This window comes from Clavelina lepadiformis, chromosome 4, assembly GCF_947623445.1.
Source record: "Clavelina lepadiformis chromosome 4, kaClaLepa1.1, whole genome shotgun sequence".
NCBI lineage: Eukaryota > Metazoa > Chordata > Ascidiacea > Aplousobranchia > Clavelinidae > Clavelina > Clavelina lepadiformis.
The window spans coordinates 2,202,958-2,767,809 of NC_135243.1; the positions used below are offsets into that span (position 1 = coordinate 2,202,958).

The 564,852-nt window shown below is 37.8% G+C and overlaps 26 protein-coding genes and 5 long non-coding RNA genes across 46 annotated transcripts; 4 read left to right on the forward strand and 27 right to left on the reverse strand.

Moving 5' to 3' along the window:
• Window positions 1-11,129: 11,129 nt before the first annotated feature.
• Window positions 11,130-13,030, reverse strand: LOC143453391 (5-oxoprolinase-like). The gene is made up of 3 exons (XM_076954728.1): window positions 12,829-13,030; window positions 12,408-12,517; window positions 11,130-12,342 (listed from the first exon to the last, which is right to left on the reverse strand). Exons 2-3 carry the CDS (start codon window positions 12,498-12,500, stop codon window positions 12,004-12,006), a joined length of 432 nt encoding a protein of 143 aa, XP_076810843.1. The 5' UTR covers window positions 12,501-12,517; window positions 12,829-13,030; the 3' UTR covers window positions 11,130-12,003.
• A 2,137-nt stretch (window positions 13,031-15,167) lies between these two features.
• On the reverse strand, window positions 15,168-15,853 carry LOC143453409 (uncharacterized). Its single transcript, XM_076954751.1, has 2 exons — window positions 15,634-15,853; window positions 15,168-15,405 (listed from the first exon to the last, which is right to left on the reverse strand). Exons 1-2 carry the CDS (start codon window positions 15,711-15,713, stop codon window positions 15,177-15,179), a joined length of 309 nt encoding a protein of 102 aa, XP_076810866.1. The 5' UTR covers window positions 15,714-15,853; the 3' UTR covers window positions 15,168-15,176.
• Window positions 15,854-30,419: 14,566 nt separating this feature from the next.
• Window positions 30,420-42,491, reverse strand: LOC143451788 (uncharacterized). The gene is made up of 17 exons (XM_076952523.1): window positions 42,273-42,491; window positions 42,015-42,140; window positions 41,701-41,847; window positions 41,506-41,595; window positions 41,013-41,135; window positions 40,617-40,682; window positions 40,078-40,188; window positions 39,300-39,430; window positions 38,712-38,952; window positions 38,232-38,315; window positions 37,713-37,766; window positions 36,556-37,538; window positions 36,144-36,474; window positions 35,970-36,048; window positions 35,741-35,886; window positions 30,539-30,625; window positions 30,420-30,457 (listed from the first exon to the last, which is right to left on the reverse strand). The coding sequence occupies exons 1-17, from the start codon at window positions 42,415-42,417 to the stop codon at window positions 30,420-30,422; spliced, it is 2,982 nt and encodes a 993-aa protein (XP_076808638.1). The 5' UTR covers window positions 42,418-42,491.
• Window positions 42,492-55,776: 13,285 nt separating this feature from the next.
• LOC143453429 (uncharacterized) lies at window positions 55,777-251,560 on the forward strand. Its single transcript, XR_013115180.1, has 2 exons — window positions 55,777-55,875; window positions 251,304-251,560. It is a non-coding gene; the product is annotated as an uncharacterized LOC143453429 (long non-coding RNA).
• LOC143453411 (5-oxoprolinase-like) lies at window positions 57,922-61,326 on the reverse strand. 2 transcript variants are annotated; one of them, XM_076954755.1, is made up of 4 exons: window positions 61,142-61,326; window positions 60,798-60,913; window positions 58,350-60,457; window positions 57,922-58,035 (listed from the first exon to the last, which is right to left on the reverse strand). In XM_076954755.1, exons 1-3 carry the CDS (start codon window positions 61,219-61,221, stop codon window positions 60,417-60,419), a joined length of 237 nt encoding a protein of 78 aa, XP_076810870.1. In that variant the 5' UTR covers window positions 61,222-61,326; the 3' UTR covers window positions 57,922-58,035; window positions 58,350-60,416. The 2 variants fall into 2 exon arrangements, with proteins under 2 accessions (XP_076810870.1, XP_076810868.1); XM_076954753.1 differs by lacking the exons at window positions 57,922-58,035; window positions 58,350-60,457 and having other exon boundaries at window positions 60,632-60,913.
• On the reverse strand, window positions 62,165-65,261 carry LOC143451658 (5-oxoprolinase-like). The gene is made up of 7 exons (XM_076952361.1): window positions 65,199-65,261; window positions 64,778-65,063; window positions 64,551-64,639; window positions 63,421-63,517; window positions 63,160-63,247; window positions 62,698-62,764; window positions 62,165-62,395 (listed from the first exon to the last, which is right to left on the reverse strand). Exons 2-7 carry the CDS (start codon window positions 65,016-65,018, stop codon window positions 62,165-62,167), a joined length of 813 nt encoding a protein of 270 aa, XP_076808476.1. The 5' UTR covers window positions 65,019-65,063; window positions 65,199-65,261.
• Window positions 65,255-66,894, reverse strand: LOC143453416 (5-oxoprolinase-like). Its single transcript, XM_076954764.1, has 3 exons — window positions 66,617-66,894; window positions 66,109-66,246; window positions 65,255-65,436 (listed from the first exon to the last, which is right to left on the reverse strand). The coding sequence occupies exons 1-3, from the start codon at window positions 66,701-66,703 to the stop codon at window positions 65,422-65,424; spliced, it is 240 nt and encodes a 79-aa protein (XP_076810879.1). The 5' UTR covers window positions 66,704-66,894; the 3' UTR covers window positions 65,255-65,421.
• Window positions 71,921-79,254, reverse strand: LOC143452381 (5-oxoprolinase-like). The gene is made up of 4 exons (XM_076953330.1): window positions 79,153-79,254; window positions 78,647-78,843; window positions 73,248-73,357; window positions 71,921-73,182 (listed from the first exon to the last, which is right to left on the reverse strand). The coding sequence occupies exons 2-4, from the start codon at window positions 78,804-78,806 to the stop codon at window positions 72,829-72,831; spliced, it is 624 nt and encodes a 207-aa protein (XP_076809445.1). The 5' UTR covers window positions 78,807-78,843; window positions 79,153-79,254; the 3' UTR covers window positions 71,921-72,828.
• LOC143453413 (uncharacterized) lies at window positions 80,501-84,035 on the reverse strand. The gene is made up of 6 exons (XM_076954761.1): window positions 83,775-84,035; window positions 83,052-83,311; window positions 82,476-82,587; window positions 82,107-82,195; window positions 81,553-81,737; window positions 80,501-80,600 (listed from the first exon to the last, which is right to left on the reverse strand). Exons 3-6 carry the CDS (start codon window positions 82,480-82,482, stop codon window positions 80,597-80,599), a joined length of 285 nt encoding a protein of 94 aa, XP_076810876.1. The 5' UTR covers window positions 82,483-82,587; window positions 83,052-83,311; window positions 83,775-84,035; the 3' UTR covers window positions 80,501-80,596.
• LOC143451659 (uncharacterized) lies at window positions 111,405-113,939 on the forward strand. The gene is made up of 4 exons (XM_076952362.1): window positions 111,405-111,500; window positions 111,953-112,138; window positions 112,725-112,884; window positions 113,167-113,939. Exons 1-4 carry the CDS (start codon window positions 111,405-111,407, stop codon window positions 113,220-113,222), a joined length of 498 nt encoding a protein of 165 aa, XP_076808477.1. The 3' UTR covers window positions 113,223-113,939.
• On the reverse strand, window positions 114,333-140,662 carry LOC143451660 (uncharacterized). The gene is made up of 23 exons (XM_076952363.1): window positions 140,509-140,662; window positions 140,247-140,372; window positions 139,931-140,077; window positions 139,736-139,825; window positions 138,892-139,014; window positions 138,497-138,562; window positions 137,953-138,063; window positions 136,293-137,287; window positions 135,889-136,219; window positions 135,562-135,642; window positions 126,954-127,040; window positions 126,068-126,333; window positions 125,272-125,442; window positions 118,856-118,911; window positions 118,656-118,753; window positions 118,391-118,525; window positions 118,121-118,200; window positions 117,741-117,862; window positions 117,478-117,607; window positions 116,783-116,948; window positions 115,240-115,373; window positions 114,704-114,925; window positions 114,333-114,464 (listed from the first exon to the last, which is right to left on the reverse strand). The coding sequence occupies exons 1-23, from the start codon at window positions 140,651-140,653 to the stop codon at window positions 114,333-114,335; spliced, it is 4,014 nt and encodes a 1,337-aa protein (XP_076808478.1). The 5' UTR covers window positions 140,654-140,662.
• LOC143453407 (5-oxoprolinase-like) lies at window positions 152,806-158,234 on the reverse strand. Of its 3 annotated transcripts, XM_076954748.1 has the most exons (5): window positions 157,995-158,234; window positions 157,628-157,766; window positions 155,206-155,411; window positions 153,802-154,008; window positions 152,806-153,464 (listed from the first exon to the last, which is right to left on the reverse strand). In XM_076954748.1, exons 1-3 carry the CDS (start codon window positions 158,072-158,074, stop codon window positions 155,319-155,321), a joined length of 312 nt encoding a protein of 103 aa, XP_076810863.1. In that variant the 5' UTR covers window positions 158,075-158,234; the 3' UTR covers window positions 152,806-153,464; window positions 153,802-154,008; window positions 155,206-155,318. The 3 variants fall into 2 exon arrangements, with proteins under 3 accessions (XP_076810863.1, XP_076810864.1, XP_076810865.1); XM_076954749.1 differs by lacking the exon at window positions 155,206-155,411 and having other exon boundaries at window positions 157,651-157,766.
• Window positions 182,268-187,969, reverse strand: LOC143451663 (uncharacterized). The gene is made up of 14 exons (XM_076952370.1): window positions 187,825-187,969; window positions 187,570-187,695; window positions 187,244-187,444; window positions 186,911-187,041; window positions 186,257-186,497; window positions 185,778-185,861; window positions 185,247-185,300; window positions 184,091-185,073; window positions 183,679-184,009; window positions 183,505-183,583; window positions 183,282-183,421; window positions 182,551-182,638; window positions 182,322-182,467; window positions 182,268-182,272 (listed from the first exon to the last, which is right to left on the reverse strand). The coding sequence occupies exons 1-14, from the start codon at window positions 187,967-187,969 to the stop codon at window positions 182,268-182,270; spliced, it is 2,754 nt and encodes a 917-aa protein (XP_076808485.1).
• Window positions 224,075-224,682, reverse strand: LOC143453438 (uncharacterized). Its single transcript, XR_013115188.1, has 3 exons — window positions 224,560-224,682; window positions 224,361-224,450; window positions 224,075-224,192 (listed from the first exon to the last, which is right to left on the reverse strand). It is a non-coding gene; the product is annotated as an uncharacterized LOC143453438 (long non-coding RNA).
• LOC143453389 (5-oxoprolinase-like) lies at window positions 237,403-291,337 on the reverse strand. 6 transcript variants are annotated; one of them, XR_013115164.1, is made up of 6 exons: window positions 291,111-291,337; window positions 288,567-290,882; window positions 238,971-239,082; window positions 238,707-238,816; window positions 237,828-238,641; window positions 237,403-237,749 (listed from the first exon to the last, which is right to left on the reverse strand). XR_013115164.1 is itself a non-coding variant. In XM_076954724.1 (6 exons), the coding sequence occupies exons 4-6, from the start codon at window positions 239,014-239,016 to the stop codon at window positions 238,351-238,353; spliced, it is 447 nt and encodes a 148-aa protein (XP_076810839.1). In that variant the 5' UTR covers window positions 239,017-239,082; window positions 288,567-288,773; window positions 290,767-290,882; window positions 291,111-291,337; the 3' UTR covers window positions 237,403-238,350. The 6 variants fall into 6 exon arrangements, 4 of the variants coding, with proteins under 4 accessions (XP_076810839.1, XP_076810837.1, XP_076810840.1 ...); XM_076954724.1 differs by having other exon boundaries at window positions 237,403-238,641; window positions 288,567-288,773; window positions 290,767-290,882; XM_076954722.1 differs by having other exon boundaries at window positions 237,403-238,641.
• Window positions 255,350-266,497, reverse strand: LOC143451664 (uncharacterized). The gene is made up of 12 exons (XM_076952371.1): window positions 266,419-266,497; window positions 266,028-266,120; window positions 265,835-265,906; window positions 265,639-265,662; window positions 264,552-265,522; window positions 264,142-264,472; window positions 263,980-264,034; window positions 263,813-263,874; window positions 257,201-257,287; window positions 256,289-256,548; window positions 255,489-255,665; window positions 255,350-255,406 (listed from the first exon to the last, which is right to left on the reverse strand). The coding sequence occupies exons 2-12, from the start codon at window positions 266,071-266,073 to the stop codon at window positions 255,350-255,352; spliced, it is 2,142 nt and encodes a 713-aa protein (XP_076808486.1). The 5' UTR covers window positions 266,074-266,120; window positions 266,419-266,497.
• Window positions 286,816-288,050, reverse strand: LOC143453415 (5-oxoprolinase-like). The gene is made up of 2 exons (XM_076954763.1): window positions 287,241-288,050; window positions 286,816-287,162 (listed from the first exon to the last, which is right to left on the reverse strand). Exon 1 carries the CDS (start codon window positions 287,986-287,988, stop codon window positions 287,746-287,748), a length of 243 nt encoding a protein of 80 aa, XP_076810878.1. The 5' UTR covers window positions 287,989-288,050; the 3' UTR covers window positions 286,816-287,162; window positions 287,241-287,745.
• A 3,250-nt stretch (window positions 291,338-294,587) lies between the features above and the next one.
• LOC143453402 (uncharacterized) lies at window positions 294,588-297,176 on the reverse strand. 2 transcript variants are annotated; one of them, XM_076954740.1, is made up of 6 exons: window positions 296,874-297,176; window positions 296,569-296,692; window positions 296,083-296,220; window positions 295,180-295,417; window positions 294,760-295,044; window positions 294,588-294,621 (listed from the first exon to the last, which is right to left on the reverse strand). In XM_076954740.1, the coding sequence occupies exons 1-4, from the start codon at window positions 296,897-296,899 to the stop codon at window positions 295,403-295,405; spliced, it is 303 nt and encodes a 100-aa protein (XP_076810855.1). In that variant the 5' UTR covers window positions 296,900-297,176; the 3' UTR covers window positions 294,588-294,621; window positions 294,760-295,044; window positions 295,180-295,402. The 2 variants fall into 2 exon arrangements, with proteins under 2 accessions (XP_076810855.1, XP_076810854.1); XM_076954739.1 differs by having other exon boundaries at window positions 296,569-297,176.
• Window positions 297,177-320,515: 23,339 nt separating this feature from the next.
• LOC143451670 (uncharacterized) lies at window positions 320,516-331,191 on the reverse strand. Its single transcript, XM_076952386.1, has 16 exons — window positions 327,887-331,191; window positions 327,632-327,757; window positions 327,306-327,476; window positions 327,109-327,198; window positions 326,817-326,939; window positions 326,420-326,485; window positions 325,861-325,971; window positions 325,083-325,213; window positions 324,494-324,734; window positions 324,012-324,095; window positions 323,493-323,546; window positions 322,291-323,273; window positions 321,878-322,208; window positions 321,695-321,782; window positions 321,466-321,611; window positions 320,516-320,568 (listed from the first exon to the last, which is right to left on the reverse strand). The coding sequence occupies exons 1-16, from the start codon at window positions 328,029-328,031 to the stop codon at window positions 320,516-320,518; spliced, it is 2,943 nt and encodes a 980-aa protein (XP_076808501.1). The 5' UTR covers window positions 328,032-331,191.
• Window positions 331,192-352,010: 20,819 nt separating this feature from the next.
• LOC143453381 (5-oxoprolinase-like) lies at window positions 352,011-466,409 on the reverse strand. 4 transcript variants are annotated; one of them, XM_076954710.1, is made up of 5 exons: window positions 466,006-466,409; window positions 465,586-465,684; window positions 463,573-464,954; window positions 463,348-463,435; window positions 461,720-463,025 (listed from the first exon to the last, which is right to left on the reverse strand). In XM_076954710.1, the coding sequence occupies exons 3-5, from the start codon at window positions 463,727-463,729 to the stop codon at window positions 462,758-462,760; spliced, it is 513 nt and encodes a 170-aa protein (XP_076810825.1). In that variant the 5' UTR covers window positions 463,730-464,954; window positions 465,586-465,684; window positions 466,006-466,409; the 3' UTR covers window positions 461,720-462,757. The 4 variants fall into 4 exon arrangements, 2 of the variants coding, with proteins under 2 accessions (XP_076810825.1, XP_076810824.1); XM_076954709.1 differs by having other exon boundaries at window positions 465,425-465,684; window positions 466,006-466,405; XR_013115163.1 differs by lacking the exons at window positions 461,720-463,025; window positions 463,348-463,435 and adding an exon at window positions 352,011-352,679 and having other exon boundaries at window positions 464,687-464,954; window positions 465,425-465,684; window positions 466,006-466,388.
• Window positions 375,178-376,695, reverse strand: LOC143452372 (NACHT, LRR and PYD domains-containing protein 3-like). Its single transcript, XM_076953315.1, has 3 exons — window positions 375,967-376,695; window positions 375,563-375,893; window positions 375,178-375,282 (listed from the first exon to the last, which is right to left on the reverse strand). The coding sequence occupies exons 1-3, from the start codon at window positions 376,666-376,668 to the stop codon at window positions 375,197-375,199; spliced, it is 1,119 nt and encodes a 372-aa protein (XP_076809430.1). The 5' UTR covers window positions 376,669-376,695; the 3' UTR covers window positions 375,178-375,196.
• Window positions 420,542-424,098, reverse strand: LOC143452382 (5-oxoprolinase-like). 3 transcript variants are annotated; one of them, XR_013115024.1, is made up of 5 exons: window positions 422,293-424,098; window positions 422,110-422,221; window positions 421,846-421,955; window positions 420,967-421,780; window positions 420,542-420,888 (listed from the first exon to the last, which is right to left on the reverse strand). XR_013115024.1 is itself a non-coding variant. In XM_076953331.1 (4 exons), exons 2-4 carry the CDS (start codon window positions 422,153-422,155, stop codon window positions 421,373-421,375), a joined length of 564 nt encoding a protein of 187 aa, XP_076809446.1. In that variant the 5' UTR covers window positions 422,156-422,221; window positions 422,293-424,098; the 3' UTR covers window positions 420,542-421,372. The 3 variants fall into 3 exon arrangements, 1 of the variants encoding a protein (XP_076809446.1); XR_013115025.1 differs by lacking the exon at window positions 422,110-422,221 and having other exon boundaries at window positions 422,293-424,093; XM_076953331.1 differs by having other exon boundaries at window positions 420,542-421,780.
• LOC143453397 (5-oxoprolinase-like) lies at window positions 426,993-429,875 on the reverse strand. The gene is made up of 5 exons (XM_076954734.1): window positions 429,798-429,875; window positions 428,895-429,132; window positions 428,476-428,760; window positions 428,249-428,337; window positions 426,993-427,200 (listed from the first exon to the last, which is right to left on the reverse strand). The coding sequence occupies exons 3-5, from the start codon at window positions 428,630-428,632 to the stop codon at window positions 427,090-427,092; spliced, it is 357 nt and encodes a 118-aa protein (XP_076810849.1). The 5' UTR covers window positions 428,633-428,760; window positions 428,895-429,132; window positions 429,798-429,875; the 3' UTR covers window positions 426,993-427,089.
• A 1,259-nt stretch (window positions 466,410-467,668) lies between the features above and the next one.
• LOC143453427 (uncharacterized) lies at window positions 467,669-468,733 on the forward strand. The gene is made up of 2 exons (XR_013115178.1): window positions 467,669-468,081; window positions 468,200-468,733. It is a non-coding gene; the product is annotated as an uncharacterized LOC143453427 (long non-coding RNA).
• LOC143453406 (uncharacterized) lies at window positions 468,169-470,158 on the reverse strand. Its single transcript, XM_076954747.1, has 4 exons — window positions 469,998-470,158; window positions 469,688-469,805; window positions 469,254-469,335; window positions 468,169-468,285 (listed from the first exon to the last, which is right to left on the reverse strand). The coding sequence occupies exons 1-4, from the start codon at window positions 470,061-470,063 to the stop codon at window positions 468,234-468,236; spliced, it is 318 nt and encodes a 105-aa protein (XP_076810862.1). The 5' UTR covers window positions 470,064-470,158; the 3' UTR covers window positions 468,169-468,233.
• A 2,411-nt stretch (window positions 470,159-472,569) lies between these two features.
• Window positions 472,570-473,565, reverse strand: LOC143453423 (uncharacterized). The gene is made up of 2 exons (XR_013115173.1): window positions 473,299-473,565; window positions 472,570-473,070 (listed from the first exon to the last, which is right to left on the reverse strand). It is a non-coding gene; the product is annotated as an uncharacterized LOC143453423 (long non-coding RNA).
• A 4,579-nt stretch (window positions 473,566-478,144) lies between these two features.
• On the forward strand, window positions 478,145-482,814 carry LOC143453388 (uncharacterized). 2 transcript variants are annotated; one of them, XM_076954720.1, is made up of 3 exons: window positions 478,145-478,719; window positions 478,802-478,960; window positions 482,680-482,814. In XM_076954720.1, exons 1-2 carry the CDS (start codon window positions 478,269-478,271, stop codon window positions 478,813-478,815), a joined length of 465 nt encoding a protein of 154 aa, XP_076810835.1. In that variant the 5' UTR covers window positions 478,145-478,268; the 3' UTR covers window positions 478,816-478,960; window positions 482,680-482,814. The 2 variants fall into 2 exon arrangements, with proteins under 2 accessions (XP_076810835.1, XP_076810836.1); XM_076954721.1 differs by having other exon boundaries at window positions 478,874-478,960.
• An 11,525-nt stretch (window positions 482,815-494,339) lies between these two features.
• Window positions 494,340-495,979, reverse strand: LOC143451800 (corticotropin-releasing factor receptor 2-like). Its single transcript, XM_076952538.1, has 4 exons — window positions 495,947-495,979; window positions 495,685-495,850; window positions 494,978-495,111; window positions 494,340-494,666 (listed from the first exon to the last, which is right to left on the reverse strand). The coding sequence occupies exons 1-4, from the start codon at window positions 495,977-495,979 to the stop codon at window positions 494,340-494,342; spliced, it is 660 nt and encodes a 219-aa protein (XP_076808653.1).
• Window positions 495,980-507,183: 11,204 nt separating this feature from the next.
• LOC143451801 (uncharacterized) lies at window positions 507,184-520,008 on the reverse strand. Its single transcript, XM_076952539.1, has 18 exons — window positions 519,816-520,008; window positions 519,561-519,686; window positions 519,235-519,405; window positions 519,038-519,127; window positions 518,757-518,879; window positions 518,360-518,425; window positions 517,808-517,918; window positions 517,027-517,157; window positions 516,438-516,678; window positions 515,956-516,039; window positions 515,437-515,490; window positions 514,235-515,217; window positions 513,822-514,152; window positions 513,639-513,726; window positions 513,410-513,555; window positions 508,098-508,178; window positions 507,344-507,455; window positions 507,184-507,250 (listed from the first exon to the last, which is right to left on the reverse strand). The coding sequence occupies exons 1-18, from the start codon at window positions 519,958-519,960 to the stop codon at window positions 507,184-507,186; spliced, it is 3,150 nt and encodes a 1,049-aa protein (XP_076808654.1). The 5' UTR covers window positions 519,961-520,008.
• A 15,121-nt stretch (window positions 520,009-535,129) lies between these two features.
• On the reverse strand, window positions 535,130-535,897 carry LOC143453436 (uncharacterized). Its single transcript, XR_013115186.1, has 3 exons — window positions 535,852-535,897; window positions 535,547-535,765; window positions 535,130-535,176 (listed from the first exon to the last, which is right to left on the reverse strand). It is a non-coding gene; the product is annotated as an uncharacterized LOC143453436 (long non-coding RNA).
• Window positions 535,898-543,982: 8,085 nt separating this feature from the next.
• On the reverse strand, window positions 543,983-556,029 carry LOC143451804 (uncharacterized). Its single transcript, XM_076952544.1, has 20 exons — window positions 555,860-556,029; window positions 555,613-555,735; window positions 555,307-555,453; window positions 555,112-555,201; window positions 554,617-554,739; window positions 554,221-554,286; window positions 553,682-553,792; window positions 552,904-553,034; window positions 552,315-552,555; window positions 551,834-551,917; window positions 551,234-551,287; window positions 550,726-550,836; window positions 549,073-550,067; window positions 548,664-548,994; window positions 548,337-548,417; window positions 546,255-546,341; window positions 545,344-545,603; window positions 544,566-544,718; window positions 544,365-544,483; window positions 543,983-544,274 (listed from the first exon to the last, which is right to left on the reverse strand). The coding sequence occupies exons 1-19, from the start codon at window positions 556,002-556,004 to the stop codon at window positions 544,406-544,408; spliced, it is 3,411 nt and encodes a 1,136-aa protein (XP_076808659.1). The 5' UTR covers window positions 556,005-556,029; the 3' UTR covers window positions 543,983-544,274; window positions 544,365-544,405.
• Window positions 556,030-564,852: the final 8,823 nt, after the last annotated feature.

Here is a 564,852-nt window from a genome sequence, read left to right on the forward strand (position 1 = left end):
CATCAGCTTTATCGTTCGTTGACTTAAAACCTTCCCAGCTTATGCGGTGATATTTGTGCGTCATTGGTGAGAAAACCTCACGTCTACAGCTGAGGGAAAGGTTAAATCTCAATTTATTGAAAAGTTGACGTCGCACTTTTCAACTCGTCCATTAGAAACCTTCGCGAACACGGTGGCAGGCCCATGTCATTTTGATTGGTTGATTGATTGGTCGATGACATTTTGGCGATCGTTTCAATATTTCACGAAGCGTATGCTCGAACATATCATATTGACAATGAACCACGCGCGACATCGCCAGCGCATTTAGAAGATATATTCGTCACCAGCCACACTGATTTCACTGATTCTATATTCACAGTAAATCGTGTTATGGAGACCACGCAGCAAAGTGTCGTAATAGCTCCAACAATTACCAAGCTAAAGAAATAATTACAGAGAGCGAAGTAATCAAAATTAGTCAGAAAATGAATGACTCGCACAATCGAGGCCGAGGCCGAGGAAACTACAACTCGCAGCGGACATCAGTGTAGCAGAAGACCGGGGAAGAGAAGCCGCTCAACCCGAGCATCAGGCGACGAGAAAGAATTTTACTATCACGCCAGCTTCGGTGCAAATGCGCGCAAATGTGAGAGAACGTGCAAACACGGGTCCACTTGTCAGAGCAGGGAAACTAACAGGGTTGTTATCGAAAGCATCACGTGACATCCACAAACCGACTCGTGATAACTGTCTGTTGACTTTTTACGATGCCACGTCATCATATTCGCTCTGTGATTGACAGCGGTGGTGCTGTTAGCATAGTTAAGGTAGACCATACAACGCCGAAGCGCAAACCGTCAGCTCTCAAGTTGCCGCAAACGAGACAGAAATTTCTACTTTTTCTTAAACAGTATTTAGATGTCCATCTTGGCTTCCCAATTTAATTCTGTTGCAGTGGATAGTCAGACGGCGATTTTGAGCATATGATGTCGTGACTTATTTTCAATTAGTCTTTTTAACCAACACAGCGAAACTTGTGCTATTGGGTCCAACACACGGCAATTTACGCGAAGGGAACGCAAGTCCCAATTTCACACGTTTCTTGGTTGGAACTGAACCGCCCGGATAAACATCAAAGATGTTAACTGAGTTTCCGGCATTGACAACTTGTCTGCAGAAGATTCCCGATGACGTAATACCCTGCACAGTGCATCGCATTATGTATTCAGGCGAGCTGTTTACGTGTAACCTAAAGCTAGTCAATATCACCAGAAATACGAAAATTAATCGACCAAGAAGTAAAAAACTGCTGGACGATGACATCACTTGATATGATATCATACGTGATACGATATGACATATATGATACGATATGACATATATGATAGGATATGAGATGTATGATACGATATGACATATATGATACGATATGACATATATGATATGATATGACATGTATGATACGATATGACATGTATGATACGATATGACATATATGATAGGATATGACATGTATGATACGATATGACATATATGATAGGATATGACATGTATGATACGATATGACATATATGATACGATATGACATATATGATATGATATGACATGTATGATACGATATGACATGTATGATACGATATGACATATATGATACGATATGACATATATGATACGATATGACATGTATGGTACGATATGACATATATGATACGATATGACATGTTAAATACGATAGGACATGTATGATATGATATGAAATGTATGATACGATATGACATGTATGATACGATATGACATATATGATACGATATGACATGTATGGTACGATATGACATATATGATACGATATGACATGTTAAATACGATAGGACATGTATGATATGATATGACATGAATGATACGATATGACATATATGATACGATATGACATATATGGTACGATATGACATATATGATACGATATGACATGTTAAATACGATAGGACATGTATGATATGATATGACATGTATGATACGATATGACATATATGATACGATATGACATATATGATATGATATGACATGTATGATACGATATGACATGTATGATACGATATGACATATATGATACGATATGACATGTATGATATGATATGACATGTATGATACGATATGACATATATGATATGATATGACATGTATGATACGATATGACATGTATGATACGATATGACATATATGATATGATATGACATGTATGATACGATATGACATATATGATATGATATGACATGTATGATACGATATGACATGTATGATACGATATGACATATATGATATGATATGACATGTATGATACGATATGACATGTATGATACGATATGACATATATGATATGATATGACATGTATGATACGATGCGACATATATCATACGATATGACATATATGATACGATATGACATGTTAAATACGATAGGACATGTATGATATGATATGACATATATGATACGATATGACATGTATGATACGATATGACATGTATGATACAATATGATATCGTTAATGAAAAACAGAACTTATTGTTTTTGCAATGATATTTGTTCTTTAAACAAATGTATTCTCAAGCTTAATTTATAATTGCCAGTCTATACATGCGCATATAATTCGAATGGCAAGAAATTGTTTTCCACTCTTGATATAACAAGATCTTATTACAATGTGATAGCATAGAACCTAGAGGCAGAATCAAAACCGCCTTTTCTATACAAACGGCAAATCATCTATGCTTGTGCAAATATTTGCTTTGGCTCGGAAAATAATCCACGAACGTTTAATTTGCTGATTAGTAAATTGCTTGAAATATTCGAGTCATTTTGAACGTTTGAATGTGCTAAACGACAACGGTTTATCACTAAAATGAACGAATGCTGACAGATGTACGCAAAGTCAAAATTAATCTTCCTTGGATATTTGATAAATGGTGTCGGTGTCAAAGCATCAGATCTATAACATGGATTTAAAACGTCACTTTGACGCTTTTACGTTTTAGCGCAAAAATAGAATGGACAAGGCACGCGCTGAAGGCTTTTGAGGTCGGTATTTCACTCGATGTTTTAAATTTATCTTGTTACGTGACACAGGGACATTGCCAAACAGACGGTACTTTGCTCACTATGGTGAATTACAAATAATAATCACCGTCCAACAGTAAAGTTATTGGGTCTACAAAGCTTTTTATTACATTTTAACGAAACATCTCTATACTGCCTATAGGAGCCCGATCTGTGGTATTCATGGTGTTCGGTACATTCATGGACAACTTGACCTAGGCGCTCTACGTCATGTCATGGAGACAACCTTCATTGCGATAATGGAGGCTCGTTTTTCCGATTTAATAATTGTGCTAATGTCGGACGCTTATCTTGTAAACGTTCGACGCCGGGCACCCACTTAACGGCGCGATATCGAGTTTCGAAACAGAAAAAAAAGAGACCAACTGCTACAACTCGTCAGTGAACTAACGAACAGCATCGGTCGTCAGTTGACAAAATTATTCGGCGTATTTTTCGACGGGATGTAACAATCTTGCCCTCGGTGGCACTGACAGCGTCACTCGGTAAACCCGCTTACGGTACGTGATTAAACGACGCTATTTTTCACGCTGCAAGTGACGCAAAATGCGCGATATTCCCTTCGTTAGAATATAAAGCGATATATGTGTTCACGCTCGCTTGTAGTGTGTGACCCTTACAGCAGCAAAAAGACAATTGAACAAACACTTCATCGCGTCATCGTACACGAAGACATAAATATCTCTGATGACTCTCAGACCGAGCGCAATTTATGATTCAAAATCGTGACAAACACATGTTTCACGAAATGTATTTACTGACACGAGGATACTTTGACGTCGGCAAACTATACCCTCACGCTACTAGTGCAAAGGTTTAAACAGACTAAAGAGTGCACTGGACTGTTCCAACAGACTCCAAACACTGGAAGTTCGTTCAGTGACTTAGACACATTATTAGGTAACCTGTCTAAAAAAAAAACATCTCAACATCGATAATCATCGATAACCAAGAAATTAAAACAGTGTTTTATGGTAGGTTGACAATTACAGCGCCAGAAACGACGCAATGCACCACTCGCTTGGTGGCGATCGCGCAACATGCGTTCTAACGCCTAAAGCCGCACTGGTAAACAACATAACCAAGAAATAAAAACGGTGTTAACAACCACCACCACAACCACCACCCCGGAGTGAATCCCGAGAGACCGGGCTCGTTGCCCAAGAGATCAACGACATTAACAACTCTGCTACATTCGCACACACACACGCGAGAGACGAGAATTGAGCGATGATGCGGACTACAACAACGGACACGACCTCAGAAGACTTCCAACTCCTAAAGCTGCGGGAATTGTGCCACGGAGCCGATCGGTGCCTCTGACAACCAATCAGCAGCTCGCCCCTCCGCCGTGGCGAACCAATATTCGCGGCAAGAAGATGCAGCAGAGGGCTGGGGACGCAAACAACGACAACCAGTCACAAACGCCGTACAAGGTGGTCATAGAAGAGAGATAGAAGAAGAAGAGAGATTTTCATAAGAAGCATAGAAGAGAGATTTTCCAAAAGCGCGAGTTGGTGATGACGCAGTGACGGTATCGAACTCGGGTATTTCCCAAATAGAAAGCCCGACAACGTTTATTGTTGTTTTCTTAATAAACGGTTTGGAACAATGGCATCTTGTACTTTAGTTGTGTGTGAACGTAAAACAGGAATTTCCTAATAATCTCGATACTTCCTTTTATATTCATATTAGTAGCTTGAAGGTCAATTAATCCGTCAATTCATATATATTTTTCATATTATATTTTACTTATTAATGTCATTTATGTCATTTATTTTACATATTATATTTATTTATTATTCATATTATATTTTTATAATACTTACTTAAAGGATTTATTTGTTTCTCTTTAACTTGTGTTGGTTTTATATTTTTCAAGTCCCTGATGTCTTTTTGCTTATATTCTCTGTTGTCTTGGTATTGTCTTTGATCGTGATGTTGGTATTGTCTTTCATCGTGGTTATAAATGTTAGGAGCATATTTAATCATGACTGGCCCTGCGTAACGACAAAAGTAAAGATTTTCATCTATAAAAAGGCATCACAATAATATGGAAACATAATTTGATAAATGCAACTAATAGGCTTTATCTTAAGTATTTAAAAACAGTCGTGTGCCTACGTATTCAGCAAAACATTTTCATAAAACTTACCAACTCCGCTTTCAGCCATTTTGCTTGCAAGCTCAATAAACCCTGGATCGATTCTACTTACAACACCCAGAGAAGTTTCAGCATTTTCCATTGTTTGCAAGACTTGATTTCCTGCATCTGCAGGCCCTGGATTTAAAGCAAAGAAAAAAAGAAAAAAAATTTATTTTCTATCAAATTTAAAGGAAAACATCAAAAAGTTTATTATTAATTACAGCAAAGACAAAAACTTAATCATTTTAATTTCAAATTACTCACCATGAGACATCCCCGCTTGCATTGCAACAGCACGTGATGTTCCAGGTTGTTCATCACTTTCACCTGATGAGCTCTCTTCATTGTTATCAGGTTGTACAAGTTGAGGTTTATCTTCGGTCAATGTTTGCTCTTCTGGCTTCGACATACTTCAATGTTGCAGTAATTATCTTAGCTTATGTTTTATACCTGGTCAAATGTGTTGATGACGTAAAAGTTGTCTAAAAAATAAAAAAGACGTAAGCAGAATGTTTACGAAAAGAAATTAACTGGAAAATGTAAACTGTTGTAATAGATGTCCAGATCACATTGTTTTACACATCCTGACTCAGGATGGTATAGCCTTCTACAGTATTTGCCAGAATTGAATTCCAGAGCTGTTTTTTGTCTGCCAGAATTCCTGGAGCAGCCTGGTTGTCGTTGCCTGGCAGCCGTCAGAATTCTTAAAGCAGTGTTGTTTCCAGCTGAAAATCTTGGAGCAGCTTCATGCCCGCCTAAGTTGTGTTCCGGTGAAGCCTCGTTTCCGCCAAAGCTCCAAACCATAAATCGGACCGAAACCGAAACAAAACCATTGCCAACGGAAATTCAAAGCCTCTTCTTCTCTTCCGGATTTCAAAAATAGCCTCATTGCCGCTGGAGTACAAGAGCTGTTTCGGAGTTTCAGCGCCGCCGCGTTGCTGCCGGCATTCGAGAGCAACCACCCTGCCGTCAGAGTTGCAGAGCAATCCTCTTGCCGCCGGAGACCTGGAGACGCCTCGTTGTCGCCGGATTTCCAGCGCAATTTCTTTGCCGCTGTAGAATTCCAGCCGTTTCTTTGCCGCCAGATTTCCAGAGACAACTTCTTGCCGCCAGAGTTCAAAAGCCGCCTTTTTGTGCCTTGGAGTCTCTTTAAAGCCACGTCAGTGACGTTGAAACTTACTACGAAGCCATGAAAGAACCACAGCTAGAATTAGGATTTTTCTCTTGTTCTGTGTAATTAGCTTGGCTGTGGAGTGTAAAACTATAACCGCGAGATGGCTCCCCTGCCTAACAAATTCACGTTTGTGGACAAACCACAGTTAAGGACTCAGTGAATGCTGCGCTGTAATCGTGACGTATGTTATTGTCGCGTCCTATTGAATATTAGCAGTGTCTTTCGCAGGCATAATTGAGTGCGTGGGCAGATCTTGCGTATACCTGATTTGTGCTTCTGCGGTATTTACAAATCTACTATGTACTGTATAAGCGTATTAAGCAAACAAATAATAGATCGTTGCATGGTAAAGATAACAACAGAATTTAGCAATAGCGACAAGTGCCTTACATAACAGAATCTGAATTACAGCCCACCATTTATAACATACTGAAGCAATTTACTGTCCTTGGACAATTATCTTGAAAATGGAAATTGCAGCATGAAACAAAAAGTTTTTATACGTCATGAAGACGATTATGTAACAGCAACTTTCAACTCTGGTGGCGGCCATCTTCCACGTCACAGTCACGAGAATTGAATGGAAATAAGTCAGTCGCCCAATATTTAAAACTTTTCACGTTCCAGCTAAATTTTTCGACCTTATTTGGAAACGCATCAGTTGATCTCAGTCAGCAAAATAAAGGTTCTAATCCAGCCGGGTTTTTGGGGATTTTTGCTCAGCAAATCTTTTTCGCAACAAATCGTTTCCGACCTTCAGCGAAGTGACGTCACTCAACCCTCTTCCAAGTCAAGCGTAAAACATTTCAACATATCGCACGACTCAGGAACATCTCAGGTCAACAGTCAATTAAACATTGTACAGTTTGGTAGTGATTCTATCGATTCGGCCCCAAATCAAGTGCACTGCTGGGTTAATGATGAAAAATAGTGACGTAATAATCTCAGAAGGTCTATTTGGTATTTTTGCCGACTCAAAAAGTGGAAGATACAGAATCAGAGCTTTATATAAATGAACGCCAGCTGTGGTGTTTAGTGTTAAATTATCCGCAACAAATTATCTCTTGATATTTTGCATCAACCATCGCTGACCAATGACGTCATGTAACAGCGTCAAATTGCAGTCGATATATTTGATGTGACTTAACATGTCAGAATGAAACGGCTTCAAGCCACATTCGTGAAGGAAATACCTCTTATATAGGAGCGTAACAATTGAAAGAACCGCACATCGTTTATATTTTAACAGTTTTTAAGATTTCCGGCAAAACAAAAATATGTCGTCATAACACTATGACGTATCAATGCAATAATATGGAACTTGGTGGGGATCAACCATATTCAAGTAGGGTAAATTTTTGCTTTAAAAATACTTGATTTTTGTTTCTTCCCCAGCCGTTTCTTGAACGCGTTCAACAAAATATTTTGGCCGGTTCAAATCGTCTCTGGAATTTCAACGATGACGTACCCATACTTCGTCACAAGCAAACAAGTCAAGCGTCAAGCAGCAGGATAATTTGCACGAAATCGATTCGCAGCAGCCAAGCACTTATCTAAGCATTTGACGCTGAGTCAAGTTTGTTGGTTGGTAACTCTACGTCATACACCTCTGCTCATTCACATATAACAACATCACTGTAATAACAATAATGTCTATATAGCGACATGTTTAGGCGAAATTGTCGTTTAAAAAGTTAAACATATATGGCACAGAGATAATAGTTTTAAGAGTATATTCTACCGGGCGAAAAATAGAGCAACAAACTTCAATTTTAAAAACAGCCCTATTGCGGTAATAACGACAGATCCTTTTCCAAGATTCAATGCTGAAGAAATTAATCACTCACCACAACTTGGTCGCAGTTGCAATGAAGTCGAATTTGCCGGAGTCGCCATCAGAAGGAGAATAATAAAGTAGTGACTGACGCATTCTGCTACATTACTTCTAACATAATTCTAGACACTAATTCACTGCTAATTTATGTAATGAACTACTCATATACACTTCGTGAGCACGCACAGTGGCTGTTGTTAAAAATTCCTGTCCGCCTAAATACGTTAGAAACCTAAATAGTAGTCAGTGGAATGCGTTTCCACATATTAAACAAATTTCTGGCGAATCTTTTGGTTAAATGCTTGCAAAATAATTGAAGTGAAGAAGGCGCCAACCCCAAGGCTTCGCTTGATTTATCACGCCGACATAGATTGTCTGCTGGCAAAGACTGTCTGCTGGCTCAACTTAGGTTATTTTTATTGCGGCGCTTTACGTCATCACGTCGAGCGTGTTGGTTGTCTTTTGGCTGCTGTTGCTGGTGGTCATCCAACTTAGTCGGTTATGCATTGAAAAACGAAAGTTTTGCTTAACGCCAAGTGACCGAGCAACCTGACTCAGTGTTAATCGTGATATTGTGGGGACTCGTCCAATTAACTTTGAGTGAGAGCTTTTAAACAAAATGTGATTTGTAATACTTGATCACTTGGCGTCGAGCAAAAACTTTCATTTTAACCGAAAAAGCGAAGTTATTACTTAAAGTACAAAGAGAAGTGATTAACGCGATAGTCCACGTAGATGGAAAAATAGGAGAAGAAGTTCAAGGTGAGAAAGCGACAACGCAACTATATTTGTCACATGGCGACATTTCATTCTACACTTCACTGCATCTGTAGAACGCCAAACTGAAAGAAATTTGAACTGAAGAAAATCACAAATGCTTGATGACGTAAACATGAACCGTAATATAATGCCGTATTTTAATGCACTTGCCAACACCGATAGAGATTTGAAAGAAATGTCGATATATGCCAATTGCAATACAGTGGGACCTCGTTAATCCGGACCCCGAACAACCGGAATCCCCGCTATCCGACACAAAACTGCCGGGAACGGATTTCTTCCTATGCATTTTACCCCTTTAATCCGGAAACCCCGCTGTCCGACTCCGACACAAAAGTTTTGGAACAAATGTGCTAAATCAATAGCAATAAAATCCGATAAACCGGATTATTAACAGTTAAGCGAAAATGATTCACGATTGTCCTAATACACTATGTACACTGGGTAGTTAGTTGACGAAACAATAGCCGATTATCTACGCATAATAACGTTGCGGTCTTTATTGATTCAAAAGTACAGTATTGCGCTTTGTAAAAAATTTTAGCCGCACAGCTTTTTAGTCATACTATGAAATACTGTACAGTATTTTAGAAATGAAAAAATAAATTGTTCATCAACAGTAACAAACAACACTTCCGCGGTCGCAAAAAAATACGTACAGTACATCGGTTGAGTGCGGCAATCTATTGAAGACATACTGCTGCAACTCAATCGTGCTATCAGCTTAATATATCGCATTGCGCAAAGATTGGAAACAGGTCAAAGAAAGTTCAAGACTGCTGGTCCCGCCGGAATGCTTCGCCATGCAAGAGCGGTTGTCAAACCGATTTGCGGCCGAATGTTCGTCACTTGGAGAGCATTCGTCTTTAATACAGTGTTTCTGGGGTTCGACACTGGGTCGGATCATACAAAAAATATAATTTTATTTTAGTTGCTGTCCAGCCAGAAAGTCGGTACTTAGAATTGGAGTAAGGTGCACACTGCGTTTTGAACACGGTGCTGCATTTGCAAGATTGATTGATTTTTTACTTTCCGATAATCCGGAAACCCCGCTAAACCGACATTTTTTGACGAAACGAAGTGGTCCGGATTAACGAGGTCTCACTGTATATGATGTCGATCTTTTATGGGGCCGACGTCGGTTGAATCGCACCCCGGCCCCACCTTGCGGTGATAGTTCATAGAGGTGGGAGTCATTTCAAAGTTTCTCTGTCACGTCACAATGCAAATTTTGTTTTCTCTGAATGCACAGTCCCAGCAAATAGCATTATGGTAAAAAAGTAAGTTGCATGAAGTGCAAAGGATTAAACAATTAATTAGCAATGTTTTAAGTAAACGGCAATAGCTGTTACGTAATGCTCGATGACGTAATTATGACCTTAACAATATGCTCGCGGTATTCCACCTTCGCTTGCACTCAACTTTAACAAGGGATGGGCAGCTTTGATTTAAAAAGTTATCTTACGCCTACTTGTGGCAAATATCAAATTATCTTGCACTCGCATGATGTCGCTTTTCTATTCACCATCCTTCAATCATGTTTGATCGGGTTTTAATCAGCATTTGTGACGAAACAAACGATACATTTTGAAATATTTTGTGAAGCAAAATGGTCAGAACTTTCGTAATATCTTTCTCATCCGCGTAACACCGGTTCCTACATCGCCGCTTTTTCATCTTCCAAGATTATCAAATATTTCATCACCAACTGGTTGCAAGTGGGTACACAGAGAATCCCCCTTACCTTCAGCTCCATAGGGTTGGAAAACCCTCCTTTCGCTCAACACTGACAGGGTTAAGTTTTTTTCGAAAGAGAATCTTCTTCAGACCAGACATGCATCACCACGCAAAGAAGAAGGTCGGTTGCAGCTATACACGCTTACTGTGCATACATGGAATACTTGTGCGCATGCGCAACATGTTCCAGCTGTTCTCTGGACTTCCGCTTTGCTTTAAAAACTTTCAGGCTGTTTCCGTCTTTCAAAGTCAGGGTTATCGCCACTGATTCGATGAGTTTTGTCACGTGTACGTTACTTTGTCCTATTTCATCGATTTATTCTGGCTAATCTAGGCAAATATTTATGAAACAACACAACTTTTATTACGTAATAATAGGTAATGTTAAAACGTATTGTTATCTAACAATATTACTCTTTGCTTTGTATAGAATAATCATTATTACAAAAACCACAGAAACCAACCATTGTTTTGCTTCGTGTACAAGCGATTACTTAACACCAGCGCAGCAAATGATATAAGATGTTCACATAAAAGCCAGGAATAATTGTAGCGCACTAGCGCCAACATGCGGTATAAATAAAGGCAGCCGGATCGGTTAATGTTTCAGAATAAGGGGCAGGGCGGTCAAATGAGGTGATAAAAATTGCGTATTTGTGTGGTCAGACGAGTAGGTGTGAGCCGTGACCTTGGGTAGGTATAAACTTGCCATGAAATATATTTTTATTTTGTGGGCCGTGTATAATCCGTATCTGCTGTAAGTTACCTGTCTCTGATTATAAAAATGGATTCTGAGAAAAGATGCTGGTTCGAAACTTTCCTGCGTCGTTCCCCGCATCAGGCTTGTGTGTGGAGTAAGGACGAGAATGCGATCTCTCCAATGCTGGGCTGCAAGGTCACTCACAAGTAGTCGAGAAGCTTCAACAACACGCATCAGGTCGCATGGAGCTGGATTTTGTGTCTGGCTGGTGTTGGAATAAGCTGCATTTCGCTTTCAGTGAATTATCTCGAAAAATTTAAAACTTGTAGAAGCAGTGCTGAGGCTGATGCACGTGACAAGGTTTGAAAGGGCGAGAGCCAATAATACGACCACATGTTCTTTGAAACTACACCGCGGTTATTTTGCGAGTGAGGCAAAAAATATTTTCTAAGAGTGCATCAAAATATGGCTTAAAAACGTAAAGTTTTGAAAAAATTAAGTAACTTTAAAAAATCAAAACATTTGCTAGAACAAGAGTTTAATAAACGACACTGACAGCGTCAAGTTGTTTCAAAAGAGAATCTTCCTCAAAACCCCGTCTCTGCCAGTGCCCGGGGGATGCTGGAAGTTCTTGAGGACGACCGGATATCCGGATATCGGGGTCGAGTATGGACCACTTGGGTATGTTGACGTGGATAGGGGCGAGGCAGCCTTGGTTAAGCGGGATGTCGTAGCCCACCATGCACCTGAGGGAGTAGATGATGGCAGACTTGCTGATCGCTCTCGGCGCGTTCAACTTGTTTATCGCGATGGGGGATGTCCCTTCGAAATCGAATGTCACGCTGCTCAATATGAGTTCCTGGACTAGGTGGATACCCTAAACAGAAAGCTTCGTTGAAATGTCTGTGATTTATACAGTTGTGACGTCACAAAGACACTTACCTTCTGGTTAGCGGCAACTAACGCTCTCAAGTCGGCCAGGTTGCCATGGAGATTGTGGGTCCGGTTGCAACTAGTGAATTCTCCTGGGAGCATGAGAACCGCTGTTACTTCTGTGAGGTAACAAGTAAAAACAAGTTCAATAGGGTTTAAAGGTAATTCTGATACATTAGAAAACCAGAAACCAATTCGTCATTTCACACAACAACTACCATGAAACTTTTCAGCATCATATGATACGAGAAAGCACATCATTCACAACATTGATAATATGGCAACCTTCTGATAATACTTCAGTAGCGGTTGGTTAACACAAACACCGTTGCTACACAACCATGAAATTTTTGAACATCCTATGATAAACTTTGTGATCAGATCTATAACATTTATCACATCACCAAGCAAATCACATGATCATACTCACAGGAGTGATCACAGTTAGATAAAAAAGGATGAAGTCCTCCAGCCCATGGATATTTAGAGAGGATGTAATCACCCTCTTTATTCTGTATCACCATCATCTGGTACTGCACGACATCCTGCATGACCCCTAGGTGGCCTGGGATGTGAGGAGCGTTGGAAACAAGACCACCATCGGGTCCGAAAAGAGCGCACGAGAAGTCAAGTCGTTCCTGTCGATTCATGTAATGTTATATTTAAAAATACTGAGTGTTCTAATGACACACAATGATCATAATAGAACTATACCTACTCAGTTATCAAGAACATATTTACACAAGCAAGTCTTGCAATATACACAAGACTATACAGGACTTTCAACGAGTGAACCACAGATAAAATGTCAAGAGCTGAGAAATCTTGGTGCAATAAATTCGCAGAAATTAGACTAAACAAGTAAATGCAGTGCTGGACAATTATCTAGACCAGTAATCTCCAGCTTAAGTACGCAACTGGTAGGTGCGCGTACTTAGCAATGTTTTCGTTTTTTCTTCCCTTGAAATGTGTATGGTGACAGTACTGCGCATCACAATCAACTCTTTTAAGCCGTAACAATTACACAAGTATAATTTCGTCTGCTGGGTTTATGGTTATGACAACAAATGCACAGCTTGGTCCTTGAGATGAACTTTTTAATTTAGATTAGTAAAGTAGTTCAAAGCATCAAACTTGTAATCGCGAATAAGCTACCAGGTCAGTGGAATCAAATCTGCATGCACTATATACAACGCTTGCATGAGATAGGTGCAGTAGTGAGCTAGCCTGCAGTAAAATTGTACAAGTTTTTGTAGATGAAATTATTGTGTTAGGTGGTGAGTATAATTGCACAGTAGCTTACTCCTAGTAATCCTGTACTTTTAACTGCGCATGATGTCAAGCATTTAAGTCAGTGTTTCTCAAACTTTTTGCGATCGCGTACCACTCATTCGTTTTTTTGCTACACTGCGTACCACCTGGCTCCTGAATGACTTATTTTACTCAAATGTACCGGTATTTATTAGTTATTACCGTTATTACTATACCATAAATCCAATGAATAGCAAGAAAACACAATTTAATTTGATAGATGCAACTGTTTCTTCTGCACAAGCTTGTCTATCCGGGGCAACACATTATTCACAGCACATCAAAAATCATGTTCAGCGGTACGAAGTACCACTTAAAAAGCTCTCGCGTACCGCTAGTGGTACGCGTACCACAGTTTGAGAACCACTGATTTAAGTGAATCTCAGAGATTAGAAGTTATCACCGGATTGAGGGAGCCAGCTCCTCCAAGTAAGTAAAGTTTTGCTCGGAAGGACGAAGTGAGTGAAGACATTATTCCAAAGGTTTAGAAGAATCATCAAGAAGATATTCGAAAATGATCTGCTTTGATGTCTGAAGAGACCAAAACAAAACAATTTCAAGCATCTGTTGGTCAATTTTCTGAACTGGAGGATATGTTGTATGTTTGGATTGATAGCAAGCGTCGCACAAGCCTTCCACTTCCGCCCTCATTGGCCGTTTTTAAAGCAATACAAATCGCTGAACAGCTATTGATATCAGAGGATGGCTTGAAAGCTTCATGGCAGTGGCCGATTCCGATCACGTCGTGGATTGCAGAAAATTCTTCTCCACGATGAGAAGATCCCGAGAATGTTTATAACATGGAGGAAACTGGGTTATTTTTTCAGCTCTTGCTCATGCCATCTGAAGATGTCAGCACTATCCGAGGAAAAAGAAGGAAAAGAAAAGAAAGCTAAAGAACGAGTGTCACTGGTTGTTTGCGCAAATGCCACAGGAACGCATAAAGTTCCTTGTACATTGATTGGGAAACCAAAATTTCCGGCTTGTGTCAACAATCGAGAATGGCCTCTAAAGTACTAAGTCAGGGTAAAGCATGGATGGATGTTGACAAGTGTTGGAAATGGTTCAATAAAGTTTTTCATCCTGAAGTGAAGAAGAGAACAGGACGCTGGGTTCTCTTGTTGATGGACACCGCTCCTTGTCATTCTTCTGCTTTTGAGAGAAACAACGTCAAGGTGGCATTTTCCCTTCCAACTGCACTAGCTGGAAGCAACCATGCGATACGGGTATAATTGCAGCACTAAAGAAAAGTTGAGATATTTTTATGTTAAGGATGTTCTTATCCTTTATGAGCTAAAAGAGACTTTGAAGTTACGCAAACAAGAGCAAGCAAAAAGGTTACCCAGAGGGGCAGCGGGTGTTGCCTATGGCAACCATCATCTGCTAGATGCAGCGAATTACGTCAACCATGCATGGGATGCGACATCAGAATCAGCGATAGGAAACGTGTTTAAAAGGGCTGAAATATTACCATTGGAAGGTGGTATTGTTAATGGATGGAATCTGATATGATCTTATGTCCAAGATACGAGAACTAGATATGAAAAAACTGTTTACTTTTTCGACATGTGGTGGCTTACCACTCGATGTCACTAGAGCATGATCTTCAATCCCAGAAAGTTCGATACCTCCAACTCTGCCCCCGTCGTTGATGATGTCACGTCCTGGATTGGCAAAACCAAATCCTTTCTTGTATCTTCAGATGCGTGAATCAGTTTGATGTTAGTGAACTAAATAATAATGTTTGAATAATCTAAAAATTTGAATGCTAAGTTTTAATAAAACGACAGCGTAGCTGTTGCATAGTAATTGGTTGTGATCATTCTACAAATATCATTCGACAACAACTTATACATAGATGAGGTTCTTTGCAACTAAATGTGGAAAATACTTCAACTGCACCAGTGTTGACCTTAGAACCCACCTGGCTTGGAAAGTCTGCAAAAAGTCACCAAACTTTGATGCGACAAAATCTAAGTTTTTCACCGTGGAAGGCTGACACATGAGGGCGCAGTCGGTCCGCTCATACCTCGGATTCAAATAAAGATCGGTTTTGATGCTTTCAGGGGAAACCCTGATCTGATAATGCTTGCACACACTCGACTATAAGCTCATCAATAGTGACATCTAGTGCAGATATGGGCTCTGTGATCGAAATGCAACGAAATTGTTCTCAAAAGATTTATATCAAACAAATCAGAAAAGAACAAATTATTAGGTAATTGCAATCATCCAATTTACCAATACGAGATTATCAATTAACATATGTATATTGAGATGTTTATATGACATTTTATTATCCAACCATTACAGCGAGATGATGATTTAAACTGTGATAATACACTGTGATGTAACAAATTGGTAATAATGAAGTAAAATAACTGTCGCAAACTGTTAATTAAAAAAAAGTCACCCAAATGAATTAAATAAGTAAAAACATTCGGAAAAGACGTAACTATTTAATCTTGTTTAAATAAGAGACAGCCTTTGTTGTAGAGAGAAGAGATTGTCAAGTTGCCTGAGCTACCGCAAAACTAGCACTAAATACACATGGACCACGAACGGAATGGCAAATTTTTCGTGGCAATTCGCCGTGAAAAATATCGGCTTCGTGTGCTCAGGGATGAAAACCTGGTGTGTGGTTGGAAATAATGAAGCCATGTTGCATAATGTTGTCTGATATAATCAGGTAATTTCATATGATATGATACCAACTAAACAAATGATTGTTGGTAACCACATAAATTACCACATCAGCAACTAAATTGCCAAATAACCACATAGCTGGTAAATTAGGTAACCACATAATGGTGGTGGTCCCAGCATAAATCGCAAACTTCTGATAATGTTTTAGTAGCGGTTGGTTAACATAAACACCGTTGTGAAACAACCATGAAATTTTTGAACATCGTATGGCAAACTTTATGTTCAGATCTATAACATTTATCACATCACCAAGCAAATCACATGATCATACTCACGAGATTGATCAGGAAGATGAACTCCTCCAGTACATGGATGGTTGGAGAGGATGCAATCTCCTTCATTGATATCTATCGCCCTCATCTGGTACTGCACGACATCCTGCATGGCCCCTAGGTGGCCTAGGATGTGAGAAGCGTTGGAAACAAGACCACCATCATGTCCGAAAAGAGCGCACGAGAAGTCAAATCGTTCCTGTCGATTCATGTAATGTTACACAATAAACAATGAGTGTTCTAATGACACAGAATGATCATAATAGAAATACACCTACTCAGCTATCAACAACGTATTTACACAAGCAAGTCTTGCAATATACAAAGACTAGACAGGACTTTCAACGACTGAACCACAGATAAAATGTCAAGGGCTGAGAAATCTTGGTGCAATAAATTCGCAGAAATTAGAACAAACAAGTAAAAGCACTGTTGGACGATTATCTAGACCAGTAATATAAAATAACAAACATGTATAAATATGACAAGTTCAAGCCAGACCTTAATGTTAGTGGATATCGCTGTCCGTTGTAGAATCCTACCCATCTGTTCTGCAATGCTCATGAACCTTTGATGTCAAAGGTCAGAGGTTATAATATAGTGATGGGGTCAGTGATCCCAGTATAGCACATAACCCATAAAAGTTAATTGGGAATGACAAAAAACCCAACCACGCCTTACAGCTACCCCAATAATAATTGTATGCATTTGGTATTCAATTTCCCAGTTATTGTCTTTTGGGTAAATTGTCAGTCATAAAAATCGCTTCGAGAAATTCAGTCCACCAAATAACACTTAACAATAACAAATACCACCTATTTAAAATAACGGAGAATGACAAAGAACCCAACCCCACCTTACAACTACCACAATGGTCATTGCATGCATTTGATATTCAATTTTCCAGTTATTGTCAGTTATAAAACTTGCTTCCAAAAACTGTATCTACGAAATAACACTGACCTGTGTGAAAATATAGAGAGTTGGATAGCGTCCAATTCCTTGCCAATATGCCTCGGCTTTCCCTTCCCTATCATGATGGTCACGTCACCTGAATAAGCGAATTTTCACAAAATTACAATCTCTAATCGCGGCAAGCTACAATGATGTTGTCAGTCTATCATGTAACAAAAAGACAACCCTCAACACAATCTAAAGTGATGTTACCATGATGTCATAATGCAATACATAGTCATACGCAACCATGATGTCATAACGCAATACCTTTCTTAGTCATCTTTCCCTTGCAGTCAGGTTCCACCAAGATTGTGCTGATTGTGATTGTGATTGTGATTCCGCTGGACCGTGAATCACCTGACAGATCCTCTATGAAAGTCACAAAGTCACAATATTTTACAAAAGGTAAAGATAAAATATCTCAAAAAGATCGAAAGAAAACAAGATACTCAATACTATATAGTATATACAGTCGAAATCGGTTAATCGCATATCGGTTAAAGGCATAAATCGCTTAATAGCATTGCATTGCATAATCCCAAACCATTCCCATTCACTTGTGAAGAAAATTCAACGGTTAATCGCATAAGGGTTAATCGCATAAGGGTTAATCGCATAAATCGGTTAATCGAATAGGTTTTCTTGATTGATTTGTAGACTTGTATCACTTAACCGCATATATCCTTTGATGAAGTGTTAAGTCGCTGAAGATTATCCTCACCAATAAACAAAAATCATCGTCAGATCTCTCGCAAGGCTATAGAGACAGTAGCATGTAAATGATTTGAACAATAAAGTAAAACTTCACGAAAAAAAGCCTTCTCTACAGTGATTATGAACCACAAAACTACGTTTCATTTAAGGACCGTAAGGATGTTACGGATCGTTACATCACAATAGAACAACAAGACTAATTTTTATTTAAGCATTGTTACGTCGCAAAGCGCAAACCACTGCAAAAACGTAGAATACCTGTACTGTACTGTAGCCTACGTATACGATATAAAATGCCAGGAAATAATAAGCCAGCAAAGCGAAAAGACTTATGTCTGACCGATAGTATCCTTGTTATTGAAAAATTTTTTTTGTCGAAATCGAAAAGAAGGAAGCTCACTTGTTGCGTCATAATGCATTGTTTCATTCCGAAAATTGGTGGAGGAGCAAGAATGCGTGCGCCGGTGTTTAAAAGAGAATAACGGAGAAAATGTAGGAACACATACACCGTTTAATCGCATAAAAAAGCTTGGAAAATTGACTATGCAATTAACTGATTTCAACTGTATACACAAAAATATAACGAAGCATGTAGAGTCCAAACAACACATATAAGCACATATCAGCACATTGAAATAAAAACACACACTTTGTTCTGTTGTTGACATTAACAGGAAAATTTGTGCCATTGTTGAAATTTTGTCTTAATTTAAGATTTCAAAATAAAATACCTGTGGCGCTTGTATGGTGACACCAGCTGTAGTAGACTTGAACACATGCTCATATTCCCCGTCGTATCGACTTACATCTGTTGATGTTCCTGTGTAAATAGTGTCATAAATTTCACGATGACAACACAAGGACATAACTTACGTAATCTTATTAATATTTACCTAGCTTGCGCATGCATGCAACATACATGCTCATACTGATACTGGATATCCTAGCGGCACCATACCTCCCATGTTGTACCCAATGCTGGGTTGGTCTTCAAATGATGTCATAGTGTACCCCACTACGCCACCTGCTGGGCCGGATAATATTGCTCTATTTCCATCGAACCTGAGCATTGAGGAGTGTGAGATGTTGTATTTTATATCAGAAGACGTAAACATTTGATGAATCTTTTCCAACTCAAGGGCTGTTTGAGTGTTGAGTTTTTAGAGGCGGGCCAGATCATAGGCACAAACGATGTCATAATTAGTTGGAGCTGTTACTTGCTCCTATATCTACGTTCCTCAATCTACAACACAGTTTGCAATGATAGGTGTCACTTCGTATGTTGCCCACCCCTGGCATAGACTCACATGTATGAATGCATGACAGCATCAAACTAATAAACTACTATAATTACGCAGAGAAGTGAGGCTTACTTCAGCTCTTGCCTGACACTAACATAAGCGTAGGTGCAGTTCTACAACCAAAAGAAAACTAGGATATAATTAGGAATAGGAAAGCAGATCAAAAAGGTTAAGAACCGCTGCTTTAAATCAAAGTAAAAAGTGATAATAAACTCATCTCTGACGAAATATTAAAAACCATGAAAACTATAAAATAAGCAAAGACGAAAAATACAAAACCCACATTTAAAGTCACCAGTAGGTAGTAGCTGAATACAACTGCATTGTCAACTGGAAATATCAGAGTTAATAAACTTACGAGGTCCAACATTTTTGGTCTTGATTGGTTTCCAAGAGGATCTCTCCAACCTTCAGTGAGAGCAAGTGCCATTCTCTCATCTTTCCTCTCGAGGAGAAAATTTGTGGCAACGGTCGTTCCCATCCGGATGAAATCGATCTTAATCAAGTCGAGTGATTAACGCATTATAATTTTCAACTCTTCAAAACAAAAATAAACTATGTACACATAATTAGGTGGTCTATAGATTTAAACAGCATTTCATAGCAGTGGTTGTAGCCAAGTTGACAAATGGTTAAACTTGTGGAGATGATGAGAAACTAACATTAATTAGAGACAAAATTACAGGCATATTTGTAATTAAGCACCAACAATAAAATCAAACTACATTTGATAATAATCTTTTTAGCCTCGTCAACAAAGCAACAAATTAAACTTGAAGCAACAATGAGAAATAAAATTATTCACAAAATTATGATAAACTTTTCCACATATATAGGCTTTATTTATGTTTATTTTTGTAACATACCTTTTCCATAATGCTTCGAATTCCTTCCCTGGGAGCATCACAGTAATTTTGTGGATCGACAGACAACAGTCAATTGGCAGATCTGTGAACTACTTCTGCTACATTTGCAATGAATGCTTTCAATATCGATAATGAAGTTAGGACTAGCATTTTTCATGTCTAGGCTATGTAGCATAGGCCTAGGCCTACTACACTGGAAAAAAAAGTGACCGTCATCAGTCCAAAATTTTTATCATTGACTATTAAGACGTTGATTTCGTTGAAAAAACGTTGCCTATACCTTATTGTGGTCCAAGTAATACCCATAAATCTGCCTGCATACAGTTTGCAACTCCTTTTTATGGCTGACTACGTCCCACCGATGCACTGGAAACAATGTTGGTTAACTAAAACCCATTATAAGATGTGATTGGCGTTTACTTCGTTATAAGTGAAAGACTAGTGGCTTAATATCATTCGTGCCATGTAATATATGGAACCACTTGACACAATCAGAGTTACTGACCTAACAGTTGCTGTTATCGCGATAAATATCACATTAATATTGAGATGGTGACATTTCGTCACTGTTTAATTTAAAACCTTTCTCATTCGTGCAATGCCGTAAGTTTATAAACGTTTCCACTAAATGCAAGGTTGAACAAGGTCGAAACAACTTAAAAGTACTCCTGTGTAAGTACAGTGGGCGGACATTTTTTATAAATTTCATTACCCAAATTTCTTTTTTCGAAATATAAAGGAGTTTCTTTTTAATAATCTTGGAATGCCAACGCGCACAAGTGCTACAATTATTTTATTCACTTTCAAATACAAATACGACATTTATGCTAACAATCACAACAAATATGTTCAAAATAACCTCATATTAGGCTAAAATATGTGGTTCCTAACTATATACAGTCGAATCCGCTTAATTCGGACACCGGATAACCCGGACAACCGCTTTATTCGGCCAAAATGCTCGGGAACGGAACAAAAGTAAAAATTGAATGTAAAAAACTCCCGTTAATTCGGACACAGGTTCGCAATTCCTATCGTTAGGTTATGATACAATAAACAGTACTTCGTTCGTTTTAACACAAGATGCAGTTGCATTATGAGTGATTATGGTGAAACAATGACGATCGATGCAGTAACAATCGACAATAAACTCATATAAGGCCGCGCCAATTTCATAGTCGCTTTTACTTCGGTACAATTGCGTTCGTCTTGTTGAACAGAATGGTACAGCAAAGTTTAGCAGAAAAATTGAAATTGCTCACTAAAGTAAACAAAGACGTTTTATGTGATCTGTGCCAATTACTGCAGTATAGACCAGCTGCAATTCATTTATTACGCAACAGTACAGTACTTATTTGCGTTGTCTGCCTTTACGCATGACCATGAAACAAACAATTGATTTTCCGCTTAATTCGGACAAAGCCGTTTCTCCGCTTAATTCGGCCAAAAGTGAGCGGAACCAAAGTGTCCGAATTAAGCGGAGTTGACTGTAACAAACAAATGTTCTATACTTTGTTAGAACAAATTGAAACAGAAATAAAATCAAATAAACTCACTAAAATCACAATTTTACAAGGATAAATCACTAAAATCAATTATTTGAGGAATTAAACGTTTACTGTTCAACTTATAGCATGAAAAACCTGTGGACTTACAGCATGTAAATTTAATTTAATTTAATTTCAAACAGTTCATTTTGGCAATTTCGTAGCGTAAGTATTTAAGACCTCGTCCTCTGGAATCACTACATACTTTCTAACAAGAGACACGTACATAGTTTCACACAACATTACCAATTCCAGTCTCCCAAAATCAGGAAGACCATCTTGAACATATGTAGCAACAAAACACCGAATGTTATATTTTACACCATCAATTTCTATCCATCGAAAGTACTAACGATTGTGTGGCATGACGCTGAGAAAAGTCAACACATTGGCAGAAAAGTTGTTAAACAGATGAACTTTTGGTCCCAGAATATACTTGGACGCAGATAAATTTTCGTATTGCAACAGCATACAGTGATGACGTTGATGCTTTTCCGCCAAAAACTTTTGGGTGTTTTTAAAGGAAGCTCTGTTAGTTAAAGACTTGAATAAAGAGTGCTTCGCCTCAAACCGCATGCACCATGTTCTTGCAGATGAACTAAGGTTTTCTATATCCGGTGGCACATGAGTCAGATAATGTTGTTTTGGGATGATGTTAACACTTGGAAACGATAATTTAAAGAGCTGGAGATAAGAAGAAATCAAAAAACGCAAATAAGGTCATGGTGTGATGGGCAATGTTCGGAGACAAAAGAATATTGATAATTTTCAGCAAAGCTAAAAAACACTGGTAAGTGTCACAAGAACAATCAACGAACTCACTAAGTACAAAGGGCAGCATTCTTGCCAGTAGTAGCATCTGCGATGCGGACTGACACAATTTCTTCACTTTTTTGATATGGTGAGACATAATCTGAGAAGGTTTTTTGCTGTCTCGAAATAAAAAAGACAGAAAACTTGAAATCTTTTCATTTAGCGTTGAAAGTGTTAATTTATTTTTTTCGTCAATGTAATAATTAAGCATAGGAACAATAGCATGCAACAAACATCCTTCCAGTACAATGTTCATTACATCTTGAGGACAATAGGTAAATAGATTAAAATACGATACACCGAACAAGGCTGCCCGTCTATTTACCTCACACTGCCTTGAATTTTACGCAGTGCTGTTCGTACGTTGCGATATCTCTCAAGATAAAGTCTAGGTAAAGGTAAAGTTATCTTAAGGCAAAGTAAAATCTCTCAAGATAAAGTCTTCATCCCATGTTTTTGTTTTTATTTCCTCTGCAGTTGCCAAGCAATGACGACACTTCCTGAAGGCGAAACCGACCCCTTGTTTCGTCCCCATTACTTGATGGGCTGCTGGCGTGTCAGCTAAAATGGCTGCCAACGATTCTTTGATATTTATAGATTCGTTATTTGGAGTAACGACCTCAAAACCGCATCTCATCGTAAAACTTTTGCGAAACCACATCTATTCCATACTTGTTAATGTCTGAAGTTTTTGCAATGGCTGGAAGATTAATCCAGAAATACTTTGACCGATGGCTTGGTGGTAAATTACAAAAAGATATGTAAAAAATCCAAGCCTGAGATCTATAGTTTTGCTTCCTATAGCGGATTGCAAAGCAGCACATCGTCATAGTAGAGTAAAACTTGCAGGGCGCCCGGGTAACTTGAACATAAAGGGTGCTGTTGAAATACTAAGCCAGATTCAAAATTGCTATGGCATCGATTCATACAAACTTCTTCGTCGTACTTTTTATATGTTAAAAAAAGATTTGTTTTTCAACAAAGAAGTGATCCTTACAGAAACATATTAATACAAACGTGGAGCGTTAATCATTCGCCTCTTTTCACTCATTCCAATCGCTTTCATTGAATAAGCAAAAGTTACTTCCTGTGGCAAGCTTAAACCAAAGTTTCTAAAGAAAATTTTTTCTTGTAAATGTACAGTTTTGAATTTTTCATACTGAACTACAATCGGATGTATTTGCTTCATAATGCGATGGACGGTAGTTTGCTGATCACAAGAAGTTCCTTCACTTTCGTCAGTTGATAGTTCAGTATAGTAAGAACATCGTAAATCGTTTGGCTGATGTTGCTTAAAGAATTTTTTTGAAACTCAACCAAGCTATCAATTACAGCGTGTAAATAGAAATGGTTCCACCTGTTTAAATGGTCAAAACAACGTTTGCGGTATTGAAACGGCAACAAGAATGAGGACAAATATTTGGTGTTCATGGTTTTATTTGTTTATTTTTCTATTAAGTATAGGTTATATTTATATTATCTCGTATTATATCATAATTTGTCAACGTCAAACGCGCGCTTTTCTCGCTTCCTTTCATGCTTAATTCGGCATTCCGCTATCAAGTGAATGTAGTTTCATTTCAGGGGATTATTCAGTTTTATTCTGTGAAGTCATTTTGTTCAGTGGGAAACAAATTAACGACAAAACGCAATATAATTTATTTGTAAACGCAGCGATTTACACCTTCATACTTTTTCAGCAACAAAGTATTTCTTACCTGTGTGATATGTTGCTTTTTTATGCTCTTTATGCTTCTTTATGCTTTATGCTTTTTATGCTTTTTTATGCTTTTAGCTGATACACTCAAGATAAAAATTCAAGAATTTTAGCATAACAAGGGCTTGTGATGTAATAAACTAAGGTTATTATGCGATAAAATGGCCTCTCCAGACAATCGATTTCGAGAACTCAAGCGTGCCTACGCAACAAAAGGGGTTCCCACACTAATTAACAGTACCCCATGCGGAACGGTACCAACTGACCTACGGACCGGTACTGGTCCGCGGACCGGGGGTTGGGGACCACTGGCCTATACCACGTGTAAGACCTAATGCCAGCTAAGTGCCAGTGCTAAGTGATACTTGGAACCAGGCTTAAATTTTCTTAAGAGGTTCACCACAAAAGTGTGTAGTTTTAATCTAATAAGTGCGTAGCACTCAGTACACATGCCTACATTAGTTTAGATATTTTCTGCAAAAGACGTTCTTCAAGGGGCCCGATGAGAAGCCAAAAAAATGAATTTTTAAGCTCTTATTAATGCCGAAATTTGCTGAACAGCGCCGTCACCCGAAGATGGCATAAGCACAGCATAAGTCGTTTGATGCACTGATGCCCACAAGGTGTATAAAGTTTGTGGATAAAATTGCTGGAAGAGCTTTGATTGGAATAATCACTCGACAAAATTAAAGCAACTTAAAAAATTGAATTAAAAAAACAAAATACGTTCTTATAAAAACACACTTATATATTTACGTATATACAAAGACCTGCGGAAGGGATACGCGAAATATACATTGCAATCCTGCCAATAAATGTTGATTTCCAAAACCTGGATTGTAATTTTGTACAATTAAGTCATATTTATTTTATAAACCACGATTTCTGAGCGTCTAGTTGTGAGCTTCTTCTTGCAAACGAGAACTTGTCAAGTCTATAGTCTATAAGATAGTCTATATAGTCTATATATATCAAGTCTATAGTCTATGAAAGAGATCGTTTGCGTCGTTTTTGTTCCGGTTTAGGCTTTTCATTTAAAACGAAACTTCTTCGGACCAAATATATAATACAATATAATAACATATAATATTTCACAATAGTGAATGTAAGTCTCCGCAGACTTTGACTTGCAAAGGATTGTACAAAACCATTCGCATCATGAATGGATGTGAAGGATTATTATTACACAGAGTAGGCTATAAATTTACTTCCAACGCTGCGGTTGAACGTACCGTCGGTTTGATCGCAGCATTCTTGGTCAACTTGCAAAAGGCGAGTGATGTCTATATCTTGCTGTTTCGACGTACTGGTAAACCTGGTTTAATTTGCATAGACTGTCTTCTAACTGCACAGTTGCACGCAAGCCATTGAGTGTACTCCACGAAATAGATATGGTTCCGATAAAGCGATGGTGGAGCGAACGAGGTCTCTCGGAAACGTTCAGTTCTTCTACTATTCAGCATCAGCTGCTGGAGCAGCACAGTTAGTCCTGGGTTGAGCGAGTGATCAACTACTTCGACGACTGCAAGCCTCACAAAGATCGCTCAGCCAGATTTGGAAGGTCTCAACATCCGGATGACGACAAAGCCCTCTCATTGAAAGGTTAACTGAGAGCCAGCTGGTTCTACTGCGCACGTGCAAGATCTCCATGAGCTTTTATGAGGTTTGAAGGCGAGCGCTATATCAGTTTATTGGTTAATTTAAAAATTGTTTCGACAAAACTAATGGTGAGGAAGTTGAAGGTAAATATGCGGGTAATGGAAAAGCGTCTTGACGTAATTTGATGTAAATACCTCATCAACATTAAAATGTATTTGATTTAGTTTAAGCTCTACCAACTGGTCGACGAGTATCGGCAATGAATTTTGAGTAGGCTAATTGTGCTGTCGATGACGACAACGTAGGACAATAAATGAACATTGCAAAACATGGCCGATGGAGATGGAGATTGTTGCCAAACAGTCTGTCAAAGCACAACGTAAGTTCTATCAAAGTAGAACGAACTTTTACCTCAGCCGTTCGACCTTATTGTGCGCCTCGATGTTTGGCGCTTTACGGGACGCTTTGCTGCGAGGTACATTAAAGAATATCATCTAATTTACGGAGCTGTCGATCTGCATCTTAGAATGGGATTCCGGCGACCTCGAACTTCTTCGCCAGTCGAAGAAAAATGAACTCATGCAGAAGACTGAGATGAGAATGCCAAAGCAAGCGGCCGCCAGCAAAGACAAGATGGCCTGGAATTGTCGTCGCAAAACCAAAGGCATCTCTGTCACGACTTCAAAGGAGGAAGTCTTGATTCTTCAGCCCCGCGATGGATGTCTCTGGAGTTCTCAACCTGAAATCTTTGAATCTTACAAAAGCAAAAGTAACAATTAGTACGCATTCAGGATCTCGCCGAGTCTCGCTTTTCACATTAAGCGGCCATCGTGAAAAGGATGGCGTATAACTGCCAGTTTTTCGCTGCGCAAGAGAATCAACTTTCCTGGAGAGTTTTAATTTGCACCTCAATATGTTTATACCAAGTGCGTGTGCTCGCTAATGTTGCACGAATTTATAAATAATTACGCAACGTAGGCCTACGTAATCACGTAACGGAGAACCTGTCAAGAACGTTTGCTACAAATTACGTTATTACGCAACCTTCTTTTTTGGTACATTTTATGCACACAAACCATCGATAGCTTTTTATCTGTATTCATTCTCTGCGTAAATGCAATTGAAATGCGACATCTGCACTCGGCTCTTTGCCCACTTTGCCGTTTTTCCAAGCCGGGTAATATAAGAAAACGATGTTGATGACGTGTCGTCATAACCGTCCTATCATAACAATTGATACAACCATAAACCGAGTATGAAAGTATGGCAGTGACACTGCTAAGCTGTTAAAGTGATATCAGACTGCACAAAACCCACGACAAATATTGCTTTCGCGTCTCATGCAAAAGTAGATCACGCACGACACGATCACACACGACATCACAAGGTTCTGACGTGCTGCTGTGCATTGTGTTGCGTATTAAGTTGTATCCTTTTCACCGTTTTGTTGTTGAATTAGTCTCAAAGGTATAATTTTTAGTCACTACATAAAATGATGTTCTTACAGCAGTCCTTAAACCTAGCGTTGCTTGTGCAAAAAAAGAGCGAAAAGCGAATAATTCCTAAAAGGGAGCGCGGGCGTGGTTCCGTTCCGTTCCGACATCGGGCATTTTCCCCCCTCTTCAACGCAATTCAAAATACGTCACTGCTTGCTAACCTGGTTGTCATAAAAACGGGGTGTAAAAAAGACGCAGTTTCTTTCCGAATCTCAGGAACGCATAACAGCGACTGTTTTCGTAAATTTCCAGCCGAACAACTCGTAGCGAAAGTTGCAGCAGGAAGCTAATCCCCTGATATAACTCTGTGTGTTTGATGTCTTGCCCCAACTACACGCCGTGCTGTTATTATTATTATTACTACTGTTATTTGTCTGCATCAAGTTGATAAATATTTTGGTAGCTTATATTTCTGTTAATCATTGGTTACAAGGTAGAGGCAGCATTCGAGACGGATGCTTTAGCCTACAAGCCATAGTACCAGCTTCATTAGATTTGAGCAGATATAAGCAATTTAGAGCTGAACTCTACAAAGCAATTAGCGATGATAAAATCCTATCTATAACGTTTGTGCATAAATGTGATGCTAAAAATATTGACACAAAACCAATTTCTGTCTTACAACAAATTTTATTTCCACAAAACTCACTCTGGATATTTCAAATCACAAAAAGTCAGCCAATCTAAAATATTACAGCAAATTCACCTTCAACATAATGCAGTGAATATTTATTTGAATAAACATGTCTAACAATTATAATTATGACATCACTATTAGTTTATGTACAAATATAACTCAATTTTATCAATGGATTAGTAAATCTGTAGATGGCGCATCTGGTTGAGCGATCGCTCGATGTCGCAGAAGTCCGCGGTTCGAATCCCCGCCACGACGCAATTCTTTTTATAAAAGTGAATCGATGTGTGGAAGGAAATTTTATAAAAATTGAGTAAATAATGAATTTCTGTTTAAAAATGAAACCTACTTACCATTATTACGTCAGCAGTGATTGCGCGAAGTGAGATAGCCGCCAAGACCAGCATGAACTTGCAACTGCTATAAATTAAAATTTAGGTTAAAAATCAAATTTCTGTGCAAAGTTCAAGTTGACACAAACATGACAAGATATAAAGAATACCGAGCCATGAAGCTGGTCAAGGGCGAGTTGAATTTCTTGTTCCTCGCTCGAATTTGCGTCTCTTCCATCTCCGAAGCAATTAACCATGATCAGATATTTTTCAATTTTAGTGAAAAATTCTGGTCCTGGAATGTCTTTGATTTTGTTGCCACCGATGTCCAACACTTTTACCTGCAGATGAAATGTTTGTAAACTACAACCTGGTGTATTGGTGAAGCTAATATATTACTACATACTAGTTAATATTACCATTAATTGGTTAATAACTAACCAGCACCACGTGGTCAGATTTAGGCCTAGCCTACTGGTCCAACACAAATTCTTGGTTTTTGAATTAAATAGAAATAATTTTGAGCCACCAATTAAAACCGGTATCGAGTATTAGTTGTAGAAACAAATCCTGATAATAAGTTCGCAAAAATATTTTCAGTTTTAATAAAATTAGAACTTTTCAGTTGACCCAAAAATTAACCTGTACATGCCAGGCTAAAACTGATCCAACAAAATTTTGTCATTTTTTTATTAAAAAGAAGGAATTTTAAGCGACCAAGTTTATCGCAGATTCCACATTCCTTGTAGATTCAATTAATCACTAAACCGTCGCAAAATTATTCTGCAATTTTATATAAATTAGCACAAAATATCCGACCTACACTGCCCATTAATCTCAACAAACTGCCTTGAAAAATATCTTCGTACTAGCCATTATGACGTCATAAGCACAAATGTAAACAATTTATTATGACGTCATATGCTGTTCTAAGCAAACGATAAAAAGTTGAATAAATCGTCAAACCTTTCCAGGCATCTCAGAGATCGCCGAAATTAATCTTTCCACATCATCAGGGGAGAAGCAACTTTCCAGATCAAGCTTCTTTAACTCTTTTTGTTGTTTTCTTAAAACGTCACAAAAGATCGCGGCTTCCGATGATGACAATTTCAATGGATCCAGATTCATCTCTGTTGGAAAGCGCTGTGACGCCATATTGAAGAGTTCCATGTCGCTGGATTCGTTTAATTCGCATAAAAGCGAAATATATCTGCGTGGGTTGTCGTCACCTAAACAAACATAATAGTTAATTATTTACCGGTTGTAGTTCGCCGCGTTATAGAAATAAATTTAAGACGGAAATTTTTCATGTTTAAGCTACAAAGTCAAGTTGAAAGCGAAAACTTACTTTTCTTTAAATTATCTGTTTGGGACGAATTAAAAAAAGAAGCAGGCATTTTAAACTGAAGATAAACTTAATACAACAACCAGAATTGATCTAAATGACATGTGGCTTATTTAGCCGGCAAATATTTTTACCAGAATTACCGGCAGCCTACTAAGCTAGGCTCTGTACACTAGCACTGGCAATATGTTTGCAATAGACATGTTAATTACAAAACTTACTTTTACTTGGCCTAGCAGGCTGCTGTACTAATCTACCAGTGATTATGTGGAAATATTTCCCGGCTAAATAGGCTACATGTCATTTCAATTAAGTTTCACAAAATATTATCACACAAATATTTTCACAGCATCACCAGTCTGCCAGCAGCCTTACTGTACTAGGCCAAGTAAAAATAAGTTTTGAAATTCAACATAAATGTGTGTTCTGTTGCACATAATGCATGTCTATGGCAAAAATACATAACATGCACATGCAGTTTATTCATTTATTTGCAGATTTAGGACAAAGTCGGAAAATAAACTTACCTGACCAATCTCCCCACTGCAGTTTCTCAAAATGTACCAGCTGTGACTTTAGTGCTTCTATCCAAATCCTCCTCTTCTCAGCAACATCTGGAAATAAAATGTTATCAAGCTTAATACTGACAGGTGACAAATATAGTCTAGGCCTATACAAAATAGCTTGCAAGTAACTGTAGGCTAGAATGCAGTGAAATGTACTAAATAAAACTATTGCCAATTTTTTTGCATATAAGCCTACTTGCTGATTTGCTAAATTTGCGTTTTTTTAACTGACTGGATGCCATTTACTGAAGTTGCATTTTTGATTTACCAAACTGGGCGAATGGCTGCTCACAAAACAGACAACTATTTTATCTTTTTGCTGCTGATTACTAACGTTCTAAAACAATATTTTGATACAAATTTGATAAAGTGTAGTTTCCGAAATAGGCACAGTATATATAATGTTGAAAACAAAAAATTGGTTGTAGTAATATTTTAAGACTGCATGTTAAGAGCAGTTGCTAGAGGATCTTTTATTTTATAACGGTTATGTATTACAATTACAATGCATTGTTTTAAATAATATGCAAACTGTGCATGACACCGTTTTATTATAAAGTACATGGATCACGAGCAGTCAGAGGTGGGCACTCAGTACGTAGAAAGTACCATTGGTAACGGTACTTGGCAATAAAGGTTCCAACGGTTCCGGTATTTGGTACTATTTCAAAAAAGTAGTCCGGTACTTTGCCAGTACTGGGTACCAAACTACTGGATCATGTTACAAGTGCAACTTTTGCTGATATTATGGCCCCGCTAAAGGTTACTTCAGGTCAAAAACAATGTGAACTCACTCTATGCGACTTTATTAGACATTTGTAGATTAAGAAAGAGCAAAAAACACTAAAATTGAAATCAAGTTTCACTCAAAATAAAATTTTAAAAAACAAACTTCTGAAAACCTTGAAGTAATCATTTTAGAAGTACCAAGCACTGGGACAAACTTAAATTTCTAGAAAAAAGTAATTCAGTACAGGGATTCTGTACTGTTCTCTAAAAGTACCGATGGTATCGGTACTGAATAAAGTACCGCAATAAAATAATTTGGTACTATAGTACTGCTCACCTCTGAGAACTGTACTAAGTCTTGCTCAATAACCGATGTTTGATTGGTGGGGAATCATCTCTGAGGTCGTGTAAAAACTATCTTCTAATATCATATTAGCAAAGAGAAATGAGCGAAATTATTACACTGCATGTTAATGCAGTACACTTCGCTTATTATGACTGTCTTTGGACCAAACCATTTTGGTTACAATATCGGAATAGTCATAATAACCAAAGCTGCAAGCCTGATACAGTGCCATACACCAAGCAGTATCGACACAGTCAGAAACAAATTGACTAAACTTTCTAAAATCTCATACATTTTTTACATGGTGCGAAAGAAAACTCACATGGCACAGTCATTCCTGTCTCATTGCATAGTTGACAAAGAAACATTGGGGGAATAAAATTGAAAAAGTGGTCGTAATACTCAAACACAGGTCATAGTAAACAGAGACATTTGTATGGCAAAGTTTGGCACTATATCAACATGGTCATATAAAGCGGGTGGTCATATTAAACCGACTTTATTGCATATAAATGTGTAGCACACCATATGGTGGCTATCATTTTTTTACATGAGTTGGTAGGGGCGGCCAGTGTAAAATAACACAAGTGTTAGCCTAAACCATATTTCAGCTATATTATTTTCTGTTGGCCGAGACACTAAACAGAAACAGGTTTTGCTTGCTTTCGTAGTAGTGCTGTAATTGATTTTGTAATAATAAGGAGAGGAGTACTGAATCAGTTTATGAGTATCAAAACCAAATTTTTGAAAAAACAATCGAAACATTGCGACCAAGCCATGTATTATAGTATTGTAAACGTTTGTATTATACAGATGAATGTAACAGTGCTTTTGCTCCAAATTAGTTTATTCTAATTTTCTGCTAGTATGTTTAGTTGTGATTTTCAGTGTCAAAATACTTGTATATAGCAAAATGGCAATATAAATGATTTCCTGCTGTGACACAAAAACTTGTAAATTAGTATTTAATTTGCAATGCTTTTTCTCTATTTTATATTTAATGAAATTTATATTCTTAGAATGACAACTCATTCGCAAAACAGCCACTGAAGTATTCTTCCACAACCTGCACTCAACCTCAGAGACATGCGCAACAAACACGATGTCTATCTTAAGTGGCAACCAATCCACAAACATCACATGCATTTGTTTGACGTGAAGACCACCTGGTGCTGCTAGAAAAATGCTTATCAAACTGCAACAGACCTGAGTGAACTGTGTGTCAAACCAAAACCGATGAAAATCAATGAAAAGCCTTATTTAAGTACCGGCTTTTCACAGCAGTTACAATGCTGAAACTGATCAATAGTCAACCCAAAAGTCAACCCCTGACTCTTACTCCAGTAACAACTACAGACTATCAGCAGTGATCCCATGATTTTGCAATGGACATTGTTTATATTACTGTAAAAATGTTCATCATTACCCTTTAAAACAGAGTAAACATTGTATACTTGGCAGTATTTGCCACAATGAGACACTGACAAAAGAAACATTTCATACTACAAGTATATGTATATTTATTGTCAGTGCTGGTCTTAGGCCATTGCCAGTGATTTAAACAACTTGGGCTCCATGCCCCTTAGTACCAAAACAAAAATAGCATTTCTTTGTGCAAATGACAGTGTTGTTAATTTGTTCTCGAAGTGTTATTGTCAATGTTATTATTTAACTTTCTCGAAAGAGAATGTGAACTTGGTGAAAACATATCACAAAGCAAAGCTTTGATGAGAGCTGATTTGCAAAGAGTTTATATTTGGTTAACGTTGATATGAATATTATTCCATTAAGTTATTTAAAGTTAAGTTATATTATTCCATTAAGTTATTGGCAAAAAAATGCCCACCATCAGTTCTTGCATTGGGTTCGTGCTTAGTAAGACCTGTCCTGTATACTGCACAGCACAAAAATGACATTTATGGACTGACTGTGTTGAATGACGTGGATATGACAATGCACAAATTACAGTTAGTGCCACGGCACTTACAAACAATGTGCGAAAATAAATGTACTCAATATTGAGCTTTATGCCACCCAAATAGATATGTGTAAATCTATTCATTCAAGTAATGTAGAAAATGTATCAATGTTTGTGTAGCAATTGTAATACAGTAAAAGCTCATGAACTTGATTTCATTTGCATGAAAATTCAAACAATTTAAGGCAACTTAAATTAATAAAATGCATGTAAACTACTAATAGTAACTGAAGTGTACTTTTGTTTCCCCAGAGCATAGTTAGCACTAATTATCTCAACACCTAAAGTTGTCTAACTCAATGCCTTTTCAACTCAAGATATGTTTTTAACTTTAGCGTATCACATTTAAGAACTTCAGCTGAAGGTTATTCTCAAAATATGCAACAACAAATGGAAATAACTGTTATGTGAGCAATTTAAGAAACTAAACTAAGTGAGACAAAAGCAGTTGTAGAGCTCCACAGGCTAGTGTACAAAGCCAAGCATATAAGACTTAAACAGATATAGCAGTAGCACAGCAACAAACATGGGTGCTACATCTAATAACATCATCATGCTGTGTAATAGGCTACTTCTATCAATTCTTACTTTTATCTGATAAAATTTATCACATCTATAATTTACAAAAAAGAGTCTTTGTAAAAGATGATGAATGAATGCAACTATTATACCCCAGTCATGTGTTTATGGTTATTTGCAGCCAATTTTACCAGCCTATTATAACTGGAAATAGGTTGATTGGTCCTTATACTTTGTGCTAATAGGTTAACCACTTTTCGATGTTATTATTATGCAATTGTGTTTAAGTTCTTGGACCTAAGACAACAATGTCCATAAAAAATATGGGCAGAGCTTTCACATTGGAACATTTCTGAAAGCAGTAACCTAGGAAATTTAGCTTGAACGTCATAACATCTATTATATGCAACTTTTGCAGTTTGTTAACCAGTATAGTGTGCTAAAATATACAGTAGCTTAAAATGTGGGCAAAGACAAAGCAAAAATGATTAAAAAGGATTTTAATTGTAGCTCTGAAGTTGCAACTGATATGAAAGTATATTTGCCGGTAGCCTATACATAGGCTAACCACACAAACTACTCAGAAATCTATTCATATTTCGTTTTACATCCTACCGGATTCTTCACTATGTTTCTCATACACTGAAACATGCCCTAATCTTCGGCAACTTTTCTTGGAATATTACTAAGTTTTAGTCAGACATAAAACGTAAGTTTTTTACACATATGCTTATTACCGGTACCTTACCACAAGTTTCGGCTTTAGCATTATCCTTGTCCTGTGGTGATGACGGGATTATTCAGACGCCATGTAACCTCCATTAACCCATTAACAGTGATAGTGCCCATCTTAACTTCGCAACGTTTACTTTTAGAGTATAACTAAAATTTTAAACAGTTGTGCAAGTGGCAGTTACAGTTAACTTCATCAATTGCAAGTCTGGATCAGTTTGATACAAAATGACAACAATGAATCGATCACGTGACTTTGTTGTTATTTTGATTATTTTCATCGTAACCATTAGAGACGATGTTTCCATCAAACCTTTGGATGTTTTAATAAATCCTTTGCTATGTGCTTCGTAGTACTGTGGGATTGATTTACAATGAAAATTAAATTATTAAAATGAGCACTTATTTTGTATTCGACGCCAATTGAAATAAAATTTTATTCTTTGTCATTATATTATTGTGATACACGTTTCAGCCTTCCTTTTTAGCCTTCGAGGCCACATTTGCCCGTTTTATTTGTGGTAATTATCGTCGTAATTGTTTATGTCTTTGCGACCACCTACGTCGAAACAATTTTTCGTCCTTCATATTTAAGGCCTAAAATAAAATGAAAAACATGTGATTGAAGGGATACGTTATTGTAGTGTTTTTGTGGAATTAGAAGTTACGGGGATGTCAATTCAATGAACATCATATTGACAAATCTTGTCAAGTTGGAGCGAGCGCAATAGTATCATGACCCTTGCGGCGAAATACTTCATCACCGAGAGATACGAACGATACGATTGGGCGCTGGTACTTTTGAAAACTGTACCAAATTTCTTTGCAAATACTGTAACAAGAACAGAATGGTACAAACCGGATACAGAGGATGTCTTCTTATATGCCTGCTGTTCTGTAGACCTAGGTGAAAGTAAGGCTGATGACTGATGTTCAGGAGATGATATCGTCTCCTCTGCTGGCTCCTGTGTAAGTGAAATCTGCTCCTCTACCTGGTCATCTTGTCTAAAAATGTCATAATCGCTTTTTTCTCTTTCTTGCCTAGTATGAGATCGCTTATAGAACAACAAAAACGTTTTTAACTTCACCTGTTGAAAGGAAGTGAGGACAAGCACGAGCGTTCTGGTTGATCGTGCCCATTTGCAGCAATACTGCTGATGCTGGAATCTGAAGAAAAGTTGATATTTTACAATTTTCATGTTTGAATAAGCTTAATAGTAAATCATAACTTAAAATGCACATAACTACTATCCTGATAATACCTTTCATCATATCTATGAGCAGACCGCAAACAAATCTCCTAATAACAGACCACTTCTCGTCGGAAAATAGCTCGTTTGAAACAAGGTGCTTAAACTTATCCATGGGCAGCTCATTAACGATAAACTTTGCGGTGAAAAACTCCTGATACAGCTGGTGGGCGAAGTAATACTTCACGTGGCCATCAAACACGCGGCTGACTGCCGCAAAATGGGCGTAAATGCCGACGACGATATCTTGTATCTCGTCTGGTTTAAGACCAACTGCTCTAAGGTCGTTTCGTGTGATGATAACTGAAGACCTCATTGTGGTTTTGTAGGCCAATTCACTGAGCTGCAACATAAAACAAATAATAATATGATCTTGTTCATTCTCACTATTTTAGGCAAACAGAAACATGTTCAGTTCTCTCACCTGCTTTACTAGTAAAGTGATGTCTTGGTGTTTTGCATGCTCACTGCATCTGAGGTTCTCCAAAACTGTGGCAAAAACCCTCGTAGTGGTGATGATTTTTCCAATTTTTGTTGTAGGAGCCAAACCTGCTGCTATAACTAACTGAAGCAACAGCGGGTTGAAACAAAGTGCAAAAACAATTTTAGCATTTCGGGAAAGATCATTCCAAAGCTGGTCGGCAGAAGCACCAGCATAAAAATAAAACAGTTCCTTCATACCTTCTAGGGGCAGATCACCAAGTAAGATTGTATAGTCTGGACGTAGTGGAGCAGGAAGCCTGGTGACACTGTGGGGCCTGGAGGTGAAAACGAGCTTAATGTCTGGAAGGAATTGTTTATTGCAAAGATTGGCTAAAAGTATCGGTACACTTTCTGGAGTATCATAGTTCACTTTCGGTACTTTGTCTTTAAATGACCACTCCGCCTGATCCAGACCATCAAAGAGTAGAAGACAACTTTTCTGATTTTCTTTGATCCACTCCCATGCATCCTCTCGAGTGCTGTCGTCTAAATCCGGATAAATGTTATCCATAATTAGCTTCCGGAAACTGACCTCTTTGCCAACAGGCATCTCCATAAATTTATAATAAAGACATGTGTATTCTTCTGTTTTGGCTAATCTTTTGGATAAAGTCGTCTTTCCGGATCCAGGGTAACCTATAAATGCTGTAAAGCGATTGTTGGACTTCAACAATTCTTCAAATTCAATATCCTCATCCCGCTTAAGTGTATCAGGTTCACCAGTTGAAGCGGCATAAGTTTCATGTTCTGGAACTGCCTGTCCTTGGAAATAAGATACCTTAGTGTACTTTGGATGGACAATTGGAATATCTGCTACTGAGACGTCGATTCCAGCTTGGAGACGGATGTCATCTTCACGGCGTTTATTTTGCTCTTGCAAAACTTTTCCAATAGCTTCCTCTCGCTTTCCGAGTTTTCGGTGGTCTGATAAGAATACAGACCTTTAAAGCATGAATATTAAAAAAGGGAACTGCATAAGGTTATATATATATTTATAAATCGGAACAGTTGCAGAACGCACATGTTGTTTTCCTCAGCAACTACGGCATATAAAACAAACATTAATGTTACATCAAATACATCATTGTATAAACTAACCTGCTTTATTTGTCTCCAAACATTTGGTGAATTGCTGTTGCTCATTGGGATGATCTATGGAACAGGTTAAAAAGAGTTATGAATCGTTGAAAGGAAAAATGTCCTTAGGAATCATTTTGGTTTTGGTTCCAAACCCAAATAAATACAAGCAATAACAGTGCCAAAATGCAAAAGCCTTGACTAAAACTTTAAATCGTTTTTTAATCGTTGCTATGCACAACTGCAATCTATTATAAAACGATAGTATGATAATAAGTGCGGCAGTTTGCATTTAACTAAAATTTAGTTTAGAAAAAAAAGGCGTAATGAGAAATCGAACACGCAATAATTACAAAACGTGGCAGCAGTTTTGTAAAATTCCAATTATTAATATTCCTGGAAGTATAAAAGCAGATAAAAGCATAAAAACTAACAGCAAATGAAATAAAATGAACTAATAACCAATAATAATAACTTCAGTTAATTTTTTAATAATAAAATGTTGTGAAAATTCCTATTTTAAATTATAAGTTTAATTACCTATTTCTTGGATAAGTTTGTCAAAGTTACCCTCAAATGATTCTTTGCTAAAATCGTAGTAGAGTTTTCCCGACACCAAAAGAGCTTTTGATAAAAATTGTAAAAATAAAAATGTTATCTGTGGTGAAAGCTGGCGAAAAAAACAATTCAGTAAAGAATATCAAAAGGTAAAAATAGAAAAAAACATTAACATAACTTACATAAATGATTAGTTAAGGCAAGGGCAGAATATATAGCACTTTTTAAGTTAACATTGATTTATCACCACAAGCTTTTGTATACTTGAGTTTGCGTTTTCTGGTGTAACAATTATGATTATTATTGAAAATAACAATAGTAAATTTAATGTTACCATTCAAACCTTAAGCAACATCCCATTTTATGACGTAGAAATCAATTTAAAAAAGTCAACGAGTTAAAAGCATAAAAATGCGTTGAAAACAACCAAGCACAAATCAAAAGTATAATAAAAATATATACCTGTCCAGCCTTCCATTTTATAATTGTCTTGGGTGATAATGGGTATTATACGTTTTCTCTTGTCAGCGGCAAGTTTGCCTTCCCTTTTGCAGTTTTCACTGAGTTTATAATTTTCGGACAGAAACATGAGGACCAAGTAAGCGTTGTCAACAGCTTCATACATTTTGTCATAAATGTCTCCTCTCATCTCGTTTTTATCAATCCACACTTTGTAACCAGCGGCAGAGAGTTCATCGGATATCTGCAAAAGTGCGAAAAATTTAAACTAGATTGTTAAGTTAAGTTTGTGAGTTGCTAATTTGCAACTCTTCTGCTTTCGTAATCTTTATAAAACCAACAAACGGTTTCGGTTATTAGCAATTTGCAAAATAACTCTAAGGCGAAAACGGAACAGCGCACTTTATAACATCCACGTCATTTAAGTAATATTTTTGCTGATATTTAGGATATGTTTATGAAATAAAACTTTCTTCTTGACCCTAGCACAAATATTTAAGTTGAGAGTGATTTTTTGATAATTGATTCTATTAATATTTCGTGTATTTCGTTAAAACATGTACACTGAGATCATAAAATATATTTACAAACCTTATAAGCGAGATCCTTTGAATCATTCCAGTTATAGCTGATCATTATATGCTGGTTGCCTTTGTTGTTATCCTGGTGTTGATTGGCTCCAAGTCCACAAGGTGAATTTGTTGCTTGCGGATTATTAGTTTCTGAAATAAGATGTAACATTTAAGCAAAGATGCAATGCTCTTGCGCCGCTGTTGGAGAAGAGAAGCACGAAGCACTTAGTTAGAGGGTGACACATGTAAAATAGTTCAGGAACTGATTAGCTTTTAACTCGCACGCAATATATGAGTTGAAGCATCTCTCAATAATCACAACAAAGAACTTTGCAATCACTGAAAACTAACTCCAGCCAAATTGTATGATATCACACACATTTCCACCGACATGGCTTGATTTTGCACGATATCTGATAATCAAACATTATTGAGATATAATTATACCTATGAATTATGTTGAATACAATGTTTTGTAGCAGAAATAAATAATTTTGAACCAAATTTAACGTTTGAAAGTGTGCTTTAGTCACCAGGTGAAGATAAAATGTCTTTAGATTTTTCTAACGTAAACTAATCTTTTTTCTAGGTTATTCTTAACTTTTTTTTAATTTCATGTAAAACTTTTTTTCCTGTTTACAGTATTTAAAAAAAGCAGATTCACACAAGACTTTAGCAGACTTTGACCTGAATGAGATTATGAAGTCTACTTATAGGTTTAACTCGAGTAACATTTTTAAACCGATGTATAAATAAAACTTTAAAAAGGTGCAATGTTGAACACTTCCAAAACATACCTGCAGATGAGGTCGTTGGTAGACTGGCAACTGAGGGGCTGGTACTTGGTACTTCAGTTTGGGAAGTTGATGCTGAAATTGGTAGTTTAGGTTGCGTCAAACCTGTTTGATCTAAGATATGAACACATTATATAAAGCATGAAGCTTTAGTTGCAAGCAAAAAATAATAACTTGCAAATAAAAGTTTATATAAAATTAAACCGCTGATTTTAGCATCTTCATGAAAATTTGCAAATATACCAAATGTTGTCAAGATGGAAAATTACAAGCCAAAACGAACTTAGCACACAATAATGATGACTGTAATAATGGTATAGGTGCCTCAGATCATTTAGCAAATTGCTTCTTATACAATGTTTGTGAGTGGTGTATGGGGTATTATTAATCAACAACCACGTTGCATTCATACGCTTGAAAGTTATGCCCCACAACCCCACAAATAGAATTAACAGATGTGTAAAATCCAATCATGTCCCAAACAAGAGCAAGGACTTTTAAATTTAGTTAATAAATAAGCAAACATAATTAAGTTAACTTACATAATACACCACTCGTGTTCCTTTCTGCACGACATATTGTTGGTTGTTTGGAAACGTTTCCAGAAGCTGCGATACAACAGAGATTAAAAGTGTTTAAATTAAAATCACTGAAACCAGTTTACTGAAAATAGAAATAAGCACAATGAATGTTAGCAAAAGTAAAATAAATACAAAAACATTAAACTGTGTTTTTAAGATAATATTTAATTTTATATTATTGCATTTTCTAAAAACAAAAGTGATATATTTGAATATGATACAAACAGAAATTAAACGTATTGAATATACACGTTGTATTTCGGATTTTAATTAACTGTAGGATTTGTAACTTATTTAAACAAAACATGATTAATACAAACAATATTCACTGCTTTTTGTCTATTATCTAATCATTACTTGTAGAAGGTATCTCAGTGTTCAAAGCATTGGATTGATTGGTCACTTCTGAGATGTCTGTGTGGCGCTCAACATGTGGATTTGCTTCGATCGTTTGCTTTGGATGGGTCACATCAGATGGATCTAGAGATGACCACGTGAACGATTTGTGTAAAATAGAATGAGGGAACAAGAGCACGTGGTAAGCAGGTGCACGTAATTGTACAAACAAGAGCAAGGGCTTTTGATTTTAGTTAATAAATAAGCAAACGTCCATAAGTTAATTTACCTAATACCCGGCTCGTGTTCGTTCATGCACGAAAGTGCGCCGTGTTCCAAAAGTAGAAATTAATGAATGTATTCACAAATCAAGCAAATACAGAGACATTAAACTTTACTATACTTCGAAGGTAGTTTGTTATTGCACAGTATTACATTTCTTGAAGACAAAAGCGATATTATTAGAGAAGCGATTTCAATTAGCTTTGAACAAACGTTAGCACATCTATTACACCTTGTGGTTGGGTGTTTAATTGGGGAGGATCAAAGGGATTATTTGCCGAATCCTGCTGCTCAATGCTTGGTTTAGATCTTTTTGCAGAATCTATAAAACATCTTTTAAACTCAAGGAGAGAAAAACAATGTGATACCATAATGAAAGACAAGAAGAATTTTACAAGGAAAAATTGCACGGTATTATAATGTTTACCTAAAGGATTTGTTTGTTTCACTTTAACTCGTGTTGGTGTTATATTTTTAGAATCCCTGATGTCCATTTGACTGAATTCTCTGTTGTCTTGGTATTGCCTTTCATCGCGGAGATTAAATTGAGGAGCATAATTAATCGTGACTGGCCCTGCGTAACGCAATTAAAAGCAAAGACAGTCATTTGTAAAAAAACGCAGTAAAATTATCAAAAAAATCATATTAGAAAAAATACAAATAGTAAATAGACTCTATCCTTAATATTTAACAACAATTGTGTGCCTACGTATTCAGCAAATCAGTTTTAATAAAACTTACCAATTCTTCTTTCAGCCATTTTGCTTGCAAGCTCAATCAATCCTGGATCGATTCTACTTAAAGCACTCTGAGAAGCTTCAGCATTTTCCATTGTTTGCAAGACTTGATTTCCTGCATCTGCAGGCCCTGGATTTAAAGCAAAGGAAAAACAAAAAAAGAATTCTTTTTTCATCAAATTTAAAGGCAAACGTCAAAAGGTTCCTATTACTAATTACAGCAAAGACAAAGACTTAACCTTTTTAATCTCAGATTACTCACCATGAGGCATCCCAGCTTGCATTGCAACAGCACGTGATGTTTCAGGTTGTTCATCACTTTCACCTGATGAGCTCTCTTCGTTGTTATCAGGTTGTACAAGTTGAGGTTTATCTTCGGTCAATATTTGCTCTTCTGACTTCGACATGCTTCAACGTTGCAGTAATTATCTTAGCTTATGTTATATACACCTAGTCAAAATTGTTGATGACGTCAACTTGAAATTTAAACTTTGTTAATATAACGATTAGTTTTCCAGTCTATAACTCTATATAGTTTTATTTTAGCATTTTATTTTAGTATTTTTTGCATTTTATGTTTCAGTATTTTATTTTTAGTATTTTTAGTATTTTAATAGTTTATATATATATGTGATGATTATATGTGCTGCTGCTGCCAGCACGAACACGTCTGTGCGTTGCCGACGAATTTGAGTTCCTTAGCAGGCTTGTTTATGCCGAAGTTGCTGAGTAGCCTTGTTTCTTCCGGAATTGCGGAGAAATCTTGTAACCTTCGAGGTTCCCGGAGCAGTGTCAATGCCACCAAAGTATAAATCCGAAGTAACCTCGTTGCCGCTGAAGAAAAGTTCTAATCTCGTTTTGGTCAAAGTTCCGAACTATCCTCCCGAGTTAAGTTCCAGTCTCGCTTCTTCCTAAGTCCTGGATCAGTCTCCTTGGCACCTGAGTTGATTTTCAGGGCAGTCGTGTTTCTGCCGAAGTCCTTGAGCAACCTCGTCACCACCAAAGTCCTCGAAGCAGAATCGTTCACGCCGGATTTCTCAGACCAGCGTCGTTGCCGTCGGGTTAAGTTTCGAAGCAGTCTTTTTTCCGTCCGAGTTGCCGGAGAAGCCTCGTTGTTGACGGAGTTCCCGAAACAGTCTCGCTGACACCAGTGTTAAATTTTAGAGCAGTTTCTTTGCCGATGGAGTCACCGAAGCTGTTTTGTGGCTGCCGGAGTTCCTGGAACGGCCTAGTTAACGTCTGTGTTAAATTCCGGAGAAATATCGCTTCCACCAAACTTCCCGGAGTAGACTTCCATCCGCCAGAGTTAAATTCTAGAGCACTCTCGTTTCCGACGACTTTCCAGAGCTGTCTTTTTTCTGCCGAAATTCCTAGAACAGCGTCGTGTCCGCGTTTCCGTTTCCGTCTTTTTCCGAGTAAAGTTCCAGAGTTTTCCAGACTGCTCCAAGCACTTTAATCTTGTTGACGCGGGACGAAATTTTGAAGCTGTTTTGTTGGCACTACACACCTGCTGCCGGTACTACAAGGAACTGCTCCAGCATCACTGAGAAGGAACTGTGCTACGAACAAGACAGCTTATCAGCCATGGGCTAATGAAGAACACAACATCTGCACAACCTTGTTCCAGATGCTTGGTCCTCAATGTCTGAGTTCATGCCACCCCTTTCTATTGCTATTCGGCAAGACACTACAAAAGAGACAAGACACTGATTACACCCTGACCACAAAATATTTGAGTCCTGCAAGAAAAATTTGGCCCAGAGCCACCGCCCCACCTAGTTCATCCGAAACCACCCTAGAACAGAAGTGACCGTTTTGGCGCAAACATGCAGCGCTGGGAGCTAAAATCATCAGCAGCATGCGAGTGTGGAGCAGGGTCCCAGACCGCTGACCATATACTATTTGACCGTGGGATCATTCACCCTCCCAAAACTGCGCAAAGCTTCACAGTTTTGGACCAGGGGATGAAGAGCTGGCTTCAACATCTGGCCGAGTACATTTGATGAGCTTATACTCATACGTAAAAATTTGCCACAAAAGTTAATTTCAGGACCAGTTTCGTTTCCGCTGGAGTTGTGCTTCGGAACAGTCTTGTTGTAGACAGAGCTGAATTCCGGTGCAGTTTGTTTCAATTTTTTTTTCGCCGACGATCTTGGACTAGGGTCTTCGCCGCCTAATCTTAACGCCTGAGTAGCTTTGATGCCACCAAGACATTGACGTAGAGGCGGAAATGTAGGACTGAGCTGCAACCAAGCTAGAACCACGTCCAGAATTAAGATTTTTTAATTGACCAGTGTAATTAACTTGGCTGTGGATTGTAAAACTGTAACCGCGAGATGGCTCCCCTGCCTAAAAAATATATGTCTGTCGATGAATACCTTTTTAAAGGCTCAGCGAATGCTGCGCTGTAATTGTGACGTATGTTATTACCGTGTCCTTCAGTTTTGTTATTGCACTGACTTAGTTGAGTTGTATCACGGCTGTAAGTACCCACGAATTAAAACTTGTATTAAAGTCATAAGACGACAGGGTGAATAGGCTACGTACAGGGACAAAGTTACGGGTTCATTTGATGAACAGATACTCAAACGCAAGGAGAAGAAGTTACCAACAGAGTTGAGTTCCTGAGCAAAACTTTAGGAGGTGTCTTGTTGCCACTGGAGTTCCAGTGTCGCCTCCTTGACACCGGAGTTCCAGAGCCGTCTTTTTGTCGCCGGACTTCCCGAACCGTCTCGATTCCGCCGGTGGTTCCAAGCCGCCTTGTTGCCGCAGGAGTTTCGGAGCGATCTCGCTGCGGCCGGAGTTTCAATGCCACCTCTTTGCCGCCGGAGTTCAAGAGCCGTCTCGTTGTCGCCAGAGTCCCAAAGCCGTTTCGTTTTTTTCCGAATATCCGGAGCGATCTCGTTGCTGCCGGTGTTGGCAGAACAGACTCTTTGCCACCGGAGTTATGAAAGCTATGAGACTGGATATTGTGCGACACGGTTTCGTGGTAACTAGTTAGACACGACCGTATTGGTGATTTGAGAAAATCAACTAAAAGTGGCAATTTTGCACTGAAAATGGGAAAGTGTCCTAGGTAAGAAAAGCCAAGAGCGCCGAGCTTGTTTGCTTACGTTGATATATGGTGGGTTATCTCCTGGATACTTTATTGCGTTCTGGCACCGTATTACGCTGAGCAAACAACGCTTGCTGATAACTCAGCGATATAACTTACACTTTTCAATGCTTTTATGTTCAGTAAAAATAAGATATAAATTTTATCTTTCTAGTTAATACCACATCATATTTAGCAATCAATGCATTTAAACTCTCATTTACTTTAAGTGAATTGAAAGTCATCTCTGCATTTCAATCACCGCTAGATGGGGAGATGGAGCAATGACTCAAACTATTGAGTTTGTCAGCCAAGCCCGTCAAAGTAGCAACATAGCCTGGTGTTCGTAGAAACCGTGAGTTTTGTGACTAATCTTTTATCGTGCGTTTGTTGCTGTTCCTGGATGCCATCGGTCATAATTTGAGATAAAAAATCGAAGGCAAAGACAAGAGTATCAATGAACTTCGATTCAACACGCATCCTAGGCTACCAGCAGCGTTGAGCTTTCCCACGAGCTGCGATCAGATTAAGTCCAACCTGTCCAATTGCCCCATTACAGTGCGCGAGATTTTGTTTAAATGATAAAAGCGCTCGGCGATAGTTGTTATTTCAAGAAAATATAAATTGAAAACAAGAAATGGTTGAATCTTATTGTTGCTGGTGTTTTCGCAGACGTTTGACATCCACGATCAATCAATCATATGCATGTTAAAACGAGTACTGGGTACTTTGCCAAATCGTATAGCTTTGTGGGCATGTTAGATGGTTTTCGAATCTTTCCAGGTTTTGTTTGATGTGTCACGTTCCAGAGCTTTGATCTGTGCGCTGTATCCAAGAGTTCACCTTCACACGCCGCCGTGTATTTTACTTTGACCGCATAATCGCCACAAGCAGGTCTCCCGTTACACTGCTGATCCTGCCAACGATGCAAGTAATATTGTCATCATGCCGAGCTTTTGCCAACCATGCAAGCTCTTATTTTCTACCCACAATGCAATGCTGCAGGCAAGCTGCTACACGACCAAGGACTGCATCACACGGCATCTGAATCGATTATTTTTAGTTCATAGATTTATGGCGATTGTGTTAACTCGAAAGGTTACTAGATCAATGGATCGATGCCGAAAGCATCTCGACAGGAAACACAGGACAGAGACGGCAATAGTCTGGTCGGAGACACTGACACACGCGCAACTGCGTTCGCTGCCAGAGCTCCCAACTCATGACAGTGCTGAGTGCTTCGACAAGTTATTGCGTCTAATTACACAGAGCTTCGAGGAGCGCACAGACAACACAGACATGTTAACATCAGCTTTATCGTTCGTTGACTTAAAACCTTCCCAGCTTATGCGGTGATATTTGTGCGTCATCGGTGAAAAAACCTCACACCTACATCTGAGGGAAAGGTTAAAGCTCGATTTACTAAAAAGTTGACGTCGCACTTTTCAACCCGTCAATTAGGAACCTTCGCGAACACGGTGGCAGGCCGATGTCATTTTGATTGGTTGATTGATTGGTCGATGACATTTTGGCGATCGATTCAACAATCCACGAAGCATATGCTCGAACATATCACATTGACAATGAACCACGCGCGACATCGCCAGCGCATTCAGAAGATAATTTCGTCACCAGCCACACTGATTTCACTGATTCTATATTCACAGTAATTCGTGTTATGGAGACCACGCAGCAAAGTGTGGTAATAGCTCCAACAATTACCAAGTTAAAGAAATAATTACAGAGGGCGAAGTAATCAAAATTAGTCGGAAAATGAATGACTCGCACAATCGAGGCCGAGGCCGAGGAAACTACAACTCGCAGTGGACATCAGTGTAGCAGAAGACCGGGGTAGAGTAGCCGCAAAAACAGAGCATCAGGCGACGAGAATGAATTTTGCTATCACGCCAGTTTCGGTGCAAACGCGCGCAAATGTGAGAGAACGTGCAAACACGGGTCCAATTTGTCAGAGCAGGGAAACTAACAGGGTTGTTATCGAAAGCATCACGTGACATCCACAAACCGACTCGTGATAACTCTCTGTTGACTTTTTACGATGCCACGTCATCATATTCGCCCTGTGATTGACAGCGGTGGTGCTCTTAGCATAGTTAAGGTAGACCATACAACGCCGAAGCGCAAACCGTCAGCTCTCAAGTTGCCGCAAACGAGACAGAAATTTCTACTTTTTCTTAAACAGTATTTAGATGTCCATCTTGGCTTCCCAATTTAATTCTGTTGCAGTGGATGGTCAGACGGCGATTTTGAGCATATGATGTCCTGACTTATTTTCAATTAGTCCTTTAACCAACACAGCGAAACCTGTGCTATTGGGTCCAACACACGGCAATTTACGCGAAGGGAACGCAAGTCCCAATTTTACACATTTCTTGGTTGGAACTGAACCGCCCGGATAAACATCAAAGATGTTAACTGAGTTTCCGGCATTGACAACTTGTCTGCAGAAGATTCCCGATGACGTAATACCCTGCACAGTGCATCGCATTATGTATTCAGGCGAGCTGTTTACGTGTAACCTAAAGTCAGTATCACCAGAAAGACGAAAATTAATCGACCAAGAAGTAAAAAACTGCTTGACGATGATATCACTTGATATGATATCGTACGTGATATGATACGATATGACATATATGATACGATATGACATCGTTAATGAAAAACAGAACTTATTGTTTTTGCAATGATATATTTGTTCTTTAAACAAATGTATTCTCACGCTTAATTCACAATTGCCAGTCTATACATGCGCATATAATTCGAATGGCAAGAAATTGTTTTCCACTCTTGATATAACAAGAGCTCATTACAATTGATAGCATAGAACCTAGAGGCAGAATCAAAACCGCCTTTTCTATACAAACGGCAAATCATCTATGCTTGTGCAAATATTTGCTTTGGCTCGGAAAATAATCCACGAACGTTAAAATTGCTGATGAGTAAATTGCTTGAAATATTCGAGTGATTTTGAACGTTTGAATGTGCTAAACTACAACGGTTTATCACTTAAATTGAACGAATGCTGACAGATGTAGGCAAAGTCAAAATTAACCTTCCTTGGATATTTGATAAACCGGGACGGTATCAAACCATCAGATCTATAACATGGGTTTAAGACGTCACTTTGACGCTTTTACGTTTTAGCGCAAACTCTGAATGGACAAGGCACGCGCTAAAGGCTTTTGAGGTCGGTATTTCACTCGATGTTTTAAATTTATCTTGTCACGTAACATAGGGACATTGCCAAACAGACTGTACTTTGTCCACTATATGGTGAATTACAAATAATAATCACCGCCCAACAGTGACGTCATTGGGTCTACAAAGCTTTTTATTACATTTTAACGAAACATCTCTATACTGCCTATAGGAGCCCGATCTGTGGTATTCATGGTGTTCGGTACATTCATGGGCAACTTAACCTAGGCGCCCTACGTCATGTCATGGCGACAACCTTCATTGCGATAATGGCGGCTCGTTTTTTTCGATTTAATAATTGTGCTAATGTCGGACGCTTGCCTTGTTTGCGTTCGACACCGAGCACCAACTTAACGGCGCGATACTCGAGTTTCTAAACAGAAAAAAGGCGACCAACTGCTACAACTCGTCAGTGAACTAACGAACAGCATCGGTCGCCAGTTGACAAAATTATTCGGCGTCTTTTTCTTTTTGAACAATCTCGCCCACGGTGGCACTGACAGCGTCACTCGGTAAACCCGCTTACGGTACGTGATTGAACGACGCTATTTTTCACGCTGCAAGTGACGCAATATGCGCGATATTCCCTTCGTTAGAATATAAAGTGATATATGTGTTCACGCTCGCTTGTAGTGTGTGACCCTTACAGCAGCAAAAAGACAATTGAACAAACACTTCATTGCGTCTTCGTACACGAAGGCATAAATATCTCTGATAACTCTCAGACCGAGCACAATTTTTTATTCAAAATCGTCGACAAACACATGTTTCACGAAATGTATTTACTGACACGAGGATACTTTAACGTCGGCAAACTCTACCCTCACGCTACTAGTGCAAAGGTTTAAACAGCCTAAAGAGTGCACTGGACAGTTCCAACAGACTCCAAACACTGGAAGTTCGTTCAGCGACTTAGACACATTATTAGGCAACCTGTCTAAAAACAAACATTAACATCGATAACCATCGATAACCAAGAAATTAAAACAATGTTATATGGTAGGTTGACAGTTACAGCGCCAGAAACGACGCAATGCACCACTCGCTTGGTGACGATCGCGCAACATGCGTTCTAACGCCTAAAGCCGCACTGGTAAACAACATAACCAAGAAATAAAAACGGTACTGAGTGAGTGTACTGAGTAGTATGGTATCAAGCTGTAGCTGATAGGTTACGCCCTGAATAAAAATCTCTAAGCGTTGTTACTGTGAGTTGACCCGGAGACCGGTAAGGCAGCTCAGCTATTAATGTGGCAGGTTAATTAATTAATAGAGATAAAGTCCAAGTATGAAAAAATGCGATATAATTGTGTCACAAACCCATACAATGAATATAAAAACATAAATTGTTAAAATGACTGCTATAACAACATAAGATATGACATCCCCAAAGTACATTAATAACATTTTTTATAAATGTTTGCTACTCTTGTGAATGACTCGAGATCCAAGAGATGCAAGTTTTTGTGTCGAGAATTTTCCGGTTCGTGAAACCAGGTTTAAGTTTATGTTGAACAGCGACACCCTTGGCCGTGAGTGACTTTATACAGCAAAGTATTGTAAGTATTGTCACGCTACTGCCACCAGCCGGTTGTTTTAAAGCCGCATTTATTTACTCCACTCAGATACCGACGAACCCCGAAAATACGTTCAACGATTATATTTTCTAAAGACGCCAAACCAAGTGACAAAAATAGACAAGAACGAACATTAAAAGGTACTTATTGGTGAGAGGCCTCCCATGAATGTTAAACTATGTGAGCAGCAGCACATTTTATACTTTGGGTACATTCCACGATGAAATGGTGACATAATTTTGAACAGAATACACTGCGCACCGGAAAATCTTGTTTTGTTATTCATTGTAAAAGAGTTAAAAGTACCGTGAAATGATGAACAAGCAACACTTCCTGATAAATCGACACAGTATTTAAACATAAAGGAAATATTTTATCATTAAACCTGAGATTTCAAACAATGGCTGCTGATAAGGGCGAGCGATATCACGTGAGTGTTTGTGTAACAGAAGTTGATTTAATTCGGATCTAGCGCAGGTAGCACTCGATGATTGTATTACGTCAGAAATTTTTATCAATTATGAAATGCTAAAGTGCGCAAATAAGCGGATGCATTTTGTAAAGACAAAATTAAAACAACTAACTGAAAGGTCCAAGAAAGGACAGCGCTTCACCAAAATATTTCTTGTTAACTCAGCACGTATTTTTCAATTTAGCCATTTTTATAAAAGTGAACAGCAAATTACGGAGCAATTGCATGCAATAGAATAGAAGTTTTCACGAGGCCGCTATAACACACCGATGTTGCTCTTATTTTGAAGTGAAACCAAAGATTCAATGTCGTTTAAAGTTTTCTCAGCTTCTGACATGTTGCTCCACCACGTCTGCTGTGATCAAGCGCGGGCGAACAATCTATGTCATTTATGTTTCCATGAACGGAAACCGCTAGACGAAGGGACGGAGCAACGATGTGTCACGGCATATTTTTATACACCTGTGTTTAGAACGTGTACATTTTATACTGTATCACCCAATTTGTAAGACACGTGTTCACGGTGTGAGTTGTTACCTTTACCAGACCCACTGCATTTTAGTTGTACTCCATTTGTAAGTCATTTACTTATGGCGCACAATGCTCATTTGCTCCACTCTTATGGGTTAGTTTTAGTCCAATGCGTTGACGTCGAGGTCTCTTTTATTTATATTGCTCCTGTAAATGTCAAATTCAACCAATAAAATCGTTCAACATTATTTCTTCGAAAGTCAATTCCGGAAACGCGAATCATAGACATCAAAAACATCAACTGAGTAAGGTCGTGGAGTGAAGTGAAATAATGTGTCTATTGTCGTTGTAGAACTTAGTAGCTTTTGAAATACTAACAATACAAACATCGAGTGCTACCTGCGCTAGACCCTAAATAGATCAACTTCTGTTACGCAAACACTCACGTGATATCGCTCGCCCTTATCAGCAGCCATTGTTTCAAATGGAAATTTTAATGAGCAAAGTTCATTTTTCCGTAAATAAGCGGATAAGTTAAAGTGCACTAAGTTGAAGCTTGATCTCACAAACTTGTTTTGCAAAATAGGGAAAGTGGGACATCTAACGATCATCATTGTTAATTAGTCAAACACCAGATTCTTTGAACGTTTTTCAGGTTTCACCATTATTGCATTGTGACACAACAAAATTACTAATTCTGACTTTAACAATAACATTTGAGCGCTTAAAAGAAATCACCAAGGAATTGAAAGCCATACCTCGATGCATGCAGATAAATTGAGTTTACCACCGCAGTCTATTGGAACCTCCAAGTATTAAAAGCAAGTGATTCGACTTGAACTTGCACAAAAACTACAACTTGGTATCAGCCACGAGCGATGTGAAGTCATCAGTAAATTTTATTTTATATGTATATATATATACGGTTAATTTATTTTATTACTGGTATAGGTTTGAAACTTAAGCTTTTTAATCGGTCTTGGTAGACTTGCCGGGATAATCTGCAACTTAAATGCGAAAAGAGGAAACATCTTTGAGCCATGGGTTTCAATTTTTTAACAACATTAACCTTAACCCACCGTGACCAGAAATGATAAAGGCTTGACTCGTGTTTCTCTAAATTTATTAAGATTTTATGTAACAAAGGAATTGCTTCGAAAACAAAACAGGTACTAAACTGTTTGTATTAGCTATGAACACTATTGTTGCTTGTTGATGGGATATTGTTGCTATGTTGGTTCTTTAGTGGTGATCGGTTGAAGGCAAAAGCAAATATTATAACTATAGACTTTGCTAAAATGGTGCCTTCAAGTTACAATTTGTCAACTGAAGCCGATTGTTTGTTATTTTTTATCTAACAAAAAACATGGACGTTATAATTTGCAAGAGGAGATGTGCGCACCACGTCCATATGAATGATGCACACTCACCATAGCTCTCCTGCATTATGTGAGGGATAATTTATATCGATAGGCAATATGGTTGCACTTGTGAATAGCTTGTGAGACGCACCATATGGTCATGACGCGTAGGTTAAGATATACTGACGTAGAAGTATACAAGACATGCACGAAAGCAAACCGTCATGTTTAACTTAAATTATAATTATTAGCATGACGTCACATCAACTCATCTTGATTTTTTTTTCAAACGAGCCACGAATGTCAAAGCAAGTTTACTCGCGTTAATTCGTCGCAAAAATTACCCGCAAACTGCGCCGCGGTTTCTTGGTTAAACAAAAACGTTGCACAGGCAAAGCTTTCTGCTAATTTGACAAAGAAATTAAAACAAAGAATATAATCAATGATCAACTGAGCAGAGACAAGTCATTTTTAGTTATTCATTAAGAAGTTGGTCGACCTTTGTAATGGGCGCTACCATGTGCGTCATCACCAAGGCAGCCAGCAGGCTTGTGACTTGCCGAAGCTTATAAAAACTTTTAATAATGAAACAAAATTTATTTACGAAAACCAGAAGGGAAACTTTTCTTTCATTATCTTAAATAGTACTAACCACTCGATGCATTCAAGTTCAAAAGCGCCATTGGCAAATTTTGCACTATCCAGCCCATACTTTGCAAGGAAATTAAAACGGGTTGTTGAATATTTAATACTTTGAAATGTTTTTCGTTCTTGTGTGGTCTGGGCCATGCTTGATGCGATAATAGATGATTTAGTTTGATCTAAATCTCCTTGGTAGAAAGCATCTGTGTAGTAACAATGCAACCTTTGATACTTTACTGATACTGTAACTGGATAATTTGAACGATAAAAATCAAATAAAATATGTACGATGATCGGAACTTGCACAAAAGCCAACTCGTTGTAACCCGGGGCTGGAACGATGAGGAATCATGTCATGGTCGGGTTTAAGTCGTGCAAAGACTTTCCTCAGTCCGAGGATAAAGATTGTGATGTCATACCAGTTAAATTTCCGCTAACCCTTGTACAGGGAATTATGATATCACTTGGAGTTTGTTGTTGTGCTACACAGAGGCGATGGGAAAGTTAATCGCCGTAAAACTATTTGCATGTTGCAAGATTTGATGTGAGTCAAATCGTGAGACACCTTATATGAGGGGCGCCATGTGTCAGATAGGTCGCTACTTCTATAAACTTGCTTCACAACTACGAGTTCAAGTACACAGCGATGGCAAAACTTTGTCCAATGCGGCTGGACCAAGATTAGGTTTATTTGTAAAATTCGAGACTCGACTATAGCTTTAGGTCTGCCATATTTTTAACAGATTTGGTTTTTAAAAGTGAGGGAACCTGGCCCTCAAGTATAAAAAGCGGAGGCCTAGGCCACTACAGCCCTTTTGTCACAAAGGGCCCATTCAGCCCCTTAGTTCCCACCATCTATGACTTTACTAAAACCATTTCATACACATGACAGTTCTAACTAACATGACACAATGAAATTTAACCAATGTTATATAACTGAATATCTAAACCATTATGCATAACACAACTAAAAATCTAAGCAATTATTTAATGCTAACTAAGCAATTAATAAATTAACAGACAGTCGTTGTAATAGTTTAAAGAGTTTCAGGATTTTACTGAAGGAAACGGATGACCTGTTATCGTGTACACATTACGTCATTTTTCTGACTAAAAATTTAGTTTACCGACCTTCATTGACAAGCTTAAGAATAACCCCATCTCAGCAACAGCACGCGCTTTGGTGAATCTTGAAGAATTTACTCAAAGTTACAATTACAATAGTTAAATACTGCACACACCTTGCCAGCTTCGACAGTTTTTGAATTTATGTTGAATGCAGATTTTTACATGAACGATTTTTACAGGCTTTTTATAACGGAAACCATGAATACATCATCAAATCATTACATCATTATTACATCAAACTGTTCCTTAACTGAAACACATTCATTGCCAGTTAATTAGCTAATTACCGACTGACAGTTACCAGAAGCCAACTAAATTAACCTCACACCTCAAGCAGTCTAGCTTATATAGAGGAACAGACTTCTTCTTCTCGCTGGAAATCATTATTTTTAACTCATTGCTGCCACCAACTGATCTCAGGTTATGTTGAAACATGTGGTTTAGTAATTTTACATCTAGAAATTCACAGTGACCTAACTGGAATAATGACGGTTGGAATTTACACACAAGACTTGTGGATAGTTGGGAATTTTAACAAAATGTAAGAACTTTATTGAATGAATTCAGTGTAAATTATTTGATATTTTTAAGGTATCTGGAATTTCATTTTTCTTTTGACTTGTTTCTTTACTAAGCAGAAAGCTAAATTTGTTAGCTTATTTCTTTGCATTTGTTTTCACTACGACTATGATAACTATGTCTCTAGCTACAAGTCGTGCTTCGTTATTCAGTTCAACAAATTTCACAATCAATCTACGTCATCAATCATTGAAACGGAGTTGTCTAAAGCTGCCCTGAAAAGCAGCTTACTGGAAAAATTCATGCAGTGAAAATCACAAAATTTTACTCCATTCCATTACAAGTTGAAACATCACCATTTTGGTTGGTTGGTGCTTAAAGTACTTTACATAAATTGAAGATGATTTAAAATCAGTTAGCAATGTTATACGTTGACAAAATCTATTGGCAGTAACAGTTACGTAATGCTTCATGACGCGAATATGAACAACAACGAGAATCGTCCAGTTGAAAAGTCATCTCGCATAAACTGGAATGCCTAAAAACCCCAGATTCCAATTTTCAACCTGGGATCGAACAAATATCATAGTTACGTCATAATTGCAACTTTCGTCGGTTAAGATCATTGCCAGGAAGTGTAAATTTATCACATGTCTGTTCGCAAATGATGTCATAAAGCAACAAAATTAGTTCAGAAAACAAAAGTTGGCGACGATGTAGGAGGATTGCCATTTTATAAGATGTCGATGTGATCTACTTTTAAATATATGCTTTGTATCAGAATTGCAGGTTTAATATTTGCTGAAGTCAAAGTCATAAAATAACGAAGGACAAATAAAATCGAAAGGCCACACACTTCAATATAGAAGCTTCTTTGGCTAAGTTACTGTAAATGATTCACAAATTTTGTTTTAAAAACGCTTTTATAACATTTGACATTCATAACGTCATATATACGTTTACTTGCTGCTGGTAGGCGACATAATAGGAAAAAACACTAAAAATCGTATTTCTTGTAGAGTTTAGTGTAAAAGCGAAATAATTATCTCGTTCTATTTGTTCTGGCTAACCTAAGCAAAAAAAATATGAATCAACACAGCTTTTCTTGCGTAATAATAGATAATGTTAAAACGTATTGTTATCAAACAAAATTACCCTTTGCTCTGTATAGAATAATAATTATTATGAAAAACACAGGAGACAACCATTATTTTGCTTCGTGTACAAGCGATTACTTAAGACCAGCGCAGCAAATGACATACAGTCGAATCCGCTTAATTCGGACACCGGATAACTCGGACAACTGCTTTATTCGGCCAAAATGCTCGAGAACGGAACAAAAGTAAAAATTGAAGGTAAAAAAACTCCTGTTAATTCGGACACAGGTTCGCAATTCCTATCGTTAGGTTATGACAAAATAAACTTCGTTCGTTTTAACACAAGATGCAGTTGCATTATGAGTGATTATGGTGAAACAATGACGATCGATGCAGTAACAATCGACAATGAACTCATATAAGGCCGTGCCAGCTTCATAGTCGCTTTTACCTCGGTAAAATTGCGTCCATCTTGTAGAACAGAATGGTACAGAAAAGTTTAGCAAAAAAATTAACTTGTTCACTAAAGTAAACGAAGAAAAAAATAAAGACGCTTGCTTCACAGTTGGGCAGTTAGCTGCGTTGGTGGGGATATCAAAAAGTGCGTATATGTGTGTGTTACACAGTAATATACAGTATTTGTTGAATCGTTTGGTATCGAAATACTGTACAATACAACTTACCTGGAGGTATAACTCTTGTGCGTTTTATGCGATCAGTGCCAATTACTGCAATATAGCGCAGCTGCAATTCATTTATTACGCAACAGTACAGTATTTTAAATGCCTTGTTTGCCTTTACACATGACCATGAAACGAAGAATTGATTTTCCGCTTAATTCGGCCAAAAGTGAGCGGAACCAAAGTGTCCAATTAAGCGGAATCGACTGTACAACGTACACATAAAAGCTAGGAATAATCGTAGCGCCAACACGCGAGGTAGAAATAAAGGCAACCGGATCGGTTATTGATACGCGATAAGGCGTGGGGACGGTCAATGAGGTCATAAAATTGCGTAAATGTGTGGTCAGACGAGTAGTTGTGAGACGGGACCTTGGGTAGATACAAACTTGTCCTAAAAAATATTTTTATCTTGTAGGCCGTGTATAATCAGTATCTGCTGTAAGTTATCTGCGTCTGTCTTTCCTGCGTCGTTCTCCGCATCTGGCTTGTATGTGGAGTAAGGACGAGATTGCGATCTCTCCAATGCTGGGCTGCAAGGTCACTCACAAGTAGTCGAGGAGCTTCAACAACACGCATCAGGTCGCATGGAGCTGGATTTTGTGTCTGGCTGGTGTTGGAATAAGCTGCATTTCGTTTTCAGTGAATTATCTCGCAAAATTAAAACTTGTAGAAGCAGTGCTGGGGCTGATGCACGTGACAAGGTTTGAAAGGGCGACAGCCAATAATACGACCAGATGTTCTTTGAAACTACACCGCGTTATTTTGTATTTTATATTATTACCGCTGTTATTTTGCGAGTGACGCAAAAAATATTATCTACGAGTGCATCAAAATACGGCTTAAAAACGTAAAGTTTTGACAAAATTCAGTAAATTTAGAAAAACATGAGCCGAGTTAAAACATTCGCTATAGAACAGAAGTTAATAAACGAACATAAACACGCATACATCGTATATCGGCTTCACCACAATGAAAGAAGGTCAAAGGTCAACCATAGAGTTGTGAAACTTCCTTTCACTCTACACTGACAGCGTTAAATTGTTTCGAAAGAGAATCTCTCCCAAAACCCCGTCCCCGCCCCTGTAACGTCACTCTCCGCCAGTGCCCGGAAGAAGTTGGAAGTTCTTGAGAACGACCGGATAACTGGATATCGGGGTCGAGTAGGAACCAATTCGGTCAATGTGGACGTGGATAGGGTATTTGGAGTATTCACTTGGGTATTAGGAGGTGGATAGGGGCGAGGCAGCCCTGGTTAAGCGGGACGTCGTAGCCCACCATGCACTTGAGGGAGTAGATGATGGCAGACTTGGTGATCGCTCTCGGCGCGTTCAAGTTGTTTATCACCATAAGGGGTGTCCCCTCGAAATCGAACGTCGCGCCGCCCTCCTTCAAGTCGATCTCCACGCGGAGGTTGATCACTGATCCGTCATCCATCTTGTCCGAAGCGCGAAGTACGCCGTCCGTTGTCGTGGAGACGTCGCGCAGCAGATTTCTGACCGCGACCTCGGCGAGGTGTTGGATGTGTGCCATGTAAGCTTGGGCCACGTCCAACCCGTAACACGATATAAGCTCCTGGACCAGGTGGATCCCCTAAACAGAAAGCTTCGTTGTAATGTCTGTGATTGATACAGTTGTGACGTCACAAAGACACTTACCTTCTGGTTAGCGGCAACTAGCGCTCTCAAGTCGGCCAGGTTGCCATGGAGATTGTGGGTCCCGCTGCAACGAGCAAAATCGCCGGGGAGCATGAGAATCGCTGTCACTTCTGTGGGGTCACAAGTAAAAACAAGTTCAACAGGGTTTAAAAATAATTCTGACTTAATAGAAAACCAGAAACCAATTCATCGTTTCACTTAACAACTACCATGAAACTTTTCAGCATCATATGATATGATAAAGCAGTCATTCACAACATTATCACAATCACAACCCATCATAAATCACAATCTTCGCATAATGTTTCAGTAGTGGTTGGTTAACACAAACACCATTGTTAAACAACAACAATGAAATGTTTCAAACATCTTATGATAAACTTTGTGATTAGATCTATAACATTTATCACATGGTCATACTCACGGTGAGATCAGGAAGATGAACTCCTTCAGCACATGGATGATTGGAGAGAATGCAATCTCCCTTATTGATATCTATCGCCCACATCTGGTACTGCACACCATCCTGAATGGCCCCTAGGTGGACAGGGGTGTGAGGAGCGTTGGAAACAAGACCACCATCATGTCCGAAAAAAGCGCACGAGAAGTCAAGTCGTTCCTGTCGGTTCATGTAATGTTACACAAAGAATATTGAGTGTTTTCACGACACAGAATGATCATAATAGAATTACAACTGCTCAGTTATCAAGAACATATTTGCACAAGCAAGTCTGGCAATATACACAAGACTATACAGGACTTTCAACAGCTGAACCACAGATAAAATGTCAAGGGCCGAGAAATCTTGGTGCAATAAATTCGCAGAAATTAGACCAAACAAGTAAAAGCAGTTTTGGACGATTATCTAGACCAGTGATGCACACAGCAGTCTCCAGCTAAAGTACGCAACTTAAATCTGGTCGGTTTGTGCGTTGTTTGCAATGTTTTTGTTATTTCTTCCCTTGAAGTGTGCACAGTGACAGAACTACACATCACAATCAACCCTTTTAAGCCGTAACAATTACACAAGTATAATTTAGTCTGCTGGGTTTACGGTTATGACAACAAATGCACAGCTTGGTCCTTGAGATGAACTTTTTAATTTAGATTAGTAAAGTAGGCCTAAGTATCAAACTTGTAATCGCGAATAAGTTACCAGGTCAGTGGAATCAAATCTGCATGCACTATATACAACGCTTGCATGAGATGGGTGCAGTAGTGAGCTAGCCTGCAGTAAAATTGTACAAGTTTTTGTAGATGAAATTATTGTGTTAGGTGGTGAGTATAATTGCACAGTAGCTTACTCCTAGTAATCCTGTACTTTTAACTGCGCATGATGTCAAGCATTTAAGTCAGTGTTTCTCAAACTTTTTGCGATCGCGTACCACTCATTCGTTTTTTTTGCTACACTGCGTACCACCTGGCTCCTGAATGACTTATTTTACTCAAATGTACCGGTATTTATTAGTTATTACCGTTATTACTATACCATAAATCCAATGAATAGCAAGAAAACACAATTTAATTTGATAGATGCAACTGTTTCTTCTGCACAAGCTTGTCTATCCGGGGCAACACATTATTCACAGCACATCGAAAATCATGTTCAGCGGTACCACTTAAAAAGCTCTCGCGTACCGCTAGTGGTACGCGTACCACAGTTTGAGAACCACTGATTTAAGTGAATCTCAGAGATTAGAAGTTATCACCGGGTTGAGGGAGCCAGCTCCTCCAAGTAAGTAAAGTTTTGCTCGGAAGGACGAAGTGAGTGAAGACATTATTCCAAAGGTTTAGAAGAATCATCAAGAAGTTATTAGAAAATGATCTGCTTTGATGTCTGAAGAGACCAAAACAAAACAATTTCGAGAATCTATTGGTCAATTTTCTGAACTGGAGGATATGTTGTATGTTTGGATTGATAGCAAGCGTCGCACAAGCCTTCCACTTCCGCCTTCATTGGCCGTTTTTAAAGCAATACAAATCGCTGAACAGCTATTGATATCAGAGGATGACTTGAAAGCTTCATGGCAGTGGCCGATTCCGATCACGTCGTGGATTGCAGAAAATTCTTCTCCACGATGAGAAGATCCCGAGAATGTTTATAACATGGAGGAAACTGGGTTATTTTTTCAGCTCTTGTTCATGCCATCTGGAGATGTCAGAACTATCCGAGGAAAAAGAAAGCTAAAGAACGAGTGTCACTGGTTGCTTGCGCAAATGACACAGGAACGCATAAAGTTCCTTGCGCATTGATTGGGAAACCAAAATTTCCGGCTTGTGTCAAGAATCGAGAATGGCCTCTAAAGTACTATGTCAGGGTAAAGCATGGATGGACGTTGACATGTGTTGGAAATGGTTTAATAAAGTTTTTCATCCTGAAGTGAAGAAGAGAACAGGACGCTGGGTTCTCTTGTTGATGGACACCGCTCCTTGTCATTTTTCTGCTTTTAAGAGAAACAACGTCAAGGTGGCATTTTCCCTTCCAACTGCACTAGCTGGAAGCAACCATGCGATATGGGTATAATTGCAGCACTAAAGAAAAGTTGAGATATTTGTATGTTAAGGATGTTCTTAGCCTTTATGAGCTAAAAGAGACTTTGAAGTTACGCAAACAAGAGCAAGCAAAAAGGTTACCCAGAGGGGCAGCGGGTGTTGCCTATGGCAACCATCATCTGCTAGATGCAGCGAATTACGTCAACTATGCATGCGATGCGATATCAGAATCAGCGATAGAAAACGTGTTTAAAAGGGCTGAATTATTTCCATTAGAAGGTGGCATTGTTGATGGATGAAATCTGATATGATCTTATGTCCAGGATACGAGAACTAGATATGAAAAAACTGTTTAATTTTTCGACATGTGGTGGCTTACCACTCGATGTCACTAGAGCATGATCTTCAATCCCAGAAAGTTCGATACCTCCAACTCTGCCACCATCGTTGATGATGTCACGTCCTGGATTGGCAAAACCAAATTCTTTCTTGTATCTGCAGATGCGTGAATGAGTTTGATGTTAGTGAACTAAATAATAATGTTTGAATAATCTAAAAATTTGAATGCTAAGTTTTAATAAAACGACAGCGTAGCTGTTGCATAGTAATTGGTTGTGAACATTCTACAAATATCATTCGACAACTACTTATACATGGACGAGGTTCTTTGCGACTAAATGTGGAAAATACTTCAACTGCACCAGTGTTGACCTTAGAACCCACCTGGCTTGGAAAGTCGGCAAAAAGTCACCAAACTTTGATGCGACAAAATCTAAGTTTTTTACCGTGGAAGGCTGACACATGAGGGCGCAGTCGGTCCGCTCATACCTCGGATTCAAATAAAGATCGGTTTTGATGCTTTCAGGGGAAACCCTGATCTGATAATGCTTGCACACACTCGACTATAAGCTCATCAACAGTGACATCTAGTGCAGATATGGGCTCTGTGATCGAAATGCAACAAAATTGTTCTCAAAAGATTTATATCAAACAAATCAGAAAAGAACAAATTATTAGGTAATTGCAATCATCCAATTTACCAATACGAGATTATCAATTAACATATGTATATTGAGATGTTTATATGACATTTTATTATCCAACCATTACAGCGAGATGATGATTTAAACTGTGATAATACACTGTGATATAACAAATTGGTAATAATGAAGTAAAATAACTGTCGCAAACTGTTAATTAGAAAAAAAGTCACCCAAATGAATTAAATAAGTAAAAACATTCGGAAAAGACGTAACTCTTTAATCTTGTTTAAATAAGAGACAGCCTTTGTTGTAGAGAGAAGAGATTGTCAAGTTGCCTGAGCTACCGCAAAACTAGCACTAAATACACATGGACCACGAACGGAATGGCAAATTTTTCGTGGCAATTCGCCGTGAAAAATATCGGCTTCGTGTGCTCAGGGAAGAAAACCTGATGTGTGGTTGGAAATAATGAAGCCATGCTACATAATGTTGTCTGATATAATCAGGTAATTTCATATGATATAATACCAACTAAACAAATGATCGTTGGTAACCACATAAATTACCACATCGGCAACTAAATTGCCAAATAACCACATAGCTGGTAAATTAGGTAACCACATAATGGTGGTGGTCCCAGCATAAATCGCAAACTTCTGATAATGTTTTAGTAGCGGTTGGTTAACATAAACACCGTTGTGAAACAACCATGAAATTTTTGAACATCGTATGGCAAACTTTATGTTCAGATCTATAACATTTATCACATCACCAAGCAAATCACATGATCATACTCACGAGATTGATCAGGAAGATGAACTCCTCCAGTACATGGATGGTTGGAGAGGATGCAATCTCCTTCATTGATATCTATCGCCCTCATCTGGTACTGCACGGCATCCTGCATGGCCCCTAGGTGGCCTAGGATGTGAGAAGCGTTGGAAACAAGACCACCATCATGTCCGAAAAGAGCGCATGAGAAGTCAAGTCGTTCCTGTCGATTCATGTAATGTTACACAATAAAAAATGAGTGTTCTAATGACACACAATGATCATAATAGAATTACACCTACTCAGCTATCAACAACGTATTTACACAAGCAAGTCTTGCAATATACAAAGACTAGACAGGACTTTCAACGACTGAACCACAGATAAAATGTCAAGGGCTGAGAAATCTTGGTGCAATAAATTCGCAGAAATTAGAACAAACAAGTAAAAGCAGTGTTGGACGATTATCTAGACCAGTAATATAAAATAACAAACAAGTATAAATATGACAAGTTCAAGCCAGACCTTAATGTTAGTGGATATCGCTGTCCGTTGTAGAATCCTACCCATCTGTTCTGCAATGCTCATGAACCTTTGATGTCAAAGGTCAGAGGTTATAATATAGTGATGGGGTCAGTGATCCCAGTCTAGCACATAACCCATAAAAGTTAATTGGGAATGACAAAAAACCCAACCACGCCTTACAGCTACCCCAATAATAATTGTATGCATTTGGTATTCAATTTCCCAGTTATTGTCTTTTGGGTAAATTGTCAGTCATAAAAATCGCTTCGAGAAATTCAGTCCACCAAATAACACTTAACAATAACAAATACCACCTATTTAAAATAACGGAGAATGACAAAGAACCCAACCACACCTTACAACTACCACAATGGTCATTGCATGCATTTGATATTCAATTTTCCAGTTATTGTCAGTTATAAAACTTACTTCCAAAAACTGTATCTACGAAATAACACTGACCTGTGTGAAAATATAGAGAGTTGGATGGCGTCCAATTCCTTGCCAATATGCCTCGGCTTTCCCTTCCCTATCATGATGGTCACGTCACCTGAATAAGCGAATTTTCACAAAATTACAATTTCTAATCACGGCAAGCTACAATGATGTTGTCAGTCTATCATGTAACAAAAAGACAACCCTCAACACAATCTAAAGTGATGTTACCATGATGTCATAATGCAATACATAGTCATACGCAACCATGATGTCATACCGCAATACCTTTCTTAGTCATCTTTCCCTTGCAGTCAGGTTCCACCAAGATTGTGCTGATTTTGTGGATGATAATCGCTGGACCGTGAATCACCTGACAGATCCTCTATGAAAGTCACAAAGTCACAATATTTTACAAAAGGTAAAGATAAAATATCTCAAAAAGATCGAAAGAAAACAAGATACTCAATACTATAATATACAGTCGAAATCGGTTAATCGCATATGGGTTAAAGGCATAAATCGCTTAATAGCATTGCATTGCATAATCCCAAACCATTCCCATTCACTTGTGAAGAAAATTCAACGGTTAATCGCATAAGGGTTAATCGCATAAATCGGTTAATCGAATAGGTTTTCTTGATTGATTTGTAGACTTTTATCACTTAACCGCATTTTTCCTTTGATGAAGTGTTAAGTCGCTGAAGATTATCCTCACCAATAAACAAAAATCATCGTCAGATCTCTCGCAAGGCTATAGAGACAGTAGCACGTAAATGATTTGAACAATAAAGTAAAACTTCACGAAAAAAAGCCTTCTCTACAGTGATTATGAACCACAAAACTACGTTTCATTTAAGGATTGTTACGGATCGTTACATCACAATAGAACAACAAGACTAATTTTTATTTAAGCATTGTTACGTCGCAAAGCGCAAACCACTGCAAAAACGTAGAATACCTGTACTGTACTGTAGCCTACGTATACGATATAAAATGCCAGGAAATAGTAAGCCAGCAAAGCGAAAAGATTTATGTCTGTCCGATAGAATCCTTGTTATTGAAAAATTTTTTGTGTCGAAATCAAAAAGAAGGAAGCTCACTTGTTGCGTCATTCCAAAAATCGGCGGAGGAGCAAGAATGCGTGCGCCGGTGTTTAAAAGAGAATAACGGAGAAAATGTAGGAACACATACACTGATTAATCGCATAAAAAAGCTTGGAAAATTGACTATGCGATTAACTGATTTCGACTGTATACACAAAAATATAACGAAGCATTTAGAGTCCAAACAACACATATAAGCACATATCAGCACATTGAAATAAAAAACACACTTTGTTCTGTTGTTGACATTAACAGGAAAATTTGTGCCATTGTTGAAATTTTGTCTTAATTTAAGATTTCAAAATAAAATACCTGTGGCGCTTGTATGGTGACACCAGCTGTAGTAGACTTGAACACATGCTCATATTCCCCGTCGTATCGACTTAGATCTGTTGATGTTCCTGAGTAAATAGTGTCATAAATTTCACGATGACAACACAAGGACATAACTTACGTAATCTTATTAATATTTACCTAGCTTGCGCATGCATGCAACATACATGCTCATACTGATACTGGATATCCTAGCGGCACCATACCTCCCATGTTGTACCCAATGCTGGGTTGGGCTTCAAATGATGTCATAGTGTACCCCACTACGCCACCTGCTGGGCCGGATAATATTGCTCTATTTCCATCGAACCTGAGCATTGAGGAGTGTGAGATGTTGTATTTTATATCAGAAGACGTAAACATTTGATGAATCTTTTCCAACTCAAGGGCTGTTTGAGTGTTGAGTTTTTTACAGGCGGGCCAGATCATAGGCACAAACGATGTCATAATTAGTTGGAGCTGTTACTTGCTCCTATATCTGCGTTCCTCAATCTACAACACAGTTTGCAATGATAGGTGTCACTTTGTTGGTAGCTTGCTTATCGCTGATTTAAATGAATATGACGATCTGTTGTTATACTTCATGTTAATATAATAATATAATCACAACCTTACGAACAAACTTACTTATCAATAGGAGTGAGGCCACCATCAGACTGCATAAAGAGCGAGTTGATGTCTATGTTGCTGAATTCAGACTGAAAGCTTCTATATATTCTTTAACTCACAGTGTGAGGTAGGCATCTACGCATGCAGCGAAGTCGTGCGAGACAATCTTGACCATGGACTTGAGATGATAGTTAAGACTTGTTTAAATCTCATCTCCATGGCAATCTTTTTAACTGCTACTTCATACTCGGAAAAGCTGCATACATAGACATCTGATGTCACAGTTGAACGTTAAAAATATTAAATTAAACTTGATTATGCAATAGCATAATTAGTTATTTACTAATCAATATATAAACAAAATAGACCAGCATCACAAAGTGAACAATAACCTTTAACTAAACAATCGATAATCCGAAGTTTTGAGACGACAACTTAAAGCAATCGAGCTTAAAAAAGACTCAAACTCAGCATTCTTTTACTTTTGCTGCCAAACAAAGCAAAACAGTTGTAGGCACCAAAACACATGCATTGCCAAGCTGATGTAATTTCAATCTAACAACAGCATAGACTCACATGTATGAATGCATGACAGCATCAAACAAATAAACTACTATAATTACGCACAGAAGTGAGGCTTACTTGAGCTCTTGCCTGACACTAACATAAGCGTAGGTGCAGTTCTACAACCAACAGAAAACTAGGATATAATCAGGAATAGGAAAGCAGATCAAAAAGGTTAAGAACCGCTGCTTTAAATCAAAGTAAAAAGTGATAATAAACTCATCTCTGACGAAATATTAAAGACCATGAAAATTATAAAATAAGCAAAGACGAAAAATACAAAACCCACATTTAAAGTCAGCAGTAGGTAGTAGCTTAATACAACTGCATTGTCAACTGGAAATATCAGAGTTAATAAACTTACGAGGTCCAACATTTTTGGTTTTGATTGGTTTCCAAGAGGATCTCTCCAACCCTCAGTGAGAGCAAGTGCCATTCTCTCATCTTTCCTCTCGAGGAGAAAATTTGTGGCAACGGTCGTTCCCATCCGGATGAAATCGATCTTAATCAAGTCAGGTGATTAACGCATTATAATTTTCAACTCTTCAAAACAAAAATAAACTATGTATACATAATTAGGCGGTCTATAGATTTAAACAGCATTTCATAGCAGTGGTTTTAGCCAAGTTGACAAATGGTTAAACCTGTGGAGATGATGAAAAACTAACATTAATTACAGACAAAATTACAGGCATATTTGTAATTAAGCACCAACAATAAAATCAAACTACATTTGATAATAATCTTTTTAGCCTCGTCAACAAAGCAACAAATTAAACTTGAAGCAACAATGAGAAATAAAATTATTCACAAAATTATGATAAACTTTTCCATATATATAGGCTTTATTTATGTTTATTTTTGTAACATACCTGTTCCATAATGCTTCGAATTCCTTCCCTGGGAGCATCACAGTAATTTTGTGGATCGACAGACAACAGCTCATCACTTCGACGCATAGGTCAGTCAATTGGCAGATCTGTCAACTACTTCTGCTGCATTTGCAATGAATGCTTTCAATATCGAAAATGAAGTTAGGATTAACATTTTTCATGTCTAGGCTATGTAGCATAGGCCTAGGCCTACTACACTGGAAAAAAAGTGACCGTCATCAGTCCAAAATTTTTATCATTGACTATTAAGACGTTGATTTCGTTGAAAAAACATTGCCCATACCTTATTGTGGTCCAAGTAATACCCATAAATCTGCCTACATACAGTTTGCAACTCCTTTTTATGGCTGACTAAGCCTACGCACCACCGATGCACTGGAAACAATGATGGCTACAACTAAAACCCAGTGTACGATGTGATTGGCATTTACTTCGTTATAAGTGAAAGACTAGTGGCTTAATCTCATTCGTGCCATGTAATATACGAAGCCACTTGACACAGTCAGAGTTATTGACCTAATAGTTGCTGTTATCGCGATAAATATCACATTAATATTGAGATGGTGACATTTCGTCACTGTTTAATTCAAAACCTTCCTTAGAATCCTTATCCATGCAATGCCGTAATTTTATGAACTTTGTTATTAAATGGAAGGTTAAACAAGGTCGAAACAGCTTCAAAGTAATCCTGTGTAAGTACAATAGGCAGACATTTAATATAAATTTCATTACCCTAATTACTTTCCTCGAAAAATTAAGACCTTTTTTTTAACAATCCGGGAATGCTAACGTGCACAATTGCTACGATTCTTTGATTTATTTTTCACATAAAAACACGGCATTTATGCTAACAATCACAACGAATATGTTCAAGACAACCTTTGTGATAAATATATCAATTAATGTAATATAAAATTGTTTACGACATAGAACTCTCAGCTATCGAATCAGTGAAGCATAACACTGCGTGACGTAATCGATTGTTCCCCTGTGCGTGCATTTTGATTTATTCAGTGCCTTTTGGTTTCTACGTTCAACGCGGCAACATGTATTTGTGCTGTTGCTGTCACAATGTTCTATCTTGATTTATTCGTTCAATGAAACTTCATTATAATCAGATTATACAGTTGTCGAGGTGTGCAATTAATTCTAAGATTAAGAAAAGTGAAACAACGACCTGAGACTCATTCACTTCGAGGACATTAAGTAATTTTACAGACAAACATTGTAATTCAAGTGATCGTCCTTACAGGCTAAGGAATGATAAACCACCATTTCATTACACCTTAATTTAAGCTAAAATATGTGGTTCTTAACTATATAATAACAAATGTTATGCACTTTGTTAGAACAAATTCAAACAAAATTACAATCAAACAATCCCAGTAATATCGATTATTTGAGGACTTAAAATTTTACTGTTCAACTTGTAAAATGGAAAATCCTGTATACTTACAACATGTAAATATTTAATTTCAAACAGTTCACTTTTTGCAATTTCGTAGCGTAAATATTTAAGACCTCGTCCTCTGAAATCACTACATACTTTCTAACAAGAGACACGTACATAGTTTCACACAACATTACCAATTCCAGTCTCCCAAAATCAGGAAGACCATCTTGAACATATGTGGCAACAAAGCACCGAATGTTATATTATGTACCGTAAATTTCTATCCATCGAAAGTACGAACGATTGTGTGACATGACGCTGAGAAAAGTCAACAAATCGGCAGAAAAGTTGTTAAACAGAAGAACTTTTGGTCCCAGAGTATACTTGGACGCAAATAAATTTTCGTCTTGCAACAGCATACAGAGGTGACGTTGGTGCTTTTCCGCCAAAAACTTTTGGGTGTTTTTAAAAGAAGCTCTGCTAGTTAAAGACTTGAATAAAGACTGCTTCGCCTCAAACCGCATGCACCATGTTCTTCCAGATGAACCAAGGTTTTCTATATCCGTTTGCACATGAGTCAGATAATGTTGTTTTGGGATGATATTAACACTTGGAAACGCTAATTTATAGATCTGGAAATAAGAAGAAATCAACAAACACAAATAAAGTCAAGGTCATGGGCAATGTTCGGAGACAAAGGAATATTGATAATTTTCAGCAAAGCTAAAAAGCACTGGTAAGTGTCACAAAGAAAATCAATGAACTCACTAAGTACAAAGGGCAGCATTCTTGCCAGTGGGAGCACGACATATGGCCGCGGGAAATTGGCCGCGAACAAACTCACCGGGGTCAACTGAACGTGACGTAAATTGACCGCAGACAAACTGACTGTGACATAAACTGGCCGGCGATCAAATTAACCGTCGATAAATTGGCCGGCGATCAAATTAACCGGCGACAAATTGGCCGTCAAAAGGTCAAAATTTTAAACTCGGTAGTATATGATATGTAAAGTAAATATTTGTTTGTAACTATTTCCTTTGTTTTTAACAAAATTGTTTTTTATTTCAATACACATTGAAACGTTTATTGAAATAAACAGAAATATTTCCGGAAATACGAGAAATACGAGTAACAACATTAAAAGACGTTCACTGCAAAACACATATGACACTACATAATATGGGCACTAAAATTTACACAAGCTGTTATTTGACAAACAAGGAAGTTTATTGCGCAAATTGTAGGTTGTGGGCGATGTCTCTGAGAAAATCTAATATGTCACGGTTTGCAAAATCTTCAACGATGGTTATTGCAATAAGTCCATTGTTACAACATGAGATAGGCTACAACGCATTGTTTCATAATCTCATCAAACAACTCGTCTAGACTGGGAAAATGTATGTAACAATAAGAAATCTATGAATATGGGTCACCGTACAAGGGGCCAAAAAACTCTACGAGTGGCAACCTTGACTGCAATACACATACTGGATAGTGACTAGATAGTGAATTAGAATTTTGACCTTTTGACGGCCAATTTGTCGTCGGTTAATTTGATCGCCGGCCAATTTATCGACGGTTAATTTGATCGCCGGCCAGTTTATGTCACAGTCAGTTTGTCTGCGGTCAATTTACGTCACGTTCAGTTGACCCCGGTGAGTTTGTTCGCGGCCATATGTCGTGGAACCCTTGCCAGTAGTAGCATTTGTGATGTGGGCTGACGCAATTTCTTCTCTTTTTTGATATGGTGAGACATTATCTGAGAAGGTTTTTTTGCTGTCTCGAAATAGCAGCACGGAAAATTTGAAACCTTTTAATTTAGCGTTGAAAGCGTTAACTTATTTTTTTTCGTAGATATGAGTTAAGCATAGGAATAATGGCATGCGGCAAACATCCTTCTAGGACATAACAATAATGTCTATATAGCGACATGTTTAGGCAAAATTGTCGTTTAAAAAGTTAAACATATATGGCACAGAGATAATAGTTTTAAGAGTATATTCTACCGGGCGAAAAATAGAGCAACAAACTTCAATTTTAAAAACAGCCCTATTGCGGTAATAACGACAGATCTTTTTCGAAGATTCAATGCTGAAGAAATTAAATCACTCACCACAGCTTGGTCGCAGTTGCAATGAAGTCGAATTTTCCGGAGTCGCCAACAGAAGGGGAATAATAAAGTAGTGACTGACGCATTCTGCTACATTACTTCTAACATAATTCTAGAAACTAATTCACTGCTAATTTATGTAATGAACTACTCATATACACTTCGTGAGCACGCACAGTGGCTGTTGTTAAAAATTCCTGTCCGCCTAAATACGTTAGAAACCTAAATAGGAGTCAGTGGAATGCGTTTCCACATATTAAACTAAATTCTGGCGAATCTTTTGGTTAAATGCTTGCAAAATAATTGAAGTGAAGAAGGCGCCAACCCCAAGGCTTCGCTTGATTTATCACGCCGACATAGATTGTCTGCTGGCAAAGACTGTCTGCTGGCTCAACTTAGGTTATTTTTATTGCGGCGCTTTACGTCATCACGTCGAGCGTGTTGGTTGTCTTTTGGCTGCTGTTGCTGGTGGTCATCCAACTTTGTCGGTTATGCATTGAAAAACGAAGGTTTTGCTTAACGCCAAGTGACCGAGCAACCTGACTCAGTGTTAATCGTGATATTGTGGGGACTCGTCCAATAAACTTTGAGTGAGAGCTTTTAAACAAGATGTGATTTGTAATAATTGATCACTTGGCGTCAAGCAAAAACTTTCGTTTTAACCAACAAAGCGAAGTTATTTCTTAAATGACATAGAGAAGTGATTAACGCGATAGTCCGCGTAGATGGAAAAAGATGAGAGGAAGTTCAAGGTGAGAAAGCGACAACGCAAATATATTGGTCACGTGGCGGCATTTCATTCTACACTTCACTGCATCTGTAGAACGCCAACCTAAAAGAAATTTATGGTGCTGCGCCACCAACCAAAGATGGTATTCATTCTCACAAATGCTTGATGACGTAAACATGAACCGTAACATAATACCGTATTTAATGCACTTGCCAACACCGATAGAGATTTGAAAGAAATGTCGATATATGCCAATTGCAATATATCATGTCGATCTTTTATGGGGCCGACGTCGGTTAAATCGCACCCCGGCCCCACCTTGCCGTGAAAGTTCATAGGGGTGGGAGTCATTTCAAAGTTTCTTTGTCACGTCACAATGCAAATTTTGTTTTCTCTGAATGCACAGTCCCAGCAAATAGCATTATGGTAAAAAAGTAAGTTGCATGAAGTGCAAAAGATTAAACAATTAATTAGCAATGTTTTAAGTAAACGGCAATAGCTGTTATGTAATGCTCCATGACGTAATTATGACCTTAACAATATGCTCGCGATATTCCACCATCGTTTGCACTCAACTTTAACAAGGGATGGGCAGCTTTGATTTAAAAAGTTGTCTTACGCCTACTTGTGGCAAATATCAAATTATCTTGCACTCGCATGATGTCGCTTTTCTATTCACTATCCTTCAATCATGTTTGACCGGGTTTCCCTTACCTTCAGCTCCATAGGGTTGAAAAACCCTCCTTTCGTTCAACACTGACGGGGTTAAGTTCTTTCGAAAGAGAATCTTCTTCAGACCAGACATGCATCACCACGCAAAGAAGAAGGTCGGTTGCAGCTATACACGCATACTGTGCATACATGGAATACTTGTGCGCATGCGCAACATGTTCCAGCTGTTCTCTGGACTTCCGCTTTGATTTAAAAACTTTCAGGCTGTTTCCGTCTTTCAAAGTCATATTTGTTGCCACTGATTCGATGAGTGTTGTCACGTGTACGTTACTTTGTCCTATTTCATCGATTTATTCTGGCTAATCTAGGCAAATATTTATGAATCAACACAACTTTTATTACGTAATAATAGGTAATGTTAAAACGTATTGTTATCTAACAATATTACTCTTTGCTTTGTATAGAATAATCATTATTACAAAAACCACCAGAAACCAACCATTGTTTTGCTTCGTGTACAAGCGATTATTTAACACCAGGGCAGCAAATAATATAAGATGTTCACATAAAAGATAGGAATAATTGTAGCGTACTAGCGCCAACATGCGGTAGAAATAAAGGCGGCCGGATCGGTTAATGTTTCAGAATAAGGCGCAGAGCGGTCAAATGAGGTGATAAAAATTGCGTATTTGTGTGGTTAGACGAGTAGATGTGAGCCGGGACCTTGGGTAGATACAAACTTGCCATGAAACATATTTTTACCTTGTGGGCCGTGTGTAATCGGTATCTACTGTAAGTTATCTGCCACTGATTTCAAAAATGGATTCTTAGAAAAGATGCTGACTCGAAACTTTCCTGCGTCGTTCTCCGCATCAGGCTTGTATGTGGAGTAAGGACGAGATTGCGATCTCTCCAATGCTGGGCTGCAAGGTCACTCACAAGTAGTCGAGAAGCTTCAACAACATGCATCAGGTCGCATGGAGCTGGATTTTGTGTCTGGCTGGTGTTGGGATAAGCTGCATTTCGCTTTCAGTGAATTATCTCGCAAAATTGTTTCAAAATTAAAACTTGTAGAAACAGTGCTGGGGCTGATGCACGTGACAAGGTTTGAAAGAGCGAGAGCAAAAAATTCGACCAGATGTTCTTTGAAACTACACCGCGGTTATTTTGCGAGTGACGCAAAAAATATTGTCTACGAGTGCATCAAAATGTGGCTTAAAAACGTAAAGTTGTGAAAAAATTCAGTAACTTTAAAAAATCAGAACAGTTGCTAGAAAAAGAGTTTAATAAACGACACTGACAGCGTTAAGTTGTTTCAAAAGAGAATCTTCCTCAAAACCCCGTCTCCGCCAGTGGAGGGGCTGCATGGAGGTTCTTGAGGACGACCGGATATCTGGATATCTGATAGTCGGGGTCGAGTATGGACCACTTGGGTATGCTGACGGGAATAGGGGCGAGGCAGCCCTGGTTAACTGGTTAAGCGGGATGTCGTAGCCCACCATGCACCTGAGGGAGTAGATAATGACAGACTTGCTGATCGCTCTCGGCGCGTTCAACTTGTTTATCACCATAGGGGATGTCCCTTCGAAATCGAATGTCGCGCTTCTCGATATGAGCTCCTGGACCAGGTGGATACCCTAAACAGAAAGCTTCGTTGAAATGTCTGTGATTGATACAGTTGTGACGTCACAAAGACACTTACCTTTTGGTTAGCGGCAACTAGCGCTCTCAAGTCGGCCAGGTTGCCATGGAGATTGTGGGTCCGGCTGCAACTAGTGAATTCTCCTGGGAGCGTGAGAAACGCTGTTACTTCTGTGAGTTAACAAGTAAAAACAGTTCAATAGGGTTTAAAGCAGTGGTTCCCAACCTGGGGTTCGCAGACCACTTGGGGGTCCGTGAGTGTCTTGGTTGCATGTAGGCTACTTTATTTCTCTATTGTTTGTGCAACGAAAGAAGAGAATCATAAACATTTTAAGACGCTATTTCATTGAAATTTGCAGCAGCTCCCAAATATATCCGATATTACAGTAAATATTCTTCAATAGTAGGTTATGCTTTAAATAACAAGACATTTTCTGATTGAATTCTTGGCAAATTTTAGGTACGGGTCCGCAGGCTTGACAATTTATTTAAAGGGGTACGCAACGAAAAAAACATTTGGAACCACTGGTTTAAAGGTAATTCTGACTCATTAAAAAATCAGAAACCAATTTGTCATTTCACACATCAACTACCATGAAACTTTTCAGCATCATATGATACGAGAAAGCACATCATCCAGAACATTATCACATAAATCACAATCACATCCCAGCATAAATTGCAACCTTCTCAAAATGTTTCAGTAGCGGTTGGTTAACACAAACACCATTGCTGTACAACAATAAAATTTTTCAACATCATATGATAAACTTCGTGATCAGATCTATAACATTTATCACATCACTAAGCATATCACATGATCATTAGGATGTTTCATTTTTTCACCATTTTGGAAATTAAAAAAGCTTGGGGTCTCCCTAGGCGGTATTTTGGGCACAATGAAAGAATCTGAACTTTTTTTTTTATTTATGACGTCATTTTGAGGTTGCACCCCCTTGTTGAAGTTTCAATAGGGGTGCATTTTTCTGAATTGGCGGTATCTTGGTAACATATAGAGCTAGAGCTATGATCAAGGTCTCAAAAGATGCAGAACAGCTGGTTTCCTATAACCACTCAATACATTTTAACTGTATTTTTGCTCTAGAAAAAAAGTTATTTGAGAAAAACCAAAATTTTGACATATTTTGCATACAAGTCAACATGTCAGATTAACTATTAATTATTTAAGTAAATTACTGATGGAAATATTTCAAAATAAAAGAATAAAAACATTTGTGATGCAACAACAATTTTAACTAGTATAAAAAAACAATGCGATTATTTTAAAAGTAATTTAAAAGTTTAATAATACTTAGTATACTGGGACGCTCAAGTGGTAGCCGTACTAGTCAACTTGGTGGTTAGTGCTTTTGTCTTACAGTTGGTTTGAAGATGGCACTCACCAGATCAGCTTTGTCCAATGCTTTTATTAAATATTAAAAGCTTGCTGGCAATTTTTTGCCTACCAACATGGATGTTTTGAATCACTATTATTTTGAAAGTAAGCGCTTAAGTGAAACAAATCGAAAGTTCATCCGGAAAGCACCAGCTTTCAATGATGTTAAAAAGAAAATTGTCCAAGATGTTGCTGATCTTTGGATGAAAGCAAGCTTCTCAACAGTAAGCTTGATAAGGATTGTTACCAAGCTAAAACAACTAATTAAGAAGTTTAATCTTACACGAAAAAAGAGCAAAAAAGATAAAAAAATGTGATATTTTTAAAGAAGATTAGTTAACAAATTTATTTGACATTTGTAAGTGCAAGTGTAGTATTGAGGAAAATCCATCACTGAAAAATAAAAATCTTGCTTGCAGTTGTGTTTTTGAAGACCAGATACCTTCAGAAGAGATTGATTTCCTCAAAGATCAGCAAACCACAAGAAAATGATCATGTCCTCAGTTACTGGAACACCAGCTACAGGGGAAGTACAAAAAAAAGAAAAGTGGTAGACAACAGTTTCCACAGTGACAAATTGTGCTTGTTAGGGTTAGCTTCTCATTTTCTTACATTGTTTCAGTCTATGTACCCTCCTTTGTAATGATACATTTGCATCTAAAAGCTTGTGATGGTCCTTTTCTTACTCTTTTTCCACGCAACCTTCTTCTTGCTTATAGAGAAATCCAGCCAGATGGTGCTGATATGGTAATGAAGTATTACTTGGATCATGCGGTACAATGGCTTAACCACGAAAATGTGGCTTTAAGTGTTTATTCTGAGGTGCCACCATACCCAATCGAGGCTGTTAAATTATCCACTTTCATGCCGCTATCCATCGATGTACATAACTTGTTTGTATGAATGTAATGCTAGTTTAAAGCAATTTTTCACATTGAACAGCAAACAAGCACCTTGCATTGCTTCAAATGACGTTGATCCAGAATTTTAGAAAGCCATTGAAAACAATAATAGGTACAATGAAAGGAAAATTGGATAGTTGAAATATATTCTGCCGGACAAAATTCGTCAAAACAAATCTACTCTCAGGTGTACTGATTTTCGTTTGCAAGCATACCTGTGCAATAGGGATAACAATTAGCAAGGACAGTGGTTTTTTGTGTCAACATGAACTGTTGTTTGTGTCGGTTGTTAGTTTAAAGAATAAAAATAAATTTGAATAATAAATACCGTTTGTTAATTGGATTACAGGACTGTTCTTACACAGTAGAGTAACGCATAAGTTGAAATCGAAGTCGTAGTTAACACAATTGTTTATTCAATCCTTCCCGAAATACCAATATAACAGTTTTTTACACGAACTGCGGTAATTTTAAGTTTATTTTAGATGTATTTTTGTATAGCTTACCTATAAAACCTTTTGCTTTTCATGGCGAAGGCCAAGGTAAAAATTTACAATCATCACCAAGGAAAATAAAGGTCCAATTGGGAACTATATGGTGATTTGCATACAAAATTTGTCAAAATTTTGATTTTTCTCAAATATAGTCAGTTGGGGCAAAAAAAAACATAGGCGTACTTGGGGTAAAAAAGGACAGCCCCCCCAACTCCCCCTAAGAATGATTTTTTTGAAAAAGCTTTGCATGGTTAGAAACATCATTTATTTGCATAGTTTTTTAACATACAATACAGGTCTAGAGGTAAGTACTCTTCAGGAACTATGCAAATCACTAAATTGACCCAAAAACGGTCCAAAAAAACTTTTTTTGCTCTTTACTAAACTTTTTGTGGATTGAAAACGATGGTTAAAAATCACAATCTTTTTGTGTGTATCTACATGATATTTTAGTATGATTGTACTCCAGTACTTCAATTTTGATTGCTGTTAACCTTTCATTCTATTTTATGTTGTCTTTTTTTACCCCAAAACTACACAACGTGTTGGGGCAAAAAAAGATAGTTGTTTTTATTTTCCCTGTGCTTGTTTTTTTTTACCCCATCTTTAATAACTTTCATTTTAGAACGATTTTGGTTGCTATAAGGAATTAAACTACCACTTTAATGCTTTACTTGCATTGTCTCAGTTTCCTGATCTCTAGTAAATACGTTAATCCTAATGTACTGATGATTCATTTGAAATTAAGTTAAGTTAAGCGAGTGAAGTTAAGCGTTAAGTTTTACTCTCCAATCATTTTGTGTTGTTCTTTGTAGTTAATTGATTTATGTACCATTCCACTTTGTTGAACTCCTGCCAAATAGCTATTCAAAAGCTTAACCTTCTTGTAAGCATTTACCAGTTTCAGAAGTCTCTGTTCAGTAGTAGTTTAACCAGTCCTGGTAGCATTGTGTTTCTCCAAAAGATGAAGAAGGCAATCCAATTTTGGAAAAGACCAGTCCACAGGAAACTGAATGGTCAAGTAATGTGGAAGAAATGCCATCCACCTCATCAATCTGCAACATTTAAGCTGTTTCCACACCGTCGACGAGCACCACAGTACAATCACGGATCAGAACAACAAAGGACATCATCAATGAGTTGCAACTTCACGCTCCCGAAGGGATGAAGTATGAAATACGGCTTGTGTCAAAAGATGAATCGGTTTCGATAGAAAGTGTGTTAAAATCAACGGGACGACAAACAAATGACAAGAAGAAAAAAAGAAAAAAGAGTGAAGATGAATGGAAGCATTTTAACAAATGAAGAATTTAACGAGCAAGTTGAAAACTTTGAAGCAAATGGAACAATTGCAAAAAAGAGAAAAGCTGGGAGAAGGAAAAGGAACGCAGACAAAGATGAAGAAATAAATTTACTGGACTTGGAGGAGGAGGAAGAAATAGAAAGAAGGATGGAGCGGGAAATTCAAAGACAAATGGATGAAGACATGAGGAGAGTAGATACAGAGGATGAGATGGTAGAAGAGTCTGACGATGAATCTGAAGAAATGAATGACAAAACAAGAGAAGACACAGTTGTTAGGATGGAAGATGTAGTGGAAGAGAGAAGAGATGTAACTGAAGAAAGTGTAAACGAACAGAAGAAAGAAAAGAAAACATTTAAATTGGAAATAAACAAAAAGCAAGTTGGAAAGTACTTTGCAGTGTTTTGGGAGAAGCCAAAAACATATTATTGGGGAAAACTTCTGAAGGTCTTCAGAGACGAGGTTGATGGAAAAATTGAGCAAGCTGAATTTAAGTTTTGGGACAAGAAATCAACTTCAGAAGATGCAGTGTATTGGGACTGGCAAACAAAGGAAGACATAGATATAGTCACCGTTGAAAATTGTTTTTGGGGTCCTTCAACCGCAGTGTTAACTTCTGTCGGTCGTGCAAAATCATATTTTGGTTTTGCCGAAGAAGAGGAAGTGAAAGAAAAATTTGTGTTCCTCAGCAAATATGGACTTCATAATGCATAAACTTTTTTGTTTGTTTGAACAAGATGTTACAGTTTCATCCTCATCTGTATATATATATTGCTATTTCTTCTGCTTTGTGTTGCTTTTAATAAACAAAATTTGCTGTCGAAATTGAATGTTTTTTTTTACCCCGAGCATGGTTTTTATTGCCCCAAACACTGGGGAAAAAAGAGCAACACAAAATATTCGATAAAAATAAAAAGAATAAACATAATGCTCCAATTTTTTGGATACATCAATGGAATATTAATATTGATCAATAGAGGGTAAAACTTGACTTTTTGGCCCATTTTTTAGCGAGAAAATCAAAAGTTTGTCAATTTTGCATTTTTTTGCCCCACTTGACTATAACTTTTTTTCTAGAGCAAAAATACAGTTAAAATGTATTGAGTGGTTATAGGAAACCAGCTATTCTGCATCTTTTGACACTTTGATCATAGCTCTAGCTCAATCGGTTACCAATATATCGCCAATTCATAAAAATGCACCCCCACCGAAACTTCAGCAAGGGGGTGCAACCTCAAAATGACGTCATAAATCAAAAAAAGTTCAGATTCTTTCATTGTGCCCAAAATACCGCCTAGGGAGACCCCAAGCTTTTTTAATTTCCAAAATGGTGAAAAAATGAAACATCCTAATGATCATACTCACGAGAGTAAACAGGAAGATGACCTCCTCCAGCACATGGATGATTGGAGACGATGCAATCTCCTTCATTGATCTCTATCGCCCACATCTGGTACTGCACGCCATCCAACATGGCCCCTAGATGGCCTGGGATGTGAGGAGCGTTTGGAAACAAGACGACCATCGGGTCCGAAAAGAGCGCACGAGAAGTCAAGTCGTACCTGTCGATTCATGTAATGTTACACATAAAATAATGAGTGCTTTCCCGACACACAATGATCAAAATAGAACTACGCCTACTCAGCTATCAAGAACATATTTACACAAGCAAGTCTTACAATATACAAAGACTAGACAGGACTTTCAACGACTGAAGCACAGATAAAATGTCAAGGGCTGGGAAATCTTGGTGCAATAAATTCGCAGAAATTAGACCAAACAAATAAAAGCACTGTTGGACGATTATCTAGACCAGTGATGTATAAATAACAAACATGTATAAATATGACGACCTCAAGCCAGACAAATACCTTAATGTTAGTGGATATCGCTGTCCGTTGTAGAATCCTACCCATCTGTTCTGCAATGCTCATGAACCTTTGATGTCAAAGGTCCGAGGTTATACTATAGTGATAACATCAGTGATCCCAGTCTAGCACACACACAACAAAAGTGAATCGGGAATGACAAATAAGCCAACCTCACTTCCAACTACCCCCATAATCATTGCAAGCATTTGATATTCAATTTCCCAGTTATTGTCATTTGGATAAATTGAAATAATAATAACGGTCATAAAAATCGCTTCGAAAAATTCAGTCTACAAAATAACACTTATACAGTCGACTCCGCTTAATTCGGACACTTTGGTTCCGCTCACTTTTGGCCGAATTAGGCTGAGAAACGGCTTTGTCCGAATTAAGCGGAAAATCAATTGTTCGTTTCATGGTCATGCATAAAGGCAAAAAATGCATTTAAAATACTGCACTGTTGCGTAATAAATGAATTGCTGCTGCGCTATACTGCAGTAACTGGCACTGATCGCATAAAACGTCTTCGTTTACTTTAGTGAGCAATTTCACTTTTTGTGCTAAACTTTTCTGTACAATTTTGTCCTACAAGATGGACGCAATTGTACCGAAGTAAAAGCGACTATGAAGCTGGCACGGCGTTATATGAGTTCATTGTCGATTGTTACTGCATGTATCGTCATTGTTTCACCATAATCACTCGTAATGCAATTAAATCTTGTCTTAAAACGAACGAAGTACTGTTTATTGTATCATAACCTAACGATGGAATTGCGAACCTGTGTCCGAATTAAGCGGAGAATTGTCCGAATTAACAGGAGTTTTTTACGTTCAATTTTTACTTTTGTTCCGTTCCCGAGCATTTTGGCCGAATAAAGCGGTTGTCCGGGTTATCCGGTGTCCGAATTAAGCGGATTCGACTGTATATTTAAAATAACGGAGAATGACAAAGAACCCAGCCGCACCTTACAACTACTCCAATGGTCATTGCATGCATTTGATATTCAATTTTCTAGTTATTGTCAGCTATAAACTTGCTTCCAAAAACTGTATCTACTAAATAACACTGACCTGTGTGAAAATATAGAGAGTTGGATGGCGTCCAATTCCTTGCCAATATGCTTCGACTTTCCCTTCCCTATCATGATGGTGACGTCACCTGAATAAGCGAAATTTTTGCAAAATTGTAATTTCTAATCACGGCAAGCTACAATGATGTTGTCAACCTATCATGTAAGAAAAAGACTTCCCTCATCAAACTCTAAGTGATGTCACCATGACATCATAACGCAAAACCTTTCTTAGTCATCTCTGCCTTGCAGTCGGGTTCGACCAAGATTGTGCTATTCTTGTCGATGATGATCGCTGGACCGTGAATCACCTGACAGGTCCTCAATGAAATGGACGCTAATGTCGAGATGACCTCCATCGAAATAACTTGACATCACCTGCACAACAGATGCTTTATTATGACATCACTTATTGTAATAAACAGTCAATGCATGCAGTTGACAACATGCAATTGCTCTTATGTCTGGTAAGATCTTACGCACAGAGAATCAGAGCATACTTAGGTATGTAAATTTTGCCATTTTAATTAACGTTTAGTGACAGTAGTAGCATGAACTACGACCAAGATACCTTTTGTAGCATGTTATCTTCACAATCACTTTATAAGTTACCTCGGATTGATGAAATTATGCACGGTTTGTGATTTAGGTATTTGTAATAAGATGATAGCACAACATACACATAGGTGCAGCAAATAAAAATTTAGCATTGATGTTTAACAACACTTTACATCATCACTAGCGCAACCAAAAGTCAATATGGTCAATTTTTTTACCTGCTCAGAATGCTATGAAACAAGCACAAAACAAATTTCAGCTTTGTACGACGGGTGGCATAGAAGTTATTAGGTCAGATAAAGTCAAAATGTTATGTTAGGTCAAAATACGGTCAAATTGTTTCGTTAGGTCTTTTTCTTAGGTCAAAATCTATTAAACTTGTAATTTTGTAACCATTTTGTAATATTATTCTTCCGTTTTTCTCTTTTCTTGTACAGCAAACAATTCCAGTCCCGCAAATTTTACTTAGAACCAAAGCCACAAAGAAAGGGAAGGCTTTTCAGCGCGTTTGGTGACGTCACGATGTGACGGCATTGCATTTGAAACTGCAAGTTGTCAATCTTAAGACGCAGAAACGAAAAAAAAGTCAACACTAGAAAAGCATTTTGTATTTTTAAATGTAGCTTTAGGTTAGAAAATTGCTGTAGACAGTGTAGAGACTATCAGTATAGCGTTTTTCATATTGAGGTCAAAATTTAAACGATTTAGGTCAAAATTTAAACTTTTAGGTCAAAAAACTGGTTGCCCTAATCATCACAAATCATATTGTTACCTGTCGTACAACATTTGCTCCGGCAACAACATTCCCAGACACAGATTGGCGTCACAGTTAGCGAATCCCCTTTCTGTAGCATGTGGGGCCCCAACAGATTCAGAGAGGACTAGGGCTGACGACAAACAAACCCAACCGGAAAAATTGCATAGACCAGACCGTGCTGCGACTGTGTCGCTGTCAAGCTGTGATGAAAATGTTCAGCTGTCATAGAAATCAAACAAAATAAGACAACATATTCTACTGTCAGTAGAAATAATGCAAAACGAGACAAGAACAAATGAGACAAGTCATCTTTCTCCAAATTTTGAAAGTCCACTTTAATTTGTAAAAGCTAAATAAGTAAAAAATATCAAACAGCTTGAAAGAAAACAAGATAGTAAAAACAACATATACACAAAAATATAGCAAAGCATGTAGAGTCCAAACAACACATACTAGCACATATCGGCACATTGAAATAAAAACAAACTTTGTCCTGATGTTGATATTAGCAGGAAAATTTGTGCCATTGTTGAAGTTTTGCTTTAACTTAAGATTTGCAAACAAAATACCTGTGGTGCTTGTATGGTGACACCAGCTGTAGTAGACTTGAACACATGCTCATATTCCCAGTCGTATCGACTTAGATCTGTTGATGTTCCTGTGTAAATAGTGTCATAAATTTCATCACAATTTAAGTATTTGCATGTCACAAAATCATTCTTTATTACAGAACAAAGAACTTGTCAGGAGATTCACAAATTCTATAAACAAGTGTCGAGCCACACGGCCACAACACCAAGCACTGGAATAAATGGTTGGGATACCACGATGACAACACAAGGACATAACTTACGTAATCTTATTAATATTTATCTAGCTTGTGCATGCATGCAACGTACATGCTCATACTGATACTGGATATATTAGCGGCACCATACCTCTCATGTTGTACCCAAATGCTATGTTGGTCTTCAAATGACGTCATAGCGTACTGCGTACCACATAACGCCACCTGCTGGGCCAGATAATATTGTTCTACTTTCATTGAACCTGAGCATAGAGGAGTGTGAGATGTTATATTTTATATCAGAAGATGTAATCCCAGGATGGGCAACAGTTTTGAGCTCATGGGTTGCTTTGGGTGTTGAGTTTGTACAGGCAGGCACAACCATATGCACAAATGATGTCATAATTAGTCCTCACTTGTTTCTATTTCTAGCTACAACAGCATGAAACAAATAAACTACTATAATTACATACAGAAGTGAGGCCTACTTGAGCTCTAGTCAGACACTAGCTTAAGTGTATTTACTGTACTAAAACTAACGGAAAACTAGAAAATCAGTAAGGGGAAATTTGAGTTTTTTGGTTGGCTTTAATGGGAAAGCAGATCAAAACGATTAAGAACCGCTGCTTTAAATCAAAGTAAAAAGTGGTAATAAACTCATCTCTGATTAAGTATTTAAAACCATAGAAACTATAAAATAAGCAAAGACGAAAAATACAAAACCCACATTTAGCGTCACCAGTGGGTAGTAGCTTTGTACAACTGCATTGTCAACTGGAAACATCAGAGTTGATCAGCTTACGAGGTCGAATAATTTCAGTTTGGACTAATTTCCAATGTAAAGAAGATCTCTCCAACCCTTAGTGAGAGCAAGTGCCATTCTTTCACCTTTCCTCTCAAGGAGAGCATTTGTGGCGACCGTCGTTCCAATCCGGATGAAATCGATCTTACTTGAGTCGAATGATTCGATCATCAAAATTTTAAACTCTATAAAACAAAATTAAACTATGTATACATAATTAGGCAGTCTATCGAATTAAACAACAATTCTTAGCAGTGGTTTTCGCCAAGTCGACAAATGGTTAAACTTGAGGAAATGAAGGAAAGCTAAGTTTAACTAGAGACAAAATTACGGGCATATTTGTAATTAAACATCAGCCTTGAAATCAAACTACTTTTCATAATAATCTTTTTAGCCTTGTCAACGAAGCAAATTAGTAAACTTGAAACAACTAAAAATGAGACATAAAATCATCAATAAAATTATGATAAACTTTACCATATTGCACTGTAAAAAATCTTTTCTAATTATAAGTCAGTGAGACAATTGAGACTAATAGTTAGTCTTCCAACGAAAAGTATGGCTTATAGTTAGTCTCAATTGTCTCACTGACTTATAATTAGAAAAGATTTTTTACAGTGTGGCTATATGTTTATTTTTGTCACAAACCTCTTCCATAATCCTTCAAATTCCTTCCCCTTGTGTTTACTTTTCTGATTCAAAATTTGTTTCTTCTTAGAACTTGCTCATGCAGCATTTATCATGTTAAGTGTTTCCTAAAATCTAAGCATAGTGTCGGAGTGCGTCCATTATTTTCTTTCATGCCATAATAAAAGGCACTTGCAAGGCTGCCTGTAGAGTTAGGCCGATACAAACCCAAACTAGAATAGATTTGCTGAATATCATCTGCATTCAGGTGAACACAAATACTAGGCTAACGATATCTAAACTGACTACAAAATTATTATATTTCCTATATTTATATTTTCCAGGCTAAACAAACCAGGGTCAACATTTTTCATACAGCCAGTGTATACATGTTCTTATACAGCCTACTGAAGGCCCTTTACTTAAAAATTTTGCTTTTTAAATATTATTCTTTTGAAACCAAACAATTCTTCAGCAACTACACTGGAAAAAAGTGACCGTCATTAGGCCTAGTCCAAAATTTTTATCATTGTCTAATAAGACGCCGATTTCGTTGAAAAAACACTGCCCATACTTTATGTTGGTCAACGTACCCATAAATCTGCCTACATACAGTTTGCAACGCCTTTTTATGGCTGACTAGGCTACGTCCCACCGATGCACTGGACACAATGTTGGTTAACTAAAACACATTATACGATGTGATTGGCGTTTACTTCGTTATAAGTGAAAGACTAGTGGCTTAATCGATTGCGAACGATCTTAATTGCGATATACAGTATATCCACTATATCAAATTAATATTGAGATGGTGACATACTGACATTTCGTCACTGTTTAAAATCTTTCTCATTCGTGCAATGCCGTAAGTTTATGAACGTTTCCACTAAATGCAAGGTTGAACAAGGTCAAAACAACTTAAAAGTACACCTGTGTAAGTACAGTAGGCGGACATTTTTTACAAATTTCATTACCCAAATTTCTTTCCTCGAAATGAAAAGAAGTTTCTTTTTATTAATCTGGGAATGCCAACGCGCACAATTTCTACGATTATTTGATTCACTTTTCAAATACAAATACGACATTTATGCTAACAATCACAACAAATATGTTCAAAATAACCTAATATTAAGCTAAAATATGTGGTTCCTAACTATATACAGTCGAATCCGCTTAATTTGGACACCGGATAACCCGGACCACCGCTTTATTCGGCCAAAATGCTCGGGAACGTAACAAAAGTAAAAATTGAATGTAAAAAACTCCCGTTAATTCGAACAATTCTCCGCTTAATTCGGACACGGGTTGGCAATTCCTATCGTTAGGTTATGAGTTTATGACACAATAAACAGTACTTCGCTCTTTTTAACACAAGATGCAATTGCATTATGAGTGATTATGGTGAAACAATGACGATCGATGCAGTAACAATCGACAATAAAATCATTTAAGGCCGCGCCAATTTCATAGTCGCTTTTACTTCGGTACAACTGCGTTCGTCTTGTAGAACAGAATGGTACAGCAAAGTTTAGCAGAAAAATTGAAATTGCTCACTAAAGTAAACAAAGACGTTTTATGTGATCAGTGCCAATTACTGCAGTATAGACCAGCTGCAATTCATTTATTACGCAACAGTACAGTACTTATTTGCGTTGTCTGCCTTTACTCATGACCATGAAACTGTGATGATATTATAAAATTGCTTGCAAATCGAATGCCGCATAGACTACGGAAATCGGCAAAGCAAAGCATTGCGTTACGTGTCGCCTATGCATGACTTCCGGTGTATCGTTATAATTCGTGACGTGAGTTATTCTTTCATTTACAGCTGTTCGTTGCGTCACAGTCTACGAAGTTAACCATAGAAAGTGGTCGACTTTATTGTGTAGCTGTCACAATGTCTTATTTAATGTAATCGTTTAAACAAGAAACAATATAACCAGTTTATACAGTTGTCATGGTGTACAATTGATTCTAAGATTAAGAGAAGCGAAACAACGACCTGAGACTCATTTCACTTCGAGGACATTAAGCAATTCTACAGACAAACATTGTAATTGAAGTGGTCGTCCTTACGGTCTAAGGAACGATAACAATCATTTCATTACAAAACAAACAATTGATTTTCCGCTTAATTTGGACAAAGCCGTTTCTCCGCTTAATTTGGCCAAAAGTGAGCAGAACCAAAGTGTCCGAATTAAGCGGAGTTGACTGTAATAACAAATTTTCTGTACTTTGTTAGAACAAATTCAAACAGAAATAAAATCAAATAAACTCACTAAAATCACAATTTTACAAGGATAAATCACTAAAATCAATTATTTGAGGAATTAAAAGTTTACTGTTCAACTTATAACATGAAAAACTTGTGGACTCACAATATGTGAATATTTAATTTTAAACAGTTCATTTTGGCAATTTCGTAGCGTAAGTATTTAAGACCTCGTCCTCTGGAATCACTACATACTTTCTAACAAGAGACACGTACATAGTTTCACACAACATTACCAATTCTAGTCTCCCAAAATCAGGAATACCATCTTGAGCATATGTAGCAACAAAACACCGAATGTTATATTTGTGATGAATATATCAATTAATGTAATATAAAATTGTGTACGACATAGAATTGTCATCTATCGAATCAGTGAAGCATAAAACCGCGTGACGTAATCTATTGCTTCCCTGTTATTGTGCGTGCATTACGAGTGATCACTTATCAGTCGTATGTTCAACGCCGCAACATGTCTTTATGCTGTTGCTGTTACAATGTTTTATTTTGATTTATTCGTTCAATGAAGCTTCAATATAATCAGAATATATAGTTGTCGAGGTGTACAATTAATTCTAAGATTAAGAGAAGCGAAACAACGACCTGAGACTCATTTATTATCGAGGACTACAATTCAACAGACAAACATTGTAATTGAAGTGGTCGCCCTTACAGGCTAAGGAACGATAAACAATCATTTCATTACATATTAGATACCGTAAATTTCTATCCATCGAAAGTACGAACGATTGTGTGGCATGACCCTGAGAAAAGTCAGCACATCGGCAGAAAAATTGTTAAACAGATGAACTTTTGGTCCCAGAGTATACTTGGACGCAAATAAGTTTTCGTCTTGCAACAGTATACAGAGATGACGTTGGTGCTTTTCCGCCAAAAACTTTTGGATGTTTTTTAATGAGGCTTTGCTAGTTAAAACTTGAAAAAAGAGTGCTCGCCTCAAACCGCATGCCCCATGTTCTTCCAGAGGAACGAAGGGTTTCTGTAAATGCCTACGTTGGCACATGAGTCAGATAATGTTGTTTTGAGATGATGTTAATACTTGGAAATGCTAATTTAAATAGCTGGAAATAAGAAGAAAACAATAAAGGCAAATGAGGTTCGGAGATGATGTTGATAATTTTCAGTAAAGCTAAAAAACACTGGTAAGTGTCACAAAAACAATCAACAAACTCACGAAGCACAAAGGGCAGCATTCTTGCCAGTTTTAGCATTTTGGACGCGGACTGACACAGTTTCTTCTCTTTTTTGATATGGCGAGACATTATCTGAGAAGTTATTTTTGCTGTCTCGAAATAACAGTTCGGAAAACTTGAAATCTCTTTAAATTAGCGTTGAAAGCGTTAACTTATTTTTTTTCGTAGATAGAGTAGTTAAGTATAGGAACAATAGCATGCGGCAAACATCCTTCCAGGACAATGTGCATTAAATGTTGAGGAGAAAAGTTAATTGGGTTAAAATACGATATATCGAATAAGGCTGCCCGTCTATTTACTTCACACTGCCTTGAACTTTCTGTCAACTCCTTGCAGTGCTCTTCGTGCGTTGCGATATCTCTCAAGATAAAGTCTTCTTCCGATGTTTTTGTTTATTTCCTCCGTAGTTGTCAAGCAATAACGAAACTTCCTGAAGACGAAACCCACACCTTCTTTTATCGCCATTCTTTGATGGGCTGCTGACCTGTCAGCTAGATTACCTGCCAACGATTTTTTCATATCTAGATATTCGTTATTTGAAGTAACGACCTCAAAACCTTTGCTACAGAAATCTCGCAACTCATCGTAAAACTTTTGCAAAACCACATCTATACCATACTTGATAATATCTGAAGTTTTTGCAATGGCCAGAAGATAAATCCCGAAATATTTTGACCGATGGTTTGGAGGTAAATTATAAATTATAAATTGTACATCGTCATAGTAGAGTAAAACTTGCAGGGTAACTTGAACATAAAGGGTGCTCTTGAAATACGAAACCAGATTTAAAGTTGATATAGCATCGGTGCATACTAATTTCTTCGTTTTACTTTTTCAAAAAAAAAGGTTTATTTTTCAATAAAGAAGGGATTGTGATTCTTACAGGAACATATTAATACAAATGTGGAGCGTTAGGTATTCATCTCTTTTCACCCATTCCAATCGCTTTCATTGAATATCCAAAAGTTACTTCCTGTGGCAAGCTTAAGCCAAAGTTTCTAAAGAAAATATTTTCTTGTAAATGTGCAGTTTTGAATTTTTCATACTGAACGACAATCGGATGTATTTGCTTCATAATGCGATGGACGGTAGTTTGCTGATCACAGGAAGTTCCTTCACTTTCGTCAGTTGATAGTTCAGTAGTAAGAAATCGTTCGGCTATACTTTTCGTAAATCGTTCGGCTGATATTGTTTAAAGAAATTTTTGAAACTCAAAAAAGTCATCAACTGCAGCCTGTAAATAGAAATTAACTAATTAGAAAACTATAAAACCAATGAGGAGAATTTGGAGTTTTGTGGTTGGCTTTAATCGTGACCCGACACCTCATCGAAAGACACTTTATCGAACGACACTTAATCGAACGACACTTTATCGAAAGACACTTAATCGAACGACACCTGATCGAAACGACACCTGATCGAAACGACAGTTGATCGAAAGACACTTTATCGAACCGAAAGTTGATCAAACGACACTTTATCGAACCGACAGTTAATCAAAACGACAGTTGATCGAACGACACTTTATCGAACCGACAGTTCAAGCAAGATTTTTGCGTGTTTCTCAAACATTGAAACAATGGGTCATTGTGATGTTCAGCTATCTGTCCATGTTTGTTTGATAAAGTTAGATTTTGTAATTTTTGAGATATTGTGATATTTATATAATTTTGCTCTCTCTCCGCATTGAAACGTATTACTCATTTACGCACCAATAACTTGACTAACTATTCTTTTTCGTTCTCTTTTCACAGCGGGGGCGCGGCGTAACAAGAAGAATTTATAGAAATGTGTCACTTTTAGAAATACCTAATTTACACTAAATTCACTTTCTTTAGTTTTACAATTATGATGTATACAGGAAGCCAGATGATGTTTCTACTAACCTGTAATAATCTCATCAGTCTACGACGCATAGGTTTCTAGATTACTCTCGTACTTAGTAATTCTCGTGCGTATTCTTGTGATATCTTATTAATATGTGGGCGGGCCGGCCGCCATGCGAAATCGAACACTTTATGATACAAATATAAAATATAGATATAAAATATAAATCGTCAACTTTATGATATATACATCACAATTCATTAATGCACACCATTACAAAGACCGCACATCACAATGGCTCATTGTTTCAATGTTTGAGAAACACGCAAAAATCTTGCTTGAACTGTCCGTTCGATAAAGTGTCGTTCGATCAACTGTCGTTTTGATTAACTGTCGGTTCGATAAAGTGTCGTTCGATCAGCTGTCGTTTCGATAAAGTGTCGTTCGATCAACTGTCGGCTCGATAAACTGTCGTTCGATAAAGTGTCTTTCGATCAGCTGTCGTTTCGATCAGGTGTCGTTCGATAAAGTGTCTTTCGATAAAGTGTCTTTCGATAAGGTGTCGTAGTACCGGCTTTAATTGGAAAGCAAATTAAAAAGGTAGAGAACCGCTGTTTTAAATCAAAGTAAAAAGTGGTAATAAACTCAACCTTTATTATATATTTGAAACCATGGAAAACAAGAAAGTAAGCAAAGACAAAAAAACACAAGACCCACATTTAACGTCACCAGTGGGCAATAACTAAAAGAAATATGATGTAATTGTAATTCAATTACATTAAATATTAAATAATAATGTAATTAAATGGAAATGGTTCCACGTGTTTATTTGGCCAAAGTAAAGTACGCGGCATTGAAAAGGCAACAAGAACAAGAACAAATACTTTGTGTCCATGGTCTTTCTTACTTGTTTAGTTTTCTATTAAGTTTATATGCTATATTTATATCATCTCGTATTACGTCATACTTTCTCATTTTCTCAACCTCAAACACGCGCATTTCTCGCTTTCTTTCATGATTAATCCTACGTTCAACCATCTTGTGTATGTAGTTTCATTTCAGGTGATTATTCAGTTTTATTCTGTGAAGTCATTTTTGTTCAGTGGGAAACAAATTAACGACAAAACGCAATATAATTTATTTGTAAACGCAGCGATTTACACCTTCATACTTCTTCAATAACTAAATATTTTTACCTGTGTGAGATCGTTTTTTTTTTCATGCTCAAACAAAAACACGCCGCATCTTTTTCCAAAATACCAAGCGCGTTTGTAGAATCAACGTTTTCATCTCAACTTTCTCATCCACTGCATTGATCCTCTTCTATTGAAACGTTCCCTCTTTGCTCTCCGGCTTCTGAAACTTGCTCATCACTGTTTAAATTATCTCTCTTCATCCTGTCCAAATGCGTTTTTGTGCAGTGTCTTTTCAGGTTTCAATAATGCTGGTAGCTTTTTCTGCAATTTTCAATTTGACAAGCCTAAAGAAAACTAGAGTCTCGAACATTTTCCCGTAATTGGTTGTGGTAAAGTCGAATGGAATTGCGTGTATAACCTGCATTTTGATAGTTGGTACGGTTTCTACAAACTAAAAGCTCCATGATTTAACACCCAAAGCCTTCAACGTTTTGGAGAACTATGCATAAACTATTGCGGCTAATGATTACATGCAGGCAAACTAACTGGTCCTGAAGAAGGGAATTGATGGAAGTGGATAGACCTGGAGAGTATTTAGCCGAAAAGAAAAAAGCCTCAAAATAAGTTGGAGAGTATCCAACAATCCAACCAATAAATAACAACTTTGCAGATGACGTCTTACACAAGTCTCTAATAATATACTTTCTTTTCAAACACGGCACTGTACGAGATAGACTCTTGGTTACGAAACATCGCTTTCAAAAATGGTTTGCATGAAACTTTCTTTAAAGGGATTGAAACCTTGTTGGCAATTCAGTTATTTTCTGTTATTTTTGCAGGTATTGCATTTGTGGCATCTTGTTCTGGGGCGAGCGATTATACTTCATTCTAAAGTTGGATAAGTTGTGGCAAGCAAAGTTATTATATTTCCGTTAATGATCAAAGCAACCTTGTTTCAAAAGCTTTCTGCTCCATTTATAAGACTTCCTTGCAACTAATTTCGCCTGCTTGTTGTGAGCTACGCGCTACACCTGGGAAAAGTTGTTTGATCTGATAATAGTTTTCTTGCGGATGTTGGCCCAAATTTTCTTTCAGATATATATCCTCTGATATGGGCTATCACCCAGTGGTGATGTGATGTGTTGCGCATTCTATTAGTTATGACAAGTCCTTAGATTACTATATAAATGTTTGAAAAATGAAATAATCGATCTCTTGATGGTTGCGCTGTGGCGTTCGGACAATTTCATAATTGCAATAATTATACAAATTGGCATTGCATAAGGTTTTGTTTTTCTCCATGCAGATAATAATGTTTGCAAAGCTTGTAGCGTGCTGACGCAGATTGAAGTATTTTCAAGTACCTTGTATTCACGGCGTAAAGTTTGAGTGTACTTGATGAAACGTTTAGATAACGTAAAATGTATGCGACACGTGGTTTTATGGTAGCAATGATTGGTTCTAGTATCTTTAATCAAATCGTAGTTTCAAACCAACATGTGGCGTAGTTAAGTGTGTCAAGTGGTTTTCTGTACCGGTGTAAATCGATTGAATTCTTTGTGATGAAAAGCTTAGAATAACATGGACACATGTACACGTGTGATAGCAGTTAATTTGGCACTCGCTCATTGGTCAATATTTTAGTATATAAAACAAGTGTTGGATTTAAATCGTCTCGTGGAAATTCTCTCTTCTCTGAGTTATTTCCCTTGTTCTGCTAAATTGAAGTTATTACTGAATTATTATGAAAGTGGGATCATGGTGTAAATATTGCTAATTCGATACAACTTATTCGGACAATATAACAACTAAACTTTATGAAGTTGGTGTTGATTTAAGAAGCAATATAGAGACAGTAGACGCAACGAAGTCAAAGACAATCATTAGCGGAGTCAAACAGTCAGACTTGGCTTAGGCCAGTCTAAAACTAATCCACCACCATCAAATCCCATAAATGGTGACCCCGACTTTCTTCTACAACAAGAAGAAGAATACGCACCTCTGACGTGCAAGCAGCAAGACGAGAAGTTCAAGGCCACAACGTACTCGGATTACTACTACTCTGCGACGTTGGGTGTCTTTGGGATATATATCGAACTGCTTATCATTGCGGTAATGTCTTTGTTATTATTTCTTGATTACCTTGGTAATTTTCTATTCGTTTATTGTTAGTTTATGGCATCGTTTCTACCAATTTTCAGCTCTAAGTATAATTTGCGCTCGACTAAAACCGAACCTACGTTATCGCCTATCTTTAATAGGACAACGCGATCGACGCCTACCCCAAATTTTATAAAGTCGCTCATAGAAACAAGTCCTACATCTAGAACCAGTATAATGTCTAACCCTACCGAGGAAACCTTCGCTACTGTAACCTCCCAAGTAACTGTACCCGATAGTAGTATAAGTCGGTTGCCGGATTCAAATGTCGTTACTTCAGTTATGAGTGAGCTGACAGTTTCTGCATCGACATCGAGCAGACAAAACCCCGTCATGTCGACGTTCGTAGTCCCGCCACGTGGTAGCTTTGCCTCCGATGGGTTGCCAGTCGATAGAAGTGTGCGCGCATCAGGATCGTCGCTGAATATACCTAAGCTTTGGCCTAAGAATATTTTTGCCTGGGTGTCTGTTGTTGAAAACATCTTTGTCGAACATAACATTATATCAGAACGTGCGAAATTCTTACATGTTATTTCGGCTTTGGATTCTGGGCATATAGATCGTGTCAACCATGTAATTTTGCAACCAAACGCCGAGGAACCGTATCAACATCTGAAACATGAGTTAATCAAGCAGTTTATGGCCAGTGAAGCTTTGCGCTTGAACAAGTTATTATCTGCTACGGACATAAATAGCACGACTAGGCGTCCTAGTGATTTGCTGCGCGATATGCGAAATACACTTAATCAACATGGTCAAATTGATCCGATGGTGGAAACCCTTCTAAAAAAGCTTTTACTCGATAGACTGCCGGCGGATGTTCGCAAAATTTTAGCGGCATCACCAGATTTAACTTTGAGTGAATTGGCGGATAGAGCAGATAACATTTTGCAAGTATCTAACCCACACATGTTTGCGGAACCGACAGAAGGCAAATTAGAAGCTAAAACAAGCGCTCATCAACCTCCACGGGCGGATGCTACGCAAATGCTTATTAATGACAATTTTGAACAACGTATCACTCAACTTACTACTGCTCTAAATCAAAGACAAAACGATACAAGAGGTTCTGCAGCAGATAACGTGTACCGTTCAAATCCGTCTTATCGTGCACCACAAAGATATCGACAAACTCAGGACCATGCAGGTCATACAAATTTTCGTCAACGAGTTCCGTTTGCGCACCAAGCAACATTTCGTCCGGCTTTTCGTCCTGCCCAGGACGGACGTAGGGCTGGAAGTAGTCACTTCAACAGACCAGTTGCGCAACAGCATAACCAACCACCTGTATGTTATTATCATGCTATGTTCGGCCGAAATGCTTACAAATGCAAGGAACCATGTGTCTACCATGCCAGATTTGCAAAAAACGACCAAGGTTCTCCTCCCGGCCCTTATTAAATTCGGTGGAGGAGAACAGAAGTCAAAGAGCAACGTTTTATATATATGATTGTAACTCTGCCCTTTCATTTTTAGTAGATTCCGGTAGCGATGTCAGTGTCTTACCCAGTAGTTTTAAAGGCACGGGAGCCCGACATCCGATCACGATGCAAGGCCCCACTGTACGCTCCAGCATCCATTGTTCTGCGACGAGCAAGCTCAAGTTGGATTTAGGTTTTTCTTTCTGCTGTCCATGGTCGTTTTATATTTGTGATAAGTTACGCCAGCCAATTTTGGGAGCTGACTTCTTACGCCATTACGGTCTTTTGGTAGATGTTAAAAACAGACGTTTACTCCATCCATATTCTCATGAACAGGTTTCCGCCCAGTATTGCGGAGGAATCAGGAAGAAAATTGGCATATCTAGCACTGCTCTGGATCATATTATCAGTGACGATGACGTGGGCATATGTGAACCACTTCAAGCTTCAGCGGCGAATACGTCACGCTGCGACCGAAGCACTTCAGAAGATAAGGACCCTTCGGCGACACAAACCGTTTTGGACGCGAACAACAGCGATTCTAAGCCACCTTTGGCGCTCCTGGAGGAGTTTCCAGAGATTACTGCACCCTTACGGCCGAAATTGAACCCTAAACATAACATTAAACATTATCTAAATACGACAGGACCTCCTGTTTTCAGCCGCTGTCGACGTATGTCACCGGAACTGGCTCGCGTACTACGGAAGGAGTTGGACAAACTTCTGGAAGCCGGAATCATCACACCCGTTTCACAGGAATCACAATGGGCCTCCCCCGTTGTCCTCGTGAAGAAGAAAACCGGTTCATATCGTCTTTGTGTGGATTTTCGTCATCTGAATCTCCAACTGCCGAGGGACACGTACCCTTTACCTCATCTGCAAGATTTTCTCAATGAACTTGATGGTAGTACCATATTTTCGGTTTGCGACTTAAAAGCTGCCTTCCACCAAATTCCCGTGAACCCTGCGGATGTCAGTAAGACTACATTTACGAGCATTTTTCGAAATCACTGTTATAAATTTCTGCCTTTTGGCGTGAAAAACGCCTCGCAGACATGCCAGCGTTTAATGAACCATGTTTTTCAAGGTGTTTCCAACGTGGCAACCTTCATTGATGATATTTTGATTTATTCCAAATCGCCGGAAGAGCATAGGGAGCATTTACGCACTGTATTTGAACGACTTTCCAAATTCGGCCTGGTGATTAACAAAGAGAAATCCATTTTCTTCCAAAAGGAGATTAAATTTCTGGGTCATATGGTGAGCAAAAACGGGATTCTTCCCTTACAAGACCGCGTAGCTGTTATTCGGAAATACCCATTGCCCGACACGGTAAAGGAGCTTCGCCGATTTTTGGGTATGTTTGGATTTTATAGACGCTTCATTAGGAATTGTGCTGCCTTACTCATTCCCCTTAATTCGATGTTGTGTAAAGTCAAAAGGCCCAGTCAGAAATTGGCATGGTCTGAAGAAGCTCAGCAAGCTTTTCAGGACTGTAAAGAACGTTTAGCTTCAGCGACGGAGCTCTGTTTTCCAAAAAATCAATGCAAATTATGTTTTGTCATGCGATGCTTCGGGAAAAGCGGTTGGTGCTGTTTTAGCTCAATGCATTGACAATAAATGGCAGCCTTTGGCGTTCTTTTCAAAAGCGCTCAACTCAGCACAAAGAAACTATAGCACCTTTGATAGAGAACTAACTGCTTTGTTTTTGGCCACCCGGCACTTTGCAGATATTCTGATTGGCAGGTCGCTTACCCTGGTGACCGATCATCGCCCCTTAACACAGGCTTTCCAAAAAGCCTGTACATCTATGTCTCCGAGACAAACCCGTCAGTTCAGTTACTTATCTCAGTTTACAGACAAGCTTATTTACCAAAGTGGACTTAGTAATGTTATAGCGGACAGTTTGTCCCGTTTAGAAATCAATGCTTTTCAGTTGCAGGACTACACTATCGACTATGAACAATTCGCTCAGGATCAAATGGCTGACGCATCGGTAACAGCACTGCTGACCGACCAAACTGGCCTGAAATTGGAACGCCGTAAACTTCCGGATTCGGACCTATCGATCCTTGGTGACATTTCACAGAAGAGATTTCGACCGATTGTGCCGACCGCGTATCGTGACGTCATTTTTCACAACATTCACTCGCTCTCACACAGTGGATATAAGAGCACACTCAAACAGATTGGCGAACGCTTTGTATGGAGTGGTATGAAAACGGATATCAAAAATTTTTGTCGCACATGTTTGCCATGTCAACAAAGTAAAGTTAGCAGACATAACAAAACACCTTTACAGCCGCACAGTGAACCCACAGAACGATTTCGGTTTATTTTGGCAGATATTGTTGGACCATTGGTGGAAAGTGACAATTGTCGTTACATTTTAACATTTGCTGACAGGTTCACGAAATGGGTTGAAGCGATTCCTATACCAGACGCCACTGCAGCGACCATTGCCAGAAATTTTCTGCTGCACATTGTTGGACGCTACGGAGTACCTGAGCAACTTCACACCGATCGTGGTCAGGTGTTTATGAGCAAACTTTTCACAGACTTATGCAGAACCCTTGGAGTCAGGCTTGTTCATTCCTTATCATTTCGACCTTCATGCCTTGGATTTTTGGAACGCACCCACCGAACGTTGAAAGGTGCCCTGAGAGCGTGCGAATTCCCGCAGAATTGGACGGCCAACTTGGGACTAGTGCTTTTGGGTTTACGGACATCGCTCAAGGAGCATGTAAACTGTTCCCCAGCTGAGCTTGTGTATGGCTCTACCTTACGAGTTCCCGGGCAGTTTTTCGAAGCCCTGGACGATGACACGCCCTCACCTTCTCAATATGTGCAACATTTAACGGACTTTATGGCTACCTTGCGGTGCACGCCGCCAGTACATCATGCAACTCCGCCAGTGTACATAGACAAAAGTCTTGCGGACTGTACGCATGTGTTCGTTCGCGTTGATGCTTCTAGGCCTAGCTTATCTCCTCCGTATGCAGGACCTTATAAAGTTTTGGCCAAATATGACAAGTATTTCACATTGGCTATTGTAGGACAGCATCCTAATGTGTCAGTAGACCGTCTTAAAGTAGCTCATTTGCCTATTTTTGATTCTGTAGAAATAGTCATTCCGCCAATGAAAGAGACGGATATAGTTGATGAAGTGGTTCGTGATACTAATGATATCTCTATCGCTGCAGGTTCCAACGTTGATTTGAGTGGACTTCCGACCTATCCGGTGGAAACTGCTGGAGATCTTGGCGAAGAGGAGATAGACTGGGACGACTTGAACGATATTTCACCTATACGAACCACACGACGAGGACGTCAAATTCATTTGCCGAAGCGTTTTCAAGACTAAGCATGTACGTGCCACTTGCCTTGTACTTGATTTGCATAGTTGTGGTCTCCCAACCAACAATTGGCTTACAAACCTTTAACCTGTGTCAACCACATTACAAAAAGGGAGAATATTTTATACCTCCGCCGGAACCATGTTTGCATAAGAAACATACTGCAGTTCACCAATGCACTGCCACAATTTATGATCCTAGTCACCGCTTAATCAACATCGAGGTTTTTGTATGCCGTACGTTTATAACTACTTCAATAGCAACCCATTATTTTTTTGGATCCAAAAGTCACGACGATAGTACAGTAGCTGGACCTGCCCCTAACCCGGATGCTTGCGATCTTTGGAGAAGAACATTTCAAGCACCCAATGTTGGAGAGCTGAAGCAGCAGAACGAGTTCACGTGGGCAACCAGAAATAAAATTAAACGCAGCTACAGCTGGCCTTCTACTACCACTACACGCACAATCAATGGCATCCTGAACAAATCGATTTTGAAGTATGATCCGGTAACGCAGAAGCTCATGTCGAGTATTGCCACTTTATCGAAGTGCCAAGTGTCTTCGGGTTCCTGTATTGTGGGAGCCAGAACATTTATATGGAAATTTAAACAATCGTTTCAATGTCCTCAGACTGTTCCTCAGGGAGTCCATAAACTGTTACTACATTACCACAAAGAACATTTATACCGAGTGCAAATCAAAGCTCTTGGGATTAGTGTGCATCATCGTGCAAAGTGTGCTGAAAAGACATTTCAATGCTACAGCCGAAACGCCATTTGCACGCCTACAGGATTGATTCTGGTTCCGCAAAATTGTTCGGAGCTTGCAGCTTTAGACTTTTACAAAACCGCGACAGCCAAACAGCAATCCAACGACGTACATAGCCGCTCGTCCAGTTCGGAAGCCGGTGCCCTTGCAAGATTCATGACGGAAAGCAATGACAATATGGCTGACCATGTGTCTAATCTAGTGGACGATATACATTACCTAGAGTGTCAAGTTGAAACACTCGTCTCATCTCTTTATGCGCTGGTCGCACGTCAATACCCCGGGGAAACCTTAACCGCAATTAGCGGACAGAAAAAAGCAGCCGTCACCATCGGTGATCTTATAACGGAAATTCAATGTTACCCAGTATCGGGAACCGTATTACGAAGTCTGGTATATAAGGGTCAGTTTTCTGCTAGGCCCTTAGTTGAATTCTTCTATAATAATGGATCCAAAACGCTCGGTCAAATCTACCGAGACGGAAATCTTTATAGAGGAGTTCGATATGTAGAATCCTATGTTCCTGGTCGCATATTCTCATTTAACATTGGTAACCAATTTTATCAATTTGAGAATTACTCTCTGAGTCAAATAGACTCGGATGTGCAAGCCTTACGTCCGTCCTTCGCACCAGTGAACTTTACAGAACCAGACATTGATTTTGAAACCTTTATCGATGACTATCCTTCAGAGGAAGACCAAGGATTTGAAGACATCCAAAATATGCTAGTATCGATGAGCCATTTCAAGCTCGCACATGATAAATTTTACCATTTTCTAGATGCAAATACTGATCAAACTAGGGATTACGATTTCTCTAGCGTCAGACACACGATCGAAAATACCTTCTCCAATGTATTTTTGAGTGTTTTATCTTCTATTACAAATCCTGTTTTAGGCGGGATATTGGTTATTTTACTATTCATGGCAATGTTTTGGGGCTTTGCCTTAACTATTTGGGCAATTAAGTTTTACAGAGGTCATGTAGTCGACTTGGCACGATCTCTCATCTCTCGTGTCCGTCGCATCCGTCAGCCAGCCATGGAAGAAAACGTCCCTCCCGACGATGCTCCAGAAAACAGAGAGGATTTAGTTGTAACACAAGAGGTCCGGCATACCGATGAAAACCCCAATGAACCGCTATACCCCAATTTACGTCAGCATTAGGCCTTGTCGCGGCGTTGTCCTTTTACGGTTATGACGTAGGTACAGCGCGAACGTATTACCTTTACATATACGTTTCCTCTGGTTCACATAGCTGATTCATACCTTGTGTTTGTGTGTTATTTTCTTATATGTAGGTGTCTACTTATATGTAGTGTGGTACTAGGTTTTGTGTGAAATTACAATTACGATTCTTTTATGTTACTTTGGTTTGTGGTAAAAGTATATAAAAAAACATATCAAAATATTTACAAACCCTTCTATATAACATAGCATTAGTGAAGAATGTTTACTGCTATTTTTTTCTTTTGCATATTCCATCTGTGTACGTTCGCTGACCGCATCAAAATTCTGACTGGAGAGAAAACAAATTCTGCATTCACATTGCAAGCTGACAACAAGAATCTTGCAAGCTGCCAACGCCAATATTCCTACCTCGAAGCTTTTTGGGTTGGGGGAGTTAATTGTGGCGTTCGGACAATTTCATAATTGCAATAATTATACAAATTGGCATTGCATAAGGTTTTGTTTTTCTCCATGCAGATAATAATGTTTGCAAAGCTTGTAGCGTGCTGACGCAGATTGAAGTATTTTCAAGTACCTTGTATTCACGGCGTAAAGTTTGAGTGTACTTGATGAAACGTTTAGATAACGTAAAATGTATGCGACACGTGGTTTTATGGTAGCAATGATTGGTTCTAGTATCTTTAATCAAATCGTAGTTTCAAACCAACATGTGGCGTAGTTAAGTGTGTCAAGTGGTTTTCTGTACCGGTGTAAATCGATTGAATTCTTTGTGATGAAAAGCTTAGAATAACATGGACACATGTACACGTGTGATAGCAGTTAATTTGGCACTCGCTCATTGGTCAATATTTTAGTATATAAAACAAGTGTTGGATTTAAATCGTCTCGTGGAAATTCTCTCTTCTCTGAGTTATTTCCCTTGTTCTGCTAAATTGAAGTTATTACTGAATTATTATGAAAGTGAGATCATGGTGTAAATATTGCTAATTCGATACAACTTATTCGGACAATATAACAACTAAACTTTATGAAGTTGGTGTTGATTTAAGAAGCAATATAGAGACAGTAGACGCAACGAAGTCAAAGACAATCATTAGCGGAGTCAAACAGTCAGACTTGGCTTAGGCCAGTCTAAAACTAATCCACCACCATCAAATCCCATAGCGCTATCTCGTAATTTATGATGTCATTCCAAGAAGACTGTACAATACCGCAGATAACCTTTGATAAAATCTTTGTAGATGATACGAACAGTTTACTAACTTTCCATGGTTATCACGTTTTTACTTCGCGCTTGATCCCAGAGTGATTCCATCCGTAATCAATGAAGCGCAGAAAAAGAGAAAATAGAGAAGAACTATGGAACGCCAACGCCGCAAAAATAGCAAAATGTTAAATTGAATGGGAACTTTGCAAATTATGTTTTGTTTTCATAATTTGATTGGAAGGTTTTCAAACGTAATTTTATAGATTCAAATCACGAAACAACAAGACAAACGCCAAAGCCGGCAATCAAACGGTCTTTTCTGTGATTGCTGTTGCACGATTCATATGGCAATTTTCAAAATGGTTTCGCAACATTTACAATTACACCACAGTTTTATAAACTTGATTTTTCAAATCAAACCACGACATTTTAAGTCAGATATAACAACTGCAAAGCAAACTGGCTGTTGGCAAGTTACAATGCCTAATGGCAAATGGTATTTTCTTTAATCGGATTGCAGTTTTGTTAATCACATGTCGGTTTTTTGAATCATGTAACTTATACCATGAATTATAAAATGGCCAAATGATTGGAAATTAGTCTTCGTGAATTAAAAATGGGCGAACCAATTTGCAAAATACATACGTGATTAAACAAACATGCATTCCTAAAAGCACTAAATGATTCTATAAAAGTACGTATGAATCGCATAACGTCTTCATGAATTGCCAAGTATAGATGGATCGGCAAATGTATAGATGATTTGCCAAAAGTGCATGAATCGCTAAATGTACATGATTCGGTAAATGCATGCATGAATCGCCAAATGTACATGATTCGGTAAATGCATGCATGAATCGCCAAATGTACATGATTCGGTAAATGCATGCATAAATCGCCAAATGTACATGATTCGACAAATGTATGCGTGAATCGCCAAATGTACGTGATTCGACAAATGTATGCGTGAATCGCCAAATGTACGTGATTCGATGAATGTATGCGTGAATCGACAAATGTATTGATGGTTCGTTGTTAAACTGCGCCGCGCCAAGTGTGCAAAAATGTCTCTATTGGGGAAAAAATGTCTCTCTTGGGGATACCAAGAAGAAAAAGGGATTTTGAGAGAAGACAAAGTTTTCCGAATAGCCTATGTTTCGGGCAGGCCGAAAGTTACCGTGTACCGTCAGTGCAAAATACTTTGCGATCAGCAATAAGCGTAAGCTTAGTTTTGTTCGCAATGAAGAATGGGATGTTTCTTTAGAAGTTATTTCAACACTACACGCGTTAGGTTATGTTCTACAGTCGACTGCGCTTAATTCGGACACTTTGGTTCCGCTCACTTTTGGCCGAATTAAGCGGAGAAACGGCTTTGTCCGAATTAAGCGGAAAATCGATTGTTCGTTTCATGGTCATGCGTAAAGGCAAACAACGCATTTAAAATACTGTAGTGTTGCATAATAAATGAATTGCACGTGTGCTATACTGCAGTAATTGGCACTGATCGCATAAAACGCACAAGAGTACGAGTAAATGAGTACGCATAAAACGCACATTCTGAGCCGCTTCCTCTCTGTCTTTAAACCTCGTCCACGAAGCATAGTCTCTTCACGTTGTTCACGCAGATTTGCATCATTTTTCTGCCAATCTTGCAAAGTACGTTTTGATATCCCCGCCAACGCAGCTAACTATCGAACTGTCAAGGAAGCGTCGTCATTTTTTTCTTCGTTTACTTTAGTGAGCAATTTCACTTTTTCTTATAAACTTTTCTGTACCATTCTGTTCTACAAGATGGTCGCAATGGTACCGAAGTAAAAGCGACTATGAAGCTGGCACGGCGTTATATGAGTTCATTGTCGATTGTATCGCATCGATCGTCATTGTTTCACCATAATCACTCATAATGCAACTGCATCTTGTGTTAGAACCAACAAAGTACTGTTTATTGTTTCATAACCTAACGATGTAACGATAGGAATTGCGAACCTGTGTCCGAATTAAGCGGAGAATTGTCCGAATTAACGGGAGTTTTTTACGTTCAATTTTTACTTTTGTTCCGTTCCCGAGCATTTTGGCCGAATAAAGCGCTTGTCCGGGTTATCCGGTGTCCGAATTAAGCGGATTCGACTGTATTTGAAATGTGATTATTAGGGCAACCAAAAGTCAATATGGTCAATTTTTTTTTACCTGCTCAGAATGCTATGAAACAAGCACAAAACAAATTTCAGCTTTGTACGACGTGTGGTATAGAAGTTATTAGGTGAGATAAAGTCAAAATGTTACGTTAGGTCAAAATACGGTCAAATTGTTTCGTTAGGTCTTTTTTTTTAGGTCAAAATCTATTAAACTTGTAATTTTGTAACCATTTTATAATATTATTCTTCCGTTTTTCTCTTTTCTTGTACCGCAAACAATTCCAGTCCCGCAAATTTTACTTAGAACCAAAGCCACAAAGAGAGGGAAGGCTTTTCAGCGCGTTTGGTGACGTCACGATGTGACGTCATTGCATTTGAAACTGCAAGTTGTCAATCTCAATACGCAGAAACGAAAAAAAAGTCAACACTAGAAAAGCATTTTGTCATTTTTAAATGCAGCTTTAGATTAGAAAGTTGCTGTAGACAGTGTAGAGACTATCAGTATAGCGTTTTTCAAAATGAGGTCAAAATTTAAAATTTTTAGGTCAAAAAACTGGTTGCCCTAGTGATTATTAAGCCGGACCAGTACTGCAGTGCTGTGGAAGGCTGGTATATCCTATTCAGGCTAGTCTTTCAAGAGCGCCTTTTAGCGTTTTATTAAGCAGCACATGAGGTTGGTTGGGTTTATTTCATTTTGCAGTCAGAATTGCAGACCTGAATGGAAAGGAATACCACAGCACTGCAGTACTGGCCCGGCTTAATAAACACATTTCAAATAGAACATAACCTAACGCGTGTAGTGTTGAAATAACTTCTAAAGAAACATCCCATTCTTCATTGCGAACAAAACTAAGCTTACGCTTATTGCTGATCGCAAAGTATTTTGCACTGACGGTACACGGTAACTTTCGGCCTGCCCGAAACATAGGCTCCAGGGGTCGGGAACCTTTTTGGCGAAGGAGCCATGACAGCCACATATTGTTAATTTTTATTTCCGTTAGAGCCATATAATATTTTTCAACACTTAATGCAACTAACGTGTGCATTTTTAAGCAAAACCAACTACTTTAGACAACGGTAAATGTCTAAATTTACTCTTTAATAACATGCTAATTACTGTTAATGCGATTTCTGGTGCTGCATGGTACAGAAATAACAAAACTACAAATAACAGAAAAGTTTTATTCGTAACAATTGTGCTAAGAAATGCCAGCTTAGATTTATCTGCGAGCCAGATGCCGTCATCAAAAGAGCCATATCTGGCTCGCGAGCCATAGGTTCCCGACCTCTGGCCTCTGGGCTATTCAGAAAACTTTGTCTTCTCTCAAAATCCCTTTTTCTTCTTGGTATCCCCAAGAGAGACATTTTTTCCCCAATAGAGACATTTTTGCACACTTGGCGCGGCGCACTTTAACAACGAACCATCAATACATTTGTCGATTCACGTACATTTGTCGATTCACGCATACATTCATCTAATCACGTACATTTGTCGATTCACGTACATTTGTCGATTCACGCATACATTTGTCGAATCACGTACATTTGGCGATTCACGCATACATTTGTCGAATCATGTACATTTGGCGATTCATGCATGCATTTACCGAATCATGTACATTTGGCGATTCATGCATGCATTTACCGAATCATGTACATTTGGCGATTCATGCATGCATTTACCGAATCATGTACATTTAGCGATTCATGCACTTTTGGCAAATCATCTATACATTTGCCGATCCATCTATACTTGGCAATTCATGAAGACGTTATGCGATTCATACGTACTTTTATAGAATCATTTAGTGCTTTTAGGAATGCATGTTTGTTTAATCACGTATGTATTTTGCAAATTGGTTCGCCCATTTTTAATTCACGAAGACTAATTTCCAATCATTTGGCCATTTTATAATTCATGGTATAAGTTACATGATTCAAAAAACCGACATGTGATTAACAAAACTGCAATCCGATTAAAGAAAATACCATTTGCCATTAGGCATTGTAACTTGCCAACAGCCAGTTTGCTTTGCAGTTGTTATATCTGACTTAAAATGTCGTGGTTTGATTTGAAAAGTCAAGTTTATAAAACTGTGGTGTAATTGTAAATGTTGCGAAACCATTTTGAAAATTGGCATATGAATCGTGCAACAGCAATCACAGAAAAGACCGTTTGAATGCCGGTTTTGACGTTTGGCTTGTTGTTTCGTGATTTGAATCTATAAAGTTACGTTTGAAAACCTTCCAATCAAATTATGAAAACAATACATAAATTGCATACTTGCGATTCAATTTAACACTTTGCTATTTTTGCGGCGTTGGCGTTCCATAAAGAACGACGAAGAAATTACACATTCCACTGTAATGCTTGAATTGCGTGCGATTGTTTATACAAAACATCTTCGTAATGTAGCCGTGGCTGTTTCATTTTGCAACCATGAGATTCGTTACGAGCAATTTTCAGGCTTTGTGGCATTGTTATGAAGGGGAGCGGAGGGGCATAAGTTTACGTAAAAAACTGAACAATATAGTCACCGAAGGAAGTTCAAAGCGTTAATTAGACTCTAATTGTCTGTCGTCCGACCAAAAATAAATCGACACGCATTCTTTTATATCAACACGATGAACGAGCTTTTAAATGATTTTAAATGGTTAAACTTTGGACTATTAATTGTTTATTGCATTGGTGATTGATTACTTCATTATGTAAAAATCGGTTTACGCAGCGTCGGTGTACACACTGAATTTTATTACAGTAAATGTTTGAATGTAATAATTCGTTTTGTATTTACTTCTAGTTGATTCTTTTAAACTTTTCTTGACATGAATTAGCTTGTGTAACGCGTCGCAAATTACACGCAAGTTCTTACGCATTTTACGTCATATTCTTCGCTGTCCACGTATCTAGATGTCATATTGGACAAGCCAAGTGCGAAGGATTCAAACCGCTGTAAAATAAGGACTAGGCAAAATATTTTCAAATTTTTTATCTCGTAAAAGAATTCATGTGCAACTTCCCTGAGCAAAATCATCACAATCCAACGCTCAGTACGTTTGTAATTTAAAAAAGAATCAAAGCGTGTCGATAATTTCCATTGTTAAGTAGGCCTATAGGCGATCGAAAAGATCTTGCCACCCAAAAAGACTGGCACCGGTAACTCAGAAAGGGTCTCCATGGAATATAAGTCAAAACGGCAATTTTGCACCAGAAATCAACATTCGCCGACGTATCATATACCAACTTTGCAGCAGGGAGAAATATGGCCAATAGACAATAAATGAGCAATTAATTATTATCTCCCACGCACTTAGCAAACTTCCCAATCTGGAACGCATGAGACTCGTCGACGGGCTCACTAAACTTTCTTGGGTCTATTGTACTTTTGACGTAAACTGAAAGTTCAGGCTTCTCATGACTTTTCTAGAACACTGACAGTTCTTCCTCGGTAAGCACTCAAAATTAGAACGCCAAAAAAACATATTTTAAATTTGCAAATTTGTAAATTAGAAATAGGAGAAACTTTCTAGTAGACTTAAGTGGTTCGATATTTTATATTGTTACGAGTAGTATAACAGTGTACGCTGGTGCCAAATTCTATCTCCTCATTGTGACGTCATGAATTTAAATTCAATTATGGTTTTGATTTAACAGAAAAATAGCAGTAGCCTGACCAGTGGCTAGAGCAGTCAGCAGAGTTTGGATATTGAACATGTGGCCGTCTGAGTTGTTGAGAGATAAAGATGCCCCAAATAATGGGCTATATCTGACTTCACTTGTGGTTGAAGGTTGCGAGTACACCTCAGTACTGCGCGTGCTCGTTAGAACAGCCCACAAATCAAAAACTGATAAAACATTTTTCTTTACAAACTGACAAGCGTAATGTAAATTAAGGTTCTTGGTATTCAACAAAGTCGGAGACGCAAAGGCATATAAAGAAAAGTAATCAACGCAAGAATGTAAATTAAGGAGGAAAACGAAAAGTTAAAGGAAAATGACTAAAGCGTAGCAAATGACTAAGCTAGCCTCTGTGCGAGTTCCGATTTTCACACATTTTATATGTTTTTTTACTAAGTATCGCCCGAATTTAGAACTGTTCACCAAAAAAATTAGATGATAGCTGAGCTGATGATGGCTGGACCGTGTTAAGCCAGTGAATAGTAAAATACAAAGCAAGATATAAGTTGGCTGCACTCTGAAGGTTAACCATGTTTTTGAATCGAAACTGTTATTCAGCATCGACTCAACCGTACAATCAGCATCACTGTCAAAATATGAAAGTATTGTTCAAGTGACAATTTTACATGTAAAAACTTCATTATGCAACGACATGTTAAGCTTTCTTGTTGACCTTGATTTCAATGCGCAAAACAAATTCCATAAAGCTCGAAAGTTTGACACAAAAGAGTCGATTTTCCAAATTCTTATCATCTGTTTGAGTAATTCAATTTCAACCTCAAATTTACGCAAATATAAGACTCAGTTCCATCGGGTTGGAAAAAGCTGTACAGAAAACTATCAAACAGATATCTTCAGTATATTAATATAAGCTATACTTGCTGAAAAACTCGGCACACTACTGACAATATTGAAAGCATCATGATTTATAAAGCTAAAGATTGGACACTTTCGACCGTTAAACTCCGTTTCCTTTAACATCAGCGCAAAAAGTTTTCACAAAGATCACTCTTCGTTTACGTCATAACCTAGGAGTATAGGAATTTTAAAGAAGGAACTGACAAGGGAATCCTGGGCATGGCATAGGCCAGAAAATTCAAGCTGCATGAGGCCAGTTGCTTTAAACGTTGGAATAACACTATGGCAGAATTCATTTTTATAGTTATTGTAGTTTAGGTACTTGCTTACTTACTGTTTCTACTTACCCTATCAACCTATTGTGTCCTATTCTTAGGTTTTAACATTAAACAGTTAACTCTGTTAACATAAAGTAAAATTCTAGCCGCGAAATTGCCACTCAGCTTAAATAATTTATGTTTATGGACAATCACCTTTAAAGTGCACGCGCCAACGTAATTATGACGTAATTCAATTTATAGTGTGTCTTTCAGTCTCGTTGCTGCGTTTTTCATTGGAGTGGAAGCACGGCTTGAAGTAGCCACGTTTTAAAACCGGTCCGTTCCTTTATTTTGTGTTTTTGGGTCCAGGCAATTTGGTAAATAAATCTCCGTTATTTCATTGGAGACATGACAGGATTAAAGAACATTAAAACGTAAGAACATTTAAAGCTTTAAAGTTTTTAAATCGTTTCACAGTTTTAAATCCAGCTGATAGTGCAGGTTTTCTGCCATGTTGGCGATGTAAGTTTGGTTCTCGAATTTTCTCCATTAATTAATTATTTGCTGCTGGTCGGCAGAACTTGAATCTGGTTGTAAAGATATTTTCAACGCTTTTCCTTGGTTGGATATTAACTTGTTACCAATTGAATTAACTTTGTTACAATAATTGTGACTAACAACTTTTCCAGGTTGTTAGTTTAGTTTGTTCCCTTTGTCTCTTACTTCTTTTGATAATACCCAAAAAACTTGATTTTTTCCACCTTAAATAATAGTCCCATCCAGGCTTACGGTTACAAATCCATTGACGTCTGTCTTCATGAGAGTACTTGCAAGTTCCAATTTACTTTCGCTTCAACGGACATCCCTCATCCGATTCTCGGTGCGGATTTCTTGAAGCGTTTTAGTTTGTTGGTTGACGAGGACAGGCGAAGTACTTTCGACGACAGAGAAAGTTCATCGTTTTTAGCACAAGCGCTTAGCGCACCATCTGATAAGAGTTTGGCAGAATTTCGCGGCATTTACCAGGAACTTTTGATGCTTCTTTGCGTTCGCGAGTAATTAAGCACAAGGTTCAGCATAAAATCGAGACGACTGGACCTCCATTCCATTCTCCTGCGAGGCGTTTATCTTTCGAAAAACGTCGCGCAGCTAAAGAAGAACTTGTTAAAATGATCAACCAAGGCATCATTGAACCCAGCAACTCCACATAGTCTAGTCCCATGCACTTGGTAAAAAAATCAAACGGTGGTGTGAGAATTGTAGGTGATTTTCGTAATCTCAACCTTGTCACCAAATCTGGGGATCACGACATATGGCCGTGAACAAACTCGCCGGCGACAACTGGTTGTGGACAACTGACCGGCAACAAATTGGCCAGCGATCAAATTAACCGTGACGTAAACTGGCCGGCGATGAAATTAACCGTCGATAAATTGGCCGGCGATCAAATTAACCGGCGACAGATTGGCCGTCAAAAGGTCAAAATTCTAATTCACTATCTAGTCGCTATCTAGTCACTATCCAGTATGTGTATTGCAGTCAAGGTTGCCACTCGTAGAGTTTTTTGGCCCCTTGTACGGTGACCCATATTCATGGATTTCTTATTGTTACATGCATTTTCCCAGTCTAGACGAGTTGTTTGATGAGATTATGAAACAATGCGTTGTAGACTATCTGATGTTGTAACAATGGACTCATTGCAATAACAATGGACACTTTAGTTAAGTAAATTGTCAGATTGAAGCTGTACGTCAGGAGTCAGGACTCTCCTAGTTTTAAGTCTTGGTTATGGTTTTACTAATAATTGTAAATTGCAAAAAGAGTTGGAGAAGCCCAGCAGGTGGAGACTGGAGAGTGAGACAGCAGATGAGCAGAATCAGCAGATTGAACAGACAGGAATCAAGTGATCTTGTTTTGTACATTTACGACTTTGTGTTGTTTAAGTGAGTTGCCAGTAAACCCGGTGTAATGCCTATAGCCACGTGATTGAGATACTAAATTGAGATACTTTTGCAGACTAGATGCCGACACTTTTAGAATAAAACTGATTTTTAAGGTCTGAAAATGGCAGAAGTAATCTCACAAAGAGGTAAGAAAAAATTAGTTTACAACCATTACATTTTCTGGAGAGGTGGACAAAGTTCAGACGGGAAAACTGCATTCTGGAGATGCAGTAATTACCACAAGGTAATTGTTTGTAAGGCACGTCTCCATACTGTAGATGGCTTAGTCACGAAAGAGTTGCACGAACACAGTCACCTACAAGAAGAGAGATATGTTCAAGTGGCCAAACTACTTACGGTCGTCAAGGAACGCGCTGGCAACGCTAACGATACGTCCACACCAGCAAATATTTGTCAAATAACATTTTGTGTAAATTTTAGTGCCCTTATTATGTAGTGTCATATGTGTTTTGCAGTGAACGTGTTTTAATGTTGTTACTCGTATTTCCGGAACTATTTCTGTTAATTTCAATAAATGTTTCAATGTGTATTGAAATAAAAAAACATTTTGTTAAAAACAAAGGAAATAGTTACAAACAAATATTTACATATCATATACTACCATCAACTTAAACACAATAATTCAGCACTTGCACGGTCAATTTACCTCCCGGTCAATTTTCATTCCGGTCAGTCTGTTCCTGGTTAGTTTGTTCGCGGTCAATTTACATCACAGTCAGTTTGTTTGCGGTCAATTTACGTCACGTTCAGTTGACCCCGGTGAGTTTGTTCGCGGTCACTTTCCCGCGGCCATATGTCGTGGAACCCCAAATCTGACCGTTACAAATTTCCAATTTGCGAGATTTCACGAGTGAGTTACACGATGCAACAATCTTTTCCAAGTGTGACTTATTAAAAGCATTCTTTCAAATCCCCATTGCCTCCGAAGATAAAGCAAAGTCGGCTTTCAGCTTCTGTTCAAAGCTTTGAATGTTTTATGGATTCAATTACGAGAGATGTAAATTTTTGTTTCTTATACCTTAATGACGTCTTATTTTTATATCGTCATCAAGAAGAACATTTACAACATTTACAAATATTATTTAAACGTTTATATGCTCATGGCGATGTTGCCCTGGGCTCGACATGGAAAAAATATGTCAATGGTTCAATGGCAGATTAATTATCTTTATGACACTGTAGTGGCCTGGGAGGCATTTTTAATGCCATTATATCATTCGTGGGAACGTATTCGCCAGTTAATTATTGAAATATTGTTTATTGTCAAAACTGCAATTGTCGTCTAATATTTGGAAACTTGCTCTAAATAACTTTATGTGAAAACGCCGTTTAGTACGTAACCAGGTGATTTCATAACATCCTAGTTTTAACTGAATGTAATTCCCATTGCCAACGCTTTGTGTTTATCGTTCGCACGTTTTGAAATGTTCGTGTATTTTGTGTCGAATATTTCCGTTCACACCGCTCCACGCTGTTATAAGCTCAAACTTCTGTGCGAGTAACCGCTCAGACAGAGATACAGAATCGTACGAACGTTTTACGTTATTCGCGTTAATTGTAATTCGTTAGACTTGTTTTAAATGGTGAATGCTAAGTTTGTGATTGTGTCATATTCGGAATTTGTACAGTTCCTACAATAAAGGATCGTTTATGATAAACTGTATCTGTAATAACGTAAGAGCTTTCGGCTAGTAAAAGGTTAGGGATTCTAACCGCACGCAACCATGGAGTCAGATCATTAATTCGGCAGGTAAATTAAGTCCGAAATCACAAGTTAAGACTGACAAGCAGTGCAAGACCTCTGCATTTTGGTGACCCCGACGTTGACCCGACGTGTTTCAATCCTTACAGCCATTCTTCACTGGTAAGTGGATTTTGCATGTTTTTTTTACAACTAGCTGAAACCCTAGTTTGTAATGCACGCTCATCAGCTTGGAATGCATGCTCACCTAGCTTAGGCTATCATTTTCACATCGCGCTGTAGTATGAAATAAAAGTTTTTGTTGAAATATTTTTCTTCGGGTTCTCTTGGGACCGAAATGTTTTTCGTGGTGTCGTCGAAATTTTTATCGGTTCTGATAAATGTCAAAACCGTTGCCGACACAACGAAAAGTTACTTCAATACCAGGCAAAACTAAGTCAAAGTACCACGTTAGCACACGATTAACCCCGCGGCCCGACGAGTCAATTCAGGATACGACCATGTCGAGCGAAAACGGAGAACAATCGTCAGATCCCCCCAGCAATGAGGCGGCTGGAACCTCTGGTCTGGGTGCTGACAATAGATTACTGACAAGTGTGCGGACACAGGACAATACCTCGCAAAACGATTTGTTTTCACACGTCAAGCTTTCTACCTTTTGGAAATTCAATCCCGAAGCATGGATCTCCCACCTGGAACACAAATTTTCTCTGTATCGCATCTCTTCGCAAACAAACCGTTACTTGTCAAACCTAAAGAAGATGCCACGAAAAAAATTTTTTTACATTAATTTTTTTTATTTAATTGCTAATATTTTTTTGTCACTTTATTTAATCGTCTTTTTGCACGTTACATAACAATTCAGTTTCTATACGGTCTCGTTTAAAACACTGAAAATTAGTTACAGTGATCGTTTCAAAGGCTGTGGCACCTGGATAGTGCATAGTGCATTGATAATTGTCAAACTTGCTTAATGATATATCAGTATCACAGTGTTGGTCATTGTTGGATATCTGTGCCATTCATAAATATTTACCGACGTGCATAGGTCAAGGTTGGACCAGCTCTAAAGGCTTGGTACAAGACAAGATTTGCGCAATCTTCCGGCTCCTACTCTGCGGAGGGCTCCAATTTTGGCATCACAAACTTTCGCCAACGCTTCAATGAGTGTTACAACCCCCTCGTGTGGATAGGATGCTTTCCGTGTATGCTGCTGTGCGGACCGCCTTACTGTGTAAGTCTGATATTTCTTCCAACATTAGTTTTTAATGGAGTTATGGAAATCAAAATTCGTTCAAACGTAACTAAGCACTCCGAATTTTGATCTTTACAATGCGGTTTGAAATAATTAAGATCATGCTGGTGTTTGTACTTAATTAAAACACCAGTTCCTTGCAAAAAATTCACTTGTAAAAATGGTGCTGGTTTTGGAAATATTTCTTTTACTTTTCAAGGTTACTGGTAAGTTTACTTTGTGTGGACGCCACATGTCGGATGTTTAATGTAGGAAGCAACCAACCATATATTTCTGCTAAAGCAGGATTTGAAATTAAAATATGCAGACAACAAACTAAAACAAGATTTTTTGATTTCTTTGTTATTTCTGCTTTTTATTTTGCTTTTGACTCCTTGACTCTTGTCTTTATTGAGACATAATTGAAAGCGGAAGTGATAATGTGTGGGATACAGTTATGATTATATTTGGTGCGTGTCAAGTCAACTCTGAGCATTTGTTTCAACTTCTCAGTTTCGACGATTGGAGTTCACTATTTTTTATGGAATTCTGCTTTGCTTTAATTTGCACATTTATTCCATCACAGATTTATAGAGCGATGAACTCAAATGACTTTGAATGCCCAATTCGAGCGATGGTCACTTATATTGAAGGTGTCAATCAAGCGGAACGACAACAATTGGCGCAGATGCTGGTACGAGCATACGTGGACGGCATGAATGCAGTCTCCAACGTCCAACCACCAGGTAATATTTTGGGTTCAATCCCATGAAAATGAATTCTGAATTGTGATATTCCTTCTACCCAAAGTCAAGGCTTAACGTGATACTTTAAGTTGAATTTACAGGTTTTCACTGGAGTTCTAAAGTTTATGATTCTTATTTATTTGTGTGACAAATATGGTACATTTTGAGTATGATTTACTTTCCAATTATCTTAAGCTGTTCTTTGAATCTAATTATCTTAAGCTGTTGGGCAAGAGAGTTGGCTCAGTGTTTCTATGATTCAATTTGATTTGTATATTTCAGTCCCACCGCCGTACACAGAACAACCTGCCCCTCCACCATATTCTCCCAGCGTTTGATTTCTATGGAAGAACTATGGCATCATCGCAATATGATTCTTACATTTTTAACTTTTTACTCTGAATGTTGAAATCAAATTGTCACAACTTGTCCAACTAAGATCAGGTCAAGCGTGACAATACTTTATGTGTATTGCTCATTTGGTGGAGCAACAAAGTCAAAGATTGCATCATTTTTGAGGAAATGAATCTTGTTTTTCAGACTTTGGGAGTTGAGTTGATTTCTTTTGTTTATAGATTGTGACTTGTATTCATTTCTAGATTTTGTCTTTCCTCATTCTCTTCCTAGCATTGCCTTCTTACCTTGTATGTTTGCATATTTTTATTGGATTTTCCAAGTAAAATTTTTTTTCCTTTGTCATTGCCAATTTCATAATCACCAACCAACAAACAACTAAATTCTTAACCAAATCATTGGCTTTGTCGGTTATGTTCAAACTATTGATGATTGGTAACATGATGTTATGGTTGTTAATAATGTTTCTATGTGCATATGACCGCTAATATAGTATCATTGAATCTAATCCACTACCACACTGCATTGTTATTTTAGCATTTTCTACTTTGCTTTCTCGCCTTGTAATTACTTGCCTGTGACGTGTAACGGCGTTTGCTATGTTGGCAAGGTGTGACGTCATCGAAGCTTTTCATTGGTGGTTTTGTAATACAGTGACGTAACAACTTACATGAAAGGCATTTAGTTAGTACATGGTATTAAGCAGGGATGATGCCACAAAGTAATACACTGTGCTCCTACCATTCGTTTTCCGCTGGATGGAGCGTCGGAGCAACCGTTTCATGCAAAATGAACGAGTGCAATTGGTGGGAAGGTAATTGTTCTGGTCTTTCAGTTCCGGATTCGTCACAATGCCTGTCTAGCTTGACGGTTACGTGGAAATGAGTGGTCGGTGATATGGATCGAGTCGAGTGACGTCTCACTAAATATAGTCATAATCATGCTTTAATATGTGATGGTTACGTCATAAGCCAAACAGGCCGATCAAATCGAGTAATGACTAATGAGTCTAATGACATGACTACTTCGATCTGTGGCTGGATGGGGGAAACCTTCATTTGTTAAAAAATATTTAATAAGTTGCAGATCAAACATCAGCCAATACCACGGAGGTCTTTCTCGAAGCAGGGCACTCTTGTATTGTGACGCCATTTCCGCCAATTCCTTCCAACCGCGTTCAGAATTTCCGAGTTGCTCAAGCAATAAATCAAACAGACCAAGAAACCCTGCCGTGTCATGGAAAACAATAAGTTCTTTGAAACTCGTCAGAAATGTATTAATCAAAACATTTATGGCTCCGTCAGTGAAACGTCAGAGTGCTATGACGTCAATACACAAATGGTAAGTTAGAGAAGCGCAATTATGTGCAGTTAGCGATTGTAAAACATGTAGTTAAAGCTGCCAGGTGGAAATTGGACATGAAAGACAATTCTGACCGCACAATCGAAGAAATCAACAAATTCACCTGAAATGACTGAAAGATGGCGTTGACGTAAAAGAAAGCGATTTCACCAGCGCCATCTCCCGGACTGAGAAAAAACAAGATGTAAGTAATTCCAAGAAGGTTGAAGAGAAAGAAAGCCGCCTTCACTGCTTTTGAATACGTCACTGCACTTTCCAGCGAGTTCTGCTTGATGAGTTTAGTGACCAAAATACGGACGACATTCACCATTATCAACGCGTTGATCTGTTTAGAAGGAAATAAATGTTTTAATTCCAAAGCGTCATAAATTACTTGGTTGATGGTTGATGAACCGTGTTGACCCAGTAGATAGTAAAATAAAAACAAGATATAAGTTGGTCGCACTCTGAAAGTTAACTTTGTTTTTGATTCTTCTACACGAGCGTTCGCAAGCATAAGTTTCTTCTTCAGGTTTACTAAGAGATGGCAAAAATTATTTCAAATAAGTTACTCTGAGCGACTGGTAGTTCTGATCCTGACTGCTATACCCAATACTTAATTCTGATCATTGTTATAATGTGACGTCATAAAAAACTTACCGCGAACAACACAAAGATGGGAATCTGGTAGAAATATTCGACCCAGGTATCTGTCGGGTTCTGCATCCAGCATTCTTTGTCCTCATAAACTGCTTTGAGCACCGCCCATATAACTGTGATTGGGATCGGTGTGCCTGCGTCATAGCCATCTTGTGTTATTAGTAATTACAGTGAGACCTCGTTAATCCGGACCACTTCGTTTCGTCAAAAAATGTCGGTTTAGCGGGGTATCCGGATTATCGGAAATTTAAAAATCAATCAATCTTGCAAATGCAGCACCGTGTTCAAAACGCAGTATGCACCTTACTCCAATTATAAGTGCCCAGTTTCTGGCTGGACAGCAACTAAAATAAAATTATATTCATTGTATGATCCGACCCAGTGTCGAACCCCAGAACCACCGTATTAAAGACGAATGCTCTCCAAGTGACGAACATTCGGTTGCAAATCGCTCTTGCGTGGCGAAGCATTCCGGTGGGACCAACTGTCTTGAACTTTCTTTGACCTGTTTCCAATCTTTGCGCAATGCGATATCAAAAGCTGATAGCACGATTGAGTTGCAGCAGTATGTCTTCAATAGATTGCCGCACTCAACCGATGTAATGTACGTATTTTTTTGCGACCGCGGAAGCGTTGTTTGTTACTGTTGATGAACAATTTATTTTTTCATTTCTAAAATACTGTACAGTACTGTACTTTTGAATCAATAAAGACCGCAACGTTATTATGCGTAGATAATCGGCAATCGTTTCGTCAACAAACTAACATAGTGTATTAGGACAGTCGTGAATCATTTTCGCTTAACTGTTAATAATCCGGTTTATCGGATTTTATTGCTATTGATTTAGCACATTTGTTCCGAAACTTTAGTGTCGGAGTCGGACAGCGGGGTTTCCGGATTAAAGGGGTAAAATGTATAGGAAGAAATCCGTTCCCGGCAGTTTTGTGTCGGATAGCGGGGATTCCGGTTCATCGGGGTACGGATTAACGAGGTCCCACTGTAATTAACATATTTTCGATGAAATTTTGTGCTGAACATATCTGATAAAACAGCTTAATGAAACAGGTATAAGCTTTGGTTTATGCAACATCTCAGAATCACGTATAAAAACGCAAAAGACTCCTTTATCTCCTACAGCGTTATTAACAAAACGTTCTTAACGCAATAAAAAGAGTTGGGACAAGTTGTAGGATGTCAGCGTACTGGAAACGCGAACCCAATAAAAGATGAATGTCAATATTCGGCCCATTTTTAAGTTGCGTGACATAAATGACATTAAATAACCTGACTAAGTCTGTTGTTTGGAAAGGATTTTGTAGAAGTCAAAGACAATGGCGGTAACAATGGACTTATCTGACATCACAATATAAACTTTGTGTGTAGGTAGCGTTGATATTACCACGTGACCATGATACGCTGTCACCAAACTTTGGCAAAAATAAATAAATGTATGATGAAGAATAATTATTTCTTCAAACCGACCGACTCGTAAAATGGGAATCGAAATATTGATCAAAGCAACTGTAATTAATCCTGACTTACCCCAACCTAGCGCCATGTATAGCTTTATGCTGAACTTGTCGTACGTGTAAGCCATGACCACCATCATGTGAAGGTAGACGCCCTCCACGAACATCCAGCAGTAGGTGGCCACTTGAGAGTAGATGGAGATGGCGGCCAGGACGCGACATAGAACCTGGAACCAAACCTGGGCGATTGTGTGAAGAAGAAATGGCATAAACAATTGTGCAGACTTGCACATATTATATAAAGATATTTCTTTTACCAAAAAATGTCGATACAATAAACCGTAAATTTGTAATTAAACTTAAACTTAAACATTCTAATTAGCTTCGTTGTAAGAGTAGTGGTAAGCATAAGATATCGTTTACGTCATACTAATTACGTCAAAATACTTCATTGTTTTTTCTTGTTTGGTAGCTGTTGGAGAAACTATGAATTAACCAGATGACGTTTTGTAGAATGAGCGACGTAGCAAGATTCCAATGAATGATATTTCTCCAACACCGGATGCTTCTACAACGTGATGACGTAAACAAAATGACGTATGCATGCCGTAATAAAGCCGAAATAACCTATTTTTGTCAAGAGAACAACAGAATTGGACTTCACTTAATGCTTTGTATAAAGTGTTAGCATAGAGTTTATGCGATAGAGTCCTCCCTATGCAAGAGATATTTTTCTCACATTAGTCTTTTAACTTTCAACATACAAACCATACACTTTCTTATAACCAGTTTATTATAATTGAATCGTTGCAGAACTTCCATCGCGTAAAGCCGCGAATTTTCGTCATCACCTCGCTGTGAATTTTCCCAAACTACGTTTAGGTCATAATTGAATTTACTTTGAAGACAAAGTATAATTATGACTCAAGGTCTTAAATGGCTAAGACTGAGATCAAAGAATACGGGGTCAATGACCTCTAAATCGAGTTATCGCGTTGTTTTAAAATCGATGAAATCCGCCATAGATGTACCTGAGTCTCCAGAAGAGTAAAAAAGCGATGACCAATGTGAAGAGGGAAAGTCCCCTGCCTACGTAAGTTATCATGACGAAAATCTTGAGATGGGTATTGACGTAATTTTCGGCAGGGTCACTCTGAAATTTAAAAATCGTGTAAACCAATTTTTAGATTTAAAAATTTCTATCCCATCCCAAGCGATGTTAGTATTGAATGATATAATTCGAAACAAGCAAGCAATCTTGATCATATAAGTTGATAAAGTTTGTTGATTCCAGATTGAATTTATTTAAAGTTAATTGAATGTAAGTTCTATTTGTTGTTATTCTGGAATTATTAAATCTATCCATGCAGGTTATAAAATTTTTATGTGAACGCATTCATGCAGAACTGACCAAGGCCGGTATGGGACGACAAGCAGTAAAATTAATGCGAGACCATCTTCCGTCTGATTCACACTTGCGAGTCGCGTTAACTGGATTTCAAAGAAAGTAACTCATAAATGTTCCATTTATTTTCATCGATAACCTTGTAGGCTACCAAATGTCATATAAAGTTCTAAGTTTATCTATTTGTAAACAGTAATATAGGCAGCTCCATTGCAATGAGAATATAAAAAGTTTACTGTAAATAACTTAATGTCGTCCAGGTTAAAACCCTCATACATGAATTGTTGTAATGAACTCCATCGAGCTTCTTAAAACATCTCGTGTAGGCAATGTCGCCACCAAGCGTCTGGGAAAAGCAGACATCCGGGGGATTCATATTGGTCACGTGGGTGTTGACGTAAGGGCAGTGACCTTTAGCAAAGGAAAGTAAGGTAAGAATTTTGTGGAAATATCGAGTATTTCTAGTTTTGTGAAAAATTGAAATTGTTTCCGTGTTTGTGAGTTGAGATTGAAACAAGAAATTGTTTCGTCATAGTATTACCGGGTACTTTGGTGTAATTTTGACAGAATTTGGCAATGATGACGCAACTCGTCTGTTTCTCTCCCAGAAACTCAATTTCTTTATCGTGGGGCTCTTTGCTGGGTCGAATAGGAAATACAAAATACAGTAGTAGCATGTTCGGCTAAAATAAGACGTCACAGAAAACTATTATGACATCATTTTCGATATAAAGCGATTACCTATGATTGGCACACATTTTGTCCAAATTTGTTGAAGTGATTCCACTGACCATCAACTAAGAAAAGGATAAAAGTGACGAAAAATACAAAAATTAAAAGTCAATCAACTCTGTACAACTCACGAGAAGTGTTGTTGATATTTGAAAGTGACGTAAGAAAAGAAGACTCGCTTTCTCACAGAGGTGATACATAGTCCACGTTACTTCCGATGCTTGTTACGTCATCGCGGCTTAAATCGTATTTCAGTTCGAATGAACGACAGGTTTTTCTGGTTTAGTTTTTTAAATGACTCAATTTCAATTAGTTTTACTAATTTCAGAATAAAATTTGAAAAATCTTTCATAAACGACAATTTTATTACTATCAATTCTATATCTCGCTCTGAATATTTCACAGTTATTTTAAGATTTAGTCAAAGTCGCCAACATTATGGCAGACTTAATGAAACATTAAGACACTCATGGTTACTAAAAGGTTGAAGATAAATTGTTGAATCTCTGATAAAACTTTTCCGTCGTAAACTAGCAGCAGAAAATCACGCGCGGTTTTGTTTTGGTGGAAAGTTTGATTGATCAAAAACAAACGTAGAGTTATAAACTACAGCAATTGTTAAGTCATAATTACACTGATAAACAGCAAAACTCTACATTGCTTAGTTACTTGGCAACGTCAAAATGCAAGTTACACTCGGTTATAGGCATAGGACGTCATATTTTATCATCTATCTTGTACTTTGACTCAATACCTGTGCGGCCAAGAAAACCAAAACTGCTGGAAGTGTTTGAAAGCTCATTTTTACGAAAATGACATCATTGTCAATGACGTCATTATTTGAACAATCTCTTAATTGAAAGTATTCTTATACAGGCCTATAGCTGATGCAGAAAAAAGCGAACAAAATTTGTTTAATTTTATCCCAACTATTTTTATTAATAAAAGCATACTCATTAATTCCTGAACACATCCTCTGCTCTGGTTATAAATCAGACACCTCGCACTACAACTGTTGCTTTTATTGCAACAACATACGGACTTTATATGGCTATAACATAGACTTTATAAACTTTTCATTATGCCTAACTTATAAATCTTTCTTGGAAGACAGAAAGTGAAAACAGTCATGACTGAAACAAGCAAGTCTAACATTAAAAGCTCGAGTAAAACAACAGACCGCAAACATAAAAGAAACAACTGAGCAGAGATTTCCATAAACACGGCAGGCTCCATCAATGCGGGTGGTTTTATAAATCCATCACGACACCGCGTCACTCTACAGCCCTGCACTGAACTGACTACCCAAGCATATGGCAAACTACATTATGAAGAAAATTTAATTTTGCGCGATGCCATTTCTTCTGAAGTTGGAGTATATCCAATTAGAGTGTAAATTCGAGGCCGTATTCACTTATAACCCAATAAAGCCATGTTTCTATTCATTTGTCTTTTTGCAATCCTGCCAAAAAGTCTTAAATTTCAAAACCGGGATTGTAATTTTGTACAATTAAGTCATCTTTATTTAATAAACCACGATTTTTGAGTGTCTAATTGCGCGTGTCTTCTTGCAAACGAGAACTTTTCAACCTATAATTATTATATAATTCAATCCTGTCAGTAAATCTTGATCTTCAAAACCTGCATGGAATTTTGTACAATTAAGTCAAATTTTTTTTATAAACCACAATTTCTGAGTGTCCAGTTGTAAGTTTCTTATTGCAAACGAGAACTTTTCAACCTATAATTATGAAAGAGCTCGTTTGCTGTTATCTTCTGGAAAGTTTATTTTTTTACCAGTTACGAGTGAAAATTACAGAAGGAAATTAAACAAAGTCATAAGGTACAGTACGAAAGTTATCGCGAGGTTAATTTAACGCCTTAGTGTCAGATTTCGTCCGCACTTGCTTGTAGAAGTCTTGCATTTATAGGCAGTCTACGTCCATGCAATGTGCTTAAATGTGGTCAGAGGGACCTGTAAATATTACTGCTAAATATTACTGCTAAATATTACTGCTAATATTACTGCTAAATATTACTGCTAATATTACTGCTAAATATTATTGCTAATATGTGTAGAAAAAAGCCTGTAGAAGTGTTGTATTTTTAGATTCTTTTATACTGTGGGAAATTAAGTGGCAATAAAACCATTCTTCTACTCCACTAGAAAAATCTCGCAGCTAAACATAACGATTTTGGAAAATTTGTAAGTTATGAAAGGACAGAATTTTAATGTTGATTTATCTATTTCTGTTAACCTCACCAAAGACACAACTGTTTTGAAGCATTCGTCATATATCTTCATATATTATATTTTTTCTATATATATCTATTTATATATCTATATATATCTATATATCTATATATTTTCTATCTATATATTTTTTATTTTCCTATATTTCCCTAAGCAGCCTACTTCCTTGCAATGTGCTTAAGTGGGGTCAGGAGGAACCTGTAAATATTACTGCTAATATTGCCACTAAACCTCATTATCCTTCCAAGAAGCACTCCGGTACAACTCGGAAGGAATTTGTGAGTGAAAGCGTCACTTACGAGAAACTGAATCCTTGCGAGGTGCGTTGGTAATACCGCCTCTGACGTCAAGTAGATCCTACATCAAACTATGTATAAATCAACAACCAACTTTCTATAAAATGCAATATTTTAAAAAAACATTTACAAGAAAATTGCGTATTAACATGAATATGTAGAAAGGCTGAAACTTCCCGTTGTTGTTCGTTCTTATTGTTAAGTAACGATTCATTTGGTAACAGACTCATTGTAGGTTTAGTCCCCGCATGTTGACGCTGTGTTGGATTTTCACCAGAACCAACGCTGTGTTGACGGTCAAACAAATTCCTCCCCAATTCCAACAATATTAACTTTTTTCGAATTTACAGATTGTCAAAAGTCTGACGGTGCACTTCTGCACTAAGTGCAAGAATAGCAATTGATGTTTTAATAAAAGGCCGTTTGCGACATGTTTTGAGCAGACTACCTCTCGAAAAATTTTATCTTCCTTTCCTATTAATAGCTCCCCTAATTATATTATTTCCAAACTATATGATATGACTTACTAAAACTATTTAGGTCTAAATACTTCCTGTGTGGGGCGGGAATTTACTATAACTGACAGCTGGAATGCATTAGCCGTTAGTTGGCGGTAGCTGTGATATTTGCTATAATTGTCAGGCCACGTTAGTAAATGCAGGCATAACCATGCGCTAATTATCTCAAAAATCTTGACAAGAAGTGTTGTGTTTGCAACATATGTCATGATAGACTCCAAAATTTATCTGAGAAACAAAATATTGACGCTATTAAATGCAGCCATAACCAAGGAGTAGGACCTATTTTCAAGGTGGGACATGTCACAACTTTCGTAAAAGGGGGTTCCCCAACTCTTGAACAAGAGGTGCTAAAAACAAGACAACAAGTAAGATAAATTGACACGGTCGTTGAGAGTAAAAGAATTCTGGTCCTGAGCTGGTTTATAAAACGGTGACTACGTTTGGTGCAAATATCTATTAAAAACTTTACACGGAAAATTTTGTTTCATTTCGTATCACAACTTTTAACTTTCTACTTTAACTAACTGACTTATCACTTTTTGACATCTTGGCGTTTCTCCCTTGCAGGTACACTGTAGCTGCAATAACTCATTTGCGGGAACTGTGTTCCGGACCGTTCCGGTTTGTTTTCACCACTGTGTAGGCCTATACGTCATGCGTCATCACGCGTCATCATGTGTATACCACATGCAAAGCAGTCGCTTTGTTACGATAGACGCGAGGCAGACTCCAATAAGCCATTGGCAGATGATGATGATGATGATGATGATGATGTGATGTTTTAGCTCTGAGGCAACTTTAAATCGTGGAGCTCCATTGTCACCACGTCATAGTTATTCTGAAACAGCGGCGTAACCTAGGTTTTAGCCGCCCTGCGCTAAAGCAGAAAATATCGCCCCATTCCCGAAGCCATATTTTGAATTTCGTAGAAAGTTGAAAGTGCTTAAAGGCTGGTTGACCATCTGTTACGTGTTTTGTGCTCGTTTGACGTGCCTTGTGTTTCTGCCTTCGGCCGGAGGCGCTGATGTTTGTAATTGCGCCTGGCTAGTTGGCGAACGTGTCACTCTACCGTTGCCTGAGATGTGAGCAGACGTGCCTGTTTTTACCCTTTATTTTATCAAATACAATTCTATAGTTTAACTGCAGGTCTATTCGAACCAGCATAAGAAAAGGCCGGTAACACATCTAGGCCAAAACGCGAGGGACGCAAAATTTTTTATTTTTGCACCTCACATAAAAGGAAGAAGCTTTGGTCGATACTTCCGCTCCGCAATGGATGTCTTTGGAGTTCTCATACTGAAAGAGGAAATTTTTGAGGTGTTACAAAAGCAAACTTATCAATTATTATGCATCCAGGACCCCGCCGAGTTTCGAGAGTTTTTATTTGCATCTAAATAGGTTTATACCAAGTGTGTGTGCTCGCTAATGTTGCACGAAATTATAAATAACTACGCAACGTACGTAATCACGTAACGGAGCTCCTGTTACAAACGTTTGGTACAAATTACGTTATTTCGCAAACTACTTTTTGGTACATTTTATGCACACAAACCATCGATAGCTTTTATCTGTATGAATTCTCTGCGTAAATACGATTGAAATGCGACATCTGCACTCGGCTCTTTGCCCACTTTGCCGTTTTTCAAAGCCGGGCAATAGCAGAAAACGATGTTGATGTCGTGTCGTCATAACCGTCCTTTAATGACTATCGCTACAACCATAAACCAAGTATGAAAGTACGGCAGTGACGCTGCTAAGTTGTTAAAGTGATATCAGATTGCACAAAGCCCACGATAAATATCGCTTTCGCGTCTCATGCAAAAGTAGATCACACACAACATCGACAAACTTACGATTCTCGACACAATGATGTCAGCTTAAAAACAAAGCGTTTATATCAAACCTCTAAAACAAAGTTCTGACGTGCTGCTGTGCATTGTGTTGCGTATTAAATCGTATCTTTTTCACCGTTTTGTTGTTGAATTAGTCTCAAAGCTATAATTTTTAGTCACTACATAAAATGATGTTCTTACAGCAGTCCTTAAACCTAGCGTTACTTGTGCAAAAAAAGAGCGAAAAGCGAATAATCCCTAAAAGGGAGCGCGGGCGTGGTTCCGTTCCGACGTTGACACAAGAGCGACCTCTTGAGATCGTTTCTAAAGAATAGGAGCGTGTTCGAATGCTAGATGTAATAGAGTATGCAGTACATCTCAAATCGTTAAGCAGTTTATGAAGCGTAACAAGCAAAACTTTTTCACTCCCCGCATTTTGATAGGGGCATACAGTGGGCAGACGCTGGTATTTTAAAGCGGGCTTTAAAACAATTTTCACCACTATTCAACGCGATTCGAAATACGTCACTGCTTGCTAACCTGGTTGTCATAAGCACGGAGTGTAAGCAAAGACGCAGTTTCTTTCCGCATCTCAGGAACGCATAACAGCGACTGCATTCATAAATTTCAAGCCGAACAACTCGTAGCAAAAGTTGCAGCAGGAAGCTTATCCCCTGATATAACTCTGTGTGTTTGATGTCTTGCCACAACTACACGCCGTGCTGTTATTATTATTATTACTGCTGTTATTTGTCTGCTTCAAGTTGATATAAAAATTTTGGTAGCTTATAGTTCTGTTAATCATAGGTTACAAGGTATAGGCAGCATTCTAGGCGGATGCTTTAGCCTACAAGTCATAGTACTAGTCGCATTAGATTTGAGCAGATATAGACAATTTAGGGATGAACCCTACAAAGTAATTAGCGATGATAAAAACCTACTTATAACGCTTGGGCAGAAATGTGATGCTAAAAATATTGACACAAAACCAATTTCTGTCTTACAACAAATTTTATTTCCACAAAACTCACTCTGGATATTTCAAATCACAAAAAATCAGCAAATCTGAAATATTACAGCAAATTCACCATTTAACATAATGCAGTGAATATTTATTTGAATAAACATGTCTAACAATTATAATTATGACATCACTATTAGTTTATGTACAAATATAAACCAATTTCATCAACGAATTAGTAAATCTGTAGATGGCGCATCGGGTTGAGCGTTCGCTCGATGTCGCAGGAGTCCGTGGTTCGAATCCCGGCCACGACGCAATTCCTTTTATAAAAGTGAATCGATGTGTGGAAGGAATTTTTATAAAAATTTAGTAAATAATGTATTTCTGTTTAAAAATGAAACCTACTTACCATTATTACGTCACCAGTGATTGCGCGAAGTGAGTATGACGCCAAGACCAACACGAACTCGCAACCGCTATAAATTAAAAATTAGGTTAAAAATTAAATTTCTGTGCAAAGTTCAAGTTGACACAAACATGACGAGATATAAAGAATACCGAGTCATGAAGCTGGTCAAGGGCGAGTTGAATTTCTTGAATCTCGCTCGAATTTGCGGTTCTTCCACCTCCGAAGCAACGAATCATGTCCAGATCATCTTCAATTTTAGCGAAAAATTCTGGTCCTGGAATGTCTTTGATTATGTTGTAACCGATGTCCAACCTTTTTACCTGCAGATGAAATGTTTGTAAACTACAACCTGGTGTATTGATGCAGCTAATATATTACTACATACAAGTTAATATTACCATTAATTGGTTAATAACTAACCAGCACCACGTGGTCAGATTTAGGCCTAGCCTACTGGTCCAACACAAATTCTTGGTTTTTGAATTAAATAGAAATAATTTTGAGCGGCCAATTAAAACCGGTATCGAGTATTAGTTGAAGAAACAAATCCTGATAATAAGTTTGCAAAAATATTTTCAGTTTTAAATAAAATGAAACTTTTCTGTTGACCCAAAAATTAACCGGTACATGTCAGGCTAAAACTGATCCAACAAAATTTTGTCATTTTTTCATTAAAAAGAAGGAATTTTAAGCGACCAAGTTTATCGCAGATTCCACATTCCTTGTAGATTCAAGTAATCACTAAACCGTCACAAAATTATTCTGCAATTTTATATAAATTAGCACAAAATATCCGACCTACACTGCCCAGTAATCTCAGCAAACTGCCTTGAAAAATATCTTCGTACTAGCCATTATGACGTCATAAGAACAAATGTAAACAATTCATTATGACGTCTTTTGCTGTTCTAAGCAAACGATAAAAAGTTGAATAAATCGTCAAACCTTTCCAGGCATCTCAGAGATCGCCGAAATTAATCTTTCCACATCACCAGGGGAGAAGCAGCTGCTCAGACCAAGCTTCTTTAACTCCTTTTGTTGTTTCCTTAAAACGTCACAAAAGATCGCGACTTCTGATGATGACAATTTCAAATCATTCAGACTCATCTCTGTTGAAAAGCGGTGTGACGCCATATTGAAGAGTTCCATGTCGCTGGATTCGTTTAATTCGCATAAAAGCGAAATATATCTGCGGTTGTTGTCGTCTTCATCTAAACAAACATATTAGTTAATTATTTACCGGTTGTAGTTCGCCGCGTTATAGAAATAAATTTAAGACGGAAATTTTTCATGTTTAGGCAACAAAGTCAAGTTGAAAGCGAAAACTTACTTTTCTTTAAAATTATCTGTTTGGGTCGAATTAAAAAAAGAAGCAGTCATTTTAAACTGAAGATAAACTTAATACAACAACCAGAATTGATCTAAATGACATGTGGCCTATTTAGCCGGCAAATATTTTCACCAGAATCACCGGCAGCCTACTAAGCTAGGCTCTGTACACTAGCACTGGCAATATGTTTGCAATAGGCATGTAAATTACAAAACTTACCTTTACTTGGCCTAGTAGGCTGCTGTATTAATCTACCAGTGTTTATGTGGAAATATTTCCCGGCTAAATAGGCTACATATCATTTCAATAAATTTCATCACCACCAGTCTGCCAGCAGCCTTACTGTACTAGGCCAAGTAAAGATAAGTTTTGAAATTCAACATAAATGTGTGTTCTGCTGCTTATAGGCCTAATGCTTGTCTATGGCAAAAATACATAACATGCACATGCAGTTTATTCATTTATTTGCAGATTTAGGACAAAGTCAGAAAATAAACTTACCATACCAATCCTTCCACTGCAGTTTCTCAAATCGTACCAGCTGTGACTTTAGTGCTTCTATCCAAATCCTCCTCTTCTCAGCAACATCTGGAAATAAATTATTATGAAGCTTAATACTAACAGGTTGCAAATATAGTCTAGGCCTATACAAAATAGCTTGCAATAAAATATAGGCTAGAATGCAGTGAAATGTACTAATTGTAACTATTGCCAATTTTTTTGCATATAAGCCTACTTGCTGATTTGCTAAATTTGCATTTTTCTGACTGGCTGCCATTCACTGAAGTTGCATTTTTGATTTACCAAGCTGGGCGAATGATTGCTCATAAAACAGACAAATATTTGATCTTTTTGCTGCTGAATGCTAAAGTTTGAAAACACCATTTTCATCCAAATATGATTAACAGTAGTCTTCAACATAGGCACAGTATATAAAATGCTAAAAAAATGGGTTGTAGTAATCTTTTTTGAATGCATGTTATGAGCAGTTGCTAGAGGATAACGGCTATAAAGCATATAACAAATACAACGCTTTGTTCTAAATAATAAGCAAACTGTGCATGAGACCGTTTTATTATAAAGTACATGGATCACGAACTGTCAGAGGTGGGCAGTCAGTACTTTGAAAGTACTGTCGATAACAGTACTTGGCAAAAAATGTACCAACGGTTCCAGTATTTGATATTATTTCAAAAAAGTAGTCCGGTACTTCGCCAGTACTCGGTACCGAACTACTTTTCATACAGTGGATCATGTTACAAGTGCAACTTTTGCTGATATTATGGCCCCGCTAAAGATTACTTCAGGTCAAAAATAATGCGAACTCACTCTATACCGCTTTATTAGACATTCGTAGATTAAAAAAGAGCAAAAAGCACTAAAATTGAAATCCAGTTTTAATCAAAATGAAATTTTAAAAAACAAACTTCTGAAAACCTTTCAAGTAATCATTTTAAAAGTACCAATCACTGGGACCGACTTAAATTTCTCGAAAAAGTAATTCAGTACAGGGATTCTGTACTGTTCTCTTAAAGTACCGATGGTATCGGTACTGAATAAACTACCGCAATAAAAAAATTTGGTACTATAGTACCGCTTTACTGCTCACCTCTGCCAACTGTACTAAGTCTTGTTCAATAACCGATGCTTGATTGGTGGGGAATCATCTCTGAGGTCGTGTAAAAGTTATCTTCTAATACCATATTAGCAAAGAGAAATGAGCGAAATTATTACACTGCATGTTAATGCAGTAGACTTCGTTTATTATGACTATCTTCAGACCAGACCATTTTGGTCACAATATCGGAATAGTCACAATAATAAAAGCTGCAAGCCTGATACAGCGCCATACACCAAGCAGTATCGACACAATCAGAAACAAATTGACTAAACTTTCTAAAATCTCATACATTTCTTAAATGGTGCGAAAGAAAACTCCCATGGCACATTCATTCCTGTCACATTGCATAATTGACAAAGAAACATTGGAGGAATAAAATTGAAAAAGTGGTCGTAATACTCAAACACTGGTCATAATAAACAGAGACATTTGTATGGCAAAGTTTGGGACTACATCAACATGGTCATATAAAGCGGGTGGTCATATTAAGCCAAATTTATTGCATATAAATGTGTAGCACACCATCTGGTGGCTATCATTTTTTTACATGAGTTGGTAGGGGCAGCCAGTGTAAAATAACACAAGTGTTAGCCTAAACCATATTTGAGGTATATTATTTTCTGTTGGCCGAGACACCAAACAGAAACAGGTTTTGCTTGCTTTAGTAGTAGTGCTGTAATTGCTTTTGCAATAATAAGTAGAGGAGTACTGAATCAGTTTCAAAACCAAATTTTTGAAAAAACAATCGACACATTGCAACCAAACCATGTATTATAGTATTATAAACGTTTGTATTATACAGATGACTGTAACTGTGCTTATGCTCCAAATTAGTTTATTCTAATTTTCTGCTAGTATGTTTAGTTGTGATTTTCAGTGTCAAAATACTTGTATATAGCAAAATGGCAATATAAATGATTTCCAGCTGTGACACAAAAACTGGTAAATTAGTAATTAAATTGCAATACATTTGTTCTGTTTCAAATTTAATGAAATTTATATTCTTAAAATGACAGCTCATGTGCAAAACAGCCACTGAAGTATTCCTCCACAACCTGCACTCAACCTCAGAGACAAGCGCAACAAACTTGATGTCTATCTCATGTGGCAACCAATCCACAAACATCACATGCATTTGTTTGACGTGAACGCCACCTTGTGATGCTAGAAAAATGCTATCAAACTCCAACAGGCCTGAGTGAATTTTATGTCAAACCAAAACTGATGAAAATCAATGAAAAGCTATGTTTAAGTACCGGCTTATAACACCAGTTACAATGCTGAAACTGATCAATAGTCAACCCAAAAGTCAACCACCGACTCTTACTCCAGTAACAAATACAGACTATCAGCAGTGATCACATGATTTGGCAATGGACATTGTTTATATTACTGCAACAATGTTCATCATTATCCCTTAAAACAGAGTAAACATTGTATTCTGTGCTGCATTTGCCACAATGAGACACTGACAAAAGAAACACTTAATGTAACTTAAACATGGATATTTATTGTCAGGGCTGGTCTTAGGCCATTGCCAGTGATTTAACCAACTTGGGCTACATGCTGCTTAGTACCAAAACAGAAATAGTAACAAAACAGAAATCGCAGATCACAGTGTTCTCAATTTGTTCTCGAAGTGTTATTAATTATCAATGTTATTATTTAACTTTTTCTCGAAAGAGAATGTGAACTTGGTGAAAACATATCACAAAGCAAAGATTTGATGAGAGCTGATTTGCAAAGAGTTTATATTTGGTTAACGTTGTTATGAATATTATTTCATTAAGTTATTTCAAATTGGCAAAAAATGCCCACTATCAGTTCTTGCATTGGGTTCATGCTTAGTAAGGCCTGTTTTGTATACTATACAACACAAAAATGACATTTATGGACTGGCTGTGTTGAATGATGTGGAAATGACAATGCACAAATTACAGTTAATGCCACGTAACTTACAAGCAATGTGCGAAAATAAATGTACCCAATATTGAGCTTTATACCACCCAAATAGATATGTGTAAATCTATTCATTCAATTAATGTAGAAAATGTTGTATTGGTGTTTGTGTAGCAATTGTAATACAGTAAAAGCTCATTAACTTGACTTCATTTGAATGGAAATTCAAACAATTTAAGGCAACTTAACCATGTAATGCATGTAAACTACTAATAGTCACAAGTGTTCTTTTTGTTTCCCAGAGCATAGTTAGCACTAATTATCTCAACATTAGTGAAAAATTCATTTTCAGTAGAAATAAACATAAACACCATAGTGACCATGCCACCATGCTCTCCAGATTACATAGACGAATTGTTTCTATTGGCACACAACTTAGACCAGCTGCTTTACCTATTTTTATTTTGTACATCGCTCTCCTAACCTCCTGGACTGTGATTTCCTTCACGGGTCCAACATTTTCCTTAGATTTTAGTGTGATATCCCACAGGTTTTCTTCATTCAGTAACTTTTCGCAATATTCCTTCCACAACTTCAACCTATCTGACAGCTGGATCTGTAACTGTCCATCTTGACTTCTCATGCAAGGGCTACCAAAAATATCTCTTTTACACATTGCTTTTGTTCTTGCCATGCGATAGCTGTGCCTCATCCTTTCTTCCATTCTCATTTCCTCAATCCTTTGTTTGTTTGTGTGATTGTCATATATTTACGTTAATATGTATGTGAACTACTAAAAATAATTTCAAGTGTTTTTGTGGTTTCAAGGCCATAAGTAGCTCCTGTTATCTCAACAATGGTAAAAAATGTAACACTGTAAAAACAGCATAACATTATTAACACCATAACGATTCGCTTAACAAATGGGTTGTCATAGGCTAAAAATTCAAAGTTCTATAAACTAATTATTTTTTTACTATAATCTACTCAAATATAAAGTTGACTCCGGTGCATAAAATTTAAGAACCTAAGTCAAGGGCTACTGAAATATACACAACATTAGAAACATTTGTAATGTGAAGAATTAACTAAAATTGACGGTGACACAACGTTTATGTCCTGCCAAACGCTGACGCTAAAAACTTTGTTCTTTCACTTTATGTTGTCTCAGAATGCATGTTTTTGTCTTTGAGGCCTTGCCACAATTGCCTGACTTATTTGTGGCAGTTGTCATTATCATAGATATAGCTATTTTTGCAACCATCTGTGTCAGCACAATTTTACGCTCCACACATTTACGGTGAAATATAAAATGAATAAAACCAAGAAAGAAAGCAGTTCAGAAAGGTTACTTTGATTAATGATAAATCTAGACTAGGCCAACAGCACCAGATCTACTGTAAGTAGCAATAACAGTTTGACATTACCTTTTACAAGCAAAAACAAATAGTGATAAATATTCAACCATTATCCCAGTCATATTTTTATGGTAAAATGCAGCCAATTTCACTTTACTCATGTAATTTAATTGGTTGCTTTTTGTCAATTGTATATTTTTACTAAGTGCAGTTCTAGTCAGTAACAGAGTAGTTTTACTTAAATGGTCTACTTAAATAAATTTCTTTTACTTTGGCTACTTAAGTAGTTTTGTTCATGGGCCATAGTGGAACGCATGGCAACTGCACCCTTGAGATTTTTGTAGACTATGTTTGCTGCACCCAAACGTTTCACATTTATTTACTTCCCAAAAAAGAGCCCACAGGCACTGCACTTTGCTTTCCAGATGTCCAGCAAAATGTACCATTTTACACCAGGTAAACCTAATTTTAGATGTCTTGCACCCTGGAGATCTTGTCCAAAAGTTCCATGCTTTCCAGTCTGGTTTATGGGTACTTTTACCTAAGTAATTTTTACACCAAAGTAACATACCTGAGTAGGTTTACCGAAAGCTGAAGTAGTCAATGTTTTAGTTCAAAGATAATTTGCAGTAATTTTCATTTGCAATGACATCTGCACAAACCATTTATATACAGTCTATAATTTGAATTTCAAGTAACAATGCTCTGACAAAGAACAAAACTATGTCTGAAACTAATTAGCTTCATAAGACTACGTATTTTCCTGCAGTTGTATTGCTTTTAGTAAGATCTTGATACTTTGTCCTTTCACAACCTCATATTTTAGATCGATAACTCTCAGTACTGGTACTCCTTAAACTACTTGAATCGGCTAAATAGCTGAGTGGTTCGACCACTCGCAATGTAATGTATGTGACTCAGGTTCCGTGTTCAATACCCATTGGTGCCTCAACATTGTGATGCAAGGACAAGGCATTAACAACACTTGCTCCTGTTTAGTGGCCTTGGTGGACAGTTCTAAATTCGAGCAATACTATATAAAAATCAAACTAAAAAATGTAGGCCTACGTGACAATCGCAACTTACACAAAGGCTACCTCAGAAAGCTGGGCTCAAGCAATGAGGAATCATGGAGTAGTTTTGAACAGCAATACTTGTAGTAGAGCAAATTTCTTAAGAGTAATAATACTTTTACTTAAGTAACTGATGTGGTTACTTTGACCACCACTGCCAAACTGCGTAATAGTGTTCAAGTTATCTAACCTGAAGTAACAACCTGCATACATATAAAGATGTGTTTTTATCGACATATGGGAGTATTTTTGGAAACCAAATGAGTTTTCTATTGTTATCATCTGTATGTATTACCGAGTGTTATACCAAGTAGGCTATTTTGTCAAGAACTTATAGCCTATCTGGTTTTACCTGCTGCCAGGTTCTTCACTGATTTCACCATACACAGGAACGTGGATTAATCTCCAGCAACTGGTCTTAAATTAGTACTAAGTATAGGCTAGAGTCTAGACCATACATAAAAGCTGCTTTTTGTCATAGTCATCGGCTTATTTTTTTGTATAATAACATATTGGGAGTTTGCAAAACCTATATCGGTGGTGCTGATGTCTGATGTGTAGCCTAACTATTCCGGCGACAGAAAAAGCTCCCTTTCTCAATGTCATAATAGTGTCAATTTCAGCTTCCCATTAACCTACTTACTTCTGGATTACAACAGAATTTTGACAACTGTTAAACCGTGCAAGCACAATTTCAAAGTTAACTTTAGCAGTTCCCAGACTAGATCGGTTTGTTATCAAAAGGACAATGAATGTATCACGTGACTTTGTTATTGTTTTGATTATTTTCAAATGAATGACGCAACAGATAAAATCAGACGACATCTTCACAATAGTTTATGTTTTTTTAGACGATGTTTTTACGATGACGCTTTCAAATTGCTTTTTTCAATTTACCTGTTATGGGTATGTAGGTCTATGTTTTTATATAGTACGAGATAAACCCTTTTTTTTTAAAAAACAAGTAACTGCGTAAATTAAATGTAAAAATATTGCATATTTTTGAATTTAATCAATAAAAGTCCACTAGTAAGATATGGTGCTTAGTAACCAAGTGTTTCTTAGCGGCCTACCAGTAGACTGATCCAGCCGTGTCCTTTATCGCAATAGCAGTTTTAACTGGGCACATCATCAAATTTCCTCCTGACGTCACCAATTGCCAGTTACCAGTTGTGCCAGTTACCACTGTTACCAGTTGTACGCCAGTTTTTACTAACACCCGCCAATGAACAGGAAAAAGTTACAAAACCGAAAAGGCTTAAAACGTGCTCAACAGAAATAACGTTGATATTTGCTGGTAACAACTAGCACGACCACTAAACCTTTATACCAGTAGCTATGTATCTCACCAAACAACAAATAATTTCTCACATCAGCACAATGAACATGAAATATAATAACCTACGTTGGCTGGCTGCTGGCTAGACGCTGATGAATGGTTTGTGGTAGCCTATGCAGTTTCTAACTGCAATTTTGTAATGCCTAGCAATCGTTCCTAATGTAATGGCGGAAAACTGGAATGATCTGTTGGCAGAGGTGCCATTTTGTTTCTTATGTTTGTAATCTTTACAAATTTTCTGTCTGAATACTAGCAAGTAGACGACCAAAGTACGGGTACTAACTTAAATTTCGATATCTCTAGCACAAACAATGTGTCTATGACTCTATGTAAATGGTGTGTAAACTGGGTAGTCACAAAGGTTTTAACTGTGTCTGTATCAGGTCTAACAAGTGTGTTGGTAAACTTTGGGCCATCTTTTGATGACAAACCACTAAATATAAACAAAAAAATTTAACAAAATAAAAGGCTTAATACGTTTACTCAGAAATAAAGCTACACAAAGTACCCAGGACAACATAATAAATATAAAAATTACTTTCCAAGTAACCTTCAAATCAATTCAAACAAACCATAAACCATTTGCATCATGAACAAAACCAATAACACAGCCCTGGTCTGGTAGGATATTATTCTCTTTAAATCTTGTAAAACTTCTATTGACTTTCTACGGATGCCAATAAGCTATCCACTTTTCCTTCATCGAACGTTACTTTTCTGAACAAATTTCTAACATTATCTAATCTATATTATTGTACAAAATCTCAACCCAGTGGTTCTCTCTAACTACAACACATATTTCTGCAATGTAGATATAAATTTGAAATTACATTATTACACTTGAGTAATCTTAAACTGATCACTTTTGTTAAGAGTTTTAATGTAAAAATAGCGATGGTTGAAATTACCAGTACAATTCACATAGATCAGAGTCAAACTTATGACATTTCATAATTGTGTGGCGTTTGGATATCATCAAATTATAATTGACACTTTTAAAAGGCGGTTTTTGCATTCTCTCTGGCTGGAATTAAGTAAAGGTTAAAACAGACGTATTTATCGTGTTAATCTCTTATTCAAACAAGAAATTCTGAACCGACATATTTAACGCAGATTGAAGTGTTTCAAATAGCATTGTTTTCACGGCGTAAAGTTTGAGTGTACTTGAAAACGTTCAGATAACGTACAATGCGACACGTGGTTTATGGTAGCAAGGTATTGTTCTAGTATCTTTAATCACAATCGTAGTTTCAAACCAACATGTGATGTAGTAAGTGTGTCAAGTGGTTTTCTGTACTGGTGTAAAATCGATTTGAATTCTTTGTGATGAAAAGCTTAGAATAACATGGACACATGTACACGTGTGATAGCAGTTAATTTGGCACTCGCTCATTGGTCAATATTTTAGTATATAAAACAAGTGTTGGATTTGAATCGCTCTCTTGGAAATTCTCTCTTCTCTGAGTTATTTCCCTTGTTCTGCTAAATTGAAGTTATTACTGAATTATTATGAAAGTGGGATGGATCATGGTGTAAATATTGCTAATTCGATACAACTTATTCGGACAATATAACAACTAAACTTTATGAAGTTGGTATTGATTTAAGAAGCAATATAGAGACAGTAAACGCAACGGAGTCAAAGACAATCATTAGCGGAGTCAAACAGTCAGACTTGGCTTAGGCCAGTCAGAAACCAATCCACCACCATTCCCATAATTGCGTTACACTTATCTCAAAGTGAAATAGAATCAAGCATAATCAAGCATATAGAAAAAGCATAGGCCTATATAGCGACACGTAATGAACATCAACTAACCTGATGGCGACAGACCTTTCATGGAAAATGTGCTTCTTGTCTGCATGTTTGTTGACGACACTGGACCTCTGCCATGACAATCTTAAAGATGGACCAGTTAAAACATGTTACGCTAATACAATAACAGAACAAGTTTGCTATAAAGAAAGAAAACGATGTTTTGTTGTTGTAGAGTTGGCCAAAACATCAAGAATCAACGAATGTGTTCAGGAACTTCATTGATTTTAATTTATGAGTCACCTACTTCTAAAGCAGATGTGTAATTGCTGAGCAACAGCAAATTATCAGCTAGTGCTTAAGATGACCAGTTTAATAAAGTGGACATACCTCGGAGCATATCTATCAACAAGCCACAAATGAATCGTCGAATGACTGACCACTTCTCATCAGCAAAAGCCTCGTTTGTAACAAAAATCTGAAATTCAGCCAGCGACATTTGGCTAATGAAGTACCAAGCCGTGAAACACTCTTGGAACATTTGATGTGAGAAGAAGTACTTCTGGTCGCCATCAAACACACGTTGTGACAATCCACTATAAGCATGAAGTGCCACTATGATATCCTGGACATCATCAGTTGAAAGAAGTTCTTCTTTCATTTCGGTCGGTGTAATGACAACCGTTGACTTTTTAGTGGCATTGTAAGCCAACCTGCTAATCTGCAATGCAATAAAGACACATTATGATGTATACTTTCAACAAGCTTTGAATGACCAGTTATAATCTGAAAACCTGCTGTATCAGCGCAGTGATATCAGAGTGCCGTGTGTTATCACTACGTCTCAAACCCTCCAAAACGGTAGCAAAGACACGAGTTGTTGTGGTGATTTCTCCAACATCTTTTGAAGGATTTAGAGAAGCTGCGATTACTAACTGAAGCAACAACGGATTGTAACACAATGAAAACACAACAGGAGCGTTTTGAGAAAGTTGAAACCACAAACTTTCAGCACGTGTACCAGTGTAAGCGTAAAATAGTGATTTCATGTTATCATAAGACAAATCACGAATAAAAATGTTACGGTTTGGTTGTAGGGAGTGGGGAAGATTAAGCATGCTATGAGGTCGTGAAGTAATTATGATTTTAACACCAGGAAGGTATTTTTCATTAAAAAGGCCAGCAATGATATTTTGCACAGATTGTTTAGTGTCATAAGTGCGTTTAGCAAACTTCTTCTTAAATGTGAAATCGGCCTGGTCCAGCCCGTCAAAAACCAGTAGACACTGGCTTTGATTGTTTTTAACCCACTCAAATGCGTTTTTCCAGGTTTCCTCATCTAAATTAGGATAATTAATGTTAATTAGCATCTCAGGTAAAGTGAGCTTGTCATCATCGGGTAAATCCATTAAGTTGATGTGAAAGGTAGTGAACTCCTCAGTTTTCGCAAGACGCTTGGACAGGGTCGATTTCCCTGCACCGGGGTTCCCGATCACACCGGTGTAGCGTTTGTCTGACTTCACCAGGTCATCGAAGTCAATACTTCTTTCATGTGATATACCCTTTAAGTGATCAGTAGATGCAACAAATGTTTCTTGCTCAGGTGCTGCTCCTCCTTGATAAAACGTCACTTCGGCAAGGTTAGGATGCACCACAGGAATGTTTTGTAGTGGTACGTTGATGCCAGCTTGGGGCCGAAGATCAGCTTCTCGGTGTTTCTTTTGCTCCTGCCTGACTTTTTCAATGGCTTCTTGTTCTTTAATCCTTCTTTCTGTGTCCTTTCTTTGTTCTAATAAATAACACAATAGAAAAAGTTTTAATGAACAATCAGCAACTACTTCGATAAAGCTAAAATAACTTACAAAGTTCCAAGCATTGTTTCCTAAAACCAAACTTTGATTTAATATTGTGCAAATTGGCAAATCATAAGGTATAGCGATTTAAATACTAAGTAAAGTAGCGTTATGTTTCAAAAGAAATATCACTAAATGTTTCTGTGCAATTACCGATTACTTTTAGGCCGGGACCTAAGAAAACATGTTTCAACAGAAATGTCATTTAAATGGAGCTTTCTCGAAGCAAACTTTGGATGCATACTTGTGTGCTGGCCATGCAGTCAGCATAAATAGGGAAGTCACATCTCTTTACTAGATCACTAAATCACTAGCTTCACTAGACATGGTTACATGGTTAGATGGTGACGGTGCGGTTAGAGCGCTTGACTCGTTGTACTTTAACCAGTGTTCGATACCCATTGCACTTTCGTTGTAATGCTCTTGCATTTGTTTTTTGTCTACAGTCATTGAAAAAAGCATATTCACACAGAACTTTGGCAGAGTTTGACCTGAGTGATATTATGAAGTCTACTTATAGGCTTAACTCGAGTAAAATTTTTAAACCGATGTATAAAGAATACTTTAAAAAGGTGCAATGTTGCACACTTCCAAAACATACCTGCAGATGAGGTCGTTGGTAGACTGGCAACTGAGGGACTGGTACTTGGTGTTGCCGTTTGTGAAGTTGATGTTGAAATTGGTTGTTTAGGTTGCGTAAAACCGGTTTGCTCTAAGAAACGAACACAGTTTATAAAGCATGAAGCTTTAGTTGCAAGCAACAAATAATAACTTGCAAATAAAATTCATATAAATTTAAACCGTTGATTTTAACATCTTCATGAAAATTTGCAAATATACCAGATGTTGTCAAGATGGAAAATTACAAGCCAAAACAATCTCAGCACACAATAATGATGACTGTAACAATGGTATGACCGTCTCAGATCATTTAGCAAATTGCTTCTTAAACAATGTCTGCGAGTGGTGTATGGGGTATTTATTCATCAACAACCACGTTGCATTTTAACATACGCTTGAAAGTTATGCCCCACATCCCCACAAAACAGAATTAACAGATGTGTAAAATCCAATCATGTCCCAAACAAGAGCAAGGACTTTTAATTTTAGTTAATAAATAAGCAAACATCCATAAGTTAATTTACCTAATACACCACTCATTTTTTTTTCTGCACGACATATTGTTGGTTGTTTGGCAACGTTTCCTAAATCTGCAATAAAACAGAGATTAAAGTGTCTAAATTAATGTTACTGAAACCAGTTTAATGAAAATAGAAATAAGCACAATGAATGTTTGCAAAAGTAAAACATATACAAAAACATTAAACTGTATTTTTAAGATAGTATTTAATTGTACAGTATTGCATTTTCTAAAAAGAAAAGTGTTGTATTTGAATAAGATTCAAACAGAAATTGAACGTATCGAATATACACCTTGTGTTTCGAATTTTAATTAACTATAGAATTTGTAATTTAAGTAAAGAAAGCATAATCAATACAAACAGTATTCATTGCTTTTGGTCTATAATCTAATCATTACTTGTAAAAGGTATCTCAGTGTTCAAAGCATTGGATTGATTGGTCACTTCTGAAATGTCTGTGTGTGGCTCAACCTGTGGATTTCCTTTGATCGTTTGCTTTGGTTGGGTCACATCAGATGGATCTAGAGATGACCACGTGAAAAGGTGTATTACCATCACGTGTAACAAAAACCACTGACGTATATTTAATTAATACACATTATAAGTAGGCCTATAGTTAGCAAGTGGTTACATTCAGTTGCTTGCTAAACTATTTCAATTGCCAACGAAAGTTTTAAACTGGTGATCAAAATTTGTTTTACTTTGTCAAGATATAAATTACAGACGGATATAAATGTAGAACATGACAAAGGTGATAGAACAAAAATTATTATTTTTTATACAGTGTTTGCAGCTGTTGCATGGAGTGTTTTACATCATCAGAAACCAGCTTTGCGTTGAAACTAATACTTAAAGTTAAGCCTTGCAAAACTCACAAATTAAGATGAACAATTTGTGTAAGATAGAATGAGTGAACAAGAGCACGGGGCAAGCTGGTGCACCAAATTGTACAAACAAGAGCAAGGCCTCTTGATTTTAAGTAATAAATAAGGCAAACATCCATAAGTTAATTTACCTATAATACCCCGCTCGTGTTCGTTCATGCACGAAAGTGCGCTGTGTTCCAAAAGTAGAAATTAATGAATGTATTTACAAATCAAGCAAATACAGAGACATTAAACTTTACTATACTTCGAAGGTAGTTTGTTATTGCACAGTATTACATTTCTTGAACACAAAAGCGATATTATTAGAGAAGCGATTTCAATTAGCTTTGAACAAACGTTAGCACATCTATTACACCTTGTGGTTGGGTGTTTAATTGGGGAGGATCAAAGGGATTATTTGCCGAATCCTGCTGCTCAATGCTTGGTTTAGATCTTTTTGCAAAATCTATAAAACATCTTTTAAACTCAAGGAAAGAAAAACAATGTGATACCATAATGAAAGACAAGAAGAATTTTACAAGGAAAAATTGCACGGTATTATAATGCTTACCTAAAGGATTTGTTTGTTTCACTTTAACTCGTGTTGGTGTTACATTTTTAGAATCCCTGATGTCCATTTGACTATATTCTCTGTTATCTTGATAGTGTCTTTCATCGCGGAGATTAAATTGAGGAGCATTGATGATCATAACTGGCCCTGCGTAACGCAGTTAAATGCAATGACAGTCATTTGCAAAAAAGCAGAAAAAATATAAAAAAAAGAAAACATATTAGAAAAAATACAAATAGTGAATAGGCTCTATCCTAAATATTTAACGACAATTGCGTGCTTACCTATTCAGCAAATTAGTTTTAATAAAACTTACCCGCTCTGCTTTCAGCCACTCTGCTTGCAAGCTCAATCAATCCTGGTTCGATTCTACTTAAAGCACTCTGAGAAGCTTCAGCATTTTCCATTGTTTGCAAGACTTGATTTCCTGCATCTGCAGGCCCTGGATTTAAAGCAAAGGAAAAATAAAACAAAATTTATTTTATATCAAATGTAGCCTAAAGGAAAACATCAAAAAGTTCCTATTATTAATTACAGCAAAGACAAAAACTTAATCGTTTTAATCTCAAATAACTCACCATGAGGCATCCCCGCTTGCATTGCAACAGCACGTGATGTTTCAGGTTGTTCATCACTTTCACCTGATGAGCTCTCTTCATTGTTATCAGGTTGTACAAGTTGAGGTTTATCTTCGGTCAATCTTTGCTTTTCTGGCTTCGACATACTTCAACGTTGCAGTAATTATCTTACCTTATGTTTTATACCTGGTCAAATATGTTGATGACGTAAAAGTTTTTCAAAAAACAGAAAAGGTGTACTTGAAATTTAAACTTTGTTAACAACGATAATTCTTTATCAATTTTCAAAATGTTTTTCGAAACCAAGTTATCAATAATAACATGACCTGTACCCTTTGTTAGTTTACCAAATTTTAAGGCAGACATTAGCAGAATGTTTACGACAAGAAATTAAATGAAAAATATAAACTGTTTTGGAAGGTGGCCAGATCACATTCTTTTACACATCCTGACTCAGGATAGTGTTCAACTTGATTATTACTACTCTGCAATTTACTTCCGATGAAGTATCTAAGTATCATATCTTGGTAGCGTTGAAGCATTTGAAGATGTCAAGAAGCATCTGTTCCTGGAAGCAATTGGTTATGATTTGAGACAAAAAATTCAAAATAAAGGCAAAAGTGTTTATAAACTTCCATTCAACGAGCATCCCAGGCTACCAACAGCGTTGCTCTTTCCTCCAAGCTAAAATTAGATTTAGTCAAAGCTGTTTAATTACCCCAGGAAAGTGCGCAAGATTTTGTTTGCGTTCCTTTTTAATTCGTAATCAAACAGGTCAAAAAGACCGTCAATTAGTATAAGCTGGCGATGCTCAAGTACTAACGTGGTTTATTTCAGCGGCCTATGCTACTATGTATACATGTATGATGATTATACGTGCTGCAATCCCCACAAACACGTCTGTGCGCTTCGCGTCTATTCGAACTTGTCCAACTTCAACCAATAAGTGTCCGGCAGATGTCATCCCACAGAAGCTTGACTGACGGGATTCAGCTCAGCAAGGTTAAGAACCAATGATATAATACAGGTTGATGCTAAATTCCAATGCTAAGTTAAGCTAAAATATGATATATATATGGTATAATGTAGGTTGATGCTAAATTGCAACGCTAATTTAGTTAGATAATAAAGTTCCAGAGAAATCACGTTTCCGTCAAAGTTCCTGACTATCCTGCTGAATTAAGTTCCAGTGCAGTGTCGCTTCCTCCGAAGTTCTGGAGCAGCCTCCTTGGCACCTAAGTTGAGTTTCGGGGCAGTCTTGTTTCTGCCGAATTTCCTGAGCAGTCTTGTTCCCGGCAAAGTCCTGGAAACAGCATCGTATACGCCGGAGTTCTAAGAGCAGGCTTGTTGCCGCCGAGTTAAGTTCCACAGCAGACTTTTTACCGTTGGAGTTCCCGTAGAACCATCGTTAGTGCCAGAGTTGCGTTCCAGAGCAACCCCGTTGCCGCCTAATTTCCTTAGCAACCTGATTTCACCTTGAGTTAAATTCCGGAGAAGTCTCGCTTCCACCGAAGTAGCCTTCTATCTCTCAGGACTGAATCCCAGAGCAGTTATTTGTCTGCCAGAATCCCTAGAGTAGCGTGGTTGCCGTCGGAAGTCTTTGAGCAGCTACGTTAACGTCAGTGTTTCTAGAGCAATGTTGTTTCCAGCCGAAAATCTTGGAGCAGCTTTATTGCCGCCTAAGTCATGTTCCGGTGAAGCCTTTTCCGCCAAATTAACGTTTGTGGACAAACTACAGTTAAAGGCTCAGCGAATGCTGCGCTGTAAATATGACGTATGTTATTGCCGCGTCCTTCAATATTGGTATTGCACTGACTTAGTTGAGTTGTAACAAGGCTGCAAGTAGCCACAAATAAAACCGTTCTCTTTTGTCGCTGTTTAGTTTGGTATTGATCAATTTAATCAATTCCTGATTCATAAAAACCTGTTTTATATTAACATCTCTATAAGTCGACAGAGTGGAGGAGGCTACGTACAGGGAGGGGGCTACGAAGTACGGGTGATAAACTAAGGAGGAGAAATTGCCAACAGAGTTGAGTTCAGGAGCAGTCTCGTTTCCGCCGAAAATCCAGGAGCACCCTGGAAACCCTGAAAACAGAAATACGCTCGTTGCCGCCGGATTTCCGGAGCGAGCTCTTTGCCGTCGCAGTCCCCGAGCCGCCCCTTTGTGCTTCGTTGCTAACATAGTTCCAGAGCCGCCTCGTTGCTGCCGAGAGCCCTAGGTGAGAAAAGCTATGAGCGCCGAGCTTGTTTGCTTACGTCGATATATGGCGGGTTATCTCCTGGATACTTTATTGCGTCCTGGCACCGTATCACGCTGAGCAAACAACGCTTGCTGATAACTCGGCGATATAACTTACACTTTTTATTGATTTCGTGCTCAGTATAAAATAGAATATTAACTTCACGTTTACAGTTAATACGACATCTTATTTTGCAATCAATGCTTTTAAAATTTCGTTTACTTTGAGTGAATCGAACGTCTACCCTGCATTTCAATTACCGCTAGATGGGGAGATGGAGCAATGACTAAAACTGTCTGTCCTTTCAAACCGTGAGTTTTGTGACTATTTTTTTATTTTGCGTTAGTTATCGTGCGTTTGTTGCTGTTCCTGGATGCCATCGGTCATGATTCGAGACAAGAATTCGAAGACAAGAGTATTAATGAGCTTTGATTCAACACGCATTCTAGGCTACCAACAGCGTTAAGCTACCACGAGCTGCAATTAGATTTAGTCCAACCTGTCCAATTGTCCCATCAAAGTGCGCGAGATTTTGTTTAGATGCTAAAAGCGCTCGGCGATTAATTGCATATACGTTGAAAACAAGAGATGCCTGAGTCTTATTGCTTAAACGCCGCTAATATCCGCTGGTGTTTGAGCAAACACAAACGTGACACATTCCAGAGATTTGCGCTGTGCTATGTATCCAAGAGTTTACCTTCCAACGCCACTGTGTACTTTACTTTGATCGCATAATCGCCACAAGTGGGTCTCCCGTGACACTGATGATCCTGCCAACGATGCAAGTAATATTGTCATCATGCCGAGCTTTTGCCAACCATGCAAGCTCTTATTTTCTACCCACAATGCAATACCGCAGGCAAGCTGCTACACGACCAAGGACTGCATCACAAGGCATCTGAATCGATTATTTTTAGTTCATAGATTTATGGCGATTGTGTTAACTCGAAAGGTTACTAGATCAATGGATCGATGCCGAAAGCATCTCGTCAGTAAACACAGGACAGAGACGGCAATAGTCTGGCCGAAGTCACTGACACACGCGCAACTGCGTTCGCTACCAGAGGTCCCAACTGATGACAGTGCTGAGTGCTTTGACAAGTTATTGCGTCTACATACACAGAGCTTCAGGGAGCGCACAGACAACACATACATGGTAACATCAGATTTATTGCTCGTTGAATTAAAACCTTCCCAGTTTATGCGGTGATATTTGTGCGTCATTGGTGAGAAAACCTCACGCCTACAGCTGAAGGAATGGTTAAAGCTCAATTTATTAAAAAGTTGACGTCGCACTTTTCAACTCGTCAGTTAGGAACCTTTGCGAACACGGTGGCAGGCCGATGTCATTTTGATTGGTTGATTGATTGGTCGATGACATTTTGGCGATCGTTTCAACATTTCACGAAGCATATGCTCGAACATATCACATTGACAATGAACCACGCGCGACATCGCCAGCGCATTCAGAAGATAATTTCGTCACCAGCCGCACTGGTTTCATTGATTCTATTCACAGTAATTCGTATTATGGATACCAAGCAGCAAAGTGTCATAATAGCTCCAACAATTACCAAGCTAAAGTAATAATTACAGAGAGCCAAGTAATCAAAATTGGTCGGAAAATGAATGACTCGCACATTGGCCGAGGCCGAGACCGAGGAAACGATAACTCGCAGCGGACATCAGTGTAACAGAAGACCGGGGAAGAGTAGCCGCTCAACCCGAGCATCAGGCGACGAGAATGAATGTTACTATAACCGCCGCTTCGGTGCAAACGCGCGCAAATGTGACAGATACTGGTCCACTTTGTAGAAGCAGGGAAACTAACAGGGTTGTTATCGAAAGCATCACGTGACATCCACAAACTGACTCGTGATAACTCTCTGTTGACTTTTTACGATGCCACGTCATCATATTCGCTCTGTGATTGACAGCGGTGGTGCTGTTAGCATAGTTAAGGTAGACCATACAACGCCGAAGCGCAAGCCGTCAGCTCTCAGGTTGCCGCAAACGAGACATAAATTTCTATTTTTTCTTAAACAGTATTTAGATGTCCATCTTGGCTTCCCAATTTAACTTTGTTGCAGTGGATTGTCAGACGACGATTTTAGGCATATGATGTCCTGACTTATTTTCAATTAGTCCTTTAACCAACACAGCGAAACCTGTGCTATAGGGTCCAACACACGGCAATTTACGCGAAGGGGACGCAAGTCCCAATTTCACACATTTCTTGGTTCGAACTGAACCGCCCGGATAAATATCAAAAGATGTTAACTGAGTTTCCGGCATTGACAACTTGTCTGCAGAAGATCCCCGATGACGTAACACACTGCACAGTGCATCGTATTATGTATTCAGGCGAGCTGTTTACGTGTAACCTAAAGTCAATATCACCAGAAAGACGAAAATTAATTGACCAGGAAGTAAAAAAACTGCTTGACGATGATACCGCTGGACACGATATCGTACGTGATATGATACGATATGGCATATATGATACGATATGACATATATGATACGACATGATATCGTTAATGAAAAACAGAACTTATTGTTTTTGGAATGATATTCTTGTTCTTTAAACAAATGTATTCTCAAGCTTAGTTCATAATTGCCAGTCTATGCATGCGCCTATAATTGGAATGGCAAGAAATTGTTTTCCACTCTTGATATAACAAAAGAGTTCATTACAATGTGATAGCATAGAACCTAGAGACAGAATCAAAACTGCCTTTTCTATACAAACGGCAAATCATCTATGCTTGTGCAAATATTTGCTTTGGCCCGGAAAATAGTCCACGAACGTTTAATTTGCTGATGAGTAAATCGCTTAAACTATTCGAGTCATTTTGAACGTTTTACTTAGACGACAGTCGGCACGAATGCGAACTAAAGTAGGCAAAGTCAAAATTAACCTTCCTTGGATATTTGATAAATGGTGTCGGTGTCAAATCATCAGATCTATAACATGGGTTTAAAACGTCACTTTGACGCTTTTACGTTTCAACGCAAAGGCAGAATGGACTACTCACGTCGTAAAAATTTTTGTGTTCGGTAAAAACAAAACGCAGCACTTCTAAAATTCCCAATCGACGTCAACCATTTTGCACGTTTTAGGAGGGCACCAAGTTTACACCGAGTCGAGCCGAGCTTGTTTGCTTACGTTGATATATGGCGGGTTATTTCCTGGATACTTTATTGCGTCCTGGCACCGCATTATGCTGAGCAAACAACGCTTGCTGATAACTCGGCAATATAACTTACACTTTTCATTGCTTTTGTGCTCAGTAAAAAATAGAATATAATTTTAATTACTTCAGTTAATACGCCATCCTATTTTGCAATCAATGCATTTAAAATCTCATTTATCTATGTTTCATATCTGACCACACTAGACCTGGGTAGGTCTCAAACACATAGCTCATATGCAGTGAATATAACGTCATATACATTTATTAGAAGATAGACGTCCCGAATTACTTTGAGTTTTTGTCACTTTTCTATTTACAAGCCCAGCTGGAAAAATACTTGGAAGTCTCTAATGCTGTTTTTCTTAATTTAATAAGGTAAGTAAGTTATATTTACTTTGTGTGTTACATCATAATCATCAAACAACAAAAGAAACAACGAAACAATCAAAAGAGTTTAAATAAAAGCAATGAAATATGAGATATTGAGATGTCGTAAAGCACGAGCTAGGTGACTTTAACATCGACACTGCATGGTGCAACGACTGAAAAGAAGTGTCCCGCACCCCCCCCCCCTCAGTTCAGTGTGGGACCCTCCACCCTCCTGCTGGCGCAGACCTTCCTCGAATAAGTCTGGACAACCCTGAACCGCCTCAGAACAGGAGTAGGTCGTTTTGGCGAATGCATGCACCGCTGGGGCCTCAAAATATCACCATCATGCAATTTCGGTGCAGAATCACAAACAGCAGAACACATCTTCGACTGTCGTGTCCTACACCCACCCATAAGCCAAGAGGACCTGAAGACCCCTGACGAAGAAGGGAAGAAATGGCTGCAATTGGTAGCTGAATATCCTTGAGCCGACCTTATACGAAAGAAGAAGCTAAATGACAGTTTTTTCGTTAAAAGCCTTTTTATGCAAAATTTGTAAAACTCATGTTCTATAGCGGGTATAATCTTAGACAAGTGAGCAACTCTTTTGTTGACTGAGACAGACAATAGCGATTATGACATATAACCTGCAGTGGTACGTTTCCCGCCAATTTGTGATTATGAATTCGGCGATCATGCTCGGGGAATTCCCAAATTGAAATAAGGACAACGCAGAACGTCACATTCTCAATAGCTGCATAATTGCTCTTTAACTGTCGCTGATACCAAGTTCTCTCCAGCCACGCAAGCTCTTATTTCTTAACCACAACGTAATACAGCAGGCAAGCTACTACACATGGTATCGGAATTGATTATTTTTAGCTCATAGATTTACGGCGATTACGGCGATTGTAATTATTACGCTATTTCCAGGTGCTAACAACATGATATAGCTAAGTAACAACTAACAATATTTACCTGTTCTTTAAGATGAAAACGTTGAAAATACAAATGATATTAAGATAAATCTGCTATTACTGCTAGTATTAATCATACACCTAATTTGAAACCTGCAAAATAAAAGAAATGGAATTATCATAACGTTTATTTTTCGCCACTGACATATCATATTAGCAACAGTTTTGAAACGTCAACTCTCAGCAAATACCCGAGCACTTTTCTTGGCGGTAGGAGGAGCAGTCTTTGCAGCTTCAGCAATTTTGTCGACAATTCGGTAGTTTTGTTAAAAATCAGCCATCAGCTTAACTTTAAAATAATAAGACGATATAGAATTGCCGACCTCATATCGTGAATAGGCACATGGTGAGCTATAATCACTTCACTGTAAATAAACGATGAAGAAACAACCAGTCATTCACATTCTATCACGACACAACATTAATTGTACTTCAGCCAAGTGGAGTCACCTCAACCCACGGAACCACAAACCAGCTTCTGTAGAACTATTGGTTCGTTTTAATCGTAATTTTACTGCCTCACATTTAGAAACATGCAAATGTAGTCGAAGAAGCTGAGCCACAGCTCTTTTTTGGCTGTTGGCGCTAGTCTAGACCGGTAACGGTAATAACTGTGGTGACTGACGGTATCTGCGTTACGTCATCCTCTGGATTCGCTCCTGAAAGTGTAGGATGGACACTGAGAAGTGAAGACGCTCAACGGGCATCGTATATGGCCGCAGAAGAGATAGATAGACATAGAGATGGCCTCGTCATGACTTCGAGATGATCAGACTCCAACAAAAGTTCCGTGCTTTTTTCGACTGAATGAAAATGAACACAAACACACGCGTTTATATAAGAAACCTCAACCAGCACTGCAAATAAATCGACGCTGCCAGCACAATGAGAAACATCGATCAAAGTTGTATTGAAATAAACCGAACTGGACAAAATAAACTGAATGAAAATCTACATAGACACATACATAAGAAGCCTATATACTACCCGAGGTAATTAGCGGAAAGTATAAAAATGTGTGGGATGCGGAGATTTTAAAGGGAAGTGAAAATTGGCATTAACCGCCACAGAGCCGTAACAAACTAAAATGCTTTATTCGTAAATGCAATATTATTTCTAACATTTCTATTCTGCAAATAAATGCTTCCCGCCACACATCGCTTATCTACGAAGCGTATTCCATTCAATACGTTTTAGCTATAGTTTACCATTACTATTGCACTTAATTCAGACCCAGGCCACCAGGTGTACATTGTCTTACAATGTGGTATAATATCGACTGACGCATCTGTCAGAAAGAGCAAATATCTGTCTTTCTATTTTTGAAAAACATTCTACACCACTTCGTATCATTTAAAATCCTTTCCTCGGCTTCAATTCTACGCGTCATGAGTGACAAGAAGCGAGTTTGCTCACATTTATAGGTCGCCCAATATCTCATAAAGTTTATGCAACTTCCTGGAAAAGTACAAAGTCAGGAAAAAATCTTTCAACTTACGTTGCTAAATAATGGAAGGCGAGGAATTTTATTAATGGTTAGCTCGATGTAGACGACGATTGTGGAACTGGGTCGTAAAATAACTCGGGCGTTCACCTTTGTGACGTGTGCGTCGTAAACAAAGCTGTTAAAAGGATAATCCGTAGCTTTAGTAAGACTCAATGCCATAAAACTATTTACTTGTGTCTTCATCAATACTAACATGAGTTACATTACTGTAATGAACTCCATGCATGGGCATAAGCAAGTTAATTATCCTTGTTCAGTTGCTTTGTCACGGGGTGCGCTTTGATTCAAGCAACGCCAGAGCAGACTTTTATCACAGTAATATTATAACATTATTCTACCTACCACTACAGTAGTACTTCTACGTACTATAAGAGTACTTCGATTCTATTAGAATAATTCACCAACTTCCATAGATTATAAAATGTAGAAATGATCAGTGACTTTATAAACGGTGCTGAGCAGTTGTGGCAACTTTAGTCCATTGCATTGAAGCAAGTTGCAGATCGCACTTCAGCTACAAACAACGCATTGTAGTTTATTTACATCGCAGCAGTCATTAATTTAATTGATGAAGGATTTGTTCCGGTGCATTGAAATGTTTGTCTCGCATAAGTGGCGTTAGACCTAAAACGTCATGTCGCTGGCAACTTGAGATCAGACAGTGGCGACAAACAAAGAGTAAAAAATAACCGACGGGTAAACGTCACTTCCGATATAACTGCGCATCTTGCTTTAACATTCCTTGTTGCTCTTCAATCGAGTAACAACCAAGCTAAAGAGTATTTTATCTCTACTAAAATTTTGCCTAAAGTGGAAAAGTTTTAGTCGCCAACGAGTGGTCATTCCAAGTCCGTGAAGGGTCGTCTAACAATTGGCCGTTTAGTCATCACTATATACCCTGACCCTTGCAAATTGGCATATTTGTCATTTCAATGCACATACACAGATTCAACTCTAAGCATTATGCATGATTTAGCTTATTTCATTTTGCGGCGTGCATTGGAAAACACGTATTTGCTTATACAATATACTGTTGAAAAGACCATGGAAAATGAACCGATATAAACTCATGTATAAATATATACACAGAAAATACATTTATATGACCGGCAAAGTTGTTTTTACGCCAATATTACACGATATGAAATCTTTATGTTAAAGTGTTAAACGATTTTCTTGAACTTCAAAAAATGATTGAGTTACTTTATAGACAACGTATGCGAGCAAGTTGTAACAAAATCATAAACCAAAGCCGCATTATATTCAGGTGGAATATTGCAGCTAAGATGGAGGTTAATTTTACCAAGTCTCATTTTGTTATTTATGACCAACCAGTTAGTGGTGACAAGAAGCGTGTTTGCTCATATTTATATGTCGCCCGATATCTCATAAAATTTATGCAACTTCCTGGAAAAGCACAAAGTTAGGAAAAAATCTTCTAATCAAATTTTATTTTTCTTAATTCTCGATGACGCATTACTTGGAGTGATCCAGCACCAATGGTGTGGGGTTGAATGATAATGTCACCTTTCGTAACCAACCAAGCGCATTTACATTACATACCACTTATACATACGATTTAGTTTGGTCTCAGATGTCAAAACCGCATTCATGGAGTGACCGCGCTTGTTTCTACGTCTGTAACTTTGTTGTTGGTGACATGTCCTGGTATTGGACAGGTCTGGACTGGTCTTGTTTGTTGAAAGTGGATTCTTGTCAAGCCGCTTCATACGAGCAGGAAATCGCGTTGCTCAAAATTAAACAAAAATTTAGCAGCCCAGGCTCAAAAGGTGGTCAGCTTTACGAAGCCAAACAAGCTTCTCCGCGTGAGTAAACAAACGTAAATTTAAAGAGGTAAAGTTTTTTATGACACTGAAGAATATCAGAGATTTACTGCTTCGTTTTATCGCCCGTGTCAGCGTAATTGTGTTAGTTTGCTTGATTTTTGTTAAACTGACAAAACATTGTAGGAATAGCGAGTCGTGACGTAGGAACAGCAGCTAAATTAAATATGAAACCTTCTGGTGTTGGAACGTACTTTTGCCTTTTGCACTACACCGGCGCTCTTTTAGATTGCGTTCAATTTATTTTACAGATGCTTTCCCGAAAAGACAAATATTATCAAGATAAACTTGCTGCCAAAAACAAAAAATGCAACAAATCGTGGTCAAAGTGGTTTCAATCAATCAATTCATGTTTAAATATTCAAAACAATCTTTTACCAGGAACGATGGTTCCATCCAGAAGGAGCTTGATATCGCTGGAGTCAACTCGCACTGAGGTCCAGCTCCAATCAGCTCCAGCTCTTCACACTGATCTCATCAAATGACCGACACATTACTCGAAAGCAAATACCTCGCCCATGTCTGTTACTAAAGGTGGTTGGATTACTTTTACGCTATGTTGCGTAACACAATGCTTTGTTACGTTGCGCATAAACCTACGCATGGATGCTTCAAGTGATTTTATTAACCTTCATTAAAAATCGCATTTAAAGTCGAACATACAGCACTTCACACTGATCTCATCAAATGACCGACACATTACTCGAAACCTAAATACCTCGCCCCATGTCTGTTACTAAAGGTGGTTGGATTACTTTTACGCTATGTTGCGTAACACAATGCTTTGTTACGTTGCGCATAAACCTACGCATGGATGCTTCAAGTGATTTTATTAACCTTCATTAAAAATCGCATTTAAAGTCGAACATACAGCACTTCACACTGATCTCATCAAATGACCGACACATTACTCGAAACCTAAATACCTCGCCCCATGTCTGTTACTAAAGGTGGTTGGATTACTTTTACGCTATGTTGCGTAACACAATGCTTTGTTACGTTGCGCATAAACCTACGCATGGATGCTTCAAGTGATTTTATTAGCATTCATTAAAAATCGCACTTAAAGTCGAACATACCGCATTACAAGGGGTGAAATCACTCAACTATTTCCCCACCGTCGGTGGAACGAGATGACGTCACTTGTGCACTGACCTGGACCAGACATGCATCACTGCGCAAAGAAAGTCAGTTGTCGCTATACATGCATACATGGAATACTTGTGCGCATGCGCAACTTACACCAGCTGTTCTCTGGACTTCCGCTTTGCTTTAAAAACTTTCAGGTTGTCGCCGTCTTTCAAAGTCATATTTATCGCCACTGATTGGATGAATTTTGTCACGTGTACGTTACTTTGTCCTATTTCATCGATTTATTCTGGCTAATCTAGGCAAATATTCATGAATCAACACAGCTTTTATTGCGTAATAATAAGTGTTAAAACGTATTGTTATCAAATAAAATTAGTCTTTGCTTTGTGTTGGATAATAATTATTATGAAAAACACAGGAACCAACCATTATTTTGCTTCGTGTACAAGCGATTACTTAACACCAGCGCAGCAAATGATATACGACGTTCACATAAAAGCTTGGAATATTTGTAGCGCACTAGCGCCAACATGCGGTAGAAATAAAGGCGGCCAGATCGGTTGATGTTTCAGAATAAGGCGCAAGGCGGTCAAATGAGGTGATAAAAATTGCGTATTTGTGTGGTTAGACGAGTAGGTGTGAGCCGGGACCTTGGGTAGATACAAACTTGCCATGAAACATATTTTTACCTTGTGGGCCGTGTATAATCAGTATCTGCTGTAAGTTACCTACGTCTGATTTTAAAAATGGATTCTTAGAAAAGATGCTGGCTCGAAACTTTCCTGCGTCGTTCTCCGGATCAGGCTTGTATGTGGAGTAAGGACGAGATTGCGATCTCTCCAATGCTGGGCTGCAAGGTCACTCACAAGTAGTCGAGAAGCTTCAACAACACGCATCAGGTCGCATGGAGCTGGATTTTGTGTCTGGCTGGTGTTGGAACAAGCTGAATTTCGCTTTCAGTGAATTATCTCGCAAAATTGTTTCAAAATTAAAACTTGTAGAACCAGTGCTGAGGCTGATGCACGTGACAAGGTTTGAAAGGGCGACAGCCAATAATACGACCAGATGTCATTTGAAACTACACCGCGTTATTTTGTGAGTGACGCAAAAAATATTGTCTACGAGTGCATCAAAATGTGGCTTAAAAACGTAAACTTTTGAAAAAATTCAGTAACTTTAAAAAATCAAAACATTTGCTAGTACAGAGCATAGTTTAATAAACGACACTGACAGCGTTAAGTTGTTTCAAAAGAGAATCTTCCTCAAAACCCCGTCTCCGCCAGTGCACGGGAGAAGCTGGAAGTTCTTGAGGACGACCGGATATCTGGATATCGGGGTCGAGTATGGACCACTTGGGTATGTTGACGGGGATAGGGGCGAGGCAGCCCTGGTTAAGCGGGATGTCGTAGCCCACCATGCACCTGAGGGAGTAGATGATGGCAGACTTGCTGATCGCTCTTGGCGCGTTCAACTTGTTTATCGCCATGGGGGGTGTCCCTTCGAAATCGAATGTCGCGCTGCTCAATATGAGCTCCTGGACCAGGTGGATACCCTAAACAGAAAGCTTCGTTGAAATGTCTGTGATTGATACAGTTGTGACGTCACAAAGACACTTACCTTCTGGTTAGCGGCAACTAGCGCTCTCAAGTCGGCCAGGTTGCCATGGAGATTGTGGGTCCGGTTGCAACTAGTGAATTCTCCTGGGAGCATGAGAACCGCTGTTACTTCTGTGAGGTAACAAGTAAAAACAAGTTCAATCGGGTTTAAAGGTAATTCTGACTCATTAGAAAACCAGAAACCAATTCGTCATTTCACACAACAACTACCATGAAACTTTTCAGCATCATATGATACGAGAAAGCACGTCATTCACAACATTATCACATAAATCACAATCACATCCCAGCATAAATCGCAACCTTCTCAAAATGCTTCAGTAGCGGTTAGTTAACACAAACACCGTTGCTACACAATCATGAAATTTTTGAACATCCTATGATAAACTTCGTGATCAGATCTATAACATTTATCACATCACCAAGCAAATCACATGATCATACTCACAGGAGTGATCACAGTTAGATAAAAAATACGAAGTACTCCAGCCCATGGATATTTAGAGAGGATGTAATCACCCTCCTTATTCTGTATCGCCATCATCTGGTACTGCACGACATCCTGCATGACCCCTAGGTGGCCTGGGATGTGAGGAGCGTTGGAAACAAGACCACCATCGGGTCCGAAAAGAGCGCACGAGAAGTCAAGTCGTTCCTGTCAATTCATGTAATGTTATATTTAAAAATACTGAACCTTCTAATGACACACAATGATCATAATAGAACTATACCTACTCAGTTATCAAGAACATATTTACACAAGCAAGTCTTGAAATATACACAAGACTATACTGGACTTTCAACGACTGAACCACAGATAAAATGTCAAGGGCCGAGAAATCTTGGTGAAATAAATTCGCAGAAATTAGACTAAACAAGTAAATGCAGTGCTGGACAATTATCTAGACCAGGGCTTCCCAAACTTTTTTGCTCGCGACCCCTTTCAAACTTCTGAAGTTTTCCGCGACCCTTCACGTTTAAGTTGATTAGCAGTGCGAAATATACATTAGTCATTAGTGACATTTATTGAGATGCAAAGACTGAATTCAAGCAACCAGAACTCAGAGCCTACTTACTACTTTACACACGTCTATAACACTGCATAAAATCTTTTCTAATTATAAGTCAGTGAGACAATTGAGACTAACTATAAGCCATACTTTTCGTTGGAAGACTAACTATTAGTCTCAATTGTCTCACTGACTTACAATTAGAAAAGATTTTTTACAGTGTAGGCTACTGGAAACAAAAAAGCACACACATTTATTCAGTGTGATTGGTGCGACTGCTTTTTTCTACAAAGCAAGTCCAGCCGTGGCTCAATATCTGTTAATGCTGGTCTCAAGGCGGTTTCAATGTTGATTAGGCTGGAACGATATTTTGTTTTGATTGTATTTTGTACTTCGTGTAAAATTGGTATACGCTCTGCGACCCCTGAAGTTCGTTACGCGACCCCTTGCGGGGTCGCGACCCCCAGTTTGGGAAGCCCTGATCTAGACCAGTGATCTCCAGCTTAAGTACGCAACTGGTAGGTGCGCGTACTTAGCAATGTTTTCGTTTTTTCTTCCCTTGAAATGTGTATGGTGACAGTACTGCGCATCACAATCAACTCTTTTAAGCCGTAACAATTACGCAAGTGTAATTTCGTCTGCTGAGTTTACGGTTATGACAACAAATGCACAGCTTGGTCCTTGAGATGAACTTTTTAATTTAGATTAGTAAAGTAGGCCTAAGTATCAAACTTGTAATCGCAAATAGATCATTAGTGTACCAGGTCAGTGGATTATCAGAACGTAAGTACCCGTCAGTGATTACCGTTACATTGTACTGATAGTTCTGATTTGATACTCACGGGAGTGATCACGGTGAGATCAAGAAGATGAACTCCTCCAATACATGGATGATTGGAGAGGATGTAATCTCCTAATTGACCTCTGTCGCCATCATCTGGTACTGCACAGCATCCTATATCGCCCCTAGATGGCCTGGAATGTGAGGAGCGTTGGAAACAAGACCACCATCAGGTCCGAAATGAGCGCACGAGAAGTCAAGTCGTTCCTGTCAATTCATGTTATGTTACACATAAAATACTGAGTGTTTTCACGACACACAATGATCATAATAGAACTATACCTACTCAGTTATCAAGAACATATTTACACAAGCAAGTCTTGCAATATACACAAGACTATACTGGACTTTCAACGACTGAACCACAGATAAAATGTCAAGAGCTGAGAGATCTTGGAGCAACAAATTCGCAGAAATTAGACTAAACAAGTAAATGCAGTGCTGGACAATTATCTAGACCAGTAATCTTCAGCTTAAGTACGCAACAGGTAGGTGCGCGTACTTAGCAATGTTTTCGTTTTTTCTTCCCTTGAAATGTGTACGGTGACAGTACTGCGCATCACAATCAACTCTTTTAAGCCGTAACAATTACACAAGTATAATTTCGTCTGCTGGGTTTACGGTTATGACAACAAATGCACAGCTTGGTCCTTGAGATGAACTTTTTAATTTAGATTAGTAAAGTAGTTCAAAGCATCAAACTTGTAATCGCGAATAAGTTACCAGTTCAGTGGATTCAAATCTGCATGCACTATATACAACGCTTGCACGAGATAGGTGCAGTAGTGAGCTAGCCTGCAGTAAAATTGTACAAGTTTTTGTAGATGAAATTATTGTGTTAGGTGGTGAGTATAATTGCACAGTAGCTTACTCCTAGTAATCCTGTACTTTTAACTGCGCATGATGTCAAGCATTTAAGTCAGTGTTTCTCAAACTTTGTGCGATCGCGTACCACTCATTCGTTTTTTTGCTACACTGTGTACCACCTGGCTCCTGAATGACTTATTTTACTCAAATGTACCGGTATTTATTAGTTATTACCGTTATTACTATACCATGAATCCAATGAATAGCAAAAAAATAGCAATTTAATTTGATAGATGCAACTGTTTCTTCTGCACAAGCTTGTCTATCCGGGGCAACACATTATTCACAGCACATCAAAAATCATGTTCAGCGGTACGCGGTACCACTTAAAAAGCTCTCGCGTACCGCTAGTGGTACGCGTACCACAGTTTGACAACCACTGATTTAAGTGAATCTCAGAGATTAGAAGTTATCACCGGGTTGAGGGAGCCAGCTCCTCCAAGTAAGTATAGTTTTGCTCGGAAGGACGAAGTGAGTGAAGACATTATTCCAAAGGTTTAGAAGAATCATCAAGAAGTTATTCGAAAATGATATCCTTTGATGTCTGAAGAGACCAAAACAAAACAATTTCAAGCATCTGTTGGTCAATTTTCTGAACTGGAGGATATGTTGTATGTTTGGATTGATAGCATGCACTGCACAAGCCTTCCACTTCCGCCCTCATTGGCCGTTTTTAAAGCAATACAAATCGCTGAACAGCTATTGATATCAGAGGATGACTTGAAAGCTTCATGGCAGTGGCCGATTCCGATCACGTGGTGGATTGCAGAAAATTCTTCTCCACGATGAGAAGATCCCGAGAATGTTTATAACATGGAGGAAACTGGGTTATTTTTTCAGCTCTTGCTCATGCCATCTGGAGATTTCAGCACTATCCGAGGAAAAAGAAAGCTAAAGAACGAGTGTCACTGGTTGCTTGCACAAATGCCACAGGAACGCATAAACTTCCTTGTACATTGATTGGGAAACCAAAATTTCCGGCTTGTGTCAACAATCGAGAATGGCCTCTAAAGTACTATGTCAGGGTAAAGCATGGATGGACGTTGACAGGTGTTGGAAATGGTTCAATAAAGTTTTTCATCCTGAAGTGAAGAAGAGAACAGGACGCCGGGTTCTCCTGTAGATGGACACTGGCCCTGGTCATTCTTCTGATTTTGAGAGAAACAACGTCAAGGTGGCATTTTCCCTTCCAACTGCACTAGCTGGAAGCAACCATGCGATACGGGTATAATTGCAGCACTAAAGAAAAGTTGAGATATTTGTATGTTAAGGATGTTCTTAGCCTTTATGAGCTAAAAGAGACTTTGAAGTTACGCAAACAAGAGCAAGCAAAAAGGTTACCCAGAGGGGCAGCGGGTGTTGCCTATGGCAACCATCATCTGCTAGATGCAGCGAATTACGTCAACTATGCATGGGATGCGATATCAGAATCAGCGATAGAAAACGTGTTTAAAAGGGCTGAATTATTTCCATTAGAAGGTGGCATTGTTGATGGATGAAATCTGATATGATCTTATGTCCAGGATACGAGAACTAGATATGAAAAAACTGTTTACTTTTTCGACATGTGGTGGCTTACCACTCGATGTCACTAGAGCATGATCTTCAATCCCAGAAAGTTCGATACCTCCAACTCTGCCACCATCGTTGATGATGTCACGTCCTGGACTGGCAAAACCAAATCCTTTCTTGTATCTGCAGATGCGTGAATGAGTTTGATGTTAGTGAACTAAATAATAATGTTTGAATAATCCAAAAATTTGAATGCTAAGTTTTAATAAAACGACAGCGTAGCTGTTGCATAGTAATTGGTTGTGAACATTCTACAAATATCATTCGACAACAACTTATACATGGACGAGGTTCTATGCAACTAAATGTTGAAAATACTTCAACTGCACCAGTGTTGACCTTAGAACCCACCTGGCTTGGAAAGTCTGCAAAAAGTCACCAAACTTTGATGCGACAAAATCTAAGTTTTTCACAGTGGAAGGCTGACACATGAGGGCGCAGTCGGTCCGCTCATACCTCGGATTTAAATAAAGATCGGTTTTGATGCTTTCAGGGAAAACCCTGATCTGATAATGCTTGCACACACTCGACTATAAGCTCATCAATAGTGACATCTAGTGCAGATATGGGCTCTGTGATCGAAATGCAACGAAATTGTTCTCAAAAGATTTATATCAAACAAATCAGAAAAGAACAAATTATTAGGTAATTGCAATCATCCAATTTACCAATACGAGATTATCAATTAACATATGTATATTGAGATGTTTATATGACATTTTATTATCCAACCATTACAGCGAGATGATGATTTAAACTGTGATAATACACTGTGATGTAACAAATTGGTAATAATGAAGTAAAATAACTGTCGCAAACTGTTAATTAAAAAAAAGTCACCCAAATGAATTAAATAAGTAAAAACATTCGGAAAAGACGTAACTATTTAATCTTGTTTAAATAAGAGACAGCCTTTGTTGTAGAGAGAAGAGATTGTCAAGTTGCCTGAGCTACCGCAAAACTAGCACTAAATACACATGGACCACGAACGGAATGGCAAATTTTTCGTGGCAATTCGCCGTGAAAAATATCGGCTTCGTGTGCTCAGGGATGAAAACCTGGTGTGTGGTTGGAAATAATGAAGCCATGTTGCATAATGTTGTCTGATATAATCAGGTAATTTCATATGATATGATACCAACTAAACAAATGATTGTTGGTAACCACATAAATTACCACATCGGCAACTAAATTGCCAAATAACCACATAGCTGGTAAATTAGGTAACCACATAATGGTGGTGGTCCCAGCATAAATCGCAATCTTCTGATAATGTTTTAGTAGCGGTTGGTTAACATAAACACCGTTGTGAAACAACCATGAAATTTTTGAACATCGTATGGCAAACTTCATGTTCAGATCTATAACATTTATCACATCATCAAGCAAATCACATGATCATACTCACGAGGCTGATCAGGAAGATGAACTCCTCCAGTACATGGATGGTTGGAGAGGATGCAATCTCCTTCATTGATATCTATCGCCCTCATCTGGTACTGCACGGCATTCTGCATGGCCCCTAGGTGGCCTAGGATGTGAGAAGCGTTGGAAACAAGACCACCATCATGTCAGAAAAGAGCGCACGAGAAGTCAAGTCGTTCCTGTCGATTCATGTAATGTTACACAATAAACAATGAGATTTCTAATGACACACAATGATCATAATAGAATTACACCTACTCAGCTATCAACAACGTATTTACACAAGCAAGTCTTGCAATATATACACAAGACTATACAAGACTTTCAACGACTGAAGCACAGATAAAATGTCAAGGGCTGAGAAATCTTGGTGCAATAAATTCGCAGAAATTAGAACAAACAAGTAAAAGCACTGTTGGACGATTATCTAGACCAGTAATATAAAATAACAAACATGTATAAATATGACAAGTTCAAGCCAGACCTTAATGTTAGTGGATAACGCTGTCCGTTGTAGAATCCTACCCATCTGTTCTGCAATGCTCATGAACCTTTGATGTCAAAGGTCAGAGGTTATAATATAGTGATGGGGTCAGTGATCCCAGTATAGCACATAACCCATAAAAGTTAATTGGGAATGACAAAAAACCCAACCACGCCTTACAGCTACCCCAATAATAATTGTATGCATTTGGTATTCAATTTCCCAGTTATTGTCTTTTGGGTAAATTGTCAGTCATAAAAATCGCTTCCAGAAATTCAGTCCACCAAATAACACTTAACAATAACAAATACCACCTATTTAAAATAACGGAGAATGACAAAGAACCCAACCACACCTTACAACTACCACAATGGTCATTGCATGCATTTGATATTCAATTTTCCAGTTATTGTCAGTTATAAAACTTGCTTCCAAAAACTGTATCTACGAAATAACACTGACCTGTGTGAAAATATAGAGAGTTGGATGGCGTCCAATTCCTTGCCAATATGCCTCGGCTTTCCCTTCCCTATCATGATGGTCACGTCACCTGAATAAGCGAATTTTCACAAAATTACAATTTCTAATCGCGGCAAGCTACAATGATGTTGTCAGTCTATCATGTAACAAAAAGACAACCCTCAACACAATCTAAAGTGATGTTACCATGATGTCATAATGCAATACATAGTCATACGCAACCATGATGTCATACCGCAATACCTTTCTTAGTCATCTTTCCCTTGCAGTCAGGTTCCACCAAGATTGTGCTGATTTTGTGGATGATAATCGCTGGACCGTGAATCACCTGACAGATCCTCTATGAAAGTCACAAAGTCACAATATTTTACAAAAGGTAAAGATAAAATATCTCAAAAAGATCGAAAGAAAACAAGATACTCAATACTATAATATACAGTCGAAATCGGTTAATCGCATATCGGTTAAAGGCATAAATCGCTTAATAGCATTGCATTGCATAATCCCAAACCATTCCCATTCACTTGTGAAGAAAATTCAACGGTTAATCGCATAAGGGTTAATCGCATAAATCGGTTAATCGAATAGGTTTTCTTGATTGATTTGTAGACTTGTATCACTTAACCGCATTTTTCCTTTGATGAAGTGTTAAGTCGCTGAAGATTATCCTCACCAATAAACAAAAATCATCGTCAGATCTCTCGCAAGGCTATAGAGACAGTAGCACGTAAATGATTTGAACAATAAAGTAAAACATCACGAAAAAAAGCCTTCTCTACAGTGATTATGAACCACAAAACTACGTTTCATTTAAGGATTGTTACGGATGGTTACATCACAATAGAACAACAAGACTAATTTTTATTTAAGCATTGTTACGTCGCAAAGCACAAACCACTGCAAAAACGTAGAATACCTGTACTGTACTGTAGCCTACTTATACGATATAAAATGCAGGAAATAGTAAGCCAGCAAAGCGAAAAGATTTATGTCTGTCCGATAGAATCCTTGTTATTGAAAAATTTTTTGTGTCGAAATCGAAAAGAAGGAAGCTCACTTGTTGTGTCATAATGCATTGTGTCATTCAAAAAAATGGCGGAGGAGCAAGAATGCGTGCGTCGGTGTTTAAAAGAGAATAACGGAGAAAATGTAGGAACACATACACCGTTTAATCGCATAAAAAAGCTTGGCAAATTGACTATGCGATTAACTGATTTCGACTGTATACACAAAAATATAACGAAGCATGTAGAGTCCAAACAACACATACTAGCACATATCAGCACATTGAAATAAAAACAAACTTTGTTCTATTGTTGACATTAACAGGAAAATTTGTGTTATTGTTGAAGTTTTGCTTTAATATAAGATTTCAAAATAAAATACCTGTGGCGCTTGTATGGTGACACCAGCTGTAGTAGACTTGAACACATGCTCATATTCCCCGTCGTATCGACTTAGATCTGTTGATGTTCCTGTGTAAATAGTGTCATAAATTTCACGATGACAACACAAGGACATAACTTACGTAATCTTATTAATATTTACCTAGCTTGCGCATGCATGCAACATACATGCTCATACTGATACTGGATATCCTAGCGGCACCATACCTCCCATGCTGTACCCATTGCTGGGTTGGTCTTCAAATGATGTCATGATGTACCCCACTACGCCACCTGCTGGGCCGGATAATATTGCTCTATTTCCATCGAACCTGAGCATTGAGCAGTGTGAGATGTTGTATTTTATATCAGAAGACGTAAACATTTGATGAATCTTTTCCAACTCAAGGGCTGTTTGAGTGTTCAGTTTTTACAGGCGGGCCAGATCATAGGCACAAACGATGTCATAATTAGTTGGAGCTGTTATTTGCTCCTATATCTACGTTCCTCAATCTACAACACAGTTTGCAATGATAGGTGTCACTTCGTTGGTAGCTTGCTTATCGCTGATTTAAATGAATATGACGATCTGTTGTTATACTTCATGTTAATATAATAATATAATCACAACCTTACGAACAAACTTACTTATCAATAGGAGTGAGGCCACCATCAGACTGCATAAAGAGCGAGTTGATGTCTATGTTGCTGACGTCAGACTGAAAGCTTCTATATATTCTTTAACTCACAGTGTGAGGTAGGCATCTACGCATGCAGCAAAGTCGTGCGAGACAATCTTGACCATGGACTTGAGATGATAGTTAAGACTTGTTTAAATCTCATCTCCATGGCAATCTTTTTAACTGCTACTTCATACTCGGAAAAGCTGCATACATAGACATCTGATGTCACAGTTGAACGTTAAAAATATTAAATTAAACTTGATTATGCAATAGCATAATTACTAATCAATATATAAACACAACAGACCAGCATCACAAAGTGAACAATAACCATTAACTAAACAATCGATGATGCAAAGTTTTGCAACGACAACTTAAAGCAATCGAGCTTCAACAAGACTCAAACTCAGCATTCTTTTACTTTTGCTGCCAAACAAAGCAAAACAGTTGTAGGCACCAAAACACATGCATAGCCATTAGCCAAGCTGTATGTAATTTCAATCTAACAACAGCATAGACTCACATGTATGAATGCATGACAGCATCAAACAAATAAACTACTATAATTACGCACAGAAGTGAGGCTTACTTCAGCTCTTGCCTGACACTAACATAAGCGTAGGTGCAGTTCTACAACCAACAGAAAACTAGGATATAATTAGGAATAGGAAAGCAGATCAAAAAGGTTAAGAACCGCTGCTTTAAATCAAAGTAAAAAGTGATAATAAACTCATCTCTGACGAAATATTAAACACCATGAAAACTATAAAATAAGCAAAGATGAAAAATACAAAACCCACATTTAAAGTCAGCAGTAGGTAGTAGCTTAATACAACTGCATTGTCAACTGGAAATATCAGAGTTAATAAACTTACGAGGTCCAACATTTTTGGTCTTGATTGGTTTCCAAGAGGATCTCTCCAACCCTCAGTGAGAGCAAGTGCCATTCTTTCACCTTTCCTCTCGAGGAGAACATTTGTGGCAACGGTCGTTCCCATCCGGATGAAATCGATCTTAATCAAGTCGAGTGATTAACGCATTATAATTTTCAACTCTTCAAAACAAAAATAAACTATGTATACATAATTAGGCGGTCTATATATTTAAACAGCATTTCATAGCAGTGGTTTTAGCCAAGTTGACAAATGGTTAAACCTGTGGAGATGATGAGAAACTAACATTAATTACAGACAAAATTACAGGCATACTTGTAATTAAGCACCAACAATAAAATCAAACTACATTTGATAATAATCTTTTTAGCCTCGTCAACAAAGCAACAAATTAAACTTGAAGCAACAATGAGAAATATAATTATTCACAAAATTATGATAAACTTTTCCATATATACAGGCTTTATTTATGTTTATTTTTGTAACATACCATTTCCATAATGCTTCGAATTCCTTCCCTGGGAGCATCACAGTAATTTTGTGGATCGATAGACAACAGCTTCATCACTTCGACGCATAGGTCAGTCAATTGGCAGATCTGCGAACTACTTCTGCTGCATTTGCAATGAATGCTTTCAATATCGACAATGAAGTTAGGATTAGCATTTTTCATGTCTAGGCTATGTAGCATAGGCCTAGGCCTATAACTACACTGGAAAAAAAGTGACCGTCATCAGTCCAAAATTTTTATCATTGACTATTAAGACGTTGATTTCGTTGAAAAAACATTGCCCATACCTTATTGTGGTCCAAGTAATACCCATAAATCTGCCTGCATACAGTTTGCAACTCCTTTTTATGGCTGACTAGGCTACGTCCCACCGATGCACTGGAAACAATGATGGCTACAACTAAAACCCAGTGTACGATGTGATTGGCATTTACTTCGTTATAAGTGAAAGACTAGTGACTTAATCTCATTCGTGCCATGTAATATACGAAGCCACTTGACACAGTCAGCGTTTCTTACCTAACAGTTGCTGTTATCGCGATAAATATCACATTAATATTGAGATGGTGACATTTCGTCACTGTTTAATTCAAAACCTTCCTTAGAATCAGTGTTGCCACTCAAAAAAAGAAATTAACCCTACCAGCACACCTAAAAAAACCCTACATCTCCCTACGCAGTTTGAATAAAAAAAAGAAATTTTGGCAGTTTTATAGCACTTTATAACTACTTTAGTTTCAGTTCAAAAGCACCAGAACTAAAGTAGTTCAACATTTACTGACGTTTGTGTTTCCACTAATTGAATATATCAGTAATGTTGAATTTATAACAAGAGCAATAGCAGATAACATTCTTTGGTGCTTCTAATCAACAACTAAGTCAGAATATAAACCACCAGGGTTATCGTAATTCATTCCACTCGTCAGCCTTCCATTGATACCTGAACATCTCTTATGCACCCAATACTTGCACTTTCTGCATTGAATGGAATTTCTCCCTACTCTCTTCCCACAAATTGCGCATGGATCAACAGTACTGACTACTCCCTTCGACGATTTTCTACCAATTCTCATCGCTTTGGTTTTATTGATGTTCACCTTCAAACCTTTGCTTTCCAGTGCGCTTTTCCATCTAACAAACTTCACCTCCACCTCTTTCCAGCTATCTCCTACGAGAACTAAATCGTCAGCATACAAGAACTCTTCCATTGTTGTTTCCAAATCATGTGTCAGAGTATCCATAACAATTACGAAAAGCAATGGGCTTATCACTGAACCCTGGTGGACCCCCACTTCTACCTTAAACCATTCTGACATTTCGCCTTCGAGTTTCACAGATGTCTCAGCTTCCTTATACATCTCCATCACCGCTCTAACTTCTGGTTCCATCACACCTTTCTTCCTCAAAGCCCACCAAATCACTTCTCTGGGAACACGGTCAAAGGCCTTCTCCAGATCAACAAACACGAAATACAGCTCCTTCTCAACCTTTTCGTATTTCTCTATCAATTGTCTCACAGCAAACATGGCATCAACTGTACCTTTTTCTGGCATAAAACCCATTTGGATTTCACTAATTTCAACTCTCTCACAAATTCGATCCTCGAAAACTCTTTCCAAAACCTTCATTGCATGTTCAAGCATTTTCAAGCTTCTATAACTGGTACATTCCTTCACATCTCCCTTTCCTTTGTACAAAGGAACCAACACACTCTTTCTCCAACTTGCAGGCATTCCCTCCCCATTCATCATACCTTTACCAATCTTTGCTAGGATGCTCTCCACATTACATAGCCGAATTGCTTCTATTGGCACACAATTGTCGGTCAATCTGCTGTGCATTAACATTGAGCATAGTTGTAATGCAAGGAAGTCCACTAGCAATCGTGGCTGCAGCAGTGATTGAAGAAGTTTCGTTACCAATAGCAGATGGTTTCAAATGCGAAAGAGATTGGAGTACAGGGTCATCTAAATTGATCCTTTGATATAATTGCTTCACTGCCTCCCTAGGCCTATACCATTCCCTACATCTTTCCAAGAAACTTTCTTTCTGATGAGGTAGCAATTTTTTGATTGTGTCACTTGCCATCAAGCCTGGAAAAAACCTCTTGGATAGAAGGCCAGCGGGAGCTGTCGTCAACATTAAGTTGGTGGATATGACTATCTTTGATATAAGATCGCTTCATAAAGTTCAAAGCAAACATTTTGATCACATGGACCACTTCAGACCACCGCGCGCAACACAAAGTCGTAAATCTACAAAACAAGATCACTTGATTCCTGTCTGCTCAATCTGCTGATTCTGCTCATCTGCTGTCTCACTCTCCAGTCTCCACCTGCTGGGCTTCTCCAACTCTTTTTGCAATTTACAATTATTACTATAACCACAACCAAGGCTTAAAACTAGGTCAGCCCTGACGTACAGCTTCAATCTGACAATTTACTTAACTAAAGTGTCCATTGTTACTACATGTGATAGAACGCATTGTTTCATAATCTGATCAAACAACTCGTCTAGACCGGGAAAATGCATGTCTAATTCAACAATGCTAATTCATTAAAGAGCCGCAGTTTGGCCACCCCTGGTTTAGACTATGTTCTTGTCATTATTCAGTAAATTTATTATTTGAATTTATTTTTATTTTACTTTAAACAAAAGGAAATCTATGAGTAAACGTGAAAAACCCGTAGGGTCACCCTACACCCTACAAGGGGCCAAAAAACCCTACCGTAGGGTAAAATCCCTACGAGTGGCAGCCTTGCTTAGAATCCTTATCCATGCAAAGCCGTAATTTTATGAGCTTTGTTAGTAGATGCAAGGTTAAACAAGGTCGAAACAGCTTCAAAGTAATCCTGTGTAAGTACAATAGGCAGACATTTAATACAAATTTCATTACCCTAATTACTTTCCTCGAAAAATTAAGACCTTTTTTTTAACAATCCGGGAATGCTAACGTGCACAATTGCTACGATTCTTTGATTTATTTTTCACATAAAAACACGGCATTTATGCTAACAATCATAACGAATATGTTCAAGATAACCTTAATTTAAGCTAAAATATGTGGTTCCTAACTATATAATAACAAATGTTATGCACATTGTTAGAACAAATTCAAACAGAATTACAATCAAACAATCCCACTAATATCGATTATTTGAGGACTTAAAATTTTACTGTTCAACTTGTAAAATGGAAAATCCTGTATACTTACAACATGTAAATATTTAATTTCAAACAGTTCACTTTTTGCAATGCTGTAAGCAATTAAGACCTCGTCCTCTGGAATCACTACATACTTTCTAACAAGAGACACGTACATAGTTTCACACAACATTACCAATTCTAGTCTCCCAAAATCAGGAAGACCATCTTGAACATATGTAGCAACAAAACACCGAATGTTACATTATATACCGTAAATTTTTATCCATCGAAAGTACGAACGATTGTGTGACGCTGAGAAAAGTCAGCACATCGGCAGAAAAATTGATAACAGAAGAACTTTTGGTCCCAGAGTATACTTGGACGCAAATAAATTTTCGTATTGCAACAGCATACAGAGGTGACGTTGGTGCTTTTCCGCCAAAAACTTTTGGGTGTTTTTAAAGGAAGCTCTGTTAGTTAAAGACTTGAATAAAGAGTGCTTCGCCTCAAACCGCATGCACCATGTTCTTCCAGATGAACCAAGGTTTTCTATATACGGTGGCACATGAGTCAGATAATGTTGTTTTGGGATGATATTAACACTTGGAAACGCTAATTTAAAGAGCTGGAGATAAGAAGAAATCAACAAACGCAAATAAGGTCAAGGTGTGATGGACAATGTTCGGAGACAAAAGAATAATGATAAATTTCAGCAAAGCCAAAAAACACTGGTAAGTGCCACAAGAACAATCAACGAACTCACTCAGAACAAAGGGCAGCATTCTTGCCAGTTGTAGCATCTGCGATGCGGACTGACACAATTTCTTCACTTTTTTGATATGGTGAGACATAATCTGAGAAGGTTTTTTGCTGTCTCGAAATAAAAAAGACAGAAAACTTGAAATCTTTTCATTTAGCGTTGAAAGTGTTAACTTATTTTTTTCGTCAATGTAATAATTAAGCATAGGAACAATAGCATGCAGCAAACATCCTTCCAGCACAATGTTCATTACATCTTGAGGACAATAGGTAAATAGATTAAAATACGATACACCGAATAAAGCTGCCCGTCTATTTACCTCACACAGCCTTGAATTTTACGCAGTGCTGTTCGTGCGTTGCGATATCTCTCAAGATAAAGTCTAGGTAAAGGTAAAGTTATCTTAAGGCAAAGTAAAATCTCTCAAGATAAAGTCTTCATCCCATGTTTTTGTTTTTATTTCCTCTGCAGTTGCCAAGCAATGACGACACTTCCTGAAGGCGAAACCGACCCCTTGTTTCGTCCCCATTACTTGATGGGCTGCTGGCGTGTCAGCTAAAATGGCTGCCAACGATTCTTTGATATTTATAGATTCGTTATTTGGAGTAACGACCTCAAAACCGCATCTCATCGTAAAACTTTTGCGAAACCACATCTATTCCATACTTGTTAATGTCTGAAGTTTTTGCAATGGCTGGAAGATTAATCCAGAAATACTTTGACCGATGGCTTGGTGGTAAATTACAAAAAGATATGTAAAAAATCCAAGCCTGAGATCTATAGTTTTGCTTCCTATAGCGGATTGCAAAGCAGCACATCGTCATAGTAGAGTAAAACTTGCAGGGCGCCCGGGTAACTTGAACATAAAGGGTGCTGTTGAAATACTAAGCCAGATTCAAAATTGCTATAGCATCGATTCATACAAACTTCGTGGTGGTACTTTTTATATGTTAAAAAAAGATTTGTTTTTCAACAAAGAAGTGATTGTGATCCTTACAGAAATATATTAATACAAATGTGGAGCGTTAATTATTCGCCTCTTTTCACTCATTCCAATCGCTTTCATTGAATAAGCAAAAGTTACTTCCTGTGGCAAGCTTAAACCAAAGTTTCTAAAGAAAATATTTTCTTGTAAATGTGCAGTTTTGAATTTTTCATACTGACCGACAATCGGATGTATTTGCTTCATAATGCGATGGACGGTAGTTTGCTTATGACAAGAAGTTCCTTCACTTTCTTCAGTTGATAATTCAGTATAGTAAGAACATCGTAAATCGTTTGGCTGATGTTGCTTAAAGAAGTTTTTTGAAACTCAACCAAGTTATCAATTACAGCGTGTAAATAGAAATGGTTCCACCTGTTTAAATGGTCAAAGCAACGTTTGCGGTATTGAAACGGCAACAAGAATGAGGACAAATATTTGGTGTTCATGGTTTTGTTTGTTTATTTTTCTATTAAGTAGAACCTATATTTATATTATCTCGTATTATATCATAATTTGTCAACGTCAAACGCGCGCTTTTCTCGCTTCCTTTCATGCTTAATTCGGCATTCAACTATCAAGTGAATGTAGTTTCATTTCAGGGGATTATTCAGTTTTATTCTGTGAAGTCATTTTGTTCAGTGAGAAACAAATTAACGAAAAAACGCAAAATAATTTATTTGTAAACGCAGCGATTTACACCTTCATACTTTTTCAGCAACAAAGTATTTCTTACCTGTGTGATATGTTGCTTTTTTATGCTCAAACAAAAACACGCCGCATCTTTTTCGCAAATCCCGAGTGCGTTTGTAGAATCAACGTTTTCATCACAACTTTCTCATCCTTTGCATACGTTGAAGCTTCTTTGGCAATTTCTGTTTTAATTACAAGTAGATACATTTAGCAGTATATGCAGTATATCAACATAATAGATAGGTAGTATATCGTAGTATATGTTATATTGCGCGAAATGCAAACAGGTCAACGAAATTCTCAGCATTGCTTAATAGCTCTAAAATGATTTCTAAATTTCTTTTTATTTACTTTTTGACAAGATAGCTCTGAACTCTTAAGACCATTTTAACGCACTGTTTCCTAGACTGCGTATAGCACGGGTCTAGATTGTCGCTACAAGGGAGTGTTAGCGGGCAGGGTTGCCATACGTCCAGATTTCCCCGGACATGTCCGGAATTTTAGTGTTCAAACTGCGTCCGGGGGGAAATGCTAAAATATGCTTAAATGTCCAGAAATTTTTTTAATTGTTTGTTGCATTACGGGTAATAATTGCATTGTTACGCCATAAACGACAATAGAGCGCTCTATTTGGGATACAATGATACATGGATGAGTGGAGCTAGGCTAGTAGCTGAAGGCCTTATATCTTGGTCGATATTGAAAAATTTAGAGCATGTCTGAAACGATAAGAGCATATATTCACTGAAGAAAATTATAAAGCAGTGAAAGCAGTAGAAAAATAGCTCAACAAGAAGTCTGTTGCAGACCCAATTCACTAGGCCCATTAGCCTAGTGAATTCACAAAAATATGTTCAAAAATCCACTCCGGTATACGATTGATAGGCAAAGCATGGTATTGTGACGTCATATTGACAGACAATGTGTTCATACCTCATTTTAAAAACCGCTAGTGGGCACTACAGAGTGTCCGGATTTTAGTTCACGAAAACATGGTAACCCTATGTTAACAGGTTTAATGCGTTTAATAGGTTGGCGATATGGCGCGCACCGGCTTTCTTATATCCTGTTGGTGAATCAGTCGCCCACCACTTACCGGCAAACTGTGGTCGTACGAACTGGAATATAAGTATTTTAGCTTCAGTGAATCCTGGATCTATTCTTGTCAGTACCATAATTATGTTTCACCATTTTTAATATAGTGAACGACATAATACAATATTGTGACGACAAAGTGAGTGAACGACATAATACACTACTAACTTCGAACAACATTTAACCTTAAAAATGTTTTACTTGTCAGTTAATACAGTTCATCATATATAGCCTATACATGATGAACTATACAGTATAGCCTATACCACGTGTAAGACCTAATGCCAGCTAAGTGCCAGTGCTAAGTGATACTTGGAACCAGGCTTAAATTTTCTTAAGAGGTTCACAACAAAAGTGTGTAGTTTTAATCTAATAAGTGCGTAGCACTCAGTACACATGCCTACATTAGTTTAGATATTTTCTGCAAAAGATGTTCTTCAGGGGGCCCGATGAGAAGCCAAAAAAATGAATTTTTAAGCTCTTATTAATGCCGAAATTTGCTGAACAGCGCCGTCACGCGAAGATGGCATAAGCACAGCATAAGTCGTTTGATGCACTGATGCCCACAAGGTGTATAAAGTTTGTGGATAAAATTGCTGGAAGAGCTTTGATTGGAATAATCACTCGACAAAATTAAAGCAACTTAAAAAATTGAATTAAAAAAACAAAATACGTTCTTATAAAAACACACATATATATATACGTATATACAAAGACCTGCGGAAGGGATACGTTAAATATACATTGCAATCCTGCCAATAAATCTTGATTTTCAAAACTTGGATTGTAATTTTGTACAATTAAGTCATATTTATTTTATAAACCACGATTTCTGAGCGTCTAGTTGTGAGCTTCTTCTTGCAAACGAGAACTTGTCAAGTCTATAACTATGAAAGAGGTCGTTTGCGTCGTCTTTGTTCCGGTTTAGGCTTTTCATTTAAAACGAAACTTCTTCGGACCAAATATATAATAGAATATAATAACATATAATATTTCACAATAGTGAATGTAAGTCTCTGCAGACTTTGACTTGCAAAGGATTGTACAAAACCATTCGCATCATGAATGGATGTGAAGGATTAATTATTATTACACGGAGTAGGCTATAAATTTACTTCCAACGCTGCGGTTGAACGTACCGTCGGTTTGATCGCAGCATTCTTGGTCAACTTGCAAAAGGCGAGTGATGTCTATTTCTTGCTGTTTCGACGTACTGGTAAACCTGGTTTAATTTGCATAGACTATCTTCTAACTGCACAGTTGCACGCAAGCCATTGAGTTTACACGTGTACTCCACGAAATAGATATGGTTGCGATAAAGCGATGGTGGAGCGAACGAGGTCTCTCGGAAACGTTCAGTTCTTCTACTATTCAGCATCAGCTGCTGGAGCAGCACAGTTAGTCCCGGGTTGAGCGAGTGATCAACTACTTCGACGACTGCAAACGTCACAAAGATCGCTCAGTCAGATTTGGGAGGTCTCAACATCCGGATGACGACAAAGCCCTCTCATTGAAAGATTAACTGAGAGCCAGCTGGTTCTACTGCGCACGTGCAAGATCTCTATGAGCTTTTATGAGGTTTGAAGGCGAGCGCTATATCAGTTTATTGGTTAATTTAAAAATTGTTTCGACAAAACTAATGGTGAGGAAGTTGTAGGTAAATATGCGGGTAATGGAAAAGTGTCTTGACGTAATTTGATGTAAATACCTTGTAAGGAAATGTTTGTTTATCGTTCCTTAGCCTGTAAGGACGACCACTTCAATTACAATGTTTGTCTGTTGAATTGTAGTCCTCGATAATGAAATGAGTCTCAGGTCGTTGTTTCGCTTCTCTTAATCTTAGAATCAATTGTACACCATGACAACTGTATAAACTGTTTATATTGTTTCTTGTTTAAACGATAACATTACATAAGACATTGTGACAGCTACATAATAAAGTCGACCACTTTGTATGGTTAACTTCGTAGACTGTCACGCATTGAACAACTATGAATAACAACACACGCAAAGCAGGCATGCACGACATTTTTGTCACGACTTAATACGATAAACAGAGAGTAATTGATTACGTAACGCAATGCTTTGCCGATTTCCGTAAACAAGAATTCTATGCAGCATTCGATTTGCAAGCAATTTTATATTATCATCACAACCTCATCAACATTAAAATGTATTTGATTTTGTTTAAGCTCTACCAACTGGTCGACGAGTATCGGCAATGAATTTTGAGTAATTGTAATGTCGATGACGACAACGTAGGACAATAAATGAACATTGCAAAACATGGCCGATGGAGATGGAGATTGTTGCCAAACAGTCTGTCAAAGCACAACGTAAGTTCTATCAAAGTAGAACGAACTTTTACCTCAGCCGTTCGACCTTATTGTGCGCCTCGATGTTTGGCGCTTTACGAGACGCTTTGCTGCGAGGTACATTAAAGAATATCATCTAATTTACGGAGCTGTCGATCTGCATCTTAGAATGGGATTCCGGCAACCTCGAACTTCTTCGCCAGTCGAAGAAAAATGAACTCATGCAGAAGACTGAGATGAGAATGCCAAAGCAAGCGGCCGCCAGCAAAGACAAGATGGCCTGGAATTGTCGTCGCAAAACCAAAGGCATCTCTGTCACGACTTCAAAGGAGGAAGTCTTGATTCTTCAGCCCCGCGATGGATGTCTCTGGAGTTCTCAACCTGAAATCTTTGAATCTTACAAAAGCAAAAGTAACAATTAGTACGCATTCAGGATCTCGCCGAGTCTCGCTTTTCACTTTAACCGGCCATCGTGAAAAGGACGGGGTATAACTGCCAGTTTTTCGCTGCGCAAGAGAATCAACTTTCCTGGAGAGTTTTAATTTGCACCTCAATATGTTTATACCAAGTGCGTGTGCTCGCTAATGTTGCACGAATTTATAAATAATTACGCAACGTAGGCCTACGTAATCACGTAACGGAGAACCTGTCAAGAACGTTTGCTACAAATTACGTTATTACGCAACCTTCTTTTTTGGTAAATTTTATGCACACAAACCATCGTTAAATAGCTTTTTATCTGTATGCATTCTCTGTGTAAATGCTATTGAAATGCTACATCTGCACTCGGCTCTTTGCCCACTTTGCCGTTTTTCCAAGCCGGGTAATATAAGAAAACGATGTTGATGACGTGTCGTCATAACCGTCCTATCATAACAATTGATACAACCATAAACCGAGTATGAAAGTATGGCAGTGACACTGCTAAGCTGTTAAAGTGATATCAGACTGCACAAAACCCACGACAAATATTGCTTTCGCGTCTCATGCAAAAGTAGATCACGCACGACACGATCACACGGTCACACACGACATCACAAGGTTCTGACGTGCTGCTGTGCATTGTGTTGCGTATTAAGTTGTATCCTTTTCACCGTTTTGTTGTTGAATTAGTCTCAAAGGTATAATTTTTAGTCACTACATAAAATGATGTTCTTACAGCAGTCCTTAAACCTAGCGTTGCTTGTGCAAAAAAAGAGCGAAAAGCGAATAATTCCTAAAAGGGAGCGCGGGCGTGGTTCCGTTCCGTTCCGACATCGGGCATTTTCCCCCCTCTTCAACGCAATTCAAAATACGTCACTGCTTGCTAACCTGGTTGTCATAAAAACGGGGTGTAAAAAAGACGCAGTTTCTTTCCGAATCTCAGGAACGCATAACAGCGACTGTTTTCGTAAATTTCCAGCCGAACAACTCGTAGCGAAAGTTGCAGCAGGAAGCTAATCCCCTGATATAACTCTGTGTGTTTGATGTCTTACCCCAACTACACACCGTGCTGTTATTATTATTATTACTACTGTTATTTGTCTGCATCAAGTTGATAAATATTTTGGTAGCTTATATTTCTGTTAATCATTGGTTACAAGGTAGAGGCAGCATTCGAGACGGATGCTTTAGCCTACAAGCCATAGTACCAGCTTCATTAGATTTGAGCAGATATAAGCAATTTAGAGCTGAACTCTACAAAGCAATTAGCGATGATAAAATCCTATCTATAACGTTTGTGCATAAATGTGATGCTAAAAATATTGACACAAAACCAATTTCTGTCTTACAACAAATTTTATTTCCACAAAACTCACTCTGGATATTTCAAATCACAAAAAGTCAGCCAATCTAAAATATTACAGCAAATTCACCTTCAACATAATGCAGTGAATATTTATTTGAATAAACATGTCTAACAATTATAATTATGACATCACTTTTAGTTTATGTACAAATATAACTCAATTTTATCAATGGATTAGTAAATCTGTAGATGGCGCATCTGGTTGAGCGATCGCTCGATGTCGCAGAAGTCCGCGGTTCGAATCCCGGCCACGACGCAATTCTTTTTATAAAAGTGAATCGATGTGTGGAAGGAAATTTTATAAAAATTGAGTAAATAATGAATTTCTGTTTAAAAATGAAACCTACTTACCATTATTACGTCAGCAGTACTTGCGCGAAGTGAGATAGACGCCATCACCAACAATAACTTGCAACCGCTATAAATTAAAAATTTGGTTAAAAATTAAATTTCTGTGCAAAGTTCAAGTTGACACAAACATGACAAGATATAAAGAATACCGAGTCATGAAGCTGGTCAAGGGCGAGTTGAATTTTTTTTTTCTCGCTCGAATTTGGGGAGAATCTTCCAACTTCGAAGCAACCAAACATCCACAGATCTTCTTCAATTTTAGCGAAAAATTCTGGTCCTGGAATGTCTTTGATTATGTTGTGACTGATGTCCAACACTTTTACCTGCAGATGAAATGTTTGTAAACTACAACCTGGTGTATTGATGCAGCTAATATATTACTACATACAAGTTAATATTACCATTAATTGGTTAATAACTAACCAGCACCACTTGGTCAGATTTAGACCTAGCCTACTGGTCCAACACAAATTCTTTGTTTTTGAATTAAATAGAAATAATTTTGAGCGGCCAATTAAAACCGGTATCGAGTATTAGTTGTAGAAACAAATCCTGATAATAAGTTTGCAAAAATATTTTCAATTTTAATGAAATTGAAACTTTTCAGTTGACCCAAAATTAACCTGCACATGCCAGGCTAAAACTGATCCAACAAAATTTTGTCATTTTTTCATTAAAAAGAAAGAATTTTAAGCGACCAAGTTTATCGCAGATTCCACATTCCTTGTAGATTCAAGTAATCACTAAACCGTCGCAAAATTATTCTGCAATTTTATATAAATTAGCACAAAATATCCGACCTACACTGCCCAGTAATCTCAACAAACTGCCTTGAAAAATATCTTCGTACTAGCGATTATGACGTCATAAGAACAAATGTAAACAATTCATTATGACGTCATATGCTGTTGTAAGCAAACGATAAAAAGTTGAATAAATCGTCAAACCTTTCCAGGCATGTCAGAGATCGCTGAAATTAATCTTTCCACATCATCAGGGGAAAAGCAGCTGTCCAGACAAAGCTTCTTCAGCTTATTTCGTTGTTTTTTTAAAACGTCACAAAAGATCGCGGCTTCCGATGATGACAATTTCAATGGATTCAGATCTAGCTCTGTTGGAAAGCGCAGTGACGCCATATTGAAGAGTTCCATGTCGCTGGATTCGTTTAATTCGCATAAAAGCGAAATATATCTGCGTTGGTCCTCACCTAAACAAACATAATAGTTACTTATTTACCGGTTGTAATTCGCCGCGTTATAGAAATAAATTTAAGACGGAAATTTTTCATGTTTAAGCGACAAAGTCAAGTTGAAAGCGAAAACTTACTTTTCTTTAAATTATCTGTTTGGGACGAATTAAAAAAAAGAAGCAGTCATTTTAAACTGAAGATAAACTTAATGCAACAACCAGAATTGATCTAAATGACATGTGGCCTATTTAGCCGGTAAATATTTTCACCAGAATTACCGGCAGCCTACTAAGCTAGGCTCTGTACACTAGCACTGGCAATATGTTTGCAATAGGCATGTAAATTACAAAACTTACTTTTACTTGGCCTAGTAGGCTGCTGTACTAATCTACCAGTGATTATGTGGAAATATTTCCCGGCTAAATAGGCTACATGTCATTTCAATCAAGTTTCACAAACTATTATCACACAAATATTTTCACAGCATCACCAGTCTGCCAGCAGCCTTACTGTACTAGGCCAAGTAAAGATAAGTTTTGAAGTTCAACATCAATGTATGTTATGCTGCACATAATGCATGTCTATGGCAAATAATACATAACATGCTTCTGCAGATTATTCATTTACTCGCAGATTTAGGACAAAGTCAGAAAATAAACTTACGTGACCAATCTGTGAACTGCATTTTCTCAAATCGTACCAGCTGTGACTTTAGTGCTTTTATCCAAATCCTCCTCTTCTCAGCAACATCTGGAAATAAAATGTTATCAAGCTTAATACTGACAGGTGACAAATAGATAGTCTAGGCCTATACACAGGGTTGCCATCAGTCTCAACTCAAAAATAAGGACGACTAGAAAATGAACGAGGAATACCACCTTAAACAGTGTACAACAAGAGAAAGCAACCAATGTTCCTAAAAAAAAAAAAAAAAAGCAAGACACTATCTGCATGTTCATAATTTTGGTATCTCTTTGGTACAAAATGGTATCGTAAAGGTGACAAAATGCCCAAAATAAGGACAAAAGTGCCCACCTCCGCCCTAAAAATAAGGACGAAAGTGAAAATAAGGACATTTCTTAGAAATAAGGACAAACATATTTTCTAAGACACGGACCTTTAAAATAAGGACAAATCTTATAAATAAGGACGGTATGGCAACCCTGCCTATACAAAATAGCTTGCAAGTAACTGTAGGCTAGAATGCAGTGAAATGTACTAAATAAAACTATTGCCAATTTTTTTGCATATAAGCCTACTTGCTGATTTGCTAAATTTGCATTTTTTTAACTGACTGGATGCCATTTACTGAAGTTGCATTTTTGATTTACCAAACTGTGCGAATGGCTGCTCATAAAACAGACAACTATTTTATCGTTTTGCTGCTGATTACTAACGTTCTAAAACAATATTTTCATACAAATTTGATAAAGTGTAGTTTCCGAAATAGGCACAGTATATATAATGTTGAAAACAAAAAATTGGTTGTAGTAATATTTTAAGACTGCATGTTAAGAGCAGTTGCTAGAGGATCTTTTATTTTATAACGGTTATGTATTACAATGCATTGTTTTAAATAATATGCAAACTGTGCATGACACCGTTTTATTATAAAGTACATGGATCTCGAACAGTCAGAGGTGGGCACTCAGTACGTAGAAAGTACCATCGGCAAAACATGTACCAACGGTTCCGGTATTTGGTACTATTTCAAAAAAGTAGTCCGGTACTTTGCCAGTACTGGGTACCAAACTACTTTTCGTACAGTGGATCATGTTACAAGTGCAACTTTTGCTGATATTATGGCCCCGCTAAAGGTTACTTCAGGTCAAAAACAATGTGAACTCACTCTATGCCGCTTTATTAGACATTTGTAGATTAAAAAAGAGCAAAAAACACTAAAATTGAAATCAAGTTTCAATTAAAATGAAATTTTAAAAAGCAAACTTCTGAAAACCTTGAAGTAATCATTTTAGAAGTACCAAGCACTGGGACGAACTTAAATTTCTAGAAAAAAGTAATTCAGTGCAGGGATTCTGTACTGTTCTCTAAAAGTACCGATGATATGGGTACTGAATAAAGTACCGCAATAAAATAATTTGGTACTATAGTACTGCTGTACTGCTCACCTCTGAGAACTGTACTAAGTCTTGCTCAATAACCGATGTTTGATTGGTGGGGAATCATCTCTGAGGTCGTGTAAAAACTATCTTCTAAAACCATGATAGCAAAGAGAAATGAACGAAATTATTACACTGCATGTTAATGCAGTAGACTTCGCTTATTATGACTCTCTTTGGACCAAACCATTCTGGTCACAACATTGGAATAGTCATAATAACCAAAGCTGCAAGCCTGATACAGCACCACACACTAAGCAGTATCGACACAGTCGGAAACAAATTGACTAAACTTTCTAAAATCTCATACATTTCTTGAATGATGCGAAAGAAAACTCACATGGCACAATCATTCATGTCACATTGCATAATTGACAAAGAAACATTGGGTGAATAAAATTGAAAAAGTGGTCGTAATACTCAAACACAGGTCATAGTAAACAGAGACATTTGTATGGCAAAATTTGGGACTATATCATCACGGTCATATAAAGCGGGTTGTCATATTAAAGCCGACTTTATTGCATATAAATGTGTAGACAGTGTAGCACACCATATGGTGGCTATCATTTTTTTACATGAGTTGGTAGGGGTGGCCAGTGTAAAATAACATAAGTGTTAGCCTAAACCATATTTCAGCTATATTAATTTCTGTTGGCGGAGAAACTAAACAGAAACAGGTTTTGCTTGCTTTCGTAGTAGTACTGTAATTGCTTTTGTAATAATAAGGAGAGGAGTACTGAATCAGTTTATGAGTATCAAAACCAAATTTTTGAAAAAACAATCGAAACATTGCGACCAAACCATGTATTATAGTATTATACAGATGAATAACAGTGCGTATGCTCCAAATTAGTTTATTCTAATTTTCTGCTAGTATGTTTAGTTGTGATTTTCAGTGTCAAAATACTTGTATATAGCAAAATAGCAATATAAATGATTTCCTGTTGTGACACAAAAACTTGTAAATTATTATTTAATTTGCAATGCTTTTTCTCTATTTTACATTTAATGAAATTTATATTCTTAGAATGACAACTCATTCGCAAAACAGCCACTGAAGTATTCTTCCACAATCTGCACTCAACCTCAGAGACATGCTCAACAAACACGATGTCTATAGTAAGGTGCAACCATACCACAAACATCACAAGCATTTGTGTGACGTGAAGACCACCTTGTGCTGCTAGAAAAATGCTATCAAACTGCAACAGACCTGAGTGAACTGTGTGTCAAACCAAAACCGATGAAAATCAACCGGCTTATACCACCAGTTACAATTCTGAAACTGATCAATAGTCAACCCAAAAGTCAACCACTGACTCTTACTCCAGTAACAACTACAGAGTGATCACATGATTTGGCAATGGACATTGTTTATATTACTGTAACAATGTTAATCATTGCCCTTTAAAACAGAGTAAACATTGTATACTTGGCAGCATTTGCCACAATGAGACACTGACAAAAGAAACATTTCATACTACAAGTACATGTATATTTATTGTCAGGGCTGGTCTTAGGCCATTGTCAGTGATTTAACCAACTTGGGCTACATGCTGCTTAGTACCAAAACAGAAATAGTAACAAAACAGAAATCGCAGATCACAGTGTTCTCAATTTGTTCTCGAAGTGTTATTATCGATCTTATTATTTAACTTTTTTTCGAAAGAGAATGTGAACTTGGTGAAAACATATCACAAAGCAAAGCTTTGATGAGAGCTGATTTGCAAAGAGTTTATATTTGGTTAACGTTGTTATGAATATTATTACATTAAGTTATTTCAAATTGGAAAAAAATGCCCACTATCAGTTCTTGCATTGGGTTCATGCTTAGTAAGGCCTGTTTTGTATACAATACAACACAAAAATGACATTTATGGACTGGCTGTGTTGAATGATGTGGAAATGACAATGCACAAATTACAGTTAATGCCACGGCACTTACAAGCAATGTGCGAAAATAAATGTACCCAATATTGAGCTTTATCCCACCCAAATAGATATGTGTAAATCTATTCATTCAAGTAATGTAGAAAATGTTGTATCAGTGTTTGAGTAGAAATTGTAATACAGTTAAAGCTCATTAACTTGACTTCATTTGAATGGAGATTCAAATAATTTAAGGAAACTTAACCTAATAAAATTCATGTAAACTAGTTATAGTGACTGAAGTGTTCTTTTTGTTTCCCAGAGCATAGTTAGCACTAATTATCTCAACATTAGTGAAAAAATTGTTATCAGTAGAAATAAACATAAACACCATAGTGATTTATTTATTTGATTCAGTAATGGGTTATTACAAGCTAGAAATATAGCCTGTTCATCCAAAGTTATCTAACTCAATGCCTTTTCAACTCAAAGATATGATTTTAACTTTAGCGTATCACATTTAAGAGCTTCAGCTGATAGTTATACTCAATATATGCAACAACAAATGGAAACAACTGTTATGAGAACAATTTAAGAAATGCTAAGTGAGACAAAGGCAGTTCTAGAGCTCCACAAGGCTAGTGCACTAAGCCAAGCATATCAGACTTAAACAGATATAGCAGTAGCACAGCAACAAGCATGGGTAATATATCTAATGACATCATCATGCTGTGTAATACTTCCACAAGAACAAATCTCTCTTTTATCACATCTAATTTATAAAAAAGACTCATTGTAAAAGATGATAAATGAAGGCAACTATTATCCTCCAGTCATGTGTTTATGGTTAATTACAGCCAATTTTACCAGCCTATGATAACTGGAAGTAAGTTAATTGGTCATTTTACTTTGTGTTAAATGTTAACCACTTTTCGATGAACATTATTATGCAGTTGTGTTTAAGTTCTTGGACCTAAAAAAACAATGTCCATAAAAGCTTTTGTAAAATATGAGCAGAGCTTTCACATTGGAACATTTCTGAAAGCAGTAACCCAGGAACTTTAGCTTGACGGTTATAACATCTATTATAAATTCAAGTTTTGCAATTTGTTAGACGGTAGTGTGCTAAAATTTACAGTCACCTAAATTGTGGGCAAAGACAAAGCAAGGCAAAAATTGATGTTCAATGATGATTAAAAAGAATGGCAATGGCAAAAATGATTAAAAATGGCAAAAATGATTAAAAAGGATCGTAAATGTAGTTCTGTAGTTGCAAATTACACGACAATTTGTTTACCCGTAGCTTATACGTAGGCCAACTACTGCACTAAAACTTGTCAGAAAATTATTCATATTTTGTTTTACATCCTACTAAATTCTTTAGCCTGCTATGTTTCTTATGCACTGAAACATGCCGTAATATTCGGCAACTTTTCTTGGAATATTACTAAGTTTTAGTCAGACATAAAACGTAAGTTTTCACACATATGCTTATTACTGGTACTTTACCGCAAGTTTTGGCTTTAGCATTACCCTTGTTCTACGGTGATGACGGGATAATTCAGACGCCACATAATCTTCATACCTCATTAACTGTAATAGTGTCCATCTTAACTTCGCAACGTTTACTTTTAGAGTATAACTAAAATTTTAAACAGTTGTGCAAGTGGCAGTTACAGTTAACTTCATCAATTGCAGGTCTGGATCAGTTTGATACAAAATGACAACAATGAATCGATCACGTGACTTTGTTGTTATTTTGATTATTTTCTCCGTAACCATTAGAGACGATGTTTCCACCAAACCTTTGCAAGTTTTAATAAATCCTTTGCTATATGCTTCGTAGTACTTTAGGATTGATTTATAATGAAAATAAAATTATTAAAATGAGCATTTATCTTGTATTCGATACCATTTGAAATAAAATGTTATTTTTTGCCATTATATTATTGTGATGCACGTTTTAGCCTGCGAGGCAACATTTGCCCGTTTTATTTGTGGTAATTATCATCGTAATTGTTTATGTCTTTGCGACCACCTACGTCGGCACAATTTTTCGTCCCTCATATTTAAGGCTTAAAATAAAACGAAAAACATGTGATTGAAGGGATACGTTATTGTAGTGTTATTGTGGAAATTGAAGTTACAGGGATGTGAATTCAATGAACATCATATTGACAAAGCTTGTCATGTTGGAGCGAGTGCAATAATATCATGACCCTTGCAACGGAATACTTCATCACCGATAGATACGAAACTCATCCAATTTAGCGAGAAAAACACAAGCTATAACTTTATAACGATGAACATAAACGTAACTCAAAGTAAATAAAACTTGCAATCGTAGCTTATAAATTCTTGTACCAAGTCCTATACAATTTGGCACTGCTCTACATAATACAGAGTTTCTGGTACCGTTGAGCGTTGGTACTTTTGAAAACTGTACCAAATCACTCTGCAAAAGCATTTGCAAAGTACTGTAACAAGAACATAACGGTACAAACCGGATGATGAGGATGCCTTCTTATATGCCTGCTGTTCTGTAGACCTAGTTGAAAGTAAGGCTGATGACTGATGTTCTGGAGATGATATCTTCTCCTCTGCTGGCTTTTGTGTAAGTGAAATCTGCTCCTCTACCTGGTCATCTTGTCTGAATAAGTTATAATTGCCTTTGTCTCTTTCATGTCTAATATGAGCTCGTTTATAGAACAGCAAAAACTTTTTAAACTTTACCTGTTAAGGCAGCAAAAACAGTGAGATAACAAGCACGAGCGGTCTCCCTGCTCGTGTCCAGATGTGGCAATCTTGCTGATGCTGGAATCTGCAAAAAATATATCGTTTGATCTGTTCATGTTTAGAAAATATTTGCATATTGGCAAAACGTTTACAGAAATAGGTATTTGCATATAGAACACTTTGCGTAAAAAAACCTTTTTTGATGTCTACTGTATGATCAAACGGCACATAATTATAGCTCCAAGAATCGAAAACAAGATATAAGGGACTGAAAGAAAATTGATGAAAACCTGAAAACATTTACAGTCACTAACGCATGGGTTTGTAAAAGGCACCCTTGGCCCAATGAACCCACCCGGTCGTTAAGTAATAGTAAAGTAAAGATCGTTAAGTGAGTGCAATAATAGAAAAAATGTCGAGTGTTACACCGGAAGCTTGTTTTTTATGAATAGCGCTTTAATAAAGAAACTGCTTCTTGAACAGGAACAAATTATTACAACAACTTTTATTTTTGTCGGACATTTCCTTCCTGCATATCACGGCAAGTTGTCTTATGGAAGCATAATTAAACAAACAGCACAAATGGTAAAACCACGATGTTTGTATATTATCAGGTTTTTTGTGAAAACGATTCAACAAAATGTGCAACATGTTTCACATCTTCGTTCTTATTAATTATGTTTTTCATAAATTTGTGCATAATCTAAAAAAAACATTATGGTACAAACCGGATGATTCCATCTCCTCTGCCTGCTGTTCTGTAGACCTAGGCGAAAGTAAGGATGATGACTGGTATTCTGGAGATGATATCTTCTCCTCTGCTGGCTCTTGTGGAAGTGAAATCTGCTCCTCTACTTGCACATCTTGTCTGAATAAGTCATAATTGCTTTTTTCTCTTTCTTGCCTAGTATGAGACCGCTTATAGAACAACAAAAACGTTTTCAACTTCACCTGTTGAAAGGAAGCGAGGTCAAGCACGAGCGTTCTGGTTGATCGTGTCCAGTTGAAGCAATCTTGCTGATGCTGGAATCTGAAGAAAAGTTGATATTTTACAATGATCATGTTTGAATAATCTTAATAGTAAATCATATCTCAAAATGCACATTCTCACTATCCTGAAAATACCTTTCATCATATCTATGAGCAGACCGCAAACAAATCTCCTAATAACAGACCACTTCTCGTCGGAAAATAGCTCGTTTGAAACAAGTTGTTTAAACTTATCCATGGGCAACTCATTAACGATGAACTTAGCGGTGAAAAACTCCTGATACAGCTGGTGGGCGAAGTAATACTTCACGTGGCCATCAAACACGCGGCTGACTGCCGCAAAATGGGCGTAAATGCCGACGACGATATCTTGTATCTCGTCTGGTTCAAGCTCCACTTCTGTGAGATCCTCTCGTGTGATGACAACTGAAGACCTCATGGTGATTTTGTAGGCCAATTCACTGAGCTGCAACACAAAACAAATAATAATATGATCTTGTTCATTCTCACTATTTTAGGCAAACAGAAGCATGTTCAGTTCTCTCACCTGCTTTACTAGTAAAGTGATGTCTTGGTGTTTTGTATTGTCACTGCATCTGAGGTTCTCCAAAACTGTGACAAAAACTCGCGTTGTGGTGCTGATTTTTCCAATTTGTGTTGTAGGAGCCAAACCTGCTGCTATAACTAACTGAAGCAACAGCGGGTTGAAACAAAGTGCAAACACAATTTTAGCATTTCGGGAAAGATCATTCCAAAGCTTGTCGGCAGAAGCACCAGCATAAAAATAAAACAGTTCCTTCATACCGTCAAGGGGCAGATCACCAAGTAAGATTGTAGAGTCTGGACGTAGTGGAGCAGGAAGCGTGATAATGCTGTGGGGCCTGGAGGTAAAGATGAGCTTAATGTCTGGAAGGAAATGTTTATTGCATAAGTTGGCAATAAGAATCGGTACACTTTGCGGAGTATCATAGTCCACTTTCGGTACTTTGTCTTGAAATGACCACTCCGCCTGATCCAGACCATCAAAGAGTAGAAGACAGCTTTTCTGATTTTCTTTGATCCACTCCCATGCATCCTCTCGAGTGGTTTCGTCTAAATCCAGATAAATGTTATCCATTATTAGCTTCCGGAAACTGACCTCTTTGCCAACTGGCATCTCCATAAATTTGTAATAAAGACATTTGTATTTTTCTGTTTTGGCTAATCTTTTGGACAAAGTCGTCTTTCCGGATCCGGGGTAACCTATGAATGCTGTAAAGCGATTGTTGGACTTCAGCAATTCCTCAAATTCAATGTCCTCATCCCGCTTAAGTGTATCAGGTTCACGAGTTGAAGCGGCAAAAGTTTCATGTTCTGGAACTGCCTGTCCACGGAAATAAGATACTTTAGTGTACTTTGGATGGACAATTGGAATATCTGCTACTGAGACGTCGATTCCGGCTTGTAGACGAATGTCATTTTCACGGTGTTTATTTTGCTCTTGCAAAACTTTTCCAATGGCTTCCTCTCGCTTTCCGAGTTTTCGGTGGTCTGATAAGAATACAGACCTTTAAAGCAAGAATATTTAAAAAGGAAACTGCATAAGGTTATATATATATTTATAAATCGTAACAGTTGCAGAACGCACTTGTAGTTTCCTCAGCAACTGCAACATATAAAACAAACATTAATGGTCCATTAAATACATCGTTGTATATACTAACCTGCTTTATTTGCCTCCAAACATTTCGTGATTTGCTGTTGCTCATTGAGATGATCTATGGGACAGGTAAATTATGTAAGGAAAGGAGTTATGTATCGTTGAAAGGAAAACTGTTCTTAGGAGATATTTTGGTTTTGGTTCCAAACCCAAATAAATACAAGCCATAACAGTGCCAAAATGCAAAAGCCTTGACTAAAAGTTTAAATCGATCCATATATAATCGGTGTTATGCACAGCTGCACTCTGTTATAAAACGATAGTATGATAATAATAACAGCAGTTTGCTTTTAACAAAAATTTGGTTTAGCAAATTAAAGTTGTGATGAAAAATCGAACACGCAATAATTACAAATTGTGTCAGCAGTTTTGTAAAATTTCCAATTAATATTTCTGGAGGTAGCAGAAGATAAAAGCATAAAAACTAACAGTAAGTAAAATAAAAAGAACTAATAACTAATAATAACAACATCTGTTATTATTTTAATGATAAAATGTTGTGGTAATTACTATTTCAACTTATGAGTTTAATTACCTATTTCTTGGATAAGCTTTTCAAAGTTATTCTCAAATGATTCTTTGCTAAAATCGTAGTAGAGTTTTCCCGACACCAAAAGAGCTTTTGATAAAAATTTTAAAAATATAAATGTTAATTTGTGGTGAAAGTTGGTGATAAAAATTAATTCAGTGAAGAATATCCAAAGATAAAAATAGAAAAAAAAACATAAACTTACATAAATGATTAGTTAAAGCAAAAGCAGAATATATAGCACTCTTAAAGTTAACATTGATTTATCGCCACAAACTTTCGTATACTTGAGTTTGCGTCTTCTGGTGTAACAATTATGATTAATAATGAAAATAACAATACTAAATATAATGTTACCATTCAAACCTTAAGCAACATCCCATTTTGTGACGTAGAAATCAATTTAAAAAAATCAACGAGTCATAGGCATAAAAATGCGTTGAAAACAACCAAGCACAAATGAAAAGTATAATAAAAATGGATACCTGTCCAGCCTTCCATTTTATAATTGTCTTGGGTGATAATGGGTATTATACGTTTTCCCTTGTCAGCGGCAAGTTTGCCTTCCCTTCCGCAGTTTTTACTGAGTTTATAATTTTCAGACAGAAACATGAGGACCAAGTAAGCGTTGTCAACGGCTTCATACATTCTGTCATAAATGTCACCTCTGATCTCGTCTTTATCAATCCACACTTTGTAACCAGCGGCAGAGAGTTCATCGGATATCTGCAAAAGTGCAAACAAATTAAACTAGATTGTTAAGTTAAGTTTGTAAGTAGCTAATTGGCAAGTCTTCTAGTTTCGTAATCTTTCTAAAACCAACAAGCGGTTTCGGTTATTAGTAATTTGCAAAATAAATCTAAGACGAAAACAGAAGAGCGCCTTTTATAATATTCCACATCATCTAAATGATGTTTTTGCTGAAATTTAGGTTATGTGTATGAAACAAAAGTTTCTTTCTGACCATAGCAAAAATTTTTAAATTAAGATACAGCGAAAGTGAAGAACGAAACTATGTATTTACCAAAAGACAAAGTTTGAATTTGGAGTTTTAAACATTTTTTGATTATTATTTCTATTAACATTTCGTGTACTTCGTTAAAACATGTATACTGAGAATATAAAATCTATTTACAAACCTTATGAGCGAGATCCTTTGAATCATTCCAGTTATAACTGATCATTATATGCTGGTTGCCTTTGTTGTTATCCTGGTGTTGACTGGCCCCAGCTCCACAAGGTGAATTTGTTGCTTGTGGATTATTAGGTTCTGAAATAAGATGTAATACTTAAGCAAAGATGCATGGGTCTTGTACCGTTGTTGGAGAAGAGAAACGCGAAGCACTTAAACAAGTAGCGACCCATGTAAAATAATTCAAGAAGTGATAAGATGAAAGAAAAAAAATGTGATACGATAATGAAAAACAATAAGCATTTTATAAGAAAACGTTGTACAGTCTTATACTGCTTACCTAAAGAGTTTATTTTTTTCTCTTTAACTTGTGTCGAATTTACATTTTTTAAATCACTGACATCCTTTTGCTTATATTCTCTGTTGTCTTGGTATTGTCTTTGATCGTGATGTTGGTATTGTCTTTCATCGTGGTGGTAAATTTTAGGAGCATATTTAATCATGACTGGCCCTGATTTGGGGTAAAAGTTAAGATTTTCATCTATAGAAAGGCATGACAATAATATGGAAACATAATTTGATAAATGCAACTAATAGGCTTTATCTTAAGTATTTAAAAACAATTGTATGCCTACGTATTCAGCGAAACATATTCATAAAACTTACCAACTCTACTTTCAGCCACTCTGCTTGCAAGCTCAATCAACCCTGGATCGATTCTACCTATAACACTCTGAGAAGCTTCAGCATTTTCCATTGTTTGCAATACTTGATTTCCTGCATCTGCAGGCCCTGGATTTAAAGCAAAGGAAAAATCAAACAAAATTTATTTGCTATCAAATTTAAAGGAAAACATCAAAATATTTATTATTAATTACAGCAAAGAAAAAAACTTAATCGTTTTAATCTCAGATTACTCACCATGAGGCATCCCCTCTTGCATTGCAACAGCAGGTGATGTTCCAGGTTGTTCATCACTTTCACCTGATGAGCTCTCTTCATTGTTATCAGGTTGTACAAGTTGAGGTTTATCTTCGGTCAATCTTTGCTCTTCTGGCTTCGACATACTTTAACGTTGCAGTAATTATCTTAGCTTATGTTTTATACCTGGTCAAATTGTCGATGACGTGAAATAATTATCTTAGCTTTTGTTATATACACTTAGTAAAAATTAATTTGATGACGTAAAAGTTTTCCAAAAAATGCAGTAACTGAGCTTTAAATTTTAACGAAATTAACAAAATTCGAAGTGTTTTTATAATAACATGATCTCGGTTCCTTGCTAGTCTACCAACTTTTAAGAAAGGAAATGTCTTGAAATTTAATTATTAAATGTTGTTGTAGGTAACCAGACCACATTGTTCTACACCTGCTGACACAGGATGGTGTTCAACTTTAACAATAATTGCTACTCTCCGATTTAATTTGGGTGCTGACTTGGACGAATTCTGGAAAAGTTTTCAATTCTTATTTTGATAGAATAAAATTTGTCTAGAACCTGGATTTAAAAATTTTCTCAGCGTCGGTTATTAAACACCAAGTTATCACTGAATCATTTGGGTTGCGCTGGCGAGTGGGGATTAAAATATAAAATTATAACCAGGGCCAGCTTGCAGATTTTAAAACCAGAAATATAGTTCACCCGAAGATTGCATCATCCGCCTTATTAAAATAGATTATTTTGTCTTACTTTGGCATATTTCTTATTCTCTTATTGGCCCTGACGAAGCTCACCCGCATTGGTTTGTGAAATGTGGGTTCATAAGGAATTAATTCACCACCTGAGCACCTTTAGTTATTGAAATTATGCCTGGTGGCAAACATAGTATTTTTACATAAACATAGTTCACTTTGGTGGAACATTATATGATCAATATATGTCTTATTATTATATCATATTTACTCGAAGGGTGACTCTATATTTTGCTGTTCTTTACTTTACCGGTTTGGTGTGTTTTGCTCTAACCGTATTGATCAGTTTTGTTGTGTTGCCATTTGTGCTTCATATTGATTTGTTTTTATGAGCAGTTGCTGTCAATTTATTTGATTTCTTAACATACTGTTGATTACCGTCTCATTGCCTTTGGGTGCTTGACCGGATTACACGTTACTCGTCGCTCTCCTATTGGTTACTTGAAATAAGTCATCTGTATTAAGTTATGATAATTTTTAGTCGACTATACTCAGCAAGCACTGCGTTTTAAGTTTCAGTTGCTTGAAGTGAATTAAGAATCATTTTTGAACTGCAACCACCGCTAGACGGAGGGACGGAGCAACAACGCACACAGGATTTGTCATTTTCCCTCCTAAATGCTATTACACGCTAACTACAGTGTTTTACAATCGTAAAATGTAATATTACGGTGGTTATTTGTATTTTAATATTTTCAAACAGACGTTGTTGTGTTAAATTTCCAATTCTTTACCGAACAGTACCAACAGCTGGATAGACCAAGTCTATAAAGCTAAACTTGGAGAATATGTGCCTAAATTATAATTTTATTGATGAATGAGCCCCCACCAAAATTGGGCCCCAGGGCATTCCACCATGTTATGTCGATGGGATGCCTATCCCGCCCAAATAAGTCTGAAAGACAATAGACCTACCACAGGCGCATCAAGATTTTTAATTCAAATGGAAACGAGGATTGCTTATGGAATAGGGCAAGTCGTAAATCTATTCTATTGAAAAGCAGAACAGGCGATCGTATCATAGTGTCAGGTTTCAGAAAATCAAAAAATAGCCTTCCATTGACGTGTTTGTCTTTCTCAGAAATTGACAAGGTTTTGTATCTGTGTCATCATCACAGATGCGTCATTTGAACAAAAGCGAAAAATCTCGAAGGTTGTTCGCGGTCTCCGTTTAAATTTTTCCTGGCGCGAAAAATCTTGCTCAGATTGAGCTGGAAATTTGACACTGTCCGTGTTCGAGTTGTTCTTGGGTGGGCAAGGACTTTATAAAACGATCTTTTTTAACTGTCTAAGGTTAAATAAGAAACTTGTCCCGCCAGCCATTCTAACGAGCTAGCTTACAATACTCAGCCTACTTATATCATTGACTACATTTACATTTGATACATACGATGCTGTAGATGCGGTTGCGATAATTTTCGATAGAATCTATTACATTTAAATGCTTCAAACCTTCAATGATGGTCGACTTTCGATGGCTATTTCCACATATTTATTCCATACAGCTTACAAAACATGAACTTTATTGCTATTTTGAGACAATAGTGTTTTCACAAATATTCCCTCCTGGAAGAAGTGATTTGGTTACTACAACTAGTCAATGTAGGCCATCTACGTTTATACGGGTCACAAGCCTCAGGTTAAGTTATTGACGGTGGACATCGACCACAAATGCGTGGAAAGTCGTATTTTTGTTGCTGCAACCTACAGACCCATGCGAAATATATAGGCCTACTTTTTCTCATATATCACTACATACGAACTACTTCTAAACATAGACATAATGTACACTACATCTTTCATACTTTGTTTGTTCTCATCTCGCTACACTCTACATCTACATGCCGGACACCGGTCGATGGAGACTTTCACTTGTAAAATATTTGCAGCATGGCTCGACCCTGGAAAAAAAGTTTCCTCACCAAAGGCGGACTTTCAAACCACTGGGCGGTTAATCGGGCGGTTACAGGATAATAATATGGAAAACAAAAGCACATTAAACTTCTTTCTTAAGCTATTTCGGCACAAAGCAGCTTCGTAACGTTCGCTCAGGTATCAGGTTTCCAGCGGTGAGCTGGTAGCTTTGACGTCATCCTGCCCGGGTCCAGGTCATTCGAACAAAAGGGTAAATTTCAAACATTTTTAGATATCTCAATAATTTAGAAATTGCTTTCCAAATATTCGGATGGATGGATTTCCAAATATTTGGAAGCTTTGCATCATCGGCTGCCGATTATGTCGTAACAAATAAACTTAAAGGCTTTAAACGCTTATTCTCAGAAAGATGCTTAATTGCACAATATTTAAATGACTGCGTCACTTAATTTCTTGATTAAGTCTTCTTGGTAGCCGAGTGGTTTGGGCGCTGTCCACGAAACAAATGCGACTCGTGTTCCGTGATCGACACCCAGTGGCATTATCCTGGCAATGTCCTTGGCCACGCCATTAATATGATTTAATAAGGTTATAACCACACTTGCTCCTGTTCAGTGGACAAGGTGGTCAGATCTAAATTCGGGAAATACTATGTAACAAATACAAATGTGTGACAATCGGAATTTGCACAGAAGGTATTTCGTAGATCGGGGCTCGAGCGATGAAGAATCATCGCCGGGTTTAAGTCGCATAAAACTTTTGTCAGTCCGAAAATAAAGACCTCATAACATCACTATACCAATTTCTCTGTGCTACTCGTCAATTGTCCAAGCACAAATATTTAAGCGAGTTGTAGAAAGCAAAGTTAATTTTCCATCTCGGATGTTTAAAATCTGGCTTGTTCTTTTGTCCATGCAGCCTTAATTGAAACGTTGAGCTTCTAAGACGCGAAGTTCCCTTAACTTTTGTTCTGTTTGACGAGTTTTGTCGAACAGAATCATTTATTATTAACTTCTCTCTAAAAAGAGTTCATTGTTTCTAGATAGGGAATCACGTGCCAAATTGTGGCGTGACGTAAGAGAAAACCAACGGAAAATCAATTCACCGACAATCGAACGATTTAAAATCATCAACAGAATTTAACCAACGTTTAAAGCTTATAGTGACGTATTTATGCTACACCCACTCGTTTGCCGAGTCGTAACTAAGTCATTAAACTCGAGTCCCAAGTCAAGTTTTTTGAAAGAAGTGACTTGAATCTGTCAAGTCGACTCATCGGGCAAATAAGAATAAAAAATACCGTTGCTGTGTACCGTGCTGGCCAGACTGGCAAATACAAACACACAACCAGAATTAAACTTGACTGATCGAAACACAACGATTTAGTGATTAAGTGCAACAGAATAGAAATTAAGCAACATCCGGAGAGAAACGCAAAGAAAGCGAATAAACCTACTAATTTATACCTGAAGAATTATTGCTGGTGGCTAACAATCACATTACACCAACACACCACATTGCGCTGCCACTCCAACCATAAAACCGCTTCAGAACCGCATTGAGCAATATACACAGTTGGCCACTTGATGTTGACAAAGCGCAATTGAGATAGCAATCTCTGCTCAATGAATCAACGCACAGACACAAAGGCCCAGACACCCACCATAGTGGAGGGTTGTATCAGACATTCAGCAAATCAACGATTTCATTCAATCAAAACATATTATGACGTCGAACAATGTTGCCTGTTCTAATTAACAACGTAACACTTTATGAATACATTGCTTTCGACGGTAATTATCCTAATGCGACACTACAGGTCAAATTCTTAAATAAGTGAATTACAGCGTAGTTTACTCGACCTGTTGAAAATCGGAACATTTCCACATGTTTTATCTGGTTGGTGTTGATAAACTTTGTAATAAAAAGAATTTTTACTACATGTTTAGAAGAATACCGTTTGTTTCAATACAATGGTTGTCGCTTTATACGTTCCGGTATATAATAAGCCCACCTGCTAATGAAACCCGATGTTGCGCGGTTCAGACGCACTCCGTTCATTCCGGTAGTAAAACACCACACTTAATAAACACGAAACCCAGTTTCATATGAGCCCGTGTTCCAAACACCATCGCATGATATTAAGCGCAAAGACGGAGTGAGCAAGGTTTTCGCGCAGTTTGCTTCAAGCAAAGTGCAGTCAAGCGAAGCTTTGTTTTATTTTAAGCAAATATTTCAATTTTATTATTATATTATTATTATTATATCATTATATTATGCAAATATTTAAATATTAGTTTCGGGCGGAAAACTGTTGCGTCATAAACTCAGTTGAAGCCAGAACGAGTTCACGGTTGATTGGTTTTGTGCAGTAGAAAGCACCGCACTGCTGGTCAATCAATCTTCAGGTGGTTTATAAAGCGGCGGCCATCGTGCATTTTGTTTTATTTTAAAGGTTGGAAACAAAATTCTGTGTAGGCTAAATAGTTTGGTACCATCTATCCCTAAATAGACCTACCATGGTCATTGGACGCGACACACCAAAAACAAACACATCGTCTGTGAAACCTTTTCATATGTTTTCGTTTCCGATCACTGGTTTCTCTATAAGATTTTTTCTGGGAAAAATTTAGAATTTAAAAATTTGATGAAAGCCCAAATTAATGACGTAGAATTTCTAAGAAGCGTGTTCTTTGACGTAGCAACGGTCACAATAAAGCGGTCGCATGAAATAAAGTTTCAATTGAAAGAATAAAGATCGGGGAGAAGCGGGAAAATATCAAACAATGGTTGGGATCTTAACTGTTGTAATTTAAGCTGAACCAGGTTTCACGACAAACTCATTAAGTACAAAGCATCTCTTTCGCTCTATATTGTGGAAGGCTTCATATAAAAGTCTGTGATAACTACAAAGTTTTATGTCTAAAATTTAAAATCTTACTAAATTTAATCGAACTTATTAAAGTATTTTGTAAAACTGTTCCAGATATGAAAGTTATCAACCGATTTCTATTCAATGAGGCATAACAGAAAGTCGTTATGTGTGGGATTGGACCGATGCTAACTGACGTAATTAAAAAGTCAATTGTTGCGTTTGGTGCTTGGTCATGACAGGACCGGCAACTTTCCTTGTCTAACAAAGTTTGGTAAAAATTCAGCGGTTAAATAATTGGTTCCATGACCTATGACCGCGGGAAAATGACCGCGAACAAACTCACCGGGGACAACTGAATGTGACGTAAATTCATCGCGAACAAACTAACCGGGAACAGACTTACCGGAATGAAAATTGACCGGGAGGTAAATTGACCGTACAAGTGCTGAATTATTTTGTTTAAGTTGATGGTAGTATATGATATGTAAAATAAATATTTGTTTGTAACTATTTCCTTTGTTTTTAACAAAAAATTTTTTTTATTTCAATACACATTGAAACATTTATTGAAATAAACAGAAATATTTCCGGAAATACGAGAAATACGAGTAACAACATTAAAAGAAGTTCACTACAAAACACATATGACACTACATAATAAGGGCACTAAAATTTACACAAACTGTTATTTGACAAATCAGTCAACCTTCACTGCAATACACATACTTAATTGGCTGGGATTAAAGCTGATGTGCGACTAGATAGTGAATTAAAATTTTGACCTTTTGACGGCCATTTGTCGCCGGTTAATTTGATCGCCGGCCAATTTATCGACGGTTAATTTCATCGCCGGCCAATTTGTTGCCGGTCAGTTGACCACTACCAGTTGTCGCCGGTGAATTTGTTCACGGTCACTTCACGTGATCCCAAATAATTTGTAACCAAGCCCAGACCGCGCTTTGCGCTGAGATTGTTACGAGCAAACGTCACAATTAAGAAATGAAAAAATGTCTCAGTTCAAACAAAGCTACACAGTTGGTAGAGTTACCAAAACATAAAATAATGAATGTATGAAACCATTGTATTGACCAGACGTTTAAGTCAATACATCAATAGAAAATTGAACGGTCAATGTACGAGACAACATCAACGACTAGCAAGACATTCAACAAATTACTGCATTGTTTGATCATTAATAGACTCACCGATTGTGACGTCATGGTTTTTCCTCGGTTGCGTAAGTTGTAACTCACAAATGAACTTAAAACTATGAGAGCTTTACTACCTTCAAATAAATTTAAAAACGATAAATGCTGGATTTGCAGCACAATAAATTATTATCAAAGTCTCTATAAAACAAATCAATTCCAGGGACGGCTTGAACTACCACAAGCTGCAGTTAGTACACAGAGATAATAGCGACAAAATCTTATTTCTTTTCTAATGAAGAACTTTTTCCTACAAGATGTGATACGATCTCACATAAAATTTGATACTTGTGTATTCACTTGCGCAGAAAGTTTCATTTGTCAAATGATGAAACAATGGCTATTGTGACGTACATGAATTCACCTATAAACAGAGTTGTCTTAAAATCAGAATTTGAAGCACTTGTATAAATGTTCAAAGGAAAATATGATACTTTCCAGATGATATAATGACCCTCATAGATATAGCAATATAAAACAATACAACATGCTTTCAACTAAATGCAACAAAGTGGCGGGCGATGAAGAGAGTGAACGAAGTATGATGAAAAAACTCGTTAATTACTACGATAAAGTTGTGGGAATATTTAAACCAATCAAATTACTGTTCACTGATAGGAGGCGACGAACGGATTTAGGTTTGTTAGTTTCAGATTAACATTAAGTTTCGTGTTGATGTTACCGGTGATGACGGTAAAGCACCAGTTGCAGTGTTGCGTTTTCTTAGGCTCTTTAAAACCTGCAGGTTTCCGAGCAATCAACGACCCGGATAAAATAAGTGAATAACATGTTAAAAGCACCAGATGAAAGAAGTGGCCGCTTTCCCCAACAACACAGAAAGAATGTATGACACACGAGTCATGCGCAGTCTCAACGCTTGGTCACGCTTGAGCGACGTTCCCACAATTCCAAAGACCAAGACATGCTGTGGAATGGAATTGAAATTTTCCAAGGTCCATATCCTGCAAAATCTTTCATTTCATATTCCATACTTTGTACGATATTAACGCCTTCGAGAATGGAAGAAACCACACTGTTATCATTTTAAAAGTTTGTGGTGAACGCACTTGATTGTGTGAATGAGCGTGCGCGTGCGCGTGTAGTGTTCTGGGAATGCGTGAACTTAGTTCAATTGTGTGAATGTGCATTCAACTTTATTATTGAAGATTCGTTCCATTCCATAAATGAAATCTTTCATTCCATTCCATGCTTTAACAATTCCATATTTCCTGCCAAAAACAAAGACAACTCCGAGGAGCAAAGCACCAAGTTCACGGCCACACGGAAGTTGTGTCTGTGTGAGAGGAGACCGAGCAGCAGGTATAAAGCTGTTGACTACGAAGGTGCAATTTATTCAACTTATATGTCACGAAACCCTGCACAGAGATGTAAAGATTATTATTATCATAAAACTAGGAAAGGTTTGTTTAATGCTTGGTATGATAATTAATTAATCGTTGTCCTCGGACTGAGAACAGTATTTGCAAGTCTTAAACATGGCGACGATTTCTCATTCCTCGAGTCCCGGTTACCGAAGTAGCCTTTGTGCATATTTTGATTCTCACACATTGTTTATTAGTTTATCTTTGACTTTTATATAATAAGTTATCGCCTGAATTAAGAACTCCCCACCAGGTCCACCGAACAGGAGCAAGTGTCATTAATGCCTTGTCCAAGTGCGTTACAACTGCGGGCTATAACGCCACCGGGTGTCGATAAGATAAACTCGCTGCCAGGAACAAAACGTTCCAGCAAAAATTCCTTCAAGCGGTCGAGGTTCTTATATGACTCCTATACACGAGGGCTGTATGTTTTTATTGCTTTTGAAGAAAACGATGTTGGAAATCTGCTTTAATAGCTGCAGGGCGCCACCTTGAGACATACTTTACAGCAATAAACCTGCTGGATGTAGCAAATAAATATAAAATTCCTTCGCATTCTACTTGTCGCTCATAACTTCTGTCCACTTGGCAAAATCTTTCTGCTGAATAACTTGCTTCAACAAAAGCGACGTTCTTAGCTTTATGTCCAGTTTGTGATGATTGTCTCATTTATTCCAAGTTGTCCGGTGGAAAGTGTGAACGTGGTTCCCATTTTACCGAAGATGTTCCCATTTTAAGCAAAGAAACCCGGTTTAGAGTTATTTAATGTGGTTGAAGACTAGTCTTTGTTTTCTATTGTTCCTCCACCTGTACTCACGACTAAGAAGCTGGCAAAATAACCAAACAAGTAGCTAAAATTTTTAACAAACCAATAAAAACGTTTACTGCTACTTGGCCATCGCCTCATTCGATGTTAAACGGTTGCAAAATGCGCGCGAAAGACGAACAATCTTTAAAGTTTCAAAAACTCAAAACTGTAATTTCTCTGCAAGAACCACGTACTTTGCTCGAAAAGGTAAAACTATGGGCAATGTATTGGAAGACGTAATTCTTTCTCCAATGGCACGTCACGCTTCAGAGGTGTTGTCCTTTATAACATAACGATGTTACATCGACTTCCAGATCCACCACCTGCATTATAAGAAGGTCAAGTTTAACGACATTTTAGCAAATTCTCCACCAGAGGTCGTGCGCTGGTGATGAGTCATATTTAAGGTTTATGATGCAAAATGGTCAGAACTTTCGTAATATCTCTCTCATCCTCGTAACACCGGTTCCTACATCGCCGCTTTTTCATCTTCCAAGATTATCAAATATTTCATCACAAACTGGTTGTAAGTGGGTACACGGGGAATCCCCTTTACCTTCAGCTCCATAGGGTTGGAAAACCCTCCTTTCGCTCAACACTGACGGGGTTAAGTTCTTTCGAAAGAAAATCTTCTTCAGACCAGACATGCATCACCACGCAAAGAAGAAGGTCGGTTGCAGCTATACACGCATACTGTGCATACATGGAATACTTGTGCGCATGCGCAACATGTTCCAGCTGTTCTCTGGACTTCCGCTTTGCTTTAAAAACTTTCAGGCTGTTTCCGTCTTTCAAAGTCATATTTATCGCCACTGATTCGATGAGTTTTGTCACGTGTACGTTACTTTGTCCTATTTCATCGATTTATTCTGGCTAATCTAGGCAAATATTTATGAATCAACACAACTTTTATTACGTAATAATAGGTAATGCTAAAACGTATTGTTATCTAACAATATTACACTTTACTTTGTATAGAATAATCATTATTAAAAAAACCACAGAAACCAACCATTGTTTTGCTTCGTGTACAAGCGATTAGTTAACACCAGCGCAGCAAATAATATAAGATGTTCACATGAAAGCCAGGAATAGTTGTTGCGCACTAGCGCCAGCATGCGGTAGAAATAAAGGCGCAGGGATCGGTTGATGTTTCAGAATAAGGCGCAGGGCGGTCAAATGAGGTGATAAAAATTGCGTAATTGTGTGGTTAGACGAGTAGGTGTGAGCCGGGACCTTGGGTAGATACAAACTTACCATGAAACATATTTTTACCTTGTGGGCCATCTGCTGTAAGTTACCTGCGTCTGATTTTAAAAATGGATTCTTAGAAAAGATGCTGACTCGAAACTTTCCTGCGTCGTTCTCCGCATCAGGCTTGTATGTGGAGTAAGGACGAGATTGCGATCTCTTCAATGCTGGGCTGCAAGGTCACTCACAAGTAGTCGAGAAGCTTCAACAACACGCATCAGGTCGCATGGAGCTGGATTTTGTGTCTGGCTGGTGTTGGAATAAGCTGCATTTCGCTTTCAGTGAATTATCTCGCAAAATTGTTTCAAAATTAAAACTTGTAGAAACAGTGCTGAGGCTGATGCACGTGACAAGGTTTGAAAGGGCGACAGCAAATAATACGACCAGATGTCATTTGAAACTACACCGCGGTTATTTTGCGAGTGACGCAAAAAATATTATCTACGAGTGCATCAAAATGTGGTTTAAAAACGTAAAGTTGTGAAAAAATTCAGTAACTTTAAAAAATCAAAACAGTTGCTAGAACAAGAGTTTAATAAACGACACTGACAGCGTTAAGTTGTTTCAAAAGAGAATCTTCCTCAAAACCCCGTATCCGCCCCTATAACGTCACTCTCTACCAGTGCCCGGGAGAAGCCGGAAGTTCTTGAGGACGACCGGACATCTGGATATCAGGGTCGAGTATGGACCATTTGGGTATGTTGACGGGAATAGGGGCGAGGCAGCCCTGGTTAAGCGGGATGTCGTAGCCCACCATGCATCTGAGGGAGTAGATGATGGCAGACTTGCTAATCGCTCTCGGCGCGTTCAACTTGTTTATCACCATAGGGGATGTCCCCTCGAAATCGAATGTCGCGCTTCTTGATATGAGCTCCTGGACCAGGTGGATACCCTAACCAGAAAGCTTCGTTGAAATGTCTGTGATTGATACAGTTGTGACGTCACAAAGACACTTACCTTCTGGTTATCGGCAGCTAGCGCTCTCAAGTCGGCCAGGTTGCCATGGAGATTGTGGGTCCGGCTGCAACTAGTGAATTCTCCTGGGAGCGTGAGAAACGCTGTCACTTCTGTGAGGTCACAAGTAAAAATAAGTTCAATAGGGTTTAAAGCAGTGGTTCCCAACCTGGGGTTTGCGAACCACTTGGGGGCTCGTGAGTGTCTTGGTTGCATGTATGCTACTTTATTTCTCTATTGTTTGTGCAACGAAAGAAGAGAATCATAAACATTTTAACCTTCGTCCGGCTGCATGGGTACAATTGTACCCATTCCAATTTTAAAATACGACAGTCTTTTTTCTAGAAACCCGAGAGACCTGAAACTTCCTGACATCTCTACATTTCTGTGTTAGATTATGCAGACTAAATGTCGGCAAAAAATCTTTGCACGTTACCGAGATTTAGGGTCGAGTTGTTTTTACACCCTTAACAGGCGGTATGGGTACAATTGTACCCTTGCACATTGTGTATCTAAATAATGCCAGTATACATAACACAAAGACAATTTTTTGAATGTTGAATGAAACAGAGTACAGAAATGATTTATTTGACACAGAAATATGAAAGAAAACTTAGTCGAGATGGGTTTAGTCAGTGTCACAAGTAATACACTTTGTTTTTGTTATGGAGTGTTCGTCGCACACAGGCTGAACGCAAGCCACGCAGCCTTTCCTGGTTTTACGTCGTTTTCGTTTCTGATCTCTGCAGACATAGCAACTGCCAACAATCGGTGTAGCTCCTCGATTTCCATGGGGTTCTTTGGGGTTAGCTTTGGATCACCATCACTCATGATTTCTTCACCAACCTTCCAAAACTTATAGCCTACAGTACAACCAATTTTCAATCTACAGTTTACACCTAACCAATTCCGGCAGAAAACTTACCAATTCCTACTAGTCCTACTCAAATATAATCAAAAACTCTAATACTGCACGTGCCTTGTCTTATCTAAGGCAAGAGACGAAGGGAGATAACGAACGAAGGATAACGAAGATAACGAAGGGAGATAACAAACGATAGCTGATCGCAGGGGCAGAAAGGATGATAAAAATAAAAGGGGAATGGAGAAAGAACTGGTGCAGCAACAGGTGCTATACTTCCCTAGAGCACAGTATTTAAACGCTCTGACCAATAAATACGGCATACCGCACAAAAAATATAACTAACTTGTAAATTTCAATGGAAAATGTACGTGGGTACAATTGTACCCATGCCGCCTGTTAGCGGTGTAAAAATATGCAGTCTGACGAAGGTTAAGACACTATTTCATTGAAATTTGCAGCAGCTCCCAAATATATCCGATATTACAGTAAATATCCCTCAATAGTAGGTTATGCATTAATAACAAGACATTTTCTCATTGAATTCTTGGCAAATTTTAGGTACGGGTCCGCAGGCTTGAACATTTATTAAAAGCGGTCCGCGACTAAAAAAACATTGGGAACCACTGGTTTAAAGGTAATTCTGACTCATTAGAAAACCAGAAACCAATTCGTCATTTCACACAACAACTACCATGAAACTTTTCAGCATCATATGATACGAGAAAGCACGTCATTCACAACATTATCACATAAATCCCAATCACATCCCAGCATAAATCGCAACCTTCTGATAATATTTTAGTAGCGGTTAGTTAACACAAACACCGTTGCTACACAACTATGAAATTTTTGAACATCATATGATAAACTTCGTGATCAGATCTATAACATTTATCACATCACTAAGCATATCACATGATCATACTCACGAGAGTAAACAAGAAGATGAACTCCTCCAGCACATGGATGATTGGAGACGATGCAATCTCCTTCATTGATCTCTATCGCCCACATCTGGTACTGCACGCCGTCCAACATGGCCCCTAGATGGCTTGGGATGTGAGGAGCGTTGGAAACAAGACCACCATCGGGTCTGAAAAGAGCGCACGAGAAGTCAAGTCGTTCCTGTCGATTCATGTAATGTTACCGAATAAACAATGAGTGTTTTCACGACACAGAATGATCATAATAGAACTACACCTACTCAGTTATCAAGAACATATTTGCACAAGCAAGTCTTGCAATATACACAAGACTAGACAGGACTTTCAACGACTGAAGCACAGATAAAATGTCAAGGGCTGAGAAATCTTGGTGCAATAAATTCGCAGAAATTAGCCCAAACAAATAAAAGCAGCGTTGGACGATTATCTAGACCAGTGATGCATAAATAACAAACATGTATAAATATGACGAGTTCAAGCCAGACAAATACCTTAATGTAAGTGGATATCGCTGTCCGTTGTAGAATCCTACCCATCTGTTCTGCAATGCTCGTGAACCTTTGATGTCAAAGGTCAGAGGTTATAATATATTGATAAGACCAGTGATCCCATTCTAGCACACACACAATAAAAGTTAATCGGGAATGACAAATAACCCAACCCCACTTACAACTACCCCCATAATCATTGCATGCATTTGATATTCAATTTCCCAGTTATTGTCATTTGGGTAAATTGTCAGTCATAAAAATCGCTTCGAAAAATTCAGTCCACGAATTAACAATTAGCAATTACAAATAACACCTATATATTTAAAATAACGGAGAATGACCCAGAACCCAGCCGCACCTTACAACTACCCCAATGGTCATTGCATGCATTTCATATTCAATTTTCCAGTTATTGTCAGTTATAAACTTGCTTCCAAAAACTGTATCTACGAAATAACACTGACCTGTGTGAAAATATAGAGAGTTGGATGGCGTCCATTTCCTTGCCAATATGCTTCGGATTTCCCTTCCCTATCATGATGGTGACATCACCTGAATAAGCGAAATTTTTGCAAAATTATACTTTCTAATCACGGCGTGCTACAATGATGTTGTCAACCTATCATGTAAGAAAAAGACTACCCTCATCAAACTCTAAGTGATGTCACCATGACATCATAACGCAATACCTTTCTTAGTCATCTCTGCCTAGCAGTCGGGTTCGACCAAGATTGTGCTATTCTTGTCGATGATGATCGCTGGACGGTGAATCACCTGACAGGTCCTCAATGAAATGGACGCTAATGTCGAGATGACCTCCATCGAAATAACTTGACATCACCTGCACAACACATGCTTTATTATGACATCACTTATTGTAATAAACAGTCAATGCATGCAGTTGACAACATGCATTTGCTCTTATGTCTGGTAAGATCTTATGTACAGAGAAACAGAGCATACTTAGGTATGTAAATTTTGCCATTTTAATTAACGTTTAATGACAGTTGTAGCATGAACTACGACCAAGATACCATATGCAGCATGTTATCTTCACAATCACTTTATAAGTTACCTCGGATTGATGAAATTATGCACCATACCTCTCATGTTGTCTGGTTGCCCTAATCATCACAAATCATATTGTTACCTGTCGTACAACATTTGCTCTGGCAACAACATTTCCAGACACAGATTGACGCCACAGTTAGGGAATCCCCTTTCTGAAGCACATGGGGCCTGGGTGGGCCCCAGCAGATTCAGGAAGGACTCGAGCTGACGACAAACAATCCCAATCGGAAAAATTGAACAGACCAGACCATGCTGTGACTGATTTGACGTCAAGCTGTGATGAAAATGTTAAACTGTCAGAGAAATCAAATAAAATAAGAGAATGTATTCTAGTGTCGGTAGAAATTATCCAAAATGAGACAAATACAAACGAGACAAGTCATCTTTCTCCAAATTTCGAAATGTCACAATATTTTGCAAAAGTAATAAAAGTAAAAAATCTCAAAAAGCTTGAAAGAAAGCAAGATACTCAATACCGTAACTCCTCAACTTACAAACGAGTTACAGCCAGTTACAGCCGAACAGCCATTCGTATGTTGAATTGTTTGTAAGTTGGTTCTTTACTTTTGATTGGTGTACAGTGCTATATATGTCTACCAAACATTCACATACATACGTCATCATCAGCATCACATACGTAATATGTTACTTAAGCTGTTTTCTTATTTTAAAGACACAAAACTAAAATAAAAACACGAAACTCAAGCAGCATTTCACGCCTCGTATATTCCGCTCTCGCATTATTGTTCTGATTGTCTAACCCAGGAGTGCCCAACCAGTCGACCACGGACAGATCCCAAGTTGACCGCGAGGCCATTAAAAAATAAAGTTTTTTATATGAAACAGTTTGTTTTGTGACAACTATACGCCTACCAAATAATCGAGTAAGAGTTAAGTAATTTGTTTTCTTCAATTTTTAATAGTCTCTAGTAATCAATCGATTTCCTGAACAATTTAATTGATTAAAACTTTCATAACCAAAAATGCTAGTGATTGACTAACTTACACTTTACGAAAAACGAATCACTTTAACTCTCTTTATAGAAGGTATGTATGTACTTGACAGAAGTTGGTTTGTGATGTGATGTCTGCATTGTCCTGCATTAACGGAGAGATTTAAATTTCGGAAAGAAATTCAATGCAAAGTAGCAATAAAAGAAATGGGATTTCAGTTTTATTGCTTCTGCGGCCATATCTTTTTAATAACAAAATCTTACACGCTAAACCACTAACGCAGTGATTGCATTTTTGAATAGGCTAAACGTGCCTTCGTTTCATAAAGAAATTTAAGCTTTTCTTTAAAGTTTTGAGCGCATTTTCGTTCTATCGAATTTTGCGTCCGAGTTAAGTTTACAATATGAATTTCATTGTGACAACACAATGTATTTTACGTTATGTGCAAGGTTATGTTGGAGGGGACTTGAAACCCTTTGAAATTAGCAAGTAAAAAACATCGGAAATGGTGTGTGTAGGTTTGCGATGTTCTCACTGGATTGGTAGACCGCTGGAGGTTTGTTACTTGAAAATTAGACCTTAGGTTAATAAAGGCTGGGCATCCCTGGTCTAACCCGTAGGGTCATGTCAGGACGGGAGTATCTTTCATGCACCTATAGGCATTATTACAAATGTGCTTCATCTTGATGATTGGACGTTTAACACTGTATGTAGTGCCCGCGGTTAATATCGTAATGGGTAGGCCTAAATATGAAACTGAACGTTCATAAGTCGAGGAGTTACTGTACAATATATACACAAAAATAGAAAGTAGCATGCAGTGTCCAAACAACACAAACTAGCACATATCAGCACATATCAGCACATTGAAATAAAAAACACACTTTGTCCTGGTGTTAACATTAACAGGAAAAATTGTGGTTTGTGGCATTGTTGAGGTTTTGCCTTAATTTAACATTTCAAAATAAAATACCTCGGTGCTTGCTTGACACTAACTTGACACACACCAACAACCTTTTCCAAGTTGACGGCTGCTTTAAGCGCTGAGTTTATACAGGCAGGCCAGGTCATAGGCACAAATGTTGTCACAAGTAGTTTGAACCGTTATTTGCTTCTATTTCTGCATTCCTCAGTATAAAACACAGTTTTCAACGATAAGTATCGCTGCTCGCAAATGAAGCTGACTTACGAACAACAACTCACTTATCAATAGGAGTGAGGCCACCATCAGACTGCATAAAGAGGATGTTGATGTCTATGTTGCTGAAAACAGACTGAAAGCTTACATATATTCTTTAACGCACAGTGTGAGGTAAGTATCCACGCATGTAGTGAAGTCGTGCGGGACAATCTTGACCATGGACTTGAGATGAGAGTGAGACTTGTTTGAATCTCATCTCCACGGCGATCTTTTCGGCTGCTACTTCATGCTCAGAAAGCTGCATGCATAGATATCTGATGTCAAAGTCGAACGTTAAAAATATTAAATTAAACTTGATTATGCAATAGCTTAATTACTAATCAATGTATAAACACAATAGACCAGCATCACAAAGTGAACAATAACCATTAACCAAACAATTGATGATCCAAAGTTTTGCGAAGACAACATAAAGCAATCGAGCTCAAATAAGACTCAAACTCAGCATTCTTTTACTTTTGCTGCCAAACAAAGCAAACAAGTAAAAACAAACAAAGCAAAACAGTTGTAGGCACTAAAACACATGCATTGCCAAGCTGATGTAATTTCAATCTAACAACAGCATAGACTCACGTGTATAAATGTATGACAGCATCAAAAAAATAAACAATAATTACGCACAGAAGTGAGGCTTACTTGAGCTGGTGATGATATTATAAAATTGCTTGCAAATCGAATGCCGCATAGAATACTTGTTTACGGAAATCGGCAAAGCATTGCGTTACATAATCGATTACTTTCTGCTTATCGTATTAAGTCGTGACAAAAATGTCGTGCATGCCTATATTGTGTGTGTTATTATTCATAGTTGTTCAATGCGTTACAGTCTACTAAGTCAACCCTAGAAAGTGGTCGACTTTATTATGTAGCTGTCCCAATGTTTTATCTTGATGTATTCGTTTAATGAAGCTTCAATATAATCAGATTATACAGTTGTCATTCCTGTGTTATTATTGCTGAAGTCTATCAAAGTTCACTGTTAAGATATACACAAGTAAACAGACTCTGTAGTGAAGTGGGAAAACCTTACAGGTTAAGGTACCATACACCATTTTTCATTACAAGCTCTTGCCAGACACTAGCATTGTGCAGTTCTAAAACTAACGGAAAACTAGAAAACCAATGAAGGGAAATAAGAGTTTTGTGATTGGCTTTAATAGGAAAGCAGATCAAAAAGGTTAAGAACCGCTGCTTTAAATCAAAGTAAAAAGTGGTAATAAACTCATCTTTGATTAAGTATTTAAAACCATAGAGACTATAAAATAAGCAAAGACGAAAAATACAAAACCAATATTTAACGTCACCAGTGGGTATATTAGCTTAATACAACTGCATTGTCAACTGGAAACATCAGAGTTGATCAGCTTACGAGGTCGAATATTTTTGGGCTTGATTGGTTTCCAATATAAAGAAGATCTCTACAACCCTTAGTGAGAGCAAGTGCCATTCTTTCACCTTTCCTCTCAAGGAGAGCATTTGTTGCGACTGTCGTTCCAATCCGGATGAAATCGATCTTACTTGAGTCGAATGATTCGATCATCATAATTTTAAACTCTTTAAAACAAAATTAAACTATGTATACATAATTAGGCAGTCTATCGAATTAAACAACAATTCTTAGCAGTGGTTTTCGCCAAGTCGACAAATGGTTAAACTTGAGGAAATGAAGGGAAGCTAAGTTTAATCACAGACAAAACTACGGATATATTTGTATTTAGACACAAAAAATTCAAACTACATTTGATAATAATAATTTTAGCCGCGTCAACAAATCAAATAATTAAACTTAAAGCAACTTGAGCAGAAATTAAATTCATCTGCAAAATTATGATAAACTTTTCCATATGTAGGTTTATTTCTGCCACAAACCTCTTCCGTACTGCTTGGAATTCCCTTCCAGGAAGCATCGAGATAGATTGTGTGGATCAATAGACAACAGCTTCCTCACTCTTGTCTTCCCATCTAAGAATGTATAATTATGGAAATCAGGAAGTTAAAAAAGTAAAATTATTATTTGTCTGTGAAAGTTGCTCACAGCAGGTTCAGATCTGTTAAAATTTACTTGCAAAGCATAAATATTAAAGCAAAAATAAACTGTCATAGAACTGGCTTCTCTGTATAAAGATTAATCAATTACAACCTCATACTAACTTGGGCACTTTGCATAGATGTCAGACGATGTTTGACACTTCCTGAAGATTCCTCCTCGGTCAATCACAAACTGAAAGTTTCTGTTACTGCTCTACTTCTTTGTCAAATTAAATACACAGGAAGACAATATTTTATGACATCCAGTTGTATGTTATATCAAAACTAATTAAAGTGTGTGAATATGTGTTTATTTTACGGTATACAGTAGATCTGTGAGCTATTTTGTAACTTTATTTGCAATTCACCGCAGACATCAGTCAGTTGGCAGATCTGTGAACTATTTCTGCTGCATTTGCAATGAATGCTTTCAATATCGATAATGAAGTTAGGATTAGCATTTTTCATGTCTATGTACTATAGACCTATAGTTATGAAATGTGTGCCAGTTTAGGAGAGAAACTTCTTACATCTCGTGTTTACTTTTGACTCAAAATTTGTTTCAGGCAGGGCTGGAGAACCACTGCAAAAAAGCAGCGGCTCCAGCTCCGGAGCTATAAACTTTTAAACAGCGGCTCCGGCTCCATTAAGAGCTCCAACCAAACTTGAACATATTCCCAGACATCGCCTGTATAGGCAGGGTTGCCATACCGTCCTTATTTCTAAGATTTGTCCTTATTTTAAAGGTCCGTGTCTTAGAAAATATGTTTGTCCTTTTTTCTAAGAAATGTCCTTATTTTCACTTTCGTCCTTATTTTTAGGGCGGAAGTGGGCACTTTTGTCCTTATTTTGGACATTTTGTCACCTTTACGATACCATTTTGTACCAAACAGATACCAAAATTATGAACATGCAGATTATGTCTTGTTTTTTTTTTTGTTTTTTTTTAGGAACATTGGTTGCTTTCTCTTGTTGTACACTGTTTAAGGTGGTATTCCTCGTTCATTTTCTGATCGTCCTTATTTTTGAGTTGAGACTGATGGCAACCCTGTGTATATAGGCATAGGCCTATATCCGACTGAAAAGTACGGTACAGGTAGTTTTGGACAAGAAATCGTGTGTGCAAACACACAAATTTTACTGGAATAACGTGCACTGAAGAAGCCTGAATTCTATGTTTTTTTATTATAATCTGGCGTTCAACCATCCAGTTTTTCTTTGCTTATTTATTAAAACCGGCGTGATTATTAAAACATTCGGCCCACGCTGATGAGTTTTGGAATGCTAAAAGTAAGTCTCGTGCGTGCACGTGCCACTCAGTATTCATAGACATCGTATATTTAATCACACTATTCGTTATAGCATGGTACTCTTTACTCTAGTGTAGAGTTTGCAAGTATATTACAAATTTCTATTGTAATTGAATACACACACCTAGTGTTGAACACCTAGTGTTGAACACACCTAGTGTTGAAGAGTTAATACAGATGTAGTATTCGCTTTAACCACCTTAAATGTCGGGCTATTATAGCACAGACGGCAACTGGAATTTAACATGTGTTTATCTGATTGTATGCAAGTCATTCCTAGGGCAACTACTAACCAGCAATAAATCACGTCACAAGATGAGATTCGTCAACACCGGGGAAAAGCCGCGAAACAGCATCGAACTTTACCATTCATCGGTCGATTTGGAACGACCGAAAGTAGGTATGAAAGATTTACGAGTGTTACTGTTAGGCGTCCTGTAGAGCAGTATACAATCACAAAACCTTACAGGTGAATAACTTGTAACTTGTGATGATGGGTACATGACACTGCAAAATATAATTTTTATTTATTTGTTTTTCTTTGGTTTTCATAATGAGTTTTTAATCAGTGGTTTGCCTTTTCCGAATGCTAAAATTTAACAAGTGAGATAAATGAGGCCTTAAAAGCTCCGTCCTTGAAGCACGTGCCCCAGTTACCCAAATATAGCAATCTTCAACTGACCACATCACTTGTCTCATTAAATTTGAGCAAGTCTAAAAAATCCATCTGGAGCTGACTATAGGCTACAAGGCAATTAGTAGGTGAATAAAACCTCCTCATAATGTTTGGGAAATATTTTATGCTAATTTAACACTATCGTAATCGGGCTCGCGACATTACTATTTTAACTAGGTGTGGCCGACACTGTACACAAATTTTCAATCGTTAATTACTCTAAATCTATAGGCCCAGGTTTTTATTAAGGTTTGGTTTGGGTGACCGCTAAGTAGTTTTAAGAGGTGCAAGTTTTAACAGTTTTTAGTTGCAAGTCCAAATTTTGGGAAACCGCTGGAGAGATTTGTTTGGGGGACCGAAACGGTCCCCCAAAACACCTAAAAAAAAACACTGTAGGTAGGCCTACGTCGTAAACTGATTCGATGTTTACAGGTTTGTAACAAAAACATCTGACTTCATGTATACATCATAATTGTAAAACTAAAGAAAGTGCATTTAGTGTAAATTAAGTATTTCTACAAGTGATACATTTCTAGAAGTTTTTCTTGTTACGGAAAACCAGCTGACCGCGAGAAGAGGAGCCAAGAGAATAGTTTGTCGAGTTAGTGACGCGTAAATGAGTAAGCGAAAACGATACGCTTCAATGCGGAGAGAGAGCAAAATTATGAAAATATGACAATATTTCAAAAATTACAAAATCCAACGTTATAAAACAAACATGGACAAATAGCTGATAATTTTCAAGAAAAGTGAAACACCTAAAACTGAGATCTTTATGAATTTGTTGTACACCTACCAACGTAGGCTATGGCTTTAAAAACATGATTAGACCAATCAAAATGCAGCATAGTCGGTGTTTTTTTGTAGCTTGGGAATTACCCTAGCAGTTGACGTGCTTCAGTCTTTTAGGTCACGTGGAGATTTCGCTAAAAATTAGCATGAAAGTAGCCAAAATTGGTTTTTAGACCAAAAATACTAGTAGTCATTTTGCGCCTCTGTTCAAAATGTTTGAATCATGGTTTTTCGGTGTCATTTAATGGAATGGAATTTTATGAAAAACATACTAGCCTAAATTGATATGCAAAATTTCAGAGAGCCCCATGGAGCATTTTTCGAGTAATGAGTCTTTTAGTATATTTACTGCATAACAACAAAACAAAGATTTTACGGACCTTTTTGGTGTTTGACACCACCTATAATTCAATGAATGTTAAATCTTCGCAGACATTGACTTTCCAAGGATTGTCAAAAACTGTCTTTGGCACGTGGACTTTATGAAATAAACGTGGCCGTGATAAAGCGGTGTTGGAGCGAGCGAGGTCTCTTGGAAACGTTCTGCCCTTCTACCATTCAGCATCAGCTGCAGCAGCAGCACAGTCAGTCTTGGGTTGAGCGAGTGATCAATTACTTCGACGACTGAAAGCGTCACAAACATCACTCAGCCAGATTTGGAAGGTCTCAACATCAGGATGACGACAGCGCCTTCTCACTGAAGAATAAACTGAGAGCCAGCTGGTTCCTCTGCGCACGTGCCAGTTTTCTTTGAGCTTTTATGAGTCTTGAAGGCGAGCGCTACATCAGTTTATTGGTCAATTATAAAATTGATTACAGGAAAAAAATGGTGAGGAAGTTTCCGGTAAAATATGCGGGTAATTGAAATATGTGTTGACGTAATTTGATGTAAATGGCTTATCAACATTAAAATGTATTTGAATTTGTGTAGGCTCTGCCGATTATTCGATCAGTATCGGCAACGAATTTTCAGAAATTGTGCTCTCGATAATGACAACGTCGGAAATAAAACCCTTACTACAAAGTATCTCTGATGGGTTGATGAAGATACGAGCGGTAAGCGGTAAGCGGTAAGCGGTAAGCGGTAAGCGGTAAGCGGTAAGCGGTAAGCGGTAAGCGGTAAGCGGTAAGCGGTAAGCGGTAAGCGGTAAGCGGTAAGCGGTAAGCGGTAAGCGGTAAGCGGTAAGCGGTAAGCGGTAAGCGGTAAGCGGTAAGCGGTAAGCGGTAAGCGGTAAGCGGTAAGCGGTAAGCGGTAAGCGGTAAGCGGTAAGCGGTAAGCGGTAAGCGGTAAGCGGTAAGCGGTAAGCGGTAAGCGGTAAGCGGTAAGCGGTAAGCGGTAAGCGGTAAGCGGTAAGCGGTAAGCGGTAAGCGGTAAGCGGTAAGCGGTAAGCGGTAAGCGGTAAGCGGTAAGCGGTAAGCGGTAAGCGGTAAGCGGTAAGCGGTAAGCGGTAAGCGGTAAGCGGTAAGCGGTAAGCGGTAAGCGGTAAGCGGTAAGCGGTAAGCGGTAAGCGGTAAGCGGTAAGCGGTAAGCGGTAAGCGGTAAGCGGTAAGCGGTAAGCGGTAAGCGGTAAGCGGTAAGCGGTAAGCGGTAAGCGGTAAGCGGTAAGCGGTAAGCGGTAAGCGGTAAGCGGTAAGCGGTAAGCGGTAAGCGGTAAGCGGTAAGCGGTAAGCGGTAAGCGGTAAGCGGTAAGCGGTAAGCGGTAAGCGGTAAGCGGTAAGCGGTAAGCGGTAAGCGGTAAGCGGTAAGCGGTAAGCGGTAAGCGGTAAGCGGTAAGCGGTAAGCGGTAAGCGGTAAGCGGTAAGCGGTAAGCGGTAAGCGGTAAGCGGTAAGCGGTAAGCGGTAAGCGGTAAGCGGTAAGCGGTAAGCGGTAAGCGGTAAGCGGTAAGCGGTAAGCGGTAAGCGGTAAGCGGTAAGCGGTAAGCGGTAAGCGGTAAGCGGTAAGCGGTAAGCGGTAAGCGGTAAGCGGTAAGCGGTAAGGTGAGAGTCCTTCTTAGCTTTTGTTTACCGGTGGAGGTTGTTGCAGCCCAAAAAGGTCTGCCAAAGCACAACGTAAGTTCTGTCAAAGTAGAACGAACTTTTAGCTCAACGATTTAACGTTATCGTGCGCCTCGATGTTTGGCGCTTCATGCGTCGCTTTGCTGTGGGGTGCACTAAAGAATATCATCTAATTTATAGAATCTCAATTGCAATCTTTATCCAATGGCGTTCATGACAAGATTGTCGAGCTGCATCTTAGAATGGGATTCCGGCGACTTCGTACTTCCTTGCCAGGCGATTTCAAATGGGCTCATGCAGAAGACTGGGGTGAGAATGCCATCCCAAGCGGCCGTCAGCAAAGCCATCACCAAAGCCAAGATTGCCCGGCATTATCGTCGCAAGACCAAAGGCATCTCAGAGGCTTATATCAAACCGCTAAAATAAGGTTCTGACATACTGCTCTGCTTTGTGTTTGGTATTATGTTGTTTATTTTTCGCCGTTTTATTTCTGAATTAGTCTCAAAGCTGAAATTTTTTATTTACTACATAAAATGATGTTCTTACAGCAGTCCATAATTCATAAAACACTTGGGTTGAAAAATCCAAGCATCTCTTGACCATTTGTGCGTTCATAGCGTTGATTGTGCAGATAAAGAGCCAAGAGTGAATAACCCCTAAGCGGGAAAGCGCTCATTGTTATGTTTCGACGTTGACAAAATAGCGAACTTTCGAGATCGTTCCAAAAGAATAAGAACGCTCTCGAATGCTCGTGCCTTATTATGATAGTAATAGAATATACAGTTCATCTCGAGTCGTTAAGCAGTTCATCAAGTGTTACAAGCAAAGCTTTATCGCTCCGCGCATTTTGAAAGGAGTACTGTATACAGCAGGCAGATGCTGGTATTTCAAAGCGGGCTTTAAAACAATTTTCCCCGCTCCTCAACGCAATTCAAAATACGTCACTGTTTGCTAACCTGGTTGTCATAAAAACGGGGTGTAAGCAAAAACACTGTTTATTTTCGCATCTCAGGAACGCATAACAGCGGCTACTTTCATAAATTTCCAGCCGAAGAACTCGTAGCGAAAGTTGCAGCAGGAAGCTAATCCCCGGATATAACTCTGTGTGTTTGATGTCTTGCCCCAACTACACGTCGAGCCAATATTATTATTACTGCTGTTATTTGTCTGCGTCAAGTTGATGTAAAACTGTTCGTAGCTTATATTTCTGTTAATCATTGGTTACAAGGTAGAGGCAGCATTCGAGGCGGATGCTTCAGCCTACAAGCTATAGCACCAGTCTCAATTGATTTGAGCAGATATAGACAATTTAGAGCTGAACTCTACAAAGCAGTTGGCGATGATTAAAACCTACTTATAACGCTTGGGTAGAATTGTGATGCAAAAAATATTGACACAAAACCAATTTATGTCTTATTACAAATTTTATTTCCACAAAACTCACTTTGGATATTTCAAATCACAAAAATCAGCAATTCTAAAACATTACAGCAATATCACCATAAAGCAGTGAATATTTATTTGAATAAACATGTCTAACAATTATAATTATGACATCACTATAACTTTACGTACAAATATAAATCAATTTTACAATGAAAGTGGATGACGCGTGGGGTTGAGCGACCGCTCGATGTCGCAGAAGTCCGCGATTCGAATCCCGGCCACGACTCAATTTCTTTTAAAACAGTGAATCGATGTTAAGAAGGAATTTTAACAAAATTTAATTAAAATTGGATTTCCGTTTAAAAATGTAACCTTACTTACCACTATTACGTCAGCAGTGATTGCGCGAAGTGAGTCGAACGCCATAACCAAAGCCAACATCAACTCGCAACCGCTATAAATTAAAAATTTGGTTAAATCGTAAATTTCTGTGCAAATTTCAAGTTGACACAGACGTGACAAGATATAAAGAATACCGAGCCATGAAGCTGGTCAAGGGCGAGTTGAATTTTTTGTTTCTCGCTTGAACTTGCGGAGAATCCCCCATCTTCGAAGTAACCAACCATGTTCAGACTTCGTTCAATTTTAGCAAGAAATTCTGGTCCTGGAATGTCTTTGATTATGTTGGCATTGATGTCCAACTCTTTTACCTGCAGATGAAATGTTTATAAGCTACAACCTGGTATATTGATGAAGCTAATATATTACTACATACAAGTTAATATTACCATTAATTGGTTAATAACTTACAAGCACTATGTAGTCAGATTTAGGTCTGGCCTGATTGTCCAACACAAATTCTTGGATTTGGAATTAAATAGAAATAATTTTCAGAAGCCCAATTAAAACTGGTATCGAGTATTAGTTGTAAAAACAAATCCTGACAATAAGTTTGCAAAAATATTTTCAGTCTTAAAAAAACTGAAACTTTTCAGTTGACCCACAAATTAACCTGTACATGCCAGGCTAAAACTGATCCAAAAAAATTTTGTCATTTTTCCATTAAAAAGAAGAAATTTTAAGCGACCAAGTTTATCGCAGATTCCACATTTCTTGAAGATTTAAGTAATCGCTAAACCATCGCAAAATTATTTTGCAATTTTAAATAAATTAGTACAAAATATCCGACGTACACTGCCCAGTAATCTCAACAAACTGCCTTGAAAAATATCTTCGTACTAGCGATTATGACGTCATAAGCAAAAATGTAAACAATTCATTATGACGTATGTGGTTCCTGTTCTAACCAATCGACGAAAAGTTGAATAAATCGTCAAACCTTTCCAGGCATCTCAGAGATCGCCGAAATTAATCTTTCCACATCACCAGGGGAGAAGCAGCCGACCAGATCAAGCGACACCAACTCATTTTGTTGTTTTCTTAAAACGTCACAAAAGATCGCGACTTCCGATGATGACAATTTGAAACCCCTCAGAATCAGCTCTCTTGGAAAGTGCAGTGACGCCATATTGGAGAGTTCCATGTCGTTGGATTCGTTTAATTCGCATAAAAGCCAAATATATCTGCGTTGGTAGTAAGCTAAACAAACAGAATAGTTACTTTTATACCGGTTGTAGCTCGGGTTATAGAAATAAATTTAAGACGGAAATTATTCATGTTTAGGCTACAAAGTCAAGTTGAAAGCGAAAACATACTTTTATTTAAATTATCTGTTTGGGACAAGTTAAAAAAAGAAGCAGGCATTTTAAACTGAAGATAAACTTAATAAAACAATAAGAATTTATTTAAATGATATGTGGCGTATTTAGCCGGCAAATATTTTCACCAGAATTACCGGCAGCCTACTAAGCTAGGCTCTGTACACTAGCACTGGCAATATGTTTGCAATAGACATGTAAATTACAAAACTTACTTTTACTTGGCCTAGTAGGCTGCTGTATTAATCAACCAGTGATAATGTGGAATCACTTCCCAGCTAAATAGGCTACATGTCATTTTAATCAATTTTCACAAAATATTATCACATAATTATTTTCACAGCATCACCAGTCTGCCAGTAGCCTTACTGTACTAGGCCAAGTAAAGATAAGTTTTGAAATTCAACATAAATGTGTGTGTTGCTGCACATGATGCATGTCTATGGCAAAAAAAATAATAACATGCACATACAGTTTATTCAATTATTCGCAAATTTAGGACAAAGTCAGAAAATAAACTTACGTGTCCAATATCCATACTGCATTTTCTCAAATCGTACTAGCTGTGATTTTAGTGCTTCTATCCAAATTCTCCTCTTCTCAGAAATATCTGGAAAAAAATTATTATCAAGCTTAATACTGACAGGAGACAAATATAGCCTAGGTCTAGAGCCCTAGACGAAATAGCTTGGAAGAAACTGTTGGCTAAAATGCAGTGAATTGTACTAATTGTAACTATTGAACATTTTTTTGCATATACTTGTTGTTTACCAAATTTGCACATGTTTTGAATAACTTGCTGAAACTTACTGAAGTTGCATTTTTAATTTACCAAACTGGGCGAATGAGAATGAGAATGCAAGAAACTATAGGCTAGAATGCAGTTAATTGTACTAAATGTAATTATTGCACATAATTTTCATTCACTTTGCACGTACCAATTGTTTACACTTGTTTTGACTAACTGGCTGCCATAAACTGAAGTTGAATTTTTAATTTACCAAACTGGGCGAATGGTTGCTCATAAAACAGACAACTATTTCAAATTTTTGATGTTGATTGCTAAAGTTTGAAAACAATAGCCTATTTTCATCGAAATTTGCTAAACAGTAGTCTTCGAAATATGCACAGTATGTATACTGCTAAAATCAAAAAAATTTGTTGCAATAATATTTTCAGACTGCATGTGAAGAGCAGTTGCTAGAGGATCTTTTATTTTATAATGGTTTTATATAACAAATACAACGCATTGTTCTAAATAATAAGCAAACTGTGCATGAGACCGTCTTATTATAAAGTACATGGATCACAAACTGTCAGAGGTGGGTAGTCAGTACTTTGAAAGTATCGTCGGTAACGGTACTTGACAAAAAATGTACCAACGGTTCCGGTATTTGGTACTATTTCAAAAAAGTAGCCCGGTACTTTGCCAGTACTCGGTACCAAGCTACTTTTCGTACAGTGGATCATGTTAAAAGTGCAACTTTTGGTGATATTATGGCTCCGCTACAGGTTACTTCAGGTCAAAAAATATGTGAACTCACTCTATACGGATTTATTAGACATTCGTAAATTAAAAAAGAGCAAAAAGTACTAAACTTAAAATCAAGTTTCAAACTAAGTGAAATTTTAAAAAACAAACTTCTGAAAAACCTTGACGTAAACATTTTAAAAGTACCAAGCACTGCGAACGACTTATATTTCTCGAAAAAAGTAATTCAGTACAGGTATTCGGTACATATTTCCAAAAGTACCGATGGTATCGGTACTGAATAAAGTACCACAATAAAATAATTTGGTACTATAGTACTGCTGTACTGCCCACCTCTGCGAACTGTACTAAGTCTTGTTCAATAACCGATGCTTGATTGGTGGGGGGGAATCATCTCTGAGCTCGTGTAAAAACTATCTTCTAATACCATATTAGCAAAGAGAAATGAGCGAAATTATTACACTGCATATTAATGCAGTAGATTTCGCTTATTATGACTCTCTTTGGACCGAACCATTTTGGTCACAATATCGGAATAGTCATAATAACCAAAGCTGCAAGCCTGATACAGCGCCATACACCAAGCAGTATTGACACAGTCAGAAACAAATTGACTAAACTTTCTAAAATCTCATACATTTTTTACATGGTACGAAATAAAACTCACATAGCACAATCATTCCTGTCACGTTGCATAATTGAAAAAGAAACATTGGGGGAATAATATTGAAAAAGTGGTCGTAATACTCAAACACAGGTCATTGTAAACAGAGAAATTTGTATGGCAATATTTGGGACTATATCAACATGGTCATATAAAGCGGGTGGTCATATTAAGCCGACTTTATGCATATTAATGTGTAGCACACCATATAGTGGCTATCATTTTTACGGTACAGTCGATGGCGGCAGCCAGTGTAAAATAGCATAAGTGTTATCCTAAACCATATTTCAGCTATAATATTTTCTGTTAGCCGAGACACCAAACAGAAACAGTTTTTTTTTTGCTTTAGTAGTAGTGCTGTAATTGCTTTTGTAATAATAAGTAGAGAAGTACTGAATAATTTTACGAGTTTATCAGTTTCAAAAATAATTGTTTTGAAAAAACAATCGAAACATTGCGACCAAACTTTGTATTATAATATAAGTTAGTAAATGTTTGTATTATACAGATGACTGTAACTGTGCTTAGGCTCCAAATAAATTTATTCTAATTTTCTGCTAGTATATTTAATTGTGATTTTCAGTGTCAAAACACTTGTATATAGCAAAATGGCAATATAAATGATTTCCAGCTGTGACAAAAATCTTGTAAATTTGTAATTAAATTGCAATATATTTCCTCTGTTTTAAATTTAATGAAATTTATATTCTTAAAATGACAACTCATGTGCAAAACAGCCACTGATGTATTCCTCCACCACCTGTACTCAACCTCAGAGACATGCGCAACAAACACGATGTCTATCTTAAGTGGCAACCATTCCACAAACATCACATGCATTTGTTTGACGTGAACGCCATCTTGTGCTGCTAGAAAACTGCTATCAAACTGCAACAGACCTGATTGAATTGTGTGTCAAACCAAAACTGATGAAAATCAATGAAAAGCCTTATTTAAGTACCGGCTTATAACAACAGTTACAATGCTGAAACTGATCAATAGTCAAGCACTGACTCTTACTCCAGTAACAACTACCGGCTATCAGCAGTGATCACATGATTTGGCAATGGACATTGTTTATATTACTGTAACATTGTTCCTCATTATAATTTAAAACAAAGTAAACAAAGTAAACATTGTATACTGTGCAGCATTTGCCACATTGCGACACTGTCAAAAGAAACACTTCATGCAACTTATATAAGTATATTTATTGTCAGAGCTGGTCTTAGGCCATTGCCAGTTATTTAATCAACTTGGGCTCCATGCTGCTTAGTACCAAAACAAAAATAGCATTTCTTTGCGCAAATCACAGTGTTCTCAATTTGTTCTCGAAGTGTTATTATCAATGTTATTATTTAACTTTTTCTCGAAAGAGAATGTGAACTTGGTGAAAACATATCACAAAGCAAAGATTTGATGAGAGCTGATTTGCAAAGAGTTTATATTTGGTTAACGTTGTTATGAATATTATTTGATTAAGTTATTTCAAATTGGCAAAAAATGCCCACTATCAGTTCTTGCATTGGGTTCGTGCTAGGTAAGGCATGTCTTATATACTGTACACCACAAAACTGACATTTTACGGACTGGCTGTGTTGAATGACGTGAATATGACAATGCACAAATTACAGTTAATGCCACGGCACTTACAAACAATGTGCGAAAACAAATGTACCCAATATTGAAGTTTATGCCACTCAAATAGATATGTGTAGATCTATTGATTCTAGTAATGTACAAACTGTTATATCAGTGTTTGTGTAGCAATTGTAATAAAAGCTCATTAACTTGACTGCATTTGAATGGAAATTCAAATAATTTAAGGCAACTTAACCAAATAAAATGCATGTAAACTACTAATAGTGACAAGTGTCCTTTTTATTTCCCAGAGCATAGTTAGCACTAATTATCTTAACATTAGTGAAAAAATCGTTATTAATAGAAATAAACATTAACACCATAATGATTTACTGATTTGTTTCAGTAATGGGTTATTATACTGTAGACTAGAAATTTCACCTGTTCGTCTAAAGTTCTCAATGCCTTTTCAACTCAAGATATGATTTTAACTTTAGCGTATAACATTTAAGAACTTCAGCTGAAGGTTATATTTAGTATATGCAACAACAAATGGAAACAACTGTTATGTGAGCAATTCAAGAAACTAAACTAAGTCTGACAAAAGCAGTTCTAGAGCTTCACAAGGCTAGTCACTTAGCCAAGCGTACCAAGCCAAGAATAGCAGACTTAAGATATAGCAGTAGCACAGCAAAAAACATTGGTGCTATATCTAATACCATCATCATGCTGTGTAATACTTCTACAACAACAAATTTCACTTTTACTACATCTAATTTACAAAAAAGATTCATTGTAAAAGATGATGAATGAATGCAACTATTATACCCCAGTCATGTGGTTATGGTTATTTGCAGCCAGTTTTACCATCCTATGATAACTGGAATTAAGTTGATTGGTCCTTTTACTTTGTGTTAATAGGTTAACCACTTTTCGATGTTATTATTATGCAAGTGTTTTAAAGTTGGATCTAAAACAACAATGTACACAAAAATCTTTTGTAAAATATGAGCAGAGCTTTCACATTGGAACATTTCTGAAAGCAGCCTTACCTAGGAAATTTGGCTTGACCGTCATAACACGTGACGCAACAGTTAAACGAAAGACAATTATTAGAACGACAATTAATCGAACGACAGTTTATCGAACGACAATTAATCGAACGACGGTTGATCGAACCGACAGTTGATCGAATCGACACTGTCTTTCGATAAACTGTCGTAGGACCAACGGAAGCAAAACTAAACAAAACAGATTTTGAACCAAAGCAAAATCACGATATTATTAACATTCTATGGGAAAACGATTCAACAATATATGCAACATGTTTCACATCTTTTTTCTTATTATGTTTTTCATAAATGTGTGTAAAATCGTAAAAACATTATTGTACCAACCAAATGGTTCCATATCTTCTGCCTGCTGCTGTGTACACCTACGTGAAAGTAAGGCTGATGACGAATATTTTGGAGATTGTGTTTCTTCTTCTGCTGGCTCTTGTGTTACTGAAATCTGCTCCTCCATCTTCTCATCTTGTCTGAAAAAGTCATAATTGCTATTTTCAATTTCATGCCTAGTATGAGACCGCCTATAGAACAGCAAAACCGTTTTTAACTTCACCTGTTGAAAGGAAGTGAGGACAAGCACGAGCGTTCTGGTTGATCGTGCTCAGTTGCAGCAATATTGCTGATGCTGGAATCTGAAGAAAAGTTGATATTTTACAATTTTCATTTTTTAATAGTAGTAAATCATAACTTAAAATGCACATTGCTACTATCCTGAAAATACCTTTCATCATATCTATGAGCAGGCCGCAAACAAATCTCCTAATAACAGACCACTTTTCGTCGGAAAATAACTCGCTTGAAACAAGATGCTTAAACTTATCCATAGGCAGCTCATTAACGATGAACTTTGCGGTGAAAAACTCCTGATACAGCTGGTGGGCGAAGTAATACTTCACGTGGCCGTCAAACACGCGGCTGATTGCTGCAAAATGAGCGTAAATGCCGACGACGATATCTTGTATCTCGTCTGGTTCAAGGCCAACTGCTCTGAGGTCGTCTCGTGTTATGACAACTGAAGATCTCATTGTGGCTTTGTAGGCCACTTCACTGAGCTGCAACACAAAACAAGTAGTAATATGGTCTCATACATTATCAATATTTTATGCAAACAGAAACAAGTTCAGTTCTATCACCTGCTTTACTAGTAAAGTGATGTCTTGGTGTTTTGCATGCTCACTGCATCGGAGGTTCTCCAAAACTGTGGCAAAAACCCGCGTTGTGGTGCTGATTTTTCCAATTTGTGTTGTAGGAGCCAAACCTGCTGCTACAACTAACTGAAGCAACAGCGGGTTGAAACAAAGTGCAAAAACAATTTTAGCATTTCGGGAAAAATCATTCCAAAGCTTGTCGGCAGGAGCACCAGCGTAAAAATAAAATAGCTCCTTCATACTGTCAAGGGGCAGGTCACCAAGTAAGATTGTAGAGTCTGGACGTAGTGGAGCAGGAAGCGAGATAATGCTGTGGGGCCTGGAGGTAAAGATGAGCTTAATGTTTGGAAGGAAATGTTTATTGCAAAGGTTGGCAATAAGATTCGGTACACTTTGGGGAGTATCATAGTCCACTTTCGGTACTCTGTCTTGAAATGACCACTCCGCCTGATCCAGACCATCAAAAAGAATAAGACATTTTTTCTGATTTTCTTTGATCCACTCCCATGCATCCTCTCGAGTGTTTTCGTCTAAATCTGGAAAAATGTTATCCATAATTAGCTTCCGAAAACTGACCTTTTCGCCAACTGGCATCTCCATAAATTTGTAATAAAGACATTTGTATTCTTCTGTTTTGGCTAATCTTTTGGACAAAGTCGTCTTTCCGGATCCGGGGTAACCAATGATGGTGGTAAAGCGATCATTGGACTTCAGCAATTCTTCAAATTCAATGTTCTCATCCCGCTTAAGTGTATCAGGTTCACCAGTTGACGGGGCATATATTTCATCTTTAGGAACTGCTCTTCCACGGAAATAAGACACTTTACTGTACGTTGGATGGACAATTGGAATATCTGCTACTGAGACGTCGATTCCAGCTTGGAGACGGATGTCATCTTCACGGCGTTTATTTTGCTCTTGCAAAACCTTTCCAATTGCTTCCTCTCGCTTTTTAAGTATTCGTCGGTCTGATAAGAATAATAATTTAAGAATAATCATAAATAATAATTACGAGATTTTAATATTTGAAATATTTAGATACAGAAATATTTGAAATTTTTAATTTAATTTATTTAAGAGAAGAGCAGAAATATTTAAAAACGAAAGTACAAATGACAGCTTTTGCAATAGTTTTAAATGATTTTCAGAACCTGCAATAAAACAGAGATTAAAAATGTTTAAATTCAAATTACTGAAACCAGTTTAATGAAAATAGAAATAAGCAAAATGAATGCTTGCAAAAGTAAAACAAATTCAAAAACATTAAACTGTATTTTAAAGATATTATTTAATTGTACATTACTGTATTTTCTAAAAATAAAAGTGATGCATTTGAATCAGGTTCAAACAGAAATTGAACGTATCGAATATACATTCTAACCTAACCTAACCCAAGTGTTTCGAATTTTAATTAACTGTAGAATTTGAAGCTTATGCATAGACACCTTAAATAGAAGGACTGGTATCTTCTATGCTCGGTGTCTGGAACTTGGGTCCCAAGTTGGAACTTGGGTCCCATCATAATTTGTGTCAAATACATGGTAAAACCTTCATTCTGGTGTCTCTTGGGGGGTTTTGTAGGGTGAGGAATTACTTTTTTATAATTTTAACCTTCTACAAGGTCATCTGAAGGTCATTTAAAGGTCAAATCACATAAAAATAGCGCAAAATCACTCAAAATATTGCATTTTTGCTTTATTTTCTCACTTGAACAACTGAAACACACAGTATGTTCCCCTGTGACTGAATTAAAATCTATACATTGACAGTTTAGCCTGGATAGTTCAACAGAAACATGACTAAGACGAACAATTTAGTTATTCTTGAAATAAGATAATTGAAAGTTAATTTTTCTACAATATATATTTAACATTTTTAGGTAAAAATTGCTAGAACAATGTTATTTCAAGGGACTCATCGCAATGAAATTTGTAGAAATGAGTAACCAAACTACTTGTTGGCATACTAAAGATACTTCTTCAGTTTTTAGTAGAGAGTTTTTCTTTTCTTCTCAAACAGCCGAGTTGTCTTTCTTTGTCACTGTTGTCAAGCACAAATGCTTTCAAAAGAATGTTTGATAAAGTAAGACATGCTCCTTGAATTACAACCATTGGAGTTTCGATGCGTCGCAAAGCATGGCTGAGATGAGCTCGGCAGCAATGCAAGTTGCACTTACCAAACAGTTTATAGGCTGAGTATACGAAATGTACTGTTGAGAGTAGAGGTACAGTTAGTCCACCTCTATTTAAGTTTGTGAGAAACTCCGAATTAATCCGATGGTCGTCGTCATATTCAGCTTCGATACGCAAGATATTAGCTCGATATTTGTTCCAAATAACCACCTAGAAAAATACATTTATGTTTGACACTGTTATTAGATTGCACTAGGTCTTCAGTGTCAGCAATTGTGATGTCAAATTGATCATCATCAATACAAATGCTGAAGGTGCAAGGCACATCATGAGACTCGCACGGAGTTGACGCATATTTTAAAACTCATATTTTGACTCATATTTCCATCAAAAATGATGGTGCCCTCGTTAATGCCAAGTTTATCCTTTAGAGTTGAAAGAGCAGCAACTGTCTTGTCATTGAAGATCTGGCATACAAAAGGCACGCTTTGTCTCTGCAAAGATTTTGGGTACACAGCTGTGTATGTGATCTTGGTAAGACGGATGCTGTTTTTCCGATCTTCATTGTACAGTGCTTCTATGTCCTTCCATCGTGCAATATATGTCTTTCCATCTTTTGTGAAAGAAAGTTCCTTATCATGCTCCGTTATGAAGTTATTTCTTATATTTTTAAAAGAATGAATGTAGTCAAAAACAAGAATTTATAGCGTCAATGAAGACTTTACCAGGGCCATGTAATTTACCATAAACTGCAACATTTGTATTGCAATTATCACCTACACAAGAAATGATACTACCACCAGCATTGTTTACCGCTACTAGAGCTTCCAGTAGAATTTTCTTGAGTTGATCTGAAGTAAGTTTTGAAACAGGGTAAATGCGTAGTATATATCTAGGACCACTAAAATGGCAGACAACTTCAATCACCAAAGCATGTGTTGCAAGAACTTCGGTATCACCAGAGCCATAACTGTAACTGAGCATAAATAAACTGGAAATGTGGCGAATCAGAACAACTCATGCTATTCAATTCCTCTATAGCACTTTTTAGATAGTCTGTATCTTCCTGACTGTAATTGCCTCGACAACCATACACATTACATTTCTTAGACATTGTGTGATATTAACAGAGACACCTGAAAAAAATTTGTTCCGATTATGCAATAGAACTAAATCACACTAGAAAAATTAAAAAAGCTCGCGGCACACTTACAAGAGAAGAAAAGTTGCTTTACAAACTTACCGGTACCCTACTCTATCGGCCTAGCCTAGTCTAGCCTAGCCTAGCCTAGCCTAATTGGTTTCATCGTCACATGTGCTTATTTATCAGCTATTGAAGCAGTTAGAAAGCTTTAAAGTTACATATGCTTGTCTGCATGCCTTATTTTAAATATTTATACAGTTCTTTTCCAAAATTCAAAAGATTCGCTGCACACCTGAGAATCTGTGGCGGCACACTTGTGTCTACGATTGGGACCCAAGTTCCGTAACTCGAGAGTGCGAGTTACTAGTCCTTCTATTTAAGGTGTCTATGAGCTTATGTAAGCAAAACATGATTAATACATACAGTATTCACTGTTATTTTGTCTATAATCTAATCATTACTTGTAGAAGGTATCTCATTGTTCAACGCATTGTATTGATTGGTCACTTCTGAGATGTCTGTGTGGGGCTCAACATGTGGATTTGCCTCGATCGGTTGCTTTGGATGGGTCACCTCAGGTAGATCTAGAAATAAAAATATCAGCAAAAACTACCATACGTGCAAAAGAAATAACTAACGTATGAAATAGAAACACAAATAATCTAGGAAAACAGTTCGCAGGTTGGCAGACAATACAAAAGCGACATATTTGGATCAGATTTTAAACAAACGTTAAAGCATCGAGTATGCACCTTGTGTTTGGGTGTTTAATTGGGGAGGATCAAAGGGATTATTTGTCGACTCCTGCTGCTCAATGCTTGGTTCAAGAATTTTTGTAGAATCTTTAAAATATATGATAAGCTCAAGAAGAAAAAAAAAAACAATGTGATACGATAATGAAAGACAATAAGCATTTTACAAGGAAAAGTTGTATGGTCTTATAATGCTCACCTAAAGGATTTATTTGTTTCTCTTTATCTTGTGTTGGTTTTATATTTTTAAAGTCGCTGATGTCTTTTTGCTTATATTTTCTGTTGTCTTGGTATTGTCTTTCATCGTGGTGATAAATTTTAGGAGCATAATTAATCATGACTGGCCCTGATTTGCGGTAAAAGTTAAGATTTTCATCTATAAAATGGCATCACAATAATATGGAAACATAATTTGATAAATGCAGCTAATAGGCTTTATCCTAAATATTTGAAAACAATTGTGTGCCTACTTATTCAGAAAAAACATTTTCATAAATCTTACCCGCTCTGCTTTCAGCCATTTTGCCTGCAAGCTCAATCAACCCTGGATCGATTCTACATAAAGCACTCTGAGAAGCTTCGGCATTTTGCATTGTTTGCAAGACTTGATTTCCTGCATCTGCAGGCCCTGAATTTAAAGCAAAAGAAAAACAAAACTTTTATACCAAGTAATATATTAAAAGGTTTTTATGTAATTACAGCCAAGTACAAAGACTTAATCATCTTAATCTCAGATTACTCACCATGAGGCATCCCCGCTTGCATTGAAACAGCACGTGATGTTCCAGGTTGTTCATCACTTTCACCTGATGAGCTCTCTTCGTTGTTTTCAGGTTGTACAAGTTGAGGTTTATCTTCGGTCAATCTTTGCTCTTCTAGCTTCGACATACTTCAACGTTGCAGTAATTATCTATGCTTTTGTTATACTGTATATACCTGGTCAAAATTGTGGATGACGTAAAAAGTTTTTCAAAAAACACTGAGCTGAACTTGAAATTTTAACGTGAATACCAACATACGAGCAATTTTGATAATAACATGATCTCTGCCCCTTGCTAGTCTACCAACTTTTAGGCAGGCTCCCACCTTTAAGAAAGGAAATTTATTGAAAGGTAATTATTAACTGTTGTGATAGGTGACCAGACCACATTGTTCTACACCCGCTGACACAGGATGGTGTTCAACTTGTTGATTTCTACTCCCCGATTTAATTTGGGTGCTGACTGGGCTGAATTCCTGGAAAGTTTTCAATTCTTATTTTGATAGAATAAAATTTGTCTAAAACCTAGATTTAAAAATCTTCTCAGCGTCAATTATTAAACAAGAAGTTATCACTGGATCGGCTGAGTTACCCTGGCGAGTGTGGAGTAAAATATAAAATAATACGTCTTATTATATTATACGTCTAGATACGTCTTTCAAACAAAAGCGAAAAGTCACGAAGGTTGTTCGCGGTCTCTGTTTAAACTTTTCCTGGCGCGAAAAATCTTGCTCAGGTTGAGCTGGAAATTTGACACTGTCCGTGTTCGAGTTGTTCTTGGGTGGGCAAGGACTTTATAAAACGATCTTTTTTAACTGTTTAAGGTTAAAAAAGAAACTTGTACCACCAGCCATTATAACGAGCTAGCTTGCAATACTCGGCGTCTACAAAATTTTTAGTAAAACAAGAAAATTAGGAACAACTCTGCCATTCAACATCGCTACATTGCATTTATGCTTTTATATAAACTTATATCATTTACTACATTTACATTTGATATAATAAGATGCTGTATATGGGGTTGTGAAATTTTGTAAAGTGAAATTTTCTAAATTTCTTAAAGTGATTCTATTACATTCAAATGCTTCAAACCTTCAATGATGGTCGACTGTAGATGGCTATTTCCACATATATGAACAACTTACAAAACATGGACTTTAATGCTATACTGAGACAATAGTGGACGCATATAATCACTAACAGGGTAAGTTTACATTGGCTAAGTTTTAGTTAAGATCTTTAAATTTCTTGCATTTTCTTGCAATGACTGTTCGTCGATACTGAATTTGTTGCACAGTTTTTAAGATATTGACATATTTTCACAAATATTCTTTCCTGGCAGAATTGATTTGGTTACTACAACCAGTTAATGTAGGCCGCCTACGCATATACAGGTCACATGTCTCAGGTTAAATTAAATTACTGACGGTGGACATCGACCACAAATGCGTGGAAAGTCGTATTTTTGTTGCTGCAACCTACAGACCCATGCGAAATATATAGGCCTACTTTTTCTCATATATCACTACATACGAACTACTTCTAAACATAGACATAATGCACACTGCATCTTTCATACTTTGTTTGATCGCATCTCGCTGAACTCTTTCTTTACCGGACACCGGAAACCGGACACCGATCGATGGAGACTTTCACTTAAGTATTTGAAGCATGGCTCGGCCCTGGAAAAAAGTTCTTCCCCAAAGGCGGACTTTCAAACCACGTGGTGGTTAATCGGGTGGTTACCGGATAAGAATATGGAAAACAAAAGCACATTAAACTTCTTTCTTAAGATATTTCTGCACAAAGCGGCTTCGTAACGTTCGCTCAGGTATCAGGTTACCACTGGTCAGCTGGTAGCTTTGACATCATAATGCCCGGGTCCAGGCCATTCGAACAAAAAAGGTAACTCCAGAAGCAATAATGACGTCGAGAACCGGTAAAGGCAGTGCAAGGAGTTTGACAAATCATGGCCGAGCTTAATTTGCGTGAAGACTTTTCTCAGTTCAAAGATAAACTTGTACCAGATTCGTGCAGTAACATTAATATCAGCGAAGAAAAATAGAAATTACACAAAGTATTTATTACGCAATCAGAATAGGTTGATATGCGACGACAAACTGAAGAGTACATTCCCCAAATTTCACCTTCTTGGTTCGGGTTGACACGAATAAGCCAACTATAGCAATGGCAAATCCGAATACGATATTACCCGTCTAAATAATCAATGTTTGGCAAAAAGTAATGTTAATGACCTAAATTCCTGGCTAAGCTAGAGGAGAGTTCCATTTCTTACAATGAATGTCATAGATCTAAATCGTTTCTGAATCACTATTAGAGTTACGCTGCGAGTAAAGCAAATGATCTTGGGCCAAATAAAATATCTTGACGGGCCAAAAGTTGCTCGAAGTCCGCGGGCGAACGTTCAGGAGACGTCGATCTAGAAAGAAAACTCGAACTAAAATCTGAAATGCCTCCTTATCCGAAAACAAACACATGCCATGGACTAACTTCTGAACACTTGGAGCTGTTATGACTAAGTCGCAACCATCTTGCTTATTCGCTCTACTAGTAATGAATGACCAACAGAAAAACTAAACTGTGGAATGAATTCGTGAATAGACGCTCATCCATAGTGGAGTGTTGTATCAGACTTTCAGCAAATTAACGATTTAATTTAACACATTTCATGACATCTACCAATGTTGCCGCTCCTAAATAATGGCAAATGCAAATGCTTCAAATCTGCAATGATGGTCGACTGTCGAGGGCTATTTCCACATATATGAACAGCTTAGAAAACATGGACTTTAATGCTATATTGAGACAATAGTGTTTTTACAAATATTCCCTCCTGACAGAAGTGATTTGGTTACTATAACTAGTTAATGCAGGCCGCCTACGTTTATGCGGGTCACAAGTCTCAGGTCAAATTATTGACGGTGGACATCGACCACAAATGCGGGGAAAGTCGTATTTTTGTTGCTGCAACCTACAGACCCATGCGAAATATATAGACCTACTTTTTCTCATATATCACTACATACGAACTACTTGTAAACATAGACATAATGCACACTACATCTTTCATACTTTATTTGTTCTCATCTCGCTACACTCTACATCTACATGCCGGACACCGGTCGATAGAGACTTTCACTCGTAAAATATTTGCAGCATGGCTCGGTCCTGGAAAAAAAGCTTCCTCACCAAAGGCGGACTTTCAAACCACTGGGCGGTTAATCGGGTGGTTACCGGATGAGAATACGGAAAACAAAAGCACATTAAACTTCTTTCTTAAGCTATTTCTGCACAAAGCGGCTTCGTAACGTTCGCTCAGGTATCAGGTTACCAGTGGTGAGCTGGTAGCTTTGACGTCATCATGCCCGGGTCCAGGTCATTCGAACAAAAAAGTAAATTTCAAACATTTTTAGATATCTCAATAATTTAGAAATTGCGTTCCAAATATCCAGATGCTTTGCATTATCGGCTGCCGATTACGTCGTAACAAATATACTTACAGGCTATAAAAGCTTATTCACAGAACTATGCTGATATGCACAATATTTAAATGACTGCGTCACTTAATTTATTAATTAAGTCTTCTTGGTAGCCGAGTGGTTTGGGCCAGTACCAGTTGTCGCCGGTGAGTTTGTTCACGGTAACTTCTCGTGAATCCGTCCTTGGCCATGCCAGTAATATGATATAATAATTAATAAGATTATAACCACACTTGCTCCTGTTCAGTGGACATGGTGGACAGTTCTAAATTCGGGAAATACTACGTAAAAAATAAAAAAAATAAAATAAAAAAAATGTGACAATCGGAATTTGCTAGCTCGGACACAGGTGCTCGAGCGATGAAGAATCATCATCGGGTCGTGTAAAACTTTTGTCAGTCCGAAGATAAAGATGATCATAACATCACAATACCAATTTCTCTCTGCTACTCGTCAATTGTCAAAGCACAAATATTGAAGCGAGTTGTAGAAAGCAAAGTTAATTTTCCATCTATCGGGAGTTTAAAGTCTGGCTTGTTCTTTTGTTCATGCAGCCTTAATTGAAAGGTTGAGCTTCTAAGACGCGAAGGGGATTTCCCTTAACTTTTGTTCCGTTTCAGTTTGATCGAATAGAGTCATTCACAAGTTCTCTTTGAAAGAAGTTTATTGTTTCTAGATCGGGAATCACGAGCCAAATTGTTACAGAAAACCAACGGAAAAGCAAGTCACCGATAATTAAGTGATTTAAAATCATCAACAGAATTTAACTAACGCACAAAGCTTAGTGACGTATTTGTTTGAATTATGCTACACTCGCTCGTTTGCCGAGTCGTAACTAAGTCATCAGACTCGAGTCCCAAGTCAAGTATTTTGAAAGAAGTGACTCGAATCTGTCAAGTCGACTCATCCGGCAAATAAGACTCGAATGAAGTCAACTCACTGAATATCTAAAACCAAACCATACCGAAGGCAAAAATTAAGTACCGTTTCTGCCGTCAAGAAACCTGCGCTTAGCGAGAGTGTAGCTACGACATCATTGATGGCAATTTTTCTTATGTTGTATTTCTCTCGAAACGCAGACGGCTACAGGTAGATCATGTTGCAAGCCCTGAGTTGGTTCAAGTCGGAAAAGTGGAAAATGAGAAGACTTGATGAGATTCCACAGAGTTGTCCAGACTGGCAAATACTTCGCCGACAATGTTTTTGTCACTTTGACCGAGGAACATGGCGGCCATGTCGAAGCGCTGAGTTCACGCGAGATGCTGAAGGATGAGAAAAACTCGATCGAACTCCGATGATTCGATGTGAGTATTTATTACGAAATCAAGATAGGTTGATATGCGACGACAAACTGAAGAATACTTCCCCGAATATCATCTTCTTGGTTCGGGTTTACACGAATAAGCCAACTATAGCAATGGCAAACCCGAATACGATATTACCCGTCTAAATAATCGACTTTGGCAAAAAGTAGTGACCTAAATTCCTTGCTAAGCTAGAGGAGAGTTCTATTTCTTACAATGAATGTCAATGATCTTACAATTTTGCTTTCTGAATCACTATCAAGAGTTAAGCTGCGAGTAAAGCAAATGATTTTGAACCAAACAAAATAGCTTGACGGGCCAAAAGTTGCTCGAAGTCCGCGGGTAAACATTGAGGAGACGTCGATCTAGAAAGAAAACTCGAACTAAAATCTGAAATGCCTCCTTATCCGAAAACAAACATATGCCATAGGTTAACTTCTGAACACTTGGAGCTGTTATGACTAAGTCGCAACCATCCTGCTTATTCATTGCTCAAAAGTTAAACTGTGGAATGAATTCGTGAACAGACGCTCATCCATAGTGGAGTGTTGTATCAGACATTCAGCAAATTAACGATTTAATTCAACACATTTCATGACATCTACCAATGTTGTCGCTCCTAAATAATGGCGGAAGAGTTCAAACATATTGCGTTCAAAGGTTATTTCCCTCATGCAAAACCACAGATCAGGTTCCGTGTATAGCGGTAGTTTACTTGCCTTACTTAAAATCGGAACCTGACGCTTTTACAGCTAAGTCCGCAATCATCTTGCTTATTCTGCCTATATTGGAAATGAATCATAAGAAATAATCGTAATCCTGCATAGAGGCCATGTCTATGCCAACCATGAAATATTATCCAACCGTTACAAATACTTTATCATAAGAATCCGAAATACGCTGATCTAAGACTCAAGCACTGATTTCTGCACAAATATTTGTGATTGAGAATTGGTCTCCTAGCTAATAGAACACACCACAACCGTTAACTCTGAGCAGCATAATACAATGTAGTTCATAGTATCGCAACTCGTCTTAAACTTGACTGATCGAAACACAACGATTTAGTGCAACAGAATAGAAATTAAGCAACACCCGGAGAGAGACGCAAAGAAAGCGAATAAACCTACTAATTTTTACCCGAAGAATTATTGCTGGTGGCTAACAATCACATTAAACTAACACAGCACATTGCGCTGCCGCTCCAACCATAAAATCGATTCAGAACCGCATTGAGCAATATACACAAGCGGCCACTTGATGTTGACAAAGCGCAATTGAGATAGCAATCTCTGCTAAATGAATCAACGCACAGACACAAATGCCCAGACACCCACCATAGTGGAGGGTTGTATCAGACATTCAGAAAATCAACGATTTCATTCAATCAAAACATATTATGACGTCGAACAATGTTGCCGGTCCTAATTAACAACGTAACAGTTTAAGAATAGCCTACGTTGCGTTCGACGGTAATTACCCTAATGCGACACTAGAGGTCAAATTCTTAAATAAGTGAATTACAGCGTAGTCCACTCTACATGTTGAAAATCGGAACATTTTAACATGTTTTATCTGGTTGGTGTCGACAAACTGTTTAATAAAATAATTTTTACTACATGTTTAGAAGAACACTATTTGTTTCAATACACTGGTCGCCGCTTTATACGTTCCGGTATAATAAGCCCACCTGCTAATGAAACCCGATGTTGTGTGGTTCAGACGCACTCCGTTCATTCCTGTAGTAAAACACCACACTTAATAAACACGAAAACCCCGTTTCATATGAGCCCGTGTTCCAAGCACCATCGCATAATATTGAGTGCAAAGACGGAGTGACCAATTTGCGCAGTTTGCTTCAAGCCAAGTGCAGTCAAGCGAAGCGTCGTTTTATTTCAAGCACATTTTGTTTTATTGTAAAGGTTGGAAACCATTTCTGTGTAAGCTAAATAGTTTGGTACCATTTATCCTTAAATAGGCCTACCATGGTCATCGGACACGACACACCAAAAACAAACACATCGTCTGTGAAACCTTTTCATATGTTTTCGTTTCGGATCACTGGTTTCTGAGAACTTTTCCGGGAAAAATTTAGAATTTAAAAATTTGATGAAAGCCCAAATTAATGACGTAGAATTTCTAAGAAACGTGTTCTTTGACGTAGCAACGGTCACAATGAAGCGGCCGCATGAAATAAAAATTCAATTGAAAGAATAAAGAGCGGGAAAATATTAAACAATGGTTGGAATCTTAACTATTGTAATTTAAGCTGAACCAGGTTTCACGACAAACTCATTAAGTACAAAGCATCTCTTTCTCTCGATATTTTGGAAGGCTTCATATAAAATCTTACTAAAATTTAATCGAACTTTTTAAAGGATTTTGTAAAACTGTTCCAGATATGAAAGTTACCAACCGGTTTCGGTTCAATGAACAAGTAATAAAAGAAAGTCGTTAGATGTCGGATTGAACCGATGCTAACTTAAAAAGTCAATTGATGCCATTGGTGCGTGGCCATGACAGGACCGGCAACTTTCCTTGTCTAACAAACAAAGTTTGGTCAAAATTCAGCGGCTAAATCATTTGTAACCAAGCGCAAGCCCACACTTTGCACTGGGATTGTTACGAACAAACGTCACAATGAAGCAATGACAAAAGGTCTCAGTGCAAACAAAGCAAACAAAGTTTAAAGTTGGTAGAGTTATCATAACATACAATAATCATTGAAACCATTGTATTGACCAGACGTTTAAGTCAACACATCACTACAATGGATCCTCAATGTATTAGAATGCTGCAAAGTTACCTCGGTTCTAATATTTGCGACACAACCCAAGGTAATTTCAGCTTTCCCACAACTGACAACATATTCGCAGTGACCTTTTTGCAAAATATGTAGATGAAAATAAGCATAAGCCCAACACATATTAAGCCTCAAATAATTCAAACTTTACCGCTACTAAATACCACGCGTTACATTCACGTGAATTGATGAATCCCACTGCATACACAGAATAAGCCAGCAAGGAAACATGTGATTATATTTGTTTAGAACTTGCTTATTAAATGTTTAAACACAAATTAAGCAAATTAAACGGTCAATGTACGAAAAAAATCAACAACTAGAAAGACATTCAACAAATGACTACATTGTTTGATCATTAATAGACTCACAGGTTGTGACGTCATGGTTTTTCCCCGATTACGTAAGTTGTAACTCACAAATAAACTAAAAACTACCAGAGCTTTACTGCCTTCAGATAAATTTTAATTTGAATTAAACTTTGCACTATACTTCGCAGGCCGCGCTTGGAAACCGGGATTGTTACGAACAAACGTCACAATGAAGCAATGACAAAAGGTCTCAGTGCAAACAAAGCAAACAAAGTTTAAAGTTGGTAGAGTTATCAAAACATACAATAATCATTGAAACCATTGTATTGACCAGACGTTTAAGTCAACACATCACTACAATGGATCCTCAATGTATTAGAATGCTGCAAAGTTACCTCGGTTCTAATATTTGCGACACAACCCAAGGTAATTTCAGCTTTCCCACAACTGACAACATATTCGCAGTGACCTTTTTGCAAAATATGTAGATGAAAATAAGCATAAGCCCAACACATATTAAGCCTCAAATAATTCAAACTTTACCGCTACTAAATACCACATGTTACATGCACGTGAATTGATGAATCCCACCGCATACACAGAATAAGCCAGCAAGGAAACTTGTGATTATATTTGTTTAGAACTTGCTTATTAAATGTTTAAACACAAATTAAGCAAATTGAACGGTCAATGTACGAAAAAAAATCAACAACTAGAAAGACATTCAACAAATTACTACATTGTTTGATCATTAATAGACTCACCGGTTGTGACGTCATGGTTTTTCCCCGATTACGTAAGTTGTAACTCACAAATAAACTAAAAACTACCAGAGCTTTACTGCCTTCAGATAAATTTTAATTTGAATTGAACTTTGCACTATACTTCGCAGGCCGCGCTTGGAAACCGGGATTGTTACGAACAAACGTCACAATGAAGCAATGACAAAAGGTCTCAGCTCAAACAAAGCTACAGAGTTGGTAGAGTTATCGAAACATAAAATAATGAATGAAACCATTGTATTGATCAGACGTTTAAGTCAATAAATCACTACAATGGATCCTCAATGTATTAGAATGCTGAAAAGTTACCTCAGTTCTAATATTTGCAACACAATCCAAGGTAATTTCAGCTTCCCCACAACTGACAACATATTCGCAGTGACCTTTTGTAAAATATGTAGATGAAAATAGGCCTAAGTCCAACACATATTAAGCCTCAAATAATTGAAACTTTACCGCTACTAATTACCACGCGTTACATTCACGTGAATTGATGAATCCCACTGCATACACAGAATAAGCCAGCAAGGAAACATGTGATTGTATTTGTTTGGAATGTTTAAACACAAATTAAGTAAATTGAACGGTCAATGTACGAGACAACATCAACGACTAGCAAGACATTCAACAAATTACTACATTGTTTGATCATTAATAGACTCACCGATGGTGACGTCATGGTTTTTCCCCGGGTGCGTAAGTTGTAACTCACAAATGAACTTAAAACTATGAGAGCTTTACTACCTTCAAATGAATTTAAAAACGATAAATGCTGGATTTGCAGCAGAGTAAAATATCATCAAAATATAAAGTCTCTATAAAACAAATCAATTCCAGGGACGGCTTAAACTACCACAAGCTGCAGTTAGTACACAGAGATAATGGCGACCAGATCTTATTTCTTTTATAATGAAGAACTTTTCCCCACAAGATGTGTTACGATCTCACATAATATTTGATACTTGTGTATTCACTTGGGCAGAAAGTTTTATTTGTAATATGATGAAACAATGACTATTGTGACGTACATGAATACACAGATGAACAGTGTTGTCGTGATTGAATGAAGTATGCCGAGAAAAACTTGTTAATTGCTACGATAAAGTCGTTGTGTGAATATTTAAATCAATCAAATTACTGTTCACTGATAGGAGGCAACGAACGATAAATCAATACAATACTATGCCGTAGTACCGAATTACTGTACCGCGGTACTTTTGTAGGGTTGCATTTTCTTAGGCTCTTTAAAACCTGCAGGTTTCCGAGCAATCAACGACCCGGATAAAATAAGTGAATAACATGTTAAAAGCACCAGATGAAAGAAGTGGCCGCTTTCCCCAACAACACAGAAAGAATGTATGACACACGAGTCATGCGCAGTCTCAACGCTTGGTCACGCTTGAGCGACGTTTCCACAATTCCAAAGACCAAGACATGCTGTGGAATGGAATTGAAATTTTCCAAGGTCCATATCCAGCAAAATCTTTCATTTCATATTCCATACTTTGTACGATATTAACGCCTTCGAAAATGGAAGAAACCACACTGTTATAATTTTAAAAGTTTGTGGTGAACGCACTTGATTGTGTGAATGAGCGTGCGCGTGTAGTGTTCTGGGAATGCGTGAACTTAATTCAATTGTGTGAATGTGCATTCAAGATTATTATTGAAGATTCGTTCCATTCCATAAATGAAATCTTTCATTCCACTCCATGCTTTAACAATTCCATATTTCCTGCCAAAAACAAAGACAACTCCGAGGAGCAAAGCACCAAGTTCACGGTCACTCGGAAGTTGTGTCTGTGTGAGAGGAGACCGAGCAGCAGGTATAAAGCTGTTGACTACGAAGGTGCAATTTATTCAACTTATACGTCACGAAACCCTGCACAGAGAAGTAAAGATTATTATTATCATAAAATTAGGAAAAGTTTGTTTAATGCTTGGTATAATAAATAATAGTTGTCCTCGGACTGAGAACAGTATTTGCAAGTCTTAAACATGGCGACGATTTCTCATCCCTCGAGTCCCGGTTACCGAGGTAGCCTTTGTGCATATTTTGATTCTCACACATTGTTTATTAGTTTATCTTTGACTTTTACACAATAAGTTATCGCCTGAATTAAGAACTACCCACCAGGTGCACTGAACAGGAGCAAGTGTCATTAATGCCTTGTCCAAGTGCGTTACAACTGCGGGCTATAACGCCACCTGGTGTCGATAAGATAAACTCGCTGCCAGGAACAAAACGTTCCAGCAAAAATTCCTTCAATTGGTCGAGGTTCTTATATGACTCCTATACACGAGGGCTGTAGGTTTTTATTGCTTTTGAAGAAAACGATGTTGGAAATCTGCTTTAATAGCTGCAGGGCGCCACCTTGAGACATACTTTACAGCAATAAACCTGCTGGATGTAGCAAATAAATATAAAATTCCTTCGCATTCTACTTGTCGCTCATAACTTCTGTCCACTTGGCAAAATCTTTCTGCTGAATAACTTGCTTCAACAAAAGCGACGTTCTTAGCTTTATGTCCAGTTTGTGATGATTGTCTCATTTATTCCAAGTTGTCCGGTGGAAAGTGTAAACGTGGTTCCCATTTTACCGAAGATGTTCCCATTTTAAGCAAAGAAACCCGGTTTAGAGTTATTTAATGTGGTTAAAGACTAGTCTTTGTTTTCTATTGTTTCTCCACCTGTACTCACGACTAAGAAGCTGGCAAAATAACCAAACAAGTAGCTAAAAATTTTAACAAACCAATAAAAACGATTACTGCTACTTGGCCATCGCCTCATTCGATGTTAAACGGTTGCAAAATGCGCGCGAAAGACGAACAATCTTTAAAGTTTCAAAAACTCAAAACTTTCATTTCTCTGCAAGAAACACGTACTTTGCTCGAAAAGGTAAAACTATGAGCAATGTAGTGGAAGACGTAATTCTTTCTCCAATAACACGTCACGCTTCAGAGGTGTTGTCCTTTATAACATAACGATGTTACATCGACTTCCAGATCCACCATCTGCATTATAAGAAGGTCAAGTTTAACGACATTTTAGCAAATTCTCCACCAGAGGTCGTGCGCTGGTGATGAGTCATATTTAAGGTTTATGATGCAAAATGGTCAGAACTTTCGTAATATCTCTCTCATCCTCGTAACACCGGTTCCTACATCGCCGCTTTTTCATCTTCCAAGATTATCAAATATTTCATCACAAACTGGTTGTAAGTGGGTACACGGGGAATCCCCTTTACCTTCAGCTCCATAGGGTTGGAAAACCCTCCTTTCGCTCAACACTGACGGGGTTAAGTTTTTTTCGAAAGAAAATCTTCTTCAGACCAGACATGCATCACCACGCAAAGAAGAAGGTCGGTTGCAGCTATACACGCATACTGTGCATACATGGAATACTTGTGCGCATTCGCAACATGTTCCAGCTGTTCTCTGGACTTCCGCTTTGCTTTAAAAACTTTCAAGCTGTTTCCGTCTTTCAAAGTCATATTTGTCGCCACTGATTCGATGAGTTTTGTCACGTGTACGTTACTTTGTCCTATTTCATCGATTTATTCTGGCTAATCTAGGCAAATATTTATGAATCAACACAACTTTTATTACGTAATAATAGGTAATGTTAAAACGTATTGTTATCTAACGATATTACTCTTTGCTTTGTATAGAATAATAATTATTACAAAAACCACAGAAACCAACCATTGTTTTGCTTCGTGTACAAGCGATTACTTAACACCAGCGCAGCAAATAATATAAAATATTCACATGAAAGCCAGGAAAAATTGTAGCGCACTAGCGCCAACATGCGGTAGAAATAAAGGCGGCCGGATCGGTTGATGTTTCAGAATAAGGCGCAGGGCGGTCAAATGAGGTGATCAAAATTGCGTATTTGTGTGGTTAGAAGAGTAGATGTGAGCCGGGACCTTGGGTAGATACAAACTTACCATGAAACATATTTTTACCTTGTGGGCCATGTATAATCGGTATCTGCTGTTACTTACCAGATTTCAAAAATGGATTCTTAGAAAGGATGCTGACTCGAAACTTTCCTGCGTCGTTCTCCGCATCAGGCTTGTATGTGGAGTAAGGACGAGATTGCGATCTCTCCAATGCTGGGCTGCAAGGTCACTCACAAGTAGTCGAGAAGCTTCAACAACACGCATCAGGTCGCGTGGAGCTGGATTTTGTGTCTGGCTGGTGTTGGAATAAGCTGCATTTCGCTTTCAGTGAATTATCTCGCAAAATTGTTTCAAAATTAAAACTTGTAGAAGCAGTGCTGGGGCTGATGCACGTGACAAGGTTTGAAAGGGCGACAGCCAATAATACGAACAGATGTCATTTGAAACTACACCGCGTTATTTTGCGAGTGACGCAAAAAATATTGTCTACGAGTGCATCAAAATGTGGCTTAAAAACGTTGAGTTTTGAAAAAATTCAGCAACTTTAAAAAATCAAAACATTTGTTAGAACAGAGTTTAATAAACGACACTGACAGCGTCAAGTTGTTTCAAAAGAGAATCTTCCTCAAAACCCCGTCTCTGCCAGTGGTCGGGAGAAGCTGGAAGTTCTTGAGAACGACCGGATAACTGGATATCGGGGTCGAGTAGGAACCAATTGTGTGATGTGGACGGGAATAGGGGCGAGGCAGCCCTGGTTAAGCGGGATGTCGTAGCCCACCATGCACCTGAGGGAGTAGATGATGGCAGACTTGCTGATCGCTCTCGGCGCGTTCAACTTGTTTATCGCCATAGGGGATGTCCCTTCGAAATCGAATGTCGCGCTGCTCAATATGAGCTCCTGGACTAGGTGGATACCCTAAACAGAAAGCTTCGTTGAAATGTCTGTGATTGATACAGTTGTGACGTCACAAAGACACTTACCTTCTGGTTAGCGGCAACTAGCGCTCTCAAGTCGGCCAGGTTGCCATGGAGATTGTGGGTCCGGTTGCAACTAGTGAATTCTCCTGGGAGCATGAGAACCGCTGTCACTTCTGTGAGGTAACAAGTAAAAACAAGTTCAATAGGGTTTAAAGGTAATTCTGACTCATTAGAAAACCAGAAACCAATTTGTCATTTCACACAACAACTACCATGAAACTTTTCAGCATCATATGATACGAGAAAGCACGTCATTCACAACATTACCACATAAATCACTATCACATCCCAGCATAAATGGCAACCTTCTCATAGTGCTTCAGTAGCGGTTGGTTAACACAAACACCGTTGCTACACAACCATGAAACTTTTGAACATCCTATGATAAACTTTGTGATCAGATCTATAACATTTATCACATCACCAAGCAAATCACATGATCATACTCACAGGAGTGATCACAGTTAGATAAAAAATACGAAGTACTCCAGCCCATGGATATTTAGAGAGGATGTAATCACCCTCCTTATTCTGTATCGCCATCATCTGGTACTGCACGACATCCTGCATGACCCCTAGGTGGCCTGGGATGTGAGGAGCGTTGGAAACAAGACCACCATCGGGTCCGAAAAGAGCGCACGAGAAGTCAAGTCGTTCCTGTCAATTCATGTAATGCTATATTTAAAAATACTGAGCGTTCTAATGACACACAATGATCATAATAGAACTATACCTACTCAGTTATCAAGAACATATTTACACAAGCAAGTCTTGCAATATACACAAGACTATACTGGACTTTCAACGACTGAACCACAGAGAAAATGTCAAGGGCCGAGAAATCTTGGTGCAATAAATTCGCAGAAATTAGAACAAACAAGTAAATGCAGTGCTGGACAAATATCTAGACCAGTAATCTCCAGCTTAAGTACGCAACTGGTAGGTGCGCGTACTTAGCAATGTTTTCGTTTTTTCTTCCCTTGAAATGTGTATGGTGACAGTACAGAACATCACAATCAACTCTTTTAAGCCGTAACAATTACGCAAGTGTAATTTCGTCTGCTGGGTTTACGGTTATGACAACAAATGCACAGCTTGGTCCTTGAGATGAACTTTTTAATTTAGATTAGTAAAGTAGTTCAAAGCATCAAACTTGTAATCGCGAATAAGTTACCAGGTCAGTGGATTCAAATCTGCATGCACTATACACAACGCTTGCATGAGATGGGTGCAGTAGTGAGCTGGCCTGCAGTAAAATTGTACAAGTTTTTGCAGATGAAATGATTGTGTTAGGTGGTGAGTATAATGGCACAGTAGCTTACTCCTAGTAATCCTGTACTTTTAACTGCGCATGATGTCAAGCATTTAAGTCAGTGTTTCTCAAACTTTTTGCGAACGCGTAGTACCACTCATTCGTTTTTTTTGCTACACTGCGTACCACCTGGTTTCTGAATGACTTATTTTACTCAAATGTACCGGTATTTATTAGTTATTACCGTTATTACTATACCATAACACCAATGAATAGCAAGAAAACACAATTTAATTTGCTAGATGCAACTGTTTTTTCTGCACAAGCTTGTCTATCCGGGGCAACACATTACTCACAGCACATCGAAAATCATGTTCAGCGGTACGCGGTACCACTTAAAAAGCTCTCGCGTACCGCTAGTGGTACGCGTACCACAGTTTTGCTCGGAAGGACGAAGTGAGTGAAGACATTATTCCAAAGGTTTAGAAGAATCATCAAGAAGTTATTCGAAAATGATCTGCTTTGATGTCTGAAGAGACCAAAACAAAACAATTTCAAGCATCTGTTGGTCAATTTTCTGAACTGGAAGATATGTTGTATGTTTGGATTGATAGCATGCACTGCACAAGCCTTCCACTTCCGCTCTCATTGGCCGTTTTTAAAACAAAACAAATCGCTGAACAGCTATTGATATCAGAGGATGACTTGAAAACTTCATGGCAGTGGCCGATTCCGATCACGTCGTGGATTGCAGAAAATTCTTCTCCACGATGAGAAGATCCCGAGAATGTTTATAACATGGAGGAAACTGGGTTATTTTTTTAGTTCTTGCTCAGATATACCTTGCTCATGCCACCTGGAGATGTCAGCACTACCCGAGGAAAAAGAAAGCTAAAGAACGAGTGTCACTGGTTGTTTGCGCAAATGCCACAGGAACGCATAAAGTTCCTTGTACATTGATTGGGAAACCAAAATTTCCGGCTTGTGTCAAGAATCGAGAATGGCCTCTAAAGTACTAAGTCAGGGTAAAGCATGGATGGATGTTGACATGTGTTGGAAATGGTTCAATAAAGTGAAGAAGAGAACAGGACGCCGGGTTCTCCTGTAGATGGACACCACCCCTGGTCATTCTTCTGCTTTTGAGAGAAACAACGTCAAGGTGGCATTTTCCCTTCCAACTGCACTAGCTGGAAGCAACCATGCGATATGGGTATAATTGCAGAACTAAAGAAAAGTTGAGATATTCGTATGTTAAAGATGTTCTTAACCTTTATGAGCTAAAAGAGACTTTGAAGTTACGCAAACAAGAGCAAGCAAAAAGGTTACCCAGAGGGGCAGCGGGTGTTGCCTATGGCAACCATCATCTGCTAGATGCAGCGAATTACGTCAACTATGCATGGGATGCGATATCAGAATCAGCGATAGAAAACGTGTTTAAAAGGGCTGAATTATTTCCATTAGAAGGTGGCATTGTTGATGGATGAAATCTGATATGATCTTATGTCCAGGATACGAGAACAAGATATGAAAAAACTGTTTACTTTTTCGACATGTGGTGGCTTACCACTCAATGTCACTAGAGCATGATCTTCAATCCCAGAAAGTTCGATACCTCCAACTCTGCCACCATCGTTGATGATGTCACATCCTGGACTGGCAAAAACAAATCCTTTCTTGTATCTGCAGATGCGTGAATGAGTTTGATGTTAGTGAACTAAATAATAATGTTTGAATAATCTAAAAATTTGAATGCTAAGTTTTAATAAAACGACAGCGTAGCTGTTGCATAGTAATTGGTTGTAAACATTCTACAAATATCATTCGACAACAACTTATACATGGACGAGGTTCTTTGCAACTAAATGTGGAAAATACTTCAAACTGCATCAGTGTTGACCTTAGCACCCACCTGGCTTGGAAAGTCGGCAAAAAGTCACCAAACTTTGATGCGACAAAATTGGGAATGACAAAAAACCCAACCACGCCTTACAGCTACCCCAATAATAATTGTATGCATTTGGTATTCAATTTCCCAGTTATTGTCTTTCGGGTAAATTGTCAGTCATAAAAATCGCTTCGAAAAATTCAGTCCACAAAATAACACCTATATATTTAAAATAACGGAGAATGACAAAGAACCCAACCACACCTTACAACTACCACAATGGTCATTGCATGCATTTGATATTCAATTTTCCAGTTATTGTCAGTTATAAAACTTGCTTCCAAAAACTGTATCTACGAAATAACACTGACCTGTGTGAAAATATAGAGAGTTGGATGGCGTCCAATTCCTTGCCAATATGCCTCGGCTTTCCCTTCCCTATCATGATGGTCACGTCACCTGAATAAGCGAATTTTCACAAAATTACAATTTCTAATCGCGGCAAGCTACAATGATGTTGTCAGTCTATCATGTAACAAAAAGACTACCCTCAACACAATCTAAAGTGATGTTACCATGATGTCATAATGCAAAACATAGTCATACGCAACCATGATGTTATAACGCAATACCTTTCTTAGTCATCTTTCCCTTGCAGTCAGGTTCCACCAAGATTGTGCTGATTTTGTCAATGATAATCGCTGGACCGTGAATCACCTGACAGATCCTCTATGAAAGTCACAAAGTCACAATATTTTACAAAAGGTAAAGATAAAATATCTCAAAAAGATCGAAAGAAAACAAGATACTCAATACTATAATATACAGTCGAAGTCGGTTAATCGCATATCGGTTAAAGGCATAAATCGCTTAATAGCATTGCATTGCATAATCCCAAACCATTCCCATTCACTTGTGAAGAAAATTCAACGGTTAATCGCATAAATTGGTTAATCGAATAGGTTTTCTTGATTGATTTGTAGACTTGTATCACTTAATCGCATATATCCTTTGATGAAGTGTTAAGTCGCTGAAGATTATCCTCACCAATAAACAAATATCATCGCCAGATCTCTCGCAAGGCAATAGAGACAGTAGCATGTAAATGATTTGAACAATAAAGTAAAACTTCACGAAAAAAAGCCTTCTCTACAAACCACTGCAAAAACGTAGAATACCTGTACTGTACTGTAGCCTACGTATACGATATAAAATGCCAGGAAATAGTAAGCAAGCAAAGCGAAAAGATTTATGTCTGTCCGATAGAATCCTTGTTATTGAAAAATTTTTTGTGTCGAAATCGAAAAGAAGGAAGCTCACTTGTTGCATCATAATGCATTGTGTCATTCCAAAAATCGGCGGAGGAGCAAGAATGCGTGCGCCGGTGTTTAAAAGAGAATAACGGAGAAAATGTAGGAACACATACACCGATTAATCGCATAAAAAAGCTTGGAAAATTGACTATGCGATTAACTGATTTCGACTGTATACACAAAAATGTAACGAAGCATGTAGAGTCCAAACAACACATACTAGCACATATCAGCACATTGAAATAAAAACAAACTTTGTTCTGTTGTTGACATTAACAGGAAAATTTGTGCCATTGTTGAAATTTTGTCTTAATTTAACATTTCAAAATAAAATACCTGTGGCGCTTGTATGGTGACACCAGCTGTAGTAGACTTGAACACATGCTCATATTCCCCGTCGTATCGACTTAGATCTGTTGATGTTCCTGTGTAAATAGTGTCATAAATTTCACGATGACAACACAAGGACATAACTTACGTAATCTTATTAATATTTACCTAGCTTGCGAATGCATGCAACATACATGCTCATACTAATACTGGATATCCTAGCGGCACCATACCTCCCATGTTGTACCCAATGCTGGGTTGGTCTTCAAATGATGTCATAGTGTACCCCACTACTCCACCTGCTGGGCCGGATAATATTGCTCTATTTCCATCGAACCTGAGCATAGAGGAGTGTGAGATGTTGTATTTTATATCAGAAGACGTAAACATTTGATGAATCTTTTCTAACTCAAGGGCTGTTTAGTTTTTACAGGCGGGCCAGATCATAGGCACAAACGATGTCATAATTAGTTGGAGCTGTTACTTGCTCCTATATCTGCGTTCCTCAATCTACAACACAGTTTGCAATGATAGGTGTCACTTCGTTGGTAGCTTGCTTATCGCTGATTTAAATGAATATGACGATCTGTTGTTATACTTCATGTTAATATAATAATATAATCACAGCCTTACGAACAACTCACTTTTCAATAGGAGTGAGGCCACCATCAGACTGCATAAAGAGCGAGTTGATGTCTATGTTGCTGACGTCAGACTGAAAGCTTCTATATATTCTTTAACTCACAGTGTGAGGTAGGCATCTACGCATGCAGTGAAGTCGTGCGAGACAATCTTGACCATGGACTTGAGATGATAGTTAAGACTTGTTTAAATCTCATCTCCATGGCAATCTTTTTAACTGCTACTTCATACTCGGAAAAGCTGCATACATAGACATCTGATATCACAGTTGAACGTTAAAAATATTAAATTAAACTTGATTATGCAATAGCATAATTACTAATCAATATATAAACACAATAGACCAGCATCGCAAAGTGAACAATAACCATTAACCAAACAATCGATGATGCAAAGTTTTGCGACGACAACTTAAAGCAATCGAGCTTAAACAAGACTCAAACTCAGCATTCTTTTACTTTTGCTGCCAAACAAAGCAAAACAGTTGTAGGCACCAAAACACATGCATTGCCAAGCTGATGTAATTTCAATCTAACAACAGCATAGACTCACAAGTATAAATGTATGACAGCATCAAACAAATAAACAACTCTAATTACGCACAGAAGTGAGGCTTACTTCAGCTCTTGCCAGACACTAACATAAGCGTAGGTGCAGTTCTACAACCAACAGAAAACTAGGATATAACTAGGAATGGGAAAGCAGATCAAAAAGGTTGAGAACCGATGCTTTAAATCAAAGTAAAAAGTGATAATAAACTCATCTCTGACGAAATATTAAACACCATGAAAACTATAAAATAAGCAAAGACGAAAAATACAAAACCCACATTTAAAGTCACCAGTAGGTAGTAGCTTAATACAAATGCATTGTCAACTGGAAATATCAGAGTTAATAAACTTACGAGGTCCAACATTTTTGGTCTTGATAGGTTTCCAATGTAAAGAAGATCTCTCCAACCCTTAGTGAGAGCAAGTGCCATTCTTTCACCTTTCCTCTCAAGGAGAGCATTTGTGGCGACCGTCGTTCCCATCCGGATGAAATCGATCTTACTTGAGTCGATTGGTTCGATCATTAAATTTTCAACTCTTTAAAACAAAATTAAAATATGCATACATAATTAGGCGGTGTATAGATTTAAACAGCATTTCATAGCATTCGTTTTAGCCATGTCAACAAATGATTAAACTTGAGGAAATGGTGGGAAACTACGCTTAATTACATACAAAATTACAGACATATTTGTATTTAAGCACAAAAATTCAAACTACATTTTATAATAATCTTTTTAGTCTCGTCAACGAATCAAATAATTAAATTTAAAGAAACAATGAGAAATTAAAATCATCTGCAAATTTATGATGAACTATTCCATAAATATATATATATTTTTTTTTTTTATCACAAACCTCTTCCATTATCCTTCGAATTCCTTCCCTGGGAGCATCAGGATAATTTTGTGGATTGACAGACAACAGCTTCATCACTCTTGTCTTTCCGTCTAAGAATGTATAATTATGGAAATCAGGAAGGTAAACAAATACAATTATTTGTCAATGCAAGTTTGCTCACAGCAGGGTTAGATCTGTTAAACTTTACCAGCAAAGCATAAATATTGAAACAAAAATAAAACCAAACTGTCAAAGAACTGACTTCTCTATATAAATAGGAGTGGGCTATACTGGGGTGATTTTTCAAAAACAACAGAACTGGAGTTTAAAAGGTGCCTACGGACATACCTAGGAACGTGCAAAAACATTTTTTTGATTTCGTGCAAATTCCGGATGGAGCCCGGACTTTATGTGAAAAATTCAAGATGGCCGCCATACAAATTGACAAATCTGCAATAAATCTGCTTCCTGTCAAGCTTTTGGGCTGATTTTGGTGTCAAAAGAAGCAGAAAGTTGAGTTAGCAACACATGTTCCTAAACACATACTGTGCAAGTCACATGTGTGTGAGAAATTGGATGAGGCATGCCTATATGTCTTAAAATCAGCAGAAGACCAGATCGGTTTATGCCAGATGTTAAAGAAACAAGAGCCGAGACTGAAGTCATACCTTCGAGTAGGCAAGTCAATTATCGCCTCAGTTGTAGTCCCGGCTCTAGTGAAGCTTGTGGCTAGGGGTGGTGATGGCAAGACTACTTCCATGGCAGACGAGTTTAGCCTGGTGTTGGAGGATAGTGGTACTCACAAATCCTTCTCGCTCTATAAAGACCGCAGATTCACAAGGTTGGGTCACACTGCTGGTGCGTTGGTTGATTGTGTTCTCCATTTCAAGAAGATGCTATCCAGAACTAGCAAAATAACCTCCTTGTCAGAGCCTGTTCCCTTTACCTGGAGAATGAGTTCATTGTGGCATCACTAAAAGCATTGTCTCACTTCTGTCACAAGGTGACAATGCCTTACCTCAACATGGTAGAGTGTTGCCAGCAATCCGACCTCGTCCGGATCCTTCCTAAACTATACAAAGATCTTGAGGGGGGCTAATCTGGAAACCCTGTCTGAGTTCCATGTTCCCTGGAAGCATGTGAATGCTGAATCACACAGCCCCACAACAGACCTCGACCATTACTTAGTTACTGCTATGGCCAAGCAGAGTGCACTTGGCCTCAAGATGCAATATGGAAGACAGTACTGGGAAGACGAGACAGATAATAGTGAGAGGAGTACAAGGATCCATACACTAACTGAAGAAATGAGGGTAAACCTCCCCACAGAGAACGTGCTTGCAGAAAGATACTTAGCCCGATTCGGACATCTTGCAGGACTGTCCGCAGGACATTCAAATAGATACTTTAAAGCGAAACGAATAAAAGATGATCTAATGTTTGCTAAAGATGCACCAATTGACAGTGAGCTAGCATCCTGTAAAGTGATGAAGAAGTTAGATGAAATGGAGATTGCATGGACAGACACAAAAAGAATCCATGAAAACTAAACTGAAGGAACGTATTAAAAAAAGCAGGAGGGAGGGAGATTTCCTCAACCACCTGGTGGATCAATGTAACAGACATGGGGGCCCAATTACAAAAGTAGAAGAGCTCCGAGCTCTGCCAACAGCATCATCATCCACGCTGAAAAAAATTGTCCGCATGGAAATCCAGTAACAACGGATGATTCATCCACACAACAGCCAGGCAAATCCCAGCCTCTACTAAGTAAACAGCTTGAATGTAGATACCATGCTGGTGAACCTAGCTGTGATTCTTGGAACTGAGGATGAGGATGTTGGGACCATCTTCCCAACAGAAGATGAGGTATATGCCATTTTAACCTCTACTGCTGCAGCTTCCTCTGTTGACACAGATCAAATAGTGAAAATGTGTATTGCAGCAGCAATTCCTGAACTCCATAAAGAATACCCTATAGGAACGAATGTGGCTGTGGTGTGGGACGGAGAAAACAACGTCAGTGGTTTTTGGCAAGGGTCTGCCATTTAAACAATGACGGCACTGCACAATGTGACCACTACGAGCGGGTTAACGATAACAACAATACCATGTGGAGGATACCAAAAAGAGATGACATTCAGGATGTTATTCCTGTTCAAATCGTCCCTGTCACAGTAGAGACTGAATGGGTGTTCCAAGGTGTGACGACCATTGTGTCGTTACTAAAGTGTATAAATGTATCTCAAATCTCTAGTGTATTTCATGACATTTTTATGTGAATTTCATATACCGGTAACAAGTTATTTGCATATAGTGCTGAAATTGTCATCATTATTCTTGGATGCGACCAGTAATCTTAAATTGCACCAACAAAAATGAAAAAATTATGAAAAATAATGACCAAAATATAATACTTTCAATGTTTTAGGGAACTTTCAAGCATGCTGGGCTTTTTGTTGCTGTTTTAAAGTAACAGGCTCAATTTTCTGCTTCTTTTGACACCAAAATCAGCTCAAAAGCTTGATTGGAAGTAAATTTATTGCAGATTGGTCAATTTGTATGGCGGCCATCTTGAATTTTTCATATAAAGTCCGGGCTCCATCCGGAATTTGAACAAAATCAAAAAAAATTTTTTGCACGTTCCTAGGTATGTCCATAGGCACGTTTTAAACTCCAGTTCTGTTGTGTTACTTGAAAAAAGTCAAAATCACCCCAGTATAGCCCACTCCTAATATAAAGATTAATCAACTGCAACCTCATACTAACTTGGGCACTTTGCATACTATGATGTCAGACGATGTTTGACACTTCCTGAAGGTTCCTCCTCGGTCAATCGCAAACTGAAAGTTTCTTTTACTGCTCATCTTCTTTGTCAATTTAAATAAACAGGAAGACAAAGTTTTATGACACCCAGCTGTATGCTATATCAAAACTAATTAAAGTGTGTAATTATGTGTTTATTTTACTGCATTCGGTAGATCTGTGATTTGTTTTGTAACTCTATTTGCAATTCACCGCAGACGGCAGTCAGTTGGCAGATCTGTGAACTACTTCTGCTGCATTTGCAATGAATGATTTCAATATTGATAATGAAGTATAATATATAGCCTACTATTACCTTTATATATTAATATATACTATATTAATATATCAACCGGGGCTACTTTGATAATGGAGGCTACTATGGCGGACTGAGACGTGTAGAAAGGAAAATAGCCTCGTCCAAACAGGCTATAAGCGTAATGTTTTGCGGAAATGGTGCAGGGCAGTTTTTACCACCAATGACTGTTTATAAGTCAAAGAATCTTTATGTAGAGTGGACTCGAAATGGACCCCAAAATGCTTTATACGACCATTCCGTGAGTGGTTGGTTTGACGCTTCTTTGTTTGAAAAACGTTTTTTTGGTTTGTTTCTGGAAGCTGTCAAGAACACTCCAGGTACCAAGATTATGCTGGGTGACAACTTGGCCTCTCATTTTAGTGAAACAGTCTTGAAGGCTTGTGAGGAAAATGACATTAAGTTTGTTAGCCTGCTTCCGAATGTGACGTATCTCCTTCAACCATTGGACGTCAGTGTCTTTGGGCCAGGTAAATGAATGTGGCGTCGAATTTTAGCAGAATGGAGGAAAGGGAATTGTTCCAAAAACTCCATTTCGAAGAATATTTTTCCTATGTTGCTCAAAAGACTCTGTGATGGGTTGAACGAAAAGCAGCAAAATTTGGTCGCAGGGTTGAAAGCCTGTGGAATTTTCCCAAAAGACCGAGAGCAAGTGCTGAAGCGACTGCCACCTGCCAATTCTCAGCCAGTTCGAGAAGTGCTTGGTAATGCAGTCGCCACAATGCTTGAGGAATAAAAAGACAAACATCATCAAGAAAACGTGGTCCCAAGATAACTCCAGGAGCAGCAATTTCATCATGTGATATTGCTGATTTAAATTCATCTCGATCTGATGCAAGAAAATGCAAATGTGCTGCTGCAGAACCCTATAAGAACTATAACCCTACAAAAAAACTATAAGAAAAGCCCCAAGGGAGGGCTACAATGAACATTTTAGGTATTTACAATGTACTATCAGAGTAGGCCCAACCCAGGGGCTACTACGATAATTTTTTAAAGCTGAATAAAAAAAGTGTGAAAACATAAAAATGAATTTTTTCTATTTTTTTGAGAAGCTTAGGACCAAAGTGTTACTCATTCAAGAAAAAGACCCTTTTTGAGCAATATGTGAGAGAGGAGGCAAAGAAATGTCCTGAATCCTATCATAGTAACCACGGTTGACGGTACCCTTGCACTATATATACTATTGAAGTTAGGATGAGCATTTTTCATGTCTATATACTATATAGTTATGAAATGGATGCGAGTTAACGAAAGAAACTTCTTACATCTCGTGTTTACTTTTGACACCAAATTTGTTTTAGGTCTCTATAGCCTACTACTTTTTCACTCCCATATCAGGATCGAATATTGACAATCTTTTACATCATAATTTCTCTTTTATTACCTCATTAGTCATTACCCTTTCCCGTTCAGGCGTTCAAAACTCGAAGTGCAGAAATACAAGAGACCCATTTGTTTCTCCTTCTTGCTATAGGCTATAGCATTTATCACGATATGTTTCCTATAAATCTATAAGCTTAGTGTCGGTCTGTGTCCATTCCTCTTTTTCATGACATAATGAAAGTGATGCACCTGCAAGTAGGGATAGGTTGATACGAACCAAACTTGAACAGATTCCCAAACATCGCCTGTATAGACCTATCAGACTGAAAAGTACGGTACCGGTAGTTTTGTACGAGAAATCGTGTGTGCAAACACATAAGTTTTAGTGAAATAGCATGCACTGAAGAAGCCTGAATTCTATTTTTTTTTATTATACCATCCACTCTTTCTTTGCTTATTTATTTAAACCGGCGTGATTATCAAAATATTCGGCGCACGCTGATGAGATTTGGAAATTGGAATGTTAAAAGTAAGTTTCGTGCATGCAGGTACCACTCAGTATTCATAGACATCGTATGTTTAATCACTTTAATCTTTATAGCATGGTACTCTTTACTCTAGTGTAGAGCTTGCAGGTATATTACATGTTTTGTATTGTATTTGTAGGTTTCATGTTGCACATTTTCAAAATATTTTTACGATTCGCAACGGAGTGTGAAGTAACTGTCATATTTATTGCTTAGTTAACTAGTTACCCCAGGCCAATTTTTATTAACACAGGATAATACCTCTGCCTTGACACACCTAGTTTTGAAGAGTTAATGCAGATGAGGTATTCGCTTTAACCACCTCAAATGTGGGGCTATTGCACAGACAGTCGTATTTTATACAACTGGAAATCTACGTGTGTTTATCTGATCGTTTGCAAGTCATTCCTAGGGCAACTACTAACCAGCAATAACTCACGTCTTGAGATGAGATTCGTCAATACCGAGGAAAAGCCGCAAAACAAGATCGAACTTCACCATTCATCGCTCGATTTAAAACGACCGAAAGTCGGTATGAAACATTTACGGCTGTTACTGTTACACGTCCTACGGAGCAGTAGCCTATATTGTGGCGGTCGTAGTAATTGCAATAATTTATATAATTGGCATTTTAAGCGTGTGTGTTTTCCAGTCAGATGCAATTGAATACAGTCGAATCCGCTTAATTCGGACACCGGATAACTCGGACAACCGCTTTATTCGGCCAAAATGCTCGAGAACGGAACAAAAGTAAAAATTGAATGTAAAAAACTCCTGTTAATTCGGACAATTCTCCGCTTAATTCGGACACAGGTTCGCAATTCCTATCGTTAGGTTATGACAAAATAAACAGTACTTCGTTCGTTTTAACACAAGATGCAGTTGCATTATGAGTGATTATGGTGAAACAATGACGATCGATGCAGTAACAATCGACAATGAACTCATATAAGGCCGTGCCAGCTTCATAGTCGCTTTTACTTCGGTACCATTGCGTCCATCTTGGTGAACAGAATGGTACAGAAAAGTTTAGCACAAAAAGTGAAATTGCTCACTAAAGTAAACGAAGACGTTTTATGCGATCAGTGGCAGTTACTGCAGTAGAGCGCAGCTGCAATTCATTTATTACGCAACAGTACAGTATTTTAATTGCGTTTTTGCCTTTATGCATGACCATGAAACGAACAATTGCTTTTCCGCTTAATTCGGACAAAAGTGAGCGGAACCAAAGTGTTCGAATTAAGCGGAGTTGACTGTATTTAAACAGGTGTATTATTCTTGATTAATCCCGTATTCAAACATTAAATTCCTAACCGACTTATAGACTTATACTGACCTATAGTTGAAGTGTTTAAAGTTTCACTGTGTTTCACGGCGTAAAGTTTGATGGTACTTTGGTGGAAAACTTAGGTGACTCAGAATAATGTTAGATATGAAATGTTACACGTAGCGTGGCAAGCAGCATGTCTGTCGCTGATTGGCTGGATGCAGCGGTAATGCTAAAAAATTCGAATGCTAAAATTTAACAAGTCAGAAAAATGGGGCCTCAAAAGCTTCTTCCTTGAGGCACGTACCCCTCTTACCCATATATGACCACAGCACTTGTGTCATTAAATTTGAGCAAGTCTGGAGAAGCAATCTGGAGCTGACTATACAAGGCAATTAGTAGGTGAACAAAACATCCTCATAATGTTTGGGAAAATTTTATGCCAACTTAACAAACAGAAAGTCAACTTTCGTCATATAGCAAGTTTTATTTTAACAAACATCATTCCAGATATCTGGTATATTTTGTTGGACGTGCCACTAAGATGCAATGAATGTTAAATCTCCGCAGACTTTGACTTTTAAACGATTGTCAAAAACTGTCTTTGGCACGTGTACTTTATTAAATAAACGTGGCCGCGATAAAGCGGTGGTGGATCGAGCGAGGATTCTCGCAAACGTTCAGTCCTTCTACCATTCAGCATCAGCTGCTGGAGCAGCACAGTTAGTCCCGGGTTGAGCGAGTGATCAACTACTTCGACGACTGCAAGCGTCACAAAGATCGCTCAGTCAGATTTGGAAGGTCTCAACATCCGGATGACGACAAAGCCCTCTCACTGAAAGATAAACTGAGAGCCAGCTGGTTCTACTGCGCACGTGCAAGATCTCTTTGAGCTTTTATGAGTTTTAAAGGCGAGCGCTACATCAGTTTATGGGTCAATTTAAAAATTGATTCCACGAAAAAAATGGTGAGGAAGTTGTAGGAATGTAGGTAAAATATCCGGGCAATTGAAAAATGTGTTGACTTAATTAGATGTAAATGCCTTGTCAAAATTAAAACATATTTGAATTTCTTTAAGCTCTGCCAACTGGTCGACGAGTACACTAGACAACATCAAAATTATTCCTCAAATAAAAATATACTGCCTAGAGCCCTAGACTAACTTTGAGACGCTGATTCCAAATCTGAAATCAGATTTGGTCTATCACGTCAGGTTTTCAAGATATGAAAATTCACGAAATTCGGATTTTGCATTGATTGGCACTATATTATAAGGTGCTACAGTACAAGGTATTGTGCAATTTTCTTTCCCAGCGAGTTGTTGGTCATATTATGTCACAATGCATTTTATGTAAGATTAATATTGTCATTATTTTGTAAATACAATGTTCTATCTTTTGACAATTAATGCATTCTTGAATGTTCTTGACCATGACTAGGCCTATAGGGTGGGGGGGGGGGGGATTTACGGGTCATTAACTACCGGGCTTAGAACTGGAACATATGTGGAGACCATAAAGTTGTGTCACTTTTGCTCGGATTGCAGTTGGGTTACACCAAGCTTATGTGCTTTCTCTGTTTGTGGGACAGTCGAGACGATGCAAACCACTATGACACAACTGAATGGCCAATGAGAACGGAAGTTGTTGGAACGAACAAACAAGTTAACGAACATTGTTGGAAGATATAATGTTAAGTGCCAACCCCTAATTGATCCGAGCAAAGTGTACTTGCCACCACTTCACATTAAACTGGGCCTGATGAAACAATTTGTGAAGGCAATGGATTTCAATGGAGATGGATTCCTACATATAAAAGAAAAAATTGGTGCAATACTATGTGATGCTAAACTGAGACCTGGGATATTTGTTGCCCGCCAAATACGTGATTTGATCCGTGACCCAATATTTCCATCCAAGCTTAATTCAATTGAATTAAAAGCCTGGAATGCATTTGTACAGATTGTACAAAATTTTCTTGGGAACTATTACGCAAGGGGCAAATATTACGCATCCAGGACTTCGCCGAAACATACTGCATGAAGCCCACGAGAAATATCGCAATCGCTCCTTTCGCAAAAGTACATTACAGGCGACGTTGATAAAGTTTAAGTAAACATTTAACATTTAGTAAACATTTTCATTTAAGATAAACATTTAAGTTTGGGAAAATATTTGTCAGAAAATAATTACAATTAATAACGTATAATTATAAAAAAAAACAAATGTTTATATTTCGAACAGTCAAAACAAAGTTCTGACGTGCTACTGTGCTTGATGTTGCTGTGTTGTTTATTTTTCGCCGTTTTATTTTTGAATTAGTCGTAAAGCTGTAATTTTTATTCACTTCATAAAATGATGTTCTTACAGCATTCCATAAACCTAAAACACTTTCAATCCAAGCATCTCTTGCCCATTTGTTTGTTCATAGCGTTGTTTGTGCAAAAAAAGAGCGAAAAGAGAATAACCCCTAAAAGGGAGCGCGGACGAGGTTCCGTTCCGACGTTGACAAAAGAGCGAACTCTCGAGATCGTTTTTAAAGAATAAGATAAGAATAGAGTATACAGTTCATCTCGAGTCGTTAAGCAGTTTATCAAGAGTAACAAGCAAAGCTTTTCCGCTCCACTTTCACATTTCGATAGGAGCATACAGTGGGCAGACGCGGGAATTTTAAACCGGGCTCTAAAACAATTTTCCCCGCTCCTTAACGCAATTCAAAATACGTAACTGCTTGCTAACCTGGTTGTCATAAGCACGGAGTGTAAGCAAAGACGCAGTTTCTTTCCGCATCTCAGGAACGCATAACAGCGACTGTTTTCATAAGTTTCCAGCCGAACAACTCGTAGCAAAAGTTGCAGCAGGAAGCTAATCCCCTGATATAACTCTGTGTGTTTGATGTCTTGCCCCAACTACACACCGGGCTGTTATTATTATTACTGCTGTTATTTGTCTGCGTCAAGGTGATATAAAAAATTTTCGTAGCTTATATTTCTGTTAATCATTGGGTACAAGGTAGAGGCAGCATTCGAGGCGGATGCTTTGGTCTACAAGCCATCGGTACCAGTCTCATTAGATTTGAGCAGATATAGACAATTTAGAGATGAACTCTACAAAATAATTAGCGATGATAAAAATCTGAATCTAAAAATCTAAAAATCGCTTGGTCAGAAATGTGACGCTGAAAATATTGACACAAAAACAATTTTTTTCAAGCAACAAATTTTATTTCCACAAAACTCACTCTGGATATTTCAAATCACAAAAAATCAGCAAATCTAAAATAATGTAGCAAACTCACCATTTAACATAATGCAGTAAATATTTATTTCAATAAACATGTCGCACTATTCCAATTATGACATCACTATTAGTTTATGTACAAATATAACTCAATTTTATCAACAAACTTGAAAATCTGTAGATGACACATCGAGTTGAGCGGTCGCTCGATGTCGCACAATTCCGAGGTTCAAATTTCGGCCACGATGTGTTTCCTTTTAAACAAGTAAATCGATGTGAGAAAGGAATTTTAACATAATTTGATTAAAAACTAAGTTTCGGTTTAAAAATCAAACCTACTTACCATTATTTCGTCAGCACTTCTCGCGCAAAGTGAGTATGACGCCATAACCAACATTAACTCGCAACCGCTATAAATTAAAAATTTGGTTAAAAGTTAAATTTCTGTGCAAAGTTCAAGTTGACACAAATATGACAAGAAATAAAGAATACCGAGCCATGAAGCTGGTCAAGGGCGAGTTGAATTTTTTGTTTCTCGCTCGAATTTGGGAGGGTTGTTTCACCTTCAAAGCAACCATCAGCCATGATCAGACGTTCTTCAATTTTAGCGAAAAATTCTGGTCCTGGAATATCTTTTATAATGTTGCCTCTGATGTACAACTCCTTTACCTGCAGATGAAATGTTTGTAAACTACAACCTGGTGTATTGATGAAGTTAATATATTACTACATACAAGTTAATATTAAAATTCATTGGTTAATAACTAACCAGCACCACGTGGTCTGATTTAGGCCTAGCCTACTGGTCCAGCATAATTTTTGGTTTTGAATTTAATAGAAATAATTTTGAGCGGCCAATTAAAACCGGTATCGAGTATTAGTTGTAGAAACAAATCCTGATAATAAATTTGCAAAAATAATTTCAGTTTTAATAAAATTGAAACTTTTCTGTTGACCTAAAAATTAACCTGTTCATGCCAGGCTAAAACTGATCTAACAAATGTTTTGCCATTTTTTCATTAAAAAGAAGGAATTTTAAGCGACCAAGTTTATCGCAGATTCCACATTCCTTGTAGATTCAAGTAATCACTAAACCGTCACAGAATTATTCTGCAATTTTATATAAATTAGCACAAAATATCCGACCTACACTGCCCAGTAATCTCAACAAACTGCCTTGAAAAATATCTTTTTCCTAGCGATTATGACGTCATAAGCACAAAGTAAAGAATTCATGATGACGTCATATACTGTTCTGAGCAAACAATAAAAAGTTGAATAAATCGTCAAACCTTTCCAGGCATCTCAGAGATCGCCGAAATTAATCTTTCCACATCACCAGGGGAGAAGCAAAAGCTCAAATGAAGCTTCTTTAACTCATTTTGTTGATTTCTCAAAACGTCACAAAATATCGCGGCTTCCGATGATGACAAATTTAAATAACTCAGAACCAGCTCTCTTGGAAAGTGCAGTGACGCCATATTGAAGAGTTCCATGTCGCTGGATTCGTGTAATTCGCATAAAAGCGAAATATATTTGCGTTTGTCGTCCTCTAAACAAACATATTATTTACTTATTTACCGGTTGTAATTCGCCGGGTTATAGAAATAAATTTAAGACGGAAATTTTTCATGTTTAAGCAACAAAGTCAAGTTGAAAGCGAAAACTTTTTCTTATTTAAATTATCTGTTTGGGACGAATTAAAAAAAGAAGCAGTCATTTGCACTGAAGCACTGAAGATAAACTTAATACAACAACCAGAATTGGTATAAATGACATGGGGCCTATTTAGCCGGCAAATATTTTCAAAAAATTACCGGCAGCCTACTAAGTTAGGCTCTGTACACTAGCACTGGCAATATGTTTGCAATAGACATGTAAATTACAAAACTTACTTTTACTTGGCCTAGTAGGCTGTTGTATTAATCTACCAGTGATTATGTGGAAATATTTCCCGGCTAAATAGGCTACATGTCATTTCAATCAATTTTCACAAAATATTATCACACAAATATTTTCACAGCATGACCAGTCTGCCAGCAGCCTTACTGTACTAGGCCAAGTAAAGGTAAGTTTTTAAATTCAACATAAATGTGTGTTCTGTTACACATAATGCATGTTTATGGAAAATAATACATAGACAACCATGCACATGCAGTTTATTCAATTCGCAGATTTGGGACAAAGTTAGAAAATAAACTTACGTGACCAATCTCTATACTGCTTTTTCTCAAAATGTTCCAGCTGTGACTTTAGTGCTTTTGTCCAAATCCCCCTCTTCTGAGCAATATCTGGAAATAAATTATTATCAAGCTTAATACTGACAGGTGACAAATATAGTCTAGGGCCTAGACGAAATAGCTTGCAAGTAACCGTAGGCTAGAATGCAGTGAATTGTACTAATTGTAACTATCTCAAATATTTCACATATAATTGCTGTATACTACCAAAGTTACATTTTTCTGACTGACTGGCTGCCATTTACTGAAGTTGCATTTTTGATTTACCAAACTGTGTGAATGGCAGCTCATAATACAGACAACTATTTTATCTTTTTAATGCTGATTACTACAGTTTGAAAACACTATTTTCATCCAAATTTGATAAACAGTAGTCTTCGAAATAGGCACAGTATATATATTGCTAAAAACAAAAAAATGGGTTGCAGTAATATTTTCAGACTGCATGTTAAAAGCAGTTGCTAGAGTATCTTTTATTTTATAATGGTTATATATTACAAATACAACGCATTGTTCTAAATAATAAGCAAACTGTGCATGAGACCGTTTTTTTATAAAGTACATGGATCACGAACTGTCAGAGGTGGGCAGTCAGTACGTAGAAAGTACCGTCAGTAACAGTACTTGGCAAAAAATGTACCAACGGTTCTGGTATTTGGTACTATTTCAAAAGAGTAGTCCGGTAAAGTAGTTTACCAGTAATCGGTACCGAACCACTTTTCGTGCAGTGGATAATGCTACAAGGGTAACTTTTGCTGATATTATGGCCCCGCTAAAGGTTACTTCAGGTCAAAAAATATGTGAACTCACTCTATGCGACTTTATTAGACATTCGTAGATTATAAAAGAGCAAAAAGCACTAAAATTGAAATCAAGTTGCAATTATAATGAAATTAAAAAAAAAACTTTTGAAAACCTAGAAGTAATCATTTTAAAAGTACCAAGCACTGGGACCAACTTAAATTTCTCAAAAAAAGTAACTCAGTACAGTGAAGACTTCCTTTCCTGCTGCATGCGCCACCTGCGTATCCCTAAAATCTGGAAAAGAGCCCTCGTGGTTGCCGTCCATAAGCCGAGGAAGCCTGCAGGAGATCCAAAAAGCTACCGCCCCATCTCCCTGCTCTGCATCCCCTTCAAGATCCTCGAAAGACTCATCTACGCCCGTGTCGAACCGATAATAGATCCACAGATCCCTCGGGAACAAGCTGGCTTTCGACACGGAAGATCAACCGTAGACCAGGTCACAGTTATGACCCAAGACATCGAGGACAGCTTCTCTGCTAAGAATAAGGCCGGCGCCGTGTTTGTTGATCTCTTGGCTGCCTACAACACCGTGTTGCACAACGGTCTTACCTGCAAGCTACTCCGTTATGGCGAAGGTCGGTTGTGCTGGTGCGTTGTTGTTGCGTTGTTACGATGCTGCGTTGTTGACTCCTGGCTCAGAAGGTTGCTATTTCTGTTCTCTGTGTCCTTCGCTCGTATATTAAAATAAATTAACACGAGGTTCTGAGTTTAACCTTCACTCAAACTCATACGTCCTGTGCACAAGCAAAACGGAATGGGGTGGTAAAACAAACGAGCAAATCAACTGAAATCAACTCGTGCTGGGAGCATTGTGAGGGTAAAAACCAGCGACTAAACAAACAGACAACCAACGGCCGCTACACCGTCTACTTCCTAACAGGAACATGGTCCACATGATCATGGAATTCGTACAAAACCGTAGTTTTACCCTCACCACCGGCAGCGGCCCACGAAGTAGACTACGCCGACTCAGAAACGGCGTCCCACAGGGCTCCGTCTTGGCTCCCCTCCTGTTCAACACATACACCTACGATCTGCCCAGCACCACCTCCAGGAAGTATGCCTATGCAGACGACCTGGCACTCCTGCATTCTGCCGGAGACTGGCAGTCGATGGAGAGGCACCTTAGCCAAGACATGCAAACACTAACAGCATATCTCCAGAAATAGAAGCTGCAGCTCAGCAAGGCAAAGACAGTGTCGGCGGTCTTCCACCTCAACAACAAGGAAGCACAGCCTGAGATAAACATCACTATTGATTGGGAAACCCTGCCCTACAGAGCCGAGCCCACCTACCTCGGCGTGACCTTGGACAGGGCACTAACGTATCGTCGACACTTGGAGTCACTGCACAATAAACTATCTGCTCTCGTCGCACTCCTAAGGCGGCTGGCGGGTTCAGGCTGGGGGGCCGGCGGAAAACCCCTTCCCTGGCACTGTCCACTTCCCAACCCCTGGCACTTGTCCACTCCACCGCCGAGTACTGCGCACCAGTGTGGTGTCGTAGCTCCCATACCCGCCATATCAGCACCGCCATCAACGACGCGCTGCGTATTGTGACTGGTTGCCTGCGTCCCACTCCAACGGACTACCTACTAATCCTTGCAGGCATCCAACCTGCTGAGCTACACCGCAAAGGAGTCATGATTTTTCTCGCTTGCCGCGCTTTGGACCCTGAAAACCTCCTCCATACCCCACTCCAGCGACCGCCATGAGGAAAGCAGCGACTGAAATCAAGACACCCCTTTGTGCCAGTCGCAAAACAGCTACTCAGTAGCGCAGAAGACCTTGGATTAAGTGCGGCGCACTGGACGAACCTCATCTGGAGCACGGAGTGGCAAAACAACACCTCCAGACTCTGTGACTTCATAGCCGACGCCGACCCAAACCCATCGGGAATGTCCGTCGCAAGACCTGCTTGGGTCAAGCTCAAGCGCCTGCGCACCGGCGTCGGACGTTAACGCTCAGATATGCACAAATGGGGACTGGCTCCCTCATCAGGATGCGAGTGTGGTGCCACAGAGCAGACAGCAGACCGCGTCATCAATGACTGCCCAATCCATCGACCCCCACATAGTGTGCGTGGTCTGAAAAGATTGGACGGAGGTACAATCACATGGCTGATGACCTCATGCCCGGCAATCTAGTCTGGAAGTGGAAAGAAGAAACGCTCAAACGACGAAGAAGAAGAAGTACAGTGATTCGGTTCTGTTCACTAAAAGTACCGATGGTATGTACGGCGATACAATAATTTGGTACTATAGTACTGCTGTACTGCCCACCTCTGCCAACTGTACTAAGTCCTGCTCAATAACCGATGTTTGATTAGTGGGGAATCATCTCTGAGATCGTGTAAAAACTATCTTCTAATACCATATTAGCAAAGAGAAATGAGCGAAATTATTACACTGCATGTTAATGCAGTAGAATTCGCTTATTATGACTATCTTTGGACCATACCATTTAGGTCACAATATCGGAATAGTCATAATAACCAAAGCTGCAACCCTGATACAGCACCACGCACCAAGCAGTATCGACACAGTCAGAAACCAATTGACTAAAATTGACAATCATTCCTGTCACGTTGCATAATTGATAAAGAAACATTGGGGGAATAAAATTGAAAAAGTGGTCGTAATACTCAAACACATGTCATTGTAAACAGAGACATTTCTATGGCAAAATATCAACATGATCATATAACATGGTCATTAAGCCGACTTCATTGCATGTAAATGTATGATATGGCATAGCATACCGTATGGTGGCTATACTTTTTGCATGAATTTGTAGGGGCGGCCAGTGTAAAATAACATAAGTGTTAGCCTAAACCATATTTCAGCTATATTAATTTCTGTTGGCCGAGACACTAAACAGAAACAGGTTTTGCTTGCTTTAGTAGTAGTGCTGTAATTGCTTTTGTAAGGTAATTGCTTTTGTAATAAGTTGAGGAGTACTGAAGCAGTTTATGATTTCATTAGTTTCAAAACCAAATTTTTGAAAAAACAATTGAAACATTGAGCCCAAACCATGTATTATAGATATTGTAAACGTTTGTATTATACAGATGAATGTAACAGTGCTTTTGCTCCAAATTAGTTTATTCTAATTTTATGCGAGTATGTTTAGTTGTGATTTTCAGTGTCAAAATACTTGTATATAGCAAAATGGCAATATAAATGATTTCCTGCTGTAAAACAAAACTTGTAAATTAGTAATTAAATTGCAATACATTTGCTATGTTTTAAATTTAATGAAATTTATATTCTTAGACTGACAACTCATTCGCAAAACAACCACTGATGTATTCTTCCACCACCTGCACTCAACCTCAGAGACATGCGCAACAAACACGATGTCTATTGTAAGGAGCAACCATACCACGAACATCTCATACAGTTGTTTGACGTGAAGACCACCTTGTGCTGCTTGCAACATGCTATCAAACTGCAACAGACCTGAGTGAACTGTGTGACAAACCAAAACTGATGAAAATCAATGTAGCCTTTTTTAATTAACGGTTTATAACAGCAGTTACAATGCTGAAACTGATCAATAGTCAACTCATAAGTCAACCACTGACTCTTACTTTAGTAACAACTACAGTCAACAGATCACGAAACAAAGCTTAGATGAGATCTGATTTGCAAAGTGTTTATATTTGGTTAACGTTGTTATGAATATTATTCCATTAAGTTATTTAAAATTGGCAAAAATGCCCACCATCGATTCTTGCATTGGATTCGTGCTTAGTAAGGCCTGTCCTGTATATTGTACAACACAAAACTGACAATTTATGAACGGACTGTGTTGAATGACGTGGAAATCACAACGCACAAATTACAGGTAATGCCACGGCACTTACAAACAATGTGCGAAAACAATCATATCCAATATTGAGCTTTATACCACCCAAATAGATATGTAATGTACAAAATGTTGTATCAGTGTTTGTGTAGCAATTGTAATACAGTAAAAGCTCATTAACTTGACTTCATTTCAATGGAAATTCAAATATAATTTTAGGAACTTAACCTTTTAAAGTGCATGTAAACTACTAACATGTAACATGTGCCTGTCCTGTATACTGTACAAAAATAAACATTTATGGTCTGGCTGTATTGAATTAAGTGGAAATTGAAACGCACAAACTACAATTAATGCCACGGCACTTAAAAACAATGTACGAAAACAAATGTACCCAATAATAAGCTTTATACCACCTAAATAGATATGTGTAATTCTATTGATTCTACTAATGTACAAAATGTTGTATCAGTGTTTGAGTAGCAATTTGTAAAATGTCATTAACTTGACTTCATTTGAATGGAAATTCAAACAATTTAAGGCAACTTAACCTAATATACATATATATATATAAATACATATATACATAGTTAGCACAAATTATCTTAACAATAGTGAAAAATTCGTTATTAATAGAATTAAACATAAACACCATAGTGATTTACTAATTTGATTCAGTAATGGGTTATAATAGGCTAGAACCTTCGCCTGTTTCTGAAACATGCCCTAATCTTTGGCAAATTTTCTTGGAATATTACGAAGTCCTGGTCAGACATAAAACGTAGGTTTTTCACATATATGCTTATTACCGGTACTTTACCGCAAGTTTCGGCTTTAGCATTACCCTTGTCCTATGGTGATGACGGGATTATTCAGACGCCATGTAACCTCCATACCACATTAACTGTGCTAGTGTCCATCTTAACTTTGCAACGTTAACTTTTAGATTATAACTAAAATTTAAATAGTTGTGCAAGTAGCAGTTACAGTTAACTTCATCAATTGCAAGTCTGGATCAGTTTGATACAAAATGACAACAATGAATCAATCACGTGACTTTGTTGTTAATTTGATTACTTTCACCGTAACCATTAGAGACTATGTTTCCATCAAACCTTTGCAAGTTTTAATAAATCCTTTGCTATATGCTTCGTAGTACTTTAGGACTGATTTATAACGAAAATTAAATTATTACGATGAGCATTTATTTTATACTCGATACTATTTAAAATACAATTTTATTGTTCACCATTATACTATTGTGATGGAGGTTTTAGCCTTTTAGGCCACATTTGCCCGTTTTATTTGTGATGAATATCATCGTAATGTTTTATATCTTTGTGACCACTTATGTTTGCACAATGTTTCGTCTCTCATATTTAAAGCATAAAATAAAACGAAAAACATGTGATTGAATGGATACGTTATTGTAGTATAATTTTGGAATTAAAAGACACGGGGATGTCTATAAAATGAACATCTTATTGAGAAATCTTGTCAAGTTGGAGCGAGTACAATAATAACATGACCTTTGCCGCGGAATACTTCATCACCGATAAATTTGAGACTCATCCAATTTAGTCGGAAAATACAAGCTCTAACCTTATAAGTTATAACAATCAACTGTAAGTGTAGCTTAAAATTTAGTGTTTTCTGCTGGCTTGTGTGTTTGGCATGAAAAAACGTTGTGAACGCGCTTTAGAGTTGAAAAGTAAGATTTAACGGCTTTGAGACTACTTTTCAAGTCATGGTGATTTATAAAGCAAAACTAGTGATTTGACTAACTTTTTCTTAGGTGGAATATATTGTGTTAGCGGCATGTAGCTTACGCATTACACTGCATAACTCCTTACAACTATGCGCTGCGAAAAAATATGATCGAAATTTACGGCCTAAGTGCTGCAATAATATCGTGAGATTCAGGACTCCCTAAGGAATAATAAAGTTAATAAACAATACATACCTGGAGAAAATTGATTATTCGGTAAAACGTTTTCATTCCCGGAGTGTTCATGTGCTTTTTGCCTAAATACAAGATTTGTGAGAAGTTAATATTTTATGGTAGGCATACTTGCGATCCAAATTGCAATTGTAGGCTTTTGAAGTACACAAAAGTTAAATTAAAATAACCTGGTACTTTCAGTTTCATTGTTGTCGGCTGCTGTGACCTGGTTAATGCTTGGATCTGTTAAAGCATAAAGGTAGTTAATAAATATTAATTTCTAGGTGATAAATGAAAGAATTACAATAAAACATGACTTAGCATGCGAATTTGACATTGTCTTGACATACCTTTCATCATATCTACCAGCAAGCCGCAGATAAATCTACGGATAACAGACCATTTTTCACTAGAGAAAAGTTGGTTGTCAACAAGGCTCTTAAACTCAATGAATGACAAGTTACTAATCACATGTTTAGCGGTGAAAAACTCCTGGTATAGCTGATGGGCGAAGAAATACTTTACATGGCCGTCAAACACGCGGCTGGTAGCAGTGAAATGGGCGTAAATGCCGACGACGATATCCTGTATCTCGTCTGGTTCAAGGTCAACTGCTGTGAGGTCGTCTCGTGTGATGACAACTGAAGACCTCATGGTAGCTTTGTAGGCAACTTCACTGAGCTGTGATATAAAAGAAGTACTATCACGTTTTTGTTATCATTACAACTTTGGTTAATTAAAGCTATAACAATCTACTGACCTGCCCCATAAGTAAAGTGATGTCTTGGTGTTTTGCGTGATTACTGCATCTCAGATTTTCTAACACAGTTGAAAAAACCCGAGTGGTTGTGTTAATTTCTCCAACATTCTTGGAAGGATTTAGACCTGCTGTGATTACCAATTGGAGTAACAATGGGTTAAAACACAAGGAGAAGACAACCGGAGCGCCCTCAGAGAGATCTTTCCACAGCTTGTCGGCCGATTTACCCGAATAGGCATAGAATAATTTCTTCATACTCTCATAAGGGAGGTCACCAAGCAGGATTGTGGCATCAGGGCGTAGGGACTCAGGAAGTGCAATAACGCTGTGGGGCCTGGAAGTAAATATAAGTTTAACCTTTCGAAGGAAATGTTTGCAGCAGAGATTAGCAATTAGATCAGGTACACTTTGGGGAGTATCATATGACACTTTAGGTGCGTTCTTGTTGAAAGACCAGTCAGCTTGATCCATGCCGTCAAAGAGCAGAAGACATTTCTCCTGATTCTTTTTTACCCATTCCCACACATATTTACAAGTGGCATCGTCTAGTTCTGGAAAATTGTTATCTATCAGCAGTGTACGTAGGTTAAGCTTTTCGCCGTCGGGTAAATCCATAAACCTAGAGTACAAGCAAAAGTATTCTTGGGTCTTGGCCAGACGTTTCGACAACGTGGTCTTTCCGGATCCAGGGTAACCGACAATTGCCGAGAATCGTTCGCTGGACTTTAGTAAGTTATCAAAGGAAACATTTCTATTGCGTTCCATCCCCTTCAGCTTTTCAGTTGACGGGGCATAGATTTCATGTTCAGGGACTGCACCTCCCTCGAAGAAAGAAATTTCACTGTAATTTGGATGGACAACTGGAATATCTGCTGCTGAAACTTTGATTCCGGCTTGTAGCCTGATGTCGTTTTCACGACGTTCAAGTTGCAACTGGCGAACTTTTTCAATGGCTTCTTCCATTTTCCGATCTGATGACCAAATAAATATCAATTTCAATCTCAGCATCTTTATTTTTCAAGACATTTAAGTAAATATTTGTCAATTATTCAATTGAGATCGATAAATATATTGCTTGTTTACTTACTTTTTTTGCCCGAAAATAATTTTCCTAAAAAAGTAAAATCCAACAACAATAAAACAGTAAGATTAAAATAAATATCTTCGTATATATTATATTTATAAAATAGCTGATTGAAGCTAAATGCTCCATCGAATTACCAACAATACGACGACATTTCTAATGTAATTAGGATTACTTAATTGATGAGATACAGACTTACTGAATTTTGACATGAGTCGAGATTTTTGTTTCATATTGGTAGCATTGCTGGTGGAAAACCCTTTTTCCTGACCTGAAAGAACTTTCCAGTATTGAAATTTATTTTACATCTTTTTTAACCGCAGCAATGCATACAGAAGAAAAACGAATATCAATAACTTAATACGTTAACTAGTTAAATAAAAATCTTTTACCATCGAAAGGTGCACTTATACTTGGATTTTCTTTGTTTGTTTCCATACGTGCTCTAGACGTTGATGGCTGGTTGGATAACTGACTCCCTTGATCTGCAGTTGGTCAGTAGAACAACATTTTATACAGAAAAAGCACAAAATAAACGCTTCTTTATTGCACGTAGCAGGATTTGATGTTTCCGAAATGTCTAATTGTTGGGATATGTGAAGCAATTTATTGTGTTTTGTGGACCTATACTTTATAATTATAAACTTTATTATTTTGATAAACTTAAAATCACCAACAAATTTTGAATAGTTGAAGTTAAATTCACTGTTTTATAGAGGATACCAGATTCCTAGTTAGTTTTAAGTAAGGTTTTGGTGTTTATGCTTACTGAGGAAACAATACCTATATTGAATGAAGTATTCAAAGATGGAGATGTTTCTGGTCTGGAATCTAACCGACCGCTCGTGCTTGATAGATCAGAGTTGGCTGGTGACAAGTAAAAACTACAAATTATGTTGAATAGTTGAACTGAACAGAACAGACAGTTGTAAATAATCGTATTCTAATTGCACAGCTTTAAGAGACAAAAACTAAACTAGGCTGAAACACAACAAGTAAAATTAAACAAACCATAAAAGGAAACTGGTAATCTTAAAATGATGAATCGCAATCACGCAACTGAAAAGAACTGAAGAGAACTGAGGAACTGAACTGAGAACATCATGGACGTGATTACGAGATATACGGCGGAGCTACACGGGGCGTTGATTAGTGATTGCGCGGGGCGTTGCATTAATCATTACAATAGTCACCAGGTCACCAAGTCACCAGGTGAAGATAAAATTTCTTTAGATTTTATTTAACGTAAATCGTTCTCTACTTTCTAGATTATCTTTAACTTTTTTTTACTTTCAATTTAAAACATTTTTTTTTCTGTCTACAGTATTTGAAATAAAGCAAATTCACACAAAACTTTGGTAGAGTTTGACCTGAGTGAGATTATTAAGTTTACGTAGAGGCTTAATTCGAGTAACATTTTTAAAACGACGTATAAATAAATCCTTAAAAAGGTGCAATGTTGCACACTTCCAAAACATACCTGCAAATGAAGTCGTTGGTAGATTGGCAATTGATGGACTAGTACTTGGTACTTCAGTTTTTGAAGTTGATGCTGAAATTGGTTGTTTAGGTTGCGTAAAACTGGTTTGCTCTAAGAAATGAACACATTAAATAAAGCAAGAAGCTTTAGTTGCAAGCAACAAATAATAACTTGCAAATAAAAGTTCATGATATTCACATCTTCATGTGAATTTGCAAATATACCAGATGTTGTCGAGATGGTAAGTTAGAAGTCAAAACAAACGCAGCACACAATAATGATGACTGTAACAATGGTATAGGTGTCTCAGATCGTTTAGCAAATTGTTTCTTACACAATGTTCGCAAGTGTTGCATGGGGTATTATTCATATACAACCACGTTGCATTTTAACATACGCTTGAAAGTTATGCCCCATATCCCCACAAAACAAAATTAACAGATGTGTAAAATCCAATCATGTCCCAAACAAGAGCAAGGACTTTTAAATTTAGTTAATATATAAGTAAACATGATTAAGTTAACTTACCTAATACACTACTCGTGTTCCTTTCTGCACGACATATTGTTGGTTGTTTGCCAACGTTTCCAGAACCTGCAATAAAACAGAGATTAAAAATGTCTAAATTCAAGTTACTGAAACCAGTTTAATGAAAATAGAAATAAGCACAATGAATGTTTGCAAAAATAAAAGAAATACAAATACATCAAACTGTATTTTTAAGATAGTATTTAATTGTACAGTATTGCATTTTCTAAAAAGAAAAGTGGTGCATTTGAATAAGATTCAAACAGAAATTGAACGTATCGAATATACACCTTGTGTTTCGAATTTTAATTAACTATAGAATTTGTAATTTAAGTAAAGAAAGCATAATCAATACAAACAGTATTGACTGCTTTTGGTCTATAATCTAATCATTACTTGTAGAAGGTATCTCAGTGTTCATAGCATTGGATTGATTGGTCACTTCTGAGATGTCTGTGTGGGGTTCAACATGTGGATTTCCTTTGATCGTTTGCTTTGGATGGGTCACAGCATATGGATCTAGAGATGACCACGTGAACAGGTGTATTACCATCACGTGTAACAAAAACCACTAACGCTATAAATAATTTATACACATTATAAGTAGGCCTATAGTTAGCAAGTGATTACGTTCAGTTGCTTACTAAACTATTTCAATTGCCAACGAAAGTTTTAAACCGGTGATCAAAATTTGTTTTACTTTGTCAAGATATAAATTACAAACTGATATAAATGTAGAACATAACAAAGGTGATAGAACAAAAATTTCAGCATTGTTTCTTATACAGTGTTTGCAGCTGTTGCATGAAGTGTTATACATCATCATAAAGCAGCTTTGCATTGAAACTAATACTTAAAGTTAAGCCTTGCAAAACTCACAAATTAAGATGAACAATTTGTGTAAAATAGAATGAGGGAACAAGAGCACGGGGCAAGCAGGTGCACCAAATTGTACAAACAAGAGCAAGGACTCTTGATTTTAGTTAATAAATAAGCAAACATCCATAAGTTAATTTACCTAATACCCCGCTCGTGTTCGTTTATGCACCAAAGTGCGATGTGTTCCAAAAGTATAAATTAATGAAAGTATTCACAAACCAAGCAAATGCAGAGACATTTAACTTTACTTTACTTTACTTCGAAGGTAGTTTGTTATCGCACAGTATTACATTTCTTGAACACAAAAGCGATATCATTAGAGATGCGATTTCAATTAGCTTAAAACAAACGTTAGCGCATCTAATATACACCTTGTGATTGGGTGTTTGATTGTGGAGGATCAAAAGGATTATTTGCCGACTCTTGCTGCTCAATGCTCGGTTGAGATCTTTTTGCAGAATCTTTAAAACATCTTTTAAATTCAAGGAAAGAAATGCAATGTGATGTCATAATTAAAGACAAGAAGAATCTTACAAGGAAAAATTGCACGGTATTATAATGTTTACCTAAAAGATTTGTTTGTTTCACTTTAACTCGTGTTGGTGTTATATTTTTAGAATCCCTGATGTCCATTTGACTATATTCTCTGTTGTCTTGGTATTGCCTTTCATCGCGGAGATTAAATTGAGGAGCATTGATGATCATAACTGATCCTGCGTAACGCAATTAAAAGCAAAGACAGTCATTTGTAAACAAAGAAGTAAAATTATAAAAAAAAATCATATTAGAAAAAACACAAATAGTGAAAAAAGGTATAAAGTATAAAAAGGCATCACAATAATATGGAAACATAATTTGATAAATGCAACTAATAGACTCTACCCCAAATGTTTAACGACAATTACGTGCCTACGTATTCAGAAAATCAGTTTTAATAAAACTCACCAACTCTGCTTTCAGCCACTCTGCTTGCAAGCTCAATCAACTTTGGATCGATTGGACTTAAAGCACTCTGAGAAGCTTCAGAATTTTCCATTGTTTGCAAGACTTGATTTCCTGCATCTGCAGAATCTGGATCTCAAGCAAATAAAAAATAAAACTTTTTATACCAAGTATTATATTAAAAGGTTTTTATGTAATTACAGCAAAGTAGAAAGACTTAATCTTTTTAATCTCAAATTACTCACCATGAGGCATCCCCGCTTGCATTGCAACAGCGCTTGATGTTCCAGGTTGTTCATCACTTTCACCTGATGAGCTCTTTTCGTTGTCATCAGGTTGTACAAGTTGAGGTTTATCTTTGGTCAATCTTTGCTCTTCTGCCTTCGACATACTTCAACGTTGCAGTAATTATCTTAGCTTATGTTTTATACCTGGTCAAAATTGTTGATGACATAAAAGTTTTTCAAAACACACTGAAGCTGAAGTTGAAATTTTAACGTAATTAACAACATACGAGCTATTTTTGTACTATATACTTTTATAATAACTTGACCTCCGCCCCTTGCTAGTCTACGAACTTTTAGGCAGACTCTCTCTTTGAAGAAAGAAAATTTAATTATTAACTGTTGTTGTAGGTAACCAGACCTTATTGTTCTACACCCGGTGACACAGGGTTGTGTTTAATTTGATGATCTATACTCCCCAATTTAATTTGGGTGCCGACTTGGCTAAATTCCTGGAAAGTTTTCAATTTTTATTTTGACGGAATAAAATTTTACTAAAACCTAGATTTAAAAATCTTCTCAGAGTCTCAAACAGCAAGCAAGTTAAATTGGGGTGGCTGAGTTGCGATTGTGTAAAAACTACATAATTGTTGTAAAAATTATAACCAGGGCCAGCCAGCGATCGACTGAATTGACTGAATTGATATTTTTAAACCAGGAATAGGCTATATTTCACCCAAAGCGGGGTTAATCTGCTTTATTCCAATAGATTATTTTATCTTACATCGGTAGCGTTCAAATATCTGAAGACGTCAAAAATATCTGTTCCTGGTTTATCTTGGCCTTATTCCACTATCATTATTCTATTGTGATAATACTACCCATATACGAAATTTACAGTAGCATCATTTTATTTACAGGTAATTTTACATGTTTGCAGTTTTCAGACATATTTATTAATCTCTTATTGGCCCTGACGAAGCTCACCGACATGGGTTTGTGAAATGTTGGTTCATAAAGAATTTATTCACCAGCTGAGCACCTTTAGTTATTGAACTTATGCCTGGTGGCAAACATGGTATTTTTACAGAAACATAGTTCACTCAGGTGGAACATTATATGATCAATATATGTCATATTATTATGTCATATTTACATGAAGGATGAGTTTATATTTCTTTACTTTACCGGTTTGGTGTGTTTTGCTCTAACCGTATAGATCAGGTTTGTTGTGTTGCCATTTGTGCTTTGTATTGATTTGTTTTATGAACCGTTGTTGTCAGTTTATTTGATTTCTTGGCATACTGTTCGTGACCTTCTCATTGCATTTGTGTGGTTGACCGGATTGCATGTCACTCGTCGCTCTCCTATTGGTTACCTAAAATAAGTCATCTGTATCAAGTTATGTTAATTTTAATCGACCTTACTCGTCAAACACTGCATTGTATATTTCATTTACTTGAAATGACTTAAGAATCATTTCTGAACTGCAACCAACGCTAGACGGAGGGACGTAGCAAATACACAGACTTCTAACTATGTCAGTTTAGTTCGCAGGATATGTCATTTACCATCCTAAATGCTATTACATGCTACCTACAGTGTTTTACAATCGTAAAACGTCATATTACTGTGGTTATCGGTATTTTAATATTTTCAAACAGACCCTGCTGTGTTAAATTTCCAATTCTTTACCGAAAAGTACCATCAGCTGGATAGACTAAGTCCATAAAGCTAAACTTGGAGAATATATGCCTAAATTACAACTTTATTGATGAATGTGCCTAAAAAAACTGGGCCCCAGGGCATTGCACCACGTAAATCTGCGCCTGTGGAGCTTCAAAGCGTTGTGTTTTATTCTGATCTGCCAATCTATGTCAATGGGATGCCTATGCCTATACAAAAATGATCTTATTTCTAACAACAAGCTCTCATTTAGTCTATATCAACCATGTTATGTCAATGGGATGTCTATCCCGCCCAAATAAGACTGAAAGACAATAGGCCAACCACAGGCGCATCAAGATTTTTAATTCAAATGGAAACGCGGATTTAAAAAATGCTTACGGAATAGGGCAAGTTGTAAATCAATTCTCTTGAAAAGTAAAACAGGCGATCGTATCATAGGTCATCGTATCATCGTCAGGTTTCAGAAAATCAAAAAAATCTTCTATTGATGTGTTTGTGTTTCTGAGAAATTGATGAGGTCTTGTATCTGCGTCGTCATCACAGATGCGTCATTCGCACAAAATCGAAAAATCTCGAAGGTTGTTTGCGGTCTTTGTTTAAACTTTTATTGTCGCGAAAAACCTTCCTCAGGTTGAGCTGGAAATTTGACACTGTCCGAGTTCGAGATGTTCTTGGGTGGACAAGGACTTTATAAAACGATCGTTTTTAACTGTCTAAGGTTAAATAAGAAACTTGTCCCACCAGCCATTATAACGAGCAAGCTTACTCAGCGTCTACAAAATTTGTAGTAAAACAAGAAAATTAGGAACAACTCTGCCATCCAACATCGCTACATTGCATTTATGCTTTTATATAAATTTATATCATTGACTACTTTTACATTTGATATATACGATGTTGTATATGCGGTCGCGATAATTTTCAATAGAATCTATTACATGCAAATGCTATCTGCAATGATGGTCGACTATCGATAGCTATATTTCCAAATATATGAACAGCTTACAAAACATGAACTTTAATGCTGTACTGAGACAATAGTGGGCGCATATAATCACTAACAGCGTAGGTTTGCGTTGGCAAAATTTTAGTTAAATCTTTAAATTTCTTTCATTTTCTTGCAATGGCTGTTCGTCGATATTGAATTTTTTGCACAATTTTATTGACATATTTTCACAAATGTTTCCTTCTGGCAGAAGTGATTTGGTTACTATAACTAGTTAATGTACGCCTCCTACGCTTAGACGGGTGACAATTCTCAGGTCAAATTATCAACGGTGGACATCGACAAAAAATGCGTGGAAAGTCGTATTTTTGTTGCTGCAACCTACAGACCCATGCGAAATATATAGGCCTACTTTTTCTCATATATCACTACATACGAACTACTTCTAAACATAGACATAATGTATACTACATCTTTCATACTTTGTTTGTTCTCATCTCGCTACACACGACATCTACATGCCGGACACCGGTCTATAGAGACTTTCACTCGTAAAATATTTGCAGCATGGCTCGACCCTGGAAAAAAAGCTTCCTCACCAAAGGCGGACTTTCAAACCACTGAGCGGTTAATCGGGCGGTTACAGGATAAGAATACAGAAAACAAAAGCACATGAAACTTCTTTCTTAAGCTATTTCTGCACAGAGCGGCTTCGTAACGTTCGCTCAGGTATCAGGTTTCCAGCGGTGAGCTGGTAGCTTTGACGTCATCATGCCCGGGTCCAGGTCATTCGAACAAAAGGGTAAATTTCAAACATTTTTAGATATCTCGATAATTTAGAAATCGCTTTCCAAATATCCGAATGCTTAGCAATATCGGTTGCCGATTACGTCGTAACAAATAAACTTTAAAGCTATAAAAATCTATTCACAGATCGATGCTGATATGCACAATACTTAAATGACTGCGTCACCTAATTTATTAATTAAGTCTTCTTGGTAGCCGAGTGGTTTGGGCGCTGTCCACGAAACATATGCGACTCGTGTTCCGTGACACCGAGTGGCATTATCCTTGACCACGCCAGTAATATGATATAATAAGGTTATACACTTATAACCACACTTTCTCCTGTTCAGTGGGCATGGTGGACAGTTCTAAATTCGGGAAATACTATGTAAAAAAAACATAAAACAAAATGTATATGTGCAATATTTGCACAGAAGCTAACTCGAAGATCAGAGCTCGAGCGATGAAGAATCATCGCCGGGATTAAGTAGCGTAAAAATTTCGTTATTCCGAAGATAAAGATGACCATAACATCACTATACCAATTTCTCTGTGCTACTCGTCAATTGTCCAAGCACAAATATTTAAGCGAGTTGTAGAAAGCAAAGTTAATTTTCCATCTATCGGAGGTTTAAAGTCTGGCTTGTTCTTTTGTTCATGCAGCCTTAATTGGAACGTTGAACCAACGGAAAAGCAAATCACTGACAATCGAACGATTTAAAATCATCAACAGAATTTAACTAATGTATAAAGCTTAGTGACGTATTTATGCTACACCCACTCGTTTGCCGAGTCGTAACTAAGTCATTAAACTCGAGTCCCGAGTCAAGTTTTTTGAAAGAAGTGACTCGAATCTGTCAAGTCGACTAATCCGGCAAATAAGACTCGAATGAAGTCATTTCACTGAATATCTAAAACCAAACCATACCGAAGGCAAAAAACACCGTCTCTGCCATCAAGAAACCTGCGCTTAGCGAGAGTGTAGCTACGACATTATTGATGGCAATTCTCCTGTTGTATTTCTCTCGAAGCGCAGACAGCTACAGGTAGATCTTCTGGCAAGCCTTGAGTCGGTTCACGTCGGAAAAGTAGAAGAAGACTTAATAAGATTCCAGATTGCTGGCCAGACTGGCCAATGCAAACACACAACCAGACTTAAACTTGACTGATCGAAACACAACGATTTAGTGCAACAGAATAGAGATTAAGCAACATCCGGAGAGAGACGCGAAGAAAGCGAATAAACCAACTAATTTATACCTGATGAGTTATTGCTTTTGTCTCTAAATTTATTCAATTATGATGGTCGGCTAACAATCACATTTTCCCAACACAGCACATTACGCTGCCGCACCAACTATAAAACCGCCTCAGAACCGCATTGATCAATATACACAGTTGGCCACTTGATGTTGACAAAGCGCAATTGAGATAGCAATCTCCGCTCAATGAATCAATGCACAGACACAAAGGCCCAGACATCCACCATAGTGGAGGGTTGTATCAGACATTCAGAAAATCAACGATTTCATTTAATCAAAACATATTATGACGTCGAACAATGTTGCTTGTCCTAATTAACAACGTAACAGTTTAAGAATACGTTGCGTTCGACGGTAATTACCCTAATGCGGCACAACAGGTAAAATTCTTAAATAAGTGTATTACAGCGTAGTCCACTCTACCCATTGAAAATGGGAACATTTCCACATGTTTTATCTGGTTGGTGTCGATGAACTGTTTAATAAAAATAATTTTTACTACATGTTTAGAAGAATATCGTTTGTTTCAATACAATGGTCGTCGCTTTATACGTTCCGGTATAATAAGCCCTCCTGCTAATGAAACCCGATGTTGCACGGTTCAGACGCACTCTGTTCATTCCGGTAGTAAAACACCACACTTAATAAACACGAAACCCAGTTTCATATGAGCCCGTGTTCCAAACACCATCGCATGATATTAAGCGCAAAGACGGAGTGAGCAATTTGCGCAGTTTGCTTCAAGCCAAGTGCAGGCGGCGGTTGTTCGGTTTTGTGCAGTAGAAAGCACCGCACTGCAGAACAATCAATATTCAGGTGGTTTATAAAACGGCGGCCATCGTGCATTTTGTTTTATTTTAAAGGTTGGAAACAAAATTATGTGCAAGCTAAATAGTTTGGTACCATTTATCCTTAAATAGGCCTACCATGGTCATCGGACACGACGCATGAAGAACAAACACATCGTCTGCGAAGCATTTTCCTATGTTTTCGTTTCCGATCACTGGTTTCTGTTAAAGATTTTTCCGGGGAAAATTTAGAATTTAAAAATTTGATGAAATCCCAAATTAATGACGTAGAATCTCTAAGAAACGTGTTCTTCGACGTAGCAACGGTCACAATGAAGCGGTCTCATGAAATAAAAATTCAATTGAAAGAATAAAGATCGGGGAGAAGCGGGAAAATATCAAACAATGGTTGGAATCTTAACTGTTGTAATTTAAGGTGAACCAGGTTTCACGACAAACTCATTAAGTACAAAGCATTTCCTTCGCTCTATATTGTGGAAGGTTTCATATGAAAGACACCAAACTGTGATAACTGCAAAGTTTTATGTTTAAAATTTAAATTCTTACTAAAATTTAATCGAACTTGTTAAAGTATTTTGTAAAACTGTTCCAGATATGAAAGGTACCAACCGCTTTCTGTTTAATGAACAAGGCATAAAAGAAAGTCGTTAAGTGTGGGATTGAACGGATGCTAACTGACGTAATTAAAAAGTCAATTGATGTGTTTGGTGCTTGGTCATGACAAGACCGACAACGTTTCTTGTCTAACAAACAAAGTTTGGTAAAAATTCAGCAGCTAAATGATTTGTAACCAAGCCCAGGTCACACTTTGCACTGGGATTATTACGAACAAACGACGTCACAATAAAGCAATGACAAAAGGTCTCTGTTCAAACAAAGCTACACAGTTGGTAGAGTTACCAAAACATAAAATAATGAATGAAGCCATTGTACTGACCAGACGTTTAAGTCAATACATCACTACAACGATCCTCAATGTAATATTACAACATTCGCAACACAACCCAAGGTAATTTCAGCTTCCCCACAACTGACAACATATTCGCAGTGACCTTTTGTAAAATATGTGGATGAAAATAAGCCTAAGCCTACTAATTACCACGCCTTACATTCACGTGAATTGATGAATCTCATTGCATACACAGAATAAGCCAGCATGGAAACATTTCATTATATTTGTTTGGAATTTTCTTCTTAAACGTTTAAACACAAATTAAGAAAATTGAACAGTCAATGTACGAGACAACATCAACGACTAGCAAGACATTCAACAAATTACTGCATTGTTTGATCATTAATAGACTCACCGATTGTGACGTCATGGTTTTTCCCGGTTGCGTAAGTTGTAACTCACAAATAAACTTAAAACTATGAGAGCTTTACTACCTTCAAATAAATTTAAAAACGATAAATGCTGGATTTGTAGCAGAATAAAATATCATCAAAATATAAAGTCCCTATAAAACAAATCAATTCCAGGGACGGCTTGAACTACCACAAGCTGCAGTTAGTACAGAGAGATAATGGCGACCAGATATTATTTCTTTTATAATGAAGAACTCTTTCCTACAAGATGTGATACGATCTCACATAAAATTTGATACTGGTGTATTCACTTGCGCAGAAAGTTTCATTTGTCAAATGATGAAACAATAACCCTTGTGACGTAACCTACATGGATTTACTGATAAACAGAGTTGTCATAAAATCAGACTTTAAAGCACTTGTATAAACATTGTATATATGTTCGAAGGAAAATTTGATACTTTCCAGATGATATAATGACCCTCATAGATATAACAATATATAACAATACAACATGCTTTCAACTAAATGCAACAAAGTGGCGGGCGATGAAGTGAGTGAACGAAGTATGATGAGAAAAACTCGTTAATTACTACGATAAAGTTGTGGGAATATTTAAACCAATCAAATTACTGTTCACTGATAGGAGGCGACGGACGGATTTAGGTTTGTTAGTTTCAGATTAACATTAAGTTTCGTGTTGATGTTACCGGTGATGACGGTAAAGCACCAGTTGTAGTGTTGCGTTTTCTTAGGCTCTTTAAAACCTGCAGGTTTCCGAGCAATCAACGACCCGGATAAAATAAGTGAATAACTTGTTAAAAGCACCACATGAAAGAAGTGGCCGCTTTCCACAACTGCACAGATAGAATGAATGAAACACAAGTCATGCGCAGTCTCAACACTTGGTCACGCTTGAGCGACGTTCTCACAATTCCAAAGACCAATTTTTACTTCATATTCCATACTTTGTACAATATTAACACCTTCGAAAATGGAAGAAACCACACTGTTATAAGTTTAAAAGTTTGTGGTGAACGCACTTGATTGTGTGAATGAGCGTGCGCGTGTAGTGTTCTGGGAATGCGTGAACTTAGTTCAATTGTGTGAATATGCATTCAACTTTATTATTGAAGATTCGTTCCATTCCATAAATGAAATCTTTCATTTCACTCCATGGTTTAACAATTCCATATTTCCTGCCAAAAACAAAGACAACTCCGAGGAGAAAAGCACCAAGTTCACGGCCACGCGGAAGTTGTGTCTGTGTGAGAGGATACCGAGCAGCAGGTGTAAAGCTGTTGACTACGAAGGAGAAATTTATTCAACTTATATGTCACGAAACCCTGCCCAGACAAACCATTCATTCCATCATGGGCAAGGGCAAGGGCATTCCACCAACCAAAGGCAACCAAGGGCATTCCACCATGTTATGTCGATGGGATGCCTATCCCGCCCAAATAAGACTGAAAGACAATAGGCCAACCACAGACGCATCAAGATTTTTAATTCAAATGGAAACGAGGATTGCTTATGGAATAAGGCAAGTCGTAAATCAATTCTATTGAAAAGCAGAACAGGCGATCGTATCATAGGTGCAAGTGTCAGGTTTCAGAAAGTCAAAAAATAACCTTCCATTGATGTGTTTGTCTTTCTCAGAAATTGACAAGGTCTTGTATCTGTGTCGTCATCACAGACGCGTCATTCAAACAAAAGCGAAAAGTCACGAAGGTTGTTCGCGGTCTCCGTTTAAACTTTTCCTGGCGCGAAAAATCTTGCTCAGGTCGAGCTGGAAATTTGACACTTTCCGTGTTCGAGTTGTTCTTGGGTGGGCAAGGACTTTATAAAACGATCTTTTTTAACTGTCTAAGGTTAAATAAGAAACTTGTCCCGCCAGCCATTCTAACGAGCTAGCTTACAATACTCAGCCTGCTTATATCATTGACTACATTTACATTTGATACATACGGTGCTGTAGATGCGGTTGCGATTTTTTTGCGATTTTATAATTTTCGATAGAATCTATGACATTTAAATGCTTCAAACCTTCAATGATGGTCGACTGTCGATGGCTGTTTCCACATATTTATTCCATACAGCTTACAAAACATGAACTTTATTGCTATTTTGAGACAATAGTGTTTTCACAAATATTCCCTCCTGGAAGAAGTGATTTGGTTACTACAACTAGTCAATGTAAGCTGTCTACGCTTATACGGGTCACAAGTCTCAGGTTAATTTATTCACGGTGGACATTGACCACAAATGCGTGGAAAGTCGTATTTTTGTTGCTGCAACCTACAGACCCATGCGAAATATATAGGCCTACTTTTTCTCATATATCACTACATACGAACTACTTCTAAACATAGACATAATGTATACATATGTTTATTTACTCTCATCTAGCTACACTCTACATCTACATGCCGGACATCGGTCGATAGAGACTTTCACTCGTAAAATATTTGCAGCATGGCTCGACCCTGGAAAAAAAGCTTCCTCACCAAAGGCAGACTTTCAAACCACTGGGCGGTTAATCGGGCGGTTACAGGATAAGAATGTAGAAAAGAAAAGCACATTAAACTTCTTTCTTAAGCTATTTCTGCACAAAGCGGCTTCGTAACGTTCGCTCAGGTGTCAGGTTTCCATCGGTGAGCTGGTAGCTTTGACGTCATCCTGCCCGGGTCCAGGTCATTCGAACAAAAGGGTAAATTTCAAACATTTTTAGATATATCAATAATTTAGAAATTGCTTTCCAAATATTCGCATGGATGGATTTCCAAATATTTGGATGCTTTGCATCATCGGCTGCCGATTATGTCGTAACAAATAAACTTAAAGGCTATAAACGCTTATTTACAGAAAGATACTTAATTGCACAATATTTAAATGACTGCGTCACTTAATTTCTTGATTAAGTCTTCTTGGTAGCCGAGTGGTTTGGGCGCTGTCCACGAAACAAATGCGACTCGTGTTCCGTGATCGACACCCAGTGGCATTATCCTTGCAATGTCCTTGGCCATGCCATTAATATGATTTAATAAGGTTATAACCACACTTGCTATTGTTCAGTTGACAAGGTGGTCAGATCTAAATTCGGGAAATACTATGTAACAAATACAAATGTGTGACAATCGGAACTTGCACAGAAGCTAGCTCGGAGATCGGGGCTCGAGCGATGAAGAATCATCGCCGGGTTTAAGTCGCATAAAACTTTTGTCAGTCCGAAAATAAAGACCTCATAACATCAGTATACCAATTTCTCTGAGCTACTCGTCAATTGTCCAAGCACAAATATTTAAGCGAGTTGTAGAAAACAAAGTTAATTTTCCATCTATCGGGAGTTTAAAGTCTGGCTTGTTCTATTGTTCATGCAGCCTTAATTGAAACGTTGAGCTTCTAAGACGCGAAGTTCCCTTAACTTTTGTTCCGTTTGACGAGTTTTGTCGAACAGAATCATTTATTATTAACTTCTCTCTAAAAAGAGTTCATTGTTTCTAGATAGGGAATCACGTGCCAAATTGTGGCGTGACGTAAGAGAAAACCAACGGAAAAGCAATTCACCGACAATCGAACGATTTAAAATCATCAACAGAATTTAACCAACGTATAAAGCTTATAGTGACGTATTTATGCTACACCCACTCGTTTGCCGAGTCGTAACTAAGTCATTAAACTCGAGTCCCAAGTCAAGTTTTTTGAAAGAAGTGACTTGAATCTGTCAAGTCGACTCATCGGGCAAATAAGAATAAAAAATACCGTTGCTGTGTACCGTGCTGGCCAGACTGGCAAATACAAACACACAACCAGAATTAAACTTGACTGATCGAAACACAACGATTTAGTGATTAAGTGCAACAGAATAGAAATTAACCAACATCCGGAGAGAAACGCAAAGAAAGCGAATAAACCTACTAATTTATACCTGAAGAATTATTGCTGGTGGCTAACAATCACATTACACCAACACACCACATTGCGCTGCCACTCCAACCATAAAACCGCTTCAGAGCCGCATTGAGCAATATACACAGTTGGCCACTTGATGTTGACAAAGCGCAATTGAGATAGCAATCTCTGCTCAATGAATCAACGCACAGACACAAAGGCCCAGACACCCACCATAGTGGAGGGTTGTATCAGACATTCAGCAAATCAACGATTTCATTCAATCAAAACATATTATGACGTCGAACAATGTTGCCTGTTCTAATTAACAACGTAACACTTTATGAATACATTGCTTTCGACGGTAATTATCCTAATGCGACACTACAGGTCAAATTCTTAAATAAGTGAATTACAGCGTAGTTTACTCGACCTGTTGAAAATCGAAACATTTCAACATGTTTTATCTGGTTGGTGTTGATAAACTTTGTAATAAAAAGAATTTTTACTACATGTTTAGAAGAATACCGTTTGTTTCAATACAATGGTTGTCGCTTTATACGTTCCGGTATATAATAAGCCCACCTGCTAATGAAACCCGATGTTGCGCGGTTCAGACGCACTCCGTTCATTCCGGTAGTAAAATACCACACTTAATAAACACGAAACCCAGTTTCATATAAGCCCGTGTTCCAAACACCATCGCATGATATTAAGCGCAAAGACGGAGTGAGCAAGGTTTTCGCGCAGTTTGCTTCAAGCAAAGTGCAGTCAAGCGAAGCTTTGTTTTATTTTAAGCAAATATTTCAATTTTATTATTATATTATTATTATTATATCATTATATTATGCAAATATTTAAATATTAATTCCGGGCGGAAAACTGTTGCGTCATAAACTCAGTTGAAGCCAGAACGAGTTCACGGTTGATTGGTTTTGTGCAGTAGAAAGCACCGCACTGCAGGTCAATCAATCTTCAGGTGGTTTATAAAGCGGCGGCCATCGTGCATTTTGTTTTATTTTAAAGGTTGGAAACAAAATTCTGTGTAGGCTAAATATTTTGGTACCATCTATCCCTAAATAGACCTACCACAGTCTTCGGACACGACACACCAAAAACAAACACATCGTCTGTGAAACCTTTTCATATGTTTTCGTTTCCGATCACTGGTTTCTCTATAAGATTTTTTCTGGGAAAAATTTAGAATTTAAAAATTTGATGAAAGCCCAAATTAATGACGTAGAATTTCTAAGAAACGTGTTCTTCGACGTAGCAACGGTCACAATAAAGCGGTCGCATGAAATAAAGTTTCAATTGAAAGAATAAAGATCGGGGAGAAGCGGGAAAATATCAAACAATGGTTGGGATCTTAACTGTTGTAATTTAAGCTGAACCAGGTTTCACGACAAACTCATTAAGTACAAAGCATCTATTTCGCTCTATATCGTGGAAGGCTTCATATAAAAGTCTGTGATAACTACAAAGTTTTATGTCTAAAATTTAAAATCTTACTAAATTTAATCGAACTTATTAAAGTATTTTGTAAAACTGTTCCAGATATGAAAGTTATCAACCGATTTCTATTCAATGAGGCATAACAGAAAGTCGTTATATGTGGGATTGGACCGATGCTAACTGACGTAATTAAAAAGTCAATTGTTGCGTTTGGTGCTTGGTCATGACAGGACCGGCAACTTTCCTTGTCTAACAAAGTTTGGTAAAAATTCAGCGGTTAAATAATTGGTTCCATGACCTATGACCGCGGGAAAATGACCGCGAACAAACTCACCGGGGACAACTGAATGTGACGTAAATTCATCGCGAACAAACTAACCGGGAACAGACTTACCGGAATGAAAATTGACCGGGAGGTAAATTGACCGTGCAAGTGCTGAATTATTTTGTTTAAGTTGATGGTAGTATATGATATGTAAAATAAATATTTGTTTGTAACTATTTCCTTTGTTTTTAACAAAATAATTTTTTTATTTCAATACACATTGAAACATTTATTGAAATAAACAGAAATATTTCCGGAAATACGAGAAATACGAGTAACAACATTAAAAGAAGTTCACTACAAAACACATATGACACTACATAATAAGGGCACTAAAATTTACACAAACTGTTATTTGACAAATCAGTCAACCTTGACTGCAATACACATACTTAATTGGCTGGGATTAAAGCTGATGTGCGACTAGATAGTGAATTAAAATTTTGACCTTTTGACGGCCATTTGTCGCCGGTTAATTTGATCGCCGGCCAATTTATCGACGGTTAATTTCATCGCCGGCCAATTTGTTGCCGGTCAGTTGACCACTACCAGTTGTCGCCGGTGAATTTGTTCACGGTCACTTCACGTGATCCCAAATAATTTGTAACCAAGCCCAGACCGCGCTTTGCGCTGAGATTGTTACGAGCAAACGTCACAATTAAGAAATGAAAAAATGTCTCAGTTCAAACAAAGCTACACAGTTGGTAGAGTTACCAAAACATAAAATAATGAATGTATGAAACCATTGTATTGACCAGACGTTTAAGTCAATACATCACTACAACGATCCTCAATGTATTAGAATGCTGAAAAGTTACCTCGGTTCTAATATTTGCGACACAAGCCAAGGTAATTTCAGCTTACCCATAACTGACAACATATTCGCAGTGACCCTTTGTAAAATATGTAATTGAAAATAAGCCTAAGTCCAACACATATTAAGCCTCAAATAATTGAAACTTTACCGCTACTAATTACCACGCGTTACATTCACGTGAATTGATGAATCCCACTGCATACACATAATAAGCCAGCAAGGAAACATGTGATTGTATATGTTTGGAATGTTTAAACACAAATTAAGTAAATTGAACGGTCAATGTACGAGACAACATCAACGACTAGCAAGACATTCAACAAATTACTGCATTGTTTGATCATTAATAGACTCACCGATTGTGACGTCATGGTTTTTCCTCGGTTGCGTAAGTTGTAACTCACAAATGAACTTAAAACTATGAGAGCTTTACTACCTTCAAATAAATTTAAAAACGATAAATGCTGGATTTGCAGCAGAATAAAATATTATCAAAATATAAAGTCCCTATAAAACAAATCAATTCCAGGGACGGCTTAAACTACCACAAGCTGCAGTTAGTACACAGAGATAATGGTGACCAGATCTTATTTCTTTTATAATGAAGAACTCTTTCCTACAAGATGTGATACGATCTCACATAAAATTTGATACTGGTGTATTCACTTGCGCAGTAAGTTTCATTTGTCAAATGATGAAACAATAACCCTTGTGACGTAGCCTACATGAATTTACTGATAAACAGAGTTGTCATAAAATCAGACTTTGAAGCACTTGTATTAATGTTCGAAGGAAAATATGATACTTTCCAGATGATATAATGACCCTCATAGATATAACAATACATAACAATACAACATGCTTTCAACTAAATGCAACAAAGTGGCGGGCGATGAAGAGAGTGAACGAAGTATGATGAGAAAAACTCGTTAATTACTACGATAAAGTTGTTGTGCGAATACAGTCAAATCCGCTTAATTCGGACACTCTGGTTCAGCTCACGTTTGGCTGAATTAAGCGGAGAAACGTCTTTGTCCGAATTAAGTGGAAAATCAATTGTTCGTTTCATGGTCATGCGTAAAGGCAAAAAACGCATTTAAAATACTGTAGTGTTGCGTAATAAATGAATTGCAGCTGCGCTATACTGCAGTAACTGGCACTGATCGTATAAAACGTCTTCGTTTACTTTAGTGAGCAATTTCACTTTTTGTCCTAAACTTTTCTGTACCATTTTGTCCTACAAGATGGACACGATTGTACCGAAGTAAAAGCGACTATGAAGCTGGCACGGCTTTATATGAGTTCATTGTCGATTGTTACTGCATCGATCGTCATTCTTTCACCATAATCGCTCATAATGCAATTGCATCTTGTCTTAAAACGAACACTGTTTATTGTGGCATAACGGTTATGACAATTAGGTTATGATAACCTAATGATGGAATTGCGAACATGTGTCCGAATTAAGCGGAGAATTGTCCGAATTAACAGGAGTTTTTTACGTTCAATTTTTAGTTTTGTTCCGTTCCCGAGCATTTTGGCCGAATAAAGTGGTTGTCCGGGTTATCCGGTGTCCGAATTAAGCGAATTCGACTGTATTTAAATCAATCAAATTACTGCTTACTGATAGGAGGCAACGAACGGATTAAGGTTTGTTAGTTTCAGATTAGCATTAAGTTTCGTGTTGGTGACGGTAACGGTAAAGCACCAGTTGCAGTGTTGCGTTTTCTTAGGCTCTTTAAAACCTGCAGGTTTCCGAGCAATCAACGACCCGGATAAAATAAGTGAATAAGATGTTAAAAGCACCAGATGAAAGAAGTGGCCGCTTTCCACAACAGCACAGATAGAATGAATGAAACACGAGTCAATGCGCAGTCTCAACGCTTGGTCACGCTTGAGCGACGTTCCCACAATTCCAAAGACCAAGACATTCTGTGGAATGGAATTTTCCAAGGTCCATATCCTGCAAAATCTTTCATTTCATATTCCATACTTTGTACGATATTAACGCCTTCGAAAATGGAAGAAACCACACTGTTATAATTTTAAAAGTTTGTGGTGAACGCACTTGATTGTGTGAATGAGCGTGCGCGTGTAGTGTTCTGGGAATGCGTGAACTTAGTTCAATTGTGTGAATGTGCATTCAAGATTATTATTGAAGATTCGTTCCATTCCATAAATGAAATCTTTCATTCCACTCCATGCTTTAACAATTCCATATTTCCTGCCAAAAACAAAGACAACTCCGAGGAGCAAAGCACCAAGTTCACGGCCACACGGAAGTTGTGTCTGTGTGAGAGGAGACCGAGCAGCAGGTATAAAGCTGTTGACTACGAAGGAGAAATTTATTCAACTTATTTGTCACGAAACCCTGCACAGAGAAGTAAAGATTATTATTATCATAAAACTAGGAAAGGTTTGTTTAATGCTTGGTATGGTAATTAATTAATCGTTGTCCTCGGACTGAGAACAGTATTTGCAAGTCTTAAACATGGCGACGATTTCTCATCGCTCGAGTCCCGGTTACCGAGGTAGCCTTTGTGCATATTTTGATTCTCACACGTTGTTTATTAGTTTCTTTGACTTTTATATAATAAGTTATCGCCTGAATTAAGAACTACCCACCAGGTCCACTGAACAGCAGCAAGTGTCATTAATGCCTTGTCCAAGTGCGTTACAACTGCGGGCTATAACGCCACCGGGTGTCCATAAGATAAACTCGCTGCCAGGAACAAAACGTTCCAGCAAAAATTCCTTAAAGCGGTCGAGGTTCTTATATGACTCCTATACACGAGAGCTGTAGGTTTTATTGCTTTTGAAGAAAACGATGTTGGAAATCTGCTTTAACAGCTGCAGGGCGCCACCTTGAGACATACTTTACAGCAACAATACTTGCTGGATGTAGCAAATAAATATAAAATTCCTTCGCATTCTACTTTCCGCTCTTAATTTCTGTCCACTTGGCAAAATCTTTCTGCTGAATAACTTGCTTCAACAAAAGCGACGTTCTTAGCTTTATGTCCAGTTTGTGATGATTGTCTCATTTATTCCAAGTTGTCCGGTGGAAAGTGTGAACGTGGTTCCCATTTTACCGAAGATGTTCCCATTTTAAGCAAAGAAACCCGGTTTAGAGTTATTTAATGTGGTTGAAGACTAGATTTTGTTTTCTATTGTTCCTCCACCTGTACTCAGGACTAAGAAGCTGGCAAAATAACCAAACAAGTAGCTAAGAATTTTTAACAAACCAATAAAAACGTTTACTGCTACTTGGCCATCGCCTCATTCGATGTTAAACGGTTGCAAAATGCGCGCGAAAGACGAACAATCTTTAAAGTTTCAAAAACTCAAAACTTTCATTTCTCTGCAAGAAACACGTACTTTGCTCGAAAAGGTAAAACTATGAGCAATGTAGTGGAAGACGTAATTCTTTCTCCAATGGCACGTCACGCTTCAGAGGTGTTGTCCTTTATAACATAACGATGTTACATCGACTTCCAGATCCACCACCTGCATTATAAGAAGGTCAAGTCAACCATCCTTTCGCTCAACACTGACGGGGTTAAGTTTTTTTCGAAAGAAAATCTTCTTCAGACCAGACATGCATCACCACGCAAAGAAGAAGGTCGGTTGCAGCTATACACGCATACTGTGCATACATGGAATACTTGTGCGCATGCGCAACATGTTCCAGCTGTTCTCTGGACTTCCGCTTTGCTTTAAAAACCTACAAGCTGTTTCCGTCTTTCAAAGTCATATTTGTCGCCACTGATTCGATGAGTTTTGTCACGTGTACGTTACTTTGTCCTATTTCATCGATTTATTCTGGCTAATCTAGGCAAATATTTATGAATCAACACAACTTTTATTACGTAATAATAGGTAATGTTAAAACGTATTGTTATCTAACGATATTACTCTTTGCTTTGTATAGAATAATAATTATTACAAAAACCACAGAAACCAACCATTGTTTTGCTTCGTGTACAAGCGATTACTTAACACCAGCGCAGCAAATAATATAAAATATTCACATGAAAGCCAGGAAAAATTGTAGCGCACTAGCGCCAACATGCGGTAGAAATAAAGGCGGCCGGATCGGTTGATGTTTCAGAATAAGGCGCAGGGCGGTCAAATGAGGTGATCAAAATTGCGTATTTGTGTGGTCAGACGAGTATGTGTGAGCCGGGACCTTGGGTAGATACAAACTTACCATGAAACATATTTTTACCTTGTGGGCCGTGTATAATCGGTATCTGCTGTAACTTACCAGATTTCAAAAATGGATTCTTAGAAAGGATGCTGACTCGAAACTTTCCTGCGTCGTTCTCCGCATCAGGCTTGTATGTGGAGTAAGGACGAGATTGCGATCTCCCAATGCTGGGCTGCAAGGTCACTCACAAGTAGTCGAGGAGCTTCAACAACACGCATCAGGTCGCATGGAGCTGGATTTTGTGTCTGGCTGGTGTTGGAATAAGCTGCATTTCGCTTTCAGTGAATTATCTCGCAAAATTGTTTCAAAATTAAAACTTGTAGAAGCAGTGCTGGGGCTGATGCACGTGACAAGGTTTGAAAGGGCGACAGCCAATAATACGACCAGATGTTCTTTGAAACTACACCGCGTTATTTTGCGAGTGACGCAAAAAATATTGTCTACGAGTGCATCAAAATGTGGCTTAAAAACGTAAAGTTTTGAAAAAATTCAGCAACTTTAAAAAATCAAAACATTTGTTAGAACAGAGTTTAATAAACGACACTGACAGCGTCAAGTTGTTTCAAAAGAGAATCTTCCTCAAAACCCCGTCTCTGCCAGTGCCCGGGAGAAGCTGGAAGTTCTTGAGGACGACCGCATATCTGGATATCGGGGTCGAGTAGGAACCAATTGTGTGAATGTGGACGGGAATAGGGGCGAGGCAGCCCTGGTTAAGCGGGATGTCGTAGCCCACCATGCACCTGAGGGAGTAGATGATGACAGACTTGCTGATCGCTCTCGGCGCGTTCAACTTGTTTATCGCCATAGGGGATGTCCCTTCGAAATCGAATGTCGCGCTTCTCGATATGAGCTCCTGGACTAGGTGGATACCCTAAACAGAAAGCTTCGTTGAAATGTCTGTGATTGATACAGTTGTGACGTCACAAAGACACTTACCTTCTGGTTAGCGGCAACTAGCGCTCTCAAGTCGGCCAGGTTGCCATGGAGATTGTGGGTCCGGTTGCAACTAGTGAATTCTCCTGGGAGCATGAGAACCGCTGTTACTTCTGTGAGGTAACAAGTAAAAACAAGTTCAATAGGGTTTAAAGGTAATTCTGACTCATTAGAAAACCAGAAACCAATTTGTCATTTCACACAACAACTACCATGAAACTTTTCAGCATCATATGATACGAGAAAGCACGTCATTCACAACATTACCACATAAATCACAATCACATCCCAGCATAAATGGCAACCTTCTCATAGTGTTTCAGTAGCGGTTGGTTAACACAAACACCGTTGCTACACAACCATGAAATTTTTGAACATCCTATGATAAACTTTGTGATCAGATCTATAACATTTATCACATCACCAAGCAAATCACATGATCATACTCACAGGAGTGATCACAGTTAGATAAAAAATATGAAGTCCTCCAGCCCATGGATATTTAGAGAGGATGTAATCACCCTCCTTATTCTGTATCGCCATCATCTGGTACTGCACGACATCCTGCATGACCCCTAGGTGGCCTGGGATGTGAGGAGCGTTGGAAACAAGACCACCATCGGGTCCGAAAAGAGCGCACGAGAAGTCAAGTCGTTCCTGTCAATTCATGTAATGCGATATTTAAAAATACTGAGCGTTCTAATGACACACAATGATCATAATAGAACTATACCTACTCAGTTATCAAGAACATATTTACACAAGCAAGTCTTGCAATATACACAAGACTATACTGGACTTTCAACGACTGAACCACAGAGAAAATGTCAAGGGCCGAGAAATCTTGGTGCAATAAATTCGCAGAAATTAGACTAAACAAGTAAATGCAGTGCTGGACAATTATCTAGACCAGTAATCTCCAGCTTAAGTACGCAACTGGTAGGTGCGCGTACTTAGCAATGTTTTCGTTTTTTCTTCCCTTGAAATGTGTATGGTGACAGTACTGCGCATCACAATCAACTCTTTTAAGCCGTAACAATTACGCAAGTGTAATTTCGTCTGCTGGGTTTACGGTTATGACAACAAATGCACAGCTTGGTCCTTGAGATGAACTTTTTAATTTAGATTAGTAAAGTAGGCCTAAGTATCAAACTTGTAATCGCAAATAGATCATCAGTGTACCGGGTCGTGGATTCAAATCTGCATGCACTTTATACAACACCTGCACAAGATGGGTGCAGTAGTGAGCTAGCCTGCAGTAAAATTGTACAAGTTTATGCAGATGAAATTATTGTGTTAGGCGGTGAGTATAATTGCACAGTAGCTTACTCCTAGTAATTCTGTAACTTTTAACTGCGCATGATGACAGGCAAAGGAAAGCGTTTAAGAGAATCACAGAGTTGAGCGACCCAGCTCCTCCTAGTAAGCAAAGTTTTGCTCAAAAGGACAAAGTGAGTGAAGACATTATTCGAAAGGTTTGGGAGAATCGAGAAGCTATTTGAAAATGATCTGCTTTGATGTATGAAGAGACCAAAACATAACAATTTCGAGCATCTGTTGTTCGATTTTCTGAACTGGAGGATATGTTGTATGTTTGGATTGATAGCATGCACTGCACAAGCCTTCCAGTTCAGCCTTCATTGCTTGTTTTAAAAGCCAAGCAAATCGCCGAACAACTATTAATATCAGAGGATGACTTGAAAGCTTCATGGCAGTGGCTTAGCCGATTCCGATCACATGGTGGAGCAGAAACTTCTTCTCCACGGTGAACGAGCAGAAGTGGATAAAGAAAACTTTGGATTACTGGCTGCATTAAATGATTTATATGCATGCTATTGCTCAGTATGATCCCGAGAATGTTTATAACAAAACTGGGAAACTGGGTTATTTTTTTAGCTCTTGCTCAGATATACCTTGCTCATGCCATCTGGAGATGTCACCACTACCCGAGGAAAAAGAAAGCTAACGAATGAGTGTCACTGGGTGTTTGCACAAATACCACAGAAACGTATACAGTTCCTTGTACATTGATTGGGAAACCAAAATTTCCGGCTTGTGTCAAGAATCGAGAATGGCTTCTAAAGTACTAAGTCAGGGTAAAGCATGGATGGATGTTGACAGGTGTTGGAAATGGTTCAATAAAGTTTTTCATCCTGAAGTGAAGAAGAGAACAGGACGCTGGGTTCTCTTGTTGATGGACACCGCTCCTTGTCATTTTTATGCTTTTGAGAGAAACAACGTCAAGGTGGCATTTTCCCTTCCAACTGCACTAGCTGGAAGCAACCATGCGATGTGGGTATAATTGCAGAACTAAAGAAAAGTTGAGATATTTGTATGTTAAGGACGTTCTTAGCCTTTATGAGCTAGACGAGACCTTGAAGTTACGCAAACAAGAGCAAGCAAAAAGGTTACCCAGAGGGGCAGCGGGTGTTGCCTATGGCAACCATCATCTGCTAGATGCAGCGAATTACGTCAACCATGCATGGGATGCGACATCAGAATCAGCGATAGGAAACGTGTTTAAAAGGGCTGAAATATTACCATTGGAAGGTGGTATTGTTAATGGATGGAATCTGATATGATCTTATGTCCAAGATACGAGAACTAGATATGAAAAAACTGTTTACTTTTTCGACATGTGGTGGCTTACCACTCGATGTCACTAGAGCATGATCTTCAATCCCAGAAAGTTCGATACCTCCAACTCTGCCCCCGTCGTTGATGATGTCACGTCCTGGACTGGCAAAACCAAATCCTTTCTTGTATCTGCAGATGCGTGAATCAGTTTGATGTTAGTGAACTAAATAATAATGTTTGAATAATCTAAAAATTTGAATGCTAAGTTTTAATAAAACGACAGCGTAGCTGTTGCATAGTAATTGGTTGTGAACATTCTACAAATATCATTCGACAACTACTTATACATGGACGAGGTTCTTTGCGACTAAATGTGGAAAATACTTCAACTGCACCAGTGTTGACCTTAGCACCCACCTGGCTTGGAAAGTCGGCAAAAAGTCACCAAACTTTGATGCGACAAAATCTAAGTTTTTCACCGTGGAAGGCTGACACATGAGGGCGCAGTCGGTCCGCTCATACCTCGGATTCAAATAAAGATCGGTTTTGATGCTTTCAGGGGAAACCCTGATCTGATAATGCTTGCACACACTCGACTATAAGCTCATCAATAGTGACATCTAGTGCAGATATGGGCTCTGTGATCGAAATGCAACGAAATTGTTCTCAAAAGATTTATATCAAACAAATCAGAAAAGAACAAATTATTAGGTAATTGCAATCATCCAATTTACCAATACGAGATTATCAATTAACATATGTATATTGAGATGTTTATATGACATTTTATTATCCAACCATTACAGCGAGATGATGATTTAAACTGTGATAATACACTGTGATGTAACAAATCGGTAATAATGAAGTAAAATAACTGTCGCAAACTGTTAATTAAAAAAAAGACACCCAAATGAATTAAACAGGGAAAAACATTCGGTAAAGACGTAACTATTTAATCTTGTTTAAATAAGAGACAGCCTTTGTTGTAGAGAGAAGAGATTGTCAAGTTGCCTGAGCTACCGCAAAACTAGCACTAAATACACATGGACCACGAACGGAATGGCAAATTTTTCGTGGCAATTCGCCGTGAAAAATATCGGCTTCGTGTGCTCAGGGATGAAAACCTGGTGTGTGGTTGGAAATAATGAAGCCATGTTGCATAATGTTGTCTGATATAATCAGGTAATTTCATATGATATGATACCAACTAAACAAATGATTGTTAGTAACCACATAAATTACCACATCGGCAACTAAATTGCCAAATAACCACATAGCTGGTAAATTAGGTAACCACATAATGGTGGTGGTCCCAGCATAAATCGCAAACTTCTGATAATGTTTTAGTAGCGGTTGGTTAACATAAACACCGTTGTGAAACAACCATGAAATTTTTGAACATCGTATGGCAAACTTCATGTTCAGGTCTATAATATTTATCACATCACCAAGCAAATCACATGATCATACTCACGAGATTGATCAGGAAGATGAACTCCTCCAGTACATGGATGGTTGGAGAGGATGCAATCTCCTTCATTGATATCTATCGCTCTCATCTGGTACTGCACGGCATCCTGCATGGCCCCTAGGTGGCCTAGGATGTGAGAAGCGTTGGAAACAAGACCACCATCATGTCCGAAAAGAGCGCACGAGAAGTCAAGTCGTTCCTGTCGATTCATGTAATGTTACACAATAAACAATGAGTGTTCTAATGACACAGAATGATCATAATAGAATTACACCTACTCAGCTATCAACAACGTATTTACACAAGCAAGTCTTGCAATATACAAAGACTAGACAGGACTTTCAACGACTGAACCACAGATAAAATGTCAAGGGCTGGGAAATCTTGGTGCAATAAATTCGCAGAAATTAGAACAAACAAGTAAAAGCACTGTTGGACGATTATCTAGACCAGTAATATAAAATAACAAACATGTATAAATATGACAAGTTCAAGCCAGACCATAATGTTAGTGGATATCGCTGTCCGTCGTAGAATCCTACCCATCTGTTCTGCAATGCTCATGAACCTTTGATGTCAAAGGTCAGAGGTTATAATATAGTGATGGGGTCAGTGATCCCAGTATAGCACATAACCCATAAAAGTTAATTGGGAATGACAAAAAACCCCACCACGCCTTACAGCTACCCCAATAATAATTGTATGCATTTGGTATTCAATTTCCCAGTTATTGTCTTTTGGGTAAATTGTCAGTCATAAAAATCGCTTCGAGAAATTCAGTCCACCAAATAACACTTAACAATAACAAATACCACCTATTTAAAATAACGGAGAATGACAAAGAACCCAACCACACCTTACAACTACCACAATGGTCATTGCATGTATTTGATATTCAATTTTCCAGTTATTGTCAGTTATAAAACTTACTTCCAAAAACTGTATCTACGAAATAACACTGACCTGTGTGAAAATATAGAGAGTTGGATGGCGTCCAATTCCTTGCCAATATGCCTCGGCTTTCCCTTCCCTATCATGATGGTCACGTCACCTGAATAAGCGAATTTTCACAAAATTACAATTTCTAATCGCGGCAAGCTACAATGTTGTTGTCAGTCAATCATGTAACAAAAAGACAACCCTCAACACAATCTAAAGTGATGTTACCATGATGTCATAATGCAATACATAGTCATACGCAACCATGATGTCATACCGCAATACCTTTCTTAGTCATCTTTCCTTTGCAGTCAGGTTCCACCAAGATTGTGCTGATTTTGTGGATGATAATCGCTGGACCGTGAATCACCTGACAGATCCTCTATGAAAGTCACAAAGTCACAATATTTTACAAAAGGTAAACATAAAATATCTCAAAAAGATCGAAAGAAAACAAGATACTCAATACTATAATATACAGTCGAAATCGGTTAATCGCATATCGGTTAAAGGCATAAATCGCTTAATAGCATTGCATTGCTTAATCCCAAACCATTCCCATTCACTTGTGAAGAAAATTCAACGGTTAATCGCATATGGGTTAATCGCATAAATCGGTTAATCGAATAGGTTTTCTTGATTGATTTGTAGACTTGTATCACTTAACCGCATATTTCCTTTGATGAAGTGTTAAGTCGCTGAAGATTATCCTCACCAATAAACAAAAATCATCGTCAGATCTCTCGCAAGGCTATAGAGACAGTAGCACGTAAATGATTTGAACAATAAAGTAAAACTTCACGAAAAAAAGCCTTCTCTACAGTGATTATGAACCACAAAACTACGTTTCATTTAAGGATTGTTACGGATCTTTACATCACAATAGAACAACAAGACTAATTTTTATTTAAGCATTGTTACGTCGCAAAGCGCAAACCACTGCAAAAACGTAGAATACCTGTACTGTACTGTAGCCTACGTATACGATATAAAATGCCAGGAAATAGTAAGCCAGCAAAGCGAAAAGATTTATGTCTGTCCGATAGAATCCTTGTTATTGAAAAATTTGTTGTGTCGAAATCGAAAGGAAGGAAGCTCACTTGTTGCGTCATAATGCATTGTGTCATTCCAAAAATCGGCGAGGAGCAAGAATGCGTGCGCCGGTGTTTAAAAGAGAATAACGGAGAAAATGTAGGAACACATACACCGATTAATCGCATAAAAAAGCTTGGCAAATTGACTATGCGATTAACTGATTTCGACTGTATACACAAAAATATAACGAAGCATGTAGAGTCCAAACAACACATATAAGCACATATCAGCACATTGAAATAAAAAACACACTTTGTTCTGTTGTTAATATTAACAGGAAAATTTGTGCCATTGTTGAAATTTTGTCTTAATTTAAGATTTCAAAATAAAATACCAGTGGCGCTTGTATGGTGACACCAGCTGTAGTAGACTTGAACACATATTCATATTCCCCGTCATATCGACTTACATCTGTTGATGTTCCTGTGTAAATAGTGTCATAAATTTCACGATGACAACACAAGGACATAACTTACGTAATCTTATTAATATTTACCTAGCTTGCGAATGCATGCAACATACATGCTCATACTGATACTGGATATCCTAGCGGCACCATACCTCCCATGTAGTACCCAATGCTGGGTTGGTCTTCAAATGATGTCATAGTGTACCCCACTACGCCACCTGCTGGGCCGGATAATATTGCTCTATTTCCATCGAACCTGAGCATTGAGGAGTGTGAGATGTTGTATGTTATATCAGAAGACGTAAACATTTGATGAATCTTTTCCAACTCAAGGGCTGTTTGAGTGTTGAGTTTTTACAGGCGGGCCAGATCATAGGCACAAACGATGTCATAATTAGTTGGAGCTGTTACTTGCTCCTATATCTACGTTCCTCAATCTACAACACAGTTTGCAATGATAGGTGTCACTTCGTTGGTAGCTTGCTTATCGCTGATTTAAATGAATATGACGATCTGTTGTTATACTTCATGTTGATATAATAATATAATCACAGCCTTACGAACAAACTTACTTATCAATAGGAGTGAGGCCACCATCAGACTGCATAAAGAGCGAGTTGATGTCTATGTTGCTGACGTCAGACTGAAAGCTTCTATATATGCTTTAACTCACAGTGTGAGGTAGGCATCTACGCATGCAGCGAAGTCGTGCGAGACAATCTTGACCATGGACTTGAGATGATAGTTAAGACTTGTTTAAATCTCATCTCCATGGCAATCTTTTTAACTGCTACTTCATACTCGGAAAAGCTGCATACATAGACATCTGATGTCACAGTTGAACGTTAAAAATATTAAATTAAACTTGATTATGCAATAGCATAATTACTAATCAATGTATAAAGACAATAGACCAGCATCACAAAGTGAACAATAACCATTAACCAAACAATCGATGATGCAAAGTTTTGCGACGACAACTTAAAGCAATCGAGCTTAAACAAGACTCAAACTCAGCATTCTTTTACTTTTGCTGCCAAACAAAGCAAAACAGTTGTAAGCACCAAAACATATGCATTGCCAAGCTGTATGTAATTTCAATCTAACAACAGCATAGACTCACATGTATGAATGCATGACAGCATCAAACAAATAAACTACTATAATTACGCACAGAAGTGAGGCTTACTTTAGCTCTTGCCTGACACTAACATAAGCGTAGGTGCAGTTCTACAACCAACAGAAAACTAGGATATAATTAGGAATAGGAAAGCAGATCAAAAAGGTTAAAAACCGCTGCTTTAAATCAAAGTGAAAAGTGATAATAAACTCAACTCTGACGAAATATTAAACACCATGAAAACTATAAAATAAGCAAAGACGAAAAATACAAAACCCACATTTAAAGTCACCAGTAGGTAGTAGCTTAATACAACTGCATTGTCAACTGGAAATATCAGAGTTAATAAACTTACGAGGTCCAACATTTTTGGTCTTGATTGGTTTCCAAGAGGATCTCTCCAACCCTCAGTGAGAGCAAGTGCCATTCTCTCATCTTTCCTCTCGAGGAGAAAATTTGTGGCAACGGTCGTTCCCATCCGGATGAAATCGATCTTAATCAAGTGGAGTGATTAACGCATTATAATTTTCAACTCTTCAAAACAAAAATAAACTATGTACACATAATTAGGTGGTCTATAGATTTAAACAGCATTTCATAGCAGTGGTTTTAGCCAAGTTGACAAATGGTTAAACTTGTGGAGATGATGAGAAACTAACATTAATTAGAGACAAAATTACAGGCATATTTGTAATTAAGCACCAACAATAAAATCAAACTACATTTGATAATAATATTTTTAGCCTCGTCAACAAAGCAACAAATTAAACTTGAAGCAACAACGAGAAATAAAATTATTCACAAAATTATGATAATATTTATGTTTATTTTTGTAACATACCTTTTCCATAATGCTTCGAATTCCTTCCCTGGGAGCATGACAGTAATTTTGTGGATCGACAGACAACAGCTTCATCACTTCGACGCATAGGTCAGTCAATTGGCAGATCTGTGAACTACTTCTGCTGCAATTGCAATGAATGCTTTCAATATCGATAATGAAGTTAGGACTAGCATTTTTCATGTCTAGGCTATGTAGCATAGGCCTAGGCCTACTACACTGGAAAAAAAGTGACCGTCATCAGTCCAAAATTTTTATCATTGACTATTAAGACGTTGATTTCGTTGAAAAAACATTGCCCATACCTTATTGTGATCCAAGTAATACCCATAAATCTGCCTACATACAGTTTGCAACTCCTTTTTATGGCTGACTAGGCCTACGCACCACCGATGCACTGGAAACAATGATGGCTACAACTAAAACCCATTATACGATGTGATTGGCATTTACTTCGTTATATGCGAAAGACTAGTGGCTTAATCTCATTCGTGCCATGTAATATACGAAGCCACTTGACACAGTCAGAGTTTCTTACCTAACTGTTACCTTGCTTGCTGTTCTTGCTGTTACCTCGATAAATATCACATTAATATTGAGATGGTGACATTTCGTCACTGTTTAATTCAAAACCTTCCTTAGAATCCTTATCCATGCAATGCCGTAATTTTATGAACTTTGTTACTAGATGCAAGGTTAAACAAGGTCGAAACAACTTAAAAATAATCCTGTGTAAGTACAATAGGCAGACATTTAATACAAATTTCATTACCCTAATTACTTTCCTCGAAATATAAAGACCTTTTTTTAACAATCAGGGAATGCTAACGTGCACAAGTGCTACGATTCTTTGATTTATTTTTTACATAAAAACACGGCATTTATGCTAACAATCACAACGAATACGTTCAAGATAACCTTAATTTAAGCTAAAATATGTGGTTCCTAACTATATAATAACAAATGTTATGCACATTGTTAGAACAAATTCAAACAGAATTACAATAAAACAATCCCACTAATATCGATTATTTGAGGACTTAAAATTTTACTGTTCAACTTGTAAAATGAAAAACCTGTATACTTATAACATGTAAATATTTAATTTCAAACAGTTAACTATTTGCAATGCTGTAAGCATTTAGGGCCTCGTCCTCTGGAATCACTACATACTTTCTAACAAGAGAAACGTACATAGTTTCACACAACATTACCAATTCCAGTCTCCCAAAATCAGGAAGACCATCTTGAACATATGTAGCAACAAAACACCGAATGTTACATTATGTACCGTAAATTTCTATCCATCGAAAGTACGAACGATTGTGTGGCATGACGCTGAGAAAAGTCAGCACATCGGCAGAAAAATTGTTAAACAGAAGAACTTTTGGTCCCAGAGTATACTTGGATGCAAATAAATTTTCGTCCTGCAACAGCATACAGAGGTGACGTTGGTGCTTTTCCGCCAAAAACTTTTGGGTGTTTTTAAAAGAAGCTCTGCTAGTTAAAGACTTGAATAAAGACTGCTTCGCCTCAAACCGCATGTACCATGTTCTTGCAGATGAACCAAGGTTTTCTATATCCGTTTGCACATGAGTCAGATAATGTTGTTTTGGGATGATATTAACACTTGGAAACGCTAATTTAAAGAGCTGGAGATAAGAAGAAATCAAAAAACGCAAATAAGGTCAAGGTGTGATGGGCAATGTTCGGAGACAAAGGAATATTGATAAATTTCAGCAAAGCTAAAAAGCACTGGTAAGTGTCACAAAGAAAATCAATGAACTTACTAAGTACAAAGGGCAGCATTCTTGCCAGTAGTAGCATTTGTGATGTGGGCTGACGCAATTTCTTCTCTTTTTTGATATGGTGAGACATTATCTGAGAAGGTTTTTTTGCTGTCTCGAAATAGCAGCACGGAAAATTTGAAACCTTTTAATTTAGCGTTGAAAGCGTTAACTTATTTTTTTTCGTAGATATGGTAGTTAAGCATAGGAATAATGGCATGCAGCAAACATCCTTCTAGGACAATGTGCATTACATGTTGAGGAGAACAGTTAAATGGGTTAAAATACGGTACATCGAATAAGGCTGTCCGTCTATTTAGCCCACACTGCCTTGACTTTTCCTTGCAGTACTCTTCGTGCGTTGCGGTATCTCTTAACGTAAAGTCTTCTTCCCATGTTTTTGTCTTTATTTCCTCCACTGTTGCTAAGCAATGGCGACACATCTTGAATGCGAAACGCCATACTTGTTAATATCTGAAGTTATTGCAGTAGCTGGAAGACAAATCCTGAAATACTTTGACCGACGGCTTGGTGGTAAATTATAAAAAGATATATAGAAACGTTCAAGGTTGTGATCAATAGTTTTGCTTCTGCAACTAATTTCGCCATGGTGGTGAGCTATACGCGCTATACCTGGGAAAAAGTTGTGTAATCTGATAATATTTTTCTTGCGAATATTGGCCCAATGTTTCGCTCAGATTTATATGATCTGATATGGGCTATCCCCCCAGTGGTGATGTGTTGCGCATTCTATAAGTTATGACCAGCCCTTAGATTATGTTATTATGTTATATTATAGTATAAATGTTTGAAAAATTAAACACCCGGTCTCTTACTGGTTGTGTTATGTCGTAATTTATGACGTCATTCCAAGAAGACCGTAGAATACGGCAGGTAACCTTTGATCAAATCTTTGTAGATGATACGAACAATTTACTAACTTTCCATGATTATCACGTTTTTACTTCGCACTTGATCCCAGAGTGATTCCAACCGTAATCAATGAAGCGTAGAAAAAGAGAAAACAGAGAAGAACGACGACGAAATTACACATTCCACAGTAATGCTTGAATTGCTTGCGATTGCTTATGGAAAAAAATGTTTGTAATGTAGCCATGGCTGTTTTATTTTGCAACCATGAGATTTGTTACGAGCAATTTTCAGGCTTTGTGACGTTGTTATGAAGGGAAGCGGAGGGGCATATGTTTACGTAAAAAATTGAACAATATTGTCACCGAAGGAAGTTCAAAGCGTTAATTAGACTCTATTTGTCTGTCGTCTGACCAAAAATAAATCGACACGCATTCTTTTATATCAACACGATGAACGAGCTTTTCAGTGATTTTAAATGGTTAAACTTTGGACTATTAATTGTTTATTGCATTGGTGATTGATTACTTCATTAAGTAAAAATCGGTTTACGCAGCGTCGGTGTACACACTGAATTTTATTACAGTAAATGTTTGAATGTAATAATTCGCATTGTATTTATTTCTAGTGGATTCTTTTAAACTTTGCTTGACATGAATTAGCTTGTGTAACGCGTCGCAAATTACACGCAAGTTCTTACGCATTTTACGTCATATTCTTCGCTGTCCACGTATCTAGATGTCATATTGGACAAGGAAAGGGAGAAGGATTCAAACCGCTGTAAAATAAGGACTAGGCAAAATATTTTCAAATTTTTTTATCTCGTAAAAGAATTCATGTGCAACTTCCCTGAGCAAAATCATCACAATCCAACCCTCAGTACGTTTGTAATTTAAAAAAGAATCAAAGCGTGTCGACAATTTCCATTGTAAAGTAGGCCTATAGGCAGGGTTGCCATACCGTCCTTATTTCTAAGATTTGTCTTTATTTTTAAAGGTCCGTGTCTTAGAAAATATGTTTGTCCTATTTTCTAAGAAATGTCCTTATTTTCACTTTCGTCCTTATTTTTAGGGCGGAGGTGGGCACTTTTGTCCTTATTTTGGGCATTTTGTCACCTTTACGATACCATTTTGTACCAAAGAGATACCAAAATTATGAACATGCAGATAGTGCCTTGCTTTTTTTTTAGAAACATTGGTTGCTTTCTCTTGTTGTACACTGTTTAAGGTGGTATTTCTTGTTCATTTTCTAGTCGTCCTTATTTTTGAGTTGAGACTGATGGCAACCCTGCCTATAGGCGATCGAAAAGATCTTGCCACCCAAAAAGACTGGCACCGGTAACTCAGAAAGGATCTACATGGAATATAAGTCTAAACGGCAAACAAAGTCTTCGGGTTCTCTCGGGACCGAAATGTTTTTCGTGGTGTCGTCGAAATTTTTATCGGTTCTGATAAATGTCAAAACCGTTGCCGACACAAAGAAAAGTTACTTCAGTATCAGGCAAAACTAAGTCAAAGTACCACGTTAGCACACGATTAACCCCGCGGCCCGACGAGTCAATTCAGGATACGACCATGTCGAGCGAAAACGGAGAACAATCGTCAGATCCCTCCAGCATTGAGGCGGCTGGAACCTCTGGTCTGGGTGCTGACAATAAATTACTGACAAGTGTGCGGACACAGGACAATACCTCGCGAAACGATTTGTTTTCACACGTCAAGCTTTCTACCTTTTGGAAATACAATCCCGAAGCATGGATCTCCCACCTGGAACACAAATTTTCTCTGTATCGCATCTCTTCGCAAACAAACCGTTACTTGTCAAACCTAAAGAAAATGCCACGAAAAAAATGTTTTTATATTTATTTTTTCTATTTAATTGCTAATATTTTTTTGTCACTTTATTTAAGCGTCTTTTTGCACGTTACATAACAATTCAGTTTCTATACGGTCTCGTTTAAAACACTGAAAATTAGTTACAGTGATCGTTTCAAAGGCTGTGGCACCTGGATAGTGCATAATGCATTGATAATTGTCAAACTAACTTAATGATATATCAGTATCACAGTGTTGGTCATTGTTGGATATCTGTGCCATTCATAAATATTTACCGACGTGCATAGGTCAAAGTTGGACCAGCTCTAAAGGCTTGGTACAAGACAAGATTTGCACAATCTTCCGGCTCCTACTCTGCGGAGGGCTCCAATTTTTGCATCACAAACTTTCGCCAACGCTTCAATGAGTGTTACAACCCCCTCGTGTGGATAGGATGCTTTCCGTGTATGCTGCTGTGCGGACCGCCTTACTGTGTAAGTCTGATATTTCTTCCAACATTAGATTTTAATGGAGTTATGGAAATCAAAATTCGTTTAAACGTAACTAAGCACTCCGTATTTTGATCTTTACAATGCGGTTTGAAATAATTAAGATCATTTTAGTGTTTGTGCTTGTTATTAAAACCACAGTTCCTCGGACAAAATTCACTGGTTTTGGAAATATTTCTTTTACTTTTCAAAGTTACTGGTAAGTTTGCTTTGTGTGGCCGCCACATGTCGGATGTTTAATGTAGGAAGCAACCAACCATATATTTCTGCTAAAGCAGGGTTTGAAATTAAAATATGCGGACAACAAACTAAAGCAAGATTTTTTGATTTCTTTGTTATTTCTGCTTTTTATTTTGCTTTTGACTCCTTGACTCTTCTTGTCTTTATTGAGACATAATTGAAAGCGGAAGTGATAATGTGTGGGATACAGTTATGATTATATTTCGTGCGTGTCAAGGCAACTCTAAGCATTTGTTTCAGCTTGTATAGGATAGGATGTAGGATGGATTATAGGATTATAGTGATTAGTGACATCATATATTATAGGACTATACATAGGATTATAGGATGCTGTCCGTGTATGCTGCTGTGCGGACCGCCTTACTGTGTAAGTCTGATATTTCTTCCAACATTACATTTTAATAGAGTTATGGAAATCAAAATTCGTTTAAACGTAACTAAGCACTCCGTATTTTGATCTTTACAATGTGGTTTGAAATAATTAAGATCATTTTGGTGTTTGTCCTTTATTAAAACCACAGTTCCTCGGACAAAATTCACTTGTAAAAATAGTGCTGGTTTTGGAAATATTTCTTTTCCTTTTCAAGGTTACTGGTAAGTTTGCTTTGTGTGGCCGCCACATGTCGTTTGTTTAATGTAGGAAGCAACCAACCATGTATTTCAACAATCTGCTAAAACCGGATTTTAAATTAAAAATTAATTAATTTAAAAATTAAATTAAAAGCAAGATTTTATGATTTCTTTGTTATTTCTGCTTTTTACTGTGCTTTAAACTTCTTGACTCTTCTTGTCTTTATTGAGACATAATTGAAAGCGGAAGTGGTGATTATTGGTCTTATTTGCTCTGTTTGGGATTCAGTTATGATTATATTTGGTGCGTGTCAAGGCAACTCTGAGAATTTGTTTCAACTTCTCAATTTCAACGACTGGTGTTTACTATTTTCCATGGAATTCTGCTTTGATTAACTTGCACATTTATTCCATCACAGATTTATAGAGCGATGAACTCAAATGACTTTGACTGCCCAATTCGAGCGATGGTCACTTATATTGAAGGTGTCAATCAAGCAGAACGACAACAATTGGCGCAGATGCTGGTACGAGCTTACGTGGACGGCATGAATGCCGTCTCCAACGTCCAACCACCAGGTAATGTTTTGGGTTCAATCCCATGAAAATGAATTCTGGATTGTGATATTCCTTCTGTCAAAAGTCAAGGCTTAACGTGATACTTTAAGTTGAATCTACAGGTTTTCACTGGAGTTCTAAAGTTCATGATACTTATTTAGTTGTATGACAAATATGGTACATTTTGAGGTTGATTTACTTTTGCTGTGTTTCTGTGATTCAACTTGATTTGTATATTTCAGTCCCACCGCCGTACACAGAACAGCCTGCCCCTCCACCATATTCTCCCAGCGTTTGATTTCTATGGAAGGACTATGGCATCATCGCAATATGATTCTTAGATTTTTAACTTTTTACTCTGAATGTTGAAATCAAATTGTCACAACTTGTCCAACTAAGATCAGGTCAAACGTGACAATACTTTATGTGTTTTGCTCATTTGGTGGCACAACAAAGTCAAAGGTTGCATCATTTTTGAGGCAATAAATCTTGTTTTTCAGACTTTGGGAGTTGAGTTGATTTCTTTTGTTTATAGATTGTGACTTGTATTCATTTCTAGATTTTGTCTTTCCTCATTCTCTTCCTAGCATTGCCTTCTTACCTTGTATATTTGCATATTTTTTATTGGATTTTCCAAGCAAATTTTTTTTTCCTTTGTTATTGCCAATTTGATAATCACCAACCAACCAACAGCTAAATTCTTAACCAAATCATTGGCTTTGTCGGTTATATTCAAACTATTGATGATTGGTAACATGATGTTATGGTTGTTAATAATGTTTCTATGTGCATATGACCGCTAATATAGTATCATTGAATCTAATCCAATACTACACTGCATCGTTATTTTAGCATTTTCTACTTTGCTTTCTCGCCTTGTAATTACTTGAGTGTGACGTATAACAGCGTCTGCTATGTTGGCAAGGTGTGACGTCATCGAAGCTTGTCGTTGGTGGTTTTGTAATACAGTGACGTAACAACTTACATGAAAGGCATTTAGTTAGTACATGGTATTAAGCAGGGATGATGCCACAAAGTAATACTCTGTGCTTCTACAAATCGTTTTCCGCTGGATGGAGCGTCGGAGCACTCCTTTCATGCAAAATGACTGAGCGCAATTGGTGGGAAGGAAATGGTTCTGGTCTTTCAGTTCCGGATTCGTCACAATGCCTGTCTAGCTTGACGGTTACGTGGAAATGAGTGGTCGGTGATGAGGATTGAGTCGAGTGACGTCTCACTAAATATAGTCATAATCATGCCTTAACTGTGATTGTTACGTCATAAGCCAAACAGACCGATCAAATCGAGTAATGACATGACATCTTCGATCTGTGGCTGGGTGGGGGGGAAACTTCATTTGTTAAAAAATATTTAATAAATTGCAGATCAAACATCAGCCAATACCACGGAGGTCTTTCTCGAAGCAGGTCACTCTTGTATTGTGACGCCATTTCCGCCAATTCCTTCCAACCGCGTTCAGAATTTCCGAGTTGCTCAAGCAATAAATCAAACAGACCAAGAAACCCTGCCGTGTCATAGAAAACAATAATTTGTCTGAAATTCGTCAGAAATGTATTAATCAAAACATTTATGGCTCCGTCAGTGAAACGCCAGAGTGCTATGACGTCAATACACAAATGGTAAGTTAGAGAAGCGCAATTATGTGCAGATCGCGATTGTAAGATGTGTAGTTAAAGCTGCCAGTTGCATTCCGGAGATGAAAGACAATTCTGACCGCACAATCGAAGGAATCAACAAATTTACCTGAAATGACTGAAAGATGGCGTTGACGTAGAAGAAAGCGATTTCACCAGCGCCATCTCCCGGACTGAGAAAAAACAAGATGTAAGTAATTCCAAGAAGGTTGAAAAGAAAGAAAGCCGCCTTCACTGCTTTTGAATACGTCACTGCACTTTCCAGCGAGTTCTGCTTGATGAGTTTAGTGACCAAAATTCGGACGACATTCACCATTATCAACGCGTTGATCTGTTTAGAAGGAAATAAATGTTTTAATTCCAAAGCGTCATAAATTACTTGGTTGATGGTGGATGAACCGTGTTGACCTAGTAGATAGTAAAATAAAAACAAGATATAAGGTGGTCGCACTCTGAAAGTTTAATTTTTTTTTGATTCTTCTACACGAGCTTTCGCAAGCATAAGTTTCTTCTTCAGGTTTACTAAGAGATGGCAAAAATTATTTCAAATAAGTTACTCCGAGCGACTGGTAGTTCTGATCTTGACTGCTATTGCCAATACCTTATTCTGATCATTGTTATAATGTGACGTCATAAAAAACTTACCGCGAACAAGACAAAGATGGGAATCTGGTAGAAATATTCGACCCAGGTATCCGTCGGGTTCTGCATCCAGCATTCTTTGTCCTCATAAACCGCTTTGAGCACTGCCCATATAACTGTGATTGGGATCGGTGTGCCTGCGTCATAGACATCTTGTGTTATTAGTAATTAATTAACATGTTTTCGGTGAAAATTTGTGCTGAACATATCTGATACAAACAGTTTAATGAAACAGGTATAAGCTTTGGTTTATGCAACATCTCAGAAACACGTATAAAAACACAAAAGACTCCTTTATACTCATACAGCGCCATTAACAAAACGTTCCTAGCGCAATCTAAAAGAGTTAGGACAAGTTTTAGGAGGTTAATATTCGGACCAATTTTAAGTTGCATGACATATATGACATTAAATAACCTGACTAAGTCAATGGTTGAACAGGATTTTGTAGAAGTCAAAAACAATGGCGGTAACAATGGACTTATCTGACATCACAATAGTCAGTATGTGTGTAGGTAGATTTGAGACTACCACGTGACCATGATACCCTGTCACCAAACTTGGCAAAAATAAATAAATGTATGATGAAGAATAATTGTTTCTTCAAACCCACCGACTCGTAAAATGGGAATCGAAATATTGGTCAAAGCAACTGTAATGAATCCTGACTTACCCCAACCTAGCGCCATGTATAGCTTTATGCTGAACCTGTCGTACGTGTAAGCCATGACCACCATCATGTGAAGGTAGACGCCCTCCACGAACATCCAGCAGTAGGTGGCCACTTGAGAGTAGATGGAGATGGCGGCCAGGACTCGACATAGAACCTGGAACCAAACCTGGGTGATTGTGAGAAGAAGAAGTGGCGTAAACAATTGTGCAGACTTGCACATATTATATAAAGATATTTTGTTTACCAAAAAATTTCGATACAACAAACCGTAAATTTGTAATTAAACTTAAACTTAAACATTTTAATTAGCTTCGTTGTAAGAGTAATGGTAAGCATAAGATATCGTTTACGTCATACTAATTACGTCAAAATACCTCATTGTTTTTTCTTGCATGGTAGCTGGTGAAGAAACTATAAATTAACCAGATGACGTTTTGTAGAATGAGTGACGTAGCAAGATTCCAATGAATGATATTTCTCCAACACCGGATGCTTCTACAACGTGATGAGGTAAACAAAATGACGTATGCATGCCGTAATAAAGCCGAAATAACCTATTTTTGCCAAGAGAACAACAGAATTGGACTTCACTTAATGCTTTGTATAAAGTGTTAGCATAGAGTTTATGCCATAGAGTCCTCCCTATGCAAGAGATATTTTTCTCACATTAGTCTTTTAACTTTCAACATATAAACCATACACTTTCTTATAACCAGTTTATTATAATTGAATCGTTGCAGAACTTCCATCGCGTAAAGCCGCGAATTTTCGTCATCACCTCTCTGTGAATTTTCCCAAACTACGTTTAGGTCATAATTGAATTTATTTTGAAGTCAAAGTATAATTATGACTCAAGGTCTTAAATGGCTAAGACTGAGATCAAAGAATACGGGGTCAATGACCTCTAAATCGAGTTATCGCGATGTTTTAAAATCGATGTCATCCGCCATAGATGTACCTGAGTCTCCAGAAGAGTAAAAAAGCGATGATCAATGTGAAGAGGGAAAGTCCCCTGCCTACGTAAGTTATCATGACGACAATCTTGAGATGGGTATTGACGTAATTTTCGGCAGGGTCACTCTGAAATTTAAAAATCGTGTAAATCAATTTTTAGATTTAAAAATTTCTATCCCATCCCAAGCGATGTTAGTATTGAATCATATAATTCGAAACAAGCAATCTTGATCATATAAGTTGATAAAGTTTGTTGACTCCAGATTGAATTTATTTAAAATTAATTGAATGTAAGTTCTATTTGTTGTTATTCTGGAATTATTAAATCTATCCATGCAGGTTATAAAATTTTTATGTGAACGCATTTATGCAGAACTGACCGAGTCAGGTATTGGACGACAAGCAGTAAAATTAATGCGAGACCATCTTCCGTCTGATTCACACTTGCGAGTCGCGTTAACTGGATTTCAAAGAAAGTAACTCATAAGAATGTTTTATTTATTTTCATCGATAACCTTGTAGGCTACCAAATGTCATATAAAGTTCTAAGTTTATCTATTTATAAACAGTAATATAGGCAGCTCCATTGCAATGAGAATATAAAAAGTATACTGTAAATAACTTAATGTCGTACAGGTTAAAACCCTCATACATGAGTTGTTGTAATGAACTCCATTGAACTTCTTAAAACATCTCGTGTAGGCAATGCCGCCACCAAGCGTCTGGGAAAAACAGACATCCGGGGGATTCATGTTGGTCACGTGAGTGTTGACGTAAGGGCAATGACCTTTAACAAGGAAAGAAAGGTGAAAATTTTGTGGAAATATCGAGTATTTCTAGTTTTGTGAAAAATTGAAATTGTTTCCGTGTTTGTTAGTTGAGATTGAAACAAGAAATTGTTTCGTCATAATATTACCGGGTACTTTGGTGTAATTTTGACAGAATTTGACAATGATGACGCAACTCGTCTGTTTCTCTCCCAGAAACTCAATTTCTTTATCGTGGGGCTCTTTGCTGGGTCGAATAGGAAAAGTAAATACAGTATTAGCAGGTTCGACTAAAATAAGACGTCACTGAGAACTATTATGACATCATTTTCGATATAAAGCGATTACCTATAATTGGCACACATTTTGTCCAAATTTGTTGAACTGATTCCACTGACCATCAACTAAGAAAAGAATAAAAGTGACGAAAAATACAAAAGTTAGAAGTCAATCAACTCTGTCCAACTCACGAGAAGTGTTGCTGATATTTGAAAGTGACGTAAGAAAAGAAGACTCGCTTTCTCACAGCGGTGATACATAGTCCACGTTACTTCCGATCCTTGTTACATCATTGCGGCTTAAATCGTATTTCAGTTCGAATGAACGACAGGTTTTTCTGGTTAAGTTTTTTATATGACTCGGTTTCAATTAGTTTTACTTATTTCAGAATAAAATATGAAAAATCTTTTATAAACAACAGTTCTATTTCCATCAATTTTATATCTCGCTCTGAATATTTCACATTTATTTAAAGATTTAGTTAAAGTCGCCAACATTATCGCAGAAGTTAAGAAACATTAAGACTCTCATGACTACTAAAAGGTTGAAAATAAATTGTTGAATCTCTGATAGAACTTTTCCGTTGAAAACTAGCAGCAGAAAATGACGCTTGGTTTTGTTTTGGTGGAAAGTTTGATTGATCAAAAATAAACGTAGAGTTATAAACTACAACAATTGTTAAGTCATAACCATATTAATAAACAGCTCTACATATCTATACATATCTTAGTTACTTGACAACTTCAAAATGCAAGTTACAGCAACGTGGTCCGGCACAATACGTCATATTTTATCATCTATCTTGTACTTTGACTTAATACCTGTGCGGCCAAGAAAACCAAAACAATTGGAATTGTTTGAAAGTTCATTTTTACGAGAATGACATCATTGTCATTAACGTCATTACTTGAACAATCTATTAATTCAAAGTTTTCTTATACAAGCCTATAGCTGATGCAGAAAAAAGCGAAAAAAAGTGTTTAATTTTATCCCAACTAATTTTATTAACAAAAGCATACCCATTAATTCCTGAACACATCCTTTGCTCTGGTTATAAATCAGATACCTCGCACTACAATTTTGCTTTTATTGCAACGGCATATGGGCTTTCTATGGCTATAACTATAACTTTATAAATCTTTCATTATTCCTTACTTATAAATCTTTCTTAGACGACAGAAAGTGAAAACAGTCATGATTGACACAAGCAAGTCGAACAATAAAAGTTCGAGTAAAACAACAGACCGCAAACATAAAAGAAACAACTGATTTCAATAAACACGGCAGGCTCCATCAATGCGGGTGGTTTTATAAATCCATCACGACACCGCGTCACTCTACAGCCCTGCACTGAACTGACTACCCAAGCATATGGCAAACTACTATATGAAGAAAATTTAATTTTGCGTGATGCCATTTCTTCTGAAGTTGAATTTTATCCAATTAGAGTGTAAATTAAGTATTCACTTATAACTCAAAAAAGCCATTTTTCTATTCAATTGTCTTGTTGCAATCTTGATCTTCAAAACTTGGATTGTAATTTTGTACAATTAAGTCATCTTTTTTTTATAAACCACGATTTCTGAGTGTCTAGTGGCGCGTGTCTTCTTGCAAACGATAACTTTTCAACCTATAATTGTAAAAGAGCTCGTTTGTTGTTATCTTCTGGAAAGTTAATTTTTTTACCAGTTACGAGTGAAAATTACAGAAGGAAATTAAAGAAAATCGTTAAGTACAGTACGAAAGTTATCGCGAAGTTAAATTAACGCCTTAGTGTCAGATTTCGTCCGCACTTGCCCGTAGAAGTCTTGTATTTTTAGATTCTTTTATACTGTGGGAAATTGTGTGGCAATAAAACCATTCCTTTCAGCAACTACTCCACAAGGAAAATTTTGCAACTAAATTTAACAATTTTTGAAAATTTGTAATTTATGAATGGACAGCATTTTAATGTTGATTTATCTGTTCCTGTTAACCTCATCAAAGACACAATTGTTTCGAAGCATTCGTCATATATACTCCCCTAAGCAGCCTACTTCCTTGCAATGTGCTCTAGGGTGGTCTGACGAAGAACTTGTAAATATTACGAGCCACTAAAGCTAATTATCCTTCCAAGAAGCACTCCGGTACAACTCGGAAGAAATTTGTGAGTGAAAGCGTCGCTTACGAGAAACTAAATCCTTGCGAGGTGCGTTCGCAATACCGCCTCTGACGTCAAGCAGATCCTACATCAAACTATGTATAAATCAACAAACAAGTTTCTATAAAAATGCAATATTTTAAAAAAACATTTAGAAGAAAATTGCGTATTAACATGAATCCGTAGAAAGGCTGAAACTTCCCGTTGATGTTCGTTCTTATTGTTAAGTAACGATTCATTTGGTAACAGATTCATTGTAGGTTTTGTCCCCGCTTGTTGGCGCTGTGTTGGATTTTCACCAGAACCAACGCTGTATTGACGGTCAAACAAATTCCTCCCCAACTCCAACAATATTAACTTTTTTCGAATCGATACATCGTGAACAGACTGACGGTGCACTTCCGCACTAAGTGCAAGAATAGCAATTGATGTTTTAATAAAAGGCTGTTTGCCATATTTTTTGAGTAGACGACCTCTCGAAAAATATTATCTTCCTTTACTATTAATACTTCCCCTAATCATATTATTTCCAAACTATATGATATGACTTGTTGAAACTTTTTAGGTCTAAATGCTTCCTGTGTGGGGCGGGAATTTAGTATAACTGAAAGCTGGATTGCATTAGCCGTTAGTTGGCGGTAGCTGCGTTATTTGCTATAATTGTCAGGCCACGTTAGTAAATGCAAAACCATGCGCTATTTATCTTAAGAATCTTGACAAGAAGTGTTGTGTTTGCAACATATGTCATGATAGACTCCAAAATTTATCTGAGAAGCAAAATACTGACGCTATTAAATGCAGCCATAACCAAGGAGTAGGGCCTATTTTCAAGGTGGGACATGTCTCAAATTTCGAAAAAGGGGGTTCCCCAACTCTTGAACAAGAGAGGCTAAAAACAGGACAACAAGTAAGATAAATTAACACGGTCGTTGAGTGTAAAAGAATTTCGGTCCCGAGCTGGTTTATAAAGCGGTGACTACGTTTAATGCAAATATCTATTAAAAACTTTACACGGAAAATTTTGTTTCATTTCGTATCAAAACTTTCAAAAACTGTAAACTAACTAACTTAATCCTTTTTGACACCTTGGCGTTACTCCCTTACACCGTACCGGCAATAACTCATTTACGGGAACTGTGTTTCGGACCGTTCCGCTTTTTTTCACCACTGTGTATACGTCATGCGTCATCACGCGTCATCATGTGTATACGTCATGCGTCATCATGCGTCATCATGTGTATACTTCATGCAAAGCAGTCGCATTGCTACGATGAACGCGAGGCAGACTCCAATAAGCCATTGGCAGATGATGATGATGATGATGATGTGATGTTTTAGCGCTAAGGCAAAGTTAAATCGTGGAGATTCATTTTCACCGCGTCATAGTTATTCTGAAACAGCGGCGTAACCTAGGTTTTAGCTGGTTGACCATCCAGGCCCAAACGGGAGGGACGCAAATTTTTTTATTTTTACACATAACATATAAGGAAGAAGCTTTGGTCGATACTTCCGCTCCGCAATGGATGTCTTTGGAATTCTCATACTGAAAGAGGAAATCTTTGAGGTCTTACAAAAGCAAACTTAGCAATTATTATGCATCCAGGCCCCCGCCGAGTTTCGCTTTTCACCTTAACCAGCCATCATGAAAAGGTCGGGGTATAACTGCCAGTTTTTCGCTGCGCAAGAGAGTCAACTTTCCTGGAGAGTTTTCAATTGCACCTCAATAGGTTTATACCAAGTGCGTGTGCTCGCTAATGTTGCACGAAATTATCAATAATTATGCAACGTACGTAACCACGTAAAGGAGCTCCTGTTACAAACGTTTGCTACAAATTACGTTATTACGCAAACTACCATCGATAGCTTTTATCTGTATGAATTCTCTGCGTAAATGCAATTGAAATGAGACATCTGCACTCGGCTCTTTGCCCACTTTGCCGTTTTTCAAAGCCGGGCAATAGCAGAAAACAATGTTGGTGATGTGTCGTCATAACCATCCTTTGATAACTATTGATACAACCATAAACGCTGCTAAGCTGTTAAAGTGATATCAGACTGCACAAAGCCCACGATAAATATCGCTTTCGCGTCTCATGCAAAAGTAGATTACGCACGACATCGACAAACTTACGAGTCTCGACACAATGATGTCAGCTTAAAAACAAAGCCTTTATATCGAACCTCTAAAACAAGGTTCTGACGTGCTGCTGTGCATTGTGTTGCGTATTAAGTTGTATCTTTTTCGCCGTTTTGTTGTTGAATTAGTCTCAAAGGTATAATTTTTAATCACTACATAAAATGATGTTCTTACAGCAGTCCTTAAACCTAGCATTGCTTGTATGGCGAAGGCTAGGGCTATTAAGTTGTTAGGTTAATCCGTTGCTGACTCCTGACTCAGAAGGCTGCTGTTTCAGTGTAAGCTAGCTTCGCTCATATATTAAAGGTTAAAACACGACCATCTTAGTTCAAGCCTTTAATCGAAAACAGTCCTGTGCACGCAAGCATTGGAAAAGTGGAACTGGAGTGGTGAAACGAACGTTCAGTGCAGAAATCAACACATGCTGGGAACGTCCCGAGGGCGCCAACCAGCGACAAACCAAACAAACACCCAACGGCCGCTACAGTTGTGCAAAAAAAGAGCGAAAAGCGAATAATCCCTAAAAGGGAGCGCGGACGTGGTTCCGTTCCGACGTTGACAAAAGATCTTTTGCTAGCTCAAACCAAATAAACAAATAAACTGCATAACCTCTCGAGATCGTTCCTAAAGAATAGGAGCGATCTCGAAAACTCGTGCCTTAATATGAGAGTAGGGGAAAGTGGGGCAAGACGGGACACTTAACTTCAATCAGTATTTTAAAGAATTCCCTTTTATCAATTTTGTTATTTTTGGTACCATAATATACCTTAGGTATAGATACAGGTATAGATATAGATACAATAGAGCATACAGCTCATCTCGAGTCGTTAAGCACTTAATCAAGCGTAACAAGCAAAACTTTTTCACTCCCCGCATTTTGATAGGAGCATACAGTGGGCACTGGGCAGACGCTGGTATTTTAAAGGGGGCTTTAAAACAATTTTCCCCGCTTCTCAACGCGATTCAAAATACCTCACTGCTTGCCAATGTTCCCTATAAGCTGCGCGCGTGCGCACTGCTGACACGGTTTTCGCGCACAGAAAATCTGTGCTGCGCACAAGAAAGGAATTCTACTTGAAGTGAAAACAAAATAAACGCATAATAATGGCCACAGTGCGCACGTGGCACGTCTGATGTTGCTCACAGTGGTCCAAGGACCGCTCAGGGAGTTAATATGTTTGCTCAGACTCGTGAAGAATTAGAGGGAACATTGCTGCTTGTTAACCTGGTTGTCAATGTCATAAGCACGGAGTGTAAGCAAAGAAACAGTTTCTTTCCGCATCTCAGGAACGCATAACAGCGGCTACCTTCATACATTTCCTGCCAAACAACTCGTAGCAAAAGTTGCAGCAGGAAGCTAATCCCCTGATATAACTCTGTGTGTTTGATGTCTTGCCCCAACTACACGCCGCATTGTTATTATTATTACTGCTGTTATTTGTCTGCGTCAAGTTGATATAAAAATTTTGGTAGCTTATATTTCTGTTAATCATTGGTTACAAGGTAGAGGCATCATTCGAGGCAGATGCTCTGGCGTACAAGCCGTAGCACCAGTCGCATTAGATTTGAGCAGATATAGACAATTTAGAGCTGAGCCCTACAAAAGCAATTAGCGATGATAAAAAAGCCTACTTATAACGCTTAGGCAGAAATATGATGCTAAAAATATGACACAAAACCAATTTCTGTCTTACAACAAATTTTATTTCCACAAAACTCACTCTGGATATTTCAAATCACAAAATTCAGCGAATCTAAAATATTACAGCAAATTCACCATTCAACATAATGCAGTGAATATTTATTTGAATAAACATGTCTAACAATTATAATTATGACATCACTATTAGTTTATCTACAAATATAAATCAAATTTATCAACGAATTAGTAAATCTGTAGATGGCGCATCGGGTTGAGCGATCGCTCGATGTCGCAGAAATCCGAGGTTCGAATCCCGGCCATGACGCAATTCCTTTTATAAAAGTGAATCGATTTGTGGAAGGAATTTTTATAAAATTTGAGTAAATAATGAATTTCTGTTTAAAAATGAAACCTACTTACCATTATTACGTCAGCAGTGATTGCGCGAAGTGAGATAGATATCACCAACATGAACATGCAACCGCTATAAATTAAAAATTTGGATAAAAATTAAATTTCTGTGCAAAGTTCAAGTTGACACAAACATGACAAGATATAAAGAATACCGAGTCATGAAGCTGGTCAAGGGCGAGTTGAATTTTTTGTTCCTCGCTCCAATTTGCGTCGATTCTTCCTTCGAAGCAATCTTCCATCCACAGACGTCCTTCAATTTTCGCTCGAATTTGCGATTCTTCCACCTTCGAAGCAATTAACCATCCACAGATATTTTTCAATTTTAGCGAAAAATTCTGGTCCTGGAATGTCTTTGATTATGTTGTATCTGATGTCCAACCTTTTTACCTGCACATGAAATGTTTGTAAACTACAACCTGGTGTATTGATGAAGATAATATATTACTACATACAAGTTAATATTACCATTAATTGGTTAATAACTAACCAGCACCACGTGGTCAGATTTAGGCCTAGCCTACTGGTCCAACACAAATTCTTGGTTTTTGAATTAAATAGAAATAATTTTGAGCGACCAATTAAAACCGGTATCGAGTATTAGTTGTAGAAACAAATCCTGATAATAAGTTTGCAAAAATATTTTCAGTTTTAAATAAAATGAAACTTTTCAGTTGACCCAAAATTAACCGGTACATGCCAGGCTAAAACTGATCCAACAAAATTTTGTCATTTTTTTATTAAAAAGAAGGAATTTTAAGCGACCAAGTTTATCGCAGATTCCACATTCCTTGTAGATTCAAGTAATCACTAAACCGTCGCAAAATTATTCTGCAATTTTATATAAATTAGCACAAAATATCCGACCTACACTGCCCAGTAATCTCAACAAACTGCCTTGAAAAATATCTTCGTACTAGCCATTATGACGTCATAAGAACAAATGTAAACAATTCATTATGACGTCATGTGCTGTTCTAACCAAACGATAAAAAGTTGAATAAATCGTCAAACCTTTCCAGGCATCTCAGAGATCGCCGAAATTAATCTTTCCACATCACCAGGGGAGAAGCAGTTCCTCAGTTCAAGCTGCTTTAACTCCTTTCGTTGTTTCCTTAAAACGTCACAAAAGATCGCGGCTTCCGATGATGACAATTTCAATGCATGAAGATTCATCTCTGTTGGAAAGCGCTGTGACGCCATATTGAAGAGTTCCATGTCGCTGGATTCGTTTAATTCGCACAAAAGCGAAATATATCTGCGTTTGTTGTCGTTGTTGTAACCTAAACAAACATAATAGTTAATTATTTACCGGTTGTAGTTCGCCGCGTTATAGAAATAAATTTAAGACGGAAATTTTTCATGTTTAAGCAACAAAGTCAAGTTGAAAGCGAAAACTTACTTTTCTTTAAATTATCTGTTTGGAACGAATTAAAAAAAGAAGTAGTCATTTTAAACTGAAGATAAACTTAATACAACAACCAGAATTGATCTAAATGACATGTGGCCTATTTAGCCGGCAAATATTTTCACCAGAATTACCGGCAGCCTACTAAGCTAGGCTCTGTACACTAGCACTGGCAATATGTTTGCAATAGACATGTAAATTACAAAACTTATCTTTACTTGGCCTAGTAGGCTGTTGTACTAATCTACCAGTGATTATATGGAAATATTTCCCGGCTAAATAGGCCACATGTCATTTCAATCAAGTTTCACAAAATATTATCACACAAGTATTTTCACAGAATCACCAGTCTGCCAGCAGCCTTACTGTACTAGGCCAAGTAAAGGTAAGTTTTGAAATTCAACATAAATGTGTGTTCTGCTGCACTTGATGCATGTCTATGGCAAATAATACATAACATGCACATGCAGTTTATTCATTTATTTGCAGATTTAGGACAAAGTCAGAAAATAAACTTACCTGACCAATCTCTATACTGCAGTTTCTCAAAATGTACCAGCTGTGACTTTAGTGCTTCTATCCAAATCCTCCTCTTCTCAGCAATATCTGGAAATAAATTATTATCAAGCTTAATACTGACAGGTGACAAATATAGTCTAGGCCTAGACGAAATAGCTTGCAATAAAATGTAGGCTAGTATACAGTGAGTTGTACTAATTTTAAATATCGCACATTTTTTGCATATAGCTTACTTGCTGTATACATACTACCAAATTTTCATTTTTCTGACTGACTGGCTGCTCATAAAACAGACAACTATTTTATGTTTTTGATGCTGATTAGTGATTACTAAAGTTTGAAAACACTATTTTCATCAAATTTAATAAAGAGTAGTCTTCGAATTAGGCACAGTATATATATTGCTAAAAACAAAAAAATGGGTTGCAGTAATATTTTTAAACTGCATGTTAAGAGCAGTTGTTAGAGGATCTTTTATTTTATAACGGTTATATATAACAAATACAACACATTGTTCTAAATAACAAGCAAACTGTGCATGAAATTACATGGATCACGAACTGTCAGAGGTGGGCAGTCAGTACTTTGAAAGTACCGTCTGTAACGGTATCGGTACAGTACTTGGCAATAAAGGTTCCAACGGTTCCGGAATTGGTAATATTTCAAAATAGTAGTCAGGTACTTTGCCAGTACTCGGTACCGAACTACTTTTCGTACAGTGGATCATGTTACAAGTGCAACTTTTGCTGATATTATGGCCCCGCTAAAGGTCAAAAATATGTGAACTCACTCTATGCGACTTTATTAGACATTCGTAGATTAAAAAAGAGCAAAAAGCACTAAAATTGAAATCAAGTTTCAATCAAAATGAAATTTAAAAAAACAAACTTCTGAAAACCTTGAAGTAATCATTTTAGAAGTTTCAAGCACTGGGACCGACTTATATTTCTCGAAAAAAGTAATTCAGTGCAAGGATTCGGCACTGTTCTCTAAAAGTACTGAATCGGTACTGAATAAATTACTGCGATACAATAATTTGGTGCTATAGTACTGCTGTACTGCCCAGTGCCCACATCTGCAAACTGTACTAAGTCTTGCTCAATAACCGATGTTTGATTGGTGTGGAATCATCTCTGAGGCCGTGTAAAAACTATCTTCTAATACCATATTAGCAAAGAGAATTGAGCGAAATTATTACACTGCATGTTAATGCAGTAGACTTTGCTTATTATGACTCTCTTTGGACCAAACCATTTTGGTCACAACATCGGAATAGTCACAACAACCGAAGCTGCAAGCCTGATACAGCGCCATACACCAAGCAGTATCGACACAGTCAGAAACAAATTGACTAAACTTTCTAAAATTTCATACATTTCTTACATGATGCGAAAGAAAACTCACATGGCACAGTCATTCCTGTCTCATTGCATAATTGACAAAGAAACATTGGGGGAATAAAATTGAAAAAGCGGTCGTAATACTCAAACACAGGTCATAGTAAACAGAGACATTTGTATGGCAAAATTTGGGACTATATCATCATGGTCATATAAAGCGGGTGGTCATATTAAAGCTGACTTTATTGCATATAAATGTGTAGCACACCATATGGTGGCTATCATTTTTTTACATGAGTTGGTAGGGGCGGCCAGTGTAAAATAACACAAGTGTTAGCCTAAACCATATTTCAGCTATATTAATTTTAGTTCGCCGAGACACTAAACAGAAACAGGTTTTGCTTGCTTTCGTAGTAGTGCTGTAATTGCTTTTGTAATAATAAGGAGAGGAGTACTGAATCAGTTTATGAGTATCAAAACCAAATTTTTGAAAAAAACAATCGAAACATTGCGACCAAACCATGTATTATAGTATTATACAGATGACTGTAACAGTGCGTATACTCCAAATTAGTTTATTCTAATTTTCTGCTAGTATGTTTAAGTGTGATTTTCAGTGTCAAAATACTTGTATATAGCAAAATGGCAATATAAATGATTTCCTGCTGTGACACAAAAACTTGTAAATTAGTATTTAATTTGCAATGCTTTTTCTCTATTTTAAATTTGATGAAATTTATATTCTTAGAATGACATCTCCTGTGCAAAACAGCTATTGAAGTATTCCTGAACTCAACCTCAGAGACATGCGCAACAAACACGATGTCTATAGTAAGGAGCAACCATACCACGAACATCACATGCATTTGTGTGACGTGAAGACCACCTTGTGCTGTTAGAAAATTGCTATCAAACTGCAACAGACCTGATTGAACTGTGTGTCAAACCAAAACTGATGAAAATCAATGAAAAGCCTTGTTTAAGTACCGGCTTATAACAGCAGTTACAATGCTGAAACTGATCAATAGTCAACCACTGACTCTTTCTCCAGTAACAACTACAGAGTGATCACATGATTTGGCAATGGACATTGTTTATATTACTGTAACAATGTTCATCATTGCCCTTTAAAACAGAGTAAACATTGTATACTTGGCAGCATTTGCCACAATGAGACACTGACAAAAGAAACATTTCATACTACAAGTATATGTATATTTATTGTCAGTGCTGGTCTTAGGCCATTGCCAGTGATTTAACCAACTTGGGCTCCATGCCCCTTAGTACCAAAACAGAAATAGCATTTCTTTGCGCAAATCACAGTGTTCTCAATTTGTTCTCGAAGTGTTATTATTGATGTTATTATTTAACTTTCTCGAAAGAGAATGTGAACTTGCTGAAAACATATCACAAAGCAAAGCTTTGATGAGAGCTGATTTGCAAAGATTTTATATTTGGTTAACGTTGTTATGAATATTATTCCATTAAGTTATTTAAAGTTAACTTATATTATTCCATTAAGTTATTGGCAAAAAATTCCCACCATCAGTTCTTGCGTTGGGTTAATGCTTAGTAAGGCCTTTCCTGTATACTGCACAGCACAAAAATGACAATTTATGGACTGACTGTGTTGAATGACGTGGATATGACAATGCACAAATTACAGTTAATTCCACGGCACTTACAAACAATGCACGAAAATAAATGTACCCAATAGTGAGCTTTATACCACCCAAATAGATTTGTGTAATTCCATTGATTCAAGTAATGTACAAAATGTTGTATCAATGTTTGTGTAGCAATTGTAATAAAGTAAAAGCTCATTAACTTGATGAACTTGATTTCATTTGCATGAAAATTCAAACAATTTAAGGCAACTTAAATTAATAAAATGCATGTAAACTACTAACAGTAACTGAAGTGTACCTTTGTTTCCCAGAGCATAATTAGTACTAATTATCTCAACACCTGAAGTTGTCTAACTCAATGCCTTTTCAACTCAAGATATGATTTTAACTTTAGCGTATCACATTTAAGAACTTCAGCTGAAGGTTATTCTCAATATAAGCAACAACAAATGGAAACAACTGTTATGTGAACAATTTAAGAAACTAAACTAAGTGAGACAAAAGCAGTTCTAGAGCTCCACAAGGCTAGTGTACTAAGCCAAGAATATCAGACTTAAACAGATATAGCAGTAGCACAGCAACACACATGGGTGCTACATCTAATAACATCATCATGCTGTGTAATAGGCTACTTCTATCCATTCTTACTGTTATCTGATAAAACTTATCACATCTATAATTTACAAAAAAGAGTCTTTGTAAAAGATGATGAATGAATGCAACTATTATACCCCAGTCATGTGTTTATGGTTATTTGCAGCCAATTTTACCAGCCTATTATAACTGGAAGTAGGTTGATTGGTCCTTATACTTTGTGCTAATAGGTTAACCACTTTTCGATGTTATTATTATGCAATTGTGTTTAAGTTCTTGGACCTAAGACAACAATGTCCATAAAAACCATCAAAGCTTTGGTAAAATATGAACAGAGCTTTCACATTGGAACATTTCTGAAAGCAGTAACCTAGGAAATTTAGCTTGAACGTCATAACATTTATTATATGCAAGTTTTGCAGTTTGTTAGCCAGTACAGTGTGCTAAAATATACAGTAGCTTAAAATGTGGGCAAAGACAAAGCAAAAATGATTAAAAAAGATTTTGATTGTAGCTCTGTAGTTGCAACTGATATGAAAGTATATTTACCGGTAGCCTTACATAGGCTAACTACACAAACTACTCAGAAAAATATTCATATTTCGTTTTACATCCTACCAGATTCTTCACTATGTTTTTGATACACTGAAACATGCCCTAAACTTCGGCAACTTTTCTTGGAAGATTACTAAGTTTTAGTCAGACATAAAACGTAAGTTTTTTACACATATGCTTATTAGTTATTACTGGTACTTTACCACAAGTTTCGGCTTTAGCATTACCCTTGTCCTGTGGTGATGATGGGATTATTCAGACGCCATGTAACCTCCATACCCCATTAACAGTGATAGTGTCCATCTTAACTGCGCAACGTTTACTTTTAGAGTATAACTAAAATTTAAACAGCTGTGCAAGTAGCAGTTACAGTTAACTTCATCAATTGCAGGTCTGGATCAGTTTGATACAAAATGAAAACAATGAATCGATCACGTGACTTTGTTGTTATTTTGATTATTTTCATCGTAACCATTAGAGACGATGTTTCCATCAAACCTTTGGATGTTTTAATAAATCCTTTGCTATATGCTCTGTAATACTTTGGGATTGATTTGCAATGAAAATTAAATTATTAAAATGAGCCCTTATTTTGTATTTGGTACCAATTGAAATAAAAAAATTTTCTTTGCCATTATATTATTGTGATCTACGTTTTAGTCTTGGAGGCCACATTCGACTGTTTTATTTGTGGTAAATATCATCGTAATTGTTTATGTCTTTGCGACCACTTACCTGAGTAGAATTTTTGGTCACTTATATTTAAGGCATAAAATAAAATGAAAAACATGTGATTAAATGGATACGTTATTGTAGTATTATTGTGGAATTAGAAGATACGGGGTTGTCAATAAAATGAACATGATATTGACAAAGCTTGTCAAGTTGGGGAAAGTGCAATAATATCATGACCCTTGCGACGGAATACTTCATCACCGATAGATACGAAACTCATCCAAATTTGTCAGAAAACACAACCTATAGCTTTTTAACGATGAACATAAACGTAACTCAAAATAAATAAAACTTGCAATCGTACCTTACAAATTCTTCTGCAAAGTCCTATACAATTTGGTAATGCTCTAGAATCTAGATAACTTAGCAAGTTTCTGGTACCGTTGGGTGTTGGTACTTTTGAAAACTGTATCAAATTACTTTACAAAAGCATTTGCAAAATACTGTAACAAGAACAAAATGGTACAAACCGGATGAAGTGTATGCCTTCATATATTCCTGCTGTTCTGTAGACCTAGTTGAAAGTAAGGCTGATGACTGATGTTCTGGAGATGATATCTTCTCCTCTGCTGGCTTTTGTGTTAGTGAAATCTGCTCCTCTACCTGATCATCTTGTCTGATAAAGTCATAATTGCTTTTGTCTCTTTCATGTCTAATATGAGCTCGTTTATGGAACAGCAAAAGCTTTTTAAACTTCACCTGTTTAAGCAGCAAAAACAACGAGATAACAAGCGCGAGCGTTCTCGCTGATCGTGCCCAGTTGCGGCAATATTGCTCATGCTGGAATCTGAAGAAAAGTTGATATTTTACAATTTTCATGTTTGAATAAGCTTAATAGTAAATCATATCTCAAAATGCACATTCTCACTATCCTGAAAATACCTTTCATCATATCTATGAGCAGACCGCAAACAAATCTCCTAATAACAGACCACTTCTCATCGGAAAATAGCTTGTTTGAAACAAGGTGTTTAAACGCATCCATGGGCAGTTCATTAACGATGAACTTTGCTGTGAAAAACTCCTGATACAGCTGGTGGGCGAAGTAATACTTCACGTGGCCATCAAACACGCGGCTGACTGCAGCAAAATGAGCGTAAATGCCGACGACGATATCTTGTATCTGGTCTGGTTCAAGGCCAACTGCTCTGAGGTTGTCACGTGTGATGACAACTGAAGACCTCATGGTAGCTTTGTAGGCAACTTCACTGAGCTGCAACAACAAAACAAGTAATAATATGTTCTTGTACATTATCACTATTTTAGGTAAACAGAAACATGTTCAGTTCTCTCACCTGCTTTACTAGTGAAGTGATGTCTTTGTGGTTTGCATTGTCACTGCATCGGAGGTTCTCCAAAACTGTGGCAAATACCCGCGTTGTGGTGATGATTTTTCCAATTTTTGTTGTAGGAGCCAAACCTGCTGCTATAACTAACTGAAGCAACAACGGGTTAAAACAAAGTGCAAACACAATTTTAGCATTTCGGGAAAAATCATTCCAAAGCTTGTCGGCTGAAGCACCAGCGTAAAAATAAAACAGTTTATTCATAGAGTCAAGGGGCAGATCACCAAGTAAGATTGTTGAGTCAGGACGTAGTGGAGCAGGAAGCGTGATGGCACTGTGAGGTCTGGAGGTAAAGATTAGCTTAATGTCTGGAAGGAAATGTTTATTGCATAAGTTGGCAATGAGGTCTGGTACACTTTGGGGAGTATCATAGTTCACTTTGGGTACTTTGTCTTTAAGTGACCACTCCGCCTGATCCAGACCATCAAAGAGTAGAAGACAACTTTTCTGATTTTCTTTGATCCACTCCCATGCATCCTCTCGAGTGGTTTCGTCTAAATCCGGATAAATGTTATCCATAATTAGCTTCCGAAAACTGACCTTTTCGCCAACTGGCATCTCCATAAATTTATAATAAAGACATTTGTATTCTTCTGTTTTGGCTAATCTTTTGGACAAAGTCGTCTTTCCGGAACCGGGGTAACCTATGAAGGCGGTAAAGCGATTGTTGGACTTCAGCAATTCTTCAAATTCAATGTCCTCATCCCGCTTAAGTGTATCAGGTTCACCAGTTGACGGGGCATAAGTTTCATGTTTAGGGACTGCCCGTCCTTGGAAAAAAGATACCTTGGTGTACTTTGGATGGACAATTGGAATATCTGCTACTGAGACGTCGATTCCAGCCTGGAGACGGATGTCATCTTCACGGCGTTCATTTTGCTGCTGCAAAACTTTTCCAATGGCTTTCTCTCGCTTTCCGAGTTTTCGGTGGTCTGATAAGAATACAGACCTTTAAAGCATGAATTTTTATAAATTAAACTGCATAAGGTTATATTTATACTTCGGAACAGTATATTTATACTTCGGAATAAGGTTATATTTATATTTATAAATCGGAACAGTTGCAGAACGCACATGTTGTTTTCCTCAGCAACTACGGCATATAAAACAAACATTAATAGTCCCTTAAATACATCATTGTATAAACTAACCTGCTTTATTTGCCTCCAAACATTTCGTGAATTGCTGTTGTTCATTGGGATGATCTATGGAACAGGTAAAAAAGATTAATGGATTGTTGGAAGGAAAAATGTTCTTAGGAAAAATTTGGGTTTTAGTTCCAAACCCAAATAAATACAAGCCATGACAGTGCAAAAATGGAAAAGCCTTGACTAAAAGTTTAAATCGTTTCTTAATCGTTGCTATGTATAACTGCTAACTGTTAAAATAAAACGATAGTATGATAATAAGTGCAGCAGTATTCTTTTAACAAAAATTTAGTTTAGCAAACAAAAGTCGTGATGAGAAATCGAAAACCAAATAATTACAAAACGTGCCAGCAGTTTTGTAAAGTTTCCAATTATTAATATTTCTCGAGGTAGCAGAAGATAAAAGCATAAAAACTAACAATAAATTAAATAAAATGAACTAATAACCAATAATAACTTCAGTTAATGTTTTAATAATAAAATGTTGTGAAAATACCTATTTCAACTTATGAGTTTAATTACCTATTTCCTTGATAAGTTTATCAAAGTTATCCTCAAATGATTCTTTGCTAAAATCGTAGTAGAGTTTTCCCGACACCAAAAGAGCTTTTGATAAAAATTTCAAAAATATAAATGTTAATTTGTGGTGAAAGCAGGTGATGAAAATCAATTCAGTAATGAATATTAAAAGATAAAAATAGAAACAAACATTAACATAACATTATATAAATGATTGGTTAGAGGAAGAGCAGAATATAAAGCACTCTTAAAGTTAACAATGATTTATCGCCACAAGATTTCGTATACTTGAGTTTGCGTCTTCTGGTGTAACAATTATGATTAATAATGAAAATAACAATACTAAATATAATGTTACCATTCAAACCTCAAGCAACATCCCATTTTGTGACGTAGTAATCAATTAAAAAAATTAACCAGTCATAGGCATAAAAATGCGTTGAAAACAACTAAGCACAAATGAAAAGTATAATAAAAATGCATACCTGTCCAGCCTTCCATTTTATAATTGTCTTGGGTGATAATGGGTATTATACGTTTTCTCTTGTCAGCAGCAAGTTTGCCTTCCCTTCGGCAGTTTTCACTGAGTTTATAATTTTCAGACAGAAACATGAGGACCAAGTAAGCGTTGTCAACAGCTTCATACATTTTGTCGTAAATGTCTCCTCTCATCTCGTTTTTATCAATCCACACTTTGTAACCAGCGGCAGAGAGCTCATCGGATATCTGCAAAAAGGGCGAAAAAATGAAACTAGATTGTTAGGTTAAGTTTGTGAGTAGCTAATTTGCAACTCTTCTACTTTCGTAATCTTTCTAAAACCAACAAACGGTTTCGGTTATTAGTAATTTGCAAAATAACTCTAAGGCGAAAACGGAGTAAAGCATCTTATAACATCCACATCATCTAAGTGATTGTTTTGCTGATATTTAGGATATGTTTATGAAATAAAACTTTCTTCTTGACCCTAGCACAAATATTTAAATTGAGAGTGAGTTTTTGATAATTGATTCTATTAACATTTCGTGTATTTCGTTAAAACCTGTATACTGAGATCATAAAATATATTTACAAACCTTATGAGCAGGATCCTTTGAATCTTTCCAGTTATAACTGATCATTATATGCTGGTTGCCTTTGTTGTCATCCTGGTGTTGATTGGCCCCAGGTCCACAAGGTGAATTTGTTGCTTGTGGATTATTAGGTTCTGAAATAAGATGTAACATTTAAGCTAATATGCATTGGTCTTGTACCGCTGTTGGAAAATAGAAGCACGAAGCACTTAGTTAAAGGGCGACACAAGTAAAATAGTTCAGGTAGTGATTAGCTTTTAACTCGCATGCAATATATGAGTTGAAGCATCTCTCAATAATCACAACAAAGAACTTTGCAATCACTGAAAACTAACTCCAACCAAATTGTATAATATCACACACATTTCCACCGACATGGCTTGATTTTGCACGATACCTGATAATCAAACATTATTGAGATATAATTATACCTATGAATTATGTTGAATACAATGTTTTGTAGCAGAAATAAATAATTTTTGACCAAGTTTAACGTTTGAAAGTGTGCTTTAGCCACCAGGTGAAGATAAAATTTCTTTAGATTTTTTTAACGTAAACTAATCTTTTTTCTAGGTTATTCTTAACTTTTTTTTAATTTCATTTAAAACATTTTTTCCTGTTTACAGTATTTGAAAAAAACAAATTCACACAAAAGTTTGGCAGAGTTTGACTTGAGTGAGATTATTAAATCTACTTATAGGTTGAACTCGAGTAACATTTTTAAACCGATGTATAAATAAAACTTTAAAAAGGTGCAATGTTGCACACTTCCAAAACATACCTGCAGATGAAGTCGTTGGTGGATTGGCGATTAAGGGACTGGTACTTGGTACTTCAGTTTGTGAAGTTGATGCTGAAATTGGTTGTTTAGTTCGCGTAAAACCGGTTTGCTCTAAGATATGAACACATTATATAAAGCATGAAGCTTTAGAAACTTTAGTAAGCAACAAATAATAACTTGCAAATAAAACTTCATATAATTTTAAACCGTTGATTTTAGCATCTTCATGAAAATTTGCAAATATACCAGATGTTGCCAAGATGGACAATTACAAGCCAAAACAAACGCAGCACACAATAATGACTACTGTAACAATGGTATAGGTGTCTCAGATCATTTAGCAAATTGCTTCTTAAACAATGTTTGTGAGTGTTGAATGGGGTGTTATTCATCAACAACCACTTTGCATTTTAACATACGCTTGAAAGTTATGCCCCACATCCCCACAAAACAGAATTCACAGAATTCACAGATGTGTAAAATCCAATCATGTCCCAAACAAGAGCAAGGACTTTTAAATTTAGTTAATATATAAGGAAACATGATTAAGTTAACTTACCTAATACACCACTCGTGTTCCTTTCTGCATGACATATTGTTGGTTGAATGGCAACGTTTCCAGAAGCTGCAATAAAACAGAGATTAAAATTGTCTAAATTAAAATTACTGAAACCAGTTTAATGAAAATAGATATAAGCACAATGAATGTTTGCAAAAGTAAAACAAATTCAAAAACATCAAACTGTATTTTAAAGAAAATATTTAATTGTACATTATTGCAGTTTCTAAACACAAAAGTGATGCATTTGAATCAGATTCAAACAGAAATTGAACGTATCAAATATACTCCTTGTGTTTCGGATTTTAATTAACTGTAGAATTTGTAACTTATTTAAACAAAACATGATTAATACATACAGAATTCACTGCTATTTTGTCTATAATCTAATCATTACTTGTAGAAGGTATCTCAGTGTTCAAAGCATTGGATTGATTGGTCACTTCTGAGATGTCTGTGTGGGGTTCAACCTGTGGATTTGCTTCGATCGGTTGCTTTGGATGGGTTGCATCAGGTGGATCTAGAAATGCAAATGTCAGCATATACTACCATTCGTACAAATGAAATAACTAACATATGAAATAGAAACACAAATAAACTAAACAAAACAGTCCGCAGGTTGGCAGATAATACAAAAGCGGCATATTTGAATCAGATTTTAAACAAACGTTAAAGCATCGAATATGCACCTGGTGTTGGGGTGTTTAATTGAGGAAGGTCAAAGGGATTATTTGCCGACACCTGCTTCTCAATGCTTGGTTCAAATTGTTTTGCAGAATCTTTAAAGTATATGGTAAGCTCAAGAGGAAATAAAAACAATGTGATGCCATAATAAATGACAGTAAGCACTTTACAAGAAAAAGTTGTATGGTTTTATAATGCTCACCTAAAGGATTTATTTGTTTCTCTTTAACTTGTGTTGGTTTTATATTTTTCAAGTCCTCGATGTCTTTTTGCTTATATTTTCTGTTGTCTCGGTATCGTCTTTGATCGTGATGTTGGTATTGTCTTTCGTCGTGGTGATAAATTTTAGGAGCATAATTAATCGTGACTGGCACTGCGTATCGACAAAAGTAAAGATTTTCATCTATAAAATAGCATCACAATAATATGGAAACATAATTTGATAAATGCAACTAATAGGCTTTATCTTAAGTATTTAAAAATAATCGTGTGCCTACGTATTCAGCAAAACATTTTCATAAAACTTACCAACTCCGCTTTCAGCCATTTTGCTTGCAAGCTCAATCAACCCTGGATCGATTCTACTTACAACACTCAGAGAAGCTTCAGAATTTTCCATTGTTTGCAAGACTTGATTTCCTGCATCTGCAGGCCCTTGATTTAAAGCAAAGAAAAAATAAAACAAAATTTATTTTCTATCAAATTTAAAGGAAAACATCAAAAAGTTTATTATTAATTACAGCAAAGACAAAAACTTAATCATTTTAATTTCAAATTACTCACCATGAGACATCCCCGCTTGCATTGCAACAGCACGTGATGTTCCAGGTTGTTCATCACTTTCACCTGATGAGCTCTCTTCATTGTTATCAGGTTGTACAAGTTGAGGTTTACCTTCGGTCAATCTTTGCTCTTCTGGCTTCGACATACTTCAATGTTGCAGTAATTATCTAAGCTTTTGTTTTATACCTGGTCAAATGTGTTGATGACGTAAAATTTTTCCAAAAAATAAAAAAGACGTAAGCAGAATGTTTACGAAAAGAAATTAACTGGAAAATGTAAACTGTTGTAATAGATGTCCAGATCACATTGTTTTACACATCCTGACTCAGGATGGTATAGCCTTCTGCAGTATTTTCCAGAATTGAATTCCAGAGCTGTTTTTTGTCTGCCAGAATTCCTGGAGCAGCCTGGTTGTCGTTGCCTGGCAGCCGTCAGAGTTCTTAAAGCAATGTTGTTTCCAGCTGAAAATCTTGGAGCAGCTTCATGCCCGCCTAAGTTGTGTTCCGGTGAAGCCTCGTTTCCGCCAAAGCTCCGAACCATAAATCGGACCGAAACCGAAACAAAACCATTGCCAACGGAAATTCAAAATCGCTTCTTCTCTGCCGGATTTCAAAAACTGCCTCATTGTCACTGGAGTACAAGAGCTGTTTCATTGCCTTCGGAGTTTCAGCGCCGCCGCGTTTCTGCCGGCATTCGAGAGCCGCCACCCAGCCGTCAGAGTTGCAGAACAATCTTCTTGCCGCCGGAGACCTGGAGATTCCTCGTTGTCGCCGGATTTCCAGAGCAATTTCTTTTCCGCCGTAGAATTCCAGCCGTTTCTTTGCCGCAGAAGTTCGAGAGCCGCCTTCTTTTGCCGAATTTCCGGAGCCACTTTACTGCCGCCAGAGTTCCAGAGACAACTTCTTGCCGCCAGAGTTCAAAAGCCGCCTTTTTGTGCCTTGGAGTCTCTTTAAAGCCACGTCATTGACGTTGAAACTTACTACGAAGCCATGACAGAACCACGGCTAGAATTAAGATTTTTCATTTGATCTGTGTAATTAGCTTGGCTGTGGGGAGTAAAACTATAACCACGAGATGGCTCCCCTGCCTAACAAATTCACGTTTGTGGACAAACCACTGTTAAAGGCAAAGGCTCAGGGAATGCTGCGCTGTAATTATGACGTTTGTTATTGTCTTGTCCTTCAATTTTTCTATTGCACTGACTTAGTTAAGTGGTATCACGGCATCACGGCTGCAAGTAGCCACGAATTAAACTATTCCCTTTTGTCGTTGGTTAATTTGGTATTGATCAATTTAATCATTTCCTGATTCATAAAAACCAGTTTTATTTTAACACCTCTATAAGTCGACAGAGTGGGGAGGCTACGTACAGGGACGGGGCTATGAAGTACGCTTGATGAGCTAATATTCATACACAAGGAGGAGAAATTGCCAGCAGAGTTGGGTTCAGGGGCAGTCTCGTTTCCGACGAATATCCAAGCGCATCCCTGTGGACAACGGAAATAAGCTCGTTTCCGGCGGATTTCTGAGCGATTTCTTTGCCGCCAGATTTCCCGAGCCGACTCGTTGCTGCCGGGATTCCAGATCCGAGAAACAAAGAAACAACTAAAATCAACATTTTTGCGCTAAAAAGGGGAAAGTGTCCTGGGCGAGAAAAGCCATGAGCGCCAAGCTTGTTTGCTTACGTTGATATATGGCGGGTTATCTCCTGGATACTTTATTGCGTCCTGGCACCTTATTACGCTGAGCAAACAACGCTTGCTGATAACTCGGCAATATAACTTACACTTCTCATTGCTTTCGTGTTCAGTAAAAATAAGATATAAATTTTTATCTCTTCAGTTAATACGACATCCTATTTTGCAATCAATGCATTTAAAATCTCATTTACTTAAGTGAATCAAAAGACATCCTTGCATTTCGATCACCGCTAGATGGAGAGATGGAGCACTGACACAAACTTTTGAATTTGTCAGCCAAGCCCGTCAAAGTAGCAACATAGCCTGGTGTCCGTAGAAACCGTGAGTTTTGTGACTAATCGTTTATCTTTCGTTTGTTGCTGTTCCTGGATGCCATCGGACATGATTCGAGACAAGAAATCGAAGGCAAAGACAAGAGTATCAATGAACTTTGATTCATCACTCATCCTAGGCTACAAACAGCGTTGAGCTTTCCCACGAGCTGCGATCAGATTTAGTCGAAATTGTCCAATTGCCAATTGTGCTCAAGTACTAACGTGGTTTATTTCAGCGGCCTATGCAATTACATATACATGTATGACGATTATACGTGCTGCTTCCCCCGACATCACGTCTGTGCGCTTCGCGTCTATTTGAATTTGCCCAACTTCAACCCGCAAGTGTACGGCAGATGTCATCCCTGAGGATGGCGGGACGGGATTCAGCTTAGCAAGGTTAAGAACCAATGATATAATACAGGTTGATGCTAAATTCCAATGCTAAGTTAAGCTAAAATATGATCGGTTTTTTTATATTTTTAATCTGTTAGCGCGTTACGCGAGTTATATAAAGACGGTTCTACAATTCTAGCCCCGAGATGACTCTCCTGTCTAACTATTATACGTTTGAGGACAAATCGTTTTAAGGAGGAAACTAAAACAAAACAATACATTAATGCCATGAATAATTAATTAATATAATAAAAATAAATGATTGCTTGATTCGAACACAAACAGCATATACGCCTCTGTATACGCCTAAAAGAGAAACTGTTTAATATGAACTCGAGACTTAAACAAATTCTGAGCAAAAAGTCGCATCGAAGGCGCAGATCTAAAAATATCTTTTCAAGATTTTCTTTCAAGTCTCGAAATAAACTTTCGTTCCAGTGAACGCGTGAAAGAATCTCTAAAGCTTGAGCTTTGTGGCCAAAAATTTTCAACGAAATATTTTCTCGACCGACGTAACCACTTTGTCACAAGACAACCAGCTAAGCGTAAAGTATCTGAATATTTTGCACGAAACAGATTTATTATTGTTGAGCACACTTTTAAGCATTTGATGCGCAGTTTAACTTCTTTGTGCAATTTGTAGTAAAAGTTTTTGTCCTACATATACGCCCATTAACATTTTGCTGCATTCACACTGATCATAATATTAGCAGTGTCTTTCGCAGGCATAATTGAGTGCGTGGACAGAACTTGCGTATACCTGGTTTGTGCTTCTGCGGTATTTACAAATCTACTATGTGTAAGCGCATAAGCAAACAAATAATAGATCGTTGCATGGTTAAGATAACAATTTAATTTAGCAATAGCGACAAGTGCCTTACATAATAGAATCTGAATTACAGCCCACCATTTATAACATACTGAAGCAATTTACTGTCCTTTAAATGTAAATTGTAGCATGAAACAAAAAGTTTTTTTTTTAAAGACGATTATGTGACAGCAACTTTCAACTTTGATCGCGGCCATCTTCCACTTTACAGTCACGAGAATTGAATGGAAATAAGTCAGTCGCGCAATATTTAAAACTTTTCGCATTCCAGCTAAATATTACGACCTTATTTGGAAACGCATCAGTTAATCTCAGTCAGCAAAATAAAGGTTCTAATCCAGCCGGGTTTTTGCGGATTTTTGCTTAGCAAATATTTTTCGCAACAAATCGTTTCCGACTTTCAGCAAAGTGACGTCACTCAACCCTCTGCCAAGTCAAGCGTAAGACATTTCAACATCTCGCACGACTCAGGATAATCTCAGGTCAACAGTCAATTAAACATTGCACAGTTTGGCAGCGATTCTATCGATTCGGCCCCATATCAAGTGCACCGCTGGGTTAATGATGAAAAAATAGTGACGTAATAATCTCAGAAGGTCTATCCGGGTTTGGTATTTTTGCCGACTCAAAAAGTGGAAGATACAGATTCAGAGCTTTATATAAATGAACGCCAGCTGTGGTGTTTAGTGTTAAATTATCCGCAACAAATTATCTCTTGATATTTTGCATCAACCATCGCTGACCAATGACGTCATGTAACAGCGTCAAATTGCAGTCGACATATTTGACGTGACTTAACATGGCAGAATGAAACGGCTTCAAGCCACATGCGTGAAGGAAATACATCTTATATAGGAACGTAACAATTGACAGAACAGCACATCGCTTGCTCAGGTTTTGTCTGATAAAAGATGGAGGACTCACCTCGCCATCAGTCTATCAAATTACCACTGAAGCGAAAATTTTAGCCAAGCGCAGTAGAATGTGGCCTCATACCGTATGTTTATATTTTAACAGTTTTTAAGATTTCCGGCAAAACAAAAATATGTCGTCATAACACTATGACGTATCAATGCAATAATATGGAACTTGGTGGTGATCAACCATATTCAAGGAGGGTAAATTTTTGCTTTAAAAATACTTGATTTTTGTTTCTTCCCTAGACGTTTCTTGAAAGCGTTCAACAAAATATTTTCGCCGGTTCAAATCGTCTCCGGAATTTCAACGATGACGTACCCATACTTCGTCACAAGCAAACAAGTCAAGCGTCAAGCAGCCGGATAATTTGCACGGAACCGATTCACAGCAGCCAAGCACTTTTCTAAGCATTTGACGCAAAGTTAAGTTTGTTTGCTGGTAACTCTACGTCATACACCTCTGCTCATTTACATATAACAACATCACTGTAATAACAATAATGTCTATATAGCGACATGTTTAGGCAAAATTGTCGTTTAAAAAGTTAAACATGTATGGCACAGATATAATAGTTTTAAGAGTATATCCTACCGGGCGAAAAATAGAGCAACAAACTTCCATTTTAAAAACAGTCCTATTGCGGTAATATCGACAGACCCTTTTCGAAGATTCAATGCTGAAGAAATTAAATCACTCACCACAACTTGGTCGCAGTTGCAATGAAGTCGAATTTGCCGGAGTCGCCAACAGAAGGAGAATATTAAAGTAGTGACTGACGCTTTCTGCTACATTACTTCTAACATAATTCTAGAAACTAATTCACTGCTAATTTATGTAATGAACTACTCATATACACTTCGTGGGCACGCACATTGGATGTAGTTAAAAATTCCTGTCCGCCTAAATAAGCCTTAAACCTCAATAGGAGTCATTGGAATGCGTTTCCAAATATTAAACTAATTTCTGGCTAAACGTTTCGTTAAATGCTTGCAAAATAATTGAAGTGAAGAAGGCGCCAACCCAAACGCTTCGCTTGATTTATCACGCTTGCATAGATTGTCTGCTGGCATAGGTTGTCTGCTGGCTCAACTCAGGTTATTTTTATTGCGGCGCTTTTCGTCATCATGTCGGGCGCGTTGGTTGTGTTTTGGCTGCTTTTGGTGGTGGTCATCCAACTTTGTCGTTTATGTATTCAAAAACGAAAGTTTTGCACATGCATGGGTTTGTGAATTGTTGGATCATAAAAGAATTAATTCACCAGCTGAGCATATTTAGTTATTGAAATTATGCCAGGTGGCGAACAAAGTATTTACAGAAACATAGTTCACTCAGGTGGAACATTATGTGATCAATATACGTCATATTATTAAATCATATTTACTCGAAGGGTGACTTTATATTTCACTGTTCTTTACTTTCCCGGTTTGGTGTGTTTTGCTCTAACCGTATAGATCGGTTTTGCTGTGTTATTATTTGTGCTTCATATTGATTTGTTTTATGAACCGTTGCTGTCAGTTTATTTGATTTGTTGACATACTGTTGATGACCTTCTCATTGCCTTTGTGCGCTTGACCGGATTACACGTTACTCGTCGCTCTCCTATTGGTTACCTGAAATAAGTCATCTGTATCAAGTCATGTTAATTTTTAGTCGACCTTACTCAACAAGCACTGCGTTTTAAAATTTATTTACTTGAAGTGAATTAAGAATAATATCTGAACTGCAACCACCGCCAGACGGAGCGATGGAGCAACGACGCACACTTTTAACTTCGTCAGTTAAGTTCGCAGGATTTGTCATTTACCCTCCTAAATGTTATTACATGCTAACTACAGTGTTTTACAATCGTGTCATATTACGGTGGTTATTTGTATTTTAATATTTTCAAACAGAGGCTGTTGTGTTAAATTACCATCCACAGTACCATCAGCTGGATAGACTAAGTCCATAAAGCTAAACTTGGCGAACATGCGCCTAAATTATAATTTTATTGATGAATGAGCCCAACAAAAACTGGGCCCCAGGGCATTCTACCACGTTAATCTGCGTCTAGGCCAATCACAGGCGAACCAATATTCTGGAATCAAACGGAAACGCGGATTTAAAAAATGCTTACGGAATAGGGCAAGTCGTAAATCAATTCTATTGAAAAGTAGAACAGGCGATCGTATCATAGTGTCAGGTTTCAGAAAATCAAAAAAAACTTTCATTGATGTGTTCGTCTTTCTCGGAAATTGATGAGGTTTTTGTATCTGTGTCGTCATCACAGGTACGTCATTCGCACAAAAGCGAAAAATCTCGAAGGTTGTTCGCGGTTTCTGTTTAAATTTTTATTGTCGCAAAAAACCTTGCTCAGGTCGAGCTGGAAATTTGACCAACCATAAAACCAAACCATACCGAAGGCAAAAAATCCCGTTTCTGCCATCAAGAAACCTGCACCTAGCGACAGCTGGTGTAGCTACGACATCATTGATGGTAATTCCACTTATGTTGTATTTCCCTCAAAGCGCAGACGGCTACAACTAGATCATGTAGCAAGCCTTGAGTCGGTTCAAGTCGGAAAAGAAGAAGATGAGAAGACTTGATGAGATTTCACAGAGTTGGCCAGACTGGCAAATACTTTGCTGACAATGTTCTTGTCGCTTTGGCTGAGGAACATGGCCGCCATGTCGAAGCGCTGAGCTCTCTAAAACAAGTTATGCAGCTGGGCTGTGGTAAAGTATGTTGTCTGCCAAGCCCTTTCTGTAAGTCAAACAATTTTACGTCATAATCCAACAACACGCCTGTTCCATCCAGATGCATCACCAACACTGCGTTATGGAGTTTAAACGAGAAAGGTGGATTCCAATCGATGTTGTCATGTTTATCTAATTAAGTGATGTTAATATTTAAAATATGTATCAACCTTTTTAAATGAATGATTTTGGTATACTCACAAACTTTAGACTTAAAGCCGAGAATCATTTCTATAAAACGGCCTCGGAATCTCTTGGGTGTGTTCGCATCATTATTCACGTATCAATGACGTCACAACCATCAAGACAGCAGCCGGGGTTAAATTTTTACGCAGAAAAATCTGTTAATTAGTCTCCGATTAGACATGTTTTTCAATGAAGTTAAGCATTTAAAAATGTTTTGGTCAATAATTCCAGAACAATTACGGAGGCGAGTGTCTCATTTGCCTCAATGTAGCCAAAGCACGAGCTGGAGTGTAGGAGTTTAGGGTTATCTCTAGCATACAGTATGATCTCAGATGTTATTAAAACATGGCTTGCTGGTACTTATTTAAAAATTTAAGCAGTAGGATTTTAAATCAAACCATTTGTTCTATGTCTGACCCGAAGCCGGTCTGATAGAGCTGACACCTAGAGCACTGATGGAGTCAGTAAGTTCTCCCACCCAGATTTTATCCACCATATTTGTCGTTATCTTTGGATCGCATGCTGCAGTTAAAATATTGTAGTTTCCTTTCACTAAATCTACCAAAAGATCGGTTTCACTACAAATGCAACGTTTTCTGTTGCCGTCATTGATTGTCGTTTCCTGGTACTTTGTTAGACTGTTATGTTTGTTTCCAACTTATTACAACAACTTACTTTGTTTCCAACCATACAAATCTACTTTAAACAGCTTTAGCTTTTAAAATATTGCAACCGCTTGGTGACGTCATAATAGGTGGCGTGATCCAACTTTTTTAGCTTATCAAACTGGAAAGTTGTAATGAACAGAACAAGCAGCATCTCTCCTCAGGCGCAGTCTAACTCTAAAACTTGTTCTGCTGGTTCTTGGCTTAAAACGAGTTGGGAACCACTGACCTATACCAATACAATAGGCCTAGTTTGTAGTTTGAAGTTAGGAGCTTGCGATATTCTGCTATTCAACAGCCGCTGTTATAATTAAGTTTCATCTCGTGGTAAGTATTCACCTACCATAGTTTAGATCATAACTTTAAGTATTATGCTATGACTGTTCACGCTTGCAGTAATCATCGGGCCAACATCACATTGGCGGTTCTCCATTGATCATTACGTCACGCGCTGTGCGTCTTTGCATCGCATACGTTGAAAATTCCCCCAATTCATGTTTCTTGTTTGAGCTATTTATATACTTTGTTCTGTGCAACGCGCTCGCACACAGCTCAACAGCCATGTTATTGTGGCGCTTTTCGTATCGAAACGTTACAACTGAATGATGACTTCATTTTAGCTGTCTGGCTCCTGTAGAAGGTCGCTGGTGCTACCCAGATAGCTCACAAATGAAAGCGTAGCTTCAGCGTTCGTCAAATCAAAAACTGTATCACGACCTTCTCGGTAACACGTTTACCTGAGACTAATCCATCAAACCGTGCGCAAAAACACCGAAGGTGGCGAATTTATTGGTAAAAGTCCAACTTCATGCAAAACATTTGTGGTGTGGAATGTTTCTGTGGCACTGTCGGCCATTGTTTGGTTTTTAAAGGAAAATTAATTCTAGCAGTGCCGTCTTTTTCGTTATATTATTTCTAGAATTTGTTTGCTCTGCAGTTTTACGTCATAACTATAAATCGAATGCCACATTATTCATTGGCGTTAATAACACTCTTCAACCATCTGGCTAAGCTTCAGTGACCTGCCATGGTTTTTAGAATCCAGTCCAATCTATTCTATCCGATCATTCTCAGGAAATCTGCAGGTGTCAAATATATATACGTATGCTTATGACTTGCTCACTGTCATGTTGAGAGTTATTGCCGTCGTGCATGCGTTATATTTACTTGTACATGTTTATGGTTCCATTCCACTTTTCGCTGTCAACTAAGCATCTAGCTAGACTACTTTATCAGTTAAACTAATTCATCAATAAAGACATTGAATCTGTAGTAACAGAGTGTCGTCTGGCTCAAGCTCTTTCAACAGCGCAGGGCCCAGCAAACACGGGACCTAATGCATAAACAGATATCGAGGCCCCTTGCCGATTTTAAGTAAGTTGAGGGCTTATTGGTTGTTTATATTAGGAGTCTAATAAAGTACTCCTAATGGCTGGCTGTGACTCCTCCATTAGAAAGAAGGTATTCTTCCGATGTAGCACTTTTGTTGCCTCAATAATGTCAAACTCAGAAGAGTAAATAAAATAAAAAACAAGATATAGGTCGGTACTCTGAAGGTTAACTTTCTTTTAAGTTGGGATCAGATCTTCATCGTTAGCCCGGATGGCAAGTGCGGCAGTTTTCTGCGTGAAAACGTGTCACCTGCAAAATCGCAAATTTTAGCTTTATGACGTGCACTGAAGCCTCAATTATTTGTTTATTTATTATAAATCGACGTGAACGTAAAATAATTATGCGTGTAGGTGCCACACTTTTCATTATGGATTCTTAGTTCCTGGTGAAGATTGACCTAGGAAAGAAGCTGCCAATGCTGCGGGAACCTCACTTACTAGTTCATTCAACTGCACAGACACTCGTCAAACCTGAATCTTACAACGATTCAGACCAACACTGACGAAGACTTATCGATTAAGCGTCATAGAGAAGAATTTTGTCTATCGGAAAATATATCTGGCTGTGAAAAGACACTTACGAAAACTTAAATTACTTGGAAAGTTAAAACTCATTGAAAGCAAACACAGCTTTTAGAATCTCAGAAAGTTTATCTTCATGTTAATTCCAAGCTCACAAACCACAACAAATTATTACTGAAGAGTTCAATATACTTCTATGTCTGCTACCCGAGATCGCTTTTATCCTTGATCAATTGGCTGAAAACATCATTTGCAATCTGCTTTTAAGTGCTCTAGGGCGCCACCCTGGGACGAGTTTTACACTGATTGCTTTCAACCGTCCAGCATATACGTCATAGCCCACCATTTGCCCGACACGATAGCTCTTCAGCATTTTCGATTGAAATTTAGTCACCTTTGTTTCGAAACCGGCATTCTGCAGATCGTCTGAGAAATTCCCCGAAATAAGAATGTGCCGCCAACTAGTTCCTAGTTCTAAAAATCGAACTAGATATAAAAATTACCTTTTAATCGAAAAAATCAAATTCAACGACTAGAAAAGTCGCTGCTCAAATAAGTGTACAAAATCCTTTGCTAATTTATTGAATAATAAGACACACATCGAAGCGCAGAGGACTAGATCTTGTAGCAAGCCCGGAGTCGGTTCACGTCGGAAATGTCGAAGGAGATTTGCTGAGATTCCACAGAGTTGGCCAGACTGGCAAATACTTCACCGACAATGTTCTTGTCGCTTTGGCTGAGGAACATGGCGGCCATGTCGAAGCGCTGAGCTCTCGCGAGATGCTGAAAGATGAGAAAAGCTCGATCGAACTCCGATGAATCGATATGGGATTGGGCGTTGTGCGCGAAGGTGACGATCATGTGGTCGGTCGTTTTGTTGCTCACCATCACCGGGATCTGAACCAAGGACACTTTATCCAAGATCATTTTGTAAGCCACCACGTGAGTCTTTGGCTGGATAGAGTTCCACAAGTTCCCGAACTCATAAGGAGTCATCTTCTCTGAGACTTCAGGGAGGACAAAGGTCGATTCTTCATTCCGGGGTTTCCCCTTACCACTTTCTTCTGTATCAAGCGCCTCATTCTTTTCTTAATCTGCTTCAGGGTCTACTTCCTTGCTGTGAGCTGGGTGGACTTTTCGCTCTCGCCTGACTAAGCTAAAAAGCCACGACATCAACCGTCACAGTCCACGTGTCCACTCTGCCACCTCGGTTCGGATCTGCAGAGGATCTCAATAACGACTGCATCAAACGCTTTAAATGCGAGCGAACACAGACAAAACCAAGCTTTGCCCGAGCAAACTTTTCCCCGGACTTTCCCGGATCAACGGAATACCTCTGGAGGAAGCTGTCCATTCCCCAGTGGAAGCATTCTCTGAAAATATCCAGAAGCAATAATGACGTTGAGAACCGGTAAAGGCAGTGCACGGAGTTCGACAAATCATCGCCGAGCTTAATTTGGGTGAGGACTTTTCTCAGTACGAAGATAAACTTGTACCAGATTCGGGCAGTACCATTAATATCAGCAAAAATGAATAGAAAATATACATAGTATTTATTGCGCAATCAAGATAGGTTGATATTCGACGACAAACTGAAGAATACATTTCCCAAATATCACCTTCTTGATTCGGGTTGACACGAATATGCCAACTATAACAATGGCAAACCCGAATACGATATTACCCGTCTAAATAATCAACTTTGGCAAATAGTAGTGACCTAAATTCCTGGCTAAGCTAGAGGAGAGTTCCGTTTCTTACAATGAATGTCATTGATCTAACGATTTTGCTTTCTGAATCACTATTAGAGTTACGCTGCGAGTTAAGCAAATGATCTTGGGCCAAACAAAATATCTTGACGGGCGAAAAGTTGCTCGAAGCCCGCGGGCGAGCGCTTAGGAGAGGTCAATCTAGAAATGTGTCCTTGCAATGTCCTTGGAACCTGACGCTTTTATCGCTAAGTCCGCACTCATCTTGCTTATTCTCTCTGTATCATTAACAACGTAACAGTTTAAGAATACGTTGCGTTCGACGGTAATTACCCTAATGCGACACTAGAGGTCAAATTCTTAAATAAGTGAATTACAGTGTGGTCCACTCACCCCAGTGAAAATCGGAACATTTCAACATGTTTTATCTGGTTGGTGTTGCTAAACTACTTAATAAAAAAAATTTTTACTACATGTTTAGAAGAATATCGTTTGTTTCAATACAATGGTCGTCGCTTTATACGTTCCGGTATATAATAAGCCCACCTGCTAATGAAACCCGATGTTGCGTGGTTCAGACGCACTCCGTTCATTCCGGTAGTAAAACAGGTAGGCTAAAACGATACCCGGTTTCATATGAGCCCGTGTTCCAAGCACCATCGCATAATATTGAGCGCTAAGACGGAGTGAGCAAGTTTTTCGTGCAGTTTGCTTCAAGCCAAGTGCAGTCAAGCGAAGCATTGTTTTATTTCCGGGCGGAAAACTTTTGCGTCATAAACCCAGTTCAAGCCAGAACGAGTTCACGTTTGATTGGTTTTGTGCAGGGGAAAGCACCGCACTGCAGGTCAATCAATCTTCAGGTGGTTTATAAAGCGGCGGCCATCGTGCATTTTGTTTTATTTTAAAGGTTGGAAACCATTTCTGTGTAGGCTAAATAGTTTGGTACCATTTATCCTTAAATAGGCCTACCATGGTCATCGGACGCGACACACCAAAAACAAACACATTGTCTGTGAAACCTTTTCATATGTTTTCGTTTCCGATCACTGGTTTCTGTTAAAGATTTTTCCGGGGAAAGTTTAGAATTTAAAAATTTGATGAAAGCCCAAATTAATGACGTAGAATTTCTAAGAAACGTGTTCTTCGATGTAGCAACGGTCACAATGAAGCGGCCAAATGAAATAAAGGTTCAATTAAAAGAATAAAGATCGGGAAAAATATCAAACAATGGTTGGAATCTTAACTATTGTAATTTAAGCTGAACCAGGTTTCACGACAAACTCATTAAGTACAAAGCATCTCTTTCGCTCTATATCGTGGAAGGCTTCATATAAAAGTCTGTGATAACTACAAAGCTTTATGTCTAAAATCTAAAATCTTACTAAATTTAATCGAACTTATTAAAGTATTTTGTAAAACTGTTCCAGATATGAAAGTTACCAACCGACTTCTATTCAATGAGGCATAAAAGAAAGTCGTTATGTGTGGGATTGGACCGATGCTAACTGACGTAATTAAAAAGTCAATTGTTGCGTTTGGTGCTTGGTCATGACAGGACCGGCAACTTTCCTTGTCTAACAAAGTTTGGTAAAAATTCAGCGGTTAAATAATTTGTAACCAAGCCCAGACCGCGCTTTGCGCTGGGATTGTTAGGAGCAAACGTCACAATGAAGAAATGACAAAAGGTCTCAGTTCAAACAAAGCTACACAGTTGGTAGAGTTACCAAAACATAAAATAATGTATGAAACCATTGTATTGACCAGACGTTTAAGTCAATACATCAATACAACGATCCTCAATGTAATAGAATGCTGCAAAGTTACCTCGGTTCTAATATTTGCGACACAAGCCAAGATAATTTCAGCTTACCCATAACTGACAACATATTCGCAGTGACCATTTGTAAAATATGTAGATGAAAATAAGCCTAAGTCCAACACATATTAAGCCTCAAATAATTGAAACTTTACCGCTACTAATTACCACGCGTTACATTCACGTGAATTGATGAATCCCACTGCATACACAGAATAAGCCAGCAAGGAAACATGTGATTGTATTTGTTTGGAATGTTTAAACACAAATTAAGTAAATTGAACGGTCAATGTACGAGACAACATCAACGACTAGCAAGACAATCAACAAATTACTACATTGTTTGATCATTAATAGACTCACCGATTGTGACGTCATGGTTTTTCCTCGGTTGCGTAAGTTGTAACTCACAAATGAACTTAAAACTATGAGAGCTTTACTGCCTTCAAATAAATTTAAAAACGATAAATGCTGGATTTGCAGCAGAATAAAATATTATCAAAATATAAAGTCCCTATGAAACAAATCAATTCCAGGGACGGCTTGAACTACCTCAAGCTGCAGTTAGTACACAGAGATAATGGCGACCAAATCTTATTTCTTTTATAATGAAGAACTCTTTCCTACAAGATGTGATACGATCTCACATAAAATTTGATACTGGTGTATTCACTTGCGAAGAAAGTTTCATTTGTCAAATGATGAAACAATAACCCTTTTGACGTAGCCTACATGGATTTACTGATAAACAGAGTTGTCATAAAATCAGACTTTAAAGCACTTGTATAAATATTGTATAAATGTTCGAAGGAAAATATGATACTTTCCAGATGATATAATGACCCTCATAGATATAACAATATATAACAATACAACATGCTTTCAACTAAATGCAACAAACTGGCGGGCGATGAAGTGAGTGAACGAAGTATGCCGAGAAAAACTCGTTAATTACTACGATAAAGTTGTGGGAATATTTAAACCAATCAAATTACTGTTCACTGATAGGAGGCGACGAACGGATTTAGGTTTGTTAGTTTCAGATTAGCATCAAGTTTCGTGTTGGTGTTACCGGTGATGACGGTAAAGCACCAGTTGTAGCGTCGCGTTTCTTAAGCTCTTTAAAACCTGCAGGTTTCCGAGCAATCAACGACCCGGATAAAATAAGTGAATAACATGTTAAAAGCACCAGATGAAAGAAGTGGCCGCTTTCCACAACAGCACAGATAGAATGAATGAAACACGAGTCGTGCGCAGTCTCAACGCTTGGTCACGCTTGAGCGACGTTCCCACAATTCCAAAGACCAAGGCATGTTGTGGAATGGAATTGAAATTTTCCAAGGTCCATATCCTGCAAAATCTTGGGTCCAAATCCAAGGTCCAAATCCTGCTAAAGACAACTCCGAGGAGCGAAGCATCAAGTTCACGGCCACACGGAAGTTGTGTCTGTGTGAGAGGAGACCGAGAAGCAGGTATAAAGCTGTTGACTACGAAGGAGAAATTTATTCAACTTATATGTCACGAAACACTGCGCAGAGAAGCAAATATTATTATTATCATAAAATTAGGAAAAGTTTGTTTAATGCTTGGTATGATAATAGTTGTCCTCGGACTGAGAACAGTATTTGCAAGTCTTAAACATGGCGACGATTTCTCGACGATCTTTATTAGTTTCTCTTTGACTTTTATGTAATAAGTTATCGCCTGAATTAAGAACTACCAACCAGGTCCACTGAACAGGAGCAAGTGTCATTAATGTCTTGTCCAAGTGCGTTACAACTGTGGGCTATAACGCCACCGGGTGTCCATGGTGTCGATAAACTCGCTGCCAGGAGCAAAACGTTCCAGCAAAAATTCCTTAAAGCGGTCGAGATTCTTGTATGACCCCAGTACACGAGGGCTGTAGGTTATTTTTATTGCTCTTGAAGAAAACGATGTTGGAAAACTGTTTTAATGGCTGCAGGGCGCCACCTTGAGACATACTTTACAGCAACAATACTTGCTTGATGTAGCGAATAAATAAAAAATTCCTTCGCATTCTACTTGTCACTATTAATTTCTGTCCACTTGGCAAAATCTTTCTGCTGAATAACTTGCTTCAACAAAATCGACGTTCTTAGCTTTATGTCCAGTTTGTGATGATTGTCTCATTTATTTCAAGTTGTCCGGTGGAAAATGTAAACGTGGTTTCCGTTTCACCGAAGATGTTCTCATTTTAAGCAAACAAACCCGGTTTAGAGTTATTTATAGCGGTTAAAGACTAGTCTTTGTATTCTATTGTTCCTCCACCTGTACTCACGACTATGAAGCTGGCAGAGTAACCAAACAAGTAGCTAAAATTTTTAACAAACCAATAAAAAACGTTTACTGCTACTTGGCCATCGCCTCATTCGATGTTGAACGGTTGCAAAATGCGCGCGTAAGACGAACAATCTTTAAAGTTTTAAAAACTCAAGTTAAGTTGTTTCGAAAGGGAATCTCCCTCAAAACCCCTGCCCCGCCTCTATAACGCTCCTCTTCGCCAGTGCCCGGGAGAAGCTGGAAGCTCTTCAGGATGACCGGATATCTGTCATAAGCAAACTTGTTACCAAATAATCAACTTCATAATGTCACAATGGGATAAAACGTTCCCGCATTTTTTCAAAAATTTTCGGATCAGTGCTTCTTGTATTGGTCATGTGACTATGAACCCCGCTGCAACCGCATGAGGTTGGTCCCTGCAAAATTGCTACGTCGTTATTACGTCACCGAAAATGTTATCTATATAACGAAGAACTAACCGTTCCAGCTCTGCGGCGATTGTTTCCTAATAACCAAAGCTCTCATCACCAAAGGTCGTGTTTTTCATGCAACCCTGCGACGCCGCACACGCTTTATGAAGTCAACGGTCCTCTGTGACGTCACCACGTTGCCACCGACAACGTCGGCGTCATCATCGTGGTCGAGTATGGACCACTTGGGTTTGTTGACGTGGATAGGGGGGAGGCAGCCCTGGTTAAGCGGGACGTCGTAGCCCACCATGCACCTGAGTGGTTCTTAAACTGGGGGGGCGTGTAACATTCATAAGGGGGCGCGAGAGATGACAAACTGTCTATTATTATATGAGCTATGTCTAAACATGCTGTCTTGACTTTCGCTATAGGTTCACTTTTACTGAAATTTTAAAGAGTGTCACGATGGCAATTGTATTTTTGAAATTTGATTCTGAAATACGTCAATTTTTACGTCATAATATTTGGTGTCTCTCCGCGTTGAAACGTATTGTTTTCCTTTACTCATTCATGCAATCCTAGCTCGACTAACTGTTCTCTTTTACCGCGACCTGTTTTTCTCACAACGGGGGGCGGTGTAACAAAAAAAACTTTTACAAATGTATCACTTGTAGAAATACTTAATTTACACTAAATGCATTTTTTTTAGTTTTACAATAATGATGTACACAGGAAACCAGATGTTTTTGCTACTAACCTGTAAATATCCGATCAGTTTACGACGTATAATTTTCGAGTCATTAACGATTGAAAACTTGTGTGCAGTGTCGGCCTCACATAATAAAAATAGTAATGTCGCGCACCCGATTTAAATACGGTAAAACAAACGTCTGCCAATATTAAAACCGTAAAATGAAGTAAAACTTAAATTTAGTATTGATTTAATAACCTGGTATTTTAGTAATTAAACTAATTGTATTGAGTGGAAAAAAGAGAAAGTATGACCAAAATTATCTGACGTATGGCTGTAGAGATACCACAGTGAACGAAAAAGTCGTACCGCAATGCGTGATATGCTTAGAAAAGCTAAGCAACGACGTTTTGAGACCAAGTCGTTTGCAGCGTCATCTTCATGAATATAAAGACAAAACATAGGAACAAACTTGACTGTGAAGCCGACCTAAGATGTGCATTATCTTCCACAAAGTCTCGAATTAAACGTTTGGTTTCCCAAAACCAACTACATCCTTCTCATTATTGAAAGTTAATTGAAAATAAATTGCTGTTTTGTTTATTGCTTTTTTATTTTGCAATAAGGGGGTTGGGGGGCGCGAAATTTTTAGATACCGTCAAGGGGGGCGTGTGCCAAAAAGTTCAAGAACCCCTGGAGTAGATGATGGCAGACTTGCTGATCGATCTCGGCGCGTTCAAGCTGTTTATCACCATAGGGGATGTCCCCTCGAAATCAAACGTCGCGCTGCCCTCCTTCGAGTCGATCTCCACGCGGAGATTGATCACTCATCCGTCGTCCATCTTGTCCGAAGCGTATAAAGTATAAGAAAGCACATCTAAACCTATAAAATATAGGCTACCAAAAAAAAGTTGCTTCAATGCCTAGCCATTAGGAACATGCGAACATATCGCACGACTCAGGATCATCTCAGGTCAACAGTCAATTAAACATTGCACAGTTTGGCAGCGATTCTATCGATTCGGCCCCATATCAAGTGCTCCGCTGGGTTAATGATGAAAAAATAGTGACGTAATATTCTCAGAAGGTCTATACAGGCTTGGTATTTTTGCCGACTAAAAAAAGTGGAAGATACAGAATCAGAGCTTTATATAAATGAACGCCAGCTGTGATGTTGAGTGTTAAATTATCCGCAACAAATTATCTCTTGATATTTTGCATCAACCATCGCTGACCAATGACGTCATGTGACAGCGTCAAATTGCAGTCGACATATTTGACGTGACTTAACATGGCAGAATGAAACAGCTTCAAGCCGCATGCGTGAAGGAAATACATCTTATATAGGAGCGTAACAATTGACAGAACAGCACATCGCCTGCTCAGGTTTTGTCTGATAAAAGATGGAGGACTCACCTAACCACCATGCAGTCTATCAAATTACAACTGAAGCGAAAATTTTAGCCAAATGCTGTAGAATGAGGACTCATATACTGTATTTATATTTTAACAGTTTTTAAGATTTTCGGCAAAACAAAAATATGCCGTCTTAACTCTATGCCGTATCAATGCACTAATATGGAACTTGGTGGTGATCAACCATATTCAAGGAGGGTAAATTTTTGCTTTAAAAATACTTGATTTTTGTTTCTTCCCCAGACGTTTCTTGAAAGCGTTCAACAAAATATTTTGGCCGGTTCAAATCGTCTCTGGAATTTCAACGATGACGTACCCATACTTCGTCACAAGCAAACAAGTCAAGCGTCAAGCAGCCGGATAATTTGCACGAAACCGATTCACAGCAGCCAAGCACTTATCTAAGCATTTGACGCAAAGTTAAGTTTCTTGGTTGGTAACTCTACGTCATACACCTCTGCTCATTCACATATAACGACATCACTGTAATAACAATAATGTCTATATAGCGACATGTTTAGGCAAAATTGTCGTTCAAAAAGTTAAACATATATGGCACAGAGATAATAGTTTTAAGAGTATATTCTACCGGGCGAAAAAAATAGAGCAACAAACTTCCACTTTAAAATTAGTCCTACTGCGGTAATAACGACAGACCCTTTCCCAAGATTCAATGCTGAAGAAATTAAATCACTCACCACAACTTGGTCGCAGTTGCAATGAAGTCGAATTTGCCGGAGTCGCCATCAGAAGGAGAATATTAAAGTAGTGACTGGCGCATTCTGCTACATTACTTCTAACATAATTCTAGAAACTAATTCACTGCTAATTTATGTAATGAACTACTCATATACACTTCGTGAGCACGCACAGTGGCTGTTGTTAAAAATTCCTGTCCGCCTAAATACGTTAGAAACCTAAATAGTAGTCAGTGGAATGCGTTTCCACATATTAAACCAATTTCTGGCAAAACCTTTGGTTAAATACTTGCAAAATAATTGAAGTGAAGAAGGCGCCAACCCAAACGCTTCGCTTGATTTCTCACGCCGACATAGATTGTCTGTTGCCAAAGATTGTCTGCTGGCTCAACTCAGATTATTATTTTTATTATGGCGCTTTACGTCATCACGTCGAGCGTGTTGGTTGTCTTTTGGCTGCTGTTGCTGGTGGTCATCCAGCTTTGCCGGTTATGCATTGAAAAACGAAGGTTTTGCTTAACGCCAAGTGACCGAGCAACCTGACTCAGTGTTAATCGTGATATTGTGGGGACTCGTCCAATAAACTTCGAGTGAGAGCTTTTAAACAAGATGTGATTTGTAATACTTGATCACTTGGCGTCAAGCAAAAACTTTCATTTTAACCGAAAAAACGAAGTTATTACTTAAAGTACAAAGAGAAGTGATTAACGCGATAGTCCGCGTAGATGGAAAAATAGGAGAAGAAGTTCAAGGTGAGAAAGCGACAACGCAAATATATTTGTCACATGGCGACATTTCATTCTACACTTCACTGCATCTGTAGAACGCCAAACTGAAAGAAATTTGAACTGAAGAAAATCACAAATGCTTGATGACGTAAACATGAACCGTAATATAATGCCGTATTTTAATGCACTTGCCAACACCGATAGAGATTTGAAGGAAATGTCGATATATGCCAATTGCAATATATGATGTCGATTTTTTATGGGGCCGACGTCGGTTGAATCGCACCCCGGCCCCACCTTGCGGTGATAGTTCATAGAGGTGGGAGTCATTTCAAAGTTTCTCTGTCACGTCACAATGCAAATTTTGTTTTCTCTGAATGCACAGTCCCAGCAAATAGCATTATGGTAAAAAAGTAAGTTGCATGAAGTGCAAAGGATTAAACAATTAATTAGCAATGTTTTAAGTAAACGGCAATAGCTGTTACGTAATGCTCGATGACGTAATTATGACCTTAACAATATGCTCGCGGTATTCCACCTTCGCTTGCACTCAACTTTAACAAGGGATGGGCAGCTTTGATTTAAAAAGTTATCTTACGCCTACTTGTGGCAAATATCAAATTATCTTGCACTCGCTTGATGTCGCTTTTCTATTCACCATCCTTCAATCATGTTTGACCGGGTTTTAATCAGCATTTGTGACGAAACAAACGATACATTTTGTGAAGCAAAATGGTCAGAACTTTCGTAATATCTTTCTCATCCGCGTAACACCGGTTCCTACATCGCCGCTTTTTCATCTTCCAAGATTATCAAATATTTCATCACCAACTGGTTGCAAGTGGGTACACAGAGAATCCCCCTTACCTTCAGCTCCATAGGGTTGGAAAACCTCCTTTCGCTCAACACTGACAGGGTTAAGTTTTTTTCGAAAGAGAATCTTCTTCAGACCAGACATGCATCACCACGCAAAGAAGAAGGTCGGTTGCAGCTATACACGCATACATGGAATGCTTGTGCGCATGCGCAACATGTTCCAGCTGTTCTCTGGACTTCCGCTTTGCTTTAAAAACTTTCAGGCTGTTTCCGTCTTTCAAAGTCAGGGTTATCGCCACTGATTCGATGAGTTTTGTCACGTGTACGTTACTTTGTCCTATTTCATCGATTTATTCTGGCTAATCTAGGCAAATATTTATGAATCAACACAACTTTTATTACGTAATAATAGGTAATGTTAAAAAGTATTGTTATCTAACAATATTACTCTTTGCTTTGTATAGAATAATAATTATTACAAAAACCACAGAAACCAACCATTGTTTTGCTTCGTGTACAAGCGATTACTTAACACCAGCGCAGCAAATAATATAAAATGTTCACATGAAAGCCAGGAAAAATTGTAGCGCACTAGCGCCAACATGCGGTAGAAATAAAGGCGGCCGGATCGGTTGATGTTTCAGAATAAAGCGCAGGGCGGTCAAATGAGGTGATCAAAATTGCGTATTTGTGTGGTTAGACGAGTAGATGTGAGCCGGGACCTTGGGTAGATACAAACTTACCATGAAACATATTTTTACCTTGTGGGCCGTGTATAATCGGTATCTACTGTAACTTACCTGCGTCTGATTTTAAAAATGGATTCTTAGAAAAGATGCTTGCTCGAAACGTTCCTGCGTCGTTCCCCGCATCAGGCTTGTATGTGGAGTAAGGACGAGATTTCGATCTCCCAATGCTGGGCTGCAAGGTCACTCACAAGTAGTCGGGAAGCTTCAACAACACGCATCAGGTCGCATGGAGCTGGATTTTGTGTCTGGCTGGTGTTGGAATAAGCTGCATTTCGCTTTCGGTGAATTATCTCGCAAATTTAAAACTTGTAGAAGCAGTGCTGAGGCTGATGCACGTGACAAGGTTTGAAAGGGCGAAAGCCAATAATACGACCAGATGTCATTTGAAACTACACCGCGGTTATTTTGCGAGTGACGCAAAATATATTGTCTACGAGTGCATCAAAATGTGGCTTAAAAGTTAAAACTATAAAGTTTTGAAAAAATTCAGTAACTTTAAAAAATCAAAACATTTGTTAGAACAAGAGTTTAATAAACGACACTGACAGCGTTAAGTTGTTTCAAAAGAGAATCTTCCTCAAAACCCCGTCTCCGCCAGTGGAGGGGCTGCATGGAGGTTCTTGAGGACGACCGGATATCTGGATATCTGATAGTCGGGGTCGAGTATGGACCACTTGGGTATGTTGACGGGAAAAGGGGCGAGGCAGCTCTTGTTAAGCGGGATGTCGTAGCCCACCATGCACCTGAGGGAGTAGATAATGACAGACTTGCTGATCGCTCTCGGCGCGTTCAACTTGTTTATCACCACAGGGGATTTCCCTTCGAAATCGAATGTCGCGCTGCTCGATATGAGCTCCTGGACCAGGTGGATACCCTAAACAGAAAGCTTCGTTGAAATATCTGTGATTGATACAGTTGTGACGCCACAAAGACACTTACCTTCTGGTTAGCGGCAACTAGCGCTCTCAAGTCGGCCAGGTTGCCATGGAGATTGTGGGTCCGGCTGCAACTAGTGAATTCTCCTGGGAGCGTGAGAAACGCTGTTACTTCTGTGAGGTAACAAGTAAAAACAAGTTCAATAGGGTTTAAAGCAGTGGTTCCCAACCTGGAGTTCGCGGACCAATTGGGGGTCCGTGAGTGTCTTGGTTGCATGTAGGCTACTTTATTTCTCTATTGTTTGTGCAACGAAAGAAGAGAATCATAAACATTTTAAGACACTATTTCATTGAAATTTGCAGCAGCTCCCAAATATATCCGATATTACAGTAAATATCCCTCAATAGTAGGTTATGCATTAAATAACAAGACATTTTCTCATTGAATTCTTGGCAAATTTTAGGTACGGGTCCGCAGGCTTGAGGATTTATTAAAAGGGGTCGGCAACTAAAAAACATTGGGAACCACTGGTTTAAAGGTAATTCTGACTCATTAGAAAACCAGAAACCGATTCGTCATTTCACACAACAACTACCATGAAACTTTTCAGCATCATATGATACGAGAAAGCACATCATTCACAACATTATCACATAAATCCCAATCACATCCCAGCATAAATGGCAACCTTCTCATAGTGCTTCAGTAGCGGTTGGTTAACACAAACACCGTTGCTACACAACTATGAAATTTTTGAACATCATATGATAAACTTCGTGATCAGATCTATAACATTTATCACATCACCAAGCTGATCACATGATCATACTCACGAGATTGATCAGGAAGATGAACTCCTCCAGCACATGGATGATTGGAAACGATGCAATCTCCTTCATTGATCTCTATTGCCCACATCTGGTACTGCACACCATCCTGCATGGCCCCTAGGTGGCCTGGGATGTGAGAAGCGTTGGAAACAAGACCACCATCGGGTCCGAAAAGAGCGCAGGAGAAGTCAAGTCGTTCCTGTCGATTCATGTAATGTTCCACAATAAACAATGACACACAATGATCAAAATAGAATTACAACAACTCAGTTATTAAGAACATATTTACACAAGCAAGTCTTGCAATATACACAAGACTATACAGGACTTTCAACGAATGAACCACAGATAAAATGTCAAGGGCTGGGAAATCTTGGTGCAACATATTCGTTAGAAATTACACCAAACAAATAAAAGCAGTGTTGGACGATTATCTAGACCAGTGATGTATAAATAACAAACATGTATAAATACGACAAGTTCAAGCCAGACAAATACCTTAATGTTAGTGGATATTGCTGTCCGTTGTAGAATCCTACCTGTCTGTTCTGCAATGCTCATGAACCTTTGATGTCAAAGGTCAGAGGTTATAATATATTGATAAGATCAGTGATCCCAGTCTAGCACACACACAATAAAAGTAAATCGGGACTGACAAATAACCCAACCCCACTTACAACTTACAACTACCCCCATAATCATTGCATGCATTTGATATTCAATTTCCCAGTTATTGTCTTTCGGGTAAATTGTCAGTCATAAAAATCGCTTCGAAAAATTCAGTCCACGAAATAACAATTAGCAATTACAAATGACACCTATATATTTAAAATAACGGAGAATGACCCAGAACCAAGCCGCACCTTACAACTACCCCAATGGTTATTGCATGCATTTGATATTCAATTTTCCAGTTATTGTCAGTTATAAACTTGCTTCCAAAAACTGTATCTACGAAATAACACTGACCTGTGTGAAAATATAGAGAGTTGGATGGCATCCAATTCTTTGCCAATATGCTTCGGCTTTCCCTTCCCTATCATGATGGTGACGTCACCTGAATAAGCGAAATTTTTGCAAAATTGTAATTTCTAATCACGGCAAGCTACAATGATGTTGTCAACCTATCATGTAAGAAAAAGACTACCCTCATCAAACTCTAAGTGATGTCACCATGATGTCATAACGCAATACCTTTCTTAGTCATCTCTGCCTTGCAGTCGGGTTCGACCAAGATTGTGCTATTCTTGTCGATGATGATCGCTGGACCGTGAATCACCTGACAGGTCCTCAATGAAATGGACGTTAATGTCGCTAATGTCGAGATGACCTCCATCGAAATAACTTGACATCACCTGCACAACACATGTTTTATTATGACATCACTTATTGTAATAAACAGTCAATGCATGCAGTTGACAACATACATTTGCTCTTATGTCTGGTAAGATCTTACGCACAGAGATACAGAGCATACTTAGGGTGTGTAAATTTTGCCATTTTAATTAACGTTTAGTGACAGTAGTAGCATGAACTACGACCAAGATACCTTTTGTAGCATGTTATCTTCACAATCACTTTATCAGTTACCTCGGATTGATGAAATTATGCACGGTTTGTGATTTAAGTATTTGTAATAAGACGATAGCACAACATACACATAGGTGCAGCAAATAAAAATTTAGCATTGATATTTAACAACACTTTACATCATCACTAGGGCAACCAAAAGTCAATATGGTCAATTTTTTTTACCTGCTCAGAATGCTATGAAACAAGCACAAAACAAATTTCAGCTTTGTACGACGGGTGGCATAGAAGTTATTAGGTCAGATAAAGTCAAAATGTTATGTAAGGTCAAAATACGGTCAAATTGTTTCGTTAGGTCTTTTTCTTAGGTCAAAATCTATTAAACTTGTAATTTTGTAACCATTTTGTAATATTATTCTTCCGTTTTTCTCTTTTCTTGTACCACAAACAATTCCAGTCCCGCAAATTTTACTTAGAACCAAAGCCACAAAGAGAGGGAAGGCTTTTCAGCGCGTTTGGTGACGTCACGATGTGACGGCATTGCATTTGAAACTGCAAGTTGTCAATCTTAATACGCAGAAACGAAAAAAAAGTCAATACTAGAAAAGCATTTTGTCATTTTTAAATGCAGCTTTAGGTTAGAAAATTGCTGTAGACAGTGTAGAGACTATCAGTATAGCGTTTTTCAAAATGAGGTCAAAATTTAAACGATTTAGGTCAAAATAAGGTCAAAATTTAAAATTTTTTAGGTCAAAAAACTGGTTGCCCTAATCATCACAAATCATATTGTTACCTGTCGTACAACATTTGCTCCGGCAACAACATTTCCAGACAAAGATTGGCGTCACAGTTAGGGAATCCCCTTTCTGAAGCATGTGATGCCTGGGTGAGCCCCAACAGATTCAGGGAGGACTAGGGCTGACGACAAACAAACCCAACCGGAAAAATTGCATAGACCAGACCGTGCTGCGACTGTGTCGATGTCAAGCTGTGATGAAAATGTTCAGCTGTCATAGAAATCAAACAAAATAAGACAACATATTCTACTGTCAGTAGAAATAATGCAAAACGAGACAAGTCGTCTTTCTCCAAATTTTGAACTTCCACATTAATTTGTAAAAGTTAAAAAGGTAAAAAATCTCAAAAACGATCGAAAGAACACAAGATAGTCAATACAACATATACACAAAAATGTAACGAAGCATACAGAGTCCAAACAATACATACTAGTACATATCAACACATTGAAATAAAAAACACACTTTGTCCTGATGTTGATATTAACAGGAAAATTTGTACCATTGTACCAATTTGTACCAGAACAAATGAGACAAGTCGTCTTTCTCCAAATTTTGAACGTCCACTTTAATTTGTAAAAGCTAAATAGGTAAAAAATATCAAAAAGCTTGAAAGAACACAAGATAGTAAATACAACATATACACAAAAATATAACAAAGCATGTAGAGTCCAAACAACACATACTAGCACATATCGGCACATTGAAATAAAAACAAACTTTGTCTTGATGTTAACATCAACAGGAAAATTTGTGCCATTGTTGAAGTTTTGCTTTAATTTAAGATTTGAAAACAAAATACCTGCGGTGCTTGTATGGTGACACCAGCTGTAGTAGACTTGAACACATGCTCATATTCCCCGTCGTATCGACTTAGATCTGTTGATGTTCCTGTGTAAATAGTGTCATAAATTTCATCACAATTTAAGTATTTGCATGTCACAAAATCATTCTTTATTACAGAACAAAGAACTTGTCAGGATATTCACAAATTCCATAAACAAGTGTCGAGCCACACGGCCACAACACCAAGCACTGGAATAAATGGTTGGGATACCACGATGACAACACAAGGACATAACTTACGTAATCTTATTAATATTTATCTAGCTTGTGCATGCATGCAACGTACATGCTCATACTGATACTGGATATATTAGCGGCACCATACCTCTAATGTTGTACCCAAATGCTATGTTGGTCTTCAAATGATGTCATAGCGTACCACATAACGCCACCTGCCGGGCCGGATAATATTGTTCTATTTTCATTGAACCTGAGCATAGAGGAGTGTGAGATGTTATATTTTATATCAGAAGATGTAATCCCAGGATGGGCAACAGTTTTGAACTCATGGGTTGCTTTGGGTGTTGAGTTTGTACATGCAGGCACAACCATATGCACAAATGATGTCATAATTAGTTTGAGTGCTCACTTGTTTCTATTTCTAGCTACAACAGCATGAAACAAATAAACTACTATAATTACATACAGAAGTGAGGCCTACTTGAGCTCTAGTCAGACACTAGCTTAAGCGTACTTACTGTACTAAAACTAACGGAAAACTAGAAAATCAGTAAGGGGTGATGAGTTTTTTGGTTGGCTTTAATGGGAAAGCAGATCAAAAAGGTTAAGAACCGCTGCTTTAAATCAAAGTAAAAAGTGGTAATAAACTCATCTCTGATTAAGTATTTAAAACCATAGAAACTATAAAATAAGCAAAGACGAAAGATACAAAACCCAAATTTAGCGTCACCAGTGGGTAGTAGCTTAATACAACTGCATTGTCAACTGGAAACATCAGAGTTGATCAGCTTACGAGGTCGAATAATTTCAGTCTGGACTAATTTCCAATGTAAAGAAGATCTCTCCAGCCCTTAGTGAGAGCAAGTGCCATTCTTTCACCTTTCCTCTCAAGGAGAGCATTTGTGGCGACCGTCGTTCCAATCCGAATGAAATCGATCTTACTTGAGTTGAATGATTTGATCATCATAATTTTAAACTCTTTAAAACAAAATTAAACTATGTATTCATAATTAGGCAGTCTATCGAATTAAACAACAATTCTTAGCAGTGGTTTTCGCCAAGTCGACAAATGGTTAAACTTGAGGAAATGAAGGGAAGCTAAGTTTAATTAGAGACAAAATTACGGGCATATTTGTAATTAAACACCAGCCTTGAAATCAAACTACTTTTTATAATATTCTTTTTAGCCTTGTCAACGAAGAAATTAGTAAACTTGAAACAACTATGAGACATAAAATCATCAATAAAATTATGATAAACTTTACCATATTGCCTAGGCCTATATGTTTATTTTTGTCACAAACCTCTTCCATAATCGTTTAAATTCCTTCCCCTTGTGTTTACTTTTCTGATTCAAAATTTGTTTCTTCTTAGAACTTGCTCATGCAGCATTTATCATGTTAAGTGTTTCCTAAAATCTAAGCATAGTGTCGGAGTGCGTCCATTATTTTCTTTCATGCCATAATAAAAGGCACTTGCAAGGCTGCCTGTACAGTTAGGCCGATACAAACCCAAACTAGAATAGATTTGCTGAATATCATCTGCATTCAGGTGAACACAAATACTAGGCTAACGATATCGAAACTGACTACAAAATTATTATATTTCCTATATTTATATTTTCCAGGCTAAACAAACCAGGGTCAACATTTTTCATGCAGCCAGTGTATACATGTTCTTATACAGCCTACTGAAGGCCATTTACTTAAAAATTTTGCTTTTCAAATCACCATTCAAATATTATTCTTTTGAAACCAAAAAATTCTTCAGCAACTACCGGTACACTGAAAAAAAGTGACCGTCATTAGGCCTAGTCCAAAATTTTTATCATTGTCTAATAAGACGCCGATTTCGTTGAAAAAACACTGCCCATACTTTATGTTGGTCCACGTACCCATAAATCTGCCTACATACAGTTTGCAACGCCTTTTTATGGCTGACTACGTCCTACTGATGCACTGGAAACAATGTTGGTTAACTAAAATCCATTATACGATGTGATTGGCGTTTACTTCGTTATATGTGAAAGACTAGTGGCTTAATCTCATTCGTGTCATGTAATATACGAAGCCACTTGAGACAATCAGAGTTATTGACCTAATAGTTGCTGTTTTCGCGATAAATATCACATCAATATTGATATGGTGACATTTCGTCACTGTTTAATTTAAAACCTTCCTCATTCGTGCAATGCCATAAGTTTATGAACTTTTCCACTTAATGCAAGGTTGAACAAGGTCGAAACAACTTAAAAGTACTTCTGTGTAAGTACATTGGGCGGTCATTTTTTACAAATTTCATTACCCAAATTACTTTCCTCGAAATGTAAAGATTTTTCTTTTTAATAATCCGGGAATGCCAACGCGCACAAGTGTTACGATTATTTGATTCACTTTTCAAATACAAACACGGCATTTAGGCTAACAATCACAACAAATATGTTCAAGATAACCTTAATTTAAGCTAGAATGTGTGGTTCCTAACTATATAGTAACACATGTTATGCACTTTGTTAGAAAAAAAAAAAATAAAATTAAAATCAAACAAATCCACTAAAATCGATTATTTGAGGAATTATAAGTTTACTGTTCAACTTGGAATAGGTCTATGTAAAATCCTGTGAACTCACAATACGTGAATATTTAATTTCAAAAAGTTCATTTTTGCAATTACATATGCATTTAAGTCTTCGTCCTCTGCAAGCACTATATATTTTCTAACAAGAAACACGTACCTACATAGTTTCACACAACATTACCAGTTCACATGCAGCAACAAAACAACCAATGTTATATTTTACACCATCAATTTCTATCCATCGAAAGTACGAACGATTGTGTGACATGACGCTGAGAAAAGTCAACACATCGGCAGAAAAGTTGTTAAACAGATAAACTTTTGGTCCCAGAGTATACTTGGACGCAAATAAATTTTCGTCTTGCAACAGCATACAGAGGTGACGTTGGTGCTTTTCCGCCAAAAACTTTTGGGTGTTTTTAAATGAGGCTCTGCTAGTTAAAGACTTGAATAAAGACTGCTTCGCCTCAAACCGCATGCACCATGTTCTTGCAGATGAACCAAGGTTTTCTATATCCGTTGGCACATGAGTTAGATAATGTTGTTTTGGGATGATATTAAGACTTGGAAACGCTAATTTAAAGAGCTGGAGATAAGAAGAAATCAACAAACGCAAATAGGGTCAAGGTGTCATGGGCAATGTTCGGAGACAAAGGAATATTGGTAATTTTCAGCAAAGCTAAAAACACTGGTAAGCATCACAAGAACAATCAATATATTCTCTAAGTACAAAGGGCAGCATTCTTGCCAGTTGTAGCATTTGCGATGCGGACTGACGCAATTTCTTCTCTTTTTTTATATGGTGAGACATTATCTGAGAAGGTTTTTTTGCTGTCTCGAAATAGCAGTACGGAAAACTTGAAATCTTTTTATTTAGTGTTGAAAGCGTTAATTTATTTTTTTCGTAGATATAGTAGTTAAGCATAGGAATAATAGTATGCGCCAAACATCCTTCCAGGACAATGTGCATTACATGTTGAGGAGAACAGTTTAATGGATTTGTGATAATATTATGATAATAACCAAAAGTGAAATACAGATTGTGTAAGATTTACAATTCTCGTACTTATGTGTCGTTTTAGCAAAGCGTAACACGAGTCACAATAACTTCCTGTACTATGGTTGTGACGTAATATTTGTGCCTTTCTCGCATGCGTTCAGTTTGCCAGTGTGTCAGAGTATATTCTTTTAATCAGTTTTGTAGTCTCCAGCAACCAGTAATTTAACACAGTTGAATATAGCTAAGCCAAAATGCTAAAACATTAACTGTTGGATGAAATGCTGTTGATGTGCCAATGTTCTGTCAATTTGTAATCGTATAAAGAAGAAACAATATAATCAGTTTATACAATCAACATATTTGTGCAAACTATTGAACAGTACAATTTAAGAGAAGCTCAGTGTTAAGTCAGACAACTTTGCTTGTCGGCTTCACAAGACAATCAGCTTTTAGCTGAACAATCGAGTCTAGGGTTGACAAAGCTAAACAACGACCTTGAGGCTCATTATATCGAGGACAATAAACATTCAGACAATTAAAGATTGTATTGGAGTGACTGGTACAGTCAAGTTCAACTACAATAACCAATCATTCCATTACAGATTAAAATACGGTACATCGAATAAGGCTGCTCGTCTATTTACCCCCCACTGCCTTGAATTTTCCGGCAATTCCTTGCAGTGCTCTTCGTGCGTTGCGGTATCCCTTAAGGTAAAGTCTTCTTCCCATGTTTTTGATTTTATTTCATCTGCAGTTGCCAAGCAATGGCGACACTTCCTGAAGGCGAAACCGACCCCTTCTTTCATCCCCATTACTTGATGGGCTGCCGGCGTGTCAGCTAAAACGGCTGTCAACTATCCTTTGATATTTATAGATACGTTATTTGGAGTAACGACCTCAAAACTTTTGCTGCAGAAATCTCGCATCTCATCGTAAAACTTTTGCAAAACCACATCAACGCCATACTTGTTAATATCTGAAGTTTTTGCAATAGCTGGAAGACAAATCCTGAAATACTTTGACCGATGGCTTGGTGGTAAATTATAAAAAGATATATAGAAACGTTCAAGCTTGTGATCAATAGTTTTGCTTTTGCAACTAATTTCGCCATGGTGGTGAGCTATACGCGCTATACCTGGGAAAAAGTTGTGTGATCTGATAACAGTTTTCTTGCGGATATTGGCCCAATGTTTCGCTCAGATTTATATCCTCTGATATGGGCTATCCCCCCAGTGGTGATGTGTTGCGCATTCTATAAGTTATGACCAGCCCTTAGATTATGTTATTATGTTATATTATAGTATAAATGTTTGAAAAATGAAACACCCGGTCTCTTATTGGTTGTGTTATGTCGTATTTTATGACGTCATTCCAAGAAGACCGTAGAATACGGCAGGTAACCTTTGATAAAATCTTTGTAGATGATACGAACAGTTTACTAACTTTCCATGATTATCACGTTTTTACTTCGCGCTTGATCCCAGAGTGATTCCATCCGTAATCAATGAAGCGTAGAAAAAGAGAAAACAGAGAAGAACGACGACGAATTACAGTAATGTAATGTTTGAATCCCACAGTAATGCTTGAATTGCGTGCGATTGCTTATACAAAACATCTTCGTAATGTAACCGTGGCTGTTTCATTTTGCAACCATGAGATTCGTTACGAGCAATTTTCAGGCTTTGTGACGTTGTTATGAAGGGAAGCGGACGGGCAGATTTTTACGTAAAAAACTGAACAATATCGTCACCGAAGCAAGTTCAAAAAGTTAATTAGATTCTATTTGCACATATGTCATGCTGTCGTCCGGCCAAAAATGAATCGACACGCATTCTGTGATATCCACACGATGAACGAGCTTCGTGATATTAAATGGTTAAACTTTGGGCTATGAGTTGTTTATTGCATTGGTGATCGGTTACTTCATTATTTAGTTTCATACTTTCGCTTTGTTATAACATCGCAGTGGAAAGAAGTAGTGGAAGCATACATTATTAATCCCTATACAACATACATTTGAGAACGGTTTCTTGTCTGTATTAATTATGTAATTATGATTTCTCAAATTTTCTTTGTTGTCCGAGTGTCTTTAATTATTGCATCATATATAATATATGTTTTCATTACATTAACCAAAATAAAAAATTTCGCTTGAACGTTTCCCCTCCACACATATTTTTCTGGATCCACCGTATTTCGTAATTGATGAAATAACAGAAACTATTCCGCAAACATAAGTTTTTAAAATCACAAATTATTTTGCTCATTAAATGCTTTCGCGTTTACGTTTTTAACCAATAAACAGAAACGTTGCAATGACACGGCCCATAAGCGTGACGTATTATGACGTATTATGCACTAACTTTATGAACTTACGACGCAGCAAGATTAGTTCAATAATTATTCCCGGTGCCTAATATCGGAAAAAATATTATTTTTTGGTTTTTTTGATCGAAAAAGTAAACTTTGGGGTAAAACTAAAATCCAAACTTCGGGTTCGTGAGAACCAAGATACCAACCAGAGCTCAAGGGACCCAGGCAACCTCCATCTTTTTGGTCAGCTGGTGTTTGCCACAAGTGAACAAAAATACAGTGAGATAGAACACAAAAATATTCATTAAAGTTAAAGCTTCATCTTAATTTTTATTCATACTTTATCCTTTAGTTTTCCAAGTAATTGCTTTGCGTATATTTATTTGACAGACATTGGAAAAAGTTATTTCTTGAAACTAATCGAAAACCGGCTGTGTACATCGAGGACTCAAGAAAGACTGTAACTGGTTACACATCATGTGAGGAGAGGAGGCCATCCTACCCCCATGAACCTAAATTTTGTGGGTTATACGCCTTTTAACTTCTTCACTGCTTTTTCTTCTTTGAGAATCCTTATAACCATTGCAATGTTAAATACAACAGATCTACAATGACAGCTTCATTCAAATTTCCATCTGCTGTACAAGTATAAACACCGCGGTATACCGTCCATTTCAAGGCGTTATGCAGGTTTTCAGGCGTTGGAACAAAATTTGTGCACTCCGCGCATTTTGGTATGAGCATACAGTGAGCAGACGTTGGTATTTTATAGCGGGCTTTCAAACCCCGTTCCTTAACGCAATTCACACAAACGTCACTGATCGTCATAAGCACGTTGTACGATATTCGTCGTCTATCACTTAAGATTTTGCAATTTGAAAAGTAAAATACATTTTTAAGAATTATTTGCTTTTTTGGGCCGAAATATTGCAGAGATGTAAAAGTTAGTTTTGTCGTTATATGATCACAATGCTTGCGTAACAGGGGTATAACGACATATGTTTGGTAGTAGGCATATACCTTCTTATTTTAGCGAAAGATGGCATAAGAATAAGTTAATTGCTCACAGTATTTCCGACTTGCAGTGGCAAGATTAAAGGCGCATGTGTTCGATTCCTATAGTGCTGCTAGTTACCGGTATTTTGCTATTTTAAAGCCTACGCTGTTCACCCTAGGATCTGGGGGTGGAGAGATTGTTGCGTCGTTGACCTGGACGCTGATATAGTGTTGTTAGTAAAGCAGCGCCAGCACCATAAGGTATTTTCCTTGTAGTACAGGATGACCTGAATAGGAATGGTTTATGACATAACAATACCTTATTACGTGATCTTTTACCTAGGCACGGAGTGGGATATATAATTTACTTTCAACGCTGCGGTTGAACGTACCGTGGTTTGATCGCAGCATTCCTGGTCAACTTCCAGAAAGCGTACGATGTCTATTTCTTGTTGATTCAACGTACAGGTAAACCCGGTTTAATTTAGATAGACTGTCGTATAACTGTGTAGACACGTCATTCATTTGACAGGTTTTTGTCAAAATCTGTCTTTGGCACGAGTACATTATGAAATAAACGTGGCCGCGATAAAGCGTGGTGGAGCAAGCGAAGTCTCTCGGAAACGTTCAGTCCTTCTATCATTCAGCATCAGCTGCAAGAGCAGCACAGTCAGCCCTGGGTTGAGCGAGTGATCAACAACTTCGACGACTGCAAGCGTCACAAAGATCGCTCAGCCAGATCTCAACATCCGGAAGGTCTCAACATCCGGATGACGACAAAGCCCTCTCACTGAAAGATAAACTGAGAGCCAGCTGGTTTCTCTGCGCACTTGCAGGACCTCTTTGAGATTTTTTGAATTTTGAAATGGAGCACTACATCAGTTTATGTGTCAATTTAAAAATTGATTCCACGAAACAAATGGTGAGGAAATTACAGGTAAAATATCCGGGTAATTGAAAAATCTGTTGACTTAATTTGATGTAAATGCCTTATCAACATTAAAATGTATTTGAATTTGTTTAACCCTGCCAACTGGTTGACGAGTACCAGCAACGAATTTTGAGAAATTTTGTTGTCGAAAATGACAACATCGGAAATAAAACCTACAGTACAAAGTATGGCTGATGGGTTGATGAAGCGATGTGCGAAGGCCGGTGAGAGTCCTTCTTAGCTTTTTACTTAACGGTGGAGGTTACTGCAGTCCAAAAAGGTCTGTCAAAGCACAACGAACTTTTAGCTCCGGCCTTATCGTGCGCCTCGATGTTTGAAATGAGCTCATGCAGAAGACTGGAGTGAGAATTCCATCGCAAGCGGCCGTCAGCAAAGCCATCACCAAAGCCGAGATGGCCTGGAATTGTCGTCGCAAAATCACAGGCATTTCTGTCACGACTTCAAAGATGGAAGCTTTCAATTCCGCGATAAATGTCTTTGAAGTTCTCATCCAGACAGAGGAAATCTTCGAGATCTTATAAAAGTAAAAGGGGCAAATATTATGCAATCAGGACTTCGCCGAGTCATACTGCATGAAGCCTACGAGAAATATCGCATTCGCTCCTTCGCAAAAGTACAAATACACGCGACGTCGATAAAGTACGATAAGCATTTAGCCTAAGTTTGGGAAAATGTTTGTCAGAAAATAATTACAATTAATAACGTTTATAAAAAAAAACAAATGTTTATATTTCGAACAGTCAAAACAAAGTTATGACGTGCTACTGTGCTTTGTGTTGCTGTTTTGTTTATTTTTCGCAGTTTTATTTTTGAAATAGTCGCAAAGCTGTAATTTTTATTCACTACATAAAATGATGTTCTTACATAGCAGTCCATAAACCTAAAACACTTTCAATCCAAGCATCTCTTGCGCATTTGTACGTTCATAGCGTTGTTTGGGCAGAAAAAGAGCGAAGAGCGAAAAAAAGAGCCAAGAGCGAATAACCCCTAAGCGGGAAAGCGCGGTCGTGGTTCTGTTCCGACGTTGACAAAAGTGCGACCTCTCGAGATCGTTCCTAAAGAATAGGAGCGCGCTCGAATGCTCGTGCCTTAAGATGAGAGTTAGAGTAGTACATGTACATGAGAATATACAGTTCATCTCGAGGCTTTAAGCAGTTTTTCAAGATTAACAAGCAAAACTTTTTCGCTCCACTTTCGCGTTTTGATAGGAGCATACAGTGGGCAGACGCGGGTATTTTAAAGCGGGCTCTAAAACAATTTTCCCCGCTCCTCAACCCAATTCAAAATACGTCACTGCTTGTTAACCTGGTTGTCATAATCACGGAGTGTAAGCAAAGACGCAGTTTCTTTCCGCATCTCAGGGACACATAACAGCGACTGTTTTCGTAAATTTCCAGCCGAACAACTCGTAGCGAAAGTTGCAGCAGGAAGCTAATCCCCTGATATAACTCTGTGTGTTTGATGTCTTGCCCCAATGACACGCCGAGCTGTTATTATTATTACTGCTTTTATTTGTCTGCGTCAAGTTGATATAAAAATTTTGGTAGCTTATAGTTCTGTTAATCATTGGTCACAAGGTAGAGGCAGCATTCGAGGCGGATGCTTTAGCCTACAAGCCATAGCACCAGTCTCATTAGATTTGAGCTAATAAAGACAATTTAGAGCTGAACTCTACAAAGCAATTAGCGATGATAAAAACCTACTTATAACGCTTGGGCAGAAATGTGACGCTGAAAATATTGAAACAAAACCAATTTCTGTTTTACAACAAATTTTATTTCTACAAAACTCACTCTGGATATTTCAAATCACAAAAATCAGCAAATCTAAAATATTACAGCAAATTCCACATTCAACATAATGCAGTGATTATTTATTTGAATGAACATGTCAAACAATTATACTTATGACATCACTATTAATTTATGTACAAATATAAATCAATTTTATCAATGAATTAGTAAATCTGTAGATGGCGCATCGGGTTGAGCAATCGCTCGATGTCGCAGAAGTCTGCGGTTCGAATCCCGGCCACGACGCAACTCCTTTTAAACAAATAAATCGATATTAAAAACGAATTTTAACAAAATTTACTTAAAATAGAATTTCTGTTTAAAAATGAAACCTACTTACCATTATTACGTCAGCAGTACTCGCGTGGAGTGAGTATGACGTCTTCATAGTCGTCATACTCGCGTGGAGTGAGTATGACGTCTTCATAGTCGTCATCATAACCAACATAAACTCGCAACCGCTATAAATTAAAAATTTGGTTAAAAATTAAATTTCTGTGCAAAGTTCAAGTTGACACAAACATGACAAGATATAAAGAATACCGAGCCATGAAGCTGGTCAAGGGCGAGTTGAATCTTTTGTTTCTCGCTCGAATTTGCGGATCTTCTTCCATCGAAGCAACCAGGCATGCCCAGAACTTCTTCAATTTTAGCGAAAAATTCTGGTCCTGGAATGTCTTTGATTATGTTGCTACCGATGTACAACTCTTTTACCTGCAGATGAAATGTTTGTAAACTACAACCTGGTGTATTGATGAAGCTAATTTATTACTACATACAAGTTAATATTACCATTAATTGGTTAATAACTAACCAGCACCACGTGGTCAGATTTAGGCCTAGCCTACTGGTCCAACACAAATTCTTGGTTTTTGAATTAAATAGAAATAATTTTGAGCGGCCAATTAAAACCGGTATCGAGTATTAGTTGTAGAAACAAATCCTGATAATAAGTTTGCAAAAATATTTTCAGTTTTAAATAAAATTAGAACTTTTCAGTTGACCCAAAAATTAACCGGTACATGTCAGGCTAAAACTGATCCAACAAAATTTTGTCATTTTTTCATTAAAAAGAGGAAATTTTAAGCGACCAAGTTTATCGCAGATTCCATATTCCTTGTAGATTCAAGTAATCATTAAACCGTCGCAAAATTATTCTGCAATTTTATATAAATTAGCACAAAATATACGAGCTACACTGCCCAGTAATCTCAACAAACTGCCTTGAAAAATATCTTCGTACTAGCCATTATGACGTCATAAGAACAAATGTAAACAATTCATTATGACGTCATATGCTGTTCTAAGCAAACGATAAAAAGTTGAATAAATCGTCAAACCTTTCCAGGCATCTCAGAGATCGCCGAAATTAATCTTTCCACATCATCAGGGGAGAAGCAGCTGATCAGACCAAGCTTCTTTAACTCTTTTTGTTGTTTTCTTAAAACGTCACAAAAGATCGCGGCTTCCGATGATGACAATTTCAATGAAGTCAGATTCATCTCTGTTGGAAAGCGCTGTGACGCCATATTGAAGAGTTCCATGTCGCTGGATTCGTTTAATTCGCATAAAAGCGAAATATATCTGCGTGGGTTGTCAACTAAACAAACATAATAGTTAATTATTTACCGGTTGTAGTTCGCCGCGTTATAGAAATAAATTTAAGACGGAAATTTTTCATGTTTAGGCAACAAAGTCAAGTTGAAAGCGAAAACTTACTTTTCTTTAAATTATCTGTTTGGGACGAATTAAAACAAGAAGCAGGCATTTTAAACTGAAGATAAACTTAATACAACAACAAGAATTTATTTAAATAACATGTGGCCTATTTAGCCGGCAAATATTTTCACCAGAATTACCGGCAGCCTACTAAGCTAGGCTCTGTACACTAGCACTGGCAATATGTTTGCAATAGACATGTAAATTACAAAACTTACTTTTACTTGGCCTAGTAGGCTGCTGTACTAATCTACCAGTGATTATGTGGAAATATTTTCTGGCTAAATAGGCCACATGTCATTTCAATCAAGTTTCACAAAATATTATCACACAAATATTTTCACAGCATCACCAGTCTGCCAGCAGCCTTACTGTACTAGGCCAAGTAAAGATATGTTTTGAAATTCAACATAAATGTGTGTTCTGCTGCACATAATGCATGTCTATGGCAAATAATACATAACATGCACATGCAGTTTATTCAATTATTCGCAGATTTAGGACAAAGTCAGAAAATAAACTTACGTGACCAATCATTATACTGCAGTTTCTCAAAATGTACCAGCTGTGACTTTAGTGCTTCTATCCAAATCCTCCTCTTCTCAGGAATATCTGGAAATAAATTATTATCAAGATTAGTACTGACAGGTGACAAATATAGGCCAGGCCTAGACGAAATGGCTTGCAATAAAATGTAGGCTAGAATGCAGTGAATTGTACTAATTTTAAATATCGCACATATTTTGCATAAAATTGCTGTTCACCAAAATTGCACTGTATTTTGACTGACCGGCTGTTTACCAAATTTGCATTTTTCTGACTGACTGGCTGCCATTTACTGAAGTTGCATTTTTAATTTACCAAACTGTGCGAATGGCTGCTCATAAAACAGACAAGTATTTCATCTTTTTGATGCTGATTATAAAAGTTTGAAAACAATATTTTCATCCAAATTTGATAAACAGGCCACGCTAAAGGCACAGTATATAATATCGCACATATCTTCGAAATAGGCACAGTATATATAATGCTAAAAACAAAAAAATGGTTTGCAGTAATACTTTAAGACTGCATGTTAAGAGCAGTTGCTAGAGCATCTTTTATTTTATAACGGTTATATATAACAAATACAACGCATTGTTCTAAATAATAAGCAAACTGTGCATGAGACTGTTTTATTAAAAAGTACATGGATCACGAACTGTCAGAGGTGGGGTGTCACTACGTAGAAAGTACCGTCGGTAACGGTACTTGGCAAAACATGTACCAACGGTTCCGGTATTTGGTAATATTTCAAAAAAGTAGTCCGGTACTTTGCCAATACTCGTTCCCAAACTACTTTTCGTACAGCGAATCATGTTACAAGTGCAACTTTTGCTGATATTATGGCCCCGCTAAAGGTGACTTCAGGTCAAAAAATATGTGAACTCACTCTATACGACTTTATTAGACATTCGTAGATTAAAAAAGAGCATAAAGCACTAAAATTGAAATTAAGTTTCAATCAAAATGAAATTTTAAAAAACACATTCTGAAAACCTTGAAGTAATCATTTTAGAAATTCCAAGCACTGGGACCGACTTATATTTCTCGAAAAAAGTCATTCAGTACAGGGATTCGGTAATGTTTTCCAAAAGTTCCGATGGTATGGGTACTGAAAAAAAGTACCGCGATACAATAATTTGGTACTATAGTACTGCCCACCTCTGCAAGCTGCACTAAGTCTTGTTCAATAACCAGGATAGGGAATGATTTCCGAGGCCGTGTAAAAACTATCTTTTAATACCATATTAGCAAAGAAAAATGAGTGAAATTATTACACTGCATGTTAATGCAGTAGACTTCGCTTATTATGACTCTCTTTGGACCAAACCATTTTGGTCACAACATCGGAATAGTCATAATAACCACAGCTGCAAGCCTGATACAGTATCGACACCATACATCAAGCAGTATCGACACAGTCAGAAACAAATTGATCAAACTTTCTAAAATCTCATACATTTCTTACATGGTGCGAAAGAAAACTCACATGGCACAATCATTCCTGTCACATTGAATAATTGACAAAGAAACATTGGGGGAATAATATTGAAAAAGTGGTTGTAATACTCAAACACTGGTCATAGTAAACAGAGACATTTGTATGGCAAAATTTGGGACTATTTCAACATGGTCATATAAAGCGGGTGGTCATATTAAACCGACTTTATTGCATATAAATGTGTAGCACACCATATGGTGGCTATCATTTTATTACATGAGTTGGTAGGGGCGGCCAGTGTAAAATAACATAAGTGTTTGCCTAAACCAGGGCTACTCAACTGGCGGACCACGGTCCGAATGCGGACCTTTTCAGTGTTGAATCCGGACCTTATCTGTCTCAGCATTTACGCAAATGAAATCGTTCATCATTAGTTTTGTTATTCCTGCTTATTCAATTAATCAGCGAATGTGTAAGTGGTAGCTCAAACTAGTCTTCTAGCGGTTTTTGTTAATAGGTCGTTTGTCAATCGGCGTTTTTCGCCATCTTTTGTTGATTAAACGATGTTTACACAAGTTACAAAACAACTAAGGAGATGTAGCGTTCGACAGCGCTGTTTCTGGGTAAAGCCCATCATCAGCAAGGCGCTAATTGCAACCCATAAAGAAACTTTATGAAGGCACAATGATATTTGTGACTTCATAAATAACACAAGTTTTTTAACAAAACCAAATCCCTTATCTTTGATTTGCAAAAAAAAAAAAACAGCAGACAGTAGCACAATTTCAAACAAACCTTGTTGACGTCACAATGCAAAGCTGCGAGTCAGCGTTTTCAAACATGAACTTCTTAAAGAATAAATTTCGCATCTGCATGACCAATGAAAACCTTCACCACTGCCTTCCACTCGCTCTCACTACTTTAGAACCAAGATTTAAAGAACTAGCAGGAAACAACAAATTCCAATTCTCCCACTAGCTGTAACTAACAAAACAATAAATAAATTTCGCTTAATGCTTTTGCTAATACCGCTTTACCGGATTTTGTATATACCGTATTTCATTTGTTGTGTTAAAAAATTCCAGAGAATTTAATTTTTTTTAAATCCAGAGATTTTAAAATTAAATTAATACCCATCCACAGAATTATATTATTCTATATACTGTATTTTAATACATTTGTATGACTGTAAATTATTTCCTGAGAGTTATAACGGACCTAAGCAAATTTTGAACTTTTGTAACTGGACCTTTGCTAAAAATAGTTGTGTAGCCCTGGCCTAAACCATATTTCAGCTATATTATTTTCTGTTGGCCTAAACACTAAACAGAAACAGGTTTTGCTTGCTTTAGTAGTAGTGCTGTAATTGCTTCTGTAATAATAAGTAGAGGAGTACTGAATCAGTTTATCAGTATTAAACCAAATTTTTGAAAAAACAATCGAAACATTGCGACCAAACCATGTATTATAGCAGACATGTGCAACTAGTGGCCCGCGGCCTGCGTGGTGCTCAGCAAAATGTTAGAACTTTATACTATTACTAGCCATCACTATTTCATCACTAATTTAGTCTCCTCATCTTCCATCGACAATTATTCACAGTTTTTCAATAAATTGTCGCACAAGTGTGTCGTGGAGTGCATTAAATCTATTTCTAAACTACATAAACTGCATAGGAAAGTCGTTTTACGATACTAATTTTTTCTGAAAAAATAATGTGGCCCGCGTTGTCATTCAAAATTTTGTATTTGGCCCTCCATTGAAAAAGGTTGCACATGCCTGTATTATAGCATTATAAACGTTTGTATTATACAGATGACTGTAACTGTGCTAATGCTCCAAATTAGTTTATTCTAATTTTCTGCTTGTATGTTTAGTTGTGATTTTCAGTGTTAAAATACTTGTATATAGCAAAATGGCAATATAAATGATTTCCAGCTGTGATACAAAAACTTGTAAATTAGTATTTAAATTGCAATACATTTGCTCTGTTTTAAATTTTATGAAATTTATATTCTTAGAATGACAGCTCATGTGCAAAACAGCCACAGATGTATTCCTCCACCACCTGAACTCAACCTCAGAGACATGCGCAACAAACACCATGTCTATCAAAAAGACCAAGCATACAGGAACATCACATGCATTTGTTTGATTTGATGACCACCTTGTGCTGCTTGCAACATGCTATCAAACTGCAACAGGCCTGAGTGAACTGTGTGTCAAACCAAACTGATGAAAATCAATGAAAAGCCTTGTTTAATTTGTTTAATTTAATTTAATTTGTTAACAATGTTCATCATTACCCTTTAAAACAGAGTAAACATTGTATACTTGGCAGCATTTGCCACAATGAGACACTGACAAAAGAAACATTTCATACTACAAGTACATGTATATTTATTGTCAGGGCTGGTCTTAGGCCATTGCCAGTGATTTAACCAACTTGGGCTCCATGCTGCTTAGTACCAAAACAGAAATAGCATTTCTTTGCGCAAATCACAGTGTTCTCAATTTGTTCTCGAAGTGTTATTATCAATGTTATTATTTAACTTTTTCTCGAAAGAGAATGTGAACTTGGTGAAAACATATCACAAAGCAAAGATTTGATGAGAGCTGATTTGCAAAGAGTTTATATTTGGTTAACGTTGTTATGAATATTATTTGATTAAGTTATTTCAAATTGGCAAAAAATGCTCACTATCAGTTCTTGCATTGGGTTCATGCTTAGTAAGGCCTGTTTTGTATACTATACAACACAAAAATGACAATTTATGGACCGGCTGTGTTGAATGATGTGGAAATGACAATGCACAAATTACAGTTAATGCCACGGAACTTACAAGCAATGTGCGAAAAAAATGTACCCAATATTGAGCTTTATACCACCCAAATAGATATGTGTAAATCTATTCATTCAAGTAATGTAGAAAATGTTGTATCGGTGTTTGTGTAGCAATTGTAATACAGTAAAAGCTCATTAACTTGACTTCATTTGAATGGAAATTCAAACAATTTAAGGCAACTTAACCTAATAAAATGCATGTAAACTACTAATAGTCACAAGTGTTCTTTCTGTTTCCCAGAGCATAGTTAGCACTAATTATCTCAACATTAGTGAAAAATTCATTTTCAGTAGAAATAAACATAAACACCATAGTGACCATGCCACCATGCTCTCCACATTACATAGACGAATTGCTTCTATTGGCACACAACTTGGACCAGCTGCTTTACCTATTTTCATTTTGTACATCGCTCTCCTAACCTCCTGGACTGTGATTTCCTTCACGGGTCCAACATTTTCCTTAGGTTTTAGTGTGATATCCCACAGGTTTTCTTCATTCAGTAACTTTTTGCAATATTCCTTCCACCACCTCAACTTATCTGCCAGCTGGATCTGTAACTGTACATCTTGACTTCTCATGCAAGGGCTACCAACAATATCTCTTTTACACATTGCTTTTGTTCTTGCCATGCGATAGATGTGCCTCATCCTTTCTTCCATTCTCATTTCCTCAATCCTTTGTTTGCTTGTGTGCTTGTCATATATTTACGTTAATATGTATGTGAACTATTAAAAATAATTTCAAGTGTTTTTGTGGTTTCAAGGCCATAAGTAGCTCCTGTTATCTCAACAATGGTAAAAAATCATTCACTGTAAAAACAGCATAACATTATTAACACCATAACGATTCGCTTAACAAAGGGGTTGTCATAGGCTAATTATTTTTTTACTATATTCTACTCAAATATAAAGTTGACTCCGGTGCATAAAATTTAAGACCCTAAGTCAAGGGCTACTGAAATATACACAACATTAGAAACATTTGTAATGTGAAGAATTAACTAAACTTGACGGTGACGCAACGTTGTCCTGTCCTGCCAAACACTGACGCTAAAAACTTTGTTCTTTCACTTTATGTTGTCTCAGAATGCATGTTTTTGTCTTTGAGGCCTTGCCACAATTGCCTGACTTATTTGTGGCAGTTATCATTATCATCGATATAGCTATTTTTGCAACTATCTGTGTCAGCACAATTTTTCGCTCCACACATTTACGGTGAAATATAAAATGAATAAAACCAAGAAAGAAAGCAGTTCAGAAAGGTTACTTTGATTAATGATAATCTAGGCTAGGCCAACAGCACTAGATCTACTGTAAGTAGCAATAACAGTTGGACATTACCTTTTACAAGCAAAAACAATAGTGATAAATATGCAACCATTATCCCAGTCATATTTTTATGGTAAAATGCAGCCAATTTTACTTTACTCATGTAATTTAATTGGTTGCTTTTGGTCAATTGTATATTTTTACTAAATTGCAGTTCTAGTCAGTAACAGAGTAATTTTACTTAAATGGTCTACTTAAATAAATTTCTTTTACTTTGGCTATTTAAGTAGTTTTGTTCATGGGCCATAGTGGAACGCATGGCAACTGCACCCTTGAGATATTTGAAGACCATGTTTGCTGCACCCGAACGTTTCACATTTATTTACTTCCCAAAATAGAGCCCACAGGCACTGCACTTTGCTTTCCAGATGTCCAGCAAAATGTACCATTTTACACCAGGTAAACCTAATTTTAGATGTCTTGCATCCTGGAGATCTTGTCCAAAAGTTCTATGCTTTTCAGTCTGGTTTATGGGTACTTTTACCTAAGTAATTTTTACACCAAAGTAACATACCTGAGTAGGTTTACCGAAAACTGAAGTAGTCAATGTTTTAGCTCAAAGATAATTTGCAGTAATTTTCATTTGCAATCACATCTGCACAAACCATTTATATACAGTCTATAATTTGAATTTCAAGTAACAATGCTCTGACAAAGAACAAAACTATGTCTGAAACTAATTAGCTTCATAAGACTATGTATTTTCCTGCAGTTGTATTGCTTTTAGTAAGATCTTGATACTTTGTCCTTTCACAACCTCATATTTTTGATCGATAACTATCAGTACTGGTACTCCTTAAACTACTTGAATCGGCTCAATAGCTGAGTGGTTCGACCACTGGCAATGTAATATATGTGACTCAGGTTCCGTGTTCAACACCCAGTGGCGCCTCAGCATTGTGATGCAAGGACAAGGCACTAACAACACTTGCTCCTATTCAGTGGCCCTGGTGGACAGTTCTAAATTCGAGCAATACTATAAAAAAATCAAACTAAAAAATGTACATGACAATCGCAACTTACACGAAGGCTACCTCAGGAAGCTGGGCTCAAGCGATGAGGAATCATGGAGTAGTTTTGAACAGCAATACTTGTAGTAGAGCAAATTTTTTAACAGTAATAATACTTTTACTTAAGTAACTGATGTGGTTACTTTGACCACCACTGCCAAACTGCGTAACAGTGTTCAAGTTATCTAACCTGAAGTAACAACCTGCATACATATAAAGATGTGTTTTTATCGACATATGGGAGTATTTTTGGAAACCAAATGAGTATTCTATTGTTATCATCTGTATGTATTACCAAGTTTTATACCAAGTAGGCTATTTTGTCAAGAACTTATAGCCTATCTGGTTTTACCTGCTGCCAGGTTCTTCACTGATTTCACCATACGCAGGAACGTGGCTTAATCTCCAGCAACTTGTCTTAAATTAGCACTAAGTATAGGCTAGAGTCTAGACCATACATAAAAGGCTGCTTTTTGTCATAGTCATCGGCTTATTTTTCTGTATAATAACATACTGGGAGTTTGCAAAACCTATATCGGTGGTGCTGATGTCTGATGTGTAGCCTAACTATTCCGCCGACAGAAAAAGCTCCCTTTCTCAATGTCGTAATAGTGTCAATTTCAGCTTCCCATTAACCTACTTACTTCTGGAATACAACAGAATTTTGACAACTGTTAAACCGTGCAAGCACAATTTCAAAGTTAACTTTAGCAGTTCCCAGACTAGATCGGTTTGTTATCAAAAGGATCAATGAATCTATCACGTGACTTTGTTATTGTTTTGGTTATTTTCAAATCAATGACGCAACAGATAAAATCAAATGACATCTTCGCAATATTCTATGTATTTTAAGACGATGTTTTTACGACGACGCTTTCAAATTGCTTTTTTCAATTTACCTATTATGGGTATGTAAGTCTATGTTTTGTTAAGTATGTTTTTATATAGTACGAGATAAACTCCTTTTTTTTTTAAAAAAAAAACGAGTTACTGCGTAAATTGAATGTAAAAATATTGCATATTTTTTTATTTAGTCAATAAAAGTCCACTAGTAAGATATGGTGCTTAGAAACCAACTATTTTTTAGCGGCCTACCAGTAGGCTAATCCAGCCGTGTCCTTTATCGCAATAGCAGTTTTAACTGGGCACATCATAAATTTTCCTCGTGACGTCACCAATTGCCGCCCACTGTTACCAGTTGTTCGCCAGTTGTTAATAACACCCGACAATGAACAGGAAAAAGTTACAAAGCCAAAAAGTCTTAAAACGTGCTCAAGAGAAATAACGTTGATATTTGCTGGTAACAACTAGCACGGCCACTAAACCTTTATACCAGTAGCTATGTATCTCAGCAAACAACAAATATTTTCTCACATAAGCACATAAACATGAAATATAATAACCTACGTTAATTATTATCAGTGGAATAGTTTGCTGGCTAGACTCTGATCCTGATGAATGCTTGGTGGTGGCCTATGCAGTTTTTAACTGCAATTTTGTAATGCCTAGCAATGGTTTTTAATGTAATGGCGGAAAACTGGAATGATCTGTTGGCAAAGATGCCATTTTATGTTTGAAAATGATAAATACTATGTTTCGAAATCTCTAGCTCAAACATTGCGTCTGCGTAAATAATGAAGGGGGGCAATCTTAAACTGATCACTTTTGTTAAGAGTTTTAATGTAAAAATAGCGATGGTATGTAGACTAGTTTGGTAAAAAAAAACTCATTTTATTTGGTTCTGATTTTAAATTAAATAGTTTTAAATTGTTTTGTAGTCGATTCGACTTTATAGCCTAAGTTTTGACACAGCCAAGAATGAAAAATTTAAAAATTGTAATAACTTTTAGCAAAATTGTGCTTTGCATCTTTTGAAAATTATCGAAGTTTTTACATTTGTCATTTTAAGCTATGTCAAAACTGCACCTATTGGGTGGTAAACATGTATGTCGGGTTCGCATAGAATGCTTTGTGAAACATGCTTTGCAGAGTTTATATGCGAGTGTCTACTGTCTACCTACCAGGTAGTCACAAAGGTTTAACTGTGTCTGTGTCAGGTCTAACAAGTGTGTTGGTAAACTTTGGGCTATCTTTTGATGACAAACCAGTAAATTTAAACAAAAAAAATCAACCAAATAAAAAGTCTAATATGTTTACTAATATACGTTTATGTATATAAGTTAATATATATGTTTAATAAATTTACTCAGGAATAAAGCTAAACAAAGTACCCAGGACAACAGAATACATACAAAAATTGCTTTCCAAGTAAGCTTTAAATCAATTCAAAAAAACATAAACCATTTGCAAAATAAAACCAACCAATTAGGTAAGTAAAAGCAGTGGAGTGAGCTCAGAGCGATTTAGTCTTTTCAAACAATCGAAAAAATATTTAGCTCACTACCCAATACATTATAATGTACAATACATTGTAGTATAATACATTGTAATGTACATTACATTATAATGTACTGTACATTATTATGGATGAGGTAATGAAAACCAGCAAACCAACCACAAACAAAACTTGGCAGAATTCTCGTGTCCTGAGAAATTCCCATTTTCAAAACTTTTGCGAAACTTGAATTTCATGTAACGCAAAAATAAACTTTACTTTATATCAGGTTCATTTATAAAAAGTGTATTTTTTTTAGCACTTAAGTGGCTTTTTTAAATGTCCACCCTTATCCAAAATTCTAGCTTCGTTCATGTGTATACCTGTATATGCAATGAACATCAACTAACCTGAAGGCAATTGACTTTCCATAAGAAATGTACTTCTTGTCTGCTTGTCTGTTGTTGACACCTGATCTCCGACATGACAGTCTAAAAGACAGATCAGCTAAAATATGTTATGGTAATATAATAACAGAACAAGTTTGCTGTAATGAATTACAGCAAACGGAAAAGAATTACAACATCAAAACGATGTTTTGTTGTTGTAGAGTTGGACAAAACATCAAGGATCAACCAATGTGTTCAGGACATTCATTAATTTAAAATGTAGCCTACGCTTTATCTACTTTTAAAGCAGATGTGTAATTGCTGAGCAACAGCAAATTATCAGCTAGTGCTTAAGATGACCAGTTTAATAAAGTGGACATACCTCGGAGCATATCTACCAACAAGCCACAAATGAATCGTCGAACGACTGACCACTTCTCATCAGCAAAAGCCTCGTTTGCAACAAAGCTCATAAATTCATCCAGGGACATTTGACTAATGATGTATCTAGCCGTGAAACACTCTTGGAACATTTGATGTGAGAAGAAATACTTCTGGTCGCCATCAAACACGCGTTGTGAGAATCCAACATAAGCATGAAGTGCCACTATGATATCCTGGACATCATCGGATGAAAGACCTTCTTGTTCCATTTTGGTTGGTGTAATGACAACCGTTGACTTTTTAGTGGCATTGTAAGCCAACCTGCTAATCTGGAGCACAGTAAAAATATGTTATCATGAAAATCTTAAACAAGTTTTGAATGACCAGTTTTAATCTGAAAACCTGCAGTATGAGACCAGCAATATCACGAGGCTTTGTGTTATCACTACGTCTCAGACCCTCCAAAACGGTAGCAAAGACACGAGTTGTTGTAGTGATTTCTCCAACATCTTTTGAAGGATTTAGAGAAGCTGTGATAACTAACTGAAGCAATAACGGATTGTAGCACAATGAAAACACAGCAGGAGCATTTTGAGAAAGTTGAAACCACAACTCGTCAGCACGTGTACCAGTGTAAGCGTAAAATAGCGTTTTCATGTCATCATAAGACAAATCACGAATAAAAATGGTACGGTTTGGTTGTAGGGAGTGGGGAAGATTAAGCATGCTATGAGGTCGTGAAGTAATTATGATTTTAAAATCAGGAAGATAATGTTTATTAAAAATGTTTGCAATGATGTTTTGCACAGATTGCTTAGTGTGATAAGAGAGTTTAGCAACTTCCTCCTCAAAGGCCCAATTGGCCTGGTCTAGCCCGTCGAATATAATTAGACAATGGCTTTGATTGTTTTTAACCCACTCAAATGAATGTTTACAGGTTTCATTATCTAAGTTAATATAATTATTGTCAATTAGCATCTCGCGCAAAGTGAGCTCTCTTCTACCAGGTAAATCTGAAAACTTGACGTGAAAGGTAGTGTACTCTTCAGTTTTCGCAAGACGCTTGGACAGGGTCGATTTCCCTGCACCGGGGTTCCCGATCATACCGGTGTAGCGTTTGTCTGACCTCACCAGGTCATCGAAGTCAATAGTTCTTTCATGTGATATGCCCTTTAAGGGGGTGTAGTACGATTTTAAGTAGTTTTAAAACGGCAACCCGGCGATTGTTACGAAGGTCGCATCCAAGACGTCACTATAGAAAAAGTATCAATGGTTCCGGTCCTGTGCGCATGTGACCTTAATCTGTGGAGGTTTGCTGTTGTTATGGCGTGTGCGCAGTGTAGGTTCAGGCTAAAGTTAACGTTTTGTGTTGGTTCAAAGTTAAGGCTTTTTGGCTGATTTTTTGGAGAAATGTAAGGGAAAAAGTTGTTAAAAAGTTGAAGCATTTGGTGCGAGAATTCCAGATACGAGAATTTTCTCAAAATACCGCATTAAGTCCTTTTGACCTACATCTCGGCGGATACAAAAACTCAGCAAGGTGACCGGGCTTGTTTAGAAGCAAATTCAAATTGAAAAATTGTACTTTGCATTGTTTTAGATAGGGCTTCAGATGGACCTACAGCCCCTTAAGCAAAATTATAGCAATTGCAAGGCAAAATGTTAAACTTGCTCAAACTGTAATTTTGCTTTTAGCCTACCTTGCTGTATTGCTTCCTAGCAAAAAAAACTGGAAAAAAGAAGTGTTCCGTGTCTAGAAATGTTTAATTTCTTGTTTGTTTATTATATTACTTTTGGTTTGGTAAAACGAAGCCCTACTGTTGCATTGAGTGTTTTTACAGCACTTTTGGGCAAGTTTTGAAGCGTACAGCTTTAGATCGGACTAACCAGACACTTTAGAACAAGTAACTCTTTATTTTAATGTACGATGCAGGTAATGGAAAACGCAATTGGAAGTTTACGATGTAATACAGTTCGGCTTGCTCGAAACGCATGTTGACTTTGCTGAATTGGGGATGATAGCTGGTGATTGCTACGGATGCATACACTTTGGCAGTAGGCGATATGGAGCACACCGGCTTGCTAGTATGCTACTGGTGAATCAGTCGCCCATTCAGCTTACCGGCAAACTTCACGTAAGTTACGCGTGCCATCACCGTCTTTGTGTCGATTCACACCATTTGAGTTTGAAGCCAGCGGAAATTAACAACGCAAAAAAGCGCTGCTTGTAAAACCAGTTTTGCTTTGGCCATGACTAGTTTAAAACGTCAATGTTTTCGCCTTAAACTCTACTTCACACGAAAATTGCGTCAGTCATTTTTATAAGTCTCCGTTACTACACTCTGCTCGTGTTTTTCAAATGTTCTACCTTTGCAGAACTTCCGTCGCAATCGAGCTGCCGGGGTATCTCTTTTCAATCCAGCCTGGACTTGATCGGCCTGCAGACCAGCTAAGCGTTTCGTTGCTGGAAAACCCACTTGCAAACCAACGCCGGAAGCTACAGAAGCCCTGTAACTATACCACTGCACTGCCCAGTCCATTGTTGCGGCATATCACAGCCAGGTGAGCTCGCTCAGGCATCGTACTTTGAAAATGTCGACCTTTTGGCAAAATCTTTGACAGCGTAGCGTTAATACTTTCAAACTTATTTGTATTTCTACCAAGACGTATTCTTGACAGAATTTGTTTACTAGAATATTTGACTATTCCCCGCTTACAAGTTAGTTTCGCCTGCTCGTCAAGCACAAGTCGCATCCTGCGGCTGTTCCAAGTTACTGGCTCTTCTTTACCAGAACAGACAAATCACAACAGCTTGCAACCTATGGTCACCTTGTAGGCAGCCTAGCATGGCGTCAGCTGCGCCGAGCAGTTTCGCGGCCATTGCATCCATGTTTTGATATGTACGCTTTGTATTTAGCGAAACGTTTGCTTTGACACTCGAATGCAAACTTCTGTCGGGATCGTAACGCTACGGTTATCGTCGTGTCTCTTGGCGGTATTCTTGCAAATTTTATTTGTTATACTGTTGCCAATATCTATACGGACGTTGCTTTCAAATTTTTTAATTTTTTTATTTCTCGAACGCTTTCGCAGAGCCCCTGTATAACGAGAAAAAATACGTTGTTTGCTGCGCCCACTAGCGGCAAACGATTTTTTTGCGTTTCGATTGGAAATTCTGCTCATTAGGATATCGATGACGGCAATCGCACGCATAATGCCTATTTACTGTCGTTAAAGCGAAAAAGAGTTGTACGTGATAGCCAAGTCAACTTTACAATTTGCCTTTGAAGGGGGTGTAGTACGATTTTCAGTAGTTTTAAAACGGCAACCCGGCGATTGTTACGAAGGTCGCATCCAAGACGTCACTATAGAAAAAGTATCAATGGTTCCGGTCCAGTGCGCATGTGACCTTAATCTGTGGAGGTTTGCTGTTGTTATGGCGTGTGCGCAGTGTAGGTTCAGGCTAAAGTTAACGTTTTGTGTTGGTTCAAAGTTAAGGCTTTTTGGCTGATTTTTTGGAGAAATGTAAGGGAAAAAGTTGTTAAAAAGTTGAAGCATTTGGTGCGAGAATTCCAGATACGAGAATTTTCTCAAAATACCGCATTAAGTCCTTTTGACCTACATCTCGGCGGATACAAAAACTCAGCAAGGTGACCGGGCTTGTTTAGAAGCAAATTCAAATTGAAAAATTGTACTTTGCATTGTTTTAGATAGGGCTTCAGATGGACCTACAGCCCCTGAAGGGGGTGTAGTACGATTTTCAGTAGTTTTAAAACGGCAACCCGGCGATTGTTACGAAGGTCGCATCCAAGACGTCACTATAGAAAAAGTATCAATGGTTCCGGTCCTGTGCGCATGTGACCTTAATCTGTGGAGGTTTGCTGTTGTTATGGCGTGTGCGCAGTGTAGGTTCAGGCTAAAGTTAACGTTTTGTGTTGGTTCAAAGTTAAGGCTTTTTGGCTGATTTTTTGGAGAAATGTAAGGGAAAAAGTTGTTAAAAAGTTGAAGCATTTGGTGCGAGAATTCCAGATACGAGAATTTTCTCAAAATACCGCATTAAGTCCTTTTGACCTACATCTCGGCGGATACAAAAACTCAGCAAGGTGACCGGGCTTGTTTAGAAGCAAATTCAAATTGAAAAATTGTACTTTGCATTGTTTTAGATAGGGCTTCAGATGGACCTACAGCCCCTTAAGCAAAATTATAGCAATTGCAAGGCAAAATGTTAAACTTGCTCAAACTGTAATTTTGCTTTTAGCCTACCTTGCTGTATTGCTTCCTAGCAAAAAAAACTGGAAAAAAGAAGTGTTCCGTGTCTAGAAATGTTTAATTTCTTGTTTGTTTATTATATTACTTTTGGTTTGGTAAAACGAAGCCCTACTGTTGCATTGAGTGTTTTTACAGCACTTTTGGGCAAGTTTTGAAGCGTACAGCTTTAGATCGGACTAACCAGACACTTTAGAACAAGTAACTCTTTATTTTAATGTACGATGCAGGTAATGGAAAACGCAATTGGAAGTTTACGATGTAATACAGTTCGGCTTGCTCGAAACGCATGTTGACTTTGCTGAATTGGGGATGATAGCTGGTGATTGCTACGGATGCATACACTTTGGCAGTAGGCGATATGGAGCACACCGGCTTGCTAGTATGCTACTGGTGAATCAGTCGCCCATTCAGCTTACCGGCAAACTTCACGTAAGTTACGCGTGCCATCACCGTCTTTGTGTCGATTCACACCATTTGAGTTTGAAGCCAGCGGAAATTAACAACGCAAAAAAGCGCTGCTTGTAAAACCAGTTTTGCTTTGGCCATGACTAGTTTAAAACGTCAATGTTTTCGCCTTAAACTCTACTTCACACGAAAATTGCGTCAGTCATTTTTATAAGTCTCCGTTACTACACTCTGCTCGTGTTTTTCAAATGTTCTACCTTTGCAGAACTTCCGTCGCAATCGAGCTGCCGGGGTATCTCTTTTCAATCCAGCCTGGACTTGATCGGCCTGCAGACCAGCTAAGCGTTTCGTTGCTGGAAAACCCACTTGCAAACCAACGCCGGAAGCTACAGAAGCCCTGTAACTATACCACTGCACTGCCCAGTCCATTGTTGCGGCATATCACAGCCAGGTGAGCTCGCTCAGGCATCGTACTTTGAAAATGTCGACCTTTTGGCAAAATCTTTGACAGCGTAGCGTTAATACTTTCAAACTTATTTGTATTTCTACCAAGACGTATTCTTGACAGAATTTGTTTACTAGAATATTTGACTATTCCCCGCTTACAAGTTAGTTTCGCCTGCTCGTCAAGCACAAGTCGCATCCTGCGGCTGTTCCAAGTTACTGGCTCTTCTTTACCAGAACAGACAAATCACAACAGCTTGCAACCTATGGTCACCTTGTAGGCAGCCTAGCATGGCGTCAGCTGCGCCGAGCAGTTTCGCGGCCATTGCATCCATGTTTTGATATGTACGCTTTGTATTTAGCGAAACGTTTGCTTTGACACTCGAATGCAAACTTCTGTCGGGATCGTAACGCTACGGTTATCGTCGTGTCTCTTGGCGGTATTCTTGCAAATTTTATTTGTTATACTGTTGCCAATATCTATACGGACGTTGCTTTCAAATTTTTTAATTTTTTTATTTCTCGAACGCTTTCGCAGAGCCCCTGTATAACGAGAAAAAATACGTTGTTTGCTGCGCCCACTAGCGGCAAACGATTTTTTTGCGTTTCGATTGGAAATTCTGCTCATTAGGATATCGATGACGGCAATCGCACGCATAATGCCTATTTACTGTCGTTAAAGCGAAAAAGAGTTGTACGTGATAGCCAAGTCAACTTTACAATTTGCCTTTTAAGCAAAATTATAGCAATTGCAAGGCAAAATGTTAAACTTGCTCAAACTGTAATTTTGCTTTTAGCCTACCTTGCTGTATTGCTTCCTAGCAAAAAAAACTGGAAAAAAGAAGTGTTCCGTGTCTAGAAATGTTTAATTTCTTGTTTGTTTATTATATTACTTTTGGTTTGGTAAAACGAAGCCCTACTGTTGCATTGAGTGTTTTTACAGCACTTTTGGGCAAGTTTTGAAGCGTACAGCTTTAGATCGGACTAACCAGACACTTTAGAACAAGTAACTCTTTATTTTAATGTACGATGCAGGTAATGGAAAACGCAATTGGAAGTTTACGATGTAATACAGTTCGGCTTGCTCGAAACGCATGTTGACTTTGCTGAATTGGGGATGATAGCTGGTGATTGCTACGGATGCATACACTTTGGCAGTAGGCGATATGGAGCACACCGGCTTGCTAGTATGCTACTGGTGAATCAGTCGCCCATTCAGCTTACCGGCAAACTTCACGTAAGTTACGCGTGCCATCACCGTCTTTGTGTCGATTCACACCATTTGAGTTTGAAGCCAGCGGAAATTAACAACGCAAAAAAGCGCTGCTTGTAAAACCAGTTTTGCTTTGGCCATGACTAGTTTAAAACGTCAATGTTTTCGCCTTAAACTCTACTTCACACGAAAATTGCGTCAGTCATTTTTATAAGTCTCCGTTACTACACTCTGCTCGTGTTTTTCAAATGTTCTACCTTTGCAGAACTTCCGTCGCAATCGAGCTGCCGGGGTATCTCTTTTCAATCCAGCCTGGACTTGATCGGCCTGCAGACCAGCTAAGCGTTTCGTTGCTGGAAAACCCACTTGCAAACCAACGCCGGAAGCTACAGAAGCCCTGTAACTATACCACTGCACTGCCCAGTCCATTGTTGCGGCATATCACAGCCAGGTGAGCTCGCTCAGGCATCGTACTTTGAAAATGTCGACCTTTTGGCAAAATCTTTGACAGCGTAGCGTTAATACTTTCAAACTTATTTGTATTTCTACCAAGACGTATTCTTGACAGAATTTGTTTACTAGAATATTTGACTATTCCCCGCTTACAAGTTAGTTTCGCCTGCTCGTCAAGCACAAGTCGCATCCTGCGGCTGTTCCAAGTTACTGGCTCTTCTTTACCAGAACAGACAAATCACAACAGCTTGCAACCTATGGTCACCTTGTAGGCAGCCTAGCATGGCGTCAGCTGCGCCGAGCAGTTTCGCGGCCATTGCATCCATGTTTTGATATGTACGCTTTGTATTTAGCGAAACGTTTGCTTTGACACTCGAATGCAAACTTCTGTCGGGATCGTAACGCTACGGTTATCGTCGTGTCTCTTGGCGGTATTCTTGCAAATTTTATTTGTTATACTGTTGCCAATATCTATACGGACGTTGCTTTCAAATTTTTTAATTTTTTTATTTCTCGAACGCTTTCGCAGAGCCCCTGTATAACGAGAAAAAATACGTTGTTTGCTGCGCCCACTAGCGGCAAACGATTTTTTTGCGTTTCGATTGGAAATTCTGCTCATTAGGATATCGATGACGGCAATCGCACGCATAATGCCTATTTACTGTCGTTAAAGCGAAAAAGAGTTGTACGTGATAGCCAAGTCAACTTTACAATTTGCCTTTGAAGGGGGTGTAGTACGATTTTCAGTAGTTTTAAAACGGCAACCCGGCGATTGTTACGAAGGTAGCATCCAAGACGTCACTATAGAAAAAGTATCAATGGTTCCGGTCCAGTGCGCATGTGACCTTAATCTGTGGAGGTTTGCTGTTGTTATGGCGTGTGCGCAGTGTAGGTTCAGGCTAAAGTTAACGTTTTGTGTTGGTTCAAAGTTAAGGCTTTTTGGCTGATTTTTTTGAGAAATGTAAGGGAAAAAGTTGTTAAAAAGTTGAAGCATTTGGTGCGAGAATTCCAGATACGAGAATTTTCTCAAAATACCGCATTAAGTCCTTTTGACCTACATCTCGGCGGATACAAAAACTCAGCAAGGTGACCGGGCTTGTTTAGAAGCAAATTCAAATTGAAAAATTGTACTTTGCATTGTTTTAGATAGGGCTTCAGATGGACCTACAGCCCCTTAAGCAAAATTATAGCAATTGCAAGGCAAAATGTTAAACTTGCTCAAACTGTAAATTTGCTTTTAGCCTACCTTGCTGTATTGCTTCCTAGCAAAAAAAACTGGAAAAAAGAAGTGTTCCGTGTCTAGAAATGTTTAATTTCTTGTTTGTTTATTATATTACTTTTGGTTTGGTAAAACGAAGCCCTACTGTTGCATTGAGTGTTTTTACAGCACTTTTGGGCAAGTTTTGAAGCGTACAGCTTTAGATCGGACTAACCAGACACTTTAGAACAAGTAACTCTTTATTTTAATGTACGATGCAGGTAATGGAAAACGCAATTGGAAGTTTACGATGTAATACAGTTCGGCTTGCTCGAAACGCATGTTGACTTTGCTGAATTGGGGATGATAGCTGGTGATTGCTACGGATGCATACACTTTGGCAGTAGGCGATATGGAGCACACCGGCTTGCTAGTATGCTACTGGTGAATCAGTCGCCCATTCAGCTTACCGGCAAACTTCACGTAAGTTACGCGTGCCATCACCGTCTTTGTGTCGATTCACACCATTTGAGTTTGAAGCCAGCGGAAATTAACAACGCAAAAAAGCGCTGCTTGTAAAACCAGTTTTGCTTTGGCCATGACTAGTTTAAAACGTCAATGTTTTCGCCTTAAACTCTACTTCACACGAAAATTGCGTCAGTCATTTTTATAAGTCTCCGTTACTACACTCTGCTCGTGTTTTTCAAATGTTCTACCTTTGCAGAACTTCCGTCGCAATCGAGCTGCCGGGGTATCTCTTTTCAATCCAGCCTGGACTTGATCGGCCTGCAGACCAGCTAAGCGTTTCGTTGCTGGAAAACCCACTTGCAAACCAACGCCGGAAGCTACAGAAGCCCTGTAACTATACCACTGCACTGCCCAGTCCATTGTTGCGGCATATCACAGCCAGGTGAGCTCGCTCAGGCATCGTACTTTGAAAATGTCGACCTTTTGGCAAAATCTTTGACAGCGTAGCGTTAATACTTTCAAACTTATTTGTATTTCTACCAAGACGTATTCTTGACAGAATTTGTTTACTAGAATATTTGACTATTCCCCGCTTACAAGTTAGTTTCGCCTGCTCGTCAAGCACAAGTCGCATCCTGCGGCTGTTCCAAGTTACTGGCTCTTCTTTACCAGAACAGACAAATCACAACAGCTTGCAACCTATGGTCACCTTGTAGGCAGCCTAGCATGGCGTCAGCTGCGCCGAGCAGTTTCGCGGCCATTGCATCCATGTTTTGATATGAACGCTTTGTATTTAGCGAAACGTTTGCTTTGACACTCGAATGCAAACTTCTGTCGGGATCGTAACGCTACGGTTATCGTCGTGTCTCTTGGCGGTATTCTTGCAAATTTTATTTGTTATACTGTTGCCAATATCTATACGGACGTTGCTTTCAAATTTTTTAATTTTTTTATTTCTCGAACGCTTTCGCAGAGCCCCTGTATAACGAGAAAAAATACGTTGTTTGCTGCGCCCACTAGCGGCAAACGATTTTTTTGCGTTTCGATTGGAAATTCTGCTCATTAGGATATCGATGACGGCAATCGCACGCATAATGCCTATTTACTGTCGTTAAAGCGAAAAAGAGTTGTACGTGATAGCCAAGTCAACTTTACAATTTGCCTTTGAAGGGGGTGTAGTACGATTTTCAGTAGTTTTAAAACGGCAACCCGGCGATTGTTACGAAGGTCGCATCCAAGACGTCACTATAGAAAAAGTATCAATGGTTCCGGTCCAGTGCGCATGTGACCTTAATCTGTGGAGGTTTGCTGTTGTTATGGCGTGTGCGCAGTGTAGGTTCAGGCTAAAGTTAACGTTTTGTGTTGGTTCAAAGTTAAGGCTTTTTGGCTGATTTTTTGGAGAAATGTAAGGGAAAAAGTTGTTAAAAAGTTGAAGCATTTGGTGCGAGAATTCCAGATACGAGAATTTTCTCAAAATACCGCATTAAGTCCTTTTGACCTACATCTCGGCGGATACAAAAACTCAGCAAGGTGACCGGGCTTGTTTAGAAGCAAATTCAAATTGAAAAATTGTACTTTGCATTGTTTTAGATAGGGCTTCAGATGGACCTACAGCCCCTGAAGGGGGTGTAGTACGATTTTCAGTAGTTTTAAAACGGCAACCCGGCGATTGTTACGAAGGTCGCATCCAAGACGTCACTATAGAAAAAGTATCAATGGTTCCGGTCCTGTGCGCATGTGACCTTAATCTGTGGAGGTTTGCTGTTGTTATGGCGTGTGCGCAGTGTAGGTTCAGGCTAAAGTTAACGTTTTGTGTTGGTTCAAAGTTAAGGCTTTTTGGCTGATTTTTTGGAGAAATGTAAGGGAAAAAGTTGTTAAAAAGTTGAAGCATTTGGTGCGAGAATTCCAGATACGAGAATTTTCTCAAAATACCGCATTAAGTCCTTTTGACCTACATCTCGGCGGATACAAAAACTCAGCAAGGTGACCGGGCTTGTTTAGAAGCAAATTCAAATTGAAAAATTGTACTTTGCATTGTTTTAGATAGGGCTTCAGATGGACCTACAGCCCCTTAAGCAAAATTATAGCAATTGCAAGGCAAAATGTTAAACTTGCTCAAACTGTAATTTTGCTTTTAGCCTACCTTGCTGTATTGCTTCCTAGCAAAAAAAACTGGAAAAAAGAAGTGTTCCGTGTCTAGAAATGTTTAATTTCTTGTTTGTTTATTATATTACTTTTGGTTTGGTAAAACGAAGCCCTACTGTTGCATTGAGTGTTTTTACAGCACTTTTGGGCAAGTTTTGAAGCGTACAGCTTTAGATCGGACTAACCAGACACTTTAGAACAAGTAACTCTTTATTTTAATGTACGATGCAGGTAATGGAAAACGCAATTGGAAGTTTACGATGTAATACAGTTCGGCTTGCTCGAAACGCATGTTGACTTTGCTGAATTGGGGATGATAGCTGGTGATTGCTACGGATGCATACACTTTGGCAGTAGGCGATATGGAGCACACCGGCTTGCTAGTATGCTACTGGTGAATCAGTCGCCCATTCAGCTTACCGGCAAACTTCACGTAAGTTACGCGTGCCATCACCGTCTTTGTGTCGATTCACACCATTTGAGTTTGAAGCCAGCGGAAATTAACAACGCAAAAAAGCGCTGCTTGTAAAACCAGTTTTGCTTTGGCCATGACTAGTTTAAAACGTCAATGTTTTCGCCTTAAACTCTACTTCACACGAAAATTGCGTCAGTCATTTTTATAAGTCTCCGTTACTACACTCTGCTCGTGTTTTTCAAATGTTCTACCTTTGCAGAACTTCCGTCGCAATCGAGCTGCCGGGGTATCTCTTTTCAATCCAGCCTGGACTTGATCGGCCTGCAGACCAGCTAAGCGTTTCGTTGCTGGAAAACCCACTTGCAAACCAACGCCGGAAGCTACAGAAGCCCTGTAACTATACCACTGCACTGCCCAGTCCATTGTTGCGGCATATCACAGCCAGGTGAGCTCGCTCAGGCATCGTACTTTGAAAATGTCGACCTTTTGGCAAAATCTTTGACAGCGTAGCGTTAATACTTTCAAACTTATTTGTATTTCTACCAAGACGTATTCTTGACAGAATTTGTTTACTAGAATATTTGACTATTCCCCGCTTACAAGTTAGTTTCGCCTGCTCGTCAAGCACAAGTCGCATCCTGCGGCTGTTCCAAGTTACTGGCTCTTCTTTACCAGAACAGACAAATCACAACAGCTTGCAACCTATGGTCACCTTGTAGGCAGCCTAGCATGGCGTCAGCTGCGCCGAGCAGTTTCGCGGCCATTGCATCCATGTTTTGATATGTACGCTTTGTATTTAGCGAAACGTTTGCTTTGACACTCGAATGCAAACTTCTGTCGGGATCGTAACGCTACGGTTATCGTCGTGTCTCTTGGCGGTATTCTTGCAAATTTTATTTGTTATACTGTTGCCAATATCTATACGGACGTTGCTTTCAAATTTTTTAATTTTTTTATTTCTCGAACGCTTTCGCAGAGCCCCTGTATAACGAGAAAAAATACGTTGTTTGCTGCGCCCACTAGCGGCAAACGATTTTTTTGCGTTTCGATTGGAAATTCTGCTCATTAGGATATCGATGACGGCAATCGCACGCATAATGCCTATTTACTGTCGTTAAAGCGAAAAAGAGTTGTACGTGATAGCCAAGTCAACTTTACAATTTGCCTTTGAAGGGGGTGTAGTACGATTTTCAGTAGTTTTAAAACGGCAACCCGGCGATTGTTACGAAGGTCGCATCCAAGACGTCACTATAGAAAAAGTATCAATGGTTCCGGTCCAGTGCGCATGTGACCTTAATCTGTGGAGGTTTGCTGTTGTTATGGCGTGTGCGCAGTGTAGGTTCAGGCTAAAGTTAACGTTTTGTGTTGGTTCAAAGTTAAGGCTTTTTGGCTGATTTTTTGGAGAAATGTAAGGGAAAAAGTTGTTAAAAAGTTGAAGCATTTGGTGCGAGAATTCCAGATACGAGAATTTTCTCAAAATACCGCATTAAGTCCTTTTGACCTACATCTCGGCGGATACAAAAACTCAGCAAGGTGACCGGGCTTGTTTAGAAGCAAATTCAAATTGAAAAATTGTACTTTGCATTGTTTTAGATAGGGCTTCAGATGGACCTACAGCCCCTGAAGGGGGTGTAGTACGATTTTCAGTAGTTTTAAAACGGCAACCCGGCGATTGTTACGAAGGTCGCATCCAAGACGTCACTATAGAAAAAGTATCAATGGTTCCGGTCCTGTGCGCATGTGACCTTAATCTGTGGAGGTTTGCTGTTGTTATGGCGTGTGCGCAGTGTAGGTTCAGGCTAAAGTTAACGTTTTGTGTTGGTTCAAAGTTAAGGCTTTTTGGCTGATTTTTTGGAGAAATGTAAGGGAAAAAGTTGTTAAAAAGTTGAAGCATTTGGTGCGAGAATTCCAGATACGAGAATTTTCTCAAAATACCGCATTAAGTCCTTTTGACCTACATCTCGGCGGATACAAAAACTCAGCAAGGTGACCGGGCTTGTTTAGAAGCAAATTCAAATTGAAAAATTGTACTTTGCATTGTTTTAGATAGGGCTTCAGATGGACCTACAGCCCCTTAAGCAAAATTATAGCAATTGCAAGGCAAAATGTTAAACTTGCTCAAACTGTAATTTTGCTTTTAGCCTACCTTGCTGTATTGCTTCCTAGCAAAAAAAACTGGAAAAAAGAAGTGTTCCGTGTCTAGAAATGTTTAATTTCTTGTTTGTTTATTATATTACTTTTGGTTTGGTAAAACGAAGCCCTACTGTTGCATTGAGTGTTTTTACAGCACTTTTGGGCAAGTTTTGAAGCGTACAGCTTTAGATCGGACTAACCAGACACTTTAGAACAAGTAACTCTTTATTTTAATGTACGATGCAGGTAATGGAAAACGCAATTGGAAGTTTACGATGTAATACAGTTCGGCTTGCTCGAAACGCATGTTGACTTTGCTGAATTGGGGATGATAGCTGGTGATTGCTACGGATGCATACACTTTGGCAGTAGGCGATATGGAGCACACCGGCTTGCTAGTATGCTACTGGTGAATCAGTCGCCCATTCAGCTTACCGGCAAACTTCACGTAAGTTACGCGTGCCATCACCGTCTTTGTGTCGATTCACACCATTTGAGTTTGAAGCCAGCGGAAATTAACAACGCAAAAAAGCGCTGCTTGTAAAACCAGTTTTGCTTTGGCCATGACTAGTTTAAAACGTCAATGTTTTCGCCTTAAACTCTACTTCACACGAAAATTGCGTCAGTCATTTTTATAAGTCTCCGTTACTACACTCTGCTCGTGTTTTTCAAATGTTCTACCTTTGCAGAACTTCCGTCGCAATCGAGCTGCCGGGGTATCTCTTTTCAATCCAGCCTGGACTTGATCGGCCTGCAGACCAGCTAAGCGTTTCGTTGCTGGAAAACCCACTTGCAAACCAACGCCGGAAGCTACAGAAGCCCTGTAACTATACCACTGCACTGCCCAGTCCATTGTTGCGGCATATCACAGCCAGGTGAGCTCGCTCAGGCATCGTACTTTGAAAATGTCGACCTTTTGGCAAAATCTTTGACAGCGTAGCGTTAATACTTTCAAACTTATTTGTATTTCTACCAAGACGTATTCTTGACAGAATTTGTTTACTAGAATATTTGACTATTCCCCGCTTACAAGTTAGTTTCGCCTGCTCGTCAAGCACAAGTCGCATCCTGCGGCTGTTCCAAGTTACTGGCTCTTCTTTACCAGAACAGACAAATCACAACAGCTTGCAACCTATGGTCACCTTGTAGGCAGCCTAGCATGGCGTCAGCTGCGCCGAGCAGTTTCGCGGCCATTGCATCCATGTTTTGATATGTACGCTTTGTATTTAGCGAAACGTTTGCTTTGACACTCGAATGCAAACTTCTGTCGGGATCGTAACGCTACGGTTATCGTCGTGTCTCTTGGCGGTATTCTTGCAAATTTTATTTGTTATACTGTTGCCAATATCTATACGGACGTTGCTTTCAAATTTTTTAATTTTTTTATTTCTCGAACGCTTTCGCAGAGCCCCTGTATAACGAGAAAAAATACGTTGTTTGCTGCGCCCACTAGCGGCAAACGATTTTTTTGCGTTTCGATTGGAAATTCTGCTCATTAGGATATCGATGACGGCAATCGCACGCATAATGCCTATTTACTGTCGTTAAAGCGAAAAAGAGTTGTACGTGATAGCCAAGTCAACTTTACAATTTGCCTTTGAAGGGGGTGTAGTACGATTTTCAGTAGTTTTAAAACGGCAACCCGGCGATTGTTACGAAGGTCGCATCCAAGACGTCACTATAGAAAAAGTATCAATGGTTCCGGTCCAGTGCGCATGTGACCTTAATCTGTGGAGGTTTGCTGTTGTTATGGCGTGTGCGCAGTGTAGGTTCAGGCTAAAGTTAACGTTTTGTGTTGGTTCAAAGTTAAGGCTTTTTGGCTGATTTTTTGGAGAAATGTAAGGGAAAAAGTTGTTAAAAAGTTGAAGCATTTGGTGCGAGAATTCCAGATACGAGAATTTTCTCAAAATACCGCATTAAGTCCTTTTGACCTACATCTCGGCGGATACAAAAACTCAGCAAGGTGACCGGGCTTGTTTAGAAGCAAATTCAAATTGAAAAATTGTACTTTGCATTGTTTTAGATAGGGCTTCAGATGGACCTACAGCCCCTGAAGGGGGTGTAGTACGATTTTCAGTAGTTTTAAAACGGCAACCCGGCGATTGTTACGAAGGTCGCATCCAAGACGTCACTATAGAAAAAGTATCAATGGTTCCGGTCCTGTGCGCATGTGACCTTAATCTGTGGAGGTTTGCTGTTGTTATGGCGTGTGCGCAGTGTAGGTTCAGGCTAAAGTTAACGTTTTGTGTTGGTTCAAAGTTAAGGCTTTTTGGCTGATTTTTTGGAGAAATGTAAGGGAAAAAGTTGTTAAAAAGTTGAAGCATTTGGTGCGAGAATTCCAGATACGAGAATTTTCTCAAAATACCGCATTAAGTCCTTTTGACCTACATCTCGGCGGATACAAAAACTCAGCAAGGTGACCGGGCTTGTTTAGAAGCAAATTCAAATTGAAAAATTGTACTTTGCATTGTTTTAGATAGGGCTTCAGATGGACCTACAGCCCCTTAAGCAAAATTATAGCAATTGCAAGGCAAAATGTTAAACTTGCTCAAACTGTAATTTTGCTTTTAGCCTACCTTGCTGTATTGCTTCCTAGCAAAAAAAACTGGAAAAAAGAAGTGTTCCGTGTCTAGAAATGTTTAATTTCTTGTTTGTTTATTATATTACTTTTGGTTTGGTAAAACGAAGCCCTACTGTTGCATTGAGTGTTTTTACAGCACTTTTGGGCAAGTTTTGAAGCGTACAGCTTTAGATCGGACTAACCAGACACTTTAGAACAAGTAACTCTTTATTTTAATGTACGATGCAGGTAATGGAAAACGCAATTGGAAGTTTACGATGTAATACAGTTCGGCTTGCTCGAAACGCATGTTGACTTTGCTGAATTGGGGATGATAGCTGGTGATTGCTACGGATGCATACACTTTGGCAGTAGGCGATATGGAGCACACCGGCTTGCTAGTATGCTACTGGTGAATCAGTCGCCCATTCAGCTTACCGGCAAACTTCACGTAAGTTACGCGTGCCATCACCGTCTTTGTGTCGATTCACACCATTTGAGTTTGAAGCCAGCGGAAATTAACAACGCAAAAAAGCGCTGCTTGTAAAACCAGTTTTGCTTTGGCCATGACTAGTTTAAAACGTCAATGTTTTCGCCTTAAACTCTACTTCACACGAAAATTGCGTCAGTCATTTTTATAAGTCTCCGTTACTACACTCTGCTCGTGTTTTTCAAATGTTCTACCTTTGCAGAACTTCCGTCGCAATCGAGCTGCCGGGGTATCTCTTTTCAATCCAGCCTGGACTTGATCGGCCTGCAGACCAGCTAAGCGTTTCGTTGCTGGAAAACCCACTTGCAAACCAACGCCGGAAGCTACAGAAGCCCTGTAACTATACCACTGCACTGCCCAGTCCATTGTTGCGGCATATCACAGCCAGGTGAGCTCGCTCAGGCATCGTACTTTGAAAATGTCGACCTTTTGGCAAAATCTTTGACAGCGTAGCGTTAATACTTTCAAACTTATTTGTATTTCTACCAAGACGTATTCTTGACAGAATTTGTTTACTAGAATATTTGACTATTCCCCGCTTACAAGTTAGTTTCGCCTGCTCGTCAAGCACAAGTCGCATCCTGCGGCTGTTCCAAGTTACTGGCTCTTCTTTACCAGAACAGACAAATCACAACAGCTTGCAACCTATGGTCACCTTGTAGGCAGCCTAGCATGGCGTCAGCTGCGCCGAGCAGTTTCGCGGCCATTGCATCCATGTTTTGATATGTACGCTTTGTATTTAGCGAAACGTTTGCTTTGACACTCGAATGCAAACTTCTGTCGGGATCGTAACGCTACGGTTATCGTCGTGTCTCTTGGCGGTATTCTTGCAAATTTTATTTGTTATACTGTTGCCAATATCTATACGGACGTTGCTTTCAAATTTTTTAATTTTTTTATTTCTCGAACGCTTTCGCAGAGCCCCTGTATAACGAGAAAAAATACGTTGTTTGCTGCGCCCACTAGCGGCAAACGATTTTTTTGCGTTTCGATTGGAAATTCTGCTCATTAGGATATCGATGACGGCAATCGCACGCATAATGCCTATTTACTGTCGTTAAAGCGAAAAAGAGTTGTACGTGATAGCCAAGTCAACTTTACAATTTGCCTTTGAAGGGGGTGTAGTACGATTTTCAGTAGTTTTAAAACGGCAACCCGGCGATTGTTACGAAGGTCGCATCCAAGACGTCACTATAGAAAAAGTATCAATGGTTCCGGTCCAGTGCGCATGTGACCTTAATCTGTGGAGGTTTGCTGTTGTTATGGCGTGTGCGCAGTGTAGGTTCAGGCTAAAGTTAACGTTTTGTGTTGGTTCAAAGTTAAGGCTTTTTGGCTGATTTTTTGGAGAAATGTAAGGGAAAAAGTTGTTAAAAAGTTGAAGCATTTGGTGCGAGAATTCCAGATACGAGAATTTTCTCAAAATACCGCATTAAGTCCTTTTGACCTACATCTCGGCGGATACAAAAACTCAGCAAGGTGACCGGGCTTGTTTAGAAGCAAATTCAAATTGAAAAATTGTACTTTGCATTGTTTTAGATAGGGCTTCAGATGGACCTACAGCCCCTTAAGGGTTTCTTCACATTCCTTGCGTTGGTCACACTGTTTAGCAGGAGTTATCATCGCTGAGGTAGAGGGCATGTGATTTTGCAAAACAGGTTGTGTGATGCCAGCAAACCTTTTCCTTTTGCGATGACAATAACTAACACGATCAGAAAGCTGTGATGTCAGGGATTCATGACCAGTCCCAAAAGTGATTCCATCCACCTCATCTTTAAATGATTGAGGATACTTAGACACAATTTGGTAGGCAATGGTAGATAACTCCCGACGCACCGGACGCTTGGTTTTCATGAAAATGGCATCGACTAAAACTCTCACCATTTCCAATCGTAGGAGTGGATCAGGTACTCTAAAGTTCTCGCTGCTTTGAAGCAGACCTTGGGGAAAGTTATTCCATGGTATGTCAAACCTATAAATCCAGTCTAAGCTATCAGTAGTACTAGAAGAAGAAACTTCTGAAGTATCAGAAACATTTGATACATCAAGCTTGGAGGAATCAGAATAATCATGATCGTCATCTGACATAAAAATAAAAAATTATGAAAACAATTTACACAGTATCAACCAATCATTGCTAAACAAAGAAATGTAAGTCTAGATATACAACACATGCATTAAAAACTCCAGCTTGCATATATACAATATACCTTGCTTCCAACTGGTTATTAATTTGCGTGCTTGTACTGGCTTCAAAACTGGGAGTATATCCTTCTCAGACACGTAAATTAAATCTTCTTTGTTTTCAACTCCCAATGATTCTAGTGTGTTTTCAAGTTGCAGTAGCATTTCTTGAGGCAAATTGGGTAAAACATTCAAAATTATCTTATCCATTTTGCTATAAAACAAATGGTTAATATGAAAAAAGAGACACCGCAGAAATCTGCCAGTAATAATCATAAAATTTCACCTTCACTGTACATGATGCATGTATCACTACTACGTTCTAGTTTAAAGCATGTTTTAAAACAAATATTTTAGCATCATTAACAACATAACAATGCAGCGGATAAAAGCTATATATATCACACAAATCGATGCATTTATAGTCAGCAGAGGCTGATCTTTGAAGTTCAAAAGCACCATATTGTGGCAACAGAACAGCAGTGTGTTTAGTAACAAGTGCATAAATCACATTAGCCTTCACAAAAAATAATACAATTTCTCCCAAAAGTAATTCATCATCTAATTTTTCCAAAACCACATGTTTCCCAATAGCATATTCAGTTCCCTTAAATACAATTTTCTTATAGAATTTACATTGGGACAGTTCATCATCAATAAAGTTTCTTAAAATAGTAGAAATTTCTGAAGAAAAATAATTTCCATAGGATGAAAGGAACTGAACATCGGAATTAAAGAAATTAGTTTCTAATAAATATGCTTGCAACATTTGATGACTCTTCGCAAGTATGCTAGTAATATTTATATAATTCCCAGAATGCTTTACCACTCTCTTAAAATATTGATGCTTACTTTCAAATCTTAAAGTCCAAACGTTAATTATAGGACCAAAATGCAATATTAACCATGGGTAATGACAAAGATAATGATGTTTTGGGCGAAGAACAACATCTGCAAAAGCTGTGTGTCTACAAGCAATGTACTCACGTATCCAAACATTTAACATGCAAACAGTTTCTATACATAAGTCTGGAGCACATATGACACGTACAATTTCGTTGAGTTTCGTAAACATTTGCCACACCATATCATCACTCTCCTGCACTTTATGAAAAATAAGCAAAGGTAACATACGTAAAAAACACCAATTTTGGCTGGCTGTACCGTTGAGCTTTGTTAGTTCTTTTATCACTGATGGCCTATTAACTCGATCTACATCACTATATGGAAAGTTTAAGATTTGGTGATTGAGATAAGTCAAATCAAACCAACCAATAAAAACGAAATGTTTAATAATCAATGGTAAATCATAAGCAACTACACCTTCAAAGAAATCGTGTGCCAAACATGGAGGAAGGCCAGGTTGAGCAACATGAAAAAACCTCAGTTCATTAAATGGGGAAGCAAACTTAAGACCATTCTCTTGAACACTACTTTGCAATACATCAGTATTGTACGATTCTATAGTCCTCATTGAAGCTACACTTAAGCAATTATCAACAAAACTTGAACGTTTTATTTTACAATAACGGCACATATAGCACGATGAACTAAAGTTTGTTGTAAATCCACCTACCCAGTGACTTCCAAGGTTATCACCTGTAATGCATAAAACAGTTCCACGCAATTTGTCCCCAACCCCTACATCAATACCTTCATTTTCCAAAATCTTTAGGTCTGCTATAAGGGGAGCAAACTAAGAAGCCATGTAATCAGAACTCAAATGTAAATATCTCTCTTTGCAAAGCAATACCAGCTGAAAACAGTCAATTTTTGAGCGACAGTGCTTGTAAATATTACCCAATGCAAAGTAAACAGCAAATATCTTATGCTTTGACTGGGCTGCACCCAGCGGATTGCACACTTCAAAACTGTCTTGGTACAAAACAATTTGCAGAGCTTTCATACCATATTGTTGAAAGAAATCACTTTGCTGAAATGCAAGTCCATCTCTTATATCATGAAGACCAGGGTCAGAGTTTTCAGGAAACAAAAACTGTTGCTTAACGCTGTCATTTGAAAACAAAGCCTGAATTGATTTCAAATTTGGCACATAATGAAATTGTAAACCCCTTCCTACCATTACTTCCAAAGGATTTAATTTAAATGCAATGGGATCAACATATGTGAATCTTGTTGAATAATATTGCTCACGAGAGTAAGAAGAACGCAGCGGGCCTATTTCATTTACTAAAGAGAAAGGAGCAACCATTTTTGAAAAAGTAGACAACAGATTGTTTATTTCATCTGGATTTGCAGAAAGACCTGATAACAATTCCTTAAAGCAATTTTCATAATAAGACTTATGGAAAGCTTGCAAAGTTCCGAGTTTTGAAATTATTTCATTAATTGTATTGTCTGGAATAAGGTGCTTATATTGCAATGAACAATAGAATAATGCATATTCCCAGGTTAGCACACCCATGTCTACAGATGGAGTTCTTCTACTTAATTCTCGGCTTACTGTACTGCTACCAGATAAGTTATCCGAATCCATATTAGAATAAATGCAAGCAGTTGAAGAAAAGCCTTGCTCACTATTATCCAGCTGATGTACATTAGAGCTTACCAGATACTCTACATTGTCATTGGTTTTAAAATGACACCGCGAAATATGCGACGAAAAGGATGACACGAGCCGATATTGTCGATCACATTCTGGACATTTCACCAAATGTCCTTTTCTAATATGACATTTTATGTGACTTCGCAAAGAAGACATGTCATGAAATTCCTTGTTACATATTGGCAATGTGCACTGAAAAACTACTGTAGATGCCATTTATCGCTAACCAAGGCTATACCTGTAAAAATACCCAAAAAAAAAAATCTATAACAATTCTTACAAGGTACGGTACCCGACTGGAAAGTCTGGCAGTTTGACCAATTATCGTGCCAGCAGACGCAAATTTTGGTGTGGTAGCATGTACTGAAGCCTAATTTTTTTGTTTCATTGTTACAAAATTACACCATCACATCAAATTTTACGTCTTTGCACGCGCGATTACTCAATAGGGGAAGTGATTATTTAATGACTTCGAACCCAGGTCATGAAAATTTGATAAGACGCCACTATTCTAAGGCCACGTTCCATAGGAGCCAACCCATTTCCAATACAACCCACAACTCACAGGTCGCATCTTCTACAGGCCACTATTGCAACCCACAATGCAAAGACAGGCGTCACAAATGAAGCCTGGGTCGAGATTACACAGGTCATGGCTCGTATAACATAAAGCCTGGGTCGAGATTACAGAAATCATGGCTTGTATAAATTGAAGTCTGGGTCGAGTTTACAGAGGTCATGGGTTCTATAGATTGAAGCCTGGGTCGAGTTTGGAAGGGTCATGGCTCGTATAAATTGAAGCCTGGGTCGAGTTTGGAAGGGTCATGGCTCGAATAGATTGAAGCCTGGGTCGACATTACAGAGGTCATGGGTTCTGTAGATAGAAGCCTGGGTCGATATTACAGAGGTCATGGTTGCTGTAAAATGAAGCCTGGGTCGATATAAGAAAATGGTGAATTCGAATACAATTGAGACCTGGAGTCTGAAGTTAAACATGTTGAATCAGAAGGCAGGAGGGTTAGTCGAGCTCTTTTGCTGTTTTTTTTAGGACTGGCAGACTGCGGACGCTGATTAATGTTAAAGAAATTACTGTGTCAGTGTGTAGGCCTATTGAAATATTTTAAGCCATGGGTTTTGATTGCATTGAAAGTTAGGCTAGGCCTGTATGAGGCGAAATTTATTATTAGGCAATCTGAAACGAATATTATAGGTTGTAGCTTATAGTAGGCTACCGGTACATACTGGTATGTGGTCCCAAAGTTGCATACTGACATAATGTTTTCATTGACTACCGTATTCCTGTTCACAGCTTACAAATAAAGTAAAATTGAGCAAAAACAATATACTTTAAACTTGATTTTAGCAGCACAACTGACATGTTGTATTTGAATTAGTGTAGTTAATGTGCTGTACTGTAAAACATATATAAGGTATTCTACCGCCATACAGTTGTTATTGGTTTACTTTGAAATTGTATGTATTTCACGTTTGAATTCACATGTGGTTTGAAAACTTCTTTCAAAGAATGAGGATTGGAATACTGTTTCATCACAATATGGTACTTTATGGTTTCACAAAAGAAGATTTACCCGCAGAAATAGCGACCGGGTATGTTAAAGCCATAATTTGCTCCTTTTTACTTTGACATGTTGTTTATGGATTTTGTTTTTAGGTAACTGTACGTTTCATGAAACCAGTTGTAACTATCATAAATACTGGAGCACAGTGCACACTGGGTGTTTTTGGTGAGATTCAAATTCAATGTATTAAGATTTTTTGTAACACTAGCTATCTGCCTGACGACTATCACCATGCAGCTACCATTACATTATTTGCAGGCAATTGATGTTGCTAACGCCGAGGTTTTCATATATGATCCACTTGGGAGGGAAAATACCATCGCTCCAACCATTACAACTAATTTAACGTAAGCTGAAGCTGTGATTAAAAATTGGCTTGTAATCTGTCATGGAACGGTGCATGAAATTCGCCAGTGATTGACAAAGAAGTTTTATTACTATTAAGAAATATGCAGGTGGTATACCGTGGACATATAGGATTTTAATGTAGCCAACAGTGAGTCAATAAGGACATTTGTGCTTTCACAAATAAATTTCACTGTTTTTTAATATTATCACGCCTATCACTCGGGCTCACATGAGCTTAAATTTCGGGTTCGGTACTTTACAAGTATTTATACTGTACTGATATATTTCAATTCTAAATAGATCCTTCCAGAAGTTTTACAACATGAAATTGCATCAACTGAATGCATTTTACGAAGATGCAAAAGTGGAAATATACAGCCACTGTATACAACAAGATACCCACAGTTGTGGGCCCCTCTCTATCATGGTAAGTGTTCAATCATGAATACAAGATAAACCTAAACCCCCTAACTCATATCTTGTTACATTTGACTATAAGTTATTGCAGTGAGAAATAATTAAGATAAAACAAGGCGAGTTAACAAAGGAATTTTCATTATAGTAGGTATCGGACATGGGCAGCACTGTTGCTAGCACAGAGCTCTAACAATGCAGCCACTTGGTAATTAATAATTGCATAATAATTGTAAAAGAAGAGCATGGCTTTTACTAGTTGAGTGCTAATGTGCACTTTACAATTCAGAGCAGATTTAGACTGTGGACATATGTGGGAGATAAAACATTTTTGTGGATTATATGTGACAAAATATTGTAAACTTGAAACTGCCTATCCACTGAAAGCTACTTCTACGTTATGTTTATGTAAGCTGCCCAGCAATACATGAAAAATGAATTTCAAGAATTTAGAGAGGCTTCCACAGATTGTAATGCAATACGCATTGCAATTGGAAATATGCTACTTAGACATTGTGGTAAGTCCATGCTTAATTTATTTGGGGTCCCATTAATTCAATGAAAAATAATATTATTTCACTTTATGTTTTGTTTTAAGATGAAGAGAGTAGAGAACCTACACGAATTTTGTGTTCATTGTTCGAAAACAACATCACGGAGCACTGCATGGGTAAATAGTTTTCGCCTGAAGTTGTTCAATGTAATGTCATAACATTAAGGCTTCTATTACAGCAATATCAAACTGTTTTGCTTATTTATCTTTAAGTATGCATGTGATCAATGCTGCCGATGGATCCACGAATCCTGCTCCGCTGAACCGGCAGAAAACCAACAGTTCCTTTGCAAACATTGCACAATTTAATTCATGTAATAAAATTCTTTCCAGTTCTTAACTTGTTTGTGGTACAAAAATAAGTCAGGCAAGCATTCACTGTAAATGATTTATTAAATTGAAGCAGATCAGCAGAAAGGAAGGTGTTGAAGAAAGTACTTTTAAACAATTTCCTCACTACAAAGACGTTCATCTGTAAATGTGTTTTCTTTAACTCATGCAGTCAGGAGACTTCCCCATTGAACGTGGGTCACGTGAATGATTTCACAATCCTAGGAGCAACGTGAAATGGTCTGCATCAAAAATCCTAACATGCAGTAATAATGTATGGTCAAACCACTCCATTTTTATGTCCTTCAATAGCTTATTAAGCAAATCACTATATACCTGTAAAGTACAACTAAGAAAATGGTGTAATTAACATGTGAGGAGAAAAAAAGTAATTGGTAGCAGGCATTTTATCAGAAACACCACAAATAAGTAGTTCAACAATAATTTTATCAAGTACTTGCATTTATAATGTATTTGTGGTTTTGCATAACTCAACATTCCTGTGGCACTCAATTTAACTTCGTGTGTAATTTGCGGGGCTTAATTTCCGTAATATAGGTAATGTATGATAATTTACTGCACAACGCAAACTTAGTGATACAGGATTTAATTAAAAAACATGATCTATTTCATTTCAAACCAGCCTTTTAGGCATGACCTCTGTATTGTCGATCAAACCTTCAGTAAAATAAGCTGTGACCTTTTCAGTCGTAGGCTACATAGCCTAACCCATGACTTCTGTAATGTCGACCCAGGCTTCATTTTATACGATCCATGACCCTTCCAATGTCGACCCAGGCTTCAATCTACAGAACCCATGACTGCTGTAATCTCGACCCAGGCTTCATTATATACTAGTCATGACCTTTCCAATCTCGATCCAGGCTTCAACCTACAGAACCCATGACCTCTGTAATCTCGACCCAGGCTTCAATTTATACGAGCCATGATTGCTGTAATCTCGACCCAGGCTACATTTTATACGAGCCATGACCCTTCCAATCTCGACCCAGGCTTCGATTCATACGAGCCATGACCCTTTCAATCTCGATTCTCGACCCAGGCTTCAATCTACAGAACCCATGACCTCTGTAATCTCGACCCAGGCTTCATTTTATACGAGCCATGACCTCTGTAATCTCGACCCAGGCTTCTGAATTTCACACCTGGCTTGCGAGTCATAAATGGATCACTTCCCCGCCTCCGATTACTCGTCAAAAATTGCCTTACTTTCTAGTCGGTTCCACTAGCCTATTGCTACAACGTACCGGTATTATTTGTAGCCTGTACTGTGATTTTGTCAACAGAGTCTAGCTAGACTTAAAACTTTGCATTGTAATATCCAGTTAAACACTCATTCTTCCATTAGTTACATAGCCTACTTCAAAGAAATAACACTATTAACTTTTCAACCTAGCCTACACCTCTCAAGATCAGATGTTCTCTAGACTACGGATGACCACGCCCAGGCATTTCTTTCAAGATTTCGCATGCTTTACAAACACGTGACAAGCATAACTCGATTTCATTGGTTAAATCTGAATTTTTAGCAGCAGGAGGTCGTCCGTTGCGTAATATTTACAGCAAATTAGGGTAAAATGCATTTACAATCAAGCATGTAAAATTTTTCCGGCATTTTCATGGTAAATTTTACAAATTTTTTTAACAGTGCACGTAACGGAGCTCCTGTTACAAACGTTTGCTACAAATTACGTTATCACGCACTTTACTGTTTTTGGTACAATCTATGCACACAAACCATCGTTAAATAGCTTTTTATCTCTATGCATTCTCTGTGTAAATACAATTGAAATGCGACATCTGCACTCGGCTCTTTGCCCACTTTGCCGTTTTTCAAAGCCGGGCAAGAGCAGAAAACGATGTTGGTGTCGTGTCGTCATAACAGTCCTTTGATAACTATTGCTAAAACCATAAACCGAGTATGGAAATATGGCAGTGACACTGCTAAGCTGTTAAAGTGATATCAGACTGCACAAAGCCCATGACAAATATCGCTTTTGCGTCTCATGCAAAAGTAGATCACGCACGACATTGACAAACTTACGAGTCTCGACACAATGATGTCAGCTTAAAAACAAAGCGTTTATATCGAACCTCTAAAACAAGGTTCTGACGTGCTGCTGTGCATTGTGTTGCGTATTAAGTTGTATCTTTTTCACCGTTTTGTTGTTGAATTAGTCTCAAAGGTATAATTTTTAGTCACTACATAAAATGATGTTCTTACAGCAGTCCTTAAACCTAGCGTTGCTTGTGCAAAAAAAGAGCGAAGAGCGAATAATCCCTAAAAGGGAGCGCGGGCGTGGTTCCGTTCCGACGTTGACAAAAGAGCTTTTGCTAGCTCAAACCAAATAAACTGCTTAACTTCTCGAGATCGTTCCTAAACAATAGGAGCGATTTCGATAACTCGTGCCTTAACCCTATCCTAACCAGGCTCGCGAGTTTACTAAAAAACTAGGTGTGGCCGACCCCGCACACACATTTTCAATCGTTAATTACTAGAAAACTATACGTCGTAAACTGATCGAATTTTGACAGGTTAGTAGAAAAATCATCTGGCTTCCTGTATACATCATAATTGTAAAACTAAAGAAAGTGAATTTAGTGTAAATTAAGTATTTCTAAAAGTGACACATTTCTAGAAATTCTTTTTGTTACGCCGCGCCCCGCTGTGCGGAAAACCAGCTGACCGCGAGAAGAGAACGAAAGAGAATAGTTAGTCGAGTTATTGGTGCGTAAATAAGTAATACGCTTCAATGCGGAGAGCAGAGCAAAGCAGAGGAAAATTATGAAAATATCGCAATATCTTAAAAATTACAAAATCCAACTTTATCAAACAAGCATGGACAGATAGCTGAACATTTTTTAGGAAAAGTCACCAAATTTCAAGTTTCTACAGCAAACAATGCAACTGTACGCCACGTTTTGATATGACAGTGTGCGGGAGAAGCCAAGCCTAGTTAGAATAGATCTCGATAACTCGTGCCTTAATATGAGAGTAATAGAGCATACAGCTCATCTCGAGTCGTTAAGCAGTTTATGAAGCGTAACAAGGAAAACTTTTTCACACCCCGCATTTTGATAGGAGCATACAGTGGGCAGACGCTGGTATTTTAAAGGGGGCTTTAAAACAATTTTCCCCGCTTCTCAACGCGATTCAAAATACCTCACTGCTTGCCAATGTTCCCTCTAAGCTGCGCGCGTGCGCACTGCTGACACGGTTTTCGCGCGCGTGCTGCGCACAAGAAAAAAATTCTACCTGAAGTGTAAAAAAAAAAAAGAATAATAATGGCCACAGTGCGCACGTGGCACGTCTGATGTTGCTCACAGTGGTCCAAGGACCGCTCAGGGAGTTGTTTGCTCAGACTCGTGAAGAATTAGAGGGAACATTGCTGCTTGTTAACCTGGTTGTCATAAGCACGGAGTGTAAGCAAAGACGCAGTTTCTTTCCACATCTCAGGAACGCATAACAGCGGCTACCTTCATACATTTCCTGCCAAACAACTCGTAGCAAAAGTTGCAGCAGGAAGCTAATCCCCTGATATAACTCTGTGTGTTTGACGTCTTGCCCTAACTACACGCCGCATTGTTATTATTATTACTGCTGTTATTTGTCTGCGTCAAGTTGATATAAAAATTTTGGTAGCTTATATTTCTGTTAATCATTGGTTACAAGGTAGAGGCATCATTCGAGGCAGATGCTCTGGCGTACAAGCCATAGCACCAGTCTCATTAGATTTGAGCAGATATAGACAATCTAGAGCTGAACTCTACAAAGCAATTAGCGATGGTAAAAAGCTACTTATAACGTTTGGGCAGAAATATGATGCTAAAAATATGACACAAAACCAATTTCTGTCTTACAACAAATTTTATTTCCACAAAACTCACTCTGGATATTTCAAATCAGCAAAAATCAGCAAATCTAAAATATTACAGCAAATTCACCATTTAACATAATGCAGTGAATATTTATTTGAATAAACATGTCAAACAATTATAATTATGACATCACTATAAGTTTATGTACAAATATAAATCAATTTTATCAATTAATTAGTAAATCTGTAGATGGCGCATCGGGTTGAGCAATCGCTCGATGTCGCAGGAGTCCGCGGTTCGAATCCCGGCCACGACGCAATTCCTTTTAAACAAGTGAATCGATGTGTGGAAGAATTTTTATAAAAATTGAGTAAATAATGTATTTCTGTTTAAAAATGAAACCTACTTACCATTATTACGTCAGCAGTGCTTGCTCGAAGAGAGAATGACGTAATTACCTTCGCCATCCCAACCAACATGAACTTCCAACCGCTATAAATTAAAAATTTGGTTAAAACTTAAATTTCTGTGCAAAGTTCAAGTTGACACAAACATGACAAGATATAAAGAATACCGAGCCATGAAGCTGGTCAAGGACGAGTTGAATTTCTTGTTTCTCGCTCGAATTTGCGATTCTTCCATCTTCGAAGCAACCACGCATCCACAGATATTCTTCAATTTTAGCGAAAAATTCTGGTCCTGGAATGTCTTTGATTATGTTGTGTCTGATGTCCAACTCTTTCACCTGCAGATGAAATGTTTGTAAACTACAACCTGGTGTATTGGTGAAGCTAATATATAACTACATACAAGTTAATATTATCATTAATTGGTTAATAACTAACCAGCACCACGTGGTCAGATTTAGGCCTAGCCTACTGGTCCGACACAAATTCTTGGTTTTTGAATTAAATAGAAATAATTTTGAGCGATCAATTAAAACCGGTATCGAGTATTAGTTGTAGAAACAAATCCTGATAATAAGTTTGCAAAAATATTTTCAGTTTTAAAAAAATTGAAACTTTTCTGTTGACCCAAAAGTAACCTGTACATGCCAGGCTAAAACTGATCCAATAAAATTTAGTCATTTTTTCGTTAAAAAGCAGGAATTTTAAGCGACCAAGTTTATCGCAGATTCCACATTCCTTGTAGATTCAAGTAATCACTAAACCGTCGCAAAATTATTCTGCAATTTTATATAAATTAGCACAAAATATCCGACCTACACTGCCCAGTAATCTCAACAAACTGCCTTGAAAAATATCTTCGTACTAGCCATTATGACGTCATAAGAACAAATGTAAACAACTTATGATGACGTCATATGCTGTTCTAAGCAAACGATAAAAAGTTGAATAAATCGTCAAACCTTTCCAGGCATCTCAGAGATCGCCGAAATTAATCTTTCCACATCACCAGGGGAGAAGCAGTTCCTCAAACCAAGCCACTTTAACTCATTTTGTTGTTTCCTTAAAACGTCACAAAAGATCGCGGCTTCCGATGATGACAATTTCAATCCATAAAGACTCATCTCTGTTGGAAAGCGCAGTGACGCCATATTGAAGAGTTCCATGTCGCTGGATTCGTTTAATTCGCAAAAAAGCGAAATATATCTGCGTGGGTCGCCATCTAAACAAACATAATAGTTAATTATTTACCGGTTGTAGTTCGCCGCGTTATAAAAATAAATTTAAGACGGAAACTTTTCATGTTTAGGCAACAAAGTCAAGTTGAAAGCGAAAACTTACTTTTCTTTAAATTATCTGTTTGGGATGAATTAAAAAAAGAAGCAGTCATTTTAAACTGAAGATAAACTTAATACAACAACCAGAATTGATCTAAATGACATGTGGCCTATTTAGCCGGCAAATATTTTCACCAGAATTACCGGCAGCCTACTAAGCTAGGCTCTGTACACTAGCACTGGCAATATGTTTGCAATAGACATGTAAATTACAAAACTTACTTTTACTTGGCCTAGTAGGCTGCTGTATTAATCTACCAGTGATTATGTGGAAATATTTCCCGGCTAAATAGGCCACATGTCATTTCAATCAATTTTCACAAAATATTATCACACAAATATTTTCACAGCATCACCAGTCTGCCAGCAGCCTTACTGTACTAGGCCAAGTAAAGGTAAGTTTTGAAATTCAACATAAATGTGTGTTTTGCTGCACATAATGCATGTCTACGGCAAATAATACATAACATGCACATGCAGTTTATTCAATTATTTGCAGATTTAGGACAAAGTCAGAAAATAAACTTACTTAACCATGTCTGCAGTTTCTCAAATCGTACCAGCTGTGACTTTAGTGCTTCTATCCAAATCCTCCTCCTCTCAGCAACATCTGGAAAAAAATTATTATCCAGCTTAATACTGACAGGTGACAAATATAGTCTAGGCCTAGACGAAATGGCTTGCAATGAAATGTAGGCTAGAATGCAGTGAATTGTACTAATTTTAAATATCGCACATTTTTTTGCATATACTTGCTGTGTACTACCAAATTTTCATTTTTGTGACTGAGTGGCTGCCATTTACTGAAGTTGCTTTTTTGGTTTACCAAACTGTGCGAATGGCTGCTCATAAAACAAACAATTGTTATATCGTTTTGATGCTGATTACTACAGTTTGAAAACACTATTTTCATCCAAATTTGATAAACAGTAGTCTTCGAAATAGGTACAGTATATATTTTGCAAAAAACAAAAAAAAGGGTTGCAGTAATATTTTAAGACTGCATGTTAAGAGCAGTTGCTAGAGCATCTTTTATTTTATAACGGTTATATATAACAAATAGAACGCATTGTTTTAAATAATAAGCAAACTGTGCATGAGACTGTTTTATTATAAAGTACATGGATCACGAACTGTCAGGGGTGGGCAGTCAGTACGTAGAAAGTACCGTCAGTAACGGTACTTGGCAAAAAATGTACCAACGGTTCTGTTATTTGGTAGTATTTCAAAAAAGTAGTCAGGTACTTTGCCAGTACTCGGCACCAAACTACTTTTCGTGCAGTGGATCATGTTACAAGTGCAACTTTTGCTGATATTATGGCCCCGCTAAAGGTTACTTCAGGTCAAAAACAATGTGAACTCACTCGATTAAAAAAAAGCAAAAAGCACTAAAATTGAAATCAAGTTTCAATCAAAATGAAATTTTGAAAAACAAACTTCTGAAAACCTTGAAGTAATCATTTTAGAAGTACCAAGCACTGGGACGAACTTAAATTTCTAGAAAAAAGTAATTCAGTGCAGGGATTCTGTACTGTTCTCTTAAAGTACCGATGGTATCGGTACTGAATAAAGTACCGCAATAAAATAACTTGGTACTATAGTACTGCTGTACTGCTCACCTCTGAGAACTGTACTAAATCTTGTTCAATAACCGATGTTTGATTGGTGGGGAATCATCTCTGAGGTCGTGTAAAAACTATCTTCTAATACCAAATTAGCAAAGAGAAATGAGTGAAATTATTACACTGCATTTTAATGTAGTAGACTTTGCTTATTATAACTATCTTTAGACCAAACCATTTTGGTCACAATATCGGAATAGTCATAATAACCAAACCTGCAAGCCTGATACAGCACCACGCACCAAGCAGTATCGACACAGTCAGAAACAAATTGACTAAACTTTCTAAAATCTCATACATTTCTTACATGATGCGCAAGAAAACTCACATGGCACAATCATTCCTGTCACATTGCATAATTGACAAAGAAACATTGGGGGAATAATATTGAAAAAGTGGTCGTAATACTCAAACACAGGTCATAGTAAACAGAGACATTTGTATGGCAAAATTTGGGACTACATCAACATGGTCATATAAAGCGGGTGGTCATATTAAGCCGACTTTATTGCATATAAATGTGTAGCACACCATATGTTGGCTATCATTTTTGTTACATGGGTTGGTAGGGGCGGCCAGTGTAAAATAACATAAGTGTTTGCCTAAACCAGGGCTACTCAACTGGCGGACCGCGGTCCGAATGCGGACCTTTTCAGTGTTGAATCCGGACCTTATCTGTCTCAGCATTTACGCAAATGAAATCGTTCATCATTAGTTTTGTTATTCCTGCTTATTCAATTAATCAGCGAATGTGTAAGTGGTAGCTCAAACTAGTCTTCTAGCGGTTTTTGTTAATAGGTCGTTTGTCAATCGGCGTTTTTCGCCATCTTTTGTTGATTAAACGATGTTTACACAAGTTACAAAACAACTAAGGAGATGTAGCGTTCGACAGCGCTGTTTCTGGTTAAAGCCCATCATCAGCAAAGCGCTAATTGCTACCCATAAAGAAACTTTATGAAGGCACAATGATATTTGTGACTTCATAAATAGCACGAGTTTTTTAACAAAACCAAATCCCTTATCTTTGATTTGCCAAAACAAAAAAACAGCAGACAATAGCACAATTTCAAACAAGCCTTGTTGACGTCACAATGCAAAGCTGCGAGTCAGCGTTTTCAAACATGAACTTTTTAAAGAATAAATTTCGCATCTGCATGACCAATGAAAACCTTCACCACTGCCTTGGACTCGCTCTCACTACTTTAGAACCAAGATTTAAAGAACTAGCAAGAAACAAGAAATTCCAATTCTCCCACTAGCTGTAACTAACAGAACAATAAATAAATTTCGCTTATTGCTTTTGCTAATACCGCTTTACCGGATTTTGTATATACCGTATTTCATTTGTTGTGTTAAAAAATTCCAGAGAATTTAATATTTTAAAATTACATTAATACCCATCCACAGAATTATATTATTTTATATACTGTATTTTAATACATTTGTATGACTGTAATTATGTCATGAGAGTTATAACGGACCTAAGCAAATTTTGAACTTTTGTAACTGGACCTTTGCTAAAAATAGTTGAGTAGCCCTGGCCTAAACCATATTTCAGCTATATTATTTTCTGTTGGCCTAAACACTAAACAGAAATAGGTTTTGCTTGCTTTAATAGTAGTGCTGTAATTGCTTGTATAATAACAAGGGGAGGAGTACTGAATCAGTGTATGAATTTATCAGTTTCAAAACCAAATTTTTGAAAAAACAATCGAAAAATTGCGACCAAACCATGTAATATAGTATTGTAAACATTTGTATTATACAGATGACTGTAACTGTGCTTGTACTCCAAATTAGTTTATTCTAATTTTCTGCTAGTATGTTTAGTTGTGATTTTCAGTGTCAAAATACTTGTATATAGCAAAATGGCAATATAAATGATTTCCAGCTGTGATACAAAAACTTGTAAATTAGTATTTAAATTGCAATACATTTGCTCTGTTTTAAATTTAATGAAATTTATATTCTTAGAATGACAACTCATGTGCAAAACAGCCACTGATGTATTCCTCCACCACCTGCACTCAACCTCAGAGACATGCGCAACAAACACCATGTCTATCAAAAGGACCAAGCATACACGAACATCACATGCTTTTGTTTCATTTGATGACCACCTTGTGCTGCTTGCAACATGCTATCAAACTGCAACAGACCTGATTGAACTGTGTGTCAATCCAAAACTGCTGAAAATCAATGAAAAGCCTTATTTAAGTACCGGCTTATAACAGCAGTTACAAGGCTGAAAATGATTAATAGGCAACCACTGACTCTTACTCCATTAACAACTACAGACTATCAGCAGTATCACATGATTTGGCAATGGACATTATTTATAATACTGTAACAATGTTTATCATTATCTCTTAAAACAGAGTAAACATTGTATACTGTGCAGCATTTGCCACATTGAGACAATGACAAAAGAAACATTTCATACAACTTATAAACACCATAGCGATTTGATTCAATAATAGGTTGTGATAAGGCAAGATAATTCGACTGTTTCATTAATTCGACTGTAACATTTAAGAACTTGATTTCCCCCAGTCATGTGTTTGTGGTTATTTTCAGCTAATTTTACCAGTTAAGATACTTGAAGTTAAACGTTAACTACTTTCCAAAGTACATCATTATCAGAAGTGGGCAGTACCACGATACGATAGTTCAGAATTATTGTAACGTGGCACGTTTTCAGTACTGATACCGGTATCAAATTCTTTTACCAAATTACTTATTTTTAATATAATTCTGTATTCCGTACTTCTAAAACGGTTACTTTATGGTTTAGAGAGGTATGTTTTTTAAAACCTCACTTTAATTAACACTTAGTGCCAATTTAACTTAGTTATTTTAATTCTAATTAGTTATTCTAATTTAACAATTAACACTTAGTTACAAAAAGTAACGAATGAATTTTTTGAAATAGTGCCAAACACCAGAACCGGTACATTGAAAGTACATCACACTCACAGTACACATACATTAAAAGTACAAGTACATCAAGTACCCACATCCGACTTTTCTTCAATGTATAACAACAATGTAACCTACATAGACTATAAAGTTTTTGTAAAATGCAATAACAGTTGAAGTGGGAAAATTATATTTGCCCACATACTACAAATGAAAACACTCACGTCATATCATAGTTCATACAAACCAGAGTATTACTGAGTAAGAAAACAAATGTAGTGCTACATATTCCAGCTTGTCTAGCATATTGCTGAAGTATGGTATCATTATAGAAAAGATTAACAAATTTAACGGTTAAAAAATCAATTATTTTATGCAATTTTTTCAATTAGTTAAGCGGCTGTGTCTTAAAAATGATCAAAAAACGCAATTGGATTTTGGTAGCTGCTAGTTATGTAGATCTGTGTTAGTCTTGGCTAACAGTGATAGCCTATAACTAGGCCTACATAATTGTTTTCAAAAAATTAGCTTATTTATACAGTTAAATTTCGTTTTACCTGGTGCCAGATTCTTCACTATCTTTCTCATACACTGACCTAAACTACGTAAAACTACCTAAACTACATTTGATCCAGAAACTTTGGTTATTGACGTGACCACTATCGGTTTATTATCGTTATTTTAAACTTTGGCCTTCCACTGGTGAAATAGTGATAGCCTGATAATTCAGACGCAATTTTATAGCTATATATCTGATTGAGTCTGATAATGTCCATTTTAACTTTGCAACATTTATTTCGGCAATAAAGCAAATGTTTAGACAGCTATTGAGCTGTGCAAGCAGCGTTTTAGTTAACTTTGTCAGTTGCAAGTCTGGATGGATTTCATAGTTGATACAAAATGACAAGATTAAAACGATCACGTGACTTTGTTATTGTTTTGATTATTTTCAGCCCAATCATTCAAAAATAAAAACAAACGACATTTTCACAAAATGTCTAGTGTGCACAGTTTTTTTTGTTGTGACTCAAAAATACAATCTTATGATATCGCGACCCAAACGTTCCTTGAGTATAACCAAAAATATACAAAAAAAACAAACAGCTATTATGTGTTGTCAATGGTAAAAGTACTAGTCAATGCGAGTAGTGAGCGCTTTGTGCGGTGCAGTTGGGACATGTCACTGTTAGATCGGTGCGTTAAAAATGGCGGAAATGACAACGATGGTAAAGGACAAGGGCGGTGGCCAGTGTTTCTATGGCTACCTTTCCACTGGGTTTAGCTTAAACTACGCTTTAGTCTAATGCAGTAATTCCCAAACTGTGTGCCGCGGCACACTAATGTACCGCCACAGATTCTCAGGTGTGCCGCGAATCTTTATGGAATTTTGGAAAAGAACTGTATAAATATGTAAAATAAGGCATGCAGACAAGCATATGCGACTCAAAAGCTTTCTAACTGTTTCAAAGCTGATAAATAAGCACATGTGACAATGAAACCAATTATGGAATTGCCGATAGAGTAGGGTAATTTTTAAAAGTAACTTTTCTTCTCTAAAGTAAGTGTGCCGCGAGCGTTTAATAACCTGAAAAAGTTTGGGAACCACTGGTCTAATGGTTTGCGGTAGATCGAACCCTTTATAACATTGTGATATGACTTAAAATTTTTAAGTTATCAGAACCGCAAAAAGTTTTGATTCGATCATCAAAATTTATTCAGATGACGGTTTTTAACTGGTTAACCCCTTTTTGCAAAATATGCAGGAAATCTTATCTGATAACTTCAACAAACCGGAGGGATTTGATTTCTTTTGAGGACATTCTTTTATGGTCAGTTTGTCCAAATCTTTTTCAACGTTTCGTCCGTTATCTAGTGTTGAGCTTGTGGAGGGAGCAAGACCTGTCAAAAATTTCACTTTGTGGGGATCAAGACAAAATTAAATTTAAACTCAAAATCCAATTGCACTTATATTATTTTTCGAGTAACGAATGGGAAATAATTATTGAAGATTAACCTGAATCATTTCCACTTGCTCTCTTCTGTTTAGGAGAGGTTTCTGAAACTCTTGCTCCCAGAGAAGATTCTAGAAACGTAATAATTTAAACGATGTTTTTTGTTATTTTCGTCTTTTCAACATGATCGTAGACAACCATCCAAATTATATAAGCCTGCTTACGCCCTGTTCCAAATATCACGTGACTGATTGGTTTGCTTGCCACCTGATCAAGTGCGTCATCTCTGATGGTAACTTGTTCGGCCACACTGGCGGCATGGAACATTATGGTGGTTGGTTTGATGGTTTCCAGTAGCTCTTGGAGTTGGTCACGTATCTCGATCATTGCTTGTCGATTGGAAGGATCATTGTCTACACATTTAGTCATGATGCTCTCCATGAGAGAGATGATCCTAACACCTTGTTCATCTTTCCTTCGTTTCAGTCCATTTTTGATCTCATCGATTAGTTTCTGTTGAAGGAACACGCCTTGAAACTTTCCCGTCATCCTGAAGAGGATTTCGTTTGCAATTGTAGGATACTTCCTAACAATCATCATGTAAAAGATCACACCAACACTGTAGACATCCATGGATGTTGTGAGCCTGTCGCAGTCTGGATCCAATCTCTCCGGAGCAGAAAACAGAAGAGTGTGCTGGCTCCCTTCTCCTGTTATATCTGGTCTCGCTGTAGCTGTTCTGGTGTGATGAGATAAAGCGGCTCCACCGAAGTCTGCCACTTTACAATGAAGGTCCGAATTAAGTAGAATGTTCTGGGGCTTCAAGTCTCCATGGGCAATCCTGAGATCCTTGAGCATCTTGTGGAGGTAAGTGATGGCATCAGCGGTCTCGTATGACATCCGGAGCAGAAGAGGATAAGGAATAGTCTCGATATTTTGGTTGAATATCAGATCGTTAAGTGATCCAGCTAACATGTGCTCCATGACAACTCCAACCCAGTCCTCCTCATCAATCAATCCCTCGATGCGGATGACGTGCTTGTGAGCAGCCAGCAAAATCGTTGCATTGAAACACATTACCACGTTGCATAAGATTTCAGATGCAGCGAATAATCTGATTTTGTCGGGGCTTGCCTGACAAAAATCAATACACTGTTTGTATTGGATATTTACCAGAATCAAGGTTTATTGAACCTGAGCGTGATTGCATCTATGGGCAAATGTTTCAAAATATTTCACTCGCCTATCTGTTGCGTAGAAATGACAATTATCCACCCGTTTTGTTTCATATTTACTCTGCAGGCGATTTGGGCATCGATTTGTAAGGATCTCACATTTCATTTCACAAAAGCCAAAAACGGATGCAGTTAAAAACTGACCAAATTTTGTCGATAATTTAAACGGACAAGAATAGACGACCGAAAGGGTTTGTCGTTTAAAAAAGGGTCTAACCAGATATCTGAACACAATGAACTTGGCCTTCAAACCATAAAGAAAAGAAGAACTGGACTTTTCATAATCTTATTAATAGCGGTTAAAACTAAACGGCTCTCAGACGATTAAATCCAGAACCACTAAACCCAGGATGACCGAACGAGCCCTTGTGAGTTGAATTGACAGATCACCGAACTAAACAATTTTAGTTTATGTTACATTAAGTTTACCTCCTCCATCATGAAACGGTTCAAGTGATGAAAAGGTATAAGTTCAGTCTTGATGTTAACAACCTAAATCATTCATCCTTTTGCGCAGCAAATAACTGCAGAAGACTTATCGCTTTTGAAGTAATTTAAGTTAAGCTTTTAAATCAAAACCAGATCTCATTTACAATACAGTAAAACTCGCATATAACAGACAAGTCGGCTCCAGCGTGATTTATCCGTTACACTCGATATCGGTTATATACGAAATTGACTCTCAGCGCAACATGCAGGCTCACTAGGTTCTTCTATATTACGTCACACACTCCAGAGTTAATCACAAGACATTTTCAAATCAGAAACAACAAACTGTGCTGTATATTTTCTGTGCACTATTTCACTGTGAAATGGAAACTTTTTTTGGTATACTGGTTAATACAGTAGAGTACACACAATACAAGTGAAAGATCGACTGGAGTGTGAAGAATGAGACCAGCTTTCTTCTGTGACAATACCAGTTGTAATGTCACAAATAGATTTCTTTGGAATGATGAATGGATCCGTTATATAGAGGTATTTTCCATTGTTTTTTCTACAATGGACCTTATAGAATGTATCCGTTATAAGCGATTAGAGCGAGTTAAAATCCACAAAAGAGAGTAAGAAACCACCCGGACAAGATTTTTCATCCAATATATACAATAAATCCGTTATATACGCATCGCATCATATACGCAATTAAAACTGAAGAAATCGCCAAAATGTTTTCTAGTCTTTCCGCTATTACTCCCTGGTGTTTCAACAATCGTTTGGCATACACGATCAATCAATCATATTCCTGTTAAGACGAGTACTGGGTACTTTGCGACATCGTATGGATTTGTGGGCATGAGAGATGGTTTTCGCATCTTTCCAGGTTTTGTTTGATGTGTCACGTTCCAGAGCTTTGCGCTGTGCGCTGTATCCAAGAGTTTTCATTCACACGCCGCCGTGTATTTTACTTCGATCGCATAAATTATTATAATCGCCACAAGCAGATCTCCTCTTGTTCTGCCATGACTCCACTCCAAGTCATGCAAAAGTCAAGTCAGTCCCTCCACTCAAGTCAGTCTGTAGCGGCCTGGGTGACGACCCTGATACCATTACCCAGTTATTGATTGAAGTTTTGTTTTTTGATGACATTTTATTTGTCGTTTGATATTTGGAAACTCGGTCTGAATAATTTCGTGTGAAAATCGTGTATTGTGTATATAGTTTACCCGTATGTGGTATTATGTGAAAACCCTTTAGTAGGTTACCAAGTTTGTTTCAAAACGCGCCAGTTTTAACTGAACTCAATCCCCATTGCCAACGCATGCTCTTTTTACCGTTTCACGCGTTCTGAAAGCCAACGTGTTTTTTGTCGGATATTGCCGCTCTCATCGCTTCATGTTTTATAAGCTCGAACTTTTACACGAGCATTTTCCCTGTAATTCGCGTTTTCATACTATGTTTGTAATTATGCGTAATAATCGGAAAGTGTACAGCACCTATAATAACACCTTTTCTGGTAAACGAGATCTGTTGTAACATTAAAAGCTTTCGGCTGACACGAGGTTAGAGAATTCTAACCGCACGCAACGATAGAGTCAGATAAATAATTCCAAAGGTAAAGTAGGTTAATATAGCATAGGATAAGTCGGACAAGCTCTGCACCTGCTGTAACGACCTCCACAAGTCTTTATCCGAAAACAAACATATGCCATAGACTAACTTTTGAACACTTGGAGCTGTTATAAGTAAGTCGCAACCATACTGCTTATTCATTGCTCAAAAGTTAAACTGTGGAATGATTTCGTGAATATACGCTCATCCATAATGGAGTGTTGTATCAGACATTCAGTAAATTAACGATTTAATTCAACACATTTCATGACATCTACAAATGTTGTCGCTCCTAAATAATGGCGGAAGAGTTCAAACATAATGCGTTCAAAGGTTATTTCCCTCATGCGAAACCACAGAACAGGTTCCGTGTATAGCGGTAGTTTACTCGCCCTACTTAAAATCGGAACCTGACGCTTTTATCGCTAAGTCCGCAATCATCTTGCTTATTCCACCTGTATCATTAACAACGTAACAGTTTAAGAATACGTTGCGTTCGACGGTAATTACCCTAATGCGACACTAGAGGTCAAATTCTTAAATAAGTGAATCACAGCGTAGTCCACTCGACCCATCGAAAATCGGAACATTTTAACATGTTTTGTCTGGTTGGTGTTGATAAACTATTTAATAAAAAGAATTTTTACTACATCTTTAGAAGAATACTGTTTGTTTCAATGCAGTGGTCGCCGCTTTATACGTTCCGGTGTATAATAAGCCCTCCTGCTAATGAAACCCGATGTTTCGCGGTTCAGACGCACTCCGTTCATTCCAGTAGTAAAATACCACACTTAATAAACACGAAACCCCGTTTCATATGAGCCCGTTTTCCAAACACCATCGCATAAAATTTGAGCGCAAAGACGGAGTGAGCAAGGTTTTCGGGCAGTTTGCTTCAAGCCAAGTGCAGTCAAGCGAAGCTTTGTTTTATTTCCGGGCGGAAAAGTGTTGCGTCATAAACTCAGTTCAAGCCAGAACGAGTTCACGGTTGATTGGTTTTGTGCAGGGGAAAGCACCGCACTGCAGGTCAATCAATCTTCAGGTGGTTTATAAAGCGGCGGCCATCGTGCATTTTGTTTTATTTTAAAGGTTGGAAACAAAATTCTGTGTAGGCTAAATATTTTGGTACCATTTATCCCTAAATAGGCTTACCATGGTCATCGGACACGACACACCAAAAACAAACACATCGTCTGTGAAGCATTTTCATATGTTTTCGTTTCCGATCACTGGTTTCTGTTAAAGATTTTTCCGGGAAAAATTTAGAATTTAAAAATTTGATGAAAGCCCAAATTAATGACGTAGAATTCCTAAGAAAGTGTTCTTCGACGTAGCAACGGTCGCAATAAAGCGGCCGCATGAAATAAAAATTCAATTGAAAGAATAAAGAGCGGGGAGAATCGGGAAAACATCAACGAATGGTTGGAATCTTAACTATTGTAATTTAAGCTGAACCAGGTTTCACGACAAACTCTTGTAAAGTACAAAACATCTCCTTCGCTCTGTATTGTGGAAGGCTTCATATAAAAGTCTGTGATAACTACAAAGCTTTATGTCTAAAATCTAAAATCTTACTAAATTTAATCGAACTTATTAAAGTATTTTGTAAAACTGTTCAAGATATGATAGGTACCAACCGCTTTCTGTTTAATGAACAAGGCATAAAAGAAAGTCGTTAAGTGTGGGATTGAACCGATGCTAACTGACTAATTAAAAAGTCAATTGATGTGTTTGGTGCTTGGTCATGACAGGACCGACAACTTTTCTTGTCTAACAAACAAAGTTTGGTAAAAATTCAGCAGCTAAATGATTTGTAACCAAGTCCAGGTCACACTTTGCACTGGGATTATTACGAACAAACGTCACAATGAAGCAATGACAAAAGGTCTCTGTTCAAACAAAGCTGCAGAGTTGGTAGAGTTACCAAAACATAAAATAATGAATGAAGCCATTGTATTGATCAGACGTTTAAGTAAATACATCACTACAACGATCCTCAATGTATTAGAATGCTGAAAAGTTACCTCAGTTCTAATATTTGCAACACAACCCAAAGTAATTTCAGCTTCCCCACAACTGACAACATATTCGCAGTGACCTTTTGTAAAATATGTAGATGAAAATAAGCCTAAGTCCAACACATATTAAGCCTGAAATAATTGAAACTTTACCGCTACTAAATACCACGCGTTACATTCACGTGAATTGATGAACCCCACTGCATACACAGAATAAGCCAGCAAGGAAACATGTGATTGTATTTGTTTGGAACGTTTAAACACAAATTAAGTAAATTGAACGGTCAATGTACGAGACAATATCAACGACTAGCAAGACAATCAACAAATTACTACATTGTTTGATCATTAATAGACTCACCGATTGTGACTAATGGTTTTTCCTCGGTTGCGTAAGTTGTAACTCACAAATGAACTTAAAACGACCAGAGCTTTACTACCTTCAAATAAATTTAAAAATGATAAATGCTGGATTTGCAGCAGAATAAAATATTATCAAAAGATAAAGTCTATATGAAACAAATCAATCCCAGACACGGCTTAAAGTACCACAAGCTGCAGTTAGTACACAGAGATAATGGCGACAAAATCTTATTTCTTTTGTAATGAAGAACTTTTTCCTACAAGATGTGATACGATCTTACATAAAATTTGATGCTAGTGTATTCACTTGCGCTGAAAGTTTCATTTGTCAAATGATGAAACAATAACTATTGTGACGTATATGAATTCACTGATAAACAGAGTTGTCTTAAAATCAGACTTTGATGCACTTGTATAAAAGTTCGAAGGAAAATTTGATACTTTCCAGATCATATAATGATACTTATAGACATAGCAATATAAAACAACACAACATACTTTCAAACAAATGCAACAAAGTGGCGGGCGATGAAGTGAGTGAACGAAGTATGATGAGATAAACTCGTTAATTACTACGATAAAGTTGTTGTGGGAATATTTAAACCAATCAAATTACTGTTCACTGATAGGAGGCGACGAACGGATTTAGGTTTGTTAGTTTCAGATTAGCATTAAGTTTCGTGTTGGTGTTACCGGTGATGACGGTGAAGCACCAGTTGTAGCGTCGCGTTTCTCAAGTTCTTTAAAACCTGCAGGTTTTCGGTTTCCCGGACAAAATAAGTGAATAACATGTTAAAAGCACCAGATGAAAGAAGTGGCCGCTTCCCACAACAACACAGATAGAATGAATGAAACACGAGTCATGCGCAGTCTCAACGCTTGGTCACGCTTGAGCGACGTTCCCACAATTCCAAACACCAACAAATGCTGTGGAATGGAATTGAAATTTTCCCAGGTCCATATCCTCCAAAATCTTTCATTTCATATTCCATACTTTGTACGATATTAACGCCTTCGAAAATGGAAGAAACCACATTGTTATAATTTTAAAAGTTTGTGGTGAACGCACTTGATTGTGTGAATGAGGGTGCGCGTGTACTGTTCTGGGAATGCGTGAACTTAGTTCAATTGTGTGAATGTGCATTCAACTTTATTATTGAAGATTCGTTCCATTCCATAAATGAAATCTTTCATTCCACTCCATGCTTTAACAATTCCATATTTCCTTGCCAAAACAAAGACAACTCCGAGGAGCAAAGCACCAAGTTCACGGCCACACGGAAGTTGTGTCTGTGTGAGAGGAGATCGAGCAGCAGGTATAAAGCTGTTGACTACGAAGGAGAAATTTGTTTAACTTATACGTCACGAAACACTGCACAGAGAAGTAAAGATTATTATTATCATAAAATTAGGAAAGGTTTGTTTAATGCTTGGTATGATAATAATCGTTGTCCTCAGACTGAGAACAGTATTTGCAAGTCTTAAACATGGCGACGATTTCTCATCCCACGAGTCCCGGTTACCGAGGTAGCCTTTGTGCATATTTTGATTCTCAAACGTTGTTTATTAGTTTATCTTTGACTTTTATATAATAAGTTATCGCCTGAATTAAGAACAACCCACCAGGTCCACTGAACAGCAGCAAGTGTCGTTAATGCCTTGTCCAAGTGCGTTACAACTGCGGGCTATAACGCCACCGGGTGTCGATAATAAAAACTCGCTGCCAGGAACAAAACGTTCCAGCAAAAATTCCTTCAAGTGGTCGAGGTTCTTATATGACTCCTATACACGAGGGCTGTAGGTTTTTATTGCTTTTGAAGAAAACGATGTTGGAAATCTGCTTTAATAGCTGCAGGGCGCCACCTTGAGACATACTTTACAGCAACAATACTTGCTGGATGTAGCAAATAAATATAAAATTCCTTCGCATTCTACTTTCCGCTCTTAATTTCTGTCCACTTGGCAAAATCTTTCTGCTGAATAACTTGCTTCAACAAAAGCGACGTTCTTAGCTTTATGTCCAGTTTGTGATGATTGTCTCATTTATTCCAAGTTGTCCGGTGGAAAGTGTGAACGTGGTTCCCATTTTACCGAAGATGTTCCCATTTTAAGCAAAGAAACCCGGTTTAGAGTTATTTAATGTGGTTGAAGACTAGATTTTGTTTTCTATTGTTCCTCCACCTGTACTCAGGACTAAGAAGCTGGCAAAATAACCAAACAAGTAGCTAAGAATTTTTAACAAACCAATAAAAACGTTTACTGCTACTTGGCCATCGCCTCATTCGATGTTAAACGGTTGCAAAATGCGCGCGAAAGACGAACAATCTTTAAAGTTTCAAAAACTCAAAACTTTCATTTCTCTGCAAGAAACACGTACTTTGCTCGAAAAGGTAAAACTATGAGCAATGTAGTGGAAGACGTAATTCTTTCTCCAATGGCACGTCACGCTTCAGAGGTGTTGTCCTTTATAACATAACGATGTTACATCGACTTCCAGATCCACCACCTGCATTATAAGAAGGTCAAGTTTAACGACATTTTAGCAAATTCTCCACCAGAGGTCGTGCGCTGGTGATGAGTAATATTTAAGGTTTGTGAAGCAAAATGGTCAGAACTTTCGTAATATCTCTCTCATCCTCGTAACACCGGTTCCTACATCGCCGCTTTTTCATCTTCCAAGATTATCAAATATTTCATCACAAACTGGTTGTAAGTGGGTACACGGGGAATCCCCTTTACATTCAGCTCCATAGGGTTGGAAAACCCTCCTTTCGCTCAACACTGACGGGGTTAAGTTTTTTTCGAAAGAAAATCTTCTTCAGACCAGACATGCATCACCACGCAAAGAAGAAGGTCGGTTGCAGCTATACACGCATACTGTGCATACATGGAATACTTGTGCGCATTCGCAACATGTTCCAGCTGTTCTCTGGACTTCCGCTTTGCTTTAAAAACTTTCAAGCTGTTTCCGTCTTTCTAAGTCATATTTGTCGCCACTGATTCGATAAGTTTTGTCACGTGTACGTTACTTTGTCCTATTTCATCGATTTATTCTGGCTAATCTAGGCAAATATTTATGAATCAACACAACTTTTATTACGTAATAATAGGTAATGTTAAAACGTATTGTTATCTAACGATATTACTCTTTGCTTTGTATAGAATAATAATTATTACAAAAACCACAGAAACCAACCATTGTTTTGCTTCGTGTACAAGCGATTACTTAACACCAGCGCAGCAAATAATATAAAATATTCACATGAAAGCCAGGAAAAATTGTAGCGCACTAGCGCCAACATGCGGTAGAAATAAAGGCGGCCGGATCAGTTGATGTTTCAGAATAAGGCGCAGGGCGGTCAAATGAGGTGATCAAAATTGCGTATTTGTGTGGTTAGACGAGTAGATGTGAGCCGGGACCTTGGGTAGATACAAACTTACCATGAAACATATTTTTACCTTGTGGGCCGTGTATAATCGGTATCTACTGTAACTTACCAGATTTCAAAAATGGATTCTTAGAAAGGATGCTGGCTCGAAACTTTCCTGCGTCGTTCTCCGCATCAGGCTTGTATGTGGAGTAAGGACGAGATTGCGATCTCCCAATGCTGGGCTGCAAGGTCACTCACAAGTAGTCGAGGAGCTTCAACAACACGCATCAGGTCGCATGGAGCTGGATTTTGTGTCTGGCTGGTGTTGGAATAAGCTGCATTTCGCTTTCAGTGAATTATCTCGCAAAGATGTTTCAAAATTAAAACTTGTAGAAGCAGTGCTGAGGCTGATGCACGTGACAAGGTTTGAAAGGGCGACAGCCAATAATACGACCAGATGTTCTTTGAAACTACACCGCGTCATTTTGCGAGTGACGCAAAAAATATTGTCTACGAGTGCATCAAAATGTGGCTTAAAAACGTAAAGTTTTGAAAAAATTCAGCAACTTTAAAAAATCAAAACATTTGTTAGAACAGAGTTTAATAAACGACACTGACAGCGTCAAGTTGTTTCGAAAGAGAATCTTCTTCAAAACCCCGTCTCTGCCAGTGCCCGGGAGAAGCTGGAAGTTCTTGAGGACGACCGCATATCTGGATATCGGGGTCGAGTAGGAACCAATTGTGTGAATGTGGACGGGAATAGGGGTGAGGCAGCCCTGGTTAAGCGGGATGTCGTAGCCCACCATGCACCTGAGGGAGTAGATGATGGCAGACTTGCTGATCGCTCTCGGCGCGTTCAACTTGTTTATCGCCATAGGGGATGTCCCTTCGAAATCGAATGTCGCGCTGCTCAATATGAGCTCCTGGACTAGGTGGATACCCTAAACAGAAAGCTTCGTTGAAATGTCTGTGATTGATACAGTTGTGACGTCACAAAGACACTTACCTTCTGGTTAGCGGCAACTAGCGCTCTCAAGTCGGCCAGGTTGCCATGGAGATTGTGGGTCCGGTTGCAACTAGTGAATTCTCCTGGGAGCATGAGAACCGCTGTCACTTCTGTGAGGTAACAAGTAAAAACAAGTTCAATAGGGTTTAAAGGTAATTCTGACTCATTAGAAAACCAGAAACCAATTTGTCATTTCACACAACAACTACCATGAAACTTTTCAGCATCATATGACACGAGAAAGCACGTCATTCACAACATTACCACATAAATCACTATCACATCCCAGCATAAATGGCAACCTTCTCATAGTGCTTCAGTAGCGGTTAGTTAACACAAACACCGTTGCTACACAACCATGAAACTTTTGAACATCCTATGATAAACTTTGTGATCAGATCTATAACATTTATCACATCACCAAGCAAATCACATGATCATACTCACAGGAGTGATCACAGTTAGATAAAAAATATGAAGTCCTCCAGCCCATGGATATTTAGAGAGGATGTAATCACCCTCCTTATTCTGTATCGCCATCATCTGGTACTGCACGACATCCTGCATGACCCCTAGGTGGCCTGGGATGTGAGGAGCGTTGGAAACAAGACCACCATCATGTCCGAAAAGAGCGCACGAGAAGTCAAGTCGTTCCTGTCAATTCATGTAATGCTATATTTAAAAATACTGAGCGTTCTAATGACACACAATGATCATAATAGAATTACACCTACTCAGTTATCAAGAACATATTTACACAAGCAAGTCTTGCAATATACACAAGACTATACTGGACTTTCAACGACTGAACCACAGAGAAAATGTCAAGGGCCGAGAAATCTTGGTGCAATAAATTCGCAGAAATTAGACTAAACAAGTAAATGCAGTGCTGGACAATTATCTAGACCAGTAATCTCCAGCTTAAGTACGCAACTGGTAGGTGCGCGTACTTAGCAATGTTTTCGTTTTTTCTTCCCTTGAAATGTGTATGGTGACAGTACTGCGCATCACAATCAACTCTTTTAAGCCGTAACAATTACGCAAGTGTAATTTCGTCTGCTGGGTTTACGGTTATGACAACAAATGCACAGCTTGGTCCTTGAGATGAACTTTTTAATTTAGACTAGTAAAGTAGGCCTAAGTATCAAACTTGTAATCGCAAATAGATCATCAGTGTACCGGGTCGTGGATTCAAATCTGCATGCACTTTATACAACACCTGCACAAGATGGGTGCAGTAGTGAGCTAGCCTGCAGTAAAATTGTACAAGTTTTTGCAGATGAAATGATTGTGTTAGGTGGTGAGTATAATTGCACAGTAGCTTACTCCTAGTAATTCTGTAACTTTTAACTGCGCATGATGACAGGCAAAGGAAAGCGTTTAAGAGAATCACAAAGTTGAGCGACCCAGCTCCTCCTAGTAAGCAAAGTTTTGCTCAAAAGGACAAAGTGAGTGAAGACATTATTCGAAAGGTTTGGGAGAATCGAGAAGCTATTTGAAAATGATCTGCTTTGATGTATGAAGAGACCAAAACATAACAATTTCGAGCATCTGTTGTTCGATTTTCTGAACTGGAGGATATGTTGTATGTTTGGATTGATAGCATGCACTGCACAAGCCTTCCAGTTCAGCCTTCATTGCTTGTTTTAAAAGCCAAGCAAATCGCCGAACAACTATTAATATCAGAGGATGACTTGAAAGCTTCATAGCAGTGGCTCAGCAGATTCCGATCACATGGTGGAGCAGAAACTTCTTCTCCACGGTGAACGAGCAGAAGTGGATAAAGAAAAATTTGGATTACTGGCTGCATTAAATGATTTATATGCATGCTATTGCTCAGTATGATCCCGAGAATGTTTATAACAAAACTGGGAAACTGGGTTATTTTTTTAGCTCTTGCTCAGATATACCTTGCTCATGCCATCTGGAGATGTCAGCACTACCCGAGGAAAAAGAAAGCTAACGAATGAGTGTCACTGGGTGTTTGCACAAATACCACAGAAACGTATAAAGTTCCTTGTACATTGATTGGGAAACCAAAATTTCCGGCTTGTGTCAACAATCGAGAATGGCTTCTAAAGTACTAAGTCAGGGTAAAGCATGGATGGACGTTGACAGGTGTTGGAAATGGTTCAATAAAGTTTTTCATCCTGAAGTGAAGAAGAGAACAGGACGCTGGGTTCTCTTGTTGATGGACACCGCTCCTTGTCATTTTTATGCTTTTGAGAGAAACAACGTCAAGGTGGCATTTTCCCTTCCAACTGCACTAGCTGGAAGCAACCATGCGATATGGGTATAATTGCAGCACTAAAGAAAAGTTGAGATATTTGTATGTTAAGGATCTTCTTAGCCTTTATGAGCTAAAAGAGACTTTGAAGTTACGCAAACAAGAGCAAGCAAAAAGGTTACCCAGAGGGGCAGCGGGTGTTGCCTATGGCAACCATCATCTGCTAGATGCAGCGAATTACGTCAACCATGCATGGGATGCGATATCAGAATCAGCGATAGAAAACGTGTTTAAAAGGGCTGAATTATTTCCATTAGAAGGTGGCATTGTTGATGGATGAAATCTGATATGATCTTATGTCCAGGATACGAGAACTAGATATGAAAAAACTGTTTAATTTTTCGACATGTGGTGGCTTACCACTCGATGTCACTAGAGCATGATCTTCAATCCCAGAAAGTTCGATACCTCCAACTCTGCCCCCGTCGTTGATGATGTCACGTCCTGGATTGGCAAAACCAAATTCTTTCTGGTATCTGCAGATGCGTGAATGAGTTTGATGTTAGTGAACTAAATAATAATGTTTGAATAATCTAAAAATTTGAATGCTAAGTTTTAATAAAACGACAGCGTAGCTGTTGCATAGTAATTGGTTGTGAACATTCTACAAATATCATTCGACAACAACTTATACATGGATGAGGTTCTTTGCAACTAAATGTGGAAAATACTTCAACTGCACCAGTGTTGACCTTAGAACCCACCTGGATTGGAAAGTCTGCAAAAAGTCACCAAACTTTGATGCGACAAAATCTAAGTTTTTCACCTTGGAAGGCTGACACATGAGGGCGCAGTCGGTCCGCTCATACCTCGGATTCAAATAAAGATCGGTTTTGATGCTTTCAGGGGAAACCCTGATCTGATAATGGTTGCACACACTCGACTATAAGCTTATCAATAGTGACATCTAGTGCAGATATGGGCTCTGTGATCGAAATGCAACGAAATTGTTCTCAAAAGATTTATATCAAACAAATCAGAAAAGAACAAATTATTAGGTAATTGCAATCATCCAATTTACCAATATGAGATTACCAATTAACATATGTATATTGAGATGTTTATATGACATTTTATTATCCAACCTTTACAGCGAGATGATGATTTAAACTGTGATAATACACTGTGATGTAACAAATTGGTAATAATGATGTAAAATAACTGTTGCAAACTGTTAATTAAAAAAAAGTCACCCAAATGAATTAAATAAGTGAAAACATTCGGAAAAGATGTAACTATTTAATCTTGTTTAAATAAGAGACAGCCTTTATTGTAGAGAGAAGAGATTGTCAAGTTGCCTGAGCTACCGCAAAACTAGCACTAAATACACATGGACCACGAACGGAATGGCAAATTTTTCGTGGCAATTCGCCGTGAAAAATATCGGCTTCGTGTGCTCAGGGATGAAAACCTGGTGTGTGGTTGGAAATAATGAAGCCATGTTGCATAATTTTGTGGGAAATATTCAGCTAATTTCATATGATATGATACCAACTAAACAAATGATTGTTGGTAACAACATAAATTACCACATCGGCAACTAAATTGCCAAATAACCACATAGCTGGTAAATTAGGTAACCACATAATGGTGGTGGTCCCAGCATAAATCGCAAACTTCTGATAATGTTTTAGTAGCGGTTGGTTAACACAAACACCGTTGCCACACAACCATGAAATGTTTGAACATCATATGGCAAACTTCATGTTCAGATCTATAACATTTATCACATCACCAAGCAAATCACATGATCATACTCACGAGATTGATCAGGAAGATGAACTCCTCCAGTACATGGATGATTGGAGAGGATGCAATCTCCTTCATTGATCTCTATCGCCCACATCTGGTACTGCACGGCATCCTGCATGGCCCCTAGGTGGCCTAGGATGTGAGAAGCGTTGGAAACAAGACCACCATCATGTCCGAAAAGAGCGCATGAGAAGTCAAGTCGTTCCTGTCGATTCATGTAATGTTATACAATAAACAATGAGTGTTCTAATGACACACAATGATCATAATAGAATTACACCTACTCAGCTATCAACAACGTATTTACACAAGCAAGTCTTGCAATATACAAAGACTAGACAGGACTTTCAACGACTGAACCACAGATAAAATGTCAAGGGCTGAGAAATCTTGGTGCAATAAATTCGCAGAAATTAGAACAAACAAGTAAAAGCACTGTTGGACGATTATCTAGACCAGTAATATAAAATAACAAACATGTATAAATATGACAAGTTCAAGCCAGACCTTAATGTTAGTGGATATCGCTGTCCGTTGTAGGATCCTACCCATCTGTTCTGCAATGCTCATGAACCTTTGATGTCAAAGGTCAGAGGTTATAATATAGTGACGGGGTCAGTGATCCCAGTATAGCACATAACCCATAAAAGTTAATTGGGAATGACAAAAAACCCAACCACGCCTTACAGCTACCCCAATAATAATTGTATGCATTTGGTATTCAATTTCCCAGTTATTGTCATTTGGGTAAATTGTCAGTCATAAAAATCGCTTCGAGAAATTCAGTCCACCAAATAACACTTAACAATAACAAATACCACCTATTTAAATAACGGAGAATGACAAAGAACCCAACCACACCTTACAACTACCACAATGGTCATTGCATGCATTTGATATTCAATTTTCCAGTTATAAAACTTGCTTCCAAAAACTGTATCTACGAAATAACACTGACCTGTGTGAAAATATAGAGAGTTGGATGGCGTCCAATTCCTTGCCAATATGCCTCGGCTTTCCCTTCCCTATCATGATGGTCACGTCACCTGAATAAGCGAATTTTCACAAAATTACAATTTCTAGTCGCGGCAAGCTACAATGATGTTGTCAGTCTATCATGTAACGAAAAGACAACCCTCAACACAATCTAAAGTGATGTTACCATGATGTCATAATGCAATACATAGTCATACGCAACCATGATGTCATAATGCAATAACTTTCTTAGTCATCTTTCCCTTGCAGTCAGGTTCCACCAAGATTGTGCTGATTTTGTGGATGATAATCGCTGGACCGTGAATCACCTGACAGATCCTCTATGAAAGTCACAAAGTCACAATATTTTACAAAAGGTAAAGATAAAATATCTCAAAAAGATCGAAAGAAAACAAGATACTCAATTCTATAATACACAGTCGAAATCGGTTAATCGCATATCGGTTAAAGGCATAAATCGCTTAATAGCATTGCATTGCATAATCCCAAACCATTCCCATTCACTTTTGAAGAAAATTCAACGGTTAATCGCATAAGGGTTAATCGCATAAATCGGTTAATCGAATAGGTTTTCTTGATTGATTTGTAGACTTGTATCACTTAACCGCATATTTCCTTTGATGAAGTGTTAAGTCGCTGAAGATTATCCTCACCAATAAACAAAAATCATCGTCAGATCTCTCGCAAGGCTATAGAGACAGTAGCACGTAAATGATTTGAACAATAAAGTAAAACTTCACGAAAAAAAGCCTTCTCTACAGTGATTATGAACCACAAAACTACGTTTCATTTAAGGATTGTTACGGATCGTTACATCACAATAGAACAACAAGACTAATTTTTATTTAAGCATTGTTACGTCGCAAAGCGCAAACCACTGCAAAAACGTAGAATACCTGTACTGTACTGTAGCCTACGTATACGATATAAAATGCCAGGAAATAGTAAGCCAGCAAAGCGAAAAGATTTATGTCTGTCCGATAGAATCCTTGTTATTGAAAAATTTTTTGTGTCGAAATCGAAAAGAAGGAAGCTCACTTGTTGCGTCATAATGCATTCTGTCATTCCAAAAATCGGCGGAGGAGCAAGAATTCGTGCGCCGGTGTTTAAAAAAGAATAACGGAGAAAATGTAGGAACACATACACCGATTAATCGCATAAAAAAGCTTGGAAAATTGACTATGCGATTAACTGATTTCGACTGTATACACAAAAATATAACAAAGCATGTAGAGTCCAAACAACACATATAAGCACATATCGGCACATTGAAATAAAAAACACAATTTGTCCTGATGTTGACATTAACAGGAAAATTTGGGCCATTGTTGAAATTTTGTCTTAATTTAAGATTTCAAAATAAAATACCTGTGGCGCTTGTATGGTGACACCAGCTGTAGTAGACTCGAACACATGCTCATATTCCCCGTCGTATCGACTTAGATCTGTTGATGTTCCTGTGTAAATAGTGTCATAAATTTCACGATGACAACATAAGGACATAACTTACGTAATCTTATTAATATTTACCTAGCTTGCGCATGCATGCAACATACATGCTCATACTGATACTGGATATCCTAGCGGCACCATACCTCCCACGTTGTACCCAATGCTGGGTTGGTCTTCAAATGATGTCATAGTGTACCCCACTACGCCACCTGCTGGGCCGGATAATATTGCTCTATTTCCATCGAACCTGAGCATTGAGGAGTGTGAGATGTTGTATTTTATATCAGAAGACGTAAACATTTGATGAATCTTTTCCAACTCCAGGGCTGTTTGAGTGTTGAGTTTTTACAGGCGGGCCAGATCATAGGCACAAACGATGTCATAATTAGTTGGAGCTGTTACTTGCTCCTATATCTACGTTCCTCAATCTACAACACAGTTTACAATGATAGGTTTCACTTCATTGGTAGCTTGCTTATCGCTGATTTAAATGAATATGACGATCTGTTGTTAAGCTTCATGTTAATATAATAATATAATCACAGCCTTACGAACAACTCACTTATCAATAGGAGTGAGGCCACCATCAGACTGCATAAAGAGCGAGTTGATGTCTATGTTGCTGACGTCAGACTGAAAGCTTCTATACATTCTTTAACTCACAGTGTGAGGTAGGCATCTACGCATGCAGCGAAGTCGTGCGAGACAATCTTGACCATGGACTTGAGATGATAGTTAAGACTTGTTTAAATCTCATCTCCATGGCAATCTTTTTAACTGCTACTTCATACTCGGAAAAGCTGCATACATAGACATCTGATGTCACAGTTGAACGTTAAAAATATTAAATTAAACTTGATTATGCAATAGCATAATTACTAATCAATATATAAAGACAATAGACCAGCATCACAAAGTGAACAATAACCATTAACCAAACAATCGATGATGCAAAGTTTTGCGACGACAACTTAAAGCAATCGAGCTTAAACAAGACTCAAACTCAGCATTCTTTTACTTTTGCTGCCAAACAAAGCAAAACAGTTGTAGGCACCAAAACACATGCATAGCCAAGCTGTATGTAATTTCAATCTAACAACAGCATAGACTCACATGTATGAATGCATGACAGCATCAAACAAATAAACTACTATAATTACGCAGAGAAGTGAGGCTTACTTCAGCTCTTGCCTGACACTAACATAAGCGTAGGTACAGTTCTACAACCAACAGAAAACTAGGATATAATTAGGAATAGGAAAGCAGATCAAAAAGGTTAAGAACCGCTGCTTTAAATCAAAGTAAAAAGTGATAATAAACTCATCTCTGACGAAATATTAAACACCATGAAAACTATAAAATAAGCAAAGACGAAAAATACAAAACCCACATTTAAAGTCACCAGTAGGTAGTAGCTGAATGCAACTGTATTGTCAACTGGAAATATCAGAGTTAATAAACTTACGAGGTCCAACATTTTTGGTCTTGATTGGTTTCCAAGAGGATCTCTCCAACCCTCAGTGAGAGCAAGTGCCATTCTTTCACCTTTCCTCTCGAGGAGAACATTTGTGGCAACGGTCGTTCCCATCCGGATGAAACCGATCTTAATCAAGTCGAGTGATTAACGCATTATAATTTTCAACTCTTCAAAACAAAAATAAACTATGTATACATAATTAGGCGGTCTATAGATTTAAACAGCATTTCATTGCAGTGGTTTTAGCCAAGTTGACAAATGGTTAAACTTGTGGAGATGATGAGAAACTAACATTAATTACAGACAAAATTACAGGCATATTTGTAATTAAGCACCAACAATAAAATCAAACTACATTTGATAATAATCTTTTTAGCCTCGTCAACAAAGCAACAAATTAAACTTGAAGCAACAATGAGAAATAAAATTATTCACAAAATTATGATAAACTTTTCCATATATATAGGCTTTATTTATGTTCATTTTTGTAACATACCTGTTCCATAATGCTTCGAATTCCTTCCCTGGGAGCATCACAGTAATTTTGTGGATCGACAGACAACAGCTTCATCACTTCGACGCATAGGTCAGTCAATTGGCAGATCTGTGAACTACTTGTGCTGCATTTGCAATGAATGCTTTCAACATCGAAAATGAAGTTAGGATTAGCATTTTTCATGTCTAGGCTATGTAGCATAGGCCTAGGCCTACTACACTGGAAAAAAAAGTGACCGTCATCAGTCCAAAATTTTTATCATTGACTATTAAGACGTTGATTTCGTTGAAAAAACATTGCCCATAGGCCTACCTTATTGTGGTCCAAGTAATACCCATAAATCTGCCTGCATACAGTTTGCAACTCCTTTTTATGGCTGACTAGGCCTACGCACCACCGATGCACTGGAAACAATGATGGTTAACTAAAACCCATTTGGTAAATGAATCTCATATTTTGAATTGAGGTCTGAGAACATGACAGGATAAGGCAGCAAGAACACGTAAGAAAATCGTGTCTTCATCCGGGTCCTGTAAAACCCACCCAGCGCCACAGACATCGCCATTGACTAGAAAGTTTTACGTAGTTTTAGATCAGCTTATAATCCAGCTTGGCAGACGTCACATTTTAAATCCAGCTCATAGTACTGGTTTGCAGCCATGTTGGCGATGTAAATTTGAATTTCTTTCAACTTTTATCCATTGATGGCTCCCGGCCGGCAGGATTGGAATCCGATTGAAAAGATATTTTTTAACACTTTTCCTTGGTTGGATTGTACCTTGGTCACCTTTGGCAGGTTTATGTTTTTTTGTTGATTATACCTTGTGGAAAGGTGAGGGTTGGAGTACGCTTCCTTTGTTAATTGGCAAACAGACGTTCACATGTTTTTTGTAGCTACCTAGTGAAGTGTATATCGTCTTGGTTGGAAACCTTTAAGTGTGCCTACCAATGAAGACGATTATCTTTGATTTTTTTGCTTCTTGTCCTTTTTTTGTTGGAGTAAAGGATCATCTCCTGAGCAGTGAGCACAGCCCAGTTGCACCAGTCTTTGTCATCTAAGCCAACAAGATCAGGTTTATTTGGGTCCGCCTGGTAGCATTATCAAGATATTTCTTGTCAAGCATTAAGCTTTTCAACATCACTTACTTGAAAATAGAGGTAGTTATAAAGAAGGTGTATTCTATTAGACATCTGCTTAACGAAGATAGCTCGTGATAATAAATTACTTTATAACGCGTAATTGTCTCCTCTCTTTATTGCATTTATGTTGCCCATGCGCTTTAAATTATACTTTGAATTTTTATGTAGTCTACACAATTTTGAGAACTCGTGTCATGCCTTATATTTTGGTGACTCCGACGACAAGTTGTTGAAGATTGTCCTATCTCCAAGATATGCAAAACAACTTTTCAATTTTATCTCATGGTCAAGGCCACGCCCAGGTTGCTCTTTCGCCGCCTGCCCTGCCAACATCGTACCTGTGATTTGGCTTTTGTCTGAGCCACCTCGGGCTGATAGATCTTGAAAACTTTTTGTTTGGTTTCTGCGGTGATTCCTTGCTTGATTTGGCGCAAAATTTAATTCACCCTCCTACACAGCGTCACTCTGTCCAGTTTTCAGCCGCGAACCCGTTTCTTCTAGACGTTCAGTTCAACCCACTCAGTCATTTTCCGGAAACCAAAACCGTGAAACTCCCGTCGTTCTGACCAGAGCGCTTTCATTTCTTCTCCGAAGAAATTTGCTGAAAACGAAGGTCATTTGCAAGATATTTTATCCTAGATACAGCATCTTGGATTTTTGTCCTATGTCGGTAGGCTTTTAGCTTTGAAACGTCTGATTTTCGATGGAATATTTTTAAAACGGCAACACGGTGATTGTGATGAACAGCGCACGCAAAGCGTCGTTCAACAACATGACAGTGGCTACACTGCATTCAATCAAGATAACTCTAAAAACATAAGCTATCATGCTATTTTAAGTAAAGTTCGTCCATTTAAATGCAGTTACTAATGTAATGTTTATTTTGTTTTTGAGTGTTTTCATTTTTAATTACAACTGTTACAACTGTTACAACATAAGGTGTTACAACTTTACATTGGTTTACTTTACATTGCTGTTTCAGAGTGTACAGCGTAGACATCTTACATTGCGGGATCACTCCTTATGCAAGTGATTTTGTTGGGTTTTGGTAAAAATAAATACCATTGTAGATGTCTGAACAACCGTAATTCTCTCCATGGAGCACAAATATTGATGAAAGGGAGCTAAGAACAGTGCAAAAATCCAACATCTATCAAGTTGAAAATTGAAGAAATTTTAAAAAGTAATGAAATTGTTAAGTCGAAGTTTTTAAATGGTATTTGTTGTCTGATTCAGAATTTTTAGGGGTGGTCCTAAACCTTTGGCCGCGAATGTAAAGTAAGATTTAGGTTAGAAGGTAGATTTAAGTTAGGCTTATTATGTTTTAAATCTAAGTTTAAGGGTTAACAAGAATCTGTGAAAAAGAGCAAAGCTTCAAACACACGATTTTTTTCCGATGAAATAGCGGCAGCCAAGCTTTTTTCACAAAGGGCCAGATAATCAGAGAACTGACGATCGCGCGCCGGATTGCCACTTTGTTTTAATAGACTTCAAAACAATAAGCTCTATTTTGCCACAGTGAGGCGGGCCGGATAAACTAATCTCGCGATCCGTAGTTTGGTGGCAACAAGGTCCGCAGGTTGGAGCATAGTCGAATGTTCATTCTACATTACGTTAATTATGTTGTGCTAATTGTCATAATTAGCTCTTATTCCTACGGAATTATCCTGCAGATCTAATGATATTATAAGGTTATTTGTGTTCTGTTTCGTGTGTTTGTCAACAAGCGCCGTACTATACTTTGTCTGTGTTTAGTATACACGACCCGGTTATGTTTACTTCCGAATTACATCATTCGCACTACAGCGCTCAATGCGTTAGTTCTGTTATTGGACAATCTGTAATTTGCAGTCTACCGAATGCAGCTAGATTCTATGCTCTGAAAACAGCAACCGTTTCGTTGAAAATCTATAATAAATAAGGATTCAAGACATCGACAGTTTGGTTTTGGTACTGTGATGCTTAACTGGCTATCACGGGTTAATGAACACGCTATCAATGGAGTCAGATTAGCGAACAATCGATCAGGAAATAATTAACAACAGTTCACAACCCCAACAATACGTCCAGTTAGCAGAATGTCATAATCGCTTGGCGTAACAATAGCACCTTTAGGAATCACTGTCTGGGTGGAATGTACTAAAAGTAATTCAGTTATTATCTGCTGCCACATTTGTCTATTTTTTAAACTTTGCTTAAAATACAAGGCAAAATTACATAAATACAACGCCGCAGCTACCACGAAAACCTTGATGTATTTCACGTCACATGCGTAACGCTTCGAGATATGTGCTACATTACTATGTGCTGCATTACTGCACGTGATGGATGGTGAAGTTTAACGCTGTTTCAAGGTATTCCTCTGTCATTTCGGTAGCTGAGCAAGACGAACAGTATTCCTCGATGCTAACGAACCTCATCTCAATACGTGAATAATGCTAATTAGTTACTGTCCTAGGAATGACTTGCATACGATCAGATGAACACATATTAATTTTTAAGTTGTTTTATTATTTGGACCATTTAGGCTATAATAGCCCGACATTTTAGGTCAGGGGTGGGCAACATACGGCCCGCGGGCCGGACCCGGCCCGCGACGGGATTTTGAACGGCCCGCAGACAGTTCAGCAGTTCACTTCAGCAGTTCAGTTTTGACTTCAGCAGCTATTGAAGTACATTAATCGTTAATAAATTCATTAAATACTGTTTTTGGTCTCTATGCTTAAAACTTACAGTTTACATTAAATACGATTTATTCCTTGCATAGGTGGATAAATACACGATTAATGTATCGATTCAGGAATCCGGCCCGCCAAGTACTTTATTTTCTCATATCAGGCCCGCCGACCGAAAAAGTTGCCCCCCCCTGTTTTAGGTGGTTAAAGCGAATACTACATCTGCATTAACTCTTCAACACTAGGTGTGTCAAGGCAGAGGTATAGTCATGTGTTCATAAAAATTGGCCTAGAGTAACTAGTTAACTAAGCAATAAATTAGGCGGTTACGTCACAGTCCGTTGCGAATTGTAATAATATTTTGAAAATGTACAGTACAACGTGAAATATACAAATACAATAGAAAACTTGTAATATACATGCAAGCTCTACACTAGAGTAAAGAGTACCATGCTATAACGAATAAAGAGATTAAATAGTATTACTATTATTGTATTATTATTAGTACTGGCATTGACTAAGTATATATGTCGAGCTTTAATGCTCGAGCTCTGACAGATAATTACGATTTGGAGAAAATTGGTAAAATTTGATGTAAATGCCTTGTCAAAATTAAAATGTATTTGAATTTTTTTAAGCCCTACCAACTGGTCGACGAGTATCGACAACGAATTGTGAGAAATTTTGCTGTCGATGGTGACAACTGACAACGTCGGAAATAAAACCCACACTACAAAGCATGGCCGATGGGTTGATGAAGGGATGCGCGAAGGCCGCGGTGAGAGTCTTTCTTAGCTTTTGTTTATCGATGGAGATTGTTGCAATCCAAAAATGTCTGTCAAAGCACAACGTACTTTTAGCTCAGCGGTCTGACCTTGCAGCTAGAAGACTGAAATTTGAAGAATTGAAGAATTGAAGAAGACAAAATTTGTAAACTATGAAGGCACAGAATTTTAAAGCTGATGTATCTGTTCCTGTTGACTCGATGTTTGAAATGAGCTCATGCAGAAGACTGAGGTGAGAATGCCATCGCAAGCGGCCGTCAGCAAAATCATCACCAACGCCGAGATGGCCCGGAATTGTCGTCGCAAAACCAGAGGCATCTCTGTCACGACTTCAAAGGTAGAAGCTTTGGTCGATCCTTCAGCTCCGCGATGGATGTCTTTGAAATTCTCATCCAGAAAGAGGAAATCTTTGAGATCTTACAAAAGCAAAAGGGGCAAATATTATGGAAAAGGGGGTTCCCCAACTTTTGAACAAGAGGGGCTAAAAGCAGGTCAACAAGTAAGATAAATTGACACGGTGAGTGTAAATTGAGTGTAAAAGAATTCTGGTCCTGGTGGTTTATAAAGCGGTGACTACGTTTGGTGCAAATATCTATTAAAAACTTTACACGGAAAATTTTGTTTCGTTTCGTATCACAACTTTTAACTTTCTACTTTAACGAACTGACTTATCACTTTTTGACATCTTGGCGTTTCTACCTTGCAAGTACCGTACCGGCAATAACTCATTTGCGGGAACTGTGTTCCGGACCGTTCCGGTTTGTTTTCACCACTCTGTAGGCCTATACGTCATGCGTCATCACGTGTCATCATGTGTATACTTCGTGCAAAGCAGTCGCTTTGTTACGATGGACGCGAGGCAGATTCCAATAAGCCATTGGCAGATGATGATGATGATGATGGTTTGATGTTTTAGCTCTGAGGCAACTTTAGGAGGAGTAGCAACTTAAATCGTGGAGCTTCATTGTCACCACGTCATAGTTATTCTGAAACAGCAACGTAACCTAGGTTTTAGCCGCCCTGCGCTAAGGCAGAAAATATCGCCCCATTCCCGAAGCCATATTTTGAATTTCGTAGAAAGCCGAAAGTGCTTAAAGGCTGGTTGTTAAATTCCTGCGTTTCGACCATCCAGCTCAGAACACGAGGGACGCAAAACTTTTCTATTTTTACACCTCATATAAAACGCTTTAAAATGCCTCAAAAGTTAAATTTATTTTCCTACTTAGGCTACATTTAAAATCGCTGCGGAAATTTCTAAATTTTCACCTTATCGTGTGGCTTATTGTTTGGCGCTTCATGCGTCGCTTAGCTGCGAGGTGCACTAAAGTATCTCATCCAATGTTAGTTCATGTCGAGCTGCATCAGCTTCGAATGGGATTCCGGCGACCTCGAACTTCTTCGCCAAACGAAGAACATTGAGCTCATGCAGAAGACTGGGGTGAGAATGCCATCGCAAGCGGCCGTCAGCAAATTAAGCCATCACCAACGACGAGATGGCCTGGAATTGTCGATGCAAAACCAGAGGCATCTTTGTCACGACTTCAAAGGTGGAAGCTTTGGTCGATCTTTCAGCTCCGCGATGAATGTCTTTGAAGTTCTCATACTGAAAGAGGAAATCTTTGACATCTTATAAAAGTAAAAGAGGCAAATATTATGCATCCAGGACCCCGCCGAGTCTCGCTTTTCACCTTAACCGGCCATCATGAAAAGGTCGGGGTATAACTGCCAGTTTTTCGCTGCGCAAGAGAGTCAACTTCCCTGGAGAGTTTTTATTTGCACCTCAATAGGTTTATACCAAGTGCGTGTGCTCGCTAATGTTGCACGAAATTATAAATAATTACGCAACTTATTAACAACGTAACAGAGATCCTGTCACAAACGTTTGCTACAAATTACGTTATTACGCAATCTTCTTTTTTGGTACATTCTATGCACAGAAACCATCGTTAAATAGCTTTTTATCTGTATTCATTCTCTGTGTAAATGCAATTGAAATGCGACATCTGCACTCGGCTCTTTGATCACTTTGCCGATTTTCTAAGCCGGGCAATAGCAGAAAACGATGTTGGTGATGAGACGTAATAACTATCCTTTGATAACTATTGCTACGACTATAAACGCTGCTAAGCTGTTAAAGTGATATCAGACTGCACAAAGCCCACGACAAATATCGCTTTCGCGTCTCATGCAAAAGTAGATCACACACGACATCGACAAACTTACGACCCTCGATGCAAACTCGGTTCATTGTTGTCAGCTTAAAAACAAAGCTTTTATATCGAATAGCCAAAACAAGATTCTGACGTGCTGCTGTGCTTTGTGTTGCGTATTAAGTTATTTAGCCTATTTTTCTTCTTTTTTTTTTTTTAATTAAGTAGTCTCAAAGCTGTAACTTTTTAGTCACTACATAAAATGATGTTCTTACAGCGAATAACCCCTAAAAGGGAGCGCGTTCGTGGTTCCGTTCCGACGACAATCATTGGTTACAAGGTAGAGGCAGCATTCGAGGCGGATGCTTTAGCCTACAAGCCGTAAATTTCGTAAATTTCCAGCCGAACAATTCGTAGCGAAAGTTGCAGCAGGAAGCTTATCTCCTGATATAACTCTGTGCGTTTGATCTTTGATGTCTTGTCCCAATTACACGCCGCGCTGTTATTATTATTACTGCTGTTATTTGTCTGCGTCAAGTTGATATAAAAATTTTGGTAGTTTATAGTTCTGTTAGTCATAGGTTACAAGGTAGAAGCAGCATTCGAGGCGGATGTTTTAGCCTACAAGTCATAGCACCAGTCTTATTAGATTTGAGCAGATATAGACAATTTAGAGCTGAACTCTACAAAGCAATTAGCGATGATAAAAACCTACTTATAACGCTTGGGCAGAAATGTGATGCTAAAAATATGACACAAAACAAATTTCTGTCTTAAAATAAATTTTATTTCCACAAAACTCACTCTGGATATTTCAAATCACAAAAAATCAGCAAATCTAAAATATTACAGCCTATTCACCATTCAACATAATGCAGTGAATATTTATTTGAATAAACATGTCTAACAATTATAATTATGACATCACTATTAGATTATGTACAAATATAAATCAATTTTATCAATGAATTAGTAAATCTGTAGATGACGCATCTGGTTGAGCGATCGCTCGATGTCGCAAAAGTCCACGGTTCGAATCCCGGCCACGACGCAATTTCTTTTAAACAAGTGAATCGATGTGTGGAAGAAACTTTTATAAATTTGAGTAAATAATTAATTTCTGTTTAAAAATGAAACCTACTTACCATTATTACGTCAGCAGTGATTGCGCGAAGTGAGATAGACGCCATCACCAACATGAACTTCCAATCGCTATAAATTAAAAATTTGGTTAAAAATTAAATTTCTGTGCAAAGTTCAAGTTGACACAAACATGACAAGACATAAATAATACCGAGCCATGAAGCTGGTCAAGGACGAGTTGAATTTCTTGTTTCTCGCTCGAATTTGCGGAGAAATCATCTTCGAAGCAACCAACCATGGTCAGATCTTCTTCAATTTTAGCGAAAAATTCTGGTCCTGGAATGTCTTTGATTATGTTGAAACCGATGCTCAACTCTTTTACCTGCAGATGAAATGTTTGTAAACTACAACCTGGTGTATTGATGAAGCTAATATATTACTACATACAAGTTAATATTACCATTAATTGGTTAATAACTAACCAGCACCACGCCGTCAGATTTAGGCCTAGCCTACTGGTCCAACACAAATTCTTGGTTTTTGAATTAAATAGAAATATTTTTGTGTGACCAATTAAAACATGTATCGAGTATTAGTTGTAGAAACAATTCCTGATAATAAATTCGCAAAAATATTTTCTGTTTTAAAAAAATTGAAACTTTTCTGTTGACCCAAAATTAACCTGCACATGCCAGGCTAAAACTGATCCAACAAAATTTTGTCATTTTTTCGTTAAAAAGGGGAAATTTTAAGCGACCAAGTTTATCGCAGATTCCACATTCCTTGTAGATTCAAGTAATCATTAAACCGTTGCAAAATTATTCTGCAATTTTATATAAATTAGCACAAAATATCCGACCTACACTGCCCAGTAATCTCAACAAACTGCCTTGAAAAATATCTTCGTACTAGCCATTATGACGTCATAAACGTAAATGTAAGCTAACAATCATGACGTCATATGCTGTTCTAAGCAAACGATAAAAAGTTGAATAAATCGTCAAACCTTTCCAGGCATCTCAGAGATCGTCGAAATTAATCTTTCCACATCACCAGGGGAGAAGCAGTCGGTCAGACCAAGCTTCTTTAACTCATTTCGTTGTTTTCTTAAAACGTCACAAAAGATCGCGGCTTCCGATGATGACAATGTCAATGGATTCAGAACTAGCTCTGTTGGAAAGCGCAGTGACGCCATATTAAAGAGTTCCATGTCGCTGGATTCGTTTAATTCGCATAAAAGCGAAATATATCTGCGTGGGTTGTCGTCACCTAAACAAACATAATAGTTAATTATTTACCGGTTGTAGTTCGCCGCGTTATAGAAATAAATTTAAGACGGAAATTTTTCATGTTTTAGCAACAAAGTCAAGTTGAAAGCGAAAACTTACTTTTCCTTAAACTTATCTGTTTGGGACGAATTAAAAAAAGAAGCAGGCATTTTAAACTGAAGATAAACTTAATACAACAACCAGAATCGATCTAAATGACATGTGGCCTATTTAGCCGGCAAATATTTTCACCAGAATCACCGGCAGCCTACTAAGCTAGGCTCTGTACACTAGCACTGGCAATATATTTGCAATAGACATGTAAATTACAAAACTTACTTTTACTTGGCCTAGTAGGCTGTTGTACTAATCTACCAGTGATTATGTGGAAATATTTCAAGTTAAATAGGTCACATTTCATTTCAATCAAGTTTCACAAAATATTATCACACAAATATTTTCACAGCATCACCAGTCTGCCAGCAGCCTTACTGTACTAGGCTAAGTAAAGGTAAGTTTTCAAATTCAACATAAATGTGTGTTCTGCTGCACTTAATGCATGTCTATGGCAAATAATACATAACATGCACATGCAGTTTATTCAAATATTTGCAGATTTAGGACAAAGTCAGAAAATAAACTTACCTGACCAATCTCCATACTGCAGTTTCTCAAATCGTACCAGCTGTGACTTTAGTGCTTCTATCCAAATTTTCCTCTTCTCAGCAATATCTGGAAATAAATTATTATCTAGGTTAATACTGACAATTATAGTCTAGGCCTAAACTAAATAGCTTGCAATAAAATGTAAGCTAGAATGCAGTGAATTGTACTAATTGTAACTATTTCAAATGATTTGCATATACGTGCTGTTTACCAAATTTGCATTTTTCTGACTGACTGACTGGCTGCCATTTACTGGAGTTTTTTTTCTGATTTACTAAACTAGGCGAATGGCTGCTAATAAAACAGTAAACTATTTTATCTTTTTGATGCTGATTACTAAAGTTTGAAAACCCCAATTTTATCCAAATTTGATAAACAGTAGTCTTCAAAATAGAAACATTACATATAATGCTCATACAGTGGGATATAAAAAGGTGGCATGTGTAGCGTGGTACGTGAATGAGTAATTAGGGCGCTGGACTTGCAATATAGTGGCCCGTGTTTGATATGTGCTATCGCTACTGTTAAAACACCCTGAGGCAAATGATGCTTGGCTAGTGTTGCTTCCGCCTGTTCCGTAGACCTGATGAACAGTTCTAAATTTGAGCAGAGCACAGAATAGAGCTGCGTTCGGTTGACTGTAAATTACCGACAGTCAATATCAGACTAATGCGTTGAAATCCGTAGTATAAATGACGTAACTCGGAAATAATCAAAACGGGGTCGCGCATATTAAACACGGCCTAAATATAGTACAGCGCTTATTGTTAAACACACGAAATGAAGCAAAAATAACATTACATCATCATATTTGCACGACAATTCTGTAGGATTAAGGGCTAATTATGACAATTAGCGCACAATGTAGAATCACTTTTGTAAACTGTCGCAGGTGATGCGACAATCACTTTTCGGAAAACGTATTCTACTATCCAGACATTGTTAACGAGCATATTCCATTTTTGCAAAGATATCAACGACCAATGGCTTTGTACTCTACAAAACGCGTTACCCTTAGTAACCAATTACAGTTGTAGATTTGCATGAAGTCTTGTAATTTAACACAAAGAACATAAGAATGACCTGGTTTTTTAAAAAAAGCGTAAATATTTTTAGCTTGCTAACCAATGCACTACTAATGGTAATGGTATGAAAGCAATTAAACCAGAGATAAAATAAAGTTGGCAGGATCATTGCTTTTTGAGAAATTCAAAATACTGTTTTATGGGGAATCCCCACTTTAAAGACTAGAAACAAACTAAACACCCATTTTCAAACTTTCGATCGATCCTGTTGCCCAGTCATAATGTCTACTTAACCAAAGGATCCACAACCAGGGTTAAATTGACCCTGCAAACCCAATGTTTTTATATAACAGGTATTTCATCTAACATTTTCTAGTTAAGTAGTTTATGTATATACCTGAAAGTCTGTAACAGCTTTAAATCTAATGAAACACCATTAGTGACAACCATATCATGCCTTGCACCTACAGTAAATCATAGCAGCTAAGACATCTAAGACCTCGGCTATATGCCACAACCTGAAAGTATACCAGAATGATTTAAGCCGAATTGAACAAAATGACTGGTACCGGACTAAGCTACAGCCAATTTCATACTAAAAACCATACCAGCATACATCTGCTTTTAGTAACTCATGAATATTGTACTGTAGGTATAGAGATAGTATGGTATAGTATAGGCTCTCGTAATACCACCTGTATGGGTAGTTTTAACGGAACCGCCACCAGTATACTTGCATCAGTAGATAACTACCGGTAGTTATGTATCTCACCAAACAACAAATAATCTTACACACCAGCACATAAACATGAAATATAATAATCTATGTTAAATATCAGTGGAATAGTTTGCTAGCTAGACTCTGATGAATGCTTAGTGGTAGCCTATCCAGTTTTCAACTGCAATTTTGTAATGCCTAGTAATGATTCCTAATGTAATGGCGGAAAACTGGAATGATCTGTTGGCAGTGGTGCAATTTTGTTTGTAATCTTTACAAATTTTCTGTCGGAATACTAGCAATTAAACAACCAAAGTACAGGTACTATATTTCGATATCTCTAATTTTCGATATCGATATATCGATATATATTTCGATATCTCAAGCACAAACAATGCGTCTGCGTAAATGGTGAAGGTGGGCAATCTTAAACTGGTCACTTTTGTTAAGAGTTTTAATGTAAAAATAGTGATGGTATGTAGACTAGTTTGGTAAAAAAACTCGTTTTACTTGGTTTCGATTTTAAATTGAATGGTTTTGAACGGGTTTCTAGTCTATTCGGTTTTATAAGGTCTGACACAGCCTAGAATGGAAAGTTTAAAAATTGTATTAACTTTTAGCAAAATTGTGCTTTGCATCTTTTGAAAATGTCAAAGTTTTTGCATTTGTCATTCTAAGCTATGTCAAAACTGCGCCTATTGGGTGGTAAACATGTATGTCGGGTTCGCATAGAATGCTTTGTGAAACATATGCAGAGTTTATATGCGAGTGTCTACTGTCTACCGGGTAGTCACGACAAATGACGACAAACCGGTAAATTTAAACAAAAAAATCAAAAAAATAAAAACTTTGATATATTTAATAATATATGTATATGTATATAAGTTAATACATATGTTTAATAAGTTTACTTAGGAATAAAGCTAAACAAACTACCCAGGACAACAGAATAAATACAAAAATTACTTTCCAAGTAACCTTTAACTCAATTCAAAAAATCCATAAACCATTTGCAAAATAAAACCAACCAATTAGGTAAGTAAAAGCATGGAGTGAGCTCTAACGATTTATTTCAAACAAGCGAAAAATAATTTAGCTCACTACCCAATACATTATGGATGAGGAAATGAAAGCTATCAAGTAAACCAACTGCAAAATAATCTTGGCAGAATTCTCATATCCTGGGGAATCCCCATTTTCAAAACTTTTGCGAAACTTGATTCTTCATGTAACGCAAAAATAAACTTCACCTTATGTCAGGTTCATTTATTAAAAGCAAAAGGGAATATAGAAAGTGTATTTTGTTTAGCACTTGTTTAGCACTTGTTTAGCACTTCGTTCCTGTGCACCTGTGCAAAAATGTCCACCTTTATTCAAAATCCTAGCTTCGTTTCTGTGTATACCTATATAAAATGAATATCAACTAACCTGAAGGCAATTGACTTTCCATAAGAAATGTGTTTCTTGTTTGCTTGTCTGTTGTTGACACCTGATCTCCAGCATGGTAGTCTAAAAGACAGATGAATTAAAATATGTTATGGTAATATAATAACTGTAGGGCCATTGTAAAAGACAGATGATTTAAAAAATGTTATAGTATTATAATAACAGAACAAGTTTGCTGTAGTGAATAACAGTTACCAGTAGATAATTACAGCAATAAATCGATGTTTTGTGGTTGTAGAGTTGGACAAAAGATCAAAAATCAACCAATGTGTTTTAGAAATTCATAAATTAAAGAACATGGATCGTCTACTGCTAAAGCAGATGTGTTATTGGTGAGCAACAGGGCATTATCAGCTACTGCTTGAGATAACCAGTTTAATAAAGTGGACATACCTCGGAGCATATCTATCAACAAGCCAGAAATGAATCGTTGAACAACTGACCACTTCTCATCAGCAAAAGCCTCGTTTGTAACAAAGCGCAGAAATTCATCCAGGGACATTTGACTGATGATGTATGTAGCCGTGAAACACTCTTGGAACATTTTATGTAAGAAGAAGTACTTCTGGTCGCCATCAAACACGCGTTGTGACAATCCACTATAAGCATGAAGTGCCACTATGATATCCTGGACATCATCGGATGAAAGACCTTCTTCTTCCATTTCGCTTGGTGTAATGACAACCGTTGAGTTTTTAGTGGCATTGTAAGCCAACCTGCTAATCTGCAGCACAATAAAAATATGTTATCATGAAAATCTTAAACAAGTTTTGAATGACCAGTTTTAATCTGAAAACCTGCAGTATGAGACCAGCAATATCACGAGGCTTTGTGTTATCACTACGTCTCAGACCCTCCAAAACGGTAGCAAAGACACGAGTGGTTGTGGTGATTTCTCCTAAATCTTTTGAAGGATTTAGAGAAGCTGCGATAACTAACTGGAGCAATAACGGATTGTAACACAATGAAAACACAACAGGAGCTTTTTGAGAAAGTTGAAACCACAAATAGTCAGCATGTGTACCAGTGTAAGCATAAAATAGTGTTTTCATGTCATCACAAGACAAATCACGAATAAAAATGGTACGGTTTGGTTGTAGGGAGTGGGGAAGATTAAGCATGCTATGAGGTCGTGAAGTAATTATGATTTTAACACCAGGAAGATATTTTTTATTAAAAAGGCCAGCAATGATATTTTGCACAGATTGTTTAGTGTCAAAAGTGCGTTTAGCAAACTTCTTCTTAAATGTGAAATCGGCCCGGTCCAGCCCGTCAAATACCAGTAGACACTGGCTTTGATTGTTTTTAACCCACTCAAATGAATATTTACAGGTGTCATCATCTAAATTAGGATAATTATTGTCAATTAGCATCTCACGCAAAGTGAGTTCTCTTTTTCCAGGTAAATCTGAAAACTTGAAGTGAAAGGTAGTGTACTCCTCAGTTTTCGCAAGACGCTTGGACAGGGTCGATTTCCCGGCACCGGGGTTCCCGATCACACCGGTGTAGCGTTTGTCTGACTTCACCAGGTCATCGAAGTCAATAGTTCTTTCATGTGATATGTCCTCTAAGTCATCAGTAGATGGGACGTATGTTTCTTGCTTAGGAACCGCTCCTCCTTGATAAAACTTCACTTCGGCAAGGTTACAATGCACCACAGGAATGTCTTGTGGTGGTAACTTGATGCCAGCTTGAAGCCAAAGATCAGCTTTTCGATGTTTCTTTTGCTCCTGCCTGACTTTTTCAATGGCTTCTTGTTCTTTCATCCTCGAAGTTTCTGATAAATAACACAATAGAAGAAGTTTCAATGAACAATCGACATAAGCCGTCAACCAACTGCAAGAAAAACTGGATGTTTAAAAAGTTTTTAAAAGCAAAATATTATTACAAAATCATGAAATGTATTACTGATCCCACCTGCTATTTTTCCAGAAATGTCGCCACCAACATTAAGTATTCCTTGAAAATTTGAAAGATTGGCTTCCTCTTCCAAGTGGATGCTCTCCTTATTGGTTGACTGATCTACAAATCACTTCAAATGGTTATACAATTACACAATTTTTCGCTTATCATAACAGTAGCTATAATATGAAGTTTCATTCAGCAACTCAAATCTGAGTAATTATAAGGGACCTACAAGCTATCAAGTACATGATATCAAGTACTCAAATGTGATGTCACAATGTTACTCAAAGTGTCAGCTATCCATGCTACTATGCAGTGAGAGTTTACTTTTTTAAAGGAAGAGCAAGCTAACATTGTGTAACGCTGGGAAACACTTTGCTGACGAGTTACTTCTTGCCACTACTGTGTTTCGTATATCTGGCTTATGCAGACTTAACTAAAGCCACACATGTTATTTGCAAAGACCTGCATTGGCACATGAGCATAACCTTTTCTGGCATAGAATACTGTGCTGCTACTATTGCACAGTGTATACTGCTGAGATTGCATCTAAAATTGTAAGCCTGAAAAACAATTTATCAACTGTTCAACCCGATCAAGATTTTCTACAAAGTCCGGTGTATCCGGCAAGTGCAACAGTTTGCGACAGGCTGATTTAGGTCTGCAGTCTGCAATATGCAGTTTTTTATTTCAAGTTGAAGAAATTTTATTTCAATATGAATAAACATTCTCAAAGAAATATTAACATTAACAAAAAGAAACATTTTGTATAATAAAACTATTTCTGAAATGCCAGGATGAGGTTTGACAGCGAGTGCAACCTGAGATTGCAGAGATACTAATGGCAAGTCATCTCATTACGACTTGCCCCTTATAAAAATCACTCCATGGTATAAAGAGCTTGATCTCCCTGGATAGTGACACCAAGTAATGGCCTCATAATCTTATAGGCAGGATAGATTATGACCATTGTCTAGAATATCCACATAGAAACAGTGCAACTATGGTAAAGCTCTTTTAATTTTCTTAATCACAAATATTTCAGTTTGACTCAACTTTGTGCATTTAGTTTAGTGTTCGATACCCATTGCACTTTCGTTGTAATGTCCTTGCGTTAGGTATGAACGATGTTTATTCCTGTTCAGTGGAACTTGTTACCAGTTCCAAGTTCGGGCAAGTTAAGCAAAGACAGTCCGAGGATAAAGATTATGATGCCATTCCAGTGCGTGGTTTGCAACTATGGTAAAGCTCTTTCAATTAATCTCAATCACAATTCTTAATCACAAACAATTCAGTTTGACTCAACTTTATGCATTTAGTTTAGTGTTCGATACCCATTGCACTTTCGTTGTAATGTCCTTGCGTATGCAAATTAAGTCCAGGCGCATGCGTATTAAGAAACACCCCAAATTACCTGCTTTCACCCTAATTAGCCTATAATGCCACCAAGTCCACATTTGGGTTAATAGAACAATTTTACTTGAGTGAGTAAGTTTTGAGACTTGATTTTCGGCAAAAATTAATTAAAATAGCTGAGTAGTTCAACATAAACGAGCAGTATTCCAAAGTTTGAAAATCAATGCAAACAACCACATATTGTTCCAAACAGTTTACCTGTGGCTACGTTTTGCGACGTCGTTGATACATTTGAAGGACCTGCTTGGTGAGCGCAAACATCACTTGTAGTCTCCAGCATTTCTGTAGTCTTCGGCTTAACATACAAAAGAACTTCATCTACATTCCCAATTTTGCTTTATGAAATATGACTTAGTGGAAACACGAATAACTAAAAACAAAACATGATAGTTAGATTTAGGTTTGCTTAAAAACAATGGGTGGCATTCCAGTCTCAAAAACACCTGATCAGATATGAGATACATAGTTTGAGATACGATGAGATCACGATCTGACATGAGATTCACTGTTTCATGTGTGGCGAGGAGAGACGAGGGGGGGGAGACAAGCACCTTCACGTGGTCCCCCCTGTCAGTAACATATCTAACTAGAAGATATGCGAAGCGAAGTTTGTCAAACCGAGCAATTACCCAGACCAGAGTTCAGCGCAGAGTGGCGAGGGAAACGCCCTTCCCAGGGCGCGGCTGCTCCTCTGTCCAAAAGTACTGCACTTCCTGAACACCGAGGGCATCACCGCCAGCAAAATCAGTGTCAAAGAACACCTGGCCAACAAACATCAAGCCCTCATCATCGTCCTCCAAGAGACCCACTGCACATCTATGGATAAATTGGTAATAACCAACTTCACACTCGCAGGCGCAATCCTCAGCAGGAAACACGGCCTCGTCACGTTTGTCCATGATCAACTGAGCTGGACTCTAGAAGACCAATCCCCAGCTCATTCGGAGCTCGAGTGGCTTTGTGTTTACATAACAGGCTACAAGTTTATCAATATCTACAAACCCCCACCCTTGCGACTGACATCATCAGCCATACCAGTGTTCCCCCACCCCAGCCTCTACATTGGTGACTTCAATAGCCACCACACGGACTGGGGCTACAAAACAACCAACAACGATGGAGAAAGCCTGGCTGCCTGGACAGCAAATAACAATCTCACCCTACTACACGATCCTAAGGGTGCTGCTAGCTTCTTCTCCGGGCGTTGGAACACTGGTACAAACCCAGACCTGGCATTCGCAAGTACGGGCTCCGATTGTCAACACCCGCACAGACGTGTGCTAGATAAGTTCCCAAGGTCCCAACACCGACCCTCGCTTGTCACGGCCCCCAAACTCGCACTGCCTGTTCCGAGCAAGCGGGTTAAGCGTTGGAACTTCAGAAAGGGCGACTGGAAACGCTACGGCTTCCATACAAAAAAAGCCGCAAAGCGTCTACCTCCGCCATACACCATCCACGTGGACGAAGCCTACCAGGACCTCTGCGACGCAATAACATCTGCGGCAAAAAAATCCATCCTCCGCGGTTGTCGGAAGATCTACATACCGTACTGGGATGAGGAGTGCCAAAGCCTCTACTGCGACTTCCTTGATGCCCCTCAGGGCGACGACACCAACACATCAGCCACAGTCTTACTAGAAAGGCTTGATCAAAAGAGGAAGCACCGCTGGACAGAGGCTGTCAAGTCTATCGATTTCACACACTCTAGCCGCACAGCATGGAGCACATTGAACAATCTCACTGGCAGGTCACGAGGATCTCGTCAACAATGCCCTGTCTCGCCTAATGCCATCGCGACACAACTTGTGAAGAACGGGACGTTTAAAACGAGAGACCGTGAATCAGACAGGTCCGTCCTTCAGGAAATGACGGACCTCTGGAAGGTGACAACATCACACGCAGACAATATCTCCGGCGACTTTACTACGGAAGAATTCGTCGCCGCCCTCCAGCACATAAAGCCAGGTAAAGCTCCGGGCCTTGACCATTTATGTCCGGAACTAATACTCCATGCACCTAACACCCCTAAAGTCCTGGTTAAAAGACTTCCTTTCCTGCTGCATACGACACCTGCGTACCCCCAAAACCAGGAGAAGAGCCCTCGTGGTTGCAGTCCCTAAGCCGAAGAAGCCCCCAGGGGATCCAAAGAGCTACCGTCCCATCTCCTTGCTCTGCATCCCCTTCAAGATCCTCGAAAGACTCATCTACGCCCGTGTCGAACCGATAATAGACCCACAGCTCCCTCGTGAACAAGCTGGCTTCCGACACAAAAGATCTACCGTAGACCAGGTCACACTTATGACCCAAGATATCGAGGACAGCTTCTCAGCTAAGAAGAAGGCCGGCGCCGTGTTTGTTGATCTCACGGCTGCCTATGACACCGTGTGGCATACCCGTCTCACCTGCAAACTACTCTGTCTACTTCCTGACAGGCACATGGTCTGCATGATCATGGAACTTGTACAAACACGTAGTTTCACCCTCACCACCGGCAGCGGCCCACGAAGTAGACTACGCCGACTCAGAAACGGCGTCCCACAGGGCTCCGTCTTGGCTCCCCTCCTGTTCAATGCATCACTATTGATGGGGAAACCCTGCCTTACAGAGCCGAGCCCACCTACCTCGGCGTGACCTTGGACAGGGCACTCACGTATCGTCGACATTTGGAGTTACTGCGCAATAAAATATCTGCAGGCTTCGCACTCCTAAGGCGGCTGGCGGGCTCAGGTTGGGGGACCGGCGCAAAAACCCTCCGCACAGCCACCCTGGCACTTGTCCACTCCACCGCCGAGTACTGCGCACCAGTGTGGTGTCGTAGCTCCCATACCCGCCATATGAACACCGCCATCAACGACGCGCGCTGCGTATTTTGACTGGTTGCCTGCGTCCCACTCCAACGGACTACCTACCAATCCTTGCAGGCATCCAACCTGCTGAGCTACGCCGCAAAGGAGCCATGATCTCTCTCGCCGGCCGCGCTTTGGACCCTAAACACCGTCTCGATACCCCACTCCAGCGACCACCACCTGAAAAGCAGCGACTGAAATCAAGACACCCCTTTGTGCCGGCCGCACAACAGCTACTCAGTAGCGCAGAAGACCTTGGATTAAGTGCGGCGCACTGGACGAACCACATGTGGAGCACAGAGTGGCAAAACAACTCCTCCAGACTCTATGACTTCATAGCTGACGCCGACCAAAATCCACCGGGAATGTCCCTCGCAAGAACTGCTTGGGTCAGGCTCAACCGCTTGCGCACCGGCGTCGGACGCTTTCGTTCAGACATGCACAAATGGGGACTGGCTCCCTCACCAGGATGCGAGTGTGGTGCCACAGAGCAGACAGCAGACCATGTGATCAATGCCTGCCCTATCCATCGGCCCCCACATGGTGTGCGTGGTCTGAAAAGACTAGACGAGGATACAATCACATGGCTGATGACCTCATGCCCGGAAATCTAGTCTGGAAGGAAGAAACGCTCAAACGAAGAAGAATGTGTGGCGAGTTGGCTACTCTTTCTGTAAAGGGTCGATTTCTCTTTTAGCTCATTAAATATGTGTCTTGCTCATTGGCCAGAACATTGAGTTCCAAAGTTTAAGTGAACTTCTGGACCTTTGGTAGTTCTACGTTATATGCGGCCATGTTTAGCAAAATTTCGTTCACTTTCTAATAACACACCCGCAATGTAGCATTTGGTGTGTGATGCCACAATGCGTGTTGTCTCCCTTCTCCTCATTCTCTTCGACAATTTTTCTCTCTTTTAAACTCCTCGGCACAGGTCGTGCGAACTGTGCAAAGGTATTGACTGAAAAAGTGAGAACCTGGGTACTTTAACAAATATTGTAACTATATTTTCAACGAGGTATTTATGTTTCAAAGTTTTTATGTATGTTATGTTTCAAGAGTTTTACTAAATATCGTAATTGTCTGTCAGATGTTATTGTCCTATCATATGTTGGAAAAGTAAATGCAATGTCGCAAATGAAATTCAGCAACTTTAGAAATACTTTCGTTTTGGTTTTTCTTGTTAAAAGCATTGAAACAAGTAATAATAATTACGTCGTCCAAACTGAAGCCATAGAGATTAACAAAACAATATCCTTCCACGTAACTGATGATTTATAATAAGAAAGTCGATTATACGTGGCATCTGTTTGCACCAACTACACAGTAAGGTCATTTCCGGTTATCAAGTTGAGTTCAATCGAATTGCATTATATGTGTAGCGTATTGTTTTGCAAAAGATACTTATGTTTTAACACTTTTCAGCGCATAAATATTCAATTTTGACAGGATATTCACATTCGTATTTTATACAAGATGCCTTTGCATTAGAGATGTACCGATGCCAGGTTTTACTGATACCGATATACGGCACTTCTCAACATCGACCAATGTTTGTGACCTTTTACAAAAACTATATTTACTGCGAAGTGGTATTTTTCTTGCACGCTGTGTCATGTAATATACAATCTACCTGTCTGCCCATCTGACGCGCTCATGGAAAGTGATCAACCACTCGCCCCCAAACAATCGAGGTGAGTAATCGCTGTTTTAAACAGTCGAGCCCAAAAAAGATTAAAATTACGCGCTTTAACGTTGCAAAACAAGACGACAATAAGTTGTCACCCCATGCAAAAATAAGTCAGCACCTAAGCTGTCAAATATTACAAATGGTCTTGAATAGGCCTAACACAATCATATACACGGTGTCCTTAAATATGTAGCACCTTTGGAGTTTCTTGGGTCTGACTAGAGCTGTGCTGTCCACGTGGTTTGCTGTTTGTTTTTCCCATTACTTTTCTCTTCAAAGTCTTTTACAAATGATGAATAAGAATGCACAAATAAGATTTAAAACTATAAAACAGTTAAACAATATTGTCTGCTAACAATATCTATAATACACAATACATATACCACAATATTAATTTGTAAATTACATAATATTAGTAAATCAAGGTTAAACGTCCTAATTAGGCGCACGTTTTTGGAAACTTTCCAATTACACGTTTGCTGGTGCATCAACTTGCAAAAAATCATGCTTGATTAAAAGGTGGTACCTACCTACACGTGTAAATAATATCAGTTTTAAATAACAGCAACTACTTTACGTGTAATTAGTAATTTGCGCTGCGTTTTTATTGCAGGCCAAAAACATTGAAGTAATCACGTAGGTATGCAAATAGATGTTAACATATACGATTCACTCGATTTGTTTCCCTAAGCACATGCTAAATAAAAAGGACAGAAGATGTACAACCAAATACGATAATATACAACCGTTACTTTATGACTACACTCTGCACCAACTTATTTAGCTTATTTAGTCCTTCTGCTAAATCTGAAACTATCCTTGTCTATTATACCGTAGGCCTAATGCTATTAAGATGCAATGCCACTTATGGTTCCAATTTAGACTTAATACTTTTTGTTAATAAGTTTATTATGTTTGGTGAAGGTAAAATGTAAATGTCGCAAATAGTATTGTCTGCCAACAATAGAATGGCGTGCTGTTAATATCAAAGTCAATTATCTGCCTCTTTGAATTTCTTGGCATGTGTCCTTTTTCAATTTATTCTCTGTCGAATGACTTTATGTATCCGCAGAAACCCCTGGAACAGTGTAAATGCCACCTAAGTTGAACTCTGTCGTCTCCGACGTCGTTGCCATGTCATTGTCGTAAAGCCCGGCATGTAGGACTGAGTTGCCGCCAAGCCAGAACCACAGCTGTAATTAGGATTTTCCACTTGACCAGTGTAATCAATTTGGCTGTGGAGTGTAAAACTGTAACCGCGAGATGGCTCTCCTGACTAACAAATATATGTCTGTTGATAAATCCTTTTGAAGAGGTCCGCGAAAGCTGCGCTGCAATTGTGACGAATGTTATTGCTGTGTCCTTCAGTTTTGTTATTGGACTGACTTAGTTGCGTTGCATCACGGCTGTAACTAATTAAAACCAAATTAAATTAAATTAAAAACCACTTTTTTGTGTCTTCCTATAGTTTTATATTTCTATGTTTAGCCATTTTCTGTTCAATAAAAATTATTTTTTTTATTAAAATCTTCCTAAGTCGACAGGGTGGAGAGGATACGTTTAAGGACGAGGCTACGGAGCGCGTTTGTTTGTTTCCGCCGGAGATCCAGGAGCAGCCTAAGTTCGCAATTTGCAGGTTCCCACTTAAGTTCCAGAAATAGCTTTCTGTGCACCAGAGTTGAGTTCAGGAGCGGTCTCGTTTCCGCCGAATATCCAGGAACCTTCGACACCCTCGTTGACTACGAAAATAAGCTCGTTGCCGACGGATTTCGGGAGCGATCTTTTTGCCGTCTCGTTGCCGCCAGATTTCACGATGACGAAATCGTTTAAACTTGTTTTTGAGTTAAATCCTTAAAATTTTGGATGATTGGACAAGTCGTGACTTGCCTCTTTGTGCCTCATTGCTGCCGTAGTCCCAAAGCGGCCTCGTTGATGCCTGTTTTCAAGTGCCGCCTACTTGTCCCCGTAGTTCCGGAACGATCTTTTTGCTTCCGTGAAATTCCTGAAGCGGTCTCGTTGTTGTCGGAGTACTCCGAGCAGTCTCATTGTCTTCGTGCTTCACATTATTTTGAACTTAAGTCCAGTTTTCCCTTAAAATCTCTGACGTATTTGCAAACCAATCTTTATTACTGTTGCAGGCATGTTGCCTTTGTGACATCATGTGTTGAATTTCGTAACGATTTTATAATCTTAAACTTGTAACTCTGAACTCTGTAACTTGAAACTCTGAAACGGCCTTGCTTGCTTGCGTTGATATATGGAGAATTATCTACTGGATACTTTATTGAGTCCTGGCACCTTATTACGCTGAGCAAACAACGCTTGAAGATAACTCGGCAATATAACTTATAGTTTTCATTTAAATTGAGATTTAAAATCTCATTTACTTTAAGTGAATCAAAAGTCATCCTTGCATTTCAATCACCGCTAGGTGGAGAAATGGAGCAATGACACAAACTATTGAATTTGTCAGCCAAGCCCGTCAAAGTAGCAACATAGCCTGGTGTCAGTAGAAACCGTGAGTTTTGTGACTAATCTTTTATCGTGCGTTTGTTGCTGTTCCTGGATGCCCTCGGTCATGATTTGAGATAAAATATCGAAGGCAAAGACAACAGCATCAATGAACTTTGAATCAACACGCATCCTAAGCTACCAACAGCGTTGAGCTTTCCCACGAGCTGCGATTAGATTAAGTCCAACCTGTCCAATTGCCCCATCACAGTGCGAGGGGTTTGGTTTAGATGCTAAAGACGCTCGGCGATAGTTGTTATTTCAAATTGCAAATAAGTTGAAAACAAGAGATGTCTGAGTCTAATTGCTTAAACGCCGCTAATATCCGCTGGTGTTTGCGCAAACACAAACGTCACACGTTCCAGAGCTTTGCGCTGTGCGCTGTATCCAAGAGTTTACGTTCACACGCCGCCGTGTATTTCACTTTGATCGAATAATTGCCTCAAGCAGGTCTCCCGTTACACTGATGATCCTGCCAACGATGCAAGTAATATTGTCATCATGCCGAGCTTTTCACAGCGAATTATTTCAAACACGGCGGCATCGGTGATTTAAAAAATTTCGAGTAAAAGCTGCTCTTTGCGCTGAAAGGGGGAAAGAGTCCTGGGTGGGAAAGTACATAATTGTATTTCCTTGCTTTACTGTGGATTTTAAGTTGGAATTCAAAAGCAGGTATTAGTATTGTATTGACATTCCAAAGGATAAAAGTATCATTCTTCATAGGACCAGTGACACAGCAACATTGCTTTTAATTTAAACTGAAATTAAAAAGTTAAACTGCAAATTGCGTTTTTTGTCAAGTAGATGTTTTTCCGTTGTGGTTTTGAGAAATTAAACGTATAATGAATTTCTATAGAAAATCCAAATCCAGCAACGCAGTCGACCGAATCACATGAAATGGCGGAGTTGTTTATAGTGAGCACATACCGGGACCGCGTTTTAGTCATTTCAATGCGGAAGGAAATCTAGCTTGCGTATCCGTCTCGATTTCAGCGCATGCGCAGAGACATGTCGGCGCAAATACAGCACGAATGTAAAATCAACCACAGCCTTGACGCAAAAGGCACTTAAGCAACACAACCAAATATGGAGTTTTACAGAACAGGCTTAATAGCTTTCATTTTCAATATCTTTCACATAATACAGACTTAAGCGGGAAGTAGGCGCGTATGTGAATAAATAAAGCGGATATAATTTTAGATAAGTGAGCAAATCTTTTGTTGACTGAGACAGACAATAGCGATTATGACATAAAACCTGTAGTGGTACATTTCCCACCAATTTGTGATTATTAGGGCCCGCAAAAGTCAATAAAGTCAAAAATTTTTAAGGACCTCGTCTGACCACGAATCAAAGAATAAAGTTGTTTTCAGCACCTAGGGGATTGTTTCTAAGAAGTTTATAGGTCAAAATAAAGTCAAAATTTACAATAAAGTCAAAATTTTCAATAAAGTCAAAATTTGTCAAAATATGGCTTTTTACAAAGTTTTTGTGTTTCTTGAGAGTAATTCTTGTAAAAATCCTCGTGGAAGCATTGTAAATCAGGAACTGCGACACAATTAAACCATATTAACCCATAAAACCAGGAAATAAGTCACGATGCCCACTTGAATCAGCAGTAACTTTTATCGCAAATTGTCCATTGTTTATTCATTGTTACATATTTAAATAATTCTTATAAAACACTTCCTCTTCATAAACGTAGTATTTTCGAAGATCAGCAGTTTGGATTTTAGGAATAGCCTACTGACATTCTGTAATACAAAAATGCCCAAACAAGCTAAATCGTCTTCAGCAAAAGTTAGACAGATTTGTCGAGATTTTTCTGATGAATTTAATGCAACTCCCGGGGGTGATTTAAGGTGCAATTTTTGCGAGGTTATAGTGAAGTGCGATAAAAAGTATTTTGTTGAAAGCCACAGGAAAAGTAAATGCCATCAAGCTGGATTGGAGCAACAACAAGCATTCCTTGTTTAATTTGCTGTTTATTTGAATTTATCATGCGGAGAAAATCGAGGCAAAGTGCCCTTTTCACAAGGACAAAATAACACAAGCTACCTAAATCTATCGCCAAAAAACACGACGCACTTTTTATAATCCATAAAACACCTTGACTTTTCGACAAAATATTATGTTTGGGTAACTGGAGGAAGAACTGTGGCCTCTACAAATAAGCAATTTCGTTAGGTCAAAATAAAGTCAAAATTTGATAAAAATAAAGTCAAAAAAATTTTTTATTAGGTCAAAATAAAAATGGCCCTAGTGATTATGAATGCGGAGATCGAGCTAGGGGATTTCCCTAATAGAAAAGACAAACACAAAAGACAGAAAGGAAAACGCAAAACGTCACATTCTCAATAACTGCATAATTGCTCTTTAACTGCCTCTGATAAAAAGTTCTCTCCAGCCACGCAAGCTCTTATTTCCTAACCAAAACGTAATACCGCAGGCAACCTGCTATACATGATATCGGAATTGATTATTTTTAGTTCATAGATTAATAGATAGATATAGACATATAGATTTATATTTGCTTACTCGAAAGGTTACTGGATCGATGGATCGATGCCGAAAGCATCTCGTCAGGAGGCACCGAATTCTAAGATCGCGCAACACGAGTATTATTTAAGATCACGCAAGTTCAATAACAAGAGGATAGAGATGGTCGGATGTGGTCAAAACCCGACAAGGTCTGGACCATCGAGGCCACATGGACCATCAAACGCGACAGCGCTTCAACCAACCACGTCGTTTCAACAAGTTAAATTGCGGCCACTTTCCCGAAGACGTCGAATCATGATGTAATTTAGTCCTATGTAAGCTAGACATGTGTAATGATATGACGCAACTGCAACGATATATTTTAGTCCTTGAGACACTGACACATTCGCAACTGCGATCGCTGCCGGAACTCCCAACGCACGGTGACGCATGAAAGCTAATATTTGATACACGCCACACAACAGAAACATTATTTTTACATTATATTTTTGTTTACATTATTATTATTTTTACAGAAACATTATTTTTATTTTAACATTATTTTTTATTTTTCCAGGTGATAGCAACATGATATAGCTGAATAATAACCAACAATATTTACCTGTTCTTCAAGATGCAAAAGGTGAAAATACAAATGGTATTAATATAAATCTGCTATTACTGCTAGTATTAATCATACGTCTAACTTGAAACCTGCAATATCAAACAAATGGAATTATCGTGGCATTTATTTTTCGCCATTGAAATATCCAATTAACAACAATTTTAAAACGTCAACTCTCAGCAAATATCCGAGCACTTTTCTTGGCGGTAGGAGGAGCAGTCTTTGCAGCTTAAACAATTTTGTCGACTATTCGGTAGTTAAAAGCCAGCCATAAGCTTAACGTTAAAATAATAAGACCATACAAAATTGGCGACCTCATATCGTGAATAGGCACACGGTGGGCTATAATCGCTTCACTGTAAATAAACGATAAAGAAATAACAAGTCATTCACATTCTATCACGACTCAATATTATCTGAACTTCCACAAAGTTGGGTCACCTCAAGTTCAAACTAGATACTTATGTTTGAAAGTCGAAATAACATCGGGGGTCACATGATTTGCTGAAGAAGCCCAATTGCACGCTGCACAAATAGCCACGTCTTTTTGTCAATCATATTTCATCCATTCGTGCAGTTCAAGTAATCGTAAAACATATTTCTCGGCAGTGCCCAAAGCTGTTAAAGTTTCCGCTGAAACACTTTATTCAAACTTTCGGAACAACCAGGAATAGACGGATCTGAAGTCAAAACTTCTTCTTTCTCATGCGGCAAACTAACTTCGTTGTCGTTTTTTTGTCGTTTCCCTGGTCTATTCTGAGCGAAAAACGACCTATAATAGATGTTTACCTGGCTGACCTTTCTACATCATTACGTTTAACGGGCTCATCTTACTCGTATTGATCACGTTTAAATAAATTTTAAATGAACACTTATAAATTTACTGTATTTGAAAGACGTTGGAAAAATAAATTGCATTGTTGTAATAATGGTTATTGTATCGCCACAAAGTCACCTGTTACGCCATAAAGTTTATTCTCTAACGTGTAACAAGTAAATACTGTAGATGAGTGCAGAAAGTCAATTAGTTTTGGATCACATTGATAAAAATGTTAGGTCTACAAAGCTTGTCGCATCTGCTATCACGACAAGCAAGCTATGAGGAAATCTTAGTCAAAGTGACCGGACTGGAGTTGTCGTTTTTCAAAAGGGGTAGTAAACAATAAATTTAACCAATTCATCTTTATTACAAGAACGTAAAATCGCTATTATTTGTTCGGGACTAAAATGTCAGGGTGGAAAAATCCACCCAGTCCACCCAAGTTCGGCGCCCGTGACCTCAACCCATGGACCCACAAACTAGAAGTAGAACTATTGGTTCGTTTTAATCGTAATTTTACTGCCTCACATTTAGAAGCTTGCAAATGTAGTCGAAGATGCTGTGCCACAGCTCTGTTCTGGCTGTTGGCGCTAGTCTAGCCCGGTACCGGTAATAACTGTGACGAATGACGGTATCTACGTCACATCATCCGCTGGATGCGCTCCTGAAAGCGTAGGATGCACATTGAGAAGCGAAGACGCTTAAGATAGGGAGAGATAGAGATGGCCTCGACTGAATGAAAATCAACACAGACACAATAATTTATATAAGAAGCCTCGACGAGCACTGCAAATAAACCGACGCAACCAGCAAATTAAGAAACATCGATCAAAAGTGAAAAGTGGCATTAACCGCCACAGAGCCGTAACAAACTAAAATGCTTAAGTAGTAAATGCAATATTATTTCTGATATTTCTATTCTGCAAATAAATGCTTCCCGCCACAAATCGCTTACCTACGAAGCGTATTCTATCCAATACGTTTTAGCTATAGTTTACCATTACTATTGCACTTAATTCAAACCCAAGCCACGAGGTGTAATTGTATTATATTGTGTATAATAACGACTGACGCATCTGTCAGAAGGAGCAAATATCTGTCTTTCTATTTTTGCAAAAAATTCTACACCACTTCATATCATTTAAAATCCTTTCCCCGGTTTCAACGCGTCACGAGTGACAAGAAGCGTGTTTGCTCACATTTATATGTCGCCCGATATCTCATAAAATTTATGCAACTTCCTGGAAAAGCACAAAGTTAGGAAAAAATCTTTCAACTAACGTTGGTAAATAATGAAAGGCAAAGAATTTATTTAATGGTTATAGCTCGATGTAGACGACGATTGTGGAACTGGGTCGTAAAATAACTCGGGCGTTCACCTTTGTGACGTGTACGTCGTAAACAAAGCTGTTAAAAGGATTTCAAATTATCGGTAATAAAAGATATATTGAACTTTGAGCTAATAGAAATATTTACCAAAAAAAATGGTTGAAAATTTGACTTATGTTGTTATAACATTATGAACCTTAATCACAAGCTGAAAAAACTTTTAACAAAATCGTTCAAAATTAGACTTCATACAATGTGCTTTGGAAAACCATTTAGGTCGAAATTTAGTCAAACGTAATTTGTTACGTAATCTATAGCTTTAATAAGACTCAATACCATTGAAATATTTACTTTTATATTTACTTGCTTTGCCACGAAGTGCGCTTTGATTCAAGCATCGCTATGTAGCAGACCTTTATTATAGTAATATCATACTAACTACCACTACAGTAGTACTTCTACATACTATAAGAGTACTTCGATTCTATTAGAAGAATTCACCAACTTCCATATATAAGTTATTATAAAATGTAGAAATGATCAGTGACTTTTTAAACGGTGCTGAGCAGTTGTGGCAACTTTAATCCATTGCATTGAAGCAAGTTGCAGATCGCTCTTCAGCTACAAACAACGCGTGACCAGTTTGACATTGTAGTTTATTTTTTAAATATTTACATCGCAGCAGTCATTAATTTGATTGATGACGGATTTGTTCCGGTTCATTGAAATGTTTGTCACGCATGAGTGGCGTTAGACCTAAAACGTCATGTCGCTGGCAACTTGAGATCAGACAGTGGCGACAAACAAAGAGTAATAAATAACCGACGGGTAAACACCACTTCCGACATAACTGCGCATCTTGCTTTAACATTCCTTGTTGCTCTTCAATCGAGTAACAACCAAGCTAAAGAGTATTTTATCTCTACTAAAATTTTGCCTGAAGTGGGAAAGTTTTAGTCGCCAACGAGTGGTCATTCCAAGTCCCTGCATGAAGGTTCTTCTAACAATTGGCCGTTTAGTCATCACTATATACCCCGACCCTTGCAAATTAGCATATTTGTCATTTCAATGCACATACACGGATTCAACTCTAAGCATTATGTATTATTTAGCTTATTTCATTTTGCGGCGTGCATTGGAAAACACGTATTTGCTTATACAATATACTGTTGGAAAAGACCATGGAAAATGAACCGATATAAACTCATGTATAAATATATACACAGAAAATACATTTATATGACCGGCAAAGTTGTTTTTACGCCAGTATTACACGATATGAAATCTTTATGTTAAACGATTTTCTTGAACTTCAAAAAATGATAGTGTTACTTTATAAACAACATATGCGAGCAAGTTGTAAAAAATCATAAACCAAAAGTCGCTTTTTATTCAGGTGGAATATTGCAGCTAAGATGGAGGTTTATTTCGCCAAGTCTCATCTTGTTATTTATGACCAACCAGTTAGTGATGACAAGAAGCGTGTTTGCTCATAATTATATGTCGCCCGATATCTCATAAAATTTATGCAACTTCCTGGAAAAGCACAAAGTTAGGAAAAAATCTCCTAATCAAATTTTATTTTTCCTAATTCTCGATGACGCATTAGTTGCAGTGGTCCGGCACCAATGCTGTGAGGTTAAATAATAATGTCGCCTTACATAACCAACCAAGCGCATTTACATTACATACCACTTATACATTCGATCTAATTTTGGGCTCAGATGTCAAAACCGCATTCCTGGAGTGACCGCGCTTGTTTCTACGTCTGTAACTTTGTTGTTGGTGATATGTCTTGGTCTTGGACAGGTCTGGACTAGTCTTGTTTGTTGAAAGTGTATTCTTGTCAAGCCGCTTCATACGAGCAGGAAAGCGTATTGCTCAAAATTAAACAAAAATTTTGCAGCTTCGACTCAAAAGGTGGTCAGCTTTGTGAAGCCAAACAAGCTTCTCCGCGTGAGTAAACAAACGTAAATTTAAAGAGATAAAGTTTATGACACTGTGGAATATCAGGGATTTACTGCTTCATTTTATCGCCCGTGTCAGCGTAATTGTGTTAGTTTGCTTGATTTTTGTTAAACTGACAAAACATTGTAGCAATCGCGAGTCGTGACGTAGGAACAGCAGCTAATGTAAATATGAAACCTTTTGGTGTTGGAACGCACTTTTGCCTTTTGCACCACACCGGCGTCTTTTAGAACTGCGTTCAATTTATTTTACAGATGCTTTCCCGAAAAGACAAATAAGTTATTATCAAGATAAACTCGGTGCCAAGAACAAAAAATGCAGCAAATCGTGGTCAAAGCGGTTTCAATCAATCAATTCATGTTTAAATATTAAAAACAATCTTTTATCAGGAACGATGCTTCCATCCAGAAGGAGTTTGATATTGCTGGAGTCAACTCGCACTGAGGTCCAGCTCCAATCAGCACAAGCTCTTCACACTGATCTCATCAAATGACCGACACATTACTCGAAAGCTAAATACCTCGTCCATGTCTGGTATTAAAGGTGGTTGGATTACATTTACGCTATGTTGCGTAACACAATGCTTTGTTACGTTGCGTAAACCTACGCATTGATGCTTCAAGTGATCTTGATAACCTTCATTAAAAATCGCATTTAAAGTCGAACATACCGCTTTAGATGGGGTGAAATCACCCAATTATTTCCCCACCGTCGGTGGGACGAGATGACTTCACTTGCGTACTGACCTGGACCAGACACGCATCACTGCTCAAAGAAGAAGGTCGGTTGCAGCTATATACGCATACTATGCATACATGATATACTTAGGCGCGTGCGCAACATGTTTAGTTGCTGTTCTCTAAACTTCCGCTTTGCTTTAAAAACTTTCAGGTTGTCGTCGTGTTTCAGAGTCATGGTTATCGCCACTGATTCGATGAGTTTGTCACGTGTACGTTACTTTGTCCTATTTGATTGATTTATTCTGGCTAACCGAAGCAAAAATTTATGAAATCAACAGCTTTTATTGCGTAATAATAGGTAATGTTAAGAGTATTGTTACCAAATAAAATTACTCTCTGCTTTGTGTTGAATAATCATTATTACAAAATCCACAGAAACCAACCATTGTTTTGCTTCGTGTGCAAGCGATTACTTTACACCAGCGCAGCAAATAATATAAGATATTCACATGAAAGCCAGAAATATTTGTAGCGCACTAGCGCCAACATGCGATAAAATATGGCCACTAGATCGACTATTGTACCGTGGTAAGGCGCAGGGAAGGTCAAATGAGGTCACAAAAATTGCGTATTTGTGTGGTTAGACGAGTAGTTGTAGTAGACGGGACCTTGGGTAGATACAAACTTACCATGAAACATACTTTTACCTTGTGGGCCGTGTATAATCAGTATCTGCTGTAAGTTACCTGCGTCTGATTTCAAAAATAGATTCTTAGAAAAGATGCTGACTCGAAACTTTCCTGCGTCGTTCTCCGCATCAGGCTTGTATGTGGAGTAAGGACGAGATTGCGATCTCTCCAATGCTGGGCTGCAAGGTCACTCACAAGTAGTCGGGAAGCTTCAACAACACGCATCAGGTCGCATGGAGCTGGATTTTGTGTCTGGCTGGTGTTGGGATAAGCTGCATTTCGCTTTCGGTGAATTATCTCGCAAAATTGTTTCAAAATTAAAACTTGTAGAAACAGTGCTGAGGCTGATGCACGTGACAAGGTTTGAAAGGGTGAGAGCAAAAAATACGACCAGATGTCATTTGAAACTACACCGCGGTTATTTTGCGAGTGACGAAAAAAATATTATCTACGAGTGCATCAAAATGTGGCTTAAAAACGTAAAGTTTTGAAAAAATTCAGTAACTTTAAAAAATCAAAACGATTGCTAGAACAAGAGTTTAATAAACGACACTGACAGCGTAAAGTTGTTTCAAAAGAGAATCTTCCTCAAAACCCCGTCTCCGCCAGTGGAGAAGCTGCATGGAGGTTCTTGAGGACGACCGGATATCTGGATAGTCAGACAGCGGAGTTTCCGGATTAAAGGGGTAAAATGCATAGGAAGAAATCCGTTCCCGGCAGTTTTGTGTCGGATAGCGAGGATTCCGGTTGTTCGGGGTCCGGATTAACGAGGTCCCACTGTATATTGATAAGACCAGTGATCGCAGTCTAGCACACACACAATAAAAGTTAATCGGGAATGACAAATAACCTAACCTCACTTGCAACTACCCCCATAATCATTGCATGCATTTGATATTCAATTTCCCAGTTATTGTCATTTGGGTAAATTGTCAGTCATAAAAATCGCTTCGAAAAATTCAGTCCACAAAATAACACCTATATATTTAAAATAACGGAGAATGACAAAGAACCCAGCCGCACCTTACAAATACCCCAATGGTCATTGCATGCATTTGATATTCAATTTTCCAGTTATTGTCAGTTATAAACTTGCTTCCAAAAACTGTATCTACGAAATAACACTGACCTGTGTGAAAATATAGAGAGTTGGATGGCGTCCAATTCCTTGCCAATATGCTTCGACTTTCCCTTCCCTATCATGATGGTCACATCACCTGAATAAGCGAAATTTTTGCAAAATTGTAATTTCTAATCACGGCAAGCTACAATGATGTTGTCAACCTATCATGTAAGAAAAAGACTACCCTCATCGAACTCTAAGTGATGTCACCATGATGTCATAACGCAATACCTTTCTTAGTCATCTCTGCCTTGCAGTCGGGTTCGACCAAGATTGTGCTATTCTTGTCGATGATGATCGCTGGACCGTGAATCACGTGACCATATGACAGGTCCTCCATGAGATGGACGCTAATGTCGAGATGACCTCCATCGAAATAACTTGACATCACCTGCACAACACATGCTTTATTATGACATCACTTATTGTAATAAACAGTCAATGCATGCAATTGACAACATGCATTTGCTCAACATGCTGCATTCAACATTCAACATTCAACATGCTGCATACTTAGGGTGTGTAAATTTTGCCATTTTAATTAACGTTTAGTGACAGTAGTAGCATGAACTACGACCAAGATACCATATGCAGCATGTAATCTTCACAATTTCTTTATAAGTTACCTCAGATTGATGAAATTATGCACGGTTTGTGATTTAAGTATTTGTAATAAGACGATACCACAACATACACATAGGTGCAGCAAATAAAAATTTAGCATTAATATTTAACAACACTTTACATCATCACTAGGGCAACCAAAAGTCAACATGGTCAATTTTTTTACCTGCTCAGAATGCTATGAAACAAGCACAAATCAAATTTCAGCTTTGTACGACGTGTGGTATAGAAGTTATTAGGTCAGATAAAGTCAAAATGTTATGTTAGGTCAAAATACGGTCAAATTGTCTTTTTTTAGGTCAAAATCTATTAAACTTGTAATTTTGTAACCATTTTGTAATATTATTCTTCCGTTTTTCTCTTTTCTTGTACAGCAAACAATTCCAGTCCCGCAAATTTTACTTAGAACCAAAGCCACAAAGAGAGGGAAGGCTTTTCAGCGCGTTTGGTGACGTCACCATGTGACGGCATTGCATTTGAAACTGCAAGCTGTCAATCTTAAGACGCAGAAACGAAAAAAAGTCAACACTAGAAAAGCATTTTGTTATTTTTAAATGCAGCTTTAGATTAGAAAGTTGCTGTAGACAGTGTAGAGACTATCAGTATAGCGTTTTTCAAAATAAGGTCAAAACTTAAACTTTTTAGGTCAAAATAAGGTCAGAATTTAAAATTTTTAGGTCAAAAAACTGGTTGCCCTAATCATCATAAATCATATGGTTACCTGTCGTACAACATTTGCTCTGGCAACAACCTCCCCAGACACAGATGGCGTCACAGTTAACACAAGGACATAACTTACGTAATCTTATTAATATTTATCTAGCTTGTGCATGCATGCAACGTACATGCTCATATTGATACTGGATATATTAGCGGCACCATGCCACTCATGTTGTACCCAAATGCTATGTTGGTCTTCAAATGACGTCATAGCGTACCACATAACGCCACCTGCTGGGCCGGATAATATTGTTCTACTTTCATTGAACCTGAGCATAGAGGAGTGTGAGATGTTATATTTTATATCAGAAGATGTAATCCCAGGATGGGCAACAGTTTTGAACTCATGGGTTGCTTTGGGTGTTGAGTTTGTACAGGCAGGCACAACCATATGCACAAATGATGTCATAATTAGTTTGAGTCCTCGCTTGTTTCTATTTCTAGCTACAACAGCATGAAACAAATAAACTACTATAATTACATACAGAAGTGAGGCCTACTTGAGCTCTAGTCAGACACTTGCTTAAGCGTATTTACTGTACTAAAACTAACAGAAAACTAGAAAATCAGTAAGGGGAAATTTGAGTTTTTTGGTTGGCTTTAATGGGAAAGCAGATCAAAACGGTTAAGAACCGCTGCTTTAAATCAAAGTAAAAAGTGATAATAAACTCATCTCTGATTAAGTATTTGAAACCATAGAAACTATAAAATAAGCAAAGACGAAAAATACAAAACCCACATTTAGCGTCACCAGTGGGTAGTAGCTTAATACAACTGCATTGTCAACTGGAAACATCAGAGTTGATCAGCTTACGAGGTCAAATAATTTCAGTCTGGACTAATTTCCATTGTAAAGAAGATCTCTCCAACCCTTAGTGAGAGCAAGTGCCATTCTTTCACCTTTCCTCTCAAGGAGAGCATTTGTGGCGACCGTCGTTCCAATCCGGATGAAATCGATCTTACTTGAGTCGAATGATTCGATCATCATAATTTTAAACTCTATAAAACAAAATTAAACTATGTATACACAATTAGGCAGTCTATCGAATTAAACAACAATTCTTAGCAGTGGTTTTCGCCAAGTCGACAAATGGTTAAACTTGAGGAAATGAAGGGAAGCTAAGTTTAATTAGAGACAAAATTACGGGCATATTTGTAATTAAACACCAGCCTTGAAATCAAACTACTTTTCATAATAATCTTTTTAGCCTTGTCAACGAAGCAAATTAGTAAACTTGAAACAACTATGAGACATAAAATCATCAATAAAATTATGATAAACTTTACCATATTGGCTATATGTTTATTTTTGTCACAAACCTCTTCCATAATCCTTCAAATTCCTTCCCCTTGTGTTTACTTTTCTGATTCAAAATTTGTTTCTTCTTAGAACTTACTCAGCATTTATCATGTTAAGTATTTCCTAAAATCTAAGCATAGTGTCGGAGTGCGTCCATTATTTTCTTTCATGCCATAATAAAAGGCACTTGCAAGGCTGCCTGTAGAGTTAGGCCGATACAAACCCAAACTAGAATAGATTCGCTGAATATCATCTGCATTCAGGTGAACACAAATACTAGGCTAACGATATCGAAACTGACTACAAAGTTATTATATTTCCTATATTTATATTTTCCAGGGTCAACATTTTTCATACAGCCAGTGTATACATGTTCTTATACAGCCTACTGAAGGCCATTTACTTAAAAATTATGCTTTTCAAATATTATTGTTTTGAAACCAAACAATTCTTCAGCAACTACACTGGAAAAAAGTGACCGTCATTAGGCCTAGTCCAAAATTTTTATCATTGTCTAATAACACGCCGATTTCGTTGAAAAAACACTGCCCATACTTTATGTTGGTCCACGTACCCATAAATCTGCCTACATACAGTTTGCAGCGCCTTTTTATGGCTGACTAGGCTACGTCCCACCGATGCACTGGAAACAATGTTGGTTAACTAAAACCCATTATACGATGTGATTGGCGTTTACTTCGTTATATGTGAAAGACTAGTGGCTTAATCTCATTCGTGCCATGTAATATACGAAGCCACTTGACACAGTCAGATTTACTGACCTAATAGTTGCTGTTATCGCGATAAATATCACATTAATATTGAGATGGTGACATTTCGTCACTGTTTAAAAACGGGACTGGGTAAAACCTGGACACGACGCAATCCGCGGATCGTCCATGGACGGTTGAAAATGGACGATTTTTGCGTAAGCGTCCATGGACGTTTTTACGCAAAACCGACGTTTTCCCTTAGTCGTCCATGGACGGTTGTTGAAATAGGGTTAAATCAGTTCTTTTTTAACAAAGCGTCCACGGGTGGTTTTTAGGATAAGTTTAAAGCAGTGTTTTCGAGATCGTCCATGGACGGTTGAAAATGGACGATTTTTGCGTAAGCGTCCATGGACGATTTTAGGAAAAGCTTAAATAGCGGATAGGGGAAAGCGTCCATGGACGATTTTAGGAAAAGCTTAAATAGCGGATAGGGGAAAGCGTCCATGGACGGTTATGGGGTAGGCTTAAATAGTGGATATGATGTAGTGTCCATGGACTGTTTTGAGATAGGCTTAAAAAACGTCCATGGACGATTTTAGGATAAGCTTAAATAGCGAATATGATGAAAGTGTCCATGGACAGTTATGGGATAGGCTTAAATAGTGGATATGATGTAGTGTCCATGGACTGTTTTGAGATAGGCTTAAAAAACGTCCATGGACGATTTTAGGATAAGCTTAAATAGCGAATATGATGAAAGTGTCCATGGACAGTTATGGGATAAGCTTAAATAGTGGATATGATGTAGTGTCCATGGACTGATTTGAGATAGGCTTAAAAAACGGGACTGGGTAAAACCTGGACACGACGCAATCCGCGGATCGTCCATGGACGGTTGAAAATGGACGATTTTTGTGTCAGCGTCCATGGACGATTGCAGGAGAAGCTTAAATAGCGGATATGAGTGAGTGTGTGTGGATATGAAAGTGTCCATGGAAAGTTATGGCATAGGCTGAAATAGTGGATTTGATAAAGTGTCCATGGACTGTTTTGGGAGGGGCTTAAAAAGCATCCATGGACAAATTTTGTTATAAGATGAGTTGACAGGAGAGAAGTGACCATCATCGTCCATCCAGTAAAAACTCACTCAATATTTGAATGTGAACGCGGGGGAGGAATAAAATTAATTGGGCATATAATGACTATTCTTTCATAATGTTGCAGAGGGGATTTCTCACCCAAGAACAGCAAACTTTCCAATCTGGGTCTGAATAAAGTCCAATTCCAAAAACTTTTTAAATTATGTGATTGAAGACTTTAACCAAGTTGTTTTCATCATCACTCAAGCTTAATGTGTTAAATTGTACATATTTTACTATAACTGTGAGCAGCGTAACACCTAATCTCGATTTCATTTCTTCATGTATTGCTTAAAATTGATTATATTCACTTCTGCGTCAAACACAAAAATTTGTATTAATCCTTTTATTCTTTTTTGCAGGTGCTGCAAAAATATTCCTGCGACATATGCTGTATCACTGGGACACAATTCTGATGAACCCATCGACAACAAAGACTGCATTCAATCTGAAAAAACAATATAGACAATTAAATCTTGTGAAGTGATCTCTTATGCAAAGAGGTGGACAGACAGCGCTTTTCGTGTAAAAGATGATGCAGTAAATGCAATATTTGCCGCGGTAAAGGTTACTTGTTCACAATTTTGCTTGACACTTCTAGATTAAAAAAGATCAACAGATGCTACAATTGCTATTAAGGAGTAATTAACATGTGTTTTTTAAACATATACTTGTTAAAATTTTAACTAATCACACGAAAAGTACGGAGTACCGGGACTGACTGTAATTCCTTGAAAAAAGTATTTTGGAACCACAAGTGCAAAATTAAAACACCTAGAATTTTAAAAGTGATTTTAAATTTTCTAGTTGTGTTTGAGTTAAGTAATTTTTATGTATGTATGGTTTTTTGGTTGTAGAATAGGAATTATACAAAAATAAAACTATGCACTGCTGGACCTGTGTGCTCGTAGACATTTATCTGAATGTAGAAACATAGAGTAACATCTGAAACAAATGAGCAAACTTTGTGCATGGCTTGTGTTTGATACTCAGTTGCAATGCATTAACGACGCTAGGTCTGTTTATTTAAACTGGAAAAAAGTTTGAAATTTGGGCAATATGATGTAAAAACCAATAAAAAATATGTCACAAAAAAAATTGCACAAAGGCTAGCTTTCTAAACAGGGGATTGAATGATTTGGAATCAGAGCCAGGTTTAAGTCATGCGAAGAACCGGCGATAGAGATCATCATGGTCGTGTTGAAGTATCAAGCTAAAAGTAAATAGTTCAAAATTTGGCCTAGACCACAGTAAAACTGAAAACAAACTTCCCCAAAATCTGATATCTGCCGCTGCCCAGTTCGAAATAGTTTCACTACACGGGTAATATAGTTGCAACTTATAATACCAACTAAACTGTATGCAATGATAGTTAAATCTGCCAAGTTAATGTATTATATGATGAGCAAGGTTTACCCATTCTGTCTTTTGCTGGTCAACTTCAGATGGGCCTTGATTGTGGCATATATATTGCAAAAGCTCAGCAATACATCATAGTCTGCAAAATGAAACAAATCTATCTGCATTTTTACATTAAAATCATTTGTTGTGAAAACAGAAACAAAATAACAGAAGTATACAGTTTTTAAAAATATTTAGTTAACAAATTCAAGACCAACAATGTGCCAGTTACAAATACAACAATGAACAAAATAGTTAATCTGTTTAAAGTCAGGTTAAAAATGTTGGTCGTTTTCCTATAAATCTATTTTACCTTAACTTTGTACATAAGTATGGTTTAGTGCTCTTCTGGAAATATATGTGGTATAGTTCAACGACCTTGAACAACAACCAGGTCATAACATGTTACAAATACTGCAGTTCTAATTCAAACCCAAACAGCCTCTCACCGGTGGAATCAAGCAGTAAATTGCCAAAGTCCATGCGATACTTTTTGCAGGACTCGCTGTCAGTATCGAAATCGATCTGTTTCTCGCAAGAACTTTCATTAAGGATTCTTTGAGCTTCCTGCAATATGTCACTTATTGATAGAAAAGCTATTTTTTACAATTTATTAAAATCCAATTTGATTTTAGGAATATACAAGATTACACATTGTGATGTCAAATAGTTTGAATTAGTGATAATAATATATACTAATAATAATAGTGATTATATACTTAATCTTCACAAATTTGAATTCATCCTTTCTAAAAATACCTTTAAAGCAAGTAGGCCACAATTCAAAATGTCTTGTTGCCTTTCATGTTTTCTATGCTGAAACATCCATTTATCCCAAGTGCCACGAAAACATTTGCCATTAGCACGGAAAAATTATCTAAATTACACTAACAAATCAGAATAATATATATTCAGATCAGTAATGTTATATCTAAATCAGAATAATAACAACAATTTACAGTAAAAACACATAAATAAAAAAGTTGATCATGCCACCAAATAATTACTCAAAATTTTCAACCGTCCATGGATTGTGTCGTGTCCAGCTTTTACCCGGTGCTGTCCATAATTTACGCCTATCCAGCTTCCTAACCCAAAAACCGTCCATGGACGTTTTTCCAACATCCATCATTTAATTTTAAACCCGAAACCCAAAACCCTTAAATGGACGTTTATCCAAAATACATCATTTCAGTCTATCCCAAAACCCAAAGACGTCTTTGCATGTCCCATCTTTTCTGCATATGACCCCAAAACTGTCCATGCTTGGACGCTGACATCATATCCACTATTTAAGCTTATCCCATAACTGTCCATGGACACTTTCATCATATTCGCTATTTAAGCTTATCCTAAAATCGTCCACGGACGCTTTTTAAGCCTATCTCAAAACAGTCCAAGGACGCTTTTTAAGCTTATCCCAAAACAGTCCATGGACACTACCGGTACATCATATCCACTATTTAAGCCTATCCCAAAACAGTCCATGGACACTACCGGTACAGCATATCCACTATTTAAGCCTATCCCAAAACAGTCCATGGACACTACCGGTACATCATATCCACTATTTAAGCCTATCCCATAACTGTCCATGGACACTACCGGTACATCATATCCACTATTTAAGCCCATCCCAAAACAGTCCATGGACACTACCGTCACTAAAAAAGTTGGTCATGCCACGAAATGATTAGGCCTATAGGCTACTAAAAACTGTCAACCGTCCATGGACGATCTATGGATTGTGTCGTGTCAAGCTTTCACCCGGTGCTGTCCATAATTTACGCCTATCCAGCCGATTGTACCACTCAAGCTTCCAAAATATAGGCTATCTTTTATGTCTATCCCAAACCCACCGAGGTCTACTCTTTGCATGTCCCATCATTTCAGCATATGACCCCAAAACTGTTCATGCTTGGACGCTTACATCATATCCACTATTTAGCCTATCCCATAACTGTCCATGGACACTTTCCTCATATCCGTTATTTCAGCTTATCCTGTAATCGTCCATGTACGCTTACGCAAAAATCGGCCATTCTTAAGTGTCCATGGTACGGTAGCCTGTAAGTGCCACAACAATTATAATTTGGGTTCCACAAAATATTTATGATCACCACAAAAATATTTCACGTTAGCGCAAAATATTTATGATCACCACAAAATATATATTTTTCTCAGCAAAATATTTTAGAAATTCACAATATATATTTTGTCTCCCTCTAAAATTATTTTGTGCTTTCAAATTATTTTGTGCGTTGAAAAAATATTGCGACTTCGAAATATTTTGCGAAGTCGAAATATATTTCGCTGTGAAACTTCCACTACCGCAACAAATATAAATTCGCCGCACAATATTTTAGAATCGCCGCACAATATTTTAGAATCGCCGCACAATATTTTAGAATCGGATCGCAACATTTCAAAATGTGTGCTTACCGCATGGTAGGCGTAGTTGATGAGGTCTTCGGGAAAGGAATAAGGTTACCGGTCACAGCCACAAATAGTGAGAGATAGTAAGCTTTTGCAAGCCTTAACAAGCTTAGGTGTAGGCTACACGTTAAACATTGTAAGGTCTTTTGCAAGTTCAGTATGCAAACAAACTTGCAAAGAAAATGTTGAAGGCTTTTGTCTTGATTACTATTAGGTATATAGGCCAAAGCTGGGTGGAACATTATAAAAAGTTACCTGGAACAGGACCAAACGCTATAGACACGTTTCAACCAAAAGTTAAAGATATTGTAGCCTTCCCAAATTAATAAGGGTGTAGTATACAACCTTGCAGTTGACGACATAGTTTGAGTAGTTGGGTTTCATTTTACAAAGGCATCATGTGGCTGTGCACATATATACTAAACCCACATAATATATGATTGTCACTTTTTTTAAGTGCAGTTGTGTAATTTCTGTCACCAATTCTCCAAAATAGCTGTGTGGCTATTTTGGCATGGAATATAGTAAATCTGGCCGTCCTGCAATTACATTATGTCGAGATTTTCTTATTCGGTGAGTATTCCAGTGGTCCTTGAAAAAATCTAAGTCATTTTGAATTAAACATGAAAAGCAATACCACAAGCATTCTTTGCTGAGTGTTTGGGAGAAATCCACAATACCTCGAAACTCAAGGTCACTAAAAAAGTTGCGCCACCAACAGGCACGAAACCTGGAGAATATTGACCACCAGCTTTCTATCCGCTGATTTCGGGGTGATGGTACATAACGATGCGAGTTAATGTTATCACGAAAAAAGCACTGCGCTGCTGCCAACAATCCATTTTCTGTACCCAAATCTGATACTACTTCAATCGGACAGCCTTGGAAGTGAGTGACAGCTTTAATATACATATTAGCGACAACATGTGGACATTTGTTTGATCGTGTAACATTAAGCCACAGCACTTTTCGACTAAATCCATCAATTGCACCATGTATAGAAAATCCGAATGGTTTCAGCTTGTCGTAACCATCTGTGTGCCATGCATAGTTTGGGCCAGGGTTGTGATACTCTCTTCGCCTTAAACGGTGAGCTCTTCGAGCCTCACACCCATTCGGATCAATATTACGTAGTACATCAGCTACATACAACCTTGGTACTCTTAAACCTTCCATTTGTAATGTGTGCCAAACTGACCGATATCCACCAAAAAAAGACGGTCCATCTAACAACTCCTCGATACGTTTTTCTGCCTGAAATAAAACGGCGATGTCTTTTTTCCAGCCACATTTTCTTCGTAGTTATGACGACTGTGTAGCAATTGTAAAATTTCTCCATACTCATATCCTGAATGGAAATATTCAGATATTATTTGATCTTGATCCAAAGTAGTAGCTGCAAAACATAAAAACAACAGGTGGACTTTTGAGACATGACTTGGCACGTTGTATCATATATCTTTTACTAAATAATAATTAGTTATTAATAATAATACACAGACACATAGTCGATTTAGGTAAAACATTTCTTGTTGGTGTGAAAAAGAAAACAAAAAATATGTTAGTCTACAGCCAAATTTTCATTAAAATATTTATATCTTCACTTGAAAGGTACGCTACTCACCGTGACCACAGTGTGAACATATCATAAAAATGTCAGGTATTTCATTATGGCACTCAACACAATTCATTCCAATGAAAATCAGTTTTCACACTAAGAAGGTACACTTCATTTTATAAAACAAATTTCTGAAAAAGTCAGTTAAAATTTATGCTGTTATGAACAGCTTTGGCCTGTCCTATAGTAAACAAGAAAAAATTATTGTAATGTTTTCGCGACAAAAGAAAAACATAGCCTATAGCCCTATACCTTACATTCGGTAGGCCTAACCTATACAACCAAGCCCTAGAAAGTTTGTTTGCATACTGAACTTGCAAAAGACCTTACAATGTTTAACGTGTAGCCTACACCTAAGCTTGTTAAGGCTTGCAAAAGCTTACTATCTCTCACTATTTGTGGCTGTGACCGGTAACCTTATTCCTTTCCCGAAGACCTCATCAACTACGCCTACCATGCGGTAAGCACACATTTTGAAATGTTGCGATCCGATTCTAAAATATTGTGCGGCGATTCTAAAATATTGTGCGGCGATTCTAAAATATTGTGCGGCGAATTTATATTTGTTGCGGTAGTGGAAGTTTCACAGCGAAATATATTTCGACTTCGCAAAATATTTCGAAGTCGCAATATTTTTTCAACGCACAAAATAATTTTAGAGGGAGACAAAATATATATTGTGAATTTCTAAAATATTTTGCTGAGAAAAATATATATTTTGTGGTGATCATAAATATTTTGCGCTAACGTGAAATATTTTGCGCTAACGTGAAATATTTTTGTGGTGATCATAAATATTTTGTGGAACCCAAATTATAATTGTTGTGGCACTTACAGGCTACCGTACCATGGGGCATGGACGATCTCGAAACCAATAACTGTCCATGGACAGTTTCATCATATCCGCTATTTAAGCTTATCCTAAAGGCGTCCATGGACGCTTACGCAAAAATCGTCCATTTTCAACCATCCATGGACTGCTTTAAACTTTTTAAACTTATCCTAAAAACCACCCATAGACGCTTTGGTGCAAAAGAACTGGTTTAAGCCTATTTCAACAACCGTCCATGGACGCTTTTCCCTATCCGCTATTTAAGCTTTTCCTAAAATCGTCCATGGACGCTTTCCCCTATCCGCTATTTAAGCTTTTCCTAAAATCGTCCATGGACGCTTTCCCCTATCCGCTATTTAAGCTTTTCCTAAAATCGTCCATGGACGCTTACGCAAAAATCGTCCATTTTCAACCGTCCATGGACGATCTCGAAAACACTGCTTTAAACTTATCCTAAAAACCACCCGTGGACGCTTTGTTAAAAAAGAACTGATTTAACCCTATTTCAACAACCGTCCATGGACGACTAAGGGAAAACGTCGGTTTTGCGTAAAAACGTCCATGGACGCTTACGCAAAAATCGTCCATTTTCAACCGTCCATGGACGATCCGCGGATTGCGTCGTGTCCAGGTTTTACCCAGTGCCTTTAAAAACTTTCTCATTCGTGCAATGCCGTAAGTTTATGAACGTTTCCACTAAATGCAAGGTTGAACAAGGTCGAAACAACTTAAAAGTACTCCTGTGTAAGTACAGTAGGCGGACAATGTTTACAAATTTCATTACCCAAATTTCTTTTTTCGAAATATGAAGAGGTTTTTTTTTAATAATCTTGGAATGCCAACGCGCACAAGTGCTAGGATTATTTGATTCACTTTCAAATACAAATACGACATTTATGCTAACAATCACAACAAATATGTTCAAAATAACCTAATATTAAGCTAAAATATGTGGTTCCTAACTATATACAGTCGAATCCGCTTAATTCGGACACCGGATAACCCGGACAACCGCTTTATTCGGCCAAAATGTACGTGAATGGAACAAAAGTAAAAATTGAATGTAAAAAACTCCCGTTAATTCGGAAAATTCTCCGCTTAATTCGGACACGGGTTGGCAATTCCTATCGTTAGGTTATGAGTTTATGACACAATAAACAGTACTTCGTACTTTTTAACACAAGATGCAATTGCATTATGAGTGATTATGGTGAAACAATGACGATCGATGCAGTAACAATCGACAATAAACTCATATAAGGCCGCGCCAATTTCATAGTCGCTTTTACTTCGGTACAATTGCGTTCGTCTTGTAGAACAGAATGGTACAGCAAAGTTTAGCAGAAAAATTGAAATTGCTCACTAAAGTAAACAAAGACGTTTTATGTGATCTGTGCCAATTACTGCAGTATAGACCAGCTGCAATTCATATATTACGCAACAGTACAGTACTTATTTGCGTTGTCTGCCTTTACGCATGACCATGAAACAAACAATTGATTTTCCGCTTAATTCGGACAAAGCCGTTTCTCCGCTTAATTCGGCCAAAAGTGAGCGGAACCAAAGTGTCCGAATTAAGCGGAGTTGACTGTAACAAACAAATGTTCTGTACTTTGTTAGGACAAATTCAAACAGAAATAAAATCAAATAAACTCACTAAAATCACAATTTTACAAGGATAAATCACTAAAATCAATTATTTGAGGAATTAAACGTTTACTGTTCAACTTATAACATGAAAAACCTGTGGACTCACAATATGTGAATATTTAATTTCAAACAGTTCATTTTGGCAATTTCGTAGCGTAAGTATTTAAGACCTCGTCCTCTGGAATCACTATACATACTTTCTAACAAGAGACACGTACATAGTTTCACACAACATTACCAATTCCAGTCTCCCAAAATCAGGAAGACCATCTTGAACATATGTAGCAACAAAACACCGAATGTTATATTATGTACCGTAAATTTCTATCCATCGAAAGTACGAACGATTGTGTGGCATGACGCTGAGAAAAGTCAACACATCGGCAGAAAAGTTGTTAAACAGATGAACTTGTGGTCCCAGAGTATACTTGGATGCAAATAAATTTTCGTCTTGCAACAGCATACAGAGGTGACGTTGGTGCTTTTCCGCCAAAATTTTTTGGGTGTTTTTAAAGGAAGCTCTGTTAGTTAAAGACTTGAATAAAGAGTGCTTCGCCTCAAACCGCATGCACCATGTTCTTGCAGATGAACTAAGGTTTTCTATATCCGGTGGCACATGAGTCAGATAATGTTGTTTTGGGATGATGTTAACACTTGGAAACGCTAATTTAAAGATCTCGAAATAAGAAGATATCAACAAACGCATATAAGGTCAAGGCGTCATGGACAATGTTCGGAGACAAAAGAATATTGATAAATTTCAGCAAAGCTAAAAAACACTGGTAAGTGTCACAAGAACAATCAACGAACTCACTCAGTACAAAGGGCAGCATTCTTGCCAGTTGTAGCATCTGCGATGCGGACTGACACAATTTCTTCACTTTTTTGATATGGTGAGACATAATCTGAGAAAGTTTTTTGCTGTCTTGAAATAAAAAAAAACAGAAAACTTGAAATCTTTTCATTTAGCGTTGAAAGCGTTAACTTATTTTTTTCGTCAATGTAAGATTTAAGCATAGGAACAATAGCATGCAACAAACATCCTTCCAGTACAATGTTCATTACATCTTGAGGACAATAGGTAAATAGATTAAAATACGATACACCGAATAAAGCTGCCCGTCTATTTACCTCACACAGCCTTGAATTTTACGCAGTGCTGTTCGTGCGTTGCGATATCTCTCAAGATAAAGTCTAGGTAAAGGTAAAGGTAAAGGTAAAGGTAAAGGTAAAGTTATCTTAAGGCAAAGTAAAATCTCTCAAGATAAAGTCTTCATCCCACGTTTTTGTTTTTATTTCCTCTGCAGTTGCCAAGCAATGACGACACTTCATGAAGGCGAAACCGACCCCTTGTTTCGTTCCCATTACTTGATGGGCTGCTGGCGTGTCAGCTAAAATGGCTGCCAACGATTCTTTGATATTTATAGATTCGTTATTTGGAGTAACGACCTCAAAACCGCATCTCATCGTAAAACTTTTGCGAAACTGTCACGAGAATATCTTTTCACGCCTGTTTTATAAGCACTGCATTTTAACGTTGTAACACCCGGTTTGTAAAGCACTAGTTTACGGTGTAAGCTGTTTATAACTACTTAGTGTTTGTTTTATATTTACTACCCCGTAAACTGTTAGGGAGTTTTTACCTTAGTGTGTGCGTGCACTGTTTTTCTGCTGCATTATATTATACAGTAATTTAGTCCAATGTGTGTGTGTCATCCGTTTTTATAGATGCTGTTCATTACTTCATTTATGCGTACTTGCGTGTGCTTGTCCGTTTTCATAACTTCTCTCCCACTGTCGCACTTCTTTACTATTTACACGTGCAGGGTTTTTTTAGCTTGTTTCTCGTTCCGCGTCACCGCACTACCCCTGCAGACCTATTTGGTAATTAACGCCCCACGCTTATTTTCTTGCTATGTGGCCAAGATTAATTCTGTGTTTTGGTTGAGTTGAGTTAGTCTACGTTTGGTTTTAATAAAGGAAGACGTTTGTTTTTATCTAAGGAAGACTCGTAGAAATAAGACAGTCTGGCTAATTGACTAGCCGTTAAGCGGGGAGCTTACCTGGTAAACAAAGTTTGGTTACAATTGGCGAGCGCGCCAGGATCCCGCAGTCAAAAAGGTATCAAGGTATCAAGGTATTGTTTACCAGTATGGCTTTTAATGTGACGTTGCCTCTACTAAGATATAAGTCCAATGAAGACTTTCAAGACTTTCTCAAAGTTTTTAACTCTTACTGCGCCAGCGTTAGGGCAAATCAAGATTTTAAGAAACACCTCCTCATTGAAAGTTTCGATAAGGACTTTGTCTGGGAAATTCAAGGGAAAGATGCCTCCGTCTACGACTTGGAGTTCGACGAGTTGGTGGAAAGGGCTTCAGAAGCAGGGCGATCAAAGGCGGAAATCAGCAGATTAAAAAACAGCCTTTTGGATAGGGTACAGAAACCGGACGAATCTACACGATCATTCGTCTACGCTTTGCGGAAACAGGGTGACATGGCATACGCCAGTGCAGATCAAGCACCTGTAAAAAATGAGGTACTCTACTTGGCATTGATCCGGGGTTTGAGAAACCGCAAAATATCGGAAACCTTAGTCGCAGACCTAGAGATCGGCAGAGACTTCTTCATTACCAGCGCCCGAGCCATTGCCCTGGACGTCTCGGAAAAGACTCCGTGTTCAGACGTGTTCACTGTCGCTCGACTTTCACATGGAGACGAAAGCCGCCAGGACGAAGCGACTGTTTTGATGAAGAATGAACTTGCTAAGATAAGTGGCGAGATAAAATTGTTTAATGACAATATTCAAGGCCGGATTTCAAGTATTGACGAAACTGTGTCTTCAGTGAAAACGCAAGTGAACACTTTACAACGAGACGTGGATCGCCTCCATTGGAAACCACGCGCACCGGGTCCGTCTGAAGGAAGAAATCAACGATACCGAAACCGTAAGTCCCCTTCCGATAAAACACGTGGGGTCCTAAACAACCCACGTTCAAATGCAAATCCGTCTAAATATGATTCATTTAGGCGAGATTGCCTAAACCGTCAAAGCCTAGCTACGAATCACAACCCTCGGACTAACGCATGTGATGTAAACAGATCAAAGTTAAGTTGGAATCGATCCTGTCCGCCTGCTCCAGCCACCGCAACACCCGCTCAACAACATTACCGGAAAAGGTTATGCAAGTATGTTAATATGATGTTGTGTTCTGTGCCCATTTGTGCTCTGGTAGACACGGGAGCCAGCGTATCACTCATGTCTAAAACTTTGTTCGATAAAGTTTCATCAGAAAATCCGAGTACTACACTAGGCCCCACGTTAGATACACAGTTAACTACGGCTAGCGGGACGGCCCTACAGGTGTTAGGCCTTGTCACGTTATCAGTGCAAGTGGCCGGTTTGATCACAGAGTGCGAAATCTACGTAGTTAATCAACTCACGGAAGATTTCATCATTGGGTTAGATTTCGTCCAGCATCACCAATGCCGGATCTGCTACAAGGACAAAACTCTAGAAGCCGGATCGTCGTCAACACCCCTGCTCGATGGAAGAGTGACCTTACAACGAAACGAGGTTTATATCGTCGAAGACCTGATCGTCCCCGCTTCCACTGAGGTGTGTACTTCTGGCATATTTTGTATGGATCCGATGATTAAGATACCCGACGTTGAGTTCCCGGCACTAGTTGAAGGTAATCTCCGATTGAATGATAAATATGGGATACTAGCGGGTAACTACCTCACGCAAGTTCAGAACGGAAAGGTCCCCATTCGATTGGCTAATTTCAGTGATGACGAAGTCAGATTAGTCAACGGAACCAGGGTCGCCACCCTACATCCAGTCTCTGTATTCGGCGGAGGTGATGTTTACCAGCCCGGCACGTGCGCTTTAGTTTCGAGATTAAACTCCACGTGTGACTGTAATAATAACCGATGCATTGTGAACTCCGACCAAAGATGTTCCGTAGCGTCGGTAGAAGAACATCGTTTTAAACCCCAGCGTGATCACTTGCAAGCTATCGAAGAAGGCGTAGATTTAGGGACGAAGCTGTCTAAGAGTGAACGTCGCGAAGTACTCAATTTATTATCGAAGCATTGGAAGTGTTTTTCGACCAGTCAATTCGATCTAGGCAAAACCGACTTGATAGAACACCACGTCGATATTGGGACTAGCGCCCCCGTGAGACAACCGCATCGCCGAATACCCCCTCGAGACAAGCGAAAGGTAGAAGAAATCCTCACGGAAATGGAGAAGCAAGGCTTGGTTCGCACATCCACATCCCCTTGGTCCAGCGCCATTGTTCTTGTACGAAAAAAATCGGGCGAGGTGAGGTTTTGTGTTGATTACAGGCGCGTAAATGACCTGATGAAAAAGAACAGTTTCCCAATCCCACGTGTCGACGAGAGCCTGGACGAATTGTCGAGTAACATTTATTTTTCTACTCTGGATCTGCGTTCAGGGTATTGGCAAATACCCATGAATCACAGGTCCCGCGAGGTTACGGCTTTTACCACCCACATGGGGTTATATGAATGGAACGTTATGCCGATGGGTCTTAGCAATTCGGCGGCTACATTTCAACGATTGATGCACATCGTTCTAAATGGATTGGAGTGGCGCGGCGCTTTAGCATATTTAGACGATGTGATCGTGTATGGTCGCACATTCGGGGAACACATGTCTCGTTTAAGCGACGTTCTAAATCGACTGGAAGAAGCCGGTTTAACACTGAAACCGTCCAAATGCTCCCTTTTTCAAGAATCGGTGAAATTTTTGGGGCATAAAATTTCTAAGGAAGGCGTGATGTGTGACGCCGAGAAATTAGAGGCAGTCGCGAATTGGCCGATACCTCGCACCGTGAAACACGTTCGACAGTTTGTAGGTCTGACATCATATTATAGGAAGTTTATTCCAAATTATGCCAAAATTGCCTCACCGTTGCACAAACTCACCGAGAAGAACAAGAAGTTTCAGTGGACCGAAGAGCATCAGAACGCCTTTGCTACTTTGAAGCGTTTGCTGTGTACCGCACCAGTGCTGGCATACCCAAACTACGACAAGCCGTTTATTCTCGACACCGATGCATCCGATAACGCAATTGGCGCTGTTCTGTCACAAGTCATAGATGACAGAGAGCGTGTGATCTCGTATTGTAGCCGATCTCTAGGGAAAGCAGAAAAGAACTACTCCACGACTCGAAAAGAGCTTCTGGCGGTCGTCTGGGCAACAAAATTGAATAGGTGTCACCTCCTAGGTCAAAAGTTTTTGCTGAGGACGGACCATGCATCGTTGCGTTGGTTATGGCAGTCAAAGGAGTTGTATGGACAATGCGCTCGATGGGTAGAACACCTTGCCGAGTACAATTTTGAGCTACTCCATCGACCAGGACAAAAACACAAAAACGCTGACGCGTTGAGTCGACGCCCTAACGAAGGTACACAGGTGAACCTCCCCTACAAATGGCATGACCAACAAGTTGCAACAAGCCTCGAAGATTCCAAGCAAACAGTCAACAACATAGATCTTAGAGGCAACATCGGGTTTCTTCCGAATGAAGTACTGAATCTACAGGAAGAGGACGCAGAGATTGCCCCCGCTTTGAGATGGCTACAGTTGGGGAAAAGACCTCCGTACAAACATGTTAAAAACTTGTCAAGAATGACTAAGCATCTATGGGCCCAATTTGGAAGTTTACACACTTTTGACGGCCCTGTTTATTGGGCGAATAGTAATCGCAGTTTACCGGGAACACACTGTTATCGACTTATAACTCCGGAACCTATGCGTTTGTCTGTGTTGCAGTCACTACACGATTGCGTTCTTGGCGGGGCTCATTTAGGGTTGACGAAAACTTGCCACAAAGTAGAAGAAAAATTTTATTGGCCTGGTTGGAGACAGGACACCGAAAAATATTGCCGAAACTGCGATGTATGTCAAAGGAACAAGAAACCGCCGGCCGAGCCAAGGGCGAGGTTGGTTCCGTCCACGGAAGATAGGGCGATGCAGAGAGTAGAAATAGACGTCGTGGGACCTCTACCTATGACATCATCAGGTTTTCAATACATCTTGGTGGCGTGCGATTTATTTACCAAGTATGTAAGGGCCTGGCCCATGCGCAATCAAACAGCAAAAACCACAGCGGACGTCTTGTTCCACCGATGGTTCACAGTTCATGGTGTACCAGATGTTATCCACAGCGACCGGGGTGGGAATTTTGAGAGCGAGGTCTTCAAAGAACTATTACGATTGATGGGTTGTTCGAAAACAAGGACCACAAGTTATCATCCACAAGGGAACGGGGGAGTTGAAAGAAACAACAAGACTATCATCACCATGTTACGAAATTACGTACAGGAGGATCAACGTAGTTGGGATCAAGCTTTGTCAGCCGTCGTGGCGGCCTATAACGCGAGCGTCCACGACAGCACAGGTGTATCGCCGCATTTCTTATTAACTGGTCGTACGCTTCGTTTACCTGCGGATTTATTGGGCACACCGACCGGTGGAGTGCTAAAAACGTCGGTTATTCAGGATTTACAAACGCGGTTAAAGATTGCAGAAAAGACGGTGCGGGAAACGCTACGGAAACAACGAACGAAGATGGCCGACCTCTACGACCAACGACAAAGGGGGCTACCAATTGAAGTGGGGAAAGAAGTATGGCTGAAAGACCAAGTGGTCCCACAGGGAGAATATCGCAAATTTCATCTTCCTTACAAGGGCCCCTTCACGGTAGTGAACGCGCGACATCCCACTTATACTATTAAAGACAAAGCCGGCAAAGAGCAAACGGTTCATTTTAACAGAATGAAATTAAGGGTTCATAGTGATGACAAGCGTGACAATCAACTCCCGTACGATCATGTTCCGGATAATGGCATTAACCACTGTTCTCCTTTTGAAGGTTTGGTGTTCATACCACAAAATTCAACGGATACCGCCACCGGAGAATCCGAGGCTACATCAATCAATACGAGCGCGACTGAGCAATTATCCAGTAGTCAAGGACGGGAAGACTCGGCAGTTGGGCAACTCAGGATCACAGAGGAGGGCAATAACGAGACAAGCCAACCTGCCCTCGTAGAGAACGGCCCCATTCCCAGCGAGACCACTTCGGCCATGACGGAAAGAAACCTACCGCCACGGCGAGCTCGAAGACAAACACGTTTTTACCCGGATAATGAATAATTTTTCCGGGGCCGGAAAAGAACTGGTCTGGGGGGGATGTCACGAGAATATCTTTTCACGCCTGTTTTATAAGCACTGCATTTTAACGTTGTAACACCCGGTTTGTAAAGCACTAGTTTACGGTGTAAGCTGTTTATAACTACTTAGTGTTTGTTTTATATTTACTACCCCGTAAACTGTTAGGGAGTTTTTACCTTAGTGTGTGCGTGCACTGTTTTTCTGCTGCATTATATTATACAGTAATTTAGTCCAATGTGTGTGTGTCATCCGTTTTTATAGATGCTGTTCATTACTTCATTTATGCGTACTTGCGTGTGCTTGTCCGTTTTCATAACTTCTCTCCCACTGTCGCACTTCTTTACTATTTACACGTGCAGGGTTTTTTTAGCTTGTTTCTCGTTCCGCGTCACCGCACTACCCCTGCAGACCTATTTGGTAATTAACGCCCCACGCTTATTTTCTTGCTATGTGGCCAAGATTAATTCTGTGTTTTGGTTGAGTTGAGTTAGTCTACGTTTGGTTTTAATAAAGGAAGACGTTTGTTTTTATCTAAGGAAGACTCGTAGAAATAAGACAGTCTGGCTAATTGACTAGCCGTTAAGCGGGGAGCTTACCTGGTAAACAAAGTTTGGTTACAAAACCACATCTATTCCATACTTGTTAATATCTGAAGTTTTTGCAATGGCTGGAAGATTAATCCGGAAATACTTTGACCGATGGCTTGGTGGTAAATTACAAAAAGATATGTAAAAAATCCGAGCTTGAGATCTATAGTTTTGCTTCCTATAGCGGATTGCAAAGCAGCACATCGTCATAGTAGAGTAAAACTTGCAGGGCACCAGGGTAACTTGAACATAAAGGGTGCTGTTGAAATACGAAGCCAGATTCAAAATTGCTATAGCATCGGTGCATACAAACTTCGTGGTGGTACTTTTTATATGTTAAAAAAAGATATGTATTTCAACCAAAGAAGTGATTGCGATCCTTACAGAAATATAATAATACAAATGTGGAGCGTTAATTATTCGCCTCTTTTCACTCATTCCAATCACTTTCATTGAATAAGCAATAGTTACTTCCTGTGGCTAGCTTAAACCAAAGTTTCTAAAGAAAAATTTTTCTTGTAAATGTGCAGTTTTGAATTTTTTATACTGAGCGACAATCGGATGTACTTGCTTCATAATGCGATGAACGGTAGTTTGCTTATCACAAGAAGTTCCTTCACTTTCTTTAGTTGATAGTTCAGTATAGTAAGAACATCGTAAATCGTTCGGCTGATATTGCTTAAAGAAGTTTTTTGAAACTCAACTAAGTTATCAATTACAGCGTGTAAATAGAAATGGTTCCACCTGTTTAAATGGTCAAAGTAAAGTTTGCGGTATTGAAACGGCAACAAGAACGCGAACAAATATTTTGTGTCTATGGTTTTACCAATTGTTTAGTTTTCTATTAAGTATTATTCTCGTATTACATCATAATTTGTCAACGTCAAACGCGCGCTTTTCTCGATCGCTACCGTTCATGCTTAATTCGGCATTCAACTATCAAGTGAATATAGTTTCATTTCAGGGGATTATTCAGTTTTATTCTGTGAAGTCATTTTTGTTCAGTTGGAAACAAATTAACGACAAAACGCAATACAATTTATTTGTAAACGCAGGGATTTACACCTTCATACTTCTTCAACAACTAAATATTTTTACCTGTATGAGATCGTGTTTTTTTTCATGTTCAAATGAAAACTCGCCGCATCTTTTTCCCAAATTTCAAGCGGGTTTGTCGAATCAACGTTTTCATCACAACTTTATCATCCACTGCATTGATCCTCTTCTATTGAAACGTTCCCTCTTTGTTCTCCGGCTTCTGAAACTTGCTCATCACTGTTTAAATTATCTCTCTTTATCCTGTGCAAATGCGTTTTTCTGCAGTGTCTTTTCAGGTTTCAATAATGCTGGTAGCTTTTTCTGAAACTTTCAATTTGACAAGCCTAAAGAAAAGTAGATTGTCGAACATCTTCCTGTAATTGGTTGTGGTAGAGTCGAATGAAATTGCGTGTATAACCTGCATTTTGATAGTTGGTACGGTTTCTATAAACTAAAAGCTCCATGATTTAACACCCAAACCCTTCAACATTTTGGAGAACTATGCATAAACTGTTGCGGCTAATGATTACATGCAGGCAAACTAACTGGTCTTGAAGAAGGGAATTGATGGAAGTGGATAGACCCGGAGAGTATTTAGCCGAAAAGAAAAAAGCCTCAAAATAAGTTGGAGAGTATCCAACAATCCAAGCAATAAAAAACAACTTTGCAGATGACGTCTTACACAAGTCTCTAATAATATACTTTCTTTTCAAACACGGCACTGTACGAGATTGACTCTTGGTTACGAAACTTCGCTTTCAAAAATGGTTTGCATGAAACTTTCTTTAAAGAGATTGAAACCTTGTTGGCAATTCTGTTATTTTCTTTTATTTTTGTAGGTATTGCATTTGTGGCATCTTGTTCTGGGGCGAGCGATTATACTTCATTCTAAAGTTGGATAAGTTGTGGCAAGCAAAGTTATTATATTGCCGTTAATGATCAAAGCAACCTTGTTTCAAAAGCTTTCTGCTCCATTTATAAGACTTCCTTGCAATTAATTTCGCCTGCTTGTTGTGAGCTACGCGCTACACCTGGGAAAAGTTTTTTGATCTGATAATAGTTTTCTTGCGGATGTTGGCCCAAATTTTCTTTCAGATATATATTCTCTGGTTCGGGCTATCCCCCAGTGGTGATGTGATGTGTTGCGCATTCTATTAGTTATGACAAGTCCTTAGATTACTATAAATGTTTGAAAACTGAAACAATCGATCTCTTGATGGTTGTGCTATCTCCTTAATTATGATGTCATTCCAAGAAAACTGTACAATACCCCAGGTAACCTTTGATAAAATCTTTGTAGATGATACGAACAATTTACTAACTTTCCATGATTATCACGTTTTTACTTCGCACTTGATCCCAGAGTGATCCTATCCGTAATCAATGAAGCGTAGAAAAAGAGAAAACAGAGAAGAACGACGACGAATTACAGTAATGTAATGCTTGAATCCCACAGTAATGCTTGAATTGCGTGCGATTGCTTATACAAAACATCTTCGTAATGTAACCGTGGCTGTTTCATTTTGCAACCATGAGATTCGTTACGAGCAATTTTCAGGCTTTGTGACGTTGTTACGAAGGGGGGCGGTGGGGCATAAGTTTACGTAAAAAATTGAACAATGTAGTCACCGAAGGAAATTCAAAAAGTTAATTAGACTCTATTTGCACAAATGTCTTGCTGTCGTCCGACCAAAAATAAATCGACACGCATTCTTTTATATCAACACGAGGAACAATTAAGCTTCGTGATATTAAATGGTTAAACTTTGGGCTATGAGTTGTTTATTGCATTGGTGATTGATTACTTCATTACGTAAAAATCGGTTTACGCAGCGTCGGTGTACACACACACTACGGTACACACTGAATTTTATTACAGTAAATGTTTGAATGTAATAATTCGCTTTGTATTTACTTCTAGTTGATTCTTTAAAACTTTTCTTAACATGAATTAGCTTGAGTAACGCGTCGCAAATTACACGCAAGTTCTTACGCATTTTACGTCATATTCATCGCTGGTCACGTATCTAGATTTCATATTGGACAAGCCAAGTGCGAAGGATTCAAACCGCTGTAAAATAAGGACTAGGCAAAATATTTTCAAATTGTTTTATATCTCGTAAAAGAATTCATGTGCAACTTACCAAAGCAAAATCATCACAATCCAACGCCCAGTACCCAGTTTGTAATTTAAAAAAGAATCAAAGTGTGTCGACAATTCTCATTGTTAAGTAAGCTTATAAGCGATCGAAAATATCTTGCCACCCGAAAAAAATGGCATCGGTAATTCGGAAAGTGTCTATATGGAATATAAGGCAAAGCGGCAATTTTGCACCAGAACTCAACATTCGCCGACGTATCATATACCAACTTTGCAGCAGGGAGAAATATGGCCAATAGGCAATGAATGAGAAATTAATTTATTATCTCCCACGCACTTAGCAAACGTTCCAATCTGAAACGCATAAGACTGGTCAACGAGCTCACTAAACTTTCTTGGGTTTCTTGTACTTTTGACGTAAACTGAAAGTTCTGGCTTCTCATGACTCTTCTAGAAGACGGACAGTTCTTCTCAGTAAGCACTCAAAATTAGAACGCCAAAAAAACATATTTCAAATTTGCAAATTTGTAAATTAGGAATAGGAGAAACTTTCTGGTAGACTTAAGTGGTTCGATATTTTATATTGTTACGAGTAGTATAACAGTGTACGCTGGTGCCAAATTCTGTCTCCTCATTGTGACGGCATGAATTCAAATTCAATTATGGTTTTGATTCAACAAAAAAGTAGCAGTAGCCTGACCAGTGGCTAGAGCAGTCAGCCGAGTTTGGATATTGAACATGTGGCCGTTTGAGTTGTTGAGAGATAAAGATGCCCCAAATAACGGGCTATATCTGACTTCACTTGTGGTTGAAGGTTGCGAGGACACTTGGGTCTGCGCGTGCTCGTTAGAACAGTCTACAAATCAAAAACTGATAAAACAATTTTATTTACAAACTGACAAGCGTAATGTAAATTAAGGTTCTTGGTATTCAAGAAAGTCGGAGACGCAAAGGCATATTAAGAAAAGTAATCAACGCAAGAATGTAAATTAAGGAGGAAAACGAAAAGTTAAAGAAAAATGACTAAAGCGTAGCAAAAGACAGTGCTAGCCTTTGTGCAATTTCCGATTTTCACACATTTTATATTTTCTAACTTAGTATCGCCTGAATTTAGATCTGTTCACCAAAAAAATTAGATGTTAGCTGAGCTGATGATGGCTGAACCGTGTTAAGCCAGTTAATAGTAAAATATAAAGCAAGATATAAGTTGGCTGCACTCTGAAGTTTATCCGTGGTTTTGAATCGAAACTGTTCTTCAGCATCGACTCAACCGCGTACAATCAGCATCACTGTCAAAATATGAAAGTATTGTTCAAGTGACAATTTTACAACTTTATAAAAAACTTCATTATGCAACGACATGTTAAGCGTTCTTGTTGACCTTGATTTCAATGCGCAAAACAAATTCCACAAAGCTCGAAAGTTTGACGCAAAAGAGTCGATTTTCCAAATTCTTATCATCTGTTTCAGTAATTCAATTTCAATTTCAAATTTACGCAAATATAAGACTCAGTTCCATCGGGTTGGAAAAAGCTGTACAGAAAACTATCAAACAGATATCTTCAGTATATTAATATAAGCTATACTTGCTGAAAAACTCGGCACACTACTGACAATATTGAAAGCGTCATGAGTTGTAAAGCTAAAGATTGGACACTTTCGACCGTTAAACTCCGTTTCCTTTAACATCAGCGCAAAAAGTTTTCACAAAGATCACTCTTCGTTTACGTCATAACCTAGGAGTATAGGAATTTTAAAGAAGCAACTGACAAGGGAATCCTGGGCATGGTATAGGCCAGAAAACTCAAGCTGCATGAGGCCAGTTGCTTTAAACGTTGGAATAACACTATGGCAGAATTCGTTTTTATAGTTATTGTAGTTTAGGTACTTGCTTACTTACTGTTTCTACTTACCCTATCAACCTATTGTGTCCTATTCTTAGGTTTTAACATTAAACAGTTAACTCTGTTAACACAAAGTAAAATTCTAGCCGCGAAATTGCCACTCTGCTTAAATAATTTATGTTTATGGACAATCACCTTTAAAGTGCACGCGCCAACGTAATTATGACGTAATTCAATTTATAGTGTGTCTTTCAGTCTCGTTGCTGCGTTTTTCATTGGAGTGGAAGCACGGCTTGAAGTAGCCACGCTTTAAAACCGGTCCGTTCCTTTATTTCGTGTTTTTGGGTCCAGGCAATTTGGTAAATAAATCTCCGTTATTTCATTGGGGACATGACATAATTAAAGAACATTAAAACGTAAGAACATTTAAAGCTTTAAAGCTTTAAAGTTTTTAAATCGATTCACAGTTTTAAATCCAGCTCATAGTGCTGGTTTTCTGCCATGTTGGCGATGTAAGTTTGGTTCTCGAATTTTCTCCATTACTTAATTATTTGCTGCTGGTCGGCAGAACTTGAATCTGGTTGTAAAGATATTTTTAACGCTTTTCCTTGGTTGGATATTACCTGGTTACCAATTGAATTAACTTTGTTACAATAATTGTGACTAACAACTTTTCCAGGTTGTTAGTTTAGTTTGTTCCCTTTGTCTCTTACTTGTTTCGATAATACCCAAAAAACTTGATTCTTTCCACCTTAAATAATAGTCCCATCCAGGCTTACGGATACAAATCCATTGACGTCTGTCTTCATGAGAATACTTGCAAGATTCAGTTTACTTTCGCTTCAACGGACATCCCTCATCCGATTCTTGGTGCGGATTTCTTGAAGCGTTTTAGTTTGTTGGTTGACGAGGACAGGCAAAGTACTTTCGACGACAGAGAAAGTTCATCGTTTTTAGCACAAGCGCTTAGCGCACCATCTGATAAGAGTTTGGCCGAATTTCGCGGCATTTACCAGGAAATTTTTGATGCTTCTTTGCGTTCGCGAGTAATTAAGCACAAGGTTCAGCATAAAATCGAGACGACTGGACCTCCATTCCATTCTCCTGCGAGGCGTTTATCTTTCGAGAAACGTCGCGCAGCTAAAGAAGAACTTGTTAAAATGATCAACCAAGGCATTATTGAACCCAGCAGCTCCACATGGTGTAGTCCCATGCACTTGGTAAAAAAATCAAACGGTGGTGTGATCTGACCGTTACAAGTTTCCAATTTGCGAGATTTCACTGGTGAGTTACACGATGCAACAATCTTTTCCAAGTGTGACTTATTAAAAGCATTCTTTCAAATCCCCAAGATTGCCTCCGAAGATAAAGCAAAGTCGGCTTTCAGCTTCTGTTCAAAGCTTTGAATGTTTTATGGATTCAATTACATGAGATGTAAATTTTTGTTTCTTATACCTTGATGACGTATTATTGTTATCTCGTCATCAAGAAGAACAATTACAACATTTACAAATATTATTTAAACTTTTATCTGTTCATGGCGTTGTCGCCCTTCGCTAGACCTGGAAAAAATATGTCAATGGTTCAATGGAAGATTATCTTTATGACACTGTAGTGGCCTGGGAGGCATTTTTAATACCATTATATCATTCGTGGGAACGTATTCGCCAGTTAATTATTGAAATATTGTTTATTGATAAACTGCAATTGTCGTCTAATATTTGGAAACTTGCTCTAAATAACTTTATGTGAAAACGCCGTTTAGTACGTAACCAGGTGATTTCATAACATCCTAGTTTTAACTGAATTTAATTCCCATTGCCAACGCTTTGTGTTTATCGTTCGCACGTTTTGAAATGTTCGTGTATTTTGTGTCGAATATTTCCGTTCACAGCGCTCCACGCTGTTATAAGCTCAAACTTCTGTGCGAGTACAGTCTGTGCTCAGACAGAGATACAGAATCGTACGAACGTATTACGTTATTCGCGTTAATTGTAATTCGTTAGACTTGTTTTAAATGATGAATGCTAAGTTTGTGATTGTGTCATAGTCGGAATCTGTACAGTCCTACAATAAAGGATCGTTTATGATAAACTGTATCTGTAATGATGTAAGAGCTTTCGGCTAGTAAAAGGTTAGAGGATTCTAACCGCACGCAACCACGGAGACAGATCATTAATTCGGCCGGTAAATTAAGTCCGAAATCACAAGTTAAGACTGACAAGCAGTGCAAGACCTCTGCATTTTGGTGACCCCGACGTTGACCCGACGTGTTTCAATCCTTACAGCCATACTTCATGACTGGTAAGTGGATTTTGCATGTTTTTTTACAACTAGCTGAAACCCTAGTTTGTAATGCACGCCCATCAGCTTGGAATGCATGCTCACCTAGCTTAGGCTATCATTTTCACATCGCGCTGTAGTATGAAAAAAAAGTTTTTGTTGAAAAATGTTTTCTTCGGGTTCTCTTGGGACCAAAATTTTTTTCGTGGTGTCGTCGAAATTTTTATCGGTACTGATAAATGTCAAAACCGTTGCCGCACAACGAAAAGTTACTTCAATACCAGGCAAAACTAAGTAAAAATACCACGTTAGCACACGATTAACCCCGCGGCCCGACGAGTCAATTCAGGATACGACCATGTCGAGCGAAAACGGAGAACAGTCGTCAGATCCCCCCAGCAATGAGACGGCTGGAACCTCTGGTCTGGGTGCTGACAATAAATTACTGACAAGTGTGCGGACACAGGACAATACCTCGCGAAACGATTTGTTTTCACACATCAAGCTTCCTACCTTTTGGAAATTCAATCCCGAAGCATGGATCTCCCACCTGGAACACAAATTTTCTCTGTATCGCATCTCTTCGCAAACAAACCGTTACTTGTCAAACCTAAAGAAGATGCCACGAAAAAAATGTTTTTATATTTATTTTTTATATTTAATTGCTAATATTTTTTTGTCACTTTATTTAATCGTCTTTTTGCACGTTACGTAACAATTCAGTTTCTATACAGTCTTGCTTAAAACACTGAAAATTAGTTACAGTGATCGTTTCAAAGGCTGTGGCACCTGGATAGTGCATAATGCATTGATAATTGTCAAACTAACTTAATGATATATCAGTATCACAGTGTTGGTCATTGTTGGATATCTGTGCCATTCATAAATATTTACCGACGTGCATAGGTCAAAGTTGGACCAGCTCTAAAGGCTTGGTACAAGACAAGATTTGCGCAATCTTCCGGCTCCTACTCTGCGGAGGGCTCCAATTTTTGCATCACAAACTTTCGCCAACGCTTCAATGAGTGTTACAACCCCCTCGTGTGGATAGGATGCTGTCCGTGTATGCTGCTGTGCGGACCGCCTTACTGTGTAAGTCTGATATTTCTTCCAACATTAGATTTTAATGGAGTTATGGAAATCAAAATCCATTTAAACGTAACTAAGCACTTCAGATTTTGATCTTTACAATGCGGTTTGAAATAATTAAGATCATACTGGTGTTTGTCCTTAATTAAAACACCAGTTCCTTGCAAAAAATTCACTTGTAAAAATGGTGCTGGTTTTGGAAATATTTCTTTTCCTTTTCAAGGTTACTGGTAAGTTTGCTTTGTGTGGCCATCACATGCCGGATGTTTAATGTAGGAAACAACCAACCATGTATTTCAACAATCTGCTAAAACCGGATTTTAAATTAAAAATTAATTAATTTAAAAATTAAATTAAAAGCAAGATTTTATGATTTCTTTGTTATTTCTGCTTTTTACTGTGCTTTAAACTTCTTGACTCTTCTTGTCTTTATTGAGACATAATTGAAAGCGGAAGTGGTGATTATTGGTCTTATTTGCTCTGTTTGGGATTCAGTTATGATTATATTTGGTGCGTGTCAAGGCAACTCTGAGAATTTGTTTCAACTTCTCAATTTCAACGACTGGAGTTCACTATTTTCCATGGAATTCTGCTTTGATTAACTTGCACATTTATTCCATCACAGATTTATAGAGCGATGAACTCAAATGACTTTGATCGCCCAATTCGAGCGATGGTCACTTATATTGAAGGTGTCAATCAAGCAGAACGACAACAATTGGCGCAGATGCTGGTACGAGCTTACGTGGACGGCATGAATGCAGTCTCCAACGTCCAACCACCAGGTAATGTTTTGGGTTCAATCCCATGAAAATGAATTCTGGATTGTGATATTCCTTCTGTCAAAAGTCAAGGCTTAACGTGATACTTTAAGTTGAATCTACAGGTTTTCACTGGAGTTCTAAAGTTCATGATTCTTATTTAGTTGTATGCCAAATATGGTACATTTTGAGTATGATTTACTTTTGCTGTGTTTCTGTGATTCAACTTGATTTGTATATTTCAGTCCCACCGCCGTACACAGAACAGCCTGCCCCTCCACCATATTCTCCCAGCGTTTGATTTCTATGGAAGGACTATGGCATCATCGCAATATGATTCTTAGATTTTTAACTTTTTACTCTGAATGTTGAAATCAAATTGTCACAACTTGTCCAACTAAGATCAGGTCAAACGTGACAATACTTTATGTGTTTTGCTCATTTGGTGGCACAACAAAGTCAAAGGTTGCATCATTTTTGAGGCAATAAATCTTGTTTTTCAGACTTTGGGAGTTGAGTTGATTTCTTTTGTTTATAGATTGTGACTTGTATTCATTTCTAGATTTTGTCTTTCCTCATTCTCTTCCCAGCATTGCCTTCTTACCTTGTATATTTGCATATTTTTTATTGGATTTTCCAAGCAATTTTTTTTTCCTTTGTTATTGCCAATTTGGTAATCACCAACCAACCAACAGCTAAATTCTTAACCAAATCATTGGCTTTGTCGGTTATATTCAAACTATTGATGATTGGTAACATGATGTTATGGTTGTTAATAATGTTTCTATGTGCATATGACCGCTAATATAGTATCATTGAATCTAATCCAATACTACACTGCATCGTTATTTTAGCATTTTCTACTTTGCTTTCTCGCCTTGTAATTACTTGAGTGTGACGTATAACAGCGTTTGCTATGTTGGCAAGGTGTGACGTCATCGAAGCTTGTCGTTGGTGGTTTTGTAATACAGTGACGTAACAACTTACATGAAAGGCATTTAGTTAGTACATGGTATTAAGCAGGGATGATGCCACAAAGTAATACTCTGAGCTTCTACAAATCGTTTTCCGCTGGATGGAGCGTCGGAGCACTCCTTTCATGCAAAATGACTGAGCGCAATTGGTGGGAAGGAAATGGTTCTGGTCTTTCAGTTCCGGATTCGTCACAATGCCTGTCTAGCTTGACGGTTACGTGGAAATGAGTGGTCGGTGATGAGGATTGAGTCGAGTGACGTCTCACTAAATATAGTCATAATCATGCCTTAACTGTGATTGTTACGTCATAAGCCAAACAGACCGATCAAATCGAGTAATGACATGACATCTTCGATCTGTGGCTGGGTGGGGGGGAACTTCATTTGTTAAAAAATATTTAATAAATTGCAGATCAAACATCAGCCAATACCACGGAGGTCTTTCTCGAAGCAGGGCACTCTTGTATTGTGACGCCATTTCCGCCAATTCCTTCCAATCGCGTTTAGAATTTCTGAGTTGCTCAAGCAATAAATCAAACAGACCAAGAAACCCTGCCGTGTCATAGAAAACAATAAGTTGTCTGAAATTCGTCAGAAATGTATTAATCAAAACATTTATGGCTCCGTCAGTGAAACGCCAGAGTGCTATGACGTCAATACACAAATGGTAGAGAAGCGCAATTATGTGCAGATCGCGATTGTAAGATATGCAGTTAAAGCTGCCAGTTGCATTCCGGAGAGGAAAGACAATTCTGACCGCACAATCGAAGGAATCAACAAATTTACCTGAAATGACTGAAAGATGGCGTTGACGTAGAAGAAAGCGATTTCACCAGCGCCATCTCCCGGACTGAGAAAAAACAAGATGTAGGTAATTCCAAGAAGGTTGAAAAGAAAGAAAGCCGCTTTTACTGCTTTTGAATAGGTCACTGCACTCTCTAGCGAGTTCTGCCTGATGAGTTTAGTGACCAAAATTCGGACGACATTCACCATTATCAACGCGTTGATCTGTTTAGAAAGAAATAAATGTTTTAATTCCAAAGCGTCATAAATTACTTGGTTGATGGTGGATGAACCGTGTTGACCCAGTAGATAGTAAAATAAAAACAAGATATAAGGTGGTCGCACTATGAAGGTTAACTTTATTTTTGATTCTTCTACACGAGCTTTCGCAAGCATAAGTTTCTTCAGGTTTACTAAGAGATGGCAAAAATTATTTCAAATAAGTTACTCTGAGCGACTGGTAGTTCTGATCCTGACTGCTATTGCCAATACCTTATTCTGATCATTGTTATAATGTGACGTCATAAAAAACTTACCGCGAACAAGACAAAGATGGGAATCTGGTAGAAATATTCGACCCAGGTGTCTGTCGGGTTCTGCATCCAGCATTCTTTGTCCTCATAAACCGCTTTAAGCACCGCCCATATAACTGTGATTGGGATCGGTGTGCCTGCGTCATAGACATCTTGTGTTATTAGTAATTAACATGTTTTCGATGAAAATTTGTGCTGAACATATCTGATACAAACAGCTTAATGAAACAGTTATAAACTTTGGTTTATGCAACATCTCAGAATCACGTATAAAAACGCAAAAGACTCCTTTATACTCCTACAGCGCTATTAACAAAACGTTCCTAGCGCAATCTAAAAGAGTTAGGACAAGTTGTAGGATGTCAGCGTACTGGAAACGCGAACCCAATAAAAGATGAATGTCAATATTCGGCCCATTTTTAAGTTGCGTGACATAAATGACATTAAATAACCTGACTAAGTCTGTTGTTTGGAAAGGATTTTGTAGAAGCCAAAGACGATGGCGGTAACAATGGACTTATCTGACATCACAATGGTCACTATGCGTGTAGGTCGCTTTGATATTACCACGTGACCATGATACCCTGTCACCAAACTTCGGCAAAAATAAATAAATGTATGATGAAGAATAATTATTTCTTCAAACCCATCGACTCGTAAAATGGGAATCGAAATATTGATCAAAGCAACTGTAATTAATCCTGACTTACCCCAACCTAGCGCCATGTATAGCTTTATGCTGAACCTGTCGTACGTGTAAGCCATGACCACCATCATGTGAAGGTAGACGCCCTCCACGAACATCCAGCAGTAGGTGGCCACTTGAGAGTAGATGGAGATGGCGGCCAGGACTCGACATAGAACCTGGAACCAAACCTGGGTGATTGTGAGAAGAAGAAGTAAACAATTGTGCAGACTTGCACATATTATATAAAGATATTTTGTTTACCAAAAAATTTCGATACAACAAACCGTAAATTTGTAATTAAACTTAAACTTAAACATTTTAATTAGCTTCGTTGTAATAGTACTGGTAAAAATAAGATATCGTTTACGTCATACTAATTACGTCAAAATACCTCATTGTTTTTTCTTGCATGGTAGCTGGTGGAGAAACTATGAATTAACCAGATGACGTTTTGTAGAATGAGTGACGTAGCAAGATTCCAATGAATGATATTTCTCCAACACCGGATGCTTCTACAACGTGATGACGTAAACAAAATGACGTATGCCTGCCGTAATAAAGCCGAAATAACCTATTTTAGCCAAGAGAACAATAGAATTGGATTTCACTTCATGCTTTGTATAAAGTGTTAGCATAGAGTTTATGCGATAGAGTCCTCCCTATACAAGAGATATTTTTCTCACATACGTCTTTTAACTTTCAACAAGCAAACTATACACTTTCTTATAACCAGTTTATTACACTGGCCAACAAAAAAAACATTTTTTTGAGTGCCAAAGATATTTTGATGGTTTCTGGGTAATTTTGGGCTGCTGAGTCCGAAAATAACATTCGTTTCTTTGAATTGGCTCTAGTTTTTGAGATATCGATGTTTTTTATTTTTGACAAGAGAAAAATCGTTAACTTTAGTATCTGCCAATTGTGAACACAAGCATCAGTAAAATGCATATTGAAAATGTCTCTTAGGCAGTATGCATTACTTATTTTGGACCAGATACTCCACTATGTCTATTTGTTATTGTAGCATCCCATTACTTCAGAAACAAGGCATTGAAAACACTCCATTTTCGGCATCATTCTGATAAGCTACAGTTTCTTTGTATTGTTCACCACATGTACAGTGTAGAGTACTCCCTTCAGTTATCACATCATATCAATATCTCATTTTATAGCTATATTGTTGTAGACTAAAGATGTTGTAATCAGAGTTTAATAGTTCTGTAGCCAGAGAAAGGATTACCACGAGTCAAGTTCAAGCTATTGCTCATATAACTAAGTTTGGAAAACGTGGGGGTTTTTTGTAATTCAAGTGAGAATTGAGTTCATTAGTGGAAGTTTGACAATATGCTTAGGCCTTGTCACTGGGAGGATGCATTTTCCTGTGACTGAATTGACAACCTGTCACATTTTCGTTCAGTATATATATGCTCTGCAAGTGAGAGCAGTGGAAGTGTGTTCGAAAGCAGTCCATTCATTCCAGAGCCATTCAAGCAGGAGGAGCTGAGCGATCTTATCCGGGATCTCAACTTATCCAAAGAAGCAGCAGAAATTTTGGCATCCTGACTCAAAGACAAAAACTGCCTTGGAACCGGAGCTTCAATAACATTCTACCGTACAAGAGAGAAAGAATTACTTCCGTATTTTAGCCAACAAGATGAACTTGTTTACTGCAAACTCATCGAAGGGCTTCTGCTGAAAATAGGAGTGCCACAATATAGACCTCAAGAGTGGCGCTTATTCATAGACAGTTCGAAAAGGAGTTTGAAATGTGTATTGCTACATAATGGTAACAGATATGCACTCAACAAAACTAAAAGAAGAGTACAACAACATTAAAACGGTATTACAGAAACTGGATTATGACGCTTACCAATGGTTAATCTGTGTAGACTTGAAGATGGTAAATTTTTTGCTTGGCCAGCAAAGCGGCTATACAAAATACCCATGTTTTATCTGCTTGTGGGATAGCCGAGCGCGCACTGATCACTGGGTGAAGAAAGGGTGGCCACTTAGAGATTCCATGAGAGTAGGTGAAGGTAACATCATAAATGAACCTTTAGTTGCTAGAGAGAAGATCATCATTCCACCGCTGCACATAAAACTTGGTTTGATGAAGCAATTTGTGAAAGCCTTGCCTGCAACTGGGGATTGCTTCAACTATATTTGCTGAACATTTCCTGCTTTGACCATCGAAAAGCTTAAAGCAGGCATTTTTGATGGCCCTCAGATCCGCAAACTTATAAAGGATGCTGTTTTGTGCAGTCCATGACAGACACAGAGTCTGCTGCTTGGCAATCGTTTGTTTTAGTCACACAGAACTTTCTTGGTAACCGAAAAGCTGAAAATTACCAAGAATTGGTGGAAGATATGCTTTCCAAGTTGAAAGATTTGGGTGTGAAGATGAGTATCAAGGTTCACTATCTCTTCAGCCACTTATATCGTTTTCCTGCAAACCTTGGTGATCTAAGTGAAGAGCAGGGCGAAAGGTTCCACCAGGACATTAAGGTCATGGAAGAGAGGTATCAGGGCAGGTGGGATGCCCATATGATGGCCGACTACTGTTGGAGTCTCCAACGTGACTGCTTGGCTGCATCACATTCCAGAAAGTCGTACAAAAGAAAATTTACAAGCATCGACTAATATATGTATGATTGATTGATATGATTGATTAGCGTGTATTGACAGCTTACTAAATGTATTTTGAGCGTTACTAAAAGTAGTGTTTGTGCTTTGACGTCGCCTGTTTTTGCGTTACAAAAATCTGTTGTTTACTGCTAACATCGCCTAAGTTTTATAATTTTTGCTTGATTTTCACATGATACATGATTCGCGTAAAGAAGGCTCTCTGTGTTAACGATTGCATCTTTAACAATATCGCATCAGAAATAGAAGAATACTGTATGCACATGATTGAAAAGACAGATGTAGACTCATCAAAGTTGTAGTATAAAGAGAATTTTACCTATGTCAAAATTTGCGTATTTTTAGCACTTTTTGAAAAAAAATATGGAATATCTCAAAAACTAGAGCCAATTCGGAAAAACTAATGCCATTTTTGGATTCAGCGACATAAAAATACCCTAAAACCGTTGAAACTTTTTTGGCACCAAAATGTGTGTTGACCAGTGTTATAATTGAATCGTTGCAGAACTTCAGTCGCGTAAAGCCGCGAATTTTCGTCATCACCTCGCTGTGAATTTTCCCAAACTACGTTTAGGTCATAATTGAATTTACTTTGAAGACAAAGTATAATTATGACTCAAGGTCTTAAACGGCTAAGACTGAGATCAAAGAATACGGGGTCAATGACCTCTAAATCGAGTTATCGCGATGTTTTAAAATCGATGAAATCCGCCATAGATGTACCTGAGTCTCCAGAAGAGTAAAAAAGCGATGACCAATGTGAAGAGGGAAAGTCCCCTGCCTACGTAAGTTATCATGACGAAAATCTTGAGATGGGTATTGACGTAATTTTCGGCAGGGTCACTCTGAAATTTAAAAATCGTGTAAACCAATTTTTAGATTTAAAAATTTCTATCCCATCCCAAGCGATGTTAGTATTGAATGATATAATTCGAAACAAGCAAGCAATCTTTATCATATAAATTGATAAAGTTTGTTGATTCCAGATTGAATTTATTTAAAGTTAATTGAATGTAAGTTCTATTTGTTGTTATTCTGGAATTATTAAATCTATCCATGCAGGTTATAAAATTTTTATGTGAACGCATTCATGCAGAACTGACCAAGGCCGGTATGGGACGACAAGCAGTAAAATTAATGCGAGACCATCTTCCGTCTGATTCACACTTGCGAGTCGCGTTAACTGGATTTCAAAGAAAGTAACTCATAAATGTTCCATTTATTTTCATCGATAACCTTGTAGGCTACCAAATGTCATATAAAGTTTCAAGTTTATCTATTTGTAAACAGTGATATAGGCAGCTCCATTGCAATGAGAATATAAAAAGTATACTGTGAATAACTTAATGTCGTACAGGTTAAAACCCTCATACATGAATTGTTGTAATGAACTCCATCGAGCTTCTTAAAACATCTCGTGTAGGCAATGTCGCCACCAAGCGTCTGGGAAAAGCAGACATCCGGGGGATTCATTTTGGTCACGTGGGTGTTGACGTAAGGGCAGTGACCTTTAGCAAAGGAAAGTAAGGTAAGAATTTTGTGGAAATATCGAGTATTTCTAGTTTTGTGAAAAATTGAAATTGTTTCCGTGTTTGTTAGTTGAGATTGAAATAAGAAATTGTTTCGTCATAGTATTACCGGGTACTTTGGTGTAATTTTGACAGAATTTGGCAATGATGACGCAACTCGTCTGTTTCTCTCCCAGAAACTCAATTTCTTTATCGTGGGGCTCTTGGCTGGGTCGAATAGGAAATACAAAATACAGTAGTAGCATGTTCGGCTAAAATAAGACGTCACAGAAAACTATTATGACATCATTTTCGATATAAAGCGATTACCTATAATTGGCACACATTTTGTCCAAATTTGTTGAAGTGATTCCACTGACCATCAACTAAGAAAAGGATAAAAGTGACGAAAAATACAAAAATTAAAAGTCAATCAACTCTGTACAACTCACGAGAAGTGTTGTTGATATTTGAAAGTGACGTAAGAAAAGAAGACTCGCTTTCTCACAGAGGTGATACATAGTCCACGTTACTTCCGATGCTTGTTACGTCATCGCGGCTTAAATCGTATTTCAGTTCGAATGAACGACAGGTTTTTCTGGTTTAGTTTTTTAAATGACTCAATTTCAATTAGTTTTACTAATTTCAGAATAAAATTTGAAAAATCTTTCATAAACGACAATTTTATTACTATCAATTCTATATCTCGCTCTGAATATTTCACAGTTATTTTAAGATTTAGTCAAAGTCGCCAACATTATGGCAGACTTAATGAAACATTAAGACACTCATGGTTACTAAAAGGTTGAAGATAAATTGTTGAATCTCTGATAAAACTTTTCCGTCGAAAACTAGCAGCAGAAAATCACGCGCGGTTTTGTTTTGGTGGAAAGTTTGATTGATCAAAAACAAACGTAGAGTTATAAACTACAGCAATTGTTAAGTCATAATTACACTGATAAACAGCAAAACTCTACATTGCTTAGTTACTTGGCAACGTCAAAATGCAAGTTACACTCGGTTATAGGCATAAGACGTCATATTTTATCATCTATCTTGTACTTTGACTCAATACCTGTGCGGCCAAGAAAACCAAAACTACTGGAAGTGTTTGAAAGCTCATTTTTACGAAAATGACATCATTGTCAATGACGTCATTATTTGAACAATCTCTTAATTGAAAGTATTCTTATACAGGCCTATAGCTGCTGCAGAAAAAAGCGAAGAAAATTTGTTTAATTTTATCCCAACTAATTTTATTAATAAAAGCATACCCATTAATTCCTGAACACATCCTCTGCTCTGGTTATAACTCAGACACCTCGCACTACAACTGTTGCTTTTATTGCAACGGCATATGGGCTTTCTATGGCTATAACTATAACTTTATAAACTTTTCATTATTCTTTACTTATAAATCTTTGTTGGAAGACAGAAAGTGAAAACAGTCATGACTGACACAAGCAAGTCAAACATTAAAAGCTCGAGTAAAGCAACGGACCGCAAACATAAAAGAAACAACTCAGAAGAGATTTCAATAAACACGGCAGGCTCCATCAATGCAATTCTATAAATCCACCACGACACCGCGTCACTCTACAGCCCTGCACTGAACTAACTACCCAAGCATATGGCAAACTACATTATGAAGAAAATTTAATTTTGCGCGATGCCATTTCTTCTGAAGTTGGACTATATCCAATTAGAGTGTAAATTCGAGGCCATATTAAGTATTCACTTATAACCCAATAATGCAATTTTTCTATTCAATTGTCTTGTTGCAAACTTGATCTTCAAAACTTGGATTGTAATTTTGTACAATTAAGTCAAATTTATTTTATAAACCACAATTTCTGAGTGTCTAGTTGTAAGTTTCTTATTGCAAACGAGAACTTTTCAACCTATAAATATGAAAGAGCTCGTTTGCTGTTATGATCTGGAAAGTTAATTTTTTACCAGCTACGAGTGAAAATTACAGAAGGAAATTAAACAAAGTCATAAGGTACAGTACGAAAGTTATCGTGCGTTAAAATTGACGCCTCAGTGTCAAATTTCGTCCGCACTTGCTTGTAGAAGTCTTATATTTTTAGATTCTTTTAGAATGTGGGAAATTAAGTGGCAATATAACCATTCCTCTACTCCACTAGAAAAATGTCGTAGCTAAATTTAACGATTTTGGAAAATTTGTAAGTTATGAAAAGACATCATTTTAATGTTGATTTATCTATTTCTGTTAACCACATCAAAGACACAACTGTTTTGAAGCATTCGTCATATATATTCATATATTATATTTTTTCTATATATATCTATATATCTATATATCTATTTATATATCTATATATATCTATATATCTATATATTTTCTATCTATATATTTTTTCTTTTCCTATATTTCCCTAAGCAGCCTACTTCCTTGCAATGTGCTTAAGTGGGGTCAGAGGAACCTGTAAATATTACTGCTAATATTGCCGCTAAACCTCATTATCCTTTCAAGAAGCACTCCGGTACAACTCGGAAGGAATTTGTGAGTGAAAGCGTCACTTACGAGAAACTGAATCCTTGCGGGGTGCGTTGGTAATACCGCCTCTGACGTCAAGTAGATCCTACATCAAACTATGTATAAATCAACAACCAACTTTCTATAAAATGCAATAATTTAAAAAAAAATTTACAAGAAAATTGCGTATTAACATGAATACGTAGAAAGGCTGAAACTTCCCGTTGATGTTCGTTCTTATTGTTAAGTAACGATTCATTTGGTAACAGATTCATTGTAGGTTTAGTCCCCACTTGTTGGCGCTTTGTTGGATTTTCACCAGAACCAACGCTGTGTTGACGGTCAAACAAATTCCTCCCCAATTCCAACAATATTAACTTTGTTCGAATTTACAGATTGTCAAAAGTCTGACGGTGCACTTCTGCACTAAGTGCAAGAATAGCAATTGATGTTTTAATAAAAGGCCGTTTGCGACATGTTTTGAGCAGACTACCTCTCGAAAAATTTTATCTTCCTTTCCTATTAATAGCTCCCCTAATTATATTATTTCCAAACTATATGATATGACTTACTAAAACTATTTAGGTCTAAATACTTCCTGTGTGGGGCGGGAATTTACTATAACTGACAGCTGGAATGCATTAGCCTTTAGTTGGCGGTAGCTGTGATATTTGCTATAATTGTCAGGCCACGTTAGTAAATGCAGGCATAACCATGCGCTATTTATCTCAAAAATCTTGACAAGAAGTGTTGTGTTTGCAACATATGTCATGATAGACTCCAAAATTTATCTGAGAAACAAAATATTGACGCTATTAAATGCAGCCATAACCAAGGAGTAGGACCTATTTTCAAGGTGGGACATGTCACAACTTTCGTAAAAAGGGGTTCCCCAACTCTTGAACAAGAGGTGCTAAAAACAAGACAACAAGTAAGATAAATTGACACGGTCGTTGAGAGTAAAAGAATTCTGGTCCTGAGCTGGTTTATAAAACGGTGACTACGTTTGGTGCAAATATCTATTAAAAACTTTACACGGAAAATTTTGTTTCATTTCGTATCACAACTTTTAACTTTCTACTTTAACTAACTGACTTATCACTTTTTGACATCTTGGCGTTTCTCCCTTGCAGGTACACCGTACCGGCAATAACTCATTTGCGGGAACTGTGTTCCGGACCGTTCCGGTTTGTTTTCACCACTGTGTATACGTCATGCGTCATCATGCGTCATCATGTGTATACGTCATGCGTCATCACGCGTCATCATGTGTATACTTCATGCAAAGCAGTCGCATTGCTACGATGGACGCGAGGCAGACTCCAATAAGCCATTGGCAAATGATGATGATGATGATGATGATGATGATGTGATGTTTTACCTCTGAGGCAACTTTAGGAGGAGTAGCAACTTAAATCGTGGAGCTTCATTGTCACCACGTCATAGTTATTCTGAAACAGCGACGTAACCTAGGTTTTAGCCACCCTGCGCTAAGGCAGAAAATATCGCCCCATTCCCGAAGCCATATTTTGAATTTCGTAGAAAGCCGAAAGTGCTTAAAGGCTGGTTGTTAAATTCCTGCGTTTCGACCATCCAGCTCAGGACGCGAGGGATGCAAAACTTTTCTATTTTTACGACTCATATAAAACGCTTTAAAATGCCTCAAAAATTAAATTTATTTTCCTACTTACATTTAAAATCGCTGCGGAAATTTCTAAATTTCACCTTATCGTGTGGCTTATTGTTTGGCGCTTCATGCGTCGCTTAGCTGCGAGGTGCACTAAAGTATCTCATCCAATGTTAGTTCATGTCGAGCTGCAACTTCGAATGGGATTCCGGCGACCTCGAACTTCTTCGCCAAACGAAGAACATTGAGCTCATGCAGAAGACTGGGGTGAGAATGCCATCGCAAGCGGACGTCAGCAAAGCCGAGATGTTCCGAGCTGTTGCGAGATGTTCCGATGTTCCGAGATGTTCCGAGCAAAGCCGAGATGAAAGGATAGACGAAGGCTTCCACCTTTGAAGTCGTGACAGAGATGCCTCTGGAATTGTCGTCGCAAAACCAGAGGCATCTCTGTCAAGACTTCAAAGGTGGAAGCTTAATTTGGTCGATCTTTCAGCTTTGATCTATGACGTGTCGTCATAACCGTCCTTTGATAACAATTGTTACAACCATAAACCGAGTATGAAAGTACGGCAGTGACCCTGATAAGCTGTTAAAGTGATATCAGACTGCACAAAACCCACGACAAATATCGCTTTCGCGTCTCATGCAAAAGTAGATCACGCACGACATCGACAAACTTACGAGTCTCGACACAATGATGTCAGCTTAAAAACAAAGCGTTTATATCGAACCTCTAAAACAAGGTTCTGACGTGCTGCTGTGCATTGTGTTGCGTTGTATCTTTTTCACCGTTTTGTTGTTGAATTAGTCTCAAAAGTATAATTTTTAGTCACTACATAAAATGATGTTCTTACAGCAGTCCTTAAACCTAGCGTTGCTTGTGCAAAAAAAGAGCGAAGAGCGAATAATCCCTAAAAGGGAGCGCGGGCGTGGTTCCGTTCCGACGTTGACAAAAGAGCTTTTGCTAGCTCAAACCAAATAAACTGCTTAACTTCTCGAGATCGTTCCTAAAGAATAGGAGCGATCTCGAAAACTCGTGCCTTAATATGAGAGTAATAGAGCATACAGCTCATCTCGAGTCGTTAAGCAGTTTATGAAGCGTAACAAGGAAAACTTTTTCACACCCCGCATTTTGATAGGAGCATACAGTGGGCAGACGCTGGTATTTTAAAGGGGGCTTTAAAACAATTTTCCCCGCTTCTCAACGCGATTCAAAATACCTCACTGCTTGCCAATGTTCCCTCTAAGCTGCGCGCGTGCGCACTGCTGACACGGTTTTCGCGCACAGAAAATCTGTGCTGCGCACAAGAAAAAAATTCTACCTGAAGTGAAAAAAAAAAAAGAATAATAATGGCCACAGTGCGCACGTGGCACGTCTGATGTTGCTCACAGTGGTCTAAGGACCGCTCAGGGAGTTAATGGAGTTAGTGTGTTTGCTCAGACTCGTGAAGAATTAGAGGGAACATTGCTGGTTGCTAACCTGGTTGTCATAAGCACGGAGTGTAAGCAAAGACGCAGTTTCTTTCCTTATCTCAGGAACGCATAACAGCGACTGCTTTCATACATTTCCTGCCAAACAACTCGTAGCGAAAGTTGCAGCAGGAAGCTTATCTCCTGATATAACTCTGTGTGTTTGACGTCTTGCCCTAACTACACGCCGCATTGTTATCATTATTACTGCTGTTATTTGTCTGCGTCAAGTTGATATAAAAATTTTGGTAGCTTATAGTTCTGTTAATCATTGGTTACAAGGTAGAGGCATCATTCGAGGCAGATGCTTTGGCGTACAAGCCATAGCACCAGTCGCATTAGATTTGAGCAGATATAGACAATTTAGAGCTGAACTCTACAAAGCAATTAGCGATGATAAAAACCTACTTATAACGCTTGGGCAGAAATATGATGCTAAAAATATGACACAAAACCAATTTCTGTCTTACAACAAATTTTATTTCCACAAAACTCACTCTGGATATTTCAAATCACAAAATTCAGCGAATCTAAAATATTACAGCAAATTCACCATTTAACATAATGCAGTGAATGTTTATTTGAATAAACATGTCCAACAATTATAATTATGACATCACTATTAGTTTATGAACAAATATAAATCAATTTTATCAATGAATTAATAAATCTGTAGATGGCGCAACAGTTTGAGCAATCGCTCGATGTTGCAGGAGTCCGTCGTTCGAATCCCAGCCACGACGCAATTCCTTTTAAACAAGTAAATATATGTGAGGATGGAATTTTTATAAATTTGAGTAAATAATGAATTTCGGTTTAAAAATGAAACCTACTTACCATTATTACGTCAGCAGTAATTGCGCGGAGTGAGTATGTCGTCACCAACATAAACTTGCAACCGCTATAAATTAAAAATTTGGTTAAAAATTAAATTTCTGTGCAAAGTTCAAGTTGACACAAACATGACAAGATATAAAGAATACCGAGCCATGAAGCTGGTGAAGGACGAGTTGAATTTCTTGTTCCTCGCTCGAATTTGCGAATCTTCCATCTTCGAAGCAACCATCCATGCGCAGATATTCTTCAATTTTAGTGAAAAATTCTGGTCCTGGAATGTCTTTGATTATGTTGCCACCGATGTTCAACCTTTTTACCTGCAGATGAAATGTTTGTAAACTACAACCTGGTGTATTGATGAAGCTAATACATTACTACATACAAGTTAATATTACCATTAATTGGTTAATAACTAACCAGCACCACGTGGTCAGATTTAGGCCTAGCCTACTGGTCCAACACAAATTCTTGGTTTTTTGAATTAAATAGAAATTATTTTGAGCGGCCAATTAAAACCGGTATCGAGTATTAGTTGTAGAAACAAATCCTGATAATAAGTTTGCAAAAATATTTTCAGTTTTAAAAAAATTGAAACTTTTCTGTTGACCCAAAAGTAACCTGCACATTTTAGGCTAAAACTGATCCATTAAAATTTTGTCATTTTTTCATTAAAATGAAGGAATTTTAAGCGACCAAGTTTATCGCAGATTCCACATTCCTTGTAGATTCAAGTAATCACTAAACCGTCGCAAAATTATTCTGCAATTTTATATAAATTAGCACAAAATATCCGACCTACACTGCCCAGTAATCTCAACAAACTGCCTTGAAAAATATCTTCGTACTAGCCATTATGACGTCATAAGCACAAATATAAACAATTGATGATGACGTCATATGCTGTACTAAGCAAACGATAAAAAGTTGAATAAATCGTCAAACCTTTCCAGGCATCTCAGAGATCGCCGAAATTAATCTTTCCACATCATCAGGGGAGAAGCATCTGATCAGATCAAGCTCCTTTAACTTCTTTTGTTGTTTGCTTAAAACGTCACAAAAGATCGCGGCTTCCGATGATGACAATTTCAATGGAAACAGACTCATCTCTGTTGGAAAGTGCTGTGACGCCATATTGAAGAGTTCCATGTCGCTGGATTCGTTTAATTCGCATAAAAGCGAAACATATCTGCGTCTGTTGTCGTCGACATCTAAACAAACATAATAGTTAATTATTTACCGGTTGTAGTTCACCGGGTTATAGAAATAAATTTAAGACGGAAATTTTTCATGTTTAAGCTACAAAGTCAAGTTGAAAGCGAAAACTTACTTTTCTTTAAATTATCTGTTTGGGACGAATTTAAAAAAGAAGCAGTCATTTTAAACTGAAGATAAACTTAATACAACAACCAGAATTAATCTAGATGACATTTGGCCTATTTAGCCGGCAAATATTTCACCAGAATTACCGGCAGCCTACTAAGCTAGGCTCTGTACACTAGCACTGGCAATATGTTTGCAATAGACATGTAAATTACAAAACTTACTTTTACTTGGCCTAGTAGGCTGCTGTACTAATCTACCAGTGATTATGTGGAAATATTTCCGGCTAAATAGGCTACATGTCATTTCAATCAATTTTCAGAAAATATTATCACACAAATATTTTCACAGCATCACCAGTCTGCCAGCAGCCTTACTGTACTAGGCCAAGTAAAGGTAAGTTTTGAAATTCAACATATATGTGTGTTCTGCTGCACATAATGCATGTCTATGGCAAATAATACATAACAAGCACATGTAGTTTATTCAAATATTCGCAGATTTAGGACAAAGTCAGAAAATAAACTTACCAAACCATATCTGCTTTTTCTCAAATCGTACCAGCTGTGACTTTAGTGCTTCTATCCAAATCCTCCTCTTCTCAGCAATATCTGGAAAAAAATTATTATCAAGCTTAATACTGACAGGTGACAAATATAGTCTAGGCCTAGACGAAATAGCTTGCAATAAAATGTAGGCTAGTATACAGTGAGTTGTACTAATTTTAAATATCGCACATTTTTTGCATATAGCCTACTTGCTGTATACATACAACCAAATTTTCATTTTTCTGACTGATTGGCTGCTCATAAAACAAACAACTATTTTATGTTTTTGATGCTGATTAGTGATTACTAAAGTTTGAAAACACTATTTTCATCAAATTTAATAAACAGTAGTCTTCGAAATAGGCACAGTATATATATTGCTAAAAACAAAAAAATGGGTTGCAGTAATATTTTTAAACTGCATGTTAAGAGCAGTTGTTAGAGGATCTTTTATTTTATAACGGTTTTATATAACAAATACAACGCATTGTTCTAAATAACAAGCAAACTGTGCATGAAATTACATGGATCACGAACTGTCAGAGGTGGGCAGTCAGTACTTTGAAAGTACCGTCTGTAACGGTATCGGTACAGTACTTGGCAATAAAGGTTCCAACGGTTCCGGAATTGGTAATATTTCAAAATAGTAGTCAGGTACTTTGCTAGTACTCGGTACCGAACTACTTTTCGTACAGTGGATCATGTTACAAGTGCAACTTTTGCTGATATTATGGCCCCGCTAAAGGTCAAAAATATGTGAACTCACTCTATGCGACTTTATTAGACATTCGGAGATTAAAAAAGAGCAAAAAGCACTAAAATTGAAATCAAGTTTCAATCAAAATGAAATTTTAAAAAACAAACTTCTGAAAACCTTGAAGTAATCATTTTAGAAGTTTCAAGCACTGGGACCGACTTATATTTCTCGAAAAAAGTAATTCAGTACAAGGATTCTGTACTGTTCTCTAAAAGAACCGATCATATGGGTACTGAATAAATTACCGCGATACAATAATTTGGTACTATAGTACTGTTGTACGCTGTACTGCCCACCTTTGCAAACTGTACTAAGTCTTGCTCAATAACCGATGTTTGATTGGTGGGGAATCATCTCTGAGGCCGTGTAAAAACTATCTTCTAATACCATATTAGCAAAGAGAATTGAGCGAAATTATTACACTGCATGTTAATGCAGTAGACTTTGCTTATTATGACTCTCTTTGGACCAAACCATTTTGGTCACAACATCGGAATAGTCACAACAACCGAAGCTGCAAGCCTGATACAGCGCCATACACCAAGCAGTATCGACACAGTCAGAAACAAATTGACTAAACTTTCTAAAATTTCATACATTTCTTACATGATGCGAAAGAAAACTCACATGGCACAGTCATTCCTGTCACATTGCATAATTGACAAAGAAACATTGTGGGAATAAAATTGAAAAAGTGGTCGTAATACTCAAACACTGGTCATAATAAACAGTGACATTTGTATGGCAAAATTTGGGACTATATCAACATGGTCATATAAAGCGGGTGGTCATATTAAGCCGACTTTATCGCATATAATTGTGTAGCACACCATATGGTGGCTATCATTTTTTTACATGAGTTGGTAGGGGCGGCCAGTGTAAAATAACACAAGTGTTAGCCTAAACCATATTTCAGCTATATTAATTTCTGTTGGCCGAGACACTAAACAGAAACAGGTTTTGCTTGCTTTCGTAGTAGTGCTGTAATTGCTTTTGTAATAATAAGGAGAGGAGTGCTGAATCAGTTTATGAGTATCAAAACCAAATTTTTGAAAAAAACAATCGAAACATTGCGACCAAACCATGTATTATAGTATTATACAGATGACTGTAACAGTGCGTATACTCCAAATTAGTTTATTCTAATTTTCTGCTAGTATGTTTAGTTGTGATTTTCAGTGTCAAAATACTTGTATATAGCAAAATGGCAATATAAATGATTTCCTGCTGTGACACAGAAACTTGTAAATTAGTATTTAATTTGCAATGCTTTTTCTCTATTTTAAATTTGATGATATTTATATTCTTAGAATGACATCTCCTGTGCAAAACAGCTATTGAAGTATTCCTGAACTCAACCTCAGAGACATGCGCAACAAACACGATGTCTATAGTAAGGAGCAACCATACCACGAACATCACATGCATTTGTGTGACGTGAAGACCACCTTGTGCTGTTTGCAACATGCTATCAAACTGCAACAGACCTGATTGAACTGTGTGTCAAACCAAAACTGATGAAAATCAATGAAAAGCCTTGTTTAAGTACCGGCTTATAACAGCAGTTACAATGCTGAAACTGATCAACAGTCAACCACTGACTCTTTCTCCAGTAACAACTACAGAGTGATCACATGATTTGGCAATGAACATTGTTTATATTACTGTAACAATGTTCATCATTACCCTTTAAAACAGAGTAAACATTGTATACTTGGCAGCATTTGCCACAATGAGACACTGACAAAAGAAACATTTCATACTACAAGTATATGTATATATATTGTCAGTGCTGGTCTTAGGCCATTGCTAGTGATTTAACCAACTTGGGCTCCATGCCCCTTAGTACCAAAACATAAATAGCATTTCTTTGCGCAAATCACAGTGTTCTCAATTTGTTCTCGAAGTGTTATTATCAATGTTATTATTTAACTTTCTCGAAAGAGAATGTGAACTTGCTGAAAACATATCACAAAGCAAAGCTTTGATGAGAGCTGATTTGCAAAGAGTTTATATTTGGTTAACATTGTTATGAATATTATTCCATTAAGTTATTTAAAGTTAACTTATATTATTCCATTAAGTTATTGGCAAAAAATTCCCACCATCAGTTTTTGCATTGGGTTCGTGCTTATTAAGGCCTGTCCTGTATACTGCACAGCACAAAAATGACAATTTATGGACTGACTGTGTTGAATGAGGTGGATATGATAATGCACAAATTACAGTTAATGCCACGGCACTTACAAACAATGCACGAAAATAAATGTACCCAATATTGAGCTTTATACCACCCAAATAGATTTGTGTAATTCCATTGATTCAAGTAATGTACAAAATGTTGTATCAATGTTTGTGTAGCAATTGTAATAAAGTAAAAGCTCATTAACTTGATGAACTTGATTTCATTTGCATGAAAATTCAAACAATTTAAGGCAACTTAAATTAATAAAATGCATGTAAACTACTAACAGTAACTGAAGTGTACCTTTGTTTCCCAGAGCATAATTAGTACTAATTATCTCAACACCTGAGGTTGTCTAACTCAATGCCTTTTCAACTCAAGATATGATTTTAACTTTAGCGTATCACATTTAATAACTTCAGCTGAAGGTTATACTCAAAATATGCAACAACAAATGGAAACAAGTGTTATGTGAGCAATTTAAGAAACTAAACTAAGTGAGACAAAAGCAGTTCTAGAGCTCCACAAGGCTAGTGTACTAAGCCAAGCATATCAGACTTAAACAGATATAGCAGTAGCACAGCAACAAACATGAGTGCTACATCTAATAACATCATCGGGCTGTGTAATAGGCTACTTCTATCCATTCTTACTGTTATCTGATAAAACTTATCACATCTATAATTTACAAAAAAGAGTCTTTGTAAAAGATGATGAATGAATGCAACTATTATACCCCAGCCATGTGTTTATGGTTATTTGCAGCCAATTTTACCAGCCTATTATAACTGGAAGTAGGTTGATTGGTCCTTTTACTTTGTGCTAATAGGTTAACCACTTTTCGATGTTATTATTATGCAATTGTGTTTAAGTTCTTGGACCTAAGACAACAATGTCCATAAAAATCATCAAAGCTTTGGTAAAATATGAACAGAGCTTTCACATTGGAACATTTCTGAAAGCAGTAACCTAGGAAATTTAGCTTGAACGTCATAACATCTATTATATGCAAGTTTTGCAGTTTGTTAGCCAGTATAGTGTGCTAAAATATACAGTAGCTTAAAATGTGGGCAAAGACAAAGCAAAAATGATTAAAAAGGATTTTGATTGTAGCTCTGTAGTTGCAACTGATATGAAAGTATATTTACCGGTAGCCTTACATAGGCTAACTACACAAACTACTCAGAAAAATATTCATATTTCGTTTTACATCCTACCAGATTCTTCACTATGTTTTGATACACTGAAACATGCCCTAAACTTCGGCAACTTTTCTTGGAATATTACTAAGTTTTAGTCAGACATAAAACGTAAGTTTTTTACACATATGCTTATTAGTTATTACTGGTACTTTACCACAAGTTTCGGCTTTAGCATTACCCTTGTCCTGTGGTGATGATGGGATTATTCAGACGCCATGTAACCTCCATACATCATTAACAGTGATAGTGTCCATCTTAACTGCGCAACGTTTACTTTTAGAGTATAACTAAAATTTAAACAGCTGTGCAAGTAGCAGTTACAGTTAACTTCATCAATTGCAGGTCTGGATCAGTTTGATACAAAATGAAAACAATGAATCGATCACGTGACTTTGTTGTTATTTTGATTATTTTCATCGTAACCATTAGAGACGATGTTTCCATCAAACCTTTGGATGTTTTAATAAATCCTTTGCTATGTGCTCTGTAATACTTTGGGATTGATTTGCAATGAAAATTAAATTATTAAAATGAGCCCTTATTTTGTATTTGGTACCAATTGAAATAAAAAAATTTTCTTTGCCATTATATTATTGTGATCTACGTTTTAGCCTTGGAGGCCACATTCGACTGTTTTATTTGTGGTAAATATCATCGTAATTGTTTATGTCTTTGCGACCACTTACCTGAGTAGAATTTTTGGTCACTTATATTTAAGGCATAAAATAAAATGAAAAAGATGTGATTAAATGGATACGTTATTGTAGTATTATTGTGGAATTAGAAGATACGGGGTTGTCAATAAAATGAACATGATATTGACAAAGCTTGTCAAGTTGGGGAAAGTGCAATAATATCATGACCCTTGCGACGGAATACTTCATCACCGATAGATACGAAACTCATCCAAATTTGTCAGAAAAACACAACCTATAGCTTTTTAACGATGAACATAAACGTAACTCAAAATAAATAAAACTTGCAATCGTACCTTACAAATTCTTCTGCAAAGTCCTATACAATTTGGTAATGCTCTAGATAACTTAGCAAGTTTCTGGTACCGTTGGGTGTTGGTACTTTTGAAAACTGTATCAAATTACTTTACAAAAGCATTTGCAAAATACTGTAACAAGAACAAAATGGTACAAACCGGATGATGAGGATGCCTTCATATATTCCTGCTGTTCTGTAGACCTATGTGAAAGTAAGGCTGATGACTGATGTTCTGGAGATGATATCTTCTCCTCTGCTGGCTTTTGTGTTAGTGAAATCTGCTCCTCTACCTGATCATCTTGTCTGAATAAGTCATAATTGCTTTTGTCTCTTTCATGTCTAATATGAGCTCATTTATGGAACAGCAAAAGCTTTTTAAACTTCACCTGTTTAAGCAGCAAAAACAACGAGATAACAAGAGTGAGCGTTCTCGCTGATCGTGCCCAGTTGCGGCAATATTGCTCATGCTGGAATCTGAAGAAAAGTTGATATTTTACAATTTTCATGTTTGAATAAGCTTAATAGTAAATCATAACTCAAAATGCACATTCTCACTATCCTGAAAATACCTTTCATCATATCTATGAGCAGACCGCAAACAAATCTCCTAATAACAGACCACATCTCATTGGAAAATAGCTTGTTTGAAACAAGGTGTTTAAACGCATCCATGGGCAGTTCATTAACGATGAACTTTGCTGTGAAAAACTCCTGATACAGCTGGTGGGCGAAGTAATACTTCACGTGGCCATCAAACACGCGGCTGACTGCAGCAAAATGAGCGTAAATGCCGACGACGATATCTTGTATCTGGTCTGGTTCAAGACCAACTGCTCTGAGGTCGTCACGTGTGATGACAACTGAAGACCTCATGGTGGTTTTGTAAGCCACTTCACTGAGCTGCAACAACAAAACAAGTAATAATATGTTCCTGTACATTATCACTATTTTAGGTAAACAGAAACATGTTCAGTTCTCTCACCTGCTTTACTAGTGAAGTGATGTCTTTGTGGTGTGCATTGTCACTGCATCGGAGGTTCTCCAAAACTGTGGCAAATACCCGCGTTGTGGTGATGATTTTTCCAATTTTTGTTGTAGGAGCCAAACCTGCTGCTATAACTAACTGAAGCAACAACGGGTTAAAACAAAGTGCAAACACAATTTTAGCATTTCGGGAAAAATCATTCCAAAGCTTGTCGGCTGAAGCACCAGCGTAAAAATAAAACAGTTTATTCATAGAGTCAAGGGGCAGATCACCAAGTAAGATTGTTGAGTCAGGACGTAGTGGAGCAGGAAGCGTGATGACACTGTGAGGTCTGGAGGTAAAGATTAGCTTAATGTCTGGAAGGAAATGTTTATTGCATAAGTTGGCAATGAGGTCTGGTACACTTTGGGGAGTATCATAGTTCACTTTGGGTACTTTGTCTTTAAGTGACCACTCCGCCTGATCCAGACCATCAAAGAGTAGAAGACAACTTTTCTGATTTTCTTTGATCCACTCCCATGCATCCTCTCGAGTGGTTTCGTCTAAATCCGGATAAATGTTATCCATAATTAGCTTCCGAAAACTGACCTTTTCGCCAACTGGCATCTCCATAAATTTATAATAAAGACATTTGTATTCTTCTGTTTTGGCTAATCTTTTGGACAAAGTCGTCTTTCCGGAACCGGGGTAACCTATGAAGGCGGTAAAGCGATTGTTGGACTTCAGCAATTCTTCAAATTCAATGTCCTCATCCCGCTTAAGTGTATCAGGTTCACCAGTTGACGGGGCATAAGTTTCATGTTTACGGACTGCCCGTCCTTGGAAAAAAGATAACTTGGTGTACTTTGGATGGACAATTGGAATATCTGCTACTGAGACGTCGATTCCAGCCTGGAGACGGATGTCATCTTCACGGCGTTCATTTTGCTGCTGCAAAACTTTTCCAATGGCTTTCTCTCGCTTTCCGAGTTTTCGGTGGTCTGATAAGAATACAGACCTTTAAAGCATGAATTTTTATAAATTAAACTGCATAAGGTTATATTTATACTTCGGAACAGTATATTTATACTTCGGAATAAGGTTATATTTATATTTATAAATCGGAACAGTTGCAGAACGCACATGTTGTTTTCCTCAGCAACTACGGCATATAAAACAAACATTAATAGTCCCTTAAATATATCATTGTATAAACTAACCTGCTTTATTTGCCTCCAAACATTTCGTGAATTGCTGTTGTTCATTGGGATGATCTATGTAACAGGTAAAAAAGATTAATGGATTGTTGGAAGGAAAAATGTTCTTAGGAAAAATTTGGGTTTTAGTTCCAAACCCAAATAAATACAAGCCATGACAGTGCAAAAATGGAAAAGCCTTGACTAAAAGTTTAAATCGTTTCTTAATCGTTGCTATGTATAACTGCTAACTGTTATAATAAAACGATAGTATGATAATAAGTGCAGCAGTATTCTTTTAACAAAAATTTAGTTTAGCAAACAAAAGTCGTGATGAGAAATCGAAAACCAAATAATTACAAAAGGTGTCAGCAGTTTTGTAAAGTTTCCAATTATTAATATTTCTCGAGGTAGCAGAAGATAAAAGCATAAAAACTAACAATAAATTAAATTAAATGAACTAATAACCAATAATAACTTCAGTTAATGTTTTAATAATAAAATGTTGTGAAAATACCTATTTCAACTTATGAGTTTAATTACCTATTTCCTTGACAAGTTTATCAAAGTTATCCTCAAATGATTCTTTGCTAAAATCGTAGTAGAGTTTTCCCGACACCAAAAGAGCTTTTGATAAAAATTGTAAAAATATAAATGTTAATTTGTGGTGAAAGCAGGTGATGAAAATCAATTCAGTAATGAATATTAAAAGATAAAAATAGAAACAAACATTAACATAACCTTATTAAAATGATTGGTTAGAGGAAGAGCAGAATATATAGCACTCTTAAAGTTAACAATGATTTATCGCCACAAGATTTCGTATACTTGAGTTTGCGTCTTCTGGTGTAACAATTATGATTAATAATGAAAATAACAATACTAAATATAATGTTACCATTCAAACCTCAAGCAACATCCCATTTTGTGACGTAGTAATCAATTAAAAAAATTAACCAGTCATAGGCATAAAAATGCGTTGAAAACAACTAAGCACAAATGAAAAGTATAATAAAAATGCATACCTGTCCAGCCTTCCATTTTATAATTGTCTTGGGTGATAATGGGTATTATACGTTTTCTCTTGTCAGCAGCAAGTTTGCCTTCCCTTCGGCAGTTTTCACTGAGTTTATAATTTTCAGACAGAAACATGAGAACCAAGTAAGCGTTGTCAACAGCTTCATACATTTGGTCATAAATGTCTCCTCTCATCTCGTTTTTATCAATCCACACTTTGTAACCAGCGGCAGAGAGCTCATCGGATATCTGCAAAAAGGGCGAAAAAATGAAACTAGATTGTTAGGTTAAGTTTGTGAGTAGCTAATTTGCAACTCTTCTACATTCGTAATCATTCTAAAACCAACAAACGGTTTCGGTTATTAGTAATTTGCAAAATAACTCTAAGGCGAAAACGGAGTAGAGCATCTTATAACATCCACATCATCTAAGTGATGGTTTTGCTGATATTTAGGATATGTTTATGAAATAAAACTTTCTTCTTGACCCTAGCACAAATATTTAAATTGAGAGTGAGTTTTTGATAATTGATTCTATTAACATTTCGTGTATTTCGTTAAAACCTGTATACTGAGATCATAAAATATATTTACAAACCTTATGAGCAGGATCCTTTGAATCTTTCCAGTTATAACTGATCATTATATGCTGGTTGCCTTTGTTGTCATCCTGGTGTTGATGGGCCCCAGGTCCACAAGGTGAATTTGTTGCTTGTGGATTATTAGGTTCTGAAATAAGATGTAACATTTAAGCTAATATGCATTGCTCTTGTACCGCTGTTGGAAAATAGAAGCACGAAGCACTTAGTTAAAGGGCGACACAAGTAAAATAATTCAGGTAGTGATTAGCTTTTAACTCGCATGCAATATATGAGTTGAAGCATCTCTCAATAATAATCACAACAAAGAACTTTGCAATCACTGAAAACTAACTCCAACCAAATTGTATAATATCACACACATTTCCACCGACATGGCATGATTTTGCACGATATCTGATAATCAAACATTATTGAGATATAATTATACCTATGAATTATGTTGAATACAATGTTTTGTAGCAGAAATAAATAATTTTGAACCAAATTTAACGTTTGAAAGTGTGCTTTAGTCACCAGGTGAAGATAAAATTTCTTTAGATTTTTTTAACGTAAACTAATCTTTTTTCTAGGTTATTCTTAACTTTTTTTTAATTTCATTTAAAACTTTTTTTCCTGTTTACAGTATTTGAAAAAAACAAATTCACACAAAAGTTTGGCAGAGTTTGACTTGAGTGAGATTATTAAATCTACTTATAGGTTGAACTCGAGTAACATTTTTAAACCGATGTATAAATAAAACTTTAAAAAGGTGCAATGTTGCACACTTCCAAAACATACCTGCAAATGAAGTCGTTGGTGGATTGGCGATTAAGGGACTGGTACTTGGTACTTCAGTTTGTGAAGTTGATGCTGAAATTGGTTGTTTAGGTTGCGTAAAACCGGTTTGATCTAAGATATGAACACATTGTATAAAACATGAAGCTTTAGTTGCAAGCAACAAATAATAACTTGCAAATAAAACTTCATATAATTTTAAACCGTTGATTTTAGCATCTTCAGGAAAATTTGCAAATATATCAGATGTTGCCAAGATGGACAATTACAAGCCAAAACAAACGCAGCACACAATAATGATGACTGTAACAATGGTATAGGCGTCTCAGATCATTTAGCAAATTGCTTCTTACACAATGTTTGCGAATGTTGAATGAGGTACTATTCATCAACAACCACGTTGCATTTTAACATACGCTTGAAAGTTATGCCCCACATCCCCGCAAAACAGAATTCACAGATTCACAGATGTGTAAAATCCAATCATGTCCCAAACAACAGCAAGGACTTTTAATTTGAGTTAAGAAATAAGCAAACATAATTAAGTTAACTTACATAATACACCACTCGTTTTCTTTTCTCCACGACATATTGTTGGTTGTTTGTCGACGTTTCCAAAAGCTGCAATAAAACAGAGATTAAAATTGTCTAAATTCAAATTATTGAAACCAGTTTAATGAAGATAGATATAAGCACAATGAATGTTTGCAAAAGTAAAACAAATACAAAAACATTAAACTTTATTTTAAAGATAATATTTAATTGTACATTATTGCAGTTTCTAAAAACATAAGTGATACATTTTAAACAAATTCAAACAGAAATTATACGTATCGAATATACACTTTGTGTTTCGGATTTTAATTAACTGTAGAATTTGTAACTTATTTAAACAAACCATGATTAATACATACAGTATTCACTGTTTTTTTGTCTATAATCTAATCATTACTTGTAGAAGGTATCTCAGTGTTCAAAGCATTGGATTGATTGGTCACTTCTGAGATGTCTGTGTGGGGCTCGACCTGTGGATTTGCTTCGATCGGTTGCTTTGGATGGGTCACATCAGGTGGATCTAGAAATGAAAATGTCAACAAACACTACCAACCGTACAAATGAAATAACTAACGTATGAAATAGAAAGACAAATAATCTAAACAAACAGTCCGCAGGTTGGCAGATAATACAAAAGCGACATATTTGAATCCCAACGTTAACGCATCGAATATGCACCTTGTGTTTGGGTGTTTGATTGAGGAGGATCAAAGGGATGATTTACCGGATCCTGCTGCTCAATGCTTGGTTCAAATCTTTTTGCAGAATCTTTAAAGTATATGGTAAGCTCAAAAAGAAATAAAAACAATGTGATACCATAAAGAAAGACAATAAGCACTTTACAAGATAAAGTTGTATGGTTTTATAATGCTCACCTAAAGAATTTATTTGTTTCTCTTTAACTTGTGTTGGTTTTATATTTTTTAAGTCCCCGATGTCTTTTTGCTTATATTTTCTGTTGTCTCGGTATTGTCTTTGATCGTGATGTTGGTATTGTCTTTCATCGTGGTGATAAATTTTAGGAGCATAATTAATCGTGACTGGCACTGCGTAACGACAAAAGTAAAGATTTTCATCTATAAAAAGGCATCACAATAATATGGAAACATAATTTGATAAATGCAACTAATAGGCTTTATCTTAAGTATTTAAAAATAATCGTGTGCCTACGTATTCAGCAAAACATTTTCATAAAACTTACCAACTCCGCTTTCAGCCATTTTGCTTGCAAGCTCAATCAACCCTGGATCGATTCTACTTACAACACTCAGAGAAGCTTCAGAATTTTCCATTGTTTGCAAGACTTGATTTCCTGCATCTGCAGGCCCTTGATTTAAAGCAAAGAAAAAATAAAACAAAATTTATTTTCTATCAAATTTAAAGGAAAACATCAAAAAGTTTATTATTAATTACAGCAAAGACAAAAACTTAATCATTTTAATTTCAAATTACTCACCATGAGACATCCCCGCTTGCATTGCAACAGCACGTGATGTTCCAGGTTGTTCATCACTTTCACCTGATGAGCTCTCTTCATTGTTATCAGGTTGTACAAGTTGAGGTTTACCTTCGGTCAATCTTTGCTCTTCTGGCTTCGACATACTTCAATGTTGCAGTAATTATCTAAGCTTTTGTTTTATACCTGGTCAAATGTGTTGATGACGTAAAATTTTTCCAAAAAATAAAAAGACGTAAGCAGAATGTTTACGAAAAGAAATTAACTGGAAAATGTAAACTGTTGTAATAGATGTCCAGATCACATTGTTTTACACATCCTGACTCAGGATGGCCTGGCCTTCTACAGTATTTTCCAGAATTGAATTCCAGAGCTGTTTTTTGTCTGCCAGAATTCCTGGAGCAGCCTGGTTGTCGTTGCCTGGCAGCCGTCAGAGTTCTTAAAGCAGTGTTATTTCCAGCCGAAAATCTTGGAGCAGCTTCATGCCCGCCTAAGTTGTGTTCCGGTGAAGCCTCGTTTCCGCCAAAGCTCCAAACCATAAGTCGGACCGAAACCGAAACAAAACCATTGCCAACGGAAATTCAAAATCGCTTCTTCTCTGCAGGATTTCAAAAATTGCCTCATTGCCACTGGAGTACAAGAGCTGTTTCATTGCCTTCGGAGTTTCAGTGCCGCCGCGTTGATGCCGGTTTTCGAGAGCCGCCACCCTGCCGTCAGAGTTGCAGAGCAATCCTCTTGCCGCCGGAGACCTGGAGACGCCTCGTTGTCGCCGGACTTCCAGAGCGATTTCCTTTCAGCCGTAGAATTCTAGCCGGTTCTTTGCTGCAGAAGTTCCAGAGCCGCCTTTTTTCGCCGAATTTCTTGAGCCACTTTACTGCCGCCAGATTTCCAGAGACAACTTCTTGCCGCCAGAGTTCAAAAGCCGCCTTTTTGTGCCTTGGAGTAGTCTCTTTAAAGCCACGTCATTGACGTTGAAACTTACTACGAAAGCCATGACAGAACCACAGCTAGAATTAGGATTTTTCTCTTGTTCTGTGTAAATAGCTTGGCTGTGGGGAGTAAAACTATAACCGCGAGATGGCTCTCCTGCCTAACAAATTCACGTTTGTGGACAAACCACAGTTAAGGACTCAGTGAATGCTGCGCTGTAATCGTGACGTATGTTATTGTCGTGTCCTTTAATTTTGTTATTGCACTGACTTAGTTAAGTTGTATCACGGCTGCAAGTAGTCACGAATTAAACCGTTCCCTTTTGTCGCTGGTTAATTTGGTATTGCTCAATTTAATCATTTCCTGATTCATAAAAACCAGTTTTATATTAACATCTCTATAAGTCGACAGAGTGGGGAGGCTACGTGCAGGGACGGGGCTATGAAGTACGCTTGATGAGCTCATATTCATACACAAGGAGGAGAAAGTGCCAGCAGAGTTGGGTTCAGGGGCAGTCTCGTTACCGCCGAATATCCAAGCGCACCCCTGTCGACAACGGAAATAAGCTCGTTTCCGGCGGATTGTGGAGCGATTTCTTTGCCGCCAGAGTCCCCGAGCCGCCTCATTGCTGCCGGGAGTCCAGATCCGAGAAACAAAGAAACAACTAAAATCGGCATTTTTGCGCTAAAAAGGGGAAAGTGTCCTGGGTGAGAAAAACTATGAGCGCCGAGCTTGTTTGCTTACGTTGATATATGGCGGGTTATCCCCTGGATACTTTATTGCGTCGTGGCACCGTATTACGCTGAGCAAACATTGCTTGCTGATAACTCGGCAATATAACTTACACTTTTCATTGCTTTCGTGTTCAGTAAAACATAGAATATAATTTTTATCTCTTCAGTTAATACGACATCCTATTTAGCAATCAATGCTTTTAAAATCTCATTTACTTTAAGTGAATCAAAAGTCATCCTTGCATTTCGATCACCGTTAGGTAGAGAGATGGAGCAACGACACAAACTTTTGAATTTGTCAGCCAAGCCCGTCAAAGTAGCAACATAGCCTGGTGTCCGTAGAAACCGTGAGTTTTGTGACTAATTTTTTATCTTGCGTTAGTTGCTGTTCCAGGATGCCATCGGTCATGATTCGAGACAAAAAAATCGAAGGCAAAGACAAGAGTATCAATGAACTTCGATTCAACATTCATCCTAAGCTACCAACAGCATTGAGCTTTCCGACGAGCTGCAATTAGATTAAGTCCAACCTGTCCAATTGCCCCATCACAGTGCGCGAGATTTTGTTTAGATGCTAAAAGCGCTCGGCGATAGTTGTTATCTCAAGAAAATATAAGTTGAAAACAAGAAACGGCTGAATCTTATTGTTGCTGGTGTTTGCGCAGACGTTTGACATACACGATCAATCAATCATATGCCTGTTAAAACGAGTACTGGGTACTTTGCGACATCGTATGGTTTTGTGGGCATGTTAGATGGTTTTCGAATCTTTCCAGGTTTTGTTTGATGTGTCACGTTCCAGAGCTTTGCGCTGAGCGCTGTATCCAAGAGTTCAGCTTCACACGCCGCCGTGTATTTCACTTTGATCGCATAATCGCCACAAGCAGGTCTCCAGTTACACTGATGATCCTGCCAACGATGCAAGTAATATTGTCATCATGCCGAGCTTTTCACAGCGAATTATTTCAAACACGACCGCACCGGTAATTTGAGAAAATTCGAGTAAAAGCTGCTCTTTGGGGGAAAGAGTTCTGGGTGGGAAAAGTCATAATTGTATTTCCGTGCTTTAATTGTATTTCATAGAACCAGCGTAACACAGCGACATTGCTTTTACTTCACACTGAGGTGAAAAGTTCAAGTGTCGTTAAACTGCAAAATGCGTTTTTTAACTTTTTTGTTAAGTAGTTGTTATTGCGTTGTGGTTTTGAGAAATTAAACGTATAATGAATTTCTATAGAAAATCCAAATCCAGCAACGCAGTCGACCGAATCACTTGAAATGGCGGAGTTGTTTATAGTGAGCACATACCGTGATCGCGTTTTAGTCATTTCAATGCGGAAGGAAATCAAGCTTGCTTATCCGTCTGGATTTCAGCGCATGCGCAGAGACATGTCTGCGCAACTGCAACACGAATGTAAAATCAACCACAGCCTTGACGCAAACGGCACTTACGCAACACAACCAAATATGGGGTTTAACAAAAGAGGCTTAATAGCTTTCATTTTCAATATCTTTCACATAATACAGACTTAAGCGGGAAGTAGGCGGGTATGTGAATATATATAGCGGATATAATTTTAGATAAGTGAGCAAATCTTTTGTTGACTGAGACAGACAATAGCGATTATGACATAAAACCTGCGGTGGTACGTTTCCCGCCAGTTTGTGATTATGAATGCGGTGATCAGGAGGATTTCCCTAATAGAAAGAACAACGCAAAACGTCACATTCTCAATAACTGCACAACTGATCTTTAACTGCCGCTGATACAAATTTCTCTCCAGCCACGCAAGCTCTTATTTCCTAACCACAACGTAATACCGCAGGCAACCTGCTACACATGGTATCGGAGTTGATTATTTTTAGTTCATAAATTTATCCATAGATATATATATATATAAATTTAGGGCGATTTTGCTAACTCGAAAGGTTACTGGGTCGATGAAAGCATCTCGACTGGAAACACCGAGTTCTAAGATCGCGCAACACGAGTATTATTTAAGATCACGCAAGTTCAATAACAAGAGGATAGAGATGGCCGGAATCTGTGGTCAAAACCTGACAAGGTCTGGACCATCGAGGCCGCATGGACCATCAAACACGACAGAACTTCAACCAACCACGCCGTTTCAACAAATTAAATTGCGGCCACTTTCCCGAAGACGTCGAATCATGGTGTAATTTAGTCCTATGTAAGCTGGACATGTGTCATGTTATGACGCAACTGCAACGATATATTTTAGTCCTTGAGACACTGACACACTCGCAACTGCAATCGCAGCTAGGTCTCCAAGCTCATGACGGCGCTGAGGGTTTTGACAAACTAATGCATTCAACTACACAGAACTTCGAGGAGCGCACAGACAACACAGACATGTGAATGGAAGATTTATCGCTCGTTGACTTAAAACCTTCCCAGTTTATGCGGGAATTATTGCGCGCCAATGGTGAGGAAAATCTCATGCCTCAAGCCGTGTTTGAACGTTTGACGTATTTGCAATAAAATCCTTACTACTGCTGTATGCATGTTGCCATTGTGACATCATGTGTTCAGCGTGTTGTTGTTTTTCAGCTCAACTCAGCTCAAATCATCATCAACGTTCATCAGCAACGGAGTCAAAAGTAAAAAAGGCAAAAAAATTGTAATCAAACTATTAAAGCCTTTGGTTTTATATCATTCAAAAACATTAATACAGCTCCCGTTATCGTCACAACACATTTACATAACTGCATATTTGTTTAAAGAGGAAACCGACCATAAATAGAAGTATGGTCTTTTTTATATTTATATTTTAATTTCGGATTTAGTGGCCAAGCTACTTGTCAACAACATCACAACATATTCAATGTTAAATACAGACTCTACAACTGACTAAGTAAAACCGTGTGAAATTGACCGCGAACAAACCAACCGGGGACAACTGACCGTGACGTAAATTGACCTAGAACCAACTGACCGGAATCAAAATTGACCGGGAAATAAATTGACCGTGCAAGTGCTGAATTATTGTGTTTAAGTTGATGGTAGTATATTATGTGTAAAGTAAATATTTGTTTGTAATAAATATTTGGCTGGGATTGAAGCTGATGCGCGACTAGATATAACACAAAGAAACTGGAAGCACATGGTTAGCAAGCAGGTCACGGTTCACAAATGATATAAATCATTATCACTTAAATCATATAATTTGAATAAAAACCAATGCTAATTTGATTTTGGACTACTTATTTCATACAATTGTACGGTTAAAATACGTCATACTTATTTAGTCCGGATGAATTAAAAGGTTTCTCCATAATAAGAGTCAGCAATAGGAACTTCCGCGTATGACGTCATGCAATACGGAATTTGACCTTTTGCTGCAAACTTAGTATAAGCAAAACTTTGTTACGCGGAAATCACGTCGGAGGTCTTGTGTGTTGGTTTGATGTTGTTGAAAAAGCTAAACACTTGATGCTTTTGACTAAATACTAAATACACACAATGATGCATCATTCGGGCAATGTGCCAATGTTGAAGTAAATTAACTTGATAGTAGACCATATTTTTGATAAAATAGTTTTTGATAGTTTTGATAAAGAATTGAACCAAAACCGATGTGTATTTAGAGATACAAGATTCAAATAAAATATTTCCAATCAAACAGAATCGTTTGCATGATATTTGCAGTGATTCTATATAGGCTCATACACCAAGTACGCCACATCTGGCGCAAGGTGTTATACGTCATATATCATGAAAAGCCATTCAGAAGCAGAACGTTTTTTAGAAACAACATCACACCACATTCAGTGTTGAATGAAGACCCTACAACCAAGTGAGTGAAAGAGTTAATTAAATTAAATCACTACGTTAAAACATTAAAAAAGTTTGGACATTTTTAAACTTAAATGTTTTATCAAATAAAACAAAGTTTTGAGCTTTTTCTGTTAAGTGCTTAAGATCATATTAAGATTAAATAAGCGTTGGGTTATTTTGCTTGTACTGGTAAAGCTAATACAGTATTTGATACACGCCACATTACAGCAACATTATTAATACGCTAATTTCAGGTGATAGCAGCATGATATAGCTAAGTAATAACCAAAACATTTACCTGTTCTTCAAGATGCAAACGTTGAACATGCAAATGGTATTAATATAAATCTGCTATATTGCTAGTATTAATCATACACCTAACTTAAAACCTGCAAAATAAAACAAATGGCATTAACGTAGCGTTTATTTTTCGCCATTGTCATAGCATATTAGCAACAGTTTTTAAACGTCAACTCTCAGCAAATATCCGAGCACTTTTTCTTGGCGGTAGGAGGAGCAGTCTTTGCAGCTTCAGCAAATTTTGTTAAAAACCAGCAATCAGCTTAACCTTAAAATAATAAGACGATAGAAAATTGCCGACCTCATATCGTGAATAGGCCCATGGTGAGCTATAATCACTTCACTTCAAATAAACGGTGTAATAATAAGCGATGCTTCGTTTTAATTCTCATTTTGCTGCCTCAAGTTTAGAAGCAATTAACATCGCTGCATCCACATAACGGTTGCACATTTTTTATGTCGATTAACGATTCATTTCTCTGTGAAGATGTTAACTAACCTTTAAAAGCAGCATTGCAACACACTGATATAATCGAAACCAGGAAACAGGAAGTCATACAAAATGTGGCTTGACGTCATGGCAGCTGACTGCGCGAAGCTATGAAGTGAAGCGATTAAAAGTCACGTTTAATCGAGAAACATGCTTTTGATACACCTTGATTAACTTATCGCTTTTTTGCGATGATATTGTCACAAAGTTTAACAAATAAATAACGTCACACAGACCAATTTACAATGCATTTCTTGACCACTGGCATTGCGCTTTACCAATACTTGAAAACTAAAACTGCCTACAAACCTAGCTGCGGTTGCAGGGATGCGGAAGCAATAATGTTCCCATCGCTTCGGCTGATTTATATATTTATTCCAAGCCGTCTTTTCAAGGAAAAAAGAAGTCATGCAGCTGGGCCGTGGTAAAGTACGTTGTGAGCCAAGCCCTTTCTATAAGTCAAACAATTTTACGTCATAATCTCACAACACGCCTGTTCCATCGAGATGCATCATCAACACTGCATTATGGGGTTTAAACGAGAAAGATGGATTCCAGTCGATGTTGTCTTGTTTATCTAATTAATTGATGTTAATATTTAAAAAATGCATCAACCTTTTGAATGAATGATTTTGGTATACTCACAAACTTTAGACTTAAAGTCGAGAATCATTTCTATAAAAAGGCCTCGGAATCTCTTGGATGGTTTCGTATCATTATTGACGTATTAATGACGTCACAACCATCAAGACAGCAGCCAGGGTTAAATTTTTAGGCAGAAAAATATGTTAATTAGTTTCCGATTAGGCATGTTATTCAATAAAGTTGAGTATTTATAATGTTTTGGTCAATAATTCCAGAACAATTACCGAGGCAAGTGTCTCATTTGCCCCAATGTAGCTATAGTACGAGCTGGAGTGTAGGGCTGTAGGCCAGCCAGAGGAATTGTAAGTCTTAAATATCATGAATGCACTTAACCATCCACTATTGATCCTAATGAATAAGATTTATAGTTTCTCGGTTGTTACAGCATTATAGAGCTTAAAATACCTGGGAGTCGTTTCATGCTCTCGATAGATAACGAATTTCAGTATTTTCAATTAATTTAAGAAATACGATAAAAACATGTTGTTCCATGCTCGGAAATAAAGACTCGTAATGACGTCAAAATTGGTCATATTTATCGATCGTTAAAATCCACTCGTTATCTGGGCGAAATATGAAGTTAGTAGCTGCTGACAGGGTTATCTGTAGCATACAGTACGATCTCAGGTGTGATTAAAACATGGCTTGCTGGTACCTATTTAAAAATTCAAGCAGTAAGATTTTAAATCAAACCGAGCTGAAACCGAGAGCATTGATGGAGTCAGTAAGTTCTCCCGCCCAGATTTTATCCACCATATTTATCGTTATCTTTGGATCGCATGCTGCAGTTAAAATATTGTAGTTTCCTTTCACTAAATCTACCAAAAGATCGGTTTCACTACAAATGCAACGTTTTCTGTTGCCGTCATTGATTGTCGTTTCCTGGTACTTTGTTAGACTGTTATGTTTGTTTCCAACTTATAACAACAACTTACTTTGTTTCCAACCATACAAATCTACTTTAAACAGCTTTTTCCTTTTAAAATATTGCAACCGCCTTGTGACGTCATAATAAGTGGCGTGATCCAACTTTTTAGCTTATCAAACTCGAAAGTTGTAATGAACAGAACAAGCGACATCTCTCCTCAGGCGCAGTCTAACTCTAAAGCTTGTTCTGCTGGTTCTTGGCTTAAAACGAGTTGGGAACCACTGACCTACACCAATACAATAGGCCTAGTTTGTAGTTAGGAGCTTGCGATATTCTGCCATTCAACAGTCGCTGTTATAATTAAGTTTCATCTCGTGGTAAGTATTCAACTACCATGGGTTAGATCATAACTTTAAGTATTAGGCTATGACTGTTCACGCTTGCAGCAATCATCAAAATTCCCCCAATTCATGTTTCCTGTTTGAGCTATTTCTATACTTGGTGCTGGGCAACGTGCTCGCACACAGATCAACAGCCATGCTATTGTGGCGCTTTTCGTATCGAAAAGTTACAACTGAATGATGTCTTCATTTTAGCTGTCTGGCTCGTGTGGAAGGTCGCTGGTGCTGCCTAGATAGCTCACAAATGAAAGCGCAGCTTCAGCGTTCGTTAATTCAAAAACTATGTCACGACCTTCTCGGTAACACGTTTACCTGAGACTAATCCATCAAACCGTGCGAAAGAACACGAAAACTCGCATAAACGTAATTAAAATTTATTGGTAAAAGTCCAACTTCATGCAAAATATTTGTGGTGTAGAATGTTTCTGTGGCACTGACCGCCATTATTTGGATTTTAATGGAAAATTAATTGTAGCAGTGCCGTCTTTTGCGTTTGATTATTTCTAGAATCTGTTTGCTCCGCAGTTTTACGTCATAACTATAAATCGAATGCCACATTATTCATTGACGTTAATGACATTCTTCAACCATCTAGCTAAGCTTCAGTGACCTGCCATGGTTTTAGAATCCAGTCCAGTCTATTCTTTCCGATGATTCTCAGGAAATCTGTAGGTGTCAAAGACATATACGTATGCTTATGACCTGCTCTCTGTCATGTTGAGAGTTATTGCCGTCGTGTATGTGTTATATTTACTTGTACATGTTTATGGTTCCATTCCATTCCACTTTTCGCTGTCAACTAAGCAACTAGCTAGACTACTTTATCAGCATAACTAATTCATCAATATTAAAGCATTGAATCTGTAGAAACAGAGTGCTTTGTCTGACCCAAGCTCCTTCAACAGCGCTTGGCTTAGCAGGCACGGGGCTTAGTGCCGGAACAGATATCGAGGCCCCTTGCCGATTATAAATAACTTGACCGCTTATTGGTTGTTTATATTAGGATCTAATAAAGTACTCCTATTTAAGTTAGGATCAGATCTTCATCGTTAGCCCGGCTGGTAAGTTCGGCAGTTTTCTGCGTGAAAACCTGTGTGGAAAATCGCAAACTCTGGCTTTATGACGTGCACTGAAGCCTCAATTCTTTGTTTATTTATTATAAATTGGAGTGAACGTAAATTCAATTATGCGTGTAGGTGCCACACTTTCCATTATGGATGCTTAGTTCCTGGTGATGATTGATCTAGAAAAGAAGTCGGCAATGCTGCAGGAACCTAATTAACTTACCAGTTCATTCAACTGCACAAACACTCGTCAAACCGGAATCTTACAACGATTCAGATCAACACTGGCGAAGACTTATCGATTAAGCATCATAGAAAAGAATTTTGTCTATCGGAAGATATATCTGGCTGTGAAAAGACATTTACAAAAACGTAAATGATCAATTTGCAGCAAGCATCATTCGCAATCTGCTTTTAAGTGCTCCAGGGCGTCACCCTGGGACGAGTTTTACACTGATGCCTTTCAACCGTCCAGCATATACGTCATAGCCAACTATTTGCCCGACACGATAGCTCTTCAGCATTTTCGATTGAAATTTAGTCACCTTTGTTTCGAAATCGGCATTCCGCAGATCGCCCGAGAAATTCCCCGAAATAAGAATGTGGCGCCACCTAGTTCCTAGATTTAAAAATCAAACTACATATAAAAATTACCTTTTAATCGAAAAAATCAAATTCAACGACTAGAAAAGTCGCTGCTCAACAAAATGTACAAAATTCTTTGCTAATTTATTGAACAATGAGACACACAACTAAGCGCAGACGATTAAATCTTGTAACAAGCTCTGAGTCGGTTCACGTCGGAAAGGTCGAAGGAGACTTTTTTAGATTCCACAGAGTTGGCCAGACTGGCAAATACTTCGCCGAGAACGTTCTTGTCGCTTAACCTGAGGAACATGGCGGCCATGTCGAAGCGCTGAGCTCTCGCGAGATGCTGAAGGATGAGGAAAGCTCGATTGAACTCCAATGAATCGCTGTGGGATTGGGCGATGTGCGCGAAGGTGACGATCATGTGGTCGGTCGTTTTGAATCGAATTTTCGAATTTTGCTTTCAGGTTGTCTTCTTCCATCATCAGCACCTCATCGCAATCCCTCCTCACATCCTCCCACTTCTCCAAGCGGTGGTAAGCGAGAACGCGATTGTTGATTGATGCGGTGGTCTGGATCAGGCTGATGCTCCGAGAGTAATAAGCGAGCGCCTCCTCAAAGTCGCCTTCACGATGTTGATGGAGTCAGTTTAGATCAAATACTTTAAACCTCCTCTCTTCCTCACCGGCCTTGAATGCTTTGTTTCCTTTGTTTTTCTCCCTTCCTGCTCTCATCTCTCGTTCCTCGTCGGTCATAACTTCTGCATTCACCTTATGACAGAAACTCGCAGCAGATATCTGACCGCGACCCCAGCGTGGTGTTGGATGTGTGCCATGTAAGCTTGAACCACTTCCAACCCGTAACTCAATATAAGCACCTGGACCAGGTGGATCACCTAAACAGAAAGCTTCGTTGGAAAAACTGCGATTGGTAAAATGATGACGTGACAAAGACACTTACGTTCTGGTTAACAGCAAATAGCGCTCTCAAGTCGGCCAGGTTGCCATGGAGATTGCGATTCCCTTTACGACAAGGGAATTCCCCTGGGAGCATGAGAATCGCTATTACTTCTGTGAGATCACAAGTTCCCAATCAGTTGATCGCGGTCTACCAGTGGTCCACAGACAGATCCCAATTCGACCGCGAGGCCATTGAAAAAATAAAGTTTTTTATATAAAACAGTTTGTTTTTTGACAAGTATACGCCTATCAAATAATCGTGTAAGAGTTAAGTAATTTGTTTTCTTCAATTTTTAATAGTCTCTATGGACTATTATGTTAGGCCTACTATTGTTACTTTTAACAACACAACTTTTTATTAGTTGTTGAGCCAAACACAAAACTACTTAACCTTAAAATTGAAAATAATCAACCGATTACTATTAATAATTTTATTAATATTAACAATACGATTACTGTCTTTGGAAACTAAACAATAATAAATAATAATCAACCGACTTCCAATGGCGAATCCTGAACAATTTATTCGAATAAAATTTAATTACCAAAAATGTTAACGATTGACTAACTTATACTTTACGAAAAACGAATCACTTTAACAATGTTTATAGAAGGTTTTCTGTATGTACGTACTTGAGACAAGTTGGTTGGTGTTGTGATGTCTAATGTGATGTGATGTCTAATGTGATGTGATGTGTGATGTGATGTGATGTCTAATGTGATGTGATGTGTGATGTTTGTGATGTGATGTGATGTCTAATGTGATGTGATGTGTGATGTTTGTGATGTGATGTGATGTTTAATGTGATGTGATGTGTGATGTCTAATGTGATGTGATGTCTAATGTGATGTGATGTGTGATGTTTGTGATGTGATGTGATGTCTAATGTGATGTGATGTGTGATGTTTGTGATGTGATGTGATGTCTGATGTGATGTGATGTGTGATGTTTGTGATGTGATGTGATGTGTGATGTCTAATGTGATGTGATGTCTAATGTGATGTGATGTGTGATGTTTGTGATGTGATGTGATGTGATGTCTAATGTGATGTGATGTGTGATGTTTGTGATGTGATGTGATGTCTAATGTGATGTGATGTGTGATGTTTGTGATGTGATGTGATGTCTAATGTGATGTGATGTGTGATGTTTGTGATGTGATGTGATGTCTAATGTGATGTGATGTGTGATGTTTGTGATGTGATGTGATGTGTGATGTCTAATGTGATGTGATGTCTAATGTGATGTGATGTGTGATGTTTGTGATGTGATGTGATGTCTAATGTGATGTGATGTGTGATGTTTGTGATGTGATGTGATGTCTAATGTGATGTGATGTGTGATGTTTGTGATGTGATGTGATGTCTAATGTGATGTGATGTGTGATGTTTGTGATGTGATGTGATGTCTACCTGCACTAACGGAGAGATTTAAATTTCGGAAAGAAATTCAATGCAAGGTCGCAATAAAAGAAATGGGGATGATTTCAGTTTTATTGCTTCTGCGACCAATCGTTTTAATAACAAAATCTTACACGCTAAACCACTAACGCAGTGATTGCATTTTTGAATAGGCTAAACGTGCCTTCGTTTCATAAAGAAATTTAACCTTTTCTTTAAGGTTTTGAGCCGATTTTCATTCGAATATAAATTTCATTGTGACAACACAATGCATTTTACGTTACATGCAAGGTTATGTTGGGGGGACTTGAAACCGTTTGAAATTAGCAAGTAAAAAACATCGGAAATGATGTGTGTAGGTTTGTGATGTTCACACTGGATTGGTAGACCGCTGGAGGTTGGCTACTTGAAAATTAGACCTTGGGTTAATAAAGGCTGGGCACCCCTGGTCTAACCCGTAGGGTCACGTCAGGATGGGAGTATCTTTCATGCACCAATAAGCATTATTATGAATGAGCTTCATCTCGATGATTGGACGCTTAATACTGTATGCAGTGCCCGCGATTAATATCGTAATGGGTAGGCCTAAATACGAAACTGAACGTTCGTAACTATGAATGTTCGTAAGTTGAGGAGTTACTGTACAATATATACACAAAAATAGATTGTAGCTTGCAGAGTCCAAACAACACATACTAGCACATTGAAATAAAAAACAAACTTTGTCCTGATGTTGACATTAACAGGAAAATTTGTGCAATTGTTCAAGTTTTGTCTTAATTTAAGATTTCAAAATGAAATACCTGTGGTGCTTGTATGGTGACACCAGCTGTAGTAGACTTGAACACATGCTCATATTCCTCGTTGTATCGACTTACATCTGTTGATGTTCCTGCATAAATATTGGCACAAATTTCATCACAATGCAAGTATTTCCATGTCACAAAAACATTGTTTATTACAGAACAAAGAACTTGTCAGGATATTCACGAATTGTATAAACAAGTGTCCGGCCACGTGTTTACGACACCAAGCACTAAAATAAATGGTTGGGACACCACGATGACAACACAAGGACATGTCCAACGTAATCTTAATAACTTTTACCTAGCTTTCGCATGCATGCAACGTACATGCTCATACTAATACTGGATATCCTAGCGGCACCATACCTCCCATGTTGTACCCAATGCTGGGTTGGTCTTCAAATGATGTTATAGTGCACCCCATTACGCCACCTGCTGGGCCGGATAATATTGCACTACTTCCATCGAACCTGAACATTGAGGAGTGTGAGATGTTGTATTTTATATCAGAAAACTTAAACACTGGATGGATCTTTTCCAACTCAAGGTCTGTTTGAGTGCCGAGTTTTTACAGCCGGGCCAGATCATAGACACGGCTCGGGTTCCAAATAGCGACTATCAATAGAGCGACCACACGACAGCGATTCATTTAAAACAGCGACTGCCACAACAGCGACCTCACTTCTTTTATTAAATCCAAGGCTTACGCGCACACGCACTTCCATCCCTCACACCTCTCTACACACGTATGCACGCAGAAACAGGCAAATACTGCGTAGAGAAAGATTGAAACCAAAAGGGACTTTAAAACAACATTTCATTTGGACTATCCATAGTCACATGAAGTCACATAATTTAAAAAGCAATAAAATAAAATAAAAATGCAATAAAAATCAAGACACGTTTATTTCTAAATTGCGAGCAAGGGCTCAAAGGAACTGCCGCAGATCATACTGGCCTCGATTTTGCTGTACAACAGTGATTCGTGTGTTCATTGTCACGTATCTTTTCATTCGCTGAGTCAGGTCTCTGCCTTGTAGTAGCTATTTCAAAAAGCAATGATAAACAACAAAAAAATTTGGAAAAATGGAAAGCCTATAGTTAAGTCGCTATCATAACAGTCGCTGTTTTAATGCGGTCGGCATTTAGACAATCGCTGTTTGGAATGTCGCTCACTTGATTACGTCGCTATTATGAAGTCGCCATTATGACAGTCGCTGTTTTGACAGTCGCTATCCTGCCTGGATGCCGTAAATGTCTTTTACGTTCTCAGTATACAGATTTTAATGCAATTTACGAAATATTAATAGAATTAATAATCAAAAAATGTTTAAAACTGCAGATTTAAACTTTGTCTTTTGGTAAATACGTAGTTTCGTTCTTCACTTTCGCTGTATCTTTCTCGCAATTTAAATATTTTTGCTAGGGTCAGGAAGAAAATTTTATTTCGTACACATATCCTAAATATCAGCAAACACACCAACTAAATGACGTGAAATGTTATAAAATGCGCTACTCGGCTAACTGCTACTTCATGCTCGGGAACGCTGCATACATAGATGTCTGATGTCACAGTTGAACTTTATACATATTAACTAAAACTTAATTATACCAAAGCTTAATTACTAATCAATATATAAACACAATAGACCAGCATCCCAAAGTGAACAATAACCATTAACTAAACAATCGATGATCCGAAGTTTCATGAAGACAACATAAAGCAATCGAGCTTTAAGACTCGAACTCAGCATTCTTTTACTTTTGCTGCCAAACAAAGCAAAACAGTTGTAGTCACTAAAACATATGCATTGTCAAGCTGTATGTAATTTCATTTTAACAACAGCATAGACTCACATGTATGAATGCATGACAGCATCAAACAAATAAACTACTATAATTACGCACAGAAGTAAGGTCTACTTGAGCTCTTGCCAGATACTAGCATAAGCGTAGGTGCAGTTCTAAAACTAACGGAAAACTAGAAAACCAGTAAGTGGAAAATAAGAGTTTTGTGATTGGCTTTAATGGGAAAGCAGATCAAAAAGGTTAAGAACCGATGCTTTAAATCAAAGTAAAAAGTGATAATAAACTCATCTCTGACGAAATATTAAACACCATGAAAACTATAAAATAAGCAAAGACGAAAAATACAAAACCCACATTTAAAGTCACCAGTAGGTAATAGCTGAATACAACTGCATTGTCAACTGGAAATATCAGAGTTAATAAACTTACGAGGTCCAACATTTTTGGTCTTGATTGGTTTCCAAGAGGATCTCTCCAACCCTCAGTGAGAGCAAGTGCCATTCTCTCATCTTTCCTCTTGAGGAGAAAATTTGTGGCAACGGTCGTTCCCATCCGGATGAAATCGATCTTAATCAAGTTGAGTGATTAACGCATTATAATTTTCAACTCTTCAAAACAAAAATAAACTATGTATACATAATTAGGTGGTCTATAGATTTAAACAGCATTTCATAGCAGTGGTTTTAGCCAAGTTGACAAATGGTTAAACTTGTGGAGATGATGAGAAACTAACATTAATTACAGACAAAATTACAGGCATATTTGTAATTAAGCACCAACAATAAAATCAAACTACATTTGATAATAATCTTTTTAGCCTCGTCAACAAAGCAACAAATTAAACTTGAAGCAACAATGAGAAATAAAATTATTCACAAAATTATGATAAACTTTTCCATATATATAGGCTTTATTTATGTTTATTTTTGTAACATACCTTTTCCATAATGCTTCGAATTCCTTCCCTGGGAGCATCACAGTAATTTTGTGGATCGACAGACAACAGCTTCATCACTTCGACGCATAGGTCAGTCAATTGGCAGATCTGTGAACTACTTCTGCTGCATTTGCAATGAATGCTTTCAATATCGATAATGAAGTTAGGACTAGCATTTTTCATGTCTAGGCTATGTAGCATAGGCCTAGGCCTACTACACTGGAAAAAAAGTGACCGTCATCAGTCCAAAATTTTTATCATTGACTATTAAGACGTTGATTTCGTTGAAAAAACATTGCCCATACCTTATTGTGGTCCAAGTCATACCCATAAATCTGCCTGCATACAGTTTGCAACTCCTTTTCATGGCTGACTACGTCCTACCGATGCACTGGAAACAATGTTGGTTAACTAAAACCCATTATACGATGTGATTGGCATTTACTTCGTTATATGTGAAAGACTAGTGGCTTAATCTCATTCGTGTCATGTAATATATGGAAGCACTTGACACAGTCAGAGTTTCTTACCTAACAGTTGCTGTTATTGCGATAAATATTACATTAATATTGAGATGGTGACATTTCGTCACTGTTTAATTCAAAACCTTCCTTAGAATCCTTATCCATGCAATGCCGTAATTTTATGAACTTTGTTACTAGATGCAAGGTTAAACAAGGTCGAAACAACTTAAAAATAATCCTGTGTAAGTACAATAGGCAGACATTACAAATTTCATTACCCTAATTACTTTCCTCGAAATATAAATACCTTTTTTTAACAATCAGGGAATGCTAACGTGCACAAGTGCTACGATTCTTTGATTTATATTTCACATAAAAACACGGAATTTTTGCTAACAATCACAACGAATATGTTCAAGATAACCTTTGTGATAAATATATCAATTAATGTAATATAAAATTGTTTACGACATAGAACCCTCGTCTATCGAATCAGTGAAGCATAACACTGCGTGACGTAATCGATTGTTCCCCTGTGCGTGCATTTTGATTTATTCAGTCCCTTTTGGTTTCTACGTTCAACGCGGCAACATGTCTTTGTGCTGTTGCTGTCACAATGTTCTATCTTTATTTATTCGTTCAATGAAACTTCAATATAATCAGATTATACAGTTGTCGAGGTGTGCAATTAATTCTAAGATTAAGAAAAGTGAAACAATGACCTGAGACTCATTCACTTCGAGGACATTAAGCAATTCAATAGACAAACATTGTAATTGAAGTGGTCGTCCTTACAGGCTAAGGAATGATAAACCACCATTTCATTACACCTTAATTTAAGCTAAAATATGTGGCTCCTAACTATATAATAACAAATGTTATGCACTTTGTTAGAACAAATTCAAACAAAATTACAATCAAACAATCCCACTAATATCGATTATTTGAGGACTTAAAATTTTACTGTTCAACTTGTAAAATGGAAAATCCTGTATACTTACAACATGTAAATATTTAATTTCAAACAGTTCACTTTTTGCAACGCTGTAAGCATTTGTCTGAAGTTGTAATGTAATGTAATGTCTGAAGTTTTTGCAATGGCTGGAAAATTAATCCAGAAATACTTTGACCGATGGCTTGGTGGTAAATTACAAAAAGATATGTAAAAAATCCAAGCCTGAGATCTATAGTTTTGCTTCCTATAGCGGATTGCAAAGCAGCACATCGTCATAGTAGAGTAAAACTTGCAGGGCGCCAGGGTAACTTGAACCTAAAGGGTGCTGTTGAAATACTAAGCCAGATTCAAAATTGCTATAGCATCGATTTGTAATGAAAAGTGGTATATGGAACCTTTGCCTGTAAGGTTTACCCACTTACACTACAAAGTCTGTTTCCTTGTGTATATCTTAACAGCGAACTTTGATAGACTTCAGCAATAAAGACACAGGAATGACTACTGTATAATCTGATTATATTTGAAGCTTCTTTGAACGAATACATCAAGATAGAACATTGTGACAGCAACAGCATAAAGACATGTTGCGGCGTTGAACGTAAAAACCAAAAAGACTGAATAAATCAAAATGCGCGCACAGCGGAACAATCGATTACGTCACGCAGTGTTATGCTTCGCTGATTCGATAGACGAGAATTCTATGTCGTACACGATTTTATATTACTTTAATTGATATATTTATCACATAACCTCCCCCCAGAAAATCGCGTTAAAATGCAATTTTAAAGCAATTTTCTAATCATGATAGAAACAATTCTCGATAAGCAATAATTAAAACAAGAGGGAAGCATCGATTAAGAGGGAAGCATCGATTACGTCACGCAGTGTTATGCTTCGCTGATTCGATAGACGAGAATTCTATGTCGTACACAATTTTATATTACATTAATTGATATATTTATCACAGATTCATACAAACTTCTTCGTGGTACTTTTTATATGTTAAAAAAAGATTTGCTTTCCAACAAAAAAGCGATTGTGATCCTTAAAGAAATATAATAATACAAATGTTGAGCGTTAATTATTCATCTCTTTTCACTCATTCCAATCGCTTTCATTAAATAACCAAAACTTACTTCCTGTGGCAAGCTTAAACCAAAGTTTCTCAAGAAAATTTTTTTGTAAATGTGCAGTTTTGAATTTTTCATACTGAACGACAATCGGATGTATTTGCTTCATAGTGCGATGGATGGTAGTTTGCTGATCACAAGAAGTTCCTTCACTTTCTTCAGTTGATAATTCAGTATAGTAAGAACATCGTAAATCGTTCGGCTGATTTTGCTTAAAGAAGTTTTTTGAAACTCAACCAAGTTATCAATTACAGCGTGTAAATAGAAATGGTTCCACCTGTTTAAATGGTCAAAGCAACGTTTGCGGTATTGAAACGGCAACAAGAATGAGGACAAATATTTTGTGTTCATGGTTTTATTTGTTTAGTTTTCTATTAAGAATAGGTTATATTTATATTATCTCGTATTATATCATAATTTGTCAACGTCAAACGCGCGCTTTTCTCGCTTCCTTTCATGCTTAATTCGGCACTCAACTATCAAGTGAATGTAGTTTCATTTCAGGGGATTATTCAGTTTTATTCTGTCAAGTCATTTTTGTTCAGTGAGAAACAATTTAACGACAAAACGCAATATAATTTATTTGTAAACGCAGCGATTTACACCTTCATAATTTTTCAGCAACAAAGTATTTCTTACCTGTGTGATATGTTGCTTTTTTATGCTCAAACAAAAACACGCCGCATCTTTTTCGCAAATCCCAAGCGCGTTTGTCGAATCAACGTTTTCATCTCAACTTTATCATCCACTGCATTGATCCTCTTCTATTGAAACGTTCCCTCTTTGTTCTCCGGCTTCTGAAACTTGCTCATCACTGTTTAAATTATCTCTTTGTAGCCTGTCCAAATGCGTTTTTGTGCAGTGTCTTTTCAGGCTTCAATAATGCTGGTAGCTTTTTCTGCAACTTTCAATTTGACAAGCCTAAAGAAAACTAGAGTCTCGAACATGTTCCTGTAATTGGTTGTGGTAAAGTCGAATGAAATTGCGTGTATATTTCTATGGTTTCTATTTTCTGTTAGTTGGTACGGTTTATACAAACAAAGGGCTCCGTGATTTACCACCCAAATCCTTCAACGTTTTGGAGAACTGTACATAAACTATTACGGCTAACGATTACATGCAGGCAAACTAACTGGTCAATGAAAAGGGAATTGAGGGCAGTGACTAGAGAGTATTTAGCCGAAAAGAAAAAGCCTCAAAAGAAGTTGGAGATTATCCAACAATCCAACCAATAAATAACAAAATTGTGGATGACGTCTTACATAAGTCGCTAATAATATACTTTCTTTTCAAACACCACGCTGTACGAGATGGACTCTTGGTTACGAAACTTCGCTTTCAAGAATGCTTTGCATCAAACTGTCATTAAAGGAATTGAAGCTTCGTTGGCAATTCTGTTTTAATTACAAGTAGATACATTTAGCAGTATACGCACTATATCAACATAGTAGATACATAGTATATCGTAGTATATGTTATATTGCGCGAAATGCAAAAAGGGACAACGAAATTCTCAGCATTGCTTAATAGCTCTAAAATTATTTCTACATTTCCATAAAATTAAAGAAGTATTTACTTTTTGACAAAATAGCACCGTACTCTTAAGACCATTTTAACGCACTGTTTCCTAGACTGCGTAACACGGGTCTAGATTGTCGCTGCAAGGGAACGTTAACCGGTTTAATACGTTTAATAGGTTGGCGATATGGCGCGCACCGGCTTTCTTATATCCTGTTGGTGAATCAGTCGCCCACCACTTACCGGCAAACTTTGGTCGTACGAACTGGAATATAAGTATTTTAGCTTCAGTGAATCCTGGATCTATTCTTGTCAGTACCATAATTATGTTTCACCATTTTTAATATAGTGAACGACATAATACAATATTGTGACGACAAAGTGAGTGAACGACATAATACACTAATAACTTCGAACAACATTTAACCTTAAAAATGTTTGACTTGTCAGTTAATACAGTTCATCATATATAGTCTATACATGATGAACTATACAGTATAGCCTATACCAGTGGTCCTCAACCTTTTTTTCTCCGCGGACCGGTCTACGTTTGATAATTCTACCGCGACCCACTAAAAGGGTGGGGGAGAAAAATACTCTTAAATACTGGCTAAATAACCCCAGCCTGTGAAAATAAAAGTTTTCGCGCCTCCTAAAAAACTGAATGTAACAAACTTACTCTCCTGATTAAAGGGCATCGGGCAGTTAGAATGGGCAAGGGATACTAAATTAGGGATACTAAGACTAGCTGATACACTCAAGATAAAAATTCAAGAATTTTAGCATAACAAGGGCTTGTGATGTAATAAACTAAGGTTATTATGCGATAAAATGGCCTCTCCAGACAATCGATTTCGAGAACTCAAGCGTGCCTACGCAACAAAAGGGGTTCCCACACTAATTAACAGTACCCCATGCGGAACGGTACCAACTGACCTACGGACCGGTACTGGTCCGCGGACCGGGGGTTGGGGACCACTGGCCTATACCACGTGTAAGACCTAATGCCAGCTAAGTGCCAGTGCTAAGTGATACTTGGAACCAGGCTTAAATTTTCTTAAGAGGTTCACCACAAAAGTGTGTAGTTTTAATCTAATAAGTGCGTAGCACTCAGTACACATGCCTACATTAGTTTAGATATTTTCTGCAAAAGATGTTCTTCAGGGGGCCCGATGAGAAGCCAAAAAAATGAATTTTTAAGCTCTTATTAATGCCGAAATTTGCTGAACAGCGCCGTCACCCGAAGATGGCATAAGCACAGCATAAGTCGTTTGATGCACTGATGCCCACAAGGTGTATAAAGTTTGTGGATAAAATTGCTGGAAGAGCTTTGATTGGAATAATCACTCGACAAAATTAAAGCAACTTAAAAAATTGAATTAAAAAAAACAAAATACGTTCTTATAAAAACACACATATATATATACGTATATACAAAGACCTGCGGAAGGGATACGTGAAATATACATTGCAATCCTACCAATAAATCTTGATTTTCAAAACCTGGATTGTAATTTTGTATAAGTAAGTCATATTTATTTTATAAACCACGATTTCTGAGCGTCTAGTTGTGAGCTTGTTCTTGCAAACGAGAACTTGTCAAGTCTATAACTATGAAAGAGGTCGTTTGCGTCGTTATTGTTCCGGTTTAGGCTTTTCATTTAAAACGAAACTTCTTCGGACCAAATATATAATAGAATATAATAACATATAATATTTCACAATAGTGAATGTAAGGCTCCGCAGACTTTGACTTGCAAAGGATTGTACAAAACCATTCGCAACATGAATGGATGTGAAGGATTATTATTACACGGAGTAGGCTATAAATTTACTTTCAACGCTGCGGTTGAACGTACCGTCGGTTTGATCGCAGCATTCTTGGTCAACTTGGGTTGAGCCCAGGCCTGGGTTGAGCGAGTGATCAACTACTTCGATGACTGCCAACGTCACAAAGATCGTTCATTCAGATTTGGAAGGTCTTAACATCCGGATGACGACAAAGTCCTCTCACTGAAAGATAAACTGAGAGCCAGGTGGTTCTACTGCGCACGTGCAAGATCTCTATGAGCTTTTATAAGTTTTGAAGGCGAGCGCTACATCAGTTTATTGGTTAATTTAAAAATTGTTTCGACAAAACTAATGGTGAGGAAGCTGTAGGTAAATATGCGGGTAATGGAAAAGTTTCTTGACGTAATTTGATGTAAATACCTCATCAACATTAAAATGTATTTAACTTTGTTTAAGCTCTGCCAACTGGTCGACGAGTATCGGAAATGAATTTTGAGTAATTGTGCTGTCGATGACGACAACGTCGGACAATAAATGAACATTGCAAAACATGGCCGATGGAGATGGAGATTGTTGCAGCCCACATAGTCTGTCAAAGTACAACGAACTTTTACCTCAGCGGTCCGACCTTATCGTGCGCCTCGATGTTTGGAGCTTCATGCGTCGCTTTTCTGCGGGGTGCACTAAAGAATATCATCTAATTTAGAGAGCTGTTGAGCTCTATCTTTGAATGGGATTCCGGCGAACTCGAATTTCTTCGCCAGACGAAGAACAATGAGCTCAGGCACAAGGCTGGGGTGAGAATGCCATCGCAAGCGGCCGTCAGCAAAGACGAGATGGCCCGGAATTGTCGTCGCAAAACCAGAGGCATCTCTGTCACAACTTCAAAGGTGGAAGCCTTGGTCGATCCTTCAGCTTCCCGATGGATGTTATTGGAGTTCTCATCCTGAAAGAGGAAATCTTTGAGATCTTACAAAAGCAAACGTATCAATTATTACGCATCCAGGAGCTCGACGAGTCTCGCTTTACACCTTAACTGGCCATCGTGAAAAGGATGAGGTATAACTGCCAGTTTTTCGCTGCGCAAGAGAGTCAACTTCCCTGGAGAGTTTCTATTTCCACCTCAATAGGTTTATACCAAGTGTGTGTGCTCGCTAATGTTGCACGAAATTACGCAACGTACTTAACCACGTAACGGAGATCCTGTCACAAACGTTTGCTACAAATTACGTTATTACGCAATCTTCTTTTTTGGTACATTCTATGCACACAAACCATCGTTAAATAGCTTTTTATCTGTATTCATTCTCTGTGTAGATGCAATTGAAATGCGACATCGGCACTCGGCTCTTTGCCCACTTTGCCGTTTTTTAAATCCGGGCAATAGCAGAAAACGATGTTGGTGATGTGTCGTCATAACTGTCCTTTGATAACTATTGCTAAAACCATAAACCGAGTATGGAAATATGGCAGTGACGCTGCTAAGCTGCTAAAGTGATATCAGACTGCATAAAACTCAAGACAAGTATCGCTTTCGCGTCTCATGCAAAAGTAGATCACAAACGACATCGACAAACTTACGACCCTCGATACAAACTCGGTTCATTGTTGTCAGCTTAAAGAAAAGCGTTTGTATGGAACCGCCAAAACAAGGTTCTGACATGCTGCTGTGCTTTGTGTTGCGTATATTATGTTGTTTATTTTTCGCTACATAAAATGATGTTCTTACAGCAGTCCATAAACCTAAAACAATTTCAATTCAAGCATCTCTTGCCCATTTGTGCGTTCATAGCGTTGTTTGTGCAGAAAAAGAGCGAATAACCTCTTATAGGGAAAGCGCTCGTTGTTCCGTTCCGACGTTGACAAAAGAGCGACCTCTCGCGATCGTTCCTAAAGAATAGGAGTGCGCTCGAATGCTCGTGCCTTAATATGGGAGTAATAGAGTATAGAGTTCATCTCCAGGCTTTAAGCAGTTTTTCAAGAGTAACAAGCAAACCTTTTTCGTTCCACTTTCGCGTTTTGATAGGAGTTTACAGTGGGCAGACGCTGGTATTTTAAAGCGGGCTTTAAAACAATTTTCACCACTATTCAACGCAATTCAAAATACGTCACTGCTTGCTGACCTGTTCGTCATTAGCACTTAATTTAAGCAAAGACGCAGTTTCTTTCCGCATCTCAGGGACGCAAAACAGCGACAGCTTTCGTAAATTTCCAGCCGAACAACTCGTAGCGAAAGTTGCAGCAGGAAGCTTATCTCCCAATATAACTCTGTGTGTTTGATCTTTCATGTCTTATCCCAACTACACGCCGGGCTGTTATTAAATTACTGCTGTTATTTGTCTGCGTCAAGTTGATATAAAAATTTTGGCAGCTTATAGTTCTGTTAATCATTAGTTACATGGTAGGGGCAGCAATCGAGGCGGATGCTTTAGCCTACAAGCCATAGCACCAGTCTCATTAGATTTGAGCAGATATAGACAATTTGGAGCTGAACTCTACAAAGCAATTAGCGATGATAAAAACCTACTTATAACGCTTGGGCAGATATATGATGCTAAAAATATTGACACAAAACCAATTTCTGTGTTACAACAAATTTTATTTCCACAAAACTCACTACTGATATATCAAATCAAAAAAAATCAGCAAATCTAAAATATTGCAACAAATTCACAACTTAACATAAAGTAGTGAGTATTTATTTGAATAAACATTTCTAACTATTATAACTATGACATCACTATTAGTTTATGTACAAGTATAACTCAATTTTATCAATGAATTTATATATCTGTAGATGGCGCATCGGTTTAAGTAATCGCTCAATGCCGCAAAAGTGCACGTTTCGAATCCCGGCCACGACGCAATTCCTTTTAAACAAGTGAATCGATGTGAGAAAGGGAATTTTGGAAAAATTGAGTAAAAACGTTTCTTTCTGTTTGAAAATCAAACTTAATTACCATTATTACGTCAGCAGTGCTTGCGCTAAGTGAGTTTGACATCACCAACTACAGAGATAGACGCCATCCCTAAAACCATCATCATCCTCAACGTCATATCCAACAAGAACTTGATTCCACTATAAATTAAAAATTCTGTTAGAAATTAAATTTCTGTGCAAAGTTCAAGTTGACACAAACATGACAAGATATAAAGAATACCGAGCCATCAAGCTGGTCAAGGACGAGTTGAATTTCTGGGAATCTCTCATCTTCAAAGCAACCAATCGCGTCCAGCAAAATTCCAATTTTAGCGAAAAATTCTGGACCTGGAATGTCTTTGATTTTGTTGCCTCTGATCCTCAAAATATTTACCTGCAGATAAAACGTTTGTAAACTACAACCTGGTGTATTGATGAAGCTAATATATAACTACATACAAGTTAATATTACCATTAATTGGTTAATAACTAACCAGCACCACGTGATCAGATTTAGGCCTAGCCTATAGGTTCAACACAAATTCTTGGTTTTTGAATTAAATAGAAATAATTTTGAGCGGTCAATTAAAACCGGTATCGAGTATTAGTTGTAGAAACAAATCCTGATAATAAGTTTGCAAAAATATTTTCAGTTTGAAAAAAATTGAAACTTTTCTGTTGACCCAAAATTTAACCTGCACATGTCAGGCTAAAACTGATCCAAAACAATATTTTAATTTTTTTATTAAAAAGAAGGAATTTTAAGCGACCAAGTTTATTGCAGATTCCACATTTCTTGTAGATTCAAGTAATCACTAAATCGTCGCAAAATTATTCTGCAATTTTAGATAAATTACCACAAAATATCCGACCTACACTGCCCAGTAATCTCAACAAACTGACTTGAAAAACATCTTCGTACTAAAGATTATGACGTCATAGGCACAAATGTAAACATATCATTATGACGTCATATGCTGTTCTAAGCAAACGATAAAAAGTTGAATAAATTCTCAAACCTTTCCAGGCATCTCAGAGATCGCCGAAAGTAATCTTTCCACATCACTAGGGGAGAAGCAGTCGTTCAAATCCACATCCTCTAACTCTTTTTGTTGTTTGCTTAAAACGTCACAAAAGATCGCGGCTTCCGATGATGACAATTTCAAATTCCTCAGATTAAGCTCTGTTGGAAAGCGCAGTGACGCCATATTGAAGAGTTCCATGTCGCTGGATTCGTTTAATTCGCATAAAAGCGAAATATATCTGCGTGCGTCGTTTTCTAAACAAACATAATAGTTACTTTTACTTATGTACCGGTTGTAGTTCGCCGGGTTATAGAAAGAAATTTAAGACGGAAGTTTTTCATATTTAGGCAACAAAGTCAAATTTAAAGTGAAAACTTACTTTTCTGTAAATTATCTCGTTGGGACGAATTAAAAAAAGAATCAGGTATTTTAAACTGAAGATAAACTTAATGCAACAACCAGAATTGATCTAAATCACATGTGGCCTATTTAGCCGGCAAATATTTTCACCAGAACTACCGGCAGCCTACTAAGCTAGGCTCTGTGCACTAGCACTGGTAATACGTTTGCAATAGACATGTAAATTACAAAACTAGTTTTACTTGGCCTAGTAGACTGTTGTACTAATCTACCAGTGATTATGTGGAAATATTTCCCGGCTAAATAGGCCAAATGTTATTTCAATCAATTTTCACAAAATGTTGTCACACAAATATTTTCACAGCATCACCAGTCTGTCAGCAGCCTTACTGTACTAGGCCAAGTAAAGGTAAGTTTTGAAATTCAACATAAATGTGTGTTCTGCTGAACATAATGCATGTCTATGGCAATTAAAACATAACACATGCAATTGCAGGTTTTTCAATTATTCGCAGATTTAGGACAAAGTCAGAAAATAAACTTACCTGACCAATAATTCAACTGTATTTTCTCAAATCGTACCAACTGTGATTCTAGTGCTTCTATCCAAATTCTCCTCTTCTCAGCAACATCTAGAAATTTTTTTTTATCAGTTTTAATACTGACAGGTGACAAATATAGTCTAAGCCTAGACGAAATATATTGCAATAAAATGTAGGCTAGAATGCAGTTAATTGTACTAATTGTAACTATTGAACATAATTTGCATATGCTTGCTGTTTATCAAATTTTGCATTTTTTTCTGGCTGGCTGCCATTTACTAAAGCTGCATTTTTGATTTATCAAACTAGTCCAATGACTGCTCATAAAACAGGCAATTAATTATTTGTTCTTTTTGCTGCTGATTACTAAAGTCTGAAAACCCAATTTCATCCAAATATGATAAACAATAGTCTTCGAAATAGAGAAAGTATATGCGGAGGTGGGCAGTCAGTGTGGTGACATTTCGCCGGTGAAATTCCTTCGTTTACACCAGTTTGCTTTGCGCTTAATCACGCCTCCTTAATTGCCTTAATTGCTTCTCCGCCTTGTATGTGCTGGTCCCATCGATAGAACGTCATTCCAGTAGTAAGCGCAGTGTCGGTGGGTCGGCTGTTCAATAGTATGAGTTCAGATATATAAGTGTTATATATCTTTCATGCTTTGCCTAACTGATTCTATTTGTTTTTAGGACTACAATATTGCATATTGTAAAAATATTGCATATTTTTGTATTTAGTCAATAAAAGTCCACTAGTAAGATATAGTGCTTAGTAACCAAGTGTTTCTTAGCGGCCTACCAGTAGACCGATCCAGCCGTGTCCTTTATCGCAATAGCAGTTTTAACTGGGCACATCATCAAATTTCCTCCTGACGTCACCAATTGCCAGTTACCAGTTGTACACCAGTTTTTACTAACACCCGCCAATGAACAGGAAAAAGTTACAAAACCGAAAAGGCTTAAAACGTGCTCAACAGAAATAACGTTGATATTTGCTGGTAACAACTAGCACGACCACTAAACCTTTATACCAGTAGCTATGTATCTCACCAAACAACAAATAATTTCTCACATCAGCACAATGAACATGAAATATAATAACCTACGTTGGCTGGCTGCTGGCTAGACGCTGATGAATGGTTTGTGGTAGCCTATGCAGTTTCTAACTGCGATTTTGTAATGCCTAGCAATCGTTCCTATTGTAATGGCGGAAAACTGGAATGATCTGTTGGCAGAGGTGCCATTTTGTTTGTTATATTTGTAATCTTTACAAATTTTATGTCTGAATACTAGCAAGTAGACGACCAAAGTACGGGTACTAACTTATATTTCGCTATCTCTAGCACAAACAATGTGTCTATGTAAATGGTTTGTAAACTGGGTAGGCATAAAGGTCTTAACTGTGTCTGTATCAGGTGTAACAAGTGTGTTGGTAAACTTTGGGCTATCTTTTGATGACAAACCACTAAATATAAACAGAAAAATTTAACAAAATAAAAGGCTTAATACGTTTACTCAGAAATAAAGCTACACAAAGTACCCAGGACAACATAATAAATATAAAAATTACTTTCCAAGTAACCTTCAAATCAATTCAAACAAACCATAAACCATTTGCATCTTGAACAAAACCAATAACACAGACCTGGTCTGGTAGGATATTATTCTCTTTAAATCTTGTAAAACTTCTGTTGACTTTCTACGGATGCCAATAAGCTATCCACTTTTCCTTCATCGAACCTTACTTTTCTGAACAAATTTCTAACAATATCTAATCTATATTATTGTACAAAATCTCAACCCAGTGGTTCTCTCTAACTACAACACATATTTCTGCAATGTAGATATAAATTTGAAATTACATTATTAAATTTGGGTAATCTTAAACTGATCACTTTTGTTAAGAGTTTTAATGTAAAAATAGCGATGGTTGAAATTACCAGTACAATTCACATAGATCAGAGTCAAACTTATGACATTTCATAATTGCGTTACACTTATCTCAAAGTGAAATAGAATCAAGCACAATCAAGCATATAGAAAAAGCATAGGCCTATATACCGACACGCAATGAACATCAACTAACCTGATGGCGACAGACCTTTCATGGAAAATGTGCTTCTTGTCTGCATGTTTGTTGACGACACTGGACCTCTGCCATGACAATCTTAAAGATGGACCAGTTAAAACATGTTACGCTAATACAATAACAGAACAAGTTTGCTATAAAGAAAGAAAACGATGTTTTGTTGTTGTAGAGTTGGCCAAAACATCAAGAATCAACGAATGTGTTCAGGAACTTCATTGATTTTAATTTATGATTAACCTAATTCTAAAGCAGATGTGTAATTGCTGAGCAACAGCAAATTATCAGCTAGTGCTTAAGATGACCAGTTTAATAAAGTGGACATACCTCGGAGCATATCTATTAACAAGCCACAAATGAATCGTCGAATGACTGACCACTTCTCATCAGCAAAAGCCTCGTTTGTAACAAAAATCTGAAATTCAGCCAGCGACATTTGGCTAATGAAGTACCAAGCCGTGAAACACTCTTGGAACATTTGATGTGAGAAGAAGTACTTCTGGTCGCCATCAAACACACGTTGTGACAATCCACTATAAGCATGAAGTGCCACTATGATATCCTGGACATCATCAGTTGAAAGACCTTCTTCTTCCATTTCGGTTGGTGTAATGACAACCGTTGACTTTTTAGTGGCATTGTAAGCCAACCTGCTAATCTGCAATGCAATAAAGACACACTACTGTATGATGAATACTTTCAACAAGCTTTGAATGACCAGTTATAATCTGAAAACCTGCAGTATGAGCGCAGTGATATCAAAGTGCCGTGTGTTATCACTACGTCTCAGACCCTCCAAAACGGTAGCAAAGACACGAGTTGTTGTGGTGATTTCTCCAACATCTTTTGAAGGATTTAGAGAAGCTGCGATTACTAACTGAAGCAACAACGGATTGTAACACAATGAAAACACAACAGGAGCGTTTTGAGAAAGTTGAAACCACAAACTTTTAGCACGTGTACCAGTGTAAGCGTAAAATAGTGATTTCATGTTATCATAAGACAAATCACGAATAAAAATGGTACGGTTTGGTTGTAGGGAGTGGGGAAGATTAATCATGCTATGAGGTCGTGAAGTAGTTATGATTTTAACACCAGGAAGATAGTTTTTATTAAAAAGGCCAGCAATGATATTTTGCACAGATTGTTTAGTGTCATAAGTGCGTTTAGCAAACTTCTTCTTAAATGTGAAATCGGCCTGGTCCAGCCCGTCAAATACCAGTAGACACTGGCTTTGATTGTTTTTAACCCACTCAAATGCGTTTTTCCAGGTTTCCTCATCTAAATTAGGATAATTAATGTTAATTAGCATCTCAGGTAAAGTGAGCTTGTCATCATCGGGTAAATCCATAAAGTTGATGTGAAAGGTAGTGTACTCCTCAGTTTTCGCAAGACGCTTGGACAGGGTCGATTTCCCTGCACCGGGGTTCCCGATCACACCGGTGTAGCGTTTGTCTGACCTCACCAGGTTATCGAAGTCAATACTTCTTTCATGTGATATACCCTTTAAGTCATCAGTAGATGGGACATATGTTTCTTGCTTAGGAACTGCTCCTCCTTGATAAAACGTCATTTCGGCAAGGTTGGGATACACCACAGGAATGTTTTGTAGTGGTACGTTGATGCCAGCTTGGGGCCGAAGATCAGCTTTTCGATGTTTCTTTTGCTCCTGCCTGACTTTTTCAATGGCTTCTTGTTCTTTAATCCTTCTTTCTGTGTCCTTTCTATTTTCTGATAAATAACACAATAGAAGAAGTTTTAATGAACAATCAGCAACTACTTCGATAAAGCTGAAATAACTTACAAAGTTCCAAGCATTGTTTCCTAAAACCAAACTTTGATTTAATATTGTGCAAATAGGCAAATCATAAGGTATAGCGATTTAAATACTAAGTAAAGTAGCGTTATGTTTCAACAGAAATATCACTAAATGTTTCTGTGCAATAGCCGATTACTTTTCTGCCAGGACCTAAGAAAACATGTTTCAACAGAAATGGCACTAAAATGAAGCTTTCTGGAAGCAAACTTTGGATGCATACTTGTGTGCTGGCCATACAGTCAGCATAAATAGGGAAATCACATCGCTTTACTAGATCATTAAATCACTAGCTTCACTAGACATGGTTACATAGTGACGGTGCGATTAGAGCGCTTGACTCGTTGTACTTTAACCAGTGTTCGATACCCATTGCACTTTCGTTGTAATGCCATTGCATTTGTTTTTCTGTTTACAGTATTTAAAAAAAAGCTGATTCACACAAAACTTTGGCAGAGTTTGACTTGAGTGATATTATGAAGTCTAATTATAGGCTTAACTCGAGTAACATTTTAAACCGATGTATAAATAAAACTTTAAAAAGGTGCAATGTTGCACACTTCCAAAACATACCTGCAGATGAAGTCGTTGGTGGATTGGCAACTGAGGGGATGGTACTTGGTGTTGCAGTTTGTGAAGTTGATGCTGAAATTGGTTGTTTAGGTTGCGTAAGACCGGTTTGCTCTAAGATATGAACACATTATATAAAGCATGAAGCTTTAGTTGCAAGCAACAAATAATAACTTGCAAATTAAAAATCATATAATTTTAAACCGTTGATTTTAGCAACTTCAAGGAAATTTGCAAATATACCAGATGTTGTAAAGATGGACAATTAAAAGCCTAAATAAACTCAGCACACAATAATGATGACTGTAACAATGGTATAGGCGTATCAGATCATTTAGCATTTAGATGCATTAGCTTTAAAGCATGAATATTTAAAAAGGGAACTGCATAAGGTTATATATATATTTATAAATCGGAACAGATGCAGAATGCACATGTTATTTTCCTCAGCAACTACGGCATATAAAATAAACATTAATGGTCCATTAAATACATCATTGTATATACTAACCTGCTTTATTTGTCTCCAAACCTTTTGTGAATTGCTGTTGTTCACTGGGATGATCTATGGAACAGGTAAAAAAGAGTTATGCATCGTTGAAAGGAAAAAGGTTCTTAGGAATCATTTTGGTTTTGGTTCCAAACCCAAATAAATACAAGCCATGACAGTGCAAAAATGCAAAAACTTGACTAAAAGTTTAAATTGTTTCTTAATCGTTGCTATGTACAGCTGCAATCTGTTAAAAAACGGTAGTATGATAATAATAAAAGCAGTTTGGTTGTAAAAAATAATTGGTTTAGACGGTTTAATTGGTTTAATTGGTTTAATTGGTTTAATTTAATTTAATTTAATTTGGTTTAATTGCATTTAACTAAAATTTAGTTTAGCAAAAAAAGGCGTAATGAGAAATCGAACACGCAATAATTACAAAACGTGCCAGCAGTTTTGTAAAATTCAAATTATTAATATTCCTGGAAGTAACAGTAGATAAAAGCATAAAAACTAACAACAAATGAAATAAAATGAATTAATAACAAATAATAACTTCAGTTAATTTTTTAATAATAAAATGTTGTGAAAATTCCTACTTTAAATTTTGAGTTTAATTACCTATTTCTTGGATAAGTTTGTTAAAGTTACCCTCAAATGATTCTTTGCTAAAATCGTAGTAGAGTTTTCCCGACACCAAAAGAGCTTTTGATAAAATTTGTAAAAATAAAAATGTTATCTGTGGTGAAAGCTGGCGATAAAAATCAATTCAGTAAAGAATATCGAAAAGTAAAAATAGAAACAAACATTAACATAACCTTATATAAATGATTAGTTAAGGCAAGGGCAGAATATATAGCACTCTTAAAGTTAACATTGATTTATCGCCACAAGATTTCGTATACTTGAGTTTGCGTCTTCTGGTGTAACAATTATGATGAATAATGAAAATAACAATACTAAATTTGATGTTACCATTCAAACGTTAAGCAACATCCCATTTTGTGACGTAGTAATCAGTTTTAAAAATCAACGAGTTATAGGCATTAAAATGCGTTGAAAACAACCAAGCACAAATTAAAAGTATAATAAAAATGCATACCTGTCCAGCCTTCCATTTTATAATTGTCTTGGGTGATAATGGGTATTATACGTTTTCTCTTGTCAGCAGCAAGTTTGCCTTCCCTTTGGCAGTTTTCACTGAGTTTATAATTTTCAGACAGAAACATGAGGACCAGGTAAGCGTTGTCAACAGCTTCATACATTTTGTCATAAATGTCTCCTCTCATCTCGTTTTTATCAATCCACACTTTGTAACCAGTGGCAGAGAGCTCATCGGATATCTGCAAAAAGGGCGAAAAAATGAAACTAGATTGTTAAGTTAAGTTTGTGAGTAGCTAAATTGCAACTCTTCTGCTTTCGTAATCTTTCTAAAACCAACAAACGGTTTCGGTTATTAGTAATTTGCAAAATAACTCTAAGGCGAAAACGGAGTAGAGCATTTTATAACATCCACGTCATCTAAATGATGGTTTTGCTGATATTTAGGATATGTTTATAAAATAAAACTTTCTTCTTGACCCTAGCACAAATATTTAAATTGAGAGTGATTTTTTGATAATTGATTCTATTAACATTTCGTGTATTTCGTTAAAACATGTACACTGAGATCATAAAATATATTTACAAACCTTATGAGCGAGATCCTTTGAATCATTCCAGTTATAGCTGATCATTATATGCTGGTTGCCTTTGTTGTTATCCTGGTGTTGATTGGCTCCAAGTCCACAAGGTGAATTTGTTGCTTGCGGATTATTAGTTTCTGAAATAAGATGTAACATTTAAGCAAAGATGCAATGCTCTTGCGCCGCTGTTGGAGAAGAGAAGCACGAAGCACTTAGTTAGAGGGTGACACATGTAAAATAGTTCAGGAATTGATTAGCTTTTAACTCGCACGCAATATATGAGTTGAAGCATCTCTCAATAATCACAACAAAGAACTTTGCAATCACTGAAAACTAACTCCAGCCAAATTGTATGATATCACACACATTTCCACCGACATGGCTTGATTTTGCACGATATCTGATAATCAAACATTATTGAGATATAATTATACCTATGAATTATGTTGAATACAATGTTTTGTAGCAGAAATAAATAATTTTGAACCAAATTTAACGTTTGAAAGTGTGCTTTAGTCACCAGGTGAAGATAAAATGTCTTTAGATTTTTCTAACGTAAACTAATCTTTTTTCTAGGTTATTCTTAACTTTTTTTTAATTTCATGTAAAACTTTTTTTCCTGTTTACAGTATTTAAAAAAAGCAGATTCACACAAGACTTTAGCAGACTTTGACCTGAATGAGATTATGAAGTCTACTTATAGGTTTAACTCGAGTAACATTTTTAAACCGATGTATAAATAAAACTTTAAAAAGGTGCAATGTTGAACACTTCCAAAACATACCTGCAGATGAGGTCGTTGGTAGACTGGCAACTGAGGGGCTGGTACTTGGTACTTCAGTTTGGGAAGTTGATGCTGAAATTGGTAGTTTAGGTTGCGTCAAACCTGTTTGATCTAAGATATGAACACATTATATAAAGCATGAAGCTTTAGTTGCAAGCAAAAAATAATAACTTGCAAATAAAAGTTTATATAAAATTAAACCGCTGATTTTAGCATCTTCATGAAAATTTGCAAATATACCAAATGTTGTCAAGATGGAAAATTACAAGCCAAAACGAACTTAGCACACAATAATGATGACTGTAATAATGGTATAGGTGCCTCAGATCATTTAGCAAATTGCTTCTTATACAATGTTTGTGAGTGGTGTATGGGGTATTATTAATCAACAACCACGTTGCATTCATACGCTTGAAAGTTATGCCCCACAACCCCACAAATAGAATTAACAGATGTGTAAAATCCAATCATGTCCCAAACAAGAGCAAGGACTTTTAAATTTAGTTAATAAATAAGCAAACATAATTAAGTTAACTTACATAATACACCACTCGTGTTCCTTTCTGCACGACATATTGTTGGTTGTTTGGAAACGTTTCCAGAAGCTGCGATACAACAGAGATTAAAAGTGTTTAAATTAAAATCACTGAAACCAGTTTACTGAAAATAGAAATAAGCACAATGAATGTTAGCAAAAGTAAAATAAATACAAAAACATTAAACTGTGTTTTTAAGATAATATTTAATTTTATATTATTGCATTTTCTAAAAACAAAAGTGATATATTTGAATATGATACAAACAGAAATTAAACGTATTGAATATACACGTTGTATTTCGGATTTTAATTAACTGTAGGATTTGTAACTTATTTAAACAAAACATGATTAATACAAACAATATTCACTGCTTTTTGTCTATTATCTAATCATTACTTGTAGAAGGTATCTCAGTGTTCAAAGCATTGGATTGATTGGTCACTTCTGAGATGTCTGTGTGGGGCTCAACATGTGGATTTGCTTCGATCGTTTGCTTTGGATGGGTCACATCAGATGGATCTAGAGATGACCACGTGAACGATTTGTGTAAAATAGAATGAGGGAACAAGAGCACGTGGTAAGCAGGTGCACGTAATTGTACAAACAAGAGCAAGGGCTCTTGATTTTAGTTAATAAATAAGCAAACGTCCATAAGTTAATTTACCTAATACCCGGCTCGTGTTCGTTCATGCACGAAAGTGCGCCGTGTTCCAAAAGTAGAAATTAATGAATGTATTCACAAATCAAGCAAATACAGAGACATTAAACTTTACTATACTTCGAAGGTAGTTTGTTATTGCACAGTATTACATTTCTTGAAGACAAAAGCGATATTATTAGAGAAGCGATTTCAATTAGCTTTGAACATACGTTAGCACATCTAATACCCACCTTGTGTTTGGGTGTTTAATTGGGGAGGATCAAAGGGATTATTTGCCGACTCCTGATGCTCAGTGCTTAGTTTAAATCTTTTTGCAGAATCTATTAAACATCTTTTAAACTCAATGAAAGAAAAACAATGTGATACCATAATGAAAGAAAAGAAGAATTTTACAAGGAAAAATTGCACGGTATTATAATGTTTACCTAAAGGATTTGTTTGTTTCACTTTAACTCGTGTTGGTGTTATATTTTTAGAATCCCTGATGTCCATTTGACTATATTCTCTGTTGTCTTGATATCGTCTTTCATCGCGGAGATTAAATTGAGAAGCATTGATGATCACAACTGATCCTGTGTAACGCAGTTAAATGCAAAGACAGTCATTTGTAAAAAAACGCAGTAAAATTATCAAAAAAATCATATTAGAAAAAATACAAATAGTAAATTAAAAATACAAATACAGACTCTACCCTAAGTATTTCACGACAATTGCGTGCTTAACAGCTTTACTTTCAGCCACTCTGCTTGCAAGCTCAATCAACCCTGGATCGACTCTACTTAAATCACTCTGAGAAGCTTCAGCATTTTCCATTGTTTGCAAGACTTGATTTCCGGCATCTGCAGACTCTGGATCTAAAGCAAAGGAAAAACAAAAAAAATTATTTTTTCATTAAATTTAAACAAAAACATCAAAAAGTTCCTATTATTAAGTACAGCAAAGACAAAGACTTAATCTTTTTAATCTCAGATTACTCACTATCAGGCATCCCCGCTTGTCTTGCAACAGCACGTGATGTTCCAGGTTGTTCATCACTTTCACCTGATGAGCTCTCTTCATTGTCATCAGGTTGTACAAGTTGAGGTTTATCTTCGGTCAATCTTTGCTCTTCTGGCTTCGACATACTTCAACGTTGCAGTAATTATCTTAGCTTATGTTTTATACCTGGTCAAAATTGTTGATGACGTAAAAGTTTTCCAAAAAATAAAAAAGACGTAAGCAGAATGTTTACGAAAAGAAATTAACTGGGAAATGTAAACTGTTGTAATAGATGTCCAGATCACATTGTTTTACACATCCTGACTCAGGATGGTATAGCCTTCTACAGTATTTGCCAGAATTGAATTCCAGAGCTGTTTTTTGTCTGCCAGAATTCCTGGAGCAGCCTGGTTGTCGTTGCCTGGCAGCTCTCAGAGTTCTTAAAGCAGGGTTGTTTCCAGCTGAAAATCTTGGAGCAACTTCATGCCCGCCTAAGTTGTGTTCCGGTGAAGCCTCGTTTCCGCCAAAGCTCCAAACCATAAATCGGACCGAAACCGAAACAAAACCATTGCCAACGGAAATTCAAAGCCGCTTCTTCTCTGCCGGATTTCCAAAACTGCCTCATTGCCGCTGGAGTACAAGAGCTGTTTCATTACCTTCGAAGTTTCAGCGCCGCCGCGTTGCTGCCGGCATTCGAGAACCGCCACCCTGCCGTCAGAGTTGCAGAACAATCTTCTTGCCGCCGGAGACCTGGAGACGCCTTTTTGTCGCCAGATATCCAGCGCAATTTCTTTTCAGCCGTAGAATTCCAGCCGTTTCTTTGCCGCAGGAGTTCCAGAGCCGCCTTTTTTCGCCGAATTTCCAGAGCCACTTTACTGCCGAAAGATTTCCAGAGACAACTTCTTGCCGCCAGAGTTCAAAAGCCGCCTTTTTGTGCCTTGGAGTAGTCTCTTTAAAGCCACATCATTGACGTTGAAACTTACTACGAAGCCATGACAGAACCACAGCTAGAATTAGGATTTTTCATTTGATCTGTGTAATTACCTTGGCTGTGGAGTGTAAAACTATAACCGCGAGATGGCTCCCCTGCCTAATAAATTCACGTTTGTGGACAAACCACAGTTAAGGACTCAGTGAATGCTGCGCTGTAATCGTGACGTATGTTATCAAAATTAGTTATAGTTAAGGTAGACCATACAACGCCGAAGCGCAAACCGTCAGCTCTCAAGTTGCCGCAAACGAGACAGAAATTTCTACTTTTTCTTAAACAGTATTTAGATGTCCATTTTCGCTTCCCAATTTAATTCTGTTGCAGTGGATGGTCAGACGACGATTTTAGGCATATGATGTCCTGACTTATTTTCAATTAGTCCTTTAACGGTTAACCAACACAGCGAAACTTGTGCTATTGGGTCCAACACACGGCAATTTACGCGAAGGGGACGCAAGTCCCAATTTCACACATTTCTTGGTTGGAACTGAACCGCCCGGATAAATATCAAAAACAGTTGGCCGGAGTTTCCGGTATTGACAACTTGTCGGCAGAAGATTCCCGATGACGTAATACCCTGCACAGTGCATCGCATTATGTACTCAGGCGAGCTGTTTACGTGTAACCTAAAGTCAATATCACCAGAAAAAAAATTAATCGACCAAGAACTAAAAAACTGCTTGACGATGCCTCGGCAATTTAACTGAGTGCCGGTGTTGGCAGGGCAGTCTCTGTGCCGCCCGAGTTATGAAAGCTATGAGACTGGATATTGTGCGACACGGTTTCGTGGTAGCTAGTTAGACACGACCGTATTGGTGATTTGCGAAAATCAACTAAAAGCGGGATTTTGCACTGAAAATGGGAAAGTGTCCTGGGTAAGAAAAGCCATGAGCGCCAAGTTTGTTTGCTTACGTTGATATATGGCGGGTTATCTCCTGGATACTTTATTGCGTCCTGGCACCGTATTACGCTGAGCAAACAACGCTTGAAGATAACTCGGCAATATAACTTACACTTTTCATTGCTTTCGTGTTCAGTAAAATATAGATTATAATTTTTTTCTCTTCAGTTAATACGACATCTTATTTAGCAATCAATGCTTTTAAAATCTCATTTACTTTAAGTGAATCAAAAGTCCTCTATGCACTTCGATCACCGCTAGATGGGGAGATGGAGGAATGACTCAAACTTTTGAATTTGTCAGCCAAGCCCGTCAAAGTAGCAACAAAGTAGCCTGGTGTTAGTCAAAGTAGCCTGGTGTTCGTAGAAACCATGAGTTTTTTGACTAATCTTTTATCTTGCGTTTGTTGCTGTTCCTGGATGCCATCGGTCATGATTCGAGATAAAAAATCGAAGGCAAAGACAAGAGTATTAATGAATTTCGATTCAACATTCATCCTACAAACAGCGTTGAGCTTTCCCACGAGCTGCAATTAGATAGATGGATAGATAGATAGCTAAACGTGTACATTTTATATTGTATCACCCAATTTGTAAGACACGTGTTCACGGTGTGAGTTGTTACCTTTACCAGACCCACTGCATTTTAGTTGTACTCCATCTGTAAGTCATTTACTTATGGCGCACAATACTCATTTGCTCCACTCTTATGGGTTAGTTTTAGTCCAATGCGTTGACGTCAAGGTCTCTTTTTATTCCCGTTGTGCATTGTTTCATTACTATGTATGCTCGTCGGTATTTTATGGCTGCTCTCGCACTGCGGCGCTTCTTCATCTTTCATCCGTGCATAGTTGTTTTTAGTCTATTTCTCATGACGCCTTACTCCGCTACCTTAGGACCTCATTGGTAATTTGCTCTCCGCGCTTATTTTCTCTGTGACAGAGATGGAATCTGTGTTGCTTTGTGCTCGTGGTAACAATTAACAATTGCCAACTCGGCGGCAGATTTCATTCCACGTTGTGGTTTTCACTGAAGGAATAAACGAAGTGTTGTATCTCCGGTCTTACATGATTGACCGTGAATTCTTGAGACGAACCTGAGACGATTACACCGACTGTCGGCGGACAGTTGGAAAATAAGTTTTGCAAATGCGTGAGTTTCAATCACTCACTGGAGCTTGCTGTAGCAGCAAATGCAGCTTGGTGATGATTGCGGAAACCATCAGTTGTTTAACTTACGTTAAAATCTTTTGTATGTGATATAACGACCGAACGCGATTCAAGGGAAAAAAACTCGCGGATGCGAACAACTTATACAGATACACATTATTACGCCCTTGTTTAAAAGCGAAACTGAAATGTTGGTTGAGGTTCACCAGGCAAAGGATTTAAATTGCTCCTGTAAAGGTCAAATTCAACCAATAAAACCACTCAACGTTATTTCTTCGACAGTCAATTCCGAAAACGAGAATCATAGACATCAAAAACATCAATTGAGTAAGGACGTGGAGTGAAGTGAAATAATGTGTCTATTTTCGTTGCAGAACATAGTAACTTTTGAAATACTAACAATACCAACATCGAGTGCTACCTGCGCTAGACCCTACATAGATCAACTTCTGTTACGCAAACACTCACGTGATATCGCTCGCCCTTATCAGCAGCCATTGTTTGAAATGGGAAATTTAATGAGCAAAGTTCGTCTTTCCGCAAATAAGTGGATAAGTTAAAGTGCACTAAGTTGAAGCTTGATCTCACAAACTTGTTTTGCAAAATAGGGAAAGTGGGACATCTAACGATCATCATTGTTAATTAGTCGAACACCAGATTCTTTGAACGTTTTTCAGGTTTCACCATTATTGCATTGTGACACAACAAAATTACTAATTCTGACTTTAACAATAACATTTGAGCGCTTAAAAGAAATCACCAAGGAATTGAAAGCCATACCTCGATGCATGCAGATGAATTAATTTTAGCGCCGCAGTCTATTGGAACCTCCAAGTATTAAAAACACGTGATTCGACTTGAACTTGCACAAAAACTACAACTTGGTATCAGCCACCAGCGATGTGAAGTCATCAGTAAATTTTATTTGTGCAAGACGTTTTGTCAGTCTTAAGATAAAGTTTATGATGTCATAACCACATTATGATGCCTGGAAATGTCTGTGTTTGTCAAGTTCAAATCCGCAAAGTAATCTATGTTTAATTTATTTTATTACTGGTATTGTTTCGAAAGTTAAGGTTTTATATCGGTTTTGGAAGACTTGCTGGGATAATCTGCAAGGTAATTATGACAAGAAACACATCTATGACGCTTTGAGCCATGGGTTCCAATTTTTTAACAGCCTTAACTCACCGTGGCAACAAATGATAAAGGATTAAAATTAAAAGATTAGCATGACCTCACAACAACTCATCTTGATTTTTGTTTGAAACGAGCCACAAATGTCAAAGCAAATTTACTGGCGTTAATTCATCGCAAAAATTTCCCAGAAACTGCGCCGCGGTTTCTTGGTTAAACAAAAAAGGTTGCACAGACAAAGCTTTCTGCTAACTCGACAAAGAATATAATCAATGATTAACTGAGCAGAGACAAGTAAATTTGAGTTATTCATTAAGAAGTTGGTCGACCTTTGTAATGGGCGCTACCATGTGCGTCATCACCAAGGCAGCCAGCAGGCTTGTGACATGCCGAAGCTTATAAAAACTTTTAATAATGAAACAAAATTTATTTACGAAAACCAGAAGGGAAACTTTTCTTTCATTATCTTAAATAGTACCAACCACTCGATGCATTCAAGTTCAAAAGCGCCATTGGCAAATTTTGCACTATCCAGCCCATACTTTGCAAGGAAATTAAAGCGGGTTGTTGAATATTTAATACTTTGAAATGTTTTTCGTTCTTGTGTGGTCTGGGCCATGTTTGATGCGATAATAGATGATTTAGTTTGATCTAAATCTCCTTGGTAGAGAGCATCTGTGTCGTAATAATGCAACCTTTGATACTTTACTCATACTGTAACTTGATAATTTGAACGATAAAAATCAAATAAAATATGTACGATGATCGGAACTTGCACAAAAGCCAACTCGTTGTAACCCGGGGCTGGAACGATGAGAAATCATGTCATGGTCGGGTTTAAGTCGTGCAAAGACTTTCCTCAGTCCGAGGATAAAGATTGTGATGTCATACCAGTTAAAATTTCCGCTAACCCTTGTACAGGGAATTACGATATCGCTTGGAGTTTGCTGTTGTGCTACACAGAGGCGATAGGAAAGTTAAACGCTGTAAGACTATTTGCATGTTGCAAGATTTTATGTGAGTCAAATCGTGAGACGTCTTATATGAGGGGCGCCATGTGTCAAATAGGTCGCTACTTCTATAAACTTGCTTCACAACTACGAGTTCAAGTACACAGCGATGGTGGAACCTTTTCCCATGCGGCTGGACCAAGATTAGGTTTATTTGTAAAATTCGAGACTCGACTATAGCTTTAGGTCTGCCATAATTTTAACAGATTTGGTTTTTAAAAGTGAGGGAACCTGGCCCTCAAGTATAAAAAGCGGAGGCCTAGGCCACTACAGCCCGTTTGTCACAAAGGGCCCATTCAGCCCCTTTGTTCCCACCATCTATAACTTTACTAAAACCATTTCATACACATGACGGTTCTAACTAACATGACACAATGAAATTTAACCAATGTTATATAACTAAATATCTAAACTACTATGCATAATACAACTAAAAATCTAAGCAATTATTTAATGCTAACTAAGCAATTAATAATTTAAACAGACAGTCGTTGTAATAGTTTAAAGAGTTTCAGGATTTTACTGAAGGAAACGGATGACCTGTTATCGTATACACATTACGTCATTTTTCCGACTAAAAATTTAGTTTACCGACCTTCATTGACAAGCTTAAGAATAACCCCATCTCAGCAACAGCACGCGTTTTGGTGAATCTTGAAGAATTTTACTCAAAGTTTCAATTACAATAGTTAAATACTGCACACACCTTGCGAGCTTCGACAGTTTTTAAATTTATGTTGAATGCAGATTTTTACAGGCTTTTTATAACGGAAACCATGAATACATCATCAAATCATTACATCATTATTACATCAAACTGTTCCTTAACTGAAACACATTCATTGCTAGTTAATTAGCAAAATACCGACTGACAGTTACCAGAAGCCAACTAAATTAACCCCACACCTCATGCAGTCTAGCTTATATAGAGGAACAGACTTCTTCTTCTCGCTGGAAATCATTAGTTTTGACTCGTTGCTGCCACCAACTGACATCAGGTTATGTTGAAGCATGTGGTTTAGTAATTTTACATCTAACAATTCACAGTGACCTAACTGGAATAATGACGGTTGAAATTTACACACAAGACTTAGGATAGTTAGGACTTTTAACAAAATGTAAAAACTTTATTGAATGAATTCAGTGTGTAATTATTTGATATTTTTAAGGTATCTGGAATTATATTTTTCTTTTGACTTGTTTCTTTACTAAGCAGAAAGCTAAATTTGTTAGCTTATTTCTTTGCATTTGTTTTCACTACGACTATGATAACTATGTTTCTAGCTACAAGTCGTGCTTCGTTATTCAGTTCAACAAATTTCACAATCAATCTACGTCATCAATCATTGAAACGGAGTTGTCTATAGCTGCCCTGAAAAGCAGCTTACTGGAAAAATTCATGCAGTGAAAATCACAAAATTTTACTCCATTCCATTGCAAGTTGAAACATCACCATTTTGGTTGGTTGGTGCTTAAAGTACTTTACATAAATTGAAGATGAATTAAAATCAGTTGGCAATGTTATACGTTGACAAAATCTATTGGCAGTAACAGTTACGTATTGCTTCATGACGCGAATATGAACAACAACGAGAATCGTCCCGTTGAAAAGTCATCTCGCATAAACTGGAATGCCTAAAAACCCCAGATTCCAATTTTCAACCTGGGATCGAACAAATATCATAGTTACGTCATAATTGCATCTTTCTTCGGTTAAGATCATTGTCAGGAAGTGTAAATTTATCACATGTCTGTTCGCAAATGATGTCATAAAGCAACAATATTACTTCAGAAAACAAAAGTTGGCGACGATGTAGGAGGATTGTAATTTTATAAGATGTGGATGTGATCTACTTTTAAATATATGCTTTGTATCAGAACTGCAGGTTTAATATTTGCTGAGGTCAAAGTCATAAAATAACGAAGGACAAATAAAATCGAAAGGCCACACACTTCAATATAGAAGCTTCTTTGGCTAAGTTACTGTAAATGATTCACAAATTTTGTTTCAAAAACGCTTTTATAACATTTGACATTCCTAACGTCATATATACGTTTACTTGCTGCTGGTAGGCGACATAATAGGAAAAAACACTAAAAATCGTATTTCTTGTACAGTTTAGTGTAAAAGCGAAATAATTACCTCGTTCTATTTGTTTTGGCTAACCTAAGCAAAAAAAATATGAATCAACACAGCTTTTCTTGCGTAATAATAGATAATGTTAAAACGTATTGTTATCAAACAAAATTACCCTTTGCTCTGTATAGAATAATAATCATTATGAAAAACACAGGAGACAACCATTATTTTGCTTCGTGTACAAGCGATTACTTAAGACCAGCGCAGCAAATGATATACAGTCGAATCCGCTTAATTCGGACACCGGATAACTCGGACAACTGCTTTATTCGGCCAAAATGCTCGAGAACGGAACAAAAGTAAAAATTGAAGGTAAAAAACTCCTGTTAATTCTCCGCTTAATTCGGACACAGGTTCGCAATTCCTATCGTTAGGTTAATGACAAAATAAACAGTACTTCGTTCGTTTTAAGACAAGATGCAGTTGCATTATGAGTGATTATGATAAAACAATAACGATCGATGCAGTAACAATCGACACTGAACTCATATAAGGCCGTGCCAGCTTCATAGTCGCTTTTACCTCGGTACAATTGCGTCCATCTTGTAGAACAGAATGGTACAGAAAAGTTTAGCAAAAAAAGTGAACGAAGAAAAAAATAAAGACGCTTGCTTCACAGTTGGGCAGTTAGCTGCGTTGGTGGGGATATCAAAAAGTGCGTATATGTGTGTGTTACACAGTAATATACAGTATTTGTTGAATCGTTTGGTATCGAAATACTGTACAATACAACTAACCTGAAGGTATAACTCTTTTGCGTTTTATGCGATCAGTGCCAATTACTGCAGTATAGCGCAGCTGCAATTCATTTATTACGCAACAGTACAGTATTTTAAATGCGTTGTTTGCCTTTACGCATGACCATGAAACGAGCAATTAATTTTCCGCTTAATTCGGACAAAGCCGCTTCTCCGCTTAATTCGGCCAAAAGTGAGCGGAACCAAAGTGTCCAATTAAGCGGAGACGACTGTACAACGTACACATAAAAGCTAGGAATAATCGTAGCGCCAACACGTGAGGTAGAAATAAAGGCAACCGGATCGGTTATTGATACGAGATAAGGCGTGGGGACGGTCAATGAGGTCATAAAATTGCGTAAATGTGTGGTCAGACGAGTAGTTGTGAGACGGGACCTTGGGTAGATACAAACTTGTCCTAAAACATACTTTTATCTTGTAGGCCGTGTATAATCAGTATCTGCTGTAAGTTGAGAATGCGATCTCTCCAATGCTGGGCTGCAAGGTCACTCACAAGTAGTCGAGAAGCTTCAACAACACGCATCAGGTCGCATGGAGCTGGATTTTGTGTCTGGCTGGTGTTGGAATAAGCTGCATTTCGCTTTCAGTGAATTATCTCGCAAAATTGTTTCAAAATTAAAACTTGTAGAAGCAGTGCTGAGGCTGATGCACGTGACAAGGTTTGAAAGAGCGAGAGCAAAAAATACGACCAGATGTCCTTTGAAAGAACACCGCGGTTATTTTGTATTTTATATTATTACCGCTGTTATTTTGCGAGTGACGCAAAAAATATTATCTACGAGTGCATCAAAATACGGCTTAAAAACGTAAAGTTTTGACAAAATTCAGTAAATTTAGAAAAACATGAGCCGAGTTAAAACATTCGCTAGAGCAGAAGTTAATAAACGA

What these genes read in the sequence shown, in the direction of transcription:
- LOC143453391 (XM_076954728.1), bottom strand. Translation starts at nt 12,500, where the DNA reads ATGCTCCCAGGAGAATTCACTAGTTGCAACCGGACCCACAATCTCCAT. An exon ending in TAGTTGCCGCTAACCAGAAG is followed by an intron (nt 12,343 to 12,407) that starts GTAAGTGTCTTT and finishes CTTTCTGTTTAG; the next exon opens with GGTATCCACCTAGTCCAGGA.
- LOC143453409 (XM_076954751.1), bottom strand. Translation starts at nt 15,713, where the DNA reads ATGTGTCAGCCTTCCACGGTGAAAAACTTAGATTTTGTCGCATCAAAG. An exon ending in TTGCAGACTTTCCAAGCCAG is followed by an intron (nt 15,406 to 15,633) that starts GTGGGTTCTAAG and finishes ACGCATCTGAAG; the next exon opens with ATACAAGAAAGGATTTGGTT.
- LOC143451788 (XM_076952523.1), bottom strand. Translation starts at nt 42,417, where the DNA reads ATGTCGAAGTCAGAAGAGCAAATATTGACCGAAGATAAACCTCAACTT. An exon ending in TCACTTTACTAGTAAAGCAG is followed by an intron (nt 36,475 to 36,555) that starts GTGAGAGAACTG and finishes TTTATGTTGCAG; the next exon opens with CTCAGTGAATTGGCCTACAA. An exon ending in GAAGACATCCTCTGTATCCG is followed by an intron (nt 30,626 to 35,740) that starts GTTTGTACCATT and finishes TTTTATTTCCAG; the next exon opens with ATGTTGCTGAGAAGAGGAGG.
- LOC143453411 (XM_076954753.1), bottom strand. Translation starts at nt 61,221, where the DNA reads ATGTGTCAGCCTTCCACGGTAAAAAACTTAGATTTTGTCGCATCAAAG. An exon ending in TTGCCGACTTTCCAAGCCAG is followed by an intron (nt 60,914 to 61,141) that starts GTGGGTTCTAAG and finishes ACGCATCTGCAG; the next exon opens with ATACAAGAAAGAATTTGGTT.
- LOC143451658 (XM_076952361.1), bottom strand. Translation starts at nt 65,018, where the DNA reads ATGACATCGTTTGTGCCTATGATCTGGCCCGCCTGTAAAAAACTCAAC. An exon ending in GGGAAAGATGACTAAGAAAG is followed by an intron (nt 63,248 to 63,420) that starts GTATTGCGGTAT and finishes TCGCTTATTCAG; the next exon opens with GTGACGTGACCATCATGATA. An exon ending in CTCTCTATATTTTCACACAG is followed by an intron (nt 62,765 to 63,159) that starts GTCAGTGTTATT and finishes TTGACATCAAAG; the next exon opens with GTTCATGAGCATTGCAGAAC.
- LOC143453416 (XM_076954764.1), bottom strand. Translation starts at nt 66,703, where the DNA reads ATGCGTCGAAGTGATGAGCTGTTGTCTGTCGATCCACAAAATTACTGT. An exon ending in TTCGAAGCATTATGGAACAG is followed by an intron (nt 66,247 to 66,616) that starts GTATGTTACAAA and finishes GACTTGATTAAG; the next exon opens with ATCGATTTCATCCGGATGGG.
- LOC143452381 (XM_076953330.1), bottom strand. Translation starts at nt 78,806, where the DNA reads ATGGTCGTCTTGTTTCCAAACGCTCCTCACATCCCAGGCCATCTAGGG. An exon ending in TCATCTTCCTGTTTACTCTC is followed by an intron (nt 73,358 to 78,646) that starts GTGAGTATGATC and finishes GTTAACTCACAG; the next exon opens with AAGTAACAGCGTTTCTCACG. An exon ending in TAGTTGCCGCTAACCAAAAG is followed by an intron (nt 73,183 to 73,247) that starts GTAAGTGTCTTT and finishes CTTTCTGTTTAG; the next exon opens with GGTATCCACCTGGTCCAGGA.
- LOC143453413 (XM_076954761.1), bottom strand. An exon ending in TCACCATACAAGCACCACAG is followed by an intron (nt 81,738 to 82,106) that starts GTATTTTGTTTG and finishes TTTTCATCACAG; the next exon opens with CTTGACAGCGACACAGTCGC.
- LOC143451659 (XM_076952362.1), top strand. Translation starts at nt 111,405, where the DNA reads ATGTCGAGCGAAAACGGAGAACAATCGTCAGATCCCCCCAGCAATGAG. An exon ending in ACAATAGATTACTGACAAGT is followed by an intron (nt 111,501 to 111,952) that starts GTGCGGACACAG and finishes CGACGTGCATAG; the next exon opens with GTCAAGGTTGGACCAGCTCT. An exon ending in TGTGCGGACCGCCTTACTGT is followed by an intron (nt 112,139 to 112,724) that starts GTAAGTCTGATA and finishes ATTCCATCACAG; the next exon opens with ATTTATAGAGCGATGAACTC.
- LOC143451660 (XM_076952363.1), bottom strand. Translation starts at nt 140,653, where the DNA reads ATGTCGAAGCCAGAAAAGCAAAGATTGACCGAAGATAAACCTCAACTT. An exon ending in GAAAGGTCTGTCGCCATCAG is followed by an intron (nt 127,041 to 135,561) that starts GTTAGTTGATGT and finishes ATTTATTTCCAG; the next exon opens with ATGTTGCTGAGAAGAGGAGG. An exon ending in AAATTACACCAAAGTACCCG is followed by an intron (nt 118,526 to 118,655) that starts GTAATACTATGA and finishes CCTTTGCTAAAG; the next exon opens with GTCACTGCCCTTACGTCAAC.
- LOC143453407 (XM_076954748.1), bottom strand. Translation starts at nt 158,074, where the DNA reads ATGTGTCAGCCTTCCACTGTGAAAAACTTAGATTTTGTCGCATCAAAG. An exon ending in TTGCAGACTTTCCAAGCCAG is followed by an intron (nt 157,767 to 157,994) that starts GTGGGTTCTAAG and finishes ACGCATCTGCAG; the next exon opens with ATACAAGAAAGGATTTGGTT. An exon ending in AGCCACCACATGTCGAAAAA is followed by an intron (nt 155,412 to 157,627) that starts GTAAACAGTTTT and finishes ATGAATTGACAG; the next exon opens with GAACGACTTGACTTCTCGTG.
- LOC143451663 (XM_076952370.1), bottom strand. Translation starts at nt 187,969, where the DNA reads ATGTCGAAGCCAGAAGAGCAAAGATTGACCGAAGATAAACCTCAACTT. An exon ending in GAAAAAAATAAACTCTTTAG is followed by an intron (nt 187,042 to 187,243) that starts GTAAGCAGTATA and finishes ATCTTATTTCAG; the next exon opens with AACCTAATAATCCACAAGCA. An exon ending in GCTCATAGATATGATGAAAG is followed by an intron (nt 183,584 to 183,678) that starts GTATTTTCAGGA and finishes ACTTTTCTTCAG; the next exon opens with ATTCCAGCATCAGCAAGATT.
- LOC143453389 (XM_076954724.1), bottom strand. Translation starts at nt 239,016, where the DNA reads ATGAGAAGGTTGCCATTTATGCTGGGATGTGATAGTGATTTATGTG. An exon ending in ATGTGATAGTGATTTATGTG is followed by an intron (nt 238,817 to 238,970) that starts GTAATGTTGTGA and finishes GTTACCTCACAG; the next exon opens with AAGTGACAGCGGTTCTCATG. An exon ending in TAGTTGCCGCTAACCAGAAG is followed by an intron (nt 238,642 to 238,706) that starts GTAAGTGTCTTT and finishes CTTTCTGTTTAG; the next exon opens with GGTATCCACCTAGTCCAGGA.
- LOC143451664 (XM_076952371.1), bottom strand. Translation starts at nt 266,073, where the DNA reads ATGGAAACAAACAAAGAAAATCCAAGTATAAGTGCACCTTTCGATG. An exon ending in TCGACTCATGTCAAAATTCA is followed by an intron (nt 265,663 to 265,834) that starts GTAAGTCTGTAT and finishes TTACTTTTTTAG; the next exon opens with GAAAATTATTTTCGGGCAAA. An exon ending in AATGAAACTGAAAGTACCAG is followed by an intron (nt 263,875 to 263,979) that starts GTTATTTTAATT and finishes TCTTGTATTTAG; the next exon opens with GCAAAAAGCACATGAACACT.
- LOC143453415 (XM_076954763.1), bottom strand. Translation starts at nt 287,988, where the DNA reads ATGGCGATAAACAAGTTGAACGCGCCGAGAGCGATCAGCAAGTCTGTC.
- LOC143453402 (XM_076954739.1), bottom strand. Translation starts at nt 296,769, where the DNA reads ATGCTACATAGCCTAGACATGAAAAATGCTAGTCCTAACTTCATTATC. An exon ending in TTCGAAGCATTATGGAAAAG is followed by an intron (nt 296,221 to 296,568) that starts GTATGTTACAAA and finishes CACTTGATTAAG; the next exon opens with ATCGATTTCATCCGGATGGG.
- LOC143451670 (XM_076952386.1), bottom strand. Translation starts at nt 328,031, where the DNA reads ATGTCGAAGCCAGAAGAGCAAAGATTGACCGAAGGTAAACCTCAACTT. An exon ending in CACTGAGATACCTTCTACAA is followed by an intron (nt 326,486 to 326,816) that starts GTAATGATTAGA and finishes GTTTTATTGCAG; the next exon opens with CTTCTGGAAACGTTGCCATT. An exon ending in TTTGGAGGCAAATAAAGCAG is followed by an intron (nt 323,274 to 323,492) that starts GTTAGTTTATAC and finishes TATTCTTATCAG; the next exon opens with ACCACCGAAAACTCGGAAAG.
- LOC143452372 (XM_076953315.1), bottom strand. Translation starts at nt 376,668, where the DNA reads ATGATCGGGAACCCCGGTGCAGGGAAATCGACCCTGTCCAAGCGTCTT. An exon ending in TTGCTGGTCTCATACTGCAG is followed by an intron (nt 375,894 to 375,966) that starts GTTTTCAGATTA and finishes ACTGTGCTCCAG; the next exon opens with ATTAGCAGGTTGGCTTACAA. An exon ending in GTTGGTAGATATGCTCCGAG is followed by an intron (nt 375,283 to 375,562) that starts GTATGTCCACTT and finishes TCTGTCTTTTAG; the next exon opens with ACTGTCATGTCGGAGATCAG.
- LOC143452382 (XM_076953331.1), bottom strand. Translation starts at nt 422,155, where the DNA reads ATGAGAAGGTTGCCATTTATGCTGGGATGTGATAGTGATTTATGTG. An exon ending in ATGTGATAGTGATTTATGTG is followed by an intron (nt 421,956 to 422,109) that starts GTAATGTTGTGA and finishes GTTACCTCACAG; the next exon opens with AAGTGACAGCGGTTCTCATG. An exon ending in TAGTTGCCGCTAACCAGAAG is followed by an intron (nt 421,781 to 421,845) that starts GTAAGTGTCTTT and finishes CTTTCTGTTTAG; the next exon opens with GGTATCCACCTAGTCCAGGA.
- LOC143453397 (XM_076954734.1), bottom strand. Translation starts at nt 428,632, where the DNA reads ATGTTTACGTCTTCTGATATAAAATACAACATCTCACACTCCTCAATG. An exon ending in CATTGGGTACAACGTGGGAG is followed by an intron (nt 428,338 to 428,475) that starts GTATGGTGCCGC and finishes CTATTTACACAG; the next exon opens with GAACATCAACAGATCTAAGT. An exon ending in TCACCATACAAGCGCCACAG is followed by an intron (nt 427,201 to 428,248) that starts GTATTTTATTTT and finishes TGACTTTCATAG; the next exon opens with AGGATCTGTCAGGTGATTCA.
- LOC143453381 (XM_076954710.1), bottom strand. Translation starts at nt 463,729, where the DNA reads ATGTCAAGTTATTTCGATGGAGGTCATCTCGACATTAGCGTCCATCTC. An exon ending in GGCAGAGATGACTAAGAAAG is followed by an intron (nt 463,436 to 463,572) that starts GTATTGCGTTAT and finishes TCGCTTATTCAG; the next exon opens with GTGATGTGACCATCATGATA. An exon ending in CTCTCTATATTTTCACACAG is followed by an intron (nt 463,026 to 463,347) that starts GTCAGTGTTATT and finishes TGTGTGTGCTAG; the next exon opens with ACTGCGATCACTGGTCTTAT.
- LOC143453406 (XM_076954747.1), bottom strand. Translation starts at nt 470,063, where the DNA reads ATGTTTCAGCATAGAAAACATGAAAGGCAACAAGACATTTTGAATTGT. An exon ending in GTGGCCTACTTGCTTTAAAG is followed by an intron (nt 469,806 to 469,997) that starts GTATTTTTAGAA and finishes GACATATTGCAG; the next exon opens with GAAGCTCAAAGAATCCTTAA. An exon ending in TTTACTGCTTGATTCCACCG is followed by an intron (nt 469,336 to 469,687) that starts GTGAGAGGCTGT and finishes TTCATTTTGCAG; the next exon opens with ACTATGATGTATTGCTGAGC.
- LOC143453388 (XM_076954720.1), top strand. Translation starts at nt 478,269, where the DNA reads ATGGCATACGCCAGTGCAGATCAAGCACCTGTAAAAAATGAGGTACTC.
- LOC143451800 (XM_076952538.1), bottom strand. Translation starts at nt 495,979, where the DNA reads ATGTTTAAGTTTAAGTTTAATTACAAATTTACG. An exon ending in ATACATGGCGCTAGGTTGGG is followed by an intron (nt 495,112 to 495,684) that starts GTAAGTCAGGAT and finishes TCTATGACGCAG; the next exon opens with GCACACCGATCCCAATCACA. An exon ending in CCATCTTTGTCTTGTTCGCG is followed by an intron (nt 494,667 to 494,977) that starts GTAAGTTTTTTA and finishes CTTTCTAAACAG; the next exon opens with ATCAACGCGTTGATAATGGT.
- LOC143451801 (XM_076952539.1), bottom strand. Translation starts at nt 519,960, where the DNA reads ATGTCGAAGCCAGAAGAGCAAAGATTGACCGAAGGTAAACCTCAACTT. An exon ending in TAAAATGGAAGGCTGGACAG is followed by an intron (nt 516,040 to 516,437) that starts GTATGCATTTTT and finishes TTTTATCAAAAG; the next exon opens with CTCTTTTGGTGTCGGGAAAA. An exon ending in TTTGGAGGCAAATAAAGCAG is followed by an intron (nt 515,218 to 515,436) that starts GTTAGTTTATAC and finishes TATTCTTATCAG; the next exon opens with ACCACCGAAAACTCGGAAAG.
- LOC143451804 (XM_076952544.1), bottom strand. Translation starts at nt 556,004, where the DNA reads ATGTCGAAGCCAGAAGAGCAAAGATTGACCGAAGATAAACCTCAACTT. An exon ending in GAAACAAACAAATCCTTTAG is followed by an intron (nt 555,202 to 555,306) that starts GTAAACATTATA and finishes GATGTTTAATAG; the next exon opens with ATTCTGCAAAAAGATTTAAA. An exon ending in ATTAAACACCCAAACACAAG is followed by an intron (nt 554,740 to 555,111) that starts GTGGGTATTAGA and finishes GGTCATCTCTAG; the next exon opens with ATCCATCTGATGTGACCCAT.